This window comes from Stegodyphus dumicola, chromosome 6 (genome assembly GCF_044657685.1).
Source record: "Stegodyphus dumicola isolate Sdum_Otavi_A_Nest chromosome 6, ASM4465768v1".
NCBI lineage: Eukaryota > Metazoa > Arthropoda > Arachnida > Araneae > Eresidae > Stegodyphus > Stegodyphus dumicola.
The window spans coordinates 3,629,694-4,206,409 of NC_140773.1; the positions used below are offsets into that span (position 1 = coordinate 3,629,694).

At 34.2% G+C, this 576,716-nt stretch overlaps 3 protein-coding genes and 1 long non-coding RNA gene across 34 annotated transcripts; 1 reads left to right on the forward strand and 3 right to left on the reverse strand.

Annotated features, from left to right (window-relative positions):
- Nucleotides 1–107,761: 107,761 nt before the first annotated feature.
- On the reverse strand, nt 107,762–204,604 carry LOC146996649 (transcription factor unc-3-like). 9 transcript variants are annotated; one of them, XM_085818002.1, is made up of 3 exons: nt 191,393–192,424; nt 185,564–185,632; nt 107,762–108,014 (listed from the first exon to the last, which is right to left on the reverse strand). In XM_085818002.1, the coding sequence occupies exons 1-3, from the start codon at nt 191,482–191,484 to the stop codon at nt 107,867–107,869; spliced, it is 309 nt and encodes a 102-aa protein (XP_085674128.1). In that variant the 5' UTR covers nt 191,485–192,424; the 3' UTR covers nt 107,762–107,866. The 9 variants fall into 9 exon arrangements, 4 of the variants coding, with proteins under 4 accessions (XP_085674128.1, XP_085674129.1, XP_085674130.1 ...); XM_085818003.1 differs by lacking the exon at nt 191,393–192,424 and adding an exon at nt 192,471–192,658 and having other exon boundaries at nt 107,800–108,014; XR_015041557.1 differs by lacking the exons at nt 107,762–108,014; nt 191,393–192,424 and adding exons at nt 120,080–120,966; nt 196,597–196,675.
- Nucleotides 159,214–365,184, forward strand: LOC118180687 (inositol polyphosphate-5-phosphatase A-like). Of its 15 annotated transcripts, none has more exons than XM_085817993.1 (9): nt 159,214–159,266; nt 160,763–160,843; nt 260,923–261,036; nt 270,801–270,830; nt 307,946–308,058; nt 321,503–321,606; nt 331,501–331,605; nt 355,574–355,649; nt 363,653–365,184. In XM_085817993.1, the coding sequence occupies exons 3-9, from the start codon at nt 260,924–260,926 to the stop codon at nt 363,709–363,711; spliced, it is 600 nt and encodes a 199-aa protein (XP_085674119.1). In that variant the 5' UTR covers nt 159,214–159,266; nt 160,763–160,843; nt 260,923; the 3' UTR covers nt 363,712–365,184. The 15 variants fall into 15 exon arrangements, 12 of the variants coding, with proteins under 12 accessions (XP_085674119.1, XP_085674117.1, XP_085674122.1 ...); XR_015041551.1 differs by lacking the exons at nt 159,214–159,266; nt 160,763–160,843 and adding exons at nt 258,366–258,520; nt 339,736–339,878 and having other exon boundaries at nt 363,653–363,802; XR_015041550.1 differs by lacking the exons at nt 159,214–159,266; nt 160,763–160,843; nt 363,653–365,184 and adding exons at nt 258,366–258,520; nt 339,736–339,878; nt 349,761–349,845 and having other exon boundaries at nt 355,574–355,628.
- On the reverse strand, nt 209,036–250,353 carry LOC146996650 (uncharacterized). 6 transcript variants are annotated; one of them, XR_015041560.1, is made up of 7 exons: nt 250,146–250,352; nt 238,842–239,062; nt 234,846–234,943; nt 232,890–233,072; nt 222,455–222,553; nt 215,811–215,958; nt 209,036–210,751 (listed from the first exon to the last, which is right to left on the reverse strand). It is a non-coding gene; the product is annotated as an uncharacterized LOC146996650 (long non-coding RNA). The 6 variants fall into 6 exon arrangements; XR_015041564.1 differs by lacking the exon at nt 222,455–222,553 and having other exon boundaries at nt 232,890–233,132; nt 250,146–250,353; XR_015041559.1 differs by lacking the exon at nt 222,455–222,553 and having other exon boundaries at nt 250,146–250,351.
- A 72,997-nt stretch (nt 365,185–438,181) lies between the features above and the next one.
- Nucleotides 438,182–498,806, reverse strand: LOC146996651 (uncharacterized). 4 transcript variants are annotated; one of them, XM_085818007.1, is made up of 10 exons: nt 498,650–498,805; nt 474,160–474,202; nt 471,834–471,884; nt 468,677–468,743; nt 464,313–464,350; nt 461,708–461,762; nt 447,237–447,265; nt 446,405–446,437; nt 445,013–445,078; nt 438,182–440,033 (listed from the first exon to the last, which is right to left on the reverse strand). In XM_085818007.1, exons 1-10 carry the CDS (start codon nt 498,697–498,699, stop codon nt 440,019–440,021), a joined length of 447 nt encoding a protein of 148 aa, XP_085674133.1. In that variant the 5' UTR covers nt 498,700–498,805; the 3' UTR covers nt 438,182–440,018. The 4 variants fall into 4 exon arrangements, with proteins under 4 accessions (XP_085674133.1, XP_085674134.1, XP_085674136.1 ...); XM_085818008.1 differs by lacking the exon at nt 447,237–447,265 and having other exon boundaries at nt 498,650–498,806; XM_085818010.1 differs by lacking the exons at nt 461,708–461,762; nt 464,313–464,350 and having other exon boundaries at nt 498,650–498,806.
- Nucleotides 498,807–576,716: the final 77,910 nt, after the last annotated feature.

Consider the following 576,716-nt stretch of genomic DNA (forward strand, 5'->3'; position numbering starts at 1 on the left):
AAATATTGAAAAACGAATGGAAAGAACACCAAAATCGCATGGAAAAAATACTAAAAAACCAATCGAAAATAACACAAAAATCGCATGGAAAAATACTAAAAATTCAATGGAAAAAATACCAAATATCGCATGGAAAATATACTAAAATATTAATGGATAAAACAGCAAAAAACGCATGGAAAAAAATACTATAAACCGATGGAAAAAAGCACCAAAAACGCATGGAAAAATACTAAAAAACCAATCGAAAAAACACCAAAAATCGCATGGAAAACACACCAAACACGGCATGGAAAAAATATTAAAAAATTAATGAAAATGCACCAAAAAACGCATGGAAAAAATTCTAAATAACCAATGGAAAGAACACCAAAAAATGCATGGAAAAAATACTAAAAAACCAATGGAAAAAACACCAAAAAACGAATGGAAAAAATACTAAAAATCCAATGAAAATACTCAAAAAGCATGGAAAAAATATTGAAAAACGAATGGAAAAAACACCAAAATCGCATGAAAAAAATACTAAGAAAGCAATCGAAAATAACACCAAAAATCGCATGGACAAAATACTAAAAATTCAATGGAAAAAATACCAAAAAACGCATGGAAAATATACTAAAAAAATAATGGAAAAAATACTTAAAAACCGATGCAAAAAAAGCACCAAAAACGCATGGAAAAAATAGTAAAAATTCAATGGAAAAAATACCAAAAAACGCATGGAAAATTTACTAAAATACTAATAGAAAAACAGAAAAAACGCATGGAAAAAAAACTTAAAAACCAATGGAAAAATCACCAAAAAACGCATGGAAAAAATACTAAAAAACCAATCGAAAAGAACACGAAAAAAAGCATGGAAAAAATACTAAAAAATTAATGAAAAAGCACCAACAAACGCATGAAAGAAATACTAAATAACCAAAGGAAAAACACCAAAAAAACGCATAGAAAAAATACGAAAAATCCAATGAAAATACTCCAAAAAACGCATGGAAAAAATACTGAAAAACCAATGGAAAAAACACCAAAAAACGCATGGAAAAAATACTAAAAAAACAATCGAAAAGAACAATAAAAATCGCATGGAAAAAATACTAAAAATTCAATGGAAAAAATACCAAAAACGCATGGAAAATATACTAAAATATTAATGGAAAAAACAGCAAAAAAACGCATGGAAAAAATACTAAAAACCAATCGAAAAAACACCAAAAATCGCATGGAAAAAACACCAAAAAACGCAAAAAAATTACTAAAAAACTAATGGAAAAAACACCAAAAAAACGCATGGAAAAATACTAAAAAAATTAATGGAAAAAATACTAAAACACCAATGGAAAAAACACCAAAAAACGCATGGAAAAAATACTAAAAAACCAATCGAAAAGAACACCAAAAAACGCATGGAAAAATACTAAAAAATTAATGAAAAAGCACCAAAAAAACGCATGCAAGAAATACTAAATAACCAATGGAAAAGAACACCAAAAATCGCATGGAAAAAATACTAAAAATTCAATGGAAAAATTACGAAAAAACGCATGGAAAATATACTAAAATATAAATGGAAAAAACAGCAAAAACGCATGGAAAAAATACTAAAAACCAATCGAAAAGAACACCAAAAATCGCATGGAAAAATAGTAAAAATTCAATGCAAAAAATACCAAAAAACGCATGGAAAATATACTAAAATATTAATGGAAAACACAGCAAAAAACGCATGGAAAAAATACTTAAAAACCGATGGAAAAAAAGCACCAAAAACGCATTAAAATATACTAAAAATCCAATCGAAGAGACACCAAAAAACGCATGGAAAATTTACTAAAATATTAATAGAAAAACAGCAAAAAATGCATGGAAAAAATACTAAAAAACCAACCGAAAAGAACACGAAAAAACGCATGGTAAAAATACTAAAATATTAATGAAAAAGCAACAAAAAACGCATGGAAGAAATACTAAATAGCCAAAGGAAAAAACACCAAAAAAACGCATAGAAAAAATATTAAAAAAATTAATGGTAAAATACTAAAAAAACCAATGGAAAAAACGCCAAAAAACGCATGGAAAAAATACTAAAAATCCAATGAAATTAGTCCAAAAAACGCATGGAAAAAGTACTGAAAACAATGGGAAAACACCAAAAACGCATGGAAAAAATACTAAAAAACCAATCGAAAAGAACACCAAAAAACGCATGGAAAAAATACTACAAAATTAATGAAAAAGCACCAACAAACGCATGGAAGAAATACTAAATAACCAAAGGAAAAAACACCAAAAAAACGCATAGAAAAAATACGAAAAATCCAATGAAAATACTCCAAAAAACGCATGGAAAAAATACTGAAAAACCAATGGAAAAAACACCAAAAAACGCATGGAAAAAATACTAAAAAAATTAATGGAAAAAATACTAAAACACCAATGGAAAAAACACCAAAAAACGCATGGAAAAAATACTAAATAACCAATGGAAAAGAACACCAAAAATCGCATGGAAAAAATACTAAAAATTCAATGGAAAAAATACGAAAAAACGCATGGAAAATATACTAAAATATAAATGGAAAAAACAGGAAAAACGCATGGAAAAAATATTAAAAACCAATCGAAAAGAACACCAAAAATCGCAAGGAAAAATAGTAAAAATTCAATGCAAAAAATACCAAAAAACGCATGGAAAATATACTAAAATATTAATGGATAAAAAAGCAAAAAACGCATGGAAAAAAAACTAAAAACCTTTCGAAAAGAACAGCGAAATTCGCATGGAAAAAATAGTAAAAATTCAATGGAAAAAATACCATAAAACGCATGGAAAATATACTAAAATATTAATGGAAAACACAGCAAAAAACTTATGCAAAAAATACTTAAAAACCGATAGAAAAAAGTACGAAAACGCAAGGAAAAATACTAAAAAACCTATCGAAAAACACCAAAAATCGCATGGAAAAAACACCAAAAAACGCATGGAAAAATTACTAAAAATTAATGAAAAAGCACCAAAAAACGCATGGAAGAAATACTAAAAGACCAATGGGAAAAACACCAAAAACGCATAGAAAAACACTAAAAATCCAATGAAAATACTCCAAAAAACGCATGGAAAAAATACTGAAAAACCAATGGAAAGAACACCAAAAACGCATGAAAAAAATACTAAAAAAAACAATCGAAAAAACACCAAAAATCGCATGGAAAAAATACTAAAAAATTAATGAAAAAGCACCAAAAAACGCATGGAAGAAATACTAAATAACCAATGGAAAAGAACACCAAAATTCGCATGGAAAAAATACTAAAAATTCAATGGAAAAAATACCAAAAAACGCATGCAAAATATACTAAAAAAAATAATGGAAAAAATACTAAGAATCCAATGGAAATACTCCAAAAAACGCATGTAAAAAATACTGAAAAACCAATCGAAAAGAACACCAAAAAACGCATAGAAAATATACTAAAAAACCAATCGAAAAGAACACCAAAAAACGCATGGAAAAGATACTAAAAATTTAATGAAAAAGCACCAAAAAAAGCATGGAAGAAACACCAAAAAACTCATGGAAAAAACACCAAAAAACGCATGGAAAAATTACTAAAAATTTAATGAAAAAGCACCAAAAAACGCATGGAAGAAATACTAAAAATCCATTGAAAATACTCCAAAAACGCATGGAAAAATACTGAAAAACCAATGGAAAAAACACCAAAAACGCATGGAAAATATACTAAAAAACCAATCGAAAAGAACACCAAAAAAGGCAAGGAAAAGATACTAAAAATTTAATGAAAAAGCACCAAAACAAGCATGGAATAAATACTAAATAACCAATGGAAAAAACACCAAAAAACGCATGGAAAAAATACTAAAAAATTAATGGAAATAGTACTAAAAAAACCAAAGGAAAAAACACCAAAAAACGCATGGAAAAAATAGTAAAAATTCAATGGAAAAAATACCAAAAAACGCATGGAAAATTTACTAATATATTAATAGAAAAACAGAAAAAACGCATGGAAAAAAAAACTTAAAAACCAATGGAAAAGACACCAAAAAACGCATGGAAAAAATACTAAAAAACCAATAGAAAAGAACAAGAAAAAAAGCATGGAAAAAATACTAAAATATTAATGAAAAAGCACCAAAAAACGCATGGAAGAAATACTAAATAACCAATGGAAAAAACACCAAAAAAACGCATGGAAAAAATACTAAAAAAATTAATGGTAAAATACTAAAAAACCAATGGGAAAAACACCAAAAAACGCATGGAAAAAATAGTAAAAATCCAATGAAAATACTCCAAAAAACGCATGGAAAAAATACTGAAAACAATGGAAAAACACCAAAAACGCATGGAAAAAATACTAAAAAACCAATCGAAAAGAACACCAAAAAACGCATGGAAAAAATACTAAAAAATTAATGAAAAAGCACCAACAAACGCATGGAAGAAATACTAAATAACCAAAGGAAAAAACATCAAAAAAACGCATAGAAAAAATACGAAAAATCCAATGAAAATACTCCAAAAAACGCATGGAAAAAATACTGAAAAACCAATGGAAAAAACACCAAAAAACAGATGGAAAAAATACTAAAAAACCAATCGAAAAGAACAATAAAATTCGCATGGAAAAAATACTAAAAATTCAATGGAAAAAATACCAAAAACGCATGGAAAATATACTAAAATATTAATGGAAAAAACAGCAAAAAAGGCATGGAAAAAATACTAAAAACCAATCGAAAAAACACCAAAAATCGCATGGAAAAATAGTAAAAATTCAATGGAAAAAATACCAAAAAACGCATGGAAAATATACTAAAATATTAATGGAAAACACAGCAAAAAACGCATGGAAAAAATACTTAAAAACCGATGGAAAAAAAGCAACTAAAACGCATGGGAAAATACTAAAAATCCAATCGAAAAAACACCAAAAAACGCATGGAAAATTTACTAAAATATTAATAGAAAAACAGCAAAAAACGCATGGAAAAAAACTTAAAAACCAATGGAAAAAACACCAAAAAACGCATGGAAAAAATACTAAAAAACCAACCGAAAAGAACACGAAAAAACGCATGGTAAAAATACTAAAAAATTAATGAAAAAGCACCAAAAAACGCATGGACGAAATACTAAATAAACAATGGAAAAGAACACCAAAAATCGCATGGAAAATATACTAAAAATTCAATGGAAAAAATACCAAAAAACGCATGGAAAATATACTAAAATATTAATGGAAAAAACAGCAAAAAACGCATGGAAAAAATACTAAAAACCAATCGAAAAGAACACCAAAAATCCCATGGAAAAAATATTAAAAATTCAATGGAAAAAATACCAAAAACGCATGGAAAAATACTAAAAATCCAATGAAAATACTCCAAAAAACGCATGGAAAAAAAACTGAAAACCCAATGGAAAAAACACCAAAAACGCATGGAAAACATACTAAAAAACCAATCGAAAAGAACACCAAAAAACGCAAGGAAAGGATACTAAAAATTTAATGAAAAAGCACCAAAAAAAGCATGGAAGAAATACTAAAAATTAATGGAAAAAGTACTAAAAAAACTAAAGGAAAAAACACCAAAAAACGCATGGAAAAAATACTAAAAATCCAATGAAAATACTCCAAAAAAAGCATGGAAAAAATATTGAAAAACGAATGGAAAGAACACCAAAATCGCATGGAAAAAATACTAAAAAACCAATCGAAAATAACACCAAAAATCGCATGGAAAAAATACTAAAAATTCAATGGATAAAACAGCAAAAAACGCATGGAAAAAATACTAAAAATCCAATGAAAATACTCCAAAAAAGCATGGAAAAAATATTGAAAAACGAATGGAAAAAACACAAAAATCGCATGAAAAAAAAATACTAAAAATTCAATGGAAAAAATACCAAAAAACGCATGGAAAATATACTAAAATATTAATGGATAAAACAGCAAAAAACGCATGGAAAATATACTAAAATATTAATTGAAAAAACAGCAAAAAACGCATGGAAAAAATACTAAAAACCAACCGAAAAAACACAAAAAATCGGATGGAAAAAATAGTAAAAATTCAATGGAAAAAATACTAAAAAACGCATGGAAAATATACTAAAATATTAATGGAAAACACAGCAAAAAACGCATGGAAAAAATACTTAAAAACCGATGCAAAAAAAGCACCAAAAACGCATGGAAAAAATAGTAAAAATTCAATGGAAAAAATACCAAAAAACGCATGGAAAATTTACTAATATATTAATAGAAAAACAGAAAAAACGCATGGAAAAAAAACTTAAAAACCAATGGAAAAATCACCAAAAAACGCATGGAAAAAATACTAAAAAACCAATCGAAAAGAACACGAAAAAAAGCATGGAAAAAATACTAAAAAATTAATGAAAAAGCACCAAAAATCCCATGGAAAAAACACCAAAAAACGCAAAAAAAATTACTAAAAAATTAATGGAAAAAACACCAAAAAAACGCATGGAAAAAATACTAAAAAAATTAATGAAAAAGCACCAAAAAACGCATGGAAGAAATACTAAAAAACCAATGGAAAAAACACCAAAAAAAGAATGGAAAAAATACTAAAAATCCAATGAAAATACTCCAAAAAAGCATGGAAAAAATAATGAAAAACGAATGGAAAGGACACAAAAATCGCATGGAAAAAATACTAAAAAACCAATCGAAAATAACACCAAAAATCGCATGGAAAAAATACTAAAAATTCAATGGATAAAACAGCAAAAAACGCATGGAAAAAATACTAAAACCCGATGGAAAAAAGCACCAAAAACGCATGGAAAAATACTAAAAAACCAATCGGAAAAACACCAAAAATCGCATGGAAAATACACCAAACACCGCATGGAAAAAATATTAAAAAATTAATGAAAATGCACCGAAAAACGCATGGAAAAAATTCTAAATAACCAATGGAAAAAACAGCAAAAAACGCATGGAAAAAATACTAAAAAACCAATGGAAAAAACACCGAAAAACGCATGGAAACAATACTAAAAATCCAATGAAAATACTCCAAAAAAAGCATGGAAAAAATATTGAAAAACGAATGGAAAAAACCCCAAAATCGCATGGAAAAAATACTAAAAAACCAATCGAAAATAACACCAAAAATCGCATGGAAAGAAATACTAAAAATTCAATGGAAAAAATACCAAATAACGCATGGAAAATATACTAAAATATTAATGGATAAAACAGCAAAAAACGCATGGAAAAAATACTAAAAACCAATCGAAAAGAACAGCAAAATTCGCATGGAAAAAATAGTAAAATTTCAATGGAAAATATACCATAAAACGCATGGAAAATATACTAAAATATTAATGGAAAACACAGCAAAAAACGCATGGAAAAAATACTTAAAAACCGATGCAAAAAAAGCACCAAAAACGCATGGAAAAAATAGTAAAAATTCAATGGAAAAAATACCAAAATACGCATGGAAAATTTACTAATATATTAATAGAAAAACAGAAAAAACGCATGGAAAAAAAAACTTAAAAACCAATGGAAAAAACACCAAAAAACGCATGGAAAAAATACTAAAAAACCAATCGAAAAGAACAAGAAAAAAAGCATGGAAAAAATACTAAAATATTAATGAAAAAGCACCAAAAACCGCATGGAAGAAATACTAAATAACCAATGGAAAAAACACCAAAAAAACGCATGGAAAAAATACTAAAAAAATTAATGGTAAAATACTAAAAAACCCATGGAAAAAACACCAAAAAACGCATGGAAAAAATACTAAAAATCCAATGAAAATACTGCAAAAAAGCATGGAAAAAATATTGAAAAACGAATGGAAAAAACACAAAAATCGCATGAAAAAAAAATACTAAAAATTCAATGGAAAAAATACCAAAAAACGCATGGAAAATATACTAAAATATTAATGGATAAAACAGCAAAAAACGCATGGAAAATATACTAAAATATTAATTGAAAAAACAGCAAAAAACGCATGGAAAAAATACTAAAAACCAACCGAAAAAACACAAAAAATCGGATGGAAAAAATAGTAAAAATTCAATGGAAAAAATACTAAAAAACGCATGGAAAATATACTAAAATATTAATGGAAAACACAGCAAAAAACGCATGGAAAAAATACTTAAAAACCGATGCAAAAAAAGCACCAAAAACGCATGGAAAAAATAGTAAAAATTCAATGGAAAAAATACCAAAAAACGCATGGAAAATTTACTAATATATTAATAGAAAAACAGAAAAAACGCATGGAAAAAAAACTTAAAAACCAATGGAAAAATCACCAAAAAACGCATGGAAAAAATACTAAAAAACCAATCGAAAAGAACACGAAAAAAAGCATGGAAAAAATACTAAAAAATTAATGGAAAAAGCACCAAAAATCCCATGGAAAAAACACCAAAAAACGCAAAAAAAATTACTAAAAAATTAATGGAAAAAACACCAAAAAAACGCATGGAAAAAATACTAAAAAAATTAATGAAAAAGCGCCAAAAAACGCATGGAAGAAATACTAAAAAACCAATGGAAAAAACACCAAAAAAAGAATGGAAAAAATACTAAAAATCCAATGAAAATACTCCAAAAAAGCATGGAAAAAATATTGAAAAACGAATGGAAAGGACACAAAAATCGCATGGAAAAAATACTAAAAAACCAATCGAAAATAACACCAAAAATTCGCATGGAAAAAATACTAAAAATTCAATGGACAAAATACCAAAAACGCATGGAAAATATACTAAAATATTAATGGAAAAAACACCAAAAATCCCATGGAAAAAACACCAAAAAACGCATCGAAAAAATACTAAAAAACCAATCGAAAAGAACAAGAAAAAAGCATGGAAAAAATACTAAAATATTAATGAAAAAGCACCAAAAACCGCATGGAAGAAATACTAAATAACCAATGGAAAAAACACCAAAAAAACGCATGGAAAAAATACTAAAAAAATTAATGGTAAAATACTAAAAAAACCCATGGAAAAAACACCAAAAAACGCATGGAAAAAATACTAAAAATCCAATGAAAATACTCCAAAAAAGCATGGAAAAAATATTGAAAAACGAATGGAAAAAACACAAAAATCGTATGAAAAAAAAATACTAAAAATTCAATGGAAAAAATACCAAAAAACGCATGGAAAATATACTAAAATATTAATGGATAAAACAGCAAAAAACGCATGGAAAAAATACTAAAACCCGATGGAAAAAAGCACCAAAAACGCATGGAAAAATACTAAAAAACCAATCGAAAAAACACCAAAAATCGCATGTAAAATACACCAAACACCGCATGGAAAAAATATTAAAAAATTAATGAAAATGCACCAAAAAACGCATGGAAAAAATTCTAAATAACCAATGGAAAAAACACCAAAAAACGCATGGAAAAAATACTAAAAAACCAATGGAAAAAACACCGAAAAACGCATGGAAAAGAATACTAAAAATCCAATGAAAATACTCCAAAAAAAGCATGGAAAAAATATTGAAAAACGAATGGAAAAACCCCAAAATCGCATGGAAAAAATATTAAAAAACCAATCGAAAATAACACCAAAAATCGCATGGAAAGAAATACTAAAAATTCAATGGAAAAAATACCAAAAAACGCATGGAAAATATACTAAAATATTAATGGATAAAACAGCAAAAAACGCATGGAAAAAATACTAAAAACCAATCAAAAAGAACAGCAAAATTCGCATGGAGAAAATAGTAAAAATTCAATGGAAAATATACCATAAAACGCATGGAAAATATACTAAAATATTAATGGAAAACACAGCAAAAAACTTATGGAAAAAATACTTAAAAACCGATGGCAAAAAGTACGAAAACGCAAGGAAAAATACTAAAAAACCAATCGAAAAAACACCAAAAATCGCATGGAAAAAACACCAAAAAACGCATGGAAAAAATACTAAAAAACCAATCGAAAAGAACAAGAAAAAAAGCATGGAAAAAATACTAAAATATTAATGAAAAAGCACCAAAAAACGCATGGAAGATATACTAAATAACCAATGGAAAAACACCAAAAAACGCATGGAAAAAATACTAAAAAAATTAATGGTAAAATACTAAAAAACCAATGGAGAAAACACCAAAAAACGCATGGAAAAAATACTAAAAATCCAATGAAAATACTCCAAAAAACGAATGGAAAAAATACTGAAAACAATGGAAAAACACCAAAAACGCATGGAAAAAATACTAAAAAGCCAATCGAAAAGAACACCAAAAAACGCATGGAAAAAATACTAAAAAATTAATGAAAAAGCACCAACAAACGCATGGAAGAAATACTAAATAACCAAAGGAAAAAACACCAAAAAAACGCATAGAAAAAATACTAAAAATCCAATGAAATTACTCCAAAAAACGCATGGAAAAATTACTGAAAAACCAATGGAAAAAACACCAAAAAAAGCATGGAAGATACACCAAAAAACTCATGGAAAAAACAACAAGAAACGCATGGAAGAAATACTAAAAAACCAATGGAAAAAACACGAAAAAACGCATGGAAAAAATACTAAAAATTTAATGGAAAAAACACCAAAAAAACGCATAGAAAAAATACGAAAAATCCAAAGAAAATACTCCAAAATATGCATGGAAAAAATACTGAAAAACCAATGGAAAAAACACCAAAAAACGCATGGAAAAAATACTAAAAAACCAATCGAAAAGAACAATAAAAATCGCATGGAAAAAAATACTAAAAATTCAATGGAAAAAATACCAAAAAACGCATGCAATATATACTAAAATATTAATTGAAAAAACAGCAAAAAACGCAGGGAAAAAATACTAAAAACCAACCGAAAAAACACAAAAAATCGGATGGAAAAAATAGTAAAAATTCAATGGAAAAAATACTAAAAAACGCATGGAAAATATACTAAAATATTAATGGAAAACACAGCAAAAAACGCATGGAAAAAATGCTTAAAAACCGATGCAAAAAAAGCACCAAAAACGCATGGAAAAAATAGTAAAAATTCAATGGAAAAAATACCAAAAAACGCATGGAAAATTTACTAATATATTAATAGAAAAACAGAAAAAACGCATGGAAAAAAAAACTTAAAAACCAATGGAAAAAACACCAAAAAACGCATGGAAAAAATACTAAAAAACCAATCGAAAAGAACAAGAAAAAAAGCATGGAAAAAATACTAAAAAATTAATGAAAAAGCACCAAAAAACGCATGGGAGAAATACTAAATAACCAATGGAAAAAACACCAAAAAAACACATGGAAAAAATACTAAAAAAATTAATGGTAAAATACTAAAAAACCAATGGGAAAAACACCAAAAAACGCATGGAAAAAATAGTAAAAATCCAATGAAAATACTCCAAAAAACGCATGGAAAAAATACTGAAAACAATGGAAAAACACCAAAAACGCATGGAAAAAATACTAAAAAACCAATCGAAAAGAACACCAAAAAACGCATGGAAAAAATACTGAAAAATTAATGAAAAAGCACCAACAAACGCATGGAAGAAATACTAAATAACCAAAGGAAAAAACACCAAAAAAACGCATAGAAAAAATACGAAAAATCCAATGAAAAAACTCCAAAAAACGCATGGAAAAAATACTGAAAAACCAATGGAAAAAACACCAAAAAACAGATGAAAAAAATACTAAAAAACCAATCGAAAAGAACAATAAAAATCGCATGGAAAAAATACTAAAAATTCAATGGAAAAAATACCAAAAACGCATGGAAAATATACTAAAATATTAATGGAAAAAACAGCAAAAAAGGCATGGAAAAAATATTAAAAACCAATCGAAAAAACACCAAAAATCGCATGGAAAAATAGTAAAAATTCAATGGAAAAAATACCAAAAAACGCATGGAAAATATACTAAAATATTAATGGAAAACACAGCAAAAAACGCATGGAAAAAATACTTAAAAACCGATGGAAAAAAAGCAACTAAAACGCATGGGAAAATACTAAAAATCCAATCGAAAAAACACCAAAAAACGCATGGAAAATTTACTAAAATATTAATAGAAAAACAGCAAAAAACGCATGGAAAAAAACTTAAAAACCAATGGAAAAAACACCAAAAAACGCATGGAAAAAATACTAAAAAACCAACCGAAAAGAACACGAAAAAACGCATGGTAAAAATACTAAAAAATTAATGAAAAAGCACCAAAAAACGCATGGAAGAAATACTAAATAAACAATGGAAAAGAACACCAAAAATCGCATGGAAAATATACTAAAAATTCAATGGAAAAAATACCAAAAAACGCATGGAAAATATACTAAAATATTAATGGAAAAAACAGCAAAAAACGCATGGAAAAAATACTAAAAACCAATCGAAAAGAACACCAAAAATCCCATGGAAAAAATAGTAAAAATTCAATGGAAAAAATACCAAAAACGCATGGAAAAATACTAAAAATCCAATGAAAATACTCCAAAAAACGCATGGAAAAAAAACTGAAAACCCAATGGAAAAAACACCAAAAACGCATGGAAAACATACTAAAAAACCAATCGAAAAGAACACCAAAATACGCAAGGAAAGGATACTAAAAATTTAATGAAAAAGCACCAAAAAAAGCATGGAAGAAATACTAAATAACCAATTAAAAAAACACCAAAAAACGCATGGAAAAAATACTAAAAATTAATGGAAAAAGTACTAAAAAAACTAAAGGAAAAAACACCGAAAAACGCATGGAAAAAATACTAAAAATCCAATGAAAATACTCCAAAAAAAGCATGGAAAAAATATTGAAAAACGAATGGAAAGAACACCAAAATCGCATGGAAAAAATACTAAAAAACCAATCGAAAATAACACAAAAATCGCATGGAAAAATACTAAAAATTCAATGGAAAAAATACCAAATATCGCATGGAAAATATACTAAAATATTAATGGATAAAACAGCAAAAAACGCATGGAAAAAAATAATATAAACCGATGGAAAAAAGCACCAAAAACGCATGGAAAAATACTAAAAAACCAATCGAAAAAACACCAAAAATCGCATGGAAAACACACCAAACACGGCATGGAAAAAATATTAAAAAATTAATGAAAATGCACCAAAAAACGCATGGAAAAAATTCTAAATAACCAATGGAAAGAACACCAAAAAATGCATGGAAAAAATACTAAAAAACCAATGGAAAAAACACCAAAAAACGAATGGAAAAAATACTAAAAATCCAATGAAAATACTCCAAAAAAAGCATGGAAAAAATATTGAAAAACGAATGGAAAAAACACCAAAATCGCATGAAAAAAATACTAAGAAAGCAATCGAAAATAACACCAAAAATCGCATGGAAAAAATACGAAAAATTACTAAGAAATGGAAAAAATACCAAAAAACGCATGGAAAATATACTAAAAAAATAATGGAAAAAATACTTAAAAACCGATGCAAAAAAAGCACCAAAAACGCATGGAAAAAATAGTAAAAATTCAATGGAAAAAATACCAAAAAACGCATGGAAAATTTACTAAAATACTAATAGAAAAACAGAAAAAACGCATGGAAAAAAAACTTAAAAACCAATGGAAAAATCACCAAAAAACGCATGGAAAAAATACTAAAAAACCAATCGAAAAGAACACGAAAAAAAGCATGGAAAAAATACTAAAAAATTAATGAAAAAGCACCAAAAAACGCATGGAAGAAATACTAAATAACCAATGGAAAAAACACCAAAAAAACACATGGAAAAAATACTAAAAAAATTAATGGTAAAATACTAAAAAACCAATGGGAAAAACACCAAAAAACGCATGGAAAAAATAGTAAAAATCCAATGAAAATACTCCAAAAAACGCATGGAAAAAATACTGAAAACAATGGAAAAACACCAAAAACGCATGGAAAAAATACTAAAAAACCAATCGGAAAGAACACCAAAAAACGCATGGAAAAAATACTGAAAAATTAATGAAAAAGCACCAACAAACGCATGGAAGAAATACTAAATAACCAAAGGAAAAAACACCAAAAAAACGCATAGAAAAAATACGAAAAATCCAATGAAAGTACTCCAAAAAACGCATGGAAAAAATACTGAAAAACCAATGGAAAAAACACCAAAAAACAGATGGAAAAAATACTAAAAAACCAATCGAAAAGAACAATAAAAATCGCATGGAAAAAATACTAAAAATTCAATGGAACAAATACCAAAAACGCATGGAAAATATACTAAAATATTAATGAAAAAAACAGCAAAAAAGGCATGGAAAAAATATTAAAAACCAATCGAAAAAACACCAAAAATCGCATGGAAAAATAGTAAAAATTCCATGGAAAAAATACCAAAAAACGCATGGAAAATATACTAAAATATTAATGGAAAACACAGCAAAAAACGCATGGAAAAAATACTTAAAAACCGATGGAAAAAAAGCAACTAAAACGCATGGGAAAATACTAAAAATCCAATCGAAAAAACACCAAAAAACGCATGGAAAATTTACTAAAATATTAATAGAAAAACAGCAAAAAACGCATGGAAAAAAACTTAAAAACCAATGGAAAAAACACCAAAAAACGCATGGAAAAAATACTAAAAAACCAACCGAAAAGAACACGAAAAAACGCATGGTAAAAATACTAAAAAATTAATGAAAAAGCACCAAAAAACGCATGGAAGAAATACTAAATAAACAATGGAAAAGAACACCAAAAATCGCATGGAAAATATACTAAAAATTCAATGGAAAAAATACCAAAAAACGCATGGAAAATATACTAAAATATTAATGGAAAAAACAGCAAAAAACGCATGGAAAAAATACTAAAAACCAATCGAAAAGAACACCAAAAATCCCATGGAAAAAATAGTAAAAATTCAATGGAAAAAATACCAAAAACGCATGGAAAAATACTAAAAATCCAATGAAAATACTCCAAAAAACGCATGGAAAAAAAACTGAAAACCCAATGGAAAAAACACCAAAAACGCATGGAAAACATACTAAAAAACCAATCGAAAAGAACACCAAAAAACGCAAGGAAAGGATACTAAAAATTTAATGAAAAAGCACCAAAAAAAGCATGGAAGAAATACTAAATAACCAATTAAAAAAACACCAAAAAACGCATGGAAAAAATACTAAAAATTAATGGAAAAAGTACTAAAAAAACTAAAGGAAAAAACACCGAAAAACGCATGGAAAAAATACTAAAAATCCAATGAAAATACTCCAAAAAAAGCATGGAAAAAATATTGAAAAACGAATGGAAAGAACACCAAAATCGCATGGAAAAAATACTAAAAAACCAATCGAAAATAACACAAAAATCGCATGGAAAAATACTAAAAATTCAATGGAAAAAATACCAAATATCGCATGGAAAATATACTAAAATATTAATGGATAAAACAGCAAAAAACGCATGGAAAAACATACCATAAACCGATGGAAAAAAGCACCAAAAACGCATGGAAAAATACTAAAAAACCAATCGAAAAAACACCAAAAATCGCATGGAAAACACACCAAACACGGCATGGAAAAAATATTAAAAAATTAATGAAAATGCACCAAAAAACGCATGGAAAAAATTCTAAATAACCAATGGAAAGAACACCAAAAAATGCATGGAAAAAATACTAAAAAACCAATGGAAAAAACACCAAAAAAACGCATAGAAAAAATACGAAAAATCCAATGAAAATACTCCAAAAAACGCATGGAAAAAATACTGAAAAACCAATGGAAAAAACACCAAAAAACGCATGGAAAAAATACTAAAAAAACAATCGAAAAGAACAATAAAAATCGCATGGAAAAAATACTAAAAATTCAATGGAAAAAATACCAAAAACGCATGGAAAATATACTAAAATATTAATGGAAAAAACAGCAAAAAAACGCATGGAAAAAATACTAAAAACCAATCGAAAAAACACCAAAAATCGCATGGAAAAAACACCAAAAAACGCAAAAAAATTACTAAAAAACTAATGGAAAATACACCAAAAAAACGCATGGAAAAATACTAAAAAAAGTAATGGAAAAAATACTAAAACACCAATGGAAAAAACACCAAAAAACGCATGGAAAAAATACTAAAAAACCAATCGAAAAGAACACCAAAAAACGCATGGAAAAAATACTAAAAAATTAATGAAAAAGCACCAAAAAAACGCATGCAAGAAATACTAAATAACCAATGGAAAAGAACACCAAAAATCGCATGGAAAAAATACTAAAAATTCAATGGAAAAATTACGAAAAAACGCATGGAAAATATACTAAAATATAAATGGAAAAAACAGCAAAAACGCATGGAAAAAATACTAAAAACCAATCGAAAAGAACACCAAAAATCGCATGGAAAAATAGTAAAAATTCAATGCAAAAAATACCAAAAAACGCATGGAAAATATACTAAAATATTAATGGAAAACACAGCAAAAAACGCATGGAAAAAATACTTAAAAACCGATGGAAAAAAAGCACCAAAAACGCATTAAAATATACTAAAAATCCAATCGAAGAGACACCAAAAAACGCATGGAAAATTTACTAAAATATTAATAGAAAAACAGCAAAAAATGCATGGAAAAAATACTAAAAAACCAACCGAAAAGAACACGAAAAAACGCATGGTAAAAATACTAAAATATTAATGAAAAAGCAACAAAAAACGCATGGAAGAAATACTAAATAGCCAAAGGAAAAAACACCAAAAAAACGCATAGAAAAAATACTAAAAAAATTAATGGTAAAATACTAAAAAAACCAATGGAAAAAACGCCAAAAAACGCATGGAAAAAATACTAAAAATCCAATGAAATTAGTCCAAAAAACGCATGGAAAAAGTACTGAAAACAATGGGAAAACACCAAAAACGCATGGAAAAAATACTAAAAAACCAATCGAAAAGAACACCAAAAAACGCATGGAAAAAATACTACAAAATTAATGAAAAAGCACCAACAAACGCATGGAAGAAATACTAAATAACCAAAGGAAAAAACACCAAAAAAACGCATAGAAAAAATACGAAAAATCCAATGAAAATACTCCAAAAAACGCATGGAAAAAATACTGAAAAACCAATGGAAAAAACACCAAAAAACGCATGGAAAAAATACTAAAAAAATTAATGGAAAAAATACTAAAACACCAATGGAAAAAACACCAAAAAACGCATGGAAAAAATACTAAATAACCAATGGAAAAGAACACCAAAAATCGCATGGAAAAAATATTAAAAATTCAATGGAAAAAATACGAAAAAACGCATGGAAAATATACTAAAATATAAATGGAAAAAACAGGAAAAACGCATGGAAAAAATATTAAAAACCAATCGAAAAGAACACCAAAAATCGCATGGAAAAATAGTAAAAATTCAATGCAAAAAATACCAAAAAACGCATGGAAAATATACTAAAATATTAATGGATAAAAAAGCAAAAAACGCATGGAAAAAAAACTAAAAACCTTTCGAAAAGAACAGCGAAATTCGCATGGAAAAAATAGTAAAAATTCAATGGAAAAAATACCATAAAACGCATGGAAAATATACTAAAATATTAATGGAAAACACAGCAAAAAACTTATGCAAAAAATACTTAAAAACCGATAGAAAAAAGTACGAAAACGCAAGGAAAAATACTAAAAAACCTATCGAAAAACACCAAAAATCGCATGGAAAAAACACCAAAAAACGCATGGAAAAATTACTAAAAATTAATGAAAAAGCACCAAAAAACGCATGGAAGAAATACTAAAAGACCAATGGAAAAAACACCAAAAACGCATAGAAAAACACTAAAAATCCAATGAAAATACTCCAAAAAACGCATGGAAAAAATACTGAAAAACCAATGGAAAGAACACCAAAAACGCATGAAAAAAATACTAAAAAAAACAATCGAAAAAACACCAAAAATCGCATGGAAAAAATACTAAAAAATTAATGAAAAAGCACCAAAAAACGCATGGAAGAAATACTAAATAACCAATGGAAAAGAACACCAAAATTCGCATGGAAAAAATACTAAAAATTCAATGGAAAAAATACCAAAAAACGCATGCAAAATATACTAAAAAAAATAATGGAAAAAATACTAAGAATCCAATGGAAATACTCCAAAAAACGCATGTAAAAAATACTGAAAAACCAATCGAAAAGAACACCAAAAAACGCATAGAAAATATACTAAAAAACCAATCAAAAAGAACACCAAAAAACGCATGGAAAAGATACTAAAAATTTAATGAAAAAGCACCAAAAAAAGCATGGAAGAAACACCAAAAAACTCATGGAAAAAACACCAAAAAACGCATGGAAAAATTACTAAAAATTTAATGAAAAAGCACCAAAAATCGCATGGAAGAAATACTAAAAATCCATTGAAAATACTCCAAAAACGCATGGAAAAATACTGAAAAACCAATGGAAAAAACACCAAAAACGCATGGAAAATATACTAAAAAACCAATCGAAAAGAACACCAAAAAAGGCAAGGAAAAGATACTAAAAATTTAATGAAAAAGCACCAAAACAAGCATGGAATAAATACTAAATAACCAATGGAAAAAACACCAAAAAACGCATGGAAAAAATACTAAAAAATTAATGGAAATAGTACTAAAAAAACCAAAGGAAAAAACACCAAAAAACGCATGGAAAAAATAGTAAATATTCAATGGAAAAAATACCAAAAAACGCATGGAAAATTTACTAATATATTAATAGAAAAACAGAAAAAACGCATGGAAAAAAAAACTTAAAAACCAATGGAAAAGACACCAAAAAACGCATGGAAAAAATACTAAAAAACCAATAGAAAAGAACAAGAAAAAAAGCATGGAAAAAATACTAAAATATTAATGAAAAAGCACCAAAAAACGCATGGAAGAAATACTAAATAACCAATGGAAAAAACACCAAAAAAACGCATGGAAAAAATACTAAAAAAATTAATGGTAAAATACTAAAAAACCAATGGGAAAAACACCAAAAAACGCATGGAAAAAATAGTAAAAATCCAATGAAAATACTCCAAAAAACGCATGGAAAAAATACTGAAAACAATGGAAAAACACCAAAAACGCATGGAAAAAATACTAAAAAACCAATCGAAAAGAACACCAAAAAACGCATGGAAAAAATACTAAAAAATTAATGAAAAAGCACCAACAAACGCATGGAAGAAATACTAAATAACCAAAGGAAAAAACATCAAAAAAACGCATAGAAAAAATACGAAAAATCCAATGAAAATACTCCAAAAAACGCATGGAAAAAATACTGAAAAACCAATGGAAAAAACACCAAAAAACAGATGGAAAAAATACTAAAAAACCAATCGAAAAGAACAATAAAATTCGCATGGAAAAAATACTAAAAATTCAATGGAAAAAATACCAAAAACGCATGGAAAATATACTAAAATATTAATGGAAAAAACAGCAAAAAAGGCATGGAAAAAATACTAAAAACCAATCGAAAAAACACCAAAAATCGCATGGAAAAATAGTAAAAATTCAATGGAAAAAATACCAAAAAACGCATGGAAAATATACTAAAATATTAATGGAAAACACAGCAAAAAACGCATGGAAAAAATACTTAAAAACCGATGGAAAAAAAGCAACTAAAACGCATGGGAAAATACTAAAAATCCAATCGAAAAAACACCAAAAAACGCATGGAAAATTTACTAAAATATTAATAGAAAAACAGCAAAAAACGCATGGAAAAAAACTTAAAAACCAATGGAAAAAACACCAAAAAACGCATGGAAAAAATACTAAAAAACCAACCGAAAAGAACACGAAAAAACGCATGGTAAAAATACTAAAAAATTAATGAAAAAGCACCAAAAAACGCATGGACGAAATACTAAATAAACAATGGAAAAGAACACCAAAAATCGCATGGAAAATATACTAAAAATTCAATGGAAAAAATACCAAAAAACGCATGGAAAATATACTAAAATATTAATGGAAAAAACAGCAAAAAACGCATGGAAAAAATACTAAAAACCAATCGAAAAGAACACCAAAAATCCCATGGAAAAAATATTAAAAATTCAATGGAAAAAATACCAAAAACGCATGGAAAAATACTAAAAATCCAATGAAAATACTCCAAAAAACGCATGGAAAAAAAACTGAAAACCCAATGGAAAAAACACCAAAAACGCATGGAAAACATACTAAAAAACCAATCGAAAAGAACACCAAAAAACGCAAGGAAAGGATACTAAAAATTTAATGAAAAAGCACCAAAAAAAGCATGGAAGAAATACTAAATAAGCAATTAAAAAAACACCAAAAAACGCATGGAAAAAATACTAAAAATTAATGGAAAAAGTACTAAAAAAACTAAAGGAAAAAACACCAAAAAACGCATGGAAAAAATACTAAAAATCCAATGAAAATACTCCAAAAAAAGCATGGAAAAAATATTGAAAAACGAATGGAAAGAACACCAAAATCGCATGGAAAAAATACTAAAAAACCAATCGAAAATAACACAAAAATCGCATGGAAAAATACTAAAAATTCAATGGAAAAAATACCAAATATCGCATGGAAAATATACTAAAATATTAATGGATAAAACAGCAAAAAACGCATGGAAAAAAATACTTTAAACCGATGGAAAAAAGCACCAAAAACGCATGGAAAAATACTAAAAAACCAATCGAAAAAACACCAAAAATCGCATGGAAAACACACCAAACACCGCATGGAAAAAATATTAAAAAATTAATGAAAATGCACCAAAAAACGCATGGAAAAAATTCTAAATAACCAATGGAAAAAACACCAAAAAATGCATGGAAAAAATACTAAAAAACCAATGGAAAAAACACCAAAAAACGAATGGAAAAAATACTAAAAATCCAATGAAAATACTCCAAAAAAAGCATGGAAAAAATATTGAAAAACGAATGGAAAAAACACCAAAATCGCATGAAAAAAATACTAAAAAAGCAATCGAAAATAACACCAAAAATCGCATGGAAAAAATACTAAAAATTCAATGGAAAAAATACCAAAAAACGCATGGAAAATATACTAAAAAAATAATGGAAAAAATACTTAAAAACCGATGCAAAAAAAGCACCAAAAACGCATGGAAAAAATAGTAAAAATTCAATGGAAAAAATACCAAAAAACGCATGGAAAATTTACTAAAATACTAATAGAAAAACAGAAAAAACGCATGGAAAAAAAACTTAAAAACCAATGGAAAAATCACCAAAAAACGCATGGAAAAAATACTAAAAAACCAATCGAAAAGAACACGAAAAAAAGCATGAAAAAAATACTAAAAAATTAATGAAAAAGCACCAACAAACGCATGGAAGAAATACTAAATAACCAAAGGAAAAACACCAAAAAAACGCATAGAAAAAATACGAAAAATCCAATGAAAATACTCCAAAAAACGCATGGAAAAAATACTGAAAAACCAATGGAAAAAACACCAAAAAACGCATGGAAAAAATACTAAAAAAACAATCGAAAAGAACAATAAAAATCGCATGGAAAAAATACTAAAAATTCAATGGAAAAAATACCAAAAACGCATGGAAAATATACTAAAATATTAATGGAAAAAACAGCAAAAAAACGCATGGAAAAAAATACTTTAAACCGATGGAAAAAAGCACCAAAAACGCATGGAAAAATACTAAAAAACCAATCGAAAAAACACCAAAAATCGCATGGAAAACACACCAAACACCGCATGGAAAAAATATTAAAAAATTAATGAAAATGCACCAAAAAACGCATGGAAAAAATTCTAAATAACCAATGGAAAAAACACCAAAAAATGCATGGAAAAAATACTAAAAAACCAATGGAAAAAACACCAAAAAACGAATGGAAAAAATACTAAAAATCCAATGAAAATACTCCAAAAAAAGCATGGAAAAAATATTGAAAAACGAATGGAAAAAACACCAAAATCGCATGAAAAAAATACTAAAAAAGCAATCGAAAATAACACCAAAAATCGCATGGAAAAAATACTAAAAATTCAATGGAAAAAATACCAAAAAACGCATGGAAAATATACTAAAAAAATAATGGAAAAAATACTTAAAAACCGATGCAAAAAAAGCACCAAAAACGCATGGAAAAAATAGTAAAAATTCAATGGAAAAAATACCAAAAAACGCATGGAAAATTTACTAAAATACTAATAGAAAAACAGAAAAAACGCATGGAAAAAAAACTTAAAAACCAATGGAAAAATCACCAAAAAACGCATGGAAAAAATACTAAAAAACCAATCGAAAAGAACACGAAAAAAAGCATGAAAAAAATACTAAAAAATTAATGAAAAAGCACCAACAAACGCATGGAAGAAATACTAAATAACCAAAGGAAAAACACCAAAAAAACGCATAGAAAAAATACGAAAAATCCAATGAAAATACTCCAAAAAACGCATGGAAAAAATACTGAAAAACCAATGGAAAAAACACCAAAAAACGCATGGAAAAAATACTAAAAAAACAATCGAAAAGAACAATAAAAATCGCATGGAAAAAATACTAAAAATTCAATGGAAAAAATACCAAAAACGCATGGAAAATATACTAAAATATTAATGGAAAAAACAGCAAAAAAACGCATGGAAAAAATACTAAAAACCAATCGAAAAAACACCAAAAATCGCATGGAAAAAACACCAAAAAACGCAAAAAAATTACTAAAAAATTAATGGAAAAAACACCAAAAAAAACGCATGGAAAAAATACTAAAAAAATTAATGGAAAAATACTAAAACACCAATGGAAAAAACACCAAAAAACGCATGGAAAAAATACTAAAAAACCAATCGAAAAGAACACCAAAAAACGCATGGAAAAAATACTAAAAAATTAATGAAAAAGCACCAAAAAAACGCATGCAAGAAATACTAAATAACCAATGGAAAAGAACACCAAAAATCGCATGGAAAAAATACTAAAAATTCAATGGAAAAAATACGAAAAAACGCATGGAAAATATACTAAAATATAAATGGAAAAAACAGCAAAAACGCATGGAAAAAATACTAAAAACCAATCGAAAAGAACACCAAAAATCGCATGGAAAAATAGTAAAAATTCAATGCAAAAATACCAAAAAACGCATGGAAAATATACTAAAATATTAATGGAAAACAAAGCAAAAAACGCATGGAAAAAATACTTAAAAACCGATGGAAAAAAAGCACCAAAAACGCATTAAAAAATACTAAAAATCCAATCGAAAAAACACCAAAAAACGCATGGAAAATTTACTAAAATATTAATAGAAAAACAGCAAAAAATGCATGGAAAAAAAACTTAAAAACCAATGGAAAAAACACCAAAAAACGCATGGAAAAAATACTAAAAAACCAACCGAAAAGAACACGAAAAAACGCATGGTAAAAATACTAAAAAATTAATGAAAAAGCAACAAAAAACGCATGGAAGAAATACTAAATAGCCAAAGGAAAAAACACCAAAAAAACGCATAGAAAAAATACTAAAAAAATTAATGGTAAAATACTAAAAAAACCAATGGAAAAAACGCCAAAAAACGCATGGAAAAAATACTAAAAATCCAATGAAAATAGTCCAAAAAACGCATGGAAAAAGTACTGAAAACAATGGGAAAACACCAAAAACGCATGGAAAAAATACTAAAAAACCAATCGAAAAGAACACCAAAAAACGCATGGAAAAAATACTACAAAATTAATGAAAAAGCACCAACAAACGCATGGAAGAAATACTAAATAACCAAAGGAAAAGACACCAAAAAAACGCATAGAAAAAATACGAAAAATCCAATGAAAATACTCCAAAAAACGCATGGAAAAAATACTGAAAAACCAATGGAAAAAACACCAAAAAACGCATGGAAAAAATACTAAAAAAACAATCGAAAAGAACAATAAAAATCGCATGGAAAAAATACTAAAAATTCAATGGAAAAGAGTACCAAAAACGCATGGAAAATATACAAAAAATCAATCGAAAAAACACCAAAAATCGCATGGAAAAAACAACAAAAAACGCAAAACAAATTACTAAAACATTAATGGAAAAAACACCAAAAAAACGCATGGAAAAAATACTAAAAAAATTAATGGAAAAAATACTAAAACACCAATGGAAAAAACACCAAAAAACGCATGGAAAAAATACTAAAAACCAATCGAAAAGAACACCAAAAAACGCATGGAAAAAATACTAAAAAATTAATGAAAAAGCACCAAAAAAACGCATGCAAGAAATACTAAATAACCAATGGAAAAGAACACCAAAAATCGCATGGAAAAAATACTAAAAATTCAATGGAAAAGTACGAAAAAACGCATGGAAAATATACTAAAATATAAATGGAAAAAACAGGAAAAACGCATGGAAAAAATATTAAAAACCAATCGAAAAGAACACCAAAAATCGCATGGAAAAATAGTAAAAATTCAATGCAAAAAATACCAAAAAACGCATGGAAAATATACTAAAATATTAATGGATAAAAAAGCAAAAAACGCATGGAAAAAAAACTAAAAACCTATCGAAAAGAACAGCGAAATTCGCATGGAAAAACTAGTAAAAATTCAATGGAAAAAATACCATAAAACGCATGGAAAATATACTAAAATATTAATGGAAAACACAGAAAAAAACTTATGCAAAAAATACTTAAAAACCGATGGAAAAAAGTACGAAAACGCAAGGAAAAATACTAAAAAACCTATCGAAAAACACCAAAAATCGCATGGAAAAAACACCAAAAAACGCATGGAAAAATTACTAAAAATTAATGAAAAAGCACCAAAAAACGCATGGAAGAAATACTAAAAGACCAATGGAAAAAACACCAAATACGCATAGAAAAACACTAAAAATCCAATGAAAATACTCCAAAAAACGCATGGAAAAAATACTGAAAAACCAATGGAAAGAACACCAAAAACGCATGGAAAAAATTCTAAAAAAAACAATCGAAAAAACACCAAAAATCGCATGGAAAAAATACTAAAAAATTAATGAAAAAGCACCAAAAAACGCATGGAAGAAATACTAAATAACCAATGGAAAAGAACACCAAAATTCGCATGGAAAAAATACTAAAAATTCAATGGAAAAAATACCAAAAAACGCATGCAAAATATACTAAAAAAAATAATGGAAAAAATACTAAGAATCCAATGGAAATACTCCAAAAAACGCATGTAAAAAATACTGAAAAACCAATCGAAAAGAACACCAAAAAACGCATAGAAAATATACTAAAAAACCAATCGAAAAGAACACCAAAAAACGCATGGAAAAGATACTAAAAATTTAATGAAAAAGCACCAAAAAAAGCATGGAAGAAACACCAAAAAACTCATGGAAAAAACACCAAAAAACGCATGGAAAAATTACTAAAAATTTAATGAAAAAGCACCAAAAAACGCATGGAAGAAATACTAAAATCCAATGGAAAAAACACCAAAAAACGCAAGGAAAAAATACTAAAAATCCATTGAAAATACTCCAATAACGCATGGAAAAATACTGAAAAACCAATGGAAAAAACACCAAAAACGCATGTAAAATATACTAAAAAACCAATCGAAAAGAACACCAAAAAAGGCTAGGAAAAGATACTAAAAATTTAATGAAAAAGCACCAAAACAAGCATGGAATAAATACTAAATAACCAATGGAAAAAACACCAAAAAACGCATGGAAAAAATACTAAAAAATTAATGGAAATAGTACTAAAAAAACCAAAGGAAAAAACACCAAAAAACGCATGGAAAAAATACTAAAAATCCAATGAAAATACTCCAAAAAAGCATGGAAAAAATATTGAAAAACGAATGGAAAAAACACAAAAATCGCATCTAAAAATACTAAAAAACCAATCGAAAATAACACCAAAAATCGCATGGAAAAAATACTAAAAATTCAATGGAAGAAATACCAAAAAACGCATGGAAAATATACTAAAAACCGATGGAAAAAAGCACCAAAAACGCATGGAAAAATACTAAAAAACCAATCGAAAAAACACCAAAAATCGCATGGAAAATACACCAAACACCGCATGGAAAAAATATTAAAAAATTAATGAAAATGCACCAAAAAACGCATGGAAATAATTCTAAATAACCAATGGAAAAAACACCAAAAATCGCATGGAAAAACTACTAAAAAACCAATGGAAAAAACACCGAAAAACGCATGAAAAAAATTCTAAAAATCCAATGAAAATACTCCAAAAAAAGCATGGAAAAAATATTGAAAAACGAATGGAAAAAACCCCAAAATCACATGGAAAAAATACTAAAAAACCAATCGAAAATAACACCAAAAATCGCATGGAAAGAAATACTAAAATTTCAATGGAAAAAATACCAAAAAACGCATGGAAAATGTACTAAAATATTAATGGATAAAACAGCAAAAAACGCATGGAAAAAATACTAAAAACCAATCGAAAAGAACAGCAAAATTCGCATGGAAAATATATTAAAAATTCAATGGAAAATATACCATAAAACGCATGGAAAATATACTAAAATATTAATGGAAAACACAGCAAAAAACTTATGGAAAAAATACTTAAAAACCGATGGAAAAAAGTACGAAAACGCAAGGAAAAATACTAAAAACCAATCTAAAAAAAAAAAAAATCGCATGGAAAAAACACCAAAAAACGCATGGAAAAATTACTAAAAATTAATGAAAAAGCACCAAAAAACGCATGGAAGAAATACTAAAAGACCAATGGAAAAAACACCAAATAAACGCATGGAAAAAATACTAATAAAATTAATGGAAAAATACTAAAATGCACACGTTAAACTTTCATCCTTGCGACTTCTTTTACAAAAAGAATTTTGGAAAAATGATATTTTGTATTTTTTAAAATTTTTTTAAATGAAGCTTCCGAGTACTTCTCACATCTTTAAAAATGTGATTTGGGCAACAAATTTCCTTTCTTATTGTTGTTGGTAGATTTTTGATGAAATCGCATCATTTTGAATTGTTTGGCAACAATTTTTCATCTTTTTTCTCATGTCACTGTTTTTAAGACATTGGCATATTTCATTGTTATTTTTTTATATATATAATACATTTTTATTAATTTTTTTTGATAAAGTTATTTTTCAGAGTAAAATTGTGCGCGGAATTTTATGTTTTTTGAGTTGCTTTCATGTTATTTTTTCCTTATTTCACTGTTTGTAAGATATTGAAAAGTTTTGCTTGACTTTTTTTCTTCAACGGAAAGTTGGTTAATTTTTTTATTAGGATAATTAATATTTGTATTAAGGGATATAGCTTATTTCATTGTAATGTTTTTTCTCTTGAAAATGTAAGATAAAATATCATTAATTATACTTTGCTTTTCAGAATTTTTTGTATTCTTTTATGTTAGTTACTGCTCATTTCACTGTTTTTAAGATATTGAAAAGTTTTGAGTGATTTTCTTAAGAAACAAAGTTCTTAACCTCCTTTATACCATTTGAGTTCTTAAGATTTTGCAAAGGGAAGTTGGTTAATTTATTTATTAGGATAATTTATATTTGTATTAAGGGATATTGCTTATTTCATTGTAATTTTGTTATACGTAATAACTTTTTTTATGAAGTTGTTCTGCATAGTAAAATTCTACGCAGTTTCTAAATTTAACGTTTGGTGTTCCCTTCAGCCATTTTTTCAGTACATTTCAAAGCCAGACGAAGGCTGGCAGCGAAGCTGCTAGTAAAATGTAAAACACCAAGTACAGTGAAAACAGTTATCAAATTTTACAATTAAAGCCAGCGGGCAAGAAGGCAGATTTTTCTGTGCACAAAACTGAAAGTTTACTTTTGGTCCCACTCGGCAAAAAGACACAGAAAGTGTAGAAACTGACTTAATTCACAGTTCTGCTAAATTTGGCTCAGCCTTATTTAAACAACTTTTAAATTGCCCCACCGATTGGGTGCCTCCATAATAAAGAGACCACCACATCTGGCCTTGTATAGATTAATGGACTGGGTAACAATTATTCACAATCTGCCATTGTATTTCTAAAATTCCATACTGAGATGAAATTCTTAGTGATCTTCCCGCACTTTATTTCAATAAAGTGAGAATTCGAATCTTATAAAAACTATCTTTGATAATACTTATAAATTTTATTTACTCTTTTGAAAGCACGAACATGATTCATCCAGATTAATAATAGCGAGTACAAATTTTTATATTAGACCTTTAGAACCTCTTCTGATGTTGTCATTCCGGAAAAACACAACTCTTTTTCTTTTATTCATAATTCACCATCTTTTTTTTTTTTCTGATTTTGCCATTCCGGAAAAACACAACTCATTTTACTTTTATTCATAATTCACGATCTTTACATATGTGTATTTTAAGATTCTCTATTAATGTGTTTCTGATTTCACAAACAGAAGTGACAGAAAAAAAAATTATTGGGTTTATTTTTCATAAATACTTGTAAGGTTTGCTTTAAGTAATGTGCTTTTCTTATGTTTAAAACATTCCTGTACTTCTAATGTTTTGTATACTCCAGCAGAATATGTAAATGGAATGTGTTTTAAATAGGAACTAAGACTTAAATTTAATAGGGAGAGGTTAGGCAATATCTGTTTTGCAAAAACGAAAGTATCTCGTATTGTCTTTCTTTCGCACTCTTGTTATCATTCCGTGAATTTACCTGAAGTAGCTGAGCCAGGTTCTAAGGTTTTAAATTTTGATTTGTAAATAAGTTGAATCTCTGTCTAACTGCAAGTAACGGACGTTTTTTTTTTTTTTTTTTTTTTTTTTTTTCCTTCCCTTTTAGTTATGTAAATACCACTTTAAGTTCAAATAAATTCGTTAATCGAGTCTAATAGAAAGACAATAAAAGTTGATGTATATATTTTTTGCAGAAATGCTTTTAGCGATACAACACTGGCACTTTGTAGAGTTTATTTTAAGTTTCTAATTGTTGTTTTAACTTTTAAACATGCTTTACTGTCTATTCTCGTTTCCCATCTACTTGTTTAAAGCTAACTGCTCTCGGCCGTATTGTACATGCCTGCTGATATTCACCGGTTAATTTAATTAAGTTTAACTTAATCAACTGCGGTACATAATTTTGTGCAGCTTCGGCTAAGTTCAGTTTAGTTTAGCATTAGATTAGTTTCTTATTTTCTTACCTTGATTTGAAGCCCAAGTGGAGGCTTTTCTGTAAGCCCAAGAAAAAGGCCATCTGCGTTCTTAGTTTGAGATAATAAAGAGGGAGATCAACTCTTCTCTGGACTTTTCATTTACACATTTGCACTCAGTAAGAAGTAGCTACATAGTTCAACAAGGTTTCCGCTAAGTTTATTGCATACATTACTGCTAGACAAAGCAGTTAGAAACATTATACTCTTTTTCATTGCAGAAAGCGTTTTTGTTAACAGACAGCCAGACCTAGGTAGAACTAGCAGTGTTCAGTGGTCTTACCAATCGACTCTGGTGAGTATAGCATTATTGATGTTTCGAATGCGAATTAGGAGGTTGCTAATGTGACCCCAGAGAAGGCCTTATTAATCTAGATAGAAATGTTAAGCCTCTCAGGGCACATGGCTTTGACAAGCTAACGAATGGAATTCCGAGAACGGTCAAGAAAGTGAGGTAAAGAGGGAGAGATCATTGTCCCCTCTACTGCATGTAGGCCAATTACATAGAAGCGAAAAGAGACAAAACTCACGCCTGGCAAGAAAATAAGTGAGCAATCCGAGCTAGGTTTGGAAGCATGTGATGGCACTAAATAAAATATTTCCATCTTGAAGAGATACAATTAGTTATTAGCCATTCCACCAATAACTTCTTGAGACGGCTTACATCTCAAAACGAAACAATCTACCAAAGTATATTGCTGAATTTACGTTGTGTTTTGCGCTTCGTGTTTCACGCATGCACATTAGAAATTTTTTCATAGTAAAGTATGCAATAAACTTAATTTCACTTCGGCACTAAATAAAATATTTCCATGTCGAAGAGATACAATCAGTCATTAGCCATGCCACCAAGAACTTCTTGACACAATTCTGCTTGGCTTTCATCTCAAGCCGAAACAATCTACCAAAGTATGTTGCTGATTTTACGTCTCTTGAATATCTTCCCTACCGCAACCTTGCAATCACCTTTTTGTTATTTTTCGCTTTTATCATCATGCAGTTATCAACTCATAGCTGCTTGAGCAATGTCTCTTCTAATAAATACTATTAATTGAATATAAAACAGCATGGGAAACGTTTATGCTTGGCAATGATTGCAGACTTCACTCAAACGCACTTCGAAGTGAGTTTGTTAACCTGTGGAAAATTTAACAGATATTTTCTTTCCATACGCAAAAAGATACTCATACACCAAAAGATTTACGCCCATTGGTGTCTGATAAGAATGACACATTTATTATTCAGATAAGCCTCTATATATATATATGCTAGAATTTACTTTTTGCAGATTCAGGTAAGCGAGAAATAGATGTAGGTATATATAAATAAATAATGTAATTCAGCAGCGCGCACAAAATCAAGATAAGATAGAGTGGAACATTTAGTGAATAAAATTTAGTGTGCAGTCTTATGATGCATCGTCAATAGTGTATAGTAGACGCTAATTAAACGTTAAGCTAGCTACTTACGAACTATCTCAACCATCTTAGTAGAAGTAGCCAAATTTTCAGAAATTGCCGAACTCTTTCAGTTATGCGCATAACCATTCTTCCGGCAACCAATGCTTATAGCAATCTTTGATACACAAATCGTGAGATTTTTTGCTTTAAACTTAGATTTAAAATGTGAGCTTGTGGAATTCAACAGCAATGGAAGAAACTACCGTAAAATTTCGACAGTAATACATATTTTGCTGAAAATTTTCTAAAGGGAACAACGAGGAAATGTGTTTTGTAAATAGCCGCTGTTGCCAAAGATTGCACGAAGCCGGCTTTTTTTTTTTTTTTTTTTAAGTGAAAACAGATCGCTGTGTACTTCAGGAAAAAAAATAACAACAACAACAGGGAAAAAAAAGAAAAACGCAGAATGATTCGAAGACTATAAGTATTTTACTTTTTGATGTACGACATAATCCTTATTTATTTAAATTTGTATTTTAAATTGCTAAATTAAAATTAAGCTTTCTCTTCTATGTTCTCTTATATGTTAAATTAAGCTTTCTCTTCTATGTTGATACTGTTTACTAAACTTTCTATAAATATCGATAGTTTGGGAATCTTTCTAAAAACGAAGGCCCGAAAACCCACCAGCTTGCACATGCTAACTAACCTTAACATTTTCATCCATAAAGAGTCGTCAGATTGCGCCAGGATGGCTGCGATAGTACGTAAGTACCTTGAGTTATGTTAAAAAGAGACATTAATAATAATAATAATATTTATTCTTAGCCTGCCTTGCCTCTCATTGGGCACTACAGGTCATTCGTTATTAATTAATTACAAAGCAAATTACATTTATAAATACAATTATGTTGGTTTTTCCAACTTACATCGAATAGTTATATTAGTGAAAACAAGTTTGAATAGAAATTTGAATATATATATATTAATAATATATATATAAACTAAAGAGACATTAGTCGAAATCTGAAGTATGGTTCTAAATATCTACTATAGTGAAGAAAAAGACAAAGAAGTGGCTGAGAACGAAAACATTACGATTCGCAATTTAATGGAAATTCTCCATTTGGCAATTTCAGAAGCTTTATAACTGAACAAGAAATTACGTAACTTGTAAAAGTAACTTGAACACCTTACATTGAAAGAAACTTTTAATAAAGGAAACAAATGCATACTGAGGGTATTTTGTAATTTTTGATGTCATAAATTGTTTCATAAAAAACTATGTTTTTATTTTATAATATGTTCATGCCATCGTAATAGATTTAACCTGATGATCTAAAATTTCGAATCACTGAAGTCTCGACGAGTCCGGAAGTATGACTGTATATTGTATAAAAATCAGTTTTCTTTATTTAATTGCTATTTATATGCACAAAAATTCCACTTGCAGAAATTTATAATTAGTCAAAATATCGGTACTTGCATGTAACCTCAACCACTTTGTCGCAGTTTAGCGAATTATTATTATTTTTAATTATGTATTACTTACATATTTTGCATTTCAACTGCATATTTATTTCAAAAGGCAATAAGTAAACCTAGTTACAAATGGGTTTTTGTTGTGATAGAAATTTCGTGGCGATCGTTTTGTAAAAGAATTCGAAGCATTTTTCTTTTAGCGATTTTGTTGCAAAATAATGTATTACATGGATTACATGATACAACAAAATTAACGCGTGCGAAACTGAATGTTTGTCAAACGCATGGTTACCAGAGTTTGACTTCTGATTTACAGAGAAGGTTGCTGTTGTCCATGAATTTCAGGAAAGAGTGAATGTCAGAGGTCAAGCGGTAAAATTCGCTGAACACTGAGAGTTCGGTTCGGGATTCGAGTCTCGGCGACGCTGGCTGCATGGGTGTTTTCGGGGTTTTCCCTATGTGTAACGTGTATACGAGCCAATTTCCTTTAAAAAGACCTCCACGGGGATTATACCCATTATACTCTTTCCGTGTAGTGCCTAAGAGACGAGCACGTAATAAGTAAAAATGATTATCAGAGCCTCAAGGGGAGTGGAATTCTATTTCAATCCCAATTTTGAGGGACAGCACCCCGGGTGGGGTTGTACGAGGGTCTCCGACCCCTTTCCCCTTTTACGAACCCACACGAGAGGATTTTCGGCTCTCCATATATTTAGAATGCCCCTATGCCACAAAGACACTATACATTTGCAAATATGCATGCCTTCTCCGGGCATCGAACCCGGAACCTTCGGTACCATTCGGACGGCTACCGCGAACGTGATTGCAAAATAGGAATGTACCGAAATATCAATGAATGCGTTTATGTCATCAAATAGTAATTTTTCTTGCGGGTCTGTAAATTATTCAACATGATATTGTGGGCTGTAATTTGAAAAATTCAATGTTATTTGCGGAGAAATCGCATATGTATCATTAAGTTATATGGTCCAGTAAATTACGATCAGAGGCATGAGTGTTATAAAAAAGAACACATTTGTGCCGAAGGTAATCGAGCAATCCATCACCGTCGTGTGCATACGAGTAAAAATAATGTATGAATTTCATTCTTTTATGTTGGTATCGAAAAATATAATTAATAGAATACCTTTCTTTTCTCATGTATTTTTCCGAAACACGTTACTGGATTTACAAGCCATAGATCTGCATTTGTTGTCAGCAAAAACTTGATCACTGCAATTTTCAACAATAGCAATCCGTTCTTCAAACCTGTATGTATTACGGCCTTTAAGAGTGATTAGATTTCCACACTTATTTCCCCGGAGTATTTCGAAAGGAGCAAAGGCGGAATCAACTCATGAATTTTATTCTCGATGTCACCTATTTTTTTGCCTGAATGAATGCATTCTAGACGAGTTTGCTGAATTTACTTTTTTTTTTTATTATTCTTGCCGTCTTTAATTCACTGAATAAAAATGTTAACATATTCTTTCGAGTAAAAGAACAAGAACTTCTTTCGTTAAATTTTTTATGGTATGAGAATTTTTTTCCTTTGTTTTTGTGAGCTGAATTGAAAGAAGGAGTTAAAAACTTTGTTTGCTAAGAAGAAGGTATGTTGGATATATCACACTTGCTTCCTTTAGTTAAACAAGAATTACAAAAGAATGTAAGCAGTTTCTGTCGAGGTACTTAGGAATCAAAATATTATCTTCCAGCCGTGAATTCTCGCATACGATTAATTGAGTTGGTGTTGACTTATTCGAAAACATCAGTCAGTTAAAGCTTAATGAAACCGAATTTTAATTGAATGACATTAAGAAAGATAAAATAATGCTGAATTTCTTTCAAGTATGTAGTTTTTTAATAAAGTGGTATGGAGTAATAATATAAGAAAATCATTTCTTATATTCTGTTCATGTAGCTCTAGAGTAATCGAGCGACTAAAACCGTTGAACAGAGGTAATTTGATGGGAGTTCAAAGCTCGGTGAACGGCTAGCTGAAAGATGGGTTGTATTGTTTTTTCCATATCCAACACCAATACAAGCAATTTTTTCTGTGAAAGTCCTTCACAAAGAATTCCCTTTCTATAACCAGATAATTCTAATACCCTTAACAATGATTTAACTAACCGAATCAGAATCCATGTTTGTAAGCACAACCATCTGCTGTGCTACTTGCTGTACCATAATCTTTTAGTGTTATCTGTGCCGACCAGCTGGTATAGTGGTTAGCACCGCTGACTGCCGTGCCGAAGGGCCCGGATTCGAATCCCGGAGAAGTCATGGATGTTCATAAATGTATAGGGTCGGTGTGGCATGGCGGCAGTCTAAATATGCGGGAAGCCGAAAGTCCTCTCATGTGGTTTGGTGCAAGGGAAGAGGGATGGGAGACCCTCCGACCTTTCCCCTGCATCGAAATTGGGGGTGGAACTGAGCAAAATCGCACTGTCAACTGTAAGGTGCTCGAGCATGTTCCCAACGACAGACGTATCTTGAGCGCTCCATGCCACGAGGAATTTCCTGGGCTTGAGCTGGTGTTACTGTAAGACAAGTAGGCATAACTAACAACAATTACAATGTTGTCTCTAGTAGAGTTTCTTAAACTGTGGGTCGCGGCCCCCATGGATGTCGCGGGACCTGCGGCAGGGGGTCGCCAAAAATTTTAGCAGTTCTGATATTTCTTTAACTTATTATAATAATTTTACAATTACCAAATATTTTTACACAATGTATCTGAAAATAGATAGAGATAAGACAATACAGACAAAGAAAAAAACGAAAACGTTTCGACACATTCTTTGTATAATATAAACGTTCATTTTCCTTGCTTTGCACGTGACGCTGTCATTTCGTCTGTTACTCTTTTAAAATTTTCACATTGTTCTATGTCTTAAAATTAGAAATTAAAGTTAATGACCTAAAACTGCAATAGTATATTACAGTAAGCAAGTGAAAAAATTGACTGTTTCACTCACGCGTGTGCCGGATTTGCACAATGCTTATGGGGTCCCACACAATTTTCGTAAATATTATGGATCCCGTGGGAGTTGCGAAAAAAATCTCGGTGATACAAAGGGGTCGCGACTGAAAAACGTTTAAGGAACCAACAGACTGTAAATCTGTAATGGCGTCATAGGTCATGTGAACATAGGTTAACTATGATGTCACAAAAATCCCGTGATCCTCGACGTCATTTCGCGACTTTTTGAGTCTTCTTTTGCTACTTTAATTAAATTTCTGGCAACACTGATGTACACCTATTAGTTACAAGAAAACTTATGGCATACCTTAATATTTTGAACATGCCACTGTTGCACATGCCACTTCGAGGAGATGTTTAAAAATTTAAAACCTGTTTCTTGAAAAATTAAATATAACTTCAAGTATGTTTTGAAGGTCTTGGGGTGAACATGCAGATATGGCAAACTACGAGATACTTAACAATAATGTAAAAGAAAATGCAAAGTATTTTAAAATACTACGTTAAAATTTTGCTTTTAACTCGTGTAGACCTTTGTTTTTATTATCCGCGTATGTTTGTTTATATTTAATTGTGCCTTGTACACACTTGCATTCAGCATTTGTTTTACAGTACACTGAATTAATATATATGTTTTCCAGTTTGTAATAAATGTTCAGTTCTTTTGTATCTTTTTAAGTATGCTTAAAAGTAAAATTTTTATGCATTTGTACAATTATTTGAATGCACTTTATTTTTTGAAACTGGTTGCAGAACTCTGAAACTTTGTGCTTTGATTTTTATTGATATTACGGCAAATCTCATTAGGGTTATCTGTCTAGGGAAATGGATGCCTTCGTGGAGGACGTTCTAATTGAAACTGGCTCGCAGACACGTTACACATGGGGCAAACCAGGAAAACGCCCATGCAATTAGAACATTTTCGAATTATTTCGCTTGGCACAACGGATTTTAGAAATCCAAACCGGAAACTTATGCAATGTTTTTCGCGATTGTTCTATGGAATATGAACACATGCATAATGGAGACGCACTCGTATGCGCATAACGCACATATACTTAATCCTTTGCAATGACGGAATTAACATAAAGGCTTTCACTTTACGTCATATGATGCATACTATACACAGAAACCTTATGAAATTCTATTTCTCGTTCTTGAATACTAGGTATATAGCTTATAACCGTTTCAACCAGGTATCGTCAACGCAGTGCTCGCTGGCTCCAAGATGCTCCCTAAGCAGTTTCAAACTACCCTTTTTCAAGTATTGGCCCACGAGCTGCCGAGCGGTAAAGTCGCAGAACACTGGGAGCTCGTTACGAGGTTCGGATCGGGCTGGCTGCATGGGCGTTGTCGTGGTTTCCTCATGTGTAACGTGTATGCGAACCAGTTTCCCTTAAAAGTCCTTCACGAAGGCATCCCTCCTCGTAGGCAGATAGCTCTCGAATGCTTTGTCGTAATCAAATAAACAAGCCAAATCTTTCAAATATCTAAATGGCAATTTTTGGAGTTTCGGAAGACAAATATTGGAAATTGTAACGAATGATTTTTGTAAAAATTCTTATTTTTGCTTTCCCATGGTAAGAAATGTAAGAGCAGCAAAATTAGCCTTTTAACATAAACTGAATGCTAGCAAAATCTAAATAACACTTCATGACAAGATGAATCAACTTTCGATTGCTAGGAACACCTGATTCCGCATACAATGAACTATTTTCTATCTCCATTAACCTCATATACTCTGTCCAACCAGGTGCACTGCGCTTTACATAGATTACTTCCTGTTCATATGTTATTTAATTAATTTGCCTTCTAAATTCAAGCAAAATTCGCATTCTTCTCTTCAGATTGGAAGATAACGAGGGCATACAGACAGCATTGATTTCGCAATGGTTGGTACTAAGAAAATGTTATGTCAGCTGATTATTGTGTGACAACAACTTATTTCATTGCACAACAACAAGCCGCAGTTTTCTTGCTTAGCTGGAAACATTTATGAACAAAGAACTATGAGCAATGTACTAAAGCAACATTTGTTATGAGTTTTCATTTAGTTCACTAATGGCCCACCAGCGGGCAAACGGTAAAGTCGCTGAACACTGGTAGTTCGATTCGAGGTTCGAATCCCGCGAACGGGCTGGCTGCATAGGTGTTTTCGTGGTTTTCCCCCACGTGTAACGTATATACGAGCCAGTTTCCCTTAGAAAGTCCTCCACGAAGGGCATCCCTCTCTTTAGGCAGATAGCCCTCGAGGCTTTGCCGTAATTAAATAACCTAACCTAACCTAGTTCACTAATGTTTACTGTGGGTGGCAAACTGGGCCAATGATTGGGCCTTGTCTCAGGTGAACTACTCGAAGAGGTGCCAAATTAGCCACAAAAATTTAGAAATTAGACTTCGGAAGTACATCAAGAAGTTGAAAAAGAATTAAAATACTTTCGAATACTCCGGATGAATTAAGCGAAGAATTCATAATACTAATTTTTTTAAAGCGCTGAGGTTTCGCAGCACTGGATGTTTCTAACATCAAAATTTAATCTTCGAACAAACGTGTTGAATTTTAGCTCGTTGCAATGGCTCAACTAGCCTAGATAGCACCATGGCGCAGACGTTAATATTCTCTACTATCAATTGTTTATTAGCAAAGCAACAAATCATGTTTTTGGCATAGATTTAGTCAAGATTTAGAGATCTTGTCTAAATCTACGCCAAACATTAATTTTGTTGCTTTGCTAATTTTATGTTTCACTTTGGTGTGTTTCTCTTTTCTCGGGCTGAAGATTTTACTTCACCATAACAAACATGGTAAAGTCTATTGAGTTTATATAAACTATATAATATCTATATCAATACTATACAGTATCGCAACAGCCTATTTTTGTTGCCAACGCATGACGAAATGCTATAATTGGCTAGATCTGCGACGCATAGGCTATAATTGGCTAGATCTTCTGCACTTTCAATACACCTTTCCTTGGAGAACCATGATCGCTGCATGGAGCCCGCGAGGCAGCATATCAGTTGATCCGGAACAAATCTCACCACCTGTACACTCTCAACTTATAACTGATTTTGGAACTATTTTTGTCGCAACCCACATAAGGCATAAAGGCCGACTAGAATAGCGTTGAAGGATCTAAATGAAGGTATTTACCGATAAAGTGTTCCATTATTATCAAGTTTTTGCTTCACTTTTGAGTAAAATTTGTTGTCGAACGATAACCATGGTGCGAGGTTGTATTGATACTTATTTTGGGACGGAACTGTATAGTTAGTTTTGTGATGGTTATTTCTAGATTACACTGCTGGATGGATTAAATGAGTTTTCTGTCAGCCTGTTTCATTAATTGTTATGTCTGGAATACGATTGTATCTAAGGTAAGACATGACTTCTTTTTCTTCATTTTTGAGTTGTTCTCTTGTTTATAATGAAATAATAAATTTAATTTTTCATCATAAAATAGAAACGGAGTTTTAAATTTTTAACTTTTTTTTTTTTTTTTTTTTTTTTTTTTTTTTTTTTTTTGTGTGTGTGTGTGTGTGTGTGTAAGATTTAAGACGAACCGTCGTGTCTGATTTTAATGCAACTGATATCGGTATTAAAGAACACCTTATAAACGTTCAGTTTCGCTTCGTTGATTTTATAAGATAACCAGTATCGAATATATAATTTTAAAAGAATCTGTTCTTGTAACATGAATAAGTAAGCAATAAAATTTTGGAAAGAGAGAAATAAATGAAAAAAATCAATGAATTTTATGAAGGAACAGAAATAAATGAAAGCGATAAAGCTGTCAATTTAAAGATTTGAAACACGAAAATGAAATTAAAACATAAAAACCGGTTCGATCAGATATAGTCAATCTGATTAAATATTAAGAAAAATACTGAATCATCCATAATCAATGATTGATCCTCCAAAATTACGCCTGAGAAGACCGGAATTTAAAATAAAACGTCCACGGTCTAGAAATTTTAAAAGTTTGGAATTCTACCAATAGTCAAAGATTTGTGGAGGCATCCCGGTCATAAATGACGCGCGCAAATTTGAGAAGCTTTCAGCTAAATAGGTTTTAAATATGAAACGTTCCCGACAGTTCCGGCCCATTAATCTTAATGAAGAAGGATGAAACACTCACGGATCAATTATGGCAATAATCATTTGTCATTAATCAAGATATCCGTTGGAAAGCATTTTAAGTGCCCTCACCATTCTCTCTGTCACAGAGTGCGACACCCTTGATTTATCCTTTTCGTTTCCCAGGTACACGATGTAAAGGAAGGAAATCGCTAAGCATGTTATTCCCTAAGGGATTTCGGCACAGCATCCTTCAGAGAAAATTCTATTACGTTAATGATTTCTAAATCTTCTAATGTCCCTAAACCTGAAATATACATCAAGTGAACTACACTGATGTATGCTGCTATCGTCTTGGAGATGATCATCCATGTTCGAATCTTGAGATTGCCAGAGTAGAAGCTCTTTTTGATTGTGAATCAGTTTAGATAAAAGCTTTCCAACCGGTGGTGGGGAAAAGCAGCTCAAAACTTATAAGATGCTCAAAACTTATAAGTGCTTTATAAAATTTGTGCTATTTTTGTTTTAAAAGGGAGTTTGATATCATAGCAAAGAGAAAAATACTTGTTCATGCTGAATGTAGATTATGTTTATTGAACAAAATTGGAGAAAAACAGCATGTCATCAACTAAAGGAATAGCATAACTAATATGGAAGTTAGTGCAACATCTTAAGGAGTGATATAGTAGTATATGTTTGCGATTAAGGTCCACTTTTCCTACACTTTCTGAGATGAAAATATGTAGATACATTTTTTGGAGATCCGTGACGAATGCTAAACTGTGTTGTTATTTGTTTAGAGCAATTATATTTACTTGATAATTGTAATTTTAATTTAGAAGTCAAACAACAAAAATCAGCGTTATATTTTCAAATTTTCACAGGACTCGTTTCGATGGTTTTACCGAACCATCAACAAATGATGATGGTTCCGGAAAACCATCGAAAGGAGTCCTGTGAAAATTTGAAAATATAACGCTGATTTTTGTTGTTTAACTAATTAATACTTGTTCGGCATGTTATTGTATCTTAATTGTAATTTTATTTACTTCATATTAAATTTCTACTCTACATTTAACTCAATGAAAAAATATTTACTCTTCTTCTTCTTGTTAAATAATTGACATCACAGGCATTTTGAAAAGAATTTTATGTATATTGGACTAAATATTGTAGGTTATGGGCTTGATATACTATGAGCTCAGTAATGCTGAACATAACTGATTTTATACTTTTAGTTCTTTTGAAAGAACATTCCAAGCATCGCTACTTTAAAATCACAGTTTTTATTATAGGCAGAGACGTTCTGAATTTTGAAACCATGTCAAACAATTAATTTTGTTTTTTATATAGCATTGCGTCTAAATACATTCTTTCAGCTACCTGAATTTTACAAATCAAGAATTGGAGGCGGTTTATCTAATCATTTTAAACTAATAAGGCAGCCTTTAAGAGAAAACTTACTCATGTCTCATTATATGTCTCATTGCCTTAAATGTCTATTGTATTTTAAAATGAAACACTTACTTTCTTTTGAAAACTTTTGTATCTCTCTACAGTAGCAAATAATATCAAGAACCAGTCAAAAAGTAGCAATAATATCAAGAACCCCCCCCCATTTAAATCTTTGGCAATGTACAATGAATACTTACATTGCTGAAGGACTGGTAATAATCGTAATAATCTTAATAATCGTAAGCTCTGAAGAGTTCGCTGTTAATTATTAGAAAAAAAAACCATTTTAGAAAATCGTTCAAGCTTCTACATCTGCTGATGTTAAATAAAATATTGTTTATTAGAAATTCTTCAGATTTTGGATTAGACGCATTTTTTATATCATCACTTATTTTCAAAAGTAAATTTTTACTTTTCAATTAAAAATTACAAATAAGTAATATTTATTCTAAATTTTATGGAAGAAGTGATTTAAAGTTTTACGTCGCCTGTTTTCAAAATTCATTACTGGATTACTATTGAATCAAGAGTCAAAATTTTCATTACGAAAATTGCACAAATTTTTTTAACTTGGAAGTGTTTACAACTTTGTGATATTAAATTTAATAGCACGAGTGATTAAGTAAAAAATAGTGATTTGTAAGTCAGAAGTAAATTATTTAAGCTGTAATAGGAAGAAAAGCTTATTTTGAATGTTAGATATTCCAAATAAATCAAACGAAGTACGGCATGCAATATATTAAAATAAAACTCTTTACTTACGCTGTATTTAAGCACATGTATTGGTATATAAAGGGCTACTTGTGCTGTTTACATATGATTTTGAAATATGTAAATCTTGAAACCATCCGCCCATTAAGTTTAAAATCCTTTCCTATAAAAACAATACAATTCTTTTGTTATATTTTGAACTCACAGATAATACTGTTACGAATTTGCTATTTAAAAAGCTAATGTTAGTTCAATTATAAATTAAATGGTTTTATTTCTCGCGCAGTGCAGCGCGTGACGAATATTAAAAGAAAGCTAAGCCGGAAAAATTAAAAATACAAGAGCGCGTGCGTTAAATAAATAAATATCTCTTTTTGATTTCGAGAAAGTACTGGAAAATTCTAGCGCATGATTTTAAAATCTTATAAAAGGAGGAAAACATATCAGTTCGTAGAAGTAGTTGCTTAGTTTGTTGTTGTTTAGAAAACTACTGTTGTTGATTGTAGCGAATTCGCGGATTAGCGTTCTTTAGCTGTTTTGAATTACGTTCTATTGGACATTTGAGTAGTTAAAAGATAACTACTGTGAGATATTGTAATACTGCATGATAATTTGAGAAAATTTAAGCATTTTTGTTGTGATAATAATAAATTTTTGTTCATTTTTCATCGGGGGGTTTGAATGCCAATAACAAGAGCGATGGAAGAACAATTCAGGCAAATGATGACTGCATTTGCTGCTTTCCAAGAAAAGATGGAAGGGGCCGTCAACTCCGTTAAGGAAGAAATGAAATTGGGCCAGGAATCCGTTAAGGAAGAAATGAAATTGGGCCAGGAATCCGTTAAGGAAGAAATGAAATTGGGCCAGGAATCCGTTAAAGAAGAAATGAAATTGGGCCAAGATTCCGTTAAAGGAGAGATGAGATCCGTTAAAAAGGAAATGGAAGACGTTCACGAAAAGTTGGAAGCTGGTCAAGTAACTTTTAAAGAAGACATAAAAGCTGTACAAGAAAAGATTGAAGCAGGTCAAGACGAAATGAAAAGAGAAATAACCTGCTTAATAGAAACTAAATTTGAGGCTATGGAAGACAGAATAGGAGCTGTCGAAAATAAATTCGGGCAAATTGAAGAAAAGGTTTCTTCTGTCAAAGATGAAATAGAAGATAGAGTGTCGGCTGTGGAGCAACGAGTCGAAGGAAGAGTTTCGGCCTTCCAACAACAAATTGAAGAAAGAGTTTCTGCCGTAGAACAACAAATTGATGATAGGGTTTCTGCTGCCGTCGCGAAAGAAGTTGACAACCTAAAGAAGTGCATAGCGACGGTAGGAAACAATTCTGAAGGTTTCAAATTTTTATCGATGCCTGCTCGTTCCGTTCTGAAACTATCTACATATGATGGTAAGACCTCCTAGCAAGTGTATAAGACACAATTTTCTATCGTGGCAGATGCGAATGGATAGGATTCCCAAGCTAAGGCCTGTCATCTCGCCGCTTCTCTGAGAGCAGACGCAGCGGATATCCTGCAGACGCTTCCCGAAAATCAAAGGCTAGATTTCGAAGCTCTATCCGGCGCATTGGAGCTGCGCTTCGGCGAGAAATGTTTAAAAGACTACAGCAGGCTCCAATTAAAATCTCGTCAACAGAAGCCTACCGAAACACTTCAGGAGCTCGCCGCGGATGTTGAAAGGCTGTCCCATCTCGCCTTTTCGGAATGCCCGACAGAAACAAGGGAAATCCTGTCCTTACAATACTTTATCGACGGCATCCGAGATACTGAAATACAGAAAGCTCTTCGAATGGCAGATGTAAAGGACATAAAAAGCGCTCTGTTGTACGCCATGAAGTTCGAGGCAGCCCAGCAAGCAACTAGTAGAGATCGCTACCCAGTTAGAGCTGTGCGAGTCCATGAGCCAGTGGATCAACTGATGGCTCGTTTAGATGATTTAGCCAGACAAGTCGAAGATTTGATACGGAGTAGGAGCGAGAAGAAAGTGGCTCTAAGGTGTTGGAGATGTGGTAGTGAAGGTCACCTAAGACGGAATTGCAGAACACCCCAGGGTACGGAATATAAAGCAGATGATTTTACCAGACAAGTCAGTGGCTTGAGACGGAACAGAAGTGAAAAGAAACTAATTCTAAAGTGCTGGAACTGCGGAGTTGAAGGCCACATACGCAGAAACTGCAGAACACCCCGAGGTACGGAAAATAAGACCATTTCCCAGCAACAACGCAGTAAACAAATTAGTGACCATATCGAGGAACGGAGGTTGCCAGATAGTGAAAAACCTTGTTTTAAAGCTCTTAAAATTTATACAGTGAGTGGCAACAATAACGGACTGTCCATCAATGGGAATATCGATGGAGTTCCTTGCAGTATGATCATTGACACAGGAGCTAATGTTACCATAATTAGGAAAGATTTAGCTGAACAGTTTAAAGATAAACTTATTTGGACGCCATCCTGTGTTACCCTTCAGACTGCGTCTGGTGACAAGATCGACATAACTGGAAAGTTAAACGTAAACATCACGTTTGGAAGTGCCGCCTACTGTAACAGCTTTAAATAGTATTAAAATCATGTAGTTTAAATAATTTAAATAGATGAACATTAAGTTATTTGTAAATGGCAATGTTTGAAACCAGACTCGAGTGCCACGTGCGACTCTCGCACGAAGAATTTAATTTATTTTTAAATGATAGAATATGTTTTCTCTTCTTGTTTGTATGTCGCCATTTTTGAGTGTTAAATAAAAGTTATTGCTGTGTTCCATCATTGGAGTTGCTTATTATCGCCAAAGAAGCATCACAGTCTTAATTATTTTGAAAGAGAAGAACGGAAAGAGAGGGAGGAAAGGGAAAGAGAGGGAGGAAAGGGAAAGAGAAGAACGTAGGAGACAGGAAGAAGCGGAAGAGCGGAGAAGGAAAGAACAGTATGAATTAGAGAGATTAAGACTTGAAGCAGAGACAAAGTCTCAAAATACTGGACAGATCCGGCCGAAAACGGAGCTGCGTCACCTTATGCAGAAATTCGATGACAAGAAAGGAGATATCGGTCTATATTTGCTATTGTTTGAAAGGCAAGCAGAATGGGCTAAAATTGATAAAGAAGAATTTGTATCTCATTTACTAGGACTACTTCCTTACGAAGTAACCCAGTTAATAGCTAGAGAACCCTCCGATAAAGCTAAAGACTATGAACACGTGAAGAATTTATTGTTAAGACGGTTTAAACTAAGCCCGGAAAAGTTTAGGCAGAAATTTATGAAACATCAAAAGAGTACCGAATCCACATGGGTGGATTTCAATTATGAAATAGAAAATTATTGCAAGGAATGGGTGACTGGTCTAGGAGTTAAGACTTTTGATCAGTTGCTAGATTTGATGGTGATTGACCAACTTAAGCGTCGAGTTCCTCCTGAAATTCGAGATCATTTTCTTGATGAGTGGGTAGAGATGATTTCATCTAAAAAATTAGCTGAAAAACTTGATGCCTATGAAAACGTTTGCGGAAACTTTAAAAAAAAGCCTGTAGTGGATAGGCTGAAAGAAAGATACAATGCACTAACTCAAGGTAAATTGAGTTCAGATAATAAAAATAAAACTGAAAACAAAATGTCATCAGGATTTAATACGCAAAGCTGGTTTCATAGACCTAGAAGTCCACGTCCAGATGATAAATATGCAAAACGAAAAACGCCACAATGCTATCAGTGTGGGTCCTATCAACATTTAAGACCCCAATGTCCAAAACTTAAGAATAGTACTGAATCTCCTGCTAATCTTAACAGAATTAGTGCAAAACCAGAGGATAAATTTCCATTACCTTATACTAGTATGAGTTACGTAAATGGTCATAAAATTCCTATATTAAGGGATTCAGGTGCTAGTATTGATATAGTTTGTCGCAAATACATCACGCCGGAAATGCTGACAGGTGAAAATGTGTGGGTGCAACAGCCATTAGATTTGAATCCAACCTGTTTACCATTGGCTGAGATCGAACTAAATTGCGATCTTGGGCGAGTAATAACTAAGGCTGCCATTATTAGAAATGAACTCGACAAAGGAAGGTATTTATTAGGCAATCGAACTTTTGCACTGTTGAATAAACAAGGAAAGGAACCTGATAGTTGTCCTCACCAGGTTAATGCTGTCTCTACTAGAGCTCAGAAGAAAAGAGAAATAGACGAAGAGAAGATCGTGGAACCGATGAAGGAAGAAAATAAAGCATCCAGAGATGTTTTTGAAGAAGAAGATAATTTACCGGAGCTAAATTCGGAAGATGAAACTCTCATGAAACTGGTAAACATTGACTCAGAAGAAATTGCACAACTTCAGCTTGCTGATAAGGAACTGTCTAAAATCATCCAAGAAGTTAAAGAAGGTACATGCAAAAATGAGAACTATAGTCTGACAGGAAAAGAACTTTTAGTTAAAAAAACGACGGATAAAATGGGCTTTGAAAGACAGCTTGTCGTTATACCTGAAAAACTCAAGCCGTCAATTATAAAGATGTGCCACGAAGGAACTTCTGGTCATTTGGGTGTCAAAAAGACCAAAGACAGACTTGCTAGATATTTTTACTGGACGAGGTGTTACTAAAACTGAATACTATCCTTTGCCTAATATTGAAGAACGTATCGAAACTGTAGCAAAAGCAAAATATATTACCCTATTAGATTTATCTAGAGGCTACTGGCAAATTCCGTTAACAGAAAGAGCCCAAAGATATGCAACGTTTGTAACTAGTTTTGGAAGTTTCAGGCCTCTACGTTTACCCTTTGGATTAAAAAATGCCCCATATTTTTTTAGCAAAGTTATGACTAAAGTCCTGGCTGGATGCGAAGGTTTCGCTGTACCATACCTGGATGACATTGCCATTTACTCAGAAAACTGGGAAGAGCACCTTAAAAACTTAACTTCTGTTCTAGAAAGAATACAGAAAGCAAATTTACGACTAAAACCATCAAAATGTAAATTTGCACAAGATCAAGTGAGATACCTAGACCATGTTGTGGGACAAGGACAACGAACCCCAGATGAAGTAAAGATCCTGGCTGTAAAGGAGTATCCTACACCTAAAACCAAAACAGAAGTACGTGCTTTCTTAGGACTGGTAGGGTATTATCGCCAGTACATACCGAGATTTTCAGAAATTGCTTCACCCCTCACGGACGATTTGAAGGCGGTAACAAAAAAAGGAAATATACAATGGTCTGAAATATGTGACAGAGCTTTTAAAAATTTAAAAGAGTTGCTATGCAAGAAACCAATTCTGTATGCTCCCGATTTTGATAAAAGGTTTATTATACAAACCGATGCCTCAGACAATAGCATGGGTATAGTACTATGCCAATTAGATGATGAACAACGTGAACATCCTATCTTGTATATAAGCAAAAAATTTACTAAGTTTGAAAAGAATTATTGTACTACTGAAAAGGAGTGCGCTGCTATCATCTACGCTATCAAGAAACTGCATTTTTATCTGGATGGTCAGCAAGAATTCTTGATTCAAACTGATCATAATCCTTTGGTCTGGCTACAATCCAACGCCAAATGTAACTCTAGATTGATGCGCTGGGCACTCTCATTACAACCTTATAATTTTAAGGTTATTCATCGCAAAGGATCTTTGCACAAGAACGTAGATGTTCTGAGTAGAATTAAGTAATGTAACTCTTAGTGTATGTAACCACGTTTAGAATTAATTTTATTGTTTAATGTATGCTCAACTAATGTGTTTGAACGTTCTCCATTTCTTTCTTTTTAAATGTGGTGTAAAAGTATTGTTTAAAACTTAAAATTTTTTGGCCTGAAATTTAGAAATTTATAAGAGAAATAACCTTTGCTCTTTAAGCAAATGAGCAAGCCGAGCTTATTAAACTGTCAAATTTTACAGAACTTTTCCCTTCGGAAAAAGTCTCTCCGTTGGGGGAGAGGTTGTAACAGCTTTAAATAGTATTAAAATCATGTAGTTTAAATAATTTAAATAGATGAACATTAAGTTATTTGTAAATGGCAATATTTGAAACCAGACTCGAGTGCCACGTGCGACTCTCGCACGAAGAATTTAATTTATTTTTAAATGATAGAATATGTTTTCTCTTCTTGTTTGTATGTCGCCATTTTTGAGTGTTAAATAAAAGTTATTGCTGTGTTCCATCATTGGAGTTGCTTATTATCGCCAAAGAAGCATCACACTACCATCACACGGCATATGTGGCGGATATTACAGATCCATGCATACTCGGATTGGACTTTTTAAGGAAATACAATTTTTCCTTAGACTTGAAAAACAACAAACTGCTTTCAGGATCTAAAGACATGACTATCCATCCTAAGAAGGGATCCTCACCTGGAAATGCCGACGCTTTGTCCGAAAGAACCAGCTCAAGAAACAGCCGAAATCATGCTAGGGTCGAAAAGAAACACCAGACTACCAGCTATTCTCCATCTCAGATGCTCTTCGGTCGAGACCTTCGTCTGCCTTGTGACCGCCTGTTTCATCGCCGTACGGATGCGCCTTCATCGCCATCCAAGATGTCAAGGCCCGTTTTGAAGTGATGCACCGTTCCGCACGAAAGCGAGTGAACTTGGCGACGGAGAAAGTGAAGACCAGATACAACACGAGAGCTGCTGGACATAGATCCAACGAAGGAGACAAGGTGTGGTTGTGGAACCCGATTCGACGAAAAGGAGTCAGGCCTGATTTACAGTCACCTTGGGATGGTTCGCACACAAACCTAAACAGGCTAAATGACGTCATGGTTCGGATCCGTGAGTCTTCGAACTCTTACGACAGGTTAGCTCATTACTATGGCCATAGTACGTAATGTGAATAATTGTAAATAGTATAAGACCATGGTCCATTTTGTTTTTAAATGTGTATTTCATTTGATTTGTATTTAGTATTTGATTTGCATTTAGTGTTTGATTTGTATTTGATAGCATTTGATTTGTTTTACTTATTGCGTTTATTGTTCATGTTGTTTAATATTGTAATGTTTATGCCTCAGTTGCATGCATGCCACAGTTGTAAGTTTAGCTTCCTGTCCAGGGATTGTACTGCCCGGGACGTGCAGTCCTTGGGAAGGGGGCAGTGTTACGAATTTGCTATTTAAAAAGCTAATGTTAGTTCAATTATAAATTAAATGGTTTTATTTCTCGCGCAGTGCAGCGCGTGACGAATATTAAAAGAAAGCTAAGCCGGAAAAATTAAAAATACAAGAGCGCGTGCGTTAAATAAATAAATATCTCTTTTTGATTTCGAGAAAGTACTGGAAAATTCTAGCGCGTGATTTTAAAATCTTATAAAAGGAGGAAAACATATCAGTTCGTAGTAGTTGCTTGCTTAGTTTGTTGTTGTTTAGAAAACTGCTCTTGTTGATTGTAGCGAATTCGCGGATTAGCGTTCTTTAGCTGTTTTGAATTACGTTCTATTGGACATTTGAGTAGTTAAAAGATAACTACTGTGAGATATTGTAATACTGCATGATAATTTGAGAAAATTTAAGCATTTTTGTTGTGATAATAATAAATTTTTGTTCATTTTTCATCGGACTTGTGCATTCATTTCATAACGAACCCGTACGCACGCAACAATACCATTTTTATTCATTAGGCTATCCTGTACGAAGGCCAAGACAAAAATCCTGAAATGTGCCACATTTTACTCACGTACGAAGTTATGTGCAGTTAAGAAAATCCTCTGAATTCTTTTCTGATCTTAAAATCTAAAAAAAATAAGAAAATAATAAGCTATAGCATAAAATACATTTAAAAAATTTTCCTTTATCCTTCTCAAGAAAACTTCCCTATTTCTTTATAAAGCGTTTTTAATGTTTCTCTGGTTTTCAAGATTGCCATAAAAAAGATGGAAGAGAGGGAAAGAACGGTAGCGTTACATAAGATCTCTGGCTCTATAAAAGAGCTAAAAAATTTTGACTCTTTGTTAAGTTCATTTTATCTGGCGGAATTTCTTTCACGAAATGAGAAGGGAAATTCTCCTAGCATTTCTTTTTACACTCGATTCTGTTTTAAGCATGCTGGCATTGTAATCTGATTAAATCAAAACCAGGAGAAAAAAAAAAAAAAAAAAAAAGAGGAAAGAAGATGAAGGGCAGAAAGGAAAAATAACAGATACTACAGATTAGAAAATGAACATATGAAAGAGATATCTCTAATTATCTTTCATTTGCAGAATCTGTTTTTAACAAAAAGATACTTTTTTATCGGCTTGCCTTAGGTAGTATACAGTAAAGATAGTTTCGACCGAACTACATTTTAATTGACTCGAGAACTAGATGTAATTAAAGAGCACGTTACTTATAAGGAATAGGATAAAAATACGTTTCTAATAGAAGAAAAAGTATGATTTTTATGAAATCGATGGCGGTAACGCCACAAGTTGGCGACAACTTCTAGTTTACTTTTTTTGGTACTATTCGGTTTCGAGGGCCATAAAAAAATTGCAGCGAAAATGTATGCGCGAAAGCGCCAAATCTAGCAAACACGCCCATTTACCAGCGTGCCAAATCTCGCGTACGAGCTGATTTCAGATTGCGTAAGTTTATATAGTTCTGTATTTCTTAAGACGCCATTGAAATACTAGTTTAATTTTTAATTCCTTTTTTGATATCCTATGGATCTAACAATTTAGGAATTACCTATGATGAAAAGTCTGCGATAGAATTTTGGGTAAAGTGCAGAATCACCCACTGCTTGACGCGTTTTTAAGAATTGCACATACTCGGTATCCATATACACATCGACTTATTTTCACTTTAAAAAAAAATCCCAGAATTGCACAAAAATGGCACCGCGCACACCCTTGACTTTATCTATGTACACATCGACCTATTGTCACTTAAAAAGTAAAAGAAAATTGACAAAATTCCAATTGTTTTTACCCTTGTAAAAAGCGGCAAAGAAATAAGCGGGCGATTCTGCACTTTACCGAAAGTGTTTTCAAAGAAAAGGCGTCATTCATCATGGAAAATTATGTTTAAACAACCAACGAGATGACATTATGCTTTAGCGATAACTCGGTAGCGAAATATTATATGAAATTAACTTTTCATCTAAATTAAAACATCAATATTTAAATAGATATTTACTATTATAATTACTTTCTTGCGTTAGGGTTGCCGCAATTACTTTTGGCAGCACTGGCATCAACAATAGTTTGGCGATTTTTTACGGCCCTCGAAACCGAATAGTAACTTTTTTTTTTTTCTTCTCTATATTATTAATTTAGTTTCACTTTCGGTACTCCGGTTTTAATATTTGTATGATTACATTGAATAAAATATAAGTTTAGCAAAAAAATTTTTCTCCTTCTAGTTCTCAATTATACAAAATCATAGAAATGTGCATTTTAATTTATTTTTTAGTAATAGGAATTTGGTTTCCGTCTAAGTTAAAACAGTCCCTACCAAAGTCTATTGATGAGAATAAAAGACGTGTTAATTTCCTTTTTCTTTTTTTCGGACTGTAGGCCATAATTTTTAATTCTCTTTTTATTCGTAGTAATTATCCCTTTTCCTTTATATAATTATGTTTACCTTTTCGGTATTTACGTATTATCGCAACCAGGTTGGTGCGATTTGTAAGTTTGAGTAAAAAAGTATGAATAGAAAGAAAATGTACATTTATTAATTACAGATAATTTTTAATACAGTTTTTTATATTATTTTGTTTTAAAATATAAAATAGCAGTTAAACCCTTCCGGTTTCGAATTTGAATAAGTTGCAGAATTATTTTTTCGGCGGAAATCTTTTGGCTATTACTTTTAGCACTGATTGAAAACCGTCTTCGCCATTAACAGCTTGAGCTTGGCGCCATATAAATTCGATAAGGTATCAGTCAAGATAACTTCATTCTACTCTTAAGCCAAAACTGCAGACGATACTATATGATATAAATTTTATTTTATGGAACTCTTTTTCTTCGAATTTCTCAATTAAATCTGGTGTTCAGAAGCAAAAAAAAAAAAAAAAAAAAATTAATATTAAAAAAAAAATATTATTATTATTTAATAGTAATTTTAAAACTCAGTTTTAAATCAAACGTTTAGTAAATATTTACGTAAATGAGGCAGAAAGAAGAAAATGTTATTAGAGTGTATCTCGTCATATTTCCTCATATTAGAAATTTTTTAGTTATTTAATATGCTACGAAATATATAGATTAATAATTAATATAGATACGAAATGTATATCAATAAGAAATTTTTATCTAATTAACTTTAAAAAAATTAAGTTTACTTGAATCATAGTTTTTTTTTTTTTTTTTTTTTTTTTTTTTTTTACCCTTTTTAAGTATTCTGTGACTTTCATTCTGTACGAATTTTAAACTGCAGTCTTAACAGCTACACTCTTAATGATATAACAAGAAATTTCTTCTGCGTGTGGTGCATTTTTTGGCTTCTGAAGATTAAAAAAGAATAAATAAATAACAAATAAATTTTTTTGTACATTTTGAGACAATGAGATGGAAGTAATGTTTATAATAAAAGCTGCTCGACATCTACAAATTAAAATGAAGACTACTATTAAGTCTATTAATATAATCCAACTAATAACTTCGGGTGCCTTATAAATGTTTTCAGGAAATTATTGACACAGTGAGGCATAATTTAATTTGTCACTATGAATTATATTACAGAATACTGCATTTTTTCAATAATAGTACCTTTTATTTTTATTCGGTGTCTGGAATTAAAATATATGCTTCGATTTAAATTTAAAATGTAACTCAAGATTTCTTTTACCTGCTTTTAGTCGGTGCTGTGACAAGAAGAGCTGTGGAAACAGAAATGAAACACCCTCCGATCCCGTGATAATTGACAGGTAGGATATGTGTTTCTTGGTGTATACTTTTCCATTCGTTGCATATATATATATATATATGCATTAGTTTTGTTATATATGTATATTAGTTTTGTAATACAATAGGTTATGGAGCAATAATGGTAAAATAAACTATTCTATTAATAACTATTTAAGCTATTATTATTATATAAATTTTCCAATAACTTGCAGTTTTACATTTCTTATTCAAAATAATAATAATAATAATAATAATAAGCTATTTTTTAAAGTCCTTAGTTTCTTTTAAATTGCTTAATATTAAATAAACAATCAAATAAGATCACTAATCGCTGCCACATCCAGCTCGTTTTCGATATTCATTCGCCTGATCTCTAAATTTAGTACAAATGTTTGCGCAGCAGATGGCTCTACAACTAGATCCAGTTACCCTGCCCTTACAGTACACCTCTGCCCGCCTTATATTCATCTTATATTCACGACAACAACAGTAGGAGGAAAATATGTCCGAATTTGCTTGAGTTTTAGTATTCTGAGTAATGCAGCTTTTAAAAGAGCGCAAGAACGGTTGGTTATGTTGCCAAGAGCCAGTGGAGTAATTCATGACACAATTATTAAATAGTGTGTAATTTTTTATAGCTAATTAAGAAATACAGATATGAAAATTAATTTTAATAGCTCTAAATGATTTTGATTGAAGGTCGTAATCATTTATCGCAGAAATATAATCTTCTAGAATAATTTCCCACTCTGTTTGGGTAACCGACTGAGAAGATTTCTACGTCATTCACGTTTCATCTTCGAGACTTTTTTGTATAAATGACATTAGGATTTATATCCTCCAACAAAGGGAAGAGGAGACGCTAGTCAGTTGTCTAATTTTCAGAAGATTATTAAATTTTCTATCAGTTACAGATATGTTTCTTAAAGATAGGGTGCCATCTGAAGCATGTAACCCTCTGCTTCATACTAAAAGACTACATGAACTAGAAACATTTTGGGATATCTTTTATAACAGCCAGAGGATTCTTTGTGGTGGAACAGAACATAAATAATTTTGGTTGTTAATTTTTTTTATTTAATGTTGACTCATTTCTTACTATCAAAACGATGCTAAACCAGCAATATCTTAATTTTTCAAAGCACATAAAATAGTTTAATGGCTATTCACTTGTTTTTAAATATGGAAAAGTATTATAGTAACACATAAGGACATCTTCACAGCATGTAAATGTATTTCGACTTCACAGCATATATACATTGGCGAAATACATTTAAACAATGAAAATGACAGTACGAATGTTATGAATTTGCGAAGAAATCTTTAAATATTTAAACTTTAAATATTTATTATTTTAGATTTGATTATGAAGTTGTTTTGTTATTTTTCTAATAGTCTACTTTTTTCTATTCTTTATTTTTCATTTTTCAGTTTTCCATATTTAACTATATATATACTTTCTTTGTTTATCATTTTTCAGTTTTCCATATTTAACTAGTCAAGGTATGTTTCGTAAAACATACGTAAAATGCTGCAATATAAATTACATAAATTTTAGCGTGAAAAATCAGCTATCGAAAACAATTTCCCCCCCTATGTTGGAAATTATTTTAGAAGCTTGTAATCAGACTAAAAGATATTTAAACAATTCAGAAAGGTTTTCAACCTATAATACAACCTAAAATATATTATATATATATTGGCTTTCAGATTATCAAGATATGCATTGAAGCACACCTGAACTTGTGATTTCTTACTATCAAGTGAGAGCACTTGCCACTAAATGCTTAGAATTAATTGAGAATGTATTCACAGGGATTCAAGTTTGCCGTCTCTCAAACTTGTAGTCAAAAGACTATTTGTAATCTCATAATGTAATTGATTTCTTTCTGCAAATGGAGTAATATTATATTAAAAATTACGTCATTTCAAAAAAGTGGTATTTTGCTTGAATTCAGCTATGTTCTACTATAGAATGGCTTAGGTATTTCTCAGGTTTTGAGAAAAATTTTAACTGCAGCCGGAGTTTTCTATAAGACAATCTTCAATATTTCTTTACTATGATTAGAGATTGCAATATCAGCAGGGAAGTCCATTATTCACTTGATATTTCTTTTAGAATTAATAAGACTAATACTCATATTAGTTACAAAATACACATTGTTCATTGGGACCTTAGTTTCATTCGGAAAAATAAAGGTCCATGCCCCCTGCAAAACACGCACAAGAAACATCCGAGGCTGAACCATAAGCCCAGCATCTAGTTAACGTAAGCTGAAAAAAAAATGGATTTTTATTAAAAATTTTTAGTATACGAGACATAAAGTTCGGCCAGTCGAAGACATGAAAACATATCACATTTCAGATTTCTGTTCACATTTATTTTTAGAAATGTAGAGGATAATAAGATTTCCAGTTCCAAATCTATATAAAGCTGTAAAATTGATGGGAAGATTTCAGGTTAAATTTCAGTTACGAAGTTACTGCAAAGTTTGACATTTAATCAATAATTACCTTGTAGTATTTAATAATTTTAGCGCACGATTAAGTTTCTGTAGTAAACTTCTTTAGTGATAAGTTTTTAATTTAAAAATATATTTTTCATTAAATGTTGAATGCAAAATGCACTCCGTTGCTTTAAATGAACTTATATGCTATTAAAGAATATTTATTTTTTTTGTTACACTCTTATCAAATTTTACTCTCATAATTTACTCTTTTTCCATTTCTTATATTTCGTTAATTTTTTTGCCATATATTCATTTCGATTTAACATATTTTATTTCTTATCTGTCTAAGATAAATTTTATTTTATCTAATATATTATAATATAAATAATAAGATAAAGAATATATATAAAGAATTAGAATAGTTAATATTTATTATAAAACCATATAACCTATTTATCTGTATAGAGATTTATTTATATAATTTTATTATTTATATATGTAAAATGAAACATAGTTCTGTTACACACGTAGACTATAACAGCGTTCCGTAGAGTTACGCCATTTTTAATTTTAGAAATTAACTCTATTTGATACGGAAATATTCGTACATTTAGAGCATAGCATTGAGATAAATATCTATATTGAGGTAATATATTTTCCTTTGTGAATTAGGCGTAACAACAAACGTTTAGCTAAAAAACACTCTTGTTTTCCTCATTCAAAAAACATATTGCTACGGTAAAATAAATTTTGAGAAAAATAAAACATTTTAGAAGATAATTCAGAACTGCAAAGCAAATATGCTATTTGCGAAGGAAACTAAATTTTCAACCAAAAATTCTACGAAATATCCGAATAAAACTAACTTTCTATAATAGTTCATCTCATATATTTTGTATCATCATCTAATTTGTATAAATAATATGTATATTTCTAAAAGAAGTTTAAAAAAACTGATTCTATTCTGTACAAATATTTAAAAAAAAAATCATTAAAATGTATTCGCCACTGTCAGTTAACTTTACCGGAGTTCTTTAAACACTAGATTTTCCTCTTAATTACAAATGAAATGTAACTACTTTGCTGCTGATTCAATAACACGTTTTGCACGGTTATTTTCTTAATTTTCAAAAGGGCCCACCAGCGGCTGAGCGGCAAAATCGTTGATCACTAGCGAGCCCACCATTGGCAGAGTGGTAAAGTCGCTGAACACTGGTAGTTCGAATCCCGCGAACGGGCTAGCTGCATGGAGTTTTCGCGGTTTTTCCCATGTGTAACATGTATACGAGTCAGTTTCCCTTGGAAAGTCCTCCACGAAGGCATCCCTCCCCTTAGGCAGATAGTCCTCGAGGCTTTCCCGTAATCACACACAATACAATACAATATAATACAATACGTTGATCACTAGTAGTTGGATCTGGGTTTTGAATCCCGGCGAACGGGGGCTGGTTGCATGGGCGTTTTCGTGATTTTCCGTATGTGTAACGTGTTGTGCGAGCAAGTTTTCCTTAGAAAGCCCTTCGCAAAGGCATTGTGATGCTTCTTTGGCGATATGAAGCAAGTCCAATGATGGAACACAGCAATAACTTTTATTTAACACTCAAAAATGGCGACATACAAACAAGAAGAGAAAACATATTCTATCATTTAAAAATAAATTACATTCTTCGTGCGAGAGTCGCACGAGGCACTCGAGTCTGGTTTCAAATATTGCCATTCACAAATACCTTAATGTTCATCTATTTAAATTATTTAATCTACAAGATTTTAATATTATTTAAAGCTGTTACAACCTCTCCCCCAACGGAGAGACTTTTGCCGAAGGGAAAAGTTCTGTAAAATTCGTAAGTTTATAAGCTCGGCTTGCTAAATTGCTTAAAGAGAAAAGATAACTTCTCTCATAAGTTTCCAAATTTTCAGACCGAAAATTTTAAGTTTTAAACAAGTATTTTTACACCACATTTAAATAGGAAGAAAATGGACCAGTGTTCAAATTAGCGTTCTTTTTTTTTCTTGACGACGCCTAGATCTCTTCCATGGTGGACCAGTTCCTCGGCTATAATTCACAGCAAAGCCTTTCCTCAGTTCATCTGTGCCTTTCGGATAATCTTCATTTGTCATTTGCTTTCGACAATTGTTTTCTTCGTCTATTAGTAGCGGCTTTGATATTAAATCAAAAGCCGAAAGATGATGATAACGCTGCATTGCAAAATGATTCTCAATATTAATTTCTTTATCGTTTTTTAAATTTTCGTGAACATCTTCCTCTTTTAATTCTGGTGATTTAACTTCTTCTTCAAATACATCTCTGGATGCTTTATTTTCTTCCTTCATCGGTTCCAAGATCTGCTCTTCAGCTATTTTTCTTTTCCTTTGAGCTCTAGTAGAAATGGCATTAAAATGGTATCACTAAGTTTACGTTCAAATGATAAACTAATAAAATAAGGCAGTTCAGTGTTAACAGGAAGTAATAACCTGGTATCACTAATATTATGTTCAGTGATGAACTAATAAAATAAGACAATTCAATATCAACAGGAAGTTACGTTCAGTGATGAACTAATAAAATAAGGCAATTCAATATCAACAGGAAGTTATAATCTGGTATCGCTAATATTGCGTTCAGTGATGAACTAATAACATAAAGCAACTCAAAATTAACAGGAAGTAATAATCTGGTATCACTAATATTGCGTTCAATGATGAACTAATAAAATAAAGCAATTCAATATTAACAGGAGGTAATAATCTGGTATCACTAATATTATGTTCGGTGCTACTTTGGTAGACGGTTGCACGGATTTTGGCGATTTTCCTTTGGCGAGTAATACAATTTATGGTAAACCCATTGCTGGATAAGTTATTTATGGTAACCGATACTTTGTTGTCATTTTATTTAAAAAATAATGCGTTTTATTGTGCATAAATTCCGTGTTTAAAATATTATTTATGGCTTTTAAATATTAAAAATCAATTTAATTTTGCATTTTTATTTGAAATAAAAATTTTATTGTTTATCATATTTTATGAAATTTTATGTTGTGGATGATGTAATCAATGACGTCACCTTACTTAGAAAGTAATTCGTTTTAATATGTATAAATTTAATCTAATGTTTTAAACATTATTTATGGCTCTTAAATATTAAAATACAATTTAATTTTGCATTTTTTTAAAAATGATTGTATTATGTATGAATTTTTAAATAATTTTAATTCTAGCCGTGATGTAATAAGCTCTCTGAGTGGTTATAGAATATTTGTGCATTAACGAGCTGTAATCAGCTCCCTGATTGGTTACTGACAATTTGTGCATTTCCGCGCCGTTTTAAAATTTAATTTATATCTTCGAATTCCTTGAAAGATGTCTTCAAAGATGTTATCTAAATTATGATTCTGATTTTTTATTGTGGTACTTATCAGTAAAGAACAGGTTAAACACTCAAAAAAATGTAAGTACATATTTTTCTTTTATTTTATAATTGTATACTTCAATTTTTGTTAAAAAAATTAATACACTATTTTCAGAAATTGCTGAGATAATTATTGTCCATATGTTTTAATGTTAATTATATTCTATATAACGTATTTTAAAGTATTTGAATTTAATAATATTCTAATTCTTTTAAATGTTGGTATGATGGTTTTTAATTCGATATTCAATTTCAGTAATATTTTAATCTAATTAAACGTTTGTTTAATTGTTTGTTAGCCAATATTTTTATAGCGGTGTTTTTATTCTCTTCTTTGCTATATGAAAGTAATAATAACCTTACTTTAGTATTTTATACTCATAGTAAATGTATTTATTTACACTTGCCTGCCATCTTAAAAAACGACATTTTCAACAAAAAATTAATCCATTACTTTTAACGATATTTATTTATTTATTTTTTAAGTTTCGAATACTTTACTATGCGTAAAAACAGCGTTTTTCAAGATGGCTGACGTTTGTAAAAATCGCGCCAACAATTCGGCCAACGTAAATCGCCAAAAATCCGTGCAACCGTCTACCAAAGTAGCACCTTATGTTCAATGATGAACTAATAAAATAAAAATACGCACGATTATTCGATCTCGTCGGTTGGTGCCTCCAAAATAATTATGACTGTGATACTTCTTTGGCGAAATGAAGCAACTCCAATGATGGAACACAGCAATAACTTTTATTTAGCACTCAAAATGGCGACATACAAACAAGAAGAGAAAACATATTCTATCATTTAAAAATAAATTACATTCTTCGTGCGAGAGTCGCACGAGGCACTCGAGTCTGGTTTCAAATATTGCCATTCACAAATACCTTAATGTTCATCTATTTAAATTAATTAAACTACAAGATTTTAATACTATTTAAAACTGTTACAGTGCATACGGGTTCGTAATGGGTTGAATGCACACATCTCCGATGAAATGTTGATAAGATTTATTTTATCGAATGAAACGTTTCAGAAATCTGGAACTTTCTACAAAGATAGTCGTACAACTCTTCACGATATTACAGAGTACAATCAGTAGTTGCACTTCAAAGTACTATGAATGTTAAACACAATGCAATGCAAAGCGCAGTTAAAGAGAAAGCTACTCGGAGATATCTCAGTACTCCGAACTGACGCTGAGCTAACAGCCAACAACAACATCTTCGGAGAGCAGACGCTCTCTCCGGCAGAAAAACGTTAGATGTCTTACTGCTGGTTTCAACCAAACCACTCTCTTGGCTAAAAGAAGGAAGTTATTTAACTCAGAACTTTCGATTACAGCTAGTAATAGATTAGTGACACTTAAGAAACAAATAGCGTGATTGTCGATAACGACGATGCAATGCTGCAGAATTTCGCATTCAGCAGAAGAGTTTCGAATTCTAAACTAAACGAAAGCTCAAACGGGAAAGAACTTTTTCCTTTAGCTAAGTGCTACCTTTATCAAACTAAGTGCTACCTTTATCTAAGTTCTACTTTTATTTTTTTTAACTATGTGCTACCTTTATCAAGACGTGCAGATAGATCTGAATCCTCCACAAACTTATGTGCAGCTAACAACTTCATTCACAGCCAGACTAAACAAATCTCTAGATCAACTGTAAACCTCACATTTTTAACTCTATGCCACTGTAGCTCTAGTCGGCTTTCATTATGTTGGTTTATGAAAGCTCTGATTTCATCAATAACATTTCATTTATCAAGCTTTTAAATTTGGACCATAATAACCTTTGATAAGCTAGAAATCAAAAAGGAAACTAATAAATTCGTCCTCATGGCTTATATAATAGAAAAATGTTCCAAACTTCGGGCCGAATAAAACCAGAAACATTCTGACAAACCTCTGAATGCCAATGGTCTTGCTGAAAAGAAAGAAGACTTAACAGCGAATCAAAGAAGTATTCTCGTAGAACAAGACTTCACACACTTTTTGAAAGAATAATTAAATTTTAATTCTGAATTATTTTTTATTACATGGAATATCGTAGAGACGAACGAAACCGAGAAATCTTGAAATGAACTAAAAATAAAATAAATATTAAATTTTGCACTTTTCGCGTGCAAACAAGAAAGTAATGGTAACCATTTTATCGGGGCACACAAATATATTTAAAAATAAAAACTCTGTCAAAATTGCTATAATAATGTATTGGACTTACTTCCCTTTTTATGAATTCTCCGAGTCTATTTTGTACCATTTCGTGGCAAGTTTTTCTCCAGCTGTATTTCTGTTGGAAATTCTACTGAGCTACCAGTGTTCAGCGAACTTTACTGCTCGGATGATGTTGGGCCTACCTCGGTTAGCAAAGTAGGTCTTAAACTGTATCTTTTCTATGTTTAAAATCTTTCTTCCACGGGTTTTAAGTGAAAAATAGGTCGATGTGTAACTACTAGAACTCGCTCTTTATAATATTTGTACCTCAATGCCGAAACATTATCTTAATTTCGTATTTAAAGGCAAGTTGTTTAAAATATCTCATTTATTCATTAGTTTTATTTAATATTACATATTTCTCGTTCTAGATTTAGCATGGTATTTAGATAGAGAGCAATAAAAAAAAATTGTTTTCTAAAGGAAACTGGCTCGTATGCACGTTACACATGGGGAAAACCACGAATAGTTGAATTTTTACCACCAACTCTTCGAAAATTTTTAGCCCACGTTGAAATACATTACACTAAAGAAATAAATGAGATTCTCGCATGAAGACCTTGTTGTCCAAGTTTTTCTAATTTTAATTCTTAACACATGAACATATTAGACTGAATACAGAATTTAGACTCCTACATAAACTTATTAGACTGAATTATAAACCAAATATAATTAATCAGGTAATCCAGAGAAAAAGAATTAAGAATAGACTAAACGTAGTAAGCAAAAAGTATACCTTACATTCAGAATTCTAAAAAATCTTAACATTAACTTTTAACGCAAGTTCTGCCGGGAAAATGATATCAGACGATAGCAAACGCACGATCGCCCCCCCCGAACCACAGGGGGTTCATCAAACTTCTATATAAGCTGTACAGATTCATACTAAAAATCGCTCAAAGTCCAGACAAAAGAAAAAAAATGTGTGTCATCTATAAATAATTGCGAATTTAAATGAAACACCAAGCAATTTAAATATAACATAACCTAAATTTAAAATTTTAAATATAACATAACCTGCTAAGGCATTTAGTGCCAAACGAAACAATAAAAACACAGTTTGATAAGACAAGTAATGAATTTAAGGTACTTTACCTGCCCGCAAATCTGGCAATCGTATCTCATTATGTTTTGGCGTCCATTTTTATCCTCGAAATTCTCTTTTCGAGTCTCGCGTTGTTTGGTCTCGCCATGTGCCTTTGAATGACCATCCACTGAAAAAGATTCGATAGAATATTTTCAGCAATGTGGAGTTCGGCTAAAGTGCAGAATAGCCCACTTATTTGTTTGGCACTTTTTACAAGGGTAAGAAGAATTGGATTTTTGACAATTTTCTTTTACTTTTTAAGCGAAAATAGGTCGATGTGTACGTAGATAAGGTGAAGGGAGTGCGCAGTGCCATTTTTGTGCAATTCGAGAATTTTTTTTAAAGTGCAAATAGGTCGATGGATACCGAATATGTGCAATTCTTAAAAAAACGAGCCAAGCAGTGGGTGATTCTGCACTTTCCCCGTGGAGTTCTTCCAAGTAATGGAAAATATTCAAATATTCATGATATGAATCTATATATCAGGAAAGAAAGGATTACGGGGTGATGTAATGTATGGCTGCCGGCAATAGGCAAACAGTTTCCATGTGAAATAAACACTAAATGACATAAGCAACGTCACTTCTAATTTTTTCATTGTCTTATTATTAATTATCGAGTACTATTATATCATATTATATGTTCTTATACGATACTGCGAGGAGATAAGCGGGAAACTACCGAATTTAATTGCTGAACGTTTGGAATAAAGAATAATTCCTAATTATCAGAAAACTTTTAAGTTAATTTTTCAGTCATCCCCTACATACCTTGGGTAAAATCCTGGCAGAGCCCACACCCTCAGCAATAAACTGGGAAAGTGCGCAAGGTTCGCGCGTTTCTCAAATCGCCAACTTGAAAATAACAAATCAAAGAACTGAACAAACTCGGTATCCATTCACCATTCATTTGCCATCCATTTGCCATTCACAAATACCTTAATGTTCATCTATTTAAATTATTTAATCTACAAGATTTTAATATTATTTAAAGCTGTTACAGCATACCTTTCCTTAGTCAGATAGTTCTCTAGTGCTTTCCCATAAATAAACCAAACTAAACTTCACTTTAAAAAACTTCTTAAAATTGTAGCTTTTTGATGCTTTTTCACTTTTCACTTTTTCTGACATTTTTATTTATTTTTATTTATTTGTCTTTTTAGAGCTCAAATGATTCTTCCGACAATCTTTTTTTTTTTAATTTTAATGAATTAGCTATTTTTTCGTACACATTTTCTGTACAATTCCGCCCCGCCCCATGTTAAAGAATATTATAAAAGAATAATTGCACTGAATTCCGCTTAGTGTGATATGTATTCCTTGTATTTCATGTATTGATTTAATTTTTTAATATATTTAGAGTAGGTTTCACATTAATGATTAGGAAGAAACATAAAATGACTTGTCATTTAAGACAAAGTAAGTCAAGACAAGTCATTTAAAACAAGTTTGGTCAACACTTGAGTTAGTTCTAAGTAAAGAGCATTTTTATTTGATTTATACGATTTGTAGTTTATTACTCAAAGTACAGAAAACAATCTAGATCCCGGATGGAGCTGTACTGAACTGTTCTGTTTAAGAAATTGTACAATAGAACTTCTGTTTTTCAAATTTAAATAAGTCGAATGGAATGATGAAATGTATATTCGAAATTGTTATTGCCTTTTCTCATTAGCTTGTAGAGACATTGGGTATATTTTTGGAAGCCGGAGAGATGAAAAATTAGCAACGCCTTCGCCGGGAATCGAACCGCGGACCTCTGGAATACCGGCCCAGCGTGCGGAACCACTACATTACGAAGGCAGGAGAAATACCTTATATACTCCCCCTTTTAAAGGGCGACTGGGATTTTTAGGGGACTCATTCGCCAAATCCTGGGTGTGGAGAATCCTCATCCAACACCCTTTTAGTTAGGGTGCTACTGTAGAGACATTAGGTATATTTTTGAAGCAGGAGGGAGGAAAAATATGCAATCATGTTCGCTGGGAATCGAACCACGGACCTCTGAAATACCGGATCAGTGTGCTGACCACTACACCACGAAGGCACCCTAGGAAGGCGGGAGAACAAGGTCGTAGCTAGAGTTTCTAGCGCCCGGGGACAACTAAAGAATCTGCGCCCCTTTCTGTGTGACAGAAACGGAAAATATTTCATTAAAAAATTTCGTAGCATGAATTTGGTGCCCCTTGGATGCTGCGCTCGGGGACAGATGTCCCCCCTTGCCCCACCCTAGCTACGCCACTGCGGGAGAAATACCTTATAAGCTGAGCTTTCGATTAATTGAATGTCCCTTTATCTCCCTTCAGCTTCTGCTCGTGGAGGTTCCACTGCATTCCATTGCGCAAAGAGAAAAACCATAAAGAAACATCCACACAACCAGACAATTCTGTTGGAAATCAACCCCGTAACAAAACTACAAGTATTCTGTAATCTTACCTCTGAGCCACTTTAGATAAATTCAATGAGTGTTACATCGCCATAGGACGATGCATACTCCAAGTATTACCATACTTGTAACATACCCCATAAAAATAGCACTGGATCTGTAGACTGCTGCTCGCCCGCTAGGAAACGATAATGGGTCGCGTGCCAGGAAGCCTTTATCAGACAGCGTCCTCGCTTGTTACATCAAAGACCCTCTAAAATTCCAATCCCCCGATTTGAGAGTCCCGCTTTAGCTCGACTGAACTGTCATCTCTCGTAGCTTTCTGAACCTCGGTGGTTTCCTTTAGCTGGCTGTCACAGAGACTCAATTGATAACTGGAGTCATTACTTATATTGAAATATTGAAATTAAATTATTGATTTAAAAGCAGAAATTAATTGAACTCCAGGGAGAAATTATTACCATTTCAGGCATTCCAAATTTTGTTGTAATTTCACTTTTCTTAAATATTTCATAAATTAGAGTAAAAAAAATTGATACAACAGTGGGAGAAACATTTCGTATGATTTTTTTACCTGTCATTTCGCAAAGCTGTTCGCTGCAGTAACGCTTATGTAATTGCAATTAATATACTCACTTCTAATCAGCAAAATTTACTGTACCGAATCTTCTGATTGTAACACTTTTAGAGCGGCTGCATTTTTAAAAAACCGCTGCGTGTTGACCTATTCACATACGTATACAGAAGAAATTTAGTAAATTTAAAGCGTGTTTGCTTTTCAGAATTTATTAATGACAAGCGTATGAACATATTTATGTTATCAGTTTATATCCTTCATGTCAGTGCTATATAGTATCTTTCATACCATAGCTTGAATATACAAGTAATACGGTTTCACTAGACGACCATCCAGAAGTCAATGCATTTAATTCGGCTAAGTGTACTTTCTAAAGTAAATGAATTAAGAAAAAAAAAAAAAAAAATTGGAGCTAAAAAAAATTGAATCAGAGAAAGGCTTGAGCTTTCCTGAAATTTTCTTTGAAATTCTTACATAGTTTGCAGAGATCATTTTATGTTTAAAGTTGTTTTCAATTCGAATTTTCGGATTTTTAAGAGACAGCTTTAATCTTAATTTTACCTTTTGCCGTTAGAAATATTCTCTCAAAACAGGGAAATATTGTGGGAGGTAGCCCAGATTCAACAGAAGAATTTTTCTTCTGTTAACCTTGTTCAAAAGGAGGAATGGAAAGCTAAGAAATCAGACTTCACTGAACTGTCAATCTTTCGTGTTATATAAATCTAAACATTAAAGATACGAAGACTGGTTAGATTTTAGGCAAAGTACCATGTTTTAATACAGTCCAATACCCAGAGGTTTATATAATAACGATAAGGAATTTTTAAATACCCCTGAAAACATCATATTCGTTGAAATACATATAAAATGCAAAAATATTTTCATGGCCTAATAATTGATTTGTTAACAGTAAAAATAAGTCAGTTTACTTTTAAATGTACGAAAATAAACTCATTTTTTTTCTTTTAAATGAAACGTTTCAAATATTTAAAAATAACTTCCTTGTTGCTTCCTTGTTTGTAGCGTTAAATGAACACAATATAGATGATTTCCGTAGGCTCATTTTTTCCTTTCTTTAAATTCTCTTTATCCATGAATTCTGTTTTGTAACTTTTAATAGATAGACTATCATATGAATGAATTGAATGGTCGTGCATGGACCCTCTCCACTTCTTTATAGAGCATGCGTGATGTCCTCCCTAGAGCAGTTGGAACTTCGATGAATTGCACATGGATTGTCTCTTGTAATGGATTTTGTTTGAAGATAATAACGAGTCACATTTTCAACATCTCAACGTATAATGTTTCTTTTCAACGAGTTGTTTCTTCCTTTATATTAAGATCCCCACCTTCTTACTCTATTATTAGTTCATATAAACACGTGAAACGAGTATTTTAGCTACTTTTGGCGTCATGTTTCCAACATTTTTCTGATACTTTGTGCGCCCTATAGCTCCTAAACGCTTGTCCCTCTGCCCTAAGATTTCCCAGTTCTTCTACTTGTGACATGAGCTTTCAGAAAAGTATATGGAGTTCCTTGAAACCGGTATCAAAGGTAGGTAGGTCACGGAGGACTGGAACGCCTGGTGTCTAACAGAGGTAAACAGGCATATGTTCCACTTCCTAGTCTAACTACAGCAAAAGCTCCCTGGAGCCGCACGAGGCAGCACCAGGAGATTATTGAGGTTGTCAAAGGGAAGTACATGGCCTTACAAGGGCATTAGTAGGATTATATTACAGATTGAAGAGGCAAGCTGTGGTGTTACAGATAGTAGGAAGTTAAACTGAAAATACTTTACAATAAGACGTACACATAAAAAGACCTAAAAACACATAGGCACACAATACACAAAACACAATGCGTAAAATGCATAAACAGAGAGCACATAAAACAGGTACATACACATAGTCACTTAAGGCACAAAAAGACAAATGGAGTACATGAAGTCACACGAGAGCTGGAGCACAAGGTTAGTGTAGGACTGTTGATTTTTCCGATAATAACCCTATGTGCTATATCTGACTTCGAATCTAAAATTTTCTGAAAAACACAAAAACCTTGTCTAAAACTTAAAGGTTTATTTAACTGGAACTTCAACACTGATGAAAACTTAACATCACAAACAAAAACTTAACATCCTGGGTGGAAAACTTCAAAGTGCTTTAAAGTAACAGCTATGCCGGCACGGTGAAGAACACTTTCCCTTAAAAGACAGAATCCATCTAGCCCTTTCGGCGTATATCTCCATTCCGCTGAATTCAGACATCCGCTCCTACGTGTTTTGGACTTAAACGGCCAGGCTGGAACTGGAATAGGACTGGATCAGGACCGGAACAGGACTGGAACAAGACGGGAACCGGAACAGGACTGGATCCGCAACAAGACGGGAACCGGAACAGGGCGGAAACCGGAATATCTCATCCCCTGGCTTCCGCCCCGGGCAGGTCTATTCTGGCTCGAACTAAAAGGAACTGCGGTGCCACTAAGGAAAGCACCTCCTTTTATTGCCGGCGGTTGCCGTTACTACAGGCGACTTATGCAAATATTTAACATCCTTCCACCTAAGGAAAAAAAAAAAAAAAAGAAAAAAAAAAGAAAAAAAAAGTGAACTTTCACATCAAAGTAAAACAATGCAAAAGAGCCTTAATATGCCAATCTGTCCGGCGGAGTTACAGTTCTACCAGATCGTGTTACAGGCCTGACAGATTTATCATCTATGTTGAGTTTAAGTTCAGACAAAGAATCTTGTTTTTCATTGTGCAGCTTCACGGGTACATCATTTTGCGCTACCTCTAAAGGATACAGAGTTCGAACTGCTCTAAGCAAAATTCCATTTCGGGTCTTTACTCTTGCAAGCCGATCCATTCCATCAGGTCCTGGAAGTAGTTCTATGACACGACCAAGTTGCCAAAAAAGTCTTTTGTCACTACTACCGATCAAAACAATATCATCTAATTTAATAGTAACTTTCCTTTCAGCTCTTTTATGCGAAACCTTGAGAATTCCCAAATATTCTTTACGAAATCTATTTTTAAATGCTTCTCGTACAGTTTGAATATACTGAAATCTTCTTTGTAAATTACTTGATTTAATAACGTATTTTATATCCCGCAAACTACTAGTTCTAATTTCTTTTAAAAAGTCGGCAGGAGTTAAAGCTTTAAATTCAGGATCGGAAGGAATTACTGTCAACGGTCGGTCATTAAGAATCGCTTCACAGTCACACAGTATCGTGTACATTTCTTCATAATTTAAACAAGCATGTTTAAGAACTTTTTTAAGGACTTGCTTCATCATTCCGATCAGACGTTCCCACCAACCACCCCACCATGGAGCACTTGGGGGAATAAATTTCCATGTTATCCGCTCATTGGCTGCCTGCCGATTAATTTGTTCAAAATCTATTAATTTAAATGCATTTGAAGCTCCTACAAAATTAGTTCCATTATCACTGTACACAGTTGTGGGTTTACCTCTTCGTGACACGAACCGATGAAAAGCCTGAAGAAACACTTCTGTAGATAGAGAAGTCAGCAACTCCAAATGGACCGCTCTATAAACGGCGCATGTAAAAACACAAATCCATGCCTTTTCTTTGTTTCTCAACAATAAAGGACCACAAAGGTCTATACCCGTTACTTGAAATACTGCTGAATCATTTACTCGCTCTATTGGCGGTGGGGCTGATATGTGGTCAACAGGTGCAGCAGAATATCTCTTGCAAGTAATGCATTTACTCAAAACAGAACGCACCGTTCTTCTGCCAGATAACAACCAAAACCTTTCCCTTAAGGTATTCAGTATATATTGTACACCTGCATGTCCTTTCTTTTTATGTTCTTCCATAATTAAATTCCTAACTAATGGATGTTCTCCTGGTAATATTATAGGTGTTCTAAACTCTAACGTGTCATCTCTTCGAAACGCACCAGTTTTAATTCTTAGAATTCCCGCATCGTAAAATGGACTAAGAGTTCGTAAGCGTGCGTCTTCTATATCCTGAAACGATTCCGATTGAATCAAGCGAATAACAACCTTTTCTGCAAAATCAATTTCATCAACAGTGAGTTCACCTTTCCTTTTTTTCTTATTTCTGCAATTAAAGAAAAATCGTTGAATCCAACCAACAACTCTAACTGTTTTTCGATAGCTAGAAAATCGCTCACTCAAACTAAACCTTTCAGTAGACACTAGAGATGAAACCACTGCCTTTTTTTTCTCGCTGGCTATTTCCGCTTCATCAGTTATAAATTCGGCACTCGGCCAATTTTCTTGCGATTTTAAAAGCCAGCTCGGACCCTCCCACCATTTTGACCGGGAGAGTTGGCGAACTGAACACCCTCTACTTGGAAGATCTGCAGGGTTAAGGTGACGAGGTATATGCCTCCAATCCTCCACACGTGTCAAAAGCCTTATTTCCTGTACTCTATTTTCTACAAATGTCCCCCATTGTTCTTCCCTTTTTATCCATGCAAGGACAGTAGTTGAATCTGTCCAGAAAAATATACTTCTGGCCTCAAAGTCTTTTAGAGCGTCTGCAATAGTTGCTGCTAACAATTCTAATCTTACAATGGTAGTTTCCTTTTTACCACAAGGGGAAACTCTAGACCTAGCCTGAAGCAACTGTACTTTAACTGATTCAGGTTCTTCTACACGAATAAAAACTACTGCCGCATACGCTGCTTGACTGGCGTCACAAAAAACATGGATTGAACACTGTTTTGGCTGATATCGTATCCACCTTGGAATTTTAATGTTTTTCAAAAGAAAAATGTCCTTTACCCATTTCAAAAATTTACTTTTAATTTCGGTGTTAACTTCTTCGTCCCATTTTACTTTTGTTTCCCATGTACGCTGTAATAACATCTTAGGTAATATAAGGACTGGACATGTTATACCGAGGGGATCAAATACTTTATGGGCTATTGCCAAAATACTTCTTTTCGTAACTTTCTCGAAACAAAGATTTTGTAAATTAGCAACATTTATTTGAAGAGTATCGCCTTGTCTTTCCCATAACAAACCTAATACATTCGCAATAGATTCTGTTTCTAAACTACAGTCGGTATATTCCCAACCCCGCAATTCAAATTTTCGTTCTGCCATAACATCTGAAGATACTTTCATGAAGCGCTGTAATTCATCTTCACTTCCAACACTTGTTACACAGTTATCAACATAGAAACTATTCATTAATTTAACAATAATGTTGGAAGAATATTTTTCATCTGCATCATTTTTCTCCAAAATTGAATTTAAGTGATATTGAATAACAGCTCCAAGTAAAAGTGGACTACTAGTTACACCAAATACGACTCGACAATGACGAAAATGCTTCAAGCCATCTTCACCCTTTATCCAAAGAAATCGGAGGAAGTTTCTGTCACTAGAATTCAGGCCAATTTGTAGAAAGGCTTTACGAATATCAGAAATCACCCCTATTTTTTCTTGGCGAAATCTATTTAAGATTGTAGGAATAAATGAAATAAGGTTTAATCCCTTTTCAAGACAATCGTTGAGACTCGGAGAACCCTTTACTTTAGACGAAGCGTCAAATACTGGCCGTAACTTCGTAGTACTATGTTCCTTAACAACATGTCTATGTGGCAAATAATGATGGGGTAAATCTAATTCATTTACGGGTACTTCCTCTATTATGCCCTCTTTGAGCCATTCTTGGAATATATTTTCATACTCTTGGCGAAGATTATCTATTTCAAGTTGCCTAATCGTACCGTGCAACCTTTTAAGCGATAACTCAAAATTATCCGACAGGGGAGGGTGCCCTTCCAACCAAGGCAAAGACACTACAGAGCGGTCATCTTCTATTTTTACAGTATCAAGAAAATGTTGCCTGGTAGCCTCATACAATTCCAATTTAGTCTTTTGTTCGGATGGGTCCGTAATACCAAGCGAGTCGAGGGCCCATAAATCAGAAATACAAGCCTCTTTATTCAACATTGATGTAACTAAGAATGTTGAACCTTCACTATTCAACTCCCCGGTTTTTCCCATAACCGTCCATCCTAACTTTGTTTCAATAGCTACAAGACCGTTTGAAATTTGTTTACGATTCCCCGTTAATAATCGTCCTGCAACATCGGCTCCTATTAAAATTTCTATGGGTCCTTCTAAACGATCTGTTAAACTTATTCCACAGTCAGCAAGCTCTTTAAGCCATATTCCTTGTCCAATAGAAGGTATACTATTACAAATAACAGGCTGACTTAACGCATCAAAATTACAACTGTACGAGCCAGACATATTAGATAAATGAATTTTGTAAACTTTATGTTCACACAAACTGGTCGTTGTACCGCCAAATAATGCGTGGCTAAGGTATTCCTTTACCGTATACCTGTAACCCATATCTTGAACTGCGCTTTGTAGAATATATGACCTTTGAGAACCAGTATCAATTATAGCTCGAGCCGAACGAGATTTTTTTTTTATCTCCTTTAATTATTACTCTTATTGTTTGCAGCAAAACCTTAGGAGACCTTGAAGAAATGTTGGCGAGTGTTTCAGCCTGATTTGGAGGCTGTTCCGTTGCCTTGTCTCACTCATTTGTGAATGGCCCTTACATAGAAAAATATGATGCCTTTTGCCGCATGTAAAACAAACTGTTTTTAATCTACACCTCCTGACAGAATGTCCAGATTTCAGACACAGATAACAAGAGCGTGTCCTTTGGACCAAAACTTCTCTTTCTGACAACGATAAGTTACGCGCCTGAAAACATTCCGCAGAACCATGATTTATACTGGAACAAAATATGCAGCCTTTTCTAGCTTTATTAGAAGAAGTAAACAGTTCAGCTGCCGTAGGTTTTAAGCGAGGTTCTCTTATCTTTAAACCCGAATTCCCTTTCTTATTACCGTGAGCCAATCGATCGAAAACATTGAAAGATTTAGCTGCTAAAGAAATTCTTTCCTCACTTTCAACTTCACCGCGCAAGAAACATAAAAGGCGCTCAAGGTCAGATTCCCTTTCTCTTAACTCGGCGTTTTCGCCGGTTAAACTTTCTGATCCTTTACGCGAAAACCTAAGTCTCTCCCAGGTTTTTAAGACTTCATTCGGCAATGCTGATTCTACCAATGGATATAATATCGCGCAATATTTGCCTCTATTTATTCCCAATATCTCCAAGGCTCTTAGATTAGATTCGAGTTCATCATATAGTTCCCGCAAAGAATGTGTACCTTGTTTTTGAATAACAAGGGTTAGCAAATCACGAATATAAATCTCCGTTAGTAATTCTTTGTTACCAAAACGCGTCTGCAATGCTTCGATTGCGCTCTTGTAACTATCGCCAGTTGGCGGAAAGCTTTTAACTATTTCCTCTGCAGGAGAATTCTCCATAGCCTGTGCTAAATAAGCGAATTTATCATTATTATCTAATGTAGGATCTTTATCAATCTTTTGGAATTGCCCCCAAAATCCTAGCCATTTCTTCACGTTGCCGTCAAAGATAGGCAATTTAATCTTCGGATAATGTAACATTTTATTCTGAACAAAGGACGGATCAATTAAAGTTACATTCGGGGTTCCAAAAGTGAGATCTTTTACTTTACTTTCCAGAAGTCTCCACCTATCAAAATATAATTCAGATTCATCTATTTCCTTAATAAGTAAAGTCTCGTCTGTAATTTCTTTAAACATTAATTCTCGTATTTTCATTTCAGTATCAAACAAAATTTTAGCTTTCTCGGAAATAACTTTTATTTTAATTAATTTTTCTTCCTGATTATATTTAGTTTCTTCATTGTCAAATTCATTACAAGCTTTACTGAATAGTCTTCTATATTGAGTTCTTGCTAATTTTAAAGCTTCCATAATTCAAAAATAAAAAAGTCGCTTACCTTGCAGATAATATCCTGTCGCTTGATGCCAAATGTTGATTTTTCCGATAATAACCCTATGTGCTATATCTGACTTCGAATCTAAAATTTTCTGAAAAACACAAAAACCTTGTCTAAAACTTACTTATAAGGTTTATTTAACTGGAACTTCAACACTGATGAAAACTTAACATCACAAACAAAAACTTAACATCCTGGGTGGAAAACTTCAAAGTGCTTTAAAGTAACAGCTATGCCGGCACGGTGAAGAACACTTTCCCTTAAAAGACAGAATCCATCTAGCCCTTTCGGCGTATATCTCCATTCCGCTGAATTCAGACATCCGCTTCTACGTGTTTTGGACTTAAACGGCCAGGCTGGAACTGGAATAGGACTGGATCAGGACCGGAACAGGACTGGAACAAGACGGGAACCGGAACAGGACTGGATCCGCAACAAGACGGGAACCGGAACAGGGCGGAAACCGGAATCTCTCATCCCCTGGCTTCCGCCCCGGGCAGGTCTATTCTGGCTCGAACTAAAAGGAACTGCGGTGCCACTAAGGAAAGCACCTCCTTTTATTGCCGGCGGTTGCCGTTACTACAGGCGACTTATGCAAATATTTAACAGGACAGTTCTGTTGTACATAAATACAGGTACATCTTGAATGATGAATGATGAGTTCGTGAATACTCATGTGTGCAGAAGAGTGCAGTTAGATTGCTAAGGCGTTGATTATTGTAGCGTCGCTAAGAACATAGATAAAAAACACTAATAAAAAAGCACGACGATGTTGTAGCACTAATTATTGGGCAGTGCCCCAGCAATTAGTGCACCGTGAGGCACACAAGCGTTCACTAACACTGCATAAGAAGATGCTTGTTCACATGCTGTTGGAAGGATTACATATATATCATTAAGGAGGCATAATACATCTCATTAAGGAGAAGTCATGTATTTGCGAATTGTTAGTATTGCCATTTTAGATTGGTGGGCACGGGAGCTTAAACACACAGTTGTGGTGAAGCACAGATATTGCAAAATCCATTGGACTAGTGCTTCGAATCTCCTCCCCGTTTTAAAGGCCCACCAGCGGCCGAGCGGTAATGTCGCTGCACACTTGGAGTTCGGTCCGAGGTTCGAATCCCGCGAACGAGCTGGCTGCATGGGCTTATTCGTGGTTTTTCAAATATGTAACGAGCCAGTATCTCTTAGAAAGTGCTCCATTATGGCATCTCTCCCCTTAGCAATATAGCCAATGAGGCTTTGCCGTTATCACATAAAACAAACCAAATCTCCCCGTTTTAGGAAGAATCGTGCAGCCGAAGAAAAGTAAAATCAGCGAAAATTACTGGTTAGATCTGGGAACAAACCCCGTGGAACAGGTGGCTTTTTTTTCCGGTTTTCTCCACGTTTTACATTAGCACGAGCCATGTTCCTTAGAAAGCCTTCCTCAAAAGCATACTTCCTTTATGTTAAGGGGTGTTGGAACCCAAAAATCTTCAAAAAACGGTGACTGCGGATTTTTGTATTTTCAAATTCTCTACACTTTTATTTTTCTAAAAATACCATTCTTTAATCTCTATGAAAATTATAACTGTAGAAAATCGAGTTTTAATTTGTCATCGAATGCTTTGATAAACGAGGATTTTTACATAAAAACGCGTTTTTCTCCAAACGTGATTTTTTTTATACTCGATTTACCTTTTCTCAGGAACTACTGCTCACAGGTATCTAAAATTTTTATGGCTTATTTCTTAGGTTTCCTAATGTTTAATAAAATGAGCTTTTTGTGATAAACTAAGAAAAAAAAATTTTAAAATGTTTTGTGTGAGAAATGTGCTAAATTTTACTATTCCTAACAAAATATTTTGTAAATTACTCTAAAATTCAAAATGTTTCAAAAGCTCATTTCAGTATAATAAGATTAGTATACTTTAATTACTCCAAAAATTTCAAGCCTGTATCTACAGCAGGTTTTCAGAAAAGGTACATCGAAAATGGCCAATTATTTAATATTGTCGGTATAAGGGTTGCTGATACCCTTTAATGAAATTGGCGTGCTCTAACATAAACGAAATAATTCGTGAACTGTGAAAATACTGCTTCAGTTTATAGGGGCGAAACCGCTTATGCCGGGTTTCGAGTCCCGGACTGAAATGCGAATCTTCAGCGACTTTACCTCTCTGCCGCTAACATCATGAGTACTGTGATTTCTGGGACAATATAACTTTTATTACTACTCTAGAAAGTATATTTTATCTTCTTCAGACTCCATTCTGCTCTAATTCCATTTGAATTACTTTTTGCCCTCTTTCCTTGGTCTTCACATCATTCATATTTAAAAGTATACGCTTTGCAAAACTCGTTTTTTTTTTATATACTAGCAGCTTCGCAGCGAGCCTTCGTCTGGCTTTTAAATGTACCGGAAAAATGTCTGAAGGAAACACCAAACATTAAATTTAAAATTTTTACTCTGCAGGACAACTTCATTAAAAAAAGTTATTACGTATAACAAAATTACAATGAAATAAGCAATATCCCTTAATACAAATATTAATTATCCCAATAAATAAATTAACCAACTTCCCTCAAATGGTATAAAGGAGGTTAAGAACTTTGTTTCTTAAGAAAATCACTCAAAACTTTTTAATATCTTAAAAACAGTGAAATGAGCAGTAAATAACATAAAAGAATGCAAAAAATTCTGAAAAGCAAAGTATAATTAATGATATTTTATCTTACATTTTCAAGAGAAAAAAATTACTATCAAATAAGCTATATCCCTTAATACAAATTTTAATTATCCTAATAAAAAAATTAAGCAACTTTCCGTTGAAGAAAAAAAATCACGCAAAACTTCTCAATATCTTACAAACAATGAAATAAGCAAAAAATAACATGAAAGCAACTCAAAAAACATAAAATTCCGCGCAGTACAGAACAACTTTATCAAAAAAAAAAAAAAAAAAAAATCAATAAAAATGTATTATATAACAGGATGAAAGTTTAACGTGTCCAAAAATCAAAGAAAACTGTACATTTTTCAAAATAAACATTTTTTTAAAAAATCCCGTTGAAAAGATGTTAAGCTCCCTTTGTTAAATAAATTCAAATTTAATCGATTTATTGAAACACGAAATTTATTTTAAAATCGTAAAATAACTAAATGCCTATGTTTTATGACGATGTCAAAATGGAGTGTGTAGAGTAAAATCTTGGGTTCCTATAGCCCATTATGTCTCAAAATGACGTGATTTCGTCACGAAACATAAAATAAAAAAATTCTAATTCGGATTTCTAAAAAATCGCTTCGAGGTGTACTGGCTCTTGTCTAGATGCACCTATGTACCAAATTTCGTAGCGTGGGTCTGTTAGCTTACGCGCAGCGCAAACGAAAGACACACACACCACTTTCTTTTATAATATGTAGAGATTTACGCATCATATTTTATATAAAGAAAGTTTTTTTTATGGGCAGCATGTGTACAGATACACACTGCATTTAATTTTTTCTTCCAAGGAGAAAAAAAAAAAAAAAAAAAAAAAAGCGTCGTTGTTCTTTTCTGCTGACTGGGAATCTTTCGATGTTTTACTCGCATTTCATTCACATTTCGTCGCGCTTCTACTAGACATTTCTTCTGTTTCTAGCAGCTTGTTTCTTGCTGCTTATTTTTATGCAGTGTTTATGTCTGCAGCCCGAAAAAAAAAAAAAAAAAAAATTATTACATAACATTGTCTATTATTTCAAGCTCCAATTCCAAAATATTTTAATTATTAAATAAGTCCACTTTGCTTTGTATAATTTATGCAAATTGCAAATATAAATATCTAGCTATTGTATAGTATATAGTTTCAAACTGGCGGCCTGCGGGTCGCATGCTGCCCCTGAAGGAAATTTATGTGGCCCGTACATTTCAGTCACGTATTTGTTTCAATACTCTCCTTCAAGATTTCGATAAAACATTAATTCATTGGGCAGTGGATATGTTTTGAGAAAAGAGAAAAGCACGAGAAAGCATTTCAGCAAAACCCGAGCTGGGCACTCGGCCAGAAGTGTGATGGTAGCTCTCTTGTCTAAACGTTCTTCCTTTTTAGTACTTTTATTTTTAAATTATACATATCTTATTTCTCCTACACACTTAATGCCCCCTTGCGGCGGTAAAGTCGCTGAAAGCTGGCAGTTCGATCGAGTACCACCATGCCACACAGACACTATACATTTATAAACATCCACGCCTTATCCGGGAATCGAACCTGTATTCTTCGGCGTGACAGTCAGTCACTAACCGCTATCCCGGTTGGGCGGATCCTGTAATATAATGACTTAATGCCCATCCATGAACTGTTTCTGTCTATGGCGTATTTCGATGTAGTGATTTTGCGGTTCAGCAAATCGAAGATTTGGTCATCGAACTTTTGGGAAAAATTGAAGATTTGGAGCATCGAAAACATTTGGATCACTAGTTCTTGCTCTCTGACCTGTAGATTATATAAAACTTCTATAAAACGTTTAAGATTTATATGATTTTAGTCTCAATTATTATTATGGTTAATCTTAGGATTCTGACGTTACCAAAAGTTATTTATTTACGTTATTAAAATATTCATCTAAAAAGAAGTCCAGATTTAAACATTCAAAGGAGAGAAACCTAAGATATTTTGAACCAGCCAATAAGAGTAAAATACGTCGAGTAAATCATTCCTCTCTCCTCTCAGTAACATTCACAATATCACAACAGTGGCAACATCACTTGGCAATTGATAGAACTATTTTAAAATATTCTAAGTAAAAAAAGGTAATAGATAATTTTGCATTTTTTTATTTTAAAGCATAAAGCTCAAAAACTATATTTTTACTTTTTCTTTAAAAAATGTAAGTTGAACAACAGGGAATACTAAAATAATAAATATGGAAGATATAAGTATGGAATATGTTTGAAGTATTAGTTACAAGATTTAAATGTAGATGACACCACTACACATTCCGTGGTCAAAAAGGAAAAATCCCTGAAACTGCGTTATCATGAAGCTAAAAATGTAATTTCGATTTTAAATTTTTGTTTTATACCATTCAGAAATCTCCTAAACAAGAGTCAATGATTTGTTAATTTAATTAATTTTAAGGTTAAACAGCATTAAATTATCAATACCTGCAGTAAAAACTTTTAGTTCTTTTTTTGCACTTGTTTCGGAATTACAAAAGAAAAAGCTTTATGATTCGAAATAATGGCTACTATTTTTTACTTCTTCCATATTTTTTATTAACTGAAGGAAATACTTCAGCGACAAAACTAATTTATCAGCTCCGCAAGAAAGTTTACCTGCCCCCAATAAAAAGATAAACGCTCTCGTAAGACTTCATTTTTCGGAAATGTTATGCCAGTTATGATCATACGATGACGAGAAAGTTTACAACGGATCATGCTGGTCACTAGAATATGGAATTGGATGCTGCCTAAACTTGTGCTGCAGGCTTTCAGCAGGCTTGGTTTCGAAGTATAAATAGGATTTTCACAGTGGCGTAGCAAGCATAACTGGCGCCCGGGGCAAAATACCTTTTTGACGCCCCTCCCCCACAAAAAAAAAACACCGATAGAAATATAATGTGTAGAATATATTCGTAATAAAAATAATGCAAATAATATTAAAATGCTGAATCTGCCATAAAATACTCTAAAATATATTAAGAATAGTCACTACCTAACCACACTAGCATTGGATTCTGAAATGTATCTGTATCGGCGGAAAAATCAGACTTACGATGATCTAGAATTAGTTAAAAAAGTATTATTTATTTTACATATTTTTATAATTGTTTTTAAAAAAGTACAGTTTTTAAACAATTAAAATTTTATATTATAGATAAGTAGATATATTTTTAATAATAATACAATGTTATAATACATTAATATAATTAATTACTATGTATACATTTTTCTTGCCTTGGATGAAGCAAATTTATCAATTACTTCATCAAAGTCGATCCTTTCAAATTCTTCTCTTTCCACATTCAAAAATGCCAGATGACTTAGGGGATCTTGTCCCATCGTTGATTGTAAATATGTCAAAATTAATTTTAATTTGCTGAACGAACGTTCATAGCTAGCATTTGATAATGCAATAGTTAGGAATATTTGAAGTGCGACTCTTAGGTTTAGAAAAACATTTTCTCTATAGATCTGTAATGGTGTTTTAGAACATCTTGCAGTCACATTCACTGCTCAAAACAATTAGGGAATATTGTGGTTCGGTATGAAATAACCATAAAATCAACAATCTATTTCAGAAAAGGAAATAGAAGAGATTATAAAGGAAAATTATAATGTTTATAAAATGGGGAATATGTAAATTTAGTTTGTGACGTCGAAAACTATGCGTTTTAGATAAGGAGTAAGGAGCGGCCTGCAGCATTCCTTTTGTTGTAGCAGATTAAAAACAATTGACACGCGTTGAATGCTTTGTAGCAATGAATATTTGATGTCTCAGCAAGATGACTTAGTTGAATCGGTAACCAGGAAGGCCATCAGTCGTTTACAGGAGAATCAAACGCAATCCTTTGTAGCGGAAGCGTTAGAAGTTTCCAAAAATGTAATTTCCAGACCATGGAATCGGTTTCTGGAAAATGGATATGTTTGAGAAATTCGGGACAAGGTCGTGTTATCGTTTTAAAATAAAAACCGGGAGCTATACGTGCATTTCCTTTAAAAATTTAAAAATATATCTCTATTTTAGAGAAATAAAGTGGTCAGAAAGAATGTTTTGTATACGGAGATATTTGGTTGATATACTGCAAACATTTTATTACACATTTTATCAGCCAATACAAGGAAATAAATAATTAATTGTATTACAGTGATTATTAATTTTAAATACATTTTCCAGAAATCTATCAAAATAAAAATTGAAATTTTCCGGAAAATCTTGTTTGGAGACCATTTGGCGCCCCCTTGCGAGCGGCGCCCGGGGCATCATACACCCTCTTGCCCCCCCCCCTCGCTACGCCACTGGATTTTCACCGTCGATTTATTGTTGATTTTTCATACAAGTTGATCACAGCTATGTTGTTGTTATTGCTGTTATTCTGACTTATCTCACTTCTCTGGCAGTAATATCAGAACAAGCTGACAAAATTCATCGTGGCAAGGAGCGCAAGATAAGCGCTTGCCATTGGCAATAGCCTTTAACACAATACAAGTGACACTATGACTTTGCTCAGTTCTGCCCCCGATTGGGCAGGGACGGGTCTGAGAGCCTTCTACCATCAACCTCTCTAGAAGACATATTTAAATTGTCCCATACCACACAGACACTATACATTTACAAACATCCATGCCTTCGAAACAGCAGTCAGCGTCGCAAATCACAATTCCGGTTGGGCAACGCACGTGTATAAAAAGTCATCTATGCCACTGTATGATGAAACAATTTTAGATTATTTGATGTCTTCTTTAACAAATTGTATCGGTTGCGTTAGATAGTAAAAGTTTTATTACGAATCTACAAAATTGCTTCATAATTTTGGAATACTATGTTCGTAATTTTGCGAGAGTTTTATTTTCCTGTTTTATCTGTCGTAAAACGAGAGAAACAACCTTTTTAACCTCCTTGAAAAGCAGATTAAGCTCACTTAAAGCCTTTTCAAATTCTTTTCTGGCGATTAAAAGCAAATTATTTCCACTTTAATCATAGCACTTTTGGTAAGAGATGCTTTCAGCTATAAGTACATTGACGAGCCAAAACATTATGACCATCCCCACGTTTTTCAATGAACTTCTCTGGATGACGCAGGTGATTGAATTTGAATGGTATTCAGCTGCTGCTGGAAAAGATAAGGAATTGTTCTCTCGCTTACTTGCGAGTAATGGGCTCTAAGCGAATTTGACAGAGGGCATATTGTGATTGTTGAAGATTCGGAACGAGTATCTCCGAATCTGCAAGACTTGGCAGGTTGTTTACGATCAGCCATTGTTAGTGCTTATGCATAGTTGATAAATGAAGGCGAAACCAGCAGTAGACGTCAAGGTGTTGGATAAAAAAAAGGTCTTCTAAGACTTTCTCGCTTTCGACGCCAGGCAGTGGCTCAGCTTACACTTTAATACCACATAATTTCAAGTACATGTGTGTCGGAAGACACAGTTCAGCGGACACTACTGGACGGCGCAACAGACGTTCCATTCGTCTGTCTCTGTTGATTAAGCATCATTGCCAACTACGCTTACAATAGGACCGGGAATAACAAGATTAGACAATGGATAAGTGGAAGACAGCTGCCTGGTCACGATTTCTCATTTATCATGTCGATGCTCTAGTCAGGATGTGCCGTCTTCCAGGCGTGCATTCGCTGCCACCTTCCCTGTACAGCAGGTCATACACAGGCTGGTGGTAGTAGCGGGTATTATGCTTTGGGGAACGTTCTTAGGGCCGGCTCTGAGACCCTTAATTGATAGAACAGACCATGAAAAACGAGGGCTCTCTGAACATAATTGCTGATCAGTTGCAGCCTTACCTGTTTGGAGCTTATGTGCGATTAAATTGAATATATTTGCCTTAATTAGGGTTGTAAGTACTGTTTTACTTCTCTTTTAGTATTTTGCTAAGTGATTTTATGATATTGATTGTCCTCATCAACTTTTTAAGGTAGATTGCATGACTGAATTCGCCGAACTTAAAAAACTTTCGTAACCTTTATATTTTGTGTGCGTAGTTATATTTTGTACTGGAGAGGATTTATAACGTAATTTCACGCATAACATTTTACAAGTAATTCAAGCAGTACTACACACTATTAATACCAGAACTCAGTTATCTCAGAAAGTCCTCTCAAGTGGTTGATGGTAAAAAAAAAAAAAAAAAAGAGGGGCGGGAGAACCTCGGACCACGCCCCGGGGTGTTCTCCCTCAAAATTGGGGTGAAAAGTTTTAACAGTTAGCTAGGTTCAGCAGTACCTCAATTACCAATGGTACTACGGAGGTGCTGGCTAGCTTCTACCTGTACCTGTAGTATAACTTCTAATTAGATGCAGTCATGATACTTAGGTTACAATGGCCATAGTTATGCAATATCTTTCGCACTGCGGTCACCCGTCTTTCAATAAAAATCTACACGGTACCTCGCTAAACTCTCTTCGTCCGCGTTTTCTTTTTTCTATTCGTACTTACTTTGAACAACACATTTTCCAAATGTCTTTCCAGCTGACTTAACACCAGATCACCACACGAATACCGAAAGATGCAAGCGTTTGTTTACGAGCGTCCCCTTACGCTTTGTTTCGCCATTTCACACAGTCCCGCAATTTTTCCGCATTTGGATCCGAACGCCCGTTATTGCATCAGCAAAATGGCCTAGCAGAGGCTAGGTGGCTGTACAATGGCTACAGATTTAAGAAACTAGGATTCTAGAGCATATTGCAATGCCAGTATATGAAACAGAGCATAAATCATAAAAGTAATACAATGAATAAGTAGGGCAATTTATAAGTACATTGCCAAATTAAATCTATCTGCATAGTAAATATGCAATAAAATAAATCAATAGTGCAATGAAAAAAAATCTGATGTGTACACCACATGACTTCCTTGTACGGAATATTAAATTATACGCATTTTTTCTTGCATTTCATTTAAACTTATTGGATTGAATTAAACCTACTTCGCCGACACCGCATAAACCACAATAGAATAAATGCATTCTTTAAAATTCACTTTGTTTACCATTGCGACACTCTGGCGCTAGGTTCACTTAACAGTATTATATTTCGTTCATATTATAACTCAGAATGCACAAAATTTATATCATTTAAAGAATTATCTAATCGTTGACACATGTTCTATTCAAATACTATAATAAAGCTAGAACGATGTATAAAAGAAATTAAGCAAATATAACAAAAAAGAAACTTTTTCACAGACGATTGACTATTTCTCATTCAATTAATTCAGTTTTCACTTTGCAACAAGGCAAAAATACATAAAAACTCAAAATATCTGTATTAAAATTTACGAAGTAAATCTTAAACGCTTATTTCCTCGAATAAAACTTAGTCAAACGTTGTAAACCATTTTGAAGAAAGGCTATTTCTAATAATGACTGCAGCTTATATAAAGCATAGTGAATATTTTAATATTGCCTTTTATTCAAGTTGAATGATGACAATGATTTTGTTAGACGATAATTCGCTAAGATTTTAAATAGCAAAGTAAATTTCTTTTGGTTTTGAGGTGCGAAATTTTGATCACTCGAAACCGTTTGAAATCTATCTGACAATCTTGATGTCCAATTTGAAAGTGTTTGAAATCTAGCGGACAAAATAGTGTTTGACCATTTTTGACGAGTAATTACTTGACACATCTCAGACCTGTAGGCATTATTGTATGCAAGGTGTAAGAATGCGTATTTGAATGCAAGTAAGAAATGTGTTTGAGCTGAAAATTAACTTTAGATTTCACTAACGACTAGGGTATCGCGAATGAAATATTCCGCTAAATAAATTCCCTATGTCTGTAGGCCGACTAGCCCATGCTGGCTGCTTGGGAGTTTTCGTGGTTTTCCCCATGTGTAACGTGTATACGAGCAAGTCTTCCACAAAGGCATCCCTTCCCTTAGGTAGATAATTCTCGAAGCTTTAACATAATCATGTACACCAACATCCTTATATTTACCTAGTGTTATTTAGCTAGTGAAATATATTAAAGCGTGATATGAGAAAATGTATACATCACATTATTTTCTTATCGCTGAACATTTGCTTCCATAACAAACTTTCGAAACTAAATTTCAGTTTTTAACGGCATTACACGTTACCTCAGTTATAGTTGAAGCCTTTAACGAAAGCTACTTTTGACAAACATGGATTTTATATGCAATATTCAAACTCTTTTTCTAAATATCTGTATTGCTAATAAATTCAAAATCATCTTGCTGGAAGAAACGTGATTTTATCAGCGGCATGTTTATCATGTCCTTGATTACTATTTATTGTGTTTCCTAATATTTATTGAAATGAGCTTTTTGTGATGAACTAAGAAAAAAAAATTCACAAATTGTTTTTTGTGAGAAAAGTGCTAAATTTTACTATGCCTATTGCAATATTCTATATATTACTCTAAAGTTCAAAATGTTTTAAAAGCTCATTTCAGTATAATGTGTACTTTAACTACACAGCAGATTTTGAGAAAAGGTACATCGAAAATGGCCAATTTAACATTGTCGGTATAGGGAATTCCAACTCCTTAAACTACTCCAAAATATTAAGACATCTTCTAGCCATTTGGATCTGAATATTTTTCTACAATAATTGAGACCTTGGAATATATTTAAAACATTTATATCTTCAAATTCCATTTATATCTCCCAGCATTAAAGAAATTGTTTGTGTATGGTGATTTCATTTTGTATTCACAGTTAGCCAGTAAATCTCCGATTACCACGCCAGTTTGAAGCCAGGCCCCACAAGAGATTTTCAGATTCAAATGCGAATAAAAAATACCAATACATTCACAGAATATAGTCATTCTTTCCTGTGACATCTTTTGTTAATAACATGCTGGACAAAATTAATTTATCAATTGTCCTTTTTGATAACAGTAAACTAGTAAACTGGGTACGTTGATCTTTTTACATAGCTTATCAGAAATGTAATAACTATATTAAGTATCTAGGACCTGAATTTTTTTATGTATCTTCTGATTATTCGATACTTTCTGCGTTTATCATATTCTCGAGGCAATTAATTATCTTTTTATATCACTTCGCTTCGTTTCTAACACGTTTCAGATATTTCCCAAATCTTAAATTATTAAATTATATTAAATTTTTAGTTTTACTGTAATATATTAAATTGTTAACACAATAATTGAGATTTTAATTTAAGTTATGAAATATATGAGGTTCACGTGGACATGGCAGTGTCTTGACATATCTCTATATATCTTTTGTCGTAATTGAAGAATATTTAGTAGACATTTAATGTACTCAAATGCAATTTGTGTCCTCACTTTGCAATATAGCTTTGTGGGCTGGCACTTGAAAATCAAATACTGTGGGTCCCAGTTGACTGTATGATATTTTTGCTAACTTTCCCGTATGCAATATAAACAAGTTCATTTTAGAAAATTTTCCTCAAAGACGTTCCTGTTCTTAGGCAGCTTGTATTCGGGAGCTTCCTCAACACTGTAATAACCAATGCGATTCTTCGACCAGTGGGCGAGTAGCTAGAGTTCCTGAACACTGGGAGTGCGATCTGAGTTCGAAACCTCCCAGAGCGGACCTGTTGTTGATGGGTGTTTTCATGGTTTTCTCCATGGATAGCGTAGATTTTAGCCCGTTTTCTTTGACGTTTTCTGTGAATGCATCCTTTTCCTTAAACAAGTGTGGGCTTTGCAGTGTTCAAATAACCCAGAATAAGTAATGCAGTTTTGGATATTAAAGGAAATGTTGGTTTGGGTTATGTGACAACAGCAAAGCCTCGCGGAGTATCTGCTTAAAGGAAAGAATGCCTTTGTCGAAGACGTTCTAAAGGAAACTGTTCGTGTACACGTTACACTCCAGAAAACCACGTAAACGCTCATGCAGCCAGCTCGTTGGCGGGATTCGAATCGCGGACCCAACTACCAGTATTAGACATTTTACCGCTCGGCCGCATGTGGGCTATTAAAGGAAAGAGTCGAGTTTGGTTTTTTGATAATTCCGCTTGGGAAAGTTCCGTTGTTTAAATGTAATGCTCTTGGGCGTACACATATGTTTTAGAATTTTCAAGACAGCGCAATGTACCTTTAAGAGATAAAAATATCTATAATCAGAAAATTTGAAGCGTCGTTATTTATTATCTTCTAACTCGGTGGTTCCTATACCTTTTGACTCGCAGAGCCATTTGTAGAATCAGCTTCTCTACCGGGGAGCCCTTCAGGCGCATTCTTTATGTTACAAATTAATGATGTTTAAGAATCATAATCTATGGGTAAGGAGAAGGACCCATGGATTATAATTCATCCATTAAGGAGAAGGACCCATGGATTATAATTCATCCATTAAGGAGAAGGACCCATGGATTATAATTCATCCATTAAGGAGAAGGACCCATGGATTATAATTCATCCATTAAGGAGAAGGACCCATGGATTATAATTCTGTTTTGAATATGACAAAGCGTACTAGGGTGTTTTGAATATGACATATTGTCTGGGTGGATAAAAGGTATAGATGGTAAGGAAATACAAGGCATAGAGACATCTTACCTCCAAGTGTCCTCGAAACGAAATTATGTTTTAAAGTTTTTAACTTTACTCTATTATCTCAATTTTTTCTCAACGTCATACTCTCAAAACTGTAACCGTACAAAAAGTTTCTTCCAAAGTTCAATGAAACGTACCGTTTCAAGAGCTATTTTATATTATTCCTCAGAGTATCATTAAAGGAGTTACAATAAATTCGGTTTCTGCAATAATAGGCAGTTCATTTCAAACACGTGTTCTCTCGTTACCTGCTACTTTAAACTATTTTTACTCTTTATGAAAGGCTATTTACATTTTAATTTTATTATGATGTAACTGTAGGGCATTGTAAGCCTAAATTAAGAGTTAACATAACGTCTAATGGGGCAACAGCGGTCGCTATTTTATGCCCATGTCAAAGTCTCCACACAACCATCCTACTTCAGCGTGCAGTAGGAAGAACACATTGCATTCCGTACAGCTTTCTATTTTCATAGTATCTTCACGTACTAGTACATAGAATCTGCTTTGAAGAGATCGCGATTTTGAATCGTTTACCGTTTTAACTATCTTATTTATTAATGAACACTTTCTAGTTACTCAACTAATCAAATGCGCCTAAACCTAGAAAAAGCGCTAAAGAAATAGCAATATGATTGCTAAGATCTTTCACTGTGGTTTGATCCAAAATCCACAGGTCACCTGCATTTAAATGGACTACATTTCGAGAAGCTTTGGGCGTATTCCAAGAACTCTAGAAGGATCGAGAATGAGTGACAACTTCTCAAATGTGCAGTTATTAGTGAGGTCCAAGCATACTTGGCTCAGGCAAACTCGAAGAGGTTCATAAAAACGGGTACCCGCGTAAAGTCGCTATCTCGACGTAATGCCACCGACTTTCGAATCTTTGTGTTTTCGAGCTAGAAGACACGCAAAATTTAACTTGGTGATTTTCCACCTTAAGAATACAATTTCAAAATTTCTGTTTTCCATTCTTGTTTTTGATTCTTATTCTTAGATTTATTCAGCTTTTATTTATTTTAAAGCCCGGCGGCGTAGTGGCTAGCGCATCGCGCAGCAGCACCACAGGTCAGGGATTCGATTCCCGGGCTGTGCAAGGTCGACTCAGACTTTCATCCCTTGATTTCCGTCACTTGGGTTGATAACATGAGTACCAAGTTCGCTTGGGGACTAAACACTGGGGATCCTGCGAGAAGCTGATCACTTGTTTAGGGCATATGCTTACGCACCCCGGGGCCCACTGTCAAGAATGCAGATTTCGGGCACTGCAGGCCTTTGCCCACTAGGGCTGTTATGCCACTGAGTTTAGTTTTAGTTTTTAGTTTTTTTTTTTTTTATTATTTTTTTAAATCGACAAAGCATCGTACAGCAACAATTTTGTATTTAGTGCATATTTTAGCGTATATTTTAGCCAAGAATAACATAAGGTTGTTGTTTTGCCTAATTTTATGTTTCTACTTTGTCGTGTTTCTTTTCCGTCTTCAAGAGTTTTTTTTTTTTTTTTACTTTGTTTTACTGTAATATATTTGTTGTAATATATCTACTTTTCAGAGTGTCTCACAGTTTTCTGTAGGAAAGATTTACTGTGTAATTTATTGCAAGATTCATAGGCCTCATTACGTAGTCATCCTTCATCGTCTAGATAAGTTTATCCGACATTCATTCTGAATCTTTCCCATAGCTTGTAAACGGTTTCTGAATCCCAGTTCTTTAGTAAATTCCTTTTCCGTTAGAAATAAACCGCCTTCTAGAACGCCCACGAGCGGTAAAGTCGCTGAACACTGGTAGTTCGGTCTGAGGTTCGAAACGGGCTAGCTTCATGTGCGTTTTCGTGGTTTTACCCATGTTACGTCTATACGAGTCAATTTCCCTTAGAAAGTGCTCCACTAAGGCATCCCTCCCATTAGGCAGATAGCCCTCGAGGCTTTGCCGAAATTTAAATAAACCAAACCAGCCATCTAGAAATACTAACAGATTCGTATGTGTAACCTTCACATGTCTGTGTATCCTTGATCAACTTCAAAATCACTAAATTCAAACCTTCGATAATTTTAGCTCTTTCATATATTTTCGTCCTCAAGAACACAGGAAATTGAACGACTAAACTGCCTTTATGACCTTTATGTCTTGAGGAAAGTAACGAGTGAAGTAATGAATAAATTCTTTGTAACTTGCTCTCCTTCATCTATTGACGTTAATAAAAGTTTCAGAATTCGATCTAGGATTTCGTCTTTACGACGGATCGATGATTGCCATATAACACGAAGACATGAAAATGTTAGATTTGTACGCTAGTGACATACTTCACACGAAAATATTAGTTTAAAACTTAATTTAGGTACAGGTTCAAGTGGCCGGAACACTAGAATTTTGTTGTTCATTGGGACTTCTAGTTGTACAGATATAACCCCACTGAACTAACTGTGTAGTTCCGCCCAAATTTTATACAGAACATCTCGCGGCACGGTTCGACGGTGTGTCGCCTCTCTAACTCTACTCCAGAAGTAATACTGCAAACTCAGCAATATGTACAGAAGGAATTTAGCAAATGCGGTATGTAATATCGAGCATGTATATAAGCAATATGTAATTTATCATGTATTAAATGTAACGTAAAGCAACCAGCCGTATGAAAATGTATTATGTAATTGAAACATTGATGTCCTATTGTTAATGTAAACTCAAGTAATATTACAGCAGGTTTGGCGACATCGTATCATGTAATGTGTGGTATGTAATTATGTAACATGTAAATAAGTAATACATAATATTAAATGCGTAATCGTGGTACACGTAATTAGAAGCATAGTAAATGTAATGTTTAGTGTAACAGCATAATGTCACTGTAAACCGCTCTATAAGACATGTAACTGTGTAAAGCATAGCGAATTATATGTAATGAGTAACGTATTTGAATGCATACGTAGTAATGGCAGTAAGCCCGAAGTAATACTGCAAACCCAGCAATATGTAAAGAAGGAATTTAACAAACGAGGTATGTAATATCGAGCATGTATATAAGCAATATATAATTAATCATGTATTAAATGTAACGTAAAGTAACCAGCCCTATGTTAATGTATTATGTAACTGAACCATTAATGTCACATTGTTAATGTAAACTCAAGTAATATAATAGCAGGTTTGGCGATATTGTATAATGTAATGTGCAGTATGTAATTATGTAACATGAAATAAGTAATATATAACACTATATGTGAAGTTGTGGTACATGTAATTAGAAGCATAATAAATGTAATGTAATGTAATATTTAGTGTAACGGCATAATGTCACTGTATAACCGCGAAATAAGAGCAAATGTAAGGTCTGTTTCAGGAATGTACATAGTGATTAACATCAGTTATCCCATTTAAGTATGTATGCCTTCAAATTTATATGTATTCCAATTTACAGTATTTATATATAAAGGTAATCTGGTATGTTTAAGGTATGCACGTAGGAATTTGGCTCAGATAATCCATTTAAGCAAGTATGGTTTTATATAACTAGGTATCTACAATCCTGGTATATATGTCTGCAATTGAATTGTATGTTAATAACTATTGCTTGTATGTTAGTAACAAAGTAAGTAACAGAGGTATGTAAACAACTGCAAATGTATCACTATCCATGTACAGTATTATTTGATCAAATAAATAAATACTGGACCCGGGCACTTTGGACGGGAGTCTTCTCCGGTGGCATTTGGTCAGCAGGACTGCCAACCGGATGATCTAGGCGTTGGATTTGGGAGCCCTGTGTGAGCCTCCCATGTGGCCTCATTGGTCAAACTCTAGATAATGGGGAACGTGGCCCTACACCAATTAATCTTAATGGTAGAGGGATGGGGCCCGCGTCTTCCCGTCACTTGTCTAACTCTACTATCAGAGCCCTCGAAAGGATTTCCGGATTTTGAATATATCTATGCCGCAAAGGTACTATACACATTTAAATATTCATACATTCTACAGAATTCGAGCATTGCCATATCCGTACGGTAGTCAGCGTCGTTAATCATTATACCGAACAGAGCGGCACTAGCCGTGACAGAATCTTAGAATATTACACTAAGTTTAAAAAAAGAAGTAATGTAACCTTCACATTGAATATTATTATTATGGAAGTTATTTCCGCGCATAAAGTTTCAATGTATTTGTATTACTCTGGACGGCTCCTTCATAAACTGATTTTAATTAAGGTATACATCTGCATTGAAATGGCCACTTTTGGTGAAAAGTAACTAAATGACTGTATTTGAGACAGAATTTTTTAAAAAAAATTCAGGAAGTTTTATATCTGTATGTTAACTTTAAGAAAAGGTATTACAGATTTGTTAAGCAGGGAGACCAAAAGTGAACATTTAAATCGCAGAAAGCAGTTTTTCAAATTGTAGGCAATCTGTTAGATACTAATTTAAAAGCAATTTTTTAATTCTACTTTCAGCACGATTTTGAGAGGATGACAATAATTTACAAAATAGATGTAGTCAAATATGAATGAGCAACTCACGAGCGTGGTTTCGAAAGAAATCGCTGAGTTGCTCTCACGAGCTGCTCTCTCGGGAATCCTGTAGTAGTTGAAAGATCTGAAGTTAAACTTCAATTGGAAGAGCCGTGGATATGAGATTCTTTACTGCTGGGTTCCTGGGCGTTAAATTAGGTAAAAAAAAGTATTAGAAATTGTCTATAATTTATCACATTTAGGTAACAAAGGAAATGCTTCATAATTTTAGCCAGTCATAACGAACACAAGAGATAATAAACACGCCAATCTAAGAAAACCTTCGTTTTAATATGCCTTTTACACAAAATATACAACAAAAACGTAAATTTGGATGTCGAAAAAGTATTGGCAAGATCATACAGGAAAATGAGGAAACAAAATTTAATACTTTGTGCTCATACCTTTTGCGCTCATAACGGCTTGTAATCTATTTCTCATACAGAAAACCCAAGTCCTGGTTATTTAAAAGGTCCTATTTTGAAAAACCAAAGTTTTGATGGGGATTCTGTGCCACTCTTGCAGGAGTATACGCTTAAGTTCCTCTTTATACGAAATTTTATATTTCCTGAATTCTAGGTCCAGTTTGTGCCATAAATTTTCAATCGAATTTATGTCGGACGATTGAAGCGGTGTCTTTAACTCGCGAGGAGTATTATAGAGTAACGACTGCCAGTTGAGGTTCACTGTATCCTTAGGTTCATTGTCCTGTTGAAATACAAAATGATGTTCCTAAGCCAAGTTTTGAGGCACTGAATTTCATGTTATGGCGCAATATGTCGGTGTATGTATGTGCTGTCATATTGCCATCAATGAAGAGTAGGCTACTCACTCTTTTTGCTGCCATGCAACCCCGAACTACGATACTCCCTACAACATGTTTTCCTGTCGGTGTTAAATGTTGTTTTCCTAGTTCGGTGTTTGGCTTTCTCCACACATATTGTTGTCCGTCACTCCCCAAAAATGTTAAACTTTGATTCGTAGGACCAAACAACTGTGTTCCAAAGTTCATCTGATAAATTAACATCAGATTTTGCAAAATCCAATTTTTTCACTTGTTTATTTCTGAAAAGAAAGGGTTCTTTCTAGCTGCCATTCCATACTAACTTCCTCTATGGCAAACATTCCGTATAGTCTGTATACTAAAAGTTTTATGCGAAGTATTAGCAACATCTCTGGCTAACTGAGGTGCACTTATCTTAACTTCTTTGATAATGCCACGTTTTATTTTCCAGAAAGTATTCGAGGCCGTCCACTTCTAATCTTATTTTTAGTCAGTCCTGTCTCTTTGAACTTTTTTACAACACTTCTAACAGTAAATAAACTTATGTTCAGTTGTAATCCTATAACAGGATGTGTTAAACCCTCACTTCTCAGCTGAATAATCATGTTTTTAACATTAGCATCCAATTCCTTCGATCTCGAACACAATATTAGCAATTTATCACAATATTAGCAAAATAACGTTTTAAAAGTTTTGAAGTCGCATTGCAAACTTTAAATTAACAGGGTTTCTTGTCACTCTAAACACGTGACCTCAACATAACAAAATTTGCATAGAAGTTAGAAATTTGCCAATATATTTTTTACATGCAAATTTATGTTTTTGTTGTATATTTTGTGTAAAAGGCATATTAAAATGAAAGCTTCTTTAGATTTGTGTGTATATTACTTGTGTGTTCGTTATATCCAGATAAAAATGTCCTTTGTTAGGAAATAGGATCAATTATAAACAATTGCCAATACTTTTTTTAACCCACTATATAAAAGCTAATGAGTTGGCAGAAATCACAGCAAAGTCTGCGGTTGAAATGTCTTTGGAACTTTGGAACTTTGCGGTTATACTGGCTTTCAGCAGGAAATATGGTTGAAATGTCCATTTGGCTCATTCCTTATAAAGATCACAGCATTGTTATTGTTATCAAGCAGAAGGCCTTGTACAAGTGGCAACTATTCTGGGATACTCAGCTTAAAAGCAAGCTGAGGAACATTAAAACGAAAGAATTGGGAGACAGACAGAAATCGGAGAGAGGGAGGGCTTTTAACTCGCCTTAGAGCTGGCCATTCATGGCCTACCTCAACATAACACAGAAAGAATCCATTTTTCGCAGATGTACTTCTGCACATTCCGATTTTCACATTTTAGTAAAACGTCCGTACTTTAATGCACTTTGTGGGAAATATTCTAATGGTTCTGAGGTAACTCTTCATCATCTAACCGGACAAGACTTTAATACAAATACATTCTGGTATTGAGATACTGCTTTTTATCACTCATTCTGAAATGGTTTTAATATTTCTTTAATTTATTTTAGAAGTTGATAATATAGGATCTTTTCCTGATTTTAATAGTTGAAGTATCCGAATTTTATCGTTTATCTGAGCTTTCTTTATTTTGTTATTTCTGTTGATTTTATCAGTGTGCTCGTAAGTTATCTGGATGTGTATTAGTGTGCTTGTACGTTATCTGTATTATTTGTGTTTCTATAACTTGCTAAAGGCTATATGCGGCGAATCACTTTTCAAAGTGTTGCCATCCAATATCCCTGTGTTACATTTAAAGAAATTAAATAATGAAGAATCTGGATAAATGTATTTATGTTTCTCGCCTTGTGATAAAACAACGCTACCATCGAATTTTTAATAACGTAATCCGCCACCCGAATCTGGCAAATTTGGGCATCTGGAAGCCTAATTTGGAATTTGTTTTATTATCTGTTTCATACTTTATAAAACTTAACGAATTTCGGTTAACAAACTCAACAATTTCAAAGCGAGCAATGGCAACACTGTACGGGAAGAGACATTTTCATCGCCAGCGCAGGAGGCTTATTCACAAAGCCTACAGACCGTTTCTACTGCTGTTTGCTCCGATTGCTTAAAACAGGAAACGTAGGGTTACAGAACCTAGTGCTTGGCGACTTTTGATTCATAGCCCTTACAATTTGTGTTTGAGCCTTGTGTACTAAAAATTGTGCGTAACTCACCAGAGAAATCACAGCTCAGCGGTAACGAGCGCGGAAAAGAATTCTCAGACCTCCAGATCGCAGGTTCTATCTTCGCTCGTAGCTTTCATCAGTTCTGCTCTACACGTATTAATATTTATTTTAACTTTATTGAATGACTTTATCATTATTTGTCTTTTCGCCTTCGGGTGCGGTGTTAAAAATTAAACACCTTTATTGTCTCTATTTTTGTTAATTTTTCTCATTTTTATTTACTGGTTTGTACTCTTTGTAGTAGATACCAGTAGCAAGATTACGATCCAAGATCCAGAAAAGCGTTTCAATAGAAATAGCGCATAATGGAATAAAATATAATTTTAGTTATACTTAATTTAGGTAAAAAAGAATAGGTATCCGACGCCCTTAAATGCTTACTCAATGTTTTCATTTGGTTTATTTTTAATATTCCTTTATTTGTATAAATGAATGCTCTACGGAAATTTACACATCATACTCTTTCTAACAGAAATGACGAAAAAGTGCATATGCTATCTCCATGCAAACACCTTTTTCTTGTAAAACAATTACGTACTTCTAAAAGTTTAAATTCAAATACAAATAAACTATTAATAAGATCAGTAAGTTATTTAAAATATATTCCACACAATTCCTCCAAGATTTCATTCATAAACTTAAAAAATATCGAATGAAATAAACGCTGTTTCCGTTTGTTTGGCGTTAATTACTACGCCTACAGGGCGATAACTTGCCATTCCAAATATGACCGCCGAACAAATGTTTCATCCAATGAGAGCAGACCGTAGTGAAATGGTCTGTAGGCTTTGTGAATATGCGCGCGGGAGACTGTGTATCGGAAATTCTAAAGATATGCTCATTTTAAAATTATTTTGCAATACTGCCGTTGAACTGAATATTACGGTTTAAGTACGAAGAACATGATATTTAGTAAATAAAGGTAACACACAAAACGTTAAAAACGTCCTTTTGGGCGTAATGTAAAATCTGAAGGCTTTCAGAATTTGGTTTTTCTTTTTAATGCCATTCACGATTATTTCAAATGATCGTTTTAACAATGTTATTATAGCTAGTTTCCAACACTGAATAATGAGAGTGAGTTCTTCATTCTTTGAAGGACGTTCAACTACTTTTCTTTATTTAATCGTTTTCCTATAATTTATTGCTGAGGTTTTAATAATGACTAAAAATGTTATCATTGCAAACATGTAACCGATGCTGAAAAACGGACAATAAAATGATATTATAAATAAGGATTTTATACGATTAGCGCTTATTCCAAAACTTTTCAAATTTTCGTATTTAAAAGTTTTGCATCAATGAGAACAACGTTCTGGATTTTGGCTAAAATTCAAAAACTAGAAGTCGTACTTTTTAAGCAAAGCTCTGAACAGATTTTCATAAAGAAATACATATCATTATCTATAATTTTTCAGAGTTGATATTTAAAACAGGTATGTGATCGAGAACCACACATTATATTTAAGAGCCTTAAATATGTTCTTAGAGTTTTACCAAATGCAATGAGAATGAGCTCAATATGATTTTGGTTTGGTTTGGTTTATTAGATTACGGCAAAGCACTCGAGGGCTATCTGCCTTAAGGGAGGGATGCCTTCGTGGAGGACTTTGAAAGGGAAACTGGCTCGTATACACGTTACACATGGGGAAAACCACAAAAACACCCATGCAGCCAGCCCGTTCGCGGGATTCTAACCTCCGACCGAACTACCAGTGTTCAGCGACTTTACCGCTCGGCCGCTGGTGGGCCGAGCTCAATATGAAGATGAGCTCTTGTTTGAAAGCATTTAAATGTATTAGTCTCAACCCTTAGTGGGCCCAGCGTAAACACTGGTACTTCTCTCCGAGATTAGAATCCCGGTGAACGGGCTGGCTGCATGGGCGTTTTGTTTTGCCCATTTATAAGTTCTAACGATCCAGTTTCCCTTAGAAAGCTCTCTACGAATCCTCTACCGAGGTTCGAATCCTAGACGTTACACATGGGGAAAACCACGAAAACGCCCATGCAGTAGTTGCTCATTCGCGGGAGTCGAACCTCGGAACGAATTACCAGTGTTCAGCGAATTTACCGCTCGGCCGTTCGTGGGCCCATACCCGATATTACAGAAAATTTTCCTGTGCCAAATTGGGGAAGTTCTGCACATGAGCGGCGACATGTTTGTGTGATTTATGAGCTTTTAGTTTTTATGCGATATTTCGGTGAAAGAAAAAAAACCGTGTGGTTGGATTTTTGGTGTTGCGTTGTGTTAATCTACGTGCTTCGATACTGGTTTATAAAGAAATTTGACGTCATAAGAAAGCATATTCGGAATTTTGAGTTCTTTTATGTGCTGGAGCCATTAAACTTAATATAACAGGTATGTTTTCATTTGACATTGAGAATTTATAGACCTTGAAATTAAACTGAGGTGTTGAAAATGCATGACTTAGTGCTTTTGTGCTTTTAGTTTGAATATTAGGAGCATTTACTGGCTCTGTTTAAGAAATTTTGTGTTTGATTTTTGTCTTCATTAATTTTGTTATGCGTGAAAGAAGGGATTATTTGACAAGTTTTGGGGAATTTTATAGTTTTTATGCTTTCTTATTTTCCCGCTTTTTCATGTAAAGCAAATGTATTTACATACAATATAATTAGGGAATGATTGAGTCTGTCACGTTTAATAACTTTAAAATACGTGCATGTGGGGATGACAAAATTGTTTTTGCTGTTTAAGCATGTTTTCTTATTTCACGCTTATGTATACAGTGCTTTTTCTGTTTTATGCATTTTGAAACACATGGGTAAGTTTGTGTGATTGTGAGAAAAAGCTTACTTAGTTCACTGTTCCAAGTTTCAAATGTAAACACATATGGCATTTATTTAAAAAAAAATTATACTCAGTCGGACTAAAACAACTTTTAAATTGTTGATAATTCTACAAGTATTGCCTGCAAATACATAATGTACAAATTATACTGGAAAATGTGCAGATGCTTAGGTCAAGTATTATAACTTTCTGAGTAACTGAGGAGTCGACCAGCACTCACGGTCGCTGAACACTGAAGCAGTTGAGCACTGGTTTAACCTGAGCCCGTTTCCATGCGAAGGGTATTTTCGCTGATCTCTCCGTGTGTACCGACGATATGAGCCAGTTTTCCTTAGAAAGTCTTCCATAAAGGCATCTCTTCATTTAGGTAGAGAGCCTTTGGATGCTTTATCATAATCAGAGGTTTGAAAATGAGTCAGAGTTAGAGGTTTGGAATTAGAGGAATCGAAATATGGAAACAAATTGGCATGTCATTTCAGAAAAAGTCCTATTTTATGTCAAATTACCTATATTAGAACAACGCTGTACTTAAGTCTACTATATATCCTAAGACGCACTTTCGAGACACGAACAACGCAATTTGAATTTCGTCAAATGGAACAGAGAATGGTCAATTGACGGCTATAGACTTGCCTCATTTTGTTTTTTGCGCACTGTACCTTTTACTCGCCGTTCATGGCCTACCTTTGAATTACCTTTTAAAAGTGGAGAAACAGCCCATTTCTCGCAGATATAGGTTTGTACATTCTGTGTGTTTACATTTTAGTATAACGCCCGTACTTGAATGCACTTTGTGGGAAATATTTTAATGGTTCGGAGGTAACTCTTCATCAACTAATTGGACAACACATATTCTTATATTTAAGGGATACTGGTTTTCATGACACATTCTGAAATGGTTTTAATATTTCTTTAATGTATTTTAAATGTTGATCCTATATGAATTTTACCCGTTTTAATAAATGAATTTTATCTGTTTTAATAGTTGAATTTTATCGTTCATCTCAGCTTCCTTCATTTTATTATTTCTGTTGATTTCATCAGGGCTTCTAAGTTTTTTGTGTGTATATTAGTTTGCTTCTGAGTTTTCTGCGTTATTTGTGTCTCTATAACTTGTGTTTTTACTCACTTTACTTCTTCAAGTACCTGATACCTGTTTCGGCGCAGATAGCCTTTGAGATTTTGCGCCAGAAATCCACAACGAACCAACCCAAAGGTTGCAGCATTTGCAACAAAAAATGCATGATTTAATAAAAATAAGTATGATCGTAATTAAGCATGCGTATATATTAAATTGTGTTATGGAAATTTATTCCTGAAATATTTACAGAAGGGATCACAACGCAATGAAGGGTGGGTTACAATGGTGTCTTATACAAGTTCAACCGAAAGATACTTCTGTAAATAACAAAATTTAATGTTAAATATAACCGATGTCGTACAGTTCAAGACGTTTCAAAGAGTACTAGATAGTCTTCGAATTATTGATATTCATCTTTGTATTTTAAACATTAAAGATATTTTTTCAGAGCTTAAAAGTCGAATGAATTAGTCTATCCGGACGGTCCTTACTGCCCGAGGCTAAATTTGTCAGAAGGGGGGGGGAGAGGGTTAGACTGATTGAAAGAGGAATATGAGAGACCTATAAATGTTGAGATATATGAGGTATGTTGGCGTATTTTCCAGTTTAATTCAATAATATGAAATTAAAATTCGTTTTATTTAAAACTGAAATTTACACTTAAATTTCCTCGTATCAGAAATGGTAGCTCACATTTTATGATATAACGCGGTAAGGACAGCGTGTCATGGGTAAAGCTTTGTTTTGCCACTGTGAAAAGGGAAGGATGTCTCAAATTTAACCACAAAAACTCGGTGATTAGAAGTGCATTGCTTCTCGCAACATATTTGTCTTTCGAATTGAATTAAAAACTTTGTAATTTAAAAGAAATATATTGCCACTGCACGAAATGATATATTTTTATCTTGCATGCGGCACTGTTTTAACGTTCAGTGAAGACGAGATATTTTTTATTCACATTTATTCTCTTATTAATTAACAAAGCCAGCGATTTTAAAGCGATAAAGATCGTTCCATTTCGATTATTTCTGGACCCATAAAATCACACCGCCTGAATTCATTAAAATCTTCTATATCTGTAAAAGATATGAGTGTCTCTTTGTTTGTGTATAATATATACAAGTTTACAATTGTGTTTCTATCTTCATGAAATATTGCCCTTGTGAACTTAAAAGTAAAATGAAGGTTAAATATGCAAAACCGTTTGTGTCACCCACAAGGTCTCATGGCATGTATATTAGAATGTCGTGCCAACATCACTCATCTTGGGTTAGGTGCCGTTGTTGCGTTAAAACTATCAATTCCTATCAAAAACTTTAAATGATGCCCTATTCGTGTACTCTTTAGAACAGCTCGAACTATACAGAAGAGTGCAGAAAATATAAGCGGAATTATGCGTGCTCTGTATTAGTATTTTGCGAATATTTCGAAAACTGTGAAAGAAATCGGTTAATCTTTGGATTATGGTAACTTGGCGATTTTTTGGCGAAAATTTGGCGACCAACCCTGCTACAGCAACTTGCTAGTTTTTGTTTTGACGCCATTTTGGTTTCACGAAGTAAAGGCATTTTTTTTTTTTTTTAACTCAAAATTTTTTTTCAACAATCTGCTAGCCGAATTACGCTTCTGCTAGAACGCTATGGAACAAAAGTGCTTGATCATGGCGTAGATTAGGTGCGAAATTGGGAGAAAGTGCAGAATCGCAAACTGCTTGCCGCGTTTTTAAGAATTGCACGTACACGGTATCATCCATGTACACGTCGACCTATTTTCACTTAAAAAAACATTCCAGAATTGCACAAAAATGGCATTGCGCACACTCTTGACTTTATCCATGTACACTGCTAAAGTCCTAGCTAGTAACCTTTATCGCTTTACCAAAACGTCGCCAAACTACCTGTTACCATATTCCAAAGATTGGCCAAAACGGTAAATGACGCCCTATTCGTTTACTGTTTAGAACAGCTCGAACTATACAGAAGAGGGCAGAAAATATAAGCGGAATTATGCGTGATCTGTATTAGTTTTTTGCGAATATTTCGAAAACGGTGAAAAAAATCTGCCAAAATGGGTGGGGATTATCGAAAACTCATTTCCTAAAAAAAAAAAAAAAAATAAAAAAAAAAAAAAAATAACGAAGTATATATCAGTTTTTACTAAAATCATTACAGGGCGCCGTGTTAGTTTTACGTTGTTGTACGTTATGCGAGCTTGGTTAAATTCTGCTTAGTTCATCTTGTACCAAAATAAGGGGAAAATCTCAGTTTATCTGAGATTTCAAAGAAACTGTTCCTCTAAATCAGTGTTTCTTAACCTTTCTAGAGAGTCGCACCCCATTGAAAAATGTGTTTTAATTTTTTTAGTCTAGAAAAGTACATTTTATGCGAAACTTATTGTTTATTGAAAAACATTGTACATTTTATATAAAAATAAAACAATATTATTTTTATTAATGACTAGTCTGTTGTTTGCTCATTATTATACTGGCGAATGGCGAAGCGAGGTTCCTTTTTTGAAAGACATACGAATTTAAGCGATCACTTGCATTTAAGCGATTTCTCGCTTTGGTTTTTATATGCAAAAGCGATGAAAATCTCGGGGCCCACCAGCGGCCGACCGGTAAAGTCGCTGAACACTGGTAGTTCGGTCCGATGTTCGAATCCCGCGAACGGGCTGGCTGCATGGGTGTTTTCGTGGTTTTCCCCATGTGTAACGTGTATACGAGCCAGTTTCCCTTAGAAAGTCCTCCAAGAAGGCATCTCTCCCCTTAGGTAGATAGCCCTAGTGGGCTTTGCCATAATTAAATACACACCATCGATGAAAATCCCATTTCGCACAAGTAAATGGTAGCAAAGGGTAAGAGTAACTGCAGTGCTTCGTTCATCAACTCTCGATAACGCTGTAACTGTGGACACCAGAATTGCTGCAATTCTAATTGTTCGAGTTCCATTTGAACATATCTACTTGCTCGCATTTGAATAAGTTGATCTTTTTTCAGATCATCAAATTTAAGTCAAATAAAAATGGATCCAGTATCCATCTCTGAGTTTTGGTAATATTTCCGGTAGAAAAATATCCATTGAATGATTCGCTCAATCGTCTCAAATGTATTACAATGTCGGGTATAATTGTATTCTTTTCATTTTTCGCAATAACAGAATCAAGCGAGGGAAAGTTTGCAAAATTCCCCTTTTCTACTCGACGTATCCAAATTTCTAATTTTGCGATAAATGAAGATAATTTTTCACTAAGTATTATTATATTTATGCCAAATCCTTGCATCGATAGATTCAATTCATTTAAATGGCTAAATATGTCTGCTAAGTAGGCCAGCCTCAGCATTGCATAATTACTATCAAAATCTTTCACTAAATCCACAAAAAATGCGATGATTAAGCGCTCGCCTCGGATGTATTTTACTGCATTTACTGCTGTAGTTAGATGTCGTTTTAAACTTTCTGGCAATGCTTTCGACGCAAGTGCATGACGATGCAACATAGAATGCGTTATTATAACTTCCGGTAATTCTCTTTTCATATGTGGAAAAAATCCTGAATTTTTGCCTAACATTGCTGGGGCTCCATCAGTGCATATAGAGCCAATCACATTCTTTGGTAATTGATATTTAGTAAAAAAACTTTGATGCGATTGAAAACATCAATTCCTCTCGTATTCACCTCCAGTGGCTCACAAAATAGTAATTCTTCTATCACCTCTTTTTCCTTCACGTACCTGACAAATACCAAAAGTTGGCTACAATTATCAACATCAGTTGACTCATCCAGTTGCATGCTTATTTTTAGTGGACTGATTTTTATGTCTTCAATTACTTGCATTAAACTATCTTCACTGAGATCTTGTATTCGCGATCGTATAATATCATTCGATAATGGAATCTGTTGGATTTTTTTATGTGCTTCCGAATCTAAAACTGTTTTAACAATAATTAAAGCAGAAGGTTTAATCAACTCTTCAGCGATCGCGTGAGGTTTCTTTCTTTCTTTTTTTTTTTTTTTTTTTTTTTTTTTTTCACATAAATATGCCACTGGATATGACGCTTCTAATAAAGGTTTTTGAATTGCTGGTCCGCACAATTTTAGGATAGTTCCACTGGTATCAAACCGAGCCTTCTTTGACTTCAAGCTGTTCATGCTATGCGCTTTTTCGCCACCATGCAGATTGTTGAAATGCTCTAATAAATTTGATGGTTTTAGATTGCTGTTTGAAAATATCTGGGAACACAAGATGCATTGCGGTCGCTGCGTGCCATCTTTTTCGGTTGTGCAGGTAAATCCATAACCAGCATACTTATCATTCCTTTGTCATTTTTTTTGACATAGTGGGGTTCACTATAATCGATTTAATTATTTAGAAACAATGTAATATAATATATATAATGTTCGTACGTTTGTAATATCACTGAATCCTATTCGGCTTGAACGGGCAATTACGAATGTATTAGTCTCAAGAGGTTTCTGGACAAATCAGAATACACAATACCACATTATAATAAATTAAATAAATGATATTTAAAAATTTTTATGGTTAGGTAGGGGCTTCTCCCGCACACCCAAAAATACATTCCCGCACCCCTAGGGCTGCGGGCACCCCCGGTTAAGAACCACTGCTCTAAATGGAGCCTCTTTGTTCTGCATAAAGCTAGGCAATGCTGGTCTCTTCAGCTTGTAATATGCATTTTGTAGACTTTAATTTCTTTGTCTTTGTATTGTTTGTTAGTACATGTACTAAAGAAAATTCTATTGTGGAATCCTTTCCTAATAAAAGCTTTCTTTTTTAATTGTAATATGGTATTTAGGCCAAAAAATACAGAATTACTTTTTGATGAATTCTCAAATTTTGATTCTTTAGAGTACCTTTTGAATAATATTATGTGGAATACAAAGAAGCATATAGTTTATTGTGCTATTATTTTTCAAATAAGTCTATGGTTTTTCTTTAGCATTTTTGAGCGTTTTAAGAAATTCCGTTATATTTTAAACTGTTTTTGTACCATAATAATATTTATTTCAAATACTCTTAATCAGCCTTTAATATTACGAAAAATGAAGCTAATGATTAAAATGTTTGTATATTTTATTCATTACTGTGTTGGGATAATGTATTGATTAAAGTGTTTGTATATCGTTGGTATTTGTAAAAGTGTTTGGAAACATGTGATTCAAGTGTTTGTATATTGTGTTTTATAAGCTTTTATTTAGTTCACTAGTGGTGCTTCACTACGAGTGGAATTTTGCCATCTATTTTCAATCTACTTCCTTATAAACTATGGAGTTCAACGCAGTTTATACAGTTTATAAGGAACAGTTGTCCATGACAACACAATGCGAATGTAATTGTTTCCAAATTTGATTTAGGTATTTGTAATTAACCTTATCCCGCGAGCTCGGAAAAACAGTTGTGTACCTTCACTGGGGGCTCTTGGCTCAGCGGTTATGAAAAGGGGGAAGAATTATAAAATCGAGTCTTAATGTTTAAACGATTTTTTGCACATGTCTTCATAACGAACAATTCACATTAACGAACGATATCAAAATTTTATTGTTTCGCACCATCGAATGGAGACAAAAAAAATTATTTTCAATGAAACTTGCATAAAAATTGTAACTTTATTTCTGAATTTTTTCAAATCTCCGGAATTTTTGGATTATTTGATGTTTGTGATTTTAAAATTTCAAAATATAAAAGCATATTCGATGTAAAATTTAGAAATTTTCACAGATTATAAAAGTAACTTTTAGCCGTTTTCCAAAACAATACAATAATGATTTAAAAATATTAATTGGGCAGTTTTCTATACCTTAAAAAAAACCGTAGCACTCTGAAGCAGAGGGGAAACATCCCCACATGCATTCACACTATGTAGACTCTTCATTATTTAATTTCTTTAAATATAATACAGGGCGATAATATTAAGTGGCAACAATTTGAAAAGTGAAACGACGCTTATCGGGAATTGACGCAAAATGCCAAAACGAAATTAATAGGCCTTCTGAGCAAATTACCCCTTTGGACTAAACATGAAATTTTATGGAATTTGTTTGGATAAAGAAGCTAGGCAAAAATATAAAAATCGTTTGCTTTTCGAACAGTCCCCAATGTGTCTAATCGTTTGAAAGTTTCATTTGAATTTTTGCTACTTGAATTTTTACTGAATTTGACTTGAAATTTTACTACTTGAATTTTTACTTAACATTTTTATTTCCAGCGTGGTACTGTGTATCGGAAATTCTAAAGATATGCTCATTTTAAAATTATTTTGCGATATTGCTTTTGAACTTAATTTTTGGGTTCAAGTGCTAAGAACATGATATTTAATAAATAAGGGTAGCACGCAAAATGTTAAAAAAACGACCCTTTGGACGTAATTTAAAATCCGAATCTTTCAAGATTCTTTTTTTTATGCTAGTGCACTGTAAGCCTAAATTAAGACATTACGTAACGTTTAATGAGACACTAGCAGTCGCTATTTCGTGCCCATGTCAACGTCTCCACACAACCATCCTACTTCACGTGCGACAGAAAGAACACATTGCGTATGGCTTTCCATTCTTATAAGTGGCTTCAGATATCAGTACATAGAATCTGCTTTTAAGTGGTCACGATTTTATATCGTTTAATGTTTTACTATCAGCTTTATTAACGAACACTTTCTAGTTACGCAACTTTACTAAAGAAATGAAATGCGCCAATCAAACTTGAAATGATGTTAAGAAATCGTAATATTATTGCTAGGAACATCCAATGAGAATTGATTCCAAATCCACAAGTCACCTGCATTTAAATGAACTTCGCTTCGAGAAACTTTAAGCGTATTCCAGGAACTCACGTAGGATCGAGAATGAGTGAGAACTTCTTAAATGTATGGCTATTTGTGAGGGTCAAGCATATAGTCTGATAGAGGAGACGCGAAATTCAACTTGGTGGTTTTCCATCTACAAGATATCATTTCTAAACTTCTGTTTCTCATTCTTCGCTTTGATTCTGGGAACATCGGTTCTAACGAATAGGTTTTCGGCTTAAGGTTGTTGTTTTGCTTAATTTTATGTTTTTACTTTGGCATGTTTCTTTTCCGTCTTCGAGAATTTCTTTTGCTATGTTTTATTGTAATATATCCATTTTTCAGCCCCTGACCCAATTTCCTGTGGGAAAGATTTACTGTGTAATTTATTGTAAGATTCAGACTCCTCATTCATAATTCTTCGCCTAGATAAATTCATGTGACATAATTTCTGAATCTTTTCCATAGCTTGTAAATGATTGAAAACGGTTTGTTAATTCATTATTTAGCAAATTCCTTTTTTGCTAGAAATAAGCCGCCATCTACAGGGTGGGCCAAATATAAGACCGACCAACGTTAAACACAAATAACTTTTTTTTTTTATTTTTCGACATAATTATTTTTTTCTTTTTGTAGGTTATATTTGAATTTTTGGAAATTTATTATGGAGCCATACATCGCGTTAAAATTATCGAGTTTTTCTACTCTTGTCAACGATCAATTGTTATGACGCAGCATAAATATCAGCAATATTTTAATTCCAGTGTACTGTTGGGTGCGGTGTTGTGGTCAATAGGGTTATCGGCCCATATTTCTTCGAGAATGAGGATGGAGCGCTGGAAACGATTTCCGGAGCTTCTTACAAAACAATGATTGAATACTTTTTGCGGCCAGTAGTGGAAAAGGATCCTTTTTTCATGGGAATATTTAAAAGACACCTTGTATGTTAATAAATCAGAGACTATTAGACAGCTGAAGCAGAATATTCGAGATGAAATACTGAGCCTTCAACCAGAAACAGTACGTGGTTTAATGGAAAACGCGTTAAAAGGAGCCAATCTCCGTATCGAGAAAAAGGGTGGACCTTGGTCTGATGTCATATTTCATGCATAATTTCCATAAATATATTTAATGTATAAAAAATTAATTAAAATAAATAATTATTACAAGCGTTATCAATGTTTAACATTAGTAGGTCTTATTTGGCCCACCCTGTAGAATGCCTCTCAGCCGCCTATCGACAAAATCGCTGAACACTGGTAGTTGGGTCCCATGTTCGAATCCCGCGAACGTGCTGGCTGCATGGACGTTTCTGTGCAGTATGTATACGAGCCATGTGTAACGTGTATACGAGTCAGTTTCCCTTAGAAAGTCCTCCACGAAAGCATCCCCCCTTAGGCCTATAACTCTCGGGGCTTTGCCGTAATTAAATAAACCAAACTAGTTAATTTGAAATGCTAACAGATTCGTATGTGTAACTATCACATGCGTACCTGTGTACCACCAACTTCAAAATAACTAAATTCAAACCTTCGATATCAAAACTGATCCTTTCTTTCTTATATACCTTCATCCTCAAGAACAGAGCAAATAGAACGACTAAACTACTTTTATAACCTTTTGTGTTGAAGAAAGTAACGAATGAAGTAATGAATAAATTCTCTGTCTTTCTTCTATTGACGTTAAAAGTTTCAGATTTCGATCAACTTTTCTAAGATTTTGTTTTTTCGATGGCTCGATGACTGCCATATAACACTTTTTACGCTAGTGGCGTATTTCGCATAAAAATATTTTCAAACTTAGTTTAGATACAAGTTCCAGTGGACATGACACCAGAATTTCTCCTCTCGTTGTACAGGTATCGGTGTCTCGCCTCTCTTACTGTACTACCAGAACCCTCGAAAGGATTTCCGATTTGCCAGTATTTAGAATGTCTCTATGCCGCAAAGATACTATACACATTTAAAGGCATATCGGTGCAGTAGTCAGCGCCGCTAATCATCATAAAGATCAGAGCGGCACTATCCGTTCACCACAAAACACACACAAAAATAAGATTTCATACGCAAAATGCCAATCCTCTTTCTAGATAATATTTCGGTCAACTTTCTTTTGAATGTGCTGTGACAGAATCTTGGAATTTTACACAATTTATGAGTTTAGAAAAGAAAATAATGCAGCCTTCACATCCAGTCTTATTATGGAAGTTATTTCTGGACATAAATTTTCAATGTATTTGTATTGCTCGGGAGGAATGCAAATACATTGAAAATTGAATGCAAGTACATTGGATTTCTTGTACAATAGGCGATCGACTGTGTCCAATTATAGCTTGAATACTAGATGCACTATCAGAGAGAATTAAGGATGGTAAAGAAAGTTCTTTTGCGAAGCATATGGCTTCTTTGATTGCAAAAAGTTCTGCTTGAAAAACTGAGTTGTTATTGCTTAAACGAATATTCCAGTTTTTAATACTTGAATTTTTTCGGAATGCGCAATATGCACTACCAACGCCTGCTTCAGATTTCGAACAATTAGTATATATGGTGAGTTCATATTTATTGAGTTCAAAGGTTCCCAATAGGGATTTTGTGTAAAAATATGTAGGATGTAGCTCTAAGTTGTGTTTAAGATATTCAAAATCTGTGGGTTGAAATACATTATTATTCATTATGCTTTGAATTCTTAGTTTTGATATTCTTACTTTATTTGCTTCTTTTATTAGAGATAAAGTAATTGGAGGGATGCCTGTTATTATTTGTAGCGCACTAGTTGGAGTAGTTCTATATGCTTTTGCTAGAGAGAGGAGGAAAGGTCTTTGGATTGAAAGTAAATGTTTTTGAGCCTGAGAATTCAAGGTTAAACCCCAGACGGAAGCACCATATAGTAGTATTTTTTCAATAACTGTTATGTACCAAATTTTTTCTAATTTTGAGGATATACCCCAAGTGCTGGCTGTTACAGATCGAAGAGAATTGTGAAGGGTTAAAGTTTTGTTTTTGAGATATTGAATATGGAAATGCCAGGATTGCCGAGTATCTAATACTATTCCCAGATATGTGATGCTCTTGTCAATTTTGATTTTTTCTTGAGAAATTTTGATTATTGGCTTTCTTAGGTTTTTTATGGAAGTACCTCTTTTTGGAATATATAGTGCTTTACATTTCGTAGTAGAAATTTTAAGATGAAATTTATCTGTCCAGTTGCGGAAGATATTTAAAGAAAAGGTGGAGTTAATTTCTATTGATTTCCGGCTACTTGCGTTCACAATGAGAAGAAAATCATCTGCGTATGCTTGGATATGGGTATGATTAATATTGTCGTATAGTTTTAAAACTTCGTTTGCTATAAGATTCCAAAACGTAGGGCTTAAGCAAGATCCTTGAGGACAACCTTTTGATAATTTATAATTTATTACACCGGAATCTGAAGAATATTGTAGAGTTCTATTGCATAGGTAGTCTTTGATAATATGAAGGATATCCTGAGGGCATGATATTATTTCTAGAATTGTTATGATGTCTTTCCAGCGGATAGAATCGAAGGCTGCTTGAATATCTATCGAAATTATTATTGAATGAAGATTCTTTGATTCATTCATCTTTAAGACTTCTTGCATTTTTTGAAAAGCATGATCTGTTGATTTATTTGGTGTGAATCCATACTGATTTTCATGCATGATTTTCTTCATAAGCTGATTTTAATTGAAGTATACGTATGCGTTGAAATGGCGAATTTTGGTGAAATGTAACAACTGAATCACTGTATTTGAGAGAGCATATTTTTTAAAATTTCGACAAGTTTGTTTATATCTGTATGTTATATGTTAACTTAAAGAAAAGATATTACAAATTCGTTAAGCAGGGAGACTGAAAGTGAACATTTAAATCACAGAAAGTAGTTTTTCAAACTGTGGGAAATTTGTTAGGTATTTATTTACCAATTTTAATAATTTAATTATACTTTCACCAAGATTTTGAGATGATGACAATAATTAAGACACAATAACACGCAGAAAAAATACTAATTCAGAAGTCAAACAACAAAAATCAGCGTTATATTTTCAAAATTTTGAAAGTTGCAAAATTTCAAAAAAAGAATTTTGAAAATATAACTCTGATTTTTGTTGTTTGACTTCTGAATTAGTATGGTGACAATAATTTAAAAAACAGACGTAGTTGAATATGAATGAGCATAGTTTCGAAAGTTGCAGAATATGAACTTTAATTTGGTATTTATTAATATTTCTTTTTATATCTTATTAATAACTTGATAACCTGGTATGTGCAAAAGAAAACGTGTATACGAGCCAGTTTCCCTTAGAAAGTCCTCCACGAAGGCATCCCTCCCTTCAGGCAGATAGCCCTCGTGTGCTTTGCCATAACTGAATAATCCAATCCTGTACAAAAGAAAGTTTATAATTTATACGGACTCCTTCATTGCACGGAAAGTATTTATTTATTTACCATCAGATGAGCAGCTGCACCGCCTTTAAGACATTCAGCTTTTACGCTCAACTGATGGAATCATCTACCAACTGTGTTGTTATGTAAAATACAATAAAATTTTAGAATTTTGATAATTACATAATAAAAATAAAATATCAATAAATAAATATATAAATAATACAATAAATAATAAACATAAATAGATACAATAAATAAAAGTTAAAAATTTAGAATAAGATGTGATGTAGCCGTTCCTCAATAGACACTAATGCCGGCTAGCTTTAAAAGGATTTATTAACAGAGCACACAGGAACGGTTACAAACAAAAGAAATATACATAAAAAATGAAACATTGAGAATAACATAACATAGTAAGCTATCATCATGGCGGCTGGAGGTCGATTGACGTTTTTTCATATCGCCACGAGATGGCGTTTAAATAAAATAGTTCGGTTACAGTCCATGACATGAATAAAATAGTTCAATTACACTTAAATAGGTCTGTTACAAAGATAAATACAATGGTGTTATATATGAAGTCAAATAAAGTATCAGAATTTTGAGAATTATATAATAAAAATTGAAGAAATTAAATATATAAAAACATAATACCTAAAGAAATATGAAAGTAAATGAAACGTAAATAGATAAGTAAATACTTAAGAAGATCATTACAAATTTTGAAAATGAACAACATAATGTATAAGAATAGTAGAGGCTGAGAATGTAAGATATGTAAAGAGTAAAGTATTTCATTATGGAGAATGAAGAGCAGTAATTGAATAAAAGTTGATGAGAAATAGTATTTGAATGAATTAGGATGACCTGAATGAAAAGTTCGTGGAAATTCTTGATAGAGAGTCATTCTTGAGTAAAAGACTTGACTAAAAATCTTGAGTTGAGAATTTATTAATATATTAAGGAGATGGAGTTAGAAAATATCCTTAAATTCTTGATCGAGCTTGAGAGATCTTGAAGGTTTAAATAAAGATAGTCTTGAGTGAAAGCATTAAAATGAGGTAGTAGAAAGAATGGCTTATTAAGTAAGGTAAATGAACAAAGAATAATGATTTCAAGTTCCTTTAAGATTATCGATGTTTGCGGAGATATAATTTATTATATTATGAAGATTATTTCTGAGAATATTACTTTTTAATAACTGTTGAAACCATAACTGAGCAGAAGTTAAATTGTATGCTTTAAGGTGATAATCTTTAGTAATGTTGCAGTGAAAGAGATAATGATCTATTGTGCCTTCATTACCACAGGTACAGAGATTTGTATGCTGAAGTCCGAATCTATGAAGGTATTTTGGAAATGGACCATGAGCTGTTAGGAAAAATGTAATTGAACGGTTGGTAGATATTAATGATCTTGAAGGTTTTGATATGAAAGTAAAAGTTCTTCTGCCGGTAGTTGCTTCCGTCCAGGTTTGCTTCCATAAGTGCATTAATTCTGTTTCTAATTTTGTTTTTAGTAATGATATTGGATATGGAATTGAGTAATTTGGAAGGGAAGAATTGTTTGCAGCCCCTTTTGCTAGTTCGTCTGCGAGCTCGTTACTACTATTACCGATGTGTGCTTTAATCCATTTGAAATGTGGTCTATTATTGTTTTGAAATTGAGAAAGTAGAAAATGGATTTCTTGTACAATAGGCGATCGACTGTGTCCAATTATAGCTTGAATACTAGATGCACTATCAGAGAGAATTAAGGATGGTAAAGAAAGTTCTTTTGCGAAGCATATGGCTTCTTTGATTGCAAAAAGTTCTGCTTGAAAAACTGAGTTGTTATTGTTTAAACGAATATTCCAGTTTTTGATATTTGATTTCCGGCTACTTGCGTTCACAATGAGAAGAAAATCATTTGCGTATGCTTGGATATGGGTATGATTAATATTGTCGTATAGTTTTAAAACTTCGTTTGCTATAAGATTCCAAAACGTAGGGCTTAAGCAAGATCCTTGAGGACAACCTTTTGATAATTTATAATTTATTACACCGGAATCTGAAGAATATTGTAGAGTTCTATTGCATAGGTAGTCTTTGATAATATGAAGGATATCCTGAGGGCATGATATTATTTCTAGAATTGTTATGATGTCTTTCCAGCGGATAGAATCGAAGGCTGCTTGAATATCTATCGAAATTATTATTGAATGAAGATTCTTTGATTCATTCATCTTTAAGACTTCTTGCATTTTTTGAAAAGCATGATCTGTTGATTTATTTGGTGTGAATCCATACTGATTTTCATGCATGATTTTATTCTTATTTAGATGATATAAAAGTCTTGAAAGGATTAGTTTTTCAAGGAGTTTGCCCAACGTGGGAAGAAGGCATATTGGTCTATAAGTAGAGGGTTTGTGGCTGGTTTATTTTTCTTGAGGAGCAAAACAACTTCTGCATTTTTTAATATATTAGGAAATGTTAAGTTATATCAGCAGGCGTTAATGAATGATATAATAATTTGTTGATAATTATAAAAAATAAGTTTTAAGATGATGTTGTCGATACCATCGGGACCTGGTGCTTTCCTGTTATTTAGTCTTTTGATGATATGTTCCAATTCATCGATCTTTGGAGGGATGATAACTGTTGGTGGATTAGGACGACGTGTAGAAGAACTGTTAGATGCTTCTGTATCTGTGTATGATTCGATCTATATTCATCTTGTGGGAATAGTTTTGATAAAATTTCTAACGCAGCTTGGGAAGAGGAAATTGATTCAGAGAAGCTGTACATTGATAATGAAGGAGGAGTGAAAATTTTATTGTGCGCTATTTTGAAGGCGGAGCCATAAATTTTGGAGGTAGAAGTGCAAAATGTTTTCCAACTATTAATTTTTGATATTCTGATATTTCTTTTATAATGCGCTCTTGCTTTTTGGAAAGCTATTTTATAGTGAGTTCACGGAAAGTATTAGAGACATGTTACTACTCCCCAGAATTCTGTAGTAGCTGAAGTTAAACTTAAATTTGAAGAACCGTGGATATGAGATTCTTTACCGCCGAGTTTCCGGGCATGTAGTTTTAAAACGTAATGAGCTGACTAAATCGCAATAGCTTATCGCTATGCAAAAGTCTCTGAGTACTAATAATAAAATAATTAATTTCTCCGTGATCGCACTGGTATAAATTATATATCCAGATATGCGTAGAGATATTAGCTATCCAATTAAACCTCTCCCTTTCCACCAAACCAACCACACGAGAGGACTTTCGGTTTGCTGCATATTTAGATTGCTGCCAAGCCGCACTGACACTATACATTTGCTGCCTTCTCCAAGATTCGAGCCCGGGCCCTTTGGCACGGCAATCAGAGACAGTAACCACTATACAGGTTGGGCGGCAATAAATATAGAGTTACAAAAGATTATTAGAAATCTGTTGAATGTGAAGTTATTTGTAATCTTTAAAAACTGTAACAATAGGGTTCATATTTGTAGCATCATGAACCAAAAATAATGTTTTACTTTCTTACAAATATGTATGATTGATTTTAATAGCTTTTTGTGCATACATTGACAATCGTCCATGCCTTCTCCGGGATTCGAACCCAGGCTCTTCGGTACAGTCAGCAACACTAGCCACAATGCAGGTTGGGTAGCTTACTCAGGTGTAAAAACTAATCATCAGTGCCGTTCATACCTGTGGAAACGGGTTTAAGCAGTAGCCAGTCAGTGAAGATATTGTTGCGCAGGTACGACTGCGCGGGCGACTCTGCGAAATCGTAGACCGAAACTCAGTTCACGTGTTCGTTGTGAGTGGTCGGTTCTTAACCACGTTGGCACCCATTCCATGCCTGAAATGTCTCTTGATGAACCTCTCTAGAGCAAGAAATCTGCTTAGTAACCAGTGGACTGCTTCGTCTGACCAGGCCAGCCTTATCCTCTCAGAGCAAGGAGCTCTGCGGCTGAAGGTCCAGCAGACTTCCTAATTCGATTCCTAGAATGAGTTCATCCAGAACATATTCTCTGACTTCAACAAACGAAAGATAAGTGAAAATGACTCTACTTGAATATGTAGTTTTACTTAATCTTAATTTAAAAGTAAATTGTGCTCAAAGTAGCTCTCAAGTAAATTGTTCTCAAAAATTTTCTTTCAATCGTTGCCTCGATCAAGGATAATCTTATTTTAGCACTTTACAGAGCAAGACGTCCTTTAACTTAATTATTTTGTATTGTAAGAATATATTAAGTTTAAAAATGAGAACAAGATGTTCATTTTTAGTCTGAGAGACTGACTTCAGGAAACGTTAGCGTGTTTTCTCTTAAATGAATCAGCAAATTTGTTAATCTTTTAAAGAATTTTATTTAACATATATGATTTGAAATGGTTCTCAGAAAATTCACTTAAACTGATTGTAAATGCAAGTTTTTATGAAATGTGTGTTAAAACAAAGTATTTTTGTGATACTAATACATGTGTAAGAGTCCAGCTAATAGTAGAAATTAAGTTAAAAATAAAAACTAGTTTGAGAACGCATGAAGTTAAAATTAGGCTTCGTAATTGCCAGAATATATTCAGTTTAAAAATGAGAACGAGATATTCCGTTTTAGTCCAAGAAACAGAGCTAAAACTTTGGAGTGCTTCTAATTAAATGAAGCAAATTCGTTATTCTTTAAATGAATGAAATTTATTGAATGTAAACCATTTAAAATTGTTTACCGGAAATTCGATTAAAGTGATTGTAAATGTAAAAGGTTTTGTGGAACATGTGTTTAAGTATTTTTGCGATGCTAGTAAAAACAGAAATATGGTTGTATGTGTGAAAGAGTTAAAAGTCAAGTTAACAGAATTTAAGTTAAAAATAAAAGCTAGCTTCAGATTGAATGAAATTTAAAGTTAGTTTTTTGTAATTATCAAAATTAATTAAGTTTAAAAATGAGAACGATTTGTTCATCTGAGAGGCTGAGTTTAGGAAACTTTGGAGTGCTTCCAATTAAGTGAAGCAAATTCGTTACTCTTTATTTTATTATAAAAGAATTTTATTGAATGTAAACAATTTAAAATTGTTTTCAGGAAATTCAGTTAAAGTTATTGTAAACCTAAAAGTATTTTTGTAACTGCTTGTAAAACAGGAATGAGTGTGTATGTATGAAAGTCAAGCTAGTAGTAGATTTTACGTAAAAAACGAAAATTACTTTGAGAAAGCCATGACATTTTAAGGTAGGCTTACCAGCGAATGCTAAGTTAATTTTTCACTTAGTGCCTGAGGGCTGAGAATTGAATGTAGGGTGTATTTTTGAGGTGTGGTATGTGAAAATTCTAACATGCAGGTTGTTTGAAGCAGCAACTCTTTATATGAACACATGCTGTTCAGTAGAAAACAGTTTGCTTCAGCAAGACCTCGCAGGGGGGGGGGGGAGATTTCAAAGTTGGAAAGAAAGTGGTGATTAAACCCATATGATGTCAAATGAAAGTACACTGAAACCTGTTTTTGTGCGGTCTTTGTTTGTGCGATTTTTTTATTTGTGCAATTTTTTGCCCGGTATATAAAAATTTCAGTCAAATTGGAACGTAATTGACGAAGTTACCAATTAAAAAAATAGTAAGTTTGATCGGCCATTTAGTTTGTTTCGACTTGCCATGGCATAGTGGTAAAGGGGGTCGCGGACTGCGATACCGAAGGTCCCGGTTTGGAATCCCGGAGAAGGCATGAGTGTAAAAATTCTGTTCCTTTATAGGAGGTAACGGTACCCACCTATTAGGTGCGTTATTATAATCTTTATTTAATAATTAAAATTTTTATTTTAAATTGTTAAAGTGAGTTTTTTTCCTATGTTGATATTCTTTACCGAACTTGCTACAAATGCCGATAGTTTAGGAATCTTTCTAAGAAAGGAGGCGCTCACGCATGCTAAGTAACTTCTAGATGTTCATCCTTAAAAACCCTACTTATCGCCACAAGTCATGTTTACATCCACCTGTTGCTTTGCCAACTGGCCAACTTTGCCAACAACACTGGGAGAAATTGAATCTATTCATTTTCTCATCCCCTCTACGCGCTTTTGAACAAGATGCGTGTGAAGGTATGAGACAGACCCCGGGTGTAACTTCACCCGTAGTTTGTAAAAAACAATGTATTAATTCATGAGGAATTTGGCAAAGCACAATTTCATGTCTACTTGCACAATTGGCACACAATTGTTATAAATGTTAGGAAATCAAATAACATTCTTATCTGTAATTAAAAATAATAAGAAATGTTACAAAATTTGTATAGGCGTTTGCCCGGAAGTACTATTAATTTCGTTTTGGCATTTTGCGTCGAAAACTTTAAATGTCCGTTTCACTTTTCAAATTGTTGCCACCCAATTTTATCGCCCTGTGTTATATTTAAAGAAATTAAATGATAAAGTATCTGCAGAAATGTATGTAAGTTTCTCGCATTGTGATAAAACGACTGTACCTAGAGCCATCCAATTCTAAATAACGTAATCTTCTCGAATATGGGCATCTGGAAGCCCTAATTTGGAATTTGTTTTATTATCGATTTCATATTTTGTATCACTTTAACGAATTTTTGATTAACAAACTCAACGATTTAAAAACGAGCAGTGGCAACACTATGCGAAAACAATATCTTCAACGCGCGAGACTTTGTATCGGAAATTCTAAAGATATGCTCTTTTTTTAATTATTTAGCGATATTACTGTTAAATTGAATTTTATGGTTTAAGTGCGAAAAACATGTTTAATAAATAAAGGTAACACATGAATCATTAAGAAAACGCCCCTTTGGGCGTAATATAAAATCTTAAAGGTTTCAGTTTTTATTATTTTATTGTTTTAATATATTGTAAATGTTGACTAAAACTGTTCCAATTGCTTGTGTAACTATGTGCTTTTATTTGTATTTAAAGAACTTTTAGCAGTAACTTTTGTCATCAGGTTATCAACACCTGTTAGATTTTATGTGCGGGACAGTTACGCTATATTTCATTTAATCCTCATCAGTAATTATTCGAACCATACACTATTTCGTAATAATCGATCAGTTTCGAAGGGGTTGGACTCCGAGTCCTCCAGTGCTAACACCACTTCTGAGATCTGAATTAATATTCTTCTGAATCTGATCTTCTGAGATCTAAAAATCAATATTTTATTGCATTTAAACTCCAGTGCTAACACAATACAAATTGGATGCAATTTCCTGTGTGTTTATTTTAGTCAAGAAAGTCAGCAGGGTGGCATCTTAAAATATATTGATTCCCAGTGGTGTTTTTTTATTACGGCAAAGCACTCTAGCGCTTTGCCGTAACTCTGGCTAAGGGAAGGGATGCTTTCGAGGAGGACTTTCTAAGGGAAACTGGCTCCGTATACACATTACAGATGGGGAAAACACGCATGCAGCAAGTCCGTTCGCCTAGAATCGAGTCTAGGTCGGAACTCCCAGTATTCAGCGACTTAACCGCTCGGCCACTGATAGACCTTGTTGACCCTCAACAAAAGCATAGTAGGGTGAGATAAATATCAAACAACTCGCAAATTTCTCTTTTGGGAAAATTAAAGAAGAGCAAAGCATTTGAGACTCTTGCATTGACAGTTCGTTTTTAACTTATCTAAAAGAATTATGTAAAAATTATATTATAGAAGGTTATTAAATACCTTCGACAGGCCACGAAGGCCAAAGTAATTGAATCGTACTTTTGAATTGCTTCGTTTGCAGTTTGATGGTGCTACGAATTTTTAAGAGCACATCCAAAAGCAAATTTAACAAACATCATAACTAAATTCAGTCCCATAATGACTAATGGGGTGTGCATCAAATCTTTAAATACACTATTAAGCTTATGAGTAAGTAATTGTGCTAGCACAATCACAAAGAATTACAAGCTATTGTGACAATGGATTCTTTATTAAGAAGAAAGGAATATACCTCAGCTCGAGAAGAACCAAATAAGTTGAAAACTCCAGAAATATTTAAAAGGAATTGAGAATTAAAATGTAATTCAGAATTGCAATTTTACTGTTATCTACAATATGTCTTCAAAAATGTTAACTGCCAAATCTTCGAAACTACAGGAAAAGAAATCGGATGCGGAAACCACATGGCTTTCTTATACAGAATATTAAATTATAAGCAGTTTTTTCTGCATTTCATTTAAACTTACTTCTTCGAGTTATACATTTTTTATAAAAAATATATGTTATTGGAATTTAGCAAATATTCTAGAAAATGCTAATCCATTGGAAAAAATCTTTTCCATGATAAAGTAAATTTTTAAAAACGTCAGAAAAAATAGCAGTTAAAATTAATAACAAAACAAGAAGAATAAATCTTCAATCATATCAATATTTTTAATGTACAGCATTTAGAAACAACTTAGTAAAATACATATGAAAATTAAATAATGTGCAAGAAACTAAAACTGGTAAATTTGAGAACGAACATCCTCAGAATGTTTGACAACTGAAGTCCTCCGGACAATGCAGTATGAATGTCCTCAGGATGTGAAATTGGTGAAGTCGTCAGGACATCCGAGAATCAACATCTTCAGGACATCCTCTCATATCCCAGGACATAGCGACTTAAATAAGACATCCTCAGGATGTTAAATTACGATGTCCTCAGGACATCTGAGAATCAACATACTCAGGACATCCTAATTATGTCCCGGGATATTTCGACTTAAATAGGACATCCTGAGGATGTTTTGTGTTACGGGGGTATATTTCTGATTCAATTAAATCGGTTTTAACTTCGCGGCGAGGCAGAAATACAAAAAAAAAAAAAAAAAAAAATTCTTTAGAAACTCAAAGATAGACAAAAACATAAAACGCCAATTCATTTAAAACAAAAAAAAATTTACAATTAAAATTAGAGTTCAGTTTCTACACAAAAACAAGCAATTCGGCCAGCAGGCAGATTTTCGGTGCAGAAAACTAAGTTTCCTTTTGGTCCCACTCGACAAAAAGACAGTGAAGGTGCAGAAAGATTTAATTCTGGTTGCAATTTGATTTAATTCTGGTTTAATTAATCTAATAGGTGCAGAAAGATTCTGCTAAGTTTCAAATGTAAACAAATATGGCTGCTATGTTAATCAAAAATCAGGCGTAGCTGCACTTAAACAATTTTTAAGTTGTTGATGATTCTACAACGATGGCATGCAGAGTACATAAAAGGCATAAAAACCTTAACCGAATGATAAGAACAGCATAACCATTTTCCATGATTAAGTAAATATTCGCGATTTACTATCATATAAGAATAAACGGAGCTCAGGGAGCCGAGTAACAGTGTACAACTACTCGTTTTTGAGTTATGCGAGATACATACATACAAACGAACGTACAGACGCCACGAAAAAAATTCTGATCTGAATCTATTTTGGATCAACTTTATAATTGGTTTGAGGAAAAAAAAAGCCCTTTGTGTCTTTACGTAGAGATGTCACGCAAAAACATAGTTAAATTGCATTCGATAGCGGTCAAAATTGATATTTTCGTTGAAATATGATACCCGGAATTTTTTGTACTTCCTTTACTTCGTACAAGGAAGTAACATTCAGTGGCGGTTAGAATATTAAACAAAACATTGCTATATTGATAAATAATAGTAAATGGGAATCAGAGTTCTTTGAAAATTAAACTGAAGCAAATTTTCTATTTCTGTAATATTATTATTGTGAATTATTTAAACCAGCGGTTCTCAACCTTTCGACTAACAAGTACCATGTAAATAAATACTGAAAAACGTAAGTACCACCGCTACATTTTACAATGATTTTTTTCAGTTTCTCAACAGAAATATTAAAAATGAATATATTTTGCCATTTGCACAACCTATTGGCTGTTTGTATTAAATATGCATATATAAAAAATATATTAGGTTAAAAATGGGTTACAATTTTTACTATCAAAATTTAAGTTGTAATACTTTAATTCTAAAATTGAGTGCGAAATTTGGGTCCGTTTAAGGAAGACAAATTTCCTTGTGTCTGGTCTTACTTCACTTAGTTTTAACAGGAAATTAGGATCCACTTTTAATTTTGTTTCGCATTTAATTTTTAAATATAACATGGATGAAAATCATTGTTCACACAAATAGGTTTGTGCAAAAAGGGAATAAAAAATTAATAGCTTTATTTGAATTGCCTTTAAAGTTATTTTTCGGTTCAGATAAAAGTTAACCAGTGCATTATTTTTGAAATCTTCAGTTAGAGTTCGATCACAGGAAACTTCTATCAATTTTTCTTTTTCTTCACGAGATTTTTGAATTTAATAGTTTAAAATACTTTTTTTTTGCGTACCATCTATGTTTCTCTTGCGTACCACCGGTTAGAGCACCTGATTTAAACTATTAAAAATTTTGATTAATTAATGAATGCTGCCTTCTTTACTGGCAAATAAGGAAATAAATTAGAACTTATTTTGGTTTTAATAATCTTGATAGCTCAATAAATCTTGAAGTGTAAAATAAAAAAAATGGGAGAAGAAAAAATTTTAGAAGAAAAAAATTAGGTTTGGGAAGAAAAATGAAAAGGAAATTTAAAGTTATTTTCAATGGAAAAGATAAAAGTAAAGTTCTATTTGTGAAAAAAACAAAAGAAAAAAATTGAACTTGCGAAAAAAAATCTTAACTTTTGCAAAATAAATAAATTGTAAATTTAAAAACTCTTCTTACTTCCTTGTACGAAGTAAAAAGGAAGTGAAGGAAATTCCGGGTAATCGCGAAAATTTTCAGGCAGCATATTTCAACGAAAATATCCCATTTTGACCTCTTTCAAATGCAATTTAACGATGTATTTCCGTGATATCTGTATGTAAGGACAGAATAAAACACTCCAAAAAAATTATAAAACTGCTTTAAAACCTCCAAAAAAATTATAAAACTGCTTTAAAATGAATTCTGAAGAGAATTTTTCGTGTCGTCTCTACAAACGTATGTACGTATCTCGCATAACTCAAAATCGAGTAGGCTCAGAACGTTGAAATTTTGTATATAGGACTGCTATAACATGTAGATGTTCATCTCGTATTTTGGTTGCAATCGGCCTCTCCAAACGTATATAAATATATTTATATATATGTCCACTCTGTTACCCGGCTCATTGATCTCAGTTTCTTTACTCTTATATGTTTGTAAATTGTACATTTTTTGCTTTAAAAATGATTGAATTATGTTGTTCTTATCTTCCGGTTAAGGTTTTTATGCCTTTAGTAAATCTGTATACAATATTTTTAGAATTATCAACAATTTTAAAATTGTTTAAGTGCCGCTAAGCCTAATAATGTTTTTGATGGCGGCTATTGCTCTTGTTTACATTTGAAACAGCAAGATAGCGGATTTGTTGCCAATGTAGAGAAACTTAGCTTCGCAACAACAAAGATAACGCCTTCATTTATTATTGCCAATTAAATCATACTTAATCCATTTTGGAATTTTTTCGAGGAAATAAGTGTTTAAGATTTACTTCGTAATTTTTAATACAGATATTTTGAGTTTTTATGTATGTTTGCCTTGTCGCGAAGTGAAAACTGAATTAATTGAATGAGAAATAGTCAATCGTCTGTGAAAAACTGTTTCTTTTTTGTTTTCTTTGCTTAATTTCTTTTATACATAGTTCTAGCTTTATTGTAGTATTTGAATAGAACATGTGGGAACGATTAGATAATTCTTTAAATGATATAAATTTTGTGCATTCTTAGTTATAATATGAACGAAATATAATACTGTTAAATAAACCTAGCGCCAGAGTGTCGCTATGGTAAACAAAGTGAATTTTAAAGAATGCATTTATTCTATTGTGGTTTATGCGCTGTCGGCGAAGTAGGTTTAATTCAATCTAATAAGTTTAAATGAAATGCAAGAAAAAATGCGCATAATTTAATATTCCGTACAAGGAAGTCATCACGTACAAGGAAGTACACATCAGATTTTTTTTTAAAACAAAAAGCGAAGATAAAAAGTTAAACTTCAAAAATAACTTTAATTTTTGTCATTAAAGTAAAAATGTGAAAAGGAAAAAATATGTAAAATTTTAAAAATGAAAAGAATGTAAGAAATAAGTTTACTTATGAGTTTTAGATAACAAAAACACATTTACTTCGAATAAAACTGTATGTACGAACCGAAACTGCCACGGATATATCACAGATATATTTAGTTAGCACAGGTACAAACATATTACACTACGCTTTCTTCTATATCGCTCTCTTTCACTGTCTGAAGTGGCCCGACAGTTGATTCTTGTCTTTTGAGCTCAGAAACTTGAGCATGCAAACTTGTGGTAAAAAAGGTTTGTTAACCATTCCTTCAAAGACTCCTTTGAGAGGTCAAACTTGTCTGCAGACCACGACCTCTTCCATTAAGGATTTTTTTCTTTTTTTTTTTTTTTCTTTTTTTTAAATTTTCTCAAGTTTTCAACCTGCTTCCTCTTTGCATAAATAAGACGTTTGTACGCATCGTCTGCAGCTGTCAGTGATGCTACTTTGATATTAGGTTTGTAATTACTAGAAAGTCTTCTTGGTGCTTCAGAAGAGTCAAAACCATTCATCTGAACTCTCCAGGATGTCTGGGTTTGAATCATCAAAGGCCATATTAAAACCCCATTCATTCCCATCCCATGGTTCTGACTGCGAAGCGTCGCGTGTTGCAACGACAGCCGATGGATTTAGACGTTTTGGTATGCGGGGACTGTCTTGTGATATCCAAAGAAATACGATTTTCCAGGAACAGAGTCGTTAGGTAAAGGTACGCCGTCGTCTACAGAGCGGTAGATTTGAGCTGGAGTCGTCCGATGGGAGAATTCTGTTTTGGGACTTTGTCTTCTATTTTCTGATTCACGTATATTGAAAAGCGGAGGTGGAACTATCATTCCGCGAGCTACGTTCCGTCTCTTACCAGATGATGGATCGTGGCTAATTAGCCAATAGGTCTTCATTTCCGCTTTGCCCTGAAAATGAAATTTATTTTAAAGAAAATTTAATTTAAAGATAAAACACAAAGAATGCTACGAGAACTCGGAATGTAACGAACTAATAAATAAAATAGAATAAATTTTACATAAGAATTGAAAAAAAAAAAAAATCTGAAAGGTTTCGGATTTTAAATTACGTTGAAAGGGGCGTTTTTCTAATATTTTGTGTTACCTTTATTTATCATGTTCTTCGCACTTAAATCATAAAATTCAGTTCAACAGCAATATCGCAAAATAATTTTAAAATGAGCATATCTTTAGAATTTTCGATACACAGTCTCGCGCGTTGAAGATAAAAATGTTCTTTTTGTACAACGATGCCATTGCTCGCTTTGAAACCCTCGAGTTTGTTAATCAAAAATATTTTGTAAAAAAACGTTTTACAAAATATGAAGTCGATAATAAAACAAATTCCAAATTTGGACTTCCACATGCCCATATTCGTTGGAGGATTACGTTATTCAAAATTGGACGGCTCTAGGTAACGTTGTTTATCACAATGCGAGAAATGCATTATTTAATTTCTTTAAGTATAATACAGGGCTCTAATATTTCGTGGCAAGAATTTAAAAAGTGAAACAGCGCTTTTAGTGAATCGACACAAAATGCCGAAAAGAAATTAATAATCCTTCTGTGCAAATTCTTCCTTTGGACTAATAATAAATCAGTTTCTATAATTGACTTGATTATCTTAGAACAGTAGACTGCGGTTCATATTATCGAGGTTAATGATATAATTCGGATGTTGTTATAGAATCGCCCAAGTCCTGCTCGTTAACACAGAAAATACTTCGTTTGTTGTGATCAACAGGTCGGTGACCGTGATCAAAGTGTGGAATATATTTTTTAAATTGAAATAAAATCGCTAAAAATATGAGCAAACAGATTATAAAATTTGTCAAGTGCCAGAAAAATGTCGCTTAGGAAGCGGTCAATCATTTAAGATTGGGCCAAAACAAAAAATCTGAGTTTGATATAGATTTTCAATTTGTTCTGCGATGTTTCTATCTGACTTTTTAAAGTATTTTAATCGGGCACGAGAAAGTTATGATAATGTCTGTTTTCTCGATTTCTGGAAAGCAAAAGAGTAAAATTACGTTTACAGCTAATACAGTAGTCAATTACAATTTCCGACGTAGCTTTCTTTAAAAATATGTTTCGTTCTGCATTGCACTGGAATGTAAACCAATTTAATTAGAATTCTACTAAAAACATCTAACTAAATACAAAATCTGTAACAATACACTTACGCCAAACTAAGATTGCATTTTCTGCCTAATTTTACATTGGCATGTTCTATTCAAGTGAGGAATGCTCTCTGAATATTAAGAGAACGTTTACTGTCACGGGATACGGAATCGGTCAAGTGATTTCAAGAAATATTATGCGCCGTTCATAAATAAACTTTTGCATTAAACTTTGAAAATACGATTAAATACATTATGAACGGTTCCGAAGCAAACTTCTGCATTTCCTAATTAAAATTCTTTGAAACTTCCTGTTTACATGTTTCTTGTTTAATCTAATTAAATTAGCTTATTTTAGTGCTATTTTGAAGCTCATTTTAATGTTAGTAAAATAGGGTGGACAAACATTACTGCATTGCAATTGTAATAATTTATTTTATTAAGAACTTTATTGGAATAGCAGACGATGCTTTATACAGTAAAAACTTAACAGCAAAGTACATTTTCTCAAGGTATACGAATTATGTAGTTAGTTATAAAAATTTCTTCAGAGGTTCATAAAATTTAACGAAAAAACTATCAAAGACTTTGGGATGATTCGGCCGATTTCACTACACGAAGTCACGTTTGCACTACGCACAATGACCCACGATATGACTCAGAAAACTCCTGCTGAATTAATTTTAGGAAGAAAGTCTATAGACCTTTTTTTACTTCCTTGTACGAAGTAAAAAGGAAGTATTGTAATCGCGAAAAGTTTCAGGCAGCATATTTCAACGAAAATATCCATTTTGACCACTATCGAATGCAATTTAACGATGTTTTTGCGTGACATCTGTTCGTAAGGACAGAATAAAAGACTCTTTTCCTTCAAAAAAATTATAAAACTGCTTTAAAATGAATTCTGAAGAGAATTTTTCGTGGCGTCTCTACAAACGTATGTACGTATCTCGCATAACTCAAAAATGAGTAGCCTCAGAAAGTTGAAATTTTGTATATAGGACTGCTATAACATGTAGATGTGCACCTCGTATTTTGGTTGCAATCGGCCGCACCAAACGTATATAAATATATTTATATATATATATATATCCACTCTATTACCTGGCTCAGTGATCTCAGTTTCTTTACTCTTATATGTTTGTAAATTGTACATTTTTTGATTTAAAAATGATTGAATTATGTTGTTTTTATCTTCCGGTTAAGGATTTTATGCCTTTAGTAAATTTGTGTGCAATATTTTTAGAATTATGAGCAATTTTAAAGTTGTTTAATTGCCGGTAAGCCTGTTTTTAATGGCTGCCATTGATGTTTATATTTGAAACGGGAGACTAGTGGATTTGTTGCCAATCTAGAGAAACTTAGTTTCGCAACAACAAAGATAGCGCATTCATTTATTATTGCCAATTAAATCATGCTTAATTCTTTCTGGAATTTTTTCGAGGAAATAAGCGTTTGAGATTTACTTCGTAATTTTTAATATAGATATTTTGAGTTTTTATGTATTTTTGCCTTCTCGCGAAGTGAGAACTGAATTAATTAAATGAGAAATATTCAATCGTCTGTGGAAAACTGTTTTTTTTTGTTTTGTTTGCTTAATTTCTTTTATACATAGTTCTAGCTTTATTATAGTATTTGAATAGAACATGTGGCAACGATTAGATAATTCTTTAAATGATATACATTATGTGCATTCTGAGTTATAATATGAATGAAATATAATTCTGTTAAGTAAACCTAGCGCCAGAGTGTCGCTATGGTAAACAAAGTGAATTTTAAAGAATGCATTTGTTCTATTGTGGTTTATGCGCTGTCGGCGAAGTAGGTTTAATTCAATCTAATAAGTTTAAATAAAATACGTATAATTTAATATTCCGTACAAGGAAGTCATGTGGTGTACACATCAGATTTCTTATATCATAAAAACTTAAAACAATTTTCATTAAAAATTGTAAAATACAAAAAAAAAAAAAAAAAAAAAAAAAAGTAAAATACCAAAATGCAATTAAAAAAACGGTTTGAAAAAACAATTTTTACAATTAAAATTATAGTAGCTAAGCAAAAATAAGCCACCACACATGAAGATAAATTTTTCGTTGCACAAAACTGAAAGTTTACTTTGGTCCCAGCTGGAAGAAAGGCACCCAATTTGGTGTGCAAACTGACTTAACTAACTATTCTACTAAGAGTTTCAAATGTAAACAAATGGTCGCTTTATTAGTTCTCCAAGTTTTAGTTTGTTGATAATTCTACAACAATTGCGTTCAGATTAACTAAAGGCATAAAAACCTTAACTTGAAGTTATTCATTTTTAAAACAAAAAATGCGATACACTATTTTTCGTGCAAAAGTGTGCCTGCTCCCGAGTTTCACATGTCAGATATCAAAAATGAATCCATTAAATCTTCTGATTTCGTAGGAAGTAAGTAAAAGTACAATTATGATAAAAGGGGAAGGGAAGGAAATTTTAAAATTGAGACAGAACGTAGTAAAAAGTAAGTATCGTATTAGCAAAAAATTTCAGGCATCATATTTCAACGCAAATATCCATTTTCACCGCTATCGAATCCAATTTAACGATGTTTCTGCGTGACATCTGTACGTAAGGAGTCTCCCCCCAAAATTTAAAAACTTATTTAAAATGAGTTCTGAAGAGAATTTTTCGTTGCGTCTGTGCGAACGTATGTACGTACGTATCTCGCATAACTCAGAAACGAGTAGCCTCAGAACGTTAAAATTTTGTATATAGGACTGCTATAAAATGTAGATGTGCACCTCGTATTTTGGTTGCAATCGGCTGCACCAAAAGTATATAAATATATGTATATATATATATCCACTCTGTTACTCGGCTCAGTGATCTCGGTTTCTTTATTCTTACATGTTTGTAAATTGTGCATTTTTTGCTTTAAAATATCGCTGTTGTTTTAAAAACAGATGTTCGATTTAAAAAATCGTTGTCGCAAAAACTGTTTTAAAATTTTTTGCTTTAGTAAATCTGTATACAATATTTTTAGAATTATCAACAATTTAAAAGGTGTTTAAGTGTCGCTAAGCCTAAAAATTTTTTTCATGGCGGCCATTGCTTGTTTACATTTGAAAGAGCAGAATAGTAGATTTGTTGCCAATCTAGAGAAAGTAAGCTTTGCAATAACGCCTTCTTTTACTATTGCGAATTAAATCATGTTCATTCTGGAAATCATGAAATCATTCATGAAATCATTCTGGAATTTATTCGAGGAAATAAGTGTTTAAGATTTACTTCAGAATTTTCAATACAGGCATCTTGAGTTTTAATGTATTTTTGCCTTGTCGCGAAGTGAGAACTGAATTAATTGAATAAGAAATACTCGATCGTCTGTGAAAAGTTGTTTCTTTTTTGTTGTTGTTCTTTGCTTAATTTCTTTTATACATCGTTTTAGATTTATTATAGTATTTGAATGGGGCAACGATTAGATAATTCTTAAGATGATATAAATTTTGTGTATTCTGAGTTAAAAAATGAAAGAAATGTAACGCTGTTAAGTGAACCTACGGCCAGAGTGTCGCTATGGTAAACAAATATAGTGAATTTTAAAGAGTGCATTTATTCTGTTGTGGTTCACGCGATATCGACAAAGTAGATTTAATTCAATCCAATAATTTTAAATGAAATGCAAGAAAAAATGGGTATAATTTAATATTCTGTACAGGGAAGTCATGTGATGTCACAACAGATATTTTTATTTAATACATTAAGTGTCAAAATTTATCGTTTAATCTTAGAAAATCGTTTCAATATTAGGTATCAAAAATATTGAATCAATTAAAATAATTACTGTGTAATCGACATATTATACATACAACAATTAGAACAAAACAATTAGAAGTTAAAAAAAGCTTTTTGTGTAGTTTTTAACCGTTTATGAGACATATTAGATCTTCCGCGTGATGTTTATTATATCATCTGGCCCACCAGCGGCCGAGCGGTAAAGTCGCTGAACACTGGTAGTTCGGTTCGCGGTTCGAGCCCCGCGAACGGGCTGGCTGCATGGGTGTTTTCGTGGTTTTCCTCATGTGTAACGTGTATACGAGCCAGTTTCCCTTAGAAAGTCCTCCACGAAGGCACCCCCCTTTAGGCAGATAACACACTGCTTTGCCGTAATTAAATACACCACTTATTATATCATCTGTAATATACATTGTATATATACATTGTAACATCCACATATTATACACATTGTAATATCTGTAATAATTTCTCACACACTCTCACACGCTCTCACACGCTCTCACACGCTCTCACACGCTCTCACACACTCTCACACACTCTCACACACTCTCACACACTCTCACACTCTCACACTCTCACACACACACTCACACACACTCACACACACTCTCACACATTCTCACACACTCTCACACACTCTCACACACACCCTCACACCCTCACACACACTCACACTCACACACACACACCCTCACACACTCACACCCTCACCCTCACACACACATACTCACACACTCATCCTCACACACACATCCTCACACACACATCCTCACACACACATCCTCACACACACTCACACACACTCACACACTCTCACACGCACTCAATCACACTCACACACTCAAACACACACTCCCACACACACACCCTCACACACTCTCACACACACACTCACACATACTCACACATACTCACACACTCTCACACTCTCTCACATTCTCACACTCTCATTCTCACACACCCACACACACACACAATCTCACACACACTCTCACACTCTCTCGCACACTCACACACTCTCACAAACTCACACACTCTCACAAACTCACACACACACACTCACACACACACACCCTCACACATACACCCTCACACACACACTCTCTCACCCACCCACCCTCACACACACCATCACACACTCTCACACACACACTAACACACACTCTCACACACCCTCACACCCTCACACAAACTCTCACACACCCTCACTCACTCTCACACACTCAGACACTCTCAAACACTCTCACACACACACCCTCACTCAAAATCACACACTCTCACACACACTCACTCACACTCACAAACTCTCAGACACCCTCACACACACACCCGCACACACACACCCGCACCCACACTCCCTCACCCACACACCCTCACACACACACCCTCACTCACACACTCACACACTCACACACTCTCACACACACTCACACACACTCACACACCCTCACACTCACAACCTCTCACACACCCTCACACCCTCTCACACACACTCACACACCCTCACACACACCCCCTCACTCAAACTCTCACACACTCATACACCCCCACTCACACCCCCCCCACACACACACTCACACACACACTCTCACACTTTCTCACACTCTCACACACCCTCAAACACACACCCTCACACACACACACTCTCACACATACACCCTCACACACACACTCTCACCCACCCACCCTCACACACACCATCACACACTCTCACACACACAGTCACACACACACTCTCACACACCCTCACTCAAACTCTCAGATACACTCACACACTCTCACACACACTCACACACACTCACAGACACTCACACACTCTCAAACACTCTCACACACACCCTCACACACACTCCCTCACCCACACTCCCTCACCCACACACCCTCACCCACACACCCTCACTCACACACCCTCACTCAAAATCACACACTCACACACACACACACTCACAACTCACACACACCCTCACACACACACCCCCTCACACACACTCCCTCACCCACACTCCCTCACCCACACACCCTCACTCACACACTCACACAAACTCACACACTCTCACACACACACACTCACACACCCTCACACTCACAACCTCTCACACACACCCTCACACCCTCTCACACACACTCACAGACACTCACACACTCTCAAACACTCTCACACACACCCTCACACACACCCTCACACACACTCCCTCACCCACACTCCCTCACCCACACACCCTCACCCACACACCCTCACTCAAAATCACTCACTCTCACACACACACACACACACACTCACAACTCACACACACCCCCTCACACACACACCCCCTCACACACACTCCCTCACCCACACTCCCTCACCCACACACCCTCACTCACACACCGTCACACTCACAACCTCTCACACACACTCACACGCACCCTCACACAACACCCTCACACACACCCCCTCACTCAAACTCTCACACACTCTCACACACCCTCACTCAAACTCTCACACACACACACACACCCACTCACACCCCCCCACACACACCCACACACAAACACACACTCACACACACAGTCTCACACTTTATCACACACACTCACACACTCTCACACACCCTCACACGCACACCCTCACACATACACCCTCACACATACCCTCACCCACACACCCTTACACACTCACACACACCCTCACTCACACACTCACACACACTCACACACACTTCAACTCTCGCACACACTCTCACACACACACACTCTCACACACACACACTCCCTCACCCACACACCCTCACCCACACACTCTCACACAACCTCACACACTCTCACACACAATCACACTCTCACACACACACCCTCACACAACACCCTCACACACACTCCCTCACCCACACACCCACACACCCTCACCCACACTCCCTCACCCACACACCCACACACCCTCACACACACACCCTCAATCACACACTCTCACACACACTCACACACCCTCACATTCACACACTCTCACACACCCTCACACACACTCTCACACACATTCACACATACACCCTCACCCAAACTCTCCGACAAACTCACACACTCTCACACACCCTCACACACACAACCTCACACACACACCCTCACTCAAACTCTCACACTCTCACACACCCTCACACACTCAGAAACTCACACACTCTCTCACACCCTCACACATCCTCACACACACATCCTCACACAACACCTTCACACACCCTCTCACACACTTACACACTCTCACACACACTCACACACACTCACACACATTCACACACTCTCACACACCCTCACACACCTCACACACACACCCTCACACACACTCACACACACTCACACTCTCAAACACTCTCACACACACCCTCACACACACTCCCTCACCCACACTCCCTCACCCACACACCCTCACACACACACCCTCACTCAAAATCACACAATCTCACACACACTCTCAAACACTTTCACACACACACACCCTCACCCACACTCCCTCACCCACACACCCTCACCCACACACTCTCACACAACCTCACACACACACACCCTCACTCAAACTCACACACTCTCACACACAATCACACACTCACTCACACATACTCACACACTCTCACACTCTCTCACGCTCTCACACTCTCATTCTCACACACCCACACACACCCTCACTCAAACTCTCACACTCTCACACACACTCTCACACTCTCTCGCACACTTACACACACTCACACACTCTCACAAACTCACACACACACCATCACACACACACACACCTTCACATATACACCCTCACACACACCCTCAACACACACTCTCTCACCCACCCACCCTCACACCCTCACACAAACTCTCACACACCCTCATTCACTCTCACACACACACTCACACACACACACTCTCACACACCCTCACTCAAACTCTCACACACACTCACACACTCTCACACACACTCACACACTCTCACACACACCCTCACACACACTCCCTCACCCACACACCCTCACACTCACACACACTCACACACTCTCACACACACTCACATTCACACACACTCACACACCCTCACACTCACAACCTCTCACACACACCCTCTCACACACACACCCTCACACACACCCCCTCACTCAAACTCTCACACACTCTCACACACCCTCAAACACACACACCCTCACACCCTCAAACACACACACCCTCACACACACCCTCAAACACACACACACTCACACACACCCTCACACACTCAGAAACTCACACACTCTCTCACACCCTCACACATCCTCACACAACACCTTCACACACCCCCTCACACACACTCATACACTCTCACTCTCACACACTTTCACACTCTCACACACACTCACACACACCCTCAAACACACACACCCTCACACACACCCTCAAACACACACACCCTCACACACACTCACACACACACCCTCACACACACACCCTCACACACACAAACCCTCACACACACTCACACACACCCTCACATGCTCACACACACTCACACACTCTCACACACTCTCAAACACACTCACACACACCCTCACACACTCTCACACACACACCCTCACACAGACACACACACTCACACCAACACCCTCACACACATCCTCACCCACACACCCTCACACACACTCACTCTTACACACTCACACACTTACACACTCTCACACACCCTCACACACACACACACCCTCTCAGACACCCTCACACACTCTCTCACACACACACACCCTCACTCAAACTCTCACACACACACCCTCACACAATCCCTCACCCACACACTCTCACACCCTCACTCACACACCCTCACACACACACTCTCACAAACACTCACACACTCTCACACACCCTCACACACTCTCGCACACACCCACACACTCTCAAACACTATCACACACACACCCTCACACACACACCCTCACAGACACTCCCTCACCCACACACACACCCTCACAGACACACCTTCACCCACACACCCTCACACACTCTAACACACACTCTCACAGTCACACACACACTCACTCCCACATACTCACACTCTCTCACACTCCCACATACACTCTCACACACACTCACACTCCCACACACAATCACACATTCTCACACACTCTCAAACATTCTCACACATCCTCACAGACACACCCTCACACACACACACTCTCACACACACTCTCACATACACTCACACACCCTCACACACACCCTCACACATCCTCACACACACTCGCACACTCACAAACGCACATCCACACACTTTCACTTTCACACACACTTTCACACACCCTCTCACACTCTCTCACACCCTCACACACACACACACTCTCACACTCTCTCAAACACACTCACACACCCTCACACACACACACCCTTACACACACCCGCTCACACACACAATCTCACACACATTCTCACACACTCACACTCTCACATACTCACACACACCCTCACACACACACCCTCACTCACACACCCTCACTCACACTCACAATCTCACACACACTCACACACACCATCACATTCACTCACACTCTCAAACACTCTCTCACACACACCCTCACAGTCACACACACACACACGCACTTACTCACTCACACTCACTCACACATACTCACACACTCTCACACTCTCACCCTCAACACCCTCACACACACACCCTCACACACTCTCACACACACACCCTCACAGACACACTCACACATTCTCACACACTCTCACACACACACACACAAACTCACCCACAGACCCACCCTCACACACTCCAACACTCACCCTAACTCAAACTCACACACTCACCCTCACACACAATCTCACACACTCTCACAGTCACCCTCACACACACCCTCACATGCTCACACACTCTCACATACACTCACACACTCTAACACACTCACGTACTCACACACACACACTTGCACACTCTCACAGACACACACCCTCTCACACACTCTCACACATACACTCTCACTCAAACTCTCCGACACACTCACACACTCTCACACACCCTCACACACACTCTCACTCAAACTCTCACACACCATCACACACTCTCACACACACAGTCACACACACACTCTCACACACCCTCACTCAAACTCTCAGATACACTCACACACTCTCACACACACTCACAGACACTCACACACTCTCAAACACTCTCACACACACCCTCACACACACTCCCTCACCCACACTCCCTCACCCACACACCCTCACCCACACACCCTCACTCAAAATCACACACTCACACACACACACACTCACAACTCACACACACTCACAACTCACACACACCCTCACACACACACCCCCTCACACACACTCCCTCACCCACACTCCCTCACCCACACACCCTCACTCACACACTCACACAAACTCACACACTCTCACACACCCTCACACTCACAACCTCTCACACACCCTCACACACTCTCACACACACTCTCACACACACTCACACGCACCCTCACACAACACCCTCACACACACCCCCTCACTCAAACTCTCACACACACACACACACACTCACACCCCCCACACACACCCACACACAAACACACACTAACACACACAGTCTCACACTTTATCACACACACTCACACACTCTCACACACCCTCACACGCACACCCTCACACATACACCCTCACACATACACCCTCACACATACCCTCACCCACACACCCTTACACACTCACACACACCCTCACTCACACACTCACACACACTCACACACACTTCAACTCTCGCACACACTCTCACACACACACACTCTCACACACACACACTCCCTCACCCACACACCCTCACCCACACACTCTCACACACTCACACACACCCTCACTCACACACTCTCACACACTCACACACACTTCAACTCTCGCACACACTCTCACACACACACCCTCACACACACTCCCTCACCCACACACTCTCACACAACCTCACACACACACACCCTCAATCAAACTCACACACTCTCACACACACACACCCTCACACACACACACCCTCACACAACACCCTCACACTCACTCCCTCACCCACACACCCTCACTCAAACTCTCCGACACACTCACACACTCTCACACACCCTCACACACACAGTCACACACACACTCTCACACACCCTCACTCAAACTCTCAGATACACTCACACACTCTCACACACACTCACAGACACTCACAAACTCTCACACACACCCTCACACACACTCCCTCACCCACACACCCTCACCCTTACACCCTCACTCACACACCCTCACTCAAAATCACTCACTCTCACACACACACACACACACTCACAACTCACACACACCCCCTCACACACACACACCCCCTCACACACACTCCCTCACCCACACTCCCTCACCCACACACCCTCACTCACACACTCACACAAACTCACACTCTCACACACACTCACACACCCTCACACTCACAACCTCTCACACACACTCACACGCACCCTCACACAACACCCTCACACACACCCCCTCACTCAAACTCTCACACACTCTCACACACCCTCACTCAAACTCTCACACACACACACACACACCCACTAACACCCCCCCACACACACCCACACACAAACACACACTCACACACACAGTCTCACACTTTATCACACACACTCACACACTCTCACACACCCTCACACGCACACCCTCACACATACACCCTCACACATACCCTCACCCACACACCCTTACACACTCACACACACCCTCACTCACACACTCACACACACTCACACACTCACACACACTCACACACACTTCAACTCTCGCACACACTCTCACACACACACACTCCCTCACCCACACACTCTCACACAACCTCACACACACACCCTCACTCAAACTCACACACTCTCACACACAATCACACTCTCAAACACACACCCTCACACAACACCCTCACACACACTCCCTCACCCACACACCCTCACCCACACTCCCTCACCCACACACCCACACACCCTCACACACACACCCTCAATCACACACTCTCACACACAATCACACACCCTCACATTCACACCCTCTCACACACCCTCACACACACTCTCACACACATTCACACATACACCCTCACCCAAACTCTCCGACACACTCACACACTCTCACACACCCTCACACACACAACCTCACACACACCCTCACTCAAACTCTCACACTCTCACACACCCTCACACACTCAGAAACTCACACACTCTCACACACAATCACACACTCTCACCCTCAACACCCTCACACACACACTCTCACACACACCCTCACACACACACCCTCACACACTCTCACACACACCCGCACACACACACACTCACACACTCACTCACACATACTCACACACTCTCACACTCTCTCACGCTCTCACACTCTCATTCTCACACACCCACACACACCCTCACTCAAACTCTCACACTCTCACACACACTCTCACACTCTCTCGCACACTTACACACACTCACACACTCTCACAAACTCACACACACACCATCACACACACACACACCTTCACATATACACCCTCACACACACCCTCAACACACACTCTCTCACCCACCCACCCTCACACACACCATCACACACTCTCACACACCCTCACACCCTCACACAAACTCTCACACACCCTCACTCACTCTCACACACACACTCACACACACACACTCTCACACACCCTCACTCAAACTCTCACACACACTCTCACACACACCCTCACACACACTCCCTCACCCACACACCCTCACACTCACACACACTCACACACTCTCACACACACTCACACTCACACACACTCACACACCCTCACACTCACAACCTCTCACACACACCCTCACACCCTCTCACACACACACCCTCACACAACACCCTCACACACACCCCCTCACTCAAACTCTCACACACTCTCACACACCCTCAAACACACACACCCTCACACACACTCACACACACCCTCACACACTCAGAAACTCACACACTCTCTCACACCCTCACACATCCTCACACAACACCTTCACACACCCCCTCACACACACTCATACACTCTCACTCTCACACACTTTCACACTCTCACACACACTCACACACACCCTCAAACACACACACCCTCACACACACCCTCAAACACACACACCCTCACACACACTCACACACACACCCTCACACACACACCCTCACATGCTCACACACACTCACACACTCTCACACACTCTCAAACACACTCACACACACCCTCACACACTCTCACACACACACCCTCACACAGACACACACACACTCACACCAACACCCTCACACACATCCTCACCCACACACCCTCACACACTCTCACTCTTACACACTCACACACTTACACACTCTCACACACCCTCACACACACACACCCTCTCAGACACCCTCACACACTCTCTCACACACACACACCCTCACTCAAACTCTAACACACACCCTCACACAATTCCTCACCCACACACTCTCACACACACACCCTCACACACTCCCTCACCCACACACTCTCACACCCTCACTCACACACCCTCACACACACACTCTCACAAACACTCACACACTCTCACACACCCTCACACACTCTCGCACACACCCACACACTCTCAAACACTATCACACACACACCCTCACACACACACCCTCACAGACACTCCCTCACCCACACACACACCCTCACAGACACACCTTCTCTCACACTCCCACATACACTCTCACACACACTCACACTCCCACACACACTCACACATTCTCACACACTCTCAAACATTCTCACACATCCTCACAGACACACCCTCACACACACACACTCTCACACACACTCTCACATACACTCACACACCCTCACACACACCCTCACACATCCTCACACACACTCGCACTCTCACAAACGCACATCCACACACTTTCACTTTCACACACACTTTCACACACCCTCTCACACTCTCTCACACCCTCACACACACACACACTCTCACACTCTCTCAAACACACTCACACACCCTCACACACACACACTCATAATCTCACACACACTCACACACACCATCACACTCACTCACACTCTCAAACACTCTCTCACACACACCCTCACAGTCACACACTCACACACACACCCTCACAGACACACTCACACATTCTCACACACTCTCACACACACACACACAAACTCACCCACAGACCCACCCTCACACACTCCAACACTCACCCTAACTCAAACTCACACACTCACCCTCACACACAATTTGCACACTCCCACAGACACACACCCGCTCACACACAAAATCTCACACACATTCTCACACACTCACACTCTCACATACTCACACACACCCTCACTCACACACCCTCACTCACACTCATAATCTCACACACACTCACACACACCATCACACTCACTCACACTCTCAAACACTCTCTCACACACACCCTCACAGTCACACACACACACACTTACTCACTCACACATACTCACACACTCTCACACTCTCACCCTCAACACCCTCACACACACACCCTCACACACTCTCACACACACACCCTCACAGACACACTCACACATTCTCACACACTCTCACACACACACACACAAACTCACCCACAGACCCACCCTCACACACTCCAACACTCACCCTAACTCAAACTCACACACTCACCCTCACACACAATTTGCACACTCCCACAGACACACACCCTCTCACACACTCTCACACATACACTCTCACTCAAACTCTCCGACACACTCACACACTCTCACACACCCTCACACACACTCTCACTCAAACTCTCACACACCCTCACACACTCAGAAACTCACACACTCTCTCACACCCTCACACACACACACCCTCACACACACACACCCTCAAACACACACACCATCACACACACACACCCTCACACACACCCTCACACACACTCACACACACCCTCACGCTCACACACACTCACACACTCTCACACACACCCTGACACACTCCCACACTCACAGACACACACACACTCACACACACACCCTCACTCAAACTCTCACACTCTCACACACTCTCACACAACACCCTCACACACACACCCTCACACACATCCTCACCCACACACCCTCACACACCCTCACACACACCCTCATGCTCACACACACTCACACACTCTCACACACTCTCAAACACTATCACACACACACCCTCACCCACACACCCTCACACACTCTCACATACACTCACACACACCCTCACACAGTCACACAGACACTCACACTCACACTCCCACACACACTCTCACATACACTCACACACACACCCTCACACACTCTCACTCTTACACACTCTCACACACCCTCACACACACACCCTCACAGACACTCCCTCACCCACACACACACACATACACTCAAACACACTCACTTAATCTCACACACAGACACACACTCACACACACACCCTCACACACACACACACACCCTCACACACACTCTCACACACACCCTCACACACTCACACTCTCACACACTCACACTCTCACACACACTCTCACACGCACCCTCACTCAAACTCTCACACACACTCACATACTCTCACACACTCCCTCACCCACACACTCTCACACACACACTCACACACACTCACCCTCACTCACCATCACACACACTCTCACACACACACTAACACACTCTCACACACACACCCTCACACACACTCCCTCACCCACACACTCTCACACTCACACACTCTCACACAATCACACACACACCCTCACAGACACACCCTCACACACACTCATACACCCTCACTCTCACACCCTCACACACACTCACACACACCCTCACACACACCCTCACTCACACACTAACACACTCTCATACACACTCACACACTCTCAAACACTATCACACACACACCCTCACACACACACACCCTCACAGACACACCCACACACCCACTCCCTCACACACACACCCTCTCACACTCTCTCACACACTCACACACTCTCACACACACCCTCACACACACTCTCACACACACACTAACACACTTACACACTCTCAAACTCTATCACACACACACCCTCAAACACACACACCCTCCCACACACACTCTCACACACACTCTCACTTCACCCTCACACACACACACTTTCACACACCCTCTCACACTCTCTCACACCCTCACACACACACATACTCACACCCTCACACACACACATACTCACACCCTCACACACCCCCTCACACACACACAATCTCACACACACACCCTCACTCACACACCCTCACTCACACTCACACTCTCACACACACTCACACTCTCAAACTCTCTCTCACACACACACCCTCACAGTCACACACTCTCACACACCCTCACACACTTTCACACTCCCTCACACACCCTCCCTCACACACACCATCACACACCCTCACACACACACTCTCACACACATTCACGCACACTCACACACACTCAAACACACTCACACACATTCACACACTCTCACCCGCCTCACACACACATCCTCACACACAAACTCACACTCTCTCACACACACCCTCACAGTCACACACACACACACCCTCACAGACACTCCCTCAGCCACACACCCTCACCCACACACCCTCACACACTCTCACACTCACACCCTCACACACACACTCACACATTCTCACACACTCTCACACACACAAACTCACCCACAGACCCACCCTCACACACTCCAACACTCACCCTCACTCAAACTCACACACTCTCACACACCCTCACTCAAACTCTCACACACACACACACACCCACTCACACCCCCCACACACACACCCACACACAAACACACAGTCTCACACTTTATCACACACACTCACACACTCTCACACACCCTCACACGCACACCCTCACACACTCACACACACCCTCACTCACACACTCTCACACACTCACACACACTTCAACTCTCGCACACACTCTCACACACACACACTCCCTCACACACACACCCTCACCCACACACTCTCACACAACCTCACACACACACACCCTCACTCAAACTCACACACTCTCACACACACACCCTCACACAACACCCTCACTCACACACCCTCACACACACACCCTCACACACACACCCTCACTCAAACTCTCACACTCTCACACACCCTCACACACTCAGAAACTCACACACTCTCTCACACCCTCACACATCCTCACACACACTCACACTCTCAAACACTCTCACACACACTCCCTCACCCACACACTCTCACACACACACCCTCACTCAAAATCACACAATCTCACACACACTCTCAAACACTCTCACACACACACCCCCTCACACACACTCCCTCACCCACACACCCACACACCCTCACCCACACTCCCTCACCCACACACCCTCACACACACACCCTCACTCACACACTCTCACACACACTCACACACCCTCACATTCACACCCTCACACACACTCTCACACACATTCACACATACACCCTCACCCACACACCCTCACTCAAACTCTCCGACACACTCACACACTTTCACACACCCTCACACACACACCCTCACTCAAACTCTCACACTCTCACACACCCTCACACACTCAGAAACTCACACTATCTCACACCCTCACACATCCTCACACAACACCTTCACACACCCTCTCACACACACTCATACACTCTCACTCACACACTTACACACTCTCACACACACTCACACACACTCACACACACACCCTCACACACCCTCACACACACTCACACACACTCACACTCTCAAACACTCTCACACACACCCTCACACACACTCCCTCCCCCACACTCCCTCACCCACACACCCTGACACACACACCCTCACTCAAAATCACACAATCTCACACACACTCTCAAACACGTTCACACACACACCCCCTCACCCACACTCCCTCACCCACACACCCTCACCCACACACACACCCTCACTCAAACTCACACACACACCCTCACTCAAACTCACACACACCCGCACACACTCTCACACACACACTCACACACTCACTCACACACTCTCACACGCTCTCACACTCTCATTCTCACACACCCACACACACCCTCACTCAAACTCTCACACTCTCACAGTCACACACACACTCACTCACACATACTCACACTCTCTCACACTCCCACATACACTCTCACACACACTCACACTCACACACACACTCACACATTCTCACATACACTCACACACACCCTCACACACACCCTCACACATCCTCACACACACTCGCACACTCTCACAAACGCACATCCACACACTTTCACTTTCACACACACTTTCACACACCCTCTCACACACACACTCTCACACACCCTCACTCACACTCTCACACACACTCACACACACTCACACACACTCACACACTCTCACACACACTCACACTCACAACCTCTCACACACACCCTCACACCCTCTCACACACACACCCTCACACAACACCCTCACACACACCCCCTCACTCAAACTCTCACAAACTCTCACACACCCTCACACACACCCTCACACACACTCACACACCCACTCACACCCCCCCACACACACCCACACACAAACACACACTCACACACACAGTCTCACACTTTATCACACACACTCACACACTCTCACACACCCTCACACGCACACCCTCACACATACACCCTCACACATACCCTCACCCACACACCCTTACACACTCACACACACCCTCACTCACACACTCACACACACTCACACACACTTCAACTCTCGCACACACTCTCACACACACACACTCTCACACACACCCCCTCACTCAAACTCTCACAAACTCTCACACACCCTCACACACACCCTCACACACACTCACACACACCCTCACACACACTCTCACACACCCTCACACACTCTCACACACACACCCTCACACAGACACACTCACACCAACACCCTCACACACATCCTCACCCACACACCCTCACACACTCTCACTCTTACACACTCACACACTTACACACTCTCACACACCCTCACACACACACACACACCCTCTCAGACACCCTCACCCACACACTCTCACACACACACCCTCACACACACCCTCACACACACACTCACACCCTCACTCACACACCCACACTCACACACTCTCACACACCCTCACACACTCTCGCACACACCCACACAACCTCACACACTCTAACAGTCACACACTCACTCACACATACTCACACTCTCTCACACTCCCACACACACTCACACTCCCACACACACTCACACATTCTCACACACTCTCAAACATTCTCACACATCCTCACAGACACACCCTCACACACACTCTCACATACACTCACACACACCCTCACACACACCCTCACACACACTCGCACACTCTCACAAACGCACATCCACACACTTTCACTTTCACACACACTTTCACACAAACTCTCACACATTCTCACACACTCACACTCTCACATACTCACACACACCCTCACACACACCCTCACACACTCACACACACACACACCCTCACAGACACACTCACACATTCTCACACACTCTCACACACACACACCCTCAAACACACACACCATCACACACACACACACCCTCACACACACACACACCCTCACACACACACACCCTCACACACACCCTCACACACACTCACACACACCCTCACACACACTCACACACTCTCACACACACCCTCACACACTCCCACACTCACAGACACACACACTCTCACACACTCTCACAGACACCCTCACACAACACCCTCACACACACACCCTCACACACACATACTCACCCTCACACACCCTCACACACACCCTCACACACCCTCACACACACACCCTCACACACACACCCTCACACACTCTCACATACACTCACACACACCCTCTCACAGTCACACAGACACTCACTCACACTCCCACACACCCTCTCACAGTCACACAGACACTCACTCACACTCCCACACACACTCACATATTCTCACACACACACCCTCACCCACACACCCTCACACACACTCACACATGCACTCACACACACTCTCACATACACTCACACACACACCCTCACACCCTCACACACTCTCACTCTTACACACTCACACACACCCTCACACACACACCCTCACAGACACTCCCTCACCCACACACTCTCACACACATACCCTCACTCAATCTCACACACTCTCAAACACTCTCACACACACACACATACACTCAAACACACTCACTTACTCTCACACACAGACACACACTCACACACACACCCTCACACACACACACACACCCTCACACACACTCACATACTCTCAAACACACTCTCACACACACCCTCACACACTCACACACTCACACACTCTCTCACACCCTCACACATCCACACACACACCCTCACACACACTCACACACACACCCTCACACACACTCACACACACCCTCACATGCTCACACACACTCACACACTCTCACACACTCTCAAACACACTCACACACACCCTCACACACTCTCACACACACACCCTCACACAGACACACACACACTCACACCAACACCCTCACACACACCCTCACACACTCTCACTCTTACACACTCACACACTTACACACTCTCACACACCCTCACACACACACACACACCCTCTCAGACACCCTCACTCAAACTCTCACACACACACCCTCACACAATCCCTCACCCACACACTCTCACACACACACCCTCACACACACCCTCACACACACACTCTCACACCCTCACTCACACACCCACACTCACACACTCTCACACACCCTCACACACTCTCGCACACACCCACACACTCTCAAACACTATCACACACACACCCTCACACACTCTAACAGTCACACACACACTCACTCACACATACTCACACTCTCTCACACTCCCACATACACTCTCACACACACTCACACTCCCACACACACTCACACATTCTCACACACTCTCAAACATTCTCACACATCCTCACAGACACACCCTCACACACACTCTCACATACACTCACACACACCCTCACACACACCCTCACACACACTCGCACACTCTCACAAACGCACATCCACACACTTTCACTTTCACACACACTTTCACACAAACTCTCACACATTCTCACACACTCACACTCTCACATACTCACACACACCCTCACACACACCCTCACACACTCTCACACACACACACCCTCACAGACACACTCACACATTCTCACACACTCTCACACACACCCTCACATGCTCACACACTCTCACATACACTCACACACTCTAACACACTCACGTACTCACACACACACTTGCACACTCTCACAGACACACACCCTCTCACACACTCTCACACATACACTCTCACACACACACCCTCACTCAAACTCTCCGACACACTCACACACTCTCACACACCCTCACACACACTCTCACACACCCTCACACACTCAGAAACTCACACACTCTCTCACACCCTCACACACACACACCCTCAAACACACACACCATCACACACACACACACCCTCACACACACACACACCCTCACACACACTCACACACACCCTCACACACACTCACACACACTCACACACACCCTCACACACACTCTCACACACACCCTCACACACACTCACACACTCTCACACACACCCTCACACACTCCCACACTCACAGACACACACACTCTCACACACTCTCACAGACACCCTCACACAACACCCTCACACACACACCCTCACACACACATACTCACCCTCACACACCCTCACACACACCCTCACACACCCTCACACACACACCCTCACACACTCTCACATACACTCACACACACCCTCTCACAGTCACACAGACACTCACTCACACTCCCACACACCCTCTCACAGTCACACAGACACACACTCACATATTCTCACACACACACCCTCACCCACACACCCTCACACACACTCACACATGCACTCACACACACTCTCACATACACTCACACACACACCCTCACACCCTCACACACTCTCACTCTTACACACTCACACACAAACTCTCACACACCCTCACACACCCTCACAGACACTCCCTCACCCACACACTCTCACACACATACCCTCACTCAATCTCACACACTCTCAAACACTCTCACACACACACACATACACTCAAACACACTCACTTACTCTCACACACAGACACACACTCACACACACACCCTCACACACACACACACACCCTCACACACACTCACATACTCTCAAACACACTCTCACACACACCCTCACACACTCACACACTCACACACTCTCTCACACCCTCACACATCCACACACACACCCTCACACACACTCACACACACACCCTCACACACACTCACACACTCTCACACACTCTCAAACACACTCACACACTCTCAAACACACACACCCTCACACAGACACACACACACTCACACCAACACCCTCACACACATCCTCACCCACACACCCTCACACACTCTCACTCTTACACACTCACACACTTACACACTCTCACACACCCTCACACACACACACACACACCCTCTCAGACACCCTCACTCAAACTCTCACACACACACCCTCACACAATCCCTCACCCACACACTCTCACACACACACCCTCACACACACCCTCACACACACACTCTCACACCCTCACTCACACACCCACACACTCTCAAACACTATCACACACACACCCTCACACACTCTAACAGTCACACACACACTCACTCACACATACTCACACTCTCTCACACTCCCACATACACTCTCACACACACTCACACTCCCACACACACTCACACATTCTCAAACATTCTCACACATCCTCACAGACACACCCTCACACACACTCTCACATACACTCACACACACCCTCACACACACCCTCACACACACTCGCACACTCTCACAAACGCACATCCACACACTTTCACTTTCACACACACTTTCACACAAACTCTCACACATTCTCACACACTCACACTCTCACATACTCACACACACCCTCACACACTCTCACACACACACACCCTCACAGACACACTCACACATTCTCACACACTCTCACACACACCCTCACATGCTCACACACTCTCACATACACTCACACACTCTAACACACTCACGTACTCACACACACACTTGCACACTCTCACAGACACACACCCTCTCACACACTCTCACACATACACTCTCACACACACACCCTCACTCAAACTCTCCGACACACTCACACACTCTCACACACCCTCACACACACTCTCACTCAAACTCTCACACACCCTCACACACTCAGAAACTCACACACTCTCTCACACCCTCACACACCCTCACACACACACACCCTCAAACACACACACCATCACACACACACACCCTCACACACACACACCCTCACACACACTCACACACACCCTCACACACACTCACACACACTCACACACACCCTCACACACACTCACACACACCCTCACACACTCCCACACTCACAGACACACACACACTCACACACACACCCTCACTCAAACTCTCACACTCTCACACACTCTCACAGACACCCTCACACAACACCCTCACACACACACACCCTCACACACATCCTCACCCACACACCCTCACACACACATACTCACCCTCACACACCCTCACACACACTCACACACACCCTCACGCTCACACACACACACACACCCTCACACACAGACAATCACTCACACTCCCACACAACCTCTCACAGTCACACAGACACTCACTCACACTCCCACACACACTCTCACACACACTCACATATTCTCACACACACACCCTCACCCACACACCCTCACACACACTTACACATGCACTCACACACACTCTCACATACACTCACACACACACCCTCACACAAACTCTCACACACCCTCACACACACACCCTCACACACACCCTCACACACACTCACATACTCTCAAACACACTCTCACACACACCCTCACACACTCACACTCTCACACGCACCCTCACTCAAACTCTCACACACACTCACATACTCTCACACACTCCCTCACCCACACACTCTCACACACACACTCACACACACTCACCCTCACACACACTCTCACACACACCCCCTCACACACACACCCTCACCCACACACCCTCACACCCTCACACACACTCATACACCCTCACTCTCACACCCTCACACACACTCACACACACCCTCACACACACACACCCTCACACACACACACCCTCACACACCCACTCTCACACACACTCACACACACCCTCACACACACATCCTCACTCAAACTCTCACACACCCTCACACACACTCCCTCACCCACACACACTCACACACACCCCCTCACACACATCCTCACCCACACACCCTCACACACACTCACACACCCACACTCCCTCACACACTCTCGCACACACCCACACACTCTCAAACACTATCACACACACACCCTCACAGACACTCCCTCACCCACACACACACCATCACAGACACACCCTCACACACACTCGCACACTCTCACAAACGCACATCCACACACTTTCACTTTCACACACACTTTCACACAAACTCTCACACTCTCTCAAACACACTCACACACCCTCACACACACCTGCTCACACACACACAATCTCACACACATTCTCACACACTCACACTCTCACATACTCACACACACCCTCACACACACACCCTCACACACACACCCTCACACACTCTCACACACACCCTCACATGCTCACACACTCTCACATACACTCACACACTCTAACACACTCACGTACTCACACACACACTTGCACACTCTCACAGACACACACCCTCTCACACACTCTCACACATACACTCTCACACACACACCCTCACTCAAACTCTCCGACACACTCACACACTCTCACACACCCTCACACACACTCTCACTCAAACTCTCACACACCCTCACAGACTCAGAAACTCACACACTCTCTCACACCCTCACACACCCTCACACACACACCCTCAAACACACACACCATCACACACACACACACCCTCACACACACACACCCTCACACACCCTCACACACTCCCACACTCACAGACACACACACTCACACACTCTCACATACACACTAACACACTCTCACACACACACACCCTCACACACACACCCTCACAGACACACCCTCACACCCTCACACACACTCATACACCCTCACTCTCACACCCTCACACACACTCACACACACCCTCACAAACACACCCTCACACAACCTCACACACCCACTCTCACACACACTCCCTCACCCACACACACTCACACACTCTCACAGACACACATCCACACACTCACACACACACCCTTATTCAAACTCTCACACACACATCCTCACCCTCACACAACACCCTCACACACACACCCTCACACACATCCTCACCCACACACCCTCACACACACTCACACACACCCTCACGCTCACACACACACACACACCCTCACACACACACCCTCACACACTCTCACATACACTCACACACACCCTCTCACAGTCACACAGACAATCACTCACACTCCCACACACCCTCTCACAGTCACACAGACACTCACTCACACTCCCACACACACTCTCACACACACTCACATATTCTCACACACACACCCTCACCCACACACCCTCACACACACTTACACATGCACTCACACACACTCTCACATACACTCACACACACACCCTCACACCCTCACACACTCTCACTCTTACACTCACACACACCCTCACACACACACCCTCACACAAACTCTCACACACCCTCACACACACACCCTCACAGACACTCCCTCACCCACACACTCTCACACACATACCCTCACTCAATCTCACACACTCTCAAACACTCTCTCACACACACACATACACTCAAACACACTCACTTACTCTCACACACAGACACACACTCACACACACACCCTCACACACACACACACACCCTCACACACCCTCACATACTCTCAAACACACTCTCACACACACTCACATACTCTCACACACTCCCTCACCCACACACTCTCACACACACACTCACACACACTCACCCTCACACACACTCTCACACACACACCCTCACACACACACCCTCACACACACTCACACACACTCACACTCTCAAACACTCTCACACACACCCTCTCACACACTCCCTCACAGACACACCCTCACCCACACACCCTCACACCCTCACACACACTCATACACCCTCACACAAACCCTCTCTCACACACCCTCACACACACTCCCTCACCCACACACACTCACACACACCCCCTCACACACATCCTCACCCACACACTCTCGCACACACCCACACACTCTCAAACACACTCACACACCCACACTCCCTCACACACTCTCGCACACACCCACACACTCTCAAACACTATCACACACACACACCCTCACAGACACTCCCTCACCCACACACACACCATCACAGACACACCTTCACCCACACACCCTCACACACTCTAACAGTCACACACACACACTCACTCACACATACTCACACTCTCTCACACTCCCACATACACTCTCACACACACTCACACTCCCACACAAACTCACACATTCTCACACACTCTCAAACATTCTCACACATCCTCACAGACACACCCTCACACACACTCTCACATACACTCACACACACCCTCACACACACTCGCACACTCTCACAAACGCACATCCACACACTTTCACTTTCACACACACTTTCACACAAACTCTCACACTCTCTCAAACACACTCACACACCCTTACACACACCTGCTCACACACACACAATCTCACACACATTCTCACACACTCACACACACCCTCACACACACACCCTCACACACACACCCTCACACACTCTCACACACACCCTCACATGCTCACACACTCTAACACACTCACGTACTCACACACACACTTGCACACTCTCACAGACACACACCCTCTCACACACTCTCCCACATACACTCTCACACACACACCCTCACTCAAACTCTCCGACACACTCACACACTCTCTCACACCCTCACACACCCTCACACACACACACCCTCACACACACACACCCTCACACACTCACAGACACACACACTCTCACACACACACCCTCACACACTCACAGACACACACACTCTCACACACACACTCTCACACACACACTAACACACTCTCACACCCTCACAGACACACCCTCACCCACACACCCTCACACACACCCTCACACACACTCACACACACCCTCACAAACACACCCTCACACAACCTCACACACCCACTCTCACACACACTCACACACACCCTCACACACACATCCTCACTCAAACTCTCACACACCCTCACACACACTCCCTCACCCACACACACTCACACACACCCCCTCACACCCTCTCACAGACACACATCCACACACTCACACACACACCCTTATTCAAACTCTCACACACACATCCTCACTCAAACTCTCACACACCATCACACACACTCCCTCACCCACACACCCTCACACAATACCCTCACACACACACCCTCACACACATCCTCACCCACACACCCTCACACACATCCTCACCCACACACCCTCACACACTTACACACTCTCAGACACCCACACACACACACCCTCACTCAAACTCACACACACACCCTCACAGACACACCCTCACCCACACACCCTCACACACACTCACGCATTCTCACACACCCTCACCCACACTCACACACTCTCACACACACTCTCACATACACACACTCACACACACAACCTTACTCAAACACTCACACACACATCCTCACTCTCACTCTTACACACCCTCACACACACACTCTCACACAACACCCTCACACACACACCCTCATGCAACACCCTCACAGACACCCTCACACACACACATCCTCACAGACACCCTCACACACACATCCTCACAGACACACTCCCTCACCCACACACTCACACACTCAAACTCACACACTTTCTCACACCCTCACACACCCTCCTCACACAACACCCTCACGTACACACACTCTCTCACACACACACCCTCACACACACACAAACACCCTCACACCCTCACACACTCTCACACTCCCTCACACACCCTCACACACTTTCACACTCCCTCATACACACACCGTCACTCACACACTTACACACTCTCACCCTCAACACCCTCACACACACACCCTCACAAACACCCCCCCACACACACATACACTCTCAAACACTATCACACACACACACACCCTGACAGACACTCACACACACTCTCACTCTCAAAAACTCTCTCACACACACCCTCACAGTCACACACTCTCACACAGTCTCACGCACCCTCACACACACACACAATCTCACAGACACACCCTCACAGACACTCCCACAGCCACACACCCTCACCCACACACCCTCACACTCTCACAGTCTCACACACTTTCACACTCTCACACCCTCACACACAAACTCTCACACATACACCCTCACACACACAACCTCACACACCCTCCCTCACACAACCTCACACACAAACTCACACACCCTCACAGTCACACACACACACCCTCACACTCACACACACACACACCCTTACTCAAACTCTCACACACACACCCTCACACACACATCCTCACTCAAACTCTCACACACCCTCACACACACACTCTCAAACACTCTCACACAACACCCTCACACACACATCCTCACCCACACTCCCTCACCCACACACTCTCTCACACCCTCACACACACCCTCACACACCCTCCTCACATCCTCACACAACACCCTCACTCACACTCACACACACCATCACAGTCACACACACACACTTACTCACTCACACATACTCACACACTCTCACACACACACACCCTCACACACTTTCACACTCCCTCACACACCCTCACACACACACTGTCACTCACACACTCTCACACTCTCACCCTCAACACCCTCACACACCCCCCCCACACACACATACACTCTCAAACACTATCACACACACACCCTCACAGACACTCCCTCAGCCACACACCCTCACCCACACACCCTCACACACACTCACACTCCCTCACACACACACTCTCACTCACACATACTCACACACTCTCACTCTCACCCTCAACACCCTCACACACACACACAATCTCACAGACACACCCTATCAGACACTCCCACAGCCACACACCCTCACACACACACTCTCACAGTCTCACACACTTTCACACTTTCACACTCTCTCACACTCTCACACACACACTCAGGCATACACACACACTCTCACTCACCCTCACACACAATCTCACACACTCTCATACACTCACACACACACCCTCAAACTCTCACACATACACCCTCTCTCACACACCCTCAAACACACACACCCTCACACACACTCACGCACACCCACACACACCCTCACACACACATCCTCACACACACACACTCACCCTCACACACACTCACACACTCTCACACGCACCCATACACTCACACACACCCTCTCACAGTCACACACACACTCACTCACACATACTCACACTCTCTCACACTCCCACACACACTCTCACACACACTCACACATTCTCACACACTCTCAAACATTCTCACAGACACACATCCGCACCCTCACACACACATCCTCACTCAAACTCTCACACACCCTCACACACACTCCCTCACCCACACACCCTCACACACACCCCCTCACACACTCTCACACACTCTCACTCTCACACACACACACATACACTCAAACACACTCACTTACTCTCACACACAGACACACACCCTCACACACACACCCTCACTCAAACTCTCTCACACACTCACACACACATTCTCACACACACACACTCACACTCTCACACACCCTCACATACTCTCAAACACACTCCCTCACACGCTCACACACACTCACATACTCTCAAACACACTCCCTCACACGCTCACACACACCCTCACACACTCACACACACACACCCTCACACTCACAGACACACACACACTCACACCCTCACACACACTCTCACACACACCCTCACACACCCTCTCACACCCTCACACACACTCTCACACACATATCCTCACACACACACCCTCACTCACACACCCTCACACACACTCACACACAATCACACGCACCCTCACACACACAACCTCACCCACACACCCTCACCCACACATCCTCACACACACTCCCTCACCACATTCCATCACCCACACACACACTCTCACACACAAATTCTCACACACACATACTCACACACTCTCACACTCACACCCTCACACACACACTCTCACAGTCTCACACACTTTCACACTTTCACACTCTCTCACACTCTCACACACACTCAGGCATACTCACACACTCTCACTCACCCTCACACACAATCTCACACACTCTCACAGTCACCCTCACACACATGCTCACACACTCTCACACACACTCACACACTCTCATACACTCACACACACACCATCACACACTCACACACCCTCACCCACACACCCTCACACCCTCACACACAATCTCTCACACATACACCCCACACACACACACCCTCACTCAAACTCTCTGACACACTCACACACACACACCCTCACACACACTCACACACACATACTCACACTCTCTCACACTCCCACACACACTCACTCACACATACCCTCACACATCCTCACACACACTCGCACACTCTCACAGACACACATCCTCACCCACACCCCCTCACACACTCTCACACACTCTCAAACACTCACACACACACACACATACACTCAAGCACACTCACGTACTATCACACACAGACACACACCCTCACACACACACACACATACACTCAAGCACACTCACGTACTCTCACACACAGACACACACCCTCACACACACACCCTCACTCAAACTCTCTCACACCCTCACACACACACACTCACACTCACTCTCACACACACTCACACACTCTCACACACACTCACAAACTCTCACACACTCCCTCACCCACACACTCTCACACACACACCCTCACACACACTCACACATTCTCACACACTCACACACACACACACAACCTCACCCACAGACCCACCCTCACACAATCCAACACTCACACTCACACACACTCACACACTCACCCTCACACTCACCCTCACCCTCACACACAATCTCACACACTCTCACAGTCACCCTCACATGCTCACTCTCACACACACTCACACAAATACATACACTCACACACACTCTCTCACACACACACCCTCACACACACTCCCTCACCCACACACACTCTCACATACACTCACACACTAACACACACTCGCACAGACACACACCCTCACACACACACCCTCACTCACACACCCTCACACACACTCACACACAATCACACGCACCCTCACAGACACACCCTCACCCACACACTAACACACTCTCACACACACTCACACACTCTCAAACACTCTCACAGACACACCCACACACACACTCCCTCTCCCACACACCCTCTCACACTCTCTCACACACCCTCACACACACACTCTCACACACACATCCTCACACACACACACACACTCACACCCTCACACACACATCCTCACACACCCTCACACACTCTCTCACACACACAACCTCACACACACACTCTCACACGCTCTCACAGACACACATCCTCTCACACACACTCACACACACCCACCCTCACACATGCACACCCTTACTCAAACTCTCACACACACTCCCTCACCCACACACCCTCACACTCTCAATCTTACACACCCTCACACACACACACTCTCACACACTCTCAAACACTCTCACACAACAGCCTCACACACACACACCCTCATGCAACACCCTCACACACACATCCTCACAGACACACCCTCACACACACACCCCCTCACCACATTCCATCACCCACACACACACTCACACACCCTCCCACAGACACCCTCCCACACACACCCTCACACACTCAACTCACACACTCTCTCACACTCTCACACCCTCGCACACACCCTCACAAAACACCCTCACATACACACCCTCTCACACACTCATACACTCTCACTCTCACACACACTCACACTCTCACACACACTCACACTCACCCTCACACTCACCCTCACACACACCCTCACACACACCCTCACACACTCTCACACACTCACACACACACCCTCACTCACACACTCTCACACACACACACACTCACACACATACCCTTACACACACACCCTCACACACACTTCCTCACCCTCACACACACACCCTCACACCCTCAAACACTCTCACACACTCTCACACACACACCCTCTCACACACACTCACACACACTCTCACACTTCTTACCTTAGATGTCTGATGTTGGACCTTAGACGTCTGACGTTGGACCTTAGACTTCTGACCTTAGACTTCTTTAGACGTCTGACGTTGGACCTTAGAGACTTTGAACTTAGACATTTAAAGGTAAGAGATCTAAGGTCAAATGTCCAAGGTAAGAATAAGTTTTGTGGTGTAAGTTTACTTATTATTGAAATCGAAGAAAAAGAAATGCTTCTCACTGCAATCTGGAAAGTGTGAAAAGGTGTCTCAAATAAAAGGTTTAAGTAAAAACGCATAAAAACCCGGAGAAAATGGACAGTAAACTGACCTCATATTGCACGGCATTTTACTGTTTTTGTCCTCCAGGTATTGATTTTATTTTTAAAGACCATTGCTTATCAAATTTGTTTCCTTAGTGATCTCTTACCTTTAAATGTCTATCACGCACAAATATTTTGTCTATGGTGTTGAATAACATTTACAATGAAAAGTTATTTTATTAAATTATTTTATATCTACAAAATATTTAAGCTTTATTTTATAGTGCTTTATATAATCATTGTTACTATTTACAGTTGCTGGCTTTAAATTATATAACTTATTTTTTATAAGAAATCTAAATTTTATAGCTTAAATAGTATATAATTTTAAATTTTCTGTAAGAATATACTTATGAAATGCAATGTGTTAATTGCAAGTGTCGTAAGAACAGCGCATTTACCGTTTGCACGATAATGTAATAAAGATTGTTCAAACAACTTAAAATTGTATTGAATTTTGAAAGAATAGAAGTTACCAATAATTCTTCCAAACAAAACATCGCATTTACAAAAATGCAAAAAAAAAAAAAAATTACTTTCTGAAACACGTTTCTCTACTCTCAACTGGTGGTACGCAAGAGCAAAATAGGTGGTACACAAAGAAACAAAGGACTTTTAAGTATAAATTAAAAAATCTCGTGACAAAAAAGAACACTTGATATATATATTTCCTAACTGAAGATTTCATAAATAACACTTGTTAATATTTGGCTCAAACGAAAAAATAACTTAAAGGCATTTCAAATAAAGCTATTAAATTTTATTACTTTTTTTACACAATCTATTTGCGTGAACAAAATTTTGAAAAATAAATATAAAATAAAATTAAAAGTAGATCCTCATTTGCGATTAAAACTAAGTGAAATAATAAGGAAACTGATCTCTACTAAACAGGCCCAAATTTCGCACTAAATTTTAGAATTAAAGTATGATAATTTAAATTTTGATAATAAAAATGGTAACCAATTTTTAATCTAATATTTTTAGGTGTGTATATTTAATACAAATAACCAATATGCTGCACAAATGGCAATATATATATTTTATAAACTGAAAAATAACCATTGTTATTTTTTAAAGTTGTTTAATTGCCGCTAAGCCTTTTTTAATGGCGGCCATTGATGTTTACATTTGAAACGGGAGACTAGTGGATTTGTTGCCAATCTAGAGAGACTAAGCTTCGCAACAACAAAGATAACGCCTTCATTTATTATTGCGAATTAAATCATGCTTAATCCTTTCTGGAGTTTCTTCGAGGAAATAAGTGTTCAAGATTTACTTCGTAATTTTTAATATAGATATTCTGAATTTTTATGTATTTTTGCCTTCTCGCAAAGTGAGAACCGAATTAATTAAATGAGAAATACTCAATCGTCTGTGAAAAGCTGTTTCTTTTTTGTTTTGTTTGCTTAATTTCTTTTATACATAAGTCTAGCTTTATTATAGTATTTGAATAGAACATGTGGCAACGATTAGATAATTCTTTAAATGATATACATTATGTGCATTCTGAGTTATAATATGAATGAAATATAATTCTGTTAAGTAAACCTAGCGCCAGAGTGTCGCTATGGTAAACAAAGTGAATTTTAAAGAATGCATTTATTCTATTGTGGTTTATGCGCTGTCCGCGAAGTAGGTTTAATTCAATCTAATAAGCTTAAATAAAAGTCAAGAAAAATGCGTATAATTTAATATTCCGTACAAGGAAGTCATGTGGTGTACACATCAGATTTTTTTTTTAAAGTAGACGTAGACCTTTTTCAGGACCCAGAAAAGAATTGTAAAAACTTTGGTGACGATAGCTATAGTAGTGACTCAGATATCAGCAGATTTTCTTATATATATATATGCTATAACCACATATAATAAAAATTGGCCATCGTATTGACACCTACTAGGAAAGGTATAAATATCATTACGTGGATTGCTGTAGGGAAGGCATAAATGTCATATATGGGACATGGGGGCACTTTTAAAATACTGTTCGTCTTAAAAAAATTGCCGTAGAGTAAGAAAAGGTAAGAGACATTTGAATCTATCCCGGTGAGTATTCTCTATCGAAACCTGGACAAAGCCGGAGAAGTTTATACTGTCGTATGTAAGTTCCCCAAGACTTAAACCAACAAGAGACTCTTTACAGGCATTTAGCCACATTATTTTAGCCAGGCTGGCTTAATTTACATTGTGTTCAGATCAAGAGCAGCACAATTCTAACGTATTTTTATAAATTGCTAATAAAATACTACACTTAGTAAAGAGTGGTTTCTTATTTGTAGAAAATAATTTTGAGACATTTTTTAAAGAATTTGAATAGCACTTTATTCGTGCATTAAAGGATAAATTTTAATTCCTTCAAGGCTAATAATATTTAAATTTTCTTTCTTAGCTTTGGAAGACTTTGTAGTTGGGCACATATTTTCAACATTTCTAAATTCTTACACTATAAATCTCGCAGGGTGGGATTTGGAGGGTGACAGCCATGGAGGTAGGAAAGGGAGGAGGGGCCATTCCGCGCTAGAAGTGAAGCACTGCTTTGAAGCTTGGGTCACCAGACGGGGTGTTCTTTGTTTACATTCAGAAGCTCGTTTGACAAGATTCTGATAGTATTTCGACACACGACAGTTCCATAGAAATCGAAAAAGGGACACTCTCGCATGAAAGAAACATTCATAGTGTGATGGATAATAGCAATTTGTATAGTTTACTGACATTTACGCAAAAATCACATCTTGGTTATTTTTCGATAACTAACAACAGCGATTTTGATTATGAATTTGTTTTATAAAATTCTAAGCAGTTGCACTACAAAAATATAGATTTTAAGAAAATTGCTAAAAGAGATCTGCCAAAATTTATTTTCTAGAAGATTTGAAAAGTTTGAAACTTGATGACTAAATGTAAATATAAAATTATGTATGTTAAAATATTTGTAATAAGGCACATAGGTCAGATTAAGTTTTTATTAAATAGAGTAACACATGCAAGGGCTATCTGCCTAAAGAGAGAGATGCCATCGTGGAGGAATTTTGAAGAAAAACTGACCTCTGAGTGGGTATTAAAAATAATACTTATAATTTTCATTCAAATTATATTCATATGTATTTTTTATGTAAAACTTTCGGGTGTATGCTAAATTAGTGTAAATTACTTTACACGAAAAATATAGTGAATGCACAGAAATTAAAGATTTGCACATGCCGGAAATGATAAATAGGAAATATGTATGGGTATTTATGCATGTGCTTGCAAAAAGCATGTATCTGCCTTTGACAAAATACTTAAATATTCATTTAATTATTTATAAATGTATTTGAAATGAAGAATTTATTCACTTATAAACAACTGTGAAAGTACTGTGAAGAAATTTAATGATTAAATGTATCTAATTTATAATGATTATAAATGTTATCTAAATATATAATAACCTTAATATTGAATTGTAAACATAAATTGAAATCCTGTTGACAAATACGTTATAAAACTATTTAAGCAAGAATTGTTCGTATTGGAAAGCAATCTGTTAAAAGGTATTGTAAAGCAAATGCTATGAGATGCGCACTTAAGAACGTAATAAAGAGTTTTGGAATATGTATTGTTGAAATAAAGGGTAAAAAAAAAAAAAAAAAAAAAAAAAAAAAAAAAAAAATCTGATAAGTATAATTAAAAGAATTATTCCCTTTACATTTTATAATAACTCAGTTACAAGTTTTAAATAATACTTAAAAAAAACACTTATTTTATTCCCTTTCAGAAATGTTCAGAGAAAGTCAAATACTATTTAATACCTATTTAATTTTCGCTAATTCCTAATAATTCTCTAATTTAAAATGAACCGAATAGAGCATTAATTATAAAATGACTTACATTTTTCGATTTAAAAGAAGCCAAAAAATAATGTCATATTTAAGAAAGTATTTTAAGAAGAAGCTCTATAAATAATGCATAATTTTAATATTAATAATACAATAAACTTTGATCTTAATTTTTGTACCTTAACCGTTTAAAATCGAATTACCTTAATTTTTTTAATGTAATTAACGAAAACTTGTGAAAATATTTCATTCAAATTAAACCATTCTGAGAAAACTGTCCTGTGAAAAGTATAGCATTTAATTCCGTTCAGAATGAAATGTTGTTTAAAAATATGTTGTTTTCACATACTTAGGACTCTGAAGTGTTGTAGAAAAAGAAAATATATACATTTATATGTATATTTGCGACGTAATTACAAAATATTTACACCCGAACGCGTCAAATCCCATAGAACTCAATGGTAAATGACCCAATGTTTTGGTCACCACGTAGGGATCGCCGGTGCTTCAGAGCAGGGTACGGAGAAACTTGTTTAGGGCGACTCCATCTTACTTCCTACCTCCATGGTGACAGCAGTTTTCGCTCCGTTTCGTGTCAAACAACGCAAATTTACTGTCTTGGTAGCAGAACATGTTTCCCACTTGCAATAATAACCTTGGGGAAGGGAGTGAATTGAAGGAGCAGGACGACCTCCTGTCTTGTCATTGTCCACCCAGACTGACCAAACAAGTTTGCTAAGCCAAAGAACGTTCTTTGGCTAAGCGCCATTTCAAGCGAGGACAGTCGTAACAATGGATACAGCTCCTTTGCCAAAAGTAAGTTCGCTTTTAAAATATATATACAATTATTTCTTAATATAAATATCTTAATTATTATAAATTATAGTTAGTTTATGTGTCAAAATTTAAGTATGTAATAAAAAGTAGTTTTAGTTTGCTCTTTTTTTTTAGGTGTCTGTAAATTTGCTTTAAGAGTGTAATGCTGTAACGTAGTTTTATTTATTACGTAATGCTAACACAATGAAAGCTGTACGTATGGATGGTACTTTTTGTAAATAATTCTTAACATTATTTTTATTTTTGAACAATTTACACAAAGCTATCGAATTTAATTATTTAAATTTAGTTTTGCATGCATTCCTATTTTAAATAGGAAGAACAGCGGTGGAAAAAAAAATGCATACTAAAGTTTTGATTTTTTTTAATAACACAAGTGTGTAAATTATCTGGTAGTATTGGAAGAAATAAAAACCGTATACTTTACTGAATTTCCTATTAAAGTCATATCGTTTTCAGCTTCTAGTAGTTTTTAATAGATTTTTAACTTTCATTTTTTATAAATTCTGCTTATAGTTTGTGACAATAAAATTCACTTACTGTTGCAAAGCTGAATTTTTCCAAAATATAAATACTAGCACTACCTGGGTCATATCAACATTCTAAAACTTATATTTTTGCAAATATGTTGTTATTCTCGAGAGTGTAGGTGTAGCTAAGGCCTCTTGAACATTCAGAAGTCCGGGAGGCCAATAAAGCTGCTAAGACGGCTTTCCGTTTACGATTTTAAAAAAATCTTGCATTCTTTAAAAAAGACTGAAAGCTTCAGATTTTAAATTACGTCCAAAGGGGCGTTTTTTTAACATTTTGTGTGTTACCTTTATTTATAAAATATCATGTTCTTCGCAGTTAAACCATAAAAACATTCAACAGCAATATCGCAAAATAATTTTAAAATGAACATATCTTTAGAATTTCCAATACTCTCGCGAGCTGGAGATTTTTTTTTTTTTTTTTTTTTTTTTTTACTCGTACAGTCTTGCCATTGCTCGCTTTGAAATCGTTTACTTTGTTAATCAAAAATTCGTTGAAGTATTAGAAAATATTAAATAATAAAGCAAATAATAAAACCAATTTCAAATTCCAATTAGGGCTTCCACATGCCCATATTCTATGGAAGATTACCTTATTCAAATTTTGTTGGCTCTAGGTACCGTTGTTTTATTGCAATACGAGAAACATACATACATTCATGCAGATTCTTCATTATTTAATTTCTTTAAATATAATGTTTGGTGGCAGCAATTTGAAATGAAACATATCGGGAATATGCAAAATGCAAAATATATGCAAAATGCCAAAACGAAATTAACAGTCCTTCTGGGAGAATTGTCCCTTTGGACTAAAAAAAAAAAACCTTGTCCATTCTGCATAGGTTCCATATTCCTAATACTTGTGCCACAGCAAATTGTCAAATTTATCTGCCCCTTGTCTTTCTTTTAAATTGTAGCACAATAAAATACTTTTTTTTTCAGGAGGCATTACATGATAGTTCAAAATTATCAGATTTTTATAACTGCAAGAAGTTCCCGAAGATGCTGTTAATGTCCTAAAAGGTAATTTTATTTTCTACTCTGTTTTAAATTAAAAACTATACCTAGTCCGGATTTTTGAAAATTCCAGATATTCAGTTGACTTTATATGCTATATACATGTATTTATTTTATGCTAAATATGTATTTACTGACAAATATACGTATATGCCAATATATAATATGTACATCAAATGTTTATTTCTTTTAATGCAAATAAGAAAATTAAAAAAACAGTATTTATTTTTAAAAAATGTAAGGCATGTTTTTTTCAGACTTAATTAAATAGTAAAATTCGTACATGTCTAAACATTTTTATTTCAACTGAAACAAAACGACTTTTTTATATGTAAGCCATAAAACCTAAATGTTTGATGCATTTTTATTTTATAATATGAAAATTAAGCAATATTGCCTTATATTTGTGGCAGCGCCTATCATATTTAAAAAATTAACTTATTTTATTAACAGATAATAGAATGCACAATTAAAAAACAGCTTCCCCTCCCTTCTATTGCGGGAGAAAACCTAATTCGACGGGTTATTTTTATTTATTTATTTCCCCTTCTAAGAAAACTTGTCAGGCATACTTTCAAAATTGTCGAAATATATACTAATTTAAACATGATAATTCTGAAATGATTCATAGATAAATTCATATACATCAAACTCAATAGTTAGAAAGTTAAACTAATGACATTTACTTATTACTTTTCAAGATTATTGCCTTTTCATTTCAATTAGTTATTATATCTTCTCCTAGTGATATTAAAATGAGTGAGAGGATCTGATGAAGTAATGTTCAAAATAATATAATTGTTTACATTAGCAAAAGCTATTGTTGTATCAAACAAGTCTTATAAACCTTTTCGGTACTTTTCCGTTATGCCGGCGCAAGCGATAAAGTCGCCAATAATGGTACAACCTATTCCAAATGGAATATTCTCGCTGGTAACCTTTTACGCCTCATTTTAGAAACAAGTCGCAGCTTTTTCTTATCAGATTGATTGTTTCTTTCAATACTGGCATATTACATAGGATTTTTATCAGATAGTACAGTTTTATGTCCAAGGCCATTTTCGGTAATTAAGTCAATTAGGATGCAATCACAGCGCTTACCCGAAGCCGAAAATATAGAAAAGGTAAAGTCAAGGCTTAAATTCATCCATTCTAATGAGAATGCATTAGCGAAGTAAAGCACTGCCGGCGAATTCAGTCATGCAATCTGCCTTAAAAAGTTGATGAGGACAATCAATATCATAAAATCACTTAGCAAAATACTAAAAGAGAAGTAAAACAGTACTTACAACCCTAATTAAGGCAAATATATTCAATTTAATCGCACATAAGCTCCAAACAGGTAAGGCTGCAACTGATCAGCAATTATGTTCAGAGAGCCCTCATTTTTCATGGTCTGTTCTATCAATTAAGGGTCTCAGAGCCGTCCCTAAGAACGTCCCCCAAAGCATAATACTCGCTACTACCACCCGCCTGTGTATGACCTGCTGTACAGGGAAGGGGGCAGCGAATGCACGCCTGGAAGACGGCATATCCTGACTAGAGCATCGACATGATAAATGAGAAATCGTGACAGGCAGCTGTCTTCCACTTATCCATTGTCTAATCTTGTTATTCCCGGTCCTATTGTAAGCGTAGTTGGCAATGACGCTTAATCAACAGACGAGTGGGACGTCTGTTGCGCCGTCTAGTAATATCCGCTGAACTGTGTCTTCCGACACACATGTACTTGAAATTATGTGGTATTAAAGTGTAAGCTGAGCCACTGCCTGGCGTCGAAAGAGTGAAAGTCTTAGAAGACCTTTTTTTTTTATCCAACACATTGACGTCTACTGCTGGTTTCGCCTTCATTTATCAACTATGCATACGCACTAACAATGGCTCATCGTAAACAACCTACCAAGTCGTGCAGATTCGGAGATACTCGTTCCGAATCTTCGACAATCACAATATGCCCTCTGTCAAATTCGCTTAGAGCCCATTACTCGCAAGTAAGCGAGATATACCATTCAAATTCAAGCACCTGCGTCATCCAGAGAAGTTCATTGAAAAACGTGGGGATGGTCATAATGTTTTGGCTCGTCAATGTACTTATAGCTGAAAGCATCTCTTACCAAAAGTGCTACGATTAAAGTGGAAATAATTTGCGTTTAATCGCCAGAAAAGAATTTGAAAAGGCTTTAAGTGAGCTTAATCTGCTTTTCAAGGAGGTTAAAAAGCTCTTTCTCTCGTTTTACGACAGATAAAACAGGAAAATAAAACTCTCGCAAAATTACGAACATAGTATTGCAAAATTATGAAGCAATTTTGTAGATTCGTAATAAAACTTTTTCCATCTAACGCAACCGATACAATTTGTTAAAGAAGACATCAAATAATCTAAAATTGTTTCATCATACAGTGGCATAGATTACTTTTTATACACGTGCATTGCCCAACCGGAATTGTGATTTGCGACGCTGACTGCTGTTTCGAAGGCATGGATGTTTGTAAATGTATAGTGTCTGTGTGACATGGGACACTTTAAATATGTCTTTTAGAGAGGTTGCTGGTAGAAGGCTCTCAGACCCGTTCCTGCCCAATCGGAGGCAGAACTGAGCAAAGTCATAGTGTCACTTGTATTGTGTTAAAGGCTATTGCCAAAGGAATAGCCTTTAACACAATACAAGTGACACTATGACTTGCGCTCTTTGCCACGATGAATTTTGTCAGCTTGTTCTGATATTACTGCCAGAGAAGTGAGATAAGTCAGAATAACAGCAATAATAACAACAACATAGATGTGCTCAACCTGTATGAAAAATCAACAATAAATCGACGGTGAAAATCCAGTGGCGTAGCGAGGGGGCGGTGCAAGGGAATGTATGATGCCCCGGGCGCCGCTCGCAAGGGGGCGCCAAATGGTCTCCAAACAAGATTTTTCGGAAAATTTCAATTTTTATTTTGATAGATTTCTGGAAAATGTATTTAAAATTAATAATCACTGTAATACAATTAATTATTTATTTCCTTGTATTGCCTGATAAAATGTTTGCAGTACATCAACCAAATATCTCCGTATACAAAACATTCCTTCTGACCACTTTATTTCTCTAAAATAGAGATATATTTTTATATTTTTAAAGGAAATGCAGGTAAAGCTCCCGGTTTTTATTTTAAAACGATAACACGACCTTGTCCCGAATTTCTCAAACATATCCATTTTCCAGAAACCGATTCCATGGTCTGAAAATTACATTTTTGGAAACTCCTAACGCTTCCGCTACAAAGGATTGCGTTTCACTCTCCTTTAAACGACTGATGGCCTTCCTGGTTACCGATTCAACTAAGTCATCTTACTGAGACATCAAATATTCATTGCTACAAAGCATTCAACGCGTGTCAATTGTTTTTAATCTGCTACAACAAAAGGAATGCTGCAGGCCGCTCCTTACTCCTTATCTAAAACGCATAGTTTTCGACGTCACACACTAAATTTACATATTCCCAATTTTGTAAACATTATAATTTTCCTTTATAATCTCTTCTACTTCCTTTTCTGAAATAGATTGTTGATTTTATGGTTATTTCATACCGAACCACAATATTCCCTAATTGTTTTGAGCAGTGAATGTGACTGCAAAATGTTCTAAAACTCCATTACAGATCTATAGAGAAAATGTTTTTCTAAACCTAAGAGTTGCACTTCAAATATTCCTAACTATTTCATTATCAAATGCTAGCTATGAACGTTCGTTCAGCAAATTAAAATTAATTTTGACATATTTACAATCAACGATGGGACAAGATCCCCTAAGTCATCTGGCATTTTTGAATGTGGAAAGAGAAGAATTTGAAAGGATCGACTTTGATGAAGTAATTGATAAATTTGCTTCATCCAAGGCAAGAAAAATGTATACATAGTAATTAATTATATTAATGTATTATAACATTGTATTATTATTAAAAATATATCTACTTATCTATAATATAAAATTTTAATTGTTTAAAAACTGTACTTTTTTAAAAACAATTATAAAAATATGTAAAATAAATAATACTTTTTTAACTAATTCTACATCATCGTAAGTCTGATTTTTCCGCCGATACAGATACATTTCAGAATCCAATGCTAGTGTGGTTAGGTAGTGACTATTCTTAATATATTTTAGAGTATTTTATGGCAGATTCAGCATTTTATTATTATTTGCATTATTTTTATTACGAATATATTCTACAAATTATATTTCTATCAGTGTTTTTTTGTGGGGGGGGGCGCCAAAAAGGTATTTTGCCCCGGGTGCCAGTTATGCTTGCTACGCCACTGTGAAAATCTTATTTATACTTCGAAACCAAGCCTGCTGAAAGCCTGCAGCACAAGTTTAGGCAGCATCCAATTCCATATTCTAGTGACCAGCATGATCCGTTATAAACTTTCTCGTCATCGTATGATCATAACTGGCATAACATTTCCGAAAAATGAAGTCCTACGAGAGCGTTTATCTTTTTACTGGGAGCAGGTAAACTTTCTTGCGGAGCTGATAAATTAGTTTTATCGCTGAAGTATTTCCTTCAGTTAATAAAAAATATGGAAGAAGTAAAAAATAGTAGCCATTATTTCGAATCATAAAGCTTTTTCTTTTCTAATTCCGAAACAAGTTCAAAAAAAGAACTAAAAGTTTTTACTGCAGGTATTGATAATTTAATGCAGTTTAACCTTAAAATTAATTAAATTAACAAATCATTGACGCTTGTTTAGGACATTTCTGAATGGTATAAAACAAAAATTTAAAATCGAAATTACATTTTTAGCTTCATGATAACGCAGTTTCAGGGATTTTCCTTTTTGACCACGGAATGTGTAGTGGTGTCATCTACATTTAAATCTTGTAACTAATACTTCAAACATATTCCATACTTATATCTTCCATATTTATTATTTTAGTATTCCCTGTTGTTCAACTTACATTTTTTAAAGAAAAAGTAAAAATATAGTTTTTGAGCTTTATGCTTTAAAATAAAAAAATGCAAAATTATCTATTACCTTTTTTTACTTAGAATATTTTAAAATAGTTCTATCAATTGCCAAGTGATGTTGCCACTGTTGTGATATTGTGAATGTTACTGAGAGGAGAGAGGAATGATTTACTCGACGTATTTTACTCTTATTGGCTGGTTCAAAATATCTTAGGTTTCTCTCCTTTGAATGTTTAAATCTGGACTTCTTTTTAGATGAATATTTTAATAACGTAAATAAATAACTTTTGGTAACGTCAGAATCCTAAGATTAACCATAATAATAATTGAGACTAAAATCATATAAATCTTAAACGTTTTATAGAAGTTTTATATAATCTACAGGTCAGAGAGCAAGAACTAGTGATCCAAATGTTTTCGATGCTCCAAATCTTCAATTTTTCCCAAAAGTTCGATGACCAAATCTTTGATTTGCTGAACCGCAAAATCACTACATCGAAATACGCCATAGACAGAAACAGTTCATGGATGGGCATTAAGTCATTATATTACAGGATCCGCCCAACCGGGATAGCGGTTAGTGACTGACTGTCACGCCGAAGAATACAGTTTCGATTCCCGGATAAGGCGTGGATGTTTATAAATGTATAGTGTCTGTGTGGCATGGTGGTACTCGATCGAACTGCCAGCTTTCAGCGACTTTACCGCCGCAAGGGGGCATTAAGTGTGTAGGAGAAATAAGATATGTATAATTTAAAAATAAAAGTACTAAAAAGGAAGAACGTTTAGACAAGAGAGCTACCATCACACTTCTGGCCGAGTGCCCACCTCGGGTTTTGCTGAAATGCTTTCTCGTGCTTTTCTCTTTTCTCAAAACATATCCACTGCCCAATAAATTAATGTTTTATCGAAATCTTTAAGGAGAGTATTGAAACAAATACGTGACTGAAATGTACGGGCCACATAAATTTCCTTCAGGGGCAGCATGCGACCCGCAGGCCACCAGTTTGAAACTATATACTATACAATAGCTAGATATTTATATTTGCAATTTGCATAAATTATACAAAGCAAAGTGGACTTATTTAATAATTAAAATATTTTGGAATTGGAGCTTGAAATAATAGACAATGTTTCGTATTTTTTTTTTTTTTTTTTTTTTTTTTTTTTGGCTTATCTTCAGGCTGCGGACATAAACACTGCATAAAAATAAGCAGCAAGAAACAAGCTGCTAGAAGCAGAAGAAATGTCTAGCAGAAGCGCGACGAAATGTGAATGAAATGCGAGTAAAACATCGAAAGATTCCCAGTCAGCAGAAAAGAACAACGACGCTTTTTTTTTTTTTTTTTTCCTCCTTGGAAGAAAAAATTAAATGCAGTGTGTATCTGTACACATGCTGCCCATAAAAAAAACTTTCTTTATATAAAATATGATGCGTAAATCTCTACATATTATAAAAGAAAGTGGTGTGTGTGTCTTTCGTTTGCGCTGCGCGTAAGCTAACAGACCCACGCTACGAAATTTGGTACATAGGTGCATCTAGACAAGAGCCAGTACACCTCGAAGCGATTTTTTAGAAATTCGAATTAGAATTTTTTTATTTTATGTTTTGTGACGAAATCACGTCATTTTGAGACATAATGGGCTATAGGAACCCAAGATTTTACTCTACACACTCCATTTTGACATCGTCATAAAACATAGGCATTTAGTTATTTTACGATTTTAAAATAAATTTCGTGTTTCAATAAATCGATTAAATTTGAATTTATTTAACAAAGGGAGCTTAACATCTTTTCAACGGGATTTTTTAAAAAAATGTTTATTTTGAAAAATGTACAGTTTTCTTTGATTTTTGGACACGTTAAACTTTCATCCTGTTATATAATACATTTTTATTGATTATTTTTTTTTTTTTTTTTTTTTTTTTTTTTTTTTGATAAAGTTGTTCTGTACTGCGCGGAATTTTATGTTTTTTGAGTTGCTTTCATGTTATTTTTTGCTTATTTCATTGTTTGTAAGATATTGAGAAGTTTTGCGTGATTTTTTTTCTTCAACGGAAAGTTGCTTAATTTTTTTATTAGGATAATTAATATTTGTATTAAGGGATATAGCTTATTTGATTGTAATTTTTTTCTCTTGAAAATGTAAGATAAAATATCATTAATTATACTTTGCTTTTCAGAATTTTTTGCATTCTTTTATGTTATTTACTGCTCATTTCACTGTTTTTAAGATATTAAAAAGTTTTGAGTGATTTTCTTAAGAAACAAAGTTCTTAACCTCCTTTATACCATTTGAGGGAAGTTGGTTAATTTATTTATTGGGATAATTAATATTTGTATTAAGGGATATTGCTTATTTCATTGTAATTTTGTTATACGTAATAACTTTTTTTAATGAAGTTGTCCTGCAGAGTAAAATTTTACGCAATTTTTAAATTTAATGTTTGGTGTTTCCTTCAGACATTTTTCCGGTACATTTAAAAGCCAGACGAAGGCTGGCTGCGAAGCTGCTAGTATATAAAAAAAAAACGAGTTTTGCAAAGCGTATATTTTTAAATATGAATGATGTGAAGACCAAGGAAAGAGGGCAAAAAGTAATTCAAATGGAATTAGAGCAGAATGGAGTCTGAAGAAGATAAAATATACTTTCTAGAGTAGTAATAAAAGTTATATTGTCCCAGAAATCACAGTACTCATGATGTTAGCGGCAGAGAGGTAAAGTCGCTGAAGATTCGCATTTCAGTCCGGGACTCGAAACCCGGCATAAGCGGTTTCGCCCCTATAAACTGAAGCAGTATTTTCACAGTTCACGAATTATTTCGTTTATGTTAGAGCACGCCAATTTCATTAAAGGGTATCAGCAACCCTTATACCGACAATATTAAATAATTGGCCATTTTCGATGTACCTTTTCTCAAAACCTGCTGTAGATACAGGCTTGAAATTTTTGGAGTAATTAAAGTATACTAATCTTATTATACTGAAATGAGCTTTTGAAACATTTTGAATTTTAGAGTAATTTACAAAATATTTTGTTAGGCATAGTAAAATTTAGCACTTTTCTCACACAAAACATTTTAAAATTTTTTTTTTCTTAGTTTATCACAAAAAGCTCATTTTATTAAACATTAGGAATAAGCCATAAAAATTTTAGATACCTGTGAGCAGTAGTTCCTGAGAAAAGGTAAATCGAGTATAAAAAAAATCACGTTTGGAGAAAAACGCGTTTTTATGTAAAAATCCTCGTTTATCAAAGCATTCGATGACAAATTAAAACTCGATTTTCTACAGTTATAATTTTCATAGAGATTAAAGAATGGTATTTTTAGAAAAATAAAAGTGTAGAGAATTTGAAAATACAAAAATCCGCAGTCACCGTTTTTTGAAGATTTTTGGGTTCCAACACCCCTTAACATAAAGGAAGTATGCTTTTGAGGAAGGCTTTCTAAGGAACATGGCTCGTGCTAATGTAAAACGTGGAGAAAACCGGAAAAAAAAGCCACCTGTTCCACGGGGTTTGTTCCCAGATCTAACCAGTAATTTTCGCTGATTTTACTTTTCTTCGGCTGCACGATTCTTCCTAAAACGGGGAGATTTGGTTTGTTTTATGTGATAACGGCAAAGCCTCATTGGCTATATTGCTAAGGGGAGAGATGCCATAATGGAGCACTTTCTAAGAGATACTGGCTCGTTACATATTTGAAAAACCACGAATACGCCCATGCAGCCAGCTCGTTCGCGGGATTCGGACCTCGGACCGAACTCCAAGTGTGCAGCGACATTACCGCTCGGCCGCTGGTGGGCCTTTAAAACGGGGAGGAGATTCGAAGCACTAGTCCAATGGATTTTGCAATATCTGTGCTTCACCACAACTGTGTGTTTAAGCTCCCGTTCCCACCAATCTAAAATGGCAATACTAACAATTCGCAAATACATGACTTCTCCTTAATGAGATGTATTATGCCTCCTTAATGATATATATGTAATCCTTTCAACAGCATGTGAACAAGCATCTTCTTATGCAGTGTTAGTGAACGCTTGTGTGCCTCACGGTGCACTAATTGCTGGGGCACTGCCCAATAATTAGTGCTACAACATCGTCGTGCTTTTTTATTAGTGTTTTTTATCTATGTTCTTAGCGACGCTACAATAATCAACGCCTTAGCAATCTAACTGCACTCTTCTGCACACATGAGTATTCACGAACTCATCATTCATCATTCAAGATGTACCTGTATTTATGTACAACAGAACTGTCCTGTTAAATATTTGCATAAGTCGCCTGTAGTAACGGCAACCGCCGGCAATAAAAGGAGGTGCTTTCCTTAGTGGCACCGCAGTTCCTTTTAGTTCGAGCCAGAATAGACCTGCCCGGGGCGGAAGCCAGGGGATGAGAGATTCCGGTTTCCGCCCTGTTCCGGTTCCCGTCTTGTTCCAGTCCTGTTCCGGTCCTGATCCAGTCCTATTCCAGTTCCAGCCTGGCCGTTTAAGTCCAAAACACGTAGAAGCGGATGTCTGAATTCAGCGGAATGGAGATATACGCCGAAAGGGCTAGATGGATTCTGTCTTTTAAGGGAAAGTGTTCTTCACCGTGCCGGCATAGCTGTTACTTTAAAGCACTTTGAAGTTTTCCACCCAGGATGTTAAGTTTTTGTTTGTGATGTTAAGTTTTCATCAGTGTTGAAGTTCCAGTTAAATAAACCTTATAAGTAAGTTTTAGACAAGGTTTTTGTGTTTTTCAGAAAATTTTAGATTCGAAGTCAGATATAGCACATAGGGTTATTATCGGAAAAATCAACATTTGGCATCAAGCGACAGGATATTATCTGCAAGGTAAGCGACTTTTTTATTTTTGAATTATGGAAGCTTTAAAATTAGCAAGAACTCAATATAGAAGACTATTCAGTAAAGCTTGTAATGAATTTGACAATGAAGAAACTAAATATAATCAGGAAGAAAAATTAATTAAAATAAAAGTTATTTCCGAGAAAGCTAAAATTTTGTTTGATACTGAAATGAAAATACGAGAATTAATGTTTAAAGAAATTACAGACGAGACTTTACTTATTAAGGAAATAGATGAATCTGAATTATATTTTGATAGGTGGAGACTTCTGGAAAGTAAAGTAAAAGATCTCACTTTTGGAACCCCGAATGTAACTTTAATTGATCCGTCCTTTGTTCAGAATAAAATGTTACATTATCCGAAGATTAAATTGCCTATCTTTGACGGCAACGTGAAGAAATGGCTAGGATTTTGGGGGCAATTCCAAAAGATTGATAAAGATCCTACATTAGATAATAATGATAAATTCGCTTATTTAGCACAGGCTATGGAGAATTCTCCTGCAGAGGAAATAGTTAAAAGCTTTCCGCCAACTGGCGATAGTTACAAGAGCGCAATCGAAGCATTGCAGACGCGTTTTGGTAACAAAGAATTACTAACGGAGATTTATATTCGTGATTTGCTAACCCTTGTTATTCAAAAACAAGGTACACATTCTTTGCGGGAACTATATGATGAACTCGAATCTAATCTAAGAGCCTTGGAGATATTGGGAATAAATAGAGGCAAATATTGCGCGATATTATATCCATTGGTAGAATCAGCATTGCCGAATGAAGTCTTAAAAACCTGGGAGAGACTTAGGTTTTCGCGTAAAGGATCAGAAAGTTTAACCGGCGAAAACGCCGAGTTAAGAGAAAGGGAATCTGACCTTGAGCGCCTTTTATGTTTCTTGCGCGGTGAAGTTGAAAGTGAGGAAAGAATTTCTTTAGCAGCTAAATCTTTCAATGTTTTCGATCGATTGGCTCACGGTAATAAGAAAGGGAATTCGGGTTTAAAGATAAGAGAACCTCGCTTAAAACCTACGGCAGCTGAACTGTTTACTTCTTCTAATAAAGCTAGAAAAGGCTGCATATTTTGTTCCAGTATAAATCATGGTTCTGCGGAATGTTTTCAGGCGCGTAACTTATCGTTGTCAGAAAGAGAAGTTTTGGTCCAAAGGACACGCTCTTGTTATCTGTGTCTGAAATCTGGACATTCTGTCAGGAGGTGTAGATTAAAAACAGTTTGTTTTACATGCGGCAAAAGGCATCATATTTTTCTATGTAAGGGCCATTCACAAATGAGTGAGACAAGGCAACGGAACAGCCTCCAAATCAGGCTGAAACACTCGCCAACATTTCTTCAAGGTCTCCTAAGGTTTTGCTGCAAACAATAAGAGTAATAATTAAAGGAGATAAAAAAAAATCTCGTTCGGCTCGAGCTATAATTGATACTGGTTCTCAAAGGTCATATATTCTACAAAGCGCAGTTCAAGATATGGGTTACAGGTATACGGTAAAGGAATACCTTAGCCACGCATTATTTGGCGGTACAACGACCAGTTTGTGTGAACATAAAGTTTACAAAATTCATTTATCTAATATGTCTGGCTCGTACAGTTGTAATTTTGATGCGTTAAGTCAGCCTGTTATTTGTAATAGTATACCTTCTATTGGACAAGGAATATGGCTTAAAGAGCTTGCTGACTGTGGAATAAGTTTAATAGATCGTTTAGAAGGACCCATAGAAATTTTAATAGGAGCCGATGTTGCAGGACGATTATTAACGGGGAATCGTAAACAAATTTCAAACGGTCTTGTAGCTATTGAAACAAAGTTAGGATGGACGGTTATGGGAAAAACCGGGGAGTTGAATAGTGAAGGTTCAACATTCTTAGTTACATCAATGTTGAATAAAGAGGCTTGTATTTCTGATTTATGGGCCCTCGACTCGCTTGGTATTACGGACCCATCCGAACAAAAGACTAAATTGGAATTGTATGAGGCTACCAGGCAACATTTTCTTGATACTGTAAAAATAGAAGATGACCGCTCTGTAGTGTCTTTGCCTTGGTTGGAAGGGCACCCTCCCCTGTCGGATAATTTTGAGTTATCGCTTAAAAGGTTGCACGGTACGATTAGGCAACTTGAAATAGATAATCTTCGCCAAGAGTATGAAAATATATTCCAAGAATGGCTCAAAGAGGGCATAATAGAGGAAGTACCCGTAAATGAATTAGATTTACCCCATCATTATTTGCCACATAGACATGTTGTTAAGGAACATAGTACTACGAAGTTACGGCCAGTATTTGACGCTTCGTCTAAAGTAAAGGGTTCTCCGAGTCTCAACGATTGTCTTGAAAAGGGATTAAACCTTATTTCATTTATTCCTACAATCTTAAATAGATTTCGCCAAGAAAAAATAGGGGTGATTTCTGATATTCGTAAAGCCTTTCTACAAATTGGCCTGAATTCTAGTGACAGAAACTTCCTCCGATTTCTTTGGATAAAGGGTGAAGATGGCTTGAAGCATTTTCGTCATTGTCGAGTCGTATTTGGTGTAACTAGTAGTCCACTTTTACTTGGAGCTGTTATTCAATATCACTTAAATTCAATTTTGGAGAAAAATGATGCAGATGAAAAATATTCTTCCAACATTATTGTTAAATTAATGAATAGTTTCTATGTTGATAACTGTGTAACAAGTGTTGGAAGTGAAGATGAATTACAGCGCTTCATGAAAGTATCTTCAGATGTTATGGCAGAACGAAAATTTGAATTGCGGGGTTGGGAATATACCGACTGTAGTTTAGAAACAGAATCTATTGCGAATGTATTAGGTTTGTTATGGGAAAGACAAGGCGATACTCTTCAAATAAATGTTGCTAATTTACAAAATCTTTGTTTCGAGAAAGTTACGAAAAGAAGTATTTTGGCAATAGCCCATAAAGTATTTGATCCCATCGGTATAACATGTCCAGTCCTTATATTACCTAAGATGTTATTACAGCGTACATGGGAAACAAAAGTAAAATGGGACGAAGAAGTTAACACCGAAATTAAAAGTAAATTTTTGAAATGGGTAAAGGACATTTTTCTTTTGAAAAACATTAAAATTCCAAGGTGGATACGATATCAGCCAAAACAGTGTTCAATCCATGTTTTTTGTGACGCCAGTCAAGCAGCGTATGCGGCAGTAGTTTTTATTCGTGTAGAAGAACCTGAATCAGTTAAAGTACAGTTGCTTCAGGCTAGGTCTAGAGTTTCCCCTTGTGGTAAAAAGGAAACTACCATTGTAAGATTAGAATTGTTAGCAGCAACTATTGCATCTCGTCTTGCTGCAGACGCTCTAAAAGACTTCGAGGCCAGAAGTATATTTTTCTGGACAGATTCAACTACTGTCCTTGCATGGATAAAAAGGGAAGAACAATGGGGGACATTTGTAGAAAATAGAGTACAGGAAATAAGGCTTTTGACACGTGTGGAGGATTGGAGGCATATACCTCGTCACCTTAACCCTGCAGATCTTCCAAGTAGAGGGTGTTCAGTTCGCCAACTCTCCCGGTCAAAATGGTGGGAGGGTCCGAGCTGGCTTTTAAAATCGCAAGAAAATTGGCCGAGTGCCGAATTTATAACTGATGAAGCGGAAATAGCCAGCGAGAAAAAAAAAGGCAGTGGTTTCATCTCTAGTGTCTACTGAAAGGTTTAGTTTGAGTGAGCGATTTTCTAGCTATCGAAAAACAGTTAGAGTTGTTGGTTGGATTCAACGATTTTTCTTTAATTGCAGAAATAAGAAAAAAAGGAAAGGTGAACTCACTGTTGATGAAATTGATTTTGCAGAAAAGGTTGTTATTCGCTTGATTCAATCGGAATCGTTTCAGGATATAGAAGACGCACGCTTACGAACTCTTAGTCCATTTTACGATGCGGGAATTCTAAGAATTAAAACTGGTGCGTTTCGAAGAGATGACACGTTAGAGTTTAGAACACCTATAATATTACCAGGAGAACATCCATTAGTTAGGAATTTAATTATGGAAGAACATAAAAAGAAAGGACATGCAGGTGTACAATATATACTGAATACCTTAAGGGAAAGGTTTTGGTTGTTATCTGGCAGAAGAACGGTGCGTTCTGTTTTGAGTAAATGCATTACTTGCAAGAGATATTCTGCTGCACCTGTTGACCACATATCAGCCCCACCGCCAATAGAGCGAGTAAATGATTCAGCAGTATTTCAAGTAACGGGTATAGACCTTTGTGGTCCTTTATTGTTGAGAAACAAAGAAAAGGCATGGATTTGTGTTTTTACATGCGCCGTTTATAGAGCGGTCCATTTGGAGTTGCTGACTTCTCTATCTACAGAAGTGTTTCTTCAGGCTTTTCATCGGTTCGTGTCACGAAGAGGTAAACCCACAACTGTGTACAGTGATAATGGAACTAATTTTGTAGGAGCTTCAAATGCATTTAAATTAATAGATTTTGAACAAATTAATCGGCAGGCAGCCAATGAGCGGATAACATGGAAATTTATTCCCCCAAGTGCTCCATGGTGGGGTGGTTGGTGGGAACGTCTGATCGGAATGATGAAGCAAGTCCTTAAAAAAGTTCTTAAACATGCTTGTTTAAATTATGAAGAAATGTACACGATACTGTGTGACTGTGAAGCGATTCTTAATGACCGACCGTTGACAGTAATTCCTTCCGATCCTGAATTTAAAGCTTTAACTCCTGCCGACTTTTTAAAAGAAATTAGAACTAGTAGTTTGCGGGATATAAAATACGGTATTAAATCAAGTAATTTACAAAGAAGATTTCAGTATATTCAAACTGTACGAGAAGCATTTAAAAATAGATTTCGTAAAGAATATTTGGGAATTCTCAAGGTTTCGCATAAAAGAGCTGAAAGGAAAGTTACTATTAAATTAGATGATATTGTTTTGATCGGTAGTAGTGACAAAAGACTTTTTTGGCAACTTGGTCGTGTCATAGAACTACTTCCAGGACCTGATGGAATGGATCGGCTTGCAAGAGTAAAGACCCGAAATGGAATTTTGCTTAGAGCAGTTCGAACTCTGTATCCTTTAGAGGTAGCGCAAAATGATGTACCCGTGAAGCTGCACAATGAAAAACAAGATTCTTTGTCTGAACTTAAACTCAACATAGATGATAAATCTGTCAGGCCTGTAACACGATCTGGTAGAACTGTAACTCCGCCGGACAGATTGGCATATTAAGGCTCTTTTGCATTGTTTTACTTTGATGTGAAAGTTCACTTTTTTTTTCTTTTTTTTTTCTTTTTTTTTTTTTTTCCTTAGGTGGAAGGATGTTAAATATTTGCATAAGTCGCCTGTAGTAACGGCAACCGCCGGCAATAAAAGGAGGTGCTTTCCTTAGTGGCACCGCAGTTCCTTTTAGTTCGAGCCAGAATAGACCTGCCCGGGGCGGAAGCCAGGGGATGAGATATTCCGGTTTCCGCCCTGTTCCGGTTCCCGTCTTGTTGCGGATCCAGTCCTGTTCCGGTTCCCGTCTTGTTCCAGTCCTGTTCCGGTCCTGATCCAGTCCTATTCCAGTTCCAGCCTGGCCGTTTAAGTCCAAAACACGTAGGAGCGGATGTCTGAATTCAGCGGAATGGAGATATACGCCGAAAGGGCTAGATGGATTCTGTCTTTTAAGGGAAAGTGTTCTTCACCGTGCCGGCATAGCTGTTACTTTAAAGCACTTTGAAGTTTTCCACCCAGGATGTTAAGTTTTTGTTTGTGATGTTAAGTTTTCATCAGTGTTGAAGTTCCAGTTAAATAAACCTTTAAGTTTTAGACAAGGTTTTTGTGTTTTTCAGAAAATTTTAGATTCGAAGTCAGATATAGCACATAGGGTTATTATCGGAAAAATCAACAGTCCTACACTAACCTTGTGCTCCAGCTCTCGTGTGACTTCATGTACTCCATTTGTCTTTTTGTGCCTTAAGTGACTATGTGTATGTACCTGTTTTATGTGCTCTCTGTTTATGCATTTTACGCATTGTGTTTTGTGTATTGTTTGCCTATGTGTTTTTAGGTCTTTTTATGTGTACGTCTTATTGTAAAGTATTTTCAGTTTAACTTCCTACTATCTGTAACACCACAGCTTGCCTCTTCAATCTGTAATATAATCCTACTAATGCCCTTGTAAGGCCATGTACTTCCCTTTGACAACCTCAATAATCTCCTGGTGCTGCCTCGTGCGGCTCCAGGGAGCTTTTGCTGTAGTTAGACTAGGAAGTGGAACATATGCCTGTTTACCTCTGTTAGACACCAGGCGTTCCAGTCCTCCGTGACCTACCTACCTTTGATACCGGTTTCAAGGAACTCCATATACTTTTCTGAAAGCTCATGTCACAAGTAGAAGAACTGGGAAATCTTAGGGCAGAGGGACAAGCGTTTAGGAGCTATAGGGCGCACAAAGTATCAGAAAAATGTTGGAAACATGACGCCAAAAGTAGCTAAAATACTCGTTTCACGTGTTTATATGAACTAATAATAGAGTAAGAAGGTGGGGATCTTAATATAAAGGAAGAAACAACTCGTTGAAAAGAAACATTATACGTTGAGATGTTGAAAATGTGACTCGTTATTATCTTCAAACAAAATCCATTACAAGAGACAATCCATGTGCAATTCATCGAAGTTCCAACTGCTCTAGGGAGGACATCACGCATGCTCTATAAAGAAGTGGAGAGGGTCCATGCACGACCATTCAATTCATTCATATGATAGTCTATCTATTAAAAGTTACAAAACAGAATTCATGGATAAAGAGAATTTAAAGAAAGGAAAAAATGAGCCTACGGAAATCATCTATATTGTGTTCATTTAACGCTACAAACAAGGAAGGAACAAGGAAGTTATTTTTAAATATTTGAAACGTTTCATTTAACAGAAAAAAATTGAGTTTATTTTCGTACATTCAAAGGTGGTGTGGTGTATTTAATTATGGCAAAGCACACGAGGGCTATCTGCCTAAAGGGAGGGATGCCTTTCGTGGAGGACTTTCTAAGGGAAACTGGCTCGTATACACGTTACACATGGCGAAAACCACGAAAACGCCCATGCAGCCAGCCCGTTCGCGGGATTCGAACCTCAGACCGAACTACCAGTGTTCAGCGTCTTTACCGCTCGGCCGCTGGTGGGCCCGTACATTTAAAGGTAAACTGATTTATTTTTACTGCTAACAAATCAATTATTAGGCCACAAAATAGTTTTGTATTTTATATGTATTTCAACGAATATGATGTTTTCAAGGGTATTTAAAAATTCCTTATCGTTTTTATATAAACCTCTGGGTATTGGGCTGTATTAAAGCATGGTACGCCTAATTTCTCCCCAGTCTTCGTTTCTTTAATGTTTAGATTTATATAACACGAAAGATTGACAGTTCAGTGAAGTCTGATTTCTTAAGCTTTCCATTCCTCCTTTTGAACAAGGTTAACAGAAGAAAAATTCTTCTGTTGAATCTGGGCTACCTCCCACAATATTTCCCTGTTTTGAGAGAATATTTCAAACGGCAAGAGGTAAAATTAAGACTAACGCTGTCTCTTAAAAATCCGAAAATTCGAATTGAAAACAACTTTAAACATAAAATGATCTCTGCAAACTATGTAAGAATTTCAAAGAAAATTTCAGGAAAGCTCAAGCCTTTCTCTGATTCAATTTTTTTTTTAGCTCAAATTTTTTTTTTTTTTTTTTTTTTTTTTTTTTTTCTTAATTCATTTACTTTAGAAAGTACACTTAGCCGAATTAAATGCATTGACTTCTGGATGGTCGTCTAGTGAAACCGTATTACTTGTATATTCAAGCTATGGTATGAAAGATACTATATAGCACTGACATGAAGGATATAAACTGATAACATAAATATGTTCATACGCTTGTCATTAATAAATTCTGAAAAGCAAACACGCTTTAAATTTACTAAATTTCTTCTGTATACGTATGTGAATAGGTCAACACGCAGCGGTTTTTTAAAAATGCAGCCGCTCTAAAAGTGTTACAATCAGAAGATGCGGTACAGTAAATTTTGCTGATTAGATGTGAGTATATTAATTGCAATTACATAAGCGTTACTGCAGCGAACAGCTTTGCGAAATGACAGGTAAAAAAATCATACGAAATGTTTCTCCCACTGTTGTATCAATTTTTTTACTCTAATTTATGAAATATTTAAGAAAAGTGAAATTACAACAAAATTTGGAATGCCTGAAATGGTAATAATTTCTCCCTGGAGTTCAATTAATTTCTGCTTTTAAATCAATAATTTAATTTCAATATAAGTAATGACTCCAGTTATCAATTGAGTCTCTGTGACAGCCAGCTAAAGGAAACCACCGAGGTTCAGAAAGCTACGAGAGATGACAGTTCAGTCGAGCTAAAGCGGGACTCTCAAATCGGGGGATTCGAATTTTAGAGGGTCTTTGATGTAACAAGCGAGGACGCTGTCTGATAAAGGCTTCCTGGCACGCGACCCATTATCGTTTCCTAGCGGACGAGCAGCAGTCTACAGATCCAGTGCTATTTTTATCGGGTATGTTACAAGTATGGTAATACTTGGAGTATGCATCGTCCTATGGCGATGTAACACTCATTGAATTTATCTAAAGTGGCTCAGAGGATAAGATTACAGAATACTTGTAGTTTTGTTACGGGGTTGATTTCCAACAGAATTGTCTGGTTGTGTGGATGTTTCTTTATGGTTTTTCTCTTTGCGCAATGGAATGCAGTGGAACCTCCACGAGCAGAAGCTGAAGGGAGATAAAGGGACATTCAATTAATCGAAAGCTCAGCTTATAAGGTATTTCTCCCGCAGTGGCGTAACTAGGGTGGGGCAAGGGGGGACATCTGTCCCCGAGCGCAGCATCCAAGGGGCACCAAAGTCATGCTACGAAATTTTTTAATGAAATATTTTCCGTTTCTGTCACACAGAAAGGGGCGCAGATTCTTTATTTGTTCCCGGGCGCTAGAAATTCTAGCTACGACCTTGTTCTCCCGCCTTCCTAGCGTGCCTTCGTGGTGTAGTGGTCAGCACACTGAGCCGGTATTTCAGAGGTTCGTGGTTCGATTCCCAGCGAACACGATTGCATATTTTTCATCCCTCCTGCTTCAAAAATATACCTAATGTCTCTACAGTAGCACCCTAACTAAAAGGATTTTGGATGAGGATTCTCCACACCCAGGATTTGGCGAATGAGTCCCCTAAAAATCCCAGTCGCCCTTTAAAAGGGGGAGTATATAAGGTATTTCTCCTGCCTTCGTAATATAGTGGTTCTGCACGCTGGGCCGGTATTCCAGAGGTCCGCGGTTCGATTTCCGGGGAAAGCGTTGCTAATTTTTCATCTCTCCGGCTTCCAAAAATATACCCAATGTCTCTACAAGCTAATGAGAAAAGGCAATAACAATTTCGAATATACACTTCATCATTCCATTCGACTTATTTAAATTTGAAAAACAGAAGTTCTATTGTACAATTTCTTAAACAGAACAGTTCAGTACAGCTCCATCCGGGATCTAGATTGTTTTCTGTACTTTGAGTAATAAACTACAAATCGTATAAATCAAATAAAAATGCTCTTTTCTTAGAACTAACTCAAGTGTTGACCAAACTTGTTTTAAATGACTTGTCTTGACTTACTTTGTCTTAAATGACAAGTCATTTTATGTTTCTTCCTAATCATTAATGTGAAACCTACTGTAAATATATTAAAAAATTAAATCAATACATGAAATACAAGGAATACATATCACACTAAGCGGAATTCGGTGCAATTATTCTTTTATAATATTCTTTAAAATGGGGCGGGGCGGAATTGTACAGAAAATGTGTACGAAAAAATAGCTAATTCATTAAAATTGAAAAAAAAGATTGTCGGAAGAATCATTTGAGCTCTAAAAAGACAAATAAATAAAAATAAATAAAAATGTCAGAAAAAGTGAAAAGTGAAAAAGCATCAAAAAGCTACAATTTTAAGAAGTTTTTTAAAGTGAAGTTTAGTTTGGTTTATTTATGGGAAAGCACTAGAGAACAATCTGACTAAGGAAAGGTATGCCTTCGCGGAGGGCTTTCTAAGGAAAACTTGCTCGCACAACACGTTACACATACGGAAAATCACGAAAACGCCCATGCAACCAGCCCGTTCGCCGGGATTCAAACCCCAGATCCAACTACTAGTGATCAACGTATTGTATTGTATTGTATTGTATTGTGTGTGATTATGGCAAAGCCTCGAGGGCTATCTGCCTAAGGGGAGGGATGCCTTCGTGGAGAACTTTCCAAGGGAAACACATGTTACACATGGGAAAAACCACGAAAACTCCATGCAGCTAGCCCGTTCGCGGGATTCGAACTACCAGTGTTCAGCGACTTTACCACACTGCCAATGGTGGGCTCGCTAGTGATCAACGATTTTGCCGCTCCGCCGCTGGTTGGCCCTTTTGAAAATTAAGAAAATAACCGTGCAAAACGTGTTATTGAATCAGCAGCAAAGTAGTTACATTTCATTTGTAATTAAGAGGAAAATCTAGTGTTTAAAGAACTCCGGTAAAATCCACCAAAGAACGACAATATACTTCAAAGACAAGACTAAATATATGCAGTTACTCTGATTTTCGCGCCTGTTGAAGACTCTGGGTTAACTGACAGTGGCGAATACATTTTAATGATTTTTTTTTAAATATTTGTACAGTATAGAATCAGTTTTTTTAAACTTCTTTTAGAAATATGCATATTATTTATACAAATTAGATGATGATACAAAATATATGAGATGAACTATTATAGAAAGTTAGGGTACTTTTCCGTTTCGCCGGCGCAAATCTCGACAAGCAGACTTTATTGGCGACAACATACAGTATACACGTAAAAAATATTTAAAAAATGTTAGTTCTAAGAATTCTTTTTAAAAAAGAAGGCATAAACATTTTAATATCGCTTAAAATTTTATAAAAAGCCAATAAATAAAGACAATAAATTTGTAAAAACACATTAATTTAAGAATTTACTATGCTTTCACGGTTCAACATTCTGATTCGCCGGTTTATATCACGTGACCCCAAGCGATCTCATCTCACGTAAACTACTCTACAAAAATCTAATGCTCTCAGTAATTATCTACATTAATTTCAAGTTAAATCTTAATTTGGAACACAAGTTTAAATGCAAGAAATATTTCAATTCGTGCGAATAGCTTACTCAGAAATTATGTAAAACTGCAGTGCTTTACTTCGCTAATGCATTCTCGTTAGAATTGATGAATTTAACCCTTGACTTTACCTTTTCTATATTTTCGGCTTCGGGTAAGCACTGTGATTGCATCCTAATTAACTTTATTACCGAAAATGGCCTTAGACATAAAACTGAACTATCTGATAAAAATTCTATGTAATTATATGCCAGTATTGAAAGAAACAATCAATCTGATAAGAAAAAGCTGCGACTTGTTTTGAAATTGAGGCGTAAAAGGTTACCAGCGAGAATATTTCGTTTGGCATGGGTTGTACCATTATTGGCGACTTTATCGCTTGCGCCGGCAAAACGGAAAAGTACCAAAGTTAGTTTTATTCGTATATTTCGTAGAATTTTTGGTTGAAAATTTAGTTTCCTTCGCAAATAGCATATTTGCTTTGCAGTTCTGAATTATCTTCTAAAATGTTTTATTTTTCTCAAAATTTATTTTACCGTAGCAATATGTTTTTTGAATGAGGAAAACAAGAGTGTTTTTTAGCTAAACGTTTGTTGTTACGCCTAATTCACAAAGGAAAATATATTACCTCAATATAGATATTTATCTCAATGCTATGCTCTAAATGTACGAATATTTCCGTATCAAATAGAGTTAATTTCTAAAATTAAAAATGGCGTAACTCTACGGAACGCTGTTATAGTCTGCGTGTGTAACAGAACTATGTTTCATTTTACATATATAAATAATAAAATTATATAAATAAATCTCTATACAGATAAATAGGTTATATGGTTTTATAATAAATATTAACTATTCTAATTCTTTATATATATTCTTTATCTTATTATTTATATTATAATATATTAGATAAAATAAAATTTATCTTAGACAGATAAGAAATAAAATATGTTAAATCGAAATGAATATATGGCAAAAAAATTAACGAAATATAAGAAATGGAAAAAGAGTAAATTATGAGAGTAAAATTTGATAAGAGTGTAACAAAAAAAATAAATATTCTTTAATAGCATATAAGTTCATTTAAAGCAACGGAGTGCATTTTGCATTCAACATTTAATGAAAAATATATTTTTAAATTAAAAACTTATCACTAAAGAAGTTTACTACAGAAACTTAATCGTGCGCTAAAATTATTAAATACTACAAGGTAATTATTGATTAAATGTCAAACTTTGCAGTAACTTCGTAACTGAAATTTAACCTGAAATCTTCCCATCAATTTTACAGTTTTATATAGATTTGGAACTGGAAATCTTATTATCCTCTACTTCTAAAAACAAATGTGAACAGAAATCAGAAATGTGATATGTTTTCATGTCTCCGACTGGCCGAACTTTATGTCTCGTATACTAAAAATTTTTAATATAAATCCATTTTTTTTTTCAGCTTACGTTAACTAGATGCTGGGCTTATGGTTCAGCCTCGGATGTTTCTTGTGCGTGTTTTGCAGGGGCATGGACCTTTATTTTTCCGAATGAAACTAAGGTCCCAATGAACAATGTGTATTTTGTAACTAATATCAGTATTAGTCTTATTAATGCTAAAAGAAATATCAAGTGAATAATGGACTTCCCTGCTGATATTGCAATCTCTAATCATAGTAAAGAAATATTGAAGACTGTCTTATAGAAAACTCCGGCTGCAGTTAAAATTTTTCTCAAAACCTGAGAAATACCTAAGCCATTCTATAGTAGAACATAGCTGAATTCAAGCAAAATACCACTTTTTTGAAATGACGTAATTTTTAATATAATATTACTCCATTTGCAGAAAGAAATCAATTACATTATGAGATTACAAATAGTCTTTTGACTACAAGTTTGAGAGACGGCAAACTTATAGTCTTTTGACTACAAGTTTGAGAGACGGCAAACTTGAATCCCTGTTAATACATTCTCAATTAATTCTAAGCATTTAGTGGCAAGTGAGAGCAAGTTCAGGTGTGCTTCAATGCATATCTTGATAATCTGAAAGCCAATATATATACAATATATTTTAGGTTGTATTATAGGTTGAAAACCTTTCTGAATTGTTTAAATATCTTTTAGTCTGATTATAAGCTTCTAAAATAATTTCCAACATAGGGGGGAAAATTGTTTCCGATAGCTGATTTTTCACGCTAAAATTTATGTAATTTATATTGCAGCATTTTACGTATGTTTTACGAAACATACCTTGACTAGTTAAATATGGAAAACTGAAAAATGATAAATAAAGAAAGTATATATATAGTTAAATATGGAAAACTGAAAAATGATAAATAAAGAATAGAAAAAAGTAGACTATTAGAAAAATAACAAAACAACTTCATAATCAAATCTAAAATAATGTGCTGTATGACCTTTTGCTTGCAGAAATATTTAAAGTTTTCTTCGCAAATTTATCACATTCGTACTGTCATTTTCATTGTTTAAATGTATTTCGCCAATGTAATATATAGATGCTGTGAAGATGTCCTTATGTGTTACTATAATACTTTTCCATATTTAAAAACAAGTGAATAGCCATTAAACTATTTTATGTGCTTTGAAAAATTAAGATATTGCTGGTTTAGTATCGTTTTGATAGTAAGAAATGAGTCAACATTAAATAAAAAAATTTAACAACCAAAATTATTTATGTTCTGTTCCACCACAAAGAATCCTCTGGCTGTTATAAAAGATATCCCAAAATGTTTCTAGTTCATGTAGTCTTTTAGTATGACGCAGAGGGTTACATGGTTCAGATGGCACCCTATCTTTAAGAAACATATCTGTAACTGATAGAAAATTTAATAATCTTCTGAAAATTAGACAACTGACTAGCGTCTCCTCTTCCCTTTGTTGGAGGATATAAATCCTAATGTCATTTATACAAAAAAGTCTCGAAGATGAAACGTGAATGACGTAGAAATCTTCTCAGTCGGTTACCCAAACAGAGTGGGAAATTATTCTAGAAGATTATATTTCTGCGATAAATGATTACGACCTTCAATCAAAATCATTTAGAGCTATTAAAATTAATTTTCATATCTGTATTTCTTAATTAGCTATAAAAAGTTACACACTATTTAATAATTGTGTCATGAATTACTCCACTGGCTCTTGGCAACATAATCAACCGTTCTTGCGCTCTTTTAAAAGCTGCATTACTCAGAATACTAAAACTCAAGCAAATTCGGACATATTTTCCTCCTACTGTTGTTGTCGTGAATATAAGATGAATATAAGGCGGGCAGAGGTGTACTGTAAGGGCAGGGTAACTGGATCTAGTTGTAGAGCCATCTGCTGCGCAAACATTTGTACTAAATTTAGAGATCAGGCGAATGAATATCGAAAACGAGCTGGATGTGGCAGCGATTAGTGATCTTATTTGATTGTTTATTTAATATTAAGCAATTTAAAAGAAACTAAGGACTTTAAAAAATAGCTTATTATTATTATTATTATTATTTTGAATAAGAAATATAAAACTGCAAGTTATTGGAAAATTTATATAATAATAATAGCTTAAATGGTTATTAATAGAATAGTTTATTTTACCATTATTGCTCCATAACCTATTGTATTACAAAACTAATATACATATATAACAAAACTAATGCATATATATATATATATATATATATATATATATACTTTTCCATTCGTTGCATATATATATATATATATATATATATATGCAACGAATGGAAAAGTATACACCAAGAAACACATATCCTACCTGTCAATTATCACGGGATCGGAGGGTGTTTCATTTCTGTTTCCACAGCTCTTCTTGTCACAGCACCGACTAAAAGCAGGTAAAAGAAATCTTTAGTTACATTTTAAAATTAAATCGAAGCATATATTTTAATTCCAGACACCGAATAAAAATAAAAGGTACTATTATTGAAAAAATGCAGTATTCTGTAATATAATTCATAGTGACAAATTAAATTATGCCTGACTGTGTCAATAATTTCCAGAAAACATTTATAAGGCACCCGAAATTATTAGTTGGATTATATTAATAGACTTAATAGTAGTCTTCATTTTAATTCGTAGATGTCGAGCAGCTTTTATTATAAACATTACTTCCATCTCATTGTCTCAAAATCTACAAAAAAAAATTATTTGTTATTTACTTATTTTTTTATAATCTTCAGAAGCCAAAAAATGCACCACACGCAGAAGAAATTTTTTGTTATATCATTAAGAGTGTAGCTGTTAAGCCTGCAGTTTAAAATTGGTACAGAATAAAAGTCACAGAATACTTAAAAAGGGTAAAAAAAAAAAAAAAAAAAAAACTATGATTCAAGTAAACTTAATTTTTTTAAAGTTAATTAGATAAAAATTTCTTATTGATATGCATTTCGTATCTATTATTAATCTATATATTTCGTAGCATATTAAATATCTAAAAAATTTCTAATATGAGGAAATATGACGAGATACACTCTAATAACATTTTCTTCTTTCTGCCTCATTTACGTAAATATTTACTAAACGTTTGATTTAAAACTGAGTTTTAAAATTACTATTAAATAATAACAATATTTTTTTTTAATATTAATTTTTTTTTTTTTTTTTTTTTTTTTTTTTTTGCTTCTGAACACCAGGCTTAATTGAGAAATTCGAAGAAAAAGAGTTCCATAAAATAAAATTTATATCATATAGTATCGTCTGCAGTTTTGGCTTAAGAGTAGAATGAAGTTTTGTATATGCATAAAGTAGAATTATTCCTGTCTTCCTTGCTAAATCCTGCTTGGGTTCATTTTTTTCTTTTTACAGTTTCTTTCTAATTAGCCTTATGAACTCAATCTTTCTCTCACTGTTAACAGGACGCTGATGAAAAACATAATGTATCTACTCATTAAATTTTTTCCAGAGAAAATTCCACCTTATTTTCTGTCTGTAAACAGCACAATTTGAAAACAAATTACTAAAATTCCGATACATTGATTTGAATTAGGTACATAACCAGTCTAAAACAAAGGAGTGGTTATCTAGTCATTATTTATAAGAAGTTTTCATATTGCTTATAAAACAGCAAGAAAACTCAAATGGAATCAGTTGGACTAGAAGTAGCATATTAAGAAAACGCAATTATCCGGAAAAATCAATATCCATCAGGTCATTAAGAAGCGCAATAGTGTAAATGATAAGTATAGTTTACCTAGATTGCGATCGCACCGTAATTAATCATACGCGAGTAACTAGACTATACTATTGAAATTAAATAAGTTATAGAATTATTAATTCTAGGCTGGAGTCAATTCAATGTATATTAATAATAAGTTTTTTATTTATTTGAAATTTTATTTTTAAAGAAGGCAGTTTGAGAAAGACATCAGAGTCTGGACTATATTGTTATCAATGATATTAATATAAATCATTAGCAGTATACTGATTTAGGATTAAGATCATTATCAAGAAGTTTTCTGCATGAAATAATCTTTACCACTGCTTCTGCAGTGTTTCTAAACACAGACAGTTTTAGATAAGTTATTAAAATTTATTTAAATCATCAATTCGATAATTTTTGAAATATTTGTGCTTACGGAGTGGAAAAAAAAAAAAAAACATATCGAGTGCGGAAAAATACTGTGAACATTAATAATTATAATATGATGATATACACATGAATATCTGAAATTTTACTGCTAGCTATACTTGCAAGAAAACAAACACCTTAAAAAGCTCCTTGAAAACTTTTATTTTTGATAAAAGAATTCATATTTAAAAAAAATTACAAGCGAAAATGCTTATTTATCATAATGTCTTAATTCTACCGAGTATATTTTCCAAAAGCATTTTTTATTCACTAAGACACTTAAGATAAATTTCTTTTAAAATGTCTATTAATTTGCTCGCAATTACTTCTTGCTAAGAAAAGTAGATACATTTGAACACTGGCGTATTCATTACTTTGAAAATTACATTTGAACACTGGCGTATTCATTACTTTGACAAGTAAATAAACTAAGATTCCATGACGGAAACAATAATTAACTTTTCATAATCTTAATTAACTATTTTACGTTTCCAAGGTAAATTGAGCTCTCACCTGAGTTATTTTGGTTCGTAATTATATGCGGGGAAACTCCGATCCTGTCGACTGCGCCAGTAAAAATCCTTTCCTTATTTCAATATACTGAATATTGAATCTTGTAGGAAGAATAAAGCTAATTTTTCAGAATAAACAAAATACTTTTATTTAAATTTTAAAACAGAACCAAAAAAAATAAATAAATAAATACTGCAGCTCTAAACTATCAAAATTTTAAACTCTTAACTACTCAGTTAAAACTCTTACAACTATTCAAAAAATTAAAAAAACATTCAACTCTCTAAACAAATATATATATATAAAAATCTTTCGAATCCTCTTCTTGTTGCCACACCGTAAAATGCAAGTTCTTGTCCTATTATTTATATTTCACGTTCTCTTTAAGTCACGATCTTCACAAGTCATGATCTTTACAAGTCACGATCTTTACACCGAGTATGTGCAATTCTTAAAAACGCGTCAAGCAGTGGGTGATTCTGCACTTTACCCAAAGTTCTATCGCAGACTTTTCATCATAGGTAATTCCTAAATTGTTAGATCCATAGGATATCAAAAAAGGAATTAAAAATTAAACTAGTATTTCAATGGCGTCTTAAGAAATACAGAACTATATAAACTTACGCAATCTGAAATCAGCTCGTACGCGAGATTTGGCACGCTGGTAAATGGGCGTGTATGCTAGATTTGGCGCTTTCGCGCATACATTTTCGCTGCAATTTTTTTATGGCCCTCGAAACCGAATAGTACCAAAAAAAGTAAACTAGAAGTTGTCGCCAACTTGTGGCGTTACCGCCATCGATTTCATAAAAATCATACTTTTTCTTCTATTAGAAATGTATTTTTATCCTATTCCTTATAAGTAACGTGCTCTTTAATTACATCTAGTTCTCGAGTCAATTAAAATGTAGTTCGGTCGAAACTATCTTTACTGTATACTACCTAAGGCAAGCCGATAAAAAAGTATCTTTTTGTTAAAAACAGATTCTGCAAATGAAAGATAATTAGAGATATCTCTTTCATATGTTCATTTTCTAATCTGTAGTATCTGTTATTTTTCCTTTCTGCCCTTCATCTTCTTTCCTCTTTTTTTTTTTTTTTTTTTTTTTTTTTTTTTTTCCTGGTTTTGATTTAATCAGATTACAATGCCAGCATGCTTAAAACAGAATCGAGTGTAAAAAGAAATGCTAGGAGAATTTCCCTTCTCATTTCGTGAAAGAAATTCCGCCAGATAAAATGAACTTAACAAAGAGTCATAATTTTTTAGCTCTTTATAGAGCCAGAGATCTTATGTAACGCTACCGTTCTTTCCCTCTCTTCCATCTTTTTTATGGCAATCTCGAAAACCAGAGAAACATTAAAAACGCTTTATAAAGAAATAGGGAAGTTTTCTTGAGAAGGATAAAGGAAAATTTTTTAAATGTATTTTATGCTATAGCTTATTATTTTCTTATTTTTTTAGATTTTAAGATCAGAAAAAAATTCAGAGCATTTTCTTAACTGCACATAACTTCGTACGTGAGTAAAACGTGGCACATTTCAAGATTTTTGTCTTGGCCTTCGTACAGGATAGCCTAATGAATAAAAATGGTATTATCTGTGAGTTCAAAATATAACAAAAGAATTGTATTGTTTTTATAGGAAAGGATTTTAAACTTAATGGGCGGATGGTTTCAAGATTTACATATTTCAAAATCATATGTAAACAGCACAAGTAGCCCTTTATATACCAATACATGTGCTTAAATACAGCGTAAGTAAAGAGTTTTATTTTAATATATTGCATGCCGTACTTCGTTTGATTTATTTGGAATATCTAACATTCAAAATAAGCTTTTCTTCCTATTACAGCTTAAATAATTTACTTCTGACTTACAAATCACTATTTTTTACTTAATCACTCGTGCTATTAAATTTAATATCACAAAGTTGTAAACACTTCCAAGTTAAAAAAATTTGTACAATTTTCGTAATGAAAATTTTGACTCTTGATTCAATAGTAATCCCAGTAATGAATTTTGAAAACAGGCGACGTAAAACTTTAAATCACTTTTTCCATGAAATTTAGAATAAATATTACTTATTTGTAATTTTTAATTGAAACGTAAAAATTTACTTTTGAAAGTAAGTGATGATATAAAAAATGCGTCTAATCCATAATCTGAAGAATTTCTAATAAACAATATTTTATTTAACATTAGCAGATGTAGAAGCTCGAACGATTTTCTAAAATGGTTATTTTCTAAGAATTAACAGCTAACTGTTTAGAGCCTACGATTATTAAGATTACATGTGTAAAAGTCCTTCAGCATTGTAAGTATTCATTGTACATTGCCAAAGATTTAAATGGGGGGGGAGGGGTTCTTGATATTATTTGCTACTGTAGAGAGATACAAAAGTTTTCAAAAGAAAGTAAGTGTTTCATTTTAAAATACAATAGGCATTTAAGGCAATGAGACATATAATGACACATGAGTAAGTTTTCTCTTAAAGGCTGCCTTATGTTTAGTTTAAAATGATTAGAGAAACCGCCTCCAATTCTTGATTTGTAAAATTCAGGTACCTCAAAGAAAGTATTTAGACGCAATGCTATATAAAAAACAAAATTAATTATTTGACATGGTTTCAAAATTCAGAACGTCTCTACCTAATAAAAACTGTGATTTTAAAGTAGCGATGCTTGGAATTTTCTTTCAAAACAACTAAATTCGCAGTATAAAATCAGTTATATTCAGCATTACTGAGCTCATAGTATATGAAGCCCATTAAAATCTACAATATTTAGTCCAATATACATAAAATTCTTTTCAAAATGCCTGTGATGTCAACTGTCAATTTATTTAACAAGAAGAATAGTAAATATTTTTTCATGGAGGTAAAATGTGAGAGCAGAAATTTAATATGAAGTAAATAAAATTACAATTAAGATACAATAACATGCCGAACAAGTATTAATTAGTTAAACAACAAAAATCAGCGTTATATTTTCAAATTTTCACAGGTCTCCTTTCGATGGTTTTCCCGAACCATCATGATTTGCTGATGGTTCGGTAAAATCATCGAAACGAGTCCTGTGAAAATTTGAAAATATAACGTTGATTTTTGTTGTTTGACTTCTAAATTAAAATTACAATTATCAAGTAAATATAATTGCTCTAAACAAATAACAACACAGTTTAGCATTCGCCGCGGATCTCCAAAAAATGTATCTAAATATTTTCATCTCAGAAAGTGTAGTAAAAATGGACCTTAATCGCTATCAAACATACACTACTATATCACTTCTTAAAAGATGTTGTACTAACTCCATATTAGTTATGCTATTCCTTTAGTTGATGATATGCTGTTTTTTTTCCAATTTTTTTCAATAAACATAATCTACATTCAGCCCGAACAAGTATTTTTCTCTTTGCTGTGATATCAAACTCCCTTTTAAAACAAAAATAGCACAAATCTTATAAGTTTTGAGCTGCTTTTCCACACCCCCGGTTAGAAAGCTTTTACCTAAACTGATTCACAATCACAAATAGCTTGTACTCTGGCAATCTCAAGATTCGAACATGGATGAACATCTCCAAGACGATAGCAGCATACATCAGTGTAGTTCACGTGATGTATATTTCAGGTTTAGGGACATTAGAAGATTTAGAAATCATTAACGTAATAGAATTTTTTCTGAAGGATGCTGTGCCAAAATCCCATATGGAATAGCTTGCTTAGCGATTTCCTTCCTTTACCTCGTGTACCTGGGAAACGGAAAGGATAAATCAAGGGTGTCGCAGACAGAGAGAATGGTTAGGGCACTTAAAATGCTTTCCAACGGATATCTTGATTAATGACAAATGATTATTGCCATAATTGATCCGTGAGTGTTTCATCCTTCTTCATTAAGATAAATGGGCCGGAACTGTCGGGAACTTTTCATATTTAAAACCTATTTAGCTGAAAGCTTCTCCAATTTGCGCGCGTCATTTATGACCGGGATGCCTCCACAAATCTTTGACTATTGGTAGAATTCCAAACTTTTAAAATTTCTAGACCGTGGACGTTTTATTTTAAATTCCGGTCTTCTCAGGCGTAATTTTGGAGGATCAATCATTGATTATGGATGATTCAGTATTTTTCTTAATATTTAATCAGATTGACTATATCTGATCGAACCGGTTTTTATGTTTTAATTTCATTTTCGTGTTTCAAATCTTTAAATTGACAGCTTTATCGCTTTCATTTATTTCTGTTCCTTCATAAAATTCATTCATTTTTTTCATTTATTTCTCTCTTTCCAAAATTTTATTGCTTACTTATTCATGTTACAAGAACAGATTCTTTTAAAATTATATATTCGATACTGGTTATCTTATAAAATCAACGAAGCGAAACTGAACGTTTAAAAGGTGTTCTTTAATGTCGATATCAGTTGCATTAAAATCAGACACGACGGCTCGTCTTAAATCTTACACACACACAAAAAAAGTTAAAAATTTAAAACTCCGTTTCTATTTTATGATGAAAAATTAAATTTATTATTTCATTATAAACAAGAGAACAACTCAAAAATGAAGAAAAAGAAGTCATGTCTTACCTTAGATACAATCGTATTCCAGACATAACAATTAATGAAACAGGCTGACAGAAAACTCATTTAATCCATCCAGCAGTGTAATCCAGAAATAACCATCACAAAACTAACTATACAGTTCCGTCCCAAAATAAGTATCAATACAACCTCGCACCATGGTTATCGTTCGACAATAAATTTTACTCAAAAGTGAAGCAAAAACTTGATAATAATGGAACACTTTATCGGTAAATACCTTCATTTAGATCCTTCAACGCTATTCTAGTCGGCCTTTATGCCTTATGTGGGTTGCGACAAAAATAGTTCCAAAATCAGTTATAAGTTGAGAGTGTACAGGTGGTGAGATTTGTTCCGGATCAACTGATATGCTGCCTCGCGGGCTCCACGCAGCGATCATGGTTCTCCAAGGAAAGGTGTATTGAAAGTCCAGAAGATCTAGCCAATTATAGCATTTCGTCATTGGCAACAAAAATAGGCTGTTGCGATACTGTATAGTATTGATATCGATATTATATAGTTTATGTAAACTCAATAGACTTTACAAAGTTTGTTATGGTGAAGTAAAATCTTCAGCCCAAGAAAAGAGAAACACACCAAAGTGAAACATAAAATTAGCAAAGCAACAAAATTAATGTTTGGCGTAGATTTAGACAAGATCTCTAAATCTTGACTAAATCTATGCCAAAAACATGATTTGTTGCTTTGCTAATAAACAATTGATAGTAGAGAATATTAACGTCTGCGCCATGGTGCTATCTAGGCTAGTTGAGCCATTGCAACGAGCTAAAATTCAACACGTTTGTTCGAAGATTAAATTTTGATGTTAGAAACATCCAGTGCTGCGAAACCTCAGCGCTTTAAAAAAAAATTAGTATTATGAATTCTTCGCTTAATTCATCCGGAGTACTCGAAAGTATTTTAATTCTTTTTCAACTTCTTGATGTACTTCCGAAGTCTAATTTCTAAATTTTTGTGGCTAATTTGGCACCTCTTCGAGTAGTTCACCTGAGACAAGGCCCAATCATTGGCCCAGTTTGCCACCCACAGTAAACATTAGTGAACTAGGTTAGGTTAGGTTATTTAATTACGGCAAAGCCTCGAGGGCTATCTGCCTAAAGAGAGGGATGCCCTTCGTGGAGGACTTTCTAAGGGAAACTGGCTCGTATATACGTTACACGTGGGGGAAAACCACGAAAACACCTATGCAGCCAGCCCGTTCGCGGGATTCGAACCTCGAATCGAACTACCAGTGTTCAGCGACTTTACCGCTTGCCCGCTGGTGGGCCATTAGTGAACTAAATGAAAACTCATAACAAATGTTGCTTTAGTACATTGCTATAGTTCTTTGTTCATAAATGTTGCCAGCTAAGCAAGAAAACTGAGGCTTGTTGTTGTGCAATGAAATAAGTTGTTGTCACACAACAATCAGCTGACATAACATTTTCTTAGTACCAACCATTGCGAAATCAATGCTGTCTGTATGCCCTCGTTATCTTCCAATCTGAAGAGAAGAATGCGAATTTTGCTTGAATTTAGAAGGCAAATTAATTAAATAACATATGAACAGGAAGTAATCTATGTAAAGCGCAGTGCACCTGGTTGGACAGAGTATATGAGGTTAATGGGGATAGAAAATAGTTCATTGTATGCGGAATCAGATGTTCCTAGCAATCGAAAGTTGATTCATCTTGTCATGAAGTGTTATTTTGATTTTGCTAGCATTCAGTTTATGTTAAAAGGCTAATTTTGCTGCTCTTACATTTCTTACCATGGGAAAGCAAAAATAAGAAATTTACAAAAATCATTCGTTACAATTTCGAATATTTGTCTTCCGAATATCCAAAAATTGCCATTTAGATATTTGAAAGATTTGGCTTGTTTATTTGATTACGACAAAGCATTCGAGAGCTATCTGCCTACGAGGAGGGATGCCTTCGTGAAGGACTTTTAAGGGAAACTTTTTCGCATACACGTTACACATGAGGAAACCACGACAACGCCCATGCAGCCAGCCCGATCCGAACCTCGTAACGAGCTCTCAGTGTTCTGCGACTTTACCGCTCGGCAGCTCGTGGGCCAATATTTGAAAAAGGGTAGTTTGAAACTGCTTAGGGAGCATCTTGGAACCAGCGAGCACTGCGTTGACGATACCTGGTTGAAACGGTTATAAGCTATATACCTAGTATTCAAGAACGAGAAATAGAATTTCATAAGGTTTCTGTGTATAGTATGCATCATATGACGTAAAGTGAAAGCCTTTATGTTAATTCCGTCATTGCAAAGGATTAAGTATATGTACGTTATGCGCATACGAGTGCGTCTCCATTATGCATGTGTTCATATTCCATAGAACAATCGCGAAAAACACTGCGTAAGTTTCCGGTTTGGATTTCTAAAATCCGTTGTGCCAAGCGAAATAATTCGAAAATGTTCTAATTGCATGGGCGTTTTCCTGGTTTGCCCCATGTGTAACGTGTCTGCGAGCCAGTTTCAATTAGAACGTCCTCCACGAAGGCATCCATTTCTCTAGACAGATAACCCTAATGAGATTTGCCGTAATATCAATAAAAATCAAAGCACAAAGTTTCAGAGTTCTGCAACCAGAGTTTCAAAAAATAAAGTGCATTCAAATAATTGTACAAATGCATAAAAATTTTACTTTTAAGCATACTTAAAATGATACAAAAGAACTGAACATTTATTACAAACTGGAAAATATATATATTAATTCAGTGTACTGTAAAACAAATGCTGAATGCAAGTGTGTACAAGGCACAATTAAATATAAACAAACATACGCGGATAATAAAAACAAAGGTCTACACGAGTTAAGAGCAAAATTTTAACGTAGTATTTTAAAATACTTTGCATTTTCTTTTACATTATTGTTAAGTATTTGAATGCAGGAAACTGAAAAGAAATATAGTTTGCCATATCTGCATGTTCACCCCAAGACCTTCAAAACAAACTTGCATGTGCATTGAAGTTATATTTAATTTTTCAAGAAACAGGTTTTAAATTTTTAAACATCTCCTCTCCATAATTGAAGACTTCTGTTTGTGAAATCAGAAACACATTAATAGAGAATCTTAAAATACACATATGTAAAGATCGTGAATTATGAATAAAAGTAAAATGAGTTGTGTTTTTCCGAAATGGCAACATCAGAAGATGTCTCGCTATTATTAATCTGGAGGAATCATGTTTGTGCTCTCAAAAGAGTAAATAAAATTTATAAGTATTATCAAAGATAGTTTTTATAAGATTCGAATTCTCACTTTATTGAAATAAAGTGCGGGAAGATCAGTAAGAATTTCATCTCAGTATGGAATTTTAGAAATACAATGGCAGATTGTGAATAATTACAAATGTAAACCAGTCCATTAATCCATACAAGGCCAGATGTGGTGGTCTCTTTATTATGGAGGCACCCAATAGGTGGGGCAATTTAAAAGTTGTTTAAATAAGGCTGAGCCAAATTTAGCAGAACTGTGAATTAAGTCAGTTTCTACACTTTCAGTGTCTTTTTGCCGAGTGGGACCAAAAGTAAACTTTCAGTTTTGTGCACAGAAAAATCTGACTTCTTGACCGCTGGCTTTAATTGTAAAATTTGATAACTGTTTTCACTGTACTTGGTGTTTTACATTTACTAGCAGCTTCGCTGCCAGCCTTCGTCTGGCTTTTAAATGTACAGAAAAAATGGCTGAAGGGAACACCAAACGTTAAATTTAAAAACTGCGTAGAATTTTACTCTGCAGAACAACTTCATAAAAAAAGTTATTACGTATAACAAAATTACAATGAAATAAGCAATATCCCTTAATACAAATATTAATTATCCTAATAAATAAATCAACCAACTTCCCTTTGCAAAATCTTAAGAAAATGGTATAAAGGAGGTTAAGAACTTTGTTTCCTAAAAAAAATCACTCAAAATTTTTCAATATCTTAAAAACAGTGAAATGAGCAATAAATAACATTAAAAGAATACAAAAAACAAAAAATTCTGAAAAGCAAAATATAATTAATGATATTTTATCTTATATTTTCAAGAGAAAAAACATTACAATAAAATAAGCTATATCCCTTAATACAAATATTAATTATCCTAATAAAACAATTTACCAACTTCCCGTTGAAGAAAAAAAGTCATGCAAAACTTTTCAATATTGTTACGAATTTGCTATTTAAAAAGCTAATGTTAGTTCAATTATAAATTAAATGGTTTTATTTCTCGCGCAGTGCAGCGCGTGACGAATATTAAAAGAAAGCTAAGCCGGAAAAATTAAAAATACAAGAGCGCGGGCGTTAAATAAATAAATATCTCTTTTTGATTTCGAGAAAGTACTGGAAAATTCTAGCGCGTGATTTTAAAATCTTATAAAAGAAGGAAAACATCTCAGTTCGTAGTAGTTGCTTGCTTAGTTTGTTGTTGTTTAGAAAACTGCTCTTGTTGATTGTAGCGAATTCGCGGATTAGCGTTCTTTAGCTGTTTTGAATTACGTTCTATTGGATATTTGAGTAGTTAAAAGATAACTACTGTGAGATATTGTAATACTGCATGATAATTTGAGAAAATTTAAGCATTTTTGTTGTGATAATAATAAATTTTTGTTCATTTTTCATCGGACTTGTGCATTCATTTCATAACGAGCCCGTACGCACGCAACAATTTTTGGTGTCAGAAGTGGGATTTGAATGCCAATAACAAGAGGGATGGAAGAACAATTGAGAAATAAAGTGAAAAATAAAGTGCATTCAAATAATTGTACAAATGCATAAAAATTTTACTTTTAAGCATACTTAAAATGATACAAAAGAACTGAACATTTATTACAAACTGGAAAACATATATATTAATTCAGTGTACTGTAAAACAAATGCTGAATGCAAGTGTGTACAAGGCACAATTAAATATAAACAAACATACGCGGATAATAAAAACAAAGGTCTACACGAGTTAAGAGCAAAATTTTAACGTAGTATTTTAAAATACTTTGCATTTTCTTTTACATTATTGTTAAGTATTTGAATGCAGGAAACTGTAAAGAAATATAGTTTGCCATATGTGCATGTTCACCCCAAGACCTTCAAAACAAACTTGCATGTGCATTGAAGTTATATTTAATTTTTCAAGAAACAGGTTTTAAATTTTTAAACATCTCCTCTCCATAATTGAAGACTTCTGTTTGTGAAATCAGAAACACATTAATAGAGAATCTTAAAATACACATATGTAAAGATCGTGAATTATGAATAAAAGTAAAATGAGTTGTGTTTTTCCGAAATGGCAACATCAGAAGATGTTCTAAAGGTCCAATATAAAAATTTGTACTCGCTATTATTAATCTGGAGGAATCATGTTTGTGCTCTCAAAAGAGTAAATAAAATTTATAAATATTATCAAAGATAGTTTTTATAAAATTCGAATTCTCACTTTATTGAAATAAAGTGCGGGAAGATCAGTAAGAATTTCATCTCAGTATGGAATTTTAGAAATACAATGGCAGATTGTGAATAATTACAAATGTAACCCAGTCCATTAATCTATACAAGGCCAGATGTGGCGGTCTCTTTATTATGGAGGCACCCAATAGGTGGGGCAATTTAAAAGTTGTTTAAATAAGGCTGAGCCAAATTTAGCAGAACTGTGAATTAAGTCAGTTTCTACACTTTCAGTGTCTTTTTGCCGAGTGGGACCAAAAGTAAACTTTCAGTTTTGTGCACAGAAAAATCTGACTTCTTGACCGCTGGCTTTAATTGTAAAATTTGATAACTGTTTTCACTGTACTTGGTGTTTTACATTTACTAGCAGCCTTCGTCTGGCTTTTAAATGTACAGAAAAAATGGCTGAAGGGAACACCAAACGTTAAATTTAAAAACTGCGTAGAATTTTACTCTGCAGAACAACTTCATAAAAAAAGTTATTACGTATAACAAAATTACAATGAAATAAGCAATATCCCTTAATACAAATATTAATTATCCTAATAAATAAATTAACCAACTTCCCTTTGCAAAATCTTAAGAAAATGGTATAAAGGAGGTTAAGAACTTTGTTTCCTAAAAAAAATCACTCAAAATTTTTCAATATCTTAAAAACAGTGAAATGAGCAATAAATAACATTAAAAGAATACAAAAAACAAAAAATTCTGAAAAGCAAAATATAATTAATGATATTTTATCTTATATTTTCAAGAGAAAAAACATTACAATAAAATAAGCTATATCCCTTAATACAAATATTAATTATCCTAATAAAAAAATTTACCAACTTCCCGTTGAAGAAAAAAAGTCATGCAAAACTTTTCAATATTGTTACGAATTTGCTATTTAAAAAGCTAATGTTAGTTCAATTATAAATTAAATGGTTTTATTTCTCGCGCAGTGCAGCGCGTGACGAATATTAAAAGAAAGCTAAGCCGGAAAAATTAAAAATACAAGAGCGCGGGCGTTAAATAAATAAATATCTCTTTTTGATTTCGAGAAAGTACTGGAAAATTCTAGCGCGTGATTTTAAAATCTTATAAAAGAAGGAAAACATCTCAGTTCGTAGTAGTTGCTTGCTTAGTTTGTTGTTGTTTAGAAAACTGCTCTTGTTGATTGTAGCGAATTCGCGGATTAGCGTTCTTTAGCTGTTTTGAATTACGTTCTATTGGATATTTGAGTAGTTAAAAGATAACTACTGTGAGATATTGTAATACTGCATGATAATTTGAGAAAATTTAAGCATTTTTGTTGTGATAATAATAAATTTTTGTTCATTTTTCATCGGACTTGTGCATTCATTTCATAACGAGCCCGTACGCACGCAACAATTTTTGGTGTCAGAAGTGGGATTTGAATGCCAATAACAAGAGGGATGGAAGAACAATTGAGACAGCTCATTACTGATTTTGCTGCTTTCCAAGAAAAGATGGAAGCTGGCCAAACATCTTTTAAAGAAGAAATGAAATTGGGCCAGGAATCCCTCAAAGGAGAAATGAAATTGGGCCAGGAATCCGTTAAGGAAGAGATGAAATCCCTTAAAAATGAGATGAAAGCAGGTCAGGACGAAATGAAAAGAGAAATTACCTGCGTAATAGAAAATAAATTTGAGGCTATGGAAGGCAGAATAGACGCGGTTGAAACTAAAGTTGGACATATAGAAGAGAGAGTTTCTGCCGTCGAACAACAAATTGATGATAGGGTTTCTGCTGCCGTCGCCAAAGAAGTTGACAGCCTAAAGAAGTGCATAGCGACGGTAGGAAACAATTCTGAAGGTTTTAAATTTTTATCGATGCCTGCTCGTTCCGTTCTGAAACTATCTACATATGATGGGAAGACCTCCTGGCAGGTGTATAGGACACAATTTTCTATCGTTGCGGATGCGAATGGGTGGGATTCCCAAGCTAAGGCCTGTCATCTCGCCGCTTCTCTGAGAGCAGACGCAGCGGATATCCTGCAGACGCTTCCCGAAAATCAAAGGCTAGATTTCGAAGCTCTATCCGGCGCTTTGGAGCTGCGCTTCGGCGAGAAATGTTTAAAAGACTACAGCAGGCTCCAATTAAAATCTCGTCAACAGAAGCTCACCGAAACGCTTCAGGAGCTCGCCACGGATGTTGAAAGGCTGTCACATCACGCCTTTTCAGAGTGCCCGACAGAAACAAGGGAAATCCTGTCCCTGCAGTATTTCATCGATGGCATCCGGGACCCTGAAATACAGAAAGCACTGCGAATGGCGGATGTTAAAGATCTGAAAAGCGCTTTAGTGTATGCCATGAAATTTGAGGCAGCCCAGCAAGCCACCCGTCGAGACCGCCATCCAGTCAGAGCTGCTCAAGTCCAGGAGCCAGGGGATCAAGTCACTGCTCGTCTAGACGATTTAACTAGACAACTGAACGCCTTGAGTCAGAATATTGGTGACAAGAAACCGACCGTAAAGTGCTGGAACTGCGGTGCTGAAGGACACATCCGACGAAACTGCAGAACACCCCAGGGCACGGATGCTAAGACCGCTCCTAACAAACAGCAGGGAAGCTAATTAGTGGCCATCTCGCGGGGCGGAGGTTGCCAGATCATGAAAAGCCCCAGTTTAAAGCGCTTCAGATTTCTGCAGTGAGAGGCGGCAGTAATGGACTTTTCATAATAGGACATATTAATGGAGTTCCCTGCAATATGACGATAGATACAGGAGCCAACGTTACCATCATCCGAAAAGATTTGGCTCAACAACTGGGAAGCAAACTTATCTGGACGCCGCCCTGCGTTACCCTACAGACTGTGTCCGGTGAGAAGATCAACATCGATGGAAAAGTAAATGCTAACATCACGTTTGGAAGTGCCGCTTACCATCACACGGCATATGTAGCAGAGATCACTGATTCTTGCATACTCGGATTGGACTTTCTAAGGAAATACAATTTTTCCTTGGACTTTAAAAATAACGAATTGCATTCTACATCTGAGGACATAGCGTTATTTGGAGTCAATGATGAAGTTAAATCTGTCCATAAAATCATAGCACAAGACAATATCACAATACCGGCAAGAACAGAAATTTTACTTCCTGGATCCATAGCCGAAAACAAAAATTTCCGCTACGGCGTCATAGAATATCCCAATAACTGTAATAGCCCAAAAGGAGTACTAGTAGCCTCAACACTCGTCGACCTATCCAGAACGGTTATCCCGGTGAGAGTCGCCAATGTAACTGAGAAGGGGAGAATTATTAAGAAAGGTGAAGTGGTTGCAGCATGTACTCCAGTAACCACCGTTGAAAGAAAGAGTAACATCCAAGAATCCGTGTCCTCAGAGAGAATTACATCGGAGTTATTGCAGAATGCGCAATTAAACGATGAAGAGAAGAATGCTGCCGATCGCGTTATTAAAGATCTTCAAGTTGTTTTTTCCCGCTCGTCTTCTGACGTGGGTCGAACTAGTTTGACACAACATAGAATAGATACCGGCGATCATCGCCCGATCAAGCAACATCCAAGGCGTCTGCCGTTTGCTAAACAGGAAGAGGTGCGAACACTGTTAAAAGATATGGAAGAAGGCGATGTCATCGAGCCTTCAACAAGTCCATGGGCATCTCCCATCGTTCTCGTCAGAAAGAAAGACGGCTCAACAAGATTTTGCGTTGACTATCGCCGGTTGAATGAGGTTACGAAGAAAGACAGTTACCCTCTTCCTAGAATTGACGACATTCTAGACACTCTTTCTGGAAGCAAGTGGTTCTCAACGCTTGATTTAAAGAGTGGGTATTGGCAGGTAGAAATACACCTTCATGACCGAGAAAAGACGGCATTTACTACGGGACAAGGGCTTTGGCAATTCAAGGTGATGCCGTTTGGACTGTGTAATGCGCCGGCAACATTCGAACGCCTCATGGAGACTGTTTTGAAAGGACTTTCCTATGAAGCCTGTCTGATATACCTGGACGATATCATCATCGTCGGAAAGAGTTTTGAAGAGCATCTAGAAAATCTTAGAAAGGTGCTTCAGAAACTGAAAGAAGCCAATCTAAAGCTGAGTCCCGCTAAATGCAAATTGTTCCGAAAGGAAGTGACTTACCTGGGACATGTCATCTCTGCAGAAGGTGTGCGCACGGATCCTGAAAAGGTATCAGCGGTTAAATCCTGGAAACGTCCCGAAAATGTCCATCAGCTGAGAAGCTTTCTAGGGCTTTGCACCTACTATAGGAGATTCGTGAAGGACTTTTCTTCCATCGCAAGACCCCTTCACAAGCTGACAGAGAGCAACCAAAAGTTCTTGTGGACAAAAGAATGCGACGATGCATTTAACAACTTAAAGGAGGCTTTAACATCTGCTCCAATCCTGACGTATCCTCAGCACGACCGACCATTTATTCTCGACACCGACGCGAGCAATGAAAGTGTCGGTGCTGTTTTGTCCCAAGAAACAGACGGCCAAGAACGTGTAGTGGCGTACTGGAGCAAGTGCCTGTCTAAACCGGAGAGGAATTATTGTGTCACCAGGAAAGAGTTGCTCGCCATAGTCAAAGCTGTAGAACAGTTCCATCACTATCTATACGGCAGAAAATTTCTGCTCCGCACCGATCATGCATCATTGACCTGGCTTTTAAATTTCAAGAATCCTGAGGGTCAAATAGCCAGGTGGATACAGAGACTCCAAGAATATGACATCACTATCCGTCATCGTAAGGGATCATCACACGGAAACGCCGACGCCCTGTCTAGAAGACCTTGCCAAGAAAACTGTCGATATTGTTCCAGGGTGGAAGCGAAATACGAGCTGCTGACTCCGGTCGCAAGACAAATTACAACATCAACATCGGCTGATCGAGAACCGTGGAGTGATGATGAAGTCAGGAAAGACCAGCTGGAAGACCGCGACATTAAACCCATAATTGATCTAATGGAGTCGTCAAACAGAAAACCTACCTGGCAGGACATTTCTATCTGTAGTCCTACAACCAAACAATATTGGGCACTCTGGGATTCACTTCACATTCGAAACGGCGTCTTATACCGGAAATTCGAATCGGATGATGGGAAGACGTTCCGATGGCAGCTGATACTTCCAAGATCCCGCAATCCTGATGTCCTTAAAGAACTACATAACAGCCCTACGGGAGGTCACTTTGGAATAATGAAGACCTTACAGAGAGTTCGTGAGCGCTTTTACTGGAATAATGCAAAGGATGACGTGCAAAAGTGGTGCCGATCTTGCGATGCCTGTGCAGGTCGGAAAGGACCTAAGAGACGCAGCCGAGGCAAGCTGCAACGTTACAACGTAGGGGCGCCTTTTGAACGAATCGCCTTTGACATCCTGGGACCTCTGCCACAAACTGCTGATGGCAACAAATACATACTCGTTGTCGTTGATTACTTCACCAAGTGGCCTGAAGCTTATCCTATTCCTGATCAATTTATTTTAAGTTCGTAAAATAGTTAAGTGCCTACATTTCATGACGATGTGAAAATGGAGTGTGCAGAGTAAAATCTCGTTTCCTATAGGCCATTATGTCTCAAAATGACGCGATTTCGTCACAAAACATAAAATAAAAAAATTTTTAATTCGAATTTCGAAAAAAATCGCTTCGAGGTGCACTGGCTCTTGTCTAAATGCACCTATCTACCAAATTTCGTAGCCGTGAGTCTATTAACTTACGTGCAGCGCGAACGAAAGACACGCACACACAGACAGACTCTTTCTTTTATTATACTATGTAGAGACTATATTTTTCAATTTTAATAAAGTTATTTTGATGTTTTATGTATTTTTGCCTTGCCACGAAGTGTGAACTGAATTAACTGAATGAGAAATATATATCTAATGAAATTCGAGGAAATAAGTTTAAATTAAATGCAGCAAAAACAAATCGTACAAGGAAGTCATGTGGTAATACACATTCGATTTTTTTATAAAGCAATGGAAATATCAATGCAATGACATTAAAAATTTAATATGTTTTTAAATTAGTAATGGAATTATATTCATTTATGTACTCTTAATTGCATTTATTTTTATACTAAAAATTAGAATTTTAATCGCACTATTTGAGAAAAAAGTAACAAAAAGTGGTAGTTTGCATACTACATCATTACCAAATAAAATATTTATAAATACTTTCGGATTGTTTTCCCTTCCATAATACAAATTCTTTAGTTAAATCCTTAAATCAAATTTCAGGTATAGTAAGCATTAATTACATTAATCTACATTCCATTACCAGCAATATTCTTATATTTTAAGAAGGATATGTTTCTGAGACATGTTACTGTATTTTGAACAAGCGATGAACTAAAGTTCAAAAGCTTGACAGGTCTAGATGATATGAAAATTTCTTTAATAATATCCCAATTTATTGAACGATGATCGCTAAGCAAATCTTCGACTTGATCGACACTCAGTTATTTAAAGTAAATGATCTAACAAAGCGAGTTTCGTCTTCGATGTATTCTATCCCTTCATTAAACATCTTACACTACTCAAAATCTCTTACGCTGAATAAAATATTGCCTTCAAAAGCATTTTACAAAGTTTCAAAAACTTACCTAGCGGATTTCCATTGCGAGGACAAAATTTCACGCAGATTCTTTGCGATAAGAATCGCTATTTTGGGAAATTTCCAAAGGAAAAATTCTTTATTCATTAAAAATTAATATATCTGCAAACGATAAAAGAAAATGAAATGCGAATTGTTGCCACATGTCGATGGAACTCGTCAACTTCTGAAAAAACTTCGCAAACGAATTTTGGACGCTCGCATTTTAAATTATTCATTCTCAATATTTTGATTCCAATGTACGGAAATGAATTTTAAATAACAAAAGTAAAATGTAAATCCACTGCACTACAGAAATCTATAGAAAGCATAAAACGTAATCTGCTGTGATTGCTATGAGCAATTAAGCTGAGAATGGCTGCATATGAATTGAAGAATTTTTCATTCAAAGCAATTGAGGAAGTTTCCAAAATTACGTAATTTCCTACTTTTTCCAAGAAAAAGAAATGAAATCTTACAAGAAATCCACTTTTTACTCTATCTTGTGTTCCTAATTGGAAAACTAAATTTGAAAAAGTTGTAGTACTTATTGCTGAGTACTTCTTTCGTTGAAAATTTGTTCACATTTGTTCACTAGAAAGCCATTCTGATTTCATCTCAAGTAAAAATTTTTAATTGAATTTTATTATTTATTTATTTCTCAAAAAATAGAGACATGATTTTCAGAAATATTCAGAAAGGGAAAAAAAAAAAAAAAAAAGATTTCTGGATTAGGTTTTTGTCATTTTGCTCCATCTACCGACTGTATAATATCGTTCATTTATTAACACAACATCTATAACACCTTATATCTATAAAACAACATCTTACATCTCCTCTCATAAAACAAACTGTTCAAAGTTCTATCAATTTCACTCGTGCAGTCAACAGCTAAAAATTAGACAGCTCGCGAAGAAAATTGTTAAACTATGGATTTAGTATCCCACATTCGGGTTCCTGCTATGCGTCGACCTCGAAGACATTATTCTACTCTTGACATCATAAAAAGAACCATCATCGTAAATAAGCCGAAACCTGAAAAGAAGTACGAAGGGAGAGGGGAAGATTGTGTGCTAAGGACAATATTGAAAGGAAACATCTTAATTGTCCATCTTTGCACAATAACATCGTCAACAGTCCCTTCTATATTTCATCTAAAACGAAAAATATCTTCAATCTTTAACAGTTTTGGAAATGTTCATTTCATCTTAAAAATAGCATTTACTGAAATAAAAGTCATTATTAGGTGGAAACTCACAGTTCGGTTATCAGTTGTATCACTTCAGGTTAAGAACGTCATAATCAGTATTATTTTATTCATCTTCTTCTGCTTGAGTCCATTGTTTTATGTATTCAGCGCATGTACTTGTTTTAGTGGGTCCTTCATGATCTCCTTCTTTTACAACATCATAGGAGTCATTATTCTTTATTTTGACAATCTTATACAAGCCTAAATACTTTGATTTTAACTTATTGGTCCAAATTGCGTCCTTTTGATTGCTACTAAATCATTAATTTCATAACATTTTGAAGAACGTCTTCGAAAGTTATATGTTTTCTTATTTTCTTCTTGTACCTTAAACATTTGTATTTTCGCATCTTTTCGAAGCTCTTCTCCGTAAGTTTCAAAACTATTTTGAATTTCTGCGTCAATTATTTCTTTTCCAGAAGTATAATCAGTATTTGCTTGAAAATTAAAAGCATTTTGTTTGCTTACTTCAGATATAAAATTAACAGCTGATATTGCTTTAGAAAGTCTTCTTTTGGGGACAGAAGATTCTTCAAGAAACGCCTCTTCTGTGACGTTGTCTTATGTTTAGTTGCTTTGTAAATTGATGTTGAAGTCGCACTAGATGGCGTTGGAACAGCATCAGCACCACACAGGTCTCCCTAATGTTCCCAATCATCAGCATTAAGAATTTCTCGCAACTGACGACAACCTTTCTGATATAATTCTGATATCTTCATGAGTGATACACATTTTCCTTTCTAATTCTGCTTGTTTAGCAAATAATCTCTTCTCCATAATTTCCCTCATGCAATCTTTTTCTAAAGCTAGCATTTCTTGCATGTTCAGTTTAACATTTTGAACTTTATTTTCTTTCTCAGACAGGATTTTATCTTTGGTGATTGCTACTAAATCATTAATTTCATAACATTTTGAAGAACGTCTTCGAAAGTTATATGTTTTCTTATTTTCTTCTTGTACCTTAAACATTTGTATTTTCGCAGCTTCTATTTCATTCTTGGCATCTAATAGTTGTTTCTGTAAAATTTCTACAGCCTGATACGGAAAGTTTTCTTTCCAAAGACATAACTTGTTCTTCATGAACATCCAAATCCAATTGTAAAATAGATTTTACTTGTTTTAGTTGAACACTTTCTTTATCTCTTATATCTTCTGGGTATCAGAGATATAGGTTTGTTATCTTTTAAAATAATATGCATTTCAGAATTAGTATCTTAGGCTTGTCTTCCTTTAAGTTTTTCAGACATACCAGGATCCAGGATGGAAGTTTGATATTTCTGTTTCACCTGCGCACACTGAGCCGGTTCTTGGTGGTTGTATTGGTTACGCGGTCAGAGCGGACAGTGGCTACAGCGGACACGTGAGAGTAGCTAGGTGGACAGAGCGGACATTCTCGCACTTATTGTGTTGTTTTCCTAATCAGTCATATGTCATCTATTGTGTAGTTTCGAGCTTTGCACCTGCTGTAGAGAAAAGCCGATACTTATAATAGAAAATGTCTTTCTCATTTTCTCAGTCGATGTTTGATCCTTATGAAGCGTGTATGTCTTTTTTAGCGTCGAAAAAAAATCTGCGATGGAACCCATAGCCATTTTAAAAAAATTACTCTCTACAAAAAAAGAATGTTTAGTTGTAGATGATTACCCACACCGAAAAAATAAATTAGGAATGAGTTGGGTATGTGTAAAAGAAAAGACACATCGTTGTAAAGGAAATGTAAAGAGAAATTTTCAATACAAAGTACTGAAGAAAGTACATATACGAAGTACATTTCTGCGTGCCCAACATTACTGAGAACGAAGTTAAAAGGAAGTTAGAGACTTGCAGAAGAAAAGTCCCCCCCCAAAAAAATCAGTTCCCGTTCCCCATATATTTCCAAAACTACTTTCAGAATTATATCAAAAAGGTTATGATTTTATTACTAAAATACCGGCATACTCCAGTGCCAAGACTGTTTTATGTAAGGAGAGGAGAAAGGCTTTGGGAGCTATCCTAATTAAAAGGCTAAATATTGACAAATTAAATACATAAACTGATTCAAAAATTTAAGTTTCTTGTTTGAATATTTTGATCAATTTTGTGTTAGTTAATATTTTTTGTATTTTCCATATATTTGTATTTTCCATAGCTGTCACTGATATTACTTACTGAACCAACTCACAGAACATTTAGAATTCGTCTGCAATTTTCATCAAAACAGATAAATTCAAAGTGTGCAATTTTGCTGTTTAAGTTTTAGTTTAAAATACTAAAATTCAAACAAAAAATGCCTACAATGTTTAAATTGTAACATGCATTATTTTGTGCTTTTGTATTTTAATATGTTTGTTTATATTTTTAATATGTGTTTTTGTTTAATTTAAAAGGGTCAAAATTCAAGCAAGTAAATTTACACAATTTAAAAATTACAGTAAGCATACTTGTCTTATTTTATCTTAAAATTCTAAAAGTTAAATGCTTACAGTTACATTTAAATATTTCTAGTAGCTTTATTTGCCATTTTTTCCCCTTAAATCTTTATTTCATGTTTTATATTTATTTTATTTTTGTTTGAAAAGTTTTAGTTTAAAATACTAAAATTCAAACAAAACAATGCCTGCAATGTTTAAATTGTAACATGTTTTATTTTGTGCTTTTGTATTTTAATATTTTTGTTTATATTTTTAATATGTGTTTTTGTTTAATTTAAAAGGGTCAAAATTCAAGCAAGTAAATTTACACAATTTAAAAATTACAGTAAGCGTATTTGTCTTAAATATTTTATCTTAAAATTCTAAAAGTTAAATGTTTAAAGTTACTTTTAAATATTTCTAGTAGCTTTATTTGCCATTTTTTCCCCTTAAATCTTTATTTCATGTTTTATATTTATTTTATTTTTGTTTAAAAAAAATCTGAATTTCAGCTTTAAAAAAACTATTTAAAAATTACTAGTTTATTTAATTTAGTTTTTTTGTTTTAAAATGCTAATATGAGCCGGAAAGTTTTATATGCATCAGAAAAAGAAATATGTATTTATATAAATTTTGCAGATTAGAAACCTTGGAAGTTCTATCATTAGATGAAAAAGAATAATTCATTTATTACATAACAGTAAATGGTTTAGAAACATGTAATTTAAATCAGAATTTTCCGAATTCATTTAGTAGGAAAAAAGTCCATATCAATCATGAAATTGGTAAATTATCAATTGTAAAACAAGTTAAAAAAATTAAGGAAATGTCGTTTTCCAAATAATTCTTATTAAAATTCTGGATTGACAGTCTCGTTAATTCACAATAAGGGGGAGGACAAAGACCACAACAAAGTTTTGTTCACATCTAATACAGCAAATGCTTTATTGTGTGCTGCTGCAAAAATAATCATTAACGGTTTTTGTAATAAAATAGTAACCATAATAATACAACATACTACGGAATCATAGCACCCATATAGTGCCACCTATTCCAACTGGGCACAAAAATAAGAAAAACTAAAGCAAGTCACAATTTTTTTTTCTGCTGTAGCATTTTGTGAACCAAAGTGGTCCTTTCATTTATATCCAACAATTTAAATATTTCCATACATTGGTAAGATTTACATTTTCATACATTGGTCAAACATTAACATTCAAGCATATATTACTACAAACTGACAAAACAGCAGTGTGTGTTATGAAGCATTTCAACAAAGGTGTGTTTCTTCGTCACACACGTATATACATACATAAAAATATCTTTCTACATTAGTAATAATAATATTATTGCAAATAATATGATTCAGCATCATAAGCATAACAGTATTTTTTTAGGGGAACAGCTTTAGTACAATACATAAGTAAGAAATTACATTAAACAAAATGGTCTCGCAAAACAGATTTAATTCATTAATTTGAATCAGTTTTGCCAGCAAAGATTTTTAAAAGTAGAACTGAATAAGATATATTCTCATGTACTTTTAACTCAATGAATGTCTGAATTAATATAATTTATAAGTATAATATGGGCATACTATATATGTAATATATACAATCCCTTTGTTTTCAAATAATTTTCAATCTACAACTAAGTAGTTTTTGAAGCAGCTGTGTGATGCCATTTGTAATAAGCAAACTATGACTCTAATGATTGTATTCCACAAAACATAGAATTTGTTATTAATAAAATAAATATACTTTAAATAGTTTTTGACACACTTCAATCTGTGTATCGCTTCATTATGAATAAATAAATTTCTTAAACAATTTTTGTGTTAGATTAATATACAATAACAAAGTTTTGTAAAGTAGGGAAGAAACATAGTAGAGGTTTTGTGGATTATTTCTCTAAAATCCCAAGTATTCAGGAATGGTACTTTCACCTTTTATAGATAGAACTAAGAACAGCTGTACATTGACAGCAAATTTCGTGTTCAGTACTGTAATTAAAAAATGAGTTTAGATGTTGCAATAAATTTTACTCTTCACCATTTAACATGTTTTGATAAATTCTATCTAAAAGCTCTCAAAAAATTGTCCATGGTGTCACTTCACTGGCTTTCTTTGAATTATAAGCAAATTTCAGAATTATTCATACCCTACCCCAAAACATACATTTTTTTACACTTCAGTTCGTGAATTTGTAATACATTTTCTGGTATTGGTCTGAAGGTTCACGTTCCTGCACAATGAAAGAACACAACACTGCACAGAAATCACCTCTTCTTCTAAAATGCACTTTTCAGAGAGTTTTTTTTTTGGGGGGGGGAAACTTTCTTTTTTTCTCTTAACCACAGTAAGTGTTTGACAGCAGTTTTCGTTGCCTTTTTATGTTTTCCTTTATTCTTTCTATGATGTGTTGGTCTTCAGAAAAAGATCGCGACTGCAAAAATGCTGGAATGATGGATAAGAAGCCATTGCTAGGTGGACCAATGGGAGCACCTGATTTGGTAAGATCACGCCTCATCATCATTACACGATCAAATCATGTGTAGGGCGCCATTGACAGTTTACACATCTGGGCGGACGATACGAGCTTGACGACCTTCCCATTCCAACAACAGTTCACCTAAATTCAAAGGAGATTCAAATAAATATTTAATCAAAATTTAAATAAATACTCATTCATTCATTTAAATAGAAAGAACAAAACGTTATTAACAGAAAATTGCTAACGGAACATTGTTAACGGAACAGTGTTACATAATGAAACACTGTTACATAATGGAACATTGTTAATATTGTTATTTAAATTATTAACTTTGCTTATGACAGAAAATTAAGATATTAGCTGAGAAGCTAAATATAGAGATACTGCGAGAAAACTTGGAATATCATTAGGCTTACCAGAAGTCCTCTTTTGACTAGAAATGATCTCGTCTGGCGATGCGGTGCCTGCCTCTCAGCCAGTTATTCATATTTTTCCACTTATGTGTTTAAATTTTAAAAGTCCAGAATACACTCAAATGATATTAATACAAACCTAAAAGAGCTTACAACATTCTACAATGCATTCATTATTACACTAAGGCACAGAAAGAAGTTTTGATGGAGCAGAACCTCTTATATGGATATACAGCAGTGAATTAACATGGTCTGAAATTGAAGCTTCAGGTGTAATTAAAAAATGTTGTCTAAATAAACAATTAAAACACAACTTTGAAGCTTTAGAACAGCCATTTTATTTTATTTTTAACAATAACAATGGTAAAGCAAAAACTGGTAACCATGGTAACGCTTTACGACTGTGCAGATAGTCTCGCAGACGAATACAAAAATTTTAAACAAGGTGAAAGCATTAATGAAGTTCCCGCAAATAACGCAATAAGCATGGATCATCCTTTTGATAATTGATTAAGTTGATGATTGCAAAGGCTTTTTGGCTAACCAGTTTGAAAATTTGGAACGGGATTATTTGGGAAAATAAATACTGAGAAGATGGATGGATATTTTTCGGGCATTTCAAAGGAGTCTGATGTGTACACCACATTGCTTCCTTGTAAATATTAAATTATGCACATTTTTCTTGCATTTCATTTATACTTAACCTAAAATTAAATTAAACCTACTTCGTCGATAGCGCATAAAGCAAAATAGAATAAATGCATTCTTTAAAATTCACTGTATTTATTTACCATAGAGACACCCTGGAGCTAGTTTCACTTAACAGCGTTACATTTCATTCATTTTATAACTCGGAATGCATAAAAATGATATCATCTCAAGAATTAAATTATATTACCTGAAGAAATAAATTATATCATCTGAAGAATTACATATTTTGCCTAGGCTTTGTGTATAATGCATAAACATTCTATAGAATGACAAATGCTCTTTATTAAAAGATGTTCATTCCTCAAAAGTACAAATGTTATTTTGAAAAAGTAATGAAAGAGTCCCATTAAAAATCTGTCATTCAAAATACGTAAAAACGTAGCGAGATGAATTTGATACAACATTATAAATTTGTATTTTTTATCTGGTCGAGACTGGGAATCAGTAAGACAACAATCTACCTGACAACGGAAATTAATTTCAGAAATAGTCATAAGTTTCACAACAATGCCCTTTATTAATAACTTTTTGTTTTTTCCGGCAGAGCTCACAAAGGTGGTTGTACAGTTCAGTATCATTTATGTGCAATGTTTTTGTATTTGGTTGAAAGTTCTTTCAACATTCTGTCGCTTCGCCCATGTCCAGTACTCAAATGAGTTTTCATGAAGTACGGGAAATAACTCGGCATCCGCAACGTAGTACTGTACAGTATTGACGCTTCCTTTAAAATGATAAATCAATGTACTTTTCTTTTCCACAAATACACATCTTAGCGATTCAGGAACCATTAGTCCCATGGTTCCTTCTTAGTAGTCATTTGGGTTTTCATACATGATTTATTAACTTCTAGTAAGTAGTTTAGGTTCTTCAAAATGAATCAAAAATGTATTTCATGCTTTGCCTGTTTCTCATTTGGTATTCCTAGGAAATGTATGAAATATGAATAATTTCATACATTCCCAGCTAGTTATAGGTATTATGTACAATGCCTTTTAATTTTTTTATTACTACGGAATTCATATTTCATGAATCATCTTCAAGAATTAGATATAAAAATATACAATTTTAAAAAATGTGTTTTAGTAATATAATGCACATGCGAAATTTCATGTGAACAGATGCCTATGAGGGCTGAAAGTTTACATAAGAGAATACTAAATCATTTGTTCGAACCATTTTAAATAAAACTAATAGAAAACAAAACAAAAGGTGCTATGCCATTCAATTGACTTCTCTACATAAAAACAAGCACTAATCTGCTGCAAATAACAGGAATGATTAAGCATTCAGCAATATAATTGAGATAAACATAGTGAGCAGGGTGCATGCACAATGCTTACTCACCTAACGGAGGCTAGTCTCCAGATATATTGCTCAACCCTGAATGCAACACAAGAAAGATATTAAGAATGCAGGCATAATAGAATGAATGCAAATAACACTGCTTAAGGAATGATCGAAGAATACGCAAAGAAGCACACTGCACAAAATAAATAAAAAAGTAAAATGGGACAATGCTATATCTGCCGTTCTACTAGGGAAACCCGTAGAAAAGATGAGTGTTCTTAAACGTATACTCTAATATTTCAAGTCTCGTAAACTAGCGTTAGTCCTGCATATACTCTTAATATTTTCTAGTCTCATCTTCAAGTGTTCGCTACCAGTAACCAGTTCAATATGCCAAACAGATATAAAATGGTGCTCCGTGTAAAAGTGAACCGCACATGTTTTTCAATGAACACAGTTTTCAACTCAACACGAGTGAGTACAATGAACGTGACAAGCAAATATTAAATAGGAACTCTGGAAATATGTGAATAGCACATAGGATTGCACATTAATATACCCAGTTGATATTGTTCGTTTTAATGCATCAGAATAACTTCTTATATCCAAACTCTACAGTCAACATTCTCTATAAACTCACAATCACAATGCATAAAACACTGCTAAAATACTCATTCATCACAGGGTTTCTTTAATAACCCATCTTCCAGAGTAACTTATAAATTTCGCTACAATTTTTAATACTCCACGGAAAATTTTGGCTGGGCCTAGTGATAATAGAATGCTCCATCAATTGAGTCATACAACAGGAGGTACAGCAACTCAGCTGGTGGTAAGTAAGCGTACACTCTCTCTAGGGTAGAAACTTCTTCTTTTTATGGGATCAGATGAGTACCGTTCACTCGCTGAAATAAACCGGTTCTTATTTATAACTTACAACTCACTAATAATAACCTTGATGAAAAAATTTGAGAAAAAATGTAACCTTATTCGGGTACAGTATTATATTTTAATTACGCTAAAGCCCTCCAGGAATATCTGCCTAAAGAGAGTGATGCCTTCGTGGAGGATTTTCGAAGTAAAACTGGTTCGTATACATGTTACACATCAGGAAAAGCACGAAAACGTCATGCAGCCAGCCCGTTTGCCGGGATTCCAACCTACTAATGTTCAGCGACTTTACTGCTCGGCCAAGTTAGGCATAGATATTTTCAGAGAATTTCTTTGCTCCTGATTTTATTTATTGAGATGATGGTAAAGCCTTGAGGGCTATCTATCTAAGGGAAGGATGCCTTCATATAGAGGACTTTCTAAGGGAAACTGGCTCGTATACACATTTCAAATGGTGAAAGCCACGAAATGACTCATGCAGCCAATCCATTTGCGGAATTTGAACATCGTATCGAACTACCAGTGTTCAGCGACTTTATCGCTCGGCCGCTGGTGGGCTGTTTGCTCCTGAAGAGAAGAGACTTGTGTCCGATGCTTTCAAAATCAACAGAGTTATTGAAAATCTACATCAAACTAAGGCTGAGTTTGCACCTAATATGTATAACTGAAATTTCAAATTAAAATTACAAACCACGATGTTTGGCGACATTTTGTTGTTTGGCAATTTTTATAATGCCTTTTAAATTGTTTTGGCAGCTTTATTTTTTGTTTGAGGAATTTATTTCAGTTTAAAAAATTATCCTACAATTATCTAATTATTATAATTCATATTAATATAATTATTGATCATAATAGTGATGTATTTACAGCAATGAAAATATTACTCATCTTAATTTTTGCTCAAACTCAGTCTTGAGAATTTTAGATTAACTACTGGAAAATTGCCGCGAATTCGCAAACAGATGTTTTGAACAGATACAATCGAAATTTATTAATATTTTAAATCTGTGCGTTAGCCATTTTTTTGTATGGTTGGAAAGTGCTTTCAAGCATCAAAATTCTAAGTAATAACTTCCATTATTGAGATTTTCAAGGAAGCGAGCAGAATACAGTCACTTGAAAAAAAAAAAAAAGACTTATGCGAGATTATCGCTTAAAATGCACAAAATGGTTTTTACAATCAATGTCATTTGAGGCTGCAGTTTTATTAATTAAAATAAAAATACTAAATTTCAATTTCCTTTTTCTGAATTTTTCATATTTTTAGCAAAAAAAGATGCAAAATCTTACTGCGGTATGCTTCGGCTGAAATTTTTAAGAGTCTGCATGAGATTATTCTCTCTTTATAGATGCACATAATCATTTTTACAATCAATGTTATTGCGATGTTGAGATTTTCTGTATTTAAACAAAAATGTTAGTTTTCAGCTTTCAATTACTGATTCAGATTTTTACAGCAACAAATGAAAACTTTTATTGCAGTGACTTTCCATAATCCAAGCAGAATAAAGCTGCTTAAAAATGAGAGACCCACGTGAAATTATCGCTCGAAATGCTAAAAATCATTTTTCTAATCAATGCCACCCTCACGTTGAAGTTGTACTAAATTTAAATAAAAAAGTTATATTTCAAATTTAAAACACTTCGATTTCTAAATTTTAAACATTTCTATTGCTTAGAAATGCAAAAATTAAATGTGTAAAATAAAAGATACATATAAAAATATTTCAGTAGTTTTAATCGCATCACAAATACCTTTTCTCCCCCCCCCACTTTTACGGTCGGGAAGAAATCAAAGTGAAATTATGTTTACAAATTATGTTTCAGTGACTTGTTTTATTTTCCCATGTCTTATTTCCTATAGCAGGTAACAATCAAATCCTAAAAAGACTTACAGATATGATAGGACATAACACTGTTCTCTCTACCAAGAATCCATTCCTTGTTCCTATCTATAGGCTTGCTGGTGGGAGCGAAGACGATGATCAGATAACGTTGCAATAAACTCCTGCACAATTCATCCCGGTTGACCATTTCATGGAACTGAAATGAAATGAAGAGCAATTTCTTAGATCATTTGAAAAAGTAAAAGCCGGAGAACGTGTCACATCTCCTTTAAACGAAATGATTTGAATAGTCACAAATGCAGATTCTCTTTTGAAACGAATCAAATTATAGAATTTTTTTTTTTTTTACTTCCAACCGCAGCGTACAAACAGAACAAAACAAAACAGAATGCACACAAAACAAACAGGATATTGTACAAACAATGCAATAGAATGCAGTATTGTGCAAACAGAACTCAGTGAACATATAATGTTAAAAGCCAATATCTCATCATTTGCCCTCCTAGTGCTCCAGTAACTTTGTTGTTGTTACTTATGCTCACTTGTCTGACTGTAAAATCAGCCCAAACCCACAAAATTCCTCTTGGCAAGGAGTGCAAGATACGCCTGTCGTTGGCAACAGCATTGAGCACCTTACAGGTGACGGTGCTATTTAGCTCAGTTCCACCCCCCATTTTGATGGAGAGCACCCCGGGGGGTCTCCATTCCTCTTCCCTTCCACCAAACCGCTTGTCGCATATTTAAAAAGCAGCCATGCGTTTACAAACATCTATACATCTTTTCATTTCGTCCTGACCTGCTTTCATCTCATTTTTAAGAGATTTCATCTCTTCCTTAATGGATTCCTGGCCCAATTTCATTTCTCCTTTGAGGGATTCCTGGCCCAATTTCATTTCTTCTTTAAAAGATGTTTGGCCAGCTTCCATCTTTTCTTGGAAAGCAGCAAAATCAGTAATGAGCTGTCTCAATTGTTCTTCCATCCCTCTTGTTATTGGCATTCAAATCCCACTTCTGACACCAAAAATTGTTGCGTGCGTACGGGCTCGTTATGAAATGAATGCACAAGTCCGATGAAAAATGAACAAAAATTTATTATTATCACAACAAAAATGCTTAAATTTTCTCAAATTATCATGCAGTATTACAATATCTCACAGTAGTTATCTTTTAACTACTCAAATATCCAATAGAACGTAATTCAAAACAGCTAAAGAACGCTAATCCGCGAATTCGCTACAATCAACAAGAGCAGTTTTCTAAACAACAACAAACTAAGCAAGCAACTACTACGAACTGAGATGTTTTCCTCCTTTTATAAGATTTTAAAATCACGCGCTAGAATTTTCCAGTACTTTCTCGAAATCAAAAAGAGATATTTATTTATTAAATGCACATGCTCTTGTATTTTTAATTTTCAGGCATAGCCTTTTCTTAATATTCGTCATGCGCTGCACTGCACGGGGAATAAAACAATTTAATTTATAATTCTACTAACATTAGCTATTTCTATACCAAATCCGTAACAATATGTAATATGTTGTACTTTAAATGCGACATGGTGTATGAACCAAAGTATTATTGTATGGCAATGTACTATCTGCCAAGCCTCTTGTATGGCACTGTATTTCAATCAGCGACTGGTGTTAAGGCCTCTCACCCTTTCCCATACCATCTTGGGATGCTCTGGACAAGGGGAATGCTAATTAATTGTAGATGTGCGGTGCTTGTCACCTCAGAGGCTCCATGCAGCACCGGGCACATTACGATAGGGGTCCTGTCCATTTTTCATTTGAGCCACAGCTGGGCAGTTTGGGTTAGTAAAAATACCAGAACAATAGAAGTGGCATGCCCAGTGCTTAAATTGTGGCGGAGCCCAGCTCCGGTGCTTCTAAATTTTTAAGATAAATTACAATTGTAGCCAGAACACACCGGAGCCCTAAATAAGATGAGCTCCAGTACTACTTTTATAAAACTAAACCACAATTTCAAGGACAAAAATTAGAATTCCTAACGTTTTAGTTTAACAATAAGCAGATCTTGCAATACTCTATTTCCCTAGAAATACGAGCTCATGAGAACATGAGACGTTCAAGTAAAGTCCTCTCACTCACAACTCACATGTGGAAACCTTTCCGTTTAAGAAGGGCAATAAATTTGGGGGAGTTTGTTTAGGAACGCGTACATTTCTCGCCATGCCATCTTATCTAGTGCATTCTTATCGATGCTTACAGCTAGTTACCCTTCCAGGAAAGAAAATTTGTGTTCTTAAATGTGCATTAAGTGACAGCGAGTACAGTAAGGGGAAATACTGAGATAAACTGCTCAAGCACATCCTACACATCGTCTTCTCAGAGTATCCACTAATGTAACCAAATACGGAGGTGCAAAAAGCGTAACCAGCAACTTCGCATTCATTCTTAACAGATTCAGACTCATTTTACCCCTGACATACATCGCTTGATGGCTATAATTGTTGGCTTTAGTTTTTCCTTATGCAAATTTTGATCGGAGTTCAATCGGTGGTAAGCTAACGTGGTTGCCGCTGATTGGCCGAGTATTATATGTACGCCGGTATTGGCGAATGAGTTATAATGAGTTAGCATAATGCTAGTTTTCTTTCACTCAAATGATTTTAAATGTAAAGGCTACAGTACTAACTTATTTTATTTTAATTTATGGAATAAAGCATGAATTTTATTTAGATTAGTCTTAGCTTTATTTAAGGGAAGCAAAATATGATTTGCATTTATCTCCACTGCCATAAGGGTTATGGGCCCAGAGCCAACAGCTAACCTGTTACCCAGTTCAACTCAGCATTGAATGAATGTAGATGAAGAGGGCCGTTATCCATGAAAAGAAGCTGACCTGTCTTAGAAGTTTGTTCAAGTCGTTGTGCTCACGCTTAATTGAAGATGTCATTACTACCTGAAAGTTTTGAGCTGCTAAACCATGACAACTGGGATCGATGGAAAGTCGATATTAAAATGCTGGTACTGGATAGAAATTGTTGGATCTTCATAGAGGATGAAGAAGAAGAATTAGATAAAAGTACAACAAGACGTGAAAAGCAGGAATTCACACTGAGAGAGAACAGAGCCTCCACTACATTATATTATGGAATTAAAACTGAGTTCAGGCCGCTGATACAAGAATGCTCAAGTGGTAAAGAAGCATGGGAAGTTCTACAGAAGCAATTCGAACTCAAAACAAAAAGAAAGGATAATTCAGTTACTGGATGAATTTTTTAGCATTAGATATACCCCAAATGAAGAAATAGGATTATTCATCGCGAGGATAAAAATGACTGCAAAGTTGGCTGAAGCTGCACACAACTTGCCAGATCTTTTTAAAGGATTTCAGGCAATAAGGAGATTACCCAAGGAATACGCCGGCATTGTACAGTTGATCTAAGGTGGAAGGACGAAGATTTTACGCTGGAAAGAATTGCTGAAGAACTGGTAAGGGAAGAAAGCCGACTTATGGTAAATGCTGATTTAGAAGACAGCAAGGTAAGCGTGTTCAATACTATTAGTTCAAATGCAGGGAAAGATACGCAGGGAAATGGGGAACAAATTCAGAGAAATGGGGAATATGAGAATAGGACCTTGTTTCATTGTCATAAATTTGGACACTTAATCGCTCAATGTGAAGAAAATGTAAGTAAAAATCAGAAATTTAAAATAGACGATAATAATGGACAGTTTAAAGATAAAGAATTAATGTTAGTAGAAAATTATGTAACAACTACAGATAAAGGAGGTAACGCAGGTAAATTTAATTGGGTCGTAGATACTGCAGCTACAACTCATTTCTGTAATAATAGAAATTTAATGACAAATTTTGAAGAAATAGATGATATACGTATGTCTTTAGCTGTAGGAAATTCTGAAAGTAAAGTACAAGGAAAGGGTACCGTCAAATTTGCAGTAAAAGTAGGCAATCGAATAAATTGGATTGAGTTAGATAATGTGTTATATAATCCAAATCTAAAAAGAAATTTACTATCGGGAGCAAGGTTAGAAAAGGCAGGTGTTCATTTTGTGATTTCAAAAGGGAAGATGTGGATATATTTTAATAATTGGGATAGATTATGCTACGCTAAACGATATGACGGACTTTATCACGTAAAACCATTTAGATATGCAACAGATAAAAAGGAAGCTGGTTACGGTACAGAAATTGGAAAGTTAAATAAAGTAGACAATACGATGCTATGGCTTCGGAGATTTAGCCACGTAAATTTTGATTATGTTAAGAATACTAGTAAGAATCAAAGCGTGAAATGGTTACCAGAAATTGAAAAACCAATGGAGAGGTGTGAACCGTGTATTATTGCTAAATCTAGTAGAATAACTTTTAAAACTGTTCCGAAGAGATCAAATAAACCATTGCAGTCGGTTTATTTAGACGTTTGTGGCCCACTCCCAGTTTCATCTAACGGTGGGAGTAAATATTTCCTCACTATTGTGGATGACTATAGTAGATTAGTAACAGTGTATTGTATGAAAAAAAATTAATCATTCTACAACTTTAAGAATTATCATAGGCAAATGGAAAGACTGACGAATAGGAAATTAATAAGTATACGCACCGATAACGGTGAGGAATTCTGCAACAGGCAATTCGAAGGGTACTTAGCCGAAAATGGAATTAGTGTTGAACGCACAAACGCGTACAGCCCAGAAGAGAACAGTGTGTGTGAACATTTTAACCGAACGGCATTAGATGCAGTTAAAGATATGCTTAATGATGGTAAAATGGGAAAAGAATGGTGGGCAGAAGCTCTTGGCTGTTTCATACATACATGGAACAGAGTATGTCATAAAAGCAACCGAACCCCTTATGAAATGTTTCTAAATAGAAAACCCAATGTTGTTTATTTTAAAATATTTGGTAGTTGGCATGCGAAAACAGATTAGAAATTACAAATGAGAAAATAAATTACAAATGAGGTGCAAAGAAGAAATCATGGTAGGATATGTGAAGGAAACTATGGGTTATAGGATATGGCTACCAGAAGAACGCAGATTAATAGAAACCTGTAATGTGAAGTTCGTTGAAAAATTGAATTTGATGATACTTTGATTTCTGTTCCAGGATGCCATTTGCTTCCTGGAACAGAAATCAGACAAAAACTGGGATCGATGGAAAGTCGATATTAAAATGCTGGTACTGGATAGAAATTGTTGGATCTTCATAGAGGACGAAGAAGAAGAATTAGATAAAAGTACAACAAGACATGAAAAGCAGGAATTCACATTGAGAGAGAACAGAGCCTTCACTACATTATATTATGGAATTAAAACTGAGTTCAGGCTGCTGATACAAGAATGCTCAAGTGGTAAAGAAGCATGGGAAGTTCTACAGAAGCAATTCAAACTCAAAACAAAAAGCAAGGATAATTCAGTTACTGGATGAATTTTTTAGCATTAGATATACCCCAGACAAAAACTAAGTTTAAAAGACTAGAGGAACCTGAGCTATTAGCAGAATCAGATGAAGAACAGGAAACTTCTAGAGAAGAAATAAAGTTCTCAGATGATAAATTTACCCCGAAAGAAGAATCAGACTTAAACTGGCAAAGAAAAGCAGTTAAAAGGCCAGACGGAAGATGTACAGACATATATTATTATGTAGAGGGAACAGACACCCGTTTTAGATCCTATAATGATATTGAAATGTATTGTGAGGCAAGAAATATTAAATTTGAAAAAGATAAGTTTGGTTTTATTGGAAAAAAACGAATACTCGGGTTAATTTATTATTTATTAATTTTGTAGAAAAGGAGACTAGCTCCGTGTCTGAAGAGGCAAATTCCGTAGAAATTGTTATATCACAAAATTTTAAAGAAGCACGAAAATCAGTAAATGCCGAAGAATGGGATAAGGCAATGAAAGAAGAAATTGACACAATGAAGAAAAGAAAGGTTTGGGAATTAGTCGAAAAGCCAGAAAATAAAACTATGCTAGGAAACAAATTGTTCTATATGCTAAAAAGAAATGAAAAGAATCAAGTGGTTAGATACAAAGCACAGGGATTCAGGCAGAAAAGAGGTGAAGATTTTCATGACGTTTACAGTCCTGTAGTAAATTTTTCAATCATAAGAATATTTTTCACTATACTGGTATGTTTATATATGGATGGACTAATTGTCAGTTAAATGTAAAGAATGCATATTTATATGCAAACCTAAATGAAAATTATATATGACCTAACCAAAGGGATTTATTGAAGAGGAAAATAAAGTGTGTTTATTACACAAGGCCATTTACGGTCTACATCAAAGCGGCCATGAATGGTTTTGTGAATTTGAAAGTACTTTAGAAAATCTACATTTTAAGAAAATACAATGGTGTAATTGTGTTTATAAAAGTTCAGATGTAACTCTCTTGTTATATGTAGATGATATTGTGATTTTTAGTACAGATCAATATGGTATAAAGTAATTTCACAGCTGAGTAAGTTTTTTGATCTTAAAGTATTAGGCAAAGCTGAAATGTTACTTAGAATTGAATTCTTAGAGAACGAGAATGAGGTTTTTATATATCAGCAAAAATATATAGAAGAAACTTTTGAAAAATTTAAACATTTTCTGATACCAATAACTTCACTTCCCATAGATAAAGGCATTATTCTTACCAAATTAGATTGTCCATCTACAAGTGCAGAAATTGCGGAAATGCATACATTACCCTTTAGAAATCTGTTGGGATGTTTAGTTCTTGTAGCTAACAGGACAAGGCCTGATATTACATATGCAGTGAATATCTTATCACAGTTTCAGGAGAATCCTGGAATTAGGCATTGGGAAGCATTGTTGAAATTGCTTGGTTATCTCAATAGTACTAAATTATATAAATTAAACTTATCGAAGATTAAACATCTAAATTTATATTGTTATTCAGATGCTGATTATACAAGTAATAGGAATGACAACTTGTCATTCCTATTATATTTATATTATATTTAGATGGAGTACTGGTAATCTGGAAAACTGTTAAACAAAAAAGTGTAAGTTTATCAACCATGGAAGCGGGGTATATCGCCTTATCTAAAGCAGCGAAGGAATTAATGTGGACAAAAAATGTCTTACAAGATGAAATTTTAAAGTTTAATTTAAGAGAATATAAACTATTTTGTGATAACAAGTCTGCCATTGATTTTTCTAGATCGCCAATAGAAAATCGCCAAACTAAGCAGAGAGACATAAAATATCACTTTATTAGAAGACTAGTAAATGATGGAGTGTTTGACCTTGAATTTATCACCAGTAAATTAAATACTGCGGACTTATTTACAAAAGCGGCGACTGCTGTTAATTTAAGGAAGTTTTGTTTAGATGTTTTCAGTGTTTAAAGACAATAAGTGCTTTCGTATAATAGAATTGAACTATGAACTTCTGTAATTCTGTGTAAGTTTTGTTTTTCTATTTGCATGAGGAAAACAGGGCCGTTTGTTGGCTTTAATTTTTCCTTATGCAAATTTTGATCGGAGGTCAATCGGTGGTAAGCTAACATGGTTGCTGCTGATTGGCCAATGACGTCAAGATCTGCGGGTTGGTCGAGTATTATATGTACGTCGGTATCAGCGAATGTGTGTTTTTATGAGTTAGCATAATGCTAGTTTTCTTTCACTCAAATGATTTTAAATGTAAAGGCTACAGTGTTAGCTTATTTTAATTTACGGAATAAAGCATGAATTTTATTTAGATTAGTCTTAGCTTTAAGGGAAGCAAAATATGCTTTGCATTTATCGCCACTGCCAACACTACATATATATAAAGAAGAATGTTTGTGTATTTGTTCGCAATTAACTCAGCTACTACTATAGCTATCGTCACTAAGCTTTCTACAGTTCTTTTTTGGGTCCTGAGAAAGGTCGACATCCACTGCCTCCCCAAAAATAGCTAAAATCTGAGATATTAATTAATTCTGAAAACTCTAATTTTCGACCTCATTTTTTCGAGTAGGAACAATCTCGCACGTTGGAGATAAAAATCTGCTTTCTTTCGAGAAGTGTTGTCACTGCTTGCTTTCAAATGGTAGAGTTTGTTAAAAAAAAATTTGTAAGTTTTACGATGAAATAAAAATAGCTTTGCTCAACATTAAATACATTTGCTAGCTTTCAAATCGCAGTTTGTTAGTCAAAAATGTGTAAGCGTTACAATATATATATATAAAGAAGAATGTCTGTGTGTGTGTGTGTTTGTTTGTTCGCATTATTGACTTCTAATAAATTATGATAAACTTTTTGTCACATTTAATGGACTGAAATTGAATATAGGTGACATATTGGACGGAACTTGAGCTTTTACGACCTTTTGATTAGAAAGACGAAAATCATTAAAAACTGTGTGCGATTGTTGCCAATATAATGGGAGAGAATTAGTCTATTTTTCTACAGAAATTTATATTATTCTAAATTTACAAGATACATTATTCTAAATTTAACTTAACTGGCATCGGATACTTCCTCTAGTAAGTAAATAAATAAAAATGACTCATAAATGAGTTTTGATCTCTGAAAGAACATGCATAATATGTAAAAAATGCTTTTTTCTCGAAAACGTCTTAGAATAGACTGCTGTTAGTAATTAAAAAGATGTAGAAAGGAAGACAAAATCTTCTCAAACCTCTTTGAGTCAAGCAGAATAAAATATTATGGTAGAATTAAAATATTCTCTCGAGAGGCAATATAAGTGGATAGCTATCTTGGTTAATTCTGACTGCTCTGGTTCATTAAGCCTAATTAGCAAATTCTGTGTTAGGTTTTTGACAAGTGAATGTCAAGCTACTAATTTCTTTTAAATAATGGCCTTCCTTTTTCTTTCCGACATTGAGTTGGAGTTAGATATTTTTCTTAATTATTGGTCAAACAGTTGATTCGAAAAAGAAAACTGAACCAGGAGTTTTATTGCCATCTTGGGGCACGTGAGTGAAAAAGCATTACTACTATTTTTTTTTTTTTTTTTTTTTTTTTTAAACTGAGGAGGAAGGGAAGTAAATATAAAAATTTAAAAATCTGGAAGCTTTCAGATTTTGCATTACTCCCAAAAGGGCGTTTTTTAAAGTTTTTGTGTGTTACCATTATTTATTAAATATGTTCTTTATAATATAAACAAATTCCAAATTTGGGTATAAAACAAATTCCAAATTTATTCTTCCAGATCCCCATATAGGAATGGAAGACTACGTTATTCAAAATTGGATGTCTCTAGGTACCGTTGTTTTATCACAATGCCAGAAACATACATACATTTGTGCAGATTCGTCATTATTTAATTTTTTTTAAATATAATACAGGGCTCTAATATTTGGTGGCAACAATTTGAAAAGTGATATGCTGTTTATAGTGAATCAACACAAAAATGCCAAAAACGAAATGAATGGCCCTCCTCGGTAAATTCCCCTTTGGGACAATAAAATGAAATAAAACTGAAAGTGTTCAGATTTTAAAGTCACACAAGAGAGTTTATTAAGATTTTCTACACACTCGCTGAGTTCGCAGCTTATTAGTCTGCTCTTGAACTCACTTACATAATTTGTTTTGTTATACACATTGCTTTCTTCGCTTTTACTCCGTGTAAAATTCAATGGTAAAATGACAAAAGTATTATTTTACATTTAATGCAGCATATCTTTAGAATTTCCAATACAGTAACAAGTACTGTTATGCAGTTTCATATTTTTTTCAGTCTTTAATCAGTTCATCATATTAGTATTCAGTTTTGATAGCAAGATGGCTTACAAAACATTTTTTTAACATTTTGTTATTAACATTGTGTTATATTGCTATGTGCTAACAATATTGTTAATTTTTTCTTATTGTTGTGTATTAACCTTATCTATTAAATATAAGGTTCTTCACACTTCACCACATAAAATTCAATACCAACGGCAAAATCACTAAATATTTAAAAACAGCATACTTTTAAATTGGTGATACAATGGAAGAAGACACCATGCATATTTTTATATTTGCTATACTACTTCTATAAAAACTAGTTATCATGAAAAGTTAGAGTCGAATTTGTTTATTAAAATTGAAAGATAAATAACTTCCACTTTTCTGAATGGCAACAGCTTCGCACGCTGGAGACAAAAATATTTAGTTTCGAAGTTTCGCCGTAGGTTCCGTGGTTTCAAATCAATGAGTTCGTTAATGAAAAATTTTAAATTTTAAATGAAAAGTTTTTTAAAATATGAAATAAATAATAAAACAAATTTGAAATTCAAAAATCGGGCGTTCAGGTGCGAATGTTTGCATGCAGGACTACGCTATTCAAAATTTGCAAAAACATATGCTAGTATGCAGCTTTTAAAAATGTGACATTTTTCTGAAGTGTAAGCGGCGTAATTGGGAAGAAAGCAATGCTTAATAACAAAGCTTTAAAAATGGATAACTAGTAGCGAGTGCAAGACTAGATTAATAGACTACAAGCTGAGAGAAAGCACAGAAAACCTTAGCAAATTCATTTAAGCGACCGTAAAAATATTAAACCTTACCGAATTTTAATTTCTTCTAAATATATAAAAAAATTTTACACAAGAAGTGCAATATAAAAATGTAAAAGGCAGGAACACAAGAAAACACAACCACGAAAATTACAAAGCACTTAAAACTTCCTCAGAAGATATGTGTTACGTACGAGCCGCTTGCAAAATTTGAAAGCTTTTAATATTCGCTTTAATAAAGTGAAAACTTGATTGTGTTTGCATAGAACCGCTGAAATGCCATACGTTTCATTTTGAAATAACTATCAAAGAAAAACTGATCGCATTGAAGAAGGATTGGTTTCGAACAACAAACATCATTAACATTTCCCTTTTTCTTACCTAGTAGAAGCAGACTTCAGATAAGTCAATAATTTACCGTAGAAACCAAGAAACTATCATGTTAAGCAATTTTATGCTAAATATTTAAAATATTACATCAATACCTCAAGCGCAGCCATCGCGGTAATAAAAATTGAGCCATTGTGCAAATAAAATCTGTGATTCTGTTTCTGAAAACTTGTGTATATTTGTAAAATCAAAAACAATAACAATACAAAAAATAATAAGGCAAGAACCTAGTAAACCATTTTTCATATTCTAATTATTAAGTTATTTATGTGCCATAATTTTTATTACATTTATGTGGTATGCTGTATATTATAGAGAAGAATATAAGGGGTTTGCAGAAGAAAACCATACTTTTAAAAGCAGTTGTACAAGTAACAAGTAAAAGGTCATTCTTTCATGGTCAAGACAACAAGTAAAAGCTGGAAAGCCTTTTAATATTAAAACATATTTTTATTTTTACTTATTACGTGCTCCGCCTTTAGGCATTACACGGAAATGAAGGAATGCCCTGTGGAGGTCATTTTAAGGGAAACTGGCTCGTATCTGCCTTATGCATGGGGAAAACCACGAAAACGACTGGGCAGCTAGCCCGTTTGCTGGGAATCAAACTCCGAAATGAATTACCAGAGTTCAGTGGCTTTTACTGCTCGGCTGCTGGTGGGCCTCTGAACATACTAAGAAGGGTTTTTATGAATTTCAAGAAGAGTTATTCTAGTCTTTTTTTATTCAAGAGAAAATTACTCAACTTCTTTCTATGAATATTTCATGAATCACTCGAATATTTAACTTTTTTAATCAATAACTGGATCTAAATTTTAAAAGTTTAAATAAAACACATCTCCCTATTCGAATGAAACTAAGAAATATTTATCGTAATTTAAATTCTCTCGAAAATTAATAAAGTCTTAAATTTCACTGAGTGGTTAATCTAATATAAATGTACTATGACAAAACAATTAATCTACTAAACAAATTAATGTATCATTTAGGAAACGCCTTTTTCATGAAATAAGCTTTTATTTGACTTAAATTTATTTTTAAATCTAATGAGAATATCTTATTTAATTTAAAAAAGGCTCAATAAATATTATTTCCATTTTCAAAGCTGTACCAATACTCCTTTTGACTATTTAATTCCTGATCTTATTTTTAAAAATTATTTGCTATTACAAATGAATTTCTTATGACGTATTTTTCTTTTTAAATATTTCAAATGAAATTTTATACATTATGTGAAAAAGCATTTTTTTTTTTTTTTTTTAATCAATGGATTTCTTCAAAAGCCCATAAATTGCATTTAAATGTGCTCGTGAAACTCTTGTATACTGTAAAATTTATTTTGGTTAGCTTTAATTATCTCATTCATTAATTAAAGGGAAATACATATTATTAATCTACTTGGTTCTATACATTTACAAATGTACACAGTTGTATATTAAGAATTTAATTTCTTAATAATAGGAAAAGTGTTAAAAATTAATATTTAATAATAATGGCACCTGGTGTCAAAACCTGAAGTATTCCTACAGAAAAAATTTCAGTCAAATGCAAATTGCTTTTCATTTGCTATATGAGATTTTTACATAGTAAATAATAAATTGCAATTTATTAAACAGAATGATTTAATGATTTGTAATTATGATTACAAATAATAATCATGCAATTATGATTAAAAATCATTAAATAATCCATAATTAAATGGAAATCATTAAATCATACATAATTAAATGGATTAATAAAATATGTAATTTAATGATTATTTAATAATAAAATGTAATTTATATTAAAGAGCATTATTTCATAAACAGGATTTTGACTTAAATGTTCACAAACTTCCCTTAGAAAAGGCTTTACTTATAAAATTACCCAGAAAAGCTACCTTATCTGAGAAGATTTTCAATAAATCTCTATCGATTTTGAGGGCGATCAGGCACAGTCCCTCATCTTCAGGAGTAAAACATTTTTGCGAACATCTCGCTATCTTAAAAATAGCTCTATAAGTCTAAACTGCGTCCTTCAAATTAATCATGCGATCTTACATAACACTTAATGTAGATGCCTCTTGCGAAATCAAAAAGATTGTAAATCAATAGCAATAATAATAAATAATTGTAAATCGAAACTTTTTCTAATTCAAACTGAAACTTTTGACTCCCTTCCTTCTTCCTCTGAATCTTTCTAGCTTTCATCCTAGCAAGACGCTGCTGCAATCATCTAGACTCGCTTTTATTGCCATTGTATCATGTATTGATTAGTGCTCCCTGCTGATGAAAAGTCAATATGGCTGCTCTCTGTGTTATTTTCCCAACATCAGTAGGATCAACAAGATTAATATTATCTCCTGCTTTCCAAAGTATGAAAAATGAGCTCTTGAATAATTTGACCAAGGACTCTTTTTATTGCTAGATTTTACTCAGATAAATACTACAAATGGAAGGATGAATTGATTAAAATTCAGGAAATTTAGTGGTACGGAGGATGCAGAAATCAGTACTCCCAATAATCATAACTCATTATAGCAGCTGAAAGGAAACTGAATGTTACCTGCTATTGTTTTTGTGAGTCAGACAAACTTCGGATGGCAGTCATGGGTACAAAAGTCCACCTGTGGTTTCAAGGTCTATGCTAGAGTGTTGCACTGGCATGTAAATATTGTCATTTCAGTCTCTCTCCAACTGTTAATTGGTGAGAAATCTTGAACATGCATTGTGCAAAGCAGGAGTTGAACATCCTGTGTATAAAGAATATGTAGGGCAATGTGAGGAACATTGGTTTGCCCATTGTTCTATTGAAAGGAGAGGGGACAGAAGCCCTGGATATATTCATAGCCATGGGCATTAAAACCTCAGTAATATGATAGTGACTGGTAAGAGTACCAGATATGCACACTACAGGTAAACAGGATGTGCATCCAGTGCACCTCATACTGTTGCTGGGCCAGCATAATGATGAAAAATGCAAGCTTCGAATATGCATTCTCCACACATGGATATGACTATCACAACATTCTAAAAGAAAAGTGGGACTTATTCGAAAAGGTGACATCACACTTTTCATGAACCTGTGTTTGGCGCTGAACACACCATCAAAGGCATTGATTCCTGTGTCAGAGTGTGAAAGAAAGCTGAAGTAATGCTCACTTTACAAATAATCTACAATGCTTCAGATGCCATTGAGCCATACTTGATGTTAAGCGATATATCCAGTTTCCTATAAAAAAATTCCTAACAGTCATGTGGGCAAGATATCTGTCATTTGGGGCAATAGTGAGAGAAGACCAATGAGATTCTCAGGCCAATCTCTGTGGTTCTCCTGGAGTTATTAACTGCAAAGGCTAGCAAAAATCATTAGACCAAAATGATTAGCAGTTGGGATACACAGTAATTCACAATACTGAGTCCCCTTGCAACTGAATTCTGAGACATGTTAGTATGAATTGCTTCTTGTCTTATGAGACATTACATGACCCCCAACCTTCAAAATAACAAGTAAACATAATGTATGGATGAAAAACTGGCATTTTAGTCTGCCTTTTTAAATTACTTTGTAGTGTTATTTACTCTTTCATATAATGTACACATGCTGTGGAATACTGAACATTTGCATATCCCAGCATGTTCTACTTTTTATGCAAATTTCAGATTTGATGTATGATTCTGTCATGGTGTAATGATTCAAATGGCCAACAGCTACAAATAACAGTTCATTACATATAAATTTTACAACCTTGGTAAGCATTTCCAGATAAAAAATCTTCATCTGAAGAAAATACAAATTGCTGTTCCTCGAGCAGTGTTTTTTTCAGTGCCTTTTGATATTAGACAATGATCAAACTATTGAATACACTGAAAACAATACATTCAATACAAAAGCTCTGAAAAGGACTCAGTAGTGAATGGCATTAATTGATTGCAAAAGATGCTTCCTGACCCAGTTAAAGCAACACCTCTAACAGTTTAGAAACTCAACAAATTAAAAACAGCTTAGGAAATTATTTAGGACATTACTACTTAAATAATTATTTAACTCATAATTATTAATTTAATGCAATTCTAATTCTAGAAAAGACTGGTCCAAATTCTAGAACCAAGTGCTTTTGTTAGATCAAATTGAGTCGATTTTATGTCAATTTTCGGCAATGACTCCCCAAGTCTCTGGGCTCATTCCAATGAAGGCCAGGAAAACACTAAAATTATCATAAAAGGCACAAGGATTTTTATGTGCTGTAAGTTTTAGAAATTATATTAAGAAGTGGAATATTCCACAGATATACTTTACACTTATTGTTTTGGGCAGTATGCTAATATCCCATGTTACGATTGCCCTGTTTGTTAGTGATAAAGAATGAAAAAAAAAAAAAAATTGTGCTAAGTTTAAAGCTTATTTTAAAATAAGTTTCATTTCTCAGCTTGATGTGTAATTAATTTAGTCACCGTTATGGATTTAAGCACCCAGCAAGTATCTGACCTTTGGAGGGTAAGAAAAAGTTTATTTTGAATGTAGTAGTTGATTAAAATTGGCAAAATTGATTCATAGCTGTAATCAGAAAGAAAATAAATATTGGAAATCAAAGGAAAAAACTTGTTTTCCTATTTGGGTAAGAAAATGTTCAACACATTGCAGAAAAATGTGTGTAGCTACTAAACATATTTTCCTGATAAATGAGCAAGAGCAAAAAATTACTTCTTTGTGTTTATTATGAATGTGCGAAATGTGAAAAAATGAACACGTGAAAAAAAATGTGTGTAGCTACTAAACATATTTTCCTGATAAATGAGCAAGAGCAAAAAATTACTTCTTTGTGTTTATTACTATGTGATTTTATGAATTAAGAAATGTGAAATATTATTAAATTACTTCAAACACTACTTTCTACCCTAAATCTGGTTTACTAATTTTAAAGATAATATTTATTACTTTTCAATCCTCTTCAGCTCCAATATGTGTCTCCTACTAACAAGAAATTAGCCACCCCTTTTTACTGCATTGTCTTCTTCATATAAATGCAATTTTATATACTAATTCCAGCTATTACATTATAAAGAATTTAGTCTACGGAAAAGTCACTTCATGTTCTCATTATGCTGCCAGAGTATAACTTTGAAATTTTAAATGAAAAAACTGAGAATGCAAATGTCCTTTTAAAACAAATGCTAACAAAATGCAAAAAAGAAAACTCTATTATAATACAGAAATAAAAAAACTGCAAGTAACTTCTTTTCTTGATATTTTCTGTCACATTGCAAATATTAAGTAAATCTTTCATTTTCTAAAGTATTAATCCTAGAAATGATTTCCAGTTACAGAAGTTTTTAAAATAAGATAGAGAAAGTTATTGAAATAAATTCAATTATGTATATCAAAGAAGTCTATAAATATAAAATCAAATATTGTATATGGTATCGGTAGCACAAAAATTCCAAGTAAAATATTCATTATGCCTAATCATGTATATATGCATGTATGTAGGTGGGTACCTATATATTTATTTAAACACATAAATATGGCTGACAAATTCACAAAAATATTCAAGAATGAATTTTCTGACTTAGATACCATTTCAATGCTTAAATTTTCAAACAAATTTAGGGAGCATTTAAAAGACAAAAATGCTTGTTCGGCAATTAATGGTTCTATATTATAAAATGGTATCATATGTTATGAAATTTGTAGCTTGCCCACTGAATTCTTACATCACATAGAATTCAATAGTAGATTCACATTTAGAATTCTCAATAGTGTGTTAAATGTTGCCATAAATTTTCCTACTTTCTATTGTCATTTCTGAATTCATCATATCAATGCATAGCTTTCTTAACAAAATGACCTGCACAACTATCTTTGTCTTTTTAACTTTATTATTAAGCATCCCTTTCTTTGCACTTACCCCACACAAAATTCAATAACAAAATCACAAAATTTTTAAAAACAGCATATCATTAGGATTCCTGATATAGTATTAAGTGTTGCCAAAATATTTTTTTTAATTCCCTATATCATTTCTTTCAAAATAATACATAACAATAACATTTAGAGGCAGTATCATTTTATTTGAAAAGTAATGTGAACATAAAAGTGGTGCGGAGAAGAATGAGAAGCGAGCACATCTGGCGATAGTAAAAAATTAAAAATAGAAACATCTACATAAACCTACCATCCCAGAGTTCAGTTTTTACTATAAAAATAACCATTTCTCTCATAAAATGAGTCAATGGTTAATAATTTAACTTAAATGGGCAACACAATACCTAACAGAACTTAAAAATACACTCAATTTTCTCACCTCAGAGTATGGCCCAAACCACCAGTTTGTAGGATCAAGTTCCTTGCTCTCAAATCATCCAATAACTCAAATGCATTGATTTCAGAACCATCAATAGAAATGTCATCATCTAATGCAGGCATCTTCAAAGAAACCTGATGGTTGCCACCAACGACTTCCAGTTGATGCCATTCTCAGGAAGAACTATAGGATAAACATGAGCATGAGAATAATTCAGTTCATGTAGTAGATGCCATTGTATGCCTGAGAAATGAGCAAAATAATTGAAAATTTTAAAAAATTAATAAAAAGTGATATAACTAAATATTACTGAAATAGTGAAACCATTTTAATGCATTAAAATATTTTTTGTGCGTATGTGTGTACTTATAAATATTTATGGGGCAAGAAAATAAAAATTCAGCACTAGAAATTGATGGATGATTGTCAATCAAATGGTAACTTTAATGTACATTTTAAATTGCAACAATGTAGTGTTCAGTTAATGAAGCAAAGAGAACTTGAATGATTCTTCTTTTTAGTGGCAACCAAATTGCTGATAAAAAATCTGAAATTTTAACAACTGTTTCTATGCAGTGGTTTTATTGTTATATATAAATACCAGCATTTAGTTACTTTCTTCAAGTGTCTTCTCATAACAATGAAGCAGGAAATGAAATAAGAACTGGATAATAACAAAAGCCTTCATATGCAGAAAAGGTTTCATTCACCTTTTTTGTATATTATATGCACAATGAAGTGCATATGCATATCTACACAATGCTATTCATCCCTAAGGATAAATATCATTATGCAGATATTCTGGTACTGCTGCCTCATTTTTGAACATGTGAAGATATTCCCATAGGATATGCACAAGTGTAAGTTTAGCATCTTGAAGCAATTGCTAAAAATCCTGATCATTTAAGAAGCAATCTTGAATGATCATGATCTTTGTAGTCTCAGCCATAATCATGTGTAGCCAATAACACTAAACCTTAGTTCAGGTGATCACCTAACTACATGAGCAATCCAGACAGGGCGCCTCATTTAGTTGACTCTTTACACCTGATTAGATAAATTGTGACTACTTATTTCTTTGTACAGACTTCAGAAGCCAAAGAACTGTGATAGTACCACATCCAACAGCATGCCACTGTATCAGCATCTGCCTTCTACGAGTTGTAGAACACAATGACTGGTTCATTGATGAATGGAAGCAAGTGGCATGCAGGTATGAGTCTTGATTCCAAATGCATTAAGCTGACTTTAAGGTTAGAAATACGGTACTATCCTTATAAAGCCAAACTTCCAATGTGCCAGTCTGAAAATGGACAAGGTCATGATGATTGTGATGATTCAGTGATGGTTCGAGACAGCTTCCTTGACAATGTTTGGGATCTTTGCTATTTGAACCAACAAGTATGTGAAACTGCTCAAAAGTCACATTTCTTATCACTTTTCTGCTATCTGGATGAAAATAGAGTGCTCCAAAAAGACAATTTCTCTTCTGATGAGCATTTTACAGAATTCTCTTTTCTGAAATGGCCACCAAGAACCCAAACTTATTAAATGATTTGGTATATCTTGAAGGAAGAGGTGTGATCCAATCATCCAACATCACAGTGTTCTTAATTTATTCATGGGAAATCCTAGATGTTTGGCACGGCTTACCCCTGAAACATTTCTGCTGACTTTTTGAAAGTAAGCCTCAGCATGTGATAGACATTGTCAGGGTTAACAGAGAAATAACTTATTACTAATCAAGTATCCGTAATACAGTGACACTTCAGCAGACATGTTATGATTACGTGAATACTATGTATAATATTTTAATAATTATAAATGCATTACTTAATAATTTCTTTAAAGTAAAGGAAGAATGGCATTATGTAAAAATAATGGAATAACTCAAAAACATTTTCAAGCATTTAAATAATATCTCATGTAATATTCAATTTGATAAAACATATTTACCTCCATTTGTAAAAAATTGTAAGTATGCACTGTGGTTCCTAGAAGTTGCACCAATGCATGCCAGATTGTCTCCATATCTTCCAATTCGTACAATAAATCTAATGAATCAAAAAAAAAAAAAAAAAAAAGTTTTCCTCTTCTCCAAGTTATCCATATGAACAACTTTACCTGAATGTCTGCTTTTCTCAGTTTTTTGCTCATTTGGTCAAAAACTGTTAAATTTGGCATATTAATGGACAGTAATTCTTTCTTTGATAGAACAGTCAAAAATCTCTAAAATACAATTCATATGAATTTGATCATGTTTAGAATAAGTTTTAGTTTATAATTAAAACTAAAGAAATACGTCTTAAGTTTGGCTATAGTATTTCAAGCAAGAAATTATCCAACAATGATGAGATACATTTATATGAATTTGAGATAGATTAACTGTATCACTTGTCAAATTGTTGCCACCAAATATTAGCATCCTGTATAATAAAGAAGGATCTACATGAATTTATGCATGTTTCTTGCATTGTGAAAAAACAACCGTAGAGCAATCAAATACTAAATAATGCAGTCCTCCACCCAAACATGTGCATCTGGAAGTCCAAAATTTGAATTTGTTTTATTATCTATTTCATGTTTTACAAAAATTTAATATATTTTTGGTTAACAGACTCAATGATTTCAAACCAAGCAGTGGCAACACCGTACGAGTTTGGTGTTTGGCTGCTTTTAAATATCTTGCGATTTTGCTGTCAAATTGAATTTAATGTGGTAAAACTGAATACTGATATACAGCTGATATAATAAACTGAGAAAAGACTGAAAAAAATTGAAAAATTGCAGAATGTATTCCTAATATATGTCTTTTATACTGTCTCAACAGTTAAAGCCCATTCTAAAAACAATTTGCTCAAAGTCCAGAAAAGAATTTTCTGGTCTTTTATTAATACTTCAAAAATTTAATGTATTTTATGCATTTTGAAATTATAATATGCATTAATATACTATGAAAAACGAAGTTGATGATACGTATAAACAAGCATCATAGCATGATATTTGAATTATACATTTAACTTAGTTATATATTTAATTATACAAATTAAACTACTGCTTATTGTAAAGAAAACTATACAGTCAAAAGTCTTTAATCCGGACTCGTCGGGACTTCGGCGATTCCGGATTATAGATCATCAGTTTAAATCTGGTAAGATGGCATGCAGAAATTATAAAATTAAAAATATGAAACCGTAATTTATAAAATAATGAGCAATTATGATCTAAAGGGTATCAAAATTTACCAAAAAAGAAGCCTAATATTTATTTGTTTACTTTATTAAACATTTCTTTCAACGCGCGGATGCGTAAAGCATACCTTACGCATAGCCGAAATTAGAAAATTGCAACCAGAAAACTATTTGATTTGTATTCATGGTATTTATAATGACGAGGAATTTGATTTAAATCATATCAAAGACGGAGTACATCGAAATTAAATACTACATTTAGTAAGGAATTATAAGCCGAATAAAATAAAAACATCTGCTCTGAAGATAACGATAGTGTTGACAAATAAACTTCCAGTTCATTGCGCGCCGGCCGCAATGTCTCCCCCCCCCCCCCCCGCGCACAGCAGCGTGAAATTGATAAACAGATTTCGGAACGGTTAGATAAACAAAGAATGTGCCTTTATCCATTTTTTGTAGCAATTCGTTTTTTGTTTGATGGACATCGAAACATACTTTCGTTTTCTAGATCCTTTGGGAGCTCCAGCATCAGAAATTCTATTTGACATAATCAAAAGTTCAAGCTTACTTTTAGAAAATTGCTCTTACAGTCTTCAAAAAATAATAAGCCGGATCCAATTCGAAGGTTAAGGAACAACGCAATCATCAACATTAACTGAAATAGATAATTAGATAATTTTAGCTTATAGCGTCCGTTATACCTTAAACGCGAACGCGAAAACGTATTCTGCACTTGCGCAGACGCATATGCGCAGTCGTAAATGTCTTGGGCGCACGAGTAAAACGCCTATGCGCATGCGTCAATGCGGCGCATGCGCAGAAAGATTTTAGCTTTGAGGTCCGGATTATAGATCATTCCGGATTATGGGTGTCCGAATTAACGACTTTTGACTGTATTTAAGGAGGCAAAGAGTTGCATGTGGCTGTTCAGTTTACTGGAGGAAATTTTGATGAATTATAAAATTTCTGACCACACCCCAAATTATGACAAAAACTTAACAATGCTTTGTATTTTCAGTTTGTTTGTTTAATGGTTTTTATGGGGAAGCACAATATTCTTAAAGTGAAGATGCCTTAATGGAAGACCTTTTAAGGGAAACTGTCTCCCACTCACATTACACAAGGAGAAAAGTAAGAAAATGCCCATGTAGCTAGTTAATTTGGGAGCATCGCATTTTCTGAACTGACGAAAATTTTAACAAACTGAAATGAAATTTCAGAAACATTTCCCTTGCAAAATGCGTAAAAGAAAAATTAATCTTATCCCTTAGACACATTTTTTAGTAACTTTGCTACTCAGTCATTTGAGCAGCTTTCTCATTTTATTGGAATGTTTGTATAATTAATCAAACATTTTATTTTGTGTTATATTCATATTTTACATATTTTTCATTTAAAATTTCATATATTTTTCGGTTTTCCCATGAAAAATGAGTTCAAATCAAAATTCCAAATTGTCTCACATGTTTGAACTCACAATATGATCTCACAAGCTTTTGAGATTATGTTTTAATACTATTTATAATGTCTTTAAAGCTTTAACTATTCTAATTAATGCTGATTGCAATTTATGTATCTAACACAGAAATATCAAATATGAGATTAAACTACAAAGTCAGAATGTAGCCATTTGCCATGTATGTTATGCTTGCTGTTTCATTTCATTTTAAAATAATAATTTAGAGGTATATGCATCAGTGAAATTTTTTTTTTATAATTTATCCTATGAAATTTAATTTAATTAAATAACTGCAAATTAAAATGAAAGTACTGTCTTCCAGGAATAGAATTTGAATTTACTGTTGTCTAATCATTTTTTAAAATAGTATGTTGAAGACAGAAATCTCAAGCTAGCTGAATAAACTAATTACTTTTAAAACTTATTAAGGAAGAGAGTTATTTATAAATCCATGCATTTTAGCTTTCTTTAAGTTAATTTGTCTAGATTCTTTTTAAATCAAAATTATATAGAATAATAACATGTTTAATTTTTCCTCTTCAAGTAAGAACGCGAGTAAAATGCAAATAGAAGAAAACACAAATAGCCTGCTCTGTAGAGGCTAAAAGTTACCGCTGTTAATTAATATGCAAAATTTGGCAAATAGTTGCCAAATATAAGCCAGTTGAAGACATGCAACTTAAGCAAAAGTTAACACTCAAGTAAGACAGGTAGAGATGCAAGATATTTCCTCAATGGAAAGGTATTATTTACTTGCAACCTGCCTCATTTCCCTTTCTGTGTGTGGGGGGAGGGGGAGAAATTTCTGCTCTGAGTATACTAATTTCCCTTTCGGCTAATCTTCCACTGACTGAAAAGACACCAAATCATTCAAAATATCTCACCAATGTTCAGAAAAAATATGTTTTCTGTAATATGCAGAAACCGGTTTATTTGATTATGACAAAGCATGTCTATGTGCATATATCCCAAAACTAAAGAAACAATTAGAAATAAAATTAATCAGTCCATTTTATAAAAAGAGCCATAAAGAAAAAGGTGTTACTTAGTCTTCGGTGTCTGAAAGAGTATTGCTTGGCAGCATTGTTTTACGCCAAGCAGAGTTTGGCTTTAGTGTAACCCTAAAGTTATTTCGTTTTTGCCTTATTAGTATGTATGATTTTTGACTTGATGTGGGAGCATATGGTTGTTCGCTTTTAACTAAGTTACATAGGTAACTATAAGCACATGCGTGTGCTAGTATTCAATAATGTTGTTTTTGTTAAAATAAATTTGTTATTGTTAATATTACAGTCCACTTACTGAAGTTAAGTTTCATTAAATAAGTTGGAGCTATCTTCAGCAGGAACAGCATCTCATAAATCTAAATCAACTGCCACCAGAATTCTTGGGTCTGGACCACAGAAAACAACAGCAGTATCTTCCACAAGAACAGAACACAGGTATGCTATTCTTCCACCTACTACATAATTGCAATATGTTGGATCAAGACTTGCTTCATGGAAACTTTCTTTTAGAAATGTCTAAAATAAAAGAAATAATAATAATAAATATTTCCACCTTAAATATACAATGAAAGACACAGTATTAATAAACATTAATTCCCTTTTGTATACTAAATTTTTTGATGAAGCAAGTTCTAATCAGATTCAGCAAAGCCACACAAATATTTCCACAAAAATAATTATTATGTTATTATTATTTGCGGGTAAACAGCCTCAAATATTTAAATAAAGCATACAACTAAGAGGTCCATGATGAGTAAACCAGGTGTAATTATGAGTGTATGAGGGTAAATTTACGTATAATAATTTTTATCAGTTTTTATTTATTTACGGTGTCATCAATTACGATTTTAAAATAACTGTGTTTGTCTTATTGAATAAAATTCAGGTACACAAATAAATGATTACGACAATGCATGCAAGGATTATCCAGTCCTCGAGGCTTCCTTTTATTTAGCACTTTTATTTAGCACTATTTATTTAGCTTAAATTAAACTCATTCATGTTTGCAACATACAGAGAGAAGTACATGAGGAAAGCAATGAAAATATTCACACAGATAATATTTGAACTGAAATAGAATGAACTGCCAATGTACAATTACTTTATCCACTTGATTTATGACACATAAATAAATTTGTGTTAACAGTTGAATATTCATCCAGAAAGTTGTATTTGTCAGCAATTTTCAAATGTATTTTATTTTTATTGCACGCAAACATTTGGTCATGAACCTCAGTAGTAATTTCTGCTTAATTAATTTATTGCGTTCATACATGTACTGAATTACAAAAGCCCTAATATAATATATTTAAAAGAAACAGTAGACTACATATATAGTTGCTAATTTGTGATGCAATGAAACTTGTTAATAAATGATACCTAAATAAATTTAAAATAAAAAAAAATTCTCATTGATGATGACTAGAAGATTCAGTCAATTTAACAGTACAATTTTGTTCCTACAATCATAATTCTAGACATGGCAAAAGAAAAACTCTGGCACTTAGGAATTTTTATGATGAATGGCTTTCAAAATAGCTTTGTTTATTTATTTAGATTTATTTGCCAATGTATGCAGTAAAAGACTATACATAGGTGAATGAATCTAATAAGGATGCATTTTCTTATATTTAGTAACAAACAAAATACACAAGTTTGTTTTCAATACCTGACAAAATGTAGGCAAAAGCTATTCCATAGTGATTTAAAAAATTGACTGGACAGCTATAGCTACGAAGCATGGACAGTATAGCAACATTTAAAAAAGTTTTCTGAAGTCAATTAACTTCTGTCCCTTTAAAAGTAATCCTCTTCTACATTCATATGTCATTCTAGCATTAGAATCATGCCTGGAATGCCTATGCCAAAAATTATTTAGCCAAAAATTTCATGCTACACAAGAACGTAAATTTAACCAGTTATGATTTAGAAATTTACACTTCTCCTTTTCATTTCCCTATCAGAATGCAAATTAGTTCGAGAAAACTTGAGGATTACAGATTTTAAGACAAAGCCTGTTTCTGCTTCTCGAGGCCACATTTACTAGATTTCACTATCTCAGTAATTTATTATTATATCTATCTCACTATCTCAGATAAGATCACAATCCAAAGTCTCTGGCTTTGGATTGTGACTGCTGACATTTAAATTGTTATGCTGGTGAGAAGTTTGAGCCAACTTCCCATTAAATGAATTGTGCAATATTTGATTACTGGATTAGTTTTAATTTGAATTTGAATGTGACTTTTAAGATAGCTTGCGACAAGTCATTGTTTGACTTTGTTAAACATGAGATGTGCAGTTCAAGGATCTGATTTAATAAAAAGGTTATATTTTAACCATCAGAAGTCTTTGTCAGTATCTTCAGCCAAGCAATAATTCACTTCAAGTCCATTAGGAGTTTGAATATCAGTTTATGCTGTGAAAGAGCATCAAACTCTATACACTGAAGAGAGATTTTTTTCATTCCTACCTTCAAAAAGTGAATACAGCAAGCTACTGTGTATTGTGTAGGTTGTATTTTATGCAACAAAAAGCAAGGAAAAGGTGGGAGCATGAAACCAATGAAAATGTACCTTTAAGCACACTTCATGAAGATTTTATAGGACCGTTACTATAAACAAACAAGAATTGACCCCTGTAGATGCTTTTATAAAGTTTGTCTAGCTGTATCAGTAAAGCTGACATCAGCCCAAGATTCATCTTTGGAGATCCTTTTAGAATAATTACAAACAGAGATACGGCTTTCACCTCAAAGAACTGCCCAGATGATTACTGTGCAAAAGAAAAAAAACCAGTACATATTCTAAACTACAGGCATTCTGTGAGGAAATGGTCAAGCAGAAAGTATCCATTCAACTTTCATTCTAATTCTAGTCTTAGCCAAATTGTCTACTGAAGATCCAATAAAATGACACAAGTATGTTGCAGATGCCCAATGCATGTTAAACAGCCCTAACTGCAGAAGCACTAAGAGATCAGCATTTGTCAGCAATCTGTCAGCAGATCTGTCAGCAAAATATATTTTATTAAAGCAAGCAATTCATACAACAGCAGAATATTACAAAGACTACTTTTTAAGGATACATGTGCCCTCCCCCTCTTATATTCTATGGCTTCTGGAGCCAAACCTCATGCAGACATAAGGAAGAAACAGAAATAAGTGATTATCATTTACAAGAAAATTGTTTTTAACAGCTTATTATTTTTTTCAATTCAGTGTGACCATAACATTAGAAATGTAAAATTATAAAGAGACATAGAAAGGTGAATGCATTTCAGATTTATGATGCCATCTAAACCAATAGTAGAAAAAAAATTAATGAAAATATGTCTTATAAAAAATTACTTTTATTCACCCATTAAATATTAAAACTGCTAATGACGTGATTTTTGGTTCAGCAAAGTTTAAAACTGATTATATTTTATTCATTGTTACCTCAATAACTCCTCCAGCAAAAAAAAAAAAAAAAAAAAAAAAAAAAAAGATCAGTTGAATTAAAATTTTCTTCTAACAGATTAGCACGATCTGCAGCACTGCTTATGATGGTGTTGTCAATTGCCCAACATACCTTAAAAGTTCTTCTACCACTTACAGATTCTTGATACCACTGAATACAAATATCAGTTGATTTTGCAGAGGCAGGTAAACCCAGTATATGTATTGTTATTTAAACTGCAGGTTAAAATATGAAATAAAATTATGTAGAATAATTACTTCAAATTATTATTAAAACTCTATCTTTTTCATCTTTATACAGTTTCAAGGAATAAACATAACTTCAGGAATAGACCATCCTTAGATATACGAAATACTAATAAAAAAACAAATATTTTAGAAAATCAACGTTTCTTACATTCAAATATTATTTTAGCTACAGTAGCTGAGAACAATGGGGTGCCCATTTGTTCCAAACTAACTGCAGCAGATTTATCTTGAATAATGCTGTTGTGAATATTTGTAAACATCTGAATCCTTTCTGATTACACTTTTTGTTTTTCTGCATTCTTGTGGTGTTCTATTCATTTATTGTTTTTAGGCTGATAATTTTGGGGTTTACTTGATTTAATAATTCATTTCCTTTATTCCTTGGCAGCAATTTTTGCTACCCATTTGGGAATAAGAACTTGTCAACTTGGTGCTTTTATGGGAGATCTGCAAAAACACATTTTCAAAGCCAGGGTTCGTACACATTTCTGCACATGGAAATTAAGTACTTTTAAAGACTTTTAAGGACCATTAATGAAAAAAAATTAAGGACCTATGAACAAATGGGAACTGAATAAATTCAATTAAAAATATTATCTATGCCTGAACTTCACTTTTGTAACACTATCCTATAAATAATATATAGATCCGTAAGTAGGATGCATTATTATTAAGCATAGCTTAATTAACATTATAATTAATAAGTGTGAGAATAAAATTAACTTTATGGAATTTATCAAGTAGCATTAAATATTTTACACTTATAATAATTGGACATATTTGAAAGAAGATAAGTGGCATTTTATTTATGTTTTACAAATAGTTAGCTTTATGTTTTTATTATTATTAATGTTTCATTTTGTAACATACTCACTCAGTCTAGAGATTTAATAAATAGTAAACAGATTTTATGTCAAGGGGCATAGGTTAAAATGAAATCATAATCAGCATGATTCATAACAAAAGACTGGTTGTTGTCATTGCCTAGAAAGAGACCTGCTGATCAAAACAAACCTGAGAGGCCTGATGTAGGCACGGTTGGCAGGTTCTGAAAGTTAGCTGGGCTCCGTCTGACGCAGTTACTGTCATAATTTCATGTAGAGTTTCAGGGGTTGCGACTCAGATAATATACTTTAAGGTTCTAATAAGCCAATAAAGCATCAGAGGTGATAAGTTATTTTTCAGTATTTTAAGTGTCACTAGATGCGAAGAATAAGTTTTACATAAGTTTTTACATTTTTGTGTTTTATGTTGTGATCACGGTAAGGGTTAATGAAAGGCAATAACTCGCTTTAATATGCAGAGATAATTTTTAAAGGTAAGCAGTTAGTTATAAGTAATTAAATTAGGTATTAGATAACCTCAGTCATTATGGATTTACATGGTCACTATTAAATTTTATTTATTTTTTAACAATATTTGTTACAATATTTGTTAAAAAAGGCCCTAGTAAAATCACAATCTCATGAAATTTCACAGTTTAAAATACCTATAATTTATGACATTGATTCTAAAACGATATTAGGATAATTACACATTAAAAGCTACAAAACCATTTATATTTTGTAGCAACAACACTCAACAAAATAGTTATGCATCTTTTTAATTTGAAGCCTTCCCAGACATTTTGAGTAATTTATATCGATTTCCTTCTCTTGAACCATCTTTACTAACAATTATAAATTTGTCTCAATATGCGAAAGAATGTCCTCACTAGTTTCTGCATGTTTTATCTCCTAACCTGTCAACCTCTCCACAATGTACTTATGAGGGTTTATTTGATCTGGTAAAAGTTAAATAGCCCCCAAACCCCTGACAGTTGTGAAGCAAATTATTGCTGTGTCTGAAAGTAACTACAAAGTCAGACAAAGGTTTAAATAAGCTTCTTATTTAAAAAGAACTTAGACATAGAGGCATGTTCTTATGCTAACAAAATCAACTGCAGCTCGTGGTAATGTAATTAAACAAGAAGAGTCAAATTCAAACTAAAAATATCAACTAGCGGTCAAAGACTATGCAACTTAATTTCATTTAACTCACTCTATCGTTGTAACAAACTCAAATGTCGGCAACGGTAATGCAAAGACAAATAATTACAAATTATGAGAGCTGGCAGGAACTAATGCAGGGAGCAAGTGGAGGTCAGAAACACTCTTGTCTTACATTCCAAAAACCTCAGTTTAAAAACTGTCTAAGTGATTTGCATTCTGGTAAGGAAATAGAAATGGGAAATTAGAGTAAAGGCTGAAATTGTAAACAACTGGGTAAGTTACATAATAATAACTGTACATATCTTTGAAGAATAATTTTCTTTCTCTTTATGTATTCAGTTTATTTCTTCTCCATTTCCTTTTCATTTTAGAATTTTTAGATTTAATTAAAGATTTCTGTTATTCTAAATAAAATAAATACATTTAGAATGTATAAAAAAAGCAGCTAATTTTATTTCTTTAGTAATATGAACATTCAGAAGAAATATGAAATATAGATGATAAGGTTCGGTTACAGAGCTGATGTGGCATAATTTTCAGAATTTATTGACACACCGAGCAACAAAATCTAGAAATGGCAAAACTTTTAGCATTTAGAACAGGCACTGGAAGCAGTATTTAAGATCCACAGAAACTACATCAGGTGAGAAAATGCTTAGTGCCAGCCATGTATATGATGCATTAAGACATATTAGATGAATCTTTTAAATTGTCAGTTTTCAATTTCTTTATTAGTAAAAAACATTTTCTATAATGCCTGTCCATATGATAAGATTAGAAGCATTTCTGATATTCTCCATGCTCATGTCTAATGAGAAGTAGAGAAAATAAAGGAAGATAAAAATGTTAAGAAGATTCTAGTATCAGAAGTAAAACTTTCAACTATAAAACCAATGTTTTCACTTTTCTTCCAGACGTTCTCCATAAAGTAAGAAACTGCGTGTTAATACCATCGAGACATTTTTCATTTTGTCACATTTTTCTGGAATCTTCTGTAATCGTGGGTCTATCAATCTTGCCTTCATATCTTTCTAAACTTTCCAAGCTGCAATGTCTAAAATCCTAAAGCAAAATTACCCCTACCAATTCTGTAACAGCATGACTAATAAAATCATTAATAATTAAAAAATTAAATAATTCACTAATCAATGCTTAAAATAATTACCGTATTTGACGGCATATAAGACACACTTTTTTTCCTAAATTTGGTCTCAAAAAAGTTACCTGCATCTTATCCATGAAGGACACTTTCAATACTGAATGCTATTTTTAGCCCGGATAAAGATCTAGACACACATAACTTTTTCTACATCTACATGTGTGTGGCCTTCTAAATAAGGGTGCGTCTTATATGCCAGTGTGTCTTACATGCCGTCAAATACGGTAAATAGTGCAAGTTAAAATTTAACAAAATACGAAGAGATAAATTAAAATTTAATATGATTTTTAATATAATTTTATTAGTAAAAATAAAATTTTCAAGATGTAATTTCTACTGAAATTTTGCTCAGGTACATAAAAGAAGTGTAGGGCTCCGGGTAGAATTATGATTTAACTGCAAAACTAAGAAGTACCGGAGCTGGGCTCCTGTGGGCTTGGTCGCAAATTAAGCTCTGGAGAAAACTGATGCATATTCTGAGAATTCTGAATATTCTGAGACAATTACATGGGAAAAACTCGATAAATACCATAAAAAATTTTTAAATAGATTTTTAATTAATTACATAGCTATTTTGCTTTTGCTAAGAAATGTTTCAGAAAAGGTGCTTTACAGCATTATACCTTGCTTATTTTTCACATTCAAAAATATTGCATAATAAGTGGCCAAAATGGAACTTTATAATATGACAGCGAAAAATACAAATGCTTTATTTTAATGTTATTTCTTAAATACAATTCCAAAATATTACCATTATTTAAATGAAATTTATCAATGTTACAATGTTCTGAAAAATATCATTGAAAAATTCCCAGATCTCGGAAATAAAAATTTTCTATAGAAACTGATCTTAAAATCGCCAAAATGTTGATAAATCGGCAAATTTAGAACCATTTAATAAAAAAATTCACATCCCCAAAAAGTGAAAAGTTAAGAACTCTTCATTATAAAAAATGAAATAATTTCGAAATGCTTATGTTTCACTTCGTGCTCAGAAACTTGAGTATCCCACTATTTATATTAGAAATAGGAACAAATTATAACCCATGAACCCATTCAAAAGATAACCAAAAGATTATCAGCTCCAAAAATATTCCTCCAAAATATTAATTCACACTCAAAATGGCAGTCATAAAAACAGACAGAAATTTCAGATTAAATTTCAGGACCTTCTCTCGATTTTGGTCGAAATTAAGGACTTTTAAGGACCAAAAATCGATTCAAAAAAACTTAAGGACTTTTAAGGACCATACGAACCCTGAAAGCCAATTCTTTAAGATATTTCAGAGCCCATGTCCACTGTACATAAACACAGATCAGAAAGCCTGAAAGTTCAGTCATGAATCAGCTATGATATTTAGCAGTTAGCTGAATTTTAAGTTAGGGTCCACCCTGACAGGTATTTGAGAAACTTCACAATATATTTTGCATACTAAGAAGGAATACTTAATATCTGCATTTCTTTGAGTAATTTCTAGCTATTGTTGTGTTGTGTGTGCTACTTATTGTGCTTCATAATAAATAATAAATTATTCATTTCTTTCAGCTTATCTGCACTTAGTATTTAAAGAAACATCAATAATCTATAATTCACAAATCAATTATTTCAAATAACCCATGGGCATATTCAGGGGCCATACACAAAGCGAAGAACGAAATGTCTGCATTCGGATCAGACTAACAATAAAATATCAGTTTTTCTGATGTTAAGAGATTTAGTGACCAGCATTTCTATGCAGATTATTACAAAAAATAATGATCAATATTATTATTTCCTAAATGTAGATCTTAGTCGTATAATTGTATAGAATTCATGCTCATTTATATTGGCAGGCTTCAGTATTGGCATATAGCCAATTTGTAATATTATTTGCAAGTGTTAAAAATGAAAAATACTTTAAATTAGTTTTTAACGATTATCAGGTTGTAATTGTAAAGAAATAAAACTTCTTAAAAAAATGGCTTATTAAGAATTAATCAAGTTCAAGTCAAAAAGAGGATCTGATGACATCATGATTATTCATTATCGGAGTTAACCCTTTGTGGTACGGTGTGCCTGGTCTGGGCACATCTAAAAATTTCCTTCTGTAGGCACAGAAAAATTGAATGAAAAATGATTTATAGATTACTCTGAACCTTCTTTATTTAAACTAGATGGCAGAAAACTAAATGAAAAAGGATTTATAGATTAATCTGAACCTTCTTTATTTAAACTAGATGGCAGCCCAACACAAATCAGTCCATATATTTTAGCAATGTTTAGTTTTTAAAACCCCTCATTTTTCAAAAACATCTGGTTGATCTTTGGATTATGGTAACTTAACGACTTTTTGGCGAAAATTTGGCGACCAACCCTGCTACAGCAACCTGCTAGTCATTTTTTTTTTTTGGACGCCATTTTGTTTTCTCAAAGTAAAAGCACTTTCCCCCCCCCTCTCAACATTTGTTCCAACAATCTGCTAGCCGAATTACGCATATGCTCGAACTTTTATGGAACAAAAGTGCTTAATCATGACGAAAATTAGGTGCGAAATTGGGAAAAAGTGCAGAATCGCCCACTGCTTGCAGCGTTTTTAATATTTGCACATACACGATATCCATGTACACGTCGACCTATTTTCACTTAAAAAAACATCCCAGAATTGCACAAAAATGGCATTGCACACACTCTTGACTTTATCCATGTACATTGCTAAAGCCCTAGCTAGTAACCTTTATCGCCTTACCAAAATGTCGCCAAAATACCTGTTACCATATTCCAAAGATTAGCCTTTCCTTCGAAAATGAAAAACCCTCCCATTTTTCAACCAAAGTTTTATCAAGCATTATCATTTATATTTCCTGTAGTAATAATGCTGACTTACTGTGTCCGATTGCATTAAGGCATAGGATTTTAAAATTAATGCCTCAATGAGTTGTAAATACGAATTAAATTCTTTAAAAAATTTTAAAGAATTTAATTCGTAAAATTTTATTGTTTATATGAGAAAATATAAAGAGATGGAAAAAATTGTATGCAAGGAATAAAAACTAAAAGTCTCTGCTAAGTATTCATTCGATAGTAAGCTATTATGAAAATACCTGCATCAGTTTATAGTTTTATCATTAAAAAAAAATTTGGCAAGCCACGTATTAAAGTCTCCAAATTAGATTAATTTAATTAAATATCTGCATTTGATTTTCACTTTTAACTACCGATCGTTGCAATACTTTCACGTGAATCCGCAAGTTATTGCTCAAACATGTCGCCAAGCTGAGGCAGCGATATTTAACACAAATGATTATTAAATTTCATAAACTCTTACGTAAAAAATAAAATGATTTACACAAAATAAAGGAAGCACTTCCACAGAGAACCCGGTAAATGTAAACATCGCCAACTTTGGCGATAATAGTTTAAATCTGGTAACCCAGCAGATTTATCCTATTCACTTGTTTGAAGTTTGCAACCATTCCTCTTGCGTTCATTTTGTTGAATTATCACTGTCGTTATTCGCATTTGCAGATTTTCGTAGATAGATGCCGGTTCTCGGTTCGGGATGAAAGGAAGAAAATACGGTGGTGAATGCTAATTTGTAACATGGCCGTTTACATTGTGTTCTTAATTATTAACAGCTCTAAGAACTATGAGGTTTCCAACCTCTAAAATAATTTGTTTCCGTAGGCCGCAAAAATGTGCATGTGCATTTTAAATAACTAAGTAATGCTTTTATTTTTATTATTGTTTATTGTCATCTAAAATTATGAGAATAAATCAATTTTTATAGTGTAAAATTTTAAAAGGTAATATATTGTTAATGTTTTTCTAACAATAACCTTTCAGAGGATGGCAGGTGTGACATAAATAGATGATTAAATTGAAATAAAAAATATTATTGATTATCTAAGATGACAGAATAGTTTGATGTATCACCATAGTCATCAAAATTAGCAAACCACTGCTGGTGTAAGGAATATATTGTTTTCTGTGTTAAATGGAATTTAAGACAATTTTTTTTTCGCTTATCACATTTAACCGGTTAATTTCAGTATATTAATACTAATTTATATTTATTAAATGAATTTTTATTTCCGTTATAAATGCTTATATATTGTCTTATGCTTAATATATTCTTTTCTCTGCTAACTTGAATTTAATACAAATTTATTATCGTATATCACGTTTAACCGGTTAGTTTTACATCTACATGCTTATTATCTGTGAATTTTTACTACCATATGCTTAATATATTGTTTTGTCTGCTAACTTGAATTTACATGCAGTAAAAATCACGTTTACAGAATATAACGTTTACGGCTCGGCTCATCGTCGCTAAACCGCTAGCTTGGCGAGTAAAAATGCAACGGCGCCAACGGGTTCTCTGCGGATGAAAACCAAAAATAAATATTTCTAAAAAAGTATTTCATAACAAAAAAAAAAAAAAAAAAAAAAATACAATTTTGCAGGTTAAAGGAATTTTAGAAATGCGAGAAATATTCATATTTGAAACTTAATTGCAAGTCACTATGAAGTTTTTAATGTACAAAATAACTTTCAAGTATAGTTTTAACTTATGCTGTTTTTCAAGATAAACATAGCGGAATCGAAATAAATATTAAAAGAATAAAACAAGTATTTAGTGATGATAAGAAAAATGATAGTAAATAAAGGTTCAACTGTTCAACTGAAATCTGGTTTAATTATATTCTTTTAATCATGCAGAAATTCTAGACAGTAGGGTAAAAAATAATTAAACTTACTTGTCTTATGAACAACTTACTCGGAGTGGCTCTAATCAATTTTCGTATTTAAACCGCTCAAAGCATATGTAAACAAAACATCACTGTTGCCATAATAATTTTACATTATCATGAACATATTAAATTATTAGTCCAAAGAGGCTTTGTCCCTAAAGGACGATTGTTTTCGTTTTGCAATTCTGCGTTGAATGAATATAAATGTCCGTTTCACTTTTCAAAATGTTGCCACCAAATATTAGAGTATATATTATATTTGAAGAAATTAAAACATGAAAAATTCGAGTGGCTCCTAAACACTATACCATCTGGGGGAAAAATCTTTTTATTATAAATTAATTTTAATATAAAAGTTATTTTAACATATGTGCATTTAAGAAAAAAGAGCAGTGAAAATTTCCCAAAATCGCAAGCAGATAAATTTTGGCAGCATAGTTTTGTCAAAAATTGCGCGATTTGGCAACACTGCGTTGCAACTTGATTCGCTGTTTGTAGCTGCGCCAAAGAACTAACTTTTAAAATCGTGTATTTAACAGCTTTTGACACTAACATATTTTCTGAAGCAGGGCAGAATTCGAAAGGTAAATCCTCTTGAAAAACCAACAAAGATGTCTTGTAGAATATAATACAGTATTATCAATTAATTACATAACTGCTTTTCTCTTACTTGAAGCAGAACTTTATTAATCTTATGAGATATTTAGTCCAAGGCAGTTTAATTATAATATTGTTTTTGAAACTTTTAATATTAGGTATATTTATATTGTAATAGATGAGTAAGAATTAAGGATACAGTGGATATTTAGCTGAGGTATGCTAATCAGCCTAAATGCTACTATTTATCCTGTGATCCGTTCCATTTTATTTCTCGCTTCCTGTTAAATAGTCTTAAAATTTGTTTTAATTAAAAATAAATAAAAGTTGATTGATAGAAGCTTTCCATAATGTGAAACAACCTTTCCATGAATACGTTTCTTCCCATAATGTTATGCAACTGCAACTTTAAAATATTAGATTATGTTAATTAAAATTTGGGTAAAATCCTAGGAGAGCCCTTGGCGACAAACTGGGAAAGTGCAGAATCTCTGCGTGTTTCTCAAAATTGCCAACTTGAAAATGGCAAGTAAAAAAATTGCACAAACTTGGTATCCATGTACACATCGACCTATTTTCATTTAAAAAAACATCCCAATATTGCACAAACTTGGCACTGCACACTCTCTTGACTTTGTCCATGTACACATCGATATGCGCCATATAAATATGTTATATATGGCGCATATTGTATAATATATGTTATCAAATGTGGACTTTAAATAAAATTTTTAGAGTCCACATTAATAACATTGCAACAGCAAAAATTGCAAATATGGTGCAAGTTAGATCATTTTTAAATGCATATATTTATATTAATTGCACTAATTGTATATGTTTATTATATGAATATTTTAAATGTCTGTTTTATCATTCAATATTAATATATTTATGAACATTTCTGTTTTGATTGTTCTGTTCAATGTATCTTTGATTTTAATTTCACTTTTAAATTTTAGCACCATAATTTTATCAAAGTCTTCTGAAATTTAGTCACAATTTCACTCAATCAAATCTAACAGTGTAGTTCACAGATGCAGCATAAAAACTATGTCAAATAACAGTCACTAAGGTGTATGGATTAGGTTTTTCATGCCATCTGTTTTGTTTATTTCATGCTTATGACTGCATAAGAAGACTTACATGAAACAAATGTGTCACAAGCAGTGACACTGAGATGTTGTTTCACATAAAACTGAGAAGTACAGCACTAATTAGCACTGTAATTGTTAAAGAAAGTATCCTAGCTTTTAAAAAGCTTTGTTGCATGTAATGTGAACTTAATTACTTTATCATTTTAAGAATAAGAAGGGTTTGTGTGTTTATTTAATTCATAATGCAAAGCATGCAAGGGGTGGCTGAAAAAGTCATGCTTTCGTGAATAATTTCTAGGGCAATTAGGCTCATATTTACATCACTTAAGGAAAATCATGAAAATGTCACAAAATTCACAAAACACATGCGAAAAAAAATAACCTGCACAGCCAGCTCATTTTTCAGGATTTGAGCCGAGATTTAACTACCACTATTCAGCCCTCTGAATTACTCGTAAGACTAAATATGTAATATGTAATATCATGTAATAAAAAGTTAACTGTGTGTTGTGTGGCAGGATTGCTTTCTCAAGTATCAAGGTAGGAAATACTATTCTTTTCTAAATCTATTCTTTTTTTTTTTAAGTGTTTGGTCACAGTATTATTCATTAGATGTACTTTCCATAATTCATATAGAATACTAATATTTCTACAAGTGTTTTTTTTTTTTTTTTTTTTTTTTTTTTTTTTTTTTTTTTTTTTTTTTTTTAAGTGTTTTGCTTGTTGATATTCTCAAAATTGTATCTGATAATTAGTATAGTAATAGGTATAAATACAATAGACGTATATAATCAATCAGGAGTGGCCACTACTGCATATTTACATTATTCTAAAATAGGTGAAGTAGGTTTCAGGCAACAAGAAATGTGGATTCCAAACAATCATTCAGTGACAATGTTAGTTCAATAAGAGCTATGTGCCTGTAATAAATTACTGAATGCATGACTTTTAATACATCCATTTTACATAAACAGTTTTTCAGTATTATTTTTTTTTTAATTTACTAGCGGTACAACACTAATATATGCCCTAATTTCACCAAATGTGGCGATATGTGTTCTACGCTGGTTTTTGGCGCGATTGCATGTTCTATGGCAACCCTGTTGACGTTGAAAAATCTTTCGCTGGAGCTCGTTGATTCGCCTCTGTGTCTGAGAAGATGGGAGGGAAACATAAAATGGTAGTTGTTGAATTGGAAGTTCGGCAAAAGGAAATATCATTGTGGCTATCCTGTTGAGGGGTAGTGGGTATTTCGAAGTGTGGAAAGAGGGTCTGGGAGGTTATTTTTAATGGCAGTGCATGATAGAAGTAGGGATTTGTGATTTTATTTATTTGTGAACCATAGTATAAATTTTCTGGATAGTGTGTCTGGCTGTCATGTAAATACGATAGTGATCACGTGGCGGCATGTTAAAGGCGGTATGAAATTTATATTTCTGCTATTCGAAAACGCATTAATTCATGGTAAGTGCATTTTATTTTATCCTTGTTCTTATTTTGTAGAATGCTATGTTCATTGGTTCTTTAGTATGAATTTCTGTCGTTATTGTTGTTTTTTTAAATTGTTTGAAATTTATTTTAGTTTATTTTATTGTTTAGTGTCTAGACTGTGCAATTCGTAGATGTTTTTTAAAGTTGAAACAGAACGCTGTGTGCATGGTATTATTTGAAATTTATTGTTGTTACGTTATTTTATTAAAGCGAGGAGTGCGTAGATCGTAGATTCCTTCCTTGCCTAAATTGTGCAATTCGTAGAATTTTTTTTAAGTTTAAACAGGATGCTGTGTACATGGTATTCTTTGAAATTTATTGTTGTTATGTTAATTTATTAAAGCGAGGTCTGCATAGTTTGTAGATTCGTTCGTTGCCTACATTGTGCAATTCGTAGATTTTTTTAAAGTTAAAACATGTCGCTGTGTACATGGATTCTTGTCAAATATTTTTGGTTAGAAACTTTACGTTTTTGCTATCTAAATTTTTTGTTTCAGATTTTTAGCTAAATTGTGTGTTCAAAACGTAGTTTTTGCATGTGCGAAAACCGCGTTTTTGGAGACATTTTAGGCTAAAAGTTCAAAATGTAGACAAAAAATTTAGATAGTAATATAGCAGCGTGAAGTTTCTCACCAAAAATATTTGGCGACTTGAGGGCGCATATCAGAGTAGTTCCTTACTTGCAAAACAATTTAAAGCATTTTATGTTGAAACAACTGCCTGTCTTTCATAGTATATTTGACAGTACCAATAATCTTCAGGAGTACTGAAATTCTATTCGGTAGCATTGTTAATAAAACTAGAAAATTGTACATTTTATTACTTTTGAAGAGTCATTTGCACTTGGATTCATTACACAAGTAGTGGTTTGCTAATTTTGATGACTTTGGGGATCCATAAAACTATTCTGTCATTTTAGAGAATCAGTAATACTTTTTATTTCAATTTAATCATCTAATTGTGTGTCACACCTGAAATCTTCTCAAATGTTATTGTTGGAAAAGCTTTAACAATATATTATCTGGTTAAAGTTTTAGGACATAAATACTGTTTTTCTTGTTATTTTAGATGACCATAACCAATAATAAAAGCATTAATTAATTATTTTAAATGCATATTTTGGCGGCCTATGAAGTCAAAATATTTTATTGGTTGGAAACCTCATTCTGCTTGCTTAATGCTACGTTAACAGCCGTGTTACCAATTATCATTAACCCCCCTCCCGCCATATTTTCTTCTACGAACTAGCATCTGTCACCGAAAACTTCCTTAATTATATGAAAGTATTTCCATCTATTTTGGAAAAGTTCATAAAATATAACGTGAAAATACGAAAAAATAATTATAAATAAGTGAAGAATAATTTAAATCCGCAAATGCGAACAACGAGGGTGATAATTCAACAAAATGAATGTTAGAGGAATGGCTGCAACCTTCATACAAGCGAATAGGTTGAATCCGCCGGATTACCAGGTTTGAACTATTATCGCCAAAGTTCCCGATGTTTACATTTGCTTGGTTCTTTGCAGAAGTGTTTCGAAATTCTAATTAGATGTAAACAAATTTCATTTAATAATAATTGAATGCCCCGGAAAGCTTCAAACTTCTTTTTTATTTATTTATTTTTTTTTTAAATTAATCTTTGGATTATGGCAACTTGGCAATTTTTTGGCAAAAATTTGGCAACCAACCCTGCTACAGCAACCTGCTAGTTTTGTTTTCACAAAGTAAAGGCATTTTTTTTTTTTTTTTTTTTTTTTTACTCAACATTTTTTCCAACAATCTGCTAGCCGAATTACGCTTATACTAGAACTTTTATGGAACAAAAATGCTTGGAACTACTCTGATATGCGCCCTCAAGTCGCCAAATTTCTCGCCCTTCACGCTGCCATATTACTATCTAAATTTGTTGTCTACATTTTGAACTTTTAGCCTAAAATGTCTCCAAAAACGCGGTTTTCGCACATGCAAAAACTACGTTTTGAACACACAATTTAGCTAAAAATCTGAAACAAAAAATTTAGATAGCAAAAACGTAAAGTTTCTAACCAAAAATATTTGACAAGAATCCATGTACACAGCGACATGTTTTAACTTTAAAAAAATCTACGAATTGCACAATGTAGGCAACGAACGAATCTACAAACTATGCAGACCTCGCTTTAATAAATTAACATAACAACAATAAATTTCAAAGAATACCATGTACACAGCATCCTGTTTAAACTTAAAAAAAATTCTACGAATTGCACAATTTAGGCAAGGAAGGAATCTACGATCTACGCACTCCTCGCTTTAATAAAATAACATAACAACAATAAATTTCAAATAATACCATGTACACAGAGTTCTGTTTCAACTTTAAAAAACATCTACGAATTGTACAGTCTAGACACTAAACAACAAAATAAACTAAAATAAATTTCAAACAATTTAAAAAAACAACGATAACGACAGTAATTCATACTAAAGTACCAATGAACATAACATTCTACAAAATAAGAACAAGGATAAAATAAAATGCACTTACCATGAATTAATGCGTTTTCGAATAGCAGAAATATAAATTTCATACCGCCTTTAACATGCCGCCACGTAATCACTATCGTATTTACATGACAGCCAGACACACTATCCAGAAAATTTATACTATGGTTCACAAATAAATAAAATCACAAATCCCTACTTCTATTATGCAGTGCCATTAAAAATAATCTCCCAGACCGTCTTTCCACACTTCCAAATACCCACTACCCCTCAACAGGATAGCCACAATCATATTTCCTTTTGCCGAACTTCAATTCAACAACTACCATTTTATCTTTCCCTCCCATCTTCTCAGACACAGAGGCGAACCAACGAGCTCCAGCGAAAGATTTTTCAACGTCAACAGGGTTGCCATAGAACACGAAATCGCGCCAAAAACCATCGCAGAACACATATCGCCACATTTGGTGAAATTAGGACGTATATTAGAGTTGTACCAAATGCTTAATCATGACGAAGATTAGGTGCGAAATTGGGAGAAAGTGCAGAATCGCAAACTGCTTGCCGCGTTTTTAAGAATTGCACATACACGGTATCATCCATGTGCGCGTCAACCAACTTTCACTTAAAAAAGCATCCCAGAATTGCACAAAAATGGCATTGCGCACACTCTTGACTTTATCCATGTAGACTACTAAAGTCCTAGCTAGTAACTTTTATCGCTGTTATGTCGTGGAGCAAAAACAATTTTATTTTGCACCTGACTGCCACTGGCTCCGACATAGCAATTTGAATACTCTACATCTAAAATTTGAAACATCATTCCAGAATTTTAAATGTTTATTTAATAGAATTCTATTCATATATTTGCAAGTTATACACTATAAATACAATAAACAAAATTTGAACTTATCTGCGCCAGCGTGAATAAGCCTGGCATAATATTCTGAACTCGACGCAACTTTAGCAGGAAAAATACCGCTAATTCAAACACAAGGTTTCATCCTTTCCAATGCAGCTAATTTTCTAAATATATTTTACTAATATCCGTAGCGGGACAGCGGATTCCATTTCATTCACCCAAAACTCAAATGTTATAACGTAATAGTATCGCAAAAGATGCAAAAAACATCGACTCAAAATCAAAATATTAAAATCTATAGAATATCATCCGCTGTTGCCATTCCAGCACTGCCAAGTTTTTCTTCCTGCAGCTGTTGCCAGATTTATTCTCGTTGTATGTGAGAGGTACAACAATCGCCTTACCAAAATGTCGCCAAACTACCTGTTACTATATTTTAAAGATTAGCCTTTTTTTTTTACTAGTACATAAAAGATCTAACATTGTGGTTCTCAACCTATTTTGCCCTATTCCACCCCTTTCGTCATTGCTAGAAGATCATTCTCATCATGCCCTTCCTTTTCAGTACTTGAAAAATGCATATGTATATTTATTTAGATTTCTTAACTTGCTTTATAAATTAAACAACAAAAAGTACAGAAAATGTTGATGTACAACCAGGATTTGAATAAAAATAGTTTTTTATATTCATAAACCACAGCTCCCAACTGTGGTTTTTCTTCTGGTCTCCTGGTATATTACCAAATCTCCCAGTTTTCAGTTTTTAGCCTTTATTAAGGAACATTTTTCCCAGAAATGAATAAATTTCATTGAATGAATTAAACTTAAATTGTGCTAATTCGATCTTTTCACCTTTAGTGATTTTCAGAATAATTTTTCTTATTAAATTTTATTATACTTGAATTGTATTTTTTATTAATTTTATTAAACATCATCTGATCTGAATTATCTTAATCTAATGGAGATATTTGTAGATGTTTACATCAGGGTTCAAGCTCTGTTTAATCAATTAATATTTACTTCTAATTTAATTTTATTTCGATCTACAGTACATTACCAAGTTTATCCGGATTTAAAGTACTTTGATCAGTAAAAGCTTTCATTCACTACTTGAAAATTTCTCAATTCATACTCTATTTCGATTTTATTTTTGCCATCAGTTCGTACTCTATTTTGATTTGGTGTTTAATGTGTGAGCTACAGTTGAACACTTTTTTATAAAATCTTCATTATTTTTCTGTAGATGACAAAAAAATATTTCAATTCAGAAAAACTGTAAATTTCAACATTACACTGATCGATACATTATGTAAGTATAATCAGACATCAAGCTGGTCTTTACCGTACGGTATCCCTTGGTTTCTGGAAACATCAGAAAGTAGTATTGGTTGTTCGTGAAATCTAAAAACCCCAATGTTGGTAACCGTAATGTTGATAATGTTGGCAAAACTTGCCTTGGAGAATTTTTTTTTTTTTTTTTTTTTTTTTAATCGTTAAGAAGTCGTTTTTCTGCGAATATCACCAAATGTGTTGTGATAAATTGAGATTTTGGCTATTTTTTGTAATAGTATTACTTCAGTATGGACCGGGATTTTTTTATACTTACCATTCTTTTCAATTGATGTGTGCAGTTGCACGTGCATTAGTGTTGTATTTTGATGTGGGTACCATCATTTGAATATGTCTGAGGTAAGTAAGAGGATGAATGTTGATGGTTTGGGTTCTATTATGTGTATTTATCCACCATTAACAGCAGATAGCCGAAACAACCAAAAATTTAATTGAATTGCTTACATGGAAGATGGAGAAGATGGTGGTGGGAAGCTTGAAAGTATGCTCATGATAAAAAGGTATGTTAAAAAATTGACGTTTCATTTATTTATTCGTCTCCGTATGTTAATTTTTGTTAAAAGATTTGTTGTTTAATGTTAGGAAATATGCATTTTCGGTTATTTGTTCATCTCTGTGAGTTAACGCAGCGGCAAATTTTTTCTGGTCAACATGATAGTTTTAACTTTAAGTGAAAATAGGTCGATGTGTTCATGGACAAAGTTAAGGCAGTGTGAAATGCCTGGTTTGTGCAATTCTCTGATTTTTTTTTTTTTTTTTTTTTTCCAAAGTTAAAATAGGTTGATGTGTACATGGACACCGAGTTTGTGTAAGTCTTTGACTTCTTGTTTTGGTTTTGTGTAGTGGGGGGAAAGATCGGCACCATCTTGAAATTGGTGTAGATCTGTGGTGATGGCGATAAGGAGCGCGCCTTGCGCCCTCCGATAAGTGTGGCAACCCTAGAGGAGAAGTTTCTTACGAGTAGCGAGCAGAGCGAAAGAGGCAGGCTGTCGGGCAGTGTGCGCGAAGTTCCTAAATAAAGCTTAATTTTTATTGTGCACTATGTCTTGTTAATATTTATATTAATGCAGTAAGAACATAATCTGTGATATGGAATTCGAGGATTGGTGGTAAAACATAACAGGAAATCACCATAGATCCTTCCTGACGAAGATCTTGGCGTCAAAAAAGAAATGATTCGCCAAGGGGTACTGTAGAGTAAATTTTAACCCAGAGCCATTTAAAAATTTAGCCATTTGAGCATGTTGCATATTTTTTTGTTAGTAGCATTTCAAGGGTGTTCCCCAAGACATGACTTTCCTAGTAACTTTCTGTATCTCCACTTGTAAGTTCAAGTGTTTTTCTAAAAATTGTTAATGGCTTTGTCGAGACTCTGCTGCTGTTGGTACAGGACTGGAATTTCATCTTCCAACTCACTTTCATTTTCACTGATTCCTTTGTTTTCCCTGATAACTTGGATGATCTCTGCATCACTCTTTTCACAGCCTGATATTTTTTTGGCAGGTCTCATCATGCATTTCTTCATCGCCACACTTGTCTTCTGGCACATCTCGAGAGTTTCCAGGAATTTGCTTTGGATGAAAGCTGGCTTTTTTAAAGCAATTTGAAATCAATTGGGAGTTACTTCATCCCATGCATTTAAAATAACATGCATAGCATCTAAAAGAGAAATCGACTTAACAGCTTCTCTAGAAGAACAAACTGTGTCAGCCATATCAATTTCATGGTACTTTTCTGTTATCAGGACCAGATTGAGAGATGTATGTATGAATGTGTTCATGTATGTATATATGTATGTATTTGTCTATACACACATACACATGTATGTATATATATGTATGTGTGTATACACATATTGTGCATACATACATAAATCTGGATTGGATAACAGAAGAGTACCAATTTCATTAATAACATTTTAAACCACTTCCTTCCTGTAATGGGTCTTCAATGCTTATATAACATCCTGATCAGAATGAAAATTGTAATAGGAGGAAGGAAAACTAATTTTATATTCTTCAGTGAGAGATCATATGGATGGGCAGTGCAGTTATCTGACAAGTGTACCACTTTTTCTTACTGAAGTTCTTTTTCCCACTTCATAAGTAAATCTCTAAAAATCCTTCTTGTCATCCAAGCATTTTTATTGCTATAATAGGCACCCTTCGGACAACGAGATTTTCTACTTGCACCGATGACTAATGGAGTCTTAATTTTTCTGTCTGTATTACACGTTAATAACATAGTAACACATTGTTTCATATCTCGCTGATGACTCACTTTTTAATATTAAAATGTGCTAAGGTAGGGCTTAAAAAATATATTTCTATTTCAGGCAAAAAAAAATTTGCTGATTTGTTGGCACTGTTCCTATTTCCAAGTAAAATAACATCCAAAACATAAAAAATTTATAAACTCAATAAACTGCATTTTAAATCAAAATAAAACAAGGAAATAACATGAAAATAGAAATACATGATGTCTAATATGTACAGTAACAAAAAGGAAATATCGACTTACTTATTTAGAAATTTCTGTGTCTAGTAGCGCATAGAATTCCTTAACATCCCAAAGAATCTGTATACTGCTGTCGCCATATAAATTCACAAAAGTGAAAATAAAAAATATCCTCTGTACTGCCGGAGGCTTTCAGATATTAATTAAGGCTAATTGAGTGTATGAGATAGGATTCAGTTTCCCTCATTCCTTCCTTAGCAGGTAGACTTAGCTTTGCTATAATTAAAATGAAAAACCAGATATTGTTTAGCTTTTTAATTCATTTAATTCTTTAAAAAAGTACTTTTCTTTCTGTATATTTTCAGCATTAAACAGTGATTTTTGTTGCTCTGATTTTTTTTTTCTCTCTGAGGAATCTTTTCTTTTTTTTTTTTTAATTTGATAGAATGGCTGATTTAACAGAAATTTTGGATTTTTGGCCTGGAATTGAGTTTAATGAAGATTGGACAAGTGAAGATGATCCTCATGACAACAACGATGAAGAAGTTCCTCCAAATAGGTATGTTTTAGCTGAGCCAGGAAGATTTCTAGTACATCTTATACATATATGTATTAGCGGGCTGCAGCCAAAGCAAAATTTCTAAGTTCTATGTTCAGCTGAAGAAAAGTGTATAAAAACATTTCAATGTGATAAAAATTACAGTCAAAAGTCGTTAATTCGCACACCCATAATCCAGAATGATCTATAATCCGGACCTCAAAGCTTCAAACTTTCTGCGCATGCGTCGGGTTGACGTAAGGCCTTTACGGCTGAGAATATGCTTGTGCGCGTGCGCAAAATACGTTTACGAGTGCACGTTTAATGTATAACGGACGGTATAAGCTAAGCTAAAATTATTTAATTATCTATTTCAGTTAATGTTGCAGATTGCGTTGTTCCTCAATCTTCGAATTGGATCCGGCTTATTATTTTTTGCAGACTGTTAGAGCAAATTTATAAAAGTAAGCTTGAACTTTCGATTATGTCAAATAGAATTTCTGATATATATTTATTAATATGTAAATGATCTACAAAGCGAAAGTATGTTTCGAAGTTCATTAAACAAAAAGTGGAATTGCTACAAAAACTGGATAAAGGCATATCCTTTGTTTATCTAAACTTTAATGTTTGTTTATCTAAACTTTGTTTATCTTTAACGCTGCGGCGCCACGCAATGAATTGGAAGTTGATCTGTCAGCACTATCCTTATCTTCAGGGCAGATGTTTTTATTTTATTTGGCTTATAATTCCTTATTAAATGTAGTATTTCATCTCGATGTACTCCATCTTTGATATGATTTAAATCAAATTCCTCGTCATTATAATTCGCTTCCGACAGCGAAGAAAGTGACAGAGGTTATTGAAAACAAAAAAATTTCAATTGATAAATTTGTCGGTATTCTCGACACAGCAATTATAGGACTTGAACAGCGGAACTTTGTAACTGAACAAGAAATTATGTCTGTTTAAAGAATTAAAGAGAATGTATTATCACATAAAAAATGAAGCAACTTAAACAACTTACATTGAAAGAAATGTTTAATGAAGTAAACAAATAAATATTAAGCTTTTTTTTTTTTTTTTTTTTTTTTTTTTTTTTTTTGTAAATTTTGATACCCTTTAGATCATAATTGTTCTTTATTTCATAAATTACGGTTTCATATTTTTAATTTTATAATTTCTGCATGCCATCTTACCAGATTTAAACTGATGATCTATATTCCGGAAAAATCGATAATCTGGAATCGCCAAAGTCCCGACGAGTCCGGATTAACGACTTTTGACTGTATTTCAGTCTCTCCAAGCAACAACCAAATGGTAAATATTTTTTGGGGGGCCAAAACTTTTGACACTTTAAGTTAATACATAGTATATACGTATGACATCATGATTTAAATTTAATGTAATGTAACAACTTTTTCTCAATATCAAAATAATTAATGTGGCAATAACATATCATGTCAATTATCCTAACCCAGAACAAAAAAGTTGCTTAGCAGCTGCTATTTATTTTAAATGTTGATATTAACGAAACATTTTTGACATGCTGTTATGTCACATGCAATATTCTGCTTTCTTCAATGTCAGAATTAATTCTTCAATGCCTTATATAATAATAATGTGTTTAATGTTTGGCATAAAACTTTAAAATCTGTTTTATTTCGAAAAGTATGGCCACTGCTCGCTTTCAAATCATTAAAATCATAGAGTTTGTTAATAAAAAATTTGCATCTCCAGCATGCGAGATTGTTAGCATTTGGAAAAATGAAAGTGAAAATTAGCATTTTCAGAGTTTTTAATTAATATCTTGGCTATTAAAGTCGTACGAAGATGAGAATGGTCAAAATGGCTTCTCACGAATTTTTGGAATCCAACAGTACTTTTTACAAAATTCAACTCCCTGTCATTCTGGAGGAGATAATGTTATAAGCAAATAAAAATAGACATATTTTAATAATATGGATAAGATAAAAAAGTATGTAATTCAAAATTATAATTTAAATTATCAGTAACCCCTTAATTCCTCATTTTTAATTTGGGCATTTCGTCTCTATATTCCAAAAATAGTAATAATTATTTCTGGACTGCATTATTTATAGATCAGTCCATAACGTATGACTCGCATAAAGCTGATGATGTTGCTTATTCAGAACTTATTGCGTATTTTCCCTCTGTATTCCAAAAACAGTGACAATTATTTCTGGACTGCATAATGGTTCATGGATTAATTTCTGGACATGAGACTTTTAGATCCGATTTGATAAACTTGAGAGCTGAGAAGAGTCTTTCCACACTAACTTGAGTAGGAAGAAGACTGTTACTGTTAGGACTACTTCTTTTAACTTTTCAGGATAGATTTTTATAAGTTCCAAAAGAGGTGTCTTGCAAGCGCAGTCATATTTCTCTATTTCTTGAAAGGCCTTGTAGAAATCTTGTTTTTTCATTTTTATATTTAAAGGCTCTTGGTTCTTTATTTTCATTCGCTTTGCCTTAGCCTTTTCAATATTATCCAAAAGTATTTCTCAAAATCTAATTAATCAATGCAATAAATAAGTATCTATATAAACAAATCATATGTGAACAAAATAACTAGAAAAATCTAAGTTACAAAGTTATGGTCTCTCATTCTGTGCATTGTGGAAAAGAACTGTAACACCCCGAAATAGGTACTAGTAGCCCCAGCACTCGTCAACCTGTCGAGAACTGTTGTCCCAGTGAGATTTGCCAATGTAACTGATAAGGCAAGAGTTGTTAGGAAAGATGAAGTGGTTGTAGAATGTACTCCAGTGATCAGCATTAAATGGAACAGTAACTCTCCAGAATCCGCATCTTCAGAGAACATGACATTGGAGTTACTGTAGAATGTAAAATTAAGCGATGAACAGAGGAGTACTGCCGACCATGTCATTCAAGAATTTCAAGATATCTTCTGATGTGGGTCGAACCAATTTGACACAGCATAGAATTGATATCAGGGATCATCCACAAATCAAGCAACATCCAAGACGTCTACCAATTGCTGAATAGGAAGAGGTAAGAGCACTTTTAAAGGACATGCAAGAAAGCGAATTCATTGAGCCTTCAGTAAGTGCATGAGCATCTCCCATCGTCCTCATCAGAAAGAAAGATGGTTCAACCAGATTTTGTGTTGACTATCTCCAGTTAAACGAAGTTGCGAAGAAATACAGCTGCCTTCTTCCTAGAATTGATGATATTCTTGGACACCGCTTGGATTATGTAATGCGTTAGCGACATTCAAATGCCTCATGGAGACTGTGCTGAGAGGTCTTTCATGTGATGCTTGTCTGATATACCTGGATGATCATCATCGTCGGGAAGAGTTTTGAAGAACATTTAGAAAATCTTAGAAAGGTATTTCAGAAAGTGAAGGAAGCCCGTCTAAAGTTGAGTCCCGCCAAATGCAAATTATTCAAACTAGAAATGACTTACTTTGGACGTGTCATCTCTGCCGAAAGTGTGAGTACGGATCCAGAAAATGTTTCAGCAGTTGAAGGTTAGAGACACCCCGAAAATGTGCATCAGCTGAGAAGTTTCCTGGGTCTTTGCATCTACTATAGGAGATTTGTGAAGGACTATTCGTATATCGCAAGACCGCTTCACAAGCTGACAGACAGCAAGCAAAAGTTTCCGGGGACAAAAAAATGTGAGGATACATTTAACAACCTGAAGGAGGTTCTAACATCTGTTCCAATCCTAACACATATTCTCAGCTCAACAAACCATTTATTCGCAACACAAATGCAAGCAATGAAAGTATCGGTACTGTTTTGTCCCAAGAAATTAACAGCCGAAAACATTTTGGGACCTAATAGAGCAAGTAGTTATCTAAACAGGAGAATAATTACTGTGTGACCAGGAAAGAGTTGCTTGCCATAGTTAAGGCCATAAGACATTTCCATTATTGTCTCTGCAGCAGAAAATTCCTGCTCCACATGGGATCATGCATCATTGGCCTGGCTTTTAAATTTCATTAATTTTTTTTTTTTTAAATACTAGTAACTGAATACCAAACAGCATGGTAAGTCCAAGTCTTCCAGATCATCACATTCATCCTCTTGGTTTACAGTCTGTTTATCTAAGGATATAATTTCAGCTTCTTTGAACCTTGCTATTATTGACAATGTTTTTACCGATTTCCACGCACTTCCTACCCACTTTGCAACTTCTTCATAAGATGCTCTACACATTTTATCGCTTTTGGTATACGTATGCAATCCTTCACTCATCCAACACTCCCACCGCTTTCGGACTTCAGCTTTGAAGGATTTATTACCTGATAAATCTAACTGTTGTAAGATTTTTGTCAAACCATCAGGAATTATTGCTTCAGTCGTAGACAATTTTTGACATCTGGTTTTCACTGACTCAAGTAAATGAGCACCCATGGAATCCATTATCAATAACCCTTTTGGTTGGAAAAAAGATCCCATACGACACTGCCAAACTTTTTGTAGCCGCTCATGCATGATTGTTTCGAACATTCAGCCGTTCTCGTTTGCACAAATAATTACGTCATTAGGAAAATCTCTCTTCGGAATAGTCTTTTGTTTAAAAATGATCATCGGCTTTAGCTTGTCGCCGTTTGTGGCACATTCTAACACACATGTAAATGACGTTATTTCATGCCCCGTCGTAAGCACAGATACGGTTTTTGCACCAGTTTCATCAACACTTCTGTTTGCAGGAGAGTTGAAAGCTAACGGCGTTTCATCCATCTGTGACCGAAGAAGTTTTTTTTGTCAATAATATCTGTCACATATTTTTAGAAAAGATGCCTTTTTATCCTGCCAGTCCATTGGTAATTGTTGCCCGACTGTTGTTCTAGTAGGCACAGAAATATTTTTTCTTTTCATAAATCTGCTACACCTCCTTTGAAATCATTATATTCATTCGTTTTGCTATAAATTTTGCTTGTAAGCGAATTTTTACAGCTTTTACATTCCCTTTCCTCGTTGCTCCTTTTTCCAGTTTTCAAGGTCGTCCTCTAGATTCGGCCACTTTACAGTATCACTTCTTACGCTCGTTTCTGTTGTGGCATATTTTAAAGTTCTTTTTCAGTCTTCCAACGTCGAATACAACTCTCGTCAACTTCAAACTCTCGAGCTGTTGCTCGATTTCCAATTTGCTCAGCACGTGAAATTACATTAAGCTTAAAACCAGCAGTATAGCTTCTGTGCCGTTTAGGTGACATTTTCACAAATTTTCCACTCTCTTCTTACTTAAAAACTATCCAACAAGTACTTGTACCCAAACTGATGGGATCTGTATCTGGCAGAATGCCAAGAAAAATTGATTCATGCTGAAGGGGAAATATGTCAGAGTTCATTATTGCAAGGCCAGGTGGAGTTGTATCCACCTTTGAAAAAAATTGCAGAAAAGGCAGGGGTGGGGAGAGGATGGGTACTGGAAGATTCATCGAATGGCAGAGGAGAGAGACTATTCAAACTGATGAGATGGTTGATTTGAAAGGGGGAAGAATGTTATTTTTCTGAGATCTTATTTAGGGTGAATAAGGCATGTAGATCCGTTCAAGGGAAAGAAGGTAAACAAAATAACGTTCGCAAAAATCAACTGAGTGGTCTTTTGTGTGGGAACAGCACCAGTCTATGCACAATGACAAGGCCATCCAAACTATGTACAATGACCATCATAGGAAATATTTTATATTTAGTACACCTAAACGCCGCATGGGTAGAAATGCCGCACACGCTGAAAATTTAAGTTTTAAACACGTAAACGCTGCAGCGTTTCTTCCGGAAATTACGGTACTTAAAAATAAAATATCGAAAAAATACTGAATGATGTAGGAAGGAAATCTAAGATTTTCTTATTTATGCTCAGACTTTTTGATGATGTGAGATTTGAATGAGCTTCAGAGAATGATATAACATTAAACATAACCATAAATTGCTTTAAAAAGCAAGATTTGTATTGCGGCTGAATGCAATCATATCTATCCAGGATTTTGGAGAAGGTGCTGATGAAGTGTAAAATAAAATTTCACACACCTACCAGTTGCCTAGTTACATCTCTTGAGGTTGCTTTTTGTATAAATATTTGTTAGTGTTATAATATTTATGCTGCTGCAGAGTTTTATTAAGACTGCAAGGGTTTGTTTTTGATGTAGATGTCAGTGTATGGGTAGGGAAGTTAGAGAAGCTTTCTATACCAGAAACATATTGTAGATGACTGTGAGATTTGAAAATGCTGAGAAATACACCATAGTGGATAAAATTAATGTCAACACAAAATGTGAAAATTTTTTCCATTTCTGGAATTTTTGTATCTAAACACAGGACCTGTTTAGCAGATAAAGCAATAGACGCTTTATGTAAAAATTGTCAGCAACTGAAAAACATAACTTGTTATATATTTGTAATATAACTACTGATTGAATAAATGTAAAATATAATAATATTTTCTGTTTCTGTATTCTACGATTTTTTGTGCACTTCACCCTTTCCTATTATTTTTAAGCATATTTCTCTGTAAATGTTAGGAATGTCTTAAGCAGAGTTTGTCCAAAAATTTGGACGCTTGCCTTATGCTATGGCGTATTTTTATCCATACAGCTTGACAAGTGTTATTATCGCATGAAGAATAAGATTAATTTATCTTTCACCTGATCTCACTGTTACTCAGTTTTTAAAGGGCTGCAAGAAAGTAAAGCATAAAATCTTTGTTTTAAATTTATTTAACCTGCTATCATTTAAAAAGTTATCAACATTTGAAGCATTGCTGTTATATTATTACTGTTACTATGTTTCTAGTGCTATGTATTATTACATACATCAGTGCAGACTTGTTTAGTTTTTAACTGAAGCAATTTGTTAAAAGCATGAGATTCTTGAGAAATAAATTACTAATTCAGGGTTTTCCAAATCTTGAGAAGGCAAAAGTTTTGAGAAAACACAATTGTATATAAAGCAATTTGCCTTTTAATTTGAATTATTTAACATTCTAGAAATAGAGTTGATGAGAATTTGATCTTATTTAAAAATGTAACTGGTATTTAAACTTAAATGCCTAATAATTTATTCTTCACAGCCTTGTCAAAATCATGATTAATTATATAGAAGAATATCTGCTTAAATGGATATAAAATATGGCAATTTATTATGCATAAATGGGAGTTGTAAAGTTAGTTTATTGTAGTACTTGCTTGAATTTTCTGATTTCATACATTACGTGAAAAATTGTTAAGTGGACGAAATCTTTACATTTTGCTGTTTGAACACTGCTATTAGATTTTAATATATGACTTTATAATAAATCCAGATTTTTCTAATAGCCATTATAAATGTGTTTAACATGTTTCTATAGAATCAAAAGAACAGAATTTGGGATATTTATTTTCTTGTGGAAAACATATGATGTCTTGAAATATGTTTGATTGCGGGAATAATTCAGAATTTTGTGTAATGTAATTTGACTTAAGCTAGAACTGAAACACATTAACCACTTGCGCTAAAAAGACATGCCACGCATGTCGAGATGCTTTTGTCTCAAACCGCATGCGACATGAACACCACATCGATAGGCATTTATCGCAAAAGTGAAAATAACGTGGTGCACATGTCGCCTAACAACGAGATTGTTTATTTCTCGAGTTACAGCTCTGGATTGCACTCGCAGATGCAAAGCAGCGTAAATGAGACACTTTACCGCTTGTTATATTGTAGTGCATGTCACCGCAACTGTGGAGTTTCGTCGTAGCGCAAATGGTTAAATTGAAGTAAAGTGATAGGATCTTGAATATATTTAGATAGGATCTTGAATATATATTTAGATGTTGCCATGATTACTGGAGAAGCTAGAGGAGACAATAAGTTGCTTTGAGAGATCTGTTTTAAAGTAACAGAGTCTAATTTATCTTTGATATATGACTTAATTTAGGGTATAAAGACTGATAATACAGAAGAAAAGGAAATACACCTGTAAATTAATCATTTTAATAAGTGTTATAATAACGCACAACTAACAAGGTGAAGCTGCAGCATAGTTAATACCGGACTGCTGTATTTTAAGTGTTTCCTTTTAAATCTCATATTTTTAAATTAAACATTTCCATTCAAAAACCATTTATAAGTGGATTACTTATTCCGCATTACATGATGCATTGCTTAATACTATGCATTTCTGTGATGCATTACTTGATAATCAAATTTTAGTACTTTGTTACAGCGGCTTCGATCATGTTTAGTGATTTTAGATTTGTGCCGAGATTTCAACTATAATTTCTCCATGCTCATGAAATGTGAATGTAAAAATAAACAACAGATTATATATTACAAAAATACTCATAAGCATGTTTTTTAAAAATCTTTGTTATTATTATTTTCTCTCATGTAATTATTCCAGTAAACTGCAGCTCCTGTTCAGCTGTTCAACTGCAGCACTTATTGAGCTGTCACCCATATTAAGTTGTTTGTTATACAGTTTCATGGACATCAGCTCCTCTGCCCAAGAATTCCTAAATCTAATAGCAGTGACAAATAATATTCTGGAACTACTGAACAAATTTTCAATGTGGAGGCCCTTCTTCTTTTTGCAATTTTTAACATTGCATCTCCAAATGGTTTCATCGTTAACATAAAATTTCATGTTGTGGCCATTTTTGCATACTCGTTTATCAGGTAAAAAACCTCTTTCTTGAAAAATGATATGGCATCTTCCTCATTACTTGGTAAATTAAAGAATGTTAATGTGATATTCACAAAAAAAAAAAAAAAAAAAATGCAATGGATGTATTTTAAAATAAACAGTGTGAATTCAAAAACCTCATCAGAAAGGAATAATGTAAGAACAGGCTGCAAGAGCAAAAATGCAGCATGGTGCATTTTTGCTCTTGCAGCTAATAATATACGATTACGTGGCGAGGTATAAAAACATGCACCCAAAGCTGATATATGATCGTTTTGTGAAGTGTCAGAACTCGTAGCCAGATTCTGGCAAGAAATCTTAGTTGATTGGCGATTCAATCTCGGGGGTCGCTATATCGAAGAAGTACCCAAATTTCTTTAGTTTAGTATATGACTTTGAACTTCAAAGTGAGACACTAAGCAAAAATATTATAAAGGGCGGATGAATTTTGCCTAGAATCTTACATTTATTTTTTTGCAGTGTCATTTTTCCAATTTAATGCACTTGCCTTGTTTATTAAAATGCTTGTCATTGTAGATACTACTTCCTACTGTACCATCAATATTTGTGTCTTAAATCAATGATTAAAGTGAAGTAGTGACTTACTTTTGATATACTAAATTGACTTCTATGCTAATTTTAAATGCAAGACTATTTTTAGCATTTTATAATTTATAGGATGTTTATTCTTTCCTGAGAACCATATAGTATTTCATGATGATACTAATGAATGAGAGAATTTTTTTGGGAGGGGAGTTGATATTTCATTTAATTTCAAGCATTATAGATTTCCCTAGCATGTTTTTAAGTAATATAATTGCTAAACTCTGATTGGTAGTTAATGCAAGTTTGAATGCTTTAGGTAATTGTTGATGAATAAATATATTTCAAGGTTGAGTTTTAGATTCGTAAGTGGGATATTTTATAGTATGTTCAGTTTCTTTTTTTTTTTTTTTTTTTTTTTTTTTTTTCCCTCATTACATGTTATAGGCTTTGAAAATTTAATATGATGTTATATTATTATTTTTTTTTAAATCAAAACTTGTTTGATATAAAGCTTGTTTGCATGCTGTGTATTTTTCATTATGATTTATATGTTACATGTTTACTCTTTCTAGAAACTGTCTGCTCCAATATCATCTACAGAAGTGTGAAACTTTTTACAATTGTTTATTAAGAATTTCTATCATTTGCCACTTATGTTGCATGTGTAGTAAATTTGTAAAAGTTTCTTTTCCCTGCTGCTTGCATGTGTCATCTGCATTATGCTATTATGATTTTTTCTTAATTTATTTTTTAAAGGAAGAAATGATATATTCCAACTTTCATCATTTGTTGTTATTGTTGCTGGATTTTTCTTTAGTTCTATATAATACACATGAAAAATATTTGCATAATTTTTGCTTTGTATTACTTTCTATTCTGCATCAAGATTAGTCGGAGATTTGCAACTATTTATGCTTAATCTAATATATAGTATTCCCTCGCTAACCTGATAATTAGTGCATTATCAAATTTTTTGTAGTTTATCAAAGATATTTTTGGGGGTTGGGGGGGTTACATTCACAAAGTTGCAGTGCAAAAAAACACAGTGAGAATTATTTGTTGTTTTATACACAAATTGAAGTTTTGATTTTTATTAACTATAGGTATTAATAGGAAACTACATATTGTAACACAAGCCTTTTAATAAAAATGATATTGCAAGATAATTACATTAATTGACAGAGAAATGTCTGTTGTACATACCCTTTCACATTAAAAAAAAAGTTTTAAGCTAATGGCATTTCAGTATTATTATAGTTATTTTCTTTCTAAGTATAATATGATTTGAAAAACCTAATAACATCTATTTCAACAGTCATTGCAGGAATCTAACTCAAATTTAGGTCTTGAGTGGTGAAAGTGCTACTTGTTGAAGAGTATGATTATTATGGTATCTATCGTGACTTGTCGATGAACTTTGTAAATCAAAATGGAGGTATGTGATGCAAGAATTGTAGTTAAAATTTTTTAGAATTTTCAAATACCTTATATTGCATTTAATTTTTTCATACCTTATTTTTTAAAAGGAATAAGTATCTTAAGTTGACACAATTTGGCTGTTGTGTGCCTGTTACTTTTTTCCCTTCTATCTGATCTAAAGTAGCCCTGAAGTCTGGGACTCAAATGAGATTGGCATTATAAATGATGGAAGGATTTTGTTATGTTGCTGCTGTTCCCATTTCTGTTTGTACTGTTTCTTTTTACTGATACTCTGCTAAAAATTTCAAACAAGATTCAAGGTGATGGCCATGCTACTGATACTCTGCAATGAGTAATGCTTTCTTCCAGTCACCAATACCCAGCATTTGGTTTTGTTTCTTGTGTAAACACACACACATATATAAATGTACATGCATGTGCACTCACATACACAACACACAAATTGATATAAAACTGACAAAAGCAAATTGCAAGAATGACTTTGAGAATTATTATCTTGTGCATTTGCTGCTAAAATTGACGTACATTACTTTAAAATGTTAAATTATTACCACGTATGCAAATTTTTTTGAACTAATAAATTACATGATTAAAATAAATGAAAATTAAAAATTAATATGTTGATTTTTTTCACTGCCAGACCTGAACATTGTCAGGAGGTAGGTAGATATAACACCTATACAATCATCATACCTGGCCTATTAGATATGTTTCTGTTAATCCCAAATTGGCTGAGGCTTTAAAATGTAATATTTACCATTTTTAAAAACCATTTTTATGTCTGAAAATTTAAAGACTCTATCCCTACATATATGGCCAGCCAGAGAAGCATATATACAATAGTATAAACTACATTCAAAATGAAAATTCAAAGCATCAGAAAATTTCGGTTGGGTCGTATGCATAAAAATGGCAAAGTGGGCAAAAGCAACACTTTTTACAGGAAAACTATAAACACAGTAAATATATAAGTGGTAAATGCAGTCATAAAATTAAGTATAAAAAATCTGGAATTCAATAAACATTAACACTTTCACTGCTGGTCATGTGAGGTTATGTTGATAGTTAATGCTGTGTGATAGAAATAGATTGTACCCATATGCCAACTTTATGAGAAATATGATTTAAAAGAGGTAACAAAAGATTATGTCTACCATATTGATTGCTAAGCCTTTAAGCATAGAATTTTATGACTGCACACCAGTGTGTGATTGGCACTAAAGGTAAATTTATTTTTGCAATGCTGCATGAACCCTGGCACAAGGTATTTAAAAATGAATCAAAATTAGTAACAATAATATGCATTATTTTTGAATGAAACTATGCCACAAACAAATATATATATATATATATATTATAAATAAATATGTTATAAGACAGTTACAATGATATTCCTACAAACTAATTTCTGAATGTTATTCGTGTATGGTCTTTGCATGAAATGGAACTTTGTCTTCATTCCAAACTACATACATTGACAACTAGTTTCTAACCTTCACTCCATGCCAGTACTAGCACATATTTTCAAAACTTAATGCTGATCGGCAGCAAATTTGTTAATCAATATTTCAGTCTAATTACAAAAATCATATGAATCAATTAAAACTTACTCAAGCAGTAGGTACTTCTAAATGAATGTTGGAAAGAATGTGGATGGGAAAATTATCTGAACTCAGAGCAGCCTTTAATCTCGCCAAATAATATTAATGAAATAGTTGCTATAAAAACTTAAATTAAAAATTAAGAAAAAGAAAAATAGAACAGACTAACAGCTCTTTGTGTTATTTTGGCTGCAGTGGCAACTTTCAGAAAATTTGAAATGTCCCCATTAGTCAAAGTTACAGCCATAATGGTAGAAATAAAAATACAAATTTACAGTAAATTACATATTTTACAAATTTTACGTACTAAAAGTAGTTCCTCACCCATTCACCTCATTCTTCCTTTAAAAAAGGGCTTCATTATGTTAAAAAAAAAGGGCTTCATTATGTTAAAAAAAAAATCGCAGTTCATAGATGATGCCAGCTTTTTTTCAGTTTTAATTATTTTTAAACATATTTATTAACTTGATTATTGGCGAATGTTTGTGAAAACAATAGAATTTCTGGTATGTTGACTTCCCTTAAAATATCTTTTATACAAGCTAGTTGATTATAAATAGTATTTCCTATAACCTTTTTGGAGATGTACTGTTCCGATTAAGTAGCTTAATAGAATTAAAGTCGAAATCTCTTTTGTCAAGTAATGTGACTTCTTTTGGTAATTAAAAATGTTAAGATCCAGAAAATCGACAGCTGGTCAAACTGATGAATCTCAGTTTGTCTTAAATTTAAGACAGGAAGGCTAAATATTGCTAGATTTGATGAAGTTAAAATTGTTGAAAGAATGATATCCTCAATATATCTATAGAAATCTCTACTTTTTAGTAAATAAGTAAAGGTTACATATTTGAGTAGAATAATTCATTCCCATAAAGATGCCATTAATTTGCAGAAAAGTAGTATCTCGGAACTAAATGTAATTGTGAAAAAGAGCAGTGGAGATATACCTTCCAGGTAATAGTATCTAAACTTTTACGTATCTGTAACATTGGTAATTCTAATAGACTGGTATAAATTTTTTTTCATTGGCTGTGGTGTATAAAGGTTCCCAAAGTCATAGCAATTGATATTAAGTATATTGCTCTTTTACAATTTTAATCACATGATGGTTGTTATAAATGATGCAATTGAAGTGTTTTTCTTTGTTTACATTTTTTAAATTAAGTTTACAAATCTGCTTGAATTTAAGAGAAAAAAATGTAGTCATATCCCTTCTTATAGTTCCTCGTGCCATTAGGAATAAATCTGAAGTTGACTGAGCTCTTTTGGAACTTAAGCAGTGCATATAAGTTAGAAAATCTACTGAAATCAGAATTAAGAAATAATTTTAGTGTTCTGTGAAAAGCATGATGTTTATTATTAATAATTGCTCTTTTGTTACTTTTAGCAACACCATAAGTAACTGCTTGTTTAAGTTCGCTTTCATCAAGAGAGCTGTTACAAATGATGCTGAAATTATTACCGACTTTGTTTTTAGTTATAAAAAATTTAGCCCTAAGAGTAGAAATTTTTTTTGAGTTCTTGCAAGAGGTAAAAACTTTCAGAACTTTGCTGCTTAGACAGTGCTGTTTTGCCATTGTTTAATATATGTTTCCATTCCATAAAGGTTTGAGTAGGTAGGCAAAGCTTGAAGCTGGTTCTTAAAATGAAGTCATCTGTATTATCTTCAACATTTTTAATGCATAATGACTTATTAACTGAGCCAACTAACTGGCGTAAATTTAGTACTCTGTTTCATAAGCTGCCTTAAAAAATAATCTTCCAACTATATCAAAATTACCAGTAATAATGTGTTTATTGGGAGAATCCATACAAGAAGGGGGGAACTACATCATTGCAGTATCAAGTTGCTTTTCAGTTCAGTTCCTGATGGTTGGAAAGCCGTTTTTTTTTTGGGGGGGGTAGTTGAAACAGACGTGAGTCCTGGAATCTGTTGTGGGAAAAGATATTGTGATGTTTTAAACCTTTTTTTTAAATTTATTCTATTGAAGGCAAGATGTAGAAAGTTAATAAGAGAGAAATTCATGGTCATCATCTTTCTGTTACTTTGAAATTTAAGTATAATAAAATCTAATACAAAGTCTTTAATATCAGAAAAATTATTGAAAGTACCTATGAAGTACTATTGAAGTTGTGATAATGTAAATGTGTGCAGTAATGTGACACTTTTTAAAGTGAAATCTCAGTATTAAATAAATTAATGAACTTAAGTTGAAGTTTATTAACATTAACCACTAGTATTTTGTTTGTAGTCTTTTTGCCTCATCTAGTTCTTCTAAGAGCGTTTTTACTGAAAATATTAAATCTTCCATAAGTAGTATGATTAAAATATAAAGTACATTTATTAAGATAAGTGTTAAGTCCCTGTTTTTTAAAATGTGCAGATTTTCTGAAAAGCCTAATTTTTAGATTAGGAATAAAATCTAAAATTTTAATTGAAATATCAGTGAAACTGTGTGTTTTAAAATGTTCTATTTCTACTGTGGCCTGAGAAGTATGAGCTGATGCAAGCAATTCATTTTAATGCGAGATCTGTAGTTGTTTATTCTTGATTGTTTTTAGTCTGTCCTATACAAACCTTACTACATTTGTTACAAGTAATAGAGTAAATACAATTAGATGTTTTTCAGACTGCTTTTTCTCACCAAGTTGGATTAGCTGGTGGGGCATTATGTCTGTCTGTATGTTAAACAATTGGAATTTTTACATTCCTATATTTCAAATCAGCAAGATGATAAAAGTAAAAAGGGGGCTAACCTTAATTACAGTCAAGATTTATGAAGGAAAAACTTGAAACCTCAGTTTTGCCTGAAAGTAATAGATTAATTCAAAATCGGAAAGTCCTTGAATTATTAAAATAAGAGTAATAGATAATAATAAAAGAATATATTAAGTTGCTTACTCAGATACAAACTAATATAAAATTGAAAAAAGCAAATTGCAAGAATGACTGTCAAACCTAGAACCCTGTGCATTTGCTGCTAAGATTGACATAAATTACTTAAACATGTTAAGTTATAATCAAATAAGTATTTTTTTTAAATAATAAATTGCAAACAAAAGTAATTATTGTATGAAACGAAAAATATAAAAATAGATGCAAATTTAGAAGTTGAATGAATAATAGTCAGTAGTCTTTGGCTGAGAGTGACATCTGAACGAACATTATGTTTTAAATTTTTAACTCTAAAAAATTCAAAAATACATCAAAATTGAAATTGGTATGGTCATTTTATCACTGTCAGATCCGAGCATTGTCAGTAGGTAAGCCTATTGATACAGTTACCTTATCTGACCCAGATTTCTTTCACTCGCATTACTTTCTTTTTTGTTACTTTCAACAATTTTAATCATATCCAGTCTAGCAGTATTTGCTTTTCGTATCTTAGTAACACTAACTCGGAGCAAACCTGACTGTTAATTTTCTGAATCTTGGCATTTTTAATTATCAAGAAGTGAGATTAACTTTTATTCAATTAAGTTAATTAAATGGAGCAGTAACATCTCAAAAAGGCTGTAGAAAATACTATTTATTATCAATTAGTTCGTATCAATAATATTTGCACATAAGTTGAGCAATAGCAACAGGAAATTTTATTACTTTCACAAGTAAGTGGGCAATAATCAAATTCCTAATTATTTTTAAGAAACTACTGAAAAAAAGCTGGCTTCCTCTACAGACTATAAATATTCTTTTACATAATAAAGCCAATTTTTTAAACCGCGAGGAGGAATGAGGTGAGAAAGTATTTTTATTGTCGTCTATAATAACCTTACTCTGACTTTCCGCCTACATTCTTTTCAGCAGTCATTTAGAAGTAGCTACTGCTTGATAAATTTTAATTAATTCTTCGCCTTTTTTTGTAATTGTATTTTTGTATTTTGATGCCAATTTTTAACATTGTTATAATTCCAGATTATTTATATTTCAGTAGGCACTTACACAATTGTTTATTGTTTTCTTGTGAGAAGTTTTGTTTTTGCGAGAAGTTTTGTTCACTTTTATACATGTGATCCAACAGGTATTTTTTGATGCCTTGAATTTTTATTTTGAATGTTGTTTATATTATTGTATTTACATTTTTTTAGCAGGCATGGTATGTAGGGGTAGCGTTTTTTAAATTTTAGAGGTACAAATAATTTTAAAATAATTAATTTTGAAACCTATGCTAATTTGGGATGAACAGAAACATATCTAGTAGACTGGGTATGGTAATTGTATCAGTGTTAAGCTCACATACATCCTGACGATGTTCAGGTCTAACATTGATAAAACAATTGTATTCATTTTTAATTTTCATGTATTTTCTGCTGTTTGAATTTTTAGGTCTAAAAATTAATATTCATTCAGATCTCAGTCTCAAATATTGACTGTTCATTCACCTGCTAAATTTTCATCGATTTATATATTTTTTATTTATTATAATGTATTTTTATTTATTATTTAAAAAATAATTTTTGTTTAAAATTTTGTTTAAAATTTATTTGAAAAAAATTTGGCTATTTGTTTATAATTTAACTTTTTAAAAATTTATATATATAGTGTGTATATATATATAGTCTTCTTCGCTTTTTATTTTAATTTCTTAACTACGTTCACAAAGTTTAAACTCTACAAGCTAGTAGGTCCTTCCTAAAAATCTTGTATTTTTTTACTAATAGCAAATCGCTATTTATTTTATTTTGTACATTTACCTAACCAGGCCATTATGTATAGTTTTTCTTACACCTTAATGTGTTTTTTCAAGCAGACGCGTCAGGAAATGGAACAGAGAATTGACACTAAAGTTTTTAACTAAGTTTTTCAGTTAATATTCAAGAAGAGTTTCGTGTATAGTTTCAGTTGTCTGTTTCGACGAAATGCGTTATGGAATTAGCTGGATTCGAATATCATTATATAATTTCCCCTGAAGGGTCGGTAATGAGATTCGAATTGGGCTAATTTACCATTTACCGCTTTTTTGTTTTTGTATTTTTGCTTAAGTCTTATATCACACTTTTATTCTATTGTTTAAAATTTGCCTTACCTTGATCAACATTTCACTTACAATTAGATTTGAATTTTATTTGTAAATATTCTAGTGATAATAATGTTTACACTTAATTGCACTTTATTTTCCGTATGTTAAAATTTGTTTCACTGTAACCGCAGTATCTAAGCTACTTTTTAGCGGAAGCACTAAGACTATTCTTTTAACTTGTTTTCTAAATTTTGCAGCTCAATGCATAAAAGTTCTTGACCACAAAGGTCTTTTTTAATTTGTTCTCCTTTCTTTAGTTTGTTCTCCTTTCTTTAATTATTTATATTGTTGCGTGCGTATGGGTTCGTTATGAAATGAATGCACAAGTCCGATGAAAAATGAACAAAAAAAATTTATTATTATCACAACAAAAAAGCTTAAATTTTCTCAAATTATCATGCAGTATTACAATATCTCACAGTAGTTATCTTTTAACTACTCAAATGTCCAATAGAACGCAATTAAAAACAGCTAAAGAACGCTAATCCGCGAATTCGCTACAATCAACAAGAGCAGTTTTCTAAACAACAACAAACTAAGCAACTACTACAAACTGAGATGTTTTCCTCCTTTTATAAGATTTTAAAATCACGCGCTAGAATTTTCCAGTACTTTCTCGAAATCGAAAAGAGATATTTATTTATTTAATGCACGCGCTCTTGTAATTTCAATTTTACGGCTTAGCTTTCTTTTAATATTCGTCTCGCGCTGCACTGCGCGAGAAATAAAATCATTTAATTTGTAATTGAACTAACATTAGCTTTTTAAATACCAAATTCGTAACACTGCCCCCTTCCCAAGGACTGCACGTCCCGGGCAGTACAATCCCTGGACAGGAAGCTAAACTTACAACTGTGGCATAAATGCATTAATAAGCATTACATTACAATAATAAACAACATGAACAATAAATGCAATACATAAAACAAATCAAATACACATTTAAACAAAACGGACCATGGTCTTATACTATTTACAATTATTTACGTTATGTACTATGGCCATAGTAATGAGCTAACCTGTCGTAAGAGTTCGAAGACTCACGGATCCGAACCATGACGTCATTTAGCCTGTTTAGGATTGTGTGCGAACCATCCCAAGGTGACTGTAAATCAGGCCTGACTCCTTTTCATCAAATCGGGTTCCACAACCACACCTTGTCTCCTTCGTTGGATCTATGTCCAGCAGCTCTCGTGTTGTATCTGGTCTTCACTTTCTCCGTCGCCAAGTTCACTCGCTTTCGTGCGGAACGGTGCATCACTTCAAAACGGGCCTTGACATCTTGGATGTGTTCCTCAGACGATGAAGGTGCATCCGTACGGCGATGAAACAGGCGGTCACAAGGCAGACGAAGGTCTCGACCGAAGAGCATCTGAGATGGAGAATAGCTGGTAGTCTGGTGTTTCTTTTCGAACCTAGCATGATTTCGGCTGTTTCTCGAGCTGGTTCTTTCGGACAAAGCGTCGGCATTTCCAGGTGAGGATCCCTTCTTAGGATGGATAGTCATGTCTTTAGATCCTGAAAGCAGTTTATTGTTTTTCAAGTCTAAGGAAAAATTGTATTTCCTTAAAAAGTCCAATCCGAGTATGCATGGATCTGTAATATCCGCCACATATGCCGTGTGATGGTAGGCGGCACTTCCAAACGTGATGTTTACGTTTAACTTCCCAGTTATGTCGATCTTGTCACCAGACGCAGTCTGAAGGGTAACACAGGATGGCGTCCAAATAAGTTTATCTTTAAATTGTTCAGCTAAATCTTTCCTAATGATGGTAACATTAGCTCCTGTGTCAATGATCATACTGCAAGGAACTCCATCGATATTCCCATTGATGGACAGTCCGTTATTGTTGCCACTCACTGTATAAATTTTAAGAGCTTTAAAACAAGGTTTTTCACTATCTGGCAACCTCCGTTCCTCGATATGGTCACTAATTTGTTTACTGCGTTGTTGCTGGGAAATGGTCTTATTTTCCGTACCTCGGGGTGTTCTGCAGTTTCTTCGTATGTGGCCTTCAACTCCACAGTTCCAGCACTTTAGAATTAGTTTCTTTTCACTTCTGTTCCGTCTCAAGCCATTGACTTGTCTGGTAAAATCATCTGCTTTATATTCCGTACCCTGGGGTGTTCTGCAATTCCGTCTTAGGTGACCTTCACTACCACATCTCCAACACCTTAGAGCCACTTTCTTCTCGCTCCTACTCCGTATCAAATCTTCGACTTGTCTGGCTAAATCATCTAAACGAGCCATCAGTTGATCCACTGGCTCATGGACTAGCACAGCTCTAACTGGGTAGCGATCTCTACTAGTTGCTTGCTGGGCTGCCTCGAACTTCATGGCGTACAACAGAGCGCTTTTTATGTCCTTTACATCTGCCATTCGAAGAGCTTTCTGTATTTCAGTATCTCGGATGCCGTCGATAAAGTATTGTAAGGACAGGATTTCCCTTGTTTCTGTCGGGCATTCCGAAAAGGCGAGATGGGACAGCCTTTCAACATCCGCGGCGAGCTCCTGAAGTGTTTCGGTAGGCTGCTGTTGATGAGATTTTAATTGGAGCCTGCTGTAGTCTTTTAAACATTTCCCGCCGAAGCGCAGCTCCAAAGTGCCGGATAGAGCTTCGAAATCTAACCTTTTGTTTTCGGGAAGAGTCTGAAGGATATCCGCTGCGTCGGCTCTTAGAGAAGCGGCGAGATGACAGGCCTTAGCTTGGGAATCCCATCCATTCGCATCCCTAACGATAGAAAATTGTCTCTTATACACCTGCCAGTAGGTCTTCCCATCATATGTGGATAGCTTCAGAGGTGGACGAGCAGGCATTGGTAAGAATTTAAAATCATCACTCCTGCTCCCTGCCGACGCTACGAATTTCTTTAAAGTATCCATTTCTTTGGCAACTGCAGAAACTCTCTCATCAATTTGTTGTTCGATTTGGTGTTGGACGGCACAAACTCTTCCTTCAATTCGTTCCTCCACAGCAGAAACTCTCCCTTCTATATGTTCTTTTACAGAAGAAACTCTTTCTTCTATTTCTTCTTTCACCGAAGAAACTCTTTCTTCAATATGATCTTTTACGGAAGAAACCTTTTCTTCAATATGTCCAACTTTATTTTCAACTGCGTCAATTCTGCCTTCCATAGCTTCAAATTTATTTTCTATTATGCAAGTAATTTCTCTTTTCATTTCTTCTTGACCAGCTTGAACGGCTTTCATTTCGTCCTTAACGGATTCCTGGCCCAATTTCATTTCTTCCTTAACGGATTCCTGGCCCAATTTCATTTCCTCTTTAATTTCTTCTTTAAATGAGGCAAAGGCTGATATTAACTGCCTTAATTGCTCTTCCATCGCTCTTGTTATTGGCATTCAAATCCCACCGCTGCCACCAAAAATTGTTGCGTGCGTACGGGTTCGTTATGAAATGAATGCACAAGTCCGATGAAAAATGAACAAAAAAAATTTATTATTATCACAACAAAAATGCTTAAATTTTCTCAAATTATCATGCAGTATTACAATATCTCACAGTAGTTATCTTTTAACTACTCAAATGTCCAATAGAACGCAATTAAAAACAGCTAAAGAACGCTAATCCGCGAATTCGCTACAATCAACAAGAGCAGTTTTCTAAACAACAACAAACTAAGCAACTACTACAAACTGAGATGTTTTCCTCCTTTTATAAGATTTTAAAATCACGCGCTAGAATTTTCCAGTACTTTCTCGAAATCGAAAAGAGATATTTATTTATTTAATGCACGCGCTCTTGTAATTTCAATTTTACGGCTTAGCTTTCTTTTAATATTCGTCACGCGCTGCACTGCGCGAGAAATAAAATCATTTAATTTGTAATTGAACTAACATTAGCTTTTTAAATACCAAATTCGTAACAATATATATAAAAGTAAATGAAAGACATATTAATATCTTAAAAAAAATATTGTGTGCAGAGCTGCTGTAGGATTAAAAGTAGGAAATAAGTAAAAGTGAACCTGCTAACTAACTCTAGCTTAATTTGATGGCATTTAATTTATAGGATGACAAAACTTGAAATGCGGACAGTTTGTCATTCCTTGTCTTCCTGTTTATCTTCATAATTTTTGTTTGCAATTTGTCCTTTTGTCTTGAATTAGGAATTTGTTTGTGTTTATAATTTGATCCTTTTGCTTTGAATTAGAATTGTAGAATTAAATATTGTAACATTCAGCTAGGCTTACTGGTGCTCACTTTTTCGTGGCATATACAAATACACACATGAAATAGTGCAGTATTATGTAACAAAAAAAGCCATGAACTCCTTATGTTTAATACAGATATTATTTTATATGGAAAAGAAATAATTGCTGCTTAGTTTGACATTTAATGTAAAGAAGTCAGTCTAGTGCATTGCCACTGTAAGTGGTGGTAACTGCCGTTCTGTATCCCAGTACAGAAGGGAAATTATGTTCATTATGTATTTGAGGTATGCAACTCAGTAGTTTCGGTATGTTATCAGGTTTCATCTGCTGTAGCTAAGATTGGTCTGTGCTGTGCTATCATGACCAGATGCATTTATTAGGTGATACATCTAGTGAATGCATGGCCTGAGAAAGAACAACAGGCTGCTACACTTCAGATATGTAATGGTGGTTATCCGGTGCAGTGAGAATTGGAAACCAGTGGCATCTTATACCATAATGCTAGATGATGGATTGGTACTCTGATATGTAATGTAGGACTTACTCTGTCTGTCCCTGTTCTACCGTTGGTTGGCATCATGGTGCTACAGAGGGGATTCATATGAAAATTTTATATGTCATTGATCCCATCATATGCAATAGTCTAGGGTCTCATAGCAGTCTCAGAGACCTATGATATGCATTCTGAAGTAATGGGTACCTGGCAAAAATTTCCCAGTGGTATGTCAGTGTTCAACTATATGTGCAGTAACTGGTTGCTTTGCAGTACATCAAGTTTTTCTAATACTTGAGTTGTGGCAGTACTGTCCAGTAATTAACTATGCATATAGTATGTCCATTATCATGGTCTTTCATATGATTCAGCTGTTGTGATTTTTCACTTCATTGAGTCCATTTTTCCTCATGTTTGCATCACTATGCAAATAGTCTATCTTAACACAAATGTTAGTTTCTCAAAAGGTAGTTTTCAGTTTCAATATGCCATAGATTTCTAGCCGTTAATGTTGGAAATCTTTTTTATGGCAGCCATATTTCTTAACAGGATCTAGTTTAAGCTGCCTATGCACAGGAGCAATGAAAAACACAAATCCGAAACTTAACAGTAGCTCTTTGTTCTACCCATGTACAGTGCTTCCAATCAGTATTTCTGAGGTACATAAATGGCATATATGTGTACTGCTATTAATTTATTGCCTTTCATGATTATTTGCATATCATGCAATTTTAAGTTGATCTGTTGTATCTTTTCTATTACTCTGTACATAAAATGCTTATTTTGGAATTAAAATTATGATACGAGTTAAAATTATGTAAGTTACAAACATTAGTTCATAATGTTCATAAATTTCAGATTGGAATGCAGAACTTAGTGTGTGTCATGTAAATGGCTTTATGGAAAGAAAAAAAATTTTGAGCTGGTGCTAATTGTGTGAGATTTGATGTAGTGAAGCTTTGCAGTTTCATAGGCCATAATAATTTTAGAATTTGGATTTAACAGCATTGTAATTTTAAAATGATCATACTTGGAAATAATAATTTATAAATTTTGCATAGATTGAAAAGAGCAAAAAATATTTGTAGTTAAATATGTGAAATTTCTTATATTGTTCTGCAATTCTAAATTATTTTTTCTATCTGAGATAGAACAAATAATTATTGTATTAATGATAATCATGGAAAATATTTATTACCGAATGTATGGGATAACAAGTAATTTGAATCAGTAATTAGTTCATCATATTAGAATGCTAGAAATTAACCATTTTGGGGCACTTAAAAGATGACACATAGGAGACTAAACTGCCAGACAGACAATGAATGAATTGCGTACATTCTGTAATAAGGTTACTGTAGTATTTAAGTTGAAAGGGATCATTGATTTTATGCATATAATTTTAGAATTTCAGTCTTTTAATTTTTCTTGATTTCTGTGATCAGATCTTTTGCTGTTTTAAAGATGATTCCTTAAATTTCTTTAAAGTGTTGTTTAATGTTTAATAAACATTCTACTGCTCTTTTACTGATAAATACTTCTAACACAATATTTTTCCTCTTTTTGTTCTGATAAGCATCAAGAATTAGTTATTGAGTTTCGTAGTATTTGTTTATATATTTTTAGAGACTGTTTTTTTGTGTGAATGTGTGACTACAGCCAAAGTTACCCCCTTCGAATGGCAGGCACTTGCCTTATCAGCATTGGCGACTTCTAAGGCCAGAAGTGGTGACCATTTTACTATGGAGGCTCCTATTAGGTGGCCACCATTGCCTCCTATGAGGGGACAGACAATTTACATCCATGCCTTCTCCGGCATTCGAACCCGGGCTCTTCAGTATCGCAGTTGACTCCCATACCCAGTATACTGCTTGGGCGGCTACTACAGCCAAAGTATGAAAGCTTTTAAAATTAAGTTTTAAAATCGACATCATCTGTAAAAGTCAGCCTATAGTGTGAATTTTTTTATGCAGTGCAGTCCATGAGTTTTGACTTTTCTGTCCTTATTTTGTTTCATGGATTAAACGTCCATATATAATGACTTAATGAGTTTTACATATTTCCATCTATTTAGTGCTATTAATACAGATCAACGACAGTGTGGAAAAAAAACCATAGGACATTAATAATAGTTTGGTTTTTGATTGGGTTTTATGTGCTATATGAAATTTACTTTGTACTGGAAAAAACTAAATTGTTTTCATGGCTATCCATAGGTGAAGCATAAATACAAGCCAGTGTTCCTTAAAAAAAAATCCTCCATAATGACTTTCTTCCTTTTTTTTTTTTTATTTTTTTTATAGGTAGATAGTCTTTTACATGCTTTGTCATAGCTGCTAGGTTGTAACATATATTTGTCCCAATTTTTTAGTGTTTTTAAAATTTCTAAATTTTGTATTACACATAATGGATTTTGTAAGCATTTTTATCAGTGATTTTCGTCCAGTTTTCTTATTGCTGAAATGTACCTTGTTTGTAGAATTCATGGCACTGACCCAATTTAATTAATTTGACCCAATTTGATTAATGTAATTAATTTTTTGGTGATTACTTCCTTCCCTCCTTTTTTTTTTTTTTTTTTTTTTCTATTTTCTTGCCTTTTCCCTAAAATTTACTTCAAGTGTTTTTACAGAAATTTAAATCTGATAATTTTAAACCATTAAAAGCATTTTGCAGAGCTATATACAGATAGTACTCTGAAAGCTGAAGATCTGGGTTAATATGATGGGTGAACTAAAACATCAGTATAAAAATTTTTGCCAAGTCTTCATACAAATATGTAGTTTGTCTATGTCATGGTGGAACTCCAGTACCTATTCTGTTGGCAATAACTGACCTCTTCCTCTCAGTGACTTTGTTCATTTTTTCTGATTGTAGGCAGTGTTTAATGGAATAAAAATTTAGCTGGAGAGCAACTTGTATTATATGACTTCTTTCTATTGTCACTAGAGAGGGAGAGAAAAGAATTTTCTTTGGCTGCAAAACAGCCCTTGAGATCACCTGTGTTGGTCGTCTTGGGTTTGACCATCTTTTTTTTTTTTTTTTTTTTTTTTTTTTTACTAACATTGTAAAGTCTACTTTTCATTTCCAGTGATGAGTTGTTTGAGGAAAAACTAATTTTCATTGCATTTAAGTAATGAAACCTTGCACAGACAAATAACACTAAATTTTTGATTATTCAATTAATGTGCAATGCTGGCCATTAAAATTGCAACACCATGAAGGAAAGCAAATGCAAAAAAGATTGCATGTAAACAGTGTGGTATGAAGACAAAATGATTAAATATGTACGCACATTGGAGGTTTACAGGGTTGCAAACTTAGTAGAAACAGCTGCCATACCGGGCAGCTAAAACGGCCTTTAAACCATTAGGCATGGAGCTGAGAATACAGAAATGGATAACTCATTCCATGCTGCTTCATGTCTATGCCACATTTCATCAATTGTATTAGCTGGAGAGAGGTGGTGGGCCAGTCTCTCATTTAGCCATGACCAAACATTTTCAGTGGGTGACAGATCTGGAGACTGTGCAGGCCAGGGTAGCAATCAAATACCCTGTGTATCGAGGAAGGTCCGAACATGACATGCAACATGTGGTCTTGCATTATCTTTACTATATATTGCTTAGGAATATATGGAATATACTGTTTAGGGGTCTTGAAGATAGGGCACAACCACTGGACGTAAAAAGTCAGAAATGTACCCATCTGCATTGAAATTATCATCCATCCGAACTAGAGATGTGCGTGTCGTGTACCAAATGGCTGCCCAAGCCGTCACACCAGGTGCAGAACCTCTATGTCGATATCAAATGCAAGCAGATGACATGCAGGCTCCTGGGACCCTCCAGACACGTATACGGTCATCAAAATACTGCACATAGAACCGGCACTCATTTGGAAAGGTGACATTGTGCCACTCCTGTAGCCAGCTTTGTCATTTGGTGCACCTGTTGCTGTCTGTCTCTATGCTACTTTGTCAAAGGAAGCGAAGTAATGGTCACCCTCCTGATAGTCCACGCTGCTGATAACGTCAACGCACCTTATGAGCTGATACTGGGCGTGCTACAAACTTGCCCATTTCCTGACTAATGGTCCGTGATGTGGTCATACAGTTTTGCAGGGCTTACCTCACAATATGTCTGTTCTTTCTGGCATTAGTCATGGGAGGGCATTGAGATCCTGCATGCTGTTCAGTATGATCCTCAGCACTTTATTGATTCCATATTCGCATGACAGTGGTTGGATGTCGACCAGTGCAACCGGTGATATCACAGAACGATAATCTACACTCTTGACAGGCAACGATCCTGCCTCTATCGAATTTCGAAACTTGCAGGTAAGCATTTCCTCTTCTTATCCGAGGATAACATGATATTCTGAGCAAACTCCAACCTTACAAAGCACTTTCCGAATGAGAAATCCACTACATAACTTTTCTTTTATGCTGTGCTTCAGATGTCTTTTCTCCCTCCTGCATCGTCTGAATGTGCTGAAATACTAATGATTTGCACATTCCAACTTCTTCCTTTGACGTTCGTCAGATCATTCCTTCCTCATGTTGCAATTTTAATGGCCAGCAGTGTAGTACCAAAATAATGAGCTTCCAGTCTTTCATATATGACTCAAAACCATAATGGTATTAATATTAAGTGTCTCATCATTCTCACTAGTTATCAAATGAGAGGTGCTATTAATCATCGTTTGATTTTATCCACAGCTGTGGTGACAGGTCATACAGCGCAAAATGTATCTTTGACATGAAAATTTCTTTTATTTATCTCCATAACCATTTTCTGTTTGTTAAATCATCTGCAGCACCAGCCCTATACATGATGCAAGGTAACAAGGATCTCTTTTTCATAATAAAGAAAGGATAGTAAGAAAAATGTCTGTTATTTGTATTACTATAGGGCATATTGATCACAATAAAGCAGCTCGGATCTAAGTTTTAAAATGAGGAATTTTATCCGCTTTAATTGTATAATGGTTAAGGGAAGTGGAAAAATGAGATAAATATGTTACTACCCCATTAATTATCCATATACAATGAATGTACTTTGGCATTTGCTTAAAAATTATTTTCATGTTATAGCATTTCAAAATGTATAAAACAATCCTGACCATGCTTTAATGAAAATATATATGTATATGCATTCTATGTTTATCTCTTGAACAAAACATTAATTAGTTGATGACAATCAGTAAAAATTCAGCTTCAAGAGTAGATATGGCAAAAATCAATATGATTTTTGTTACCTTGCAGGTATTATTTATTTTGAAGACAGTATTAAACTTATTAAATGCTTACTATACCATATAAAGTGAATGTTTTTCTTATTTTAAAAAAACTCATACCTTTTTTTAAAAATTGTTTTTACATATTTGCTGTATCTTTGTAACGAAAAAACATTAGCAATTTGTGCTTTTGTAGAATATATATCAATTAAAACTTGTCAATTTCAAATCAGTAGGAGCCTTTGTGTGTGCTGTAAAAGTGTATCTTTGTAGTAAAAAAAAGTGTTGGCAGTTACGCTTTTACGCTTTTGTAAAATAGTTATCAATTAAAATTGTCAATTTCATATCGGTAGGAGCCTTCGTATATGCTCTTAAAAGTGTCATTTTAAAATGTGTATTCATGGCAAAAAGTAAAATGAGCTTTATAATCTAATTGTGAGCATTTATCTGATGTATGCTAAGTTTGTCAACATATTGTTGAATACCTTATAGTTAGCAGTTGTGGTCTTTTTAAAAAGGTATGAGTATAATAGATCCATGGCATCATTTAAGTTTTCAAAATTTTTTAAAAATTTGTGTGAAGAGTAGATAAATTTGGGTTTTATTGGAGATGCTTGCTTGCTTTATCAGCATTAGCACAGAATCTGTCTTAGGGTAATGGTAATCTCTAAGTAAGAAAGAAACAAATATAATCTTTCATTCTACAAATTCTAAACTTTTTTGATTTGATCATCTTTACACAATATGCATATGTGGAGCCTGTTTCTTGGTTTTGAATTAGTGTAGCTTTTAAAAATATTCTCTAGGTAGATTATCATTACTGTTATAAGAGACAGTGAATTTTCTTTACTGATAACTCATAATTCTTCACGATTAATTTATGATTCATGATTTAATTTTTTCTTTAACAATGAATTGAACATTCAAGCACAAACAATATTGTTTATCAAAATGTTTTTTTGTAACTTTCTGTTACAGTAATTCCTGTGATCCTTCATGCCATCTTATCACTTTTATGATGGCATAATAAATAAGTAAAAAAAGTAATTTGAAAAAGATTGCATGATTTTATAATCTCCACCCATTGTTAATACAGTGAGTGACAAATAATAAAATTGTCCTTTTCACATTTGACTAATGTCTATGACAAGGTAATTTTTAGTTTAAATGCTGTATAAGTTGACAATTTTAAGGAAAAAAATCAAACTTTGAAGTAGGGGGTCGACTTATACGCAAAACCTTTAAAAAGAAAAAAAAAGAAAAGAAAAGAAGATCTGCCGTCACTGATCGATGACACATCAGCAAACTTGATTATTACATGTATCGTTAGGCCCACCAGTGGCCGAGCGGTAAAGTCGCTGAACACTGGTAGTTTGGTCCGAGGTTCGAATCCCGTGAATGGGCTGGCTGCATGGGCGTTTTCGTGGTTTTCCCCATGTGTAACGTGTATATGAGCCAGTTCCCCTTAGAAAGTCCTCCACGAAAGGCATCCCTCCCTTTAGGCAGATAGCCCTTGAGGCTTTGCCATAATCACACACACACATACATATATCGTTATCGTTCGTACAGAAAAAAAAAATTATTTATTCTTTCCATTTTATTTATTAGTTTTTTATTAAATTTGTTTGTGCAGCATTTGACAGCATTTCCAGCATGTGTTCATGTTTGCTTCCAGAAAAATGGTTGAATGGACAACACCCTAATGACTGATTGGTTTCAAAATCTATGGTTTTAAAAACCATATGTAATTTTAAGGAAACCTTCCCTTTTGATTTGGGATATGTTTCGACTGCATCGTGCTTATCATGTGCTAAAATGGAAATAAGCAAAAATTTGCTAAAGTGCGAGTGTAATTTTATCAAGTACATTGGCATGCTGTTTATCAGCGGTGGCAAATTTATTTTTCTCAAAAGTCGGGGGGGATCGACTTATGCGCAGGTATATATGGTACCTGTTCTTAATCATAAGTATTAAGCTATTATTGCTAGTACCAAATATTATACAAATCGGCTATCTGATGTGATCTGAAAAGGATCTCTTGTTTTTAGGTATGCTCTGTAGTGTGACTTAAATATCTGTATTATAAGTATCCTATGATTTTGTTTTGTTTTTGTTTCCCAGATTAATTTTATGCTATTTGGTCACAGTCAATTTTATACTATCTAAAGTGCGCTATCTGGCCACAAGTATTGGGATATCTACCAGTGGAAAATTTTGGCTGTAATATCAGTGGCATTATCAGGATCAAAGCTAACCATTTTTTCTCCAAGTGTGGTATCTGCGAGTCTTTAAATTCTGCTGTCCAGCACTTCTCTAAATTCTATAAATTTTACTATGCATGAATTCTGGCAGTGTTTCTTCTAAATTCTAAAAATATTTTCCATCTGTAGATTTGCTACAAGTTGCTTTTCTAAATTAAAAAAAAAAAAAAAAAATCTGCTTATGGTGTGACTGCACTGGTTGCATTGCCCATGGAAGCATGACTTTTAATGTAACAGCGGTTGAATTTAGTAACATAAATCAAAATCATGTACTATAAAAGTAGTATGCATGAAAAATCTGTACATCACATTATCAATAAATTTCCAATCATCAGTCAGTTCAGAATTTTCTTCGGTTGTTAACCATACCAATGTTGGTAAAGTAAAGAGGAAGTTGGGTTTGGTAATGTGAGTCACATATAAGTATTGAAAATGCTGCACCTTCCTGTAACAGTATGCAAAATTTCATTATGTTGCAGTCCTCTTACGGCAAGAATGAGCTGGTTTTTGGTGTCTGTGAGGCAGATTATGAATATTCAGGTTTATCCAGACATTTTCAATTAACCTGTGCTGTTTGTGCTCTGGAAACTGTCTGAAATAGTTCTGTACTTTATCAACGTGAGAGTGTTATTCAAAAATAATAATCTGTTACTGCATATTTCTGGGAGATATCTATGGAGGAGCCTATCTTAACTTCAGCCAAATTAAATATTTGTGTAATAAGTTAGAACCAGAGCCGCCACCAGAGTAGGTGCAACCTGTGTGGTTGCACTGGGGGAGAGCAACATTTTTAGAATTCTGAGAAGCATCGAGTAGCAAAATTTTTAGAATTTAGGGGAGGCAATGGGAAGCAGAGTGGCAAAATTTATAGAATTTATGGAGGCATTGAGTTACAGAATTTTGGAACCATAGAGACTACACTTGGGTAGCAAACTGCCTAGCACAAACTGTGGTTAGAACAGCTATTATAAATGTGTTTCATTCACACAAAATTAGTGCCTAAGTTATCAGCTAATGTGAAATTTTAAGTTGTAACCTTCTAGAAATTTATTCTTTTTCATTACACAGAGGCTGTGACTGTAAAATATAGACTGACAGTTTATTAAATGGATAAAATTTTTCATTAAATGCTTGCCATATTAAGTATCTCAGTAATTTTTCCAAGATGGTTTGCATGAAATCTCTGAAAATCTTTCTTATGAGTAAGCATTACAATATGTAGGTTGCTAGATTGTGCTTTGACTTAGAATTAAACTTATGCCTTCTTAAATTTGAGATTAGAAGTATGAACATCATGAACTTGCAGTAGTTGATCATTCTTTAATTAGATTCTTTGTTTTTTTTTAGCCCAGAGGGTTGCCATTTTGCATTGGTTCACTCTAAACGGCATTTCACTTTTCAAATTGTTGCCAGCAAATATTAGAGCTCTGCATTATAAGGAAATTAAATAATAAAGAATCTGCATGAATGCATGTATGTTTCTCGCACTGAAAAAACAATGGTACCTAGAGGCATCAAATTTTAAATAATTTAGTCCTCCACTCGAATATGGGCATCTGGAAGCCCGAATTTGGAATTAGTATTAGTATGCATTTCCTATTTTGTAAAACTTAAATGAATTTCTGATTAACAAAATCAATGATTTCAAAGCAAGCAATGGCAACACTGTACGGGGAGGGGAAAAAAAAGTTTTTATCTTCAGCGCGCGACACTGTGCATCGGAAACTCTGATTTTCGATATCCTCTTTTTTAATTTTTTTGTAATATTGCTGTTGAATATAATTTTACAGGTTAAGGGTGAAAAAAATGATATTTAATAAAGGTAACTTACAAAACATAAAAAAAGTGTCCCTTTGGGCATAATATAAAATGATTATTTCATATTAATGCTTTCAGATTTTACACATATGTAAATACATATCTATATTTTTTAAATAGGTGGCTTTGCAATCCCTTTCTAATATTGTGTTGGATATATTTCCATCTGTATGCAGTACTGATGGAGGCCAGCTCTTCAAGTATTTTATTTCACCTGAGCACTTTGACAAAAATTTGCTGTAACTAGGGATATACTCTTAAAAGTCTGTAAATGTATAGGGAAATAATATGATTGTAAAGCTATGGAATTAATGGCCAGATTCCTTTTTTGATAATGGATTGTACTTTGGAGTTATATCCCATTGTAAGACAGAGATGCTTCAAATTATAAAGAAAAATAATGAAGATTTATATTTTATCTATATTTTTGCCATTTAATACACATATGCATATAATGGGGGGGGAAGTAGTAATTCAAAAATTCAGCTTTTATTTATACCTGTAAAGGCAGAATTTTTACTTACATGCTTCAGTGCTGCAATCTCATTGCTTGTTTGCTTTAAATACTGATGTTTAACTAATTAGTGTTTGTTAAAAAATAAAGAACAGCTTTAGACATTTCAGATGCATCTGTACATAAATTGATCATCTTGATTTCTGAATACATATTACATGTGGCAAATTCTTAGCAAATATATACTGTGTTGTTTGATACTTATATCTCCCACGGAGTGACTACCCAATGGCTGAAAGATTAAGGCTACTAAAATATCCTCACTTGGCCCAGGTCTGATTTTTAATTAGGGCTCACTGAACAAGATTTTCATGGTTTTCTTTATGAGGGTAACTGAAATACAGTATAAAGTCCATTATCCGGAATGATCTATAATCCATACCTCAAAGCCACAAACTTTTTTTTTTGTATGCTTTACGCATGTGCGTTTAGCACAAAAAATGAAGCAACTTAAACAACTTACATTGAAAGAAATGTATAACAAAGTAAGCAAGTAAATATTAAGCTCTCTCTCTTTTTTTTTTTGTGTGTGTGTATGTGTGAATTTAGATAACCTTTAGATCATAATTTCTCTTTATGCCTGTAATGCGTTTACGTATGCGCATCTAGCACAAAAAACAAAGCAAACAACTTACATTGAAAGAAATGTTTAATAAAGTAAACAAATAAATATTAAGCTATTTTGTAAATTTTGATACCCTTTAGATCATAATTGCTCTTTATTTCATAAATTACGGTTTAATATTTTTAATTGTATAATTTCTGCTTGCCATCTTACCAGATTTAAATTGATGATCTATAATCCGGAAAAACCCCTAATCCAGAATCGCCGAAGTCGCGACGAGTCTGGATTACGGACTTTGTACTGTATAAGCCAGTGATTTCAGAATGTCCTTTACAAAGGAATGCCTCTTTTAGGCATATAGCAGTCATACGTTTCTCACACCTGAGTAAACATTTACAAACCACTGCAGTATTTTAAACTTTTTTGTCAGTCTGACTGTGTTTTAATGTTTATGTGAATGACACCCTGAAAATTGAAATAATCATCAGTTAATGTGACTAGATGAGACAACTGTAAGACTCATAAGCTGGATACTGTAAGTACGTCAAAGGAGTCTTCAATCTAAATCTGGGAAAGACCCAGTACTTCTATAGTTACTGTTCAGAAGGTTTGTTGTTTAAAAGATAAACCTTTTTCTTGCAGTCACTTGAAAATAATTTTATCGAGTAGTAACAAGTTCTTTGCGTCTAAAAGGTCATGTTTCTTCTCATATTCATTTATGTCTGTTTTGTGTGGACTTATGTCTTTGAAACCAAATATTAAAAATGTGGCCAATTCTACTCCTGTTATTAACAAACGGGCCTTTTCGTTTTTCATTGAGGCCTTGATCGCTCTCTACCTTGAAGAATTATGACTTTTATTAACTAATGACTGTTTTTTCCATTTTACTCTTACTTTTGTGGCCATGTTAAGTAATTTTAGCTGAATTAGCCATTTTCACTTTTTGAGGCAGTTCTTATTTTTAAAACAACTTGACTGACGCCATTTTGAACTTTTTCCAAGTCTTTCGACCCCCCCCCTTTAGTTTGTTGGGGCGAGTTCCCACCAACGGACAGTCTTATCACATAGGCTGTTGCCCAGTGACTTTGTTTACCCCTTCTTACGTCACACGACAAGTAGGAGAGCGTTGAAAGACACAGAGGGGAGTTACAACCTCTTTCAGTTTATGCTTCACGATAGAAAAGACTGCATAACCACAGGTCTGTTTTTTATGTTTCTTTTTCAAAAAATTTTTTCTTGGTCTTAGCAAGACCCACACTGTTAGATTTCATTTAAATTTAATTTCAGATTTCTAAATTTATAAAGGTTTAATTCTTTAAGATGGCAGGTCTAGCCCATACGTTATTGTATATTTTGACTAATAGCAGACCGCTATTTATTATTATTTTTATTATTGTTGTACATCGGAGTTGCATTTTCATTTTTTTACACCTTAATGTGTCATTTTGAGCAGACGCGTTGGGAAATTGGAACAGAGAATTGAGACTAAAAAAAATTTTTAGGGCAATTTATCTAATTAATTAAAAATTTTGTAACGCTAAAGTTTCAATTGTCTGTTTCGGCGAAACGCGTAATGGGGTTAGCTTGGTTCGACGTTTAACCAGAAATTTCCCTTGAAAAGCCAGGTTAGACCTCGAATTGAGCTAATTTACCATTTTCCACTTTATAATTTTTATATGTTTTTATTTGTTTTTACTTGTTGCATCGATTGGTTTTTTATATGTTTTAACTTGTCACATCGATAGGTATTTAATGTATTTTTTGACTTTAACTTGTATCCAACGATTGTATTTTATAATTTACATTTTATTTCGCTTGTAGCCTAATTTTTCACCCCTCAATGTAATTGTTTTTTTTTTAAAACTGTGTTGAACTTTTTCTTGGAGCCACAGCTCCTGATAACTTTTTGGCGAGCTAACTACAATTTCTCTTCTCATTTCCTTAAGTATATATATATATATATATAATAACAAAAAAATTATTTTAAATATATATAAAATAGCAAATAATTAAAAGCCTTTACTTCATTCAAGTATATGAGACTAGGACCTGACAAACGGCTTACTTTTAAACAGGAGTGTTTTTCTACTATTAGCTAAACAGTATCTCATCAGTATTAATTCTTCCAATTCCTTTTGGTCATATGCTCATATTTATTTTATATAAGGGAAAAAAGTGCTGGTCAGATAGCTCATAAAAATTATGCAGTACATTGTAAAATTTGTAGAAGAAGCTACTGTAATATATTGGTATTACATATTGTATCATCTGGAAAATTCAGCAGTTTTTTAAATCAAGTGCATTTTCTTTTAATTATTTTATTACTGCTGATAAAGAATGAACTTTATCAAAGGAGATGTTTAAATATGGTCTTTTCTGCTCACTTTCTGTAATTCTAGTATCTTGCTATGGCATAGGTTTCGTTCAAATGGCTGTTTCTGATTACACAGTTTGAAAATGGTTTGAGAAGTTTAAATACAGAAATTTTGCCCATGCAAGTAATGCTCTATACAGTAATGTTACATGATAGTAACATCAAGAAGGAGGTTGCATCCTAAAAAAGGAATGCTTTGTGTGTGGGGGGGGAACTTCGGAGAATTGTATACCATTTTTTGTAGATATCCTACTCTGCGAAACCTCATAGCATTTAAAAGAGCCAAAGCAAATGCATGAAAAGCAAGAAGGCAGAGCCAAAGGAATTCTTGGATTTCATATGTGTCATCAATAACATCCTCTATGCCTAGTAAGCGGGTTTGGGAAAAAGTTCAAAAACCATGCAGAATATGTTAAGACCGCTCACTTTCCTTTTTGGGAAAAGATGGCTGAGTGATTAGCTACATAGAAGAAATTGCGAATACTATTGGTGAGACATTTGCTGCCATTTCTTCCAAGAGAAACTATTCACCTGCATTTCTTTCTATCCAGCGCTCAGAAAGAAATTCCATCGCATTCAACTCTTTCAAATCTGAGTCTTATAAAAGAGACTTTACTTTGCTTGAATTAAGGAGAGCTTTGTTGCAGACACATAGGTCTTCTCCGGGTCTTGATGGCGTGAATTATGAAATGCTAAAGCATCTGTGCTATAACTCACTGATTGCCCTTCTCATTCTTTACAATAAAGTGTGGAAGGAGCATAATTTTCCCAGTGCATGGAGGAGAGCTGTTGTAATTCCTATTGCTAAGCCAGGGAAAGATCCAAGAAATCCCTCCAGCTATCGGCCAATTAACCCTTACGAGTTGCATATGTAAGCTGTTTGAAAACATGGTAAACAGCCGCCTAGTCTACTTCTTGGAAAAGAATAATATTATATCGCCTTATCAAAGCGGTTTCCGAAAGAGGAGAACAGCCGTAGATAACATGCTTCTCTTCAAGACAAGCTTTTGTAAGAAATGCGGTTTGCAAAACCGCATTTGCGGTTTTGCAGCTGAGGATGGTGGTTCGGTAAAACCATCGAAACTAGTCCTGTGGAAATTTTGTAAATATAACGCTGATTTTTGTTGTTTGTCTTCTGAATTTGTGTTTAATCTCTGTTTAAGGGGAAAACAGATCACTGTGTACATGAGGAGAGCATTCTTCTGTGGGAAAAAAAGAATGTAAAATAATAAGCAAACTGGACATCATTGGAATAAATGTTAAAATGCACAAATACTTCTGCTGTAAGTGGGCATTGAATTCACAAATGCTCTTCAAAGTCTATAGCAAATTTGCGATTTCATTATGGGTGTATATTATCATAAAGTATCTTTTCATATAATGCAGCAAGACTGTATTAATTGTAATGGAAACCACCTTTTTATTGTAATTTTTAAGAGATGGATATATTTGAATAAATTGTAGCAAACTGTCTCTGTGTCTAACAATACTTGTGTTTCTGCTTCACTTGTTAGGAAAACTGTTTAAAATGCTTGGTATCTTGCAGGAAATAATTTTTTTTTCCAAGTATGTTAAATAATAATTTTTTTCAATAATTTCATTCAAAGATGATTTATAAGTTCTTAATAATATGTATATTTGAAGGTTTTTTTTTTTTTTTTTTTTTTTTTTTTTTTTTTTTTTTTTTTTAAGAGGTTGAGGTTTTGGTTGATCTTAATATAACTATCAAATCAAAAATAAAAGGGAGGAGGAGGAGGATTATATTGTTCTTAAATACTGAAAATCTGTTTTGGTGTTGTGTTCTTGGTAGATGCAGCTAAATCCTTACTTACAGTTATAAATTTTTTTCACTTTAAATATGAATATAATAAAAGTGCAAACTGAAAATTTTGTGGGAAACATGGTTTTGCTCTAGAATAGGGACTCCCCCCCCCCCCGTGTCAGTCTGTAGCAAGCAATATCTGCCATGTGAATTCTGACAGCCCAATAAAATTTAGTCTTGGTAAAGTTGTCAGAATTAAAAGTCATAAAACTGCCTGGGTGAAATGCTTGGGTCTTGTGATAGTGAAATTCCAGAAGATGTAAAGGTAATTCAAAACGGTCGTCAAGTAGTGCCTGGTGAACGGATGGACTTAATGAACTGCTATTGACTTTTTCTTAGACGTTGATAATTATAATGTTATTTGTGTGTTTATTGTTCTGTATTGTTATATTTATATTCACACATTTATAGTTCTTAGTTCAATTTCATGTCATTCGTTAAAGTTTATGTGTATTATATATGTATACATTTTCACTGCTTCAATTTGCATTGCTTTTAAGGCTCGTTTTTAAGGAGGACGTTGTGACTCCTGTTAAGTTTAGCATTTCCATTTTATTATTATTTAATAGTTTGTTTTGTAATTTTTTTTTATGTTTGAACCTGGCAACCAGTTTTGTTTTTGAATTTGAATATTGTGATCGGAAAATTCCTGTTCTAAGCAGTTAAGTAAGCAGCAGTTAAGTTACGTTACTGAGATACTGAATGCTTTTTATCATTAAAATGTATGGATCATTTGATCATTATACTATACATGTAAATAGTCGCATTAATATGTATGTGTTTATAAAGTGAAATAAATTTGATATTAAACAAAGTTGTTGGATCTTGAGTCAAAATACATACCGATGGCAAGATTATAAGTAGGAGCTCTAATAGTAGGAAGAGAGAGGCCAAACTGGAAAGGGTGGAGTAAAGTAGGCATGATGTTATATAGGGTACAGAGTTCCTCAACACAAGTGATAAATGATTTGTATGTTTTCAGTTGGGGGGCGGGGGAATACTTATTCCAATGTTTCAAATTCGATCTTTCATACTTATCACAGAGTTTTAAAACCTGCTTTTTTCTTCTAAATTTTAAAGACTCGGTGTCAGTCTGAATCTCTATGGCAGCAATTTGAATGGAACCAGCTGCACCAGTAATAATCCTGAGTGCCTTATTTTGCATCAAGTTAATATCTTCTTGACAGGTTCTGGAGGCAGTGGCTTGCAAGTTCACTCCCCGTACTCCAAAGCAGGCCTGACATAAGTTTTATATGAGGTCAAAAGAGTATCAGTCAAGGAACCCCAAGTGATGCCAGGCAATCTTTTTAAAAGTTTGAGTCTATTATTTCCCCTGTTAATCATATGGACATGGAAATGACATATACTACATGGATGATACTTCATCATGGCATATAAAAAAAGTGATGTATTATCCAATTCATTAAAAAGCTTGAATTGTAGTAGTATTATTTTATGGTTGGCAAATTCTGGACATTGCCAAAAGTTCTCTTGAGGATATATGAAATATTATCTAGAATATTAAATCTGTCCTTGCAATCTCTCAAATTTTGCTGCATCTCCTTTTCCCTTTCGTGGTAATGAGTTTTAAGTACAGAAAACTTTTAAAAATTGGTTGAAAGCACATATAAAAACAATTTTGTTTTGCGTTCTTAATTTTATATTGTGTCTAGAAATGATGGAATGATATTTTTAATAAAATTAATTCAAGCATTTATAAATTAGATGTGTAAAAATGAGTGAACTGCTTTAAGGCTGAATATTAAGTGCCTGATGTAGAAATGTGTAATTTGGAATAAGAAAAGTAATGAAAATATTTATGTTTACCCAGCTAAGGATTTAATTTTATATGTCAAATGCATAATGCCTCAAATAATAGCTTATATTTTAGAAGACAAAAAATTGCGCTTTTAAATCGAATAACAATTATAAAAAAAAAAAATCCACTAGAGAAACGAGAAACATTAGGAGTAAGATGTATTAAATATTTATATTCTGTCTGTGAATGAAATTATTATATTATTGATGTAATGCACACGGAATTATGATACGAGGGCTATCCAGAAAGTAGATTACGTTTTGGAATAAAAAAATAAACAAAGTATAGGAAACAAATTTTATTATATACAGATGAAAGCCACACTCAAATACTACTTTTCTACATAGTCACCATACAAATTAAGGCATTTATCGTAGCGATGTACGAGCTTGGAAATTCCTTCGTCGAAAAATTCGGCCGCCTGCGCCTTCAACCACTTCGTTACCTCTTCTTGCCTTCCATCTTGCACAAAACTTGTGGTAACCAAGCTTTTTGCTGATGATTTCGTGCAACAAACTTCGCGAAATTTGTGGAAAACTCAAAGAAAGTTCCGTTATTGTGAAATTTAGATTTTCACGGACTTTAGCATCGACTTTTTCGAGAAGTTCGGCGGTCACTGTGCTGGGTCTCCCACTTCGATCTTCGTCGTGAACATTGGTTCGGCCATTTTGAAATCTTATGACCCACTGACGCACTCCACCTTCAGTGATAATGTTGTCCCCATACACTTCACGAAGCTGCCGATAGATTTCTATCGGTTTACAGTTTTTTGCAGTCAGAAACCTTATTACTGAGCGCAGCTCGCGGGATTTTCAATTAACGCAGACATTTCAAACCGTCACAGTATCTGAACGGAGCACAGCACGAACCTCTCACTAGCATGGCTAGATGCAGACTGAGCTGCGCAACGCTCTGACCCCAAGATGGCCGCGCTAGCCCCGCCCCTAGCGGACACAGACGGAAACGTAATCTACTTCCTGGATGGCCCTCGTACATTTGAGATTATACATGTTTGAGTGAGGTTAAAATAGCTCTAACCAAAATGAAATCATCAGCTGTTTTAAAACAAAGGAGGGGGGAATATAATACCAAAAAAGTACTTCATTTGTAAGATTAAATTTTGAATTCTATGAGAAAATTTTGAAGGTGAATTAAAATATTTCTGTAGCATTCAACTTTCAAAGTCATCTTTCATTTAATTGTATATGAGACTTAGTTGATCCCAGGGGCAAATTTAGTAGTATTTATTAATATTTATTAATTTTTTGTTCAGACAGTGTTATATTTTCCCCTTTTGAATAAAAAAGGATTCGAGGCTAATACTATTTCCTTCTGTTGCATGCATAGAAAGTTAATGTTATACGTGCTCATTCAAAGTGAAATTTTTCAAGTGGTTAAGTGTTATCAACCAAAATTTATAACCTTGCATTGCCAAGAAGTTGGAGGTAAAAACACTAAAGAATCTATGGGGCATGTTGAAGAATTCTTAAGGTAAATGTGTTCTTAATTTATTGTATATATTTAATTTTGCAGTTATAGAATTAGATTGTTTCATTACTAATATAATAGGTTTTTAAAATTAAAAAATTGACAAATTATTCTTGATAAATGAACATTTAATACTCACATGTACACAAACACATACGCACGTATAAACCATGTCCAGAAAAGTGATTACACAGCCTTTATTTTCACAACTGTTAATCAAGGATATCTACTTCCAGTTACAAAAAAAGTTTTAAATAACATGAATATTCATGCTTTAGCCCACCCTTTTTTTTTTTTTCTTTTTTGTTCAAAAAATTGAATTTTGCAAATGATACAAAATGTATTTTTTATGCAGTTCCCTGGGGCCTGTAATTCTTACATTCAGGAAATTTATATCCCTGTTATGAAAAATAAAACACAAGCTTAACTTCCAATATGACAAAAATTGTGTAAGATATTTAATTTCAAAATTTGGGATTTTTGGCATCATTGTCAATTTGCCTTGAGATGCCTTATTAATAAATATATTAGAATAATTTGAGGTGATTTTTTTCCTTCGGAAATGTCATTCAGTGGTATTCTTTTGTGGTTTACTAGAGGGTAACCTACTTTAATTTTCAATTATCATCCATATTGTATGCTGAATGAATTATCTAATTAATTGATAAGCTTTCAAATGCTGAGAGGATCTCATTAATTATAAAGTTTTATTATTTTAGAATCATGATATAATATTCATACAATGAAAGTCAAACTAGAAATATTTTTCATTTTAAAATTATTCAAACAGTGCTACGAGTTGGCTGTTTGTCAATACTAAAGTCTTCCAGTGTTTTCTAGTACAGGGGTTCTCTAAGATTTTGTAAATAAAATTTCATTTTTGAAAAGCATTATGTTGAATAATACTTATAACAATTTGCATAGAATGCTTATCAGTTAATCTGTTGGGTCATCTAAAATTTTCTGATGATAAATACAAATGAAACTGAGCAGAAACATAGGAAACCTACATTGAACTTTTTAGCATCATTTTATTCCGAGTTTTTGCCCCTATAATTTTTGTTTTGGTTCTGTGACATCTCTCAAGCACCTGAAAAATTTACATTTTAAAAAATCATTAGGATCATTCTTAAAAGAAGTTATTGACATGTTGTTAAATAATGTAAAAAAAAAAAAAATGAACTGCAGGCTATTCAGAGATTCTTTAAGTAACCTGAAGTGATGCAAATCCAAGAGGGCAAGGTCTTGAATATGGGGGTGGGTGACACAAAACATCTCATCCATGCTCAGTATGTTTTCGTCTGACATTCATCGAAATGTTGGGCCAATCATAGTTGTGATAGAAAGGTTGGTCACTTTTAGGCTCTTTGCATTGATTTTTTTTTTAATATTAAAACTGCCATTTGGAAGCAGTATTTTTCTGAATTCGTCTGATTTGGTGGCAGCAATTTGTAGTATATAATTTCTTTGTAGTCTTTCCATGCACAAAGCATTAATTTTTTTTGGATGCAGTCCCCTTTTGGTATTACTAACCAAAAGAGTTATTTTGGCTAACCTTATGATCTTTCTCATGTAATGTTGCATAGTTCAGAGCTGAAATTTACAGGCTTGTAGTTCTCAAACTACCTTGGAACTGTGTCATAAGAAACAGCACACATTTTGCTGGCAATCTAATTAGCATTTTTTTTTTCCATTTTAAAATAAATGAGCATAATATGACAAAAATAACTTATAGGTTCTCTGTTCTTAGCACTGTTCTGAAAAAAAAAAAAAAAAATTGTGCCCAGCACATTCTAGGTTAGGTTATTTAATTATGGCAAAGCCTCGAGGGCTATCTGCCTAAGAGGAGGGATGCCTTCGTGCAGGACTTTCTAAGGGAAACTGGCTCGTATACACGTTACACATGGGGAAAACCACGAAAACACCCATGCAACCAGCCCGTTCGCAGGATTCGAACCTCGGATCGAAGTACCAGTGTTCAGCGACTTTACCGCTCGGCCGCTGGTGGGCCTCCAGCACATTCTAGAATTATGCAGTGCGAGTAGAAAAGATTGTATTTGAACATGTCCACTTTGATCAAGGTTACTCAGTATCAGAAGTAATAAAATAATAAGAAAACATACTTCAATTTGAACAATGCAGAATTTTTCAGATGATGCAATATTAACATCAGAAACCTTTTTATAAACTTATATATTATCTTCGTCATGTATAAATGTAAACATTGTGTTCAGTTTGTGCATGGTCTCTGAATATGATTTCAAACATGGAAATTAAATAATCTGGTTCAATTTTTTGTATCTGAATTTAAAATTTTATTTTTTATAATTATGAAAAGTGTGAAATATTCTTAAATATAACTGTAGCGATCCAGGATTTGAATAAAAAATTACATTATATAGGTTTTTACATAATTATTTTTCCTTAAATTTAAAAGAGTTTTATGTAATAATATGGTTGCAGTAGCACAGGAAAGTTATTTGCTACCAAAATTTTAAAGTGTTTATGTGTCAAATGTCATATTTTTACCTTTATTGGCAAAAGCAATTTGATGGACAAATATTGGGTATATTCTGCTGTAACTTTGATTTTCAAAAACTCAGCAAATTTTGCACATTGTTGATGGCAATGTTCTAAGCATGGCCAATAACATATTATAAATACGACAGTAATATATCTGAATTTCATGTATGGGAATTTCAAATTTTATGAAAATTCTAATTCAGAGTTAAATAATAATTAAAAAGTAAATAGTTTACTATCTGCAAGATTGCATTTTAACTAAAAATAAAAAAGAAATTTTAACTAAAAAAAATTAAGAATTAAACAATATTATTTTAAAAAGAATTTTTTAAAAATAATATTGTTTAATGCTTCTATGCACTTAACCAGTAAAATCCGAAGATAGTAAAATATATAACAAAAATCAGAAGTTCAAGGAAGGGATATATGTAATAAGCAACACTATAGAAATAAATTTTAATCTAGATTAAAAGTTGTGTAAAGAATGCAGATAAAGTAATTTGAACTCTGAGAACTCTGAGAGGGTTTGGGTATGATTTTGACCTTGTCGCATTTAATTGTTGAATATGGATGCTTGGTGAAGAATTTAACCAAAAATTTGCTATTTTCTTTAATGAAGTGGCTGGCAGAGAACCCGGAGATACCTTTTTTATGTTGAGTAATCATTGTTGATAATTTTCTGGATGTTGAGTCATATATTGAGTTTCTGTGCTAGTATCTTTGCTACAGTTTGGTATAATATATATATGCCTGAAGTATCTACTATGGCAATGTCTGATTTATATGATTATAACGATTTTCAGACTGATGGGACTGGGGTAATGGAAAGTTTATAATCAAATCTTCTAAAGATGGAGTACATATGTGGAGTGATTTGGTACTAGGGAGAAATTCCAATAAATTTGCTATTATTTGATCAGTAATGACTTTATTTTTGTAGAAGTGATTGTAGAAGCTATTTCCCCCCCCCCCCCATTTTTATGGTTGAGTTTTTCCTTATAATCAAGAATATATCTGTTGTTTTTAAACACTTTTAGTTGTAATTATATTCAGTTTCATAAAACTGGTGTGCAACAAAAATTTTTGGCTTATTTTAAGTAAAAGGTTATTTTAAGTAAAAGTTTTAAGCTTTTATTTTTTACTTAAAATGTAACTCTGAAACAAATTTTATAAAAATTGTGAAATATAAGTCTTTACATGCCCCTGTTCCCTATGATTATGTTAGTAAAGATTTACGCTCATTATAAAGAATATGGCATTAATAGTGTGACTCAGGTAGGAAAAGAAATTTACTGAGATGATTATGACATACCATGTCAGCGCAGTTTTGGAAGTTCGGCTAATTTGAAAATTTTAGTAATTTTCTGTAATGAAAATGTCTGTCTGTAAAGTGATTACAGGTTCCTTGAGCAGATGCTGACAAAGTATATATATTCTAAGCCTTGTATGATATGTGTTTTATGTTGCAGTAGTAAGCTGCCCCTGATTTGCAATGTTCATCCTGTAGTTTGATTTCTATGATGAATGAAACAAAGTTCTGCTCAGATTTTTAAACTGTTAAATATAAAAGTCATCAGTGTCACATCATGATATGGTTTATGCTGCCCTGATCGGTATAATATTTAGTAGTCCTGGCTTCTGTATATTTCATTGGGTTTGGGTTTGAATCCTCTGGGAGGCATGATGTTTGTGTGGCTTAATGACATTATAAATATATGGTGAGCTGAAGTCCTGTTGAGTGGCTTAGCGATAGCGATTAGGAAAGAGGGGTATCTTTAGGCCTTACCCTTGGGGGTTGATCTCCATGAAAATCGGGACAGAACTGAGCAAAGTGATCCTGTGGCCTATTATGCTGGTAAAGGCCCATGCAATTTAAAAAGATTCGAAGACAACTATTGATTTAATATGAAAAAACATCTTAATTGCAGATATTTACAAAATTTAGAAGCAGTAGATATGCAAAAATGATAAAGCTTATTTTCAAAACATAAAATTTTACATCAAAAGATTAAAGGTGCTATACAAAATGCTGTTTAGTGGAACTGACTTGCAATGATGTGTAGCAGGTGTTGGCAACCTTTTTTTGGCTGTGGGTTAAAATCAACCACAATGTGTGTATTAAGATGTTTTGGGCCAGTGGTGTTTTCATTTTAAAACCATCAGTTTGGGTGAATTATAAGTTTGTTTGAGAAAATAATTCTAATATGCTTTAAACTTTAAACGTAAAAATTTAAATTACAATTTTACGTATAAAAACAAACGTAAGTGAATTTTATTTATAACATTTTAATAACAAAAGCATCTGAATTTTTGGTGTTTAAGCTCTGCCTGTTCTTACTTAAAATAAATTTTGTGCGTGAAAATATTTGCTTGCATTTATAAGTTGAACAAAATGCCGATTTTTTTCGCTACTGAAGTCATTCTTGGACTACTGAACATCTCAGAGTGCATGAGGAGAATTGAGCTAACAGTATTAATGTTCTCAGATGTCAAAGAATTATAGAACAGCACTGCCAAACTTATCAATTTCTTCTTGAAATTATACTACAATTTAAATTTAAAAATAAAAATGTGTGTTCTTGACTGGAACTTTGTAATCAAACAAAAATGTTATTGTTATTTAGTTTCAATTAATGTTTTTATATATTCTTCAAGTGTTTGTTTCATATTTGCCTTTTACCTTAGTTCTGAAACTGAAGTGGGTTGCTCTGTGACCTGTGGGTCATAGAATGCTCAGACCTGGTGTATAAAATTGTCATCCTTTTTTCATGAAAGTGCCTGCTGTCACAAGGGCCAATTTGAAAGTTTTGCCATATGGTCATTATAATCCTGGTTTTTGGTATCTGTGTTTAGTATCTTTGTCTCCTTTTGTCATTCAACTGATTGTCTGCTTCATTTTAGTGTGCTTGCCCCCCCCCAAAAAAACACCATATACGAGGGATAATATGCAAGTTAGATAAAAAAGTGCAGCCTTAACTTTTAGTCTCAGCAGTGATGCAGTTCTTTCTGAAGAAGTACAGAATTGCCTCAATGAAGGCAATGATGCCTAGATGCATGAGGAGTTATAGTTTTGGTGCTTTTTGGACTTTTCATTGCTATAATTTAAAAAAAAAAACAGTCTTGGTTAGCTTTGAACCATTTTTCTGAATAAATATTAGATGAGAAATTTTACATATTCTGGATGTTTCAGAAGTAAAATATTTAGAAGAAATGTGGGAATACAATTTTTTTTTTTTTTTTTTTTTTTTTTTTTTTTGCTAAAAGTTGGAGAATAGAAAAACTAAAATAATTTAAATGGATTGAATTTCTTTGTTCCCTTTTGTTTTGGGGAGGGTTAGCACTCATTACCTTTTTTTCCTACAGCTTAGAAACCAGCAGAATATAGCTAACACCATGAAATATGTTCTAGAAGAATCGGCATGATTGGTGGAAAAATAAATTACAATAAATAAATAAAAATATAAAATATATCATAAGGGCAAAAATTTTAATGCTTCAGTTTAAAGCATTTTTATAATGAGTTAAGCCATCATGTAATTCCTTTTTTATAGCAATGTTTTTAATTACATAAAGCAATGAAACGGTGCTTGAAAATTTTTCATCATTAATATATTTTCAAAAAACTTAATTTTATGGAATGCCTTTGTGTGTTCCTTATGGTTCCTTGAATATCATGATCTTCCTTTACGGCCATAAAGACTGTTCATCATTTAATACAGCTTTCATGAGTCACACATGTAGCTTGAAAGGTGAAGGTAGAAAATTATAGAGGATTTATTTTCAGCATATAAAATTTCTGAGTTGAATGAATTGTGTGCTTTTAAAAGATATAGAGTGTTCCAAGCTTGTGGCATCATTCTGGATGCTGCTATGTAAAGAATATTCTTAACATCAGCATTCAGTATGTTTAGTGACTATAAGGATGTGATCAAAGTTCATTTCTTAACTATATTTATGTAATATAAAATGAGCTGAAAACTTACCTCATCTGAGAAATCTTGTGAAGAGACCTTGCTTTGATTACAAAAATTAATCTTTATTTATGTATGTTATATTACTCATTTGAGGAATGAACATTGGACATTTTTATTGGTTGTCACTCTAACATCATGTATTTCATAGAACTTGTTATGTAATAATAATGTAACAGGCAGATGCAGACATTCTTTTAATATATTTTGTTAATCGAAAGTGGGAAAACTAACTGACTGGATTCTTGTGCCTCTAGGATTAGAATTATTTGATAGTTAAGCAGAGCAGGTAAATATGATTTTCAGCAAAACAATGTACCTTGTCAAAGATGTCCACATGACCACACACTTTGTTTAAATGTTTATAATATATTTAAATAAAAATTAAATTACTTCAGTGCTATTCTGCTTTGATGTCAGTTTTGGTGAGATTATCCACATTTAATATTTTGTTCTCTCTAAGTTTCTTGCTAAAGCATCTGTAATTGCATACTGATAAGTAATGAAATGTTATAGTGTTTTTACGTTGGTTGTAGAAGTTTTTTTATTTATTCCTTTCAGGAAAGTGTTAAAGTGTATATAATTTGTATTTTTAGAGCTCTCATGACCAGTGAACAGCTGTCTCCTTTTGGTCAGTTAAGGATATTTCTTGATGAAGATATCAGATGTCCAGAAAAATATACAGTAAGAAACATAATCAGTTATTTTTGTAAGCCTTAAAAATGTTTCCTATTAAATTCTTTGTTTTCCTTGCATATTGCTTTTATTAAAAGCATTTTCATAACAAATCTTTGGTTCTTACTCTGCATTAATTTAATCCCTCTAGTTTCTTTTGATCAAATAGCTGGCAAACATATTTCAAGGGGACTATGAATTACTAAACTCTTGGTGTATTGGGGTAATACTGTGGAACATGCTTATGGTTAACTAAAAATCATTTAATCTGAGGCAAAAACACAGGAAAATAGAATTACCCATATTATAATACAAGTAACAGAAAAATACTAAGCAGTTTATCTGTATTTTCACCTAATCAATCTTCAGATTTTTTTTTTTTTTTTTTTTTTTGACTGTGTAAAATTAAATCATCATTAAATTAAATTAGTAATGGATCACACTTAAAAACAAAAAGAATAATGTATGAACAACACTTGTTTTTCAGTTGAAGTCGTTATGTACCAAATTTTGGCTGTGCACTTGATTTATTTCTATAAATGAGCAATTTTAACTAATAATGTTCATATGTTCCACAGTACCTACAATTACTTTATATATTTTGCATTAAAAACCATTCCCAAAAACTATGATGTCATAAGCCATCACTCTTGTTATCACTCTTGAGATTTAGTACTTCATAATTTTTAATGTAGATATTTTGAGTTTTTATGTATTTTTGCCTTCTCGCAAAGTGAGAACTGAATTAATTAAATGAGAAATACTCAATCGTCTGTGAAAAACTGTTTCTGTTTTGTTTTGTTTGCTTAATTTCTTTTATACATAGTTCTAGCTTTATTATAGTATTTGAATAGAACATGTAGCAACAATTAGATAATTCTTTAAATGATATACATTTTGTGCATTCTGAGTTATAATGTGAATGAAATATAATACTGTTAAGTAAACCTAGCGCCAGAGTGTCGCTATGGTAAACAAAGTGAATTTTAAAGAATGCATTTATTCTATTGTGGTTTATGCGCTGTCGGCGAAGTAGGTTTAATTCAATCTAATAAGTTTAAATAAAATGCAAGAAAAAATGCGTGTAATTTAACATTCCGTACCAGGAAGTCATGTGGTGTACACATCAGATTTTTTTATTGGTATGTCAAGGGGTTCAGACGTTTATTTTATTTGTATGTCAAGAGGTAAATGTAATAATTTAATATACGAATAAGAATTATTTATTTAAAAATGGTTTGTTTTATTGTGATTTAACCTTTTTAAGTGAGTGAAATTTAATGAGAGTATTAGAGGACTTGCATTTATGTCCAAATCCTGTGATTTCAAATGAGTTAGGAAATTGTACTTGTATTTTTAAATTTCTCTGATTTTAAAAAAGTTTAGATTTTACAATATTAATTTCACACTATTATGAGATCTGAATATACTGTAGCCATTTTATTTGGAAATAAGACGTCTGTCAGAAAAGAATTACTTTTAATTCTTAATGAACATTTACATTTCTAATAATTTCATTATAGCTTATTTCTTTTTCATTTAAATATTAGAGAAAAATATCTGTGCTCTGAGCTTGTCATTTCACCCTTACAATATACCGTATTTCTTCATGTATTCCCCCCTCTCCTATTTTATCTCCTAGCCTTTTAGGACCTGATTTTGAAGATTTAAAAAATATTTGCATGATTTCCTTTCCTTGCTGCATTCAAAGAACAAGCTTCCCTAAAATTTAAAATGGATTCTTCCACATGGTGATTGTTTTCATTTATGCAAACCCTTGGAAACTACTTGTGAAGGTCACACGGAACCTTTCCCTTAAATTTTTAATCCATTGTTCCCACCAAGCCAGTTTTCACCAGACAAGCCGATTTTTAGATTTGTGATCTGAATTAATTGTCAGTTTGTCCGGTTTTTATAAAAATTATGATTAAATAAAGTAAATTTGCAAAAATATTTTTGAGTATTTTGTTGGAACAGATAATGAATATAACTTGACCTTTATCTAAACTGATCTAAAGGTTTCGAGTGACAAAATGTGAAATTTTTAATTTCTAACCTGAAAATATTTATTGTAAAGTGAATGTTAGTTTCACTTTATAAGTTTTTAATTTCTGTTTTAATTATTCAGTCATTCAACCAGTTCTGAATATACATATATATTATAGTATATATGGTAAATGCATAAATTAAAGAAAATAAACAGTTAAAGAGATAAAATTCACAATTTTTGCCTTGTTGCTGTCTAAACCTTTTGTTTAACTTAGACAATTATAGTTTCTTTACTATTGAATTTTATAGTAAAGCAAAAGCAGACAGAGCAGTTTATTAATTTTAACATAATTAATTAGTTCAATATTTTTAATAAATAATTATAAATAATAAATGTAATAATAGAAATATTTACTTTCTATTCACCATAAATTTGGAACAAAATAGGTTAATTTTTTAAATTAAATATTTCATTTAAAAATATGCTGGTCAGAAGTTTTAAAAAGGTAGCAACACTGTATTGAACTTCGTGCCAGACCAATACAAGAACCAACTAGCCACAGTTTAGCAAACATGAGCGGTCAGTCAATCTAGTTTGAGTCAGCTGCACATTCAGCTTCTCTAATTATTTATGGATGATTTGAGGCCTAAGGAGTAGTAGAGAAAACAATAAGAATAAGTAGAGAAAACAATAAGAATAAGAACAATAAGAATGTATGAGATTAAAGTTATAGATAAGTTAAAATGAAGATATATTATTAGGTACTGTAATGCTGCTATGTATTCTTCTTGGAATGTAGGTTTCCTTTTAAAGAAATAATAATATTTACATGTTGCTTATTTATGACTACTCTTTTTCATTTCTTAATTTCTTAGCTGTAGCTGCATCGTTTGGAAATTAAATTATTCACATTATTTCCCCCCCCCTTTTTTTTTTTTTTTTTTTTTTTCTGTTAGTAAAAGAAAAAGGGGAAAATATGTGAGGAAACATAGTGTGTTAGTTTTATTATGTGATGTTTCATAATTTAGTTTTGTCAAATAGAGCATTTGAGTGCAAAATTTAAAAAATGATTGTTTTGAAGGTCTTCTGAATTTTACAACAATTTCAGTTGTAAATGTTATGATGTTTGGAACTGAAATTTAATTTTAATTTTCTTTCAGTATTTATGCCTGTGCAAAATTTAAAAACTGATTGTTTTGAAGGTCTTCGGAATTTTACAATAATTTCAGTTGTAAATTTTATAAAATTTAGAACTGAAATATAATTTTAGTTTTCTTACAGTATTTATGCCTGTGTCATTCTTTTTTTGTTAGGAGATTTCAAACATAAGTATTCATTTAAATTTTTTCTAAAGCCTGCTCTTACATTTTATGAGAAATATTTTGAACATTAAACTCTAGTAGAATTGCTTTTCTTAAGTGAATCTTTGACCTGCTGTGTAAAGGATAAGCCAAGCATGAGGAACATCCAAGTCCAAATTTAATTTAATGTAGGTATTTAAGCCTCAAGTTGTAATGTAGCATGTACAGAAAATTATATATTTATATATACTCACACTGTACAGTTTCGATAATCTGCATACTTTGGGACTAATGGTTGTTCAGGTTGTGCTGATAATAGGTTATAACTTTCTGACTTTTGTTTACATTTTGCTCTTTCTAATTTCTATATTATATGTATAGATTATTTGCTCATGAATAAGTAAAATGCACTCATACCTTAATTATTTTTTAATACAGATAGATCTGTTCTTAAAAACCGGTACAAGTGTCGAAAAACATAATGGAGAGATAAAATAGGAAAATATTTTAAGAAAGTGAAGAATGCTTTTCAAAATATGCATCCGATAATTTTGTTGAAAGGAAAACTGCATCTTTTAAAGTTATTTTTACACTCTTAAATGAGAGAAAAAGATTATTAATAAAAAATTACAAATAACTACACAGCTCACAAACACCCTGTTAATAAGGCTTTCCCTAAATTGAATCTGTTTGTTGATTTCAATATTATATTCTGCGTAGGCACATTTTGATTAATGACACTACCAGAATTACTGGAATTAAAATTTTAAACTTATAGGAAATCTCTCCCCTCTTTAGGCTCTTTTTCACTATCATATTTTCTATTTTTAGAGCCAGAAGAAGCTTTACAAGGGCTGTTTTCAAAAGCATGTGTGTATTCTTCCACTGATGTAAACATGCTCATTTTGTGAAATGTAAATAAATGAGCTGTGAACAGCAAAATGGCACTGAAAACATGCATAAAGGAATTTTTGACATATGTCACGTTTTAGAGTGTCATAAATTTGTATGCTAAATAAATTCAAAATTAATAACAACAGTGGAGTATGTAACCAAAATATGGATTTATATGAAGCAAAAAAGTATTCAGCATGGTGTTCAGTCCTGTGGTTGCTCTTCATTTCCTGCACACTTGTCCTCAAGGGGTTAAAGAAGCATTGTACTGCAGTTTCTGTCTTTCTTTATTTATTTAATTAGTGAAAAGGTAAATTGCTACTTTTTATTTTTATGCACATATTGCTTTAAATATTTTTACAATATTCTTTTATTCTAAAGTGCTTAACATGGTGATCTCTTGAAAGTGGAATCTGATTTAATGTTATAATGGTAGAAAACCTTTTCTTTATGATAAAGCTCATGGTTATGATGTGACTGATTCAAGTCTCACTCTAGACATTGGCTCTTTCTCTATTAAGGTACAGAAAGTCACTATTAAAAAAAAGGCATTAATGCACTATAAGTTGCAGGGCAAATGAAGAAACTTTTAATAAAATCGTAACAGCAGACACCTAATGTTTAATGATTGGTTACTTCAAAAAGTCCATATGATTATCCAAATTTGCTGTTGTAGAACATTTAACATGTGTTATCATAATTGGTGGTAGTAGTCTTTAAGTTCAGTTCTAAGTGGTTCAGAATATTACACAGGAGAGTAGACTATTTCTGAAGGAGTGTTCAATTACATGTTATGAGCAACAATCATGCTTGTATTTATTAAACTCTGTGGTTATCTATGTTGCTGTGATATGCTATTACAGGATTCGTACAGTCCTTAAAAGTCCTTAATTTTTTTGGAATCAATTTTTGGTCCTTAAAAGTCCTTAATTTTGGCCCAAATCAGTAGAAGGTCCTTAATTTTAATCATCTGAAATTTCTGTGTTGTTTTTACGACTGCCATTTTGAGTGTGAATTAGCATTTTGGAGAAATATTTTTTTGCGATTCACTGATGTTTTTTTTTTTTTTTTTTTTTTGAATGGGTTTATGGGTTGTAATTTGTTTGTATTTCTAATATTTACTCGAGTTTCATGGGATACTCGAGTTTCTAAGCAAGAAGTGAAACATCAGCATTTCGAATTTCATTTTTGGTAATAAAGAGCTCTTAAACAATTTTCGCTTTTGGGGATGTGAATTCTTTTATTAAGCAGTTCTAAATTTGTCGACTTGTCAACATTTTGGCAATTTTAACGTCAGTTTATATAGAAAATTTTTAATTCTGAAATCTGGGAATTTTTCGACGATTTTTTTTTTAAACATTGTAACATTGATAAATTTCATTAAAATAATGGTAATATATTGAAATTATATTTTAAAAATAACATTAAAATAAACAATTTTTATTTTTCGCTGTTATATTATAAAGTTTCATTTTGGCAACTTATTATACAATATTTTAAATCTGAAAAATAAACAAGGTATAATGCTATAAAGCACATTTTACAAAACAGCTCTTAGCAAATGCAAAGTTAGCTGTGTAATTAATTAAAAAGTCTCCTTTTTAATTTTTCATAGTAAGCGTTTTTCCGATGTAATTCTCTCAGAATATTCAAAATTCTCAGAATATGCGTCAGTTTTCTTTATAAAATTAATTTTATACTTTTATCCCCCCCTTTTTTTCCCCCAAAATATTTCTGGCTCTTTGCTGTTACAAAATTGGTTGGGATAATTTTTCTTTAGTATTTTTGACATTGCAGTTTGGAAAATTTAGAAGGATTTGAAGGCAAGATTTATAGACCCTCGATTCTAGATGATTTGAGAAATATGTGACAAAGTGAAAAATGTCTCCATGGTATAAACGCGTAATGGATGTATTTTACAGAAAGTTTGCGATTAATTTCTTACTTTTTGGAGAACGTCTGGAAGAACAATGAAGGCATAATATTTGAATGTTTTACTCCTGCTACTAGAATCTTTTTCTTAACATGTTTATCTTCCCTTTATTTTCTCTACTTTTCACTAGACACAAGCATGGAAAATATCAAAAATGCTTCTAATCTTATCACTTGGAAAGAAAGGAAAGATTATAGAAAGGGATTTTTTAATTAATAAAGAAATAAAAAACTTACAATTTAAAAGGTCCATCTAATATGTCTTAGTGCATCATACACAGAGCTGGCACTAGAAATTTTCCCATCTGATTCAATCTCTGTGGATCCTAAATTCAACTGCATAGTACCTTTCTAAATTCTACTTCCAATGCCTGCTCTAAATTATAAAAGTTTTGCTATTTCTAGATTTTGTTGTTTGGTGTGTCACTAAATTCTAAAAATTCTGCCACACCATCTCTGTAACCGGTCTTTACCATATATATTTCATATTTCTTCTGAATTTCGTATTACTAAAGAAATTAAATTCGTCACTTTTTTCTATACATTCTAAATGCATTTAGTGTTTTTTGGAAAAACAGACATCTTTAATTAAATCCAAAAATTCTAAAATGAAAAGGAAACATGCTGAAGAAAGAAACTGACTACATAAAGAAAATTATTCTTCAAAGATATGTGCAGTTATTATGTAAATTACCCAATTATTTATAATTTCAACCTTTACTATAATTTTCCATTTCTGTTTCCTCATATGATAGGGTTACTGAACCAGATTAAATTAAATTGTACAATCTTTGACCACTAGTCCACATTTTTAGTTTGAATTTGTGTTTAATTACGTCACCGTGAGCTGTAATAGATTTTGTTAGCACATCATTTATGCATGCATTTATGTTTTAAGTTCTTTTTAAATAAGAGGCTTATTTAAACCTTTGTCTGATATTGTAGTTACTTTCAGACTTAGTGATAATTTGCTTGACATCTGTCTGGAGGGTTTTGGACTGTTTAGCTTTTACCAGATCAAGTAAACCCTCATAGGTACATTGTGGAGTGGTTGACAAGTTAGGAGATAAAGCATGCAGAAACTAGTGAGAGCATTGGTTTGCATATTAGCAAACTAGCCAAAATGTTTGAGAAGGCTTCAAATTAAAATGACGGATAAATATTTTGTTGAGTGTTGTTGTTACAAACATACATGTTTTGTAGCATTTAATGTGTAATTTTTCTAATATTATTTAAGAATCAGTGTCATAAATTACATGTATTTTAAACTGTGAAATTTTATTAGATTTTGATTTTAATAGGGCTTTTTTAACAAATATTGTTGGAAAAAAAATTTAATAGTGGCCATGTAAATGCATAGTGACTAAGGTTACCTATTTACCTAATTTAATTATTTATAACTAACTGCTTGCCCTTAAAAATTATCTCCATGTATTAAAGCGAGTTATTGCCTTTCATTAATCACTTGCGCTAAAAAGACGTGCCACGCACGTCAAGATGCTTTTGTCTCAAACCATGCCTAAAAATGAAAATAACGTGGTGCACACGTCGCCTAACAACGAGATTGTTTATTTCTCGAGTTACAGTTCTGGATTGTACTCACAGATGCGGAGCTGCGTAAATGAGACACTTTACCGCTTGTTATATTGTAGCGCATGGCACCGCAACCGTGAAGTTTAGTCGTAGCGCCAGTGGTTAATATTCACTGTGGTCACAAGATAAAACACAAAAATGTAGAAATTCAAGTAAAACTTATTCTTTGCATCTAGTGAGACTTAAAATAATACAACTTATCAACTTTGGTGCTTGAATGGCTTATTGGAACCTGAAAGTATATTAACTGGGTTACAACCCGTGGAATTCTGCACAAAGCTATGACACTAACTGCATCAAACAGAGCTTGACTAACTTTCAACACTTGCTAACCGTGCCTACATCAGGCCTTTCAAGTTTGTTCTAATCAGCAGGTCTCTCTCTAGACAAGCAGCAGCAGTGATAATATTCAGTCTTTTGTTATGAATCATGCTGATTATGATCTTACTTCTCATTTTAACCTCTGCCGTTTGACATAAAATCTACCTGTTATTAAACCTCTACACCAGCAGTTCTCAACCTTTTGACTAACGTGTACCATCTAAACAAAAATTGAAACCCTTTAGTACCATTACTACAAAGTACTACCACCATCAATCTTGAACAAAGCGCAGATCACATAAATTTACGAGTGTTAAGAGAAAAAACTCAATCAGGATGTTGGGATTTTAACTTTTGAAAAAAATAGTTTAAAATACTTTGCTTCTTTGTGTACCACCTATTTTTTTCTTGCATACCACCAGTGGTACACGTACCACTGGTTGGGAACCTCTGCTCTAGACTGATCAAGTATGTGACAAAATGAGACATAAAAAAAAATCAACATAAAGCTAACTATTAGTAAAACGTAAATGTCACTTATCTTCTTTCAAATATGTCCAACCTCTTACTTAATATTTATAAAAAACTTAATATTTATTTGTTTACCTTGTTAAAAATTTCTTTCAATGTAAGTTGTTTAAGTTGCTTTGTTCTTTGTGCTTATACTTTCTCTTTAATTCTGTAGACAGACATAATCTCTTGTTTAGTTACATTGTGGATGTCCTGTAACTGCTGTTTCGAGAATTCTGACTAACTTGTCAATCAAAATTTTCTCATTTTCAGTAACTTCTCTGTAACTTTCTTCACAAACAGTAGTGGTATTTTCTGGATCTAGAACCATGCTACAGATTTCGCCATTCATTAATTGATTGATGATTGAGAAGCATTGTCATCACAATGAAAACCTTCTTTTATATTATCTTCATTTATTATTGCATATCCACATTTCTCTACAAAATCCGTTAATTGGAAAATTTCACCTTTGTTTTGTGATATCTGAAAACCTTTAAAATTAGCAGCTATCATCATCAAATTTAGCTATCCTACACCATACATATTTGGCTATGCATCATGGGCTTGGCGATTAACGACAAATTGTTCCGTTAAATTTTATGTTGTTTCTAATGCGCACTGAGACAATTAAGCCTGAATTGTATTAGTTTAGTTATTTATTATACTTTTGCCCATTTCTTGCACATGTGTAAGGCTTATCAGAGTTCTGAATAAATAAATTCCCACATATACTTAAGCCTTATTGAGGGCCGGCACTAGATATCTTACTGCCTGATGCAGTCTCTGTGGGTCCTAAATTCTGCGACTCGATGCAACCATATGGGCGCTGGTTCTGGGTTTATATGAATAACAAATCGTTTGTTCTTAATTCAAATAGCCCTAAATGTAATCTTTGGATCTATGAGTATCATCAACAAAATCTATGTTTAGCGTATGGAAAGAAATTGTTGGTAAATTTTTCCTCGTCAACATTTTTAGCACATTTAACTTAAATCTGTAATCATTGACAAGCGTAATGTCAACATAAAAGGTTACCATACTCCTTTATTATTCAATTACTAACATAAAAAAATTGTTTAGGCATCGCTACGTGAGTCATTACTCAAGTTGTCATGTTTTGATAAACATGCAGTGATGAAAGGAAAGTACAATAAATAATGATTTGCAAAGTTGACATCAGATGAATGATGGATCTATGTGGAATTTTTCCATTTGAGATGTGTGCCTAGCAGATAGGCAGCAACAGAGCCAAATTACTGGTCATACAAATTTACACTAAAATGATTCTTTCTTCAATAACAAGGTATTTTATGTAGTGTTGAAGTGAAATTAAGAATTGGGACTCTCCAGATGTTTTATTATGCGCAGAGGGGGAAATCAAATATGCATGTGTAAAGCCTACGAGTAAAAATGTTTTGGAGGTTTTTGATGTCCGAATTTTAGATCATTCCAGATAATGGACATCCAGATTTTGGATTTTGTACTGTATTTATTTGTTTACTTTATTAAACATTTCTTTCATTGTAAATTGTTTGAGTTGCTTCGTTATTTGTGCTTATACTTTCTCTTCAGTTCTATAGACGGACATAATTGTTCAGTTACAAAGTTTTGCTGTTCAAGTACTGTAGTTGGTATGTCAAGAATTCCGACTAACTTGTCGCCCACCAGCAGCCGAGCGGTAACGTTCCTGAACACTGGTAGTTCAGTCCGAGGTTCAAATCCCGCGATAGGCCTGGCTGCATTGGTGTTTTCGGGGTTTTCCCCATGTTTAACTATCATACGAGCCAGTTTCTCTTAGAAAGTCCTCCACGAAGGCATCCCTCCCCTTAGGCAGATAGCCCTAGTGTGCTTTGCCATAATTAAATACACCACATCACCACCGACTAACTTGTCAATCGAAATTTTTTCAGTTTCAATAACTTCTGTGTTCTTTCTTCACTATTGGTAGTGGTATTTTCTGGATTTAGAATCATACTACAAATTTCGCTGTCCGTTAATTGATTGATGATTGGAGCATTGTTATTGCAATGAAAAACTTCTGTTATATCATCTTTGTTTATTACCACTTCTCCACATTTCATTTAAAAATCCATTACTTGGAAAATTTAACCTTTGGTTTAAGATATCTGAAAGCCTTCACATTTGCGGCTGTCATCTTCATCATCCTTAACATGAAATGTTGGCCATAAATTATGCCAAGCAGTTTTTAAAGTATCTGAAGAGACCCAAGATCGTGTGATGCTCCAGAAAGTAGATTTTACGCTAAAATATTTCAGAAATTCTTGAATAGTCTTGCCATTGTTCAAGAAGTGTAACAAGGATTGAAAAAATTCTAATTTATATTTGCATTTTCAGCATGCACACTATTCTGATAATATCCATAGGCTGAATGATGGACGTACAATTTGGAGGAAAAAATAATACGGTTACTTTGTCTTTTGCTAAAATTTTGAGTGGCATATGAGCCAAAGAGTTGTCTACAATCAGAACAATTTTTACGTCAGGCCTCCGTAAACCAACCGAATTCTTCCAAGCCTTGGGTATGAAATAATTTTCAAACCAACCATTCATTAACACTTTTGTCACCCATGTTCTTTTATTTGCATGATATATGATGGGAAACATTTTACTCCTTTAAATTCTTGATGTCCTGTATTTTTTCCAATTACGAAAAGTTTACACTTGTGCGTTCCTGCAGCATCTGCACATGCAAAAATTGTTAATCTCGCTTTGAAATCTTCGACACGAGTTGGAGTCTTTTCTGTAAAGGTGTCCAAGGTAATTTACGGTACATATTGCTCTAAAAGACCAGTTTCATCTGTGTTGCAAATTTGTTCTGGAGATAACTTTTAACTAATGAGTTCAATGAATTCATCTGCAAATAGTTCATCATAATTGTTTCACCTGAAATTCTTAATTGCCTTATACTATGGCGATTTTTAAATTTAGTTAACCAACCTGTCGAATATGTTTAGTTTGTAAGTTCATTTCTTAGTCAAATAATTTAGTTTGAGCCATTAGCATTTTATCCGTCAATGGCATGCCTCGCTGTGACACCGTCTGACCCATTCAGTCATCACTTTGCCATAATCTTCACTTTTTGCATAACGAATAATTTTTCTGTTATGCGAGTTTGTTATATTATGTTTGTGGGTGTTGGAATCCACAAAAAATTCAAAAAGTTTCTTTTTCTGTTATCTTATGTCATATACAGTTGGCTTTCAAATGCCATACTCCTCGCATAATTTTGAGACAGGTATACCTTTATCCATTTTTTGCAGCAATTCCATTTTTTGTTTATTGGACTTCGAAGTAGGTTTTCGCTTTTTAGATCCTGTTGCAACTCCAGAATAAGTAACTCTTTTCGACATAATTGAAAGTTGAAACTTTAATTTTTTATAAAATTGCTGTAATAAAAATAGCCTGCAAAAAAAATAATAAGCTGGATCAAACTAGAAGGTTAAGGAACTGCACAAGCTGCTACATGAATTGAAATTCCTTGGAATCGAAATCATTTTAGCCTAATTTAATGGCGTCCGCCATACACTATTGGCTATGTATTATGAGATTGATGATGAAAGACAAGTTGTTCCGCTTAATTTTGTCTTGCCTCTATAGCACACTGAGGCAATTAAGCCATAATTATTAGTTATTTATTATGCTCATGTCTATTTATTACACATGTTTAAGACTTATCGGAGTCCTGAACAAATAATTCCCGCAGATACTTGAGGCTTATCAAGGGCCAGCACTAGATATCTTATCGCCTGGTGCAGTCTCCATGGGTCCTAAAGTCTCCTACCATGCACTTCCCCCCAAGTTCTAAATTTTTGCCACCCCTAAATTTTGGATCCCAGAGCTTTCTTTAAATTCCAGATATCCTTTTATCCCTTAATTTTGTTGCTCGGTGCTTCTCTAAATTCCAACAATCTTTTCTTCCATATATTCTGCCTCCAGGTGCGACCATACAATCTCGGGACCATACAATCTCGGTAACATTTATGTGTTAAACAATTAGCACTACATGTAATCTTTTGACCTATGAGCATCATTAACAAAATCTATTTTTAGCATATGGAAAGACATTTTTGTTAAATTTTTCCTTGTCAACATTTAGCGCATCTGTAATCATCGCCAAGCGTAAATGTCAACATGAAAGGTTTCCATACTCCTTGTTATTCAGTTACTAATATAAAAATATTGTTTAGGCATCGTTGAATGAGTCATTACTCATGTTGTCATGTCTTGATAAACATACGGTTATGAAAGTAAAATATAATAAATAATAATTTGCCAGGTTGGCATCAGAGATATAAAAGTTTTAAAATCAACAATGTTTTTACGTAGAATGTTTCTGTTTGAGATGTATGCCAAGTAGATACACATATACGGAACCAAATTATTGATTACACAAATTTATGCTAAAATGATTGTTTCTTCAATAGCAAGGTATTTTATTTAGTGCCGAAGTGAAATTGAGAATCGGGACTCTACATGTTTTATTATGGGGAAAACAATCAAATGTGCATGTATGAAGCATAAAAAAAATTCGTAAAGAATAAATTTTGTTGGTGGCTTTGAGGTCCAGAGTTTAGATTATTCCGTATATTGGAGACTTTGTACTGTGTTTAATCTGAAGACTACAATTTATATTTTGCCTCTTATGAGGTGCAGAACATGAGTTAACAATTTTACTCAAATGGCTGGGGCCCAAACAATTTAAGAATTACTAATCTGGAATACTGGTATTACTGAAAATGATATGTTGTATATAATTTTATGCATAAAATAAAAAGATCTTTAAAAACTGCTCTGCTTTTATGATTTGTTACATGTGTATTTTTATTGTAATAAATCACACTTATGTTCACCATTTGTATGCACAGTATATTTTAAATAAAATAATTTAAATCATGATATTTTTACTTGTCTAGGCCACAAGTACTTACCTTTGACAGGGAAAGAAGTTTATATTGGAAGTATTGAGCATTTTGGAATGAAAGAAAAATCAAAATTTCCCACAGAGATATTTCCTGAGGTAACATTAATTCGTTAGTTTCTGCTTTTCTGCTTTTTTCATGGGGGAAACACTGAGTCACATGCCAAGAATTTTTTTTTTTCCAAAATTTTGAAATAATTACTGTGATATATATATAATAGGCAGTGTAATGTAGAAAGTGCTGTGATACATCTAAAGGACACCTGCTTAAAAATTTATCTTTCTCATTTTTCTGCAGCGGGGCCCACCAGCGGCCAAGCGGTAAAGTCGCTGAACACTGGAAGTTCGGTCGAAGGTTCGAATCCCGCTAACGGGCTGCCTGCGTGGACGTTTTCGTGGTTTTCCCCATGTGTAATGTGTATACGAGTCACTTTTCCTTAGAAAGTCCTCCACGGACGCATCCCTCCTCTTAGCCAGATAGGCCTAGTGTGCTTTGCCATAATTAAATACACCACACACCACCATTTTTCTGCATTGCTTCAATTTTTTAATTATCATATTTAATGATTGAAAGCAATGCTGATATTTTCAAGATTTATGTTGCATTTACTCCTTCCCATGCCATTTACCTCGACAAAACTTGGGCTCAAGTGTTATGGGTCAATGTTTGGTAAACAAGCCAGACTGATGCTTGAGAACAATCACAATACAAGCCGAAGCATAAATGCCTGTATTATACTCACTTTTGTGCGATACTGGTGGCGTGGAAGTAAACTTTAATCCTTCATAGATATTATAAATATATTTTGTAATAAATAACAGTTTCAAAATTATATTTCATAAATAAATAATACTTCAAGTAAGTAAACTTTAGTAGAAGTAAACTTTAATTCTTCTGCCTTTTGCAGATATTATAAATATATTATTTTTTTAATATATAATTTTAATAAAAATTATATCATTTATAGAGTCAAAAGTCGTTAATTCGGACACCCATAATCGGGAATGATCTATAATCCGGACCACAAAGCTACAAACTTTCTGCTCATGCGTCGTATTGACGCATGCGCGTAAGACCTTTACGGCTGCGAATATGCCTGTGCGCATGCGCAAAATATGTTTACGAATGCACTTTTAATGTATAACGGACGGTATAAGCTAAGCTAAAATGATCTAATTCAGTTATTGTTGCAGATTGCATTGTTCCTTAATCTTCGAATTGGATTCGGCTTATTATTTTTTGCAGACTGTTAGAGCAATTTTATAAAAGTAAGCTTGAACTTTCGATTATGTCAAATAGAATTTCTGATATATATTTACTAATATGTAAAGGATCTACAAAGCGAAAGTATGTTTCAAAGTCTATTAAACAAAAAGTGGAATTGCTGCAAAAAATGGATAAAGGCATATCCTTTGTTTATCTAAACTTTAACGTTTGTTTATCTAAACTTTGTTTATCTTTAACGCTGCGGCGCGCAATGAATTGGAAGTTGATCTGTCAGCACTATCCTTATCTTCAGGGCAGATGTTTTTATTTTATTTGGCTTATAATTCCTTATTAAATGTAGTATTTCATCTCGATGTACTCCATCTTTGATATGATTTAAATCAAATTCCTCGTCAGTATAATTCGCTTCCGATAGCGAAGAAAGTGACAGAGGTTATTGAAAACGAAAAAATTGCTATTGAGAAGTTAGTCGGTATTCTCGACACAGCAATTATAGGACTTGAACAGCGGAACTTTATAACTGAAGAAGAAATTATGTCTGTTTATAGAATTAAAGAGAATGTATTATCACATAAAAAACGAAGCAACTTAAACAACTTACATTGAAAGAAATGTTTAATAAAGTAAACAAATAAATATTAAGCTTTTTTTTTTTTTTGTAAATTTTGATACCCTTTAGATCATAATTGTTCTTTATTTCATAATTGTTCTTTATTACGGTTTCATATTTTTAATTTTATAATTTCTGCATGCCATCTGACCAGATTTAAACTGATGATCTATAATCCGGAATCGCCGAAGTCCCGACGAGTCCAGATTAACGACTTTTGACTGTATAATAAAAAATTGTGACTAACTCATGTAGTGTACTGATAGGAACTAACATTGGGTTACAACCATGAAATTACGATGTTAATGCTCACTAGCCCAGCTTTCTTTTCACAAGCCTGAATCGTGATGTTTATGTGTGGCTCTGCTTTCTGTTCTCGAGCCTGTCTCATGATGTTTATGTTTGGGACAAAATCTGAATCATGAGTAGTCAGATTTGTTAAAGCACGTGAAGCGGTTAAATAAATATTCATTTTTTTTTTTTTTTTTTTTTTTTTTTGTAGTTAACTTAACGTAGTAAATCAAGATATAAAACCTCCCATTTAACCATATATTATATATTTTATGGTCAGGTATTTTTAAAACTCAGTTATTAATAATAACAAACCACTTCAAATTAATAATTTATGAGAGTTTATCACATGAATCGTTTGTTATTAATAATTACCATCAATGAAGGGAAGTGTAACAATTTTCAGTGGGTTCCTTTTGAGATTTGCCATTATGCATGAGTGTGATTTTCCTGCATCAACACCTAACGAAATTGCAAATGTATAATAGTGGTGGTGAACACTCATGTTTGTTTTTGCCTGTTGGCCACAACTGAATAAAATCTACTGTAGGCACTTACATTTTTCAAAACACTCACATGTACTTTACATTCAGCATTCACAAATGTTCTGTGTTCTGCTGTGTCTCAATTTGGTACTACTTTCGTCAGTTGCTAGCATACACATAAATGTTTCCAAATTTTGACAAATTTTACTCTCTTTGTAAGCACAGTGGATGATGATTTAGATTTCAGAGGGCACATTTTGATGATGGTTTTGATATGCTAAAATCGAAAAAAGAAAAAATTCTCAGTTAGAAAGTTTTTTTTTTTTTTTTTTTTTTTTTCCCCCTAGAGAGAGAAGGAAAATGAAGAGAAGACTTCTGGCAAATAACCAGAAGATTATCATTGACTATCAAGGTATGATATTGTGAAGAATTGGTTGTGTTAAAAAAACATATTGCTGCAGCTAAAAATAAAAAAGACCTAATTATACTTTATGCTTTTCTGGAGGCCATGGAGGGTGCAATAGAATGATAAAAATGCTTAAGACAAAATATAAGCAGATTGTGATTAAAATTGATATATTTAAATCTTTGTGAATTTTGTCAAAAGAAACAATTCGTTACAAGATAAAACTTTTTTGTTTGTTTATTTTGTTAAAAGCATTAAATTGAATCCAAGGTGTCAAATTGATCTTACTGATTTACAGTCGGAAGCGAATAGAGACATTAAGTTTATAACGGTTTAACGAGACCATGTAATGAAAATTGTTCAGTAAAGGGCATTAAAAGCAAATTAAGTTACCTATCATCTGCTGGATGTGTTCACGTTATGGAGAGCTAAGACTGGCAATGGTAAATAATTTGCTAATAAAAATATTGAAACAAGATATTGAAGAGGTGTTACTTGCTGATTTGGAAACAAACATACAAAGTGGTCAGAAGGCATAAAGTTTATTCAATTTGTGAGAAATGGTGCACATTGCTTAGAAAGAGATCACAGCACGTATGAAGCTATATTTAGCTGTAAAGCTAAAGCATGTTTAAGAACCTACTTGCCAGTTAATAGGAATTGAAGATGAAGAATACCTGGCATTATTAAGAGTCTAAGGCTGATATCCATCCTCAGAAAGTAATCTCAGTCGAGGATAAAGATACTGGTGCAATGAATATGGAAGTTGAACTGGGTGATTTGAATGAAGACTTGGAGGTAGTGACTGTTGCAGATGTAATGAAAAACACAAATAAGAGTGTTGGGTAATAGAAAAGGAGCAACATAATTCTGAAGTTGAAAAGAGAAAGAATTGATGAATTCTCAGAAATTATTCAAGAAACTTAGCGCTGTGCTAAACTGTCACCAAATAAGCAAGAAGAAAACATGTTAGCACTTTTTAAGTTAAAACCTGCAGTTGTTAATTTAGGAGAAACCGTTTGGATAAAAATACCAGAGGGATGGCATGGGAAAGGCTGATAAGGTGAATTATAGCTGTTACAATTTTTAAACAAAATGAAAATAATTTAAGCTCAAAACATGGCATTTTAAACCAACTTCTAACCAAAGAATTATTCTAGTGTATGCTAGGAAGCTTTTATTTTAGTCAATAAAGTTACAAATATTAAAATAAGTAAGAAAATGTGCTCATAAGAAATTTACGTAGTCAGGGATTTCAATATTGTAATTGCACAAGTAATGGTAGCCCAAATCGCTACAGTGGAAAAATTCAGAAACCCTCCGTAAATTCATATTTCACAGTCGTTAATAATTTCTTTAAAATGTAATAGCAGTGTGTTTATAATGCAATTTATTTGCATTTTTTGTTGCTGTAAGGTGTTCATAATATAATTTATTTGATGTAGTAAATAATGAATGTATCTTACAAATAACAGTAATCATTGCTATAAAACATTTTTTTTTTTTTTCATTGATTGAATTTCACTGCTAAGAAAAATGCTAAAGTATGTAATAAATAACAGTAATCATTGTTGTAAGACATTTTTTAATTTCATGCATGTTTTCATGACATTAAAATTTCATTAGAGTTCGAAATTTCTGTTTTGTATGCTTAATTATTTGCATTGACCAAACCCCATTGATGATTATAAATATTTATTAGTAAATGTGATTATTTTGTGTTATTTATCACATTAAACCAACAACTGGATTATTATTAATAATCACTGGATTTTTTACTTTGACCATAATATATGCAATGAATACAAGTAGGAATATATACTGTAGGGTAATTGAAATGCCAAAGAGATTAAGCTGTTCATCTGCTGAAATTTAGTTTTTTTATATTTTCTAATTTTGATGAGTCACTGTCAGTTGTATTGCTCAATAATGAATTTCTGGTTAAATTGTTGTATCTGAAAGGGAAATCAGCTGTTTCAGCTTTGTAACAATTTCATATGCTAAAACAGGTGAAAATATGCCTAGGCTATATGACTGTAACAAAACTAAAAATTCTTGTACATTACTTCAGGGAATCTAGTGGTTTGGCTCATCGAGGTTGCAGTGGCTGTCTGTCATTGGCCATATCTTAAGTCGTGGCACCACAGATTCAGGCTGTAGCAACGCAATCAGCAAATTACGTAGCGTAATATCCAGAAGAAAGATCATATCAGCGTAAATGTTGCACTTCAGGAAAATGGCAAGAAAAAAAAAAAAAAAACTACGAGGAAATGACACTCAACCTAAACAATATACTAAATTAAAATGTGTGTGACATGTCCTCGAATATTATAGTTGCAAAATCTTCGCCTGTTTCATGATATCTGGGATATCAGTTAAGAAAAATTCTTGGAATAAAACCTTAAGGATAAATTATAGATCCTCTTCTGTCTGACCAAAGTATTTTTCTTAAATTCTAACCTGATAAATCACACTGTGTTTCATATGCTGGGAAATACAGTATCTTGAGATGTTGCAATCCATGTGACTGAAATTTGTTGCCAGAGTTCTATCATTTGCAGCTACTGGTAGTCTCTGTTATTCCAGTGTGTGCAGTATTTGTATACCAGACATGTTCAATTGGGAAAACATCTAGTGAATCCAACAGTCAAGGCAGAATTGTAACCTTTTGTGTGTTGCTGAAGTATTGACATTGATTGCTTCCATGATTGTGCATTACCTTGCTGTAAGGTAATTCTGAAGTCCTTGTGAAGATATGGGAAAAACCACAGTTTTTTTTCATGTCTGTAATGTAACTCTGGCTAGTTAGTTTATTGTATGCTTTCTTGACACAAGCTTAACTCATATCAAATGGCACTCAACGAAGCAGGTCGTTTCGACGCCAAGGCAGTTTGACGCCATATTTTTTTAGTATTTTTATTTATTTATAGAATAAATATGAAATTATATAAGTAAGTAATATGACTGATTTTTATTTATTGAATTAGCAATTGTTTGCATGCATATTTGAAATAAATATATGTGTGTATATGTGTGAAAGTGTTCTAGATTTTTGTTTGTGTCCCAGATTAATGAGAAACTCCCTCGCCAACGTCAAGGCCCCGGGACATGAAGGAGGTTTTTTTTTTTTTATTTATTTATTTCAGAAAACAGCATCAAAAATGCAAAATACGCAAATGGTAAAAAAACATATGGTTACAAAGTAGTTATATTGCAGACAAATATAATTACAGGTAAATAAAATTACACATAAATAAGATTACATCGCAGAACTGTTATTATACTAATCCATTGCAAAGTTATGCGTCACACCTTTCAGGTATTCTATTATTTTTCGATTTTCAAAATCTTCAACTATTACTTTAATTCTCATATGAGCTCACAGATACCTATTCCACTTGTGCGGCGGTTCATCTCTACATACAAATTGTTCGTAACGTTGATCAATTGATTTTTGAACACGCCTGAGACCATCTATGAATTCCCATAATGTGGGGTGTGAAACACCAAATGATGATGACACCAAATTTATTTGAATGGTGGTGCAAACGTAATCTAAAAATAAATAAAAATATGAAAAGTATGGCGTCAAACAAAAACAAAAAAAAAGTATGGTGTTGAACTGACCACACGTCGAATGGCTGGCGTTGATCTGACCTTAATTTTCCACATTCCTTCACAAATTCCATTAATTGGAAAATTTTGCCTTCAGCTTGTGTATAATTTTTGTGATTGTTGTAATCATCATCACCGTGAAATATGGCAGCTAGCAATAAATTATTCCAAGCATTTCTAAATGTATCTTCAGACACATCTTTCTATGACCTTCCAATGATCCACGAAGCAGATTTTATGTCAGTGTACTTGAAAATTTCTTGAATGGCCTTGTTACTGTTCTGAAAATTCAACATAGGTTTTAAAAAGACTATCTTACATCTGCATCAGTGTACAACGCACTCTGATACTCATTGGGCAAATGATTTATGTTTAATTTGGAGGAAAGAAAAAGATGGAGACATTAGCTAAAACATTAAGTAAAGTATGAGCCGAACAGTTGTCTATAATTGCTAAAATTTTGCATCATCCGATGAATCAACTAATTTCAAACTTTGCTGAGTATCTGGTATGAAATGATTTTCAAAATCAGTCATTTGTTAATGTTTCTGTCATTCATGCTTTTATATTTAAACGATGATAGAGAAAATTTTACTCTTTTAAAAGTCAAAGTTGTGTTATTCCCAATTGTGTAAAGTTTAAATTTGTGCATTCCTGTAACATTTGCACATACCAGAACGATTAGTCTCGCTTTGGAATCTTTGACACAAGGTTAGGTCTTTTCTGTAGAGGTAGCTCGGGTATTTCAAAATTCATATATTACCAAGCAACACCAGTGTCATGACAGCAGCCAATTCTGGTGATAACTTTCATCCTTAACCCCTTCGAGCCGGGTAGCGAAAACGCGCGCTTATCGCTGAGGCCGGCAGTGTCTTACGCGAGCGTCTCTCCAGGGCCGGGGGCTTTTTTGCTATAGGGCCTAAATCCATGAAATTTCCGAAGTATAAATGCATTGTTTAATAATGCTCTATAGAGTATTTAAATGACTTATGCTTTATAAATATTTTTATATATATACTTTAATTACCTTATTTCTTGTTTAAAAGCATATTTTACATATTTTATTTTAATTACTCACCATTTTATGAATTTTAACATTATACATCTGAAAACTAGATATATTACTTAAAATTCTCTTTTCGTATAAAAAATTTGAAAACAGGGATCTACACACAGTCCTATGTTACATTCCTTGTAATAACTCATTTGCCGTTTTGGAGGATTTTTCCGGGAATGTGAACAAACGAAGCATCGTCGTCTCATTTTCTTATCAGTCTCTTCTGAACAAAGTTTTAGAAAATGTCTTTCAGTTAATCTTTCAGAATCAATATCTGAAATATTTTGCATCATTTCTGCTATTTCATGCTCTGTTAAACATTTTCGACGCTTCGAAATTGCAACGGTAAAAACAAAGAATTCACGTCTAACAAGATCTAATTATTTTCTAAAAACTGAACTGCAAACCAAAATACCCAATGCTTTAGAGCAAATAAAACTTCTCTACTTACAGTAAACAACTACCACGTGCGAATAAAAAGTGCGATTTAAAGAGACGTCATAAATCACGCCATTCGGAAACATTTATTTCCCCGTTTGTTTATATAATTAAAAACACGTGTATGTGAGTATTCTCTCATTTCGAGTAGAAGGTCTAATTTACATGTATCTGAAACCATATGGACATACAGTGACATCTTGTGGCAGAAATTATAGTTTGAAAAACGTTCCAAAGTACTGGCACAAATACGTGACCGGTAGAGAACGGAACAATCCTCTGGCACGCCTGCGTGTCGGCCGGTAGGTAAGTGTGTTCGTTGCTGGCACGTATACGTGACAGTCGGCGCGAAGGGGTTAATGAGTTTGGTGAATACACATGGATCAGCTGAAGTTTTATTGCCTGAAATTTTGAACTGCCTCATGCTATGGTGATTTTTAAATTTGGTTAACTGACCTGTTGAATATACGAATTAAGCCTTTAACTTCATCCTCATTAAATATTTTGCCTAGAGCCATTAGCATTGGACTTTCAATGGTGCAGCATCGCTATCTCATCTATTCAATCACTACTTTGTCATAATTATCATTTTTAGAATTATGAATAGTTTTTTTGTTATTCATTGTTGTTCTAGTGACTCTTCAGTGCCATATTCCTAACATAATTTTGATTTCAAAAAGTTCAAACTTTTAATTTGTAATACTAAAGTTCTAACTTTAATTTTAATAGTGCAGTGCCATTTATACCAGCTCCAAAAAATAATAAGCTGTATCAAATTTAAAAGTTAAGAAAGAGCATAATTTGCAATGTTAACTGAACTTAAATTCCTCAGAATCAAATTCCTTCTCCTGTTGCTATGCCAGTGAACAGAAACTAGGATGAGCGACATCCTGCTCCCAAAAAATATGTCTTGGAAATTCAGTTATTGTTTATGTTAAAAAATAAATTATATTGTTCAAAAAAATGCTAATCCCCCTACAACCATTCAAGGGCAAAAAGTGTAGTCATAGCAACTTAGACTAGAATGAGCGACATCCTGCTCCCAAAAAATATGTCTTGGACATTCATTTATTGTTTATGTTAAAAAATAAATTACATTGTTAAAAAAATGCTAATCCCCCCACAACCATTCAAGGGCAAGTGTAGTCATAGCCACTTAGCCAGCAGGTGTTTGAATGTTATGAGTAGGAATCTCAGTTAGTCAATGAGAAAAATCACTGTTATGGAACAGCTTCTTTTTTTTTAGTATTATACTCTCCATTCCAATACTTTGTAAGAAAAAAAAATCTTAAAAAATTGCTGAAGGCTGTTCTGAAGTCCAGATATTAGATCATTTCGAATATGAAAAATCCAGATTTTGGACTTTTTATTATAAATGCTGTATTAAAGTAAATCAGTTGAGCACTTTTTGTAAAAAGCATGAACAATATCATTTCTAGTATTGGAATTAAAATTTTGGACCTTAAATCAAATTTAAAAAATACTCATGTATAGAAATTTATTCCCATTTCATTAAAAATTTATCTCATATACAAGTTTGAAATGTTTAAATTGCATTTATTTAATATAATTCTTAGACTTCTGGTTTGGTTACATTATTAAAAAATTTGACAGAGTTCTGCTATAAATTAAGTTAGAAAAAGTGTGTTGAAATATTACATGGCCTACATAATGATAAGAAAACACTGTTACGAGGTTTTGGATATGATAGTTTTATAAAAATTAATAGACAGCAATTCATTGGTACTACTTTCCACATCTTAACTCTAAAACCTATTAAACACTTAATTCTAAAATATGCTGTATGCACATTATCTTATTTTTTTTTTTTTTTTTTTTTTTTTTTTCATTTTCTGTTTTTAGAGTAAAGGATTCACGAGAACACGCTGGAGTATTGGTCATACAATCTTTGATCTAGTCAAGATACATCTTTTTCATGACGCATCAAATTTCATAGCCATGGATGATGTAAGTTTTGTTTAAATGATTTTGCTGAAACTTTTGCAAAAATTATACTTTTATGTTTAATCAGATTTGCATGAAAAAAGGGAGAGTCTGAAAGATACTGCCATATAATGTAACTGGAAATTTAAAGGGAAGTTGAGTAATATGTTTCATGTGCCTTGCGAGTTGTTATTGGATTCGAAAATCTGTTTAATACATTTAGTTTTGACATTATTAATGTGCTTTTCTCTCTTTTTTTCATTCATGATTTTGATATCATGTTTGAATGCTTATGGGGGATGGTGAAGACCAGTTTTTATTCTATTCAGTTTTTATTCAGCAAGATGTAGCTGCAGATGTAAAAAATGTAGAAGTCCAAAAAAGCAATGTCAGGGCTGTACAGTGGGTGTTGCAAAAGATACCATTCAAGTCTGTACAGAGTCCAGCTGGTGAATGCAGACACGTGTGGTCTTTCATTATTTTGATGGAGTATATTACCTTCTTGCGCCAGAACTCAGTTTGGCATTTTTCCTTGATAGTAGCATCAGCATGGACTAGTATCTTGCTGTACACCTTACTGTCAGGGGTTTTACCTTTTTCCAGATACTATTTGTGTATAATACCACGGTTATCCCACCAGATACAAAGCATGATCTTTTTATTAGTCAAAATTATACTTTGCAATGCTGCCGACAGGTTCACTGCATGCAGATCAAGCCCCTTTTTGGTTTTTGTTGTTGAAGTGAATTTGCTTTTCATCAGAAGTGTTGATGCGGTCCAGAATTTTATCCTTGCATTGATATTCAAATGGATTAGTGCAGGCCTGAACATGTCTGTCTGTATCTGCTTCGTCTCATGCGGCACCCAGTAATTGAACTTGTATGTCAAGTTTATGCGATGCATTGCATGAATTGTGGACATGGCGCTAACATCTAATTCCTTAGCAAGCTCTCGAGTGGTTGCATACTGATCTTTTTCTGCAAGTTCTGGCAGGCAGAACGTTCTGGGCGTCCTACTGATGTTCGCCCAGAACGTTCTTCTTCTTCACTGTCATGGTCCTTGTTTTTGAACTTTCGATACTAAATCATCACAGAGTTATATAGTACAATGTTAGTACCAAAAGCTGTTCACATGATTTGGCGAAATTTTGTAGCTGACTTTTTGCAATAGAACTGGGAATAAATGATGTTTCTAATGTGGTAGCCTGATAGTTCTATTTGTGACCCCATTCTACTTAACAATATTTTTTTACAAATTTTACAACACGGTGTACTAAAGCAAGTTCCTTTCTTTCAAATATCAAAAATCATTTGACAAAATGCGTTTAAACAGGTGAACGTGATCTGTTTAGTGGACGCTATTTGCAGTGGTGGGAAACTTTGATTAAAACCCGATATTTGCAAAAATCTGTTGAACTGCATCATTTTTCTGAATACTGGAGTTTCTTAACTGCCCTCATTAGAGGAATTCATTTGAATTGTTGGCTTCAGTTCAACCATTATTATACACAATGGAAACTATATTTTCATGTCGTCCCAGTCTACAGGAAACCAAGTCTTGTCTATTTTTTGTCTGTTGCTTGTCTATTTATTTAAATTGCATGCTGTATGGTTTACGTGCTTATGTTTTCATGCAGAAAGTAAAATATCACTACTGTCAATATTATTATTTAAAATACCTGTTAAAGCATAGTTTAAAATGTTAGCAAACTTTTATTACTCTCATCAAAGCTTAGTATTCTTTTTGAAGACATTTTCAAGGGTATCTAATATTCAAGAAATATATCTTCACATTCCAATGTAGACAGGAAAATTGATAAGTGTTTTGTTGCATGTAGCCCAAAGAATATAACTAGCTCATGTCTGTCACATGTTGTGTTTACTTTTGGCCCTATTGACGTACCACATCTCTCATATGCCATAGTTAAGGCAAGGTGTTAAATTTTACAGCTAACAAATGCAGAAAGCCTGGAGTTAAATTTTCAAAGTTTATAGTTGACAAAAGAACTGAATGTAATCATACAGAGATGTGTACTGTCCTGGATATGTGCATAACATATTGTTTGTTCTGCATTGCTACTTTTACCTGAGTGGATTCTCTTTGCTGAAGTGATAATATAAATAGAATACAAAGTCTATAATCCGGACTTGTCGGGACTTCGGTAATTCCGGATTAGGGCTTTTTTTTGGATTAAAGATCATCAATTTAAATCTGGTAAGATAGCATGAAGAAATTATACAATTAAAAATATGAAATCGTAATTTATGAAATAAAGAGCAATTATGATCTAAAGGGTATCAAAATTTACAAAAAAAAAATAATAATAATAATAATAATATTTATTTGTTTACTTTATTAAACATTTCTTTCATATTAAGTTGCTTTTTTTTTTTTTTTTTTTTTTTTTTTTTTTTTTTTTTTTTTTTTTTTGCTAATACTTTCTATAAACTATATATTCTTTCTATAAACAGACATAATTTCTTGTTCAGTTACAAAGTTCCACTGTTCAAGTCCTGTAAATGCTGTGTCGAGAATACCAACTGACTTGTCAATTGAAATTTTTTCGTTTTCAATAACCTCTCTGTCACTTTCTTCGCTATACGGTATTTTCTGGATCTAGAACCATACTACAGATTTCGCTGTCCATTTATTGATGATGGGGGCATTGTCATTGCAATGAAAAACTTCTGCTATATCATCTTCATTTATTACCACATCTCCACATTTCTTTACAAAATTTAATAACTGGAAAATTTCGCCTTTAGTTTGCGATGTCCGAAAACCTTCAAATTTGCGGCTATCATCTTCATCGTCCTCACCATGAAATATGGTAGCTGGCCATAAATTATGCCATGCATTTTTTAACGTATCTGGAGACACATCCTCCCAACACGCATGTGCAAACGTGCGTTAATGCGTATGTGTAAACACATTACACGCATGCGTAAAGCATACAAAAAGAAAAGTTTGTGGCTTTGAGTTTGAGATCATTCCAGATAGTGGATGTCTGTATTACAGACTTTGTACTGTATTATGCTTAAAGCAGAATGAAATATGTACTGAAGGTCTGAATTTTCCTGTACCCCCCCCCCAAATTCTGCTATGCTGCATCAAAGTGGCGGGGTGTGTCATTGGGCAGAATGAGCGAAGTATGTTGGGAGCATAACTCCTGATAGGGCCACCTTAGACATGAAGGCCATTTCAATATGCCCAGCTAAAGCATAGCAGGTGAAGATCCTTCAGGGGATTACTGTCTTAGTGATCGGGTATCACAATCCTAGGCCTTTTTCATCCTTTCTATCCTTTTTCCATCTCCTCTCAAATGCTAACTTTTCTCTTTTTCTTCTGCTTTGTGGTATTCCTCTTCCGAGGTTGAGGTTTGTTATGAGAAACTAGAACTGTTCTTGTCTCTAGTTTTCGAATGGTGAGAAAACTGCGTGCGTGGAGATCCATGTCACTGGAAAGGAGGGTCCTGGTAGTTGAAGGACGAGGTACTGTCCCCAACACACTGCTTTGGCTTCTGCTTCTTCTAAATGGGAGGCACTTTATCGTACTCATGGGTATCAATCGGCTGGCCACTGGTCCTTTTGTCAGTGGCTTGGGGACAAGCTCTCGGGAGTACCTGCTTTTAGGAAAGCTGACTGTGGGGCTTCAGTTTGCATATAAACCTGGTTATCCTTGGTGCAGGAATCTGAGTCCCCTTGTTGGACTCTGTGGTGGGTGGGGATGCCAGGTTCGAATTTTTATTTCCTTCAAATATGGCTTTGCAAAATTTTATTACACTTCATGAAACTGCCAAGTAATCATCTAGTAAAAGACCTCAAACTACAGAAAGTACAGAAAACACCTAAATTGTTCCCCTATTTTTGGTTATGACAAGATCTGCTGAATTGCATAAAATGTCACATTTCCTTGTTCAAAAATATATAAAAGCCTGTGCAATGTTTGTATGTAGAATGTTTCGAGCCACTCCTTCAGCTGAGACATGAGTAGTTGTCTCTTCACTATTACTTCAAAAACTGTTTCACATCCTGATAATTCAGCCAACTACTTAGTGCTCGATAGCCAGTTTTATTTGCTCTACCAAGTGCATCTTTCTTGTATTCCTGCTTTGGGATTATGCATTCAACAGTGGATGCAAGAACATGGCTTCTAAGAGGTGAAAGTTCAAGCAGTAAAATATTTGGAAATCCTCCTTGGAAAGATGCTTACATTGAGCTTCTCAACACATTTTCCAACTTAGCTAAAGATAACACCAATGATGATGTGTACAAGCAGATTTTCTATGAACATAAACAGGCTTTCAATGACTATGTTGCAGTGTATACAGATGGATCTAAGTCCCAGTATCACGTCGGCTCTGCCTTCGTGTGCGGGAATACTGTTGAGGGAAGAAAACTTTATCTCGCTTATACCATCTTTACTGCAGAGATTGTTGCTTTGCTATTAACTCTATCTTCCATAGGTAAACAACATATGAAAAATTTCATTAGTTACACACACTCGCTTAGTGTGCTAAAAGCTCTTGAATCCTATGTGGATAACACAAATCTGTTACTCGTAGAAGTTCTGAAGTTCAGTGTTAGCTTAAAAGCCAAAGGTTACCAGATCCTTTATTGCTGGGTACTAAGCCTTGGCTTGGTACCCAACAATAAAGGATCCTACAATAAAGGGTACAATAAAGGATCAATAAAGGATTGACAATGACCTTGTCATGCTTCCATTTTATCCTTCTGTTAGCTATAAAATTGCACGGATTCTCCAGAAATTCAATTTTCAAGTCGGTTTCTCGCCTATTAATAAAATTCACCCTTCGATTCTAAAAGATTGCGTTTCTGTCTTGAATTCTTGGGGAATTTATATTATATCGTGTCAGTGTGGTTTAAGATATATTGGCCAAACAAAAAGAGCGTTAAAGTTTCGTATCAGGGAACATGAATCTTATGTCAGAAAAGGCGAAATTAACAAGTCTTCAATAGCGTATCATAGTTGGACTTTTAACCATAATTTTGATTTTGGATCTGCAAAAATCATCCAAAAGGCTTCTTCCATAGGTGAATTGGATTTTCTTGAGGCTTTTCACATTCACAAAGATTTAGCAGGTTTAGTTAATGTTTTGAAGTCCAATCCAGTCCTTCCTAATGCCTTTAAAATTCTACTATCTTAATTCAGTTATTTTTGCCGAAAGATGGCATTACCTCCTCACGTTTGGTACTACCAGAGGGTATAAAAATCTGTTCAGTGGTTGCTTTCCATTATTCGAAGTTCAGATTTTGAGCGTGAAGGTGCATTTGCCCCTCGCTCCCTATTTTTAACTTCGCCATTTTTCTTGTCCTTTGTGTTACATGTTTAAATCAGATAGCCAGGCTCAGTAAAAGTAGCCGGCCAGTGCAACTCTGATTAAAAATTCGGTTACAACCACGTGCAGTGCTGATAAGGACCACGTGTTTCTAAGACTCCTTTCCCTGTATTTTTCTTCTTTCTTGTTATTTCTTTTTCCTGATGAGGAGGGACCTTTAGCTGCCCTTGAAATCGATTGAGTGTTTCAAAATACTTACGCTAAATACAAGGTTGTTTTTACGATTTTGATTGTCATATTAGCGTGTTTCTCTTCTATTCTAGTCTAATAAAGGATCCATTAGTGTTGTGGGAAACGAACTGGTGGATGTCACTGCAAAATATGCCTGTTCAGCTAACCCGTTCCCTATTCAGATAACAACACTTTGATTGGGAGGAAAATTTTGATGAAATGGCAAAATCTTTTGGATGCACAGTTAACCAATAAATTATGAAATACAAAACATAAAATAGAACATTGGAAATGAACCCTATACCGAAAGGAGGAGGTCCTTCTGACCCGATTAAGAATTGGTTTCACAAGGCTAATACACAGATACCTATTGATGGGTGAAATTGAACCAGTTTGTGCTAAATACAACACTGTTTTAACCATTAAACACATTTTAATTGATTGTCTAAATTTTAATTGCTTTTGAAATTTTTATTTTAATACTTGGGAGATTTCAGCAAAAGATTAAGTTGGTAAAGAACCACATTCTAACATTTTTAACTTTTTAAAAGCTACAAAGCTTTACCATGTTAATTGGATGCCCTGAATCCAATTTGAGTTTCAGAATCTTTGAGTTCAGATCTAACTGGGATCTAGTTATATTCATATTCATCAGAATTTATCCTTTGACTATAGAGTTTACTATCTGTATTTCATGGTTTTCAAAAATTAGTAAAAAAGAAAATTGTGTGTTTGATCTTATAGCTTGCTATTTTATACCTATATGTAACATTGTCTTAAATTTCCAATCATGACTCGTGAGTATGCACTGAATGGTGCATGTGTTCTTGTCTTTATTAGTTTAAGTTTTGAAAATACATAATCTTTTGTTTGGCGCAATATTAATCATGGTAATCATGGTGATATCAATATACCACCATGAGTTTTGTGCCGAAAAGTTCCAACCAACCAACCTAAATTTTCTGTGCTTTTCAAATTTCTACCATTTTCCTAGAGAAAAATACAAATATCCTTCGGATATTCTTACCTAACATTTTGTTAATTATTTAACTTAACATTTTGTTAAGTACTTACTACTTTACCTTATTGATCCAACTTTTTTTCACATTGCTTGTCTATTTTCATTCATTACATTTTTCTTCGCAGACTGATGGCGGCTAAGTGAAATATCCCATTCTACCATCTAGATTCTTCTTATCACACATTTGTTGTTCCAGACATTCTTTTATCTGATGCAGAGTAAAAGCGCGCTGTCACTCTCTTTCTATTCGATACAAGCAAATTTCTACCAGCATACTATGTTGACAAAAAAAAAAAAAAAATTGGATTTTACCAACTGTATCATCTTATCATGAAACATTTCTTGTTTTTCCTTATTTGATTAACCCTAAAGGTAGGAAATGCATATATGGAAGATAAAGTATATGCGAATTAAAATTACAATTTAAATTAGCAATAGCCAGTTAATTCCTTATATTTAATTTGGTCATTTCCCTCTCTGTTCTAAAAATATTGTTAACTGTTCCTGGACTGTGTTCTGTCTAGATCAGTCCATATAATATGACTTACATAACATTGAAGATGTAACTAATTCAGAACTTGAACTCAAAATTTTGAGAATAAATCTTTCTCTTAGTGAACTTTCATATTGAATAGCTATGCTCTTTTGCTCTTTGCTCTTGCTAAGACGCTGCCTTGCTGCTCTATTCCTACTACAGTATCAGAAAGGTAAATATTTTTTAATAGGCATGACTAGAGTGCCAGGTGAATTGTGGCTGTAAATGTCAATTGAAATAAAGATGAATATTTATTTGCCTCAACTGCCAAGTTTGTTTTTCAATATTGATCAGCATTCTTTGCTATCAATATTGCTAAGTTTGCTGTATTGCATATAGTTACTGAAAACTTAGTGTATTAAAATTATTTTTTTGCTAGTGAACAGGATTTTCATTACTGCATATAATGTCTGAAAGAGATTATAACATGCATTAAAAAATTTCTACTCTTTAAGTACCTTGAAAGGTGTTGCAGCAAAATAGTTTTTGAAGCAGTGGTTGGCAAATTAACTTTTAAATTTTATGAAACTAATAATGTATGTTTATATTAGATTTCTGGTGCAATGCTTAAAGTTTCAGTAAATTTAGATATGTTTTTATAACTGAAAACTGGCATCTATTAATGTATTTATTTTGTGGCTGTTTTTACTTTTATATCGTCCAAGGATTATATTAGAGGCAGTTTTATCTTTGCTGATTTCTGAAATTTATTTTTAGTATTTATTATTAATATGAAAATATATATTTGTTTAAATGAAGCTTTAAAAAAATTGTTGTGGATGTTTAGGTCTGCTTTTTGCAGTTTATGAATTAACAATTTTACAGAAAAAAACAAAAACTGTGTTTGAATTTGCTTTTGCTAAAGTGACTGGTCATTTGACGTGGTTTTTTTTTTTTTTTATTATTATTATTGTTAAACATTTTGCTTAATATGTTGAAAGCGTAATGCTTCATTGTCATTTAAGCTTTTTAAAATATGAATCATTAGATTCATATTTTAAAAACTGTTTGTTTGTTGATATTACTGTTGTTTACTTCTATTTGATATTGCTATTATTTTGTTTTCAGTTGGTATTACTATTATTTTATATTCACCAATGTACTTCATTTTAAACTTATCCGATATATGATTGGACCAATATTTTTATATTTCATTTTCTGTCAAGATACAGTAAAACTAGGCAAAATGCATTAGGTTATTTATTACAAAAGTAAGCATATTTTTTCATTTTACTAATTTTTCTAGATATCTTATAGTATGTATATTTTAGTTTCCCCCCCCCCCAAAATGCTTTGTAATATACTGAACTCTCCTGTGATGACCACCTTTTGTAGACAGCTAACTTCATGAGAACATTAACAAACACTGGTATTAAACATTACCTCTGAGGTGACCAAAATCATCTGAAACCTTGAGTGGTTTTTGAAAAGCATTCACTGTTTGTATAAAGGCATTTGAGGATCAATCATTATTATTGAAAATGCGTGATAAAGAGTTAAAATCAACAAAAATGCAAAAATTATTTTTCATCATAAAAAGTTAAATGAACTCATCTGTATTTTCACATATCATCAGATGATAATTCATGTTAAGAAATCACTATGGGCTGTTTGTCTTGCTTCATTGTCTTGCAGTCCTTGTGTGAAGAATTGTTGTTAAAAAGGTTAATCAGTTGCAAAGAAGATGAGGTTAACCACTTGTTGAAGGTTAAAATAATCATAAGACAAAGCAGAGTATTCATGGACTGATGTCTCCACAAAGTGCTGAACAAGCCATACAGTATTATTTCCAGGATTCAGAGAAGCCTTCTAGGTTTAGGAACAGTTCGATGCTAGCCACTAAGAGGTGCTTGCTAAAAGTTCGTAACCTGCATGATGTGGCTTGCATTAACTTTATAATTTCATGCAATGATATCTGGCAGGTAATAATTTTCAGAGCTTAAGCCACCTCAGTAGAAAGAAATTCATTATTGTCTGTTTGCTAGTCTCCGGCTCAATCTGAACTTTTCTTTCTTTAGTGAATATATTCATTGTAACATCAAGTGAAGGGATCAGTTTGGTTGTGTGAGGGATGCAACAGGCAAGCATTATTTTGAATGGGTGTGTTATTTTGACACTCAGTTGTGTCTCCGCCTTTGTATCTTTCATGCATATTTTTTAATTTTATTAATTGTAGGTGACTTTTAACCAATTTGCTCAAGGAATGAATAGAATTTTTGTGTTTGAAGTTGAAGGAAGTCTATGATTTGTTTCATGTAGGATATCTAATGGTATAATTTTAACATCTTGTAGAATTCCAAAAGTGTGTACTTTTTCTTCATTGGTTAGATGAAAATAAATCCCAATGTGACATGCAGTTCACCTTCTTTCATGTTTCTGATATTAATATAAGTTACTTTTCTTCATTCTCAGTGAAAAATGGGTTAATCTTGTAGCTACTATTGTAAAAATCATTGCATTATGCAATTATTTCTAAGTAAAGTACAGTGCTCATTTAAACCCTTTCAAATGTCAAATATGAATTTGGTGAAATGTTTTGATTAGTTGCTGTTTTAGAAATAAAATATGCATTTTGATTGCCTTCTTTTATTAGAGAAGAAAATTCTAAATCTGAAGGCTATGGCAGGTGAAGCATGCAGAACTAAGACTTGTTAATAGAACATATTGTGTCAGTTGATAATTTTATAACATCATACATTGAGTAAAATAACTGATAAGTATAAAACAGCTTGTTAAGAAATATGAATACTATTTGAAGAAAAATTTTAGATAATTTAAAAAGCTGAAAGCATATTTATTTATTTATTTTATTTATTTTTTTAATTTTTATTTATTTATCAGACACATAGCAGTGTAGAAGTACAGGAGTCCTTCTTCAACACAGCATCCTGTAACACGGTTTCGCTGTAACACGATTCATAAATTGCAAGAACCCTATAACAATATACAACAGGGATAAGATTAGATTATCTTTAAAGAAATTATGTTTTAGCTCTCATTTCATCAATAGATGTTGCCGGTAACTTAACTCATGTTCAGTCTTTCTTATCTTATCTTGTTCATTTGCACTTTTGCAAATGAGGATGATGGTTCGGTAAAACCATCGAAACTAGTCCTGTGAAAATTTGAAAACATAATGCTGATTTTTGTTGTTTGACTTCTAAATTAATGTCTACCCCTATATCGAGAAATTTAAAATGACCGGGTAAGAACTAGTAAGCAAAGTAAAATTACAGATTTTGTAAAGAGAGAAGAGAATGGCAGAACTTTAAATGAAGGAAGAAATAATGAAAGTGAAAGCGATCTCATTCCACTGAAAAAACATTCTCTGTTGATTATACTGAGTAATGACAAAGAAGAAATTTATTACACTAAAGTTGTATTAAATTAAAATATGTAATATTCTTTGTTGTGTGTTAGCCCCTTTTTATATTGGCTCTGGGTCTCGTACAACATGATTTCACACAACACGGCATTTTCTAGGAACCTATCTACTGAGTTATACGAGGGTTACTTGTATTGGCATTATATTAGCAACATTATGGTAATGATAATCTTAAATTGAAGCATTTTAGTTACTCATAATAAAGAAACAATTCTAAAACAATTGAATTTCGGCCATAAAGACCAAACATTGTTCAGATCATTGTTTTTACAAGTATTTCATAAAAGCATTATCAGTATGATTGTCAATCCATACATTTTACAAGCATTTTAAATCTTGCAGTTATAAACATTTCAATCATTTACCAAACCACAAGGTTTAAAATTTCAAAGACAAAATTGCACTTAAATTATGTGTTAAAGCATCTAATATGTGTAATCTATCCAAGGAAATTAACATGCGAATTGCAATGAAAATGGTATAAAAATTGCGTCTTTTTTGAGAAAGTGGCATGTGTAAAGTATATACTATGTTTATAAATATGTAAATTTTAAATACAGTATCTATATGTTTATATTTGTTAAATTAATATTACATCTATCTAAATATTATAGTATCAAAATAAATGAAAATTATTTGTTTTATGAAATTTCAATTGTCTGTTTTTCTGCTCTAAAAAGTTAAATTTAATGTTTAACCATATTTTTCTGTAAACGCAAATAATCAGTTTTAAGTAAATTTTGCTGAATAAATTTCACTAAAATTAAAACATTTTCAGCTGAAGTAGAGATTACATGCAAAGCTTCTGAGAGATTTGATTGCTGACATTGAAGTAATATTGGGAGTTGTTCTAGGTGTTGGGAGGGTGTGTTCTATTGTAGTATTATAGTCATTCGTACAGAAATGTCCTGTCATATATTTTAGAGATGCCTTGGTCCAGAATTTATATTCATGCTATATTGCATGTTTTCATGAAACTTGGGTGAGGGAAATGCTTTTCTCCATGTAAAGGATTCTGATGCATTTAAAGAGTGTCTAACTATAAGCTTAGCAGGGCATTTTCAGGTATAACTGAATCAAGGAAATAAAAGAAAGCGGGGAAGCAATTCTGTATCTTCCATTCTACTCGGCCAGTTGCTGAAATTCAGCTTGCATTTTTTACGTCTTGAAAGCATAACATAAGATATATATTTGATAACATAAGATATATTTATATGCAGTGTTATTCTAATATACTTATTCTGACATAAAATTGGAATTTTTCTGAAAAAGCATGGCAATTTTTTTCCATATTTCAATTCTAAGACTGAACTAATGTATTCAAATATCGAATTTTATAAATTGTGATCAGAAATTTAAGGAAAAATTTGAGAATTAAGTTTTGCTCGCTTTTTTTACATTGTGCCCAAGAGTAATTCACTTGGAGAACTTCCTAGTTTTTGGCAACATATTTCACTTTTCTTTTCATTCTTAATCTGCCGAAGTCTCAGTTCTTCTTTCGTAGAAATATTTTTGCCATATATTACATTTTTTAATCACTATTGGAATTTTTTCCCTTTTCAAATTTTACTGAATTGCTTTAGATATATTACTGAATTATATTCCTTTAAATAATTATGTAAAAAATTTAATTTTATACATTTGAATTGTGTACTTTTAAGTATTTATTAATATAAATTTTTTCAGTGTTTTTTATTTATTTTAACTGCATTTCCTTTTAAAGAGTGCTTTGTGAACCAGTGTACACCATGATGCATTTAAAAAATAGATGTCTTAAAAAAAGGAAATATAGTAAGCACAATTCGTACGTCTTTCAGTGAGCCATTCTGGAAGAATATATAAATGAAAAAGATGATAATAGAATTTTAATTTAGGAGGAGATACATATATTGTTTATGCAGTTTTTCATTGCCTTGGCTTTAAACAATTTTGTTATTGTGACTTTTTTTATATATTATTACATTTTTATCATCTTACTTTTAAGTTTGTTAAAATGTTATGCGTATTTCAGAATAAGTTTAAATATTTCATTTTTTTTAAATCATAAGAATTAAATAGTGTAATATAAAAAAATGAGTTCGCAAAAAATTATTTTTGAGTTTTTAATACTTTGCCAATTTTTTGACACATTCTACAAATATGTCTGCTGTCATTCACTTTTTTGGGCTGCATATTGTCAATAGTTGTGAAACATCTTGGTTTTTGTAACATTCTTAAGAGTAGTCTTCTATATTTTCCTTATTTGCTCAATATAAAATAGTGAAGGGATTTTCACCGTGATACTGAAGGTCTTCAGAGGTGAGGTATTTTAAAAACTGGAGAAGAAAGAAATGACTAGTTTCATCAACATTTAAATGTTTTTAGATGGTATAAATGTTTTTTACTTGATTGTTGAACTTTGGATAAATTCTTAATCATTTGGCTGAGACATCTTTGGGTTTTCAATTTACGATATAACATTCTGTGACATATGTAAATTTATACAGCCCTTCAGTAAAAAAATAATCATCTTTTGCATTCATCCACAAAGTTGTATCTTGGCCCTTTTCAGTTTACATAGGCCCATTTGCTTAACTACTTGATGTGCTACACTGCCTGAAAAATTTTAATAAAATACGGTTTGAACATTCAGATATTTTGCTTTGAACATGCAACTTCTCTGAAATGGATTTTCTGCAGTTGTTCATTCTTCTAATTTCCTTCTTTCAGAAATATTTGTTTTCAGTGTTGACACAAAAACATTAGTTTTTAAACAGTTATATTTCCATTAATTATGTATTCTGGCCAAATTCTCAAATTTGAATTGTATCTTTCAGGAAGACCACCTTTCATTTTAAAGATATTTCACTTGCAGATTAAATTTCAAGCAAAGCTCATTGGACATACTATTGAGTTAAAACCTGTTTAACAAATGATAGAGGCTTGTTTTGGGCAATGCTGTGAGAGAGGATCCACTATCCAATTGTAACTCAATGATATGTTATATATCCAATTGCAACTTAACTTTGTATATATTGTTTATTTATCTATATCCATATCATGTACAGTATTGATGTTTTGCTGACACTCTAGTGAGCAATCAGCTATGTTGTTTACTAGGATTAAGTGAACTGTGAGTGCGGCATAGAAAATATTCCTAAATTGATTTGCTTCAGAGAGGCAAGAAAATTCTACCTCCAGTTTGAAAAGCACTTATTGCTACCTTGCCATGTCACTTTTAAGTATTTTTTTTTTTTTTTTACTTTGAGAGGCAATTTTAGGTTTGGGAAATTGAAAATAATTTCAAGAAAACAAATCTGGAGAAGGACGTTAAATAATGTTTTTTACAGGATTAATCTACAGTTTACGTCACAAATAGTGTGCCAACCTAAATAATAAAATATCTTCATTGAATTGCATTGTTAAAATTATATTACTTTATAAATTTATCAAGGAATCCCCACACTTTTATTATTCATGATATAAAATCATACATGAGTTTTGTAAAGAGAGTTAATTTCTTGTTCCTATTAAACTGCAGGATCATTATTATTATTATTATTATTATTCATAAATATTTTGAGTTTTCAATAGAAACTTTATGGAAACTTTTTTCTAGTTGTACTTCTTTCTCTAGAACTATACTTGCATGTACAATTATGTATGCACTATTTAGAGGACTGGTTGCTACTTCATCAAAGACACACTTCTTTGAGAGAAATTTTCATGTTCCTTTATACATGCAACATTATTGTCAGTAAAAGTGACGTACCCAGAGCAACATTATCCTTAATTATTCTGCGGGTGATATTTTTATCTGAGTAATTTGATTTTAAGAGTATTTCTTATATGTCCAATTGCATCTTGTGTATATATCCTCTTTATTTATATACATTTGTATCATGTACAATATCAATGTTTTGCTGATACTCTAGTGAGCAGTCAGCTATGTTGTTAATAAGGATTAAATGAACTGTGTAGTGTGGCATAGAAAATATTCCTGAATTGATTTGCTTCAGAGAGGCAAGAAAATTCTACCTCCAGTTTGAAAAGCAGTTGTTCACTGAGCTCTTGCGCCTGCTGAATTTAGTTACTTTGTTATGTACAGTAATGGGTATAAAAAGCCTCCCCCCCCCTTTTTTTTTTAAATATTCGGGTTATCTTGCAGGTTTTGGTATTTTTGAAAAGAATGATCAATAAATTTCATCTCTGATAATGCCAGTTTGCAATATATTTGAGAAATATTCTAATTAGATTCTTAGGTGTTTGTGGCAATAATTATTGTTTGTTATTTGTCTTGGAAGGGATGCTTTCTAAGAAAAACTGCTATGTATTCACATTATTTATAGAAAACATCAGCCTGTATGCCAGAAGCCAAATCCAGTGTAAACTATTAGAATTCAGTGGATTTAATTGCTTGGCCTCTGATTGATGAAATATTCTCATATAAGAGCTGTTAGTGATTCATTTAAATATTATTATTTGCTGGTACTGTGCTTTAGTGTCTAAACTGTAAACCCAACAGATGTGCATGTATATATGAAAAGTATAAAATAGATATTTATAGGTGTACATAAAAATAGAAATCTGTTTGAAACTTCATTGAATGAACTTTGTAACTGCATATGTTTCTAATTAGCCAGTATGAAAATTTTTAACATCAGAAAGAGAATATTAATGTAGTTCATTTATTTTGTTATGGGCTATCTCATCAAGGCTGTCTGCCCACTCTGAAGGTCTCTGTGAAGAAAACTCGCTTATCGATGTGTTGGAATTTTTAAAAATTCACTCACTCAGTCAGTTCAGAAATAAAGAAGTCAGACCCAGAGCAAACTCTCATTATTTTGTGCTTTTTAGCTCTGAGGCAAATAATATATTTCTATGAAGCTTTTTAATTGTGCTCAATTTATGCGGACTACTATTTCGTCTAATCACTCTGGCGAACATGTGGGTGTCCTGAGAAGAACAGTGAGTTTACTTTAAAGTATGTCCGATGAAATTGTAGAAGATATGACAAAGATGGGAAGGATTTAATTACCCTTTATTCTTCATGGTTTGCAGCTGCTTCCACACTTCAGGATACAAAGAACAGTACTTGTGGTCTGAACTAAAAAAATAAGAACTACAAACTAACTAAATTTAAATAAGAGCTAAACTCAAATACTATACAAAGACTAGTATCACTAAGATTGGCCTTTTAGGTCTTTACGTATGTAATACACAGAATGCAGGAAAACTACAGTATGTCTTCAATATCAAGAGGACTAAATTTCTGGCCTGAAAGGCGGACAGCAACTGACTGAAAAGCATGCATGGAATAAGGTGGCGAGAAGTCTCTCTCTCTCTCTTAACTCCTTCTTGGCTAAAAGCCACAACTTAAATACTTAATAGTTTGCAAGCTCAATTTGCATACTAAAACTAACCACATTTATTCTGGCCGGAAGTGGAAAATAAGAGAAGACACTAAAGTTTTAAAATAAAATAAACTTTAGTAAAACATAAAATCCTTACAAGTTAATTGGCCTCACATATAATAATCCCATATTTTTTAAAAGATTCTAGGACTAAGAATAACGTATTATGCAAAAGATAACTTATACATCCCACAAGGAAGATAGTTAATTTATCTAAATATCATACTGTAAGGAAAGCAAATATATAAAGTTTTATTTCAGAGGTTTGAAGTTATTAACTATTGAAATATATTCTTAAATGTTTAAATAGATTTTTCAGATGATCATTTTCAGGAGGAAAATTATCATATATTCTTAATATTATAGAATGCCAAATAGCTCATTCATTTGGGTAGTTAGGTGGTGAGTATTTCATAAGACAAAACACCTATAAAATCTGCAGATTAAAAAACCTTGCATTCAATCAAATTTCAATGAGCTGAATTGAAGGGACTTCTTAATCCCTTCAGTTCAAGGATGCTCATCAAAGTTTGTCTGAATTGAAAGAACTATGAAAAATTTCGTGCTGAAAAATTGTTTGACTAATTACATTTGAAGAAAATCTAGGATTCTTCATAGATATGCATATAAGTATTTAATTAAATAATAATGCTTTTTAATTAAATAATAATGTCTTGGGCATAGTAGTAATGCTGAACCTGTTAAAACATAATTAAAAGTAAAAAATTAATCATAATTAATTTAACCTAATATTATAGTTGAAATGATATAGGCATTCATGGATTAAGTGATGCTGACATAAAACCATACAGTTCCGTTAGTGATCAGATTGTGCATCTGCACTTGAAAAAGAAACGATGATTTTTTCCATGATTATGACTATATTTCTCTTTCTTCCAATGATAGAAATATCTGGAAATGTTATTAGTGATGCAGTCCAAATGATATTAAAATATTACCTTTTAATTTCTGAATGGCAATGTTTCAGATTTCTTGAATCAGCAAAAATAGAAAAGGAGAAGCAGTTCAGGTTTATTTAATTACAAATAAAAGTGTAGGATCTACTGCTAAAATAAATTTTCTTGAAAGTGTGTTTTTAAATGCTAAGAAGTGAAGTGAAGGTGACTAATTCATTCAAAAGACCGTGGAAATGCAAATTACTCCACATTTATGGATTGTGTGAAGTTGGTTTGTGGCATGACCTCAGGGATTGATTCATGACTTTTAGGGATAATATCAGACTTCAATTGCTAGGGAAGGGAAAAATTCAAGAAATGGTTTCATTATCATTCAAAAACAAAAACAAGTTTTTCTTATTAAATTCTGTGCATTGAAGAAATTTGCTTTATGGAGAAAGTTTATATTAAGTTTCTGTACAATTTGTGGAAAACATAAGTTTTACTATGTAAGTACTGGAATTTATTTTAGCATATAATAACTGTTCGTTATAGAGAAATGCTGCAAATGTTTGTGCATCCACATTAAGATGTTTGAAATGTATTTGACAAGGGGTCAAATACATTTCAAATGGTAAATTCATGAAGAAGTCTGTTTCTTAATTTAACTGCAAAAACTTAATGGTCATTCATATCAGGCAGGCTTTATAAAGCATGCTTATTGTTGACTAATTAATCTCTCATTTATAATTATTAAATATTATTTGTAACTTTACCACCCTTGATGGGGCCAGTAATTTATTTTGTTTTTAGATATTGCAAAAGAATAGAAAAAATATAAACAAAAATACGAAAATGATGAAAGGAGCAAGCTATTCAAAATATAGGAAATAGAATGTTCTTATTCGATATTGACTGCATAAACAATCATTGCTGTTCCCCCCCCCCTTGTATACAGAATATAATTATAAAAAAAAGTTTTTGAAAATAAAAGAGAACAGTATTCTTTCTTGAGTATTTAAAAATAATTTCTGATATTAGCATTAGTTATTGAGCATAGTGTTATGATCCTTTATGTTTGTTTATTTTTATTTGTTCATATTTGAAGGTTACATCAAGTTGGATTATGCATTTTGTTCTTTTAAATATGCTTCTGTGTATATAGTTATTTTAAATTTGTGACAAATTGATCAGTTTCATATTTATATCTGAGGCATTTAATTTTATTATTTTTTATTATACAATTTTATGTTATTATTTCAAATCTCTAAGACTGTGTTACATTAAAAAAGTTGTTGTAATATTATCTCATAGCCATTTTGCAATTTGTCTTGAATGCTTTTTTGTTTTTGTTTTGTTTTGCTTAGTATCTATTTTAGATAATGATATATTACAAGTTATAAAACTGATATATTACAGGTTTTCTACTGACCAATATGAGAAAGTACCATTCTTTATTTTTGGAGACTGTAATTTTTGCCTAGATACCAAAGATGTAATACAGGTACTATCTTCAGAAAAATAAGTTTGCATAGTAATTATAACATTTATATGTTAGATAAATGGAAATAATTATAACAAGATAGCTAAACATTGTTTATTCCGTACTTCTACTAGCTGTTGTTATGTATTAGAGTTATAATATGTATTATCTTACAGTTACATATTTTGCAGTAATATTCCTCTAAAATATCTGAGACACAAATTTTTGTAGTTTATAGTTAGTCATGCAAATAGAATATTCAAATTTGTTAACAGATATCTTAGTATATATTATTTTCTAAAACTGAAGGAATCTACAAGTAACATTGAACTTGCCAATTTAGTTTGAGTTTTACATTACAATTTAATTTCAGTTTTACTTTTTTTATAACTATGTAGTTATAAAAAAAGTTTTAATTTCCATGTTTGCAAAAGAATAATGCACAACTTTAAAAAATGAGCAAGAGCTTCAAGTTCTAATAATATGTATGTTGCTTGTAATATTAGAAGGTGGAGTGAACATAGTTGTGTATGTTATTTGAATTAATTTGTTGAGGTTTTTAAAATCTTAGTGATAAAATCACTGGTTTACAGGGGGAAAAAAAGCTGGTGATAAAATCTGAATATGCATATTTTCTTCCATATTTTATTTTTTGTTTACTTTGCCTCCCCCCAACTCCAAAGTTTTTTTTTTTTTTTTTTAAATGACCAACATAAAAGTTTCGAGAAAAATAAATTTTTATTTATTTTTAGATGTATACAAAACAACATATTTCACCTTTATATTGAATGTATAATGGCCTACCATACTTTTCGTTTCCTTTGGAAATTTTTCTTTAAAATTTCAAAAGGTTGAAACAAAAAAGGTTCAAAAGGTACCATTGCTTGCTTTTTAGCAACAGACATGACGAAGCTTCCATCCTTGTCCTTTCAATTACTGCTCTCAGATTGATTTTGAGTGAAAGCAACAGCTGTCTTTTTCTTCTCTCTAATGAATTCATCTAATGTGGGCTGTTCATTACTGTATGTTATGGACAAAGAGATCAATCTCATTATTTAATAACCACACCATGTAAGTGTCTATGCAAACTGGAATTTCATTTGCAGTAACACAGTTAATATGTAAGACTTCAGAATTTTTTCGTATATTAAATGTGCCCACCAATGGGCGAGCGGTAAAATCGCTGAACAGTGGTAGGTATGACCTGGGTTTGATTACAGGCAAATGTGCTAGCTGCTTGGGCATTTTCGTGATTTTCCTCATGTGTAACTTGTATATGAGCCAGTTTCCCTTAAAATGTTCTCTACAATGGCATCCCTTTAGGCAGATAGCCCTAGTGTGCTTTGCCATAATCAACTAAATCAAATCATATATTAAATATTGACCTCTTATGTTTATCATTTGTATGTTGCAACACAAGCTAAAATATTAAGAATTTTATAGTCAGTAAGGAGATTTTTGTATCTGCAGATGTGAAAAAAACTGAATTCCAAAGAATAGTAAATGACAGGTTAATATGTAATTAAGTGAAAATATTAATTCTGTTGGTGGAGATTTCTGAAACATAGGGAAGGGAAAACTACTGTAACACAGCTAGAATTATCTATGATATGTGTTTTTCATAATAAACTGAATTGCCTGTTTACTTTTATTCCTCTAGCTTAAGTATTACAAAAGCCATGTTCCGAATTTCCTTGATATATCCAGAATACTAAAAAAATCATACTTTTCTTGGACCATGTGTCAAGAAATGCCAGCTAAAGGTGCTAAAAGGTTAAATAAAAAAGCTAAAGGTTAAATAATAAATTAAATATTACTACCTTCTGAGTCATTGACTTTGCATGACCTAAGATGCATCATTATACTAGGCTGAGATGGCCAATATGTATTTTGCTTATAGGTCAATGGATAGAAATGGATGTATGTGAAATTGAACGTAAGATATATGTACTACACTAGCTATTTAACACATCTTTAAGGTCTTTCAGTCCAGATGTAATAAGTATGCACAACTAGTGTTTATCTCCTTATAGAGACAATCACTAGGAATAGGAGATTACAGCCAGCATCTAGAATTTCCACACTGGTTTTTGTAGTTATGTTCTGAAGGATGAGTTTTTCCATTGCGGTATGCATATGTAGGTATATGACAAGCCATATGGCTTTATACTATAAAACTATAGTTCACTATAAATGTTTGCATTGGTACTCTTTGATTGGTCTTTCTTTCTTTCTTCATGACTTGACTAGCGAAAGATATTCCGAGAGAAGATCTTGTCAGAACTGCAGTTTAATGTTCCTGGTGTTTTAATATATTTATTTTTTATACAAATGTTTTAATGATTGAAGCTAATATGTATCTATATTCTAACATATTATTTTATTTATTAACAAGTTTTATATACTTGTTAATAAATAAAATAATTCTATCATCAAGTTCTACTTATGATCCTTCTTCCCTAAAATGTATATATATGACATGTATGGAATAGACTGAAATATATATACCCAATAACACAGGGGTTCTCAGCCAGGTTGAAATTTCCCCTTGGGGGAAAATTTTCATGGTTTCATGTGTGGGATGTGGTCAGCCTTTTACTCTTAAACTTGTTTTAGTTTATGTATATAAAAAATTACTCTTATTCAAGTTTTATCAACATTTTCTATACTTCTGGTTTAATTAAAAGCACATTAAAAATAATCTAAATTTAAGTAGATGTATATGCATTTTTGAGTTTTGGAGTTGCATGGGGCAAAAAAACTTGAGAGCCACTGCAGTAACATAAGCTCAAAGTATACCCTCGTAGTTATACCACCATAATATGAAATGTATAACTCTTTCAAAAAAAGTTTGTGGAAGAATCATATCACATGTGTAAAACTTGCAACAACTGAATTTTGTTGTTAGAGGATGTTAGTATATTCTTCATAAAAGACATATGTGAAGTAATATCTTGTGGGGCAGCATACACAGGTGATCTCATGCAAATAGAAATTAAAGCATCTTTTGACTATTTAGTGTGAAGCTGCATTTTGTAAAAAATGTGCTCGAATGCAAATACTTGTGTTCTTTGATCAAAGAAAAATTTTCATCAAACCACAACAACCTTTTTGGCAAATGTTTTATCCTCCAACTCCGTTTTTCTGTATTATTTAAGTGTTTCTGTAAGGTCAGCATTTCTGGATAATACAAGCTATTCAGCATGATATAATGGATTGTCTGTGATGTACATGAAAGACAGGCATTCTACTAATGCTTCCACTGAAGTGAATGTTTGTACATTTAAGTTTCGAAAAAATTTCTTGACTGCAGTTATCCCTCCCATGTATAATGTGTATATGAACCAGTGTTCCATAAAAAGCCCTCCACAAAGGGAAGAAGGCATCTCTTCTATCTTAGGCAGATAGCTCTTGAGTGCTTTGCCCAACCAGCCCCCTATGTAGCAATCATCCTTCAGTACCTTCTTCCTTCTTAGTCCTTGAATTGTGCTTCAATTTTTCTTACAGCTTCTTTACATAAAATATTCTACATAATAATGCAGCATAAATAACAGTATTCTATACTGTATTATGTATTGATATGATTATTACTGAGCTCCATAAACATGTGCAATATTCTAAAATTTTAAGTTATTAAATTATTTTAAGATTAATTATTAATAATTTTATTTAAGATTATTTAAATTAGATTTTCTAGAGGCATTTCACTTTGATATAAATCTTTCAGTTCTAGTTAGCAATCCCAGTTCCAATCCGTCTTTACCCTCAGTTTCTAATGAAATTATTTGATAGCTGTTTTCATTTTTCATCAATAGAGGGTGCCAGCAGCTTGACATCCTTCTTATCGTTCTTATTGCCTAATCTTATTACTGCTTTTTCCTTCATCATTTGCACTTCTGCAGTTGAAGAAGGAGTTTCTATATTTAACCTTCAAAACTAGTCCTGTAAATTTATAAATATTGTGCTAATTCTTGTTGCTTGTTTAACTCCTGCAATAATAGTTATTTGCATGTCATTTTAACTCAAATACACTTGAGTTCACATATGTAATATTCATTTAAAAACTCTTCCTTGCCAAATATAGATTTAAAAAGCTCTGTAGCTTTTCCATAATTCTCTTTAGAGAGCAAAATCTTCTAATAAGCTGGCGAGTTCGGTTTCATGCATTGAAATAAATGATCAAATTTATCCTCAGAATTAAGAGATTCATATTCCAATATTTTCATTGCCATTCTGTAAAAGATAAATTTAAAGCAATTCAGCAGTATTCGTATTCAAGAGATACACAGTTTGCTTCACGTTAGTGCCTTTTCTGCTTAAAAACTGCTTTCTCTATAGAAAACAAATCATTTAAAAATAATGAGCAATCCAGACTTTTTTAATGTTGGTTTGAAATTAAAATAGGTGAAAATTATGCAGGATACCTCTGTTTTATAAGGAGGACTTTGCTGCTGAACAGTGTAAATTATTATGAAATAAATGCTGTACATCTTATATGTATTACTTTGTATATTTTGACTTAAAATGTTGTCTTTAGAATTTAAAGAAAATTCTGATCAGGAACAGTTTTCCCTTTCGTTAACTTGTACTTGCGTAGATCTTAAAATGTTTTCCTTTTTTTTTTTTTTTTTTTTTTTTTTTTTTTTTTTTTTTTCAAGGTAAGCTTTTCATTAGTTTTAACATTATTGATAAATATAAATACATAACATGAACAATAGTTAATTATTACTCAAAAGAATATCAGCTATAGAGCTATGATTAAAAACAATAAAGGCAATAGGATCATTAGGCTCACTGGCTTTCTTTAGTTCATCTAAAAGTCATCTAAAGAAATTAGAATGTCATTGTCTACAGAAACATCAGTCTTTTCTTTCAAAAACTGGGTCCATGCCACCAAATGTTACCTATTCAATAAAATGTCAGCACCAACTCTCCTGCTGAGATCTGCGAGATTTTCTTTCTCAGGGCACCAGTATCACTTAAACCCTGTATTTCATTCACTCTGTTGGTGGCAAATGATTTCTATCATTTTGTTGTCCTCTTAATCCAACAGAGTGATTTTTGAATTCGCCCAAAAAACATTGAGTGCCTTTTTTTAAATGCACCATTTTCTTGACTTTGCTTGCTAACTGAGCAGCAAGCAAAGCGCCGAATAATTCTAGTCTCGGAAGCGTGATTTTTCTTAGTGGCGTCGCTTCACACTTGCTAACCAATAAATTCACTTTGTTTGGGTTGTTTACTGTATTTGGTATTTTAGATTTTTCTGTATTTAACAATTTCGAATGAAGATGTTTGAAGTGTTTATGTACTTTTGCATTGCTGCGAAGTGATTGATTGTAACAGAAATGCATTTCTAATGAAATTCGAGGAAATAAGTCTAAAGAAATTGCAGGGATACAAGTAATATAAAAAAATTGTCTAAAGTCAATTCCTACTTAGATTAACACAGAAACATTTTAAAAATACAACAAAATTTTAAATATGTGAAAAAATTATATTAACATCAAGTGTCATCAACTACAACTTTAAAAAAATGTATTTGAACTTCAGTGGATGAATAGAAAGTATTTTATTAACAATTGAAAATTTGCACAAGATATTGGTTGAGTGTGAGCTGATAGTAGGAATTTTAAAAAGTAAAATTTCAATAGTCAGTACAAGGCAGTCGCATGGTGTGCACATTATATATTTACTATGAATTTAATTGAAATCTTCTCTAACAAGTTTATTATTATCTATTTCAATGCAGATTGAATTTGAAGGTGAAACCACTGATGGAAACTTTGCTCTTGATGACGTCACCTTTTACGATGGGAACTGTCAAAGTAAGTATGATAACACATTTTTATGCTCTTTTTAAATGCAGCTAAGATGCTCTTCCCTATGTCAGTCTGTAGCGATATCTGCCATGAAACCTCTGGCAGCCCCCATTAAAATTTAGCCTTTGGAAAGTTGTCAGAATTAAAATCATAAAATGAAGTGCAGTACAAGTTGTCAAATGAAGAAAGTCCATGGTTTCACCGGACGGACATCATCAGCAACTACACCAATGCGGTGCAGGTATTTATATAAAATGTCTTGTCGAGAGTTGAAAATTTGCCGTAAAGAATGCACGGGGTATGTCCACTGGGATAGGCGAAAATACAAGAGTATTCCACACTTTATCGGTTGAAAGGAGTTTATACATTTAAAAGTTGGTCCACTTTCCTCTTTGCCTCAGAACTAAACTGTTAATTGGAGAGTGAGAAATGTGGCTAAAGTAATCATTTTTCATTTTTATCATTCAGATTTCAAATCATTATAGCATAATGTGGCTAGGGTACAAATAGGGCGCAGCCCCATCCACCTAATCGACAAGATTTTATGACAAACAAGGGCTGCGCCAGGATAGCTTACAGCCATTTTTAGGCAGAAGATGGGCTTTTTCATTTCCAGTGGCTGGGGATCCATTGAAAAACAAGCTCCGAGCCAAAAGCCATTGCATTGGATACATTTATCTTGGTCTCTTCAACAAGAAAGTAATCAGTAGGTGTATGAGACAGCTGCCCACTCGGGAGTGAGCAAATATAACTGCCTTGCTAAAGTTAGTATCAGGTACAAGAAGATTTAAAATTGCCTTTCCTGTGGCAAAAATCTCTGCGTCGAAGTTAGAGGCATTCAGATCAACAGAATAGGATTCCGCAAAATATCCTTCACAGTACAACCGGCACCAGTATTTTCCTTACGTGCAGTGTCATCAGTAGAAATGTGGATCCACTCACAGCTAGGGTTATTTGTAGCTATAACTTCTAAGGAAAAAGCTTTAAGAGCGTCAGGAACTGCCTCGTATATCTTTTCAGCCATACCAATTTCAAGATTACAAGTAGGAGCCCTAATAGTAGGAGGAGAGAGGCTAAACTGGTTAGGGTGGAGTAAGGTAGGCATGATTAGGTATTGCAATTTCGGACCAAAATTTCAATACCTGTATTCGGTAGTAGGAATTTTATAAAAAAAAGAAAGAAAACACAGGTGTTTCTTTGTTTTATTTGCCAATTTTATTAGAGTATATACCACCAAAAAATCATTCATAATTTATACATTATAACAGTATATAAAGAATTGTAAAGAAACGAGGACCATCTTATATATTTAAATCACAAAAAAGTGTAAATATCAGTATTCTGTGGTACTATTAAAATTTTTGAAATGTGATCTTAAAAAAACATAATTGAGCCTGGAGCGTAATTTTGTGTAAAAATTACCAGCTGTCTAAAACCCTCTTTCAGCATCTTACACTAGTAGGTGGTACTGTTAGCAAGGGCGATATACTTTTTCCAAGTATTTATCTCGAAATCCCTCATCTTCAAATAAATCGATTTCTCATTGGATGGTTTTGGATATAACTGATTTCTGTATTTTATTTTGGCTTGTTGAATTTTTTTTTAGTTAGTGCTAATTCTAATTTTTGTTCAAGAGACAATTCTTTTCACTATCGACATTAGTGCCATCATCATCTTCGATAACTGTACCGAATTCTTCTGTGTGTGGATAGGTTTGTGGGTAATTTAAGAAAGTTTAATATTTCTTTCTATTTTCATTTTAAGAAAATTTAACATAAACTTGATTTGATTAGTCTCTTCCTCTTTTTCATTTTTAAATCATTATAATTATGTAAATACCGTAAGCCATTTTCTATTTCAGTATGCCTTTCTCCTGTGCGATTTTTCAATGTAATATATAATTCTTTAAATAGTGATGTGAGCTGTTCCTTGTTGCACTAACTGTTAAGAAATTAGAATCTCTCCGTATCGGAAAAATTAATTGGGAGATTAAAGTCGATTGTTGCTTTTGGGGATTGCATATTTCAGTTTCATAAATCGTTCCATCACTAGGAGTAAATTGTTCCAACGTGGTTTAGAATCTAATATTAAAACATGTTCTGTTTTACTTCCAGTTATTATATATTTTTCAAATAAGGCATTTTTTGTAGGAGAATGTTTAAATGTCTTAACAATTTTTCAAACTTGATTAATTATAATGAACTTGATGAGTTAATATTTCATCCTCATTAGCAATATCTTCAACAATTACAGGGTGATTATAATTAAAGTTGCGATATCAAAACGCTGCTCTAACTTTAAAACTACCAGTCAGAATGACTGGATATTTTACGAATGGAATCTGAACCATCGTGAAACAATTGAATTTTGTTTAGTGAAGGAAAAATACCATATTTGCCGCCGTATAAGACGCACTTTTTGTCTTTGAAAATAGGTCTGAACAACGGAATCCGTCTTACTCAGTTTTCGATTACATTTATTTCTCAAAATTTCCTCTATTCGGAGTTGCACAATCTTTTGTCTTGTTTTTTGCAGAGTATGGGAACATTAGTTACATAAAGTTCATTGAACCCGCATGCGCACATATCGACAATCACAGCTGAAAACTTTCCAATTTTTGTGAACGACTTTTAAGCGTGTGAAATTTCTACTGTTCAGTTATCTTTAATTTCTTGCCAAGTTATAGCTCAAAAACCATTGTCGGCATTGCTATAACATAACATACAAGGTACGTGTGATTGCGTATGGTAACAAGACTATAGATAGGCATTTCGGGCCACCCCGACTGATAAAATGATAAGAACTGTCAACTGGGATGCTGTGAAACTAAAGATAGTGTTTAAATCATTTAAGAAATGTGGTATTAGTAATGCACTGGAGGGTACAGGGGACAATTTGTTGTATGAGGACTCTGATGCTAATTTAGAAAGTTTCTATTGACTTTCCAGTTAGCTCTTGAGATGAGTATCTGAATTTTGACGAAAAAAATTAAAAGATGGTCTTTCCCCGTATAGATTGCATATTTGCAGAAATTATTAATTTGTATTACTTTATATTTAAAATACTATAAATTCATTATGATGATCAGTGATAACATTTTATCCTTCAAAAATGTGTATAAAAAAGGGGTGCGTCATATATGCCGGCAAATACGGTAGTTAAAAAAATGTGCCGATAGATGCCGTTGTCAGGATTTACATGGCTGTTGTAGAGATATGGATATTTCAAGACTTGACATGCACACCACAGATGTAGCTGTGATAAAAATGCAGAACATTAGCGGAACACGTAATGCTTTGCTTAAATGCTTCGTTGTTTGACAATTAAGGATCGCGCTCTGCTCGTGAAACTTTTCTGTCAGAACGATGACTCTGCGTTAACAGCTATCAGGAAGTTCTTGACATTAAAGGGCATAAACTTCGCCCCCAAAACCGCTTACGGCCTGTGAAAACTGATGGATAAATTCAAAGAGACAGATTTATTTAACGTGAAATGAGGTAGAGGATGAAACCCAGTTGCGACAGTGGAAGATGTGGCTACAAAGTTCCAAGAATAGACGAACAGTGATACAGGAATCAGCAGTGCATGGGGAACTGGACGAATGTTGGATATGCCTATCAGCACTGTGCGTAATGTCCTGTGGAACATCTTGCGCTGTTATCCGTGCAAGCTAACTCATGTGCAGAACTTTCTACTTGCTTACCTGGAAACATGTGAATCGTTTGCACAGTGATTTCTTGCCCGGATGGAAGTGAAGAATGGATGGCCAGGGAATATTCTGTGGTCTGGGGGAGCCCATTCCGTTTTGCAAAGTTCTATAAATACTCAAAATTGCAGGATATCGGTGATCAAGAATCCGTTCCTGCTACAGCGAGTACCTCTTCAGTCTAAAAAGGTCACTGTGGGGCGGAATAATGGCAGCGTTTGTCATAGGTCCGTTCTTCTTCGAGATCACATCTGCAGGGATCATTAACTGCTTAACCATGTCCTTCTGGCAATTCAGCAGCATCGGTGGTTCGCACAAGATGCAAGATGGTGCTCCTCTGGACATTGCTACTTCTATGAAGGAACTGCTGACCACTCATAAAATCATAACCTGCCATTTTCCAACAGTTTTACTGCCACGTTCGCCCAACTAAACCCATGTGATTTTTGGCTTTGGGGGATACCTGAAAAGTATTGTTTGCAGTCGGTAGGTTGGGAATCTGGCCGACTTGAAGGCAACCATCACTTACCACATTCATAGCATCAGCACAGATACCCTCCGGAACTGTACTGGAACATGTCGTTTTGTACTTCCAACTAGTAGCGAAACAAGGTGGATGCCATATCGAACAACTTATGCACGTTTGTTTTCATGAAGCTTTTCCTTTTTCTCTTGTCATTATCATTGTACACACATATTCTTTAAACTATTCACTGTAAACACGTCTTTTTGCCTGTCTTAAAGCCTTGGAGTCTATTATTTTCTTTTGGCTAACAACATTCGTGTGGTTATTGATTAGGTCTTACCCCTGCTAGCGTAGTCTATCGCCACATTTTGGAACTATTTTTTCCCTTCGCCAAACAAAATTTCATTGCCTCTCGATTGTTCTGGCAAAATATCAAGTCATTCTGACCTGTAGTTTTAAAGTTAATGTTCTGAAATCGCAACTTTAATTATAATCACCCTGTACCTTGTCATTATCTTCATTGTCACTCTCTTCAACGTCGGAATCGGAAGTTTCTATATCTACAGTATGCGGGTTCTTCTGTTGTTTATTATTTTTGGTATAATACATCTACTACTCCTAATTGGAGAGAGTGTGCGTGTACGTGCGAGAGACAGAGTGAGTGGGTGTGAGGAGCGTTTGAGAGAGTATACTCTCTCTAGCACTCTCTCTCGCGACCCACAGTCTGTCTCTCGCACTCACACACTATCTCTCTCGCACTCATACAGGGCACAGGGTGATTTGTATCTCTCTCGCACTCATACACTCTCTCTCAAGTGCGAGAGGGAGTGTGTGAGTGCGCGAGAGAGAGTTCGTGAGTGGCAGAGAGAAAGTGGGAGACTGCGAAAAAGAATGTGCGTGTGAGAGAGTGTGAGTACGACAGTGTGTGCGAGTGCTAGAGAGGTGAGAGTATGAGTGCAAGAGACAGAGTGAGTAGGTGTGAGGAGGGTTTGAGAGAGAGAGTACACTCTCTATAGCACAATCACACACTCTCTGTCTCTCGCTCTCACACTTTCTCTCACACTCGCACTCTCTCACCTCTTTCACACTCTCTCGAGTGCGAGAGAGAGCGAGTGAGAGTATGAGTGCAAGAGAGAGTGTGAGTGGGTGTGAAGAGCGTTTGAGAGGGTACTCTCTCTTGCTCACACACTCACTCGCAATCACACCTCTCTTTCACTTCCCCCTTTCGAGTGCACGAGTGCGAGAGAGATTGTGAGTGTGAGCGAGTGCTACAGCAAGAGTGAGTGAGAGTATGACTGCAAGAGAGAGGAAGTGAGTGGGTGTGAGAGAGTATACTTTCTCTCGCACTCGCACCTTTCTTTCACACACTCTCTCTCGAGTGCGAGAGAGAGAGAGTGTGTGTGTATGTGCGAGAGGGAGAGTGAAAGAGTAAGTGGGTGTGAGGAGCGTTTGATAGAAAGAGTATACTCTCTCTCACACACTCACACACTCTCTCGAGTGCGAGAGAGTGTGAGACTGCAAAAGAGAGAGTGCGTGTACGTGCGAGAGACTGAGTGGGTGTTTGACAGAGTGCGTGCACAAGTGCCTGTGAGTCAGAGTGCATTTGAAAGAGTAAGTACACTCTCTCACACTTGCAGGCATTCTCTTGCACTTGTGCACGCACAAACTCCTCACACCCACTCACTGTGTCGCACTCACGTACTTTCGCATGTACATGCACACTCTCTTTCGCAGTCTCACTCCCTCTTCTCCTCGAGAGAGAGGGAGAGTGTATGAGTGGAAGAGAAAGTGTGCGAGAACGGCAGAGTGCAAGTGTCTGTGAATGCGAGAGAGTGAGTGGGTGTCAGGAGTGTACTTACTCTTTCAAATGCACTCTGACACACAGGTATTCTCTCGCACGTACACGCACACTTTCTCTTTTGCAGTCTCGCACATACATGCACACTCTCTCTCGCACTCAAGAGAGTGTGGAGAAAGTGTGTGAGTGCGAAAGAGTATTCTCTCGCACTCGTGCACACACGCACCTCTCTCACGCATTCTCGCTGTTGCACTCTAGAAAGAGAGGTGTGTGAGCAAGAGAGAATACCCTCTCAAATGCTCTTCACACCCACTCACTCTCGCACTTGAGAGAGAGAGAGAGAGTGAGTGTGAGAGACAGTGTGTGATTGTGCTAGAGAGAGTGTACTCTCTCTCTCAAACCCTCCTCACACCCACTCACTCTGTCTCTTACACTCATACTCTCACTTACTCTGCCTCGCACTCGAGAGTGTATGATTGATAGAAAGTGTGTGAGTGCTAGAGAGAGTGCACTCTTTCTCTCAAATGCTCCTCACATGCACTCTCTCTCGCACACTCACACACACACTTTCTCGCACCCACTCACTCTCTTGCACTCATACTCACACTCACACTTTCTCTAGCTCTCGCACACACTACCTCAAAGAGTGTGTGACTGTGAGAGAGTGTGTGATTGCACTTTCTCAAACACTCCTCACACCCACACACACTCTCACTCAGTCACATACTTTCTGGCACGTACACAGTCTCTCTTGCACTCTTGCACTCACAAACTCTCTTGCTCTCACAATCACACACTAACTCTTTGACTCACAGGCATTCTCTCTCGCTCTCGCACTCTCATACTCTCTCTTTGACTCGCATACTCGCACTCACACACACACACTCCCTCCCTCCCTTTCTCTCTCTTATTTTGTAAGATAACCCCTGTGTATCTAGTACTATGGTACTCAAATTTTTACACACCTTTGATCACCGACGCTTTCCACACACGTTGCCCTTCAGTTCCCTAAAGTGTCACAGAGATAGGGCTGACATTGTCAAATACTTTTCCCCGAATACAGGGTTAGCAAGAAAATACATAGCAAGCGAGCAAATTCCAAAGACGTCTCACCCCAGTTCTGCATAGCCAGCCAAGCCAAATATTACCTTAAATTATCACCCAGCTCAATCAGGGCTCAGTCAGTAAACCGACTATGCGACCCACACTTCTTGAAAAGTGCTTCGGGTGCCCAAGAGAGAACCATTGCTCTGTGTATGTTGATCTAGCTGCGAGTATTCCCTGAGCTACAAAACACGGAAAATGGACTCTGGAATACTCTGGAATCTGGTATCAGGGAGTAATCAGTCTTAAAAATGACGACACACTCAGAATAAGACGTCATGCTCATGAAGCAATGGATCCTGCATGCCAGGCCATGGCGACTTAATCATGGTTTGGGCTGTTTTCTCTTTGGCACTATTTCGATGTTTTGCTACTTGTATCAATCTCCCTCCGTATGCTTCGGTACGTGGAGTTGCTGGCCAATCTTCTCTATCCATTTATATAACCTATTAAGTGTTTCTTTAACCATGCCTGTATCAACAAGTTAATGCAAATGTACCTCAACTACTAGATGTTCAACAGTTGCCCCTGTAGGGCTATGTATCTACACTTAGTTCTTAAATAAACTCCCAGGGAGGAAGCGGAACATATGCCTGTTAACGTCTGTTAAACTTCAGGCGTCCCCATCCTCCATCACCTGTCTTTCATACGGAAATTCAGTATTCCAGCAAGATAATTGCACCTCTCACAGGTCCCGGTTGCCTACTGCATGCCTACATCACCATGCCTCTGACTTCTGCGTCATGAATTAGTTACCTAGAAACCCTAAATGATTTAATCCTATTGAGAATCTTTAGGGGGAAAATGTAAAATTCCAGAAAATTATTGAATCAATGCCTGGTAGTGTTGCGGCCAGATGAAGCCAAACGTCTTATGGACTAGCTATCCAAAATACAGTTAACACTTTTTGTACATAAAATTCTTTTCTTTTCCAGCTCATCCTGTAGAAGCAGCAGTGGAGCCCCCTCCATCTGAGAAATTCCAAGTGGTTTAAGAAACTGCTAAAAAATGAAGAAAAAGGCCGCTTTTAAAATACAGAATATTTCTAATTAAAGCAAACAAAAAAAATATAAAAATTAGGCTTACCATGTTTCATAAAGTGCCTTATATTTACTCCTGCATCCCATTACAGTGGCAAACTGAAAATCAGATACTTTCCTCAACCATCTCTGCTTTGCGGCAAATTTTGATGCTTTGGAAAAGATATCGATATTACTTTCTGTCGTATTGAAGGACAAGCTGAGACTTCAAAGAGGAATCTGCCATTATTTTCATGCAACTGTGGTATCAGCCAGCTTTTTGTTCGCATCTACGGCATTTTCGTGGCATTCGAATAAATCTTAGCATGCCACATAAATGTCTGCTCAATTCGCAAAGCTATATGTGAAACAAATCTGACACATTAAAAAACTGAAATGTTTCACGTCATGTAATTATAAATAACCTTGTATTTAAATACATTAATATTAAAACTATTTAAAATTATGACAATTTTTATACTACATCATTAAAAAAGATATCAGTTTTGCAAGAAACTCTATTGAATCTTTCCTTTTAAATAGCATGTGCGTAATTACTATAAATTCAATATAAATTAATGTTTATTAAAGAAAAAGAACAAAATGGAAAGCCTTAACCTAATTTAAAAATTGATATTTGCTAAAAAAAATCTTAGCAGTATTTTAACACACGTAAGGCAATTTAAAATTTCACGATCACCGTTTTGATTACACATTATCATACACCTGGTCACGTGTGCATCGAAGATCGAATTTCGAGTTTTTAGATTTACTTTTTGCAAAGTTAATACTTTGCACTAACTTTCATTAACAAACTCGACGATTTCAAAGCAATAGATGGCCACTCTGCAAGACTTATGATATTTGTCTTTCAAATTTCATCAAAACCAGCAATTTCAAAGAAATATGTTCACGCTCCAATTTGTTTCCATTTGGCGAAGCATAAAATACTTTTTTTTTCCAGTCTTCACAGTATATAACCTGCCACTTACTGATAACCAAATTAAGCGATTTAAAATCAACTAGTTCTTTCAACAAGTTCTTTGTGTCTTTTATTATTAATTGTTAGTTCGACATGTCAAATCAATCTAGGACTCATTATAATTGTATATTTTTTTCCTAATAACTATTTTAAACACTTGGTTTAAAAAAATACGTAAGCGAGAAATATATATATTCTTTAACTTATTTTTTCGTGTTTTTTCCTAATTTCTTTTGGTGAATATTTTTCCATTCTCTGTCCTTGTATTCAGTTATAACAACCAAGCGATAAAATGTTTCCACTTCTAACAAAAACTGAATATGTATACTCTGTTCAATATTTATGGTGTCGAATAATAATAAAGTATATAGCAAACATAAAAATTACAGTCTTTTAATAAAATTGTGAAAAATTACAAAAATGTATAAATGAGTAAAATAAAGCATTTGTACTTGCGTTTTTTTTATTATTATTATTATTTCAATTTTTTTTATTTTATTTTTTTATTTAGACCGAAATTCACAGGTGCACTTTTACAACGCATTTCAAAACGACGTCGCATGACCCAACATCTTACGCATTTTGCGACGAGAATGTAGTATTACAAAGCGAAACCGATATTTCTGCTTAAAAGAAAAATGTAAGCAAAGACCTGAAATCCAAGTCTTTGCGACGGTCAGAAAATCGTGGAATTTCACATATATCTAGGTAGTTTAAAAAGGATGGATTTCATTGTGCTGAATAAAACAAAAATTTATCTTTTAAACGCCAGATAAAATAATATCGGTTTAAATGAGGTCTTTTTCGTTGATGTGTTTGTACTCATAATCTACTTAAATTGATATTTTTATATTTTTTTAACTTTCTACTAATATTTTCTACATTGCCGTAATAGGAATTCTGAAACTACAGAAGATTTTCTTATTCCTATAAATACTAAGTTATGATTTTCAGATCTGAAGAATAAATTGTGCAAATTTCGCTTCAAAATTTAGTACATTACATTATTTTATATAATGCATTATACTCTGGTACCTCAAAACTTTAAACGGTTTTTATTTTATGGGTTCGCCAACGAAGGGCGCCACAGATAAAACTTTGTTATATTCATTGCTGCAAATACACAGCACATCAGCACGAGCAGAACTACCATAATAATTGCATTTTTCTACAAGTAGGACTAAAAACTTCTCCACTTTAAAATCATAAAGTGGTCTCCTTCCCCACTACGACGTACCCCGTAGGGTAACTACTTTAGGAGTCAAAGTCTAAATACTCCTTCCTACCGCAATTCATGCCGTGCAAATACGCATTTAACTCAAATGTAAAGATTCAACACATTTGTAACCATAAGGGTCACTTATAATTTAGTTATGAATAAATCAAAGGTAAATTTTAATTTAGTACCATGTATTTTTACACGCGAAAAGCACCCGTAAATAATATTCTAAAATATTCAATGTAGCTGCAAATAATGGTGAAAAATATTTAAAATAAAAGCAATAACAATCAAAATTCTGAAAGAATTACGATTTTAACGGTCGCCCAAGAGGATCAAAGTTTTTATGCTGTCGCTAAGCTCGCAGTCTAAGAGTCTGTTACATTCCCTCTTACCAACCCCCCTTTTATTCCTTTGTCTATTTAGCTCTATTATAAACCACCATTAACACTTATACCATATAAAGTATGTGTCATCTTTTCAAGGTATATGTGAATCTTTTGAAACAGAGTCAACCATTTAAAATAACTGTCTACTTTTTGTAAAAAAGCCTTTTAACAAATGAAATTAATTTTAAAGGTAACCTTCCCGTAGCCAAATACATATTCTCACTCACGTTATTCGACAGAAACAAATATTCTTTAATATTACATGTTTGGAATATGCACAACATAAATTATTCTTGTAAAATTAATCAAATGTATTTTAATCTTCCTGCGATATTAATTATAAAGACAAAAACTTTGTTATGACCCCGAATATTAAAATTATCCAATATAATACATTTTCATAAAATATCAATCTTTAACATACTGAAAATTTAAAAATAACAAATATTTTCTTACGATAAAATATATTATTTTATTTCTTCAGTACACGTTTTCAGACGATTCTTTTTTCATACCTCGTGTTAATTATTTTTTCTCAAACGTTACAAGTATAAAAAATTATCTTTTTTTAATTCATGAAATAAATTTAAATAACAATTATAAGCACAAATTTGTGATCTGGTTCCTTTGAATTCTGATCTTTAAAAAGTAGACATGCTCATATTTTCCACCAAGGTAACAAACATTCTTAAAGAAGAATTTACAACAAAAAAAAAGTAAGTAAAAGCATTTATTTATTGTCCGATATTTTACTTTCGTAGAAGAACAACTTGTGTAAAAGCTCATGCTGCTAATTCAAATGAAACTTACTGAAAACTCATCATGGATAATTAATAAATTACATTTTCTTAATTTTTAAGCAGCGAGTAAAATTAATTCCTACAATTAATTTCTTAAAAACGTAAATTTGAAACTGAGATGCATTTTAATAAATTTTATTGGTTTATTCTTACCTCACCTCTGAAATGGTCAATATACTCATGAGCTAAGTAATTCTGTGATTTGCAAATTAGTGAATTATTTTTTGACGTCAAAAGAAACATCAGTGTCAAATATAAAATTAGGTAAAAATTCCAAATTTAAGTTAGCTTTGGTTTTATAATAAACTCTATCCATTTCTAGGAAGAGAGGCAAAAGGGTCTTTCATTTTCCGTACGAAAAAAAAAAAAGATCCCCAGCACAATGAAAACTACCTTCCTTTGAAAGAAAAATATAAACAAATAAAAATAAATAAATAAATGAAAAATAAAAAGTTTGAAATTATATTCGACAGAATATTAAGGCTCGCCCAAAACGGTTTGCTAAGGTTTTCAGGTTCGCAGTCTGCTGTTGCACTCCCTCCTACTAACCCCCTTTTTTTATCTTTTTAGCTCTATGATTAAGCATTATTTTCTTCGCACTTACACCTTATACAATTCAATCAGAAAATTACAAAACTTTCAAAAGCAGCACACCAGTATACGTTTAAGAATTCCCGATCCAGGGTTGTCTGCTCTCGTACATTCCTGTGAAAATGGGGCTGAGCAGTTGCAAAATGTGCTATGAAGTATACTATAGGATAGTATGCTATGAAGGGTAACGCAAACGGCTGCAGATGTCATCAACAAACCGTTTAAAATTGCCTATGCAGGATGCATGTTAAGTTGTCTATTCCCATATGTGCTATATAAGCAATAACCACAAATGCATAGTATATGTAACAATAAGCCCAGTATACAAGAGACAACAACTAATAGTGACTCAGGTGTATTGCGTGCACCTCGCAAACTACGATCAATGCACCATGCATACTACAGAATCCAACCATGAGTGATACACCCTGTACACTCATCAAACCATACAACAGTGTACTCAAGAGATCATAAGAACTGTGCACTTTATAAACTACATAAGCCTCACATGAACTGTGAAAACGATTTTTCCTATAACTATATGTACTCTCTGTATAACTAAGAACTGTTTGCCTTGCAAATTCTATGAACTTAATACTATTCGAATATCTTTACAAACCAAATGAACTGTGTACCTTAAAAACTCTGTGAATCGCCTAAAAACTCATAAGGTTACAATGCCTAATATATAAAATGCATGGTAAATGTTAAATTTAAGATGTTACATGTCAAATTTATGTATAATCAATGCATGTATGTGCCACATTTTAATGTTTCAATAAATGCCGAAGCGGGGTTCCTCTGGATAGTTAGTGTACAGGGGCAATACCATTTATGTGATGTAATGGTGCCCCTTACACTTTTTTCCTGTCCTGTCCTGTCCAGTACATGACGTGCTGTCGTAAGACACATCACACCAAGAGTAATGGCCACTGTCAAACTAAGGCTGATTGGGCCTTGGTTCCTCCACACGCGGAGGTGATCGTCATCTGCTCCAAGACTGAATGGAGATTCATCGCTGAGCTCTACGCTTAATACTACACAACGATGCCAGTCGGTTGGCAGTACGATGATCAGTTACGAAAACCACTCCAGACGACTCTGTCCGTATTCTGAAGATAAAGGCAGACGTCTTCAATGCCGCTGTGAGCGTAAATCCACCTCAAGCAAGCGCCATGAGATGACGGAAGGTACCACGGGTGGATAGCTGTAGCACGTTAAATAGCGGACAATTACACCGTTTGGGCATGTGACACAATCTTCTGATCTTTCCTCGTTTCCGTGAGCATTTGTTTTCTAGCGCCTTCCGCCGATGAGCGTCTTGCTGCTTCACGAAAATCTAAAATGCGGCCACGTTCGAAGTTGTGCAACTGTCTATCAAATTTTCAACAACGTCTTAACGGCATTATTGATTGTGTTTCCAGGAAACTGCAACACCAAGAAGGAGAAAAGATTAAACCGTCACTGTACTATGCAAGTTGCGCAACAGAAACAGGCGCTGCGTTCGAAGTTAACAATCATTGCACTGATCATGGATTAGTCATTATTAATCAAGTTATCAATCATCTGATTTGCATACTCGGTATAAAATTTTGAGATAATCAGATCATTTTTTAAATTGCTTTCCTCTCAAGAGAGTATATAATAAAAACAAAGACGATCCAATTTTGCAACAAGTAATATTCTATTTAGGAATTCAAAGGAACTTTACTATCTTATTTTAAATGCGACTAACCATTAATCAACTCGCTGCTGGTCGATTCGCGTAATTTATATTATAGTTTATAGTGAGATAATAAACAATCCAGAGAAAAATAAATACGAATAACATTATAGTATTGCTGCTTGTAACTAATAATCGAAAATAATATGGCATTACTAAGTATACTGCCACAAGACTGAATTAAATTAATAGCAGTATCTGTTTAAAATCGTAATTATAAATGTTAATGTGGCATTCATGGTAGTTAATGATTAATTATATTGGAAGTGAATGTATTATATGTTCGTAGCAATAACATTTACAATTTTGAGAAGGGCTTCTTCTAAAGATTTTAACTTAAATCGTTATCACACAGAAATATTTTGACTTCTTTAAAAATCTCTTTAAATGCAAAGTTAAATGGGTTGAGAAATACCATTATAATTCTAACATATGCTAATTACGTATTAAAATATAAAATAATGAAAGCTCATCTTGCATTTCTCCTGCTTCAAAATAACCTAACGTATCTACAAATTATATATTTTAATTGAACAAATACTATAGTACATCGGTATACGTCCCTGCTTGGATGCGAAACGTTTTTGATTTTTTAGAGTACGACTCGAGGTTGATGTTATGACCGACTGCACGCAGTACGCCTCGTTACCTCTTTCAAAACTGTGCTACGACTGGCCATGATCATCAGTATGCCTGTTGCTATTAATCAATAAACAATCCCAGCTATAACTCTGAATCTTCAAAAATTTTAGTGTATTTTCGAAGTGCGAATACGGTATGAGTATCCTGGATTTGACTCTCTCATACCGTATGCCGAGCACGATGTTGTGCACGACTGCGGAAAAGAAAGACAGCAGTGAATCGACTAACGCTGCGGAGGGCATAAAATCGATTACCAAAGAATAACCAGAGACATTACAACTTGGAACATGTTAAAAAATTGCTTTTGAGTTGGACAGCAAAATAACATTTGCGTACGGTCTCTTGTACAGTGCGTCTTTTGTATCATATATAGGTTTCATCCACTGCATTTGTAGTTGCATTAAAAATAATTTTAGTTGGTTATGGCAAATCATACTAGGAATATCGCCTAACGGGAGCGATGCCTTCGCAGAGGACTGTTGAAGGAAAACTGGCTCGTATACGAGTTACAAATGAGGAAAATGCTCATGCAGCCAGCCCGTTCATCTGGAATCGAGCCCAGGCTCGATGATTTTTTACAAGAAAGGATTATTTTCCCTTTATTTCTTACTGGTTAGTTTAGTTGATTATGGCAAAGCAAACTACAGCTATCTGCCTAAGGGACGCGTGGAGGACTTTCTACGGCAGACTGCACGTATACACCTCTTCGTGGAGGACTTTCTACGGCAGACTGCACGTATACACCTTACACATGAGAAAAATTATGAAAACGCCCATACAGCCAGCCTTTTCGACCGGAATTGAAGCCAAGTTACTGTTTAGGAATTTTACCAATACAGTAATTTGGTGGGCCTTTTCATTTCTTACTGAGAAATTTTGTTTGCTATACCCCAAGGAGGAGTGGAGTAATGATGTATAACGGTTTAGAGGTACCACGGTAAACCAGCTGCCGAACCCAGATAGTAGTAAGATGACATTGGCTGCCGTACCAAAAGGCCCGGCATCGAATCTTGAAAAAGGCATAGATATTTGTAAATGTACACTGTTCGTGCGGCATGGGTGGTTCCCCCCCATGTGCAACGTGTATACGAACCAGTTTTCCTTAGAAAGTCCTCCACGAAGGCATCCCTCCCTTTAATATGATTTGCTATATTAAACTAAACCATACCCCACATCTTTAAGCATGCTAGCAAATATCGTTTCACAATGCAGAAAGTAGATTCATAATTTTACAAATTTGAATTACAAAACTCGACATTAGCCAAGGGAAATTAAATATGGCATTGTTTTGTTAATTGATATTCCATTGTATAATAATTTGGAGATCGTATATTCCCACAGACTCAAACATCAATATTGCTAAATCCATACTTACAGAAAACGTTGCAAAGAGAACACAAACACGGGGGCACAATAAAATTTCATCTAGAAGCAGAATTTAAACCCACTAAAGATTCCCGCAGTCGCAGAATTTAATTACAGAAAACGTGATGTACATGATAAGCATTACACGTGTATATATATGGCATTTAAATGCATATCATGCATATATAGTGACGTATAAACTCGATATGTAACATATCGCATTTTACGTATAACATGTATAATATCGCGGTATATGTATAATACGTTGTACGTGTAATGTGCATCATAACGTAAAACGCTTATGACGCGATATGTATAATGCACGTTTGAAAGCGTATATGCTCATACATATCGTGTTTAGATGAGTTCTCTATGTATATAATACGCATTCAAACATGCTGGGGATCAGTGAGACAAACTATTGATAAATTCGGCGCTGATCAATGACACAAACTATTGACAGTGTTTAAAGTGAAGAAGGTTGCATTCTCTAGGATTAAGATTTGTACGATGTACGTGAACATACGTAAATGATTAACGCATGGAAGTGTAAAGGGAAACTATTTGTTCTATTAAGTTCCCTCTCAAAGCGTTTAGGGAGAAAATTTAGAGCTCGTTTTGCGTTTCCACGTAGGGTAAAGCACTTTAAGGAGCTACAGTGGATTAAGAAAGCATTGGCAATATCCTATAATTGATCATATTAGGTAGCAAAGGAAATGCTTCACAATTTTAACTGGTCATAATAAACACAGGAGGTAATGAAACTTTCATTTTAATATGGCTTTTACACAAATTTTGCTATGTTGAGCTCACGTGTTTAGACTAGCAAGACACCCTGTTAGTATAAAGCCTGGAGTGCTACTTCAAAACTTTTAAAACGTTATTTGACTAATACTGTGATAAAATGGCTTCGAAGGAGTTGGATGTTAATGCTAAAAACATGATTATTCAGCTCCGAAATGAGGGTTTAACTTATCGTGCTATAGGAATGCAACTGAAAGTCTATTTACTTCTAAAAGTGTTGTAAAAATATTCAACGAGACAGGATCGACGGAAAATAAGATTAGAAGTGGACGGCCTCGAATATTTTCTGCAAGGGAAAACGGGCATTTTCAAAGAGGTTAGGAAAAACCTTCAAATAAGTGCATCCCAGTTAGCCAAAGCTTTTGCTAATACTTCGCGTAAAATGTTCAATGTGAAGACTCTACGGAATATTATACCTGAGGGGAGTTATTATGGAAGGGCAGCTAGAAAGAAACCTTTCATTTCAAAAATAAACAGGACAGAGAGATTATATTTTGCAAAATCCTAAGTTAATTTATCAGACGAGCTTTGGAACATGGTTATTTTCTCCTACGAATCGAAGTTTAACATTTTCGGGACTGATGGACAACAATATGTGAGGAGAAAGCCAAAATCCGAGCTGGAATTCAGCATGTAACTCCGACTGTGAAACATGGTGGAGAAAACGTCGTCGTTTGGGGCTGCATGGCAGCAAACGGACTTGGTAACCTATGCTTCATTGGTAATATTATGACACCATGTACACTTACATACTGAGCTATAACTTGAATTTCAGTGCTCAAAATCTTGGCTTAAGAACATCATTCGTACTTCAACAGGACAATGACGCTAAGGATACAGCGAACCTCACCCAGAAGTAGTTACTGTATAACCACCTCAATCCCTTGGCAAATATTTATTATTTATATGCACACGAGAGAAAACATGACAGTGCTCATACACCAGCCCGCCAAAACCCGATTCCAAATTGAACTACCAATATTCAGCTGTGCCTTCAAAGGTAAATTTTGAAGGTTAAAGTTAAGTATAAAATAAAGTTCAAGCTTCACATTTCCTCAACTAAAATGCTGATTTGAAATAAAATACCAAAAACATTTGCACTTAAATAGAATTTTGAATATTTGATAGTTACCGTTTCACATACTTGTCACGTTAAAGTACAGAACTTTGGCTTTAGTTTAAAACATTTGGGAGAAATAATTTTTTCCGTGATTTTCGCTCGCTTTATTACATGCTTCTCTGGAAGAATTATTCATGACACCTGCAAAGAAATATCAGCATCCTATTCTGAACCTTATCGTATGACCTAAAATTCCAACAATAAAGCATCATTCCCCTTAATTAGTTACAGTGGAGGGGAAAAATATTTAAACAATACTGATTTATGTCATAATTTCATTGCAAATGATGCAAATTAAATTTTTAAATAACTAGTTCATATTAGCTTATGTAATAAATAAAAATTAACTATTAAGTAATCTTGTCACAACGCAGAAAAACGAAGTTACGTGAGTTTCCAAAGGAAACAATGCATTTGAACCACCACTGAAAAACCTGTCTTCAAATACTGAAAGTGAAAGAAAAGGAATGCAGTTTGTTTTAGAACGTTCTATTAGTCGAGAACGTTCTGATTTTACCATATAACTATTAAAAACATTTGAAGTTTTTTTATGCAAAATACATTTATCTGATTATTTTCTCAGTAAACTGATTACTTAATTTTATTTTGTGCATATTAGGGGGATTTTCGAGTTACTTATATATTGTGATTTTAAGAAGAATGCCGACTAAATATTTTTTGAACAGATTAGACTTAATGCATTACTGAATTATGAGAAAGCTTATTTGAATTCCATCTAGAGTTTGGTGTGATTTGGTTCATTTGATTATGGCAAAGCATGTTAGGGGTATCTGCCTAAGAAGATGGATGCCTTCATGGAGGACTTTCTAACGGAAACTTGCTCCTATCCATGTAACACTTGGGGAAAGCAACGAAAATGCCCATGCGTCTTACCAAATTCTAAAAATTTTGCTGCACCGGAATTCTGATACTCAGTGTTTTTTCTACATTCTAGAAAGTTCCCCATCCCTAAATTTGGATGTTTCTCTAAATTCAAAATTTTTGCCTTTCCTAAGTACACCACAATGGATTGCATCGCCTCTGGCGCCGGGCTTTAAATAAAAATCGTTGCAACTTGAAACAGAAGGAAGGCGTACGGAATTGCTCATTAAAACTGAAGAATTATTAGGCTCATCAACTCCAGAGTTTGGCACATTCTGAAAATTTGGTGACTTCTGATAAGGCGGTTGCGTTAATACCTAATTAATTCTTCATCCTGTGTCATCACTAATAATTGTTAGTTCCGAGAAGGATTGGATTATTTAAATCATAGCAAAGCACTCAAAGGTTATCTATTTAGTAGAAAAGATGCCTTCGTGGAGGATGTTCTAACAAAAAATGGCTCATATCCATATTACACATGGGGAAACCAAGGAAACTCTCAACCAAACTGAAGTTTTTTAGTATATGAACCCAGGTCACTCTACCACTTGGAGGATTGGTGTATTGAGAATACGGCAAGCACACTACGGCTATCTGCCTAACGGAAGGGATGCCTTCGTGGAGGATGTTCTAAGGGAAACTGGCTCGTATACACTTTACGCATGGGGAAACTCACGAAAACGCCCAAGCAGCCAGCCCGTTCATGGGATTCAAACCTCGGACCAAACTACCAGTGTTCAACGATTTTACCGCTCGGCCGCTGGTGGGCACTACTTGGAGGAACTCCAGTAAGAGGATATCAGAGGGGTATGCTAGAATTAAGATGTCCATTCAAAGAGTGCAACGATTTAATGAAATTTTATATCAAATAATATTTAATATTAAATCCATCGGTTTCGTTGACGCACATCTTCTGCGAATTTTTACGAAAGAGCTCTTATTAAATTGGTACTTTTATGTTATAGCAGTCCCCATCCATACTTGGCGATTTTAGATATGCGCCTATATCTCAGCTATATTTTCGCAAAACTCGTGAAAGCAAATGTAAAAATACAATATACAGGGTTAGCATAAATTATTCATTCATTTAGAAAAGGCTATATTTTCAAAAGTATTACGGATATGCACAGGAAAAATATATAAAATGAACCACAAACTCACCAAGTATTTTTCACTCTATCACCAAGTTTACCAGATAAGTGGAACGTTACTTCATCGCTGAATATCATCTTGGTGGCAAAATCTTTGTCCTCCAGTACTGGTGCAAAAATCTGGTTGACGGGTTTAATCCTCCGGCTTTAATTATTGCAGGAACTGCGCATGGTACGGTTTGAAATGCAACTGTCATTTCCTAAATCTTTTAACTATTCTTATTACTAGACGCTAAGCGGTCAGCCTTCGTCTGGCTTTTCAATGTACCGGAAAACAAATGTCCAGTATCCAAGAGAAACATTAAATTTAAAAACTGCACAGAATTATCGCTCTCATTTTTCCGAGTGACAACAGTGGTATATCGGCAACAATGGCTGTATGCCATTGTTAAAACTTTTAAAAAATTTGAGGCTTCGAGGTGCACTGGCTCTTGTCTAGATGGACCTATGGACCGAATTTCGGAGCCCTGGGTTTATTAGTTTACGAACGAAACACAGAGAGAGAGAGACAGACTCATCCTTTTATTATATATTGAGATTATTATCGCATGCAACTATTCCAGTCTCAACTGCAGCACTTTCACTCAAATTAAGCTATTGATTACACCATTTCATGGACGTCAACTCGTCTGCCCTAGAATACATATATATAATAGCAATGACGAACGATATTCTGGAACTGCTGAGCCAAAGTCCGACACAAAGACCCTTCTTCCTGCAGTTTTTAATATTGCACCTACAAATGGTTTCGTTGTTAACATGAAGTTTCATGTTGTGGCTATTTTCGCAAACTTGTTTGTCAGGCAAAAGACCTCTTTCTTGAAAAAACGATAGGGCATCTACCTCATTACTTGGTAAATTAAAGCTTGTTAACGTCATATTCACAAAAAAAAAAAAATGAAAGGTTTCAGATTTTGAATTACGTCCAAAGGGGCGTTTTTTAAAGTTTTGTGTATCACCTTTATTTATTAAATATCATGTTCTACGTACTCAAACTATAAAATTCAGTTCAACCGCAATATCGCAAATTAATTTTAAAATGAGTATATCTTTACAATTTCCAATATACAGTCTCGTGCGCTGGTGATAATTTTTTTTTTCGTACAGTGTTGCCATTACTTGCTTAGTTTAATCGCTTAGTTTTTTAATCCAAAATTCGTTGAAGTGTTACAACATACGAAATCGATAATGAAACAAATTTCAAATTCAAATTAGGAAAATGAGTATATCTTTACAATTTCCGATATACAGTCTCGCGCACTAGAGATAATTTTTTTTTTCATACGGTGTTGCCATTACTTGCTTAGTTTAATCCAAAATTCGTTGAAGTGTTACAACATACGAAATCGATAATGAAACAAATTTCAAATTCAAATTAGGGTTTCCACATTCTGCGGAAGATTACGTTATTCAAATTTCGATGGCTTTTACCGTTGTTTTATCACAATGCGAGAAACATGCATACATTTAGGCGGATTCTTCAATATTTAATTTCTTTAAATATAAGACAGTGCGATAACATATGGTGCGAACGATTTGAAAAGTGATACAGCCTTTTAAAAGTTTCGACACAAATTGCCAAAACGAAATTAATAGTCCTTTAGAGCGAACTGCCCCTTTGGACTTATAAAAAAAAGGGGAATATATTTTTAAATAAATAATGCGAACTCGAGAACCTGAACAAAAATGAATAATATAAGAAAACGCAGTGACATCAGAAATGCAGCAATACTTCTGTACAATACTATACTAATATACGATCACGGTGACAAGGTACAAAAATACGCAACCAGATTATGGCGAGATATCTCGGTTGATTGCCGACTCAATACCAGCGGTTGCTACAGCAAAAAAGGGTACTTACCTACTATGACGACTACTTGGCAACATCTGCCGATAAAAATTAGTTCAGTTCAGTTATCTGATTTAGACAGCATTTAGCTTTAACTGCCTGTCATGGTATTGCCCTAAGGCTTGGAAAAATGAGAATAAGGCGGTAACCGCCGCGCCTCTATAGGCGGAGCTAGAATAGTACATGAGTACACAATGAAATTTAGAAGTACATCTGGGAAAACTGTTAGAGCTGGCAACAAAATATGAAAATATATTAAGTTATGTAGTAAGCTAGTCATGAACAATCATAATTAAATCACTAATACTTTGAATTTCATAAATTAAATCAAAAGGCACTTACAGGCTGAATTGCAATGAGTTCTACCCAGTGGGTGTGGCTTGAAACGTCGTAGGTCGGCGGCAGTTACGACAGGAGTCACCCTCCCGTAAACTGACCTCGGCCAATGCTTCTTGAAAGTTCACATTCCGGTGGAAAAAGAAAACAGTACTTGCAGGTAAGCACAGTCAAATTATAAAGTGAAAATGAAGAATTCACACTTGAAGACACACAATACTTGTAAAGCATAGTAAATTAAATGTATACACAATGAAACAGCAAAAGAACACTTGATGAACCAAGAACACAGTGGTTTTAGTCTTGTACTCTGTAGCTGTTCTCAAAACGCGAAGTGGTGAATTTCTGTATATACACAATATGTACATAAAAGCAGATACCTATGAGCTAAGCTATTACCTATGTGGGTGTCGCAAAGTCAATCATAAGTAGTAGAAAACAAATTGAACTTGAAAAATATAAAAAGCTACCAAAGAGCAATGCCATTATCCATTAGGATGTCGCAATGTTCATTTGAGGTAGTTGAAAATACGAAGAATAAGTGAGCTTTAATCCAAAGTCCGATGCTGCGGGATATTATACAATCTCATGTAATATAATTTTTTATATACACTATTCACAATTCACCACTTCACATAATGGAAGGTGCTTTGCAGCACATTCCAGGATAGAATCATAATTAATTAGCTCCCTTATATGGTCATATCTTGAGTTAGCTATTTTTTGAAAGAAACTGTGGCTTGTAGTGAGTATCTCATCAGGAATGGGCCGGATCTTCAATTCTTTATGAATCTGTAAGTTTCTGACAAACCACGGCGCATTGATGATATCGCGTAGAATTTTATTTTGAAAAATTTGTAGTCTTCTTCTGTAGGTTTTATAAACGGTGGCCCAAACAGGGATAGCGTACAGAAGTATCGGGCGAATAAGTATTACCCAGTAGAGCGGTGTTTGCAACACCAGGGTGCCTAGGCCAGAGGCCTTACCCCTTGTAGAATATGTCTGGTTCCATTTAATATTATATTTACAGTTAACCATTCAATATAAGTAATTACCAATATATATATATATATTTTATATAAATTTTTAGGTCTTTAGAGGGTAAATTGCTGTTATGGTGGAAGCCCAGGAAAGCTGTCGAGCCGTGACTACAAAGTTACATGGTAAGTGAGTAAGTCAATAATCTGGATCCATTAAGTACATGATACATGATTCAAAAAATATATGAGCAATAATTAATGAAACATTAGAAGATAATAAAAATAAGAACATACATGACATCAGAGGCAGGTAAAAGGGTGAGAAAGAGTATACACAAAGCAGGAATAAATTACATAATGTACACATTGAGCTGAGCAAGGGGACGATCAATGTTCGCAAGATCGTTATAATCATATTCACAGATTTTGATGCAGGGATTGTCAATAATTTGCTGCCTACTGTGAAATCTTTTGGCCAGCCTGTAGTAGAATGATCTGAGCTGCATCATGCCCAGCTCTTCATGTATTCTATTATTCCTGATATACCATTCTGCGTTGGTAATTTGCCTTAGAACAATATTCTGACAAGCCTGCAGCCTGCCTCTGTTAGTTTTGCGTGTGTGGGCCCAGATAAGGCTGGCATAACAGAGTAATGGTCTGAGAATGGACTTGTAAATAAGTAACTTGTTGTCTATAGATTACACTCTGTTCCGAGCAATTAAGGGGTTGAGTTGCGCTTTACGAACCCGGAACCTTTGGATAATAGAAGTAATGTGTGGGGACCATGTGAGAGTATTGTTGAGGATCACCCCAAGATATAGGACTTGCTTGGCCCAGGGAATGGTGGTACCAAAGAACTGGAGATTTTTCTTGATCTTGGTTTTCCTAGTGAACAGGATGGCCTTGGTTTTGGCGACATTAACTGCAATCTTCCACTGGGTGAGCCAGGTCTCTAGTGCATGGATGTGATTCTGTAGTCGTTGTATTGCTGGACCAATAAATGCACTTTGTGCCAGGATCGCAGTGTCGTCCGCATACATAGCTAATGTTGTGTCATGTGTGGTGGGAATGTCGTTCACGTAAATGTTAAAATATGTAGGTCCAAGCAAGGACCCCTGAGGGACCCCTGCATGGATGGGGTGGAAAGTTGAGTTTGTGCCTGCTACATGAACGACAAAGTATCTACCTGTTAGGTAGGAATTGGTGATGTTAATGATGTATTCTGGGAAACCCAGAACATGTAACTTGTATGTGAGTGCTTCCAACCAGACTCTATCAAAAGCCTTTGCTATATCAAGAAAAATTCCACCAGTGATCCTCTTGTTAGCCATTCCTTCAGCGATGGTCTCAACAACCCTGTAGAGCTGATTTGCCGTGGAGAGTTGCTTCCTGAAGCCGAACTGATGGGGAATCAGAATGTTGTTGTCCTCCAGGTGTGCGTTGATTCTTTTGAGCAGGACTGCTTCGAACACTTTGCTGATGGACGAAAGCAAGCTTATAGGCCTGTATGATTCTGGTTTGTTTGGTGGTTTTTTAGGCTTTAGTATAGGGACTATTTTAGCCTTTTTCCAACACTCAGGAAAGTATTGCCATTCCAGGATGATGTTACAGATCTTGGTGAGAATGAAGATGACTTTGACTGGCAGCTTCTTAAGCATGATGTTTGTGATGTTATCAATGCCAGGGCTCTTCCTGTTTTTGAGTTTCTTGATAATAGCTAGGACTTCTGAAGGTAAGGTTGGAATAATGTTGTCAGTGCGTGGGCTTATAGAGAAAGTGGAATGAAAGTATTGAACAGTGCTTTCAGTGGTGGAGTCATGAATGTTGTTAGTGCGAAACTGAGATTCCAGCTGCGCTAAAAGTTCTGCTTTCTCAATTTCGGTGTAATGGATCCCTTGAGGACCTTTAAGGGGCGGAATGTTGTTGTGGCATTTCGTATACCTTTTGATGGCTCTCCATAGCGAGTTATCGTCTGTGGAGAGGTTTTGAAGGTACCTGGTCCAGCTGAGTTGTGCCTGTGTATTGAGTAGAGATCTGACCTCTCCGCAGAGTCTGTTGAATCTTTGTTTGTCCTCTCGGTTGCGGGACCTCTGGAACTGACGTCTGGCAGCGTTGCGTTGTCTGATGAGTAGTCTGAGCTCTTGGCTTCTGTAAGTGCGCCCCTTCGGCACAGGCTTTCTGGCTGCAGAGTAAGCATGAGTGATATCATCGGTAAAAATCTTGATTAAACTATCAATGTCATCCATCGATTGTACTGTGGGGGTTGTGTAGTGCATGTTGTTTAGAGTTTTGGCGAAGGCTCGCCAGTCCGTGCGAAAGACTCTTGTGTCTGCTGGAGTATAGCTGCTGACGTTCAGAATCAGTCTGACCGGATTGTGATCAGAAGAGAGTTCGTCGAGCACAGAAATATCCAGCGGAACGCTGGTATTTTTGAGCAGGAAGAAATCCAAGATTCCAGTAGAACGGGCAGTATACCGTGTTGGTGTTTTGGGAGCTGCTATGTGTAGATTCGCCGATTTGGCCAAATTGAAAACTACATGTCCTATGTCATTTGAATTATAGCAGTTCCATGCGCGATGTCTAGCGTTAAGGTCTCCACCAATAATAACATGTGTGCCAAGTGAGAGTAAAACCTGCAAGTCCATGCGGACAAGTTGAGGGTTACGTGTGGGTGGAATGTATGTGGAGACAAAAATGTATGTTATATTATTGCTTGTTATGAGTGAGGTGGCTGAGGCCTCAAAAGCTGAAAGCCGTGGAATTGGAACAGGGTTGTGAGGAATGCAGCGTTTAATAAGAAGTGCTGTGCCCCCGCCATGAGGGTTCTGATCTGTAGCTGGTCTGTTATATCTGTGTACAGCATAATTCTGCACAAAGATAGGTGATGAAGGGCCAAAGCGGTGTTCCTGTAGGAAGAAGATATCGGGGTCGTACTTATTTACAAAATCCCGAAGTACATGAATTTTACGGGATAGTCCATTCGCATTCCATGTAAAAATATATACACAATCATTCATCAAGTTATTCATTATTTACATTATTAGAGCCAAATATGTCCTCACAAATGTTAAAGACAACAAATAGCTTGTCAATGGCATTATTAGCTGCTTGTAACTCTGGCAGCCTGGCACTAATTTTACTAATAACATTGCCTACTGAGAGGCCTTTAAAAACACAGCTTAATTCTTTCAATAACTTAAAAATTCCATAATGGCACTAAAGCCTCCCTCAGCAGAGGGGTTACAATTTTTAGCAATATCAACATGAGATTGTACATTTTCATTTTTACGAGGCTTAGTAGATGGCTTATTTACAACATTTTCAGAATTATCAAAAATAACATTTTTAACTGCCGCAGCAAAGGTACGACCATTAGACACATGAGAATTTTGAACATTGGTTTCGCTCTGCTTGGGAGCGCTTAGGGTATCAGAACCAACTTTGGCACCTGCATTTTTGTTTTTAATAGTGTTGTTGACGGGGAACTTAGAGCACCCCCTATAATTAGCAGTATGCCCTGTTTGTAAGCAGTTACAGCATTTAACAATATCAAGCCTTTTGGCAGAGCATTCGGCAGATTTGTGTGGCCCAGCACACTTTACACTTCTTGGTTTAAATTTGCAGTTATCTGAAGAATGATGGAAGTGTTGGCAGTTGTGACACTGCACAACACTTCTGTTTGATTGGTAAGCAGTCACTTTAACATAAAATCCCAGGAGCTTGACAATGTCATACACCTGCTCAACACCAGGTACATTGTTAATTTGGGCCTGATAGAGTGGCATAGGAATTCTGGTTTTTATTCTGTGCATTTGAGCGACTCGTCGAACCTTGAATCCTTGGTCTTGCAGCGCTTCGCTTATCTCTTCCACTGGGCAGTAGATTGGCAACCCTCTGATTACCACCTTGATCGGTCTGTCATGCTTTGTGAGTATAACATAGTGATCCACTTTTTTAGAGTCCGGGTAGCTCGTAACAATTCTGTGGTCATTTTCTGTAGCCAGGAAGATTTTCAGGAATTCTCCACTGACTTTGCCTACAAAGTCAGCTTTGCTGTCAGTTTTTAATATCTTAATGAAGTCGCTGAATTTTATATCAGGCTTAACCATGATAGGCCGAATTTTTGGCGATAGAGCTGGTGGTATGACACTGTCAGAACCCTGTTGCGTGTCCATTTCAATAATTTCAACTTCATTTTCATTACAATTATTTGGTACATTTTCATTAGCATCATTATTTGCACAAGACAGTTTTCAAATTTATTGGCCAAAGGGAGATCAATATTGTTTTTAACTAATTTAACAGGGCGGGAGGTATTCTTCGAGAGAATCCCTAGTATCATTTATTGATCTTTTAACTCGTTTGACCGAGTTTTTTCTAGCCTTGGGCTTAAGTTTGTTATCATTGTTAGTAGTATTATAAGCATCAATAACATTACACATATTCAAAACATCAGATAAATTACGATTCCTATTAATTACATTTTCCTTAAATCGATTAACAAAACCAGGATCCAGACTACTAAAGAACTGGCACTTACCTATGCATGCAGAAATAAGTCCTTCGGCAATCGCTCTGGTCTTTCTGTAGTTTTCTTCCACAATCTGTTTCTGGGTATCATCCGTCATAATCCTTAGGCTGTTTGCACAATATCGACCTTGTGAGTTAATATCCGCTTTGATTTTGTCACGAAATTGCACACAGGCGATGTAATCTCTAGGTCCGAAATCCTCTTTATGAAGAATGTCACACCAGTTTCCACCTAATACCGAGTTACCGTAATCGATGTAATCCTCAGAGAAATTAACAATTTGCCGAGCAGCCTTTTCCATAATTTTCACACAATTATCACCTTCACTCATGATGAGTGAACAGAATTTCACAAATCACACGTTGTAGATTCGCAAAACACACTGAAAAACTTGTAATCACATGGCGATCACAGTAATCCAGGCACGAAAAAAGCACGAGTAGCCAAGCCGCCAGACGCCGCCGCAGCCCGGGCGAATAAGTGTAATATATATTTTCTTTTTAATTCTCACATTTAACTTGGATTTTCTGCCAATCAAGGGTTGAAGAGCAATTTTTGCGACAGTCGCTTTTCTGAGTGCATATTCGGAATGTTCTTTAAAGAGCAATTGTGAATCAAAATAGATACCTAAATATTTAGTGCTGTTAACCACAGGAACTTCTTGATTATTAATTTTAATGTTCACTTCAACTGGGGTGAATTTTCGATGTCGGCGAAAAAGTAGAATGTTGCTTTTAGAGGGATTAATGCTGACTCTCCATGATTTAAGGTAATACACAACGTGATTCACTGCAATTTCAAGCTTATCAACAGCAAGTTGTGGTTTCATTGATCTGGTCAATATCGCTGTATCATCAGCAAACTTAACTATTTTTGAATTAAGTGGGACGGGCATGTCATTTGTATAAATGCAAAAAAGACTGGGTCCAAGAACACTTCCTTGTGGAATTCCGCTTTTGATATATTTATTCGTAGAATAAGTGTTGTTAATTTTTACTTGAAAGGTACGGTTTCTCAGATAACTTTTTAGAAGTTTAATGAAGTTAATTGGCAGATGAGCAAGGTGTAGCTTGTAAATTAAACCATCATGCCACACCTTGTCAAATGCTTTTTCTAAATCCAAAAAACAACTTGCAATTGTATTCTTTTTAACGAATGAATCAGCGATATACTCTGTTACATTAAGCAGTTGATGAACAGTACTGTGTCCAGTTCTGAAGCCGAATTGTTCACTATTTATGGTATTTTTATCTTGAAGGTGCTTTGTAAGTCTTGTTTGTATGACCCTTTCGAAAACTTTGCCCAGCCCAGGAAGCAGACTAATTGGACGATATGAGTTAAGCTCTCTTGGATTTTTCCCCGGTTTAAGGAAAGTAACAATATTTGCATGTCTCCACTGCTGTGGAAAATAGTTTAACCTGAGACACGCATTTATGATATTAGTAGTTAGAACAATGTAGCTTTTGGGCAGAATATTTAGGATTTTATTTGAAATCCCGTCGGAACCCGGAGCTTTTCTGACTTTTAGATTTTTGATGATGTTTCATTAGGTGAGGTGGGATTAATATGCTCATTAGCAATGCGGTCCGGGAGGTGAATATTAAAATTATAAACATCCTCTTCTATTTCCTCAATGTAATAATTGTTGTTAGTAAAAGTATTTTCCAGATGGGGAGCAAGAGCTTCTGCAATATCTTTTTCAGAGTAGGCGATGCCATAATTAGTGTTAATAGAACCAATATTATAGTCTTGATTTTTACGGAGTGTTTTTGCAATTTTCCAGACAGTTCCTGGGTTAAAGTCCATGGAATCGAGGAGATCATCCCAAGAATTTGACCTATATTCAGAAATAGCTTCTTTAATTTCACGGATTTTTCTATTTAATTGGTTTTTAATAGTAGGATCAGCCGTCCTTCTCCATTGCTAGGCAGTCCTATTTTTGTCTTTGATTTTATCAATTAAGTAGTCAGGTAATTTGGGCTTCTGATATTCTTTAAAAGTAGTAGAATTGATAATAGCAGTGTTAATTCTTCTGTTGATTTTAGTGATTTGTTCTTCGATGTGTGAAATATCAGCTAAAACCGGATGTGCAGGTAGTGTTTCAAGAATTTCCTTAAATTTAGTCCAGTTAGTGATGCTTTTGAGAGGAAGTGACCTTTCATATCCATAAAATGTGAAATTGACTGGAAGGTGATCTGAACTCAGTTCATTATTGACTTTAAGATATGGAATTTGAAGAATATTTTTCGTAATGACAATGTCAAGAACATCAGCTGTACCTGTATGGTGGTGTGGTGTGGTGTATTTAATTATGGCAAAGCACACTAGGGCTATCTGCCTAAGGGGAGGGATGCCTTTCGTGGAGGACTTTCTAAGGGAAACTGGCTCGTATACACGTTACACATGGGGAAAACCACGAAAACGCCCATGCAGCCAGCCCGTTCGCGGGATTCGAACCTCGGACCGAACTACCAGTGTTCAGCGACTTTACCGCTCGGCCGCTGGTGGGCCCTGTATGGTGGTAACAGGTAGGGTGAGTAGGGCCATAAATTCTGAGATCGGTATTTAGTGCGAAACTATAGAGTATGTTACCATTAGTGTTCCTGATTCTTGAGTTCCATGAATTATGTTTGGCATTAAGGTCGCCGGCTATGACAACCGGAAAAGCGATGTTGCTAAAGCTGATGAGATCGTGACCACTGATGGTGTTCCTTGGTGGATTGTAGGCAGAGATAAAAACCACTGGTTCGTTGGTACGAGAGTGCACAATGATAGCTGTGTGTTCGATGCTGGTATTGCCGCTGAGGCTAAATGGAGTGGAGCGAAGATAATTTTTAACAAGAATCAAAGTCCCGCCTCCTCTATTATGAGAGCGGTCAGAACGATAAGTTCTAAATCCTTGTATTTTAAATTTGTCACATGCTCTGAGATGAGTTTCGTTAGCGAGAAAAATATCAATATCATGACGATAAATTTGTCACATGCTCTGAGATGAGTTTCGTTAGCGAGAAAAATATCAATATCTTGACGATTAATGTAATTAAGTATCTCGGTATTTTTATTTTTTATACCATTTGCGTTAAAATATGCGACATTTAAACTACTCGAGGCAGTGATATGATAACTAGTAACATTAATATAAGGATTAGAATTCATAGTTCATATTGCTTAAGAGTTCAAATGCTTCAAATCCGATTTGGATTTTGTCAATTAGTGATTTTGCTGTCATAAATTTCTAGAAAAGTAATTTGGCTTGGTTGAATAAGTTTTTTAGCCATAATATGAATCCGGGGGCGGAGTTTTGTGCTTCTCCTGAACTTTCTGGGTTCCGATTGGTTTGACTTGTATTATTTTCGTTGTTATTATTTTCAACATTTTGGGTTTGATTTTGAGTAGGAAGCGGCGGAAAATTTTCTAAGTCCCTTGGAGGTGGAGGTGGGTTATTTCTTCTGGTATTACGATTTTCTTCTCTTGATTTCTCTTTTATATTATCAGGGTGCATTTCACACCCACGATAAGAACTTATATGCGGACCTCCGCAAAGGGCACAGGTACCAGGTAGCTTTTTGTCTTTAGTACAAGTATACGTAGCATGATTTTGGCCGCATTTTAGGCAGCGCGTTTTATGCTTGCAGTGCGTTTTACTATGACCGTACCTTTGACAGTTGTGACACTGTGTCGGACCTGGCGTAGTTTGGAAGCTAACAACTTTAATTCCTAAATCTAGGATATGTGTAATTTTATAAATATTTTCCCCTTCAATGCTTCTTTTTACTTCCACTAAAAAGGTGGGCATTTTGACAGTTTCGCCATTAATTTTCTTGGTGAACTGCTTAACAGCTTTAACTGTGATTCCTTTTTCAGTTAACGCTTCAAAGATGTCTTCTGTTTTAGTGTGTGCTGGGAGTTTTTTAATCACAGCGCGTATGGGTTTTTCAGTTGGCAGAGGAAATGTGTGATACGGAATAGTTTTATCATCTAAGAATTTAGTGATTAATCTGTAATCATCTGAACTTTTAACTTTGATGTGTATATCAGTGCCTTTAAAGTTGCATTCCATTTGAGAAGTTAGTTTTTTAATTTCATCGCGGAGTTTTTTCCAATCGTTTACGTCCGGAATGATTATAGGAGGTATTCTATTAGCGATTTTTCTGGGTTTAACGAATCCTTCGCTATCTTGAGAGTTCTGAGAACTGATGACTTGAACATCCATATCGTCTTCGTTAGGGAAAGCGGAATATTTATTTTTAACAGATGTGGTTGAATGATTGCTATCTTCGCTAAGATTGCGTTTGTGGTTTTTTTTTTGGGGGGGGATAGATCCATTCCTCTTTCTGTTTATCAGCAGTAGCCTTCTGAATATTATCGGGAGGTATTATGCTTTGCATATTTTGAGAATCAGTTGGTTTACTAACAGAAGATTCATTATCAATGGGAAAATTTTCATTAAGTTCATCAACATTTTTGAACATTTTCATGCCTAAGTTAAGGACTTCAGTGAGTTTACAAATTTCATCAAGAATATCAAGAGCAACAGTAACCTTTCCATTTAGAATTTGATTGCGATGCGTATTTAAGTTAATCCATAACTTATACTTATCCTCCGGAGTGCCATTATCAATAATATTGTTACGAATTTGGTATTTAAAAAGCTAATGTTAGTTCAATTATAAATTAAATGGTTTTATTTCTCGCGCAGTGCAGCGCGTGACGAATATTAAAAGAAAGCTAAGCCGGAAAAATTAAAAATACAAGAGCGCGTGCGTTAAATAAATAAATATCTCTTTTTGATTTCGAGAAAGTACTGGAAAATTCTAGCGCGTGATTTTAAAATCTTATAAAAGGAGGAAAACATCTCAGTTTGTAGTAGTTGCTTAGTTTGTTGTTGTTTAGAAAACTGCCGTTGTTGATTATAGCGAATTCGCGGATTAGCGTTCTTTAGCTGTTTTGAATTACGTTCTATTGTACATTTGAGTAGTTAAAAGTTAACTACATTTGAGTAGTTCTATTGTACTACTGTGAGATATTGTAATACTGCATGATAATTTGAGAAAATTTAAGCATTTTTTTGTTGTGATAATAATAAATTTTTGTTCATTTTGCATCGGACTTGTGCATTCATTTCATAACGAACCCGTACGCACGCAACAATTTTTGGTGTCAGAAGTGGGATTTGAATGCCAATAACAAGAGCGATGGAAGAACAATTCTGGCAAATGATGACTGCATTTGCTGCTTTCCAAGAAAAGATGGAAGGAGCCGTCAACTCCGTTAAGGAAGATATAAAAGCTGTACAAGAGAAAATGGATGCTGGTCAAATATCCGTTAAGGAAGAAATGAAATTGGGCCAGGAATGCGTTAAGGAAGAGATGAAATCCCTTAAAGACGAGATGAAAGCAGGTCAGGACGAAATGAAAAGAGAAATTACCTGCGTAATAGAAAATAAATTTGAGGCTATGGAAGGCAGAATAGACGCGGTTGAAACTAAAGTTGGACAAATAGAAGAAAGAGTTTCTTCGGTAAAAGAACAAGTAGAAGAAAGAATTTCTTCTGTAAAAGAACATATAGAAGAGAGAGTTTCTGCCGTCGAACAACAAATTGATGATAGGGTTTCTGCTGCCGTCGCCAAAGAAGTTGACAGCCTAAAGAAGTGCATAGCGACGGTAGGAAACAATTCTGAAGGTTTTAGATTTTTATCGATGCCTGCTCGTTCCGTTCTGAAACTATCTACATATGATGGGAAGACCTCCTGGCAGGTGTATAGGACACAATTTTCTATCGTTGCGGATGCGAATGGATGGGATTCCCAAGCTAAGGCCTGTCATCTCGCCGCTTCTCTGAGAGCAGACGCAGCGGATATCCTGCAGACGCTTCCCGAAAATCAAAGGCTAGATTTCGAAGCTCTATCCGGCGCTTCGGCGAGAAATGTTTAAAAGACTACAGCAGGCTCCAATTAAAATCTCGTCAACAGAAGCTCACCGAAACGCTTCAGGAGCTCGCCACGGATGTTGAAAGGCTGTCACATCACGCCTTTTCGGAGTGCCCGACAGAAACAAGGGAAATCCTGTCCCTACAATATTTCATCGATGGCATCCGGGACCCTGAAATACAGAAAGCACTGCGAATGGCGGATGTAAAAGATTTGAAAAGCGCTCTGTTGTACGCCATGAAGTTCGAGGCAGCCCAGGAAGCAACTAATAGAGATCGCTACCCAGTTAGAGCTGTGCGAGTCCATGAGCCAGTGGATCAACTGATGGCTCGTTTAGATGATTTAGCCAGACAAGTCGAAGATTTGATACGGAGTAGGAGCGAGAAGAAAGTGGCTCTAAAGTGTTGGAGATGTGGTAGTGAAGGTCACCTAAGACGGAATTGCAGAACACCCCAGGGTACGGAATATAAAGCAGATGATTTTACCAGACAAGTCAGTGGCTTGAGACGGAACAGAAGTGAAAAGAAACTAATTCTAAAGTGCTGGAACTGCGGAGTTGAAGGCCACATACGAAGAAACTGCAGAACACCCCGAGGTACGGAAAATAAGACCATTTCCCAGCAACAACGCAGTAAACAAATTAGTGACCATTTCGAGGAACGGAGGTTGCCAGATAGTGAAAAACCTTGTTTTAAAGCTCTTAAAATTTATACAGTGAGTGGCAACAATAACGGACTGTCCATCAATGGGAATATCGATGGAGTTCCTTGCAGTATGATCATTGACACAGGAGCTAACGTTACCATCATTAGGAAAGATTTAGCTGAACAGTTTAAAGATAAACTTATTTGGACGCCATCCTGTGTTACCCTTCAGACTGCGTCTGGTGATAAGATCGACATAGCTGGGAAGTTAAACGTGAAAATCACATTTGGAAGTGCCGCCTACCATCACACGGCATATGTGGCAGATATTACAGATCCATGCATACTCGGATTGGACTTTTTAAGGAAATACAATTTTTCCTTAGACTTGAAAAACAACAAACTGCTTTCAGGATCTGAAGACATGACTATCCATCCTAAGAAGGGATCCTCACCTGGAAATGCCGACGCTTTGTCCGAAAGAACCAGCTCGAGAGACAGCCGAAATCATGCTAGGATCGAAAAGAAACACCAGACTGCCAGCTATTCTCCATCTCAGATGCTCTTCGGTCGAGACCTTCGTCTGCCTTGTGACCGCCTGTTTCATCGCCGTACGGATGCGCCTTCATCGCCTGAGGAACACATCCAAGATGTCAAGGCCCGTTTTGAAGTAATGCACCGTTCCGCACGAAAGCGAGTGAACTTGGCGACGGAGAAAGTGAAGACCAGATACAACGCGAGAGCTACTGGACATAGATTCAACAAAAGAGACAAGGTGTGGTTGTGGAACCCGATTCGGCGAAAAGGAGTCAGGCCTGAACTACAGTCACCTTCGGATGATCCATGTACAGTGCTGAACACGAATGACGTCGTGGTTCGGATCCGTGAGTCTTCGAACTCTTACGACAGGTTAGCTTATTACTATGGCCATAGTACATAATGTAAATAATTGTAAATAGTATCAGACCATGGTCCTTTTTGTTTATAAATGTGTATTTGATTTGATTTGTATTTAGTATTTGATTTGTATTTAGTATTTGTTTTGTATTTAGTATTTGATAGCATTTGATTTGTTTAAGCTAGTTATTGCATTTATTGTTTATATTGTTTGATATTGTAATGTAATGTTTATGCTTCAGTTGCATTTATGCCACAGTTGTAAGTTTAGCTTCCTGTCCAGGGATTGTACTGCCCGGGACGTGCAGTCCTTGGGAAGGGGGCAGTGTTACGAATTTGGTATTTAAAAAGCTAATGTTAGTTCAATTATAAATTAAATGGTTTTATTTCTCGCGCAGTGCAGCGCGTGACGAATATTAAAAGAAAGCTAAGCCGGAAAAATTAAAAATACAAGAGCGCGTGCGTTAAATAAATAAATATCTCTTTTTGATTTCGAGAAAGTACTGGAAAATTCTAGCGCGTGATTTTAAAATCTTATAAAAGGAGGAAAACATCTCAGTTTGTAGTAGTTGCTTAGTTTGTTGTTGTTTAGAAAACTGCCGTTGTTGATTATAGCGAATTCGCGGATTAGCGTTCTTTAGCTGTTTTGAATTACGTTCTATTGTACATTTGAGTAGTTAAAAGTTAACTACATTTGAGTAGTTCTATTGTACTACTGTGAGATATTGTAATACTGCATGATAATTTGAGAAAATTTAAGCATTTTTTTGTTGTGATAATAATAAATTTTTGTTCATTTTGCATCGGACTTGTGCATTCATTTCATAACGAACCCGTACGCACGCAACAATATCATGAATTAAATCTCTATTCCTAAGAAAATCTAAATCCATAACAAAAACCTAAACTTTACGAGATCCTTAACGTAACTCGAAGCAAGGCATTGTTCATCAAAAGAAAACAATCGTAAGAACAAAGCTTGAAAATGCTTACCAAGAATCCGGATGCGTGAAAGACAACCAGCTCGAAGCAAATCCAAACCAAAAGTGCGATAAAAATTATTTATCGGCGGTTTACGTTTATAAATTTTTTTTAAATAAAAGCCCTAATTATAAAGGAACAAAAACTGGAAAACCAAAGAAACCGAATATATATATTGACAATCACAGATATGCTCTGGTGAAAGATCGAAATTGGAGAATGTCGACTTTCACCGGAGAATGTCAACATTCACCAAATACGTCCGTGAAAGATCGAATATTGCACTACATTCTTGTATATTCGGACCCTCACCGGTGTATGTCGACAATCACAGATATGCTCTGGTGAAAGTTGAAAAGAGAGGTTATAAAGTGCCATAATAGTTTAAGTTGTTGCAATAAATAAGATTTGAATCACATAATTTAGTAACTTTTTTATTACTGTTATTTTATTTTCTCATTTAGAACGTACTGTATAATTAAGTAAGTTTATAACTTCTATTATTTTCCTTTCTCATTTTGAATGTATTGTGTGTTTTAGGTTCTCATGTTCTTAAGTTCTTATTTCAAGTCTCAAGTGCGTTTATTCGCGACTGAATGACGGAGAAGAAAATCTAATATTGTTATATGTTCAACATTCACCATTAGTACATGGTGAATGTAGATATTGACCGGTGTAAGTCAGAAATAAGAGTATTTGGAAAATATTTCGGACATACACCAAGAGACTGTGTGAATGTTGACATTCACCGGTGAAAGTCGACATTCTCTAGATTTCACCGTAACATATATATAAATTATTATAAATAAACGCATGTATATATAGTGTTACGGATTTGGCATTTAAATAGCTAATGTTGGTAGAATTATAAATTAAATTGTTTTATTCCCCGTGCAGTGCTGCGCGTGACAAATATTATGAGAAAGCTAAGCGGAAATAATTTTAAAAAAATACAAGAGCACGTGAATTTAACATTTAATAAACAAATATCTCTTTTTGATTTCGAGAAAATACAAGAAAATTCTCGCGCATTTAAAAAGCTTATATAAGCGGCATGGAAACCTCTCAATTGGTTAGTTATTTAGTTAGTAGTTGTTTTAAGAGTTTGTTTAGAAAACTGCTCTTGTGGACTGTAGCGAACTCGTGAGTTTTCTCTCTAGCTGTTTTGAATTAAGTTCTGTTGAACGTTTGAGTAGTTAAAAGATAACAATTTCTGGGGAAATTTAAGCTTTTTTTTATAATAATAATAAATTTTGTTCATTTTTCATCGGACTTGTGCATTCAATTCATAAAGAACCCGTACGCACGCAACAATATATATAAACTATATACTAAATATGAATTAAAAATATTAACTTACCTAAAACTGGTTAAAAGGAAACATTGAAGTTAATGGTGAGGAAAGTGGTGGGAAATAGCTTTTGAAATAGTCAATCAATTCGAAAGGAGTTTCGTGTTTTTCCCGCCAAATAAATTCAGCTAAATAGGTATCCAAATGATGGCGGCTTGTCCCACGTTGTCCCTTGTTCTTTCGTTTACCTCCTCTATGACCTATGTTAGGATTAACTTGTAAAACCTACAAGGGTCGCCAGTTTTGGCGAGATATCTAGGTAGTCGTCATAGTACGTAAGTACCATCAAATCTATTGATTCTTAAGGTGAAAAAATTATGGCAGTTAGCATTGTTCCGTCGATCATGCAAATTGGCTAGAATCGAACCATGAAAGCTGGCAGAAATCCCGTCAAACGTCAAAAATTTGTCTTAGCGCACTTTTTTCAGTTTGCGTCAAAGAATGGCGAAACAAACATTATCAACATATGAAAAGAAAACATACTTTAGCAATTTAAAATGCAAATTTAGCTATAAAATAAGGAATAAGGATTACGTGATGCATTAAAAAATAAAACACTTACATTCTTCTTCAAATGCGCTATTTTCTTTTCCCGAAGTATACAGCAATCTGTTTTCGTTTAAAAAACATTAGAGAATTGTAGAGACTCGGCTTAGCGCAAACCTTGGCAGCAGCGACCATCTGGAAAACGCATATCTTTCTTATTCCCTTCAGAAAATTTTCAGCAAAATTTTGCATTCCTGCAATAATTTTACTACAATTTCTTCTATTGCTGGTAAATTAATTCCCCAAGCTCATATTTTAAAACTAATGTAAAACATGTCACGATTTATTTATAAAGACCGTTGGAACTTGGAATAGGACAAAAAAACAAGACATACGAAAATGGCGGCTCTGCTTGACTGAAGGACTGTTATCGGCATATTTGCCAGTCGTTAGGCGCATGGTTGCCAGGGTGTGGCTGAAAATTTGGCGATTTCTATTAAAGTAGTTGCATTAATACATAAGTACCTATTATACATAATATTCGTAATGCTTAGAATACATACAATTTTAAAAGAATCATGCTGTGTATTTTAAGAAAAATTAATCTTTATTAAATACAATATTACTTTTGTAGTTCCTTCGTACAATGTAACTTATAAAATTTAAAGCAGGCGCGTCTAAAAATAACAACAAAGGTATTTTGAGTACTGTTTATGCTCGTGGCGAATAAGCATTCCTCTGAAACAACATTTTGCATTATATCGAGTATAACACAATTTCAGATCGACCAAGTAATTAGTATGTTTTGCTTGCGGACGAATGAAGACATTTTTTTGGTGGAGGTAAAGCGGGATTTTTTTTAACTTACTTGTATAATGAAAATTTTAGAGTAACTCTATTTAGTAAGTACTACAGCTTAATAAATGTAATGTTCCAACTTAAAAAACATGCTGTATAATTTCCTCAAGATTAAAATAAGGTTTTGCACAGTGTAATATCTTGTTATTTAATAAATAACTATATTTATTGTTGAAGTGGCAACGCCATATTTGTATTATGTAACCGTTGCTCAGCAAGGTGAGAAATTGTTTTAAAATTAGAATTCTGAAGTTTTTCCAGCTAGTAGTTGTATGAAATTTTTGCCACAAAATAATTTTCTTGAAATTATCTATCTACGTAAAAGAAAAAGAAAATTTATGTTCTACTAAGAAGATTATCTGTTTTGTCAATTACTGCAAAATACATTACAACGGGTAATCAAATTTGAATTGCTATGCCTTGCATTTAAACAGCTTAACTTTCGATCACAAATAACTGATACTAGACACGGCTGAATCTAAAAAGAAAGGCAGTATACAGTTCTTTGCTTAAAGTTTGGCTTCACTCCTTCATTGTAGGGCAACCACCTGCCCATGTGCCGTCTTAACAAAGTGTGCAAAGTCTTAAGCAATGGCTCTATGAAACCATCCAAGCTGGAGGATCATCTGAGAATGTAGTACCCTGACACTGTTGCCAGATCGTGCGATATTGCACAAATTTGCGACTTTTGACGAACCTGTGCTACTAATATTTTAGTATTTGCGAAATCTATCATTTTCTTATGCTACTTTTTGCGACTTCAAAGATTATTTTAATATATCGTAAAATGCTTTTATTTTAAAATAATTTATCAATTAAATATATATTAAAAATAGTTTATTTAGGCTTAAAATAGAAGTTGACATCTAGCAATCTTATTTAGATGTGGGCTTCCATTTTCAAGACTACACAGCCTGATGCTGGTATAACAAGAAAGGGGCTAAGGGAAGTGAAAAAAGTAAAAAGAAAGAAAAAAAATTCTTCGGGACATCTCACCACCCTCCCTAGTCCCCCGTGAATTTTGTTTTTCAGTCAGCCCCCCCCCCCCCGAGCTCTGTGGTGATGATGAATCGAATCAAAGAACTTGCAGCTTGCGCGCCATATATTGGGTACCCAAAAGAGAAATAAATTCATACTCCTGATTATAATATTGCTAAGAACTAAGCAATGGAAATGACTTGAAAATGAAAGCAACGGCATTTTTCTAAATAACAAGAAAAATAAATTTAACAGTGAAAGAAAAATTCTTTAAGTAATCAGGATCTGAAACAGATCCACCACACAGAACGGAAAACTCACTAAAAAGCATGCCTCAAATAAACTGTTTACAATTAAGCAAAAAAAAATAAATTAAAAAATTAACTGCCAACTAAAAAAATTTAATACAAAAGAGCTAACAGTCTAAACGTGAGGAATCTCTTAAGAATGGATATCTGCAAATTAATTTAAAAATTGAAACTAAATTAAATGATAATTAATTAAAAAAGAAATGGATATATAAACAACTGAAAATGAGCAATATAGTTTTAAAATTTTCGTTAAAGCTAAGTTATGTAATTAAAAAGACTAAGAATTGAATAGTCTGTAACTTACAGAACCAATAGACGGTAAATTTGTGATGACATCAGAGGTCATATGAGCCTGCGTAACTATGACGTCAAACTTCCGTGATCTCTGACGTCATTTGCCATTTTTGGAGACTTTTTGAGTCTTCTTTTGCTACTTTAGTTGAAAATTTTCTGACAACACTGTACCCCGATAAAATACTTTAAAAAAACTGAAAGAAAAACTTCAAAAGAGACCCACGGGAACAACATGCTGCCTTCGAGGTCAAAACGAAACGGTGATGTTTTGCAGGCTCATACAATATCTCACAATTTACAGCTACTGAATTTCCAACATCCGAAGAACTGTCGGCGAAAGATCGAATATTGCATTACATTCTTGTACATTCGGACCCTCACCGGTGTATGTCGACAATCACAGATATGCTCTGGTGTAGGTCGAAAACAGAGGAGTATATGTACACGCTGTCATTGCAAAAAGAAGTGTTCCGCAAATAAATGCAATTGCAAAAGCAAGGGACTCTTGTGCAATTCAAAGTGTCATAATAGTTTAAGTTGTTGCAATAAATAACATTTGAATCACATAATTTAATAAGTTTTAAACTTCTATCATTCTCCTTTCTCATTTTGAATGTACTGTGTGTTTTAAGTTCTAATATTCTGAAGTTCTTATTTTAAGTCAAAAAAGTGCGTTTTTTCGCGATTGAATTACGGAGAAGAAAATATAACTTTCTTATATGTTCAATATTCACCATTAGTACATGGTGAATGTCGACATTGACCGGTGTAAGTCAGAAATAAGAGTATTTGGAAAATATTTCGGACATACACCAAGTGACTATGTGAATGTTGACATTCACCGGTGAAAGTCGACATTCTCCAAATTTCGGTGTTTCACCGTAACATTTACATTTCGAACTTTAAGCCTAAAATGTCTCCCAAAACGCGGTTTTCGCACATGCAAAAACCATGTTTTAAACACACAATTTAAGCTAAAAATTTGAAATAAAAACAAAAAATTTATATAGCAAAAACGTAAAGTTTCTAACCAAAAATATCTGACAAGAATCCATGTACACAGCGATATGATTTAACTTTAAAAAAATCTACGAATTGCACAATCTGGACAACGAAACAAAATAGCGAACTACGCACACCACTTTTTAATAAATTAGCATAACAATATTAAATTTCAAAGAATATCATGTACACAGCATCCTGTTATCTAGGTAACGAACGAATAATCTACGAACACCTCGCTTTAATAAATTAACATAATAATAAGCTTCAAGAATACCGTGTACACAGCGTTCTGTTTAAACTTTAAAAAACATCTACGAATTGCACAATCTAGGCATTGCGCACTAATGAACAAAATAAACTAAAATAAATTTCGAACAATTAAAAAACCACAATAACGACAGAAATTCATACTAAAAAAACAATGAACATAACATTCTACTAGATTAAAAACAAGAATAAAACAAAACGCACTTACCATAAATAAATGCTTCTTCGAACAGCAGAAATACCAATTTCAAACATCACCAAAACAATTTCACCACAAGTTTGTTAAAAGCCTCTTCTCTCGTGTCAGAACAACGATGGAAAATATACCACCAAATAAAACTCCAAATTGCATTTCCTATTTTCTGTTGACAACGTCGCTTTAACCCGCCGCCACGTAATCTATTATGACATCGTAATTTTAATTTATTATTTATATGACAGCCAGACTCACTATCCACAAAGTTCATACTATGTTTCACAAATTAATGTTCAAAACCTTCTTCTAAATACTTGTCGAATTTCCAGCCAACCGAAAAAATAGTTGTACTAAAACTTTGCTAACACATCATAAATCACTTAATTACCATACGAACCAACTACACTTCGCGACAAGCTAACTTGAGAACACATACAAAGCTAGAACGACCTTTTCACAGCTTTTCACCCTGTTCTTCAAGTTATCAATGCGCAGTAAACTGCCCGCGGATATTCAATTCCTCCAATTTGCTACACATTTGGCGACTTCTTGCCAAATCCAGCGTATTTAGATAATAATCTTTTTATGCAGTGAAGCTGCAGTTGAAATTGATAGTTCATCATAGTATGAAATGTAGGGCGTGTTATTCGTTATCTTAATTTATGTGAAATATTTCACTATTATCTCAACGTGACGAATACTAATTTAATGATAATTAAAACTTGAAACCGGAAGAGCTAACAACGTATTCCTTGCAGTTTGGGTCAAATTCCGTCCCCCCCCCAAGACCGTTCGCTTAGTTAAAAGTAAAATATATAAATTAAGAAAATCTGGTAGTAAGTTATTTTCTTTTAATTTTTAAGAGTTTATGCGGCTTTCTGCTACCAAAACAGTGAACGAGGGGAAATTTTTTATTTTTATTTTTTAAAGACGTTAATTTGATTTTAATTTGCGATTGTTTAAAAAACTCTGACAATATTTTATAGCAGACATTATGAAAATTATATCCTGTATTAATTGTCTCCTAAAATACACACGCATTTCCAGTCAGTCTCAGAAAATCACCTTTCTACAGTACGTTTTATCCTATCTTACCGATTACTGTTTAAAATCAAAAATAAAATGAATAAAAAGACTCGAAATTGAGATTTTCAGATTGCTGTCTACTAAAGAGCTTACCGTTAAAAATTTCAAGGCATTAAAAAATTTAATAATTAAATTTTATATGCTTGAAAAATGTTCTGCATTAGGTTTACGGAGAAAGCGCATATATCAATACTGAAGTTATTTCGAGTTTAGTTTCTTCAATGCTAAATCCTGTAAACATTCTTCTCCACGTCTTATAGTTAAAAAAGTTTAGAAGTAGAAAGAACATATTTTACTTCTAAAAATACGGTAGATGAGAATCCGCTGACATCTTTAGACATCCGAGGGCACAACTATTAAAGAAAAATCATATCCGGCCGTCACATATTCGTGGCAGTGTCTTGAAACATTTTAAGAACTACAAATTTTTGCCACAAAATGGCATTGCATGTGCATAGGATTTGAGATACAGTGGTGGCCAAAATTGTGGACACTTTTGGAAATTTTTATGTTTTTGAACTTTGTATGCTTATAGAAAACGTTACGTTTCACAAAATGCAAACTTGTATATATCATTTTAAAGAGAATTTATTACTGAATTCAATACAAAACACAAAATTCAATTATTTGCAATACAAAAGAAGTTAAACGATAATAGTTATCGATAGTGATGATTGCAGTGAGTTATCAGTACTTAGTAGGGTACCCTTTATTTTTGATTACAGCTTCACTTCGACGTTTCATTGAGCTGACAAGAGTTTTAAGCTCTTCTTTCGTTATTACATGATGCCAGGAAACAATTATAGCCTCAATTAGTTCCCTTTTATTTGATGGGCGCCTCATTCGGACAAGAGTTTTCAAACGGTGCCACAAATTTTCGATAGGATTGAGGTCAGAACTGTTTCCTGGCCATGACAACAATTTAATGCTCTTTGTACGAAACCACTCCTTCGATATTTTGGCCGTGTGGCAAGGAGCAGAATCCTGTTGAAAAATAAACAAAGCATTGTTGGGAAAGAGATCTCTGATGGAAGGTAGAAGTTTTGGTTCTAGAATAGTGTCAATGTATTTTCTGGCATTTAGGGTCCCATCGATGACATGAAGGCGGCCAATACCATCTGCTGACATGCATGACCAAATCATAACACTAACTGGGTTGAATGTTTCACAGTTGCTTGAATGCAGTCAGGATGTAGCTCTTCTCCTATTCTACGTCTTATATATTTTCGCCCATCACTACCGAATAACGATATCTTAGTTTCATCACTCCATATAACTTGTGACCACTGATCATCTGTCCAATTAATTTGTTCCTTTGCCTACTGTAGTCTTTTCTTTCGTTGCTGAAAATTAAGATAAGGCTTTTTTCGTGGAATTCTACCTCTCAGTCCAACATCTGTTAATCTTCTCCTTATTGTTCTTGAACTGACAGAAACACCAGCATCATTCAGATCACTTCTGATTGCCGCTGATGACATTTTTCTATCTTGGAGACATAGTCTTTTTATTCTTCTGTCATCAATAGATGTGGTGCACCTTTTTCGGCCTTTTCCTTCTTTGTTTTTTATTGAATTTGTCTCCTGATATCGTAAACAAAACTTTCGGACTCCAGATGTAGTCACTGAACCCCCCACCTGTCTTGCAATTTCAGCATAGGAAAGACCACTCTCTCATAACACAATAATATTACATCTTTTAGATGTCAGATCTACTCTTTTATTTGATGTCATTGCTTCTTGACTAAATATTAAACATTTTTACAAAAATTCCTACTTGTAATTGCAGTGTATAAGAAACAGGTCCTCCTTCTACAGAACAAAGTAAAATAATGAATTGTTTCAAGTGTAAACATGATGTCAGCTTCTACTAGCAGTTACTAACATTTGATTGGTTATCAGAACAAGAACAGTGATTGACCAGGAAAGCTAGACATTACAAACCACTTCATAACTGTGTTTTTTATTTATATTAAAGTACATATAACTTTTTTTGTATTGCAAATAATTGAATTTTGTGTTTTGTATTGAATTCAGTAATAAATTCTCTTTAAAATGATATACACAAGTTTGCATTTTGCGAAACGTAACATTTTCTATAAGCATACAAAGTTCAAAAACATAAAAATTTCCAAAAGTGTCCACAATTTGAACACCACTGTACACGTAGATTTGACCTTCTACTAAAAATGAGAGAAACATGACTCAGGATTAGAAAAGAAAGCACAATCTAAACAAACACGGGGCAGCCTGTCACGTGTCGTCAGAGGTTGAGCTCTCTGTGTTATCGCCCTGTATTATATTTAAAGAAATTAAATAATGATGAATCTGCATGAATGTATGTATGTTTATCGCATTGTGATAAAACAACGATACCTAGAGCCATCCAATTTCGAATAACGTAATCCTCCTCTCAATATGGGCATCTGAAAACCAAAATTCGGAATTTGTTTTACTATCGCTTTCATATTTTGTAACAATTTAACGAATTTTTAATTAACAAACTCAACGATTTCAAAGAGAACAATGGCAACACTGTACAAAAAAATTTTTTTTTTTTTTTTTTAATCCCCAGCGTGCGACACTATGTTTTAGAGATTCTAAAAGATATGCCCATTTTAAAATTATTTTGCGATATTGCTTTTGAATTTAATTTTATGGCTTAAGTGCAAACAATGTGATATTTAATTAATAAAAGTAAGGTACAACCCCTCCTTTGGGCGTAATATAAAATCTGGAAACTTTCAGGTCTTTTTTTTTTTTTTTTTTTTTTTTTTTTTTTTAGTCCAAAGGCATTTGTTTCTGAAGGACTATTGTTTTCGTTTTGCGATTTTGCGTCGGACTCATAAACGTCGGTTCACTTTTCAAACTGTTGCCACAAAATGTTAGAGTCCTGCATTATATTTGAAGAAATTAAATAATGAAAAATCTGCATAAATGTATGTATATTTCTCGTATTGTGATAAAACAACGGTACATAGAGTCATCGAATTTTGAATAACGTAATCCTCCAACGAATATGAGCATGTGGAAGACCAAATTTGAAATTTGTTTTATGATCGATTTCCTATTTTTTAAAACTTTGACGAATTTTTGATTAACAAACTCAAGGATTTCAAAGCGAGCAATGGCAACGTTGTGCAGAAAAAACATTTTTATCTCCAGCGCGTGAGTCTCTGTATCGGAAATTCTAAAGATATGCTCGTTTGAAAACTATTTTGCGATATTGCTGTTGCACTGGATCTTATGGTTTAAGTGCGAGGAACATGATATTTAATAAAGAAAGGTAACACACAAAATGTTAAAAAACGCCCCCTTTGGACGTAATTTAAAATCTGAAAGATTTCAGATTTTTTTATTATTATTATTATTATTATTATTATTATTATTATTATTATTTTCTCTCTTGAGCATCTGAAAAGTATAATTTCATTTACATCATCCATCTCAGAACGTGTTTAATTTGTTGATCCAATGGATTTTCTTTATCCAACAAAGCGCATATGCATCTGTTGCATTTTCAAATTCGTGTAGATTTCATTTTTATGTTACATTGCCATGATTTAGATTTCTTGGTCTGACGGTTTGCTTCATTCAGAACGGAACGTGCTTTGCTTCTAAATTAACGGAAACATAAATGTATGCTTCCTAATACTACTTGGTAAGCTGTTCTCGACAAAATACTCGTTATCAAATGGATTTCGATTCTAATCGTCTGCTTGTTGCCCCACCGTCACATATTCGTGTCATATTCGTCACATATTCGTGTCATATTCGTCACATATTCGTGTCATATTCGTCACATGTTCGTCACATATTCGTGCCAGTGTCTTAGAACATTTCAAAAACTACAACTTTTGACACAAAATGGCTTTGCACGTCCGTAGGATTTGAGATACATATAGATTTGACCTTCTAAAAATGAGATAAACATGACTCAGGATGGGAAAGGAAAGCAAACAGGGCGTGTCACGTGTTGTCAGAGGTTGAGCTCTCTGAGTGCCTGCCTTCCACTTTCCGTGAAAGATTTTGTCATTTCTGGTAAATAATATTTCTTATACTATCTTTTAATTACATTTTAAGTTTATCAATGTGTTTTGCCAATTAAAACTTTATTTAAATTTAAAATTTCTAAAGTAAGAATCGTTTAAGATTTTTCATGTAAATTAAAGAAAAAACTATTAAATTTTAAAGTACATGATAGCTTAAGTAACAATCTAAAATGGTAAAAATTATGATTTGAACTTTTTTTAATTATTTCTTTTTCCTAAAGTTAGGCTTAGCGCTGTAAAATCTCCTGTCCTGTGGAAGCGTTCCTTTAGACTCTCGTCCGTCCGGAGAGAACGTCTTAAACACAGGCGCGCCGTCTCGAAAGGGTTAAGAAGTTTGGAGCCGAAATATTTGTGTGTGTGTTATCTCAAAATTATGATGGAGCTTAGACATTGCTCGCACACTTTTAATAAATTATATAAGAAAATTCACTACCTAATAAGCTGTAAGGGAGCTACCTAATAAGCTGTATTCACTACCTAATAAGCACAATGGTTGATCTGCATATTGATTGACAAATACGCAGGAGCGGTATTGCAAAAGACTAGTAGTGTTCTTCTAAAAGATTATTTCTCGCTCTGTTCGATAGAACACCGAACGGTGTTGTGGTGTGGTGTATTTAATTATGGCAAAGCACACTAGGGCTATCTGTCTAAGAGGAGGGATGCCTTCGTGGAGGACTTTCTAAGGGAAACTGGCTCGTATACACGTTACACATGGGGAAAACCACGAAAACACCGATGCAGCCAGCCCGTTCGCGGGATTCGAACCTCGAACCGAACTACCAGTGTTCAGCGACTTTACCGCTCGGCCGCTGGTGGGCAGAACACCGAACGAAATTCTGCTAAACTGATGATTTTCAAAACGGATTATAAAATGGATTCAAAAGAGATTCAGAAGACTTTTTCGTGACATCGGTACGTACAGAGGCTTTTCGTACATTTTTTACCCTAATTACAGAAATAGTTTACCTAAAATTGTTATGTTTTAAATGACCTATTTGATATTTCTTTACTGTTTTTCTACACCGTCATTTCCACAACAATAAAGCGCTTACCATTATCGGAAGAACTCGAACATCTTTTCCAAAGTTTAATTAGGTTGTATGTCGACGTTAAGAAAGACCGCTTTTTAACCCCTTGGACTACACGATATCTGCCAATTGCGCGAGCTATAGTAAACAAGAAAATCGGTCGCGTGCCGTGCCATTCAATTGTTCAGCCGTGTACCCGAACTGGCGCAAAATGTATATTTTTCATGACATATACATTTCAGTGTAACGAAAGGAATGGTGAAATAATAAACAATGTTTAGGTACAAATAGTAATTTTAAAACATAATCAATTGTGTGTAATCGTAATCAATTGTACAGTTGAAAAACATAATTGCACGATGGATGTGATGGGTATAAGAGTTTTTTAATTCTTTATACGAAATTGTATATGAAATGTGTGAACGTAACGAAGCTTTACGGGGAACTAAAGTAACAGATCATCCAATTTCGTCAGAAATAACTGAAAAAAAAATACTGACGTTACAATCAAAGGAAAAATATTCGATGTAGAATAACTCCAATCGCTTGTTGGGCCCACCAGCGGCCGAGCGGTAAAATCGCTGAACACTGGTAGTTCGGTTCGAGGTTCGAATCTCGCGAACGGGCTGGCTGCATGGGCGTTTTCGTGGTTTTCCCCATGTGTAACGTGTATACGAGCCAGTTTCACTTAGAAAGTCCTCCACGAAGGCATCCCCCTTAGGCAGATAGCCTTCGTGTGTTTTGCCATAATTAAATACATCAGCACCAACCGCTTGTTCTAATAATACGCGGCATTTTATGCACAAATTAATCACCACGAGTCAGACACGTGGCTTTTGTTTATGACACAAATTCCTGACGACGAGTCAGACTCATGGCTTTTGTTTATGACACAAATTCCTGACGACGAGTCAGACTCATGGCTTTTGTTTATGACACAAATTCTTTACCACAAGTCAGGCTCGTGGTTATAGGCCAAAGGGTTAAAAGTCCAAAAGCTCAAAAACACATTGGTGATAGAACAGGAAATTTAGTAGGGATATGTCCTAGATACTCGTTTTTTGTTCCATTTTTTCCAGGGAAGTAACACTTGATTGCATGGAAAAACGCATACGAAGCTGTTATTCACTTACACGATTTTGTTCCAAAATTCTTGTTAAATTAGAACACATTCGCATGCTTTCTGCAGAAGAACACAGTATATTTCCGTATATACGGTAAGAATTTTAGAAACTTTTTTTTATAAAGCTAAATTAAGCTGGTCGGCTTATATACCGATACGCTTGTATCAGGAAGATATAGATACTATTCTGTTAGCCGGTCACAATTGGTAAATTCTTAAATATAGCCTTTTTTTATTTATCTAGTATATATTTATTAAGTTTGTTAAAAACTATTAACTCTAAATGAAATATATCATTAGATTTGTGAAAATGAATTATTTAATTTTCGAAACGGTTTACATTTCTGGTTTGTGTAACTCCATTGTCAAAACCACAAAATCTGACGTTGGCAAAATTTGTAACTGCTTGACTGAAAACTATCCACGTGCTTCCACCTTTCTGGATTTTGGCATCCCCGCCATTTCGAAACATTTTTTCTACACTCTTGAACTTGTTTTTTAGTTAAAGAAACCACAGATCACATATAAGACAACATAAGAACGGTAAGAATGCGTTAGCTTCATATAAGGTCACCACAATTAAAATTATCGTTTGGCGTTTTAATTTACAGCAAATGAAATCGATAATATTTCAGCCCTCTTTTCCTGGGTAGCAACATTTCTGCCGTCATTCCAGCATGATTGAATATTAAATAAATTTTTTTCTTTTGAAAAAATTTCGTCAAGTTACCACCGGTTCTGTAGATTGAATAATCTATTATAAACCCATATGCACGTAATAATACTTTTTTCAAAACGATTTTCCGAGGCGTCTCTCAAGGTTCAGTTTTAGGACCGAAATATTTTAATATTTTCATAAATGACATGCCTGTCCCACTACACTCAAGTATTTATAAATATGCTGACGATACAGTTATCTTAACCAGTTCTAGAAATCCACAAAATGCTCTTGACAAACTCCAAATGCAAGCTAATCTAATCAACAAATACTGTGAAGATTGGAAAATTAAACTTAACGCAGCTAAATGTTGTGTTGTTTTATACCGCAGATATAAGAAAAATTATCCTATTAACTACTATAAAAATAGATAATTCACCAGTTCCTGTATCAAGCTCATATAAATACTTAGGAGTGTACGTCGACAAAGCTTTAAATTTCAAGGATCATATCCAGTATACCATCAATAATGCTAATGCAGCATTCATGTCTCTTTACTTCCTGCTTGGAAGGAAATCTAAATTAAATCTAAACATCAAGAGAAAACTTTATATCACATTCATCAGACCAATTCTGCTTTATGCAGTTCCTGCATGGGCGACTGCTGGAAAAACTGAACGCCAGAAAATAAACGTCTTACAGAATAAGATTCTTCGAAGCATTACCAAAGCACCTTGGTTTGTGCGTAACGCGCAAATTCATAAGGATTTAAAGATTCTGCCGATTCATGATCAAATACTAACTACTGCACACAACTTCTTTGAAAAAAATGAAAAACTCGCAATACCCGGCTATTAAAGAACTCACAAACTATGATCCCACTGAAGAACATGTAGTAAAAAGACCGCGAACTATCCATCCTAATGCATTATGGTGGTAGTGTACAGTATATATATATATATTATTCTACTTATTTCACATATTTTAATACTCTTCATTGAATCAAGTTTTGCTTATGTTTTGGACAATGCTCTGACAAAGCTTATGGACTTTGATTGCAACTTAGATTACTTACTTATTTTACTTATTATTTCTATTTAACCAAGAATTTATTTAGTACTGTAAAGTGCTTTATAGCAAAGACTTTGCTTACAGGGAAAAATTTTAGTTCGCGGTCTTACGACTCCTTCACTCGCTACGGCCATCTCGCATCACGTGGTGTTACTTCTACAGTCTTATTTTACGTTTTATTCAGCAATTTTATGAAACTTAGGACTTATTTTGCACCGACCACTGCTAATGACATGCCATTTAATTGCATTTAAAAAATTATATTTACTGAGTTCATCTCATGACTTCGATCTTGCCTTCGGGTGTGGTGTATTTTTCAATACACCTCTTATTTTATTATGATTACTAAGGGCCTTTGGTAAAATGTTTAACTACTGGTTAGAACTCATAGAAGTTGATGCCAGAAGAAAAGATACGATCCTAGATCCTTAGTCCACATAACGTCGAGTTTGCGGGACTGTGCTGTATGTATAAACAGCAACGCGGTAAAATGTAACGATCAACTTCCATTAAATTCCATCCAACAAGAGTGAGCTTGTGACCATTAAAACGGTCTCCAAGAATCATTATTTATGATATCCCAAAGGATATCACAAAAGAAGAGTTATTAACATCATTAAAGGCTCAAAATGAAGAACTTGACGGGGAAGGTTTAGTAGTTAAATTCCCCATTAAACAAAAGCATAAAAACCACTGGGTATGCGAGGCCACTCCAGAATTATTCAAACAACTCCTAAAAATTAAAAAAGTATGTATTAACTGGGAACGATTTAGCATCAAAGAATATTTAAGACCTACACAATGCTTTAAATGCTGCCAATTTAGGCACATCTCAAAGCAATGTCAGACGGAAGAAGCATGTGGTCATTGTGGTGAGGTGGGCCACTCTCACAAAGACTGCGATAGCTCAACTCTCAAATGTATTAATTGTGCGGAACGAAACGCCAACAACGAGCAACAATATGACGAAGGACATTCAAGCTTCGATAAAAATTGTCCATGCCGCATCTTAGAGATAGACGAACTTAAGAAACGCATAAATCATGGATAATTTACCTCAAAAGAACTATTTAAGAGCACTACAAATTAATTTAGCACGCTCTCATGTTGCAACCGCACAACTTAAAGTGCACATTTTTGACTATGATCTGGTCTTCGTGCAAGAACCATACTGTATTGACAACAAACCAGTTGGTTTCCCATTACAAACTAAAGTCATTTCAACAACCGACGGACTACCAAAGACGGCCACTGTGGTCGTAAATCCTAACCTCACGGTTCTTAACACGCTGACCACTCCAACTTTGAATATTATAAAACTGAAATTTGAACAAAGATCATTAACGATCTTTAACTGTTATAGCCCACCAATCACGGACCTTACAGACTTAACTTCTCTCCTAGACTTAGTCGATAGAAATCTATCGGATAATACAGACAATATTATCCTGGGTGATCTTAACGCTAAAAGTGAAATATGGGGTTCTCCATTTGAAGACCCTAGAGGCAGAATGGTCAGAGAATTTCTGATTTCTAGACAATTTATTATTGAAAATGACCCAAATTGTCCCCCAACATATAACTGTTCCAGAGGAAAGAGCTGGATAGACTTAACAGCAAGCCAAGGAAATATTATTCATGATTGGCGAGTTTTGGATGATTCATCGCTCAGCGATCATTGCTATGTATCTTTTGAAATTTCTCGTGACAAAAGCACAGATCAGATTATACGAAGGAAGTATAAACTGAACAAGATGGACTGGCTTACACTTAAGGAAAAGCTCAGTAGTTATTTTTCTACCTTTAATCCTCAATATGTGAAAGATACTGTTGACTTAAAAGCCTTAATAAAAACTTGGACCCAAAAGATCCAAGATATCTTCGACCAAGCAATAAAAGCAAAGGGCAAATTCCTCAACGTACAGCACAAAGAGGTCCCTTGGTGGACTCAATCGCTTAATATCATGAAGAAAAGAATTCTAGCAGAAAGAAAACGCTATCAGCGTTGTACTCAAGACGACAACTTAAGAGCTTATTATAAGACTATCTATAAGAAAGACTTAGCCAAATATAAACGAGAAATCCTCCGTTCCAAAAGAACGTGTTGGAAAAATCACTTAGAAAGCATAGATCCAAAATCTCCATTTGGCATTCATTATGATCTGGCAAAAGGAAATATTTCCTTGCCTTTTCAAATCAAAGCGCTTCTTAAACCTGATAATTCTATGACTGAAACCATTGATGAGACTCTAAAATTGCTGTTGGAGCACCACTTCCCAGCTGATGACCGGAGCACAGATTCAATAGAACATAGTCAAATTAGAACTCAAATTAAGACCCGATTTGGTGCTAAACAATATCTTCCGTTCACCAGACAGGAAGTTGAATTCACGATTAAATCACTTAATTCTGGTAAAGCTCCTGGCTTGGATAACCTTCCTAAAGAAATAATTCTAGAAGCATTTTACGCCAACCCAACAGTACACACGGCATTATTCAATGAACTTCTTAGACGCGGTATCTTTCCTGAATGCTGGAAAACCGCTAAACTAGTTCTCTTTTCTAAAGAAGGCAAAAGCTTGGAACTTCCACAGGCATACAGACCAATATGTCTATTAAATACATGGAGTAAAGTTTATGACAAATTAATAACTAACAGGCTCAACTATTACCTATTTTCAAACAGCAAACTCAGTAACAGACAATATGGCTTTACGGCTGGAGTTTGTTCCACGGACGCCATTAAAGATATAATCGATACAGTTGAAAATAACCGGAAAAACAACTGCTATACGAACATTATATCTCTCGATATTAAAAGTGCCTTTAATAACGTTTGGTGGCCTTTTCTTTTACAAGAACTGAGAAATATCTCCTATGTCCAATCAACCTATATAAAGTAATAGAATCAATGCTGGAAAATAGAAAAATCATCTATGAAGCAAACAACACTTCTCTTACCCACTCTCAAGAAAAAGGCTGTGTCCAGGGATCAAACTCCGGACCACTTTTTTGGAATATTGTCATGAACACTGCACTTCAAATGGAGAGGGAGTTCAAATACAAGCTTATGCAGATGATGTACTATTTATAGTATCAGGAGCTACCCACCAACAAATCCATAATAGAGCCAACAATGCCCTGATTCAAATAACTGAATGGGCGAAGAAGAGCAAACTTAGCTTCTCCCCGGAGAAATCTAGCTCAATGTTTATTGCCGTCAAAAAGAGGGGCGCAGCATATTCAGCCCCCACAATAAAGTTGAATGGCACTACTATTAAAAGGCGCAAACAAATCAAATACCTAGGTATAATAATAGATGAATGCCTTACCTGGCTTCCACATTTGGATTACATAAAAACAAAAGTCTGCAAGATTATAAATCGGCTTATGAAATTTCCTGGCCTCTCCAAAGCAGTTATGAAGGAACTTTACAAACGAGCCATAGAAAGGACAGCTGTATACGCCTGTGCAGCTTGGTGGTTTCCACCAACTGTTAAAATGCGAAATAAAGAAAATACTATTCAAAGAGTAGCCCTACTAGCTATGACAAAATGCTACAAAACAGTTCCGACCTCAGCTCTACAGATCTTAGCCGGCCTGATTCCATTAGATATTAAATTGGATCAAGAAAGTGCAATCCAAAGAACTAAAAGAGGCTGGTCAGACTTTTCATTTGAAAATTTTCACTTCTTAAAAGAAGCCCTCGACTTTCCCAAACATAAATGGTTTACCCATCCTGCCACAATAAAGACTTGTGAATGGAACGATCATCTCCCATTAAATAGAAATTATGAATTATTTACGGATGGCTCCAAAATTGAAGATGGCACAGGAGCGGGATTTTGTGTCTATTGGAACGGCACATTAAAAGCTGAATTTTCTTTTCAACTGAACCCCAATTGTTCAGTATTCCAAGCTGAAACTCAAGCGTTGAAATCAGCTCTAAACTGGCTATTAATACACACGCATACAGCCCACATTTATACGGATAGTCAAGCCGTACTGAAATCATTGGAAAGATTTGACATTCTGAATCAAGAAATCATAGAAGTTAAAAAGCTCGTCTATCAAACTAAAGCTAAATTACATTGGATATGAGGCCATCAAGGTTACAGAGGTAACGAAAAAGCGGACGAACTCGCCAAAAAAGGCACATCTTCTGAAGTGCATCTAGACTGCAAACTTCCTCTGAGCTTCATAGTAAGAACAGCTAAAGAAAAAGCTCTCACTCTGTGGCAACATCGATGGCAAGAAGAAGATACGGGCAGATTCTTCCTAGAATACAAGATCCTTCCTAGAATCTCTGAAAAAAGACACTTCAATGATTTCTTTCTTAATCAACTGCTCTCAAATCACGGAGCCTTTCCTAGTTACTTTAATAGATTCAAACTCAAGACTCCGCCCAGTCGCTGTACATGTGGACAAGAAACAGCGGACGCACTGCCTTCTTCACTGTCCGAGTTTGGACAGAAAAAGAAATGAACTTTTTCCGCAAACCTTGACTTTCGACCTTCTATGCAAATTAATTCTATGAGACAAAGGTCGCCAACTGCTTTCCAAATTTATGGAATTCCTGTATTCCAATGAGAACACAATCTATGTATAACATAAAATATTTGTGGCTTGAAAATGTATTTCTAATATTTTGATTTTCTATTATATGCTTAACTTTGTATTTTATTTTCTGTTCGAACCGTAACAAAACTTATGATATCTTTCAATTTTGGGTACTTTTCCGTTTTGCCGGCGCAAACGATAAAGTCGCCAACAATGGTACAACTGATGCCAAACGGAATACCTTCGCTAGTAACCTTTTACGCCTCATTTCCAAAACAAGTCGCAGCCATTTCTTATCAGATTGATTGTTTCTTTCAATACTGGCATACAATTACATAGAATTTTTACAAGATAGTTAAATTTATGCCCTAAGACCATTCGCGGTAATTAAATCAATTAGAATGCAATCACACCGCTCACCCGAAAATAAAGAAAAGGCAAAATCAAGGGTTAAATTCATCAATTCTTAATGAGAATGGACTAGCGAAGTAAAGCACTGCGATTTTACATGATTTCTGAGTAAGCTATTCGTACGAATTGAAATAATTCTTGCATTTAAACGTGTATTCCAAATTAAGATTTAACTTAAAATTAATGTGGATAATTACTGAATTAGATTTTTATAGCGCAGTTTACGTGATATGAGATTACTTGGGGTCATGTGATATGAATCGGCGAATCAGGATGTTGAACCATGAAAGCGTATTAATGCCTTTTTACAAATTATTGGCTTTTTACAAAATTTTAAACCATATTAAAATGTTTATGCCTTCAAAATAAAAAATTCTTAGAACTAATGTTTGTTAACAGCTTTTATGTGTATACTGTATGTTGTCGCCAACAAAATCTACTTGGCGAGATTTGCGCCGGCGAAACGGAAAAGTACCCAATTTTGGTCTTTGACACTGTTTTTGTATTATCTATAATTCTGATGTCAAAAAATTGATTGATCACTTTATTTATAATTTTTTGCAAATAAAGACTTTGGCGTGGTCAATACATCTTTCAGTTAGCGGACCTCAAAATTTGCTAGGACTCAAATTAAAAAATAACTGATTATTAAATTTATTTTCTTTAGCTTAGCTTTGGCTGACTAGTTAATATTCTTAGCCTATGGCTCCGGTGATACCTCAACACTGAGGTGCGGACTGGATATTCCATTTTTATGTTGTTACTTACGCTCACTTGTCTGACAGTAACATCAGTCCACGCCCACAAAATTCCTCTTGGCAAGAAGCGCAAGATACACCTAGCGTTGGCAACCAGTCTTGTACACCTTACAGGTAACAGTGCGACTGAGCTCAGTTCCGCCCCCCATTTTGATGGAGAGCACCCCGGGGGGTCTCCATTCCTCTTCCCTTCCACCAAACCGCTTGTCGCATATTTAAAAAGCAGCCATGCGTTTACAAACATCTATACATTTACAAACACTATACATTTGCAAATATCCATGTCTTCTCCGGCATTCAAACCCGGGCCCTTCGGCACGGCAGTCAGCAACGCTAACCACTATACCGGTTAGGCGGCTCATAATAAATGTTGCTTTAGTATATTGCTATAGTTCTTTGTTCATAAATGTTGCCAGCTAAGCCAAAAAACTGCGGCTCGTTGTTGTGCAATGAATTAAGTTGTTGCCACACAACAATCAGCTGACATAACATTTTCTTAGTAACCATTGCGAAATCAATGCTGTCTGTATGCCCTCGTTATCTTCCAATCTGAAGAGAAGAATGCGAATTTTGCTTGCATTTAGAAGTCCAAATTAATTAAATAACATATGAACAGGATGTAATCTATGTAAAGCGCAGTGCATCTGGTTGTTGGGGGGGGATTATAATTTTAAAATTTTGCCCTTTTACCAAAATTCAATAATACCGTTTCTTTTTAAAATAAAGTGCACTATAAAAGTTAATTTGAGGAAGACTAAGGAAAATTACATAGATCCCACTTTTGGCGAAACTCGTGTAATTTCTTTTATGCTTGTAATGAAGGCAAAGTTTTATTCGATTGACGAAATTCTGGCTTCGTCACGAAACCGCTTCCATTTGTTTAGTTTAGCCTTTTCAATCGCTCGAAATACTCGAGAAACGTAATTCTAAAATCAAATCGTATTCCGTATATCTCGTAGCCCTACAAAATCTTGTCACTTCAGCGGTATCTGAATGAAATACATTTAAATTAACAGCACACATCTACTATTAGTAACAATTTTAGTAACGTGAAACTTTAGTTAGAAATCAAGGTATATGATGAATTTCATTTTGTTCTTTTAAAAAAGTTAGAATTTCCTTTGCTGAAACGTACGACATATAGAATAGGGGAATTTATTTAATTTTTAATCTAAATTAACACTTTTCTCAAACTCGAGGGCTAAGGGGACGGATACCTTCGTTGAGGACTTTCTAAGGTAACAAGGAGGGTCTCATGTACAAGGGGATCGTGTACAAGTTACACATCGGGAAAACCACGAAAACGCCCATGCATCCAGTCCGTTCGCGGGATTCGAACGTCGGTTTGGTTTATTTAATTACGGCAAAGCACATTAAGGCTATCTGAATAAGAAGGGGAAGCCTTTCGTGGAGGACTTTCTAAGGGAAACTGGCTCGTATACATGTTACACACGGGGAAAACCACGAAAACGCCCAAGCCGCCAGCCCGTTCGCGGGATTCGAACCTCGGACCGAACTACCAGTGTTCAGCGACTTTACTGCTCGGCCACTGGTGGGCTCGAACGTCGAACCAAACTACCAGGGTTCGGCGATTTTACCGCTCGGTCGCTGGTGAGCCTCGTCTATATAAATACAACGGACAGCGGTTTGATACAAGCCGACAGAAATTACAGCGCTTCTAATTATCATCGATAGAGGGAGTACCTATTTATCTTCTCATGAATACCTATATAGCAAGGCAGGTGACAGGTCAGAGCAGGTCCGGACATCCGGACGGCTTACATAGACAAATCGGGTGTAGGGTTTATATTTATTTTAACTAACATTTATTTTAAGTTTAAACTATCTTTCCTGTCAAGCCTTACTTTCCCCTGGAACTGCCAATGCCAGAATATGTAAATTTGAGTAGAACGCGCAAGGATTCAAATTATCAGCGGAAGTATTCTGATTTAAATAGAAGGAAATGAGTTCGGTGTGATATTCTTACTTAGCGAGTGCGGAGGTAGTTAGCGAGAATTGAAGAACCCCGCGTTGCGGCCTATGTGCTTGGCGGGAAGTAGTGGTAATTGTTCCAGTGAGCTTCAAGCCTGCTGAATTAGCAGCGGTATTGTAACACGCGGTGAGTTAGTTATTTTAGAGAGCCTCGTAGTTAGAATCTTGTCTTTACTTTCTTTTCAGGTTATTATTTTTATTTGACTGCCAAGTTGGCACAGTCTGTAAGCGTCAAGAGGACGCAATTGTAATTTATTACGTTGAATAAAAAGGGACTTAAACCCTTCACAAGGCTCTATCTTTTATACAAGTTTTCACAGTCACCTCTTGTTTGCGTGCAAGTTGGAGGCGCGCAACGTTATATTGGCGCCCGAACACTTATCGAACTGAAATGGCCGAAAACTGGATGGAAGCCGCTGGACAACACCAAGAAATGACAACTCAGTTAGAAGGATTTGGATACCTGGTCCAGACTTTGAGAGCATCAATCAATCCAAACGTCCATTTCGACGGAAAAAATTCGGTGGCGGTATTTTTAGAAGGTCTAGAAAACCACTTTCAGCTCTACCCTGTGCCTGAGAGACAAAAAGTTGCCATCGCCACATCAGCACTAAGAGGACAGGCCGCGCTATGGTGGAAAAATATAGGCAAATTTCTTCTAGGTGAATTTGGAAGCCCGACGTATACATTTGAAAATTTCAAAAAATCGTTAGTAAAGGCCTTCCCCATAGTGAAAGACCGCGCACGGCTGGAAGCCGAACTATATAGTTTCTAGGATACAGCAGAATTGACGGACTTTATTTTACGAAAAATCAAGCTAACGGATATGCTGTATGGAAAAAAACCCGATGCGGAGATAATTGAAATAATATTACCAAGATTGTTACCCGCTGTCCAAGACTACTTTGAAATTAGAAACCCAAGCACGTTGCAGGAACTTTTCGAATTGGCGGTGAAGTTTCAAAATCGCAGAATAGCGGAAAGAGCGAGAGGGGAAACATATTCTCAAAGTACCCGAAGGAAGGAGGAAACCAGAAATGGAAATCGCTCGTATGGGGGAAAGAACTATCAAGCTAACGCATCGAAACTCGAAGGTCAAGGCCCAAAAAGAAAATTTGAAAATAAACATCCGCGTACCCAGAAGACACAGATTGAAAGGAAAGCTTTAAACGACTAGAGGGGCCTGTGAAAGGGAGGGTCCAGACCCCGGAAGTTTTAAAAAAACCCTCAAATAGACATTTAAACACGGTCATCGTAAAAAACTCACAGCTACCAATTATACAAGTCCTGGTTGGCGATGTACCAGTAGAAGCCCTCATCGATACAGGAGCAGAAGGAAATTTTATGAGTGAAAAGTTCTTCAAAAAGAATTTTTATAGGATACGACTATTTAAAACCAGAAATACGGAAGTTATAGCAGCGCAAGGAAAAACATGTCACTGCATCGGGAAATTATCATTAAACTTACAGGTAAAAGAGGAAAATCTCAAAGTATTAATTTTTGTGGTGAAACACCTGCAACACTCTCTTATTTTAGGTATGGACTTTCTAAGGGCCGCGAGGGCCAAATTAAATTTTCAAGATAGTTCCGTGGTGTTGGAGATGGACCAGAGTGTGGTGGAACCTGTGGAGACACCTGAATTGGACCTTAGCCATCTGAATGACCAGGAAAGTAAAGCAATACAGCAAGTGGTGAGTAATTTTTCTCATTTATTTTCAGAAAAACCAGGAAACTGTCAAATCGTGACTCACAAGATTCAATTAAATGCCGAAAAACCTTGTAGGACTAAACCGTATCGTTATGATAAACAAAAAGACCTAATCATCGAAGAACATATTCAGGAGATGTTAACGAATAAAATAATAACGCCCATAAATAGTGAGTACGCGAGTCCAGTCGTACTATGTAGGAAAAAGAACGAGTTTCCTCCTTCGGATAAAAGGGCTTGGAGGTTTGCTATCGATTACAGAAAACTAAATAGTATTACTAAATTTCCAGTTTACCCTTTGACGGTTATAGACGAGATCATTAGACAGATCAAATCGACAAGATATATGTTTACTTTGGGCTTAACGTCTGGCTACTATCAAATAGCTATGAGACCCGAAGATATACATAAAACCGCGTTTATAACAAAATCGGGCACTTATGCATTTTTACGCATGGCCTTTGGGTTGTGTGGGGCCCCATCAACATTCCAGAGAGCTATGGATATTGTTCTAAAGCTTGTCCTAGGAAAATCGACTTTAATCTATCTAGATGATATAATTATAAAGAGTAGTATCTTGGAACAACATATTAAAGATCTAGAAGAAGTTTTTAAATTATTAAAAGAGGCCGGTATTACAATTAACGCCTCAAAATGCAAGTTCGCAACTAAAGAACTTAAATACCTCGGTTATAAAATTTCGCAAAAGGGTATAGAAACGCAAGATTCAAAAATAAAAGCTATTAAGAATTTTCCACCGCCCAACACCGCCAAGAAACTTTCATCTTTCCTTGGATTATGTTCTTACTATCGATCTTTCATAAAAGATTTCGCTAATATTGTTGAACCACTCTTAGTAATCAAAAGAAAAAAGAGTAAGTTTACGTGGACAGCGGAAGCTAACACAGCTTTTGAAAGATTAAAAGAAGCGCTTATTAATGCCCCTGTTTTAAAATTCCCTGAGGGGGACGAAAACCTGGAAATTGCAGCAGATGCGTCAGACTATGCGGTGGGTGCGGTTCTTATGCAAAATAACCATCCGCTGGCATTTTTTAGTAAAACATTGAATCAGATACAAAGGAATTATACAGCTACAGAAAGAGAAACATTAGCCGTATTAATGGCTGTACACAAATTTCGAGTTTATTTCGGCAAATCGCCAGTAACAGTCTTTTCGGATCATGCGGCTGTTGGTAGACTTTACTCGGGGAAAAATCTAACGCCCAGGTTAATAAGATGGACTTTAAAACTCCAAGAATATAATATCACAATAAAATATAAACCGGGTAAGGAAAACAATGTAGCTGACGCACTTTCTCGTATAAAACTGGACGATGAAGGAAATGAACTTAAATGCGCTGTGTTAACTTCAAAAATTTTAGATTCTAGAGATACGGTTATTACTGAACTGAAAGCTGATCCTGAATTTGGAAATATCTATGCTTATTTGAAAGACCCCGAAAGCTTTGAGCATACAGATATCGATGCGATAAGAAATAGAGCGAAAAACTATGAAATAATAGATAATTTATTATTCTATACGAAAACAACAAACGAAAATCTTGAGTATAAGCCAGTCATCCCAGCCTCGCTTCGATTAAGCATTTTGAAGGAGTTGCACGAAAAAAAAAACAGCGGGCCACCTAGGGGTCAGAAAGACTTTAAAAAGGGTACGCGAGGCGGTATATTTCCCGCAATTATACAAAATAGTAACGGCGTATGTCAGGTCCTGCAATCAATGTCAGTTAATAAATGATATTAATTACAGCCCGGCCGGGTACTTAAATAGCATTCGCGCTACATTTCCGAATGAAATTTTAGGGATAGATCTCCTTGGTCCCTTCCCCCAGAGCGAGTTAAATAAAAATCGTTTTCTTTTAGTAATAGTAGATCATTTTTCAAAATGGATAGAAATTGTTCCACTTAAACGCGCGTCAGCCAAAACAGTCGCAGATGCATTCTTACACAGATACATTTTAAAATACGGTGCACCGATAAAAGTCATTAGCGATAACGGAAAACAATTCATTAGTCAAATATTTGAAAACATATGCAATGGACTTGGCATACGCCATATCAAAATAGTTCCGTATAGACCACAGGCTAACATAGCAGAAAGAGTTAATAAAAACATTGTAAAAATAATTCGCAGTTACGTTAGCACACATCACAAGCGCTGGGATGGCTACATAAATGAATTAGCTTATGCTTTAAGAACGGCACATCATGATACTACGGGAAAAACTCCAGCAGAATTATTTTTAGGCAGAAAGTTAATTACGCCTTTAGATAAATTATTCTTTGTACAACAAAGAGAGCAGGAGTTTAAACAACAAGATGTGCAAAAGTTGATTGATCAGGCGCTTAAAACCTCGGATACGGCAAGAAATAGGCAGAAACATTATTATGATAGAAAACGCCGTGAAGCAGATTTTAAAGTTGGGGATAAAGTATTGAAGCGGAAATTTTCTTTATCAAGTGCCCCAGACAATTTTATGGCAAAGCTAGCTCCAAAGTTTGAAGGCCCCTATGTAATTCAGGAAATCAAAGGGGTAGTATTATATCTTAAGAACGACAGAGGGGAAATCTGTAAAGCAAGTCCCGACCAGGTGAAAAAATACTATAATCCAAATGATTTTGAAATCCTTAAAAGTTTCTTGCAGGACTCAAGTCTAAACGAAATAGAAGGGCCAGAGACTACAACAACTATTCCACCACCCAAGAAACAGAGAACTGAAGAGAGACCTAGCACTTCTACAACCCGGACGTCGGTATCAAAAAGAAAAAATGATTTTCAAACTCCGGCGTTTAAGAAAAACAAAAATACAGATGAACCGGGTAAAGAAACCGTGGTAAAGAGAAAAACACCACCTACAAAGGATAGCAGGAGAAATTATACATCAAGGAGAACGCGCACACGGCCACAGAGTCAGGTGCCAGCAAGGCCGCCGTTCCGGAAACTGAAACGCCAACAGGAGGCACAAAAATACGAGGAACAGAAGAAATTCAAGAAGGACTCCAGACCGGAGGACGTCAGGACCGGCCGTCCCAGGGAGAAGCGGAAGGGCCAACAACCAGACGATTACTCCGTCAAGAGGCCAGCATGTAGAGGACGCAAAAGAAAAAGCAACGTGGACGACACTCGGAGATCAATAAGGAGAAGATTGACATCCATGAAACCTCTAACTTGGGATCAATTTTGCCAAAAACGGATGACGGAGTTTCAAGCATCGAAAACTCAAAGATAAGTTAAAACCTATAATTTTTTTTCTCTTTCGTTCCGAAATGTTATGCGTAAGTACGAAGTTCTATGTTTTGACGAAAGTCAATATGTCTCGGTTGAGACTTAGTTTTGTTTTACTTTATTTAGCTAAGGCAAATGTATTATTTTCTTTAAGTGTAAAAGCTAAAAACAAGCATTTTCTGTTGGTCGAAAGACTAATTCTGTTATGTTAAAGCCAAAATTTGGCCGAAGATAAAAATAACTTCGTATTCTTGTATTAATAAGAATTTTACTTTCAGTGCCGCCAGCTTGGCGAAGAATGAGTAAAGTAAAAATTTATTTTCTCTTATTCATTTTATGGTAAATTGTAAAAAGCATATGTATTAAAAATTTGTAAATGTATGTAAATACTTGAAGGTTATGTAAAAGTAGAATTTAATCTAGAAGCATAAAATTGTAGATGCTAAAAGTGAATGCTTAAAAGCAATGAAGTCAAAATTTAAGTATTAAACTGTAAAGTCATGCTTTAGAGCGAAAGCCTGCATGTTTAAAGATGAATGAGGGGGAATTTAGAATGAATGTGTTTTGTAGGGTTCTCCACCTACATTTGAATTTTTAAGAATATTAAAGTAGCTCATTGAGTTGTAGAATGTCGAGTAAGGTGTGTCTATTTGGTTGTTGAATTCTAACAAATCATGGTGGTTAGGGGAAGTGTTGTAAGACTAAAACACGAATATTCCCGTTTGACACCACACACGGTGGAGAGCCAGGGTAAAGTTAAATTAATGCTTGAAAAATTGAATGAATGTGAAGTAAGCAATAACTAAGAAAAACGAATCGTTTAAAAACAAAAATTTATTGTGTCAAGAAAGTGTAAATTATAATGTATGTAGAAAGATACTGATACTTATTCCTTCCAGATGCTGGAAGGAAAGACCAAGATTGATTGATGAAGTCCAGGAAAAGTTGCTGTAAGAAGAGAGCTTTGTAACGATCAACAGAATTTTAGTATAATTGTTACATAAGATTTTTTTTTTTTTTTTTTTTTTTTTTTGTGTGTGTAAACGAGGTTCTCGCCAATTAGTTCAGAATTAGATAAACTTACAACAGGTCGTTTGTAGGACCTGCTTCCAAGTTTTCCAAATTCTGGCAGCGGCAAATGTAGGGTTTATATTTATTTTAACTAACATTTATTTTAAGTTTAAACTATCTTTCCTGTCAAGCCTTACTTTTCCCTGGAACTGCCAATGCCAGAATATGTAAATTTGAGTAGAACGCGCAAGGATTCAAATTATCAGCTGAAGTATTCTGATTTAAATAGAAGGAAATGAGTTCGGTGTGATATTCTTACTTAGCGAGCGCGGAGGTAGTTAGCGAGAATTGAAGAACCCCGCGTTGCGGCCTATGTGCTTGGCGGGAAGTAGTGGTAATTGTTCCAGTGAGCTTCAAGCCTGCTGAATTAGCAGCGGTATTGTAACACGCGGTGAGTTAGTTATTTTAGAGAGCCTCGTAGTTAGAATCTTGTCTTTACTTTCTTTTCAGGTTATTATTTTTATTTGACTGCCAAGTTGGCACAGTCTGTAAGCGTCAAGAGGACGCAATTGTAATTTATTACGTTGAATAAAAAGGGACTTAAACCCTTCACAAGGCTCTATCTTTTATACAAGTTTTCACAGTCACCTCTTGGTTGCGTGCAAGTTGGAGGCGCGCAACGTTATACGGGTATCGTTCGGATCCCGCAACTATCTGAAGCTACACTCAGAAAACAATACAAGGGCAAAGTACATGGGCAAAATATAGATTTTTCTGTCATGCTGAAGTAAACATTTTCCTGGCTACATCGCATGTAACACATTGCTACACAATACATTTCATAATATGCATTGCGTTGATCATTGCACTGTACTTAAGGAACATTTACAACTCAATGCTACAATTAATACGCTGTATATTCTTTTCAACATATTACGCTGAACATTATTCTTGAATATTCAACATAGATTTTGAACAACGTATAATTGATTAAGTAAGACATAACTTGATTATATAGTACATAACTTAATTATATAAGACAGAAATAAATAACTTGATACAACAGATAAATAAATTAAGAGCTCTTACATTTGCACACAGAAACATACGTTGTTTACTTTGTGCTGTACTTATAATATACAAAATGCAGATTTAAGGACACGGTACAGCCCATATTGCTTTTGATTAAATAACATGTTAAAAGTTAACTGTGGCATAGCTCTCGAGTATTTGGTTACATCCAGTAATTTTGAAGCTACTCTACCTCTAGTCAGTAGAAAGTTGCCCACCAGCGGCCGAGGGGTTAAATCGCTGAACACTGGTAGTTCGGTCCGAATCCCGCGAACGGATGCATGGTTGTTTTCGCGGTTATACCTATGTGTAACGTGTATACAAGCGAGTTGCCTTAGAAAGTCCTCTCCGAAGGCGTACCTCTTCTTAGGCAGATAGCTCTCGAGACTTTGTCCTAATCATACAAACCAAATCGTAGAAAGTTATTAAAAAAAATTAATTTCAAATGCTTACTCTACTTGAAGATGAAACAAAACCATTCGAACCATATCGCTATATATCCTGCAATACAATTTTCTATAGGAGACCAGCTATTTCTTGTTCATACTTCCACTTTCTGAAAGCAAACGCACATACATCTTATTTATTTATTCACAAATAACTGAAAACTTTCACAAAACAAATATTAAACAAATATTAATTACCTCATATTCGGAATGTGAAATGAATTGCTGCGAATGACGACCCAATTCATGCAATTGATATAGAAGAAACTGGTTTTTGTCAATTAATATTTGCTTAAACGCATATTGAGCCTATAAATAAAAGGCACTTAAACCTTAAAATTCGTTCAAGAGCAATATCGCAAAATAATTTTAAATTCACCCTATCCTTTACAAGGAGGTTAGAATAGAAGGAGGGAAGGTTCAACTTAAACGGTGAAGCTTGACGGCCATGTTACTGTTATCGCTGTGACTTGCGCAAGGAAGTCTGTAATTGTAACATTTTTTTTTTTTTCCTTTTCTTTTTGAAGCTTGTCAGCTTATATTGCATATGGATGCCCAAATAGATTTTCGAAAAATATTCCTGGGATTACTGTTCTCTCGTAAGTATTGATTTTCTTTTTTTTATGTAATTTTATAAGTATGTTAAAAATATCACAATGTCATGTTGTTTTCTTTCCAGATGTGACAAAAATGACTTAATAATAATCGAAACATGTTAAATACATTTTAATGTTTTGCTTACAGCTGGTATCTTCGTTCCTTAACATACAATGATATATGCTAGGATTTAAACTGTATAATGTGAACGCTTAGATAATTCGTTTTATAATTTTCATGAAAAGTAAGAAATCAATTGTTACTATTTTTATGAATTGTGAAGGTGTTAAATAAAGCAACGCTTTTCTTTATTTATTAATTACTATTCATTCTTAAGTTTTGTGAACTGTTACGGATATAATTTGTGCATTTGATCAAGATAAACTGTTCTGTTGTTAACATGTTTTTGCATAAATTTACACATTTCTGGGCAGTATAGCGATAAATGTAAGTAAAATATTTACACAATTGAACATGTGAAAAGATATATCCAAAAATTTATATAGGTATATTTCTGTAATTCAGCTTAATTCAAGGTAATTTCTTTGAGATTCATAAATATGAAACGCGCATAAACTGAAATCATTGAATTCACATAAATCTGTTTTATTTTATTAATATTTATTTTCTTGTTGATATAAGTTCATTATTGGTTGTGAAAAGAATCGATTTAAAACTTTCATTTAAAAAAAAAAGCAACATGTTACCATTTTTTTAGATAATTATCTGTTATTAATTTCAGGTAAAAATGATTCTTTAATAAATTATAATAATATTGCGAATAAATCAGAAATATCACTTCTTAAAGAAACAATTGGAAAGTATAATACCCGAGAAGTTGCTAATAAAACCTAAGCAAATTCTTGAAATTATGCAGAATCATAATTTTTAAAGGCTTTAATGTTATGCACATGCATTTAGATTTCGAACTATTTCTTAATGATTTTCTGTACTTAGTAAATTACAGATATCATCTTTATAACTTTAAAACAAAAAACTAACAATAGCGAAGCATTTCATTATAAATTTAACATATTTTTACTGGAAAATGCATGCATAGAACAGCTTACAAATACGTACGTTTCACTGCCGTATTGCAATGTTTTGAAGTAACAAACATGGACGTTGCTTGTTCCGTGGAGTTTCATTCCCCGATAGTGGAGGAAACTGCGAACCCTCCCTCCTTCTATTCTAACCTCCTTGATCCTTTAAATAAAATGTTTTTACTGTACAACGTTGCCATGCTCGCTTTGAAATTCTTGAGTTTGTTAATCAAAAATTCGCTAAAGTTTACAAAATATGAAATCGATAATAAAATAAATTCTAAATTTAAAATTTTGTCCATATTCTCAGTAGGATTACATCTTTCAAAACTGGATGACTCTAGGTACCGTTGTTTTATCACAATGTGAGAAACATACATACATTTAAGCAGATTCTTCATTATTTAATTTTTTTTCAAATATAATACAGGGCGATAATATTTGGTGGCAACAGTTTGAAAAGTGAAACGAACGTTGAGAGTGATTCAAATTCGAAAGGTTTCAGGCTTTTTAATCTGAAAGGCTTTTTTTAATTATTTTTAGGATTAATTAATAAATCAGTTGTTTATTATTTTAATTGAAAAGTTTAAAACTGCTATCGCAGTTCTGCAGTTCTTTCCCTTTGGACTAAAAATTAATGCTAAAATTAAATTAGTTATGCAACTCTCATTAATTTCAAATTTTATTATAAAAAATTTTTTGTAATTACGTTCTCGATGAAATTTTACAATCAACCGTTTGGAAGCAGTTAAGCGGTTTAGCGTTTGGAGGCGGTTAAGAAGAAACCAAAACGTTTCGTTTGCGTTATTTGAATTTAGAGGAGGTTAAGAAGAAACCAAACGGTTTCGTTTGCGTTATTTGAATTTGCTTGATTATTGTTCAACAACCCATTTTCAAACGCATAAACTACTGTTTTGAACAGCGCAAATTAATTCAAAAATTTTGCTTAGAATTTGCAGTGCTTTTCTAGATTCGATGGATGGTTGGATTGCATCACTTTTGCTGTCAATTTCTGCAGTTCTTTAAACACATTCATAATTAGTTTTTATACAGGTTGTCTGAATAACTTTGCGAATTGACACAGATTCTAAAAATGAAAGCACACAACTTCTTTGACTGATATTTGAAACATTAGATTATAGCCTGCAGTTTCGCCGAAGCTTCTTCTACATAAATGCCATATTTTCGGGAACAGTTTTTAAAGGATTTAGAGAGCTTTGCCTTCGCATTTATGTTATATGTACGGCCTTCTAACAGAGATATCGTCTTACTTATCTCTTTCCCAGTGTTTGCATTTTCCCAAAATTCAATTCTTTATTGAATATTTCCTGTGATGTCATTTGAAAGCTTTTCTAATACGCTAAAATTAAAATCTGAATGTTGGAATTTGTGGCTTAAATCTTTTCGCTTGGCATTTCGACAGGGCACATGTTAAGCAAATTTAAAAAAAAAAAAAAAAAAAAAAAAAAAAAAAAAAAAAAATGCTCCTACCAATGGTTCATTCAAATTTCAAAATTTACGTTTCTAACCTGCAGAAAGTTTGGCTTCTGTCTGTTTATTAACATAAAAATTGCTTATTAGCATGAAAATTATGCTTGTAGCATGCATGAAGGTTATTAACATGACAATTACTTTTCTTGCTTTCTCTTCAGTCTGGAAAAATTTTTCAATTCTTTTCCATTCGAAGACTTTTAAGATATGATAATAGTAAAATGCACTTCATGAACTCTTTTTATAACTCGCTGGTAACATTATCTATCCCAAAATGGAAGGTTTTGAATGTGGAGACCTTAAAAGATGGCACATCAGTTGTACTTCCACTTCTGATCATTTAGAATTCGGGAAGGAATTCTCGTTCATTTACACTGTCTCTACAGGATTTTTTTTTCCAAACTGCGTTAGCCCAGAAGGACTGTTAACCCTTTGTTGCATACAAATAATCTAGAGAAGTTAAACGAAAATGTTTGTATTTTTTCTATTTAAAATAACCTTAGTAATAATAATAATAATAATAATAATAATAAATTATTCAAATTTCGTTTTAAATAATTGCTACAGTTTGTTCACTACAGTGGACAGCATGCATATACGTACATGCATACAAATCTCTTCCCAACGATTTACGGTCATTGAAATTGAAATCATTTCCTGCCTTGTTTGCAGTGATCATTACCATCTTCTAAAGGTAAATCTACAACTGACATGTACATACAGATCTCCCAAAATACCTTCATTTCGTCGATTGTGATTGAATTCATTTTGCTACGATTTTGTAACCTGTACCTGTTGAATTCAAATGTCAAATGTTCTAGAAATTCCTTGCCAAACATAAACATTTCCTTGTTTCCTTGTGATAAGTAGTACTTGGGTTTCAATTCACTCTTTTCGGTAGATCTTTATCTACCCACTCCACAATTTTCTCAAACTGACATTTAAAATAAAATGTCTAAAATGACTAATTATGAATAAAAAATGGCAGTATAAGAAAATGTAAGCAATATTATAGAATGTTTACTATGAGAAATAGTACTAACTTGGAAACAGAAGTAGCAGCCATTTTCCAAATATCAATGCTTTACTTAGTGATGTTATACAGCCATCTATGATCCACAGTTGAAAGTTCTAATAATATAGAATGAATAAACACAGGAATGGAATCTGTTAAGGCATTTACAAAAGAATAAACAAATTTAAACTTGCGTCTACTAAAGTGGATATGATGCAACAAAGGGTTAATTTCGTTTTGGTATTTTGAGCCGATTCACGATAAGCATTGTTTCACTTTTCAAATTGTTGCCACCACATATTATCGCCCTGTGTTAAAAAAAAAAAAAAAAAAAAAATTTTGTCTCCAGCGCGTGAGACTCTGTATCTGAAATTGTAAATATGCTCATTTTAAAATTATTTTGAGATATTGCTGTTGAACTGAATTTTATAGTTTGAGTACGTAGAACATGATATTTAATAAATAAAAGTAACATTCAAAACGTTAAAAAAACGCCCCTTTGGGCTTAATGTAAAATCATCTCTATGTCTATGTCATAACACTATTAAGAGGCAATCGGCCTAGTGCGGCCTTTACCAATATATTATAAGTAGAGTGTCTTTAAAGATGAGTTGAATCCAGTAAGATAGAACGTACTTTTTGCACCTAGTGCAGAGTCTCTAGAAAAGAAGTAAACGTGGCTCCACGATGTGAGGATCTGTTACTTGAGAATTTCTGCCGCTCGGCTATGCTTGTCTTGAGAGAAGCTGCGAATTAATCTTTATCTGCACAGTTCAGAATCATCTCAACGGCTTGAAAAGCTAGGCAAAGTTTCTGCATATTTGATTTAGCTGATTTAATTCTCTGAATTATTGTGGTTATTGATTTAATGAGAAAAAGGGTTTTCTGATCTTTGAAAATGTTAATGATTTCTGCTAAATTTTCCTGCGGGTTTTTCTGCTTAACTTTGTCACTGTAAAGGTTTTTAGGCATTTCTTGATTAGTTTGGCCTGAAACTTGAATAAATTCGGGGAAGTCATTAGTAGGAATTTCTTGTGGTTTTTCTATCTTCTCTAAATGATTGAATCTTTTTCTGTATACCTTACAACCACGATAAGAAACGTGATTTTCTTAACAGTAAATGCAAGTTGTTTTTTCATCTGGTTTTAATTTACAGGTATTGGATCTGTGGTTTTGTCCGCACTTACAGCACCTGACCTTTAAATGTAAAATCAAAAAGCATTAAGAATTTTTATTTATTTATTTATTGGTTAACATTATATGGATGAACTAGGGAAAGCTTTGATGTGGAGAAGTAGCATATTCTGTCACTGAAGAATTAGTATTTTAGGCAGTCGGATTTAATACTCAGCGCAGATGAATTTACTAAACGGTTTTTCAATTGGTTGGCATGTATTCATTTTGGTTCCAGGAAAATAGACCGTAATAAGCGGCTGAGTATACTAGCCTATGAATTTAAACAGCGGCGGATAGATACTGTTGCTGCTAAAAATGACGGATACACGTAGTCGGAGCGGGGAATGAGAAAACTAAGTTGAATTAATAACGAAGCTATAATACTACCAAATGTAGTCATTCAAATAAGTAACAATTATGCGCAAACTTATTGCTGAGTTATTAATAGTAAATTATTTATTAGTCTTTCGTCCGTTAAAAATTTTAAGTTTCTAAAGTTAAAAAAAAAAAGCACAAGTTACAAAGTAAAAGCAATGGCAAATGATCTGCAAAAAAGTAAAAAATAGAAAATATATATAAAAATTAAATCAAATGGGAAACAGTCGGTAACCGAAAACAACAAAAGTTAATAAACCAAAATATTCGAACAGTAGTTTTTAGCCTAATTTTGTTTTTTATGAAAAAGTTGGAGAAAATTAGATTAATTTACATCGTTTCAGTGTCGGTGAAATTCAAGACAACGGTATTGAAAGCCATGATATCTCCAAATTTAAAACTGGAATTTTTTAACTTAAAATAATAAACATTTCATAGCTCAAATCCCAGGCGTTCCTTTCATTTCAAAGAAAATAAACTGTTAAATCTAAATTAAATCATTTTTCTATAATTTTAGAGTAAGTTAATTGAACACTTTCCAGATTCCATTCGTCTTGGTAGATTTGGGCTTAGAGAAAACTCACTTTGGGAGACCATTTTTTTTTCGCTGTACTTCTCAGTTTTAATTTCCCCAGGGTTCGTAGCCACATTTTAGTTAAAAAAATAAGCACCTATAAGCACTTTTCAAGCACATTTTAAGAAAAAAATAAGCACATTATACACAACTGCATAACCTTAAAAGAAAAATTAGACTTGTATTTTAAAATATGAGCACTGCAATATTTATTAAGAAAATGAGCATTACCTCAACCATGGAAAACAACTTTTTTTCTTCTTTTTTTTAAAATTTTAAATGACAGTTCAATTTACAGAATTAGTTTATAATGAGAGGGAAAAAAAAACTATGCAGAACTAAACTATATTACAAGATTTAATGATGAAATTTCAGTTCAAAATATAGAAAATAAATAATAATAAGCCATTTTAATTGTATTCGTTTGGCATCTAATAATAATTATTTTTCCACTCACATTAATATTTAAATAATTTAACTTAAATCAAAATTCTGAACATTTTCTAAATTTTCATTGCATAACAGTTTTCCCTTAACATTTATTCCAAGCAAAGTAATTTAAGTAAAAAAGAGGCACATTTCTGAAATCAGAAGACGTGAAATTGCTTCATGCAGTCTCCTTCAACAGTAAAAGCTTAACTAACCTGCATACTCTGAAATTGCCGAATATTCCGGATAGTAACTGGAAAAAGAGGAGTAGGGGAGATTGTAGCCGTTCTTTAGATTTCTCGGCTAAATAAATGATTTTGACATTTCGATATGTGCATCATATAAAAATAGACCACTATCAAACAAACTGAGAAATAATCTGCTTAGAAAGCACAGTAAAATTCTTTTAAGTGTTCATAAACAAATCTTGAAACGCTTGGGTTGGGTAGACCACAGAACTTTTAGTCCTATTCAATGCAGATTGGACAGTGACACACACACACACACACACACACAAAAAAAAAAAAAAAAAAAAAAAAAAATACATATTCTCATAATATAAGCATAACGATCATAATAAACACGAATATGAACTGACCACGCGGAACGAGAATCCAAATTATTAAAATCTTGATAGAAAGAAATTCAAACGTGTGTAGTATTTGGGTGGGAGGAAAAGAATACCGAATGTACCGGAATTTTCTACGGTTTTCGCAATTCTTAGACCAATAGAACGATGTGCACCTGTTTGTACTCTCGCGCGCACCGTAGATTACGTTAATGCAGAGAAAGGGGGAAAAGCTATTTCCGGGAGTAGGATTCACCATCTGACGTTCCATATAAGGAAGAAAAGTTGTTTATTTAGTTTCGGCTTTGGTATCATCCGTGAACCTTTAGGTTCCTTTCGAAGGGCTCCCGACTGAAGAGTCCTATCCCTGTCGATGCTGAATCACTTTTCGAACGTTGGGAGCATAAGTGAATTCTGGCAGAGTGTCAATAAGCAGAAAATATGTCAGTAAGCAAAAAAATATGGCATAGAGTCCAGTCGATGGTGAGGTGGCGATACTTGCACTTGGGGAGAAGTAACCGGAGGCTATTTCCCAGGAATCAGGTCGATGCGATGAGAAACAAAGTTGAAGGCGGCGTCGGTGGGCGGAGAGAAGGCTGGAGGTGGTGGAGAATCATCAGGTCAGGTGGTATAGAGTAGCCAATGGCTGAGAAAGTGATTTTTTTTTTGTAAGAGAGCTGAGGGGTCTCATGCACGGGGCGCATTCATTAAAAAAAGCACTAAAAGCAAAAAATAAGCACTAAAAACAAAAAAATAAGGGCTAACAAAAAGTAAGCACCTATAATGGCCTTTATATTTTATTTTCAAATATAAGGCCTTATAAGCACTTGCAAGGACCGCTACGAACCCTGTTAGAGTCTGCTGCCATTCGGAAAAGCGTAATATATTATTCTCTCATATTTGATCTGCCTGTTAATTAATTATCTAGATTAAGATTATTAAAAACAATAGATGCAGTTATTAAAATTAAATAAAAATGCATAAAATTAATGATATATTTAATTTAAAATATTAAATATACGCTGCTGGCCATTAAAATTGCAACACCAGGAAGGAATAATCTGACGAACATCAAAATCCCAAGAGAGGAAGAAGACATTGGGATATGTAAATGTTTAGTATTATGATTTCATCGCATTTAGACAACGCAGGACGGAGAAACAACATCTGAAACACTTCATAAAAGAAAAGTTGTGCAGTGGATTTCTCATTTGGAAAGCGCTTTGTAAGATCGGGGTTTCCTCAGAATCTCCTGTTATGCCTCGAATAATAAGAATAAATGCTTACCAGCAAGTGTCGGAATTTGAGATTTTGACAATGCAGAATAAAGAGGCACGATCGTTGCCTATCAAGAGTGTGGATTATCGTTCCATGATATCGCCCGTCGCATTGGTCGACATCCAACCACAGTCACGCGAATATGGATTCAATGAGTTGCTGAGGGTCATACTAAACGGCACGCAGAATCTCAACGCGCTTCCATGACTAACGACCAAGAAGACAGACATGTTGTGAAGTCAGCCCCGCAAAACCGTACGACCACAGACGGTCAGGGAAACGGGCATGTTTGCAGCACGCCCAGTATTCGTTCGTACGGTGCGTCGACGTTTGCAGCAGCGCGGACTATCAACACGGCGACCGTTACTTCGTCTTCCCTTGACAATGTAGACAAGACACGGCCACTCTGGTGCGCGGAACGACAAAGCTGGATACAGGAATAGTACAATGTCATCTTTTCAGACGAGTTCCAGTTCAGCGTGCAGTATTCTGTTGGCCGTATGCGTATCTCGAGGCTGCGAGAAGACCGCACGTCGCCTGCTTGCATTCGATATCGGCATAGGGGCCCTGCACCTGGTGTGATGATTTGAGCAGCCATTGGTTACACGACACGCACATCTCTGGTTCGGATCGACTTTAATTTGAACGCAAATCGATACATTTCTCGTGTCTTATACGTCCAGTGGATGTACCCTATCTTCGAGGCCTGCCAAACGCCATCTTCCAAGAAGATAATGCAAGATCATATGTTGCAGATCGTATTCTGATCTTCCTCGATACACAGGGTCATCACATTTGATTGCTGCTCTGGTCTCCAGATTTGTCACCCATTGAAAACATTGGTCATGGGTTCCTGAGAGAATGGCACACCACCCCTCTCCAGGTAAAACGGTTGATGAAATGTGGCATAGACTTGAAGCATTATGGAATGTATGTAGATACTACAGATATTAAATCAGAAACAGGTAGTTTTAAAAAATGCGTTATTTTAATAAATATGACGCTGCTAAATTATTATCACATCTTTTAAAGATAATATAGGAATACACTTTAATTGAACTCCGAGTTAAAAAAATTGCGTTATGATTATTTTAAACATAGTCAGAATATAATTATAGAAATATTGCTTTTTATATTTGGAAAATCTTGCGTCACAAGTTGATCAATTTTCAACAGTTTGAAATTAACTCGAATCACATTCTTCTTGAATGTGTTCATTACGTCCAGAAACTTAACACACTTCCGGCCACTCTAAAGTACCTGTGTTACCACACAGGCCAAAATGTTTTCTGAATTTTTACGAACTAAAGAGAAAATTGCTGCTTTTAGGAATTCAGTTATCAATTTATATAATAAAGATGCATTTACAGTATTATTAGTATTTTATTTCAGTTTTCTCTTTTATTAAATTACTATAAGTGCTACTGTACTTTTGTTTATTTAGTTTGTTTGTGATACAACTTACTTCTTACATGGTATATTTTGTGGAACATGAAGAAATTAAAGTTAACCAAAAAAAAAAAAAAAAAAAAAAAAAAACTTTCAGATTTTATATTAAGGCGAAAAGGGCTTCTTTTAACGTTTTGTGTGCTGCCTTTACGTATTAATTATCACGTTCCTTGCACTTAAAACACATAAAATTCAATTCGACAGCAACATCGCAAAATATTTAAACACATCGAAACAGCATACCTTTAGCATTTCCATCACACAGTCTCGAGCGCTGGGGATAAAAATGGTGTTTTCTTTTGTACAGTGTTGCCATTGCTCGCTTTGAAATCGTAGAGTTCTGTTAATCATAAATTTGTTAAAGTTTTACAATATTTTAAATAGATAATAAAACAAATTCAAAATTCGGGCCTCTAAATGCCCATGTTCGATTGGAGGACTACGTTATTCAGAACTGGATGGTTCTAGGTACCGTTGTTTCATCACAGCGCGAGAAACATTCATGCAGATTCTTCATTACTTAGTTTCTCTAAATATAATTGATAGCGATAATTTTTGGCGGCAACAATTTGAAAAGTGAATCGACGCAAAGTGGCGTTTCGGAATTACTAGCCCTTTGGGCTAAGCAAAATATAGTCCGAAGTCAATACTTTATAAAGTTGATACTGTCCATTCATTTCGAGCATACATGATTTTTTATAAAAATGACAATTCCAATGCAAACCAGATTACATGAGACAAAGATTTTCATATATTTTCTTTATTGACATAAAAACAGAGAAACATATCGAAAGGTCTTGTTAATCATATAATAATGAAACATTTTTTTTTTTTTTTGGATATTAACCAGTCAATTGAACTGGGCTTGTAAATGATGAAGCTATGTAAAATCTCTTTCTTTGTGTGAATTTTGAGTGGTATGCATCGCAACCTGAATACGGAGCTCGACGATATGCATTTTATTCACAGGCGAAAGGAACGCAGCAGTTATTCATAGGAAGTACAGGGGAAGAATTCTTTGCGCTTCCTTCGAATAACTGCTCCATTTATCCGCAGCCCCAGGGATAAAATGTAGGTCGGTGGTTTTTTGCGTTCATGGAACGATAGATAAGACTTACATTTCGCACGGGGAATGCAGATTTTTGCCTGCGGGTCGCCATGTACGTCCTCAACGTGCCATTCTACGCACACATTCTATTACAAACTTGGCTTATTTCGATCCCCTTTACATTTGTGCTATATATTTTTGATTCACTCTGTATAAATGAAATTTCTGGATTCGTATAATGTTATGTTTTGCTTAATTTTTGGAAGAGCGGGAAAACGAAATGAAATGGAAATATTTTAGCTAAAGCTTTTCAGTTGTCGAAAGACGAACAATTTTTCCAGCCCTTATTTTAAATCAATTCCTCACAATATTATAAAATCCGTTCGAAACAAATAAAAGATAAAAGTTTACTTGTTTGTTCTTAACCCCTTGAGTACATTTGATGTCTGAGACGCGTCATTCACTTTTTCCCCCTAGGAGCGGTTGACGTGTCTAAGACGTCAAACCAAAAATTAAACTCTTGGGTACATTTGACGTCTGAGAGACGGCATTCACTGGTTTTCCCTAGGAGCGGATGACATGTCTAAAATGATATTTGAGGTTATGCACAATTCTGTTCATTTCATTGGAGCTTGTATCAGTCATAATAGAAGAGGCAATTACAGTATTTCGGTGAACATTATTTGCGATACACTGCCCCATTATGTCAAAAACAAGGAATATATTTTATGATAGTGAAAGTGACTGAGAAATCTAAAGAAGAATTGTTTAGTGATCCTGAAATTGACAATTGCAATGAAATACAAAGCGAAGGTGATGAAGACGATATCAAACTAGAAAATGATGACAATTGTAATATAATATCAAGGTTTCGAAGACGCACAAGACGTCTATCGAGCAGTGATAGTGAATCTTCTCGTGACCAGTATCAGAGGAATGAATCTGGGAAGAAGAAGGAGCCTGCATAGACTAGGTAGTAATCCTACACCTTTGGATGTTTTGAAAGAAGTCTTGAATGAAGATTTTTGGGACACTATAGTAGAAGAGACGAATAGATATGCCAGACAAGGGATAGAAAAAGAAGGTTGTGTAAAAAAAAAGGTGGTTTAGACAAATAGATATGCCAGACAAGGGATAGAAAAAGAAGGTTGTGGGAAAAAAAAAAGTGGTTTCCTGTAAGTTCTGATGAAATGAAAGCTTATATTGCATCTTGATGTTGCACATAAAGAAGCCAAAAATGCATATGTATTGGTCAAAACGATATGCAATAAGTACTCCAATTTTTGCCAGCACTATATGGCATGCGATAGGCTTTTGATATTTCAAGCTTTCTACATTTTACGGATAATGAAGATGACAGAATAAGGAAGATTAGAAATATAGTGGATTATCTAAATATTAAATTTTGTTACATTTATACTCCTAAAGTGAAGTAGCTATTGATGAATCGCAACCAAAAATTATATCCATTCCACAAGCAAAAATTTTCTCAAATAAATCCGTACACAAGGGGTTAAGTTAGTGTAAATCCTAAGGAATTATGTTTACAAATTTTATTGTTCCAGTTAATTATTATAACCTAATACTACCAGGAATAATTTTCTACCCGGATTTTAAATTTATTTCTTTTATCAAAAAACATTACAATAATTTGTTTTAGTGCTATTACAGTGTAACACTTCCCTTTACGTATATAAAAAGGATCTGATTTGTTCATTTATTATTCTAGAACTTTCAATGAAACTTTTCAGCCTGTATTCGTTTTATTTGGAAAAGAAATTGAACTTAATATTTAGAGCTAGAAATGAATTTCGTAATGGGAAGATGCTACAAACCGGATGTCCTCATTCAGTTTTTACTCGACTTGTCGCTACACCAAATTTATGCACATTTTGTATTTTCAACATTTCATTAATTACGTAGAATTCGAATGCTAACTGGGGGAGGCTTAAAAAAAAAGCTAAAATCTAAGGTGAAAAAAAAAAATAAAAAGGAAAAATTAATAGTACATCACTGCAACGGAAATTTGACACCTGCCCCCTAGTGAGGAGCTCTCTCCGTCAGTCATTTTTCAGTCGAACCCCAATTATTATGCCAATATATGAGGCTTATGTTTTATAATTTTCAAAGGACCTATACCTGAAAAGCGCCTTCTGTTGGTTATATCACAATTATTTTCTTTCAGTTTATCTCCAGCGTTATGCAAAGAGTGGACTATTCCGGCTAATACATATAAGCGTTAGGTATCAATAATATATTTAAGGCCAGCTCATTTATTTCGTAAGGTTCTTTCTACAACCTTCATTCCTTAAAATCATGTTATAATTGAGGGCATAATACATTTCTATGGCACTGATTTTTCCAAAGTTAGCGTGACTTTTTATTAAGCTAATTTTTGGATTGATTGGATCGCATTTTGGGCACAAGAAAGAAAACTTTTCGCTTAAGCGAATATATTAATATACTTAGTGATTACTTGAAGAATTACTACAATATACTGAAATAACGAAATAAAAAATTACTACAGTATACTGAAATAACAAGATAAGCAGTTACTATAATATACTGAAATAACATGATAAAAAATTACTACAGTATACTGAAATAATTTCTATGTTGTTTTGCAATCAATCAGCACTCAATGTAAAAGAACGGTGAGTTGTACGCAATAAACTTACTTAATATTTCGTGCTAAATTTGCAGGCATGAAGATAACTAAAAAAAATTCATTTCTTGTCAGGTATTAAAAGGGATTATGATATTAAAAATATTAATATTAAGGCATTAAAAATAAAAATAAAAGGCTTAATATAATATAGCAATAGTAAAAAAAGGCTTAATAAAAATGAATTATTATAAAGCTAAATATAAATTATTAATAAAAAAATGCTTAATATTGACAAATTAAATCAAACGGGGAACATATTTTTGAGTCAATTTAGACTAAAAAATATACGCTTACCGTTTGAACATTTTGATCAATGTTGTGTTAGTTAAATATAAATGTATTTTCCAAAGCTGTCACTAATATTGATCCCTGAACCAACTGATAGAACATTAAGAACTCTTTCATAATTTGAATCAAAACAGATAAATTCAAAGTGTGCAATTTTGCCATAAAAGTTCAAGTTTAAAATACTAAAATTCAAACAAAAAATACTCATAATTATTAAACTGTAAAGAGTTTTTTAATTTCATGTGCTTTTTACTTCCTTGTACGAAGTAAAAAGGAAGTATTGTAATCGCGAAAAGTTTCAGGAAACATATTTCAACAAAAATATCTATTTTGGCCACTATCGAATGCAATTTAACGGTTTTTGCATGATATCTGTATGTAAGGAGAGAATAAGACTCATTTCCTCCAAAAAAATTATAAAACTGCTTTAAAATTAATTCTGAAGAGAATTTTTCGTGGCGTCTGCACGAATGTATGTACGTACGTGCGTACCTATCTCGCATAACTCAAAAACGAGTAGCCTCAGAACGTTCAAATTTTGTATATAGGACTGCTATAACATGTACATGTGCACCTCGTATTTGGGTTGCAATCGGCCGCACCAAACGTATATAAATATATTTATATATATATTCACTCTGTTACCCGGCTCAGTGATCTCAGTTTCTTTACTCTTATATGTTTGTAAATTGCACATTTTTTGCTTTAAAAATGATTGAATTATGTTGTTTTTATATTCCGGTTAAGGTTTTTATGCCTTTAGTAAATCTGTATGCAATATGTTTAGAATTATCAACAATTCTAAAGTTGTTTAATTGCCGCTAAGCCTGTTTTTAATGGCGGCCATTGATGTTTACATTTGAAACAGGAGACTAGTGGATTTGTTGCCAATCTAGAGAAACTTAGCTTCGCAACAACAAAGACAACGCATTCATTTATTATTGCCAATTAAATCATGCTTAATTCTTTCTGGAATTTTTTCGAGGAAATAAGCGTTTGAGATTTACTTTGTAATTTTTAATATAGATATTTTGAGTTTTTATGTATTTTTGCCTTCTTGCAAAGTGAGAACTGAATTAATTAAATGAGAAATACTCAATCGTCTGTGAAAAACTGTTTCTTTTTTGTTTTGTTTGCTTAATTTCTTTTATACATAGTTCTAGCTTTAATATAGTATTTGAATAGAACATGTGGCAACGATTAGATAATTCTTTAAATGATATATACATTTTGTGCATTCTGAGTTATAATATGAATGAAATATAATACTGTTAAGTAAACCTAGCACCAGAGTGTCGCTGTGGTAAACAAAGTGAATTTTAAAGAATGCATTTATTCTATTGTGGTTTATGCGCTGTCGGCGAAGTAGGTTTAATTCAATCTAATAAGTTTAAATAAAATGCAAGAAAAAATGCATATAATTTAATATTCCCTACAAGGAATTTATGTGGTGTACACATCAGATTTTTTTGTAGGTGTTTGTTTATTCATTAATGTGTTTGTTTATATTTTTATGTGTTTTTATTTTTGTTTAACTTAAAAAGGGAAAATTCAAGCGAGTAAATTTACACAATTTAAAAATTAGAGTATGCATATATAATATTTTATCTTAAAATTCTAAAAGTTAAATGCTTAAAGTTACATAATTTGGACTTTAACTCTTTCTAGTAACGTCTTTTGCCATTTTTGTTTTTAAATATTCATTTCACTTTTTATTTATTTATTTTTGTTTGAAAAAAATCTCAATTTCAGCTTTAAAAAACTACTTAAAAATTACTAATTTATATAAGTTTTGCAATTTAAAAACCTTAGAAGTTTTGCAATTAGATAGAAAAGAATCATATACGAGGGCTATCCAGAAAGTAGATTACGTTTTGGAATAAAAAAATAAACAAAGTATAGGAAACAAATTTTATTATATACAGATGAAAGCCACACTCAAATACTACTTTTCTACATAGTCACCATACAAATTAAGGCATTTATCGTAGCGATGTACGAGCTTGGAAATTCCTTCGTCGAAAAATTCGGCCGCCTGCGCCTTCAACCACTTCGTTACCTCTTCTTGCCTTCCATCTTGCACAAAACTTGTGGTAACCAAGCTTTTCGCTGATGATTTCGTGCAACAAACTTCGCGAAATTTGTGGAAAACTCAAAGAAAGTTCCGTTATTGTGAAATTTCGATTTTCACGGACTTTAGCATCGACTTTTTCGAGAAGTTCGGCGGTCACTATGCTGGGTCTCCCACTTCGATCTTCGTCGTGAACATTGGTTCGGCCATTTTGAAATCTTATGACCCACTGACGCACTCCACCTTCAGTGATAATGTTGTCCCCATACACTTCACGAAGCTGCCGATAGATTTCTATCGGTTTACAGTTTTTTGCAGTCAGAAACCTTATTACTGAGCGCACCTCGCAGCTCGCGGGATTTTCAATTAACGCAGACATTTCAAACCGTCACAGTATCTGAACGGAGCACAGCACGAACCTCTCACTAGCATGGCTAGATGCAGACTGAGCTGCGCAACGCTCTGACCCCAAGATGGCCGCGCTAGCCCCGCCCCTAGCGGACACAGACGGAAACGTAATCTACTTCCTGGATGGCCCTCGTATTTATTACATAACAGTGAATAGTTTAAAAACAAGTAATTTAAATCAGAATCTCTCTAAATCATTTAATAGAAAAAAAGTCATATCAATCATAAAATTTGCAACTATAATACAAGTTCAAAAAATTAAGGAAAAGTCTTTTTCCAAATAATTCCTTCTCTAAAATACCGGATTTACAATCTTATTAATTCACAGTAAGGGAGGGGGGACGAGGACCATAACGAACAAAGTTTCGTTCACATCTAATACCTACAGCAAATGGTTCATTGTGTGCTGCTGCGATAATATTCACGAACAATTTTTGTAATTAAATAGTAATCATAACAATACGATATACTACGAAATCATAGTGCCACCTATTCCAACTGCGCACAGAAATATGAAAAACTAAAGCAAGTCACTATTTTTCCTTGCTGTAGTATTTCGTGAACCGAAGTGGTCCTTTCATTTATATCCATTTACAGTAAAATTTACAACATTTCCATAAATTGGTCAAACATAAACATTCAAGCATATATTACTGCAAACTGACAAAACAGCAGAGTGTGCTATGAAGGATTTCAGCAAGGGTGTGTTTCTTCGTTACATGTATACAAAAAAAATATCTCGCTACACAAGTAATAATAACATTATTGCAAATAATATGATTTAGTATCACAAGAATAGCAGTCATTTTGGGGGGAACAATTTACTACAATATGCAAGTAAGAAACTACATTAAACAACATGGTCTCACATAACAGATCTAATTCATTAATTTTAATTAGTTTCACTAGCAAAGCTTTTGAAAATAGAACTCAAGAAGTAATAATCTCGTGTACTTTTAACTCAATTAACATCCAAGTTATAATTTATAAGTATAACATGGGCATACTATAATATATACAATCCCTTTGTTTTTAAATCATTTTCGATCTACAGCTAATGATAATTTTTGAAGCAGCTGCATGATGCCATTTTTAATAAGCAAACTATGACTCTAATGATTGCATTCTACAAAACATAGAATTTGTCATTAATAAAATAAATGTACTTTAAATAGTTTTCGACACACTTCAATCTGCTTTGCCATGAATAATTGCTTAACATTTCTTAAACAAACAATTTTTGTGTTAATATACAATAATAACAAATTTAAAATTTTGTAAAGTACTGAAGAATCGTAGTAGAGGATTCATAGAATATTCCTACAAAATTCCAAGTATTCTGGAATGGTAACTTTCTCCTCTTATAGATAATACTAACAAAAGCTGTACATTGACAGCAAATTTTTCAATCAGAACTGTAATTAAAAAATGAGTTTGGACATTGTAATAAATTTTACTCTTCTCCATTTAACGCGTTTTGATTAATTCTACCCAAAAGGGCTCAAAAATTTTTCCATGGTGTCACTTCACTGGCTTTCTATGAAATATAAGCAAATTTCTGAATTATTCATACTCTATTACAAAACATACATTTTTTTACACTTCAGTTCGTGAATTTGTAATACATTTTCTGGCATTGGTCTGAAGATGTTTAACGTTTGTACACAATAAAAGAACACAAGATTGCACAGAAATAGCCTCTTCTTCTAAAATGCACATTTCACAGTTTTTTTACAAAAATCTTTCTTTTTTTACTTAAACACAGTAAGTGTTTGACAGCAGTTTTTATTGCCTTATTATGTGTTCCTTTATTCTTTCTACTATGTGTTGGTCTTCAGAAAAATATGGCGACCGAAAAAAAGCTGGAATGATGGATAAGAAGCCATTGCTAAATGAACCAATGGGAGCACCCGATTTGGTAAGATCACGCCTTATCATCATTACACGATGGATCACATGTATGGCGCCATTGACAGTTTGCTCATCTGGGTGGATGATACGAGCTTGACGACCTTCCTATTCTAACAAAAGTTCACCTAAATTCAAAAGATATTTAAATACATATTTAGTCAATATTTAAATAAATATTTATTCATTCATTTAAACACATAAAACATAATATTATTGAAAGAACACTGTTAACGGAATATTGTTATTTAAATATTAGCTATCCCGAAAGCTAAACAAACATTAACAAAATTTAAATATTAGCTGTAAATTAAGATATTAGCTGAGAAGCTAAATACAGAGATATTGACTAAGTCAATATTTAAATAAGCATTTATTCATTTAAACACAAAGATCAAAATGCTATTAACAGAACACAGTTAGTGTAACATTGTTACATAACAGAACATTGTTATTTAAATATTAGTTTTCCTTATGAAAATTAAGATATTAGCTAAATTGACAGAAAACTTGGAATATCATTAGGCTTACCAGACATCCTCTTTTGACCGGAATTGACCCCATCTGATGATGTGGTACCTACGTCCCAGCCAGTCATTCAGATTTTCCCGCTTATGTGTTCAAATTTTAAAAGTCCAGAATACACATAAATGATATTAATACGAGCCCACAAGAGCTGACAACATTTTACGACACATTCTTTCTGACACTGAGGCATGGGAAAGAAGTTTTGATGAAACAGAAACTTTTATTTGGATATACAGCAGTGAATGAACAGGGTCTGAAATTGAAGCTTCGGGTGAAATTATTAATGAAGTTCTTGCAAATAATGCAGTAAGCATAGATCATCCTTTTGATGAAGTTGATGATTGTAAAGGCTTTTTGGGCTAGCTAGTTTGAAAATTTGGAACGGGATTATTTGGAAAAATAAACACTGAGAAGATGGATGGATATTTTATGGGCATTTCAAAGGAAACATTTGATGTGCACACCACATGGCTTCCTTGTAAATATTAAATTATGCACATTTTTCCTGCATTCCATTTATACTTAACCTAAAATTAAATTAAATCTACTTCATTGATAGTGCATAAAGCAAAATATAATAAATGCATTCTTTAAAATTCACTGTATTTATTTACCATAGCAAAACTCTGGCTCTAGGTTTGCTTAACAGCGTTACGTCTCATTCATTTTATAACTCAGAATGCACAAAAATTATAGCATCTGAAGAACTGCATAATTTCCCTAGTGTTCATTACGCGTAACATTTTTGTATTTGGTGGAAAGTTCTTTCAACATTCTGTCGCCTCGTCCGTGTCCAGTACTCAAATGTGTTTTTATGAAGAATGGGAAATAACTCGGCGTCTGTGACATAGTACTGATGCTTTCTTTAACAGGATAAATGAATGTACTTTTGCTTTCCACAAACAACCCATTCTAGCGATTCAGGGGCCAGTAGTCCGGTGGTTCCTTCCGAGTGGTCGTATTGGCTAGTTCACATCATTTATTAACTTCTGGTAAGTAGTTTCGATTCTTTGAAACGAAAACGAAAATGTATTTCCTACTTTGCCGTTTTGTCATTTAGCATTCCATAGAATGCCTAGGAAGTGTATGAAATATGAATAGTTTCATAGTATAATATGAATAGTTCATTGCCGGCTAGCCTGGAAATATGAATAGTTCATTGCCGGCTAGCCTGGAAATATGAATAGTTCATTGCCGGCTAGACAGGAAATACAAATAGTTCATTGCCGGCTAGTCAGGAAATACAAATAGCTCATTGCCAGCTAGCCAGGAAATATGAATAGTTCATTGCTGGCTAGCCAGGAAATACGAATAGGTCATTGCCGGCTAGCCAGGAAATATGAATAGGTCACTGCTGGCTAGCCAGGAAATATGAATAGTTCATTGCCGGCTAGTCAGGAAATATGAATAGTTCATTGCTGGCTAGCCAGGAAATACGAATATAGTTCATTGCCGGCATTGCCAGCTAGCCAGAAAATATGAACAGTTCATTGCTGGCTAGTCAGGAAATATGAATAGTTCATTGCCGGCTAGTCAGGAAATATGAATAGTTCATTGCCGGCTAGCCAGGAAATATGAATAGTTCATTGCCGGCTAGTTATAGGTATTGTATACAACTGCCTAGGCATTTTACAGAATGCTGGATTTTATACTTTGCCGGTAACATGAAAATGTAAGATACGAGTTTCATTTTTGTAGAACTACGGATTGATATTTCACGAATCAGCTTCAAGAATTAGATATAAAATATGCAAACTAAAAAATATATATATTTGTAACTCAATGCACATGCATCATATTATGTGAAAAGACGTTTATTTATAAGGCAAAAATTTTATGTAAGAGGATACTAAATAATTTTTCGAACCATTTTGAAAGACGACTAATAGAAAACAAAAAAAGGGAGCTACAGAATTCATCTGACTGCTCTACATTCAAACAAGCACTATTCTGCTGCAAATAACAAGAAATATTAAACATTCAAAAATACAATTGAAATAACCATAGTGAGCAGAGTTCATGCACATTGCTTATTCAACTAATGGAATACATTGCTCACTCCTGAATGCAGCACAAAAAGATGTGAAGTGAAGGCAGGCAAATAGGCAGCCATATTACAATTAACAAAGTGAATGCAAATTACATTGCTTAGCACAATCGAAAAATATGCACGAAGTAAACTGCTCAAAAAAGAGGGGGCACAGTTCTACATCTCCCGTTCTATGGGCCGATTGAGGAAATTCAACTTGCGTTTTTCATGTATCACAAGCTCCACTAAGGATACGCATTAGATTTATATTTAGCATTGTTCTTATATAGCTATCCTGAAACAAAATCGGACTTTCTCTCAAATGACATGCCAATTTGTTTCCATATTTCGATTCAACGACTCAAATTATGCCAAACTGGCAAGTTTTCAACAATTCGAAATTTTGTTTCATTCCAAATAAAATTCGCTCATTTTTTATGATTTATTTTTAAATATTTTTTATAAATTTTTCAAAAACATTTTTAATTATAACCTATAAAATTTTTAATACCTTCATAAAGAAGATGTATTTTTAAGCATACATGCAAAAAATTAGAGTTTTTTATTCAAAATTTCCTAAAACATACGCGAATTTATATATTGGCGCGTTTTGAAATTTGGCATATTTGTTATAAGCGATAATAACGCCAAATTTGGGTTAAGACTTTGTTACAATTATTATAAAGTATGAATGATGACTTTTTTCCCCGCTCGTGTACAATGAAAAAAGGGAAAAAATAGATTACTATAAATTAAGAAGTTTGCCAAGTGAGTTACTGTTGGAGCAAACTGAAAAAAATGTGCCAAGATAAATTTTTAAATTTCTCACCAAAAATTGCAAAATTTAATATTTAGGCATAATTTGAGTCCCAGAACCGAAATATGGAAAACAATTGGCTTGTCATTTCAGAAAAAATCTGATTTTGTGTCAAAATACCTGCATTAGAACAATGCTATATATAAATATAAGAGAACCTGCATACAATCCAAGACTTTGTTGCAAAAATTCAGTCAAAATCGAAGACACATATGTGCAAATTGCATCAAATCCAGCAAAGTTCCTCTCCCGGCCTTCACTTATATAACTGTTTGTCTGTTTACTTATGTCACAGATATACAGTCTTCCACTTAAAAAAGTATTTTAAATGAAACCAAATATTCATGTGTTGTCATTTTTAAACGTGAAATATTCTAAATTTCAAAATAAATCATTTTATATATTTCTTTGCATTTTTATTTAGGAAAATTTAGCATTCCTTATTAAAAAAAAATCTGATGTGAACAAAATATGACTTTCTTGTATGGGGTACATAATACACATTTTTTGCTGCATTTCCATTTATACTTATTTCCTCGAATTTGGGATATATTTCTCATTCATTCAGTTCTCACTTCATGGCAAGGCAAAAATACATAAAAACTCATAATATCTTCATTAAAAATTTAAATATATGAAAAAACATAAAGTTAAACTAAATTTGTTTTACTGAAACGTCCCCATCCCAGGACCCTGCGATTTAGATAATGACCTTGTTATTGGCCGGCGCTGGAATAAAAATTTATAAATTAGAAATAAGCCTACTATCCTATATTATGAAGAACTTAAGACCCCAAAATTATATATTAAATAGAATCGACTATCTTTTTATTACTTTTGAAATTTATCTGCTAAAATTTCAGATTCCACATATGTCTAAAATTTCATGTATATAAAAATTATGCTAGTATATAAAATTTATGCTAAAATTTCAGATTCCACATACCAAAGGGACTTGGCCCCTGTCACTCTTCCAGCCCTACTGTCTTCAATGGATTTAAATAAATTTGCTGGTTTTCCCATCTAGCTGAGGATTTGCAGTATAATGTTAATACGAAAAAAAAAATTAAAATCTTTCTTTGGGGAATTCCTAACAGATTCTGACTCAGACACTCATAATAAGAAATATGACTAGTATGTAGTTTAGAACTAAATAAAAAATGAAAACATTTTTCAAATGGTTAATCTGAAATATACCTTTCGTACTCAAATTATTTGCAAATCATATTGAATTTGTGTACAGAATAGAATCAACATCAGTAACAGACAGTATATTAAAAATTCTTGGCTTGCACAGAAATGTTCTGTATTTGAAAAACGTTTTTAAATTTGTTCTTATCTGAAGTTCTTAAACAGACAACTGAAATTTCAAAATTAATTTATTTTTGGTAAGTATACGACACATGAAGAAACATTAAATTTCCTGATATTTAATTATTACAAATAAAAATTGCAAGTAAATGATTACAAATTATTTATAATTACATTATTTAAACATGTACACAACAAAACCATGCTCTAAGAAACAAGAGTTAACTTCAACTTGGAAATTAAGACAAAGAACTGATGTCTAATAAAAGCTCCAAAAATAAAGTCTAATAAAAATTCTAATAACCAAGTTAATTGAAATATTAAAAGAATAGTTAAATTATGAATTAAAAAACATTCAAAATCTTAACTGAAAATGATTAACAGTTCTCTTTATAATATACACGATGATGTACAAAACTTACAGGCTTCGGACGTCGTGGACGGAGCCGGCGGCGCTGCCTTCGGCTTCTCGTCGTTGATGAGGAGTCCTTTAAAAATAGTATATAGTATATAAATATACAAATAGTATATAAATAGAAACTTTCAATAGTTACAACACATATTGCAAATATTTTATATTTGCAATTACATATAAAAAATCTTAAATAGCTGTATGCATTTTGCAGCTGAGGATGGTGGTTCGGTAAAACCATCGAAACTAGTCCTGTGAAAATTTTGTAAATATAACGCTGATTTTTGTTGTTTGACTTCTGAATTAGCTATATGCCGGTTTATATAAAATATTAACATCAAGTTAAACTAAAAACAAAATGAATTACAAAAACATTATCAGCTGCTACAAATGTATCCGAGTTTTTTAATAAACTTTGTGCGCATTTTTCATGAGCTACGTCTCTTCGATTTTGAAAGGAAAATGAAAACTGGAGCTTTAATGAATGGAACATGACTCTTGATATTATTTTGTTATTCTGTATTAATTAAGCATTCAAATAGTTTTACAGATCTGTAATTCTATATGCTTAAAATTGAAAGACATTGTGTTAAAGAAGTACCAGATATATATATATCTACGAGATCAGTGCAGCAATAATGTGCCGCTAAGATATTACATAAAAAAAACCTACAAAGATCTTCTTAGTAACAATAAATAATCAAGAAAATACCTTTCATGTCTTTTGTGTTTAATCTTTCTACTCTTTAGATGTTATAGCTGTAGAGGATGAGAAAGGCAGTTGCACAAACGATGCATTATGTCAGTGTTCGTGTTTAATCTTTCTACTCTTTAGATGTTATAGCTGTAGAGGATGAGAAAGGCAGTTGCACAAACGATGCATTATGTCGGTCATTACTTAAAGTCTCAGATGAGGCTTAAACTCCGTTAGGATACAGAATAAAGTAAATCATTTTCCAAGCTGCTCACAGCTTTACAACAGCGTAAGATATTTTAAGATCTTTGAACTGACTTTCTCACACAGCTTTATAGGAAAATCTTCGGCTATTATTTTATGTTTCTTTACTGCTTCATTTCGATATACTATGAAGAACTTATCCATACACACCTCAAAATTATCTTCTATTAAAAAAAAGAAAAAGAAGATTTCTTGCAATAACCATAAAGGACATTATTTTACATTATTTAAACATTAACATAAATAATGCTCTCAAAAAGCAAGACTTAACTTCAACTGGCAAGTTAAAACTGAGGACCGATGTCTAATAAAAGCTCCTACACTAAGTTGACTACTGATAAAAAAGCTAATAACCAAGTTACATAAAATTTTACATTCATACTCTTAATTGAGAGATACTTATTCTCATTATAATATATATGAAGTATAATATACAAAACTTACTTTGGGTGGTGGGGGTGGAGGTGATTTCACACTCTGTAAAAGTAACAAATATATTTAAACTTTCAATAGTTAACGCACATATTCAAATAGTTCTTAAATTTACAATCAGATGTCAAACATTTACAGCAGTGGTTCTCAACCTTTTACCTAATTGTGCCATCTAAACAAAAATTGAAAACCTTTAGTATCACCACTACAAAGTATTACTAAATTTGTTTGGAATGCCTTCATTTATTATCGTGTCTGCACCCATGTTATGACTGGATACCAGAAAGCCAGGAAAGTCTCTGCTTTCCATCCTGGCATCAACCAAAGACAAAACAAATGCATATTCTTTCTCTAAAGATGTTTATCAACAAATGATATTGACTGAAGGGAAAAAGGGAATGTTAAAAAATATATATTTTAAAGTAAGAAATGCTTTAGTTTTTGGGGAGCAGACATTGTGTGGGTCACTTTTTTTAACATAAATTATATCTGTAAAGTTGGGGTGCGAGTATTACACGAGCGTATACGGTAAATTTTCTTTAAAATTTGAAAAGAGAAACTGCTTAGATAGTATTATGATGTTCAAAGAACCACTGATGATATTCCTGTTTTATAAAAATAGAAACTTTTCCGAGTTTTAAATCTCCATACTAAAAAGAATAATAAATCTGCTAGGAATTTCCTAAACACAATACTCAAGAAAAATACTAAATTCCACTGTTAAAAATACTGCTGTAACAATGAAAATATATTTTGAATGTTTAAAATAAAAATAAATCAAAATTCATGAATTTTTTTTAAAGACATGCTTTAGAGAAATGTTGAGGGGGGAAATTGTTCTTACCTCTTCTGGCCCCCAGAGACTTGCCCTAACTTAAAAAAAAAAAAAAAAAAAAAAAAAAAAAAAAAGAGAGAGAGAGAATTGAATTGTATGTATACAGTGCATGAATAACAAAAATGCATATTCAATAAAAAATTAACATTAACATAGAATCTAACAATGAAATGGATTTGGGGGAAAAACACTTCATTTAAAAAGTAAATAAATAAATAAAAACCAAAATTGTAAACAAATCAAAGGGTAAATTTATTTTAAATTAACAGTACTTCCTCTGTATCATCAGTTCACTCTTACTTTGACACAGATTTTTCTCCTAATTCCATTCATTTCCATTTCAAACAGAAATGGTATTGAGAGACCTTCCCTTTAATAATATCTGTTGTTACTGCATTTTTAGAATATTTATAACAAAACAATACGAAAAGCATAATATAAAGGAGAGAATCAGCATTTAGTCCTTATTTCTTAAAATGCATCTAATTAATAGTTGACTATTTGGCAATGAAATCTATCGACCTTTTAATTTCTTCCAATATTGTCATCAAAATATTGTGGGGTACTTACGAGTTCGTAGATTTGGATTTCGAATAACAACATTTGATGAAGAATGGAAACACAATTTATTAGACAGTATTACTTAGGACAGCTCCAAAAACACGTTTACAGTCACTGAAAAACTACGACAAATAACGCTAAAACAATCAGCAACACAGACTTCAGGCTATAAAGGTGAAGAAAGCCTCACGGTGAAACACCGGAGAATGGCTCCCGACTCGGTTCGTTCTCGGAACTCTACGTACTATCGAGACTATCCGAGCTATGAATCGTGATGCACTCGATGCATCAACTCACAATACTCGGACTAGACACCTCGACGTTAGAATACATCAACTCGATAGACTACGAGACACTCCTACTTCGCATACCAGCAGGGTTATATAGCTTTTGGGTTGCCTTCAAGAACATTCATGTCAAACCGGTAAGAATTTGTTCTAGAATGTTCTCCGTCAGTCCACGGCATATTGCCAACATTGTCGGCATGTGGAAGATTTTGTGCCAAGGCAACTAACCTGCTTTCCCTTGCCACTTTCTGGCAACCCTAAATCCGCCTTGCCCTATCTTACTGCAGCTGAACATTTTGTAAGAATATTAAATATATTTTCAAACATTCATTTCAACAGTTATACCAAAGTTTTAACTGAAAGCAAGTTTTCTGCTTCAAATTAACCAAAAATTTAAAGAGCACAACAAAGTATTTTTATAACATTAATCCCAAAATGAAGTTTTACAACTTTCTTAATAGTATTCACAACTCACAGCACTGCTTCTTTATTACCATTCAAAAATCAGTTAAACGTGTTCATGCGTTATACCCAAAACCTATTATAAATAGGAATGTTTGAACTTATGTTATTTATTATTAAGTTTTCATGGCTTTATTTTTTCATATTTGGGATACCAACGTTAAATGAAAAAACAAAGCTTCATTATGCTACTGAATGAATAGCAGTTTTTGAAAGATTTTCTCCATGTTTAGATAATGCATATTTAAGTAACGGAAAATGCAAATGTTCGTGTGCCTGGTTTTTCGGGCGAAGGACTATGATATTCAAAATTGGATGACTCTAGGTTACTGAGAAACATGCATACATTCATGCATATTATTCATTATTTAATGTCTTTAACGCTTTGCGGCACAGTGTGTCCGGTGTGGACACACCTAAAAACTTCCTTCTGTATGCACAGAAAAATTGAATGAAAAAGGATTTATAGGTTACTCTGAACCTTCTTTATTTATAGTAGATGGCAGCTCAACACAAACCAGCCCATATATCTTAGCCATGTTTAGTTTTAAGACCCTCATTTTTCAAAGAGATCTTCCAATTTTTTTTTTTTTTAGGGTATAAAAGGAATTGTTTGAAAATAAATTTCTGTTATTCTTTTGGCTGTATGGTAATCTCCTTATTCTACATTAGTTTTAATGTTTAACCTTGAAATCTGAAATAAAATCAAACGGTAAACCCTAGGTGTGCCTAGACCGAGCTCACCGATAATCTAGGACAACTGAGAGTCTGTATTCTTTGTTTCTCTGCATCTCATCGGTCAGTTCATAGACAACAATGTTCGTTTCAGAATTCTTTTTGAAACTCTATTCAATCAGTGTGCCTACTTTGGGCACACCCACAGAATTAAACGATAAGTGCTATCTTCACAACTCTCTAGGCCTAGACTGCCGATCTTTTATTTTTTTTAATCAAAACTCCAACTTTAAAAGGTAGCGTGCTGGAAAGGGTTAATGAATATGCCAAACTTCAAAACGCGCCAAAATTTCAAAAAAGTCACGTATATATTAGGAAATTTTGAATAAAAACTTTCATTTTTTGCAGGTATTCCAATTTTGTCTCAAAATATATTTATGCTAGAAGAATGCTATATATAAATCTAATACATGTCAAGTCGCACTTTTGAGACATGGAAAACATAAGTTAAATTTCGACCATCGGTCCAATAGAGCAGAAGATATAGAACTGTCCCCCCTCCCTTTTCGGGGGGGGGGGGGGCAAGGTGTACATTAGTTAATATATAATAAAAAGCGATATTAAGAAAACCGAATAAAAATTCATGATTTCATTATATTTGAGTGCAATGAAATTCATAATGCAGTACAAAGTCCGAAATCCGGAATGGTCGGGACTTCAGCGATTCCGGATTTTTCTGGACAACAGATCATCAATTTAAATCTGGTAAGATGGCATGCAAAAATTATACAATTAAAAATATGAAATCATAATTTATGAAATAAAGAATAATTATGATCTAAAGGGTATCAAAATTTACAAAAAAAGCTCAATATTTATTTGTTTGCTTTATTAAACATTTCTTTCAATGTAAGTTGTTTAAATTTATGTTTAATGGACATCAAAACATGCTTTGCTTTGTAGATCCTTTGGCAAATCCAGAATTGGAAACTCTTTTCGACATAATCGAAAGTTCAAGCTTAGTTTTTATAAAATTCCCGTAATAATAACAGTCTGCAAAAAATAATAAGCTGGATCAAATTAGAAGATCAGGGAGCAGTGCAGTCTGCTACATTAATTGAATGATTATCTTTATTAATTAGAATCAATAAAGATAATTTTAGCCTAGCTTAATAGCGTCCATTATAGATTATTGGCTATGTATCACAAGATTGGCAACGAAAGCCAAGTTGTTTCGCTAAATTTTGTCTAGCTCCTATTGCATATTGAATTAAGCCTGAATTGTATTAGTTTAGCTATTTACTACACCTATGTTTATTTCTTGCACATGTTTCAAACTAATCCGAGTCCTGAATAAATGTTAAGGCTTTATCTAGGGCTGGGGCTCGATACCACCTGGTACAGTCTCTATGGGTTCTAAATTCTGCTACAAAGCACTTTCCTAAGTTCTAAATTTTCACCATGCGTAAACTTTGGATCCCAGTGCCTTCCCTAAATCATAAAAACTTCTCATCCCTTAATTTTGCCCCTTGGTGCTTCCCCAAATTCCAAAAATTTAGTCTTCCCTAAATTCTGTCGATGCTTCTGGGCTTATGGTGAATAACACATCAGTTATTCTTAATTAAATTAGCACTAAATGTAATCTTTTGGCCTATGAGTTTCATTAATAAAATCTATTTTTAGCATATGAAAAGAAATTTTCATTGAATTTTTTCTCGTCAACATTTCTTAGAGCATTTAAAAATCTATAATCACTGCCAAGCATAATGTTAGCATAAACGTTTGCCGTACTCTTGTTATTATTCAATTATTAATACAAAAAAAAGTTTACACATCACAGCATGAGTTATTACTGAAACTGTCATTTATTGATAAACATGCAGTGATGAAAGCAAAATATAATAAATAATGACTCGCCAGGTCGGCATCAGGGATATAAAATAGGTGAATGTTTCAGTTTGAGATGTATGCCAAGCAGATACTCAGCTACGGAGCCAATTAATCAATCTCACAAATTTATGCTTACATGATTGTTTTTCCATAACGAGGTATTTTATTTATTGCCTAAGTGAAATTAAGAATCGGAATTTTTAAGTGAAAATCTCCACACCTTTTATTATGGAAGGAAAAATCAAATGCACATGTGTAAAGCATTAATAAATAATAATAATAATAATAATAAAATGTTTGTGGCTTTGAAATCTGGCTTTTAGATCATTCCGGATAACGGACGTCCAGATTTCGGACTTTGTACTGTAAATGATAAAAAAAGTTTCATTGTGCAACAATGAACATTAACAAGTGCAGGTTTTAATGTACAAAACTTAGTACCACGTATTGGTTTCAAAAACCATATGAAATAATCACAGTAATCTACCATTAAACTAAAATGTAGACTACATATTGTGGGGTTCTGTTTATTTTTACTAATACTTATTTTACATTGTGAACCTTTCCTGAATTCCCTTAGCTTTCCCCCACATTGCAAACAAAGTAGGGTGAACGAGAGTATTTAGGATAAAAGGTTAGACGGTGTTTTTGCTATTGTGAATGCATGTTTAACCTTCCAGCATGCGCACTATGCACAAAGTTTACGACAAATTCGGTTTTTAATGCATACTTCTCGCATATGGCGGCTGAGACGTCTGAATGTCATTCTTATTTCTCCTTTCAACCCTTCCCCACATCATGGAATACGCCAACAGGAAGTCATATGACATTTTTGTTTTATTACTGGGCTTTTGCGCTATGTGGCAGCTTCTTCGTAAAAGTTACGACATGCGCATGGTTGTGGCTGAAAATTAGGAAAGTATTTTTTTTTCAAATATTTTGTAATTTTGTTATTAATTGACGTGTATTATTTTAATTTGTATAAATTTGACTCTATAATTTTTATATCGGTTTTCACAGGAAAAAAAAAAAAAGTGCAACCAGCTGATTTTGCTTGCATTCTTCAAGAATTATCTGATGAAGAAAAAGAAGACAAAGAAACCTTTGGATGCGAGAATAATAGCGATAGGTGTAAGGAAAATATAGAGATAAATAATATCAGCTGTAAATCTGAACATTATATTTCAGATGATGATAGTAATAATGATATAGAAAAATGGAAGGATGATGATATATTCCACGGGTGGCCAAAGTGCGGCTCGCGAGCCTGATATGGCACTTGCAGACAATTTGTGTGGCTCATGCATATAAAACATATGTATGAAATATGGTAAACAAACTTTTAGAAAATCTAGATGTGTCCAAAAAGAAGTAATTAATTAGTTTAGACTCTTTTTACAAAGTTATCAGGGATCTCTTTCTATTTAGAACCTCCTCCACTAATTCTATAATGATGTAAATATGAATTTGTGGCTTTTAGAAAATCTAGATGCGGCTCTCGAACATTCCTGAAATCAAACGTGCGGCTCTTACTGACATAAAGCTTGGCCAACCCTGATATATTCTATGTTAGGGAGGATAAATCTTCTAAGTGGCAAAATCAGAAGTAGACAAACTGCTCAAAGACAAACAAGATGAATATTGTGAGCGTTATCTGGTCTAAAACACTATGCCAAGGAGGTTGTAATATCTTGTTATTTAATAAATAAGTATAATTATTGTTGAAGTGGCAACGACATATTTGTATCAAACCATTACTCAGCAACGAGAGATATTGTTAAAAAAAGATTAGTATTCTGAAGATTTTACAGCTAGGAGTAGGATGAAAATTTTGCCACTTAAGAATTGTATAAAATTTGTCTAGCACCGTGAACTAGAAATAAAATTTATGTTCTACTAAGAAGATTGTCTGTTTTGTAAATTACTGCAAAATACATTACAGTCTTAATAAATTGGAGGTTCCACTGAGATACTGGAAATTAGGAGTGCAATTATCAATTTCGATGGTGCTGGTCTCCTAATCCCAGAAATTTACTGAATTTTTTAGAACAAGTTTGCTAATACCAATTGCCAAGTTTTTTTTTTATTTCAAGGAGAAATGGATGTAAGAAGTCTGCCGTTATAAAGCCAGATTTTAAGCGGATCATTCAAAGGTTATCTTCTGTGCTTCTGTAACTTACGTCTGAGCAAAAACTGTCAAAAATAGGATACTGCTGATCTCTGAAGATAAGATTAACTTTTGGTTTTCTTAAAAAAAGCTTTTATTGAATTTTAATACTTTATTTCAGAATTATAGTTTATCGTGTAAGATTTTGTTTAAAATAACTGACCCACAAATTATTCAGCTTAAATTTATAATTGATATTCGTGGTAAAGAAGTATTTTGAAATTATTATTTATGCTTTACTTTTATTTGTATTGAAATTTTATGTTGATAATTGATATGTGTAAGCCATCCCGGCATTTATATATATATATATATATATAAACTGCTGAGTTTTTGAATTTGTTGCCAAGCAGGCGCGTGAAAATAGGTAGTAACGTCAAACTGACGTAGAGTGAATTGATTATACTGCAGAATTGGCAAAGTCTAAGTTCTCGCCATCCAGGCGTGTGGTAGATAGTAACGTCATCCCGACGTATTACAGATTGTATATTCTAAAAGTTGTATTGCCAAACTGGCAAAAATTGTTTTTGTTATTGCCAACCAGGCGTGGAGATAGATAGTAAAATCGTCAAACTGACGTTGGTAAAATTCCATTGTATTGCCGAACTGGCAAAGGTGTTTATATAGTTATAGCTAATGAGACTTGTGAATAGTGAGTTAAAACGTCAACCCGACATAGTATTAAATTATTTTGTGCCAACCTGGCAAAGTTGTTTAAATAATTCTCTCCAATTGGTTAGTGTGAATTTCGTATTCGAGAAATTAAATCTCGCCAGAAATTATATATTTTTAATACAAGTACGAGCTTTTAGATTGAATTTCAAAAGGAAGCCTATTAAAAGTAACTTGTGTCAACATGTCATTCTTAGCTAGGAGTAAAAAACAGGATTTAAAAGCACTAGCAGAAGAGTTAGGTTTAACCGTGAAACCTGAATTTAAGATTGCTCAGTTGCATAAACTGATTACTGAAAGTCCCGATTATGATGAGGAGTTTACTTGAGAACTACTGGCTGCAATTAGAGGAGAAAGGGAACGAAAAGAAGAATGCGAAAGAGAAAAGGAACGCAAAAGAGAAGAAAGAGAAAGAAGAGAAGAACACGAAAGAGAAGAAAGAGAAAAGGAACGCAAAAGGGAAGAAAGAGAAAAAGAACGCGAAAGAGAAGAAAGAGAAAGAAGAGAAGAACGCGAAAGAGAAGAAAGAGAAAAGGAATGCAAAAGAGAAGAAAGAGAAAGGGAACGCGAAAGAGAAAAAAGAAAAGAAGAGCGAATTAGAGCCTTTGAGCTACAGAAACTTCAGCTGGAAGCAATGGCTGCCACAGCACAGCCGGCAGAAACTACGCAGTTACCTGAGCAGCCTTTAAAAATCAGAATTCACGATGTCATGCCACGTTTCAACCCTAAAGAAGATGAAATAAGTTTATTCCTGGTGTTATTTGAGCATCAAGCTAAAATAATGAATATACCTGCTGAAAATCAAGTGACTCAACTTATTTCATTACTGCCTCCTGACATTGTTCAGCTTATTGCTAGAGAACCAGAAGAGGAAGAGAAAAAGTATGAATATGTAAAAACTTTACTGTTACAACGATTTAAATTGACTGCAAAAAAATTTCGACAACTATTTAATAAACACCAAAAATCTACTGAAAGTACTTGGTATGATTTCTACTATGAATTAAAAAATTATTTAGAAGGATGGCTTAACAGATTAAACATTAAAACTTTTGAACAGCTAAAAGATCTCATGCTGGTTGATCAAATAAAAAAGCGTACTTCTCCTGATTTCAAAGAACATTTTATGGATCAATGGACAACCATCATTTCACCTACTGAAATGGTTAAGAAAATTTTGAAGATGTGAGAAAAACAATAAAACCGAAATTTTCTACCAATCAGACTGAGAAATTTAACAAAGGATCATTTAAACCGCGTTATGATAATTTTGTGAAAAAAATAAGAGCATCCACCTCATTTTAAGCATTCTGATAGATGGGATGATTCAAAATACAAGAAAGATCATCAGCAAAGGAATCAGTTCAAAAAAAAAAAAAAAAAAAAAAAAAAAAAAAAAAAAAAAAAAGAAAATTTATATGACAAAAGATATTGACCACGATGTTTCGAGTGTGGATCATATGAACATTTTAAGCCTCAGTGTCCTCGCTTAAAACCAAATGAAAAGGTAAATTGCGTATCTTCAAATGATGATTTGTTAGAGACATATACAATTAACGGTTTAGTGAATGAGTATGAAATGCCTATTCTTCGAGACACAGGAGCCACTGTTGATGTTATTTCTCGGAACTACATAGATAACGCAAAAATGACTGGAGAACATGTCTGGGTACAATATCTTTTAAATGACCATTTAGTGTGTCTACCGTTAGCGGAAGTTGAAATTAATTGCGAACTTGGTCATATAAAGACAAAGGCAGCTGTTGTTACAAATGATCCAGGCAGATATGTATTGGGTAACAAAATTGCCCAATTGTTCAAAAGTAAATCATTCTTAAATTTAGGAAAAATAAATGCGGTTTTGACACAATCTCAAGTAAAAGGATCTCCTGAAGATGATCGAAGCAGAGAAATCGAAATGGAGAAACTAGAAGAATTGACGTTTATTGACACTGACGAAGATATTTTACCGCAAGCTGATGAGGAAGACAAGGAAATTAAGAAAGTGATTAATGTTAATTCAAAGGAATTAATTGAATCTCAGCATCAAAGCAGAGATCTAGCGTCATTGCTTAACGAAGCTAAAAATGAAAATTCCAGCAAGACAAATGATTTCAAAGTAAAAGAAAACGGATTGTTGGTGAAAAGGAAAATAGATAAAAATGGAAATGAAAGGGAATTAATTGTTATTCCTGAAAAATATAGGGATCAAATAAAGTCATTATGTCATGATAGCACATCTGGACATTTAGGCGTTGTGAAAACTAAAGATAGATTAACAAGATACTTTTACTGGGCTAATTGCTATAAAGAAATAGAAGAGTATGTTAAAACTTGCGATACACGTCAAAGAGTGGGAAAATCTAATGATAAAGCCAAAGCACCTTTGACTTTAGTACCAATTATTGCAGAAGTATTTTCAAAAATTAACTTTGACGCATGCGGTCCTTTACCAATAACACCGAATGGCAATAGATATTTAATTACAGCTATTTGTTTAGCTTCAAAATATCCGGATGCTGTACCTGTTCCTAATATTGGCACAACGTCAGTAATTGAAGCCGTGTTACAAATATTTAGTAGAATGGGTTTCCTGAAAGAAATACAAACTGATCAAGGTACCTCCTTTATGAGCAATCTAGCCATAAAATTTGTAGAAAAATTTGGAATAAAAGAAACTAGAAGCTCAGTACACCATCCGCAGAGCAACCCTGTTGAAAGATTTCACCGAACAATCAAACAAATTTAAAAAGTTTTATGTATCAAAGCAGCCCCTGAGTGGGAGAAGCAAGTTCCCGCAGCTCTATTTGCTTTAAGAACAATAACGCACGAGAGTACGGGATTTACACCTGCAGAATTAGTATATGGTCGAAATCTTAGAACACCTGTAACATTATTATATGAACAATGGATGAATCCTAAAGACAAAGGAAATAATGTTGTTGAAAACGTTTTTCAATTGATAAATTGGTTAAAAAGATGCAAAGAGCTGGCTACAGATAAAATGCTGGAAATGCAAACCAAAAGAAAGGTGTGGTACGATCGTAAAGCTATAAAAAGAGAATTCTCTGAAGGGGATTTAGTATTAGTTGTATCAACGAATAAACCAAACAGACTAGCAGTTGAATGGAAAGGTCCTGGGAAGGTTGAGAAGAAATTATCCGAAACTAATTATGTTGTGAGTTTCGAAGAAAAAAATGACTTTAACCAAGTCTACCATGTTAACATGCTAAAACCCTATCATAGATGAGCAGAATCGGTTAACCTTATGATTACAGAAGATCAGTCTGAAATTGATGATATGGAGGAAAATTTCCCAACAATTGACTCTGAACCAACATTGTTCGATTTTGAGGACATCAAAGAAAACAGCTCCTTAAGTGATAAGCTAAATGAACAACAGATTCAAGAATTGCATGATATGCTGCTGAAGTTTTAAAAAATCTTTTCTAATAAACCTGGAAAAACTCATTTAATAACGCATGATATTCAATTGACAGAAAACACCCCAATCCACTGTAAACCATACAGAATGTCTCCTAGACAAACGGATATATTAAAAACAGAAATTGATAAAATGCTTCAGCATAAAATAATTGAAATAGGAGATTCAGATTACACTTTTCCTATGATTTTAGTAGAAGTAGCAAGGAGGGATCCAAGACCTTGTATCGACTATAGAAAATTGAATAAATTGACTAAAACACAATTCTTCCCCTTGCCTTACATCGAACAACGAGTAGAAACGGTAGCAGGCGCAAAATATATAACTCTTTTGGATTTAACAAAGGGATACTGGCAAATACCTTTAACACCCAATGTTCAAAGATTAGCCACTTTTGTTACAAGTTTTGGCACATTTAGACCTCTACAGATGCCTTTCGGACTTAAAAATGCACCATTTTCATTTAGTAAAATGATGCCGAAATCCTTCACGGTTGTGAAAACTTTGCTGTTCCACATTTAGATGACGTGGCAATCTTTTCAAACACCTGGGAAGAACATCTAAGTCACCTGAAAGCCGTTTTGTCCAAAATAAAGGACGCTGGTTTAACTATTAAACCAATAAAATGTAAATTTGCTCAAGATAGAGTAAAATATCTAGGACATATTGTAGGTCGTGGTATAAGAATGCCAAGTGAAGTGAAAGTAAAAGCTATTCTTGATTTTCCAGTGCCATCCACAAAAAGTCAAGTCAGAGCATTTTTAGGATTAGCGGGATATTCTAATCATTACATTCCCATGTTCTCATCTATCGCAGCACCTTTAACAGAAACTTTGAAAGGAAACTTAAAGAAAGGGAAAATAAATTGGACAGAAGAGTGCACAAAAGCATTTGAAGAGCTAAAGCTCAAAGGCCTGTACTACATGCACCTGATTTCAATAAGGAGTTTATTTTGCAAACTGATGCGTCAAACTCTGGTATGGGTGTCATTTTAGCTCAAAAAGATGAACGAGACAATCAACATCCAGTATTATACCTCAGTAAGAAGTTTACAGAAACTGAAAAAAAGTACTGCACCACAGAAAAGGAATGCGCCGCCATAATATTTGCTGTAAAGAAACTTCAATGTTATTTAGACGGGCATACTAAATTCCTCATCATGACCGATCATAATCCCTTAGTTTGGCTCAAAAATAATGCGAGTCTAAATCCACGACTTATGAGATGGGCACTGGTACTACAACCCTACAATTACACGATCGTTCATCGAAGTGGTAAAAACCATAAAAATGTAGACGCATTAAGTCGTACTCCCTGGCCTGATTAAATAATTTGTTTCTCTATGTAGATAAAAAAAATATTTTGTTCCTTCCTCTCTTCCTTAGTGTATCTTATTATGTTACATCTTGTATTTCAATTCTGTATTGTGCTGATATTGTTGTTTTGAAAGAAAAAAAAAAAGTAAGGAGGGGGGAGAGGTTGTAATATCTTGTTATTTAATAAATAAGTATAATTATTGTTGAAGTGGCAACGACATATTTGTATCAAACCGTTACTCAACAACGAGAGATATTGTTAAAAAAAGATTAGTATTCTGAAGAAGGAGTAGGATGAAAATTTTGCCACTTAAGAATTGTATAAAATTTGTCTATCACTGTGAACTAGAAATAAAATTTATGTTCTATTAAGAAGATTGTCTGTTTTGTAAATTACTGCAAAATACATTACAATGTAAAGGATGAAATAGAAACATTTTTTAAAATAGTTGATATAAATATGCTTGATGAAATTTTAGAATGTACAAATAAATATATAAGTTTGCTAAAAGATAAAATACTCGAAAGACAGAGATTGTTACATATGATGGAAATAAAAAAAGGATACCATGTAAATGCGAAAGAATTGTTCTCAAGTGATGGCACTGGAATTGAAATAGCTAACTGAGATGTACTACAAGAGATTTATTCTTTCTGAGAAGTTATCTTCGATCCGACGATAAATCAACAGGACAGACGAATATTAAAACTAGCTTGGATTTTAAAATACAGTTATTAAATAATACCTTTTAAAATTTCTATAGTAAAATACATCATTGCTTTTCCACCTGACTAATATAAGTGTTTAAAAAGAATTTACTATCATTTAAATGTGACATCATTTGTATTCTGCAATAATAAGGTTAATATTTTATGTTTTAACAAACTTATTACCAATATTCACTCATTTCTGTCCTTTTTCGTGTCAAAAATGGTATAATAACAGATGTCATAAAAAATATGGCACACACGTGCTCATGTAAAATTGCCAAGTGCATGTGCTGGAAGGTTAATGGTTTCTACCTGTAGTTAAACTTAAAAGTGGCTACGCATTCTTGCGGTTGAGTTAGTATTCTGCCTGTGTAGATTTCTGAGTCTACCTGTTAGCTTAAATTGAATCGTGTAATCTGGCACTTCTCTTTACTTTAAATTTATTGTTACTTCCTGTTTTAAGTTCTCACTGCAAGTGGCCAATATTTCTTGTAATCACGCAATTCGGAGCCAAATGTTAAATATTTTGTGAACAATAAATGGGTCTTTTATACCCTTCCCTGGTTGTGTTCATCTTCAATCACGTGAGAGAATTCGCAGGTAACAACATTTGGGTAGATCTAGTCACATTTTAAGACTTCAGCACTACTACTAAATATCCGTAATCCACAATAATTGCATTTTGATTGTTTAATATTTAAAAAAAAAAAAAAAAAAAAAAAAGATAGATTTTTATTAATTGCCAACTACAGTTCTATTGCTTTTCTTTTGGTATTTATACTTCCAAACACTACATAATTCAAGTTTTATAAATATTACAGTCATATATGTTATTTGTTAGATCATTATCTCATTTTAAATAAGAATGTTGGAACTTAGGTTTTTCCACTATGAAATGCAAATAAATTAAGCACTTAGTTAAATACTAATTATAATCATTGCTATCTTTAGAACCAGTTATAGCAGTTTCGTGCTATGTCTTCTAAGTGTCGAGGTACACGAAGGTCACGAGAGAGCCCAAGGACCACTCTCATCTCGTGTCTGTCTCCGATGCAAGCACTGTGATAAGCCAACATTACGAAAATGGGCCTTTTAACCTTATATGAAATTTTCCCGTGGAGGTATTGAGAGGATTTTATTTTTATTGCTGACAATGAAGACACATCAAATGAACCATGATTTCCTAGAGGAAGAAAATGCTTGGTGTATTGAGAATACGAAAAAGCACACTAGGGCTATCTGCCTAAGGCGAGGGATAACTTCATTGAGGACTTTCTAAGGGAAACTGGCTCTTATACACGCTAAACATCGGGGAAAACCCCGAAAACGCCCATGCAGCCAGACCGTTTGCGGGATTTGAACCTCGGACCGAACTACCAAAGTTCAGCGATTTTTAACGCTCGGCTGCCGGTGGGCCTAGAAAATATTTGCTATGGCTAGTGATGGCACTGTAATACAGAACATGTTAGAGATATTCAGAATATACGTTTAGTAAGACTCGCTTCATGACATCAACATTCTCTCAAGACCCTTAAGGTATCAAAATCGTCACTTTCAGAACAATGGAATTTGATTGGAAATATGAAGTGTCATTGTTTCAGTCATTTTTAGTTTTATTTTCACGGAATAAAGCATTTACTGCCATTGTTTATTTTCTTATATTATGATTAACTTTTTCATACTATCTGTGGGATTTGACATTACATGTAATTTGTATTTTATAAGTAATTTCACTTACTTTTATTAACTCCATGTTTCTTGGCCATTAATAATTATTAATTTGGAAGTGGAAACAAGAGAGCTTATTTTACACAAACTTTTATAACCATTACAATATTAACAAAAGTCGAACAGAAAATACTGCACTAACCATTGAGTTAAAAACAGATGGAAATGACACTAAATATATATGTGGGTTCTTTAGTTTCGAAATCACAATTCATATTCAAACAAAACACATTTAATAAAACATTAATACATCTATAATATAGTTCATCTATTAATACAAAATATATAACATCGTTTATCTATTACCACGATATCTATAACATCTTATATCTATTAACATGGCAGCTATAACGTCTTACATCTCTTAATACCCCATCTATATCATCTTGCATATCCTCTCATAAAACAAAGGGGCGAGAGTTCTATCAATTTCACTCGTGCAGTCAACAGCTAAAATTTAGACAGCGCACGAGGAAAAATAATAAGCTATGGATTTAAAATCCCACATATATAAAACATTAAACTACTGTATATGCTAAAAAAAAAAAAAAAATGCTATCAATTACCTGAGTTAAGAACAACTTCCGCAGAAGCCTTCACTGCTGTCACACTTTTTAGTGCCTGTCACAATTAGAATGCTGTATAAATTATTTTTGCATTGAAATAAAAACAGTTTAAGAGCAGTTTATTGCACTTCGTATAATCTCTAACATAAATATTCTTCTCTTTATCACAGTTCACACCAGTGTGCTTTTATGAGAAATCTGCACTTGTATTGATGTTTGCTTACCGGAAAAAATTCTCTTTTACACCAGAGCTTCTGTACAGCTTTACACAATGCAAGTAACAGCCTATGGGCCACAAAAGTGGAAACATGTATAGTATAGATGCTGGTCAAGAGAAGAGAGTCTTTAAGTGCTTGATGTTCTGAGCAGAGCAAGCTACTCTATGCTGTTTTCAAGCTGTTTTTATGGCTGTGCTATCTCAGTGTTCTCAGTCTCCCGTGGATTAAACCGAATGAGTGTGCAGTTAATTTTGTGCTGTGTGTGCTAATTTTCAGCTGTGACTTTGGTTATTAACATATGTGATGGAGGAGAATGAATTCCCTCCGCTCAACAAAATGGATGCTGCTGCTGCTGTTCGTAATCACGTGGTAGGGCTACCTGATGAAATACATAAATATGCAAATGCATTGCTTGATGATAACTGGATTGAATTACTAAATGAAATACTCAATCTTTAAATGATTATGTCACTGTTGCTCAACAAATTAGCATACTACAAAATGCCATTAGTCAGAGGAATTGGGATATTGATGAGATACTGGCTAGTGCTAAGACTGAAGATGAAAAACAAACGAAACTTAGTTGTTTTCATAAGAAAAAGGAATCCCCAAGGACTCGTACAACTGTTCAAAGGTAAGCATGAATCTTTTGGTGTGCTCAATTCTGAGGAATTTTTTTTTTACTAATATTGCTAATAATGTTATTTCTCTATGTGCTAAAAGTGCTAAATCAGATAAATGCAATGTTAAAACTGATGTAAATTGTGTATCTAATACTCATTGTGTTGGGAATGTTGAGAACCCTGAGCCAAAAAGGCCTTCCAAAAAATCTAAGCGCAGTGGTAATGACATACAAGAAGCTGATTTGTCAAAGATGCTGATTTGTCAATCTGCCCAGGTCTCTTGAAATGATCTTGCACTATCAATGTTGAATTTTTCCTTTTATGCTAGATTCATTTGCGAGGGTTTCAAGACATGGAGTAGAGAAAAGCACAAAATTTTAAAATGATGCATTAAATATAAATTGATCATATACTAAAATGAGGCAACATTATTAACCAATAGCAAGGAATTGGATTTTCACGAATCAACAATCTATGGCTACCAAATGGGAACAGAGGATAGCAGTAACCATTAACCCAGACATCTCTTTGCTAAACTTCTAACTTTAGACCTCATGTGCTCCTTTTCGGCTTTATCGGGCTTATTCTGGCTCATCGCATGTGAATAAGCTTGGCTTCTCTACTAAGCTTTCGTGTTTTGTTATATTATCAGATCGCATGTTTTTCCGTTATATTTGTGTATTCTGTTTATATATTACACTAGAATTATTCATAACAGGATGCTGAGATGTGAAAAGTGGAATCTATTTAACAATGAAAGTATTAAAACTCACTGGCAGTCTGCAATAAATTTGAATTCATTTAGCAAACATTAGCTGCTTCAACTTTGGCATATTCTTTGCTGTGTAACGAGTAATATGACTAGCCCAAACAATTGAAATGTCATAAATTGGGTCAATAGATATGTATATCATTTCTGTGGCGATAAATGAAAAGCTTATATATAGGCTTCGGCCCTGTGTCAGTGGCATTATGCGATCAGTTAGTAAGTGAAACGTTCAAGACTAAATACTTATTTAAACTAACTAAACAAACTAAAATACTCATTTAAATTACATAGTATCATTTTATTGTGGTTATTGATTAAGGAAGTAATATTTTAGTCGCATGCCGGCTGATGAGGTTCTGCATGCTGACTGTGGCACGCATGCTACAGGTTCGCCATCACTGGTCTATAGACATAGCCCAGGTAGAAAAGCAAAACTTTTTATAGGAAATTAGATGAATATTCATTTAGACTGACATGAGAAATATTATGTATTTTCTGTACATTTAAAAAGTGAAAAAATATGTTATATAATTGTACAAAAATATTTAATGTTCCAATCTGATTAATTTTAATAAAATTCAAAATGAAGTATATTGACAAAAAAGAAAACTTTTCTACAGCAGTTGTCTCAAACTGGTGACCTGCAGGCTGCATGTAGAAGCAGTTTCACACGGCTTGCAGAAGTATTTCCAGCAATTTAATTACCATTACTTTGAAGACAAAGTTCAATATTTAAATTTTTCAGCGTGCAGTTTTACATTATTTTACTTATCATTAAAAATAAGTACAAGAATCGGAAAAAAATTCACAATGGAACTAATTTATTTTTAGCTTATGTAAGTTAATCACTGATTCAACATACTACAATTATTTGGAATAAGAAAGATGTTTGTGTTTGTTTGATGCTATGTTTGAGGCCACTGCTCTCAGATGACAACATCAACAAAAAATCAAATGGATAATATTTAGAAAAGTTTCATGAAAATTATACATACTCCTTTTATCTGTTTTTGGAGGGCTTGGTCCCAGTAAGCTTAAAAAAAAAAAAAAAAAAAAAAAAAAAAAAAAAAAAAAATATTATTTGACGTTTTAAAGGAAGATGTACTGATTTTGAGCGAAAAAAAAGCTCTTTTTGCTACTGAAATTATTTGTTTATTTGTATACATATATTTTCAGGCAAGAGCAATTGGTGACATAATAAAATTCAAAGCTGCAGAAACAACAATAAACACTCTTTTCTTTAAAGGAATGACAACTGCTGCGTTAAAGAATTAGTTATCAATATGATTTTAAGTTTTATTTTTGGGAGACTAACTGAAAAATATATCATTATATTAATATTACTGCGACTTAAAACCAATTACAAACATCTTAAATTTTTTTTGGGGGGGGGGGGTAGAGAAACAAGCCTAATATTGTGGAAAGCCAGATAACAGCTGTTTTCTATGTTAGAAGTATATACCTTACATTATGTAAAATTCTGATAAATAGAAACACAATTTTGATAGCAAATTCTAATCTCTAAAGCAGTGGTTCCCAATCTATGTTATGTACTTCCCAGAGGCTCCTTAATCAATCCAGGAAAATAATGCTCGGCTGTTCCTCGGAATCACACCATACCAGAAATTTCTCGCTCCGATACTCAGGCCTTCCGGAATTCCCAAAATCTGCTTGAAGCTTCTCAAAACTTAGTCTCAAATAAATAGATTTTTGCTGTGAGTTTTGCTGCCTGTGCTTAAATAAATACTGTATATTCTTGTGAATGTTATAAATATGGTGTATCCACCACTATCTGTTAAAAAATTTACTTTTTATTATTGCAGCCTATGGAGTATAAAATCAGGAGGGGTACAAAATAAGAATGCATGTGAAGAACACCTCTGACATAGAACATCTTTATTAATAGGAGGATGGATCCCTCTTTTTGACACACTGTATGCAACATAGAGCAGAAGCATTTGATGGAATATCAAGCCCTCTTGTGAAGCAGTACCTAATTTCGAAAGCATAACTGTAGGCAAATTTCAAGCACAAAGCTTGAACACCCAATAGCCTCTCAAATCTTTATTAAATGCTCATGCCAGAGGATGAAGGAGGGCAGATACAATATTCTATTTCATAATTATATACTTCAAAGGCCTGCTTGAAAAACCAAACCTAAAAAAGGGGACAGTGATCTTGCTACGTAGTTGATCTTCAGAGAATAACGTATAAAGGAAAGCATGGATGTGATCGGTCTGGATATTTTGAATTTCCCGTGTAAAATGACAGGTGGGCAAAACTGCAGTGGAAATCATACATAGAAGCCATCACTTTCATAACTCATAGTCAGCAAGACATAAATGATTTTCTGGGCATTCTCAAAACATAAATGCTAAATGGAATAGAAAATAGAAGATTTGGAAGGTAAAGAAGCTGCATGATTTTAACTGCACCACCCCCCCCAAAAAAAATCTGCTTATTCTTTACAAATTGGTGTTTAATAATAATCTAGAAATGATTAATTTGAAGAAAATGAATTAATGAAGCTGTTAATTTTAAATCTCAAAAACAACTGACAGCTGATGCTGCATCAGATGGTGAGATATCTCCAGATATTGCAACCAAAATTACAGTTTTATAAAATTTACATGTATTTATATACTTACTTAAAATAGGATTCTCTCTTTGAGGATGTTTTAAAACAGGTTTTGGATACGGATATCCATGAAATACACACGTAATCAAAACTAAAGATTCTCCAGTAGCTGCTAAGTTTAGAAGCCTTAGTGCCTTATAAATTCGCTGCTCCAAAACCAGATTTCACTTTAGTACAAAAAGGCATTTTAGTCCTTCTAAAAGCTGCTGGAGTAGCTCTCAGCATATGGTAAAACAAATCGGATGGGTCTTTGGTGACCTTGCGACAACTACCATTAAATTAAATTCTGTCACTATTCCAGACAACTATCCAATTAGGCATCAATATGATTTTACGCTCAAATTTAAACAATAAAGAAAATTTTCTGGCTTTATGCCTCAAGCGTATGACCAGATGCCAATGAATAAAGACGGCATACCCAAACTGGCAATAGTTATTTTAACTCCATGGCATTTGCTTTAGGTAATGCTGCGCAAACTATGCAAATTTTGTCAGATTTCAGTTACTATTTTCTATATATATGTATAGGATATTTTGACTGCTTCCTCATCTCTCAACGAATATGTCATTCATAAAGAGTTTTTCAAGAGATTAAAAAAGCCTAATTTGACTAGCAACCTTCCTAAATGTGCATTTGCTTCAGAACGTGCTGGCTGTATGGTCGATTTCGTGGTTTTCCCCATGTGTAATGGTATACGAGCCAGTTTCCCTTAGAAAGTCTTCCATGAAGGCATTCCTCCCTTTTGGCAGATAGCCCTTGTGTGATTTGCCATAATTAAATAATTCAATCCAATCCAAAAAATTTTTAAATATGTACAAAGTTTTTAAAGAATTTCATTCTAATCCTTAATACTGATTCAATTCAGAATCTGCCAATAAATCCAGAAATTCTTTTTCAGTCATTAGTGAATCATCATAAATTTCATCTCACGATTTATCACAGCATTATCTTTACTTTGATAGACTACATCATATCTTCTCATATGGGTAACGTTTTTTGGTTGAAAATAATCAGGGGGGGGAAGGCAACTTATTGCTGAAATGCCTTTATAATATACTTCAAACTTCTCTTTTTAAATAGTAGATGGCAGCATATCACAAGGAGACCCAGAATTTTCATTTATGATGTGTTATTAAAATCCACTTATTTTCTATATTTTTTGGCAACGCAAAAAAAAAAAAAAAAAAAAAAAAAAAAATTGTTTGAAAAAAAATTCTGTATAATTTTGATGGCTGTACTCTATATCACTTGTTATATATTTTTTTACATTTTTCATACAAAAAGCATGTGCAGAATCATTAAATATAATGGGGTGTTCCATTAGTGGCAACACTGCGCCTTTAGCGATCTCATGCTATTACGCATCAGAACATCCATCTTAGGAGAAAACATCTGTTGTATATGTTTTCTATTTACATTGTTTTGGGGGAAAATTTTGTGAGTAGTTTTCAGGTGGGAATTTTATCAGCAGCTTGAGTCATCTTTACTTAGGGAAGCTGCACGAATTATTTTGCTATCGCTTTTTAGTCTCATTCCCGTTTATTTATAATAATTGTGTAGATATTTTTTGTGTGTGTATAATTTTTAGCTTATTTTTTTATTGTTAATATTAATTGCAGTTAATTTTTTTTTATTATTAATTTTCCATAAATGGCAGGAAAACTCTTTCCGAAGAGGAAAGAATTTCTTTTTCTCTTTCTTTTTACTTGGAATTCTAAACATATTGTTGCACGGAACAGAAGCCACACAAAACAAGTTTATTGTTCAAAACCTGCAAAGTTGGTTTTGTACTTTTATCAAAAAGATGCGACATGTTTTGAAAATTTCATGAAGCTACGAAATCGAAAAATGTGTAAATATTTTTGCATATACATATATTTATGTATATGCAAAAATATTTACACATTTTTCGTGAATATACATATATTTATCTCATTTATCCATATATATTCAAGAAAGTTGTGTATATCCAGAAAACCATGTATACAGCTATAATACAGTGTTTTTTTTTTTTATTACTATACATAAGCTTCTACTAATTTCCGTGCTTCACTGCAATTCTCGCTTAGTCGCTCTTTTAAGAGCTCTGGTGGCGCAGTGTTCCACCTCATGGAACACCCACAGAATTGAAACGGTAAGTACAATTTTTACAAAATTTTATCTGTATACTCCTTTAGGCGTAGATAGACTGCATACAAATTTTCTTGTTGAAATACCGATTTTAAAGTGTAGTGCACCACAAAGAACTATGAATTTATTTTGCTAGCCTAATTTATTTCACATTGCTAGTCTTCAGTATTACATGAACTTAAATCAAAAGATAAAATTTCTGCTGATAGCCAAGAAGCCACAGAATTTTAAAACACGAACACCAGACATGCCTTTTGTTCACAGAAATTAGAATTTTTTAGAAAAATAAGTTTGCTTAAATTTTCTTGAACCTCAGTTCTTATTTCATAAATGAGGCAATAACTTGCTTGTCTCTAGGACAAATACATCCTCAGAAGAGGGAAATAATCAAAAATTGTATAAATTCATTAACAGATGGTTTCAGTGCATTTCAAACATCATTATATTCAAACATTTATAATCATTACAAGATTAACAAAAGCCAAACAGAAAATAATGCACCTTGATTGTGATAAAAAAGAAGAAAATCAAACTAAATATATATAAAACATTAAATTACTACATATGCCAAAAAAATTACTATTAATTACCTAGGGAGGCTGCACATTGGAGCATGCCCTCCGCCTCTTTACAGAGAGTTTTAATCTTTTCAAGATTCTGAAAAGGATTAAAATCAGAATTAGAGCGCTGCATATACATACTATATATTTACATTTAAATAAACATATACATTTAAATAAATTTTTTTTTACATTTAAATAAAAACTTCAGTGAATTTGAAAGCATTTTATTATACTTCATATGATTTCTAACACATATATTCTTTGCTTTGTAATAGTTTACACCACTGCACTTTTATGGAAAACCTGTACATGTATTTGTGTTTGCTTACCAAAAAGCAATCCTAAAAAGAGTTTTGCTCATACCAGGGCTTCTGTACAGCATTAGACAATGCTAGTAATAGCTTGCAGGCCAAAGAAACTGGAAACTTATATAGTACAGATTCTGATCAACAGAAGATAATTTTTCAAAACAAACTGCATTTCAAACCAATTCATTAAAGCGTTGTTTCCTGAGCAGTTCTGAAATAAAATTCATTACTCCAGATAATGGAAAGACAGGCATAGGAAGCTGATTAAAATACAAATTATCTCATAAAATGAATGATTCTTACAAAAACCTGCACACTTCTATTATTTATTGTAGTAACAGCAGATTTTTTAGTCTTTCATCGCAGAATCCAGGGTCAAAAGTATTTTGCATTAAAACCTCATATGATGAGCCATACCAAGATGGAAGGCTCACCAGCAGCCGAGCGGTAAAATCGCTGAACACTGGTAGTTCGATCCGAGGTCCGAATCCCGCGAACGAGCTGGCTGCATGGGCATTTTCGTGGTTTTCCCCATGTGTAACGTGTATATGAGCCAGTTCCCCTTAGAAAGTCCTCCACGAAGGCATCCCTCCCCTTAGGCAGATAACCCTAGTGTGCTTTGCCGTATTCTCAACACACCACACCACCAAGATGGAAAGCCAGTATCAACTGATAATACCATCCAACATTCAAGTAAACTAAAGAGGTAGCCTCCGAATTTGGCTGAATTGGTTCCAAGAGATAGAACGCATTTATAGACATATTGATCAACATCATTAACAAGTTCAAACTTCAAAAGAATGACCCTTATTTGCTAATAATGGTACCTCTGAACAGGTAATAAACTGCCACATTGCAAAGAAAGCTTCCAATGGCTATAACAAGAAGCTTATGCAAAGAATTTACATAGGTCTTTTCCATGTGTGGAGTAGGATTGAAGATACTGGACTTAAAAACTCTGAGACTGGACAAATGCACAGTCAAGCTTTCTTCCCCAAGAAATCCAGATTTAGCCCAGAGACAGCTAATCCATGACTGCTGACATGGAGAGAAGGCAACACTCAAACACAATCTAAAAAACAACTTGTTTAGCTGAAAGTAGCATGTTTGTTTCAGGATATACGGATGTACTGATTTCTACTTCATTCAGAATGAATCTCCTCCCTGATGGTCCAAATGTGCAAAACAGAAATTCTTAAAACTTTGATAATGCCCTGCACTGCTGCCAACAGTGATTCCATCTTTTTTATACATGAAACTGGCCAAGTTCATGAACTTCAATACATACGGAGCAAATAACAGGACATATGTAATGGTGCTCAGATCAGAATCCATCAGAAAATTAAAGAATAATATTCTTACGAACTGCATCTACTGCTTTTATATAGCTTATTTTGTTAACCCTTTGCACTCACCAGCAACTCGAGCATGATTTCAGCTTTGCCAAATTGAATTTGCAGATAGCGTCTTCCCTTCCAATTTTCTTTTTGCATATGTATTGGTTTCACAATTTCACAAGTTTCACAATTCATTAGTGAAAAACAGTTTAAAAAAATCTATTGGTTGTTTTATGTTAGAAACTATTCATGTTTCTGTGGCCATGAATTTGGTATAAATAAGCATAAATTGTACGCTTTGGCCAGGTATAAATTGTACGCTTGGAGGCACTTCGTCGTAGTCTCCACAAAGTACTCATGTTGAACTACTTGCACCTTCCACAGGTTCACTTTCAACTTCTCTTTTACATCACTCTCAACTTCCCTGTCACTCTCTATAATTCTAATTTTCCGTCCTCTCACACCTCTTACTGCATCACTGTCTTCTCCACTGGATTCGTTCGTTTCGCGGCGGACTCTGTCGGAAATCGCTGCAAGTTGGTCATCCAAAGCAGCAAAATCGAATTTGTCCGAACTCGAGCTGATCTGATCTTCCTCCATATTTTTAGGGTAAAACACTATTTAATTACTATATTTACTACCAAGACTGTTTCAAGCGAATGCTATGCTGAGACTAACTAAACTGAGCTAAGATTTGGCAACAATGTCAGTGGAGCCTAGTCCATGAAAAGACTTCCAAGAAAAATATCTTATCTCACATCGTAAGTAAGGAGATTGCGTTACAAAAGACCATAGTGTCGTAGCAGCGTCGTTCGATTTATGACTTCAAATCACTTGGGTGCCGCAGCAGCGCCGCTCGAGCTACTAACCAAGTTAAATTAAATTTTAAGAAAATCTTTAGTTGAATTATGAATTTAAAAATCAGGAAAACTCAGATAAGCGGCACTTGGCGCAATTTTTTCCGCCATCTTGAATCGTTATATCCTTGGGAGGAATTTTTTGACGCCTAGAGGGAAATGGCATCAAAAGGCACCTTTCTGAAAATTTCCTCTCAACCCAGAATAAATATTGTGGAAAAATACTTTCTTCTTAAGGATCTGCATATACTTGCAGAACCTTACTACATATTAACATACTGTAGAAATGCACTTATTTTGGATAAAATAAGATGCTGTATGGATTCTATAGAAAAAAATTTTCATTTAGCATTTTAGACTCAAAACACACAGATTTGTAGAAATCCCCATTAGTGATGCTGAAGGTTTATAAACAATTTACAGTTACAATTCTACTTTTGCGGTCACCCAGAGAGATATTTATACAAAAAATGGAATAGTGTTGAAGATTAATGCAGTTTTAGTGTTAAAAATTCCAATTCACACTGGTGTGTTTAATATATTTTGTCAAACAATTTTTGGCATTAAGAGTGTGTTGTGAAATATGTAAAAAAATATTGTTATCATTAAATACAAGGTGTCTAAAATGCTATCAGATTAGAACCATCATTTACTTCCAATTCTGTTGCAAAAAATAACTTACTTGGAGCACTGAGGCAGGAGACTCTGCCCTTTTTCTCTTTTTCCTGTTGCCCTATAAAAGTAACAAATATATTTAGAAACAACTATTACAATAGTTAGTGCATAAATTACAAATAATTCTTATATTTACAATCACATATCAAAACCTTGAGATTACAACATGACATTTATGTTTATGCTGCTATATTGAGATCACACATTCATAAAATCACACAATTGTATTGCCATTTCAAAAACTGAGTTTCTCTTACTAATAGAATGGCATGCAAAACACATCTCTAAATCACAAAACTAAATAAAACAAAGGAATTCATAATTTTAAATAAATATCAGTAAACTATTTAAATATATAAAAGCAACATTTTAAAAACTCTCACCACATAGAATCCTGCAGTTTTTCATTGCAGTTACAGAAAACCTAACTGCAGTTAAAAACATCATTGCATAATCTTCGAGATATGTATAAACAAGATATGATGGAAATTCTGAAGATTTAGTTTCATATAATCAACATTAGTCTTCAAAATATGTTGTGTCCCATATATAGAACCTTTTACAATGTAAGAAATACGAGGGCCATCCAGGAAGTAGATTACGTTTCCGTCTGTGTCCGCTAGGGGCGGGGCTAGCGCGGCCATCTTGGGGTCAGAGCGTTGCGCAGCTCAGTCTGCATCTAGCCATGCTAGTGAGAGGTTCGTGCTGTGCTCCGTTCAGATACTGTGACGGTTTGAAATGTCTGCGTTAATTGAAAATCCCGCGAGCTGCGAGGTGCACTCAGTAATAAGGTTTCTGACTGCAAAAAACTGTAAACCGATAGAAATCTATCGGCAGCTTCGTGAAGTGTATGGGGACAACATTATCACTGAAGATGGAGTGCGTCAGTGGGTCATAAGATTTCAAAATGGCCGAACCAATGTTCACGACGAAGATCGAAGTGGGAGACCCAGCATAGTGACCGCCGAACTTCTCGAAAAAGTCGATGCTAAAGTCCGTGAAAATCGAAATTTCACAATAACGGAACTTTCTTTGAGTTTTCCACAAATTTCGCGAAGTTTGTTGCACGAAATCATCAGCGAAAAGCTTGGTTACCACAAGTTTTGTGCAAGATGGATTCCAAAAATCTTGACAGAGGACCACAAAAATCAGCGAATGGCTGCAGCGTTGAACTTTTTGGACGCTTACCATAAGGATGGTGACTCTTTACTCGATCGCATCGTTACTGGTGACGAAACATGGGTGAAACATGTGAACTGTGAAACGAAATTGCAATCAATGCAGTGGGGGCACACAAGTTCTCCCCAAAAACCCAAGAAATGCATGCAAACAATGTCGGCAAGGAAGATGATGGCGACTGTTTTTTGGGACAGAAAAGGTGTAATTTTGGTGGACTTCCTGGAAAGAGGCACTACAATAAACTCTCAAAGGTATTGCCAAACTCTCCAAAAACTCAGAAGAGCAATTCAAAACAAGCGCAGAGGAATGTTGAGCTCTAAGATCTTGTTGATTCACGACAACGCCCGGCCCCACACGGCAAATGTCACTCGTAAAGTTCTTGAATCTTTTAAGTGGGAGTTGTTTCCTCATCCGCCGTACAGTCCCGACCTGGCACCGAGCGACTTCCACCTATTCCCAGCAATGAAGAAGTGGCTGGCTATGCAGCGTTTTGATGACGACGCACAGCTGCAAGAAGAGGTAACGAAGTGGTTGAAGGCGCAGGCGTCCGAATTTTTCGACGAAGGAATTTCCAAGCTCGTACATCGCTACGATAAATGCCTTAATTTGTATGGTGACTATGTAGAAAAGTAGTATTTGAGTGTGGCTTTCATCTGTATATAATAAAATTTGTTTCCTATACTTTGTTTATTTTTTTATTCCAAAACGTAATCTACTTTCTGGATAGCCCTCGTATGAGCAGAATAAATACTGTGGAAACATATTTTGGATAAAATGAGATGCTGTATGGATTCTATAGAAAAAATTTATCATTTAGCATTTTAGAGTCAAAGCACACAGATTTGTAGAAATTCCCATTAATGATGCTTCAAGTTTATAAATAACATTTACAGTTACAACTCTACTTTTGTGGTCACCCAGAGAGATATTTATACAAAAAATGGAATAGTATTGAAGATTAATGTAGTTTTAGTGTTATAAATTCCAATTCACATTGGTGTGTTTAATGTATTTTGTCAAACAATTTTTGGCATTAATAGTGTGTTGTGAAATATGTAAAAAAAATATCGTTATCATTAAATACAAGATGTCTAAAATGCTACCAGATTAGAACCATTATTTACTTCTAGTTCTGTTGCAAAAAAATAACTTACTTGAGGCAATGGAGCAGCAGCTTCTGTTCTCTTCCTTTTCATGCTGCCATATAAAAGTAACAAACGTATTTAGAAACAACTAACAGAATAGTTAGTGTGCATATTACAAACATTTCCTATATTTACAATCACATATCAAAACCTAGAGAATGCTGCATGCAAGTTTTAAGAGTGCACTGACATCAAGTAAAACTAATATAAACTATGAAAAAATTATGAGTTGCTGGAAATGAATTTTTCGAGTTCAACAGTTTCGTGCACATTTATGGTGAGCCATGTATGTCAGATTTTGTTATACTATCCTACATTACGAAGAACTTAAGACCCCAGAATTATGAATTAAAGAGAATTTACTATAAATACATTTAATATTTCCAAAATTTATCCCCTAAAATTTCAAATTTCATACGAAATTGATACCCTATGTATCATTCATTTGCATATTCCAATATTGAGATTCTATTCAAAAGAACATGAAATTCTTATACATTATTATACTAGATATGTGCAATATATTGCACTTCATATAACTTCTTATACACATATTGTTTGCTTTGAAATAGTTTACACCAGTTTGCTTTTACCAAAAGCTTCACTTTTATTTGACTTTGCTTACTAGAAGAAATCCGAAAAAGAGCTTCACTTACACCAGGGCTTCTGCACAGCATCACACGATGCAAGTAGAGCCTATGGGCCACAAAAACTGGACACTTACATACTGGAGATGTTGGTCAACAGAAGAGAATTTTTCAAATTATATTTTATTTCAAACCAGTTCACTAAAGCGTTGTTTACTAAACTGCCTTGAAATAAAATTAATTATTCTGGATAACAAAAAGGCAGGCACAGAAGGCTGTTTCAAATGCAGATTAACAATGAAGACACTTTTTTTAATGTGAGATGAAAGTCTCCTAAAATGAGTGTTTCTTTTAAACCTGTATACATGTACCATTTATTGTAGTGACAGCAGACTTTACTAAAAGACTCTCTTACTAAAAGAATGGCATGCAAAATACATCTCTAAATCCCAAAACTAAATAAAATAAAGAAATTCACAATTTTAAATAAATATCAGTAATTAATCCGTACTCGTCGGGACTTGAGCGATTCTGGATTATCGATTTTTCCGGATTATAGATCATCAGTTTAAATCTGGTAAGATGGCATGCAGAAATTATAAAATTAAAAATACGAAACCGTAATTTATGAAATAAAGAACAATTATGATCTAAAAGGTATCAAAATTTACAAAAAAAAAAAAAAAAAAAAAAAAATAATAATAATAATAATAATAATAATAATAATAATAATAAAAAAAGCTTATTATTTATTTGTTTACTTTATTAAACATTTCTTTCAATGTAAGTCGTTTAAGTTGCTTCTTTTTTTATGTGATAATACATTCTCTTTAATTCTATAAACAGACATAATTTCTTGTTCAAAGTTCTGCTGTATAAGTCCTATAATTGCTGTGTCGAGAATACCGACTAATTTGTCAATCGAAATTTTTTTGTTTTCAATTTTTTCGGCGTTAAAGATAAACAAAGGATATGCATTTATCCATTTTTTGCAGCAATTCCACTTTTTGTTTAATGGACTTCGAAACATACTTTCGCTTTGTAGATCCTTTACATATTAGTAAATATATATCAGAAATTCTATTTGACATAATCGAAAATTCAAGCTTACTTTTATAAAATTGCTCTAATAGTCTGCAAAAAATAATAAGCCGAATCCAATTCAAAGATTAAGGAACAACGTAATCTGCAACATTAACTGAATTAGATAATTTTAGCTTAGCTTATACCGTCCGTTATACATTAAACGCGCATTCGTAAACGTATTTTGTGCACGCGCGTATTCGCCGCCGTAAAGGTCTTACACGCATGCGTCACTAAGACGCATGCGCAAAAAGTTTGTAGCTTTGAGGTCCGGATTATAGATCATTCCGGATTATGGGTGTCCGAATTAACGACTTTTGACTGTACTTTCTATTTAATTCTGTAGACAGACATAATCTCTTGTTCAGTTACATTGTTGAAGTCCTGTAACTGCTGTTTTGAGACTTCCAACTAACTTGTCAATCGAAATTTTCTCGTTTTCAGTAACTTATCTGTCCCTTTCTTCACTATCGGTAGCGGTAATTTCTGGATCTAGAACCATACTACAGATTTCGCTATTCATTAATTGATTGATGATTGAGAAGCATTGTCATCACAATAAGAAACTTCTTTTATATCATCTTCATTTATTACCGCTTCTCCACATTTCTTTACAAAATCTGTTAATTCGAAAATTTCACCTTTGCTTTGCTATATCTGAAAACCTTTAAAATTCGCGGCTATTATCATTAAATTTAGCTATCCTTCACTATACATATTTGGCTATGCATCATGAGCTTGGCGACTAATGACACGTCGTTCCATTAAATTTTATCTTGCTTCTATCATGCACTGAGACAATTAAGCCTGCATTGTATTAGTTTAGTTATCTATTATACTTATGTCTATTTCTTGCACATGCACATTATCAGAGTTCTGAATAAATATGTCCTAAATTCTGCAACCCAGTGTGACCATACGAGTCCTGCGCTGGTTCCGGGTTTATGTGAATACCAAATCAGTTATTCTTAATTCAAAGAGCCCTAAATGTAATCTTTGGGTTAACAAAATCTATTTTTAGCATATGGAAAGAAATTTTTGGTAAATTTTTCCTCATCAACAATTTTTAGCACAACTGAAATCAAGCGTAATGTCAACATATAAGGTCACCACACTCTTTTATTATTCAAATACTAAAAAAAATATTTTTTTTAGGTATTGCTATGAGTCATTACTCAAGTAGATAACGAGTACTGCGAGTCATTAGTCAAGTAGATGTTTAGATAAACATGTGGTAATGAAAGGAAAGTATAATAAATAATGATTTGCCAGGTGTGCATCAGATCTATGATGTACCTATGCAGAATGTTTCGGTTTGAGATGCGTGCCAAGCAAATACGCAGCAACGGAGCCAAATTACTGATCATACAAATTTATGCTAAATTGATTGTTTCTTCAGTAACAAGGTATTTTATTTGGTGTGGAAGTGAAATTAAGAATTGGGACTCTCCAGATGTTTTATTATACACGGAGGGGGAAATCAAATGCGCATGCGTAAAGCCTACGAGAAAAATTTTATTGATGGTTGATGGTTTTGATTTTCTTGATGGTTTGTGGCTTTGAGGTCCGGATTTTAGCTCATTCCAGATAATGGACGTCCAGATTTTGAACTTTGTACGATACCACTCAGGTGTGGCAGAAACTCCATTAGGATTTACTTATTTGCAAATCTTCAGGGAAAAGGGGGCCCATTGTTATACTAAGCTAAGAGGGATGCGGTTTCCCTTGCATGTACTACTGGACCCAAAACACCCAGTTCAGTTTGGGGGAAAAAATACAGTTTATGCTTTTGCATGATAATTTAATACTTGCATACAAATATTTTAATAAAAATGTGTAAAGTTAGCCATAATTAAATACATTAGTGTGATGGTTGAGACTGAATTTTATATGAAAATTTTTGATATATTTGGTTAAAGTTAGTTGTTGATATTCATAACACAGATTGCAAGTGTTGATCTGTCACTTTATTTCTTAATTTTGACTTCATTAGATTCATAAGAGAAAATGTTTGTTCACACATATATATATGCTACCAAACATGACAGCACATCTGCTTGCATTATTTTTTAAGTGCAAAAATTCGGCAGGTGGAGTTCTACAAAAGTCCAGAATATCTAAATCATGGAATCTGGATTTGCATAAGTCAGAAGTTTGTACATCGATAAGTTCTGATTGAACATCTTCTGGAGCTTCTTCGACTACAATGGAGCCCTGAACAGTTTAAATTTAATCTTATGCAATTCAAAGTCTGTAAATCACTTTACAAAAAAAATAAGCAGCCTTTCCAGTTGTTTATCAGGAAAATTTTCTTTTAGCTTCTTCAGGTACAGAAAATTGACAAAATTTTGACAGCCAAGCTGCTTTGAGAACAGCTGGAGTTTTAGTTTGAAAGCAGATACTGCTTGTTAGGTGATTGATGAACTAGTTTTTTTCCCATCAATTTTGTGTTTAGGTCATTCAGATGGGCTCTCGCATCAACTAAAAATGCTAAGTCGCACTTGAAAGATGGTTCCTTTACAGTGGCGTAGCTAGGGTGGTGCAAGGGGAGACATCTGTCCCCGGGCGCAACATCCAAAGGGCGCCAAATTGATGCTATGAAATTTTCTAATGAAATGTTTTCCATTCTTGGCACACAGAAAGGGGCGCAAATTCTTCAATTTTCCCCAGGCGCTGGAAACCCTAGCTACGCCCCTGTTCCTTTAAAAACCTAGTTTGTTTCCCATTTTCATCAAGGGATAGTATTATTTCATCAATCAAATCAGCAACCCTTTTCAAAGCCTCTCTACGGCTCAACCATCATACTTTAGAGTTCCCCGGGCGCTGGAAACCCTAGCTACGCCCTTTTCCTTTAAAAACCTAGTTTGTTTCCCATTTTCATCAAGGGATAGTATTATTTCATCAATCAAATCAGCAATCCTTTTCAAAGCTCTCTACGGCTCAACCATCATACTTCAGAGTAATATATGAGATCACTATGTGGTGCATCTGTATGTTCTAGGATTTCCTTAAATTGCTTGTGGTTTAAAGCATGCCAGTGAATAAAATTTATTGTATCGCTCACTACTTTCATTAGGCGGTCAAATCCTAGTTCTTTCGCGCATAGCTCTTCTTGGTGTATGATAGAATAATATGAAAGCAAATCTTTTCCTCTATCATCCTCTCAGTAGACTCCCCTAACTTTATTCCCTAGTTTATCCCCTAAGATTTCAGATTCAAAACAAAAATGATACCTTATGTGCCTTTTACGTGCATATTGCTATATTGAGCTTCTATTCAAAAGTAAATAAAATTTATTTCAAAGTCTTTATTATTTTCTCTCAAATTAAAAAAAAGCATTTTGATGTCATAATGGTAACTATCCACCGATCATCAAATCACACATCTGTATTGTTATTTCCCAAAACTGAGTTTCTTTTTCTAAAAGAATGGCATGGAAAACATGTCTCTAAATCGCAAAACTAATTAAACAAATGAACTCATAATTTTAAATACATATAGGTAAAATATTAGAGTCTACAATAATACAAGAAATGAACTTGCGAAATACTGTATGAAATAAAGATTAACCGATGTATGAAATATTTACTAGATTAAAAACCATTCTACATCTATTTTCTTGCTTGGACAATGTTCTTTCTTTATTACTTGTTCCGCATACCTGTCAGTTTCTATTGATAGTATTTCCCAAAAGTTCACATTCAATACTTCTTCAAAAACCTCTAATGGTTTGGATTAGCACCTAGTTTTGCATAATCAGAGGGTTTACACCAGGTATTCCTGTAAATTTTTTTATTTCAGGCACATTATCTATTTCCTTCCAACACCATTCTTCCGATGATTTGTCTGCGATTCCAGAAGGTTCACAATCATCATCACTTATTAGTCGCCTAACACGTTTTCGCTTTCTTGGTAATATTTCACTATTATTATCTTCATTATCAGTATCAGGTAAGTGTACACTTATTTCTTCTGATTCTTCATAATCGCTCCAATCACCTTTACCTTCATAGTCTGCAAAACTCTTATCTATTATGGTATTTACTATACAACACATTTTTGCGTTATTTTTCCGTTTCACCGGCGCAAACCTCGCCAAGCAGACTTTATTGCTTTATTGGCAACAACACACAGTATACACATAAAAAATGTCAGCAAATGTTAGTTCTAAGATGTTTTTTTTATCTTGAATGCATAAATAAAAAATATTTAAATATTGAATTTTGGAACAATATTGAAAGAACTTTTCATACCATTTAACTGAAGTTAATTCTTCACACCAACCATAAATAAATCTTACACACTTCATGAAACTCAACACTCCGCGACTTTATCGCTTGTGCCAGCGAAATGGAAATTTGCGCCAGCCAAACGGAAAAGTACCATTTTTCCTTTACAGAAATATATATTGACCGATGCTCACACTAAATTTTTACAAGAATGAAATCTTACAGACTAACAACAATTTGGGCGTGACTTGTACCAAGAAATTCTATGTAACAACATGTGATAGGATCTGTGATATTTCCACAAGTAAAAAAGGTGTTGCCAAATTCAGTACACTAGAAATTTTAAACTAAATTAATTATCATATTCAACAGTATGCATGACGAGTGTAGCTCGTCATTGTGCGATATGGCATGAAAAACCAATGACGAGCTTGACTCGTCATTTTACCGGAAGGGGTTAAGCTTTTCATGTAGGCACAAAGGCTCAACAGCGGCCAAGTGGTAAAAAGGCTAAACACCGTTAGCTCGGTCCGGGGTTCACATTCCGATGGAAAGGCTGACAGCATGGGCACTTTCGTGGTTTTCCCCTTGCTTTCTAAATGCTGTTTAAATTTGCTTCATTCAAAGTTTTTGTATATAAATAATTACGGTAAATTAAAATGAACTGTTTTTTAAGTGTTTACAGTTGCTTTTGTAACAGACAGCACCACTACTTTTTCCAGTCACACAGTTGGACGTGCCGTCCGCCAACGTAACAGCTAATTAAAAATATTCAGAACTACCTTTCAAATCTGCATGATCTGATTTATTCTTATTTAATGTTAATATTTTATTTATTTATTTATTTTTAATTTTTTATTTTTTTTTTTTTACGTTTTGCAAAATATTTATTTCTTGTGCTGTGTTTTATATTACGGATAAGAAAATTTTCAGTGTGTGGATATACAAGTGTGAATTTCTTTTATTAAATTAGCTGGTTTAAGTATTTCACTGAATTACTTGGTATTAATATAACTGAAAGTGAGCTCCTAAATGTCATGGATATAGATTATATCAAGAACTTCGTGCATATAGTGAATGAAACACACCCGATTTTGTCCTGCTATATTTAGTTGTCAAAATCTATTTTAAACAATTGTTGTAGGCACAGCATTAAAAAGTCTGATGTGTAGACCACATGACTTCCCTTGCACGGAATATTAAATTATGAGCACTTTTTTGGCTGCATTTCATTGAAACTTATTTCCTCGAATCTTTTTTAATTAAATAGATTTCTCTTTAAATTAATTCAGTTCTCACTTCGCAACAAGACAAAAATACAGAAAACCTCAAAATAGCTTTATTAAAAATTGCAAAATATAGAGAAACTTAAAACACCAAATACAATTAAAACAAAAAAAACAATTTTTACAATTAAAATTATTGTTTCTATGCAAAAACAAGTAGTTACACCAGCAAGCAAGAAGGCAGATTTTTCGGTGCACAAAACTGAGTTTACTTTGGGTCCCACTCGGCAAAAAGACACTAAAGGTGCAGAAACGGACTTAACTCACTATTTTGCTAAGTTTCAAATGCAAACAAATATGGCAGCTATAGTAAAAAAAAATTAGGTTTAACCGCACTTAAAAAACTTTTATATAGCTAATAATTCTACAACTATTGCATGCAGATTAACTAAAGGCATAAGAACTTTAACTGGAAGATAAGAACAACATAATTCAACCATTTTTAAAGCAAAATATGCACAATTTACCAACATATAAAAATAATTTTTTAAAAAATGAGCTCACGCAGCTGAGTAACAAAGTGGGTATATTTGCATATTTATATATGTTTGGTGCAGCCGAATTCAACCAAAAAGGTAGGTGCACAACTACATGTTATATCATATACAAAATTTCAACGTTTTGAGTCTACTCATTTTTGATTTATGCGAGTTACATACATACATACGTACGTACGTCCAGACATCGCAAAAAAATCTGTCCTGAATCCATTTTAAATCCTTTTTGCAACCCGTTTTGGAAAAAAGAGTCCTTTATTCTGTTCTTACCTACAGATGTCACGCAAAAACATCCTTCATTGTATCCGATAGCAGTTAATATTTGGGTATTTTCATTGAAATATCATACTCGAAAATTTTTATGATTGCGACACTTCTTACAAAAGTGCAACTTACTTCGTACAACAACTTCGTTCATTGACCGTCTCATTATTTACAACTTACTTCGTACAAGGAAGTAAAAAAGTGAGTTCCCAAATATCCTAATTTTCTCAAATAATCAGCAAATAATTAATTTTAGTCCTTTTGTTCTTTCATATTATAATAGTTTATCATTTATCAGTACAAAAACTGAGGTAATTAAAAATTTAACTTTTTAGATATTTTTAGTATTTTTTCATTAATGTTATAAGGTATTTTCTCCCTCCTTTCTGCATGCCTTCATAATGTAACCATAGCTCACTCGGCGCGTATTCGAGAGGTGTAGGTTCGAGTCCCGGCGACGCCTTTGCACATTCTTCACACCTCCTGCCTTAAAATAACCTAATGACTCTACAGTGGTGCCCGAACTAAAACGTGGTGAGCGTTGATTCTTCACAACCAGGATTTAACGATCGGGTTCCCTAATCTCCATTCGCCCTTTATAAGGGATAATGTATTTTCTCTTTCCTTCCAGCATGTCTTTGTGGTGTGATGGTCAGCATACTCGGCGCGTATTCGAAAGGTTCAGGTTCGAGTCCTGGCAAAAGACATCGCTCATTTTCAAAAATATCTCTCGCCGTATTATAAAAAAGTAACCTAATAGGTTCTAAAATGTAATTAATGAAAATCATTTCAACCCAAAATAGAATTTGCATTAGTGAATTTTAGTTAATAATAGTGCCCCCCTCTATTCTGAATATTATTGGAAAAATTTAAAGATCAAATTTGATAGTATCTTAAGATGGTTTTGCAGTCGGAAAACAAACTCATATTGATTCATCCTTTTTTTTCTTTACAAATGCCGAATATCTGTTTGCAAGTTCAATCTGTTTTCAAATCAAATGCCGAATATCTGTTTTCTATTTGAACTTGATCAAATAGTGTGTTAGTGTTTAATTCAAAAGATAATATTATGCACTGATTAACATTTCCTCTAACTTTTAATTAAGGTTGCCTATGAGCAACCCCTTTAATTCTGACTCGCAGCTTTTATTTTTAGGCCAGAATATGAATGTCGGAGGGTTAAGGATATTAAATTTAAACAACGGGATTTCTTTTGAAGCACTGCGACATGACAATGTTTAATAATCTTAGCATCGTTAAGAATAATTTTCTGGGTTCTCATATTGAAATTTTCCCAGAGTATTAAAAGTTGTAAATGAAAACGTAAGCGTATTATTATAAAGGAAAATGTAGCCGAAAACTGCTGCGACTGCTATTTAACTCTAAGGAGGGGTTATCAGAGAGAAAATGAGAATTAATATAGATTAAAATTGCATTTTAGGTAGTTATTACTGATTATAATAGATTGCAATATTTGAATATGAATTCTTTGAATATTTAAGAAAAAAATTATGACTGCGAAAATAGAAAAATATTTTCTTGGATTGTTTCCTTTCTCATAGAATGCGGATGAATTCTGTTTTACTTAATGAAAACTAAAATTTATTTGCTAATTAATCTGTCCTCTGTGAAGACTTTACTTCAGTGATCTCTATTAATTTGCCATTTGTTTTTCTTAATTTAAATGCTTCAAGAATAATTAGAAAAGGACCTAATTCTCTTCTTGCCCTTAAATTCTTCATTTGTAAAACTGCATTTTCAGCTATAATCATGTGAAATAATTCTCTAAATATAATTCAGTGCAGACAAAATAAGACATATAAACAGCTTGGAAATGGGATCACCACTGAGATTCTGTTTTAGAAATATGATGAAGCTTACGAAAAATCTAGGAAGCGAAGTAATTCCATACCATATTTTATAATTTTTTATCAATGATCAACCTGTAAATATAATTTAATAATTTAACGTGTATGTATATGTTACCGTGAAAGACCGAAATTGGAGAATATCGACTTTCACCGGAGAATGACAACATTTACCAAATACATCGGTGAAAGATCGAATATTGCATTACATTCTTGTACATTCGGACCCTCATCGGTGTATGTCGACAATCACAGATATGCTCTGGTGTAGGTCGAAAAGAGAGTTAAAAAAAAAGTCATAAAAGTTTAAGTTGTTGCAATAAATAAGATTTGAGTCACATAATTTAGTAAGTTTTTTATTACTATTATTTTATTTTCTCATTCAGAACGCACTGTATAATCAAGTAAGTTTTTGACTTCTATTATTTTCCTTTCTCATTTTGAATGTATTGTGTGTTTTAAATTCTTATGTTCTTATTTTAAGTCTCAAGTGCGTTTTTTCGCGACTGAATTACGGTAAAGAAAATATCATATTCTTATATGTTCAACATTCACCGGTGAAAGTCGACATTCTCCAGATTTCAGTGTTTCACCGTAACGTATGTTCTACATGTAAATATTATAATATATATATGCATGTATATGTGAGGAGAAGGTTCATTAGCGGCTGAGCGGTAAAGCTGCTGAACATTGATAGTTTGGTCCGGAGTTCACATTCCGGTGAACAGATTGGCTGTATGGGCATTTACATGGTTTTCCCCATGTGTGACGCATATACGATCCAGTTTTGCTTAGAAAGTGCTCCACAGAGGCATCCTTACCCTTAGGCAGATAGCCGTCGAGTGCTTTGCTATATTTAAATAAACCACAACAAACCATATAAGTAATTTAAAAATCGCTATATTTTATATATGCTTACAAAATGGTATATATATGTAATTAAAAATTTTCTAATTGCTTCAGAACCTAACATTTATATAGATATTATATACATATATATACATTAATGAACATTGTATATTTAAAATTTTTTTCTTTGATATTTTATACCTTGTAGAGACATTAGGTATTTTTTTCTGGAAGCAGGCAAGATGAAAAATTAACAACGCCTTTGCCGGGAATCGAACCACGGACCTCTGACAATACCGGCTCAGCGTGCAGAACCACTACACTACGAAGGCAGGAGAAATACCTTATAACCTTGTTCCATATTTTGTTGCATTTATTTATGCCTATATACATACATATAAAAAAAATAACAATAGGCTAAAAATTAAAAACAAAATTTTTAAACCCGTCCTGTGCTATAGCTGCAGGATTGAAGTAAAATAAACTTAAAGCATCTAAAGTTAGAATTAAATTGGAATCAAAGCAAGGCAATTCCTCGCCAATATTAATAATTGCAACTGCATATAAGAGGTTTAACTTAATATCTAAACATTTGAAAATTAAAATAAGAATTTATTAGTAGAACAAACTCAAAAAATAAAAATGCGAAAAGGAAAAATATAAAAATTAATTAGATGCTATAAGTTCATATATATATAATTAAGAATTCCACATTAACTAACACGAATATAACCAAAAACTGCATCAATAATGCACAGTTCAGTAAGATTAACTGCACTCTTAAGAATTTTCTGCAGTCTAGTTTGCGTTACTTTATTCATAAGTCCCTAATCAAAATCAATTAAGTGTTTACGCAGCGTTAGAAAATTAACTAAAAGTGCAGTGACCGCAATGTATTTGCAATTTGGTAAACGATCCTTAGACGTGAAAAGGTCGAAAGCCACTTGTGTTTAGACTTTTCAGATACTTCGTACACATGTAACATAGCATTCGAAATGCAAATCTGGGTATTTACACTATAGATTTATTGATGTAACAAATATGCACCTTTCTACTCCCATGCCTTTAAAAAAAAAAGAAAAAAAAAAAAAAAAGATGCTATTTGCCTTACAGTTTATCATTGAATAATCCATTCCTATTGTACAAAATTGCATTCATACATAGAATTAAACTTGTTTTCCTCTCCATAAAATTGAATGCGGAGAAGTTAGATGTTTTAAACGACACCTACATTTTCCCATGCCTCCAAAGCGAGCTGTGTCACGTCCTTTTTCGGCACTTTCCATCTTTAAGTTTGTTTGTAATTTATGACTATGTTTGTAATTAAGACCCCTGCGATATAAATGGCCAGTTCAACCCCCTATCAGATATTCTCAAACTGCCTCTTCGGAACAGAAAAAGCAAATAAACGAGAGTCCACTTTCAAAACTACTTGAGGAAAGAAATATTATATCTTATGATGGGCCCCAGACCCAGGATGCTACATTGCCCCCCCTTTTCACTTCTCTGGAGATCCACTCACTGCGCCCACTGCAAGAAGATATGCTAGCTGCTGGCCTTATCCATTAGTAAAAATAGAGGGCTGAATCATGACAGGTAATGATTTTTGAAATCGAGGCCTGACCCCAAGGAAAAAGATTTCGATTCACCATTGTAGATGCAATTTAAAGTCAGGGTTTGCGATTATTATTCAATTAGAATATTACTCAATTTTTAGCTAATTACATGTCGCATAATTTTTTTTCCTCATTTGATTTCAATTAAAGGTATCGGTATTTGCACAGGAAACAATTGTTTAATTTTGTATTTAACTCTGAATAGGAAAACACAAAAATTATAACTAGTAAAAATTAAGAGGTTTACTTAAAAATTATATTAAATTAAAAAAATCTAATGGATCCTATAGCCACGTGATTTGGATTTAAACATTTAATATACAATGAACCTTCTTGCGGCAGCTTCTTTCAAAAATCAGCAGCATTTCCCAGAAATAAACACTTGTCATGTAGTCACAACTCAAACTTGGAATTTTCTGTAGCAATTTTAGTCACATCTTAAGAAGCATAAAATTAACTTTAGACCCAAACTCAGTCACATCATCATAATAGTGGATTTGAGTTCTGAATTATTCATGGGGAACAGGACAACCATTTAAATCTCAAGAACCCTCAAAAAAATATTAAAAAGTTCAAGTCAAGAATTTGTATGCTAAATTAAATACTGTTAAATAAAACAAGTTCAAAAACATCATTAACCAACATATAGACGGAAAAGAATTATATCAGACTTATTGTGTTAACATGTGGTAGTTCTAATTTACGGTTAAGACAAGATAAGCATCATCATTTACATACTTAACACACTCTTAGGATTACTGATTCTGACTCTGCCAGTCAATTATGAAAAATGAAGATACAAATATTTCAAACTAAATGATCCTGCTTACATTTACAATTACAGAAGTGATCTTAATGGATAAAGCTTGTACAGCCATTATGTCCTACATTATATAAAGTGCAGAACCAAAACATTTTAAAGAGTACCCTATCACCTAAAGGGGAATAAAATGTTATGGTTTTGAACGTGACGTGTCTACACAAGCCTGATTTCATCATCTACTACAACGTTTTAAAAAGGTGAGTAATGTTCTGTATGCTAAGCTTGTACTGTGTGCATTAAATGATGCCTAAACAATATATTTTATAACCTTTAAAACATAAACCAACTGCAGTAACACATTATTAAATAATATGACAAAGGTAGGTTAGGTTATTTTAAGTTATTAAAATCTTAAAAAAAACCCACAATTTTCCCAAAGGCTAGTTTCGCCAACATTAGGGCTTTTAGATTTCAGAAACAACCAATACTACTTGCCGATTTTTTTCAAGCAGAAACCAAGAGTTACCCTACAGTTAAGATCAGCCTGATGTCTGATTATACTTACATAATGTAATGATCAGTGTAATGTTAAAATTTACAGTTTTTCTGAATTAAGATATCTTTTGTCATCCACAGAAAAAATAATGAAAGTTTTATAAAATGTGTTCAACTGTAGCTTACTCATTAAACAACATATCGATATAGAGTACGAACTGATGGTAAAAATAGAATCGAAATAGAGTATGAATTGAGAAATTTTTAAGTAGTGAATAAAAGCTTTTACTGATCAAAGTACTTTAAATCCGGATAAACTCGGTAATGTACCGTAGATCGAAATAAAATTAAATTAGATGTAAATATTAATTGATTAAACACAGCTTGAACCCTGATGTAAACATCTACAAATATCTCCATTAGATTAAGATAATTCAGATCAGATGGTGTTTAATAAAATTAATAAAAAATACAATTCAGGTGTAATAAAACTTAATAAGAAAAATTATTCTGAAAATCACTAAAGGTGAAAAGATGGAATTAGCACAATTTAAGTTTAATTCACTCAATGAAATTTATTTATTTCTGGGAAACATTTTCCTTAATAAAGGCTAAAAATTGAAAACTGGAAGATTTGATCTACCAAGAGACAAGAAGAAAAACCAGAGTTGGCAGCTGTGGTTTATGAATATAAAAAACTATTTTTATTCGAATCCTGGTATATACCAACATTTCTGTACTCTTTTTTTTTTTTTTTTTTTTTTTTTTTTTTTTGTTTAATTTATAAAGTAAGTTAAAAAGCAATCTAAATAAAAATATATATGCATTTTTCCAAGTACCAAGGAAGGGCATGATTGGAATGATCTTCTAGCAATGGTGAAAGGCGTGGAATAGGGCAAAATAGGTTGAGAACCACAATGTTAGATCTTTTAAGTACTAGTAAAAAAAAAAAAAAAAAAAAGAAGTTTGAAGCTTTCCAGGGCATTCAATTATTATTAAATTAAATTTGTTTACATCTAATTAGAATTTCGATACACTTCCGCAAAGAACCCGGCAAATGCAAACATCCCCAACTTTGCCGATAATAGTTCAAACCTGGTAATCCGGCAGATTCAACCTATTCGCTTGTACGAAGGTTGCAATCATTACTCTAACGTTCATTTTGTTGAATTATCCCCATCGTTGTTCGCATTTGCCGATTTAAATTATTCTTCACTTATTTATTATTTTTTTTTTGTATTTTCCCGTTATTATTTATGAACTTTTAATAAATACATAGAAATATTTTCATATAATTAAGGAAGTTTTCGGTGACAGATGCTAGTTCGTGGAAGAAAATATGGTGGAAGGGGGTTAATGGTAATTGGTAACATGGCTGTTAACGTAGCGTTAAGCACGCAGAATCATGAGGTTTCCAAACGATAAAATATTTTGACTTCATGGGCCACCAAAATATGCATTTAAAATAATTAATTAAGTAATGTTTTTATTATTGGTTATGGTCATAATGAGAAAAACAATATTTATGGCTTAAAACTTCAACCAGATAATAGATTGTTAATGCACAATTAGATGATTCAACTGAAATAAAAAAGTATTATTTATTCTCTAAAATGACGGAATAGTTTTATGGATACCCAAAGTCATCAAAATTAGCAAACCACTACTTGTGTAATGAATCCTAGTGCAAATGACTCTTCAAAAGTAATAAAATGTACAATTTTCTAGTTTTATTAACAATGCTACTGAACAGAATTTCAGTACTGAAAATTATTGGTACTGTCAAATATACTATGAAAGACAGGCAGTTGTTTCAACATAAAATGCTTTAAACTGTTTACAAGTACATTAAAAAAATAACACTGAAAAACTGTTTATGTAAAATGGATGTATTAAAAGTCAAGCATTCATTAATTTATTACAGGCACATGGCTCTTACTGAACTAAGACTGTCACTGAATGATTGTTTGGAATCGACATTTCTTGCTGTCTGAAACCTACTTCACCTATTTTAGAATGATGTAAACATGCAGTTGTGGCTCTCACTGACCTAAAGTTTGGCCACTCCCGATCGATTATATACGTCTACTGTATTTATACCTATTATACTAAAAAATGAAAAAAAAAAAAAAAAAAGACATTTGTAGTAGAAATATTAGTATTCTATATGAATTATGGAAAGTACATGTAATGAATAATACCGTGACCAAACACTTAAAAAAAAGAATAGATTAAGTGTTTCCTACCTCGATACTTGAGAAAGCAATCCTGCCACACAACACATAGTTAACTTTTGATTACATGATAGTCAAAAGTCGTTAATCCGGACCTCAAAGCTACAAAATTTCTGCGCAGGCGTCAATGCGTAATGGGTTCACACATGCGCATAGGTGTTTACGCATGCGCGTAATACCTTTACGCGTACGCACATGCATGTGCGCATGCGCGTTTAATGTATAATGGAGGGTATAAGCTAAAATTATCTATTTCAGTTAATGTTGCAGATTGCGTTGTTCCTTAATCATCTAATTGGATCCGGCTTACTATTTTTTGCAGACTGTTAAAACAATTTTATAAAAGTAAGCTTGAACTTTCGATTATGTCAAAAGGAATTTCCGATTCTGGAGCTGGTGAAGGATCTACAAAGCGAAAGCATGTTTTGTTTTGGCAATGTATCATAAGACTGCGAAAGTATTTTCAAACAAAAAGTGGAATCGCCGCAAAAAAAAAAAAAAAATGGATAAAAACATATCCTTTGTTTCCCTAACCATTCTGAAATCTGTTTATCAATTTCACGCTGCCCTGCGCACGTGGGGGGGGGGGGGACGACGCGGCGTGCAATGAACTGGAAGTTGATCTGTCAGCACTATACTTATCTTCAGAGCAGATGTTTTTATTTTATTCGGCTTATAATTCCTTACTAAATGTAGTATTTCATCTCGATGTACTCCGTCTTTGATATGATATAAATCAAATTCCTCGTCATTATAAATATCACGAATACACATCAAATAGTTTTCTGGTTGCAATTTTCTAATTTCGACTATGTGTAATGTATGCTTTACGCATGCGCGAGTTTAAAGAAATGTTTAATAAAGTAAACAAATAAGTATAAAGCTATTTTTGTTTATATTTTGATACCCATTAGATCATAATTGCTCTTTATTTCATAAATTACGGTTTCATATTTTTAATTTTATAATTTCTGCATGCCCTCTTACCAGATTTAAGTTGATGATCTATAATCCGGAAAAACCGATAATCCGGAATCGCCGAAGTCCCGACGAGTCCGGATTAGACTTTTGACTGTATTACATATTTAGTCCTACCAGTGGTTAAGAGGGCTGAATAGTGGTAGTTCAATCTCGTCTCAAATCCTGAAAAACGAGCTGGCTGGGCAGGTTATTTTTTTTTTTTGCACGTATTTTGTGACATTTTCGTGGTTTTCCTCAAGTGGTGTAAATATGAGCCTATTTACCCTAGAAAAAATTCACAAAAGCATGCCTTTTTCAGCTAGCCCTCGCATGCTTTGCACATTGAATTAAATAAACACACAAACCCTTCTTATTTTTAAAATGATAAAGTTATTAAGTTCACATTACATGCAACGAAGCTTTTTAAAAGCTAGGATACTTTCTTTAACAATTACAGTGCTAATTAGTGCTGTACTTCTCAGTTATATGTGAAATAACATCTCAGTGTCACTGCTTGTGACACATTTATTTCACGTAAGTCTTCTTATGCAATCATATGCATGAAATAAACAAAACAGATGGCATGAAAAACCTAATCCATACATCCTTGGTGACTGATATTTAACATAGTTTTTATGCTGCATCTGTGAATTACACAGTTAAATTTGACTGAGTGAAATTGTGACTAAATTTCAGAAGACTTTGATAAAATTATGGTGTGAAAATTTAAAAGTGAAATTAAAATCAGATACATTGAACAGAACAATCAGAAAAGAAATGTTGTCCATAAATATATTAATAATAATTAATGATAAAATAGACATTCAAAATATTCATATAATAAATATATACAATTAGTGTAATTAATATGCATTTACAAATGATCTTAACTTGGACCATATTTGCAAGTTTTATAATGTTGTTAAATGTGGACTTTAAATAAAATTTTTAGCAGCATACATCATTTGGGTTTGTTTAAATTATGGAAAAACATGGGAGAGATATCTGCCTAAGAGGAAAGATGCCTTCAAGGAGGTCTTTCTGAAGGGAACTGGTTTGAATCCACGTTACATATTGAGAATACCATGAAAACAATCATACAACTTGCCCATTAGTTGGTTAACCAAACTACCAGACACTTTACTGTTTGGCTGCTGATGAGGTGTATATCAGTTGCAAAGCAGCGAACAAAAAATAATATATTCTTTGGTTCCTGTTACGAGTTACATGCAAAAAAGCAAGTCTTAATAAAAATGAATATGCCAAATTTAAAGTGAATATGTTGGGTGTTTTTTTTTTTTTTTTTTTTTTTTTTTTGTGCAATACATGAGCATATGCATAAAATTTAAAAAATGAGTCAGAGCAGAATATAATTTATTACTAAAAAACCTTTTATGTAATCAGTTGCAATTAAGTTTCTATTTAAATGAGAATACGTATTGATTTCATTTATGTGATAATAATGGAATTTCAATCATAGTTTTGGAAGTACTTTAAAATTATGCAATGAAGATATTAATCGTAAATTCACAATTTCTTTAGAAACTGCACTGTTAAAAACATAAATATTTTGGAATTTTATAATACTGAAAGATATTCAAAGACAGGTATCAAGTTTCCCAAGAAATTGCCAAGAAAAAGGGTCATTATTACAAAGCTCAATATTACATGATTATTCTACTTCCGTTAGGCTTTATATATTGTTTTCTGTGCTAACTTGAATTCAATACAAATTTATTTTCGTATATTGTGTTTAACCGGTTAATTTTGAATTTTCACTTCCATATGCTTAATATATTGTTTTCTCGGCTAACGTGAATTTATGTTACTTATTCTTTAATTAGTTTGATTATATTCATTAAATATCACATTTACGCGGCTTACTTCCATGTGTTTTAATATCTCATAACTGACGCCGATCAACCATAGGTGAACTTGGCGAGTAAAACAGCAAACGGCGCCAACGGGTTCTCTGCGGATGAAAACCCAAAATTTCTAAATAAATCAAACACATTCATGAAAACAAGCAATTTCAAAAGTCATTATAATAACAGTAGTCAAGAAAGCATAAAGTTACGAGTAAGAAATCTCTAACAAAGTTAAAGATCATCCATATAATCCAATTGCTATATTAATCAAAATAAATAAGAAATTCAGTACAAAGTCAGAAATCTGGACGTCCATTATCCGAAATTATCTAAAATCCGGACCTCAAAACCACCAATAGCCTTTTTCTCCTAGGTTTTACGCATGCACATTTGATTCCACCCCCCTTCCGCACATAATAAAATATCTGGAGAGTGTCAATTCTTAACTTCACTTTGACACTAAATGAAATACCTTGTTATTGAAGAAACAAACCTTTTAGCATAAATATGTACGATCAGGATCAGTAATTTGGTTTCATTGCTGCGTATCTGCTTTTTGGTACACATCTCAAACCAAAACATTCCACATAGATACATCGTTGATCTGACGCCAACCTGAGGAATCATTATTTATTATACTTTCCTCTCATCACCGCATGTTTATCAAAACATGACAACTTCAGTAATGACTCATGTAGGGATGCCTAAACAATTTTTTTTGTTAGTAATTGAATAATAAAGGAGTATGGTAACCTTATATGTTGACATTACGCTTGACGATGATTACAGATTTAAGTTAAATGTGCTAAAAAACGTTTACGAGGAAACATTTACCAAACATTTCTTTCCATTAGATTTCGTTGATGATACTCATAGACCCAAAGATTAAATTTATGGCTATTTGAATTAAGAATAACTGATTTGGGTACTTTTCCGTTTTGCCGGCGCAAGCGATAAAGTCGCCAATAATGGTACAACCGATGCCAAACGGAACATTCTCGCTGGTAACCTTTTAAGCCTCATTTTCAAAACAAGTCGCAGCTTTTTCTTATCAGATTGATTGTTTCTTTCAATACTGGCATATAATTACATAGAATTTTTATCAGATAGTTCAGTTTTATGTCTAAGGCCATTTTCGGTAATAAAGTTAATTAGGATGCAATCACAGTGCTTACCCGAAGCCGAAAATATAGAAAAGGTAAAGTCAAGGGTTAAATTCATCAATTCTAACGAGAATGCATTAGCAAAGTAAAGCACTGCAGTTTTACATAATTTCTGAGTAAGCTATTCGCACGAATTGAAATATTTCTTGCATTTAAACTTGTGTTCCAAATTAAGATTTAACTTGAAATTAATGTAGATAATTACTGAGAGCATTAGATTTTTGTAGAGTAGTTTACGTGAGATGAGATCGCTTGGGGTCACGTGATATAAACCGGCGAATCAGAATGTTGAACCGTGAAAGCATAGTAAATTCTTAAATTAATGTGTTTTTACAAATTTATTGTCTTTATTTATTGGCTTTTTATAAAATTTTAAGCGATATTAAAATGTTTATGTCTTCAAAAAAAGAATTCTTAGAACTAACATTTTTTTAACATTTTTTATGTGTATACTGTATGTTGTCGCCAATAAAGACTACTTGGCGAGATTTGCGCCGGCGAAACGGAAAAGTACCCTGATTTGTTATTCACATAAACCCAAAACCAGCGCCAGGGGTCGGATGGCCACACAGACTTGGAGAATTTAGGACCCACAGAGACTGCATCAAGGCAGTAAGATATCCGGCGCCGGCCCTCAGTAAGGCTTAAATGCATGTGGGAATTTATTTATTCAGAACTATAATAAGCCTTAAGGACGTGCAAGAAATAGACATAAGTATAATATATAACAAAACTAATATAATTCAGGCATAATTGTCTCAGCGCGCAATAGAAGAAAGATAAAATTTAACGGAACAATTTGTCGTTAGTCGCCAAGCTCATGATGCATAGCCAAATATGTACAGTGAAGGATAGCTAAATTTGATGATGATAGCCACTAATTTTCAAGGTTTTCAGATATAGCAAAACGGTAAAAGTTTACAATTGGGTGCCCCTTGTTTATTGGCGATTCTTTCTTGACGCCAAGATCAACGCCAGGAAGACACAATTTCAAGATGGCCGCTACAAAAACCATGATAAGGTTAGGTTTGGTTAAGTAATTTAATTATGGCAAAGTCTCGAGGGCTATCTGCCTAAGGGGAGGGATGCCTTCATGGAGGACTTTCTAAGGAAAACTGGCTCGTATACACGTTACACATGGGGAAAACGACGAAAACACACATGCAGCCAGCCCGTTCGTGGGATTTGAACCTCGGATCGAACTACCAGTGTTCAGCGACTCTACCGCTCGGCCGCTGGTTGGCCAAAACCAAAATAAGAAGTCAAAGAGCTGCACAAGATCTGTGTCCATGTACACATCGATCTGTTTTTACTTGAAAAAACATCCTAAAATTGCACAAACTAAACATTGCGCACTGCCTTAAATATGTCCATGTACACATCAATCTATTTTCATTTAAATAAAATCGGGAAGTTAAAACAAAGTTTAAACTATCGTGGTAACCAGAAGTGAGGTTTCACGGCCAAAATTTTAAAAAAATTGTCGCCAATCGAAGGGGCACCCAATTCTACACTAGAGCCAGGAAAACAAAGGTAAAATTTTCCAATTAACGGATTTTATAAAGAAATGTGGATAAGGTGTAAAAAATGAGGATGATATAAAAGAAGTTTTTCAGGTTGATCTTTGGATTATGGTAACTTGGCGAAAATTTGGTGACCAACTCTGCTACAGCAACCCTCTATTTTTTTTTTTCCCGCCGCCATTTTGTCTTCACGAAGTAAAGACATGTTTCTTTTCTTATTATTTACTCAACACTTTTTCCAACAATCTACTAGCCGAATTACACTTATGCTAGAAATTTTATGTAACAAAACTGCTTAATCATGACAAATATTAACTGCAAAATTGGGAAAACGTGCACAATCGCAAACTCCTTGCGCGTTTTTCAGAATAGCACATACATATAAACCATTTACACGTCGACTTATTTTTACTTAAAAAAACATCCCAGAATTGCACAAAAATGGCATTGCGCACACTCTTCACTATATCCATGTACACTGCTTTTTTGTCATAAATTAGAAAATTTCACGAAAATGCATTAAAATTTTGTGAATCTTTAAATCCGGTAAAAAGCACATATATGAAATTACCTGATCGTGAAAAAGTATATACCCTTTCCAAGAATGAACATTTCCACGTATAAAATAAATAAAATATCCAAAAGCTTTTACCTCTAAATTATCTATTATATTATGAACGTCACCAACGAATTTATACGCAAACATTAAAAATAGTTACAAATACTTAGTGTCAAATATTTAAATTATTTTCATACACGTTTACTTCAACTGAAACGTATACCAAATTCCTACAAACATAAAAGTCACAAAATAACTATCATTTAATTAAAATATAACTAAACCATGTACACGTCGACTTATTTTTACTTAAAAAAAATCCCAGAATTGCACAAAAATGGCATTGCGCACACCCTTCACTATATACACGTACACTGCTTTTTTCTCATAAATTAGAAAAATTTCACGAAAATGCATGAAAATTTTGTGAATCTTTAAATTTGGTAAAAAGGACATATATGAAATTACCTGATCGCGAAAAAGTATATACCAAGGATAGACATTTGCACGTATAAAATAAATAAAATATCCAAAAACTTTTACCTCTAAATTATCTATTATAAACATCACCAATGAATTTATAACAAAACATTAAAAATGATTACAAATAGTTAGTGTCAAATACTTAAATTCTTTCCATGCACATTTACTTCTACTCAAACATATTCCAAAATACTACAAACATATAACTCTCAAAATCACGATCATTAAATTAAAATATAATTAAATTAAAAAACACTACTTGAAATATAAATAAGCACATACATTAAATTAATAAAAATTAGCTTACAATCCTAATTACTTTAAACTAAATCAGTGCTAATAACAATTTTCCAATAATACCATATTAATTTATTTACTCCTTACAGTTAGAACAATGCATAAAAATAATAACTTCAAATAATTAAAAATACTAACTTACCTAATCTTCTACAGAATCTTGAGTGCATGGCGGATCACAAAATGTCCATTTTCACCAGGTTTCTTGCACCGCCATTCAAACTATCTGTAATATCCTTCCTTTCACACAATCTCATTTCATTCCCACATATTGGACATTCATACTTATCCGCAATTAAGCAATTCTTTTCAATTACACATAAACGTAATAAAAATTTCGGATTTACTTTATATACGGCCATGGAATCCAAATATTAAACAACACTGTTTCACAGAACATAGAATGAAACTACTCCTATAAAGTACAGCAGATATTTTTACAATATACCCCCTTCTCCGATTAAAGACACAGTCATTCGTCCATTAATGTCACATGACATATCTCATGATCTCTCATTTCTCTCACACAAAATAATGCGTAATCGGAACTGAAAACTTTTCACATTATTCCCAAAGTCCTAGGTAGTAACCTTTATCGCCTCCAAAATGTCGCCAAACTACCTGTTACCATATTTCAAAGATCAGCTGTTTTTCATTGTGATGACAATGCAGTAAAAGTATAGTTTAGGGTACCCCTTGGCGAAACTTGGTGGTACATGGATACCCATGTTTCTTTTCTTTTTATCTACTGAACAGTTCTTCCAACAATCTAATAGCCAAATTACACTTATGCTAGAAATTTTATCTAACAAAACTGCTTAATCATGACAAATATTCACTGCAAAATTGGGAAAAAGTGCACAATACCATACTCCTTACGCGTTTTTCAAAATAACACATACACATAAACCATGTACACGTCGACTTATTTTTACTTAAAAAAACATCCCAGAATTACACAAAAATGGCATTGTGCACACTCTTAACTATATCCATGTACACTACTTTTTTCTCATAAATTAGAAAAATTTCACAAAAATACATGACAATTTTCTGAATCTTTAAACCCGGTAAAAAGAACATATATGAAATTACCTGATAGCGAAAAAGTATATACCCTTTCCAAACATGAACATTTCCACGTATAAAATAAATAAAATATCCAAAAACTTTTACCTCTAAATTAAGGAACACTGTTTAACACAACACAGAATAAAGCCAAATACAAAATTTCCAGATTTTTTCCCCCCTTTTCCGATTAAAGAACCGTAATTCGTCCATTAATATCACATGACATATCCCACGATCTCTCATTTCCCTCAGACAAAATAATGCGTAATCGGAACTGAGTACTGCTCACATTATTACCAAAGTCCCAGGTAGTAACCTTTATCACCTGCAAAATGTCGCTAAACTACCAGTTACCATATTCTAAAGATCAGCCGAATAATGGTCAACTTAACTGTGATATGAAGGAAATACGATCAGCCTATTTTTGAACTTATACTTTACATCTGGATTTATTATAAAATGAAGACTAAGAAAACGCATAATTCAAGGAAACTAACATTTTATACTTTTAGTTTCGCACATTTAAATATTCTGGCACTTTTTTAGGAAACTACACATATTAGATTACATTTGGATATCAAACATTTTACTTTACTTGTATACTGAATTTCTATGTACAAATGGATCACGAATATAAATATTTTCGCTCTAGTGTAGAATTGAGTGCCCCTTCGCTTCGCGACAATTTTTTAAAAATTTTGGCGATGAAACCTCACTTCTGGTTACCATGATAGTTTTAACTTTGTTTTAGCTTCCTGATTTTATTTAAATGTATGAAAAAAATATATATAAGTGAATACATACAAAGCAAGCCTTTTGAAGCGTTCTTCTTCATCAACCGCTTCCATATCCATTCAAGTCTCGGAACTTTTAAAAACCAAAGCACACAGTAAACTACGCATTTGTTCTTTGGCGCTACCAGAACCAGCGAATCAGCTTTACGTTGCAACGCAGTGTTGCCAAATCGCGCAATTTTTGACAAAACTATGCTGCCAAAATTCATGTTCTTGGGTTTTTGGGAAATTTTCGCTGCTCTTTCTTAAACCCACATATGTTAAAATAACTTTTCTATTAAAATTAATTTATAATAAAAAGATTTTGCCCCCCCAGATGGTATAGTGTTTAGGAGCCACTCGAATTTTTCATTATTTAATTTCTTCAAATATAATGCAAGACTCTAACATTTGGTGGCAACAGTTTGAAAAGTGAAACGGACATTTATAGTGATTCAACGCAAAATCGCAAAACGAAAACAATTGTCCTTAAGCCCCTTTGGATTAATAATTTAATAAGTTCATTATAAGGTAGAATTTTTATGGCAACAGTGATGTTTTGTTTACATATGCTTTTCTGTCTCAGCGTGATAACGCACGGGCTATTCCTTTATATATATATATATATATATATATATATATATGTTTAGAATTCTAAATAAAGAGGTTTGTTGTTAATTAAAAAGGTTTTCTTTGCGAAATATATTTCCATTCGTCCGAAGTTATTAAAATAAGTTCAGAAATTGATTAATTTGAAACAGGAACAAAGGCGGGAGCCCACTTATTTGTTGCCTCCATAATAAATTAACCACCGCTTCTGGTTTTAGCAGTGGTCAACGTCTAATGACGGATTGGACCCGACATTGGAGTAACATAACAACTATTTTAGCAACTTAACAACTTAAACCCTACATACAGCAGGTCCTAAGGTCATACAGTAGCTACGACGGAAATGAGCACCTCTATTTGGTGTTGTTCTGTTATCAGGACCGAATTCAGATATAGCTGAAAGCTGACGATATAATGAAAAACTGAGAGCGTAGACAGACAGACGTGTTGTTTGGCACCCACTATAAGTCTTTCTGGCCACAGGAGGAAAAATCAAGTTTAGGTGCGAACACGGAGGTTAGATAGATGGAGTAAGGCAAAAAGAGCATATATTCAGAATTTCCAATATACAATCTTGTACGCTGGAGATCAAAATGTCCCCCCCCCCCCGTATAGAGTATTGCCATTGCTTTCTTTGAAATCATTGAGTTTGTGAATCAAAAATCCGTTAAAGTTTTACAAAATATGAAGTAGATAATAAAAAAATTCCAAATTTGGGCCTCCAGATGTCCATATTCGAGTGGAGGACTACGCTATTCAAAATTTGATGTCTGTAGGTACCATTCTTTTTTCACAGTACGAGAAACATGCAGATTCCTCATTATTTAATTTCTTTGAATGTAATACAAGGCCTTGGGCAAATTTTGGGGCAAAAATTCGAAAAGTGAAACACCGTTTATAGTGAACCAACGCAAAATGCCAAAATGAAATTAATAGCCCTTCTGGGCAAATTGCCCCTTTGGTCTAAAAAATATATATATGTGTAAGAATATTTGGCAGTTTTCGGATATTTGGAATATTTGGCAGTTTTCGCTCTTGGCGACCTGTCTACGGCGGCCGGTGGGGGAGATCACCGCCAAACCCGGCTACCGACCCCGACAACTTTCTGCTGACGTTTAGGTTACTGTAAGGCTCTATAGGAACCTTAGGTTACTGTAGAATCCGGAGTAACGGGAGGGATTTAGGGAAAACTTCTGAGGGCTCATATTGAAGGTCACGTGACCATTTTACTTCGCTTCTGCTGCGTGGATAACGTGACCATTTTACCATATGCGCAATAGGCATATTTTCAGCATGGTAACCTTCGTCGCTTGGCCGAACGAAGAACATCTATGTATGTTTGGCTTGGCGATGATTTGAGATTTCTATGATTCGTAAGTCAAGTCAAAGAATTGAGTGAAGTGTTGTGGAATGCGTGAAATTCCGTCACTTTGTGCCCAATTATGCGAGCATTTCTTTGCTAGGTGCTTAAAAAAACATACGGGGTGCGCATTGTGCACAAATATATGAGAATTTATTTACTGGGGACTTAAAAACCGTATAGGGAAATAGACGTTATCTTTTTTTCGCTTGTGTTGATGATGTTTTCGAGTTGCCTAAATTAATGTTGTAGCAATTACATGTGTTTTTGTATCATGCAATAATCAGTTAACCGTATTTTACATTTATTTCCAAATGTATTTTTGTTTTATATTTCATCTTATATTATTTGTTTTATATTTCATCTTATATTATACCGTTATCAACATTTTTTTTTTAAATTCATGCTTTCCTTAAAGGCATGTCTCATCCTAAGCAAATAACTCTCCAGTCCTTTGACATAATCAATTAATTTAACCTCATTTTACAATTTTTTTATTTCATATTTACAGGTATCATAAAAGATCTTGGCAAATAATTCTTGAGAGCTTAACATAATTAATTTAATCTCATTTATCATAAAAGTTCATCTTTTAACAGGCATTCAGCAAAATAACATACTGTGGTCCTTTCTTTTCATATTGATTACATTATCTTACCTTAGTAGTAATTCAAAAAGTATAGGTATTACTTTCAGGTAAAGAAGTTGTTAACAAAAAATTAGCAATGAGTTAAAATAAATTTCTGGTGATTCAACATACCTCATTCAGTCGTGTTTTTCACTAGTGTGAAATTTCTTTAAAAATTCTTTGTTATTTTTAATGGCATCGAAAAATTCACTGCAGTTTTTGTTCACTATTAATGTTGCAGCTTACTACAACCTTTGGTTCAGCCATTTTACTTCTTTCTGCAAACCATATCACGTTCATTAATGAGAATACTCTTTGGACTGGTGTGGATGTGTTTGGCATCCTTGGAAATGTATTCTATTATTTGAATGGAACTGAGCAATGAAGTGTATTTTTCAATGAAACGACTGAAAACATGTATCCATAAATATGCATTTTATAATTGGCTCACCAAAAAGCTTTTGAAATCATTAATTCTTCGAAAAATAGATCCGTGTTAATTGTATAATGTGCGACATTTTCATTAATTTTTTTTAATCTGAAGCTTCAGTTTGATATCGTGTTAATTCACTGTTGTTTATATAAATAAAAGAGTCAGCTCCGCCAAAACTGTTGTCTCATAGCTCAGTGTAAGCAAAACATCTATCATAAAATGTAAACTTTTGTACGATTAATAATTCATCATTTTGTAGTATTCTAAAATTCTACATTTCAATTTCATTGGCAATATCAGTTGCAGTTGCTTTTGTACTTTCCTTAATAGATAATTTTGTTAAATAATTTAAGTTGCCTTTGCACAAACCACAAATAGTACATTTCACTACAATCATTGTCATCTCTGCAAGGTGTTCTTGTGAAATAAAATAAGATTTCAGTCCTTTGTAGATTTCAAGAATTTTGCAATAGTTGGAAGTAGTAAAAGAAAACGGTTGTTGTTATGTTGAAGATCCTTTTTCACATTCTATATCTACAAATTCGCAGAACTCTTTAGTTATAGTGACTCAAACCATACAAATGTGGAAATACATTTGTTTACTTTATTAAACATTTCTTTCAATGTAAGTTGTTTAAGTTGCTTCGTTTCATGTGACTATACTTTCTCTTTAATTCTATTAAACAGACATAATTTCTTGTTTAGTTACAAAGTTCCGCTGTTCAAGTCCTATAATTGCTGTCAATAATTGCTGTCTATAATTTTCGTTTTCAATAAACTCTGCGTCACTTTCTTCACTATCGGAAACGAATTATAATGACGTCGAACTTTATTTAAATCATATCAAAGACGGAGTACATCGAGATGAAATACTACATTTAGTAGGGAATTATAAGCCAAATAAAATGAAAACATCTGCCCTGAAGATAAGGATAGTGCTGACAGATCAACTTCCAATTCATTGCGCGCCGCGTCGTTTCCCTCCCACAGCAGAGTAGAGTGAAATTGATAAACATATTTCGGAATGATTAGATAATCAAAGGATATGCCTTTATCCATTTTTTGCAGCAATTCCACTTTCTGTTCCACTTCTGTTAATGGATTTCGAAACGTACTTTCGCTTTGTAGATTCTTTACATATTAGTAAATATATATCGGAAATTCTATTTGACATAATCGAAAGTTCAAGCTTACTTTTATAAAATTGCTCTAACAGTCTGCAAAAAATAATAAGCCGGATCCAATTCGAAGATTAAGGAACAACGCAATCTGCAACATTAACTGAATTAGATAATTTATACCGTCCGTTATACATTAAACGCGCATGCGCACACTCATATTCGTAGCCGTAAAGGTCTTACGCGCACGCGTAAACGCAATTCTGCCTTTGTAGATGTTACCTTCCATACTAATGACGCTAAATATAAAAAAATCAGTAACACCATAACTAACTTCAAACTTCTTATTCAGGCTTAACTTCTGCAACGTGGAATTTAGTGGAATAACATGTCTTCAGCTGATCTGATGATGCATCGCCAATCCTGTATAACGGACAGCAGCCAATAACGCCACCGAAGCTTGTCACTGCGCATGCGTGAAGCAAGTTCACTGCTAGGGCGAGACGCTACTAATAAATAATAATGTTAAATGCGAATTAAAACGGATAATTAAATAAATGCTAAATTATTAATGCAAATAGACGAATTCTAATACATACATTGTTCGGAATTGGAGTTTCAATAAAAGAAGATAAAAACGGATAATTAAATATAATAACAAGATTAATTATTCTTACATATATTGTTCGGAATTGGAGTTTCAATAAAAGAAGATTAAAACGGATAGTTAAATATAATAATAAGATTATTTTTATATGTTTTTCTCTTTTGCTTTTCAATTTTATTTTTAGAATTAAAACGGATAATTAAATAAATGATAAATAAATTATTAATGTAAATGTAAAAAAATTACCCCAACTGAGTGCAAAAAAATTGCTCCAACTAGAGTGCAAAAAAAATTGCTGGGGTGGGAAAAAATTGCCCAAACTAGGGTGCAAAAAAGGGTGCAAAAAATTGCCCCAAGTAAGGTGGAAAAAATTGCCCGAACTGGGGTGGAAAAAAATTGCCCCAACTGGGGTGGAAAAAAAATTGTCCAACTGGGGGTGGGAAAAAAATTGCCCCAACTAGGGTGGGAAAAAATTTCCCCAACTGGGGGTGGGAAAAATTGCCCCAACTAGGGTGGGAAAAAATTTCCCCAACTGGGGGTGGGAAAAATTGCCCCAACTGGGGTGGGAAAAAATTGCCCCAACTGGGGTGGGAAAAAATTGCCCCAACTAGGGTGGGAAAAAATTGCCCCAACTGGGGTGGGAAAAAATTGCCCCAACTAGTTATCTAGACCCGAAGACATACATAAAACCGCGTTTATAACAAAATCGGGCACTTATGCATTTTTACGCATGTCCTTTGGGTTGTGTAGGGCCCCATCAACATTCCAGAGAGCTATGGACATTGTTCTAAAGCTTGTCCTAGGAAAATCGACTTTAATCTATCTAGATGATATAATTATAAAGAGTAGTATCTTGGAACAACATATTAAAGATCTAGAAGAAGTTTTTAAATTATTAAAAGAGGCCGGTCTTACAATTAACGCCTTAAAATGCAAGTTCGCAACTAAAGACTTAAATATCTGTGTTAAAAATTTCGCAAAAGAGTATAGAAACTCAAGATTCAAAAATAAAAGCAATCAAGAATTTCCCACCTCCCAACACCGCCAAGAAAATTTCTTCTTTCCTTGGGTTATGTTCTTATTATCGGCCATTCATAAAAGATTTTGCTAATATTGTTGAACCCTTGTTAGTAATTAAAAGAAAGAAAAGTAAATTCATGTGGACAGCAGAAGCAAATACCGCATTCGAAAGGTTAAAAGAAGCGCTTATCAATGCCCCTGTTTTGAAATTCCCGGAGGGGGACGAAAACCTGGAAATTGCAGCAGATGCGTCGGACTATGGTGTGGGTGTGGTTCTTATGCAAAATGGCCATCCTTTGGCAATTTTTAGTAAAACGTTGAATCATACACAAAGGAATTATACAGCTACAGAGAGAGAAACATTAGCCGTATTAATGGCTGTACACAAATTTCGAGTTTATTTCGGCAAAGCGCCTGTAACAGTCTTTTCGAATCATGCGGCTGTTGGTAGACTTTACTCGGGGAAAAACCTAACGCCCAGGTTAATAAGATGGGCTTTAAAACTCCAAGAATATAATCTCATAATCAAATATAAACCGGGTAAGGAAAACAATGTAGCTGACGCACTTTCTCGTATAAAACTGGACGATGAAGGCAATGAACTTAAATGCGCTGTGTTGACTTCAAAAAATTTTAGATTCTAGAGATACAATTATTGCTGAATTGAAAGCTGATCCTGAATTTGGAAGTATCTATGCGTATTTGAAAGACCCTGAAAGCTTTGAACACACAGATATCGATGAGATAAGAAATAGAGCAGAAAACTATGAAATAATAGATAATTTATTATTTTATACGAAAACAACAAACGAAAATCTGGAATACAAACCAGTCATCCCAGCCTCGCTTCGTATAAGCATTTTGATGGAATTACACGACGCGAAAACAGCGGGTCATTTAGGGGTCAGAAAGGCTTTACAAAGGGTACGCGAAGCGGTATATTTCCCGCAAATATACAAAATAGTAACTGCGTATGTCAGGTCCTGCAATAAATGTCAGTTAATAAATGATATTAATTACAGCCCGGCCGGTACATTCGCGCTACATTTCCGAATGAAATTTTAGGCAAAGATCTTCTTGGTCCTTTCCTCCAGTGAGTTGAATAAAAATCGTTTTCTTTTAGTAATTGTAGATCATTTTTCAAAATGGCCAGAAATTCTTCCACTTAAACGCGCGTCAGCCAAAACAGTCGCAGATGCATTCTTACACAGATACATTACACAGATACATAAATACGGTGCACCGAAAAAAGTACATAGCGATAACGGTAAACAATTCGTTAGCCAAATATTTGAAAACATATGCACTGGACTTGGCATACGCCATATCAAAATGGTTCCGTATAGACCACAGGCAAACATAGCAGAAGGAGTTAATAAAAACATTGTAAAAATAAATCCAAGTTATGTTAGCACACATCACAAGCGCTGGGATGGCTACATAAATATGTTAGCTTATGCTTTAAGAACGGCAAATCACGATACTACGGGAAAACCCCAGCAGAATTATTTTTAGGACGAAAGTTAATTACGCCATTAGATAAATTATTCTTTGTGCAACAAAGAGACCAAGAATTTAAACAGAAAGATGTGCAAACACTTATTGACCAGGCGGTTAAAAGATCGGATACGGCAAGAAATAGGCAAAAGTTATACTATGATAGAAAACGCCGTGAAGCAGATTTTAAAGTTGGAGATAAAGTGTTGAAGCGGAAATTTTCTTTATCAAGTGCCCCAGACAATTTTACTGCAAAGTTAGCTCCAAAATTTGAAGGCCCTATGTAATTCAGGAAATCAAGGGAGTCGTATTGTACCTTAACAACGAGAGAGGGGAAATCTGTAAAGCAAGTCCCGACCAGGTGAAAAATATTATAATCAAAATGATTTTGAAATCCTTGAAAGTTTCTTGCAGGACTCAAGCGTAAAAGAAGTAGAAGGTCCAGAAATAACGTCACCCGTTCCACAACCCAAGAAGCAGAGAACAAGAAGAGAAACCTAGCCGTTCTATAAGTCATGCGACGGTACCGAAAAGAAGAAATGAAAACGTCAGACTCCAGCATTTAAGAAATACAAGAAAGCAAAGCCGCCGCGTAAAGACACTTTGGTAAAGAGGAAAACACCACTTACAACTTATCGCAGTAGAAATTCTGCATCGAGGAGAATGCTTCCAGGGCCAGAGAGTCAGGTGCAAACAAGGCCGCCGTTCCCGAGGACGAAAAGACGGCAGGAGGAACGAAAAGACCACCACCAACAGAAGAAATCCAAGCACGATTCCAGACCGGAGGACGCCAAGACCAGCCGTCCAGGGGCAAAACGGAAAAGACAGCAACCCGACGACTACCACTCCAAGAGGCCAGCATGCAGAGGGCGAAAAAGAAGAAGCAACGTGGACGACACTCGAAGGACCCTAAGGAGACGACTGACGTCGATGAAATCTATAACATGGGAGCAGTTCTGCCAGAAGAGGATGTCGGAGTTACAATCATCGAAAACTCAAAGATAAGTTAAAATCTTCTATAACATTTTTTTTCTTTTGTTCCGAAATGTTATGCGTAAATACAAAGTTCTATGTTTTGACGGAAGTCAATGTGTCTCGGTTGAGATTTAGTTTTATTTTACTTTATTTAGCTAAGGCAAAAGTATTATTTTCTTTAAGTATAAAATCTAGGAAGAAGCAGTTTCTGTTGGTCGAAAGACTAATTTTTTTATGTTAAAGCCAAAATTTGGCCGAAGATAAAAATAACTTCGTATTCTTGTATTAATAACAACTTTAGTTTCAATGCCTCCAGCTTGGCGAAGAATGAGTAAAGTAAAAATTTATTTTTCTCTTATTCATTTTATGGTAAATTGTAAAAATCATATGTATTAGAATTTTGTAAATATACGTAACTGCTTGAAAGTTATGTAAAAGTAGAATTTAGTCTAGAAGCATAAAATTTTAGATGCTAAAAGTAAATGCACAAAAGCAATGAATTCAAATTTAAGTATTAAACTGTAGATAAAATCATGCTTTAGAGCGAAAGCCTGCATGTCTAAAGATAAATGAGGGGGAATTTAGAATGAATGTGTTTTGTAGGGTTCTCCACCTACACTTGAATTTTAAGAATGTTAAAGTAGCTCATCGAGTTGTATAATGTCGAGTAAGGTGTGTCTATTTGGTCGTTGAATTCTAACAAATCATTGTGGTTAGGAGAAGTGTTGCAATACTAAAACACGAATATTCCCGTTTGACACCACACATGGTGGAGAGCCAGGGTAAAGTTAAATTCATGTTTGAATACTTGAATGAATGTGAATTAAGCAGTAACTAAGGAAAATAAATCGTTCAAAAACAAAAACTTATTCAGTGTCAAGAAAGTGTAAATTATAATGTATTTAGAAAGATACTGATACTTATTCCTTCCAGATACTGGAAGGAAGAGAACAGATTGATTGCTGAAGTCCGGGAAAGGTTGCTGTAAGAAGAGAGAATTAAATAAGTATCTACAGAAATTTGTTCTACCTTTTGTGAGATAACAGATTTTTTTTATGTCAACGAGGCTCTTAAAATTTAGATCAGAATTGTGGAAACTTTCCAATAGGTCGTTTCTAGGACCTGCTTCCAAGTTTTCCAAATTCTGGCAGCGGCAAATGTAGGGTTTATATTTATTTTAACTAATATTTATTTTAAGTTTAAACTATCTTTCCTGTTAAGCCTTACTTTCCCCTGGAATTGCCAATGCCAGAGTATGTAAATTTTAGTAGAACGCGCAAAGGATTCAAATTGTCAGCGGAAGTAATCTGAGTTAAATAGAAGGGAAACGAGTTCGAAAGTGTGTTTCTTGCTGCACGAGCGTGGAGGTGGCTAGTTAGAAATTGAAGAACCACGCGTTTAGGTTCTTGTTGTTAATTTTTCAACGTAATATTCAGAAGTTTGCTGAATTATCAGCGGTATCTTAGAACGCGGTGAGGTTAGTTACGTATAGAGAGCCTCGTAGTTAGTCACTTGTTATTATTCTTTTTTTAGTTTTTTATTTTTATTTTACCGCCGGGTCGGCGTAGTTTGCGAGCGTCAAGAGCACGCATTTGTAATTTCTAAAGTTGAATAAAAAGGGATTTAAACCCTTCTCAAGAATTTGTCTACTTTCCAGTTGTTAGCAGTCACCACTATTGTTGCGTGCAGGTTGGAAGCGCGCAACATTACAAGGGATATCATTAATTATACTTTGCATTATCATTAATTATACTTTGCTTTCCAGAATTTTTTTGTTTTTTGTTTTCTTTTGTGTTCTTTGTTGCTCATTTCACTGATTTTAAGATACTGAAAAGTTTTGAGTGATTTTTTTAGGAAACAAAGTTCTTAACCTCCTTTATACCATTTGAGTTCTTAAGATTTTGCAAAGGGAAGTTGGTTAATTTATTTATTAAGATCATTAATATTTGTATTAAGGGATATTGCTTATTTCATGGTAATTTTGTTATACGTAATAACTTTTTTTTTATGAAGTTGTTCTGCAGAGTAAAATTCTACGCTGTTTTAAAGTTTCAAGTTTGGTGTTTCTTTCAGCCATTTTCCCGGTACATTTAAAAGCCAGACGAAGGCTGGCAGCTAAGCTGCTAGTATTCTGTACAAGCTTGATATAAAACTTGTTTTATTAGATTTCCCTCCTTTTCCAACAGCACAAAGTTTCGAGATCTGGACTCATCCATTGGGCTAATAACTGATTTAGCCACTACAATATTATTACTACTTTCTAATGAACCTTTTTCTAGATTTCTTCATTTCTTCTATAACCCGTTCTCCCTTTTTGTCCTCCTCACTTAAAAACTAACTTCTAAATCTCTCTTTAAAGAACTACCAGTAGGATTCTTATTCTTCTGGCCTTCCCTCCGTGCTGTATTCGGTTAGTTATTGGGATGTATACCTGTGCAATCTTTAATGAAGCTCCAACACTTTTACCTGTACATGTCTGTACCTAAATGAAACTGGTTCGTTTTGATGTTATACTAGCGAAACACCAAAAAAAAAAAAATCTTGATTTAAATGATGATGATTTAAATAATTTAGCTGGTATTTTAAGGATGAGGATTTATACTAACTGCTGATGATTTTTTATTTACGTTATCGTGATTATATGTTATAGTGATGAAGAATGTGATTAAATGAGTATGATGGTAATAAAACTTTAGGTGATAGTACTTTGTATTCAGGTGATTTTATTATTTGACGACTTCAATGATGATGGTGTATATGATATATAGTTTCGATTGATTAGTATGGAATGATGATGTGATTTGTGTGATGGTGGTTTATTTTATTCTGACGATGGTGATAGAGATACGATGGTTTAAAATCATGATGTGTTTTGTGTGGTGAGGAATATTTAGATGATTTTGATGATGATATAGATTTGGCTAATGACGATTTTATAGCGGATATGATAGTGATTTATACTAACAGAACTGCAAGTGCCTCTCTCTCGGTCGCGGAATAGTTTCTTTGTGTTTGATTTAAAATTCGGCTAAAAATGCCACGGGCTGCTGATTTCGCAAAAGTAGCGCTCCTACCGCATAATCCGAAGCATCCGCTGAAATTTCTAAATTCTCATCCTTTTCAGGAAATTTCAACACAGGGGCTTGCGTTAATGCTTGTTTTAATTTTTCGAAAGCACTATTGACTTCGGCCGTCCATTAGAATCTCGCCTTTTTCCTTTTTAATTTTAACAATGGTTCAGCAATAGCTGCAAAATCTTTTATAAAGGACCTATAATATGAACAATGTCCTAGAAAAGAAGAGAGCTTCTTCGCCGTGTTTGGAGTCGGATACTTTTGTACAGCGATTATTTTTGATTCGTCTGTCTCTATTCCTTTCTGAGATATTTTGTAACCTAAATATTTTAATTCAGGGGCTGCAAATTTGCACTTTTTGACATTAACTTTTAGACCGGCTTCATTTAATAAAGAAAACACCTGTCTTAAATCCTGTACATGTTGGTCGAGATTATCACTAGTAATAATGATATCCTCTAAATAGATAAATGTGGACTTTCCATGAACAGGCCTTAACACAATACATCGCTGAAATGTTGCCGGTGCCCCTGAAAGGCCAAACGGCATACGCAGAAATGCATAAGTGCCAGACTTGGTTATAAAAGCAGTCTTAGGCACGTCCTCAGGCCTAACCCCTATTTGAAAATAACCAGTCGTTAAGTCTAAAGTCGTCATATATTTGGTGGATGTTATGTTCCTTAGAATTTCTTCAATAATAGGTAACGGATATACCGGATATTTAGTTATGGAGTTTAATTTACGGTAGTCAATTGCGAATCTCCACCTTTTTGGATGTGTCAATGGATAGTCATTATTTTTCTTACATAAAACCACCGGGCTAGCAAAACTACTTGAGATGGGCGTTATGATCTTTTTACGTAGCATATCCGTGATATGCCATTCTATAATTTTTTCCTTATTCTTATCATACCGGTATGCTTTGTGGCGAACTGGCATTGAATCTCCGGTGTCAACACTATGGTTAGTAACCTGAGTAAATCCTGGAATATCACTAAATAACGAAGCAAATTCACTTACCACTTGTCGGATTCTTCGTTGCTCTTCATTAGGCAGGTGGTCAAGGTTTAACATCGGCGGTTCAGCCTTTTCTTCACGAACTAGTTTCATTGTCAGCTTAAGGGACGCTTCATTAAAATCTAGCGTTGCTTGTGCCTCTGAAAGAAAATCTATTCCTAAGATAATATGTGCTTGCAGATTCTTTACTATGAAAAACATAACCTTTACTTGTTCGTCCTTGATACGGACATACAGCGGTAATTTACCTATACACTTACATCTTTCTCCTTGTGCAGCTAACACTGTCGTATTATCCGAATTATATATACGATATTTACGAAAATACTTCCTAAAAAAATCTTCTGCCACACAGGAACACTGCGCGCCTGTATCCAGGAGTGCGGTGGCTGGGATATTATTCACCAACACTTCAATCTTCGGAAGAGTCAAATTTTTCACCATTACTGTATTTAACTTGAAGGAAGAGGGGTTTTCGTGGCCTTCGGATTTCCGCACCCTCCCGTCAGCAGAAATCCGTTTTAGTTTAAATTATTTTTCATTTCCGTGCTTTCCTTCTTTTTCCACTGGCCTTGAGACTTTTTTCCTGGATTGCTATTGAACTGTCGACGTTCGCCGGCTGTTTTTGAATGCTCGGGTTTCCTTGTCCACTGATTCGCTTTGCTTCCGTAGCCGTGTGCTTGAGTTTGCTGTAGTCTTGGCGCACCAAATTGGTTTCGCTGTTGATAATGGCGTCTTCTTTCAATGTCCGCCGTTCTTCTACTTTCAAACTGGATTGCTAGCTCAAATAACTTTTCCAGTGTAGTCGGATTTCTTAATTCAATAAAGTCTTGCACTTGGGGCAGTAACCTCGGCAAAATCACTTGAATTATCTCAGGATACGGACGGTTTCCATACAAGATTTTGAAGACGTGAATTTTTCTTAAAATACAGCTTGAGAGATTTTCGATTCTTTGCTGATATATGCTGAAAAGTTCCGTTTCTAATTTCGCACGATCCCTTACGACAGGGAAGGCTTTTACTAGGGCAGTCTTGAAATTCTCGTAAGTACAGGTGGGACTTCCTGCTTGACCCAAGAGACTTCTGCCTATACATATCAACCAATTAAGCGCTTGGCCCCTCAAAGCGCTGGTAGCTAAGGTATCTTTTTGAAATTCGTGCACGGGGTAGAGCATGAAGTGGTCATCCAATTTTTCCAAAAAACTGGTTACCGGTGAGTTTCCATTAAATGTTGCTTCTGGTTTCATCGAAGCGCGCATGGTCTGGACGATGTAACCAAATCTTTCCAGGGCGGCAGCTGGCATTTCTGGATTTTGAGCCGCTTCTGCAGGCAGCACAGGTTCTTCTTGAAACTCGGCCATGGTTATTCTTCTTCGTTGGGCGCCACTCTCAGGTTCAATGTTCCGTCTTACTTTCTTCGGGAATATGCAAGGACCTGACTCGGAACAGAGAGCTTACTAAAGCTATGTTCAATAACTGTGGGAAGTAGACAGGATACACAAGAAAGGTATACAAAACCCTTTATTTTTCTCTCTTTACAATAATTTCCGTACTTCGGAATACAAAGACCCACTACTTGTGGTCTAAACGTAAGAATATAAAAATATTTAACTAAACTCTAACTTAACTTTGGAATAATAAACGTGGAAGATTGGCCTTATATTAACAGGAAGCCGTATGTAGTACAGATAACTGTTAACACTACAATACGTTTAAAAATTATCACGAGGATTAAACCTCTGGCCTGGAAGGCAACCAGCAACTGAGTAAAACTTCTAAGGTAAGCGGTCTGCTTCGACTAACTCCATCCTCTCTCTCGCTTGGCAAAAAGCCACATCTTAAGTACTTGGCGTTCGCCACACAAATTTTGCATAAATAAGTTAACGCTTTTAATTCTGGCCGGAAGTAGAAAATAAGAAGTGATAGTAAAGATTTAAAATAAAATAAACGTTAGTAAAACTTAAGATCCTTACATAGGTGATGCAAAACCATTTGCAGGTATAACTGACGCCAAACCATATGGTTCATTAAATATAGAAAAAATTGAGTGTGTTGGACATATTCAAAAACGAATGGGAATATGGCTACGCAAATTAAAACTTGAAAGAAAAAAAGTAAAATTAAATGACGGTAAAATCTGTCTGGGAAAGGGAGACTAACAGATAAGTTAATAAATGAAATAACTTCGTATTATGGTAATGCGATTAGAGAATATAATGAGTCTGTTAGTGATATCAGAAATGCCATTTGGGCAATTTACTACCACAAAATATCGAGTGATGAAAAGCCGATTCATGACGTTTGTCCTGCAAATGAAACCACATGGTGCAAATACAATATAGCTAAGCAAAATAAAGCTGATTATAAGCATATAAATTCTGAACCAGTCGCTGTAATGGAGGCAATAAAGCCAGTTTTTATAGATTTGTCACAACCTTCGTTATTGAGACGTTGCCTTGGCGGCAAAACACAAAATACTAATGAATCATTTAATTCCTTAATTTGGAAATTTTGTACAAAGACATGTCGTGCTGGTAGTAGGATAGTTCAAATTGCTGGAAATGAAGCAGTAATTGCTTTTAACGAAAGGTCTGTTGGTAGACATTCTGTAATGAATGAGCTACAGCTTTTTAGAAGTAAGTTTTCTATTGAAGGATTTTTACAAATTGATAACAAGAGAATAGATAACGCAGAAAAGAAAGTGGTTATGTAAAAATAAATTTTTGTGCAAATATGCTACATGTATTTTAATATACGGCTATCATTCTGTCATGGTAATGTATATAGCAAGGTAAATTTAACGTGTTTCATACTAACAAAAGCTTCTGCAATTTATTAGGATTTATACTTTTTAAATGTATTTTCAAAATAAATATACTATGCACTTTATTATTAGAAAGTTATATACTGAAGTATTGGCATTAAAACTCAAATTTCTTAAAATACGGTTTTTCGCAGTTGTATACATAGCATTTAAAGTATGCTAAAGTTACATTGTGGAAGAACTATTAAATGTTTTATAAGTTTGATATACAGTAATATATTACAGAGAACTTGAGCTAAGACATTTGGCTATAAGTAAATTCTTATTTGTAAGGAAGTTTTAGTTTTATCATTCTTAGTCGATATGTTATACTTCGATGAATGTAGCAGTTTAGCATACAATTTCAAATAAGTCGTAAAGGATTTTTTCCCACCTATGTTTAAATAATATTGCATAATATGATACATATCATATGCTTAAATGCTTGAAAGTACTTAACTGATGTGGTTATGTAAAAATAAATTATTTGTTCAAATATGCTACACGTATTTTAATACACGGCTATCATTCTGTCATGGTATTTTATATAGTATGGTAATTTTAATGTGTTTCATATTGACAAAAGCTTATGCAATTTATTAGGATTTATACATTTTAAATATATCATTTCGAAAATAAATATACTATGCACTTTATTATTAGAAAGTTGTATACTGAAATATTTGCATCAAAACTCGATTTTCTTAAAATGCATTTTTTCCCAGTTGTATACATATCATTTAGAGTATGCTAAAGTTACTCTGTGGAAGAACTATTAAATGATTTATATGTTTGATATACAATAATACATTACAGAGAACTTTACCTGAAACATTTGCCTATAAGTAAGTTCCAATTTGTAAGAAAAATTTTAGTTGTATCATTGATAGCGTAGAAGTTTCAAATCATTTTTAGTTGATATGTTATACTTTGATGATGGCAGCTTATTTTACATTAATTATGCTTATACCAACTATTCGAAATTGTATAATATTAAAATATCTCTCAGAAAATAAGCATTTTATATATTTTATAACAAGAGAAGTATTTAAAAAAATATTTACATTAAAACTTGATTATCTCAAAACATAAATTTTCACTGCTGCGCGCATGATATTTTAAAAACGGTTCTTGGTACACACTTTAAATTTAATGGACTTCTTTATATGAGTATTATCATCTAACTGAACCAAAAATATATTGAATATTTTAATAGTCAGAAATTTTACGCATGGAAATATTAAAAATTCTTTATTAAAATGCATTGTATAAATTTAGTTCTAAATAAAATGAGAATTTAACATGAAATTCTTAAGATTTTTGGTTCACAGTAGTCTTTAGATGCTATACAAGCTGTATATTAGCTATGAAGTTAAAATATATAACAGAATGTTTTAAATTGTGCACGCAAAGTGGGAGTATTGCGTGAACATATAAAAAATTACCTCACAAAGAAGATTAAATTATAAAAACATTTGTGGCAACACAAAATATTTGCTTACTAATTCAGCTGTGCTATGTAGTCAGCTGTAAAAAACTGGAAGTAATAGCTTTAAAAATAAATATGCTATCCCAATTCTTACAACAGGATCATATTCAGAGATTTCGAGGGTTTTAAGGTGTACGAGACCCCTTAACGTAGTTCAATGGAGAACGTGATGCAACCACTTCTCATTCCCCAATGACTTTAGCTTTGGCACTTACGTTTCAACCGTCACCGGAATGACGGCCTTGATAATTCAACGAAAGAACATATTATTAGTACTCATTTCGTGCTCTTAACGTTCTTAGCATATTTCATAATGCCTTACCGGAAATTTCTGTTTTCAGCTATAATCCTGGAAGGAAAAGTTCTGTTCATGCTGGTTCTATCATCTCGACTTGAGGTTTTGGATGATGGTAAATTACTCATGTATCGATTGTTATACAAAGGGAACTCTATTTGTATGCCTCATGATTGAAAAGTCCATTATTGCCACCAACCATAACCGAAATCTGAAAGGATTTTATGTGGGACTTCTCAATATCTGGCAATCTCTGGCAAATTCCGCTCAACATCCACGATTTGTTTTCGTGACTTCTTGCTGATTAGCAGCATTATCTTCTGTGTCCTAATGTGTTCTGCAGTTCTTTCGTAAGTGTTCATCACCACTGCAGTTCTAGCATACTAAGGTCGCTTTCGTCTGACGTCTGTTCCGCTTTAAGGCACTTACTTAAGTGGGTAGACTGCCTGGACGAGCTGTCACTTGTCCACTAGCTTCTGGGTTGGAGTAGTTCCGATTGGGCAATGGTGTGTGCAAGTTTCTGAAAGGACTGCTACGTGTTTCATGGCGTACACTCTAGGCATTTTTTAAATCCTTGAGATCCACTATTCGCAGTTGTTTCTATACCTCAGGTTCCCGTATGCCACCGAGGAAGTATTTCATGGATTGTACTTCACGTATTTCTGTTGAGCAGTCAAAAAAGGAGAGATGGGAGAGCATTTCGATATCAGTGGCGAGCTTCTGGATTATTTTGGTGAGCTTCTGCTATCGAGATATTAACTGCAGCCTTCTGTAGCCTTTTAAACACTTCTTAGTAGAGCTTTCGCGTACCGGGTACAGCATCAAAATCTAGCCTCTGGGTTTCTAGAAGAGTGGGACCGATATCGTCTTCTTCTATTCTCAGAGAAGCTGCGAAATTACAGGTTTGTCTTCGGAATCCTACCCATTTCCATTTGGAGCTATACAGAACTGAGCCTTGTACATATGCCAAATGTTTTTTCCATCACACGTGGAAAGCATGAGAAATGGGTCGGAAAACATAGGTACCAATTTAAAGGTATCAGAATCGTTTCCAGTTGTCATTGTGAATGTGTTAAAGCTGTCAGATTCTTTGGCGACAACAGCAGAAACTCTGTCATCGATTTGTTGTTCGACATCAGAAACTCTTCCTTTGATTTGTAGTTTGACAGCATTAACTCTTTCTTTGATTTGCTGTTTGACAGCAGAAACACGTTCTCCAGTTTCTCTAACTCTCCTTTCGACCATGTTATTTCTGCTTTCAAAATCCTCGAAAATCTTCTACTGTTGTCTTTTATTTCTTCTTGACAGGCTTAAGTATCAATTTTGGATAGATTCCATCTTTCCTTGAACTGGTATTATTTCCCCTTTCCCTCTTTTGTTGGACGCATTTATCTCTTCTGTAAAGGAATCTACCTCTCCTTTTATATCTTCTTGGAACGCAGCAAAGACTGTCACAAGCTGCCTCAGATGCTCCTCAATTGTTCTTGTCTCTAGCATCTGTCCTACTTCTAACACCCAAAATTGTTCCTGGCATAAAGGTTCGTAAAGCATGCGGAAGAGCTGGTAGCTTGTTAGAAATTATTTGTCTCGAAAAAACACTGAACAATTCTGGAGTTTTTCGAAAAGTACGAGTAAAAAAATATAATTCCAAAAATATACGAAATATAAAAGAACACTGCTAGTAGTTATCACTTTAAAGTGCTGAGAATGATGAAGAAAATACGATGAAAAGCACACGTAAAGAGCGAACATAAATCTGTCAATACTCCTTACTCTATGCTGAACTGCAAAGTTCAGAACTGAAGTTCATTCTGGTCTTATCTCATTTTCTAACTCTCCATACCAAAAGCCCAAAACTGACAAAACTGTTGGACGTTCGAAATTTTGGAAGAGAAAACAAATGAAGCCACAAGGAAAAATCTACATGGCTTATAATGATTGTCACATTAAAAAAACTATAAACTGTATTTACAGTGGTACCTCGATATACAAATGCCCCAACATACGAGTGTTTTGAGACAGGAGCTACCGAGAGAGCGATGTTTTTGCTTTGAGACGAGAGCAAGATTTGAGATACGAGGAATCGCACACTACACCGCTGTACACGACCGCAACATGCGCGCGCATGTAGGTGTCGTGTGCAGCGTCTAACAGTTTCTCCCACCTCAGACTAGTCCTCAGTCTGGTGCTTGTTTCTCTCGTTTTGGAAGCATTTTTGATAAGTTGGGTTCGCGTTTTTTGCTTTTTGTACATTTAGAAAACATTATCATATTTATTTTTATAACCCTGGGTCCAAAGAAGATGATGATGTCTATTGAATTAAAGCGTTAAATAATAGAAAACCATGAGCAAGGTGTGCGAGTAATTGACTTGGGGAGGATGTACGGGCGTAACACATCAATGATATTTACTGTGCTTAAACAAAAGGAGTTGATAAAGAATAACGCCAACTAAGGGCGTTACAATAATTTTTAAGCTCCGACCTCTCTCCGTCAAGACATGGAGAAACTACTGATGGTGTGAGTGAGAGAGAAGCAGCTTCAAGGAGGAACCTTAACACAAAGCATCATATGTGAGAAGGCACTATTACGAGTTATTTACGAGCGATTTACGGTTATTTTCTACAGAAGATCCCACACACTTCTACAAACGTGGAATCGGAAGACCCGTTTAAAGCCAGTCGGGGCTGGTTTGACAACTTTAGGGAAAGGACCGACCTTCACTCCGTCGTCAGGCATGGTGAGGCAGCAAATCCGGATGTAAAGGCAGCTGATGTTTACATCAAAATGATTTCCGAACAGATAGTAGCCAAAGGATACATCCCCCCCCCAGCAAGTCCTCAACTGTGACGAGACAGGGCTTTCTGGAAAAGGATGCCGAATAGAACTTACATAACGGCAGAGGAGAAGATGCCAGGTCACAAACCCATTAAAAATAGATTAAATCTAGCAATTTGCGTCAATGCGAGTGGCGACTGTAAAATCAAGCCTCCGCTAGTATACCATTCGGAAAACCCCAGAGGCTTTAAGTCATATAATATTTTAAAAGAAAACCTGCCAGTTATAATTTTAAGAAGATATGTGGAGGGCAAATCCGAAGTCGTGGGACAGAATGAACTTCTTTGTGGAGTGGATAATTCTGGTGTTCTGTTCTGGTGTTGGCCTCGACAATGCCCCTACTCACCCATCAAATCTCGAAGATGATTTACTCGAAGAGTTCAAGTATATAAAATTTCCCTACCTACCACCCAACACCACTCCTATCCTGCAGCCCATGGATCAGCAGGAGATTTCTAATTTTAAGAATTTGTACACCAAGCACATTTTTCGCCGCTGCTTTGAGGTGACAGAGAACACAAACCTTACCATTCGAGAGTTCTGGAAAAACCACTTTAACATCGTGATGTGCCTAAGAATTATTGTTCAGGCCTGGCTGGGTGTTACAACGTCTGCATGGAAGAAGCTGTGGCCTGAGGCTGTAGCTGAAAGAGAATTCGAAGGATTGGAAACCAAAGTGTCAGTGGTAGAGGAGCTTGTTTCTCTCGGAAAATCCATGAGTCTGGAGGTGAAGGAGAGAGACGTGAACGAACTCGTAGAGGAAAAGTCTCAGGAGCTGACAACCGAGGAGTTACACGATCTGCATTTGCAGGAGCATACGGTGGTTCAACGAAAAATAATTTTCCAAGAGGAGCCAGAGATGGAGGAGGTTATCCCTACAAGAGATATAAAAGAGATCTTGAGAATGTGGGATAAAGTTGTAGAGTTCGTGGATAAAAGTCACCGCGAAAAAGTTGCAACTAGTCCTAAATCGGAGTTGTTCAACGAAACTTGTCTAACTCGATTCCGCAATACCTTGACAGGTAGGAAGAAACAAACCTCCTTGGACAGTTTTTTTAAACGATCTGCGGGTGAAAATGAGCAGATCATGACAAAAAGAGCGAAGACCAGTGACAAAAATTAAGCGCTTCCGTAGGCACTTTTTCTTTTAATTATTTTTTTATAGAATATGTATTTGTTATTTATAAATAAATGTTTCTTCTTGTTTTTGAATAAGAAACTACATTTTTCTTATTCAAAAACACTTAAAAAAACAGCTGAGGTCGTGTTTTGGAAGCTGGAACGGATTAATGGCATTTCGATTACTTTCAATGCGGAAAATTGCTTTGAGATACGAGCAAGGTTACGAAGCATATTAAACTCGTTTGTCGAGGTACCACTGTACTTAATTATATAATCGTTAGCAAGCAGATAGTAATAAATAATTTTAAAACTGTGCTGCTATCAATATACAAATTATGTTGACTAGTATAATTAATTTAGAATTATGCGAATACATATAATATAAGATGATGTATGTTACTACAGATACGTGTTAATATAATACATATATAAGTCTGTGCATATATATGAAATCCTAATTCTTTTTATACCAGTTAACAGTTAGAATTACTGAACAACCATGAAAGGTTCCCCAAGAATGAAATATGGTGTAACAATGAACACTTAGTTTAGAAATTCGATTCTATTATATATTGTTGTAAAAGTCATTGTAAGAGTGAAAATTCTTCATTCTGCCTTAATGCGATTTTTTGCGTTTAATGCGTTGTTTGGTGATTTTATGATCCCGAATTATATTGATGTGATATATTAATACTGCATTTGTAGATATACGTTTTTTGAGAAACGAGTCAAGGCGATTGATTTTTTGTAAAAATTTGGATTTATCCTTATTTTATTGACGTGCACCAGCACTGAATTGAGAATGGCTTGTGCTATGCTTCGATGGATGAAGAAGCGTTTGTAAGTAATGAATATTATGAACGTTTGAACATATTTAAATGAACAGTATTAAAAGTATATATTTACTTATACCATATACTAATAGTTTATGGTAAATTTTTCATTATAAATCTCATGACAGTTTCATTTCTCATTCTATTGCATTTCTATAGCAGTACATAAATTTTGTGGTTTACATATTGTAGATTGCATCAGTTTTACAGCGCAATTTATTCCTCGGTATGTTACTTGTAGTGTTATTAGAAATTCCATTATTTTTGTATTTTTTCTGCAATTGGTAGTATCTGATTAGGAAATTTATGTTTTATTTCAAGATATATATGAAGTTGGTAATATCAAGTGTTAAATAAACGTTGTTATTCGGGCAATAGCGTTAGCTTTATCGATATAGATAAATGCAATTCCTATTTCTTAAATACTCAAGATATAAAGACACACTCGAATAGTAGATTCACTCACTTTACGTTTTTTAAGGGTTATATATATACATTAAGGGCGTGTTCAAAACAACCATTGACGAGTAGTCTTGGCGTAATTCGTATTCATACCAAGATTATCCATTTCTCAAGGCAATAATTTTTGTTATTTTTGCTAAACCGTTTACGAAAATATAATTTTCCGAATCCTGAACTCTTATGCCTGGAAAGGCAGATTTTAAGATATTTGTTTTGCAAAATTCAAAATTCGTATTTTTAAAAATTTATTTTACGCAAAATTCGTATTTTTAAAACACTGATGTATATGTTCTTTTTTTAAAATTCTGCCAGTATATAACATTATATAAAATTCTTGTGTTATCACCATTTATAGTTGTCGCTTGCTGTACAGCTTGCTGAATACATTTTACTTTCTAGGTATCTACAATTACATCGTGTTGTTTCGGTACGAACAGGGGCGAAGTATTCATCACTTAGATACATTTAAAGATAATTAATTAATTTTTTCTGATTTTGATATCTATAATATATAGACAGGATTACTGATAAGAAATTTAAGAAAATAGTAAATGAAGAAGTAAATAGAAAAATTTCTTTCAGGTATTGTGAGATGTCAATATAAACTTCATACATTTTACTAGGGGACTGTTGAGAAAGCAAAATCTTTACTATATAAGTCTACGAGCTCTACATATACAGTGTGTTGCTCAAAGTAAACTTCCTGCATTGTGAAGAGTACTACGTGTATGTCGTGATGCGTTCATGCGAAGCTTGTTTCCTCGTATGAGCTCTGCCTCTTCGAACCGAAATTGTCCGTAATCTGCAGCGTCTTGAGTTGTTTATGCAGCTTCTTGAGCTGTTCTGGTATTTCCTGTCGAATCTGACGATGACGCGGACAGTCTTACATCCTTCGTTTACTTGCGACTTCTTCCCGTCATCGCGCATATTCTTTTGACGTTCCGCTTGCCTAATGGGCCTCCGTTTCGCTTCTGCTTACCTTTCCGGAGCACGCAGTGATTCTTGGTTTTCTGAATGTCTTTTGCGTCTGCTACTAGTTTCTGATACAGTTTGAGCAAGCGAAGTTTCTTGAGTTGTTGCTTGTCTGCTGGAACTCCTATTCGTTTCTTCTTCAGTTTCTTGAATGCGTAACCTTTCTTGTCACTATGCTTGCCTTCTGAGTTTCTAGTTGTATCTTCATTCATTTTTGAAGCATGCAAGTTTTCTTCTACTTGCCTGCTGAGTCTCCTAGTGCTTTTTACTTCATTTTTTCTGTAGCTCGCTGTAACATTTGTGCTGTCTTCTTGCGTTCAGACATTTTAGTAAATTGAAAAAAAAAATTATGTAACTGTAGTAAAGTAACATTGCATCTAAAATATGTTAAATACCTACAGAAGTTTAAACTTCTACTCAGAAAGGAAGTATACAATAAAAGAAATTAAATTTTTATAAATAAAATTAGAATAGCATAAAATGCATAGAAACATTTCATTATGAAGAAAATGTATTCATTCTTTCCAAGCAACCAGCGATTCGTAAATAAATTTTTCTTGCCCAGTCAGGAAACAAAGAACTTTGACACTTGGGGTAATACATTTGAAATTATGATTTAAATTTATTTTAATATAACAAATTTGCAAAATCTCAATAGAAGAATTAACGTAGCGATAGCATATCGTGTCACGTATCTAAAGGTGAACCATAAAAGTTGCCAAAAGCAGCTATTCATTTAAAATACTGAAATTAACGAAATATTTTTCGACATACAGTGACGTTATATGGAATCACGTGCTTTCCTCAACTTAGAATATAACCGTAAATAATAACAATAAGTTTCGAGTTTGGCAATACTATTTATTACATATTTTTTTAACTTAAAAATTTCTCTTAAACAATACGATTTGAGAGTGAGAAGAGCCATCATTTTTCTAAATAAAGCAATTTGATCTCCAGCGCTTTCCGAAATTTTATATGACATCTCGAGTGATAGTCGTAGGAAGATAACAATAGTCGAAAAGTTTTACCAAGAATTTTTGAAATCCGAGGGTACCTCCTTCTAAACTCAAATCTCCCCCCCCCCCGTTCCGGAGGATATGATGTTATGAAGAAAAAAAAACAAAGACGCAAAATCCCACATATATTTAAACTGCTGATTCCTGTTTACAATATTCAATTTCCTTTAAAAACATTAAGCTTCATTTAAATAAAAGGAAAATAAATTCACACATTTTCCCTAGCTTTCAAGCTTTTATTGTATTTTTAAATATTCTTTTTGTCACTGTTGCGCAAGTTTTCCGCGACGTCATTAGGAGCCGTAGGTCGAAAACATATAAGAATCATTGCTGTAAATAATGATCATATGATAAATTGCATACATATGCGATTCTTTTGATTAGAATTTGAGTACAATTCTTTATACATCAGCTAGTATGCCCCTTTATGTAACGACAAGAATTATTTTCAATGATTATCCGATGAGAATGATTCTTTACAATGATTATTTGATGACAATGATCATTTGCAAAGAATATTAAAAGCCGATGACTACGATTACTTAAATAGAATATGCATGTCTTCGATCACGTCACTATTGTATATCGCTATACTTCTGGGGTTGGGGGGTGTTGTGTATTGTACTACGGCCCTGTAATTAAGCGTTTTAAATGACATCAAAAACGTTAGTAAAACTTAGGATCCTTACATACTACCCGCCAGAGTTAATTAGTTTGAAACTGAGGTCTAAAACGACCTTGTTGAAAACTTTTAGCTCTAGAATCTAACGCGAGGCCAATCTTTTACAAACATTTCTCTCTAGCAACTAGATATTAAAAAGTCGTTTTTACATTATCATCTCTATGGACAAGTATTTTCATCTGTACTGCATCTATAAACAGGAGTTTCTTAGTTGAAATATGGTTCCTTATGGAAGGAAAACTAGTTTAATGAAATGTTACACAATCAAAAGGCAAGTAACATGAATATTTATATTTCTCCTTTAAAATTCTTATTTCATTCATGACGTTATTTAATTATCTCCCCGTGCTCTCTGACTTGTGTTGTAAAGAAAAACACCAAACACGAGCGTGTCTATGTACAAGTGTTCAACACTACCGCCTGCAATCAAAACACTAACGTCTTAAAATTCAACATAACAAAACCTCAGAACACACCTTATATTCATCTCTAAACCCTGAGGTACTATTCTGAAAAGTGGCTAACTCTGAAGTGTAGCGTCAGAGAGCCTAACTACATTCATTCAACCTTTATCACATATTCACAATAATTTGCTCATTTTACAGTCACACGAATAAGTTAAAATTTTTGGCATTACTCTAATATTTTTACTTTTAACATATCACAATATTTCTTAACTTTTAAGATAACAGTTCACATTGTATATAAGGACATATTAACATGCCGTTAATTTTACGCATTTTAAAACATACATTAGTAGTACATTGTTAACTTCTATTCTTTTCCAAGCAAGTGCCAATTCTTCTGCATTGAAATTCTACATTTCAAAAGTCTTTCAGATTAAAACTTCTTTCTTGCCAGAATATTTTAAATAAAATTTTATATAATAATTTTTACAATTTTCTTAAGGTACCTTTCTCAAAGATTATCAATGCTTTTTCAATATTCAAGTATTTACACATTCCTATTATACATTAATTTTAGTTTTACTCGCGAGTAATTGAAAAACAATACTAAAATAGGTAACAACTCCTTTCTCGCCTTTTTGGCGATAAAGGTAGGACTCACATGAGGTAAAAATTCTTGAATTCTGCCACTTGCAGTAAGATTGAAAAATTAACTTATGGTTTCAAAGTAACATAAAGTTTTACTTATCTTTGTGATATTCAGACATCCTTTTCTCTGCCCAGTCCTGGAAGGTGGCGAAGACTACGGTCTGGTTGATCTTCTTTCTTGTGCGGTTCGCCCTTCGGTTCCTTCCTCCATGAGCTTTCTTTTTCTTCCAGTTCGGTCACCCTTGAAGACCTTTTTTTTAGCATCTGCCTGTGGTCTCGGCCGTTTGATGGCAGCTGGTCTTGGCGGAACCGGGACAACTGTCTCTCGTTGTTGCCTGGATCTCGTTGCTGGCTGTTCAAATTTTTCCTGCGTCTTTGCATCTGCAGCTGGTCTTCCTTCATCAATTCTTCGACATTTGCTGCGTAGACTCCTATCCGATGGGTAGATCTTCTGTTTTGGAGCCGTGTTATAGTTGCTGTCATTTCTCCTGGCTTTCTTTGCATTAGTCGTACTTCTCCATTCTTCATTCTGGGGGTGGTTGTGCCCTCTCTTCTCTGGTCGGTGGAACGACTTCTTTTTCTTGTTACCTTCAGTTTTCCAACGGGGGAACTTTCTTTTCAATTGCTCCTGTCTACTAATGGCTTGCCCTTGGGATTGTCGTTGTTCCACCTCCGGAGCTTGTGCCTGCCGTGTCGGATCCTGCAAAAGATCTTGAAATATTGGCATTTTATTACGGTTATAAAATGGTTTTATCTGGTCTACGTTTGCGGTGCAGGTTTCATCATTCCTGGCTTTTAACACCACTAAGCCTGAGTTACTTTTTCTATGACATATGGTCCTTCAAATCGTGGATAAAATTTGGCAGTTTTATCTTCTGGTGCTGAAGAAAGTTAATGCTTAATTTTTAACACTTCATCTCCTACTTTATAAGTTACTCCCCGTCGTTTCATATCATAATAAAGCTTCTGTTTTCTCTGTGCTCCTTCAGTGTTCTTTTTTCCTTCTTTAATTTATTTTTCTATATTGCCCATTTTAAATTCTGGGGGTCTTTGTTGAACATAAAATAATTTATCTAACGGCGTTATAATCTTTCTGCCTAAAAATAACTCAGCAGGAGTTTTGCCCGTCGTATCATGTTTTGCGGTCCTAAGGGCGAAACCTAATTCATTGACATAGTTAACTCAGCTTTTATGAAAATTTTTAACATAACTACGGACAATTTTCATTATATTTCTATTGACTCGTTCCGCTATATTTGATTGCGGCCGATACGGGACCATTTTTAAATGACGTATGCCCAGTTTTTGGCACATGTCTTCAAATATATTACTTACAAATTGAGGACCATTATCCGATATTATTTTTAGGGGCGCCCCGTATTTTAAAATATATTTATTTAAAATAGAATCAGTAACTAATTTCGAGGAGGCTCGTTTTAAGGGAACAATTTCGATCCACTTACTAAAATGATCAACCATAACAAGGAGATAGCCACTTTTATTTAACTGACTTTTTGGGAAAGGGCCCAATAAATCGATGTCAATTATTTCATTTGGAAATTCCGATTTAATACTATTTAGAAACCCGGCCGGGCGTAAATTAATATAATTAACTGCTTGACATGTTGGGCAGGACTGGACATACGCCCTTGTTAACTTTTGCAGCTCAGGAAAATAAACTGCTTCGCGTACGCGTTGGATGGTTTTTTGAATACCAGCATGAGAAGCTAAAGGGGAGTCGTGTAACTCCTGAAGTATATTTAATCTAAGACTAGCTGGGATAACAGGTCGAAATTCGTTGTTGGAATTCGTAGTTTTTGTATAAAATAATAGACCATCTATTAGTTCGTAATGGGCCGCCCTATTTCTTATCGCCACAATATATTGGTGGCTAAAATTTTCAGGATCCTTTAAATAATCATAAATATTTTTAAATTCAGGATCCTTACTCAGTTCGGTTATCACAGTTTCTCGGGAATGTAACTTACATGCTGTGAGCATTGCCACCTTTACAGTATTACCTTCTTCATCTATTTTTATTCTGGATAGGGCATCTGCTACGATATTTTCCTTTCCGGGGCGTGTGTTTAATTACCAGATTATACTCTTGTAACTTTAGTGCCCATTTTATTAACCTTGGGGATAAGTTTTTCCCTGAGTACAATCTAGTTCCCGCCGCATGATCAGAATACACTGTTATTGGACCTTTCCAAAATAGACTCGGAACTTTTGCACTGTTAACAGAACTGCAAGTGCCTCTCTCTCAGTCGCGGAATAATTTCTTTGTGTTTGATTTAAAGTTCTACTAAAAAATGCCACGGGCGGCTGATTTTGCGAAAGTACCGCTCCTAGCGCATAATCCGAAGCATCCACTGAAATTTCTAAATTCTCATCGTTTTCAGGAAATTTCAAAACAGGGGCTTGCGTTAATGCTTGCTTTAATTTTTCGAAAGCACTATTGGCTTCGGCCGTCCACGAGAATCTTACCTTTTTCCTTTTTAATTTTAACAATGGTTCAACAATAGCTGCAAAATCTTTTATAAAACTCTAACTTCAATCTTTGGAAGAGTCAAATTTTTCACAATAACTGTATTTAACTTGAAGAAAGAGGGCTTTTCTTGGCCTTCGGATTTCCGCACCCTCCCGTCAGCAGAAATCCGTTTTAGTTTAAATTTTCTTTCTTCCTTTCCATGCCTTCCTTGTTTTTCCGCTGGCCTTCAGACTTTTTTTCTGGCTTACTTTTGAACTGTCGACGTTCGCCGGTTGTTTTTGGATACTCAGGTTTCCTTGCCCTCTGATTCGATTTGCTTCCGTAGCCGTGTTCTTGCCTTTGCTGTGGTCTTGGCGCGCCAAATTGGCTTCGTTGCTCATACAGGCGTCTTCATTCGATGTCCGCCGTTCTTCTACTTTCAAACTGGATTGTTAGCTCAAATAACTTTTCCAGTGTAGTCGGATTCCCTAATTAAATAAAGTCTTGTACTTGGGGAACTAAACTCGGCAAAATCACTTGGATTATCTCAGGATCCGGACGGTTTCCATACAAGAGTTTAAAGACGTGAATTTTTCTTAAAATAAAGGTGGAAAGATTTTCGATTCGTTGCTGGTATATGCTGAAGAGTTCCGTTTCTAAACTTGTACGATCTCTTACGACAGGGAAGGCTTTTACTAAGGCAGTCTTAAAATTTTCGTAAGTATAGGTGGGACTTCCCGCTTGACCCAAGAGGCTTCTGCCTATACATTTGAACCAATTAAGCGCTTGGCCCCTCAAAGCGCTGGTAGCTAAGGTGACTTTACGGAACTCATGAACTGGATACAGCATGAAGTGGTCATCCAATTTTCCCAAAAAACTGGTTACCGGTGAGTTTCCATTAAATGTTGCTTCTGGTTTCATCGATGCGCGCATTGTCTGTACGATGTACCCAAATCCTTCCAGGGCGGCAGCTGGCATTTCTGGATTCTGAGCCGCTTCTACAGGCACCACAGGTTCTTCTTGAAACTCGGCCAGGGTTATTCTTCTTCGTCGGGCGCCAATATCAGGACTTGTATTCCTCTTTACTTGCTTTGGAAACATGAACTATCCTGACTCGGAACAGGGAGCTTACTCAAGCTATGTTTACTAAATTACGTGATTCAAATCTTATTTATTGCAACAACTTAAACTGTTATGACACTTTCAATTGCACAAGAGGCCCTTGCTTTTACAACTGCATTTATTTGTGGAACACTTCCTTTTGCAATAACAGTGTGTACATATACTCCGCTCTTTTCAATCTACACCAGAGCATATCTGTGATTATCGACATACACCGGTGAGGGTCCGAATGTAGAAGAATGTAATGCAATATTTGATCTTTCACCGACGTATTTGGTGAATGTTGACATTCTCCGGTGAATGTCGATATTCTCCAATTTCGGTCTTTCACGGTAATATATGTTTATAAGATTATATATATATATATATTGTTTATATATATATATATATATATATTGTTTATATATATATATATATATATAATCGTTTATTGCAATGCATTGTCGGAAACGCTTTCCTGGCCCATAGTGACGAGAGACAACACAAGAAAAATAGGGTACGAACATTGTAAAGATATTTGTTTATTTTCCTTAGCGCAGCAGAAACCAAGGAATAAGAACAAAAGCAGGGGATCGCCATCAAAGAAAGTATTCGAAAGTTCCTTCGGAACGTATCCTAAACATGGGTTTGGTAGGGATAGTCCAGTGCATTGTTCAGCAAGATCACGAGACCTAACTTGCATTATCAGTTCGTCTCGGGGTACTTCAACACATAAGTGCACGAAACCCCAGTTAGAAGTCCAACAGGAACTTGTGGCACATATTGTGGCAGGTGCTGGGAAAGTCCTGGGGATGCACGGTATTTTCCAGAACATCTCATGTTCGATGTGCGAGAGATGGAATACCTGTAACAGGGTGCAGGTCGTAATTTCGAACACCTTTTTTGAGGTCCATAAGTATCTAATTTTGTTCCTACTTTTTAATTTATCTTGTGCTAAGCATAACTGGTGTCCGATCTTTCGTGTGTTTTGTGTTGTTTGCACCGGCCAGGAAAGTGTTTTCGGCCATGTTTTGCCATTTAATTTTTCGTCATCGTAGTCTCTCTCATATATGTGTATAATTACTTATGACTCAAGTGTTGCTACTATATGATGACATTTACAAACACGGTGTTTAAAATGCTACATATTCCCATCCGAAAATATCTTTTTCTTTATCTCTTGCCCTTCAAATAAGATATATGTGTCCTTCATTGCAAAATTACCTGGAACTTTAATTTTTCTTTTTTCGAGGACAATGGAGAACATATTTCATTATAGGCAGCTGTCAATATTCAAACATCAAATTGTAAAAGCCATTAAAGTGTGGCCGAGATGATCAGAAGGGCTAAATTCGCATAAGGATTTAGGAAATAAATTTTGAAAGATTTTGTAAATTTTCCTTCAATAAATTTAATGCAACAGGCAAAAGAAATTACAGGGAACAATAAATATAGGAGAAAACAGGTATATCTTTTCCTAATTTACTTTGATTTGATTGATTTCTTTCTTTCTTCCTGTATAAATAAATAAACTTTAAGAATGCAACTGAAGAATGAGAATAAAAGTTTCAATTGAAAACAAATGGTGGCAAAAATCCTAGTGCGGCTCTGCTGGACTACGAAAAAGACCAGTAATATGATCCGAATTTGGAATAACGAGAGAAAATTTGAAATCTGTGCAGAGACGATGCAAAGAGACTCGTTAAAATACAGGTTTTGCTGATTCAGAAAGAACGTTACGTGTATATCTTCTAAAATGCTTTTTCCATCCTTTGTTTGTAGTTGTTTCCCTTTTCATTTCAGTTTCCTTTTTTCCTCCTATTTTGCAATTTTCGTCATTGTTTCCCTCTGTTTTTAAGCCACCTGTTTATTATTTCTGTTATTATTATTGCAAATTATGTAAAAATTAAGTAAGGAAAAGTAAGGCACTGAAACTTTGCAAATTATTACGCTCTACGTGAGATTCATGGAGGCCGCTTATTGCATACAAATAACGCAAAGTACTTTAACTTATCTGCTTGGCTTTAGGTCAGAACAACGAAAACAACAAATTCACCCTTTGTAGAAAACAATTCTTCCAGGCAATAATCTACGGGGAGTTTTTTCCCTATGAAACTGAGCCAAAAGTGTTATATAGTATCTAAATATGGAAGTGTTGTACATGTTAAACGTGATCGTCATTGCATTACCTTCACTATTTTACTACTGAAATAAAGATATACCGATTTTTTTGTAGATTGGAAAATCCTCCTTGTGATCATGAAAAGGAGCAAAAACTGGAAAACGAGAAAGAACTGGAAAACGAGAAGGAACTGGAAAAGAAGCGAGAACCGGAAAAGATGCAAAAACTGGTAAAGAATCAAAAACTGAATAAAAAGGAAGAACAGGAAAAGGAGGAGAAACTGGAAAAGAAGCAAGAACTCAAAAACAAGAGAAAACTGGAATTGACACAAAAACTAGAAAAGAAGCAAGAACTGAAAAAGACACAAAAGCTGGAAAAGATACAAAAACTAGAAAAGAAGCAAGAACAGGAAAAGATACAAGAATTAGAACAGAAGCAAGAACTGAAAAAGAAGCAAAAATTGGAAAAGAAGCAAGAACTGAAAATGAAACAAGAGCAGAAAAAGAAGCAAAAACTGGAAAAGAAGGAAGAACTGAAAAACAAACAAAAACTGGAAAAGCAACAGAAACTAGAAAAGAAGAAAGAACTGGAAAAGAAGCAATTACTGGAATGGATTCAAAAACTAGAAAAGAAAGAAGAACTGAAAAAGAAGAAAATACGGGAAAGAATACAAAAACTAGAAAAGAAAGAAGAACTGAAAATGGAGAAACATATTGAAGAGATGCTAAAACAAGCACACAAAAATGAACTGGAAAGGCAAAAGTTGAGGGAAAAATTGCAAAAACCAAAAAAGAGAGACCTGAAAATGAAGAAGGAACTGGAAAAAATGCAAAAACTGGAAAAGAAGCAAGAGCCGGAAAAGATGCCAGAAATGGAAAATATAGAGGAGTCTGAAAAGACGCAATACCTGGAAAAGAAGCAAAAAACGGAAAAGATTCCAAATCTGAAAGACAAGCTGGAACCGGAAAAGAACTGTCAAACCCGAAAAGGAAACCGGTTGAACTGCGAAAAGAGCCAGAACTGGATTCCGACTGCAGAACGATTGATTTAATGACCAAACGAAGCAAGACCCGGAAAAGAAAAATAGAACAAATAAATCATATACCTGCTTCATTTTACCAAAATTTATTATCAACAACATTTTTATTATCAAGAACTTTATGGTATTCTTAGTATATGGACGGCATTTGATAATATTTTGCTCGGTAAGTGTAACTACTGATATATTATTAGCTAGTAATTAGTCATGCTAACTTAAAGATACCAGTATTATTTTAGTAGCAACTAAGTACACTCTTTCGTAGTTCAGATCTATGTTTTCAGTGCCTTTCATAGCTGCGAGGTCTTCCGGTTTTACCTGGAAAGTCACAGTTTATTGACTTTTTTAACACATAGCTTTACACATGACAATATTTTTCAACAATAAATTTAAGTTGTGCTACTGGCTTTAAATTGTGCAAATAAATATTGCACGGCATATCTTTCATAATTGAACTCATGAAATTAATTTATACAAATTTCATTTTAAAATTTCTTTGACCCTGAGCTGTCTTATCCAACTGCAGATATTCATAGAACTTTATATCAAGGTTCAAAGAAATGTTCAAAAAGGAATGTTTATCCACTTTTAATTATGTGTTAATCAGCATGATTTGCATTACTAAGATTGTAATTCTAAACAAATTAAAAGCTGTTGTAGTATGTACATTAGCTTTTCATTTGCTTTCACCTTGTTTAAATTCAGTTTGACATACCACAGTTTCCGTCTCTACTCAGGATTTTTTCAGTGTAAAAATTCAAGATTACAAATTGAAATGAGCGAAAGAAATAACTTTTAAAATGTGTGTATACATTACATCAGAATCATAATATAATTAGATAAATAAACTGAATAATATGTTATAAAGCGAATTTATATCAATTTCGATTTCTTTCAAAATAGAGATTCCTTCGCACCTCACAAATCTCACAGAAACTCTCGGTTTGTGATTCGTGAGCTTTAGTTTTTTATATTTGAAATTTGGCAGCAATATGATTCACTGTTACGATGCAAATTCTTGCTCACAAATTGGTTATCTAACTAGAAAATGGTATAATTAAAATAAAATGAATATTATTAGATGGAAATGTTGGTTTCCTTTGCGTTTATCTGAATGGTATCGTATATATAAACCTGTTGGAGACGTTTTTTTCCCACACATCGAATAGAGACACATAGTCACATAATACAAATAATATGAATACAAGAATATAGTGTAAGATGAAGCTCTACCACATTTCTCTATTACTTAAGACTGCGAAAGATTTGTTAAAGCATTACAGGATCATACTCTGATGGATCTCGCCGTTCTGTTTCATTTTCCGCCCTCGAAAACACATATCTTAGTACAATAGATTACTTTTGAAGGAATGGATTATTTGAAAACATTGTAACTGTAAGAATTATTCTCTGACGTTATTACTGAAAAAGCGGTTGAGAGCATAATCTTTGGCTATGCGCTTTAAGCTGTATTAAAACCATTTTGAAATGTAAGGCCTACAAACTTAAATTCAACTTTATCTTATTTCTGTACTATTCATTAGAGTTATATACATTCCCATCAATAGATACTGAATGGCTAAATATTCTGCTTACCCAAATCAGTTATTTTTTTCCTCTCTTCTTTTTCTTAATTTTAATTAGTCCGGAAAGTAAAGGTATAGAGAATTTCCCTTCTTCATTAGAAATCTGATTTAGAATTTTGTTTTCGGAGATAAAAGTTTGAATTCTCTATCCCTTTTCTAAACACAAAGATTGAAAAACGTAACATCGAAATTTTGAAAACATTTATACACTAATAGAAGGAAAAAAAAAAACAGAATATAATGCTTCAGCAAGCATGTAAATATCTCTATCACTTAAGTTTCAGCTATGTTTGTTATAGTATATTCAGGCGTATAAGGCGCACTTTTAAAAGAAAATGCAAGATGGAAATTTATGGGTACGCGCTGTACGCCAGCTATAAAAATGTTATGTTTAGAAATATGGAAAAAGTTATTAGAATTAGATAAAATTAGATTTCTGCGTGTAATTAAATGCTTTTTATTTAAGAGAAATAACATAGTTTATGTATTTAAAAATTTTCGTTATCGGATTCTGTTTCACTTTCACCTTCACCTCTGATCCATACTTGCATAGACAGATCCAAGGTCCTCATATACGTCTCAAGCAATAACTTCAAGCACATCATCGAATTCTGTTTCAGTTTTGCCGTTACTTTTACTCTGATCCACACATAAATAATCATCTTTCGTTGCATCTAGACCGTCAGATATACCACATAAATTAAACGGGTTTAATTTTATTCCGTGATTTTATTATCTACTGACACACTATTTATGGACTGGCATGACGTATTTGGTCTCCATTTGTATATGTTTTTTTCACCTTCACTTTTGTTCGAGTATTCCACTAACGTTTAAAATATTCTATCGATGATTTATTGACATATATGTCTAATATCTGAACTAATGGCAATAATCCGCCTGGATAAACTGTCATATCTGTATAACACTCTTTCAACAACATATTTGTGTTATCCGTTAGATGGAGGCTGAGCATGTTCCCAAAGTATTAGACCTTCTTGATTATCTGAGGCAAAAGGAAGCTTTTGCCAAATATTTCTTATCCACAGTTTCACAACATTTTTCTCCGCCGATCATTTCTCGTGAATACGGATGAAAACACTTTCGGGAAACTGCACTTCAGCAAAGTCTTTCTTTTCAAGATATCGATGAGCTTTTAATTTCGCACGGTCGGCTAAGCAGGAGATCAGTACGGTGAGGTGAGATTTCTCGTTGGCCTATTGATTTTATGTTAACCGTTATTTTTCTTTCATATCATTGTTTCTTTATCTCCTACTATATCAAAACTACAGGAATGACATCCATATTTGCAACACGTGATAGTAAATAAATTTTTACATATTTTTAAAAGCTCATCAAAGTTTTATCTCTATATTTTCGAAGCCTTTGAAAAAATTTTATCTCTTTTTCTCGGAGAACTGAATTATTCCGTGAAGTAAATCGAATACACAACCTCAGTTTGCTTTAAAGTTTTCACTTCCATTTGCACACCATTTTTTCTATTTTTAAGGCAAAGAAACGTACGCTGTTTCTTGTTACAATTAATCCATTCTAGTGATGATGGGGATTTTCTACAATGCAGTTTCCAACACTTTCGCCGACGGTAAGCTATTTCATTACTTCTTTATGCAATACACATTTATTCTTTGGCGCAATAATCATTGTAAAATTTCATGCCTCTTCCACTCGTGTACGAAGCATTCACGAAAACCAACCTGCATGATTTCCATTTTCTTTCGCAAACTGAATGACTTAACATTTGAAACTTGCATTGTGTTTGTTTCGTTCGGCGAAAGCCATAACTACTGCTGAAGAAAGCACTGGATGAACTACACTTCACTAAAATCAAATGTGATATCGTTAAGTCTTTGATGTTGACATCTGAACCACAACTTCAAATGACTACAGAAAGAAGAAACATGACTCCTAATTCCGCAAATTCACTTTGGTCGAAAGTGCACTCTTATCCAAATTATGTTCCTTATTTCTCGAAGTCCTAGAATAACAATCTCTTCCACATCCAGAATGAATACAAATCACCTCCTACCTTGCAGAAATATTTTCCCCGATAATCAATTCTCCTGCGCAGCACCTTATCGCTTGCCAAACTGCAATGTTTCCGCAATTGACATAGTTGCTCGTGTTTCCTAAGGTATGAAATAATCAAGAAGAGCTGTTGCGGGATATGATGTTTTTGGTATTGCCAAACCGCCATGTGTATTTTATTGCTTTCTTTATTTACTAAAGATCTGATGCATTGTAATTAAGCGATATAAGAACTTGATTTATATGCGATTACGTTTTCTTATACAAAATGTTCCAACAATGTGCTTATGCGTTGTAATTTCATTTATTCAAAACTCAGTCTAGTTATATTTATAAAATTTTCAATAGCAAACGAATGTTTTAAGAAAACAGTTTAAACGTTTTGGGTCAAGATACTTTTCAAAAAAAGTCTAAACCAAGAATTATTTATATGAGAAATTTTATGTAAAAACAAATGACGCACATTTTTACGTTTGAAATTTACTGGCATATTCCATGACAAATTTACTAAGAGATTTCAGGTTTTTACCAGCTATAGGAAGTCAAGGATTTCTAGAATAATTTAGAAAGTCAAGGACGAGTTCTGTCTATTGTTAATTGGTATTTTCATTTCCAAAATAGAAGGTTGAAAATTAAATTTTGAGAGAAGTCTTTTTAATTTTTTTGGCAAGCTGCATAATGAGTTCATTTCAAAAAAACTGAAAATAAATGTATCAGTTTTCTACATTTTACTAATTATTCTTTCCTCCAATACCTAGACTTCATTTCGGAAACTTTCCTTTTGGTTATAAGAAATAAATCACAAAACAATTGACTGATGTCAATCGAAATCAGACGGAGATACTTATGTTCAAAATTATTTCATAACGAGTGCAAACTTTTTCCTCATAAAATTATGAGTGTCGGAGAAACATATGAAGAGCTAGGCTTCGTAATTTTTACAAAACAAATGACTTTAAATTTAAAAGTACCAAAGCGCAAACATTTACGTTTTTCAAAACACATTTGTACTTGCAAGTCAATGCCTACCACAAACGACCAAGATCCGGTCTGAACTTTTGCAGACAGTGCACAGACATGCGTTTCGAGTACCTTTCATTTTGGTTATTTGCGTATGCCATATAACCTTCTCAAATATTCTCATGCTTGTGACTAAGAATTGAATTATCATTTTAACTGATATTTTTATGTGACGTGTAACAATAATTTTGTTTATTTTTCAGGATGAAGATTCAGGCCCCCTTTGCGCATACCGACTGTAATTTGAATAGCCAGTTTACAATAACAAACTTAATAGTAACCGACCGTCATAGAAAGACGCCCGAGGCTTAAAGGAACGCGAATCTCTATCAAAGTTGCAACTTGTGTAAATGCAATTTTGACTTTTAAATTCTTTTATTTTCCCTTTCTCGTGTCAAAAATGTTTTTCTCTTCAATATTTAGTTTAATAACGTGAAACTTTAATTTAAATTTTTCTTTTCGCAATTTTTACTTTAAAAAGATTTCAAGTTCTTTCATTTTACAAAAGTAATACAGATTTTAAAAACTATAAATATTTCCTTTTGGTTTTTTATTTTAAAAAATTGCTTTTAAATGCTCACTTTATTTATTTTACAGAAATATTATATACTCTTAAAGCTAAACATATTTCTATTTCGTATTTCCATAAATGCCATTTTTTAAAAATATTTTACTCCTTTTTATTAAGGGGTGTTGGAAACCCTATAGCAACAATGTTGAATTGGCCATTTTTGGATTACCTTTTCTGAAAATCTGCTGTTCTTACAGGTTTGAAGGTTTTTACGTAATTAAAGTACATCTATCACCTCGCGCTCTTTCAAGCACGAGGCAGCTTCGTCTATGCACTCGCCATAGTAGGAAAATAATCTCTATCTTTGAAATTTTATCCTCTAATTTATTACACATAACGGTACACAATATACAATAAAACAAATATCACTAGTATAGTATACATTTAATTATATACATAATATAATATTGTTATTTCAATCCATTTCATCGAGAGTCGCGATCAAACTTTTAACTTTTGTTTTTAAACTCTGCAAAATAATTTTCCCTTCTTCAGATATTTTATAGAGATTAAGAATCACTTCAGCATGATGTAAAAAGAACAGCCATTTCTCAGCTTTCGATGGTGGGTCAAACATAACTCTTTTATTATTTTCAAATGTTTCAATAATCGTTTTCCTTGCTCTAAGAAACTCTAAGAATCTCCTATATCTTGATAAAAATAAGAACCTTAATTTCTCATTTCCATATAAAATATACTTCCTCGGTGTCTACTGGCTTTAACGCCTGACATTCGAATCATGTTATTAACAGACATAAAAACAATTATAATTTTCTAAGTTCATATGGTTAATATATAAATTAAGAAGGACTTACTTTTGATCCCGATAGTGAAAATATCGAACGAAGAGCACAACTTGACGCTGTTAACTTTAATCATGAGCACATTGCAGTGGCACGTAACTTGACATGATTACAACACGGTAATTCACATTACCCCTGATTTAACTTTTCACGATTTCACTAGGATGATGAACACTGATGATCCCATTTTACCACTCACTGGCTGTTAACTTTTTAGCACATCACGCTTTCACAAATCGGATGAATTTATTCGAACACATGGCCCTAAACGCGCCATTTTCTTTCGTCATAAAAATCTTCTCTCATCGTAGATCCATTCGTGAACTATCACCGAATTTCATTTTATAACTTTCAGTAACTTTTTACAACCATATTTATTTATTATTTTCACTATTTAGTGATTTTGTTTTTCACAATTTTATCCTATCGACTGCGCCGATTTGCACCTCGCGCCGTTTCAACTCCGAGGCGGGTTCGGTCATTTCTCATGCACTCGCTATAATAGGAAAATAATCTCCATCAGCTTTGAAATTTTATCCACTAATTTATTAAACAATACACTATAAAACAAATACCACTACTATACATTTAGCTTAAGTTATCTCTTTGCACACGGCATGACTGCCGGTCCAACCGCAAAAGTCACAAGTCTCGTATTCTTCCCACCAGCTTGCCCCCACTCTGTTTTCCGGCGTAACTACGTCCCTTCCTTTAACCGTCTTTCGCCCCTCGCGAATAAAATGTTCTGGAAACGTCTTTCGCTAAGGGAAGGAACATCACAATACCTAGCTGAATATCCTGAAACGAGCTTTTTTATCATTTTAAATTTTAGAGTATTTTACAGTATATTTTGTTACGCATAGTAAAATTTAGCACTGATTATAATCAAAAGCTCATTTCGGCAAATATTTGGAAGCGTAGTAAATAAGGTATAAAAATTTCAGATACCTGTGAGCAGTAGTTCTTGAGAACAGGTACTACATCGAGTATAAAAAATAACGTTCGGGGGAAAAACGCGATTTTATGTAAAAATTCTCAATTATCAAAGTATTCAATGACAAATTAAAGATTAACATTTTGCATTTGGCTTATTATTATTATATTAAAATTATGCGAAATGAACAAACAGTAAATAATGAGATGCTCAATTAAAAACAAATACAGATTTAATGATAAAAGGGAAATTTTTAATGTCATTACAAACAAGATTTCAAGGGGTTCAAGAGGCCGTTGCCTAAAAAAAAAAGAAAACAATTCGTCGTTTCCGGAAGAAATGAAACTTTAAAAAATATTTTCGTTGTCACAAAAATCAAACTTTTTGAAACATTACGTTATTCAAACTCTTACGTCACTTCCGAGTGTCACGTTATCTAAGATGGCATAGGTTTCGGCTACGTCACCAAGCCTCTGGCATCTCCTGAGGGCGGTTGGTTACTACACCTGTACCAACGATAGTGAACTTCCAGTGATATCCTTCTGTCTGTACCTGAATGAAACTGGCTCTATTTGACGGCACACTAGCGAAACACTAAAAAGTCATGATTTAAACGACGATGATTTGAATAATTTAACTGGAATTTTGAGGACGACAATTTAGATTAACTGCTGATGATTTTTTATTTAGGTGATCGTGAGTATATGGTTTAGTGATGAAGAGTATGAATAATTGAGTAGGATGATAATAAAACTTTAGGTGATCGGGCTTTGTATCTAGGTGAAGTTCTTTTATTCTGACGACGACTTCAATGATGATGATGAAGATGATACATAGGATGGTTTAGAATGACTGATGTGATTTGAGTGATGATGGTTTATCTTATTCTGACGATGATCATGGTGACGCGATATACATGATGGTTAAAATGACGATGTGTATTAAGTGATAATAAATATTTAGATGAATTTGATGGTGACATAGTTTTGACTGATGACGATTTTATACATGATGTGAGAGTGATTTATATAATAATTTAGAGGAGTTAGACAATGAAGACGATGATTAAATGAGGATGAAGAAGATGATGATTTGGTTGATATTGCTTTCTATTTAGATGATCTGGAAGATTATGATTTATCTATCTCGACGATGATAATGGTGATGATGACATATACGACGGTTTAAACTGAAGGTATGATTTCGATGATGATGATTATTTAAATGATGGTTTTGAATTATCTGGTGATAATTTTATAATTTCTTTCTTGGTTATTCAGAGAACAATTTTGATGGTGAATTAGAAGGTTGAGGTGATGAAGACGATGATCAAATGAGAATCATATTGTTGATGGTGGTGATTTAGATGATACTGCTTTTTATTTAGTTGATTTGAGCTATGATGATTTATCTTAATTTGGCGATATTTTCAATGACGATGATGATGATAATATATATATGATGGTTTAACATGAAGATGTGTTTTGGGTAGTTATGCTTAGTTAGATGTCTTAGATTAGCAGATGAAGTTGATTTTATTTAGAAGGAAATTTATATAGATGATGATTTTAATGAGTTAGATATTGATTTAGATGAAAGTATATTCATTTGATAATGATTATTTAAACAATAAGAGGGTCGTCCGAAAAATTACTTTGCCGTAAACCATAAAAAACAAAGTCTTATTACCTGGAAAAACTTATTGCAAAAGATACAGCTATATTTCTGCTACTTCTCAGCATAAGAAACATCGGAACTATACCAATTGTCATAGCGTCGGTTACCTATTTCCATTAGAGTGTCATAGAAGTCTGTCGCCTGGGAAGAAAGGCATCAAATCACATTTGTCTGCAACATTTCACCTGTAGGAAAGTGTGCCCAGACAAGAACGTCTTCAGGTGCAATAACACGTGGAAGTATTTAACAGCAAGATCGGAGCCACAGAATGGATGGTCAGACATCTCCCAGCGAAACGTCTGCAACATATATTTTGTGGAATTCCCCGTATGCGTCCGATGTTGTTGTAGAACACCACAACACCAGCACTGAGCATCCCAAACCATTTGTTCTGAATGGCTCTTCAGATGTTCTCTAGTAAAGCGCAATAAAGATCAGCTTTCACCAGAGCACCACTCGCCAATACGTCAATGAGCAGAATGCCTTTACTATCCCAGAATACCGTGGACTTCAATTTCCGTGCATAGACTGAGGATCGTCCGGCGCGTGGATCCCTGTGACGCCAATCAATCGTGAGTTGCTGTTTTCTGTGGTGAAGTGAGCTACCCACATCTCATCACCTGTAACGATTCTGTTAAATTGCGTTCAATAAACTGATTTATGTATCTGCTGCCTCTAGTTCTTTGTGTTTAAGTTTTGAGTATTCGAAATGGAACTCAAATACGAGGGCTATCCAGAAAGTAGATTACGTTTTGGAATAAAAAAATAAACAAAGTATAGGAAACAAATTTTATTATATACAGATGAAAGCCACACTCAAATACTACTTTTCTACATAGTCACCATACAAATTAAGGCATTTATCGTAGCGATGTACGAGCTTGGAAATTCCTTCGTCGAAAAATTCGGCCGCCTGCGCCTTCAACCACTTCGTTACCTCTTCTTGCAGCTGTGCGTCGTCATCAAAACGCATTGATTGCAATTTCGTTTCACAGTTCACATGTTTCACCCATGTTTCGTCACCAGTAACGATGCGATCGAGTAAAGAGTCACCATCCTTATGGTAAGCGTCCAAAAAGTTCAACGCTGCAGCCATTCGCTGATTTTTGTGGTCCTCTGTCAAGATTTTTGGAATCCATCTTGCACAAAACTTGTGGTAACCAAGCTTTTCGCTGATGATTTCGTGCAACAAACTTCGCGAAATTTGTGGAAAACTCAAAGAAAGTTCCGTTATTGTGAAATTTCGATTTTCACGGACTTTAAGCATCGACTTTTTCGAGAAGTTCGGCGGTCACTATGCTGGGTCTCCCACTTCGATCTTCGTCGTGAACATTGGTTCGGCCATTTTGAAATCTTATGACCCACTGACGCACTCCACCTTCAGTGATAATGTTGTCCCCATACACTTCACGAAGCTGCCGATAGATTTCTATCGGTTTACAGTTTTTTGCAGTCAGAAACCTTATTACTGAGCGCACCTCGCAGCTCGCGGGATTTTCAATTAACGCAGACATTTCAAACCGTCACAGTATCTGAACGGAGCACAGCACGAACCTCTCACTAGCACGGCTAGATGCAGACTGAGCTGCGCAACGCTCTGACCCCAAGATGGCCGCGCTAGCCCCGCCCCTAGCGGACACAGACGGAAACGTAATCTACTTCCTGGATGGCCCTCGTACAATCAATCATATATATAGATTACATATCAATTCATATACTTGAATTAAATACATATTTACTTACCGGCCCGAAACTTTCTTAACACGTTGAGCGCGGCGCCGGTCTCTGGGGACCGATAGTGAACTTTCCGTGTGGCCGGCGTCGGTCCCTGGGAACCGACACTGGAATTTTCGTTTGCCTGGCGTCGTTCCACGAAACCGACAGTATAAGTTAAAAAATAAATATAGTCTCAATGAAATGTGATCAAATTTAGCATTAATGAAATGTATTGAAACATTCTAAACAAAAATACGGCTTAGCTCGCTGCCGGCTGAACGGAAAGGACAGCAAATTCGGCGCCGAACTCAGCGTGTTAATTAGAAAGCTACCGCTCGGCCTTAAAAACGCACAGCAGTTTGGTTTAAATAACCATTGATAACACTATTCTATAACGTTCCATAACGTATTATTCTATAACGTTCTTTGTACGTTAAAGTACATATAGGACAAGAGTGTGCAAGGAAACTGATATATAACAAATTTATTTAATATTTTTCATATAATAAGGATAATTTCAAACTGTAAACATAATTCTAAAAATCCATGACATTATCGAATTGAGACCTGTTTCGATGTCAGATATATCTCGTAATGAAATCTGAAATTTTTTGAAATTTAACAACTAATTTTTCGAGGTATTTGACAGTCCAATCTGTATAAGTTTCATTTATTTGTTTAAATGTTTGTAAAGTGTTATCACAGATTTTCAAAAAAAAAAAAAGGGTGTGAGAGATAAATGATAAAATTGATAGATAGAAATGGCGGGAATATTATGCATTTGTTCAGAAACATAAACGTAGTATTTGTGAGATTTCTCGCACAGCCAAGTTATAATTGTTTTGTTAAATTCTTTTTTTTTTTCATATTTAATTCTTGTAAATTAATTTCTCAATGTTTGTCATAATTTATGTGACTCAACTAGGTACGAAAAATTGATTCGGAATGTAAAAGAAATATATGTATTCTGTAACATTATTTTTTGTAAAGTTTAATTTTTTTAAATTAACAAGGTCTGTAACCAATGTTTGCACTTATTTAATGCACGGAGTTCCAAGGAATTTCACTCATCATCCTACAAGCTGCAATAAACACAAAAACACTACTCTGAAAATGAAATATTCTAACAAGGATTGTAAAGCCAAAGGCATATAATTAGTCTCCTCTGTATGCTCAGATCATTCAATATGATTTCTCTCACAGCTTATAGATTTTCAGATGAGTTACTCAAGTTCGTTTTTAATGGTAATCAAAATAATGTAAAACTGCAATTAAAAAGATTAAAATTTCGACAAATTGACTAAATGAAAAATATATTCGCTGGTCGCTTAAAATTGCTTCAACGGTACCTAGTTCCAAATTGCAAGACGGCTATTCCACACACGGATAATCGAGAATTAGTATAACATTCTACAGCAAAATAATGCAAATTCCTGGTTTTTTTCATATAATGCATTCATGCTGTCAGATTTCTTATGTCTAATCTTATAATATTATTGTAAAATTACTGCCGGTAGAAATCATTCCTTGAAAATGAAGGCCCCTTGCCACCTTCTTGATGCCTAATTTCAAATGGATAATTCAAACGTGGCCAAAGGAGAAATATTAAAATTTTCAAAATATCGTGTTTACGGTTTTTTAATACCTAGATTTACCACTATTAACTAATATTATGATATAATAATATATTAATAATTAGTCAAATGAAATTTATGTGGCTTCGTGTCAACCACTTGGTATTTTTAACGCTGTGTTTGAGCAAAAACAGAATATTGTTTATTAAGCTATAATAAACATCCTACAGTAACATTTAGTTATTGTACATTGTTTTTTATCAGCACTTACGAGCTGAAGTTTCGTCTTATTAAACTATCCATATTGGTGTTTTTCATGCTCCTATATTGTTTTTGTATATAAATAATGGAAATTACAATTGGGATGATCAGTTCCATAAAACTCTCAGTATTCTGCAATCCTAACCACATGACCAATGGTGCCCCAAACATACAAGAAACAAACAGGTATTTACAAGTAGGAATGATTTTCGAAACGTTTGCTTGAACAAAACTCAAAACAAAATAAAACAAAAGGGTCGAATCAAAATGTTAATGTTTCATAAAAATGTGCAGGATAATGTTAGATGTAAAGCCTGTTTTCGTTTCCCTGGCAGACGTACTAGGAAGTTTCATAAATGAAAGTTTTCTCTTTTGGTGGGATAGTGGCTGTGACCTATACATCGAGCATTCATTGCTGGACAGTACGTGTATAATTACAGATAGATAGATATAAGTAATTAATAGAGTATTTGACATATATAAACTCATCATTCAGATCTTCGAAAGTGTTCAAATAGTAAAAACACGATACCGTATGCTTTCACCACTTCACTTATGATGTATACTATGCCCATATGAGGTACTTCTCCCTGTTAGAGTTAACTAAATCTTAGCTATTGAAATATAGCATTTTCAAATTCTTTCCATTTGAATTTAACATGAATAATTTTACTCTGATCTCTCTCTTTCTTTTCTGTTTGTTTCTTACTTCTAGCCATTTATATCCAGTTCTATATCTTCTACTTGTGCCTCTGATATTTAATGTAACGGCATTTTGCTTTAGAGTAAATAGATTTAAAATAATTAAAAATTACATTCCTATTTTCAAAATACTTTTATTAATATTTCAAGGTAAACATTTTGATATTCGTCAAATGGAACTCGAATCTAAAATTTAATTTTTATTAAATCTTTAATCTGTTTCCAGCACTATGCATAAAAACGCCCTTTCTTGTTAAAATAACGAAACTGATTTCAGGTTTACTAGTAATGAATCAAACTGCAAATTGCTTAGATGACATTTTTCAGCTCTCAGAATACATTCCATTTAACTAAAGTAGTAAACCGAATGATTGTTTGCAGTTAACAATATGTAAAAAGCTGTTTGGGCCCGGTTGAGAAACAGGTGGTTTACATCTGGAGGAAACGAATGTTTGACAATGTCTATATACTATATATAAACTAATAATTAGAAACTTCCGCGTAATGCCCTTATGAAATAATTCACTGTATATTAGAAAAGTACGAGAAACAGACGCATATTTTTTCGAATGAAAAAAATCGAAAAATTATGTGCTCACTAAAATCAAAAATCTCAGGCGAACAACAAATAAGGTCTTGTAAGGCCTTATGTGTTGTTCCTTATAAGTTATGTGAATTTCCTTATAAGGCCTACTAAAATATACACACTTTTTGCTGCTGATCATTTAAATTTATTTCTTCGAATTGCTTTTTCAAACTTGAATACCCGATTCCTAAAAGAAAGTTGCTGATTTTGAAATTACGTATACTGCACAATTTTGGTCGTGCGTTTATGAATTTTTTCTAATTTTATTTCTTTATTAGCGGAAGTACCCGATGTCAATTAAGTTAGATTGAAAGCAATGTATCTAACAATCAAGAGAACGATACCGTTGTAATCCTTCTCTAACGATATAAAAAATACGATTCATAGTTATACATTTTTCAGTCTGGTGCGATATGCAACCCCACATAAAAAATTTCGATAGAAAAATATAATTCTCTCTCATTGTATCAGAAGCAATGTCACTCAGCTTTTAGTGATTTTCGTCTTTCTAATCAAATGGCCATAACAGCTCAAGTTCCATCCAATATTTCACCTATATTCAACTTTAGTCGATTCAATGTCGCAAAATAATTATCATAATTGATCAGAAATCAATAACGCAAACAAACAAACAAACACACAAACAGACATTCTTCTTTATATATATAGGTTATGTAAAATTTACAAATTTTTTTATTAACAAAATGTACGAGTTGCAAGCGAGCAGTAGCAACACATTTCGAAATAAAACAATTCTATCTCCAACGCCCGAGACTGTTACCACTAGGAAAAATGAGTGCGAAAATTAGAACTTTCAGAATTTTTAATTAGTATTTTGGCTCATGAAAGTGGTTAAGATGAGAATAGTCGAAATGGCTTCCCTCGAATTTTCGGAATCGGGAATAACGTATTTAATATTTGGGAAAGCTATTTTTATTTCATCTTTTATCTATTTTCGTATTTTAACAAACTCTAGGATTTGAAACAGATCAATGGTAACAACTTTCGAAATAAAGCAGATTTTCATCTCCAGCTTGCGAGACTGTTGCCACTCGGAAAATGAGAAAGAAAATTATCGTTTTTCCGAGTTTTTAATTTATAGCTCTGATTTTAGCTACTTTTTTTTTTTTTTTTTTTTTTTTGAGAAAAGTGACGTCGACCTATTCTGGGACCGATAAAAGAATTGTAGAAAGTTTGGTGGTGATAGCTATAGTAGTGACCGAGTTATGAGAGGACAAACACACAAACTTTCTTCTTTATATACTATATAGATAACAAGTATGAAACTTTCCCAAATGTAAGTATACGAACCGCGAGACTGTATTAAAATTTGGATTTACTTATTTGTCAAAAAAGAATTTTTTTAAATATTTGACATCGCCAAAACATGAATATTTTCGTGATTTAAAAACATTTCGATAACTGGAAGTATATTACTACAAGCAACGATTGCAAAAATAAAGGTCGTGTAGGGACTTTTAAGCCGGATAAAGGATGTTGGTGTACATATACGTGAGCATATACATATACGGTTGGTACAGCTAACCTGCAATATAAAGAGAGAAGCAAGCCTACTCTTTAGAAAAATTTCAATATTCTTCGGCTAATCGTTTTTGAGTTATGCGAGATACATACACACATATATTATATCTACATACATACAGAGAACACGAAAAAATCCCTTTTGAATGCATTGTAAAATATACTATGAAAAGGAAGAAGTCTTTATTCTGTCCGTATGAGATGTCGCACAATAATAATCCAAATGGATTCAGATATGGACAAAATGGATATTTCCACTGAAATGTGATACTTGAAAATTTTCGTGATTATAATACTTCCTTTATATTGTTGCGTGCGTACGGGTTCGTTATGAAATGAATGCACAAGTCCGATGAAAAATGAACAAAAATTTATTATTATCACAACAAAAATGCTTAAATTTTCTCAAATTATCATGCAGTATTACAATATCTCGCAGTAGTTATCTTTTAACTACTCAAATGTCCAATAGAACGTAATTCAAAACAGCTAAAGAACGCTAATCCGCGAATTCGCTACAATCAACAACAGTAGTTTTCTAAACAACAACAAACTAAACAACTACTACAAACTGAGATGTTTTCCTCCTTTTATAAGATTTTAAAATCACGCGCTAGAATTTTCCAGCACTTTCTCGAAATCAAAAAGAGATATTTATTTATTTAACGCACGCGCTCTTATATTTTTAATTTTTTTTTTTTGGCTTAGCTTTCTTTTAATATTCGTCACGCGCTGCACTGCGCCAGAAGTAAAACCATTTAATTTATAACTGAATTAACATTAGCTTTTTAAATACCAAATTCGTAACACTGCCCCCTTCCCAAGGACTGCACGTCCCGGGCAGTACAATCCCTGGACAGGAAGCTAAACTTACAACTGTGGCATAAATGCAACTGAAGCATAAACATTACATTACAATCTCAAACAATATAAACAATAAATGCAATAACTAGCTTAAACAAATCAAATGCTATCAAATACTAAATACAAAACAAATACTAAATACAAATCAAATACTAAATACAAATCAAATACTAAATACAAATCAAATCAAATACACATTTATAAACAAAAAAGACCATGGTCTGATACTATTTACAATTATTTACATTACGTACTATGGCCAAAGTAATGAGCTAACCTTTCGTAAGTGTTCGAAGACTCACGGATCCGAACCACGACGTCATTCGTGTTCAGCACTGTATATGGACCATCCGAAGGTGACTGTAATTTAGGGCTCAGTCTTTTTCGTTGAATTGGGTTCCAAAACCACACCTTGTCTCCTTTGTTGGATCTCTGTCTAGTAGCTCTTGTGTCGCATCTGGTCTTCACTTTCTCCGTCGCCAAGTTCACTCGCTTTCGAGCGGAACGGTGCATCACTTCAAAACGGGCCTTGACATCTTGGATGTGTTCCTCAGGCGATGAAGGCGCATCCGTACGGCGATGAAACAGGCGGTCACAAGGCAGACGAAGGTCTCAACCGAAGAGCATCTGAGATGGAGAATAGCTGGTAGTCTGGTGTTTCTTTTCGACCCTAGCATGATTTCGGCTGTTTCTCGAGCTGGTTCTTTCGGACAAAGCGTCGGCATTTCCAGGTGAGGATCCCTTCTTAGGATGGATAGTCATGTCTTCAGATCCTGAAAGCAGTTTGTTGTTTTTCAAGTCTAAGGAAAAATTGTATTTACTTAAAAAGTCCAATCCGAGTATGCATGGATCTGTAATATCCGCCACATATGCTGTGTGATGGTAGGCGGCACTTCCAAACGTGATGTTTACGTTTAACTTCCCAGTTATGTCGATCTTGTCACCAGACGCAGTCTGAAGGGTAACACAGGATGGCGTCCAAATAAGTTTATCTTTAAACTGTTCAGCTAAATCTTTCCTAATGATGGTAACATTAGCTCCTGTGTCAATGATCATACTGCAAGGAACTCCATCGATATTCCCATTGATGGACAGTCCGTTATTGTTGCCACTCACTGTATAAATTTTAAGAGCTTTAAAACAAGGTTTTCCACTATCTGGCAACCTCCGTTCCTCGATATGGTCAATAATTTGTTTACTGCGTTGTTGCTGGGAAATGGTCTTATTTTCCGTACCTCGGGGTGTTCTGCAGTTTCTTCGTATGTGGCCTTCAACTCCGCAGTTCCAGCACTTAAGAATTAGTTTCTTTTCACTTCTGTTCCGTCTCAAGCCACTGACTTGTCTGGTAAAATCATCTGCTTTATATTCCGTACCCTGGGGTGTTCTGCAATTCCGTCTTAGGTGACCTTCACTACCACATCTCCAACACCTTAGAGCCACTTTCTTCTCGCTCCTACTCCGTATCAAATCTTCGACTTGTCTGGCTAAATCATCTAAACGAGCCATCAGTTGATCCACTGGCTCATGGACTCGCACAGCTCTAACTGGGTAGCGATCTCTACTAGTTGCTTGCTGGGCTGCCTCGAACTTCATGGCGTACAACAGAGCGCTTTTTATGTCCTTTACATCTGCCATTCGAAGAGCTTTCTGTATTTCAGCATCTCGGATGCCGTCGATAAAGTATTGTAAGGACAGGATTTCCCTTGTTTCTGTCGGGCATTCCGAAAAGGCGAGATGGGACAGCCTTTCAACATCCGCGGCGAGCTCCTGAAGTGTTTCGGTAGGCTTCTGTTGACGAGATTTTAATTGGAGCCTGCTGTAGTCTTTTAAACATTTATCGCCGAAGCGCAGCTCCAAAGCGCCGGATAGAGCTTCGAAATCTAGCCTTTGATTTTCGGGAAGCGTCTGCAGGATGTCCGCTGCGTCTGCTCTCAGAGAAGCGGCGAGATGACAGGCCTTAGCTTGGGAATCCCATCCATTCGCATCCGCAACGATAGAAAATTGTGTCCTATACACCTGCCAGGAGGTCTTCCCATCATATGTAGATAGTTTCAGAACGGAACGAGCAGGCATCGATAAAAATTTAAAACCTTCAGAATTGTTTCCTACCGTCGCTATGCACTTCTTTAGGCTGTCAACTTCTTTGGCGACGGCAGCAGAAACCCTATCATCAATTTGTTGTTCGACGGCAGAAACTCTCTCTTCTATATGTTCTTTTACAGAAGAAATTCTTTCTTCTACTTGTTCTTTTACCGAAGAAACTCTTTCTTCTATTTGTCCAACTTTAGTTTCAACCGCGTCTATTCTGCCTTCCATAGCCTCAAATTTATTTTCTATTACGCAGGTAATTTCTCTTTTCATTTCGTCCTGACCTGCTTTCATCTCGACTTTAAGGGATTTCATCTCTTCCTTAACACATTCCTGGCCCAATTTCATTTCTTCCTTAACGGATATTTGACCAGCATCCATTTTCTCTTGTACAGCTTTTATATCTTCCTTAACGGAGTTGACGACTCCTTCCATCTTTTCTTGGAAAGCAGCAAATGCAGTCATCATTTGCCAGAATTGTTCTTCCATCGCTCTTGTTATTGGCATTCAAATCCCACTTCTGACACCAAAAATTGTTGCGTGCGTACGGGTTCGTTATGAAATGAATGCACAAGTCCGATCAAAAATGAACAAAAATTTATTATTATCACAACAAAAATGCTTAAATTTTCTCAAATTATCATGCAGTATTACAATATCTCGCAGTAGTTATCTTTTAACTACTCAAATGTCCAATAGAACGTAATTCAAAACAGCTAAAGAACGCTAATCCGCGAATTCGCTACAATCAACAACAGTAGTTTTCTAAACAACAACAAACTAAGCAACTACTTCTACGAACTGATATGTTTTCCTCCTTTTATAAGATTTTAAAATCATGCGCTAGAATTTTCCAGTACTTTCTCGAAATCAAAAAGAGATATTTATTTATTTAACGCACGCGCTCTTGTATTTTTAATTTTTCCGGCTTAGCTTTCTTTTAATATTCGTCACGCGCTGCACTGCGCGAGAAATAAAACCATTTAATTTATAATTGAACTAACATTAGCTTTTTAAATACCAAATTCGTAACACTATTGTAAAATGCAGTAATAAAATATTACCTAAATGGAAATCTTAAAAAGATGAGAATTAGTACCAGAATTCCACAGCTATACGTTTAAGAAGTGGTCGTAAAAAAAAGTGGTTCGCTGACAACTTCGTTCTAAAAGTTCAAGCAATAACTAAAACATTTTCGAATAAATTGTGTGTGAAAACTGTATGTCCCGTCGTTCAAAAGTAGTGGAATGTAAATTCACTTGATGTTCCCTCAACCTCAGAGTCCCAAGAAACCTCAGAGTCATAATGTTGACCGAAACTACTTTATTGGCTTTCAAACATTAAGTTGGCTGAGGAACGGCGAAGAACTCTTTGAAACCTCCGACTTCAGTAGCGGCTCACCATGTAAACTCAAGAGAACCTGTGCTTAGTTGAAACTCACCGCAACTTAAAAGCTCTAAACCCGAGCTTTACGATCCTAACAAATTTGTGTCTGCGCCTCTCCTCGGTACAAAGAGAGAAATACAATTTGCGTAACATAGAACTAAAATATTTAATCCTTTGCGGCGCACTGTAAAGTCGGAATTTCAGCAAGAAACGTTGTATTCAGTATATTTAGTCCTAAATAAGTATACAGGTAAAATGTTGTAAAAATTGCACGTTTTAATTCTGTGGGTGTTCCATGAGGTGGAACACTGCGCCGCCAGAGCTTTTAAAAGTGCGACTAAGCGAGCATTGCACTGAAGCACGAAAATGAGTAGAAGCGTTTGCATAAGAAGGAAAAAACTCTGTATTATGGCTGAATACATGGTTTCCTGGATATACACAATATTCTTGAATATATACGGATAAATGAGGTACATATCTATATACACAAGTCCTATATACAAAAATGTTTATAAATTTTCCTATTTCTTAGCTTCGTGAAATTGTTCAAAGCAAGTCACACCTTTTTGATGGAAGCACAAACCAACTAAGATTAAAATAATTAACTACGATTAATATTAACAAAAAAGAAAAATAAGCTTATAATATATAGATACACGAAAAATATCTACACAATTATTGAAAATAAACGGGAATGAGACTAAAATGACAGCTAAAAATTCGCGTAGGTCTAAGTAAAGATGAGTCAAGCTACTAATGAAATTCCCGCCTAAAAACTACCCCCAAAAATTTCGAGATGCCAATATTAATGCTTTCATAACACAAAAACCACCTCGCCCCTCAATGCTGCTTTGTTTGAATTCATTCCCTCCCCAAAAAAAAAATCAACGGAAACAGAAAACGAAAACAACGGATGTTCTCTCCTAAGAGCACAGATGTTCTGATTAGTAAGAGCATGAGATTGCTAAAGGCGCAGTGTTCCCGCTAATGGAACACCTGGTTTTATTCAATGATTCTGCGTATGATTTTTGTATGAAAGATTAAAAAAATAATTTGGAGTACAGCCAGCAAAATTATGCCTATTTTTTCTCCAAATAAAATTTTTATATCATTAAAAAAATAGAGAAAATTACTTGAAAAAAATGGATTTTAATAACACATAATAAATTAAAGTTATGTGTCTCCTTGTGATAAGCTGCTATCTACGGTTTAAAAAGAAGAGTTCAAAGTATATTATAAAAGCATTTTTATCTATTTACGGTTGAATTTAGAGGCTTTCGAAGCGATTCAATTTGGGTGTTCCATGTAGTGGCACACTGAGACACAAAAGCTTAACCGTATTTTAGAATCATTTATAAAAATATATAAATGTAAAGTTAAATATAAAATATTCGTTTCAAAGCGATCGTTGGCGATTCCATATCTCTTTAGTCTTCCGTTGCATCTTAGAGAGACATTGTGAAAAACCTATATTTACTTATTTTCTCAGAAACATCGGTCATCTTAGGATGGTAATCGACAAGAGGATTTATTGTACCTATATTTTCTTTTTGTAAAATTCTGCGTTTACATTTTCTAGATCTAAATTTAAATTTGATCTTTCTCAAAAACATAGTGTGAAAATGAATGCATTTCCGTTAATAATCTATTCCGTTAATAACTCTATCTGGCTGCAGTGGTCCAGAGGTAAAGTCGTTGAACGCTGGTAGCTAGACCCAGCACAAAAACACGCTGCTTGAGAATTTTATGGTTTTTCTAATGTGTAATGTGCGTACGAAACTTTTCCTGAGATAGTCCTCCCCAAACGCTTCCCTTCCCTTAGGAAAAGAGCCCTAACGTGCTCTTCCAATAATCCAATAAATATAAATACGGTACTGAAATATTACGTAGTTTATCCTGACTGTTGTCATCACAACTAACGAATCGCAACATGCAAAGGATACTTATATAAAAGGATTAATTTGAAGTCTTAATTTTATTCAAAGAACATAATATTAGAAATTTGAGACATGCATAAAACTTTTAAATACATTTAATCTAAAGTAAATGCTCCTTTTCCCTTTTTTTAATTTTTTAAAAATATATTGGTCATGAAGAACTGCCAATACAACTTTATGAAATGACTTAATTAAATAATAACGTTTAATAGTTAAGTAAATAAATTTAAAATTCTCTTAAAATAAAAAATAAAAAACTGCGTAGTACTCCCATACGTATCATTAATTTTCTACTTCCTTTCAACTTTTCAATGCAAGAGTTCCTTCTTGGATTTTTAGCAAAAAATTATTAATGAAAGGAAATATATGAAATATAGAGGTAAAAATATTCCTCATTCTTACTCGCACCTAGAATTCATTACTCGAATACGCACCAGCACCTTTTAAAAGTAGAAAAGATATATCTGCAGAATAATCGTCATGCGATTATTTTATTTACTCTCTTTTATAGGAATATATTTTCCACGACGATATTTTTAAACTGCGAAGTTTTGGAACCGCTTTCTGTTCTTCGTCGATGTTTTGTACCACGATTGTTTTCTTCGATGATGTTTTAGACTTACGATATGTTTTCCTGCCTTCTTTTCTGCCACATGTTTTCTACAACGAAGTTTCCGTCTTACGTTGTTTTCTCCGCTACGTTTTCGTCCGCGATGTCTTCGTCGGACCTCCTAGAATTCACTCGCAAGCAAGCGAAGTAATCGTTCCATTTAGACTCTTGTCCTTCGACAAAATAATACCTAGCCCATTATGGATTTATGCAAATGTACAGAGATGTATAAGATTATGGGGTTCATTTAAAAATGACTTTTCAATCCACTTTCATATTAGTTTGATTACCATTAAAAACGAACATGAGAAAGGGGTCTAAGAATTTGCGTCTTATAATTAGGAATTTTTGAATAAGATTACAATCAATTTTTTTTTCCTTATGGTTGGCACTTGCCTATGTCGGCATCGTCCTGCCCTAAGGCCAGATCGGTAGTCTCTTTATCATGGAGGCGCCTAGTAGGCGGGCCATCATTGCCTCCTATGAAGGGACAGACAATTTTACATCCATGCCTTCTCCGGGATTCGAACCCTAGCCTTTCGGTATCGCACTCAGTTTTCCCTAACCACCATAACGCTAAAAAAGGCTTGCAGCTACAGATTTGATTTTATTCTTGACTTGTTGTTTAAAAAAATAAAATTTACGAAAAAAAAATGCAGATCAATTTTTTAACAGTGGGAATCAATTTTTCGTAACTATTTCAGTAGTGTCAGTTAGGTCAGACTTGTAGAGATTAATATTAAAATATTAAAACTGAGACTCGGTCTTTCAGAAAGCTTCACAAGTACTTTCTCTCTTTCCATAACAATGTATGTTATTGTCGTTATGATTGATCAATACCAGTATTGATCACCGATAATTTTTAAGAAAATCTGTGATAACTCTTTACCGACTTTTAAACAAAGGAATGAAGCTTATACAGGGTGAGCTGTCAAGTACTTCAGAAACTGTGTTCTTAAACGTTTAAAAATATTTCATATCTTTTAATGAAATACATCTGACACTGAAGCATGTCTCCATTCGATGATGCCACCGATGCTTGAAATTATATTCACAGTTTCAGCATGTTTATAATAAAAATTGTAACCAATGTGCTACTCACTAGTTTTCTGATATACTCCTGCGTTTTATGTACTTTAAAATTACAAACGGCTACAACTGTGTCTCTGTTCACCTTGTTTATTTAATCAAACTACTTTGTCTTTAACTGACAGAGTGTTGGCTTTATAGTAATATATACTTCTCACACTTCTGCTGCTTTGTTTTGTGTTTAAAATGTTTCTTCAGTTTTATTTGGACCGTAAACGCTTCAAGAAAGTAATTCAGAAATCTGATTTAGAATGTGCGTGTTGATGATTGACTGATTCAGATGCTTGATTATTTTCTGATTAGATCTCATTTGCGTCTGCAAGAAGTGCCAATAATTAGGTAATAAATCTATGCAGAATTTTCGTCAGAACTCGTTGGTATGCAAGTAAATAAAATGCTTACACAAATGAATAAAATACTCCTCATATTATCATTTCGACGTTTCATATACAGATAATTTGACTAAAACCTGAATTTATATTTTCTCTCTCATTGTAATGTTTCTTTATACTTTTATAAACGTTCTTCCAAATAAATGTTTCCACAAAATTATTACAATAGGTTCTCAAGCATTACCCTCTTAACCTTCTAAAACCGGGCCGAAATTTTCATATTATAGCTTTCAGACCAGCGCGATCCGAAACAGTTTTGCCACCTCTTTGACATTTTCCTAATGAGAAAAGTCGTTAGTTCCCCTCTATGGATGAAGTAAAATTTACATGTTTGTCGGACGCCTACGTCCCATAGTAGAGGAGTTGCTAGATTTGCAATTTTTTCGATGATTATTTTGCTTTCATATTTAAATGAAAGCAAAATTCTAAATAAATAGTGCATAAATAAATGTGCAGTACTGGATGCATATCCAGTGCACACTTTATTTAGAACAAAATGTATGCAATGTTTATATTTCACTCATTATTTCTAATCAATCTTGTAAATAATTTGTGAATTTTTTAACTTTGTTTTCACTCTTCATTTATATTCGCGTATTTTCGTATTAAAAATTAGAAAGCGAGAACAAAATTTAACAAAATATAGTAAATACAGACTAGATCTGTAAGTCTGCAGGCCGGAATGCGATTTTTAATAACATATTTTCATTAATAAAATAATGGTAATGACTAATTTAATGAAATAATAATAATAATATTTATTACCATTAGATGATTAGAATGAGATTCAATACAATTAGATTTTGAGATGAACTTACAGCAATAATAAAGCTTTACATAACAATAACAGAGATTTAAATCTGCTTTTTTCGATAATTTTGTTATTATAATATAAAAATCAAAATCCGAGATACATTGGTTGCGTTTAATAATTAATTTTAACAAATATTACATTGGACTATCAGGCAAAGAAGGTATATCTTTAACGAGAATTTTTCTTTGTAAAATTGGCTTTTGTTTATGTTAGCCGAGAAAAAAATTCGTGACTTATACATGCAATCATCAAAAGAATTTTGAGAACAGTTTTAAATGTTCATGAAGAATTAATTATACGTCAATTTCTTTCCATAGGTAGAAATTTCGTCTAAAACTATCGTTATATCCAAAAGTTGAAGTCTATTTCATTTTCAACGAATATTCTATTTGCACATAATATATTTTCTAGTTTATTTTAGAAAGAGTAATCTTTCACGTTTTCAAAAGAATAAGGAAATATTGGGTGTTGATACCATGTAGTAAATTTGTTTTTTATATTTCTTCCAGTAATGAAAACGATTACCCTGCAATATTTTCAAAGCAAAATTAAGAAAACCGTTTACGCCAAATTGTGCATAAAGTATCTTCTCGTGTATATTTTTATTTAAAGTGTGGAATTTTCTCTTTGAAAATATCAAAAATCATGAAGAGCAAAATTAATTCATGAGAAATAACTTTGAAATGCAATAATTCCATTGTAATATGACATAGTGGATAAAAGTGCAATACAGTTTATTTATTCACAAATAATCCCCCTCATATGCGTAATTTATGTACTGTCGATTGAGAAATATAGGTTAGTAAATTAAATCGGTTAATTCAATACTTTTCCTTTATCAATATTTTTACCTGCTCTTCAGTAAAGCGGTAAAGGTGGCTGAACACTTATAGCTCGCTTGGATTTGAATCCCGGATAAATAGTTGGATTCATGGTTTTTGTGTAACGTAAATGCAAGCCAGCTTCTCTTAGAAAGTCCTCCGCGAAGAACTCCCCTTATACAGGTAATCGTTGGGTGCTTTGATGTAATTCAGTAAGCGAACAAATTAATCCAATCAATACCGAAGAACGGGTTGATTACATGTGGAGTTTTCCACCAGGAATGTAAATGCGAGCAATTTTCTCTTAAAAAGGTTTACACGAAAGCATCCATTCCCTTAAGCAGATAGCGTTCGCGTGCTTTTCCGTAATCCAATCCTAATTTTCATACATTTAGTAGTAAGTTGACATACACCTTATTACAGACAAAATAACAACTTTTTTAAGATATTTTTTTTATCAACTTGTCTGAATTCTCTCTATCTCTTGAAGAGTATAAGAATTTCAGCAAATAAAACTAGCCAAAATTTTATAACATTTAACTGATGTTTTGATTCAGTTTACAAGTAACGTCAGCTTTACTGATATTTAAATATTTTTTGGCAGATCTCATCCTAAAAGAGGGTGTAAAGATAAATTGATTTTATTTAATTTACAATCAATGAAAATCATTGAAAGCAATCACTGAATGAATGAAAATCAAAAAAACTATTATGCATACAATTGTCTCTTATTTATCTCCTGATAAATCAGACAAAATTGCCTGCATAATAGAAGCACTTTGAAAGAGTTGACAGTTCTTAAGTGTTTTATGCACTCCACAAAACAATGTCAAAATAAAATCTTATTATTCATAAGTATGAAAAGGAAGTAAACGAGTAAACGATAAAAACGGTTTTACCTATTTTCTAGAAGGGCATTAAATCTAAAATATTAATCTATTCTTATTTGTTATGATTAAAGAACATTAAATTTGGTAAGCTTCAAGAGCGTGCAAAATCGCTGACGTTTTAATCATAGCAAAAGTCAGTACTAAAAAAAATAGCATTAAAATTATGAGACAGATTGAGAAAGAGATGGCCTCTATTTAATTTTCACGTATATTGGCGAGAGACGAAACCTGCGGTTTTTGCCAAATGTAGCTAAACTGATAAGAAGAGGGAAATAATGCGTAGCCAGCGGCTACTCTGAGCAGCAACAATGGACCACCCAAAGATCTACAGATAGGCGATTCTCTAAAATGGGGAGGGCATGGATGGTATGACAGTTGTACCAATGCCGGCGTCTGAGAAAGTCATTCTCCTTGTACAACTGCTGTACCAGCCGGCTTCGAGAGGTTAATCGCATTTACGTTTACTCGGCTGGAGAACTCAGTAAAGGACTTCTTACCACAATGCCCACAGTTGGATAATCTTCGGTTTCTGGCAAGTACTATCTTAGCTGGTAAAAGGCAGCAGACCAACAATAAAGTGCTATTCACATTCAATGTTCCCATGTTTAGCTATTGTCTATTTTGCCTTTCTGCTCACTTTTCGAATATTTGATTTTGAGTGAAACGATCGTTAAGATAGTAGGTGCTTTGAAATTTATAATCATTCATCCTTTGGTATTTAATTAGGAAAATTCCCATCGGAAGACTCAGTGTGAAAGTAATTCAGATAACAGGGAAGTACTGCTATATGCGGTTGAATTCCATTTGCATAAAGGTATAAAACCGGCCCTTTAAGGAAGAGATGAAATCCCTTAAAGTCGAGATGAAAGCAGGTCAGGATGAAATGAAAAGAGAAATTATCTGCGTAATAGAAAATAAATTTGAGGCTATGGAAGGCAGAATAGACGCGGTTGAAACTAAAGTTGGACAAATAGAAGAAAGAGTTTCTTCGGTAAAAGAACAAGTAGAAGAAAGAATTTCTTCTGTAAAAGAACATATAGAAGAGAGAGTTTCTGCCGTCGAACAACAAATTGATGATAGGGTTTCTGCTGCCGTCGCCAAAGAAGTTGACAGCCTAAAGAAGTGCATAGCGACGGTAGGAAACAATTCTGAAGGTTTTAAATTTTTATCGATGCCTGCTCGTTCCGTTCTGAAACTATCTACATATGATGGGAAGACCTCCTGGCAGGTGTATAGGACACAATTTTCTATCGTTGCGGATGCGAATGGATGGGATTCCCAAGCTAAGGCCTGTCATCTCGCCGCTTCTCTGAGAGCAGACGCAGCGGATATCCTGCAGACGCTTCCCGAAAATCAAAGGCTAGATTTCGAAGCTCTATCCGGCGCTTTGGAGCTGCGCTTCGGCGATAAATGTTTAAAAGACTACAGCAGGCTCCAATTAAAATCTCGTCAACAGAAGCCTACCGAAACACTTCAGGAGCTCGCCGCGGATGTTGAAAGGCTGTCCCATCTCGCCTTTTCGGAATGCCCGACAGAAACAAGGGAGATCCTGTCCTTACAATACTTTATCGACGGCATCCGAGATGCTGAAATACAGAAAGCTCTTCGAATGGCAGATGTAAAGGACATAAAAAGCGCTCTGTTGTACGCCATGAAGTTCGAGGCAGCCCAGCAAGCAACTAGTAGAGATCGCTACCCAGTTAGAGCTGTGCGAGTCCATGAGCCAGTGGATCAACTGATGGCTCGTTTAGATGATTTAGCCAGACAAGTCGAAGATTTGATACGGAGTAGGAGCGAGAAGAAAGTGGCTCTAAGGTGTTGGAGATGTGGTAGTGAAGGTCACCTAAGACGGAATTGCAGAACACCCCAGGGTACGGAATATAAAGCAGATGATTTTACCAGACAAGTCAGTGGCTTGAGACGGAACAGAAGTGAAAAGAAACTAATTCTTAAGTGCTGGAACTGCGGAGTTGAAGGCCACATACGAAGAAACTGCAGAACACCCCGAGGTACGGAAAATAAGGCCTTTTCCCAGCAACAACGCAGTAAACAAATTAGTGACCATATCGAGGAACGGAGGTTGCCAGATAGTGAAAAACCTTGTTTTAAAGCTCTTAAAAATTTATAGAGTGAGTGGCAACAATAACGGACTGTCCATCAATGGGAATATCGATGGAGTTCCTTGCAGTATGATCATTGACACAGGAGCTAATGTTACCATCATTAGGAAAGATTTAGCTGAACAGTTTAAAGATAAACTTATTTGGACGCCATCCTGTGTTACCCTTCAGACTGCGTCTGGTGACAAGATCGACATAACTGGGAAGTTAAACGTAAACATCACGTTTGGAAGTGCCGCCTACCATCACACAGCATATGTGGCGGATATTACAGATCCATGCATACTCGGATTGGACTTTTTAAGGAAATACAATTTTTCCTTAGACTTGAAAAACAACAAACTGCTTTCAGGATCTGAAGACATGACTATCCATCCTAAGAAGGGATCCTCACCTGGAAATGCCGACGCTTTGTCCGAAAGAACCAGCTCGAGAAACAGCCGAAATCATGTTAGGGTCGAAAAGAAACACCAGACTACCAGCTATTCTCCATCTTAGATGCTCTTCGGTTGAGACCTTCGTCTGCCTTGTGACCGCCTGTTTCATCGCCGTACGGATGCGCCTTCATCGCCTGAGGAACACATCCAAGATGTCAAGGCCCGTTTTGAAGTGATGCACCGTTCCGCACGAAAGCGAGTGAACTTGGCGACGGAGAAAGTGAAGACCAGATGCGACACAAGAGCTACTAGACAGAGATCCAACAAAGGAGACAAGGTGTGGTTTTGGAACCCAATTCAACGAAAAAGACTGAGCCCTAAATTACAGTCACCTTCGGATGGTCCATATACAGTGCTGAACACGAATGACGTCGTGGTTCGGATCCGTGAGTCTTCGAACTCTTACGAAAGGTTAGCTCATTACTATGGCCATAGTACGTAATGTAAATAATTGTAAATAGTATCAGACCATGGTCTTTTTTGTTTATAAATGTGTATTTGATTTGATTTGTATTTAGTATTTGATTTGTATTTAGTATTTGATTTGTATTTAGTATTTGTTTTGTATTTAGTATTTGATAGCATTTGATTTGTTTAAGCTAGTTATTGCATTTATTGTTTATATTGTTTGATATTGTAATGTAATGTTTATGCTTCAGTTGCATTTATGCCACAGTTGTAAGTTTAGCTTCCTGTCCAGGGATTGTACTGCCTGGGACGTGCAGTTCTTGGGAAGGGGGCAGTGTTACGAATTTGGTATTTAAAAAGCTAATGTTAATTCAGTTATAAATTAAATGGTTTTATTTCTCGCGCAGTGCAGCGCGTGACGAATATTAAAAGAAAGCTAAGCCAAAAAAAAAATTAAAAATACAAGAGCGCGTGCGTTAAATAAATAAATATCTCTTTTTGATTTCGAGAAAGTGCTGGAAAATTCTAGCGCGTGATTTTAAAATCTTATAAAAGGAGGAAAACATCTCAGTTTGTAGTAGTTGTTTAGTTTGTTGTTGTTTAGAAAACTACTGTTGTTGATTGTAGCGAATTCGCGGATTAGCGTTCTTTAGCTGTTTTGAATTACGTTCTATTGGACATTTGAGTAGTTAAAAGATAACTACTGCGAGATATTGTAATACTGCATGATAATTTGAGAAAATTTAAGCATTTTTGTTGTGATAATAATAAATTTTTGTTCATTTTTCATCGGACTTGTGCATTCATTTCATAACGAACCCGTACGCACGCAACAATATAAAGGAAGTATTATAATCACGAAAATTTTCAAGTATCACATTTCAGTGGAAATATCCATTTTGTCCATATCTGAATCCATTTGGATTATTATTGTGCGACATCTCATACGGACAGAATAAAGACTTCTTCCTTTTCATAGTATATTTTACAATGCATTCAAAAGGGATTTTTTCGTGTTCTCTGTATGTATGTAGATATAATATATGTGTGTATGTATCTCGCATAACTCAAAAACGATTAGCCGAAGAATATTGAAATTTTTCTAAAGAGTAGGCTTGCTTCTCTCTTTATATTGCAGGTTAGCTGTACCAACCGTATATGTATATGCTCACGTATATGTACACCAACATCCTTTATCCGGCTTAAAAGTCCCTACACGACCTTTATTTTTGCAATTGTTGCTTGTAGTAATATACTTCCAGTTATCGAAATGTTTTTAAATCACGAAAATATTCATGTTTTGGCGATGTCAAATATTTAAAAAAATTCTTTTTTGACAAATAAGTAAATCCAAATTTTAATACAGTCTCGCGGTTCGTATACTTACATTTGGGAAAGTTTCATACTTGTTATCTATATAGTATATAAAGAAGAAAGTTTGTGTGTTTGTCCTCTCATAACTCGGTCACTACTATAGCTATCACCACCAAACTTTCTACAATTCTTTTATCGGTCCCAGAATAGGTCGACGTCACTTTTCTCAAAAAAAAAAAAAAAAAAAAAAAAAAAAAAGTAGCTAAAATCAGAGCTATAAATTAAAAACTCGGAAAAACGATAATTTTCTTTCTCATTTTCCGAGTGGCAACAGTCTCGCAAGCTGGAGATGAAAATCTGCTTTATTTCGAAAGTTGTTACCATTGATCTGTTTCAAATCCTAGAGTTTGTTAAAATACGAAAATAGATAAAAGATGAAATAAAAATAGCTTTCCCAAATATTAAATACGTTATTCCCGATTCCGAAAATTCGAGGGAAGCCATTTCGACTATTCTCATCTTAACCACTTTCATGAGCCAAAATACTAATTAAAAATTCTGAAAGTTCTAATTTTCGCACTCATTTTTCCTAGTGGTAACAGTCTCGGGCGTTGGAGATAGAATTGTTTTATTTCGAAATGTGTTGCTACTGCTCGCTTGCAACTCGTACATTTTGTTAATAAAAAAATTTGTAAATTTTACATAACCTATATATATAAAGAAGAATGTCTGTTTGTGTGTTTGTTTGTTTGTTTGCGTTATTGATTTCTGATCAATTATGATAATTATTTTGCGACATTGAATCGACTAAAGTTGAATATAGGTGAAATATTGGATGGAACTTGAGCTGTTATGGCCATTTGATTAGAAAGACGAAAATCACTAAAAGCTGAGTGACATTGCTTCTGATACAATGAGAGAGAATTATATTTTTCTATCGAAATTTTTTATGTGGGGTTGCATATCGCACCAGACTGAAAAATGTATAACTATGAATCGTATTTTTTATATCGTTAGAGAAGGATTACAACGGTATCGTTCTCTTGATTGTTAGATACATTGCTTTCAATCTAACTTAATTGACATCGGGTACTTCCGCTAATAAAGAAATAAAATTAGAAAAAATTCATAAACGCACGACCAAAATTGTGCAGTATACGTAATTTCAAAATCAGCAACTTTCTTTTAGGAATCGGGTATTCAAGTTTGAAAAAGCAATTCGAAGAAATAAATTTAAATGATCAGCAGCAAAAAGTGTGTATATTTTAGTAGGCCTTATAAGGAAATTCACATAACTTATAAGGAACAACACATAAGGCCTTACAAGACCTTATTTGTTGTTCGCCTGAGATTTTTGATTTTAGTGAGCACATAATTTTTCGATTTTTTTCATTCGAAAAAATATGCGTCTGTTTCTCGTACTTTTCTAATATACAGTGAATTATTTCATAAGGGCATTACGCGGAAGTTTCTAATTATTAGTTTATATATAGTATATAGACATTGTCAAACATTCGTTTCCTCCAGATGTAAACCACCTGTTTCTCAACCGGGCCCAAACAGCTTTTTACATATTGTTAACTGCAAACAATCATTCGGTTTACTACTTTAGTTAAATGGAATGTATTCTGAGAGCTGAAAAATGTCATCTAAGCAATTTGCAGTTTGATTCATTACTAGTAAACCTGAAATCAGTTTCGTTATTTTAACAAGAAAGGGCGTTTTTATGCATAGTGCTGGAAACAGATTAAAGATTTAATAAAAATTAAATTTTAGATTCGAGTTCCATTTGACGAATATCAAAATGTTTACCTTGAAATATTAATAAAAGTATTTTGAAAATAGGAATGTAATTTTTAATTATTTTAAATCTATTTACTCTAAAGCAAAATGCCGTTACATTAAATATCAGAGGCACAAGTAGAAGATATAGAACTGGATATAAATGGCTAGAAGTAAGAAACAAACAGAAAAGAAAGAGAGAGATCAGAGTAAAATTATTCATGTTAAATTCAAATGGAAAGAATTTGAAAATGCTATATTTCAATAGCTAAGATTTAGTTAACTCTAACAGGGAGAAGTACCTCATATGGGCATAGTATACATCATAAGTGAAGTGGTGAAAGCATACGGTATCGTGTTTTTACTATTTGAACACTTTCGAAGATCTGAATGATGAGTTTATATATGTCAAATACTCTATTAATTACTTATATCTATCTATCTGTAATTATACACGTACTGTCCAGCAATGAATGCTCGATGTATAGGTCACAGCCACTATCCCACCAAAAGAGAAAACTTTCATTTATGAAACTTCCTAGTACGTCTGCCAGGGAAACGAAAACAGGCTTTACATCTAACATTATCCTGCACATTTTTATGAAACATTAACATTTTGATTCGACCCTTTTGTTTTATTTTGTTTTGAGTTTTGTTCAAGCAAACGTTTCGAAAATCATTCCTACTTGTAAATACCTGTTTGTTTCTTGTATGTTTGGGGCACCATTGGTCATGTGGTTAGGATTGCAGAATACTGAGAGTTTTATGGAACTGATCATCCCAATTGTAATTTCCATTATTTATATACAAAAACAATATAGGAGCATGAAAAACACCAATATGGATAGTTTAATAAGACGAAACTTCAGCTCGTAAGTGCTGATAAAAAACAATGTACAATAACTAAATGTTACTGTAGGATGTTTATTATAGCTTAATAAACAATATTCTGTTTTTGCTCAAACACAGCGTTAAAAATACCAAGTGGTTGACACGAAGCCACATAAATTTCATTTGACTAATTATTAATATATTATTATATCATAATATTAGTTAATAGTGGTAAATCTAGGTATTAAAAAACCGTAAACACGATATTTTGAAAATTTTAATATTTCTCCTTTGGCCACGTTTGAATTATCCATTTGAAATTAGGCATCAAGAAGGTGGCAAGGGGCCTTCATTTTCAAGGAATGATTTCTACCGGCAGTAATTTTACAATAATATTATAAGATTAGACATAAGAAATCTGACAGCATGAATGCATTATATGAAAAAAACCAGGAATTTGCATTATTTTGCTGTAGAATGTTATACTAATTCTCGATTATCCGTGTGTGGAATAGCCGTCTTGCAATTTGGAACTAGGTACCGTTGAAGCAATTTTAAGCGACCAGCGAATATATTTTTCATTTAGTCAATTTGTCGAAATTTTAATCTTTTTAATTGCAGTTTTACATTATTTTGATTACCATTAAAAACGAACTTGAGTAACTCATCTGAAAATCTATAAGCTGTGAGAGAAATCATATTGAATGATCTGAGCATACAGAGGAGACTAATTATATGCCTTTGGCTTTACAATCCTTGTTAGAATATTTCATTTTCAGAGTAGTGTTTTTGTGTTTATTGCAGCTTGTAGGATGATGAGTGAAATTCCTTGGAACTCCGTGCATTAAATAAGTGCAAACATTGGTTACAGACCTTGTTAATTTAAAAAAATTAAACTTTACAAAAAATAATGTTACAGAATACATATATTTCTTTTACATTCCGAATCAATTTTTCGTACCTAGTTGAGTCACATAAATTATGACAAACATTGAGAAATTAATTTACAAGAATTAAATATGAAAAAAAAAAAGAATTTAACAAAACAATTATAACTTGGCTGTGCGAGAAATCTCACAAATACTACGTTTATGTTTCTGAACAAATGCATAATATTCCCGCCATTTCTATCTATCAATTTTATCATTTATCTCTCACACCCTTTTTTTTTTTTTGAAAATCTGTGATAACACTTTACAAACATTTAAACAAATAAATGAAACTTATACAGATTGGACTGTCAAATACCTCGAAAAATTAGTTGTTAAATTTCAAAAAATTTCAGATTTCATTACGAGATATATCTGACATCGAAACAGGTCTCAATTCGATAATGTCATGGATTTTTAGAATTATGTTTACAGTTTGAAATTATCCTTATTATATGAAAAATATTAAATAAATTTGTTATATATCAGTTTCCTTGCACACTCTTGTCCTATATGTACTTTAACGTACAAAGAACGTTATAGAATAATACGTTATAGAACGTCATAGAAAGAACGTTATAGAATAGTGTTATCAATGGTTATTTAAACCAAACTGCTGTGCGTTTTTAAGGCCGAGCGGTAGCTTTCTAATTAACACGCTGAATTCGGCGCCGAATTTGCTGTCCTTTCCGTTCAGCCGGCAGCGAGCTAAGCCTTAAAGCTAAGCCGTATTTTTGTTTAGAATGTTTCAATACATTTCATTAATGCTAAATTTAATCACATTTCATTGAGACTATATTTATTTTTTAACTTATACTGTCGGTTTCGTGGAACGACGCCAGGCAAACGAAAATTCCAGTGTCGGTTCCGTGGAACGACGCCAGGCAAACGAAAATTCCAGTGTCGTTTCCCAGGGTCCGACGCCGGCCACACGGAAAGTTCACTGTCGGTCCCCAGAGACCGGCGCCGCGCTCAACGTGTTAAGAAAGTTTCGGGCCGGTAAGTAAATATGTATTTAATTCAAGTATATGAATTGATATGTAATCTATATATATGATTGATTGTATTTGAGTTCCATTTCGAATACTCAAAACTTAAACACAAAGAACTAGAGGCAGCAGATACATAAATCAGTTTATTGAACGCAATTTAACAGAATCGTTACAGGTGATGAGATGTGGGTAGCTCACTTCACCACAGAAAACAGCAACTCACGATTGATTGGCGTCACAGGGATCCACGCGCCGGACGATCCTCAGTCTATGCACGGAAATTGAAGTCCACGGTATTCTGGGATAGTAAAGGCATTCTGCTCATTGACGTATTGGCGAGTGGTGCTCTGGTGAAAGCTGATCTTTATTGCGCTTTACTAGAGAACATCTGAAGAGCCATTCAGAACAAATGGTTTGGGATGCTCAGTGCTGGTGTTGTGGTGTTCTACAACAACATCGGACGCATACGGGGAATTCCACAAAATATATGTTGCAGACGTTTCGCTGGGAGATGTCTGACCATCCATTCTGTGGCTCCGATCTTGCTGTTAAATACTTCCACGTGTTATTGCACCTGAAGACGTTCTTGTCTGGGCACACTTTCCTACAGGTGAAATGTTGCAGACAAATGTGATTTGATGCCTTTCTTCCCAGGCGACAGACTTCTATGACACTCTAATGGAAATAGGTAACCGACGCTATGACAATTGGTATAGTTCCGATGTTTCTTATGCTGAGAAGTAGCAGAAATATAGCTGTATCTTTTGCAATAAGTTTTTCCAGGTAATAAGACTTTGTTTTTTATGGTTTACGGCAAAGTAATTTTTCGGACGACCCTCTTATTGTTTAAATAATCATTATCAAATGAATATACCTTCATCTAAATCAATATCTAACTCATTAAAATCATCATCTATATAAATTTCCTTCTAAATCCAATCAACTTCATCTGCTAATCTAAGACATCTAACTAAGCATAACTACCCAAAACACATCTTCATGTTAAACCATCATATATATATTATCATCATCATCGTCATTGAAAATATCGCCAAATTAAGATAAATCATCATAGCTCAAATCAACTAAATAAAAAGCAGTATCATCTAAATCACCACCATCAACAATATGATTCTCATTTGATCATCGTCTTCATCACCTCAACCTTCTAATTCACCATCAAAATTGTTCTCTGAATAACCAAGAAAGAAATTATAAAATTATCACCAGATAATTCAAAACCATCATCTAAATAATCATCATCATCGAAATCATACCTTCAGTTTAAACCGTCGTATATGTCATCATCACCATTATCATCGTCGAGATAGATAAATTATAATCTTCCAGATCATCTAAATAGAAAGCAATATCAACCAAATCATCATCTTCTTCATCCTCATTTAATCATCGTCTTCATTGTCTAACTCCTCTAAATTATTATATAAATCACTCTCACATCATGTATAAAATCGTCATCAGTCAAAACTATGTCACCATCAAATTCATCTAAATATTTATTATCACTTAATACACATCGTCATTTTAACCATCATGTATATCGCGTCACCATGATCATCGTCAGAATAAGATAAACCATCATCACCCAAATCACATCAGTCATTCTAAACCATCCTATGTATCATCTTCATCATCATCATTGAAGTCGTCGTCAGAATAAAAGAACTTCACCTAGATACAAAGCCCGATCACCTAAAGTTTTATTATCATCCTACTCAATTATTCATACTCTTCATCACTAAACCATATACTCACGATCACCTAAATAAAAAATCATCAGCAGTTAATCTAAATTGTCGTCCTCAAAATTCCAGTTAAATTATTCAAATCATCGTCGTTTAAATCATGACTTTTTAGTGTTTCGCTAGTGTGCCGTCAAATAGAGCCAGTTTCATTCAGGTACAGACAGAAGGATATCACTGGAAGTTCACTATCGTTGGTACAGGTGTAGTAACCAACCGCCCTCAGGAGATGCCAGAGGCTTGGTGACGTAGCCGAAACCTATGCCATCTTAGATAACGTGACACTCGGAAGTGACGTAAGAGTTTGAATAACGTAATGTTTCAAAAAGTTTGATTTTTGTGACAACGAAAATATTTTTTAAAGTTTCATTTCTTCCGGAAACGACGAATTGTTTTCTTTTTTTTTTTAGGCAACGGCCTCTTGAACCCCTTGAAATCTTGTTTGTAATGACATTAAAAATTTCCCTTTTATCATTAAATCTGTATTTGTTTTTAATTGAGCATCTCATTATTTACTGTTTGTTCATTTCGCATAATTTTAATATAATAATAATAAGCCAAATGAAAAATGTTAATCGTTAAAGAGAAATGCGACCAGAGATATAAAATTAAAAATTAAAAGACAAAGAATTAAATTTATATATCAAGTTTTACCAGAATATAAAAAAAGAGAAAAGACTTTAAAGAATAGAATAGTTGAAGGGGTGTTGAAAGGCAAAACATTTCATAAAATGAGGATTTCTGATATTTGCATTTTCAAATTCTCTACAATTTTAGCTTTCTTAAAACACCGTTCTTTAATCTCTATGAAAATTAGGACTGTACAAAATCTAGCTTTAATTTGTCATTGAATACTTTGATAATTGAGAATTTTTACATAAAATCGCGTTTTTCCCCCGAACGTTATTTTTTATACTCGATGTAGTACCTGTTCTCAAGAACTACTGCTCACAGGTATCTGAAATTTTTATACCTTATTTACTACGCTTCCAAATATTTGCCGAAATGAGCTTTTGATTATAATCAGTGCTAAATTTTACTATGCGTAACAAAATATACTGTAAAATACTCTAAAATTTAAAATGATAAAAAAGCTCGTTTCAGGATATTCAGCTAGGTATTGTGATGTTCCTTCCCTTAGCGAAAGACGTTTCCAGAACATTTTATCCGCGAGGGGCGAAAGACGGTTAAAGGAAGGGACGTAGTTACACCGGAAAACAGAGTGGGGGCAAGCTGGTGGGAAGAATACGAGACTTGTGACTTTTGCGGTTGGACCGGCAGTCATGCCGTGTGCAAAGAGATAACTTAAGCTAAATGTATAGTAGTGGTATTTGTTTTATAGTGTATTGTTTAATAAATTAGTGGATAAAATTTCAAAGCTGATGGAGATTATTTTCCTATTATAGCGAGTGCATGAGAAATGACCGAACCCGCCTCGGAGTTGAAACGGCGCGAGGTGCAAATCGGCGCAGTCGATAGGATAAAATTGTGAAAAACAAAATCACTAAATAGTGAAAATAATAAATAAATATGGTTGTAAAAAGTTACTGAAAGTTATAAAATGAAATTCGGTGATAGTTCACGAATGGATCTACGATGAGAGAAGATTTTTATGACGAAAGAAAATGGCGCGTTTAGGGCCATGTGTTCGAATAAATTCATCCGATTTGTGAAAGCGTGATGTGCTAAAACGTTAACAGCCAGTGAGTGGTAAAATGGGATCATCAGTGTTCATCATCCTAGTGAAATCGTGAAAAGTTAAATCAGGGGTAATGTGAATTACCGTGTTGTAATCATGTCAAGTTACGTGCCACTGCAATGTGCTCATGATTAAAGTTAACAGCGTCAAGTTGTGCTCTTCGTTCGATATTTTCACTATCGGGATCAAAAGTAAGTCCTTCTTAATTTATATATTAACCATATGAACTTAGAAAATTATAATTGTTTTTATGTCTGTTAATAACATGATTCGAATGTCAGGCGTTAAAGCCAGTAGACACCGAGGAAGTATATTTTATATGGAAATGAGAAATTAAGGTTCTTATTTTTATCAAGATATAGGAGATTCTTAGAGTTTCTTAGAGCAAGGAAAACGATTATTGAAACATTTGAAAATAATAAAAGAGTTATGTTTGACCCACCATCGAAAGCTGAGAAATGGCTGTTCTTTTTACATCATGCTGAAGTGATTCTTAATCTCTATAAAATATCTGAAGAAGGGAAAATTATTTTGCAGAGTTTAAAAACAAAAGTTAAAAGTTTGATCGCGACTCTCGATGAAATGGATTGAAATAACAATATTATATTATGTATATAATTAAATGTATACTATACTAGTGATATTTGTTTTATTGTATATTGTGTACCGTTATGTGTAATAAATTAGAGGATAAAATTTCAAAGATAGAGATTATTTTCCTACTATGGCGAGTGCATAGACGAAGCTGCCTCGTGCTTGAAAGAGCGCGAGGTGATAGATGTACTTTAATTACGTAAAAACCTTCAAACCTGTAAGAACAGCAGATTTTCAGAAAAGGTAATCCAAAAATGGCCAATTCAACATTGTTGCTATAGGGTTTCCAACACCCCTTAATAAAAAGGAGTAAAATATTTTTAAAAAATGGCATTTATGGAAATACGAAATAGAAATATGTTTAGCTTTAAGAGTATATAATATTTCTGTAAAATAAATAAAGTGAGCATTTAAAAGCAATTTTTTAAAATAAAAAACCAAAAGGAAATATTTATAGTTTTTAAAATCTGTATTACTTTTGTAAAATGAAAGAACTTAAAATCTTTTTAAAGTAAAAATTGCGAAAAGAAAAATTTAAATTAAAGTTTCACGTTATTAAACTAAATATTGAAGAGAAAAACATTTTTGACACGAGAAAGGGAAAATAAAAGAATTTAAAAGTCAAAATTGCATTTACACAAGTTGCAACTTTGATAGAGATTCGCGTTCCTTTAAGCCTCGGGCGTCTTTCTATGACGGTCGGTTACTATTAAGTTTGTTATTGTAAACTGGCTATTCAAATTACAGTCGGTATGCGCAAAGGGGGCCTGAATCTTCATCCTGAAAAATAAACAAAATTATTGTTACACGTCACATAAAAATATCAGTTAAAATGATAATTCAATTCTTAGTCACAAGCATGAGAATATTTGAGAAGGTTATATGGCATACGCAAATAACCAAAATGAAAGGTACTCGAAACGCATGTCTGTGCACTGTCTGCAAAAGTTCAGACCGGATCTTGGTCGTTTGTGGTAGGCATTGACTTGCAAGTACAAATGTGTTTTGAAAAACGTAAATGTTTGCGCTTTGGTACTTTTAAATTTAAAGTCATTTGTTTTGTAAAAATTACGAAGCCTAGCTCTTCATATGTTTCTCCGACACTCATAATTTTATGAGGAAAAAGTTTGCACTCGTTATGAAATAATTTTGAACATAAGTATCTCCGTCTGATTTCGATTGACATCAGTCAATTGTTTTGTGATTTATTTCTTATAACCAAAAGGAAAGTTTCCGAAATGAAGTCTAGGTATTGGAGGAAAGAATAATTAGTAAAATGTAGAAAACTGATACATTTATTTTCAGTTTTTTTGAAATGAACTCATTATGCAGCTTGCCAAAAAAATTAAAAAGACTTCTCTCAAAATTTAATTTTCAACCTTCTATTTTGGAAATGAAAATACCAATTAACAATAGACAGAACTCGTCCTTGACTTTCTAAATTATTCTAGAAATCCTTGACTTCCTATAGCTGGTAAAAACCTGAAATCTCTTAGTAAATTTGTCATGGAATATGCCAGTAAATTTCAAACGTAAAAATGTGCGCCATTTGTTTTTACATAAAATTTCTCATATAAATAATTCTTGGTTTAGACTTTTTTTGAAAAGTATCTTGACCCAAAACGTTTAAACTGTTTTCTTAAAACATTCGTTTGCTATTGAAAATTTTATAAATATAACTAGACTGAGTTTTGAATAAATGAAATTACAACGCATAAGCACATTGTTGGAACATTTTGTATAAGAAAACGTAATCGCATATAAATCAAGTTCTTATATCGCTTAATTACAATGCATCAGATCTTTAGTAAATAAAGAAAGCAATAAAATACACATGGCGGTTTGGCAATACCAAAAACATCATATCCCGCAACAGCTCTTCTTGATTATTTCATACCTTAGGAAACACGAGCAAATATGTCAATTGCGGAAACATTGCAGTTTGGCAAGCGATAAGGTGCTGCGCAGGAGAATTGATTATCGGGGAAAATATTTCTGCAAGGTAGGAGGTGATTTGTATTCATTCTGGATGTGGAAGAGATTGTTATTCTAGGACTTCGAGAAATAAGGAACATAATTTGAATAAGAGTGCACTTTCGACCAAAGTGAATTTGCGGAATTAGGAGTCATGTTTCTTCTTTCTGTAGTCATTTGAAGTTGTGGTTCAGATGTCAACATCAAAGACTTAACGATATCACATTTGATTTTAGTGAAGTGTAGTTCATCCAGTGCTTTCTTCAGCAGTAGTTATGGCTTTCGCCGAACGAAACAAACACAATGCAAGTTTCAAATGTTAAGTCATTCAGTTTGCGAAAGAAAATGGAAATCATGCAGGTTGGTTTTCGTGAATGCTTCGTACACGAGTGGAAGAGGCATGAAATTTTACAATGATTATTGCGCCAAAGAATAAATGTATATTGCATAAAGAAGTAATGAAATAGCTTACCGTCGGCGAAAGTGTTGGAAACTGCATTGTAGAAAATCCCCATCATCACTAGAATGGATTAATTGTAACAAGAAACAGCGTACGTTTCTTTGCCTTAAAAATAGAAAAAATGGTGTGCAAATGGAAGTGAAAACTCTAAAGCAAACTGAGATTGTGTATTCGATTTACTTCACGGAATAATTCAGTTCTCCGAGAAAAAGAGATAAAATTTTTTCAAAGGCTTCGAAAATATAGAGATAAAACTTTGATGAGCTTTTAAAAATATGTAAAAATTTATTTACTATCACGTGTTGCAAATATGGATGTCATTCCTGTAGTTTTGATATAGTAGGAGATAAAGAAACAATGATATGAAAGAAAAATAACGGTTAACATAAAATCAATAGGCCAACGAGAAATCTCACCTCACCGTACTGATCTCCTGCTTAGCCGACCGTGCGAAATTAAAAGCTCATCGATATCTTGAAAAGAAAGACTTTGCTGAAGTGCAGTTTCCCGAAAGTGTTTTCATCCGTATTCACGAGAAATGATCGGCGGAGAAAAATGTTGTGAAACTGTGGATAAGAAATATTTGGCAAAAGCTTCCTTTTGCCTCAGATAATCAAGAAGGTCTAATACTTTGGGAACATGCTCAGCCTCCATCTAACGGATAACACAAATATGTTGTTGAAAGAGTGTTATACAGATATGACAGTTTATCCAGGCGGATTATTGCCATTAGTTCAGATATTAGACATATATGTCAATAAATCATCGATAGAATATTTTAAACGTTAGTGGAATACTCGAACAAAAGTGAAGGTGAAAAAAACATATACAAATGGAGACCAAATACGTCATGCCAGTCCATAAATAGTGTGTCAGTAGATAATAAAATCACGGAATAAAATTAAACCCGTTTAATTTATGTGGTATATCTGACGGTCTAGATGCAACGAAAGATGATTATTTATGTGTGGATCAGAGTAAAAGTAACGGCAAAACTGAAACAGAATTCGATGATGTGCTTGAAGTTATTGCTTGAGACGTATATGAGGACCTTGGATCTGTCTATGCAAGTATGGATCAGAGGTGAAGGTGAAAATGAAACAGAATCCGATAACGAAAATTTTTAAATACATAAACTATGTTATTTCTCTTAAATAAAAAGCATTTAATTACACGCAGAAATCTAATTTTATCTAATTCTAATAACTTTTTCCATATTTCTAAACATAAAATTTTTATAGCTGGCGTACAGCGCGTACCCATAAATTTCCATCTTGCATTTTCTTTTAAAAGTGCGCCTTATACGCCTGAATATACTATAACAAACATAGCTGAAACTTAAGTGATAGAGATATTTACATGCTTGCTGAAGCATTATATTCTGTTTTTTTTTTCCTTCTATTAGTGTATAAATGTTTTCAAAATTTCGATGTTACGTTTTTCAATCTTTGTGTTTAGAAAAGGGATAGAGAATTCAAACTTTTATCTCCGAAAACAAAATTCTAAATCAGATTTCTAATGAAGAAGGGAAATTCTCTATACCTTTACTTTCCGGACTAATTAAAATTAAGAAAAAGAAGAGAGGAAAAAAATAACTGATTTGGGTAAGCAGAATATTTAGCCATTCAGTATCTATTGATGGGAATGTATATAACTCTAATGAATAGTACAGAAATAAGATAAAGTTGAATTTAAGTTTGTAGGCCTTACATTTCAAAATGGTTTTAATACAGCTTAAAGCGCATAGCCAAAGATTATGCTCTCAACCGCTTTTTCAGTAATAACGTCAGAGAATAATTCTTACAGTTACAATGTTTTCAAATAATCCATTCCTTCAAAAGTAATCTATTGTACTAAGATATGTGTTTTCGAGGGCGGAAAATGAAACAGAACGGCGAGATCCATCAGAGTATGATCCTGTAATGCTTTAACAAATCTTTCGCAGTCTTAAGTAATAGAGAAATGTGGTAGAGCTTCATCTTACACTATATTCTTGTATTCATATTATTTGTATTATGTGACTATGTGTCTCTATTCGATGTGTGGGAAAAAAACGTCTCCAACAGGTTTATATATACGATACCATTCAGATAAACGCAAAGGAAACCAACATTTCCATCTAATAATATTCATTTTATTTTAATTATACCATTTTCTAGTTAGATAACCAATTTGTGAGCAAGAATTTGCATCGTAACAGTGAATCATATTGCTGCCAAATTTCAAATATAAAAAACTAAAGCTCACGAATCACAAACCGAGAGTTTCTGTGAGATTTGTGAGGTGCGAAGGAATCTCTATTTTGAAAGAAATCGAAATTGATATAAATTCGCTTTATAACATATTATTCAGTTTATTTATCTAATTATATTATGATTCTGATGTAATGTATACACACATTTTAAAAGTTATTTCTTTCGCTCATTTCAATTTGTAATCTTGAATTTTTACACTGAAAAAATCCTGAGTAGAGACGGAAACTGTGGTATGTCAAACTGAATTTAAACAAGGTGAAAGCAAATGAAAAGCTAATGTACATACTACAACAGCTTTTAATTTGTTTAGAATTACAATCTTAGTAATGCAAATCATGCTGATTAACACATAATTAAAAGTGGATAAACATTCCTTTTTGAACGTTTCTTTGAACCTTGATATAAAGTTCTATGAATATCTGCAGTTGGATAAGACAGCTCAGGGTCAAAGAAATTTTAAAATGAAATTTGTATAAATTAATTTCATGAGTTCAATTATGAAAGATATGCCGTGCAATATTTATTTGCACAATTTAAAGCCAGTAGCACAACTTAAATTTATTGTTGAAAAATATTGTCATGTGTAAAGCTATGTGTTAAAAAAGTCAATAAACTGTGACTTTCCAGGTAAAACCGGAAGACCTCGCAGCTATGAAAGGCACTGAAAACATAGATCTGAACTACGAAAGAGTGTACTTAGTTGCTACTAAAAGAATACTGGTATCTTTAAGTTAGCATGACTAATTACTAGCTAATAATATATCAGTAGTTACACTTACCGAGCAAAATATTATCAAATGCCGTCCATATACTAAGAATACCATAAAGTTCTTGATAATAAAAATGTTGTTAATAATAAATTTTGGTAAAATGAAGCAGGTATATGATTTATTTGTTCTATTTTTCTTTTCCAGGTCTTGCTTCGTTTGGTCATTAAATCAATCGTTCTACAGTCGGAATCCAGTTCTGGCTCTTTTCGTAGTTCAACCGGTTTCCTTTTCGGGTTTGACAGTTCTTTTCCGGTTCCAGCTTGTCTTTCAGATTTGGAATCTTTCCCGTTTTTTGCTTCTTTTCCAGGTATTGCGTCTTTTCAGACTCCTCTATATTTTCCATTTCTGGCATCTTTTCCGGCTCTTGCTTCTTTTCCAGTTTTTGCATTTTTTCCAGTTCCTTCTTCATTTTCAGGTCTCTCTTTTTTGGTTTTTGCAATTTTTCCCTCAACTTTTGCCTTTCCAGTTCATTTTTGTGTGCTTGTTTTAGCATCTCTTCAATATGTTTCTCCATTTTCAGTTCTTCTTTCTTTTCTAGTTTTTGTATTCTTTCCCGTATTTTCTTCTTTTTCAGTTCTTCTTTCTTTTCTAGTTTTTGAATCCATTCCAGTAATTGCTTCTTTTCCAGTTCTTTCTTCTTTTCTAGTTTCTGTTGCTTTTCCAGTTTTTGTTTGTTTTTCAGTTCTTCCTTCTTTTCCAGTTTTTGCTTCTTTTTCTGCTCTTGTTTCATTTTCAGTTCTTGCTTCTTTTCCAATTTTTGCTTCTTTTTCAGTTCTTGCTTCTGTTCTAATTCTTGTATCTTTTCCTGTTCTTGCTTCTTTTCTAGTTTTTGTATCTTTTCCAGCTTTTGTGTCTTTTTCAGTTCTTGCTTCTTTTCTAGTTTTTGTGTCAATTCCAGTTTTCTCTTGTTTTTGAGTTCTTGCTTCTTTTCCAGTTTCTCCTCCTTTTCCTGTTCTTCCTTTTTATTCAGTTTTTGATTCTTTACCAGTTTTTGCATCTTTTCCGGTTCTCGCTTCTTTTCCAGTTCCTTCTCGTTTTCCAGTTCTTTCTCGTTTTCCAGTTTTTGCTCCTTTTCATGATCACAAGGAGGATTTTCCAATCTACAAAAAAATCGGTATATCTTTATTTCAGTAGTAAAATAGTGAAGGTAATGCAATGACGATCACGTTTAACATGTACAACACTTCCATATTTAGATACTATATAACACTTTTGGCTCAGT

Excerpts from the sequence above, each read along its gene's own strand:
- LOC146996649 (XM_085818002.1), bottom strand. The coding sequence starts at position 191,484 with ATGTATGCTGCTATCGTCTTGGAGATGTTCATCCATGTTCGAATCTTG. Across the intron at positions 185,633-191,392 it reads GTGATTGTGAATCAGTTTAG|TCGGTGCTGTGACAAGAAGA; the intron begins GTAAAAGCTTTC and ends ACCTGCTTTTAG. Across the intron at positions 108,015-185,563 it reads GATCCCGTGATAATTGACAG|GATTGGATTATTCAGTTATG; the intron begins GTAGGATATGTG and ends TCTTTTGTACAG.
- LOC118180687 (XM_085817989.1), top strand. The coding sequence starts at position 258,465 with ATGGAAGATGGAGAAGATGGTGGTGGGAAGCTTGAAAGTATGCTCATG. Across the intron at positions 308,059-321,502 it reads AAACATAATCAGTTATTTTT|GCCACAAGTACTTACCTTTG; the intron begins GTAAGCCTTAAA and ends TTACTTGTCTAG. Across the intron at positions 321,607-331,500 it reads CCACAGAGATATTTCCTGAG|AGTAAAGGATTCACGAGAAC; the intron begins GTAACATTAATT and ends TTCTGTTTTTAG.
- LOC146996651 (XM_085818007.1), bottom strand. The coding sequence starts at position 498,699 with ATGGATATGGAAGCGGTTGATGAAGAAGAACGCTTCAAAAGGCTTGCT. Across the intron at positions 474,203-498,649 it reads CGCTTCAAAAGGCTTGCTTT|CATGAAAAGGAAGAGAACAG; the intron begins GTATGTATTCAC and ends TTTATATGGCAG. Across the intron at positions 446,438-447,236 it reads GTCTCTGGGGGCCAGAAGAG|AGTGTGAAATCACCTCCACC; the intron begins GTAAGAACAATT and ends TTACTTTTACAG.